Genomic DNA, 576,716 nt, shown 5'->3' on the forward strand with positions numbered 1-576,716 from the left:
GGTTGGAATTCTGGGACTTTAGGGTGGAATCCATAATTAATGAAGAATGGTGTAGAAGAAGATGAGGAATGGTATTGATTGTTGTGGCTGAACTCGGCCCAAGGAAGGAGTTGAACCCAGTCATCTTGAGAGGAAGACACATATATACGGAGGAAGGCCTCCAAGTCCTGATTCACCCTCTCGGTTTGACCATTGGTCTGAGGATGGTAAGCCGTGGAAAACTTTAACTTGACTTGGAGGGCTTGACACAAACTTCGCCAAAATTTGGCTACAAATTGTACTCCACGATCCGAGATGATCTCTTCAGGAAGACCGTGAAGTCGGAAGATCTCTTGTATAAACACTTGAGCCAACTTGGAAGCTGACGGAAGACCGGTGAGAGGGATGAAATGTGCCATCTTGGTGAACCGGTCAACTACCACCCAGATGGTATTAAACTTGTTGCAGATAGGTAGATCGGAAACAAAGTCCATCGACAAATGGGTCCAAGGTCGACGGGGAACAGATAATGGAACCAGTTGCCCCGCAGGCGACTGGCGGGAGACTTTGTGTTGGGCACACTTTGGGCAGGAGGCAATAAATTCCATAACGTCCTTCTTCAGAGTTGGCCACCAGTAGGACCTAGAAATAAATTCAAGGGTTTTCTGAATGCCTGTATGTCCAGCAAAACGGGAAGCATGGGCCCAATGCATGAGCTTCTTCCTTAGAACTGGCTTAACAAAACTTTTCCCTGGTGGAGGCGTAGAGTCCATCCCTACCGTGGAGAATGCCAACGGATTAATAATAGGATGCTTGTCTGCAGACTCGGACTCATTTTCTTGCTCCCATGAGCGGGAAAGGGCATCGGCCTTACGATTCTGAGAACCCGGACAGAACTGGAGTTTAAAGTCAAACCTAGAAAAGAAAAGTGCCCATCTGGCCTGACGAGGATTCAGACATTGTGCGCCTTTGAGATATAAAAGATTTTTGTGGTCGGTAAGTATGGTGATTGAGTGGGAAGCTCCCTCCAACAGGTATCTCCACTCCTCCAGAGCGAGCTTGATGGCTAGCAACTCCTGATCGCCAATGGCATAGTTGCGCTCAGCTGGGGAGAACTTCCGGGAGAAGAAACTGCAAGGATGTAGATGTCCATCTTTGGCCCTCTGGGATAACACCGCTCCTACTCCAACGGAGGAGGCATCTACCTCTAAGATAAAAGGAGAGTCGGTGTCGGGCTGTTTCAGAACTGGTGCAGAGATGAACCGTTGCTTCAGAAGGTGAAAGGCCTGTGTAGCTTCCTCGGACCACTTGGACGGATTAGCACCTTTCTTGGTTAATGCAGTGATAGGCGCCACGATGGTGGAAAAGTCTCGTATAAATTTTCTATAATAATTGGCGAACCCTAAGAACCTCTGGACCCCTTTGAGGCTTAAGGGTATAGGCCAATTCTGGATTGCTTGGAGTTTCTCAGGATCCATCTCTAGTCCGGAACCGGACACAATGTAACCTAGAAACGGAATGGTTTTAACTTCAAACACACACTTCTCCAATTTACAATAGAGGTGATTGACACGGAGACGGGAAAGAACCTCTTTTACCCAGAAACGATGATCTTCGAGATTATTAGCAAAGATGAGGATGTCGTCTAGATAAACCACGACATGGCGGTACAAGATGTCCCTGAAAATCTCATTCACGAAGTGCTGGAAGACTGCTGGAGCGTTGCTCAATCCGAAGGGCATGACGAGGTACTCATAATGTCCGTCACGGGTGTTAAAGGCGGTCTTCCACTCGTCACCCTCACGGATTCGGATGAGATTGTAGGCACCCCTCAAGTCCAGCTTTGTGAAAATAGTTGCACCACTAACTCTATCAAAGAGCTCGGTAATCAGGGGTAAAGGGTATCGGTTCTTGACGGTAATGTCGTTCAGACCTCTGTAATCGATGCACGGACGCAGACCACCGTCTTTCTTCTTAACGAAGAAGAAGCCTGCGCCGGCTGGAGAAGAAGATGGTCGGATGAAACCCTTCGCCAGGTTCTCTTTGATGTACTCTTCCATGGAGTGTGTCTCAGGCAGAGACAACGGATAAGTTCGGCCTCGCGGTGGAACCTTCCCTGGAATGAGGTCGATTGGGCAGTCCCATTCTCTATGAGGAGGAAGGATATCAGCAGAGGCTTTACTGAACACGTCCGTGAAGTCTTGATATGGAGGAGGCGGAACATCAGATGACCTGGGGAAGGAAGAACAAACAGGAAGAACTTTGGCTAAACAAGTCTCAGCACAGGAGGGACCCCATGCCAGTATTTGCGTAGTCGTCCAGTCAATTGATGGGTTGTGGAGACGGAGCCATGGAAGGCCTAAAACCACTGGATGTGTGGCTCTTGGAATCACTAAAAAAGAAATATACTCAGAATGAAGAACTCCCACTCTCAGACGAACTGGAAGAGTCCTTAAGGAAATGACTGCGTCAAAAATCTTGCTGCCATCCACGGCAGTCAAAGAGATGGACGAGGACAGTCTCTCGGTGGGTAGGGACCACCGTTTAACATAAGCTTCGGTTATAAAATTCCCAGCTGCTCCGGAATCAAGGAGGGCAATGACGTTCCTGTAACGTTGAGCAATTTGGAGCGACACTGGGAGGTTACAGTCATGAGGAGATGGAGAGGAGATCATTACTCCTAGCCGGCCCTCTCCTTGGCGAGCTAGGATCTGGAGTTTCCCGGACGTTTGGGACAGGCATTGATAGTGTGCGACGGAGCTGCACAGTAGAGACAGAGAGACTCAGAGAGACGTCTTCGGCGCTCAGCGGGAGATAGACGGGAACGACTAATTTGCATAGGCTCATCCTTGGATGGAGATGGTTGACGAGGAGGAGGAGCAGAAGATTTAGGAGTAGATGATCTTCCTCGCTCGGTTGCTCTCTCTCTGAAACGTAGATCAACCTTCGTGCAAAGAGAAATTAGCTCATCCAACTTAGAGGGCAAGTCTCTGGTAGCTAACTCATCCTTGATGCGTTCTGATAAGCCATGCCAGAATGCAGCATACAGGGCCTCGTCGTTCCATGCCAGTTCGGATGCCAGGATTTTAAACTGTATAAGATACTGTCCCACAGTACGTGTTCCCTGGCGTAAACGGAGAATCTCAGATGAAGCAGATGTTATCCGGCCTGGCTCGTCGAAGATGCGCCTGAATGTAGCTACAAAGTCAGTATAGGAGGATAGCAGGGGATCAGACTTCTCCCATAAAGGTGATGCCCAGTCAAGGGCTGAGCCACTGAGAAGGGAGATGATATAGGCAATTTTGGTACGGTCACTGAAGAAATTGCCAGGTAGAAGCTCAAAGTGGATTTCACATTGATTGAGAAATCCCCTGCAGAACCTTGGAGATCCATCAAATTTTGCTGGCGTTGGAAGATGAAGATGTGGACTGGAAATGGGTAAGGTGGGTGGGGTTACAGCTGGTGTTACTGTAGTGGACGCACCGGACGTGCCAGGTCCACGGAGGGTCGTTTGAATCCCATCCAGCCCTGTAGAGAGATCCTGGAGACAGCGGATGATGTGGCCCTGTGCAGCCTCCTGATGTTCAAGTCGGGCTGCCAGTTCTTGCATCGGCCTGGCCGCTTGATCCTGGTCTCCGGCTGGATTCATTAGGTCAGTGCTTACTGTCACAACTGAGGGCCTGAGCTGACGGGAGGCAGCCTCAGTTGTTGGGGCTGAGATGTAACGGAACCTGGGAGGTTGTATCAGACCCCTAGACATGTAAGTAACATGTAGAATAACTGCCCGAAGGCGTGACCACGACAACCAGGATAAAAGTCAATGATGTTTATTATGACAAACTCCGTAACATAGCAGCAGTAAAAGGAAACATAAAAGTCAACAGAGGATAAATACAATTCCTGGGTACTACAGGGTGGCAAGGGCCACAGGCACTGGTAGTGTGAGACAGTTCTTATAATCTTCTAGTTGGAAAGTCCTTACCAGGCCTGACTGTAGCAATGGAGAGAACCCAGGATCGTACCAGCTGATGTTCCAGGAAAGGCTGGGCTGCTGAAGGTAAAACGGCTGCTGTGGATACTGGCTGGAACCAGACTGTTGTTGGTACGGAGTGGATACTGGCTGGAACCAGTTAAATAATAAACGAACTTGAGAGCGATGAAATAATAATACCGGTGGAGAGTGGTAAACTGCAGAAAAGGACACCGGCCCTTTAAGAGAAGCTATACACTGCTGGAAGCTGGGCTGGAAGCAGGTGATTGTTTGAGCGCGGTGAAATAATAATACCGGTGGAGAGTGGTAAACTGCAGAAAGGACACCGGCCCTTTAAGAGAAGCTGTACACTGCTGGAAGCTGGGCTGGAAGCAGGTGATTGTTGTAGCTGGAAACAGGTGAGTCCAGAATGGATCGGAGAGTCAGGCTACACCGCAGATGGAATGCTGGTGCGGGTCTCTATAGCAGAAGTCTGGAGACAGGAGCTGGAACCTGGAAGACAACCACAGGAGAGAGACAAACTGGAACTAGGTTAGACAACCAAAGCACTGACGCCTTCCTTGCTCAGGCACAGCTTACTTATACCTGCAGCAAGGAAGGGGTTGGCTAGGCAATTATGCAAATCAACAATACAGACAGCAGATTGGTGGAAATGATCAGATGACAAAATCCAAGATGGCTGCGCCCATGCAGACACTTGGAGGGAAGTTTGGTTTGTAATCCATGTGAGAATTGAAACAGTAATGGCGACACAGGAGACAGGAGACGCCAGACTGACAAGCGCACATTTAACCACGCGGGCACAGCGGAGGCCGCGGCTGATGAAATCACCACTCTGACATTCTGCATGTGGAAACTCAGGAACAGCGGGATCCGGTCCTGGAACGCTGAGCCAGCCTTAGGAGGCATCTGAAGGGTAAGTAATGGCGTCCAGATACCCGGATCGTGACAACGATACTGGAAGAATTTGGGAGTTCAGCGTCCTGTCCAGCAGGCTTTCCAACAGGTGGGACGACAACAAGGAGCCAGGGGCCTAGGGGCTGTTGATGAACACCTGGGCCTTTTGAAGATCGGTCACCACCAGCGCCTGGAATTACCCCCTCGTCAAGAGATCCTTATTCCTTTGGAGGTACGGACTCATCAGAGCCTGAATGGCATGAAGGTGATGGTGGAGCCTACGGATGTGCTAGGCGTAGGATCTGGGGTGATGGTGGCCCGAACCGTGTCGGTGGTGGCCGGGAGAAAGGTCTCTGTCCGTTTCTGTAACCTCACAGATCAGCTTTGGCGGATTCCGTCAGTTATCGCTCAGGTGGTGGCGATTCATGAAGGTAGTGTTCAGGGGATGCGAAAACTCTCTCTACAGCCGGAGGCTTCGGAAGCATGGGCATTGGCGGTTCGAGTGGAGGAGCTAGAGGAGGCCAGCCACGAGTGGAATGGGACGGTTATCCGAAAACAGATGGACGTGTCGCTGGAAGAGTGCGCGGCCAGGGATGTGGCCAAGTTGGATCAGATGCTCTGGAGTCGGCAGAAAGTTTTCTCGCGACATGAGGAGGATTTCGGATATACTGATGACCTGCAACATGAGATTCGCACTCGGGATGCCCCACCTATTCGAGAACAGTATCGGCCGATACCTCCCCGATTGTATCAGGAAGTCAAGACAATGCTGCGTCAGATGCTGGACAACCACGTGATCCAGGAGAGTAAGAGTCCATGGGCTGTACCCATAGTCCTAGTCCGAAAGAAGGATGGGACCATCCGTTTTTGTGTGGATTATCGGAAGTTGAACAGTTGCACCGTCCGTGATGCTTACCCCCTCCCCAGGATCGAGGAGTCCCTAGCCGCGTTGGGCAATGCAAAATTCTTTTCGACCTTGGACCTGGGCAGTGGATACTGGCAAGTACCTGTGGCCCCATAGGATAGGGAGAAAACCGCGTTTGTTACGCCCATGGGGTTGTTCAAATTTTGTCGCATGACGTTTGGTTTGAACAATGCGCCCACCACGTTCCAACGGATGATGGCAAGATGCTTGGGGGGTTTGAATTTTGAGGCCTTGCTGATCTACCTGGACGACATTATTGTGTTCGCGGCAACCTTGGAGGAACACTTTGCTCGACTTGACATGGTTCTCCAGCGGTTAGAGAAGTATGGTCTGAAGCTTAAACCTCGGAAGTGCCATCTGTTGAAATCCAGTTTGGAGTATCTCGGGCATGTGGTGTCCCGTGACGGAGTGTACCCAACCCCCAGCAAGATTGCGGCAGTTCAGGAGTGGAAGGTGCCCACCACTGTCACGGAACTGCGAGCGTTCCTGGGTTTGGTCGGGTATTACCGACGCTTCATCAAAGATTTTGCCCGGATCGCAGAACCCCTACATGCGTTGCTTTGAGGGATCACAACTACGAGGAAAGTAACCCTGGAGGTGTGGGGAGGAGCGCAGGACCTGGCCTTCAACCGACTGAAGAAAAGTCTCACGGAGGCTCCTGTGTTGGGGTATGCAGATTTTGAGAAGCCCTTCATTCTACATACGGATGGAAGTCTGCAGGGGTTGGGTGCGGTCTTAGCTCAAGTTCAGTATGGACAGGAGCAGGTGATTGCCTACGGCAGTCGTAGCTTGCGAGAGACCGAGAGGAACCCAGACAACTACAGTTCCTTCAAGCTGGAATTGCTGGCAGTAGTGTGGGCAGTAACTGAGAAATTTGCGGAATACTTGACCGCAGCCCACGTGGACATCTTCACGGACAACAACCCCTTGGCGTACCTGGAGACTGCCAAGCTGGGTGCCCTAGAGCAACGGTGGGTGGACAGGTTGGCCAAGTTTTCCCATAAGATCCACTATCGCTCGGGGAAGAGTAATACCAACGCGGATGCCCTGTCTCGCTTCCCAGTGGAAGTCCCAGGGCCTGGTGAGGAAGAAGATGACGGTGGAGAAGAAATGCCAGATCTGACTCGTGTGCGACAGCCTGTTGCTAGAGAGTTGTGTCAAAAGAACGCCCGGACTGCCCTACTCAGATATACGGAAATGGACTGGGCGCAGGAGCAACGGGATGACGAGGGTTTGAATCTCATTCGGCAGTGGATACAGGAAGGTCATCTGCCGTCTCGACGAGAACAGGATGGACTGACTATATTCTGTAGGAAGGTGATGCGGCAATGGGACCAATTGCGGGTCTGGGCTGGTACTTTGCGGAGACAGTGCTACCTGGAGCAAGAACTGCGCACTGTTAAACAGGTGGTGGTGCCGGAAGTCCGGGTGCGGGCATTGGTGGAAGAGGCGCACGCACAGGGGGCCCATTTGGGGTCCCACAAGACATACCACTGGCTGAAACGCCAGTACTTCGCCCCTCGACTGCAAGCGGTCGTGGATCAGGTGTGTCGGGAGTGCAGGAGGTGCGCGGTAGTCAAGCCACAGGAACAGCACGTGCCCGTCCAAACTATCCGGACCAGTCAGCCGTTGGAATTGCTGATGATTGACTATGTGTTGATTGGCGAGTCAGTTAGTGGACATCAGTATGCCCTGGTGATGACTGACCATTTCACCAACTTCACGGTAGTGGACCCCACTTGAAATCAAACTGCTGAATCAGCCACACGGGCGATCATTGAACATTTCATCCGGAATACGGTTGCCCCGAGTGGATTCATTCTGATCAAGGGGCCTGTTTTCAGGGGCAGCTGATGGAACGTCTCTGCCATCTTTATGGCGTCCAAAAGTCCCGTACGACGCCTTACCACCCGCAGGGAAATGGAGCCTGTGAGAGATTTAACCAGACTTTGCTGCAAATGCTCCGCGTGCTGGAAAGAGCTAAGAAGCAACGATGGCCCGAACATGTGCAAGAATTGGTCTGGACAGAGTTCATCACACCACCGGGTTTTCCCCTTTCTTCTTGTTGTTTGGTCGACCTGGACGGGAGGCGCACGACTTACAACTGTCCGGGGCCGAAGAGGAAATTCCCCTGGCCCCTGCCGAATGGGTAGAGGAACATCGGCTGCGGCTGAAGGCTGCCCACGAGCTGGCTGGAAGACTCAACTCGGATCAACAACATGCGCCTACGAGGTCCCACGAACCTGGGTCGCTGGCCGTGGGCCAGCGGGTTTTGGTGCGTGAGGTCCGCCCGGGGGGAAAACTGTCGGAACGGTGGGAGGTTACCCCGTATATTGTTCGCCGTCGCTTGTCTCCGGGTGGTCCAGTGTATCAAGTGGAGTCTACCGATGGGACTGGACGTCTACGTACGTTGCATCGGAGTAAACTATGACCTTGTCCTTATCCGGATCCGGTTATTGATGCTGGGTCTCCTGAAGAGGCTGACGGAGTTGGGGCTCCTGCCTGGGAAGTTCCTGTTCCTCTGCCAGACGAAGAGTGGTGGTTGCCTGCTGAGGAGGATCAGCCGGGTGAGTCATTGAGGACTCAACCCCCGACTAATGTGGTCGCTCCTCCCTTACCAAGACGTTTGCAGCGTTCTAATAGGGGTGTTCCGGGCCCCCACTACGCGGACCCTAACTTTGTGTGGTCGGATTCTTGCTTTGTGGGGACCACAAAGGACAAGGGGGAGTAAATGTGAAGGGGGTTGTCCCCCGTTGCTCTTCGGCGCGGCGGCGGGTGCGGCGACTCGGCCCCAGCTTGGAGGGACTTGCATCCGTAGGGATTCAAGCCCCTCCAATCACGTCGCCGCATTTTGAATGGCGCACCAATCGGAGCTCGCGCCTTGGCAGCCAATAGGAAGATGGCGCGGCGAGCCAATCAGGGCTCGCCGCGTCATAGCTCCGCCCGCTCCCGGCGTCATATAAGAGGCGCTGCGGAGCAGGAGAGCTCAGTCGAGTGCCGGACGCAGAGAGATTAGGAGCTCCAGAAGAAGAAAGAAGACCGAGCAGCGGCGACGACGGAGATAGCGGCGACGAAGAAGAAGAAGAAGGGGAAGACGAAGAAAGAAGACGCCCAGCGACGGAAGTCCGGCGGAGAGTTCCGCGGCGCGAGGGAAGTAAAAGAGCTAACGAAGCTCCCCGATGCGGCCTCTCCCACCGAGACGGGTAGGCGGCTTGGGCCACTTCCACCTACCTATAATCCACCCTAGAACACCAGGGACAGGCGCTAGGCTCGTGGGCATAACCAGGCCCTCCCGGCCTGTGTCCACTTAGTCAGGCCTTCCGGCCTGTGCCCACTTGAGGCCTCCGGCCTGTGCCCCAGTTCAGGCCTTCCGGCCTGTGCCCTCCAGCCTGCGCCCCATTTACAGGCCTCCGCCCCAGTTCAGGCCCTCCGGCCTGTGCCCCAGTTCAGGCCTTCCGGCCTGTGCTCTCCAGCCTGCGCCCCATTTCCAGGCCTCCGGCCTGTGCCCACACTTCAGGCCCTCCAGGCCTGTGCCCACACTTTAGGCCCTCCAGGCCTGTGCCCACACTTCAGGCCCTCCAGGCCTGCGCCCACACTTCAGACCCCCAGGCCTGCGCCCACACTTCAGGCCCTCCAGGCCTGCACCCAAACTTCAGGCCCTCCAGGCCTGCGTCCACACTTCAGGCCCTCCAGGCCTGTGCCCCCACCCAGGCCTGTGCCCTCACCCAGGCTCCCAGGCCTGTGCCCTCGCCCAGGCTCCCAGGCCTGCGCCCTCACCCAGGCTCCCAGGCCTGCGCCCTCACCCAGGCTTCCAGGCCTGTGCCTCCACTCAGGCCTCTGTCTGCGTCACCTACTGCATTTTACAGGACTCGGGTGGTATTGTATAGACCGGCCGCGGTGTATAATACAGGGGATTAGAGAGTGTGGAGTAACGTTCCCGTCCCACGCTCCTCTATTTCCCGGTAATCTAGAGTGGACGGCCGTCCGCTCTGGGCCCCCGCTCGCGTCCTCAGTTAGGAGTGGAAGGAAGTAGCTAGTGTCCAGCATTCGGTAAGTGGAATTGGTTATTCGGGGTTAACCTGTTGTGCCAGGGAATAATTCTACTGTCTTGTTGGTCAGTGATTGTGTTTAGTTGGTCCGGTCTCTGCTAGTTTGGAATAGAACCAGTAGCCCCAGTTGCTGAAGTTAGTTTGCTCAGGTAGGCGTAGTTGGCTGTAACTCGTTGTTTGCCGTTAGTGTAGCCTGCAGTTAGGGAGGCTGCTCTTCTTGCCCCAACAGAAGCAGAGAGGTGCGACCAGTGGAAGCAAGTATTACTCTGTGTCTGTCTGTCATCGTCCCCGTATACCGGTCAGGGGTTGTGCTCACGGACGTGAGAACCCCTCTCACCACACAACGTGCGAGAGTGTGAGAATTGGGTAGCTGAGGCCCTTGGGCCAGTGATGACCTTCCGCGCAGCCGGTGAAGGTCGTAGCTATCCCTGACGCGCCCTGCTCTCCGACGGAGGTTGGCACGCACATCTCAACCGGTACGTTCCTTCCTTCTAGGTTCTTCGTCGACCGCTGCAAAGAGGTGTTCGTGTCGGCGATCAACCCGGAAGGCGGAGTTCCCTGACGTTTCTGGGTATCGTAGGTGACTGGAGCTGCCACAGGTGGGTAAAGTGACGACACCTGCACGGCAGTAGGCACTGTACCACGGTCCGGGCCCGTTACACATGCGTGAATGTCTGCATGCGCAAACCCTTCTGATGCGTGGCCGGACGGGAGGTGGAACCATAGGAACACCATCAAATGATTACCATACAATGGTGGCAAACATCGGAACGCCGCCATTGCAACAAAAACATTGATGGTTACAAACCATTGCAATGCAATGTCCCTCCCTACTGCACATATATTTCCAACAGATGTCTTTACTGTGTGCATGGACATATATCCACTGGCTCCTTTTTTCTAGCAATTTCTGCCTAAAGCGAAGTATAGTCAATGGTTGCTGGGTGATTGGTGTGCGCCCTGTGGTTTCGATGTATCACACACCCTGTACCAATTCCAGAGATGCCACTGCAACTGCGCCAGAGTAAATAAAACGATCACTGAAATGATGCACTCTGTCTGTACAGAACATTGGCCCTCATTCCGAGTTGATCGCACGTAGCAACTTTTTGCTGCTCGTGCGATCAACTAGACGCCGCCTATGGGGGAGTGTATTTTAGCATAGCAAGGCTGCGATTGCTTGTGCAGCCCTGCTATGCTAAAAAAGTTCCTGCAAAACAAGACCAGGGTCAGACTTACCCTGTGCGATGGATCCAGTGACGAAGGTCTCGGGCTTGACGTCAGACATCCGCCCTCCAAACGCCTGGACACGCCTGCGTTCGGATCTCCACGCCAGGAAACCGGTGAGTATCCGCCCTGGAACGCCTCCCCGCTGTCAATCTTCTTGAGATCGCGCTAGCGATCACTTTCTACTCTCTTCTGGTTGCAGCGCTGGACCGTGCATGCGCAGTTCAGACCCGTTCGCACCGCAGCAAAGAACCGCTGTTAGCGAACGGGTCAGAATAACCCCCATAGGCATGGGGTGTCCATCTATACACTAGACCAGAATGCATTCAAATGTTATCTTTGCGCTTATTTACTTGCCATGGTAACAACACAAAATGAACAATAAAAACAAAGACAGCATATAAATGAACCTCTTCCATGGCTCTCTACAACACAGTCAGACTATCAGAGAACACAGCAAGAGAACCTGGACCAGCAGCAGTCCAGAAGGAGGCTTGGATGTTGCATTCCACAGTACAGCCATGCCTCCTCAGTCCCAGGCCTGGGAAATCACTGTGTCATGTTTACTTGCAGAACAGCCCACACTGTCACACACAATGTGGCAATAAACTACATTTCCCAGCATCCCTCAGTCCTGCAGCTTCCGTATTCTATGCACACATACAGCCTGCACCAGCATTGAATGGGCTGCTCCCTGTAACGGCTCAGTCCCCGGTGTAACCTGAGTGATCCAGTCCGGGCTGTGATCCCAGCAACCAGGAGGCAGACAGCAGCAGGATGTACACAGAGAGCTGCTGCAGCTAGAGCCTTGTGGGGCCTGGTCACCTCGGTAGCTGCTTACTCCCTTTTACACCCTGGTGAGTCATTTCTTCCACTTCTTTCTCTATTATTCATATTATATCCACAGTCTTCATGACTGCTAAGCACAACTACATGCCTTCTGTCAGTGATACAATCTTTATTTTATTTTTGGTAATTTTATTTATCCAGGCGGGAGAAAACATAGGAGGCGGTTATCCCTGGACAGTCCCAGGGAGAAATGCATAGTCCTGGAAATGCTTTTTCCTACAGGTGTCCCAATTTTCCAGTATTGGCCAATGAAAAGTCTGTTTTGTTTTGAATACTGGATGAATACGGTCTTATTCTTGCTATAGGCCGTATGTTGCGAAGTATATGGGGCATATCCAGTTAGGTGCAGGGGTTACCTATTCAGTTAGGGTCCTGCACCCCTGCATGTAACGAGGCTAGGACCGCGCAGCCTTAGGAGCCTGCAGATGCCCCCTCTGGTGTTTAGTGCGTGGGGGTAGCCCATAGATTCCAGAATTTTATGTGGCATGTAAGGGTTACCCGCTGGTTTCCCGCACGGGAAAATGTTATTCGCTTCAGATGTTAAACCCAGAGCTTTCCCCATGCAGTAAACACCACAGCTAATTGGATATGCTCCTAAAAATAACATGATGGGGATTGTAGTGATCCAGGGTTTGCTGAGCCAATATTCTGGGTAACCTGCGTGGGCAAAATGGGTAGTTGTTAATTATATGGATGCCACTCTGATAGCGCTGCCCGTGCTCTCTGTCAGATTTGAGCGCAGGTCGAGATGCCATGTCAGTGATAAAATCTGACTTGCCACACTGAACCTGATGCCCCAACAGCCCTGAGTTCTGCCCCAATAAACCTAATACCCCAAAAGAACTTCTACTCTCAATTCTTCTCAGCCTCTTCACTGACAGCAGACGGCCTTACTGGGGTCCACCTGTACTGAAGAGTTGTTTGGGTTCACGGTGACTGTCAGGGCAGCCTGAAAGCAGGGATTCAGTGCTAGTGGGCTGTCACATCCTGCAAGGTATGGGGTTTCAACCTGCAGCTGCTGTGGAACTACACATCCCAGCATGCCTTGCCACAGGTTTGCTAATAAGGCATGTTAAAACTGAGTCAGGGTATGTTGGGATGTGTAGTTCTACAGCAGCTGGAAGGCCGCAGGTTGAAGACACATGCGGTAAAGCATTATTGTGTCCGTTTGGAGGGTGTATGACAGATGCTGCTGCCCCGGGCACAAGGCCAAGGATGTGGTGCAGTTGCTGCACTAGTGGCACCCTTCTTTGTGTTGTAGGTTCCCTGGAACAGCACCCTGCAGATTGGAGAGGTGCTTGGCAGTGCGTCCATAGGATGCACCCAGCTACCTGCCTGCTCCTGGCCCAGCCCCCTCTGCCTGTACTAGAAGCAGGGCGCGGTGTCGGCCCACATAGGGCACGGAAGTACCTGGCTTACAGCCCTGATTGTGTCAGCCAGAGAGTTAAAATAATAGTGAGAATTGTTTTAAAAGATGCAGAGTGGGTCTCTCCTGCTGCAGGACAGTGCTGACCAGGAATGGTGCTTGGTCTAGGATTGTTCTCAGTGTATAGCAAAGCCTCCACGTTACTTAGCTTTATTTGTAAACCTGCCAATAGGATGAGGAAAGTGAGCTCAGTCACTACCACGTGGGACACAGACTGTCCAATGACAAGTAAGTAGTAGTAAGCAAGGAATGTCTGAAGTTTGATTCTTTGATTCATATGTTTGAACGTGCGTTTGGCACCATATTTAGTCTGACAGGAACGTCCTCCATTACTCGGAGGGATATGGGTACTACCTAACCTTGCCTTTGTTTCCATTCCCCTTCTCCCAGAGTAATAGGCCCTACACACTGGCCGATACCACTGAAAGATATGAAAGAAATATATTATTCATATCTTTCAGTGTGTATGCACAAACGATGCGCGGCCCTGCGCTCGTTCATCGCTGGAGCAGGCTCGTTTAAACGTGCAAGCCAATATGGACAATCTCATCCACATTAGCATGCAGTGCTATGGAGCCGAGTGATGGGGGGAGTGAAGAAACTTCACTCCCCCCGTCACCCCCCTCTCGCCGCCGTATCGGCCGTCTGGCACCTCGGCGGCACATCGCAATGTGTGTAGGGTCCTTAACACACTTTCTGGAATATCAGAAAACCCCTGACCTGCTCACAGCTATAGTATTATTATTTTCTCATACGTCCTAGAGGATGCTGGGGTCTTCACTTCATGACCATGGGGCATAGACGGTTCCGCAGGAGCCAGGACACCATTAGTTCCTGAAGGGTACTGAACGCTAGTCGTGTCTAGATGCTCACTCCCACAGCACGCCGTCACCCCCCCTCACAGAGCCAGAAGTCAGAAGACAGGTGAGTAGAAGAAGACAGATCTTCTATCAAGTAAAGTGACGGCTGAGGTACAGCGCGGCTGGCGGGAGCGCAGCGCGCCATTGCTGCCCACACACACAGGCACTGCAGGGTGCAGGGAACCGGGGGGGGCGCCCTGGGCAGCAAAAACACCTCTGTAAACTGGCAAAAAGGGGGCATAAGATGCCCAGGCACAGCCCTACCCCCACCAGTATAAATATTATGAAAAGTTTCTGAGGTAAAAATGTGCCATTGTGGGGGCGGAGCTTCTTCCTCAGGCAGCCAGCACACTGCTCAGCGCCATTTTCTCTTTCCTCAGGCTGCAGAGACATCGCTGGTCCTCCTTCACTTCTGACTACAAGTATCAGGGTGCAAAACGGGGGGGGGGGGGGGGCGTACAAGCGAATTTGGTGCTTTACAAGTGTGTTTTACTGTGTAAAACACGCTGCATGTCAGTGGGCAGTCTGTGTTCACAGGCATTAGATACTGGCGCTGGGGTTGTGAACTGGCTGCTCCTAAAGAGCCTGCATGGGTGAAAGAAACACGTGATAGTATGCATCATATCAATAGGAGATTAGATAAGTCTGAATCTCATGCTGAGTGCTGGAGAAAATCTGTGGAGGATGTGATTTTTCAGGGCTCTGTTTTTCCATCCGCAGGCGACCCCTCTGGGTCACATAAGAGACCATTTGCAAATATTGTGAATACTGATACCGAGACGGACACTGATTCTTGTGTTGACTATAGTGACTCCAGAGAAATAGATCATAAATTGGCAAAAAATATACAACATATGATTGTAGCTATAAGGGAAGTTCTGGAAGTCACGGAAGCCACTCCTGTACCTCAGGAGAAGACTTATTTCTATAAAGAAAAGAAATCCAAGGTCACTTTCCCTCCTTCCCACGAGCTTAATACTCTTTGAAAGGGTGTGAGTGAATCCCGAAAATAAATTTCGTATTCCCAAGAGAATTCAGATAGTTTATCCTTTCCCGGTGGAGGACAGGAAAAAATGGAAGTCATCCCCTGTGTTACACAGTGCACTGTCCAGGTTGACAAAGAAGGTAATTCTCCCTGCACCTGGCACGGCTTCACTAAAAGAGCCGGCAGACCGAAAGATGGAAACTGCATTGAAATCCATTTATGTTGCCAATGGTACGCTGCTCAGGCCCACAATTGCTTGCGCGTGGGTGAGTCGCGCTATTGAAAAATGGTCAGAAAGCGTGTCATCAGAAATTGACACGATTGATAAAGATGAGATACTCCTTAAGTTAGGGAATATCAAAGACGCTGCCGCATACATGCTAGAAGCGATGAAAGATATTGGACTCTTGAGTTCACAAGCCGCTACCATGGCAGTATCTGCTCGGCGGGCGTTGTGGATTCGCCAGTGGAACGCGGATGCAGATTCCAAAAGAAATATGGAGGCTCTCCCATATAAAGGTGAGGCCTTATTTGGCGATGGACTGGATGCGTTAGTCTCGGCGGCTACCGCAGGTAAGTCGACATTTTTGCCCTCTGCGCCTGCACCGGCAAAAAAGACATATCACCCTCACATGCAGTCCTTTCGGCCCAATAAATACAAAAAAGCGAGAGGTTCCCCCTTCTTTGCAGGTAGGGGAAGGGGAAAGGGAAAGAAGTCCACACCGGCTTCAGGTTCCCAGGAGCAGAAGTCTACCCCTACTTCTGCCAAATCTTCAGCATGGCGCTGGGGCTCCTTTGCGGGCAACCTTGCCAGCTTCTCTTCCGGAAAGGGAAGCAGTAACAGCGGCAATCCAAAAATTATGTCAGGATCAGGTCGTAGTCCTGGTACCTTTGTCACAACAAGGGGAGGGGTTTTATTCAAGCCTTTTTGTAGTTCCGAAGCCGGACGGCTCGGTCAGACCGAACCTAAACAATCTGAATCTCTACTTGAAACGATTCAAGTTCAAAATGGAATCACTGAGGCCAGTGATTTCCAGTCTGGAGGAGGGGGACTACATGGTGTCTGTAGACATAAAGGATGCTTACCTGCATGTTCCCATTTATCCTCCTCACCAGGCTTATCTGAGATTCGCGGTTCAGGATTGCCATTACCAATTCCAGACGTTACCTATCGGTCTCTCCACGGCGCCGAGGGTATTCACCAAGGTGATGGCGGAGATGATGGTTCTCCTGTGTCAAAAAGGAGTCAATATAATTCCTTATCTGGATGATCTCCTGATAAAGGCGAGGTCCAGGGAGCAGTTGTTAGAAAACATCACATTCTCCCTGTCAATACTCCAACAACACGGTTGGATCATAAATTATCCAAAGTCACAGTTGGAACCGACGACAAGATTGTCTTTTCTCGGGATGATTCTGGACACAGAAGTTCAGAGAGTATTTCTTCCGGTGGAAAAGGCTCTGGAAATCCAGAAAATGGTAAAACAGATATTGAAACTATCAAGTGCGTCGATCCATCAGTGCATTCGGTTGTTGGGGAAGATGGTGGCGGCCTACGAGGCCATACAGTTTGGCAGGTTCCATGCCAGAGTATTCCAGTGGGACCTGTTGGACAAGTGGTTGGGATCCCACCTACACATGAAGATAATCCTGTCGTCAAAAGCCAGGATTTCGCTCCTGTAGTGGCTACACGGTTCTCACCTACTAGAGGGACGCAGGTTCGGGATTCAGGACTGGGTCCTGGTAACCACGGCTGCAAGTCTCCGAGGCTGGGGAGCTGTCACTCAGGGGGAAAGCTTCCAAGGAAAATGGTCAAGTCAGGAAGCCTGCCTTCACATAAACGTGCTGGAATTGAGAGCCATTTACAACGGCCTTCAACAAACGGTACATCTTCTTCAAGATCATCCCGTGCAGATCCAGTCGGACAATGTAACAGCAGTCGCGTACATAAACAGGCAGGGCGGAACGAAAGCAGAGCGGCAATGGCATAGGTGACGAAGATCCTCCTCTGGGCAGAAAGACATGTAAACGCTCTGTCTGCAATTTTCATTCCGGGAGTAGACAACTGGGCAGCAGACTTCCTCAGCAGACACGATCTCCATCCAGGAGAGTGGGACCTCAACCAAGAAGTCTTCGCAGAGGTGACAAGTCTTTGGGGAGTTCCTCAAGTAGACATGATGGCATCTCGTCTCAACAAGAAGCTTCAGAAATATTGTTCCAGGTCGAGAGACCCTCAAGCAATAGCAGTGGATGCGCTAGTGGCCCAGTGGGTGTTCCGGTCGGTGTATGTCTTTCCTCCACTTCCGCTGATCCCAAAAGTGCTCAGGATCATAAGAAGAACAAGAGTTCGAGCAATCTTCATTGCCCCAGTCTGGCCAAGGAGGGCTTGGTACCCAGATCTTCAGGAGTTGCTCATAGAAGATCCTCGGCCTCTTCCTCTTCGCGAGGACCTGCTGCAGCAGGGGCCGTGCGTGTATCAAGACTTACCGCGGCTACGTTTGACGGCATGGCTGTTGAGCGCCGGATCCTAGCCCGAAAGGATTAACGTCAAAACATTACCACCGTATTTGGAGAAAATATGTGTCTTGGTGTGAATCCAAAAAGGCTCAGACGGAAGAGTTTCAGTTTGGACGTTTCTCCATTTTCTGCAGGTTGGTGTGGAGGCGGGCCTCCGATTGGGGTCAATCAAGGTCCAGATTTCGGCCTTGTCAGTGTTCTTCCAAAAACAATTGGCATCTCTTCCAGAGGTTCACACCTTCGTGAAAGGGGTTCTGCACATCCAGCCTCCATTTGTGCCTCCAGTGGCACCATGGGACCTTAATGTGGTGTTGCAGTTCCTTCAATCGGATTGGTTTGAGCCTCTACAAAAGATAGAGTTGAAGTTTCTCACTTGGAAAGGGGTGATGCTTTTGGCTTTGGCATCTGCAAGATGGGTGTCTGAATTGGGGGCCTTGTCTCACAAGAGCCCTTACCTGGCCTTCCATGAAGATAGGGCAGAGTTGAGAACTCATCAACATTTTCTTCCAAAGGTGGTTTCATCTTTTCACATAAACCAACCTATTGTGGTGCCAGTAGTTACTGACACGTTCACTGAGTCAAAGTCTCTAGATGTGGTTAGGACTTTGAAGATTTATGTCGCTAGAACAGCTCGAATACGGAAAACAGAGTCTTTGTTTGTCCTGTATGCTCCCAACAAGATTGGGTGTCCTGCTTCCAAGCAGACTATTGCGCGTTGGATCAGAGGTACGATTCAGCAAGCTCATACTACGGCTGGATTGCCGTTACCGACGTCGGTGAAGGCCCATTCCACTAGGAAGGTGGGCTCATCCTGGGCGGCTGCCCGGGAGGTCTCAACATTGCAACTTTGCCGAGCAACTACTTGGTCGGGGTCAAACACATTTGCTAAATTCTACAAGTTTGACACCTTGGCCGATGAAGATCTCAAGTTCGGTCAATCGGTGCTGCAGGGTCATCCGCACTCTCCCGCCCGTACTGGAGCTTTGGTATAAACCCCATGGTCATGAAGTGGACCCCAGCATCCTCTAGGACGTATGAGAAAACAGGATTTTGATACCTACCGGTAAATCCTTTTCTCCTAGTCCATAGAGGATGCTGGGCGCCCGTCCCAGTGCGTACTTTACCTGCAAGAGTTACACAAGTTGTGTTTATATTAGTTTCAGCATGTTGCTGTAATTGGTTCATGCCTGTTGGCTTGTGTTCTGTTGAATGCCATGTTGTGCGGCATGGTTGAGGTGTGAGCTGGTATGTATCTCACCACTAGTATTAAAGTAAATCCTTTCCTTGAAATGTCCGTCTCCCTGGGCACAGTTCTTATAACCGAGGTCTGGAGGAGGGGCATAGAGGGAGGAGCCAGTTCACTCCCATTGAAAAGTCTTAAAGAGTGCCCATGGCTCCTGCGGAACCGTCTATACCCCATGGTCATGAAGTGGACCCCAGCATCCTCTATGGACTAGGAGAAAAGAATTTACCGGTAGGTATCAAAATCCTGTTATTATTACTAGTAAGGTTCTGGTATGAATGGTCGACATTCATTAGGTCGACCACTATTGGTCAACGTAGACTAATAGTCGATCCATGAAAAATTGCGGGACAGGTCGACCCCATGAAAAGGTCGACATGGATTTTTTTTTACTGTTTTTGGTGTCATTTTATCCGTAACATGACCAGGAACCCCAATTAGTGTACCTCGTCCCCTTGCATGGCGAGCGAAGGTTACCGTTCCCAATCGTAGTCCACGTGGATGGTAAAGTATGAAAAAGTAAAAAAACTTTTTCTGCTACAGGGTACACTGGGCTCCACAGGGAATGACAATGGGGTGTAGAGTAGGATCTTGATCCGAGGTACCAAACGGCTAAAAGCTTTGACCTTCTTCCCAGAATGCATAGCGCCACCTCCAACCCCGCCTCCGTGCACAGGAGCTCAGTTTTGTAGTTGGTGCCATGCAGTGCAGGCATACAACAGGTGGGCTGCTCCAGCAGCCCTCAGAAGAGCTTTTTAAAGTGAAAAATGAAGACTGCAAGGGCTGCAGCAGAGACACTGTGAGTGTTAGATGTCAGTCAGACATCTCCTGCTGCAGCTCCATCACCTCCCCCAGCGGCGCTGTATACTCCCGCGCCCTGGTTGCCGGGTACTTACAGCGGAGGCTCCGGTTTTCTTCAGTCAGGCACACACACACACCACCGCAGCTCTCCAGGATCGTGTGGCCGCATTCAGGGAGGAGGTAAGTGGGTTCCCCAGGCGGGACCCGCTGTAAACCGACAACCGACGCGGTCAGTGGACTCTGTGGCAGTACAGGGACCCCACTAGACCACCAGGGCAAGGGCACAGGTCGGATTCTCTCAAAAAGCCGTTTGCTAAGGCCCACAGTACCCGGTGGTGAAGTCCAGCAAGGGGATAAGGCTATGACCTGTACCTCCTCCCCCAGCCCCAGGGCGCCATTTAGAGTAAATGTTCCCGCCCTAGAGCTGCATATCTCTCTCTCCCTCACTCCCTGTCAGCGTTTCGGCGCCATTAGGACAAGCTGTGCTACTCCTGGGATTGTTTGGGAAAAACCTCCTCTGTAAAGCCGCCTGCATGTCAGCGCTGTGCATTTTACAGGACACTTAAGTATTCTACATGTCTGTTGACAGTGTTAGTTAAGAAAAAGTGCATTTAGTCAGGGTTATTTAGTACAAGTACCCTGTGATACACATCCAGTCTTTACTGTGCATTGTTATATCTATTGAGTGTGTAGCTATACTTAGTACTACTCTGTATTGCTAGTCCAGTGAAGTTTTATTGCATGTCATAATTTCTGCATTGTACAATGTGACTGTGTGTGTGCATATAGCTGCTGTGTGACCTCCATTTCGTGTACCTCACTCAGATTGCTATCCCTATAGTCTGTAACCTGAGGGGGCTAAGTTCGTCAGGATTATTACTTAATATAGGTGTTTCACAAGATATACTTATTGTGTATTTTTCTCTGTGATTTTTAATCACCATATACCTCAGGAACTCTCTGTTTGTGCGAATACACTACACAGGGGGTTCTCGTCGGGTATTGTGCTGCTGATATTGTACTAGGTTGCCTTGAATTGAGCTTTCAGACATGTCAGCTACAAGAGGCGACGGAGCTGGGGCTGATCCCACATTGCATGGTGGTGACGCTGCAGACACATTAGAGGAAAACGTAGCAGCAGAGGGTTCAGGTTCTGGGGGTTCCCTACCCCCCAGTGGGACCGTAGCAACGGTGGGGCATAATGACCCACCTTGGGTTACTTTCTCCATGTTATTGAATACGCTAGTAACTAGATTTACGCCCCCTATGGGACTTCCTGTGCCGGTGCAACCGCTTATGGTCCCTGCGGTTAATCTGCCATGGGCAGATCAACTGTCCCACTCAGTTACAGCAATTGAACCAATCACTGACTAAACAGAAATCTCACCCTCGTCCGCCTAAGACCAAGGGGTCCTCTAAGCGGGCTATTACTTCCTCACAATCCACCAACGTCCCATACACCTCGTTTGATAAAGATGGCATATATACTAACCCCACAGACACTGATACTGATAATTATGATGGGGTATCTGTTCCACAGGTGGATGTTCCTGACTTGTTGGATGCTATCAGGATAATTCTTCAAATTACTGACGACCCAGAGCCTGATACTGCCCCAAAGAAACCGGACAGATTTAAACGTCAGAAAGTGGTTAAACAGGTTTTGCCTCACTCTGACCATTTAGTTGACATACGTCAGGAATCCTGGGAAAATCCAGGAAAGAAATTCGCGCCTCACAAGAAGATGCTAGCTCGCTATCCCCTCGTGGTGGAGGCTATTGAAGCGTGGGCTCAGGAGTTGGAAGCTGAGCTGCCTTCCAACGTTTCTGATCATGCTAGACAATGTCTATCATATATTGTCACAGCTTCTCATTACATTAAGGAGGCGGCTTCTCATGCCGGTATTCTGGCGGCCAAGGCTTCTACTACGTCCATTTTGGCTTGCCGGATTCTCTGGTTGCGGTCCTGGTCTGTGGATCTGGACTCTAAGAAAACCCTGGAGGTGCTCCCCTTTTAAGGGAGACATTCTTTTCGGAGAAGACCTCAGTAAGATATTGGCTGACTTAGCCTCTGCTAAAACAGCTTGTCTACCTAGTACTGCTCCTTCGGTACCGAAGGCTAAGAGTACTTCCTTTCGCTCCTTTCGTCCTTCAGGGAAAGCAAAGGTTCAGGCGTACCCGTAACAGGCTCGCACTTCCAAACCTAAATGGGCCTGGGCTGTCCGTCATCCTGCTTCCAAGACTGACAAGCCTGCTGCATGACGGGGCGGGCCTCCCTCTGGGGGATCCCAGCGTTGGGGGCCAACTTCTAGGGTTTACCCAGGAATGGTTGAAGACCACTTCCGATGCCTGGGTACGGGAAGTCGTCACTCGAGGTTACGCCGTATCCTTCAAGAATCGTCCCCCTCATCGATTTTTGCCTGACAGACGTCCCTTCGGATCAGGTGAAGGCGAAAACTCTTCATTCGGTGCTACAGTCCCTCCTGGACGCAGGAGTGGTAGTACAGGTGCCTCTGGCTCAGAGAGGCAAGGGGTACTATTCACTGCTGTTCCTAGTCCCGAAACCGAATGGGTCCTCTCGGCCCATTCTCAACCTCAAGTCCTTGAACAAATTTGTGAGGGTCTCCAAGTTTCGTATGGAAACTCTTCGCTCTATTGTTCTGGCCTTGGAACCTGGGGATTATATGGTCTCCCTGGACATACAGGATGTTTACCTGCATATTCCCATTGCAATGTCACATCAGCAGTACCTGAGGTTTGCTGTTGGCAACCTCCATAACCAATTTCGGGCGTTACCTTTTTGGCTTGACCATGGCTCCGTGAGTCTTCACCAAGGTCATGGCGTTAATGATGGCTGTACTCCGCCGTCAAGGGGTCAGGATCCTGCCGTATCTGGGCGACTTGTTGATCCTGGCGAATTCCCCAGAAATTCTCCTACGCCATCTGGATCTGATGCTCCAGTTTCTGCAAGCCCACGGGTGGCTCATCAACTGGAAGAAATCTTCCCTGGTCCCTGCTCAGAGCATGGTGCACCTGGGGGTGTTGTTAGACACTCACAACCAGCGGTTGTTCTTGTCTCGAGAGAAGGTCCTGAAACTTCAGGACAGGATTCGATGCTTCCTATCTCGTCCGCAAGTGTCGATACAAGTACTAGATCTCATGGTGTCGGCTTTCGACATGGTGGAGTATGCTCCATTCCATTCCTGCCCTCTACAGAAATTGATTCTTGCCAAGTGGGACGGCCTGCCTCACCGGATCAGGTCTCACATGATTTCCTTGTCTCCGGAGGTCCGTCTGCCACTGAGCTGGTGGCTTCAAGACCAACGATTGAGCAGAGGTTGTCCCTTCTGGATCTCCAACTGGGTCCTTCTGACGACGGATGCCAGTCTGAGAGGTTGGGGTGTGGTGTTGGAGCAACACTCCCTTCAGGGTCGGTGGACCAAGGAGGAGTTTCTCCTCCCGATAAACATTCTGGAACTGCGGGCGGTGTTCAATGCTCTGAACTTGGCCCAGCATTTAATACAGAACAGACCTGTTCAAGTACAATCGGACAACGCAACCACGGTGGCGTACATAAATCATCAAGGTGGCACTCGCAGCCGCATGGCAATGAGGGAAGTGTCAAGAATTCTTCAGTGGGCAGAACGCCATCTGCCAGACATATCGGCAGTGTTCATTCCGGGGGTCCTAAACTGGGAAGCGGACTTCCTCAGTCATCAGGACATACACGCCAGAGAGTGGAGCCTCCATCCAGAAGTATTTCAACTCCTAGTGGACAAGTGGGGCCTCCCAGATGTGAACCTGATGGTGTCTCGACACAATCACAAGGTTCCGGTCTTCGGAGCAAGGACAAGGGATCCTCAAGCAGCGTTCGTGGACGCTCTGGCAATTCCATGGAACTTTCAGCTGCCATACGTGTCCCCTCTGGAGTCACTCCTGCCCAGAGTAATAAGGAAGTTCAAGCAAGAAGGAGGAATCCTACTTCTGATCGCTCCCGCGTGGCCCAGACGGCATTGGTTCTCAGACCTTCAGGGTCTTTCGATAGAGCGTCCCCTTCTACTTCCGCAGCGCCCAGATCTCCTCGTTCAGGGCCCCTGTGTATATCAGGATTTAGCCCGGTTGGCTTTGACGGCGTGGCTCTTGAAGCTTCCATCTTGAGGGCCAAAGGATTTTCTGAGGCGGGCATTCAAACTATGTTGAAGGCCTGGAAACCGGCTTCTGCTCGGATTTATCATAGGGTCTGGAATTCTTACTTTGCTTGGTGTGCCACTAACAATCATGGTGCTTACAAGTTTAGTACGGCCAAACTTTTGGCCTTATTACAACAGGGCCTGGACTTGGGCCTTCGTCTGGCCTCCATCGAGGTTCATATTTCTGCCTTGTTGGTTTGGTTCCAGAGAAAAATTGCGACTTTACCTGATGTTCATACGTTCACTCAGGGTGTGTTGCGGATTCAACCTCCTTTATGTTCCGCATGTGGCTCCTTGGGACTTGTCGGTGGTTCTGGATGCGTTGCAAGGGTCTCCGTTTAAGCCCCTTGAATCTGCAGACCTTAAGTGGCTTTCTCTTAAGATATTGTTTCTGATGGCTATTGCTTCTGCTAGACGGGTGTCGGATCTGGGTGCCTTGTCTTGTAGGTCCCCATATCTGATTTTTCACCGTGATCGGGCGGTTCTTAGAACACGTCCCGGGTACTTACCTAAGGTGGTGTCTTCTTTCCACCTTAATCAGGAGATCGTGATTCCGGCCTTTGCCTCTCCTGACTTGTCGTCCAAAGAGTGGTCTTTGGATGTTATACGGGCTCTCAGTATCTATGTGAAGAGAACTGCATCCCTTCAGAAGTCTGATTCTCAAGCAGACCCTGGCCAGATGGATTAGAATGGTGATTGCACATGCTTATGTACAGGCTTGCCTTCCAGACGACGGACAGACGGTTGGTGCTGTATACCTATACCCAGATGGATGTCATCCTGCTCCCCTGCTCTGCAAATACACACTGTAATGTATGGATACAGCACCCAGGAGTTATTTTACAGTCAGGGATGACCCATTATTGCTTCCTCTACTGAGTGGAGGCAGCATAAAGGCCCATGCACACTTGACGATGCACACGTCGTTAACGACTTCCCTTGAATAGCTGAGCAAACGACATGAGCATACACACTACCAACGACCAAAGACCATTCAGCGTTGAAGCATCCAAGCTGAACAGTTTATTAAAATAATGAGCTGGGAACAGGGCTGGTGAACAGTGGCTTGGTCGTTGGTCGTTCACACCATACACATTCAGCGACGTCTCTGGTCGGTAACGACCATAGTGTAAATTGAGCATACATGCTCCACAGATAAGCGAGGGTCGTTAACGTCCCGCGGGGCCGCGCGTCGGTGGTCGTCGGATGCATACACACTTGACGATATAATGAGCGACGTCGTTGATGAGGGCTGAAATGAACGACGTCGCTCATTTTATCGTCAAGTGTGTATGGGCCTTAAGACGCCAATATATTTGTTTGTTTCTTATTCATTTTGTTTATTTGCTTTACAGTTGCATCATGCACTACTCACTATGGGTAAGATGTTTCAAACACTGAAGAGAGAAAGAGAGTGGAAAAGTTGCCCCTAGCAACAGGACAGATTCTGTTAATGTATAGACTATTGCTAGATGAATGATAACTATAAGCTGATTGGCTGCTATGGGCAACTTCATCTCTCTTGAAGGTTTGATGCCTCCCCCAGTTTGTGACAGAGAAGTGACAGTATCTGTGTATGGCTGCATGTGTTAGTGCACATTTGTTGTGTCAACACCGTTCTGGATGCGTCACAGGAATTTAATAAAAACTAAACAAAATCATTGTAAGGTATGCGTGTGTATCCTATGTAATACATATTATTCTGTGGAGACGTAAGCTGTTATTTATTTGTATGTTTTCTTATGTAAGTCTACTTAGTCATGGTTCTAGTGTTATTTATGACCGTATTTAGCATGTCATGACAAATGATGTGTCCTAATACCCGATTACCGCTGAGGAAGGGAACCGTCGCAGCCAGGTATTGGGGACTGTTAGAGACTGGGGGTTTGTTTCTTTTCACAAATAATTACCAGTAAATTCAGACTTTGAATGATCCATGTTTGATAGTATATAGCACATGTCTTGGGCCTGTCCTCATAATCTTAATCAACAAACGGAGAAGAATGAAAACTCTTTTGTGGCGCACTCCGATCCTATTAGGCACAATAATTTTGCAGGTGCAGATCATCGTGGTATCAGCAGCACTTTACGGCGGCCCGTATTCACACAGAAGGGCTCCAAGCACTTTGGTGTGAATTCTGCCCACATTCAGCTCATGAAGGGTGCGAGATCGGGTGGTAATAGGATTGACCCCATAGGGTGGGTGCACACTTGAACAATTGGCAGTCGGGACTATGCCTGATGGCCCGTACACACCAGGAAGATTCAATGAAAGACTGAACCATCACTGTTCCGTCCTTTATTAATATGCACCGGGTCACATCCGATTTCTTCAGGTTGGCTGTGTAGCACGCGGAAGTGCGCAATCATGGGTACACAATTTCCGATCAGACCGATATGTTGTTCCGGTGTGTACCGACCCTTAGAAAATTTGTAACTGACTAAGTAAAAAAAAAAATAATTATTATCCCTTAAATGAAATTAAGTCCTATGTCTGTGATATAGGACTTTGTTTTTTATTTAAGACATAATAAAAGTTCTATTTTAAATTATTCGGTTACAGTTTTTCTCTTTCCTAAGAGTGCCCCACGAAAGAGTCTTCTGTCTTTCCCTTTTGTTGAATAACTTTATACACTGACTCGGTGTGTATGCACCAACGATGAACGATGTGCGTCCCCATGGTCGTTCATTGTTGGTTTACACTCGTTTAGCATAGCTAGCCGATTTGGACGATGGTCGTTAATCATTGAAAACGAACATCGTCCAAATCGGAAACATTGCCAAGTGTATAGGGCCCATTACATATCTGAGAGACGTTGTGATGCTTTCACAAAGCTATGGAACGGGTCCTGATGTATTATTGATGACCTGCTGCGTGGAGGTACAGTATGTTAGAGCACAGACATTATAGACTACGCATTAAACCATTGATATATTTTTGCACTGATGAAATGAGACACAGGGTGATTCAGACTGTCTGGAGCCTGAAGTGAACCTGGCGTTAATGAAGGATAATTCCTATACTGCCATGTCTCCTCTGGACATTTGGTTTCTATATGATTAATAAGGAACTCTGCATCCTCTACAGACTTCTGTAGTCATGACAATACACTGCCCAAAATAAGTGGCTATTTGAAAAGTTGAAAGCCGCTTTCTTCCTAACATTGCAATAATAGTAAGCCATAAGCTTTTTCTCTAACGTCCTAGAGGATGCTGGGGACTCCGTAAGGACCATGGGGATAGACGGGCTCCGCAGGAGACATGGGCACTTTAAGAAAGACTTTAGTTCTGGGTGTGCACTGGCTCCTCCCTCTATGCCCCTCCTCCAGACCTCAGTTTTATACTGTGCCCAGTGGAGGCTTGGTGCTTTTCAGGAGCTCTCCTGAGCTTTCTGACAAAGTATTTTGTTAGGTTTTTTATTTTCAGGGAGCACTGCTGGCAACAGACTCCCTGCATCGAGGGACTTAGGGGAGAGAAGCAGCCCTACTCTTTGAGTGCAAGGTCCTGCTTCTTATGCTACTGGACACCATTAGCTCCAGAGGGATTGGTACCCAGGATCTCACCCTAGCCGTCCGTCCCAGAGCCGCGCCGCCGTCCCCCTCGCAGAGCCGGAAGATAGAAGCCGGGTGAGTATGAGAAGTAAAGAAGACTTCAGAGGCGGCAGAAGACTTCATGATCTTCACTGAGGTAACGCACAGCACTGCAGCTGTGCGCCATTGCTCCCATACACCTCACATACTCCGGTCACTGTAAGGGTGCAGGGCGCAGGGGGGGGCGCCCTGGGCAGCAATATAAACCTGTTATTTGGCAAAAGAGAGCATATATACAGCTGGACACTGTATATATGCATGAGCCCCCGCCAATTTTACACTTTTAGCGGGACTGAAGCCCGCCGCCGAAGGGGCGGGGCTTCTCCCTCAGCACTCACCAGCGCCATGTTTTTCTCCACAGCACCGCTGAGAGGAAGCTCCCCGGACTCTCCCCTGCTTATACCACGGTAGATGAGAGGGTTTTAAAGAAGAGGGGGGGCACATAATTCGGCACAGATAATAACAGCGCTTCTGGGTAAACATTAGATTGCTGTGTTTTTTCCTGGGTCATATAGCGCTGGGGTGTGTGCTGGCATACTCTCTCTCTCTCTGTCTCTCCTAAGGGCCTTGTGGGGGAACTGTCTTCAGAAAGAGCATTCCCTGAGTGTGTGGTGTGTCGGTACGTGTGTATCGACATGTCTGAGGTAAAAGGCTCTCCTAAGGAGGAGATGGAGCAAATGTGTGTGTGTGTGGTGTCTCCGTCGACAACGCCGACACCTGAATGGATATGTGAAATTAAGTGCTAAGGTAAATTTATTGCACAAAAGGTTAGAGAACAGACAGGGAATTTACCCATGTCTGTCCCTATGTCGCAGAGACCTTCAGAGTCTCACAACGCTCACTATCCAAAATAATAGACACTGATATCGACACGGAGTCTGACTCCAGTGTCGACTACGATAATGCAAAGTACAGCTAAAACTGGCAGCAAGTATGCAATATATGATTATTGTAATAAAAGATGTTTTGCATATCACTGATGACTCATCTGTCCCTGACACGAGGGTACACATGTTTAAGGGGAAGAAAGCTGAGGTAAATTTCCCTCCTCTCATGAAGGAAAAGAGCGGGAATCTCCAGATAAGATACTGCAGATTCCCACAAAGAATTCTCAGGGAGTATCCTTTCCCTACTAGGGCCAGGATACGGTGGGAATCTTCCCCTAGGGTGGATTGACACGTTTACCCAAAAGGTAGAGCTGACTTAACAGCTATCCTCAGAGATCCTGCAGATAGCATGCAGTAAAAGTACTATGAAGTCCATTTACACACATTCTGGTACACTACTCAGACCGGCAATTACGTCGGCCTGGGTGTGTAGTGCTGTAGCGGCATGGACGGATACCTTATCTGAGGAGATTGATACCCTAGATAAGGGTACTATTTTATTGACCCTGGGGCATATAAAAGATGCTGTCCTATATATGAGAGATGCTCAAAGAGACATTAGTCTTCTGGGTTCTAGAATAAACGCTATGTCGATTTCTGCCAGAAAAGTCCTATGGACACGGCAATGGACAGGTGATGCCGACTCAGAACGGCATATGGAGTTTTTATCTTACAGGGGTGAGGGAGTGTTTGGGGAAGGTCTCTCGGACCTAGTCTCCACAGCTACAGCTGGAAAATCTAATTTTTTGCCTTATATTCCCTCACAGCCTAAGAGAGCGCCGCATTATCAAATGCAGTCCTTTCGATCACAAAGAAACAAGAAAGTCCGAGGTGCGTCCTTTCTTGCCAGAGGTAGGGGCAGAGGAAAGAAGCTGCACAACACAGCTAGTTCCCAGGAACAGAAGTCCTCCCCGTCCTCTACAAAATCCACCGCATGACGCTGGGGCTCCACTGGCGGAGTCCGGCCCAGGGGGGCGGCACGTCTCCGGATTTTCAGCCACATCTGGGTTCATTCCCAGGTGGATCCCTGGGCAATAGAAATTGTTTCTCAGGGTCACAAGCTGGAATTCGAAGAGGTGCCTCCTCGCCGATTTTTCAAATCGGCCCTACCAGCTTCTCCCCAAGAAAGGGAGATAATGTTAAATGCAATACAACAATTGTATCTTCAACAGGTGGTGGTCAAGGTTCCCCTCCTTCAACAGGGAAGGGGATATTACTCGACCATGGTTGTAGTCCCAAAACCGGACGGTTCGGTCGGACCCATTTTAAATTTAAAATCCCTGAACCTATACTTGAAAAGGTTCAAGTTCAAGATGGAATCGCTAAGAGCGGTCATCGCAAGCCTGGAAGGGGGGGATTTTATGGTGTCTCTGGACATAAAGGATGCATACCTTCATGTCCCCATTTATCCACCTCATCAGGCGTACCTCAGGTTTGTGGTACAGGATTGTCATTACCAATTTCAGACGTTGCCGTTTGGTCTCTCCACGGCTCCGAGAATTTTCACCAAGGTAATGGCGGAAATGATGGTGCTCCTGCGCAAGCAAGGTGTCACAATTATCCCGTACTTGGACGATCTCCTCATAAAAGTGAGAGCAAGAGAGCAGTTGCTGAACAGCGTATCACTTTCACTGAAAGTGTTACAGCAACACGGCTGGATTCTCAATATCCCGAAGTCGCAGTTGGTTCCTACGACTCGTCTGTCTTTCTTGGGCATGATTCTGGACACGGACCAGAAGAGGGTTTATCTCCCGATAGAAAAGGCCCAGGAACTCATGACTCTTGTCAGGAACCTATTGAAACCAAAACAGGTGTCAGTGCATGAAAAATGGAGAAGGATATACTGGCGCCGGCTGATATTTCAAATGATAATGGACACTATGACCAAACGTTAAAAAACCAATAATAAAAATTTATTACACATACATTTAAAACAAAGGATTCTATTCCTACTTGTGCAAACCTAAGCAATTGCTAAAGGGTTAATTGGATTATGATAAGGTCCCACTGGTGATCCCTTCAAAGAATAATGTCCACTTTAGACTGGCTAGGAGTCTCACTCCACATTGCTCACAAGTTCAGTACGTGCAAGTTGATTTACCAGACTTATTCCGGAGAAGTCCCTTGGGTATCTCTTTTTACACTGAAGATCCCATTGGCATGCAGGGAAAGGTCCGGGTCTGCTGCAGAGCTTGTGTTGGTATTAAATCCGGTGGAGAGCTTGAGAGTCCAAGAATGTCGCCAGAGATGTGGATGAAGGGAAACCGCACTTGTGGTCCTGCCAAATGTAGCTCAACGCGTTTCGCTGGACTGATGGCTGCCAGCTTCCTTGGTCATAGTGTCCATTATCACTTGAAATATCAGCCGGCGCCAGTATATCCTTCTCCATTTTTCATATATATATAAGGGATTGACCTCCCTATACAGGCTGCCGTTGACAGCGCACTCTCAAATTGTTTTTCTTTGTAGGTGTCAGTGCATCACTGCACTCGAGTCCTGGGAAAGATGGTGGCATCATACGAGGCCATTCCCTTCGGCAGGTTCCATGCGAGGACTTTCCAATGGGACCTCCTGGACAAGTGGTCCGGGTCACCTTTACAGATTCATCGATTGATCACCCTGTCCCCAAGGGCCAGGGTATCACTCCTGTGGTGGCTGCAGAGTGCTCAACTTCTCGAGGGCCGCAGATTCGGCATTCAGGACTGGATCCTGGTGACCACGGACGCAAGCCTCCGAGGTTAGGGAGCAGTCACACAGGTAAGATATTTCCAAGGTCTTTGGTCAAGTCAAGAGTCTTGTCTTCACATCAGCGTCCTGGAACTGAGGGCCATATACAACGCCCTACATCAAGCGGAGACCTTTCTTCGCGACCAACCGGTTCTGATCCAGTCAGACAACGTCACTGCAGTGGCTCATGTAAACTGCCAAGGCGGCACAAGGAGCAGTGTGGCGATGGCAGAAGCCACCAGAATTCTTCGCTGGGCGGAGAATCACGTAAGTGCACTGTCAGCAGTGTTCATTCCGGGAGTGGACAACTGGGAAGCAGACTTCCTCAGCAGACACGACCTACATCCGGGAGAGTGGGGACTTTATCAGGAAGTCTTCGCACAGATTACAAGTCGGTGGGAACTGCCACAGATAGACATGATGGCGTCCCGCCTCAACAGAAAGCTACAGAGGTATTGCGCAAGGTCAAGAGACCCTCAGGCAGTAGCTGTAGACGCCCTAGTGACACCGTGGGTGTTCCAGTCGGTCTATGTATTTCCTCCTCTTCCTCTCATACACAAGGTGTTGAGGATAATAAGAAAGAGAGGAGTGAGAACAATCCTCATTGTTCCAGATTGGCCACGGAGGACCTGGTATCCGGATCTGCAGGAAATGCTCACAGAAGACCCGTGGCCTCTTCCTCTAAGACAGGACCTGTTGCAGCAGGGGCCCTGTCTGTTCCAAGATTTACCCCGGCTGCGTTTGACGGCATGGCGGTTGAACGCCGGATCCTAGCAGAGAAAGGCATTCCGGTTGAGGTCATCCCTACGCTGATAAAGGCTAGGAAGGACGTAACATCAAAACATTATCACCGTATATGGCGAAAGTATGTTTCTTGGTGTGAGGCCAGGAATGCTCCTGCGGAAGAATTCCATCTGGGCCGTTTCCTTCACTTCCTACAAACTGGAGTGAATTTGGGCCTAAAATTAGGCTCCATTAAGGTCCAGATTTCGGCCCTATCCATTTTCTTTCAAAAAGAATTGGCTTCTCTCCCAGAAGTTCAGACTTTTGTAAAGAGAGTGCTGCGTGTTCAGCCCCCTTTTGTGCCTCCGGTGGCACCTTGGGACCTTAACGTGGTGTTAAGTTTCCTAAAGTCACACTGGTTTGAACCACTTAAAACGGTGGAGTTGAAATATCTCACGTGGAAGGTGGTCATGTTATTAGCCTTGGCTTCAGCTAGGCGAGTGTCGGAATTAGCGGCTTTATCACATAAAAGCCCCTATCTTTTTCTCCATATGGATAGAGAGGAATTGCGGATCCGTCCTCAATTCCTGCCAAAAGTGGTCTCATCTTTTCATATGAACCAAGCTATTGTGGTGCCTGTGGCTACGCGTGACTTGGAGGATTCCGAGTTACTTGATGTAGTCAGGGCTTTGAAAATTTACGAGGCCAGAACGGCTAGAGTCAGAAAAACAGAAGCACTGTTTGTTCTGTATGCAGCCAACAAGATTGGTGCCCCTGCTTCAAGGCAGACTATTGCTCGCTGGATTTGTAACACGATTCAGCAAGCGCATTCTACGGCTGGATTGCCGTTACCGAAATCGGTCAAGGCCCATTCCACTAGGAAAGTGGGCTCTTCTTGGGCGGCTGCCCGAGGGGTCTCGGCACTACAGCTGTGTCGAGCTGCTACTTGGTCGGGTTCAAACACCTTTGCAAATTCTATAAGTTTGATACCCTGGCTGAGGAGGACCTCATGTTTGCTCAATCGGTGCTGCAGAGTCATCCGCACTCTCCCGCCCGTTTGGGAGCTTTGGTATAATCCCCATGGTCCTTACGGAGTCCCCAGCATCCTCTAGGACGTTAGAGAAAATAAGATTTTAAACCTACCGGTAAATCTTTTTCTCGTAGTACGTAGAGGATGCTGGGCGCCCGTCCCAAGTGCGGACAACTTCTGCAATACTTGTATATAGTTATTGCTTCAATAAGGGTTATGTTCTAGTTGCATCGGTCCTGAACTGATGCTATGTTGTTTTTTCATACTGTTAACTGGGTAGTTATCACAAGTTATACGGTGTGATTGGTGTGGCTGGTATGAATCTTGTCCTAGATTAACAAAATCCTTTCCTCGTACTGTCCGTCTCCTCTGGGCACAGTTTCTCTAACTGAGGTCTGGAGGAGGGGCATAGAGGGAGGAGCCAGTGCACACCCAGAACTAAAGTCTTTCTTAAAGTGCCCATGGTCCTTACGGAGTCCCCAGCATCCTCTACGGACTACGAGAAAAAGATTTACCGGTAGGTTTAAAATCTTATTTTCTCTGACGTCCTAAGTGGATGCTGGGACTCCGTAAGGACCATGGGGAATAGCGGCTCCGCAGGAGACTGGGCACAACTAAAGAAAGCTTTAGGACTACCTGGTGTGCACTGGCTCCTCCCTCTATGACCCTCCTCCAGACCTCAGTTAGAATCTTGTGCCTGGCTGAGCTGGATGCACACTAGGGGCTCTCCTGAGCTCCTAGAAAAGAAAGTATATTTTAGGTTTTTTTATTTTCAGTGAGATCTGCAGGCAACAGACTCACTGCTACGAGGGACTAAGGGGAGAAGAAGCGAACCTACCTGCTTGCAGTTAGCTTGGGCTTCTTAGGCTACTGGACACCATTAGCTCCAGAGGGATCGAATACAGGGCCCGACCTCGATCGTCCGGTCCCGGAGCCGCGCCGCCGTCCCCCTTACAGAGCCAGAAGCAAGAAGATGGGCCTGAAAATCGGCGGCAGAAGACTTCGGTCTTCAACAAGGTAGCGCACAGCACTGCAGCTGTGCGCCATTGCTCCTCATGCACACCTCACACTCCGGTCACTGATGGGTGCAGGGCGCTGGGGGGGGGGGGGGGGGCGCCCTGAGCAGCAATATTAACACCTTGGCTGGCAAAAAAAAATCACAATATATAGTCCTAGAGGCTATATATGTGAAAAATACCCCTGCCAGAGATCCATAAAAAAGCGGGAGAAGTCCGCCGAAAAAGGAGCGGGGCTATCTACCTCAGCACACTGGCGCCATTTTCCCTCACAGCTCTGCTGGAAGGATCGCTCCCAGGCTCTCCCCTGCAGTTTCCAGACTACATAGGGTAAAAAAGAGAGGGGGGGCACTAAATTTAGGCGCAATATTGTGTATACAAGCAGCTATTGGGAAAATCACTCAGTTACAGTGTTAATCCCTGTGTATATATAGCGCTCTGGTGTGTGCTGGCATACTCTCTCTCTGTCTCCCCAAAGGGCTTTGTGGGGTCCTGTCCTCAGTCAGAGCATTCCCTGTGTGTGTGCGGTGTGTCGGTACGGCTGTGTCGACATGTTTGATGAGGAGGCTTATGTGGAGGCGGAGCAGATGCCGATAAATGTGATGTCACCCCCTGAGGGGCCGACACCTGAGTGGATGGATAGGTGGAAGGTATTAACCGACAGTGTCAACTCCTTACATAAAAGGCTGGATGACGTAACAGCTGTGGGACAGCCGGCTTCTCAGCCCGCGCCTGCCCAGGCGTCTCAAAGGCCATCAGGGGCTCAAAAACGCCCGCTACCTCAGATGGCAGACACAGATGTCGACACGGAGTCTGACTCCAGTGTAGACGAGGTCGAGACATATACACAATCCACTAGGTACATCCGTTGCATGATCTCGGCAATGAAAAATGTGTTACACATTTCTGACATTAACCCAAGTACCACAAAAAAGGGGTTTTATGTTTGGGGAGAAAAAGCAGCCAGTGTTTTGTTCCCCCATCAGATGAGTGAATGAAGTGTGTGAAGAAGCGTGGGTTCCCCCGATAAGAAACTGGTAATTTCTAAAAAGTTACTGATGGCGTACCCTTTCCCGCCAGAGGATAGGTCACGTTGGGAGATATCCCCTAGGGTGGATAAGGTGCTCACACGTTTGTCAAAAAAGGTGGCACTGCCGTCTTAGGATACGGCCACTTTGAAGGAGCCTGCTGATAAAAAGCAGGAGGCTATCCTGAAGTCTGTATATACACACTCAGGTACTATATTGAGACCTGCAATTGCCTCAGCATGGATAGTGCTGCTACAGCGTGGTCTATTGCCCTGTCAGGACAGGGATACTATTTTGCTAACCATAGAGCATATTAAAGACGTCGTCTTATATATGAGGGATGCACAGAGGGATATTTGTCGGCTGGCATACAGAATTAATGCAATGTCCATTCTGCCAGGAGGGTATTAGGGACCCGGCAGTGGACAGGCGATGCTGACTTTAGAAGGCACATGAAGATTCTGCCTTATAAGGGTGAGGAATTGTTTGGGGATGGTCTCTGGGACCTCGTATCCACAGCAACAGCTGGGAAAGAAATTTTTTTACCTCAGGTTTCCTCACAGCCTAAGAAAGCACCGTATTATCAGGTACAGTCCTTTCGGCTTCAGAAAAGCAAGCGGGTCAAAGGCGCTTCCTTTCTGCACAGAGACAAGGGAAGAGGGAAAAAGCTGCACCAGACAGCCAGTTCCCAGGATTAAAAATCTTCCCCCGCTTCCTCTGAGTCCACCGCATGACGCTGGGGCTCCACAGGTGGAGCCAGGTGCGGTGGGGGCGCGTCTCGGGAACTTCAGCGACCAGTGGGCTCGCTCACAGGTGGATCCCTGGGTTCTGCAAGTAGTATCACTGGGATACAAGCTGGAGTTCGAGGCGACTCACCCTCGCCGTTACCTCAAATCACCCTTGCCTGCTGCCCTCGAGGGGAGGTAGTACTGGCGGCAATTCACAAGCTGTACTCCAGCAGGTGATAATCAAGGTACCCCTCCTTCAAGAAGGCCGGGGTTACTATTCCACAATGGTTGTGGTACCGAAACCAGACGGTTCGGTGAGACCCATTCTAAAATTTAAATCCTTGAACACTTATATATGAAGGTTCAAGTTCAAAATGGAATCGCTCAGGGCGGTTATTGCAAGCCTGGACGAAGGGGATTACATGGTATCACTGGACATCAAGGATGCTTACCTGCATGTCCCCATTTACCCTCCTCACCATGAGTACCTCAAAATTGTGGTACAGGACTGTCATTACCAATTCCAGACGTTGCCGTTGGTCTGTCCCCGGCACCGAGGGTATTTACCAAGGTAATGGCCGAAATGATGATACTCCTTTGAAAAAAGGGAGTTATAATTATCCCGTACTTGGACGATCTCCTTATAAAGGCGAGGTCCAGGGAGCAGTTGTTGGTCGGAGTAGCACTATCTCGTGAAGTGCTACAACAGCACGGCTGGATTCTGAATATTCCAAAGTCGCAGCTGGTTCCTACGACGCGTCTACTGTTCCTGGGTATGGTTCTGGACACAGAACAGGAAAAAGTGTTTCTCCCGGAGGAGAAGGCCAAGGAGTTGTCCTCTCTAGTCAGAGACCTCCTAAAACAAATACAGGTGTCAGTGCATCAATGCACGCGAGTCCTGGGAAAGATGGTAGCTTCTTACGAAGAAATTCCATTCGGCAGGTTCCATGCAAGGATCTTCCAGTGGGATCTGTTGGACAAGTGGTCCTGGTCGCATCTTCAGATGCATCGGCTGATAACCCTGTCTCCAAGGGCCAGGGTGTCGCTGTTGTGGTGGCTGCAGAGTGCTCATCTTCTAGAGGGCCGCAGATTCGGCATACAGGACTGGGTCCTGGTGACCACGGATGCCAGCCTTCGAGGCTGGGGGGCAGTCACACAGGGAAGATTCTTCCAAGGACTATGGTCGAGTCAGGAGACTTCCCTACACGTAAATATTCTGGAACTAAGGGCCATTCACAATGCCCTAAGTCAGGCTAGACCCTGCTTCAACACCAGCCGGTGCTGATCCAGTCAGACAACATCACGGCGGTCGCCCATGTAAACCAACAGGGCAGCACAAGAAGCAGGATGGCGATGGCGGAAGCCACAAGGATTTTCCGATGGGCGGAAAATCATGTGTTAGCACTGTCAGCAGTGTTCATTCCCGGAGTGGACAACTGGGAAGCAGACTTTCTCAGCAGGCACGACCTCCACCCGGGAGAGTGGGGACTTCATCCAGAAGTCTTCCAAATGATTGTACACCATTGGGAAAGGCCACAGGTGGACATGATGGCGTCCTGCCTCAACAAAAAGCTAAAAAGATATTGCGCCAGGTCAAGGGACTCTCAGGCGATAGCTGTGGACGCTCTGGTAACACCGTGGGGGTACCAGTCGGTGTATGTGTTCCCTCCTCTGCCTCTCATACCCAAGGTACTGAGAATAATAAGAAGGAGAGGAGTAAGAACTATACTCGTGGTTCCGGATTGGCCAAGAAGAGCTTGTTACCCAGAACTTCAAAAAAAATGATCTCAGAGTACCCATGGCCTCTGCCGCTCAGACAGGACCTGCTGCAGCAGGGGCCCTGTCTGTTCCAAGACTTACCGCGGCTGCGTTTGACGGCATGGCGGTAGAACGCCGGATCCTGAAGGAAAAGGGCATTCCGGAGGAAGTCATCCCTACGCTGATTAAAGCTAGGAAAGAAGTGACCGCAAACCATTATCACCGCATATGGCGAAAATATGTTGCGTGGTGTGAGGCCAGGAAGGCCCAACGGAGGAATTTCAGTTGGGCCGTTTTCTGCACTTCCTACAGTCAGGGGTGACTATGGGCCTAAAATAGGGTTCCATTAAGGTCCAGATTTTGGCTGTCGATTTTCTTCCAGAAAGAACTTGCTTCACTGCCTGATGTTCAGACATTTGTTAAGGGAGTGCTGCATATTCAGCCCCCTTTTGTGCCTCCAGTGGCACATTGGGATCTCAACGTGGTGTTGGATTTCCTAAAGTCACGTTGGTTTGAGCCACTAAAAACCGTGGATTTGAAATATCTCACGTGGAAAGTGGTCATGCTGTTGGCCTTGGCTTCGGCCAGGCGGGTGTCAGAATTGGCGGCTTTGTCATATAAAAGCCCTTATCTGATTTTCCATATGGATAGGGCAGAATTGAGGACTCGTCCCCAGTTTCTCCCTAAGGTGGTATTAGCTTTTCATTTGAACCAACCTATTGTAGTGCCTGCGGCTACTAAGGACTTGGAGGATTCCAAGTTGTTGGACGTAGTCAGGGCCCTGAAAATTTATGTTTCCAGGACAGCTAGTGTCAGGAAAACTGACTCGCTATTTATCCTGTATGCACCCAACAAGCTGGGTGCTCCTGCTTCAAAGCAGACTATTGCTCGCTGGATTTGTAGTACGATTCAGCTTGCACATTCTGCGGCTGGACTGCCGCATCCTAGATCAGTGAAAGCCCATTCCACGAGGAAGGTGGGCTCTTCTTGGGCGGCTGCCCGAGGGGTCTCGGCTTTACAACTTTGCCGAGCAGCTACTTGGTCGGGGTCAAACACATTTGCTAAATTTGACAAGTTTGATACCTTGGCTGAGGAGGACCTAGAGTTTGCTCATTCGGTGCTGCAGAGTCATCCGCACTCTCCCGCCCGTTTGGGAGCTTTGGTATAATCCCCATGGTCCTTACGGAGTCCCAGCATCCACTTAGGACGTCAGAGAAAATAAGATTTTACTCACCGGTAAATCTATTTCTCGTAGTCCGTAGTGGATGCTGGGCGCCCATCCCAAGTGCGGATTGTCTGCAATACTTGTATATAGTTATTGTTAACTAAAGGGTTATTGTTGAGCCATCCGTTGAGAGGCTCAGTTATATTTCATACTGTTAACTGGGTATAGTATCACGAGTTATACGGTGTGATTGGTGTGGCTGGTATGAGTCTTACCCGGGATTCAAAATCCTTCCTTATTGTGTCAGCTCTTCCGGGCACAGTATCCTAACTGAGGTCTGGAGGAGGGTCATAGAGGGAGGAGCCAGTGCACACCAGGTAGTCCTAAAGCTTTCTTTAGTTGTGCCCAGTCTCCTGCGGAGCCGCTATTCCCCATTGTCCTTACGGAGTCCCAGCATCCACTACGGACTACGAGAAATAGATTTACCGGTGAGTAAAATCTTATTTTTTCTCTCGTCTCTTTCAATAAATTGTCCTCCAAAATTGTTATTTTACAGATTAACCCTCCCATGCCCCACTAATGGATGTTTCTCCAGGGCATATAATCTGGTGATATTTGAGCGAATGCGTTGAAAGGGTGAGTGTTTTGGGAATTGCGTAGACCAGTTAGGGTGGCAAAATGAAATGATTGGCCACCTAAGTAAGTGGTAGTATAGATTAATTTTGTATTGCTACCATTTATGTGCCCAATAAATTCAATTCTTCTCTTTAAAATGGCTACAGAGTGGTGTGTAAGCAGCAGGACCAATCGGAAGACACAATCTGTGACTGCAGTTTGTGATTGGTCCTACCACTCACCTCCCTCCCATCTCCACATTTCACACCACTCTGGTTTCATGGTGGGGCCGTGATACCACTTAACCATTGTGGAATGATGGCTGTATGGGAAAATATTCTTTATATTTTAAAACATTCCATGCAAATGTTTATCTGACGTGTGGCCTGTACTCTGTCGATGCTGTGTCTCAAAGTGAGTTGTGCTGTGTTGTACATAGTGAGAGAAAATCAGTGATACGATATGTAAATAAATAAAAAAAGAACTTGTTGCATTCATTGGCCGGTATTCAAATAGCTGCAGTAATTTACTGCAACTAATAGATTTGCCGTTGGCTATTGAATTAGCCCTGATACCCGGCACTTAACGGGGATCATACTTTGTGTGTGTGCGTGGGGAAGGGGTGTGGGGGGTGTTGGTGGGTTGGGTTTCTGGTTGGCCAGAAACCCCCCTTCTCTTGGCAAGTGGCTCAAATTATAACAATAGCAATGTTATATAATACGATTACTAGAACTTATTGCCACATCATGTAGGTTAAGGAACAGAGCAGAGCATCTGTAGATGTCCAGTGGGGGAAGCTTCTTCTACCAAGTTTGCTGTGGGTGTGAATCTGTGCCCTCACTCAGTGCACTGGATCAGAGAGTAGCTGCCAGGAAGAAGAGACAGGAGACTTACCATGAGGTGGAAGAATGTGTGCTTAGAAAGTGCAGTGCTGTTATGTTTCGTGTATTTATTTATATATTATGGTATGTTTAACCTTTTCCTGACCACTTATCCTATTTATATGATTTAAATATGTTTGCTACAGCCTATACTATAGACTATATATGGTGTTAAAAATTAATATTGTATTCCATACAGTATCCAGTGTATATAAAGACCAATGTGTACATTATTGTCCAGAGTCATTACTAGGTTCTTCTACCGCTACCCCCTAGACTCCTGCACTTGCTCCAATGATTGCATTTGGGAACCCCCCCCCCCCCCCTCTAGAAATCCTGCGTTTGCCACTGCCAATAAGCAGTCTTCAGAGCCACAATAACACATGGGTCCGGATACTTTTCCTGGATCCCATATCGCACAAAAAAAGTTGTTTTAAGTGGCTTACCCATTAAATGTAAAAATCTGCAAAGGATAAGAGGGATGAACCTGAACATATTGTACAGTACAACACTTTTTGTACAGTAGCGTTCTCAGTCTAGGCAGAGACCTGTTCTTTTGTTCCCAGTGAGTCACGTGTAATTCTGGGGTGCTCCTCAGTTGGCAGGAAATTGGGAGCTCATCTGTTGCCAAAGTGAAAGTAGATTTTCTTGGCGGTATCACAAGCATTTAACCCGTTAGTCTCTCCCCCATTTATACACTACTGCTAAAGATCCATAATGCAAATCCCCTGTTACAAAATCTTAAGGTATACACAAACTCAGCAATTTTATCTCCTAGCAATATAATCATTGGGGCAAATTCAAATGTTTGAAAAGTCAGTTGGGTGTCTGGTTTTTTCCTATCTAATAGACACCCAACCGACTTTTCAAACAATTGAATCCCCCCCATTGTGTCATTTTGGGGAAATTGTACAACAATTAATGCAGGCTTGAAGCAATTAATGCAGGCTTGAAAATAAATCCTTACCTAGAATACCCATTACTAAAAGGAGGCCATTTCCTTCCTGTCCTTGGTCATCTTCTAATTCTACTTCTCAGGCCCCCACCTCGTCCATAAATGACCCAGTTGTTGATCTTGTTGAGATTTGGCCACCGTGGCCATATTGGATAGTGTTCTTGTTTGCAGCTAGTAGAAGTTCCTGCTGGTACTGTATAAATATAAGAGAGACCGTGTTTGGATTCAAAATCTTCCTGTCCCTATTTTGTGTCTGCTGTATAGATCTCTATGGATTATCTCTCCATTTTTAGCTTTTAGCTGTTTAATAATATTCACCTTTTTATGTTCGTTTATACCATTATATTGTTGCACTACACTCATAGCTGTGTTTTTAAAGTTATGTCTTGTGTTCCATTCTGACATGGAAATCTGTGTGCATGTGTCTAAAAGCAAATGGAAAATGGTTCATAGATCCCCTAAATTTTCCGCTGTGGCATTATAGAAGAGTTGTGAGCTTCACTGTATAACATAGACAGATCATATCCTAACTTTCCAGTTCAGTTTTGCCCAAAGCACGCTAAGCATTATTTCCATTTTAGTTATCTAATGTAAATAGATTATTATTAATGTTTATTGATGCAGTTCCAGTCCTCTTACGAAGGCCTGTACAGGGACCGTGTCACCTGATCTCAGCCCAAAGCACATTTGTATGAAGCAGTAGCCTAGCAGGGGCAGGCTGCCTGTGTCTATATGGAAGTGTCTGGTGGGTGCGAGAGAGGGGTGTGGATCATCAAATCAACAGTGTCTAGGTCGACAATGTTTAGGTCGACCACTATAGGTCGACAGGGTTTCTAGGGCAACATGTGCTGGGTCGACAGGTCGACATGAGGGTTTTTTGTGTCGTTTTCTGCATACAGTGACCGGGAAGCCGAATTAGTGCACCGTGTACCCTCGCATGGCTCGCTTTGCTCGCCATGCTACCATTCCAATCGTAGTCCACGTGGATCGTTAAGTATGAAAAAGTTCAAAAAAAGAAACAAAAATTGAAAAACTCATGTCGACCTTTTGACCTGTCAACCTAGCACATGTCGACCTTCCCACCCTGTCGACCTAGTGACTATTGACCTAAACATTGTCGACCTAGACAGTGTCGATCTTCAGACCGGATCCCGCAAGAGAGGCAGGCAGAGGATCTTGCCTAGTCCACCTACATCAGAGGAAACACATCTGTGTGGGAGGCGTACAGGCACGGTGGCGCACTGATTGGTAGATATCACTGGTCACCCGCCAGAGTGCATCAGAGGGCAGGACTAACCTGAACTGCCAATAACTTATAATAGGCGTATGAATTTATACTGGGGCTTGGATCTAGTGTACAGAAGAATGGATGTGGCTACAGGTACTAACTGCATATATTGTTCTTGGTAAAAAGTTTCAGAAGTATATATTTAAAATGGGACACTGTCCTTTTGGGATACGGTCATTTGTTCGACACCACTTAGGTCGACAGGGTCACTAGGTCGATATGTACTAGGTCGACAGTTCAAAAGGTCGACATGAGTTTTCCCACATTTTTTCTTCTTCACATTTTTGGACTTTTTCATACTTTACGATCCACGTGGACTACGATTGGGAATAGTAATCTGTGCTGAGCGCAGCGAGGCACCTTTGGTTCGCCATGTGAGGGGACACCGTGCACTAATTGGGGTTCCCCGTCACTTTCCGAAGAAAACAACACCAAAAAAAGTAAAATAACTCATGTGGACCTTTTGACCTGTCGACCTAATGCATGTCGACCAATAGTGGTCAACCTAATGACTGTTGACCTAAGTTGTGTCGACCCAACAACCCATAACCGTCCCTTTAGACCGTGCTGGATTTCCTATTAAGCACATGTCTAGGGGTGGCCCAGCAGGGATACGGTCCTTAGGTTGACCTCACTTAGGTCGACGCTCAATGGGTCGACCACTATTAGTCGACATGCATTCGATCGACACCTGGAAATAGTTGACATGAGCATTAGGTCAACATGAGTTTTGCACATTTTTATTTATTTATTCTTCATTTTTTTAACTGTTTGGGAATAGTAACCCATGCGAGGAGACACGGGGCACTAATTGGGGTTCCCGGTCACTCTACGAAGAAAACGGCACCCAAAAAACGTAAAAAACTCTTGTCAACCTTTTTCCATGTCAACCTTTTTCAGATGTCAACCAATAGTGGTTGACCCAACAAACCCATTCCGCCCAGCAATCCTCCTGCAGCAGAGTTTGTCAGTACCCCAGTTGAGTCGCATCTTTGAGGACACAGAACAAAGACTATATCCCCTGGCAGTGCTGCATCAGGGGGAGTCTCGGGAGCGAGCGCATGTACAGTCCAGGACACTGGAAGATTTGGTTTGTATCTGGGAGAGTCTTGGGGGTGTTCTACGTGCAAACCAGGAACCCATAAGATATCCCAAAATAGGCACTTGCTGTGATGTATGGATAGTGAGGGATAAAATTGACTAATCTGCCTTCTCAGTTGCAGTGTGTATTGGCACCTTTACACCAGCATGTATTTTTTGTGAAAAAATTGCAATTTTAAATGTAGGTATTAGCAGAGCACCAGCAAATTCCCCCACACTAGGGTGTTGCTGCCAAGGTACCATGTGGATGTTCTCTATCCATGCGTGATGTGGCCAAGTGCCCTTCCCTACACTTACACCAGCTAGCTTGTATTTGTACAGTGACCGGTATAAAAGCAAACAGGTCTCTCAGCAGCATAGCAGCTACTATGGTAACAACAAATTGGTTTTATTTATTGATTTACCTATACTGTATTTGGTAGCGTTGGCTCCTATTGCACTGCCGATCCTTCTCTCACTGTTTTGCGTCAGACACATACCTCTATGGATCTTACAGGGGTAGGTACACAGATCAGTGAACATAGCAGAGGACTAATCTGAATTTCCTTTACATTGAATAACAGGGCCATGCCTCTTGAACCAGATAAGTCACAGTCCGGAGACGAATCGTCCAATGATGCCAGTAGGGCCAGCCGCGGCGACCGACCGGACGTCTCTGAGAAATCTGTCTGTGAGCGAATCCGACAAAACACTCCAAGTCCCCACAGAGGAAACACACCCCAGGGTGAGGATAGCGTAAGCTGGAAGTGGTACAGCAACAACTCAACATCTTCAGATCCTGCAGTGTCAAAGGATCTGTCTATACACGCTTTATTCACTACTTCCATTGGCTTTCATAGATAGCTGGGAGCTACAGTGCTTACATGGCACATTTATATGTATAACATCATCAACAACCATGAAAGAACTTGTAAATGTCACACGGATAAGACCTTGGTTAGAAATAATAATAATAATAATAATAATTTTTATTTATATAGCGCTCTTTCTCCAAACAGGACTCAAGGCGCTTAACATCAAAATAAACCCCATGGCTCTAGTGCAGTGCTAACCACTGTGTCACTGTGGCTTGGAAAGACACAGTAGCCATTTCTTGGCATGATTGTTTTAGGGAATTTTCTGATGCTCAAGACATCAGAAGCTACGAATAAAATAATGGTTTTCTAACTGAGGTGTACTACATTTAAATGGCCTGCAGGTGTCGCTGTTGGTTTTGCATTTCTGTAGAACATTAGGTGAACATAGATACTTACTGATAGACAGCAGAAGCCCTAGCACCATTTACAGGATACAGAAAATGTGTTCTCAAGGGATTGTTTGTAGTGTTTTAACTGTCCAAGCAGTTTAGGGAATTTGGAGAGAGAACGTCTTATAGGACCGCCACCGTTCCACTGGAGGACTGAAGCCTTTCTCTGGGCTATGATGGCTAAGGTGGCTGACAGTGTGGCACCTGCGCAGATGGCCCCACGTCCCCATGCACACCCTGGTCTTAACAGATCTCAGTTACTACCATGGTGTTGTATCTCTGCTCTTCCCTATTCTCTGATGGTTTACTCCTATGGCAGGGATCCTACTATGCAAAGAGCGCAGCAGCAGAAGTTAGAGACTGTTCTATAGCAGACAAACCCTGAAATACAGACTCTGGGCCCGACTCACCCGTGTGCACAAATGTCGCCATCTCTCTGTGTTTTGTGCGCAACAACTGTGTGTGAAAATATGCAAAAACCCCAGGAGGCGCCTTGTGTAAAAAGACTCCCACCACCAATTTTTCTGATCCACTGCCTGCGTCCGAAGGCACAGCATCGGATCCATATCACGATCATCGGTTGCAGCTTCGGACCTCTGATTAACCCGAAGGTTACTCAGGATGCCTGGCAAAGCTGCACTGCTGGGGCCAGGAACACTGCGTCTGAGGATGCAGCCACTGGCTTCAGCACGTCCAGAAATGGGGCCGATATGCCCCAATTGTCTGTAACGCTCCCCATAGCCGCCCGGAAACTCCTGCAGACTGTTAATCAGCTAACATAGCACAGCTTTTATTAATTGACATATTTTGAAAAAAAATGTAATTTATGTCGCAGCACAGTTCTGTATAATTACCTGTCCATTTGGTAAACTAGTAATACAGTATCTGCTTATTCTGCGAGTTTGTATTGACTACGCTGTTTGTGTTCCAGCTAGTCCCCCGCGGTTCGTGTCCGTAGAGGAACTCGTGGATGCCGCTAAAGGGGTAAACAACATGGCTTTAGCTCATGAGATTGTGGTCAATAAAGGATTTCAGATCAAACCAATGGAGTTCCCACAGGGAAGGTAAGATGGGGTAATACCAAGCCGTGGGCAAGAAAGTTTCCATTCAGAATGTCAAACAGACACAATGTACCTTATATGACTAACAGTGACTTATTGTCTCTTTTTCTCCGTCATCCACTAGGGGACACTGGAGCATATTAACAATGGGGTATAGACTGTGAATAATTGGAACCGGGCACTTTAAATTTTTCAGGAAGTATAGCTGAAGGACAGTACAGTCTCCAATCAGTGTAGCCCTGTTTCCTAGTCAGACATACAGTTCTACACTGAATCATTTAGGGTATATTTACAAAAGTGCAGGTTTTTTTTAGAAGTGAAGATGTTGCCCATAGTAACCAACCAGGTTTTAGCTATTCTAATCTAGAAGGTGCTACCGGTAGATTAAGTAGATTCTGATTGGTTGCTATGGGCAACATCCCCACTTCTAAAAACCTGCACTTCAGTAAATATACCTTATAGGCTCTCAGACTTTACAAGATACTTTGGGGGTCATTCTGACCCGTTCGCTCGCTGCTTTTTATCGCAGCCGAGCGAATGGGTAACCACTGCGCATGCCGAAGGCCGTAGCTGGGCTGCGATCACCTCTGCCTGATTAACAGGCAGAGGCGGTCGCTGGGGGGATGGCGCGGAACGGCGGCGTTTGGCCGCCGTTTCGTGGGCGTGGTCCGGCCAATGCAGGCGTGGACGGACCGTGCGAGGAGTGGCCCGCATCGGCTGCGTGACGGGGAGCGACGAGTAGCTCCCGGCCAGCACGCTAAAGCTGCGCTGGTCGGGAGCTACTCTTGAAGTGCAAAGGCATCGCCGCTATGCGATGCCTTTGCACTTCTGCGGGGAAGGGGCGGCACTGACATGCGGGACGGACTAGCTCTGTGCTTGGCGTCCCCCCGCATGTCAGTGTGAATGATCGTAGCCTTGCAGCTACAATCATCTTGGAATGAGGGCCTGTGTGCACACTTCTGCTTGGTAATGCAAGATCAGTTTTGTAGTGTGGTACTGTGTTTTACCATTTGGCCTCTAGATGGCATTGTTCTGGTGCAATATATGGATCAGATGTATTTCTTTTTTCCTACATAATTCATAACATTTACTTTTATAGCATCAGTATATTTCATTGCACTTTACAATGGGAAACAAACACAATAAGAGACATAAAGACAGAGGAAGATGAGCCCTGCTCGCAAAGCTGACAATCTATATATTTTATCTCTTATGCAATTTTAAATACCTGTTTATATTGAATATTTACCTTAAATTATAAAGTGAATATAAGTCATAATTTTAAATATAGTATAGTATAGTATAGTGACTTCTGTGAAATAGGATATTTCTCATACGTCCTAGAGGATGCTGGGGTCATCATAGAACCATGGGGTATAGACGGGATCCGCAGGAGACATGGGCACTTTAAGACTTTGAAAGGGTGTGAACTGGCTCCTCCCTCTATGCCCCTCCTCCAGACTCCAGTTTTAAAATTGTGCCCAGTGAGACTGGACGCACTACAGGGAACTCTACTGAGTTTCTCTGAAAAATACTATTTGTTAGGTTTTTTATGTTCAGGGAGGCTGCTGGCAACAGTCTCCCTGCTTCGTGAGACTTAGGGGAGAGGAGTATGACCCACTTCCAGTGAGTTCAAGGGCTCTGCTTCTGGTTACAGGACACCATTTGCTCCTGAGGGTGCTGATCGCTGGGTACGCCTAGATGCTCACTCCCGCAGCCTGCCGTCACCCCATAACAGAGCCAAAAGTCAGAAGACAGGTGAGTAGCTGAAGAAAAGAAGACTTCAGTGCGCGCCAAGCTCCCACATATACACAGCACTACAGGGTGCGGGGGGGGGGGGGGGGTGGCCCCCTGGGCAGCTAATATATCCTCAGTGGACACTGGCAAAAGAGGGACATTAGTGCCAAGGCACTGTCCAAAACCCCCGCCAGTATAATCATAGAAGAAGCGGTACAGAAGCGCCCCATTAAGGGGGCGGAGCTTCATCCTCACAGCTCACTCGGCGCCATTTTCTCTCCATCAGGCTGCAGCGACGCTGGTCCTTCCTTCACACTGACAAGTATCGGGGCAAAACGGGGGGGGGGGGGGGGGGGCGCACTGGCTAATTTGGTGCAATATACCTTATATTAAAAGAGCAACAGGTCTGAGGCATTTATTGGGCGCTTCAGAACCGCTGATTGGGCGCTGGGGTGTGAGCTGGCAAATCTCCTCTGTGTCTCTCTAACAGGCTTTACTGTGGGTCTGTCCCCTATAGGCCCGGTGTGTCTGTGGGTATTTGGTGCACGTGTGTTGACATGTCTGAGGCTGTAGGCTCTTCCCAGGAGGAGGCTGTATTAGGGACACAAACAGCTGCGGGGGTGACCCTGTCTGCACCGCCGACGCCGGTTTGGATAAATGTGTTGAACGCCTTGAATGCTAATGTGGCTCTTATTAGTAAGAGGCTAGATAAGTCTCAGACCCAGGCATGGAAGAAATCTGTAGAAGATATGTTATTGCAAAGTCAGGTCCCCTCAGGGTCCCAGAAACGTACGCTGGCCCAGTTGGCAGACACTGATGATTGTGGCGGTTAAAGAGGTGCTACATATCACTGAGGACCCGGCTGTCCCTGATAAAAGGGTCTGTATGTATAAGGAAAGGAAACCTGAGGTAACGTTTTCCCCCCTCTCATGAACTGAACACGTTATTTGAAAAACTCTGGGAAGCTCCTGACAAAAAGTTTCAGATTCCCAAAAGAATTAAGGTAGCTTATCCATTTCCCTCGGCAGATAGGGAAAAGTGGGAGTAACCCCCCACCGTGGACAAGGCCCTGTCACGTTTGTCTAAAAAGGTGGCTCTCCCGTCACCTGGCACGGCAGCCCTTAAGGATCCTGCGGATCGTAAACAAGAAACTACGTTAAAGTCCATTTATGCGACCACAGGTACGCTACTCAGACCTGTCATTGCGTCTGCGTGGGTAAGTAGTGCTATCGAAAAGTGGGCAGACAACTTGTCTTCTGAAATAGATACCCTAGATAGGGATAGCGTCCTCTTGACGCTGGGTTATATCAAGGACGCTGCAGCATACCTTAAGGAAGCTGCGATGAGCGTTGTGGATTCACCAATGGAATGCTGATGCTGATTCCAAGAAAAGTATGGAATCTCTACCATATAAAGGTAAGGCTTTATGTGGTGATGGCCTTGATGATTTGGTATCTACAGCTACCGCGGGTAAGTCTACTTTTTTGCCTTATGTTCCCCCACAACAAAAGAAAACTCATCACTATCAGATGCAGTCCTTTCGGCCCAATAAATACAGAAAGGGCCGAGGTTCTTCCTTCCTTGCTACTAGAGGAAGGGGAAGAGGTAAACGATCACCAGCCTTGTCAGGCTCCCAGGAGCAGAAGTCCTCCCAGGCTTCTGCCACTTCCACCGCATGACGTTGGGGCTCCTATGTGGGAGACCGCATCGGTGGGGGCACGTCTCAAACTCTTCAGTCAGTTTTGGTTTCGTTCGGACCTAGTCCCATGGGTTTTACAAATAGTATCCCAAGGGTACAAGCTGGAGTTTCAAGAAGTTCCCCCTCGCCGTTTTTTCAGATCGGCCATACCAGCTTCTCTTCCGGACAGGGAGATAGTTTGCGACGCAATACAAAAGTTGTGTCAAAATCAAGTTATCATCAGGGTTCCCCAGTCACAACAGGGAGAAGGCTTTTATTCGAGCCTGTTTGTGGTCCCGAAGCCGGACGGCTCGGTCAGACCAGTCCTGAACCTGAAATCCCTAAATTTCTACCTAAAGAAATTCAAATTCAAGATGGAGTCTCTCCGCGCAGTGGTCTCCAGTCTGGAGGAAGGGGATTTTATGGTGTCGGTGGACATAAAGGATGCTCCGCATCAGGCTTATCTGAGATTTGCAATTCAGGATTGTCATTACCAATTTCAAACGTTGCCGTTTGGTCTGTCCAAGGCTCCGAGGATTTTCACCAAAGTGATGGTTCTCCTTCACAAGCAAGGAGTCATGATTATCCCATACTTGGACGATCTACTGATAAAGGCGAGATCCAGGGACCAGTTGGTGCAGAACGTTGCACTCTCCCTGACAGTCCTTCAGCAACATGGTTGGCTCCCAAACTTGCCAAAATCACAGTTTATTCCGACGACGCGGTTGTCGTTTTTTGGAATGATATTGAACACAGAACTACAGAGAGTCTTTCTTCCAGTGGAAAAGGCTCTGGAACTTCAGAGTCTGGTCAAACAAATTCTGAAACCAGCAAGAGTCTCAATCCATCAATGCATTTGGTTGCTGGGGAAGATGATTGCGGCCTACGAGGCCATTCAGTTTGGCAGGTTCCATGCCAGAGTGTTCCAGTGGGACCTGTTGGACAAGTGGTCCGGGTCCCACCTACACATGCACCGGAGGATAATCCTGTGTTCCAAGACCAGGGTATCACTCCTGTGGTGGCTGCACAGCTTTCACCTCCTAGAGGGGCGCAGGTTCGTGATTCAGGACTGGATCCTAGTGACCACGGATGCAAGCCTCCGAGGCTGGGGGGCTGTCACAATGGGAGAAAACTTCCAAGGAAGATGGTCAAGTCAGGAAACTTGTCTCCACATAAATGTTCTGGAGTTAAGGGCCATTTAAAATGGCCTTCTGCAAGCGGAACATCATCTTCGAGATCTGCCTGTACTGATCCAGTCGGACAATGTAACAGCAGTAGCGTACATAAACCGTCAGTGCGGAACGAAAAGCAGAGCAGCGATGGCAGAAGCCACAAGGCTTTTCCGCTGGGCGGAAAAGCATACAAGCGCTCTGTCAGCGATCTTCATTCCAGGAGTGGACAACTGGGAAGCAGACTTCCTCAGCAAACACGATCTCCATCCAGGAGAGTGGGGCCTCCACCAAGAAGTCTTCGCAGAGGTGACAAGTCGTTGGGGAGTTCCTCAAGTAGACATGATGGCATCTCGGCTCAACAAGAAACTTCAGGGATATTGTTCCAGGTCAAGGGACTCTCAAGCAATTGCAGTGGATGCACTGGGGACACCGTGAGTGTTTCAGTCGGTGTATGTATTCCCTCCACTTCCTCTCATTCCAAAAGTTCTAAAGATCATAAGAAGAACAAAGATCCGGGCGATCCTCATTGTCCCAGACTGGCCAAGGAGGGCTTGGTATCTAGATATTCAGGAATTACTCATAGGAGATCCCTGGCCTCTTCCTCTGCGCGAGGACCTGTTACAACAGGGGCCGTGCGTGTATCAGGACTTACCGCGGCTACGTTTGATGGCATGGCGGTTGAGCGCAGAATCCTAGCCCTTAAGGGTATTCCCAGTGAAGTCATTCCCACTTATTCAGGCCAGAAAAGGGGTAACGTCTAAACATTACCACCGTATTTGGAGAAAATATGTTTCTTGGTGTGAATCCAAGGGGGTTCCTACGGAGGAGTTACGGCTAGGACGTTTTCTCCATTTTCTACAAGCAGGTGTGGATGTGGGCCTAAAATTGGGCTCAGTTAAGGTACAGATTTCGGCCTTATCGGTTTTCTTTCAGAAACAATTGGCCTCCCTTCCAGAAGTTCAGACTTTCGTGAAAGGCGTGTTGCACATCTAACCTCCATTTGTGCCTCCAGTGGCACCATGGGATCTTACTGTGGTGTTGCAGTTCCTACAATCAACCTTTACGGAAGGTGGAGTTGAAATTCCTCACTTGGAAATGGTCATCCTGTTGGCCTTGGCTTCTGCAAGGCGGGTGTCTGAATTAGCGGCCTTGTCTCACAAGAGCCCTTATTTGATCTTCCATGAAGATAGAGCTGAATTGAGGACACGTCAACAATTTCTGCCGAAGGTGGTTTCCTCTTTCCACATGAACCAGCCTATTGTGGTGCCTGTGGCTACTGACGCTTTCGCTGTGTCAAAATTTCTTGATGTGGTCAGAGCTTTGAAGATTTATGTCGCCAGAACGGCTCAGATTAGGAAAACAGAAGCTCTATTTGTCCTGTATGCTCCCAACAAGGTTGGGTGTCCTGCTTCCAAGCAGACCATTGCACGCTGGATCTGTAACACGATTCAGCAGGCTCATTCCACGGCTGGATGGCCGTTACCGGAATCGGTAAAAGCCCATTCTACTAGAAAGGTGGGTTCATCCTGGGCAGCTGCCCGGGGGGTCTCGGCATTGCATCTTTGCCGAGCAGCTACTTGGTCGGGGTCAAACACTTTTTTTGCAAAGTTCTACAAGTTTGACACCTTGGCCGATGAAGACCTTAAGTTCGGTCAGCCGGTGCTGCAGAGTCATCCGCACTCTTCCGCCAGTTCTAGAGCTTTGGTATAACCCCATGGTTCTATGATGACCCCAGCATCCTATAGGACGTATGAGAAAATAGGTTTTTAATACCTACCGGTAAATCCTTTTCTCTTAGTCTGTAGAGGATTCTGGGCGCCCGTCCCAGTGCGTACTGTATCTGCAGTTATTAGTAGTGGTTCCACACATGTTGTGTTACGTTTATAGTCAGCCTGTTGCTGAAATTGTTCATGCCTCATGCTTGAGGTGTGAGCTGGTATGAATCTCACCTTAGTTTAACAATAAATCCTTTCCTCGAAATGTCCGTCTCCCTGGGCACAGTTCCTATAACTGGAGTCTGGAGGAGGGGCATAGAGGGAGGAGCCAGTTCACACCCTTTCAAAGTCTTAAAGTGCCCATGTCTCCTGCGGATCCCGTCTATAGCCCATGGTTCTATGATGACCCCAGCATCCTCTACGGACTAAGAGAAAAGGATTTACCGGTAGGTATTAAAATCCTATTTTTGCCCCGTTTCCTTTTTTTTTAATATTGTATAGTACAATGGCTGAGTTTAACATTAGAAGTTTTGTTGTAACTTGTTGTCTAGGACATTTAGAAGACCTGATTGGCCAAGGAAGTAACTCAAGTGGCCAATCAGGAAGCTCGGTCTCTGGTCACTGTTTGGAGACCTCATCATATCAGAAATGCTTGTCATGGCCTGTGTAGGAGGCTTGAGAGGGTCAGGTTTTCGTTCATCTTAATATTTAGTATCAAACGCAGTCCAACATACCATGAATTCTTCTGGCAGTTGAGTACATAGGGTAATAAACACATGGCGGTAATTTGTGACCTTGGTGTGACTTTCTATCAAGTATCATATCCGCTTTATGGTTTGTTTTGTAGACTAGATGTATGGATAATCTAGACTTTTCTGCTTTATTCCTTTGCAAGCTGATGAGTTCACTTCTGAAGGGTGTAAGTTTAGAGAGAAGGTGGTACTGTGCAGTTTGTCCAAACTTCGATTAACAACCCTCTGATTACAGCTTTGTGCTGCTAAAGACTGCTAGACTAGGCACCTCATTATTATTATTATCCTTTATTCTATTACCAGATAGGTTCAGATATGGTTTATATGGCGCCACAAGGGATCTGCAGTGCCCAATTACTGAGTACATAAATAAGCAAAACAAGAAAACTTACAGTTCAAGACAATATAGGACAAGTACAGGGTATATAAACATAGCTACATCAGCAGACGACACTGAAATAAGTATCCGGGTGGCAGAAAGCAGAGATTGGGTGCAGTAGAAGGGAATATGGAGTAGAAGATAGTTAAAGTAAGAGAAGGAACAGTACAGGAGGGAAGAAGGCCCTGCTCGTAGCTTCAATTGATTTTAAAGTATTTTCTAATTTAGAATTCTTCATTGGGGGTGGGGAAGGGGGATGTTTAATTAGCTGTGGTAATTTACTGTGGACTAATTGATCCCCCGGGGGGTAGTCCATTATCCCTGAAGGCAGCTCACAAGCTGCACTTACCAGGGATTTCCTTTTGGGACTGAGCAGACCTGAAAAGAAATCCCCAATAACTAGCAGGTGCAAACACAGTATTAACACACAGGTCTGGGAACTTTTCCGGGATTCTGTGTGTTAACAGCAGACAGAGAGGCGGGGTGCTTTTTCCCCCCCTGGTATCCCCCCAGCACACTAAAATGCGGCCAAGTTCTCTGAAATTCTATTACCAGATAGGTACAGATATGGTTACAGGTATTTTTTAGTGTGCTGGGGGGATACCAGGGGGGGTGGGGGGGGAAAAAGCACTTTCTGTCTGCTGTTTGTTTGTGACCCCTCCCCCTTTCTAGCGCCTGATATATAAATTATCTCCAGGAATGGTTGAGCAACTGGCACTGTTTGTCTGCATTCTGTGTGTTAACACCTGATAACAGGTTGATTTTAACGGGTGAGAAAAAAGGTCTGTAACTGTACCACTTTTTCACACTCCTCTTAAATTACCAGGGCTAGTTAAATTTGACCCTTAAGCTAGGTACACACTATACGATTACCTGTCCAACCTGACTGGTTGGAGTAAAAATCTGGTAATGTATGGGAGTAAATGACAATCGATCATTTGTTCCCAAACACTGGAAAATGAACAGAAATGGTTGGTCCGATAAATGGGTTAAATCAAATTTGTCTGAAGAACTGATTATGTCCGTTTTCCAGTGTTTGGGAGCAAATGGTCGATTTTCACTTACTGCCATACATTTCCAGATTTTCATTCCAGCCTGTCAGATTGGACAGGTAATTGTATAGCGTGTACCTAGTGTAACACAGTAAGGGAAGAAGGTGCAGTTTCCTGGGGTAAATGGCAGCAAGCAGCCGCTGAGGAATCGCACAAGTCCAGTGTGTGGTGCAACTGGCCACGACCAGTTTTATTAAACAGAAAATAAAACAAACACCAAAAGAAAATACCTTGCCTGTCCGGCACTAACTAAACACAAGACGTTCCTAACTGTCTTTAAACGAAAACACAGAGTTTTCCAGTCAATACTGTTTGGCTCACTTGTATAAAGAAGCGGGTTTCTCTCACAGAGATCCTGCAGTCTTCCCAGGTAGTCTGCGCACACTAATCAGGCTAGCAGCCCTATAACCCACTTACACAGCTGAAACCTTGATTAGCCCTCTGTGAGGCCAAAGACCCGAACTGGGCCCAACATCTGGAACTTGCCCTATCTTTCTTTCAGGGCCCTTATCCAGCTTTTCCAATAAACTGAAAAGGCTCTGACAAAACAAAACATTTTCCTAGTAGTTTTCATTTTTCTAATACAGGTAAGACAAGAACCTGGGACAAACATACCTGCCCTCAAACACTATTCCAGTGTTCTTGTCACATATCCCCCCTCCCCTGTTTCGACCTAGGGGCCGGAACACTTGTAGCCCCCAAACAGAAGATGCGGGACAATGCATCTGCGTTGGCCAATTGTGTACCCGGTCTATGTTCGACAGCAAACTTAAAATCCTGCAATGCTAGAAACCATCTAGTTACTCGAGCATTCTTGCCTCTATTTACATACATCCATTTTAAAGGGGCATGATCTGTCCCTAGTCTGAATTGTCTACCCAAGAGGTAATATCCCAAGGTATCTAGTGCCCACTTAATGGCCAAGCCTCCTTTTCCACAATGGCATACCTTTTTCCATGCTCATTGAGTTTCCTACTCAAATAAATGATAGGGTGTTCGTCCCCATCTCTGGTTTGGGACAGCACAGCCCCTATCCCTACCTCTGAGGCATCTGTCTGTACCACAGATTCTTTTGAAAAATCTGGTGTTCTCAACACAGGTTGTGAACACAAAGCCACTTTTAACGCTTGGAACGCTTTTTCTGCATCAGGGTTCCAATTCACCATACTTGACTGCTTCCCTTTGGTAAGGTCTGACAACGGCACTGCTGTGGTCGCAAAGTTGGGAATAAACAGTCTATAGTACCCAGTTATTCCCAAAAAAGCCCTTACCTGTTTTAAATTCACTGGACGAGGCCAGTTTTGAATACTATCAATTTTATTCAATTGGGGCCTAATCAGACCTCTGCCTATGGTGAAGCCCAAGTATTTGACCTCCTCCATTGCGAGGCAGCACTTCTTTGGGTTAGCAGTTAACCCTGCCTCTCTGAGTCCAGTACTGCTTGTACTTTAACCAAATGGGACCCCCAGTCTGTACTGTGAATTACCACATCATCCAAATAGGCAGCTGCATATTTTCTATGGGGCCTCAAAATTTTATCCATCGCCCGTTGAAAGGTTGCTGGAGCCCCATGCAACCCAAAGGGTAACATCTTATACTGGTACAGCCCCTCCGGTACCGAAAAGGCTGTTTTTTCTTATGCGCTATCAGATAAAGGTATTTGCCAGTAACCTTTGGTCAGGTCCAACGTGGTGAGAAACCTGGCTGTTCCCAGCCTTTCTATAAGCTCATCCACACGGGGCATGGGGTATGCGTCAAACTTGGACACCTCATTTAACTTACGAAAGTCATTACAGAAGCGTATGCTACCGTCTGGCTTCGGGATGAGAACTATGGGACTGGACCACTCACTGTTAGATTCCTCTATGACTCCAAGTTCTAAAATGGTCTTAACTTCTTTAGAAACAGCTTCTCGCTGAGCTTCAGGAATCCTATATGGCTTTAAATGGACCCTGACCCCTGGTTCTGTGACAATGTCATGTTTTATTATGGTCGTTCGGCCAGGCAGCTCTGAAAATATCTCCCTATTTTGGATGAGAAATTCTTTAACCTGATTGTTCTGATCAGCTGATAATGTCTCTGACACCTTTACTGCGGGAAGCAACCGAGGTGAAGACACCGAAAGGCAAGGCTCCGCTGACAGAGACAACCTATCTTTCCAGGGTTTGATTAAGTTAACATGGTAGATTTGTTCGGGTTTTCTCTTTCCCGGTTGGTATACTTTGTAATTAACCTCATTCACTGTTTCCCTAATCTCAAATGGACCCTGCCATTTAGCTAAGAACTTGCTTTCCACAGTGGGTACCAAAACAAGAACTCTTATCTCCAGGAGCAAATTCCCGTATCTTGGCACTCCAGTTATATACACCCTCTGTTAAGCACTTTGGGCCTGTTCCATGTGCTCTCTGACAATAGGTACCATGGCTGCAATCCTATCCTGCATTTGTGTTACATGTTCAACAACGCTTCTATAAGGAGTGGGCTGTCCTTCCCACATCTCTTTGGCAATATCCAACAGCCCTCTGGGGTGTCTACCATACAACAAATCAAATGGAGAAAACCCCGTAGAGGACTGAGGAACTTTTCTGATGGCCATTAACAAGTAGGGCAACGAACAATCCCAGTTTTTCCCATCTTTATCAACAACCTTTTTTAACATACTTTTTAATGTTTTATTAAACCTTTCCACCAACCCATCAGTTTGGGGATGGTAAATGGACGTCCTGAGGTGAGTGACCTTAAATAATTTGCACAATTCTATCATGATCCTTGACATAAATGGAGTACCTTGGTCAGTCAAAATTTCTTTTGGTATTCCCACTCTACTAAAAACCTGCACCAGCTCCCTAGCTATCGCCTTGGTTGTGATAGTGCGTAAAGGGACAGCCTCAGGATATCGAGTGGCATAGTCCATTATTACCAGGATATACTGATGGCCCCGAGCGGACTTTAACAAGGGCCCCACGAGATCCATGGCTATTCTGTCAAACGGGACCTCTATATAATAGGCATGGGAACTAGTGGGCTCCTGAAATGGGGTCTAGGGGCATGATACTGGCATTCAGGACAGGAAGAACAATATTCAGACACTTCTTTATAAACCCCTGGCCAAAAGAACCTTTGTAAAACTCTTCCAATGGTTTTTTCTGCCCCTAAATGTCCTGCTGTAACGTAACTATGAGCTAAATCTAGTACCGTTCTCCGATAAGGCTGGGGAACTACCAGCTGTTCCACCACATCCTCACCCCTTTTGACAATGTGGTACAAGAGCTCATTACAGATGGCCATGTGGGGATACGTAACCCTGTCACCTGGTACCACAGGTTCCCCATTAACAATCTTAACATTCTCTCTAGCCTTTATTAAGGTAGGATCCATTAACTGTTCAGATGCAAACAGATCCTTCTTTACCTCCAGGTCAGGCACGCTTTCAGTTCTAACTACCATGTCTCTGTTCCCAGCAAGAGGGTCTTCACTGGACTCCCCATATGTCACTTCCCCAGCCAAGCTAGCAAAAGGCAAAGGGTCAAAGTTCTGAAGACACACGTACATCCATAAAAATCACTGTGATTATCAACTGGCTCTTTACTTCTCACATCTGTTGATAAACGTGATTCCCACAGTTTCCAAAAATGAGGAAAATTCCTCCCTATTATGGCCTCATGCACCAAGGTGGGAACCAGTCCTACTTTAACAATTGCTGACCCACAACAAGTTTCTATATTCACTTCAGCAGTGACGTTGGGTATCCCCATGTATGCAAGTTACCCCAATAGGTATTTGCTGGACCTTTAAGGGGTTCACTAACCCAGCTTTCACGAGGGTAACTAAACTTCCTGAATCTAGCAAGGCCTCTACCCGGTTACCCTCTAAGAACACGTCACACATTTGTTTTTCCAGCTCAGGTGAAGGTACCACAGTACTGGCTAACCTAGCAAAGAAAGACATTCTGCGACATTCAAAGGCAGCATCACATTGCATGGGTTCTTGCGTGACTGGGCAATTGGCAATAACATGACCTTGCATACCACACCTAAAACATTTAACCACACGATTATCAACCCGTTTGGGCAGCATAAACCTTTCTAGCCCCATTGGCCTGTCTCCAGGGCCAGTGTTTACAATCTCTACAGCCTTGCGTTCTCTTATCCGCCCAGCAACGTTTTCCCACGAAACAGTCTTACCAGTCTTTACGGAAGGGCGCTGTCGAGGATCTATGGGTTGCTGGGTGGTCATCAGTAGTTCCTCTGCCGCCAAGTACCTCTCTGCCATGTCCACTAATTGATCAGCAGTATCCGGGTTTCCATGGCTCACCCACTTGCGCAGGACCACGGGCAAAGATCTCAAATAGCGGTCCATGACGACTCTTTCAACCATCTGGGGACCAGTTAATGTCTCTGGCTGTAACCATTTTTTTGTTAGCTGAATAAGGTCGTGCATCTGGGAGCGAGGAGGCCTCTCCATGGCGTACACCCAACGGTGCACCCGTTGTGCTCGTACTGACAGCGTGACTCCCAGGCGGGTCAGGATCTCAGTCTTTAGTTTATCATAGTCCCGAGCCTCAGCAGGGCTTAAATCAAAGTACGCTTTTTGGGGCTCACCTGACAGAAAAGGTGCCAGCAGACTGGCCCACTGTGCTTTCGGCCAGTTCTCACGCTCGGCAGTCCTTTCAGACCTGGTCAGGTAGGCCTCCACATCATCAGCCTCTGTCATTTTCTGCAGGAAGTGACTGGCCCGTATAGAACTAGAGCTGGTCGGAGCACTGACGGCCACATCTCCAATCCGGGCTGCAAGGCTCTGCACCACTTCTGCTAAGGCCTCTCTATCCTGATGCTGTTGCCTCCAATTTTCCTCCATTGCCACCTGCTGCTGTCTGATTGCCTCCTGCTGAGCCGCTGTAGCTTGCAGCAAGGCTTTGAGCAGTTCCTCCATGTCGACAGATTTTTCAGGCGGCTTTGTAGCTGCTTTCACCCAGGACATATATCAAACACTCAGGGGTGAGTCTCAGCAACTTCACACTGGGCTGTATCTGCATAAACCACCGTTTTCTGCAGGCCTCATAAAGCTGCGGCTTTCACTTATGCGCAGAGCGGCAGGCTCGCATTCTCCACCAAGTTGTAACACTGTAAGGGAAGAAGGTGCCGTTTCCTGGGGTAAATGGCAGCAAGCAGCCGCTGAGGAATCATACAAGTCCAGTGTGTGGTGCAACTGGCCACGACCAGTTTTATTGAACAGAAAATAAAACAAACACCAAAAGAAAATACCTTGCCTGTCCGGCACTAACTAAACACAAGACGTTCCTAACTGTCTTTAAACGAAAACACAGTTTTCCAGTCAATACTGTTTGGCTCACTTGTATAAAGAAGCGTGTTTCTCTCACAGAGATCCTGCAGTCTTCCCAGGTAGTCTGCACACAGTAATCAGGCTAGCAGCCCTATAACCCACTTACACAGCTGAAACCTTGATTAGCCCTCTGTGAGGCCAAAGACCCGAACTGGGCCCAACATCTGGAACTTGCCCTATCTTTCTTTCAGGGCCCTTATCCAGCTTTTCCAATAAACTGAAAAGGTTCTGACAAAACAAAACATTTTCCTAGTAGTTTTCATTTTTCTAATACAGGTAAGACAAGAACCTGGGACAAACATACCTGCCCTCAAACACTATTCCAGTGTTCTTGTCACACTAGTTTAAGCCTCACAAGGTCCTATTGGCTATTCAGCCACAGCACTACCTTCTCATGGTCTGAACAACACAGACACTTCTGTAGCCCTTATATCTAAAAGTCATGTGTGGCTGAATAATGACTATAATCTTGTGTGTTTGGGTGCAGTATTCTCCAAGCACCATTTACTAGATTATTGTTTCAAGATTGTGGGAATTGCTGAGTAAAGTGTGAGGCAAGAGGATCTTTATTGTAGTCGGTAGATGTAAATCGATGTGTGAGTGTTCTAATCACCTAATAGCTACAGACGGCCCACTTCAATATATAAAGAGACTGCTACATTCAAAAACCATAAAACCATAAAAAAAAAAATGTAAATCAATATATCGACCCAGCTGTAAATTTCCTTATTAAACCGTTCTACTGAAATTCCCAACAGTTTCTTGCCAATATTTGTTTATTAAAATGGGATTAGCTAGAAGGGAAGTTCAGATCTTCAGGCACAGATCAGATAAAATCTGTCCCGGCAGTTACGTCACCTTATTCACATAGAGCCCACATTCTTTTGTAAACTCAGGAGCCTCATTGTCCTGCCGGTATACAAGAGGCGGATTCACATTCCTGCTTAGGAAAACAACTGTCCTCGGAACATTTACCTGCACACCACAGTCTTCTAGTGTTCACTCTAGGTGTCTTTCACAGGGCGCTACGCCCTGCCCCTTTTTTAGACACCTGAATGCCGCCCTGCCCGTTTGTGTGCGCCCTCCCGCCCCGCACTTTGCTGCCCGCCGGACCCTGCCACGCCACCAGACACATTAATCACACTGCAGTAATCACACTGTCTCCCTGCATGAGAGACAGAGACCTCCGCGTCCCGCCCGCCCGTCCTTAGCTGTCAGACGCCGCAGCTCCCCTCCTCTGCGAGAGACAGGAGGGCTGGGTTTGCCTCTCCCGCCGAGACAAACCCAGCCCTCCCTCCTCTGTGTGCATGGATCAGTGTGGTGGCCATTTTCAACTAGCTCCGCGGTGTGTGAGGGGGGAACCAGCGCGATCAACTCCCGCAGCATCAGCCCCCAGTAAGTAAAATTGGCAGAAAAAAAAGCGGAGATCAAAAATGTGCCCTACCTGGTGCAGTGTGTCTCAGTGCTCTCTACCTGGTGCAGTGTGTATAACGTGCTCTGCCTGGCGCAAAGTGTAGAATGTGCTCTATCTGGCGCAATATGTATAACGTGCTCTACCTGTCGCAGGGTGTATAGGAGGTTCTACCTAGTGCAGTGTGTATTAGCTGCACTACTGTCTGGTGTAATGTGAATTTCCACTATTATGTGGCCATGCCCCTTCCCCATGAAAAACAATGCCCCTAAATTTTTGCTGCGTGCCTTCGGCGCGCACTGTCCATTCTTTGCCATGTGGGAATGGGAGGACCAAGCATTATAGTATGTACCTAATTTTGCCCTTCTAACTGAAAAATGTGCCCTCCCGAATGAAAAGTGTGCCCTACCCGTGATCAACACCCTGCCCTAAAAAAATCCTAGAGTGAACACTAGCTTCCTCATGTGATCCTAGTGCCAGACATGAGCTTACATCACAGCATAGAACATGTAATTGTCCCTAAATAATACAGGGGCAGATGTATTAACCTGGAGAAGGCATAAGGAAGTGATAAACCAGTGATATGTGCAAGGTGATACACGCACCAGCCAATCAGCTCCAATATGTAAATTAACAGGATCTGATTGGCTGGTGCCTTTATCACCTTGAACATATCACTGGTTTATCATGTCCTTATGCCTTCTCCAGGTTAATACATCTGCCCCCCAGTTCTTATTCTTATCGCTGACAAGCTAATGGCTATATCTTCAGGAATTGTTTCTGTAAAAGAGAAAAGGTTTATGTAGCCGTGATTATCTTGACCTTAAGTATTTCATGTTGCTTTATATTTCTACAAATGTCATGGGAGGGATGTCTATTGTGGCCAGAGATCATTCACGTTGTGCTACCATAAAGATAATAGATCTGCAGCCATTTCTGTTCATACATTACAGTGATGCCAAAATCACGTCTCACCTCATCTGATGTGTGGGAATCCAGGGCCACTGGTATTAGGTACTTAGCTGGATATTTATAGTCAGGTTACTTGTACTTAGTCATGTTATATGGTTAGCATTGGTACGGCTACCCCTCCCCCATCCGTCTGCCATAGGTTCTCAGTAATCTGTATTCTCTTCTTCCATTTTCCTGTAGCCTGGAAAGAACCGTTCGGGACATTGTACATAAAGCATTCTGGGATTGCTTAGAAACTCAGTTCAGTGAAGACCCTCCAGTTTATGACCATATGATTATACTACTTAGAGAAGTTAAAGAGGTAATGCTGATTTCACCATTCCCTCCAAGCATTTATATTTTCCAGATACATTACTTTGAGACGTCATTTTTGGATTGTATATCATGGCAATGAAAATTGACAGCACTGTCTTCTTACACAAAGGCTTCTGTGTCTTTTGCTGGTCACCTGTCTGCAACATTATGCAAATGCCCTTCCCTAGCGTACATCTGTGCGTCCAAATGTGGAAAGACTGAGACACCCGCTGTCTGCAAACGTAGACGCCGTGACAACGATTGAGTCCGTTGATGCCACCATCGATTGCACCAACCCTGGGGCAGATGTAGTGTTGCCATCTGTATATGGCCTCCTATGTGAGCGGTCAAGCATCTATAAGCAGACAGTGTCACTGACATATCCGCGACACTCTTATAACATGCCCTATAAGAGCCTGTCTCTGTGCGTCTAGCTATGACCCCACCCACTACATTCCAATACGCTGCTCCCTATGTGCGCCAGAAATAACACCTGCCACTCTGCACAGACATAATCAGGACCCCTGCGTGGTGCAGTAGCAAAGAAATCGCCCAGCATTGACATCGCGTCTACCTCTAAATCAGGCCCAGTTTCTTTGATGTAGAAGTGACCACAAGCCAGTAAATCCTGAAGGTGGGGGACCCCTTTAATTCCTCTTATTTATTATATGTGGCAGTAGCTCACCTATGACTCCTGTACAGCTCTCTTCATGTACACGGCATATAAACGGCATCTAGTTACTATAGTTGGGTGGCGAAATGCGTCTGAACCGGTGGCATAACTGTAGCCGGATGCAGGATGTGCAGAGTCCAGGGGGACCTCCGCACTGCACACCGTGTACCAAGGATTGACCAATTCGCCACTCCAGTTGCCTAAGCTGTACCCCTTTCCCTATACTCGACAGTCATCTTGATGGTGATTGATTCGGTAAAATGGCTCCACACAGGAGCTGCCAAAGACTCTGTTACTCTGCTGGAGTATGGGGGATCCACTCCGCTCTTAAAACACCCTTGGTCTGGACATATGCTGGTTATGGGATGTAGTTATGATCCCAGTGGTCAGGATCTCGGGGGTCAGCATACCGACGCCGGGATCCCGGCCTGCAGGGGTCCCAGGACTGTTCCCCACTCGTTGGTTTACACGACACCCAGAGAGTGGGAATAGAACTTGTGGCGAGCCCGCAAGGGGCCTCGTTGCGCTCGCCCTCCTGCCTGCGTTCTGGCGGCCGGGATCTCGGCATCGGTATGCTGACCGCTGTGATCCCGACCGCCGGTCACCTAATTCCATCCCCTGGTTATGGTGGACTTATTGTAAGTCAACATGAGTACATGGTAAGTTAACTCCCACATGTTTTGAAGAATAGTTTAAAGTCTTTTAACACTAATATTTATCCCCATATAACTTGCTTATGTCATTATCTACAATGCTAGTGGAGGCCACATGCTTCATGTCCTTTACTGGCTCCATGCCTGGCCAGATGATGAGCCTCAGAGCAGTGTGTCATCCAGCATTCTCCTGTATAGATCAGAGTATTCAGTGTGACAGATGTGGCCCCACATAGAAAACTGACCTGTATCACCTATAAAAAGAAACCAATGTTATTAGTAGAAGGGACAGGAAGATGTAATACTGTGGGGAGAGGGTGATATGAGTGTGTGGAATAAGACAATTGGCTCAGGTGCAGCCAGCATCGATAGACTGAGGAGCACACCAAGAATGTAACAATATGTTCATTTTTCCCCCCCAAAAAAAGACCCTCTTCTCTTTCCTGTTACCTGGCCACACACGGCTGAGGAATCAGATCAATGAGGTCCTGGACCTGGATCTCATCAAGCAAGAAGCAGAGAATGGGGTCCTGGACATCCCCAAGCTAGCAGACTTTACTGTAGGGATGATGGGGACTCTCTGTGCACCAGCTCGAGATGAGGAAGTCAAGAAACTTCGGGACATTAAAGAGCCAGTGCCCTTATTCAGGTAAGCTACTGCTCATAATAGTAGTATCCATTCTGTATAAAATGCATAAAAGAAATGAAATGTGGTTACAGTTCATAGAAGTACGCAATTAGCTTGCAAACGCCACTACAGACATGGTCACTATGTCCACAGTGTCAAACACGTTTCACTCTACCATCTACGGGCCAGGCCTTTTACAAACCTGTGCCAGTTTTGGAAGGACTTGCATGACACTAAAATACAGTTGTACATAGTATGGTGGCCAATCCCGGGATCGGCGGGATCCTGGGATTTGGGGCCAAAAATGTCCGGGATTCAATCCCGGGGATTGAGGGATCAGTGTTGAGCGCCCACAGGACGCTCAGACTCTGCCCGGCTTCCTTCTCCTGGCTCCCCAGCGTAGCGTGAGAGGTCATGCTTCGCCGTCACATGCCCCTGGGAGCCGCCAGGAGAGGGCGGAGGATGTTCGACCCGGTATATGGTGAGTTATGTGTGCGGGGCGGGCGAGGGGGCGGCCACATAGTTAAAAGCCAATACAGACTATCCTGGGAATCCCGGGATTGGACATTTTTCAATCCCGATACCCGGAATTGAAAAAATGACCCTGGATTGGCTTCCCTAGTACAAAGGTGAGTGAGACGCAGCTATAGAAGACATAGGGCTTAATTCAAGGTTGATTGCAAAATAAAATTTTCCCCTAATGGACAAAAACATGCACTGCAGGTGGGGCAGATACAACATGTGTAGAGAGTTAGATTTGGGTGGGTTATATTGTTTCTGTGCAGGGTAAATACTGGCTGCTTTATTTTTACACTGCAATTTAGATTTCAGTTTGAATACACCCCACCCAAATCTAACTCTCTCTGCACGTGTTACATCTGCCCCACCTGCAGTGCACATGGTTTTGCCCATTAGAGGAAAATGCTACTTTGCAATTAACCTTGAATTAGGCCCATAATCCTAATAGTGAAGCTGAGCGGCAAGGACATCGGATATCTGTCATGGTCATGTAGCTCCCCCTACAGTCACTACACCCAACCACAACCTGCGCTTTGAAGATACACAACAATAAACCACACGTCCAGCTCCCACCAGACTTCACTGAGCTTCAGCTGCACATTCCAACCATCTGCTCTCTTTTATCTAGTACCATGATCCTAACATGCTCCACTGTTACCTCTCAAAGCCCCACTCTCAAACTTCTCCCTTCCTACAGGTACAGCAGGGCCTTAAGTTTTTTTTAATTTTTTTTAACACCAGTATATTCCGTTGCGTCCTACAATTGGGAGAAAAAGCAATAAATCTGGGTAATAAAAGACTGCAGGGAGGTAAGAGGGCCCTGCTTGTATAAGCTGTAGTGGGAGACCCTAAATAGGTGCCCCTGTCTCCGCTCCTCCAATAAACTATAGTAGGACAATCTGTAAGCTTGGGTTGGCAATTTAGTGAAGAGCTTTGGCCTGCTTACTTAGGGGAATGCGTTGCTGCTAGTAAGCTCAGACCTGTCCTGCCAAAATGTAATCCAAGATACCGTGCAGTTAATAAAAATGACTGTACAGAAAAGAACATCGTTTTTAGAAACCTTCATTGTTCAGCAAACAGGCCAAATAGTACATATCCTCCACACCACGCATTTCAGCTAGAACTGGTAAATGATAAATGATCAGCTTAATTCTGGATGGGCATCATAGATTTCTCACTTGGCATCGCTGCTTGTAACTTCAACACCCCCCTTCCCCCCCCCCCCCCCCCTTCCCCTATTACTGACACTGGTACGCTGTTGTTTAGACAGCCTCACTGTACACACTATGATGTTCTGCCTTACAGTTCTTTATTATCACTTATTTTGATTTATGGTATGTATGGTTATTGTTGTTGAAAACAATGGAGGAGTCTCTTGTAATTGTGTGTGTGTGTGTGTGTGTGTGTGTGTGTGTGTTTGTGAGTGTGTATGTAAAATGTATGTATGTATGTACATGTCAGATGTATGAAGAGAACTATGTACAAGAGAGAAGGCTGTTCTCATTCTGGGCGTCACTGCTAATAAGAGCAGGTTTCCTGGAAAGTCCTGGTAATATTTCATTTGTATGTATTCAAAAGTGTTTTACTCCTCGGACAAATCTCTCATAAATCACGGTAGGCTAAACATGTTTTACTGTTTAATGTCAAATCTTTGGCTTTGAAAATGGCAACAGCCTGAATTAAAGACCATTATTCATTTACAGTCAGGACCAGAGAGGGAATAAGGCACATCACACAAGCCTGCTGTGACCAGATACGGCTTTCTGTAATTTACTTGTTTGCTTAGAAGATTAGGAACACTGGGAGAAGTACAATATTTGGAGTCTTGTTTGAATTAAAATAGAGAAATACGTGTAAACACAGACTTCCTGTTCAATGGTTCGGTTTCCCATTGTAACGTTCACATAAGCTGACAACCACACACACAGCTGCTGAGGAAGTGTCCTCTCTAGAAAGGACTATTGTCATTGACCATACTTGAAGCAGGTCCTCTGTTCTCCCTCAGCATTCGATGTCATGTTTTTATGTTCCACTATTGATTTACCCCTGAAGAAGTCTTTATAAGATGAAACGCGGTGGTTGAATGGGCAGGTTTCTCAAACACTGTGGGAAAGTTACCTTTGTCAAGGGCTCACACCTGAGTCAGGGTGAGACAAGTGGTGATACACCTTACCCTCAGTGTGGCTGTACAACATGGTTATATAGTGTCTGCTGTGCATGTTTCACAGGGCAATCTTCGCAGTCCTAGATCTCATGAAATTGGACATGGCCAACTTTGCAATCGGCACCATTCGGCCACATCTGATGCAGCAGTCTGTGGAGTATGAGAGAAAGAAGTTCCAGGACTACTTTGAAAAGCAGCCAAGTATGGAAATCCCCAGGTCTTGTATTGTACAACTTTGTTATGGCTGGTGCAAATATTTGTTAAGCATAGATATACTATACAAACGTACAACAGTCCCTCCGCTGTAAATTTGAGGGCTGTTGGAAGTATTCTAATAGCACTACAATGTATTGGCTGAGTTTAGTCTTTGTTTACAGACTTGTAATGTTTATTGAATGATGTTCCATTACCCATTAGAGATGTATCAAACCTTCCAAAGAGGACAAGTGGATTAGTTGCCCGTAGCAACCATTCAGATGTCAGAGACACTCCCACGTCTGCCTAGTTATCCCCTCCTGCTACTTCCCAGGAATGCAGAATAAAAACCACACCCCCATGCATCCAGATGTGTTCTGCGTCTCGTTGCAGTAAGGGGGGCTACACACGGAGAGATCCATGCTTAAAATCTAAGCAATCTGACTAGATTGCTTAGATTTTAAGCACCGATCACTCGTGTGTAGCCCCCTCAGCGATAGCGATGCGCAGCCCCGCACATCGCTATCGCCGCTGCTAGATTGAGCCTGCATGCAGCCCCCGTCCTCCCCCGCATCGCTCAGCACAGATCGCGCTCTACTGAGCGGCGGGTGAGATGTGTGCTGAGCGGTTCGCTCTGCACACATCTCTCCCATGTATACCCCCCTTAACAGTCTGCAGTGCAATTCAGAGGCATGTGCAGTATTTAAAGCATCGCCCAACTGCATGAATACCGGAATAGCGTGCATCTCTGTGTGACACCCGCTTTGCATACACATAATCTATTTGCAGTTATGTAGAGTTAATTACAGTTTGTATAGTATACTCAAAGTGGTAGCATGGAGATGTGGCTTATATGTTTTATATTTGTTTTTTTTAACTTATTTAGCATGTTTCAGGCAATATTGATATGTCTTGATTTGGAAGAACTTCTGTGACTTGTAGTCTCCCTCAGAAAGACTGTTGAACACGTGATGAGTCAATGGTGTTTTTTAATTTGTTTATTTTTGTTTTTATTTCGGGGAGTTGATACAAAGTGAAGAGTACAGGTTGATTATGTGAATTCATTCTTTAGGGACACAGCAGATCGTTATATTCTGTTTTCTTTAGTTTTACATTTTAATCACTCAGTAATTATAGAACAAGCACCGATTCAGTCTTATCTAGAATTGGTATGGAACAGAAATACTTTCTTTGGAGAGTAGCCATTGTGCTTCAGTATTTCAGTTGTGCCTAGTGTAGCAATATAAAGGGGATAAAAGCGCTACCTTCTCATTGCAGCATATTGCTAATAGCTTCAATTCCATTGTCCCATAGCGGTAAAGGGGCACTCTGCTTCCTGGGGGTCTAGTTAGGTGTAGAAGAGAAACAACAAAGCGGTGCATAGTAATTAAATAATTCTCTCAATAATGTATTAAGTGTGGGTGGAGAATTCAATTAACCCCAGAAATTTAACGGGTCTGAAAAAAGGGGGGTAGCCTTGAGCTATTACAGACTCTTTGCTTTGGGCTATTCCAGTGGTTCCCAAACTGGGTGCCGTGGCACCCTGGGGTGCCTCGGGACCCTTGCAGGGGTGCCCTGGGTTGGTGGTCTAGGACCAATTCCAACTATTAATTGTCAATGTAATAGGTAAAAACAAGTGCTGGTGGCTGTCAGTAATAATATATGTGGACAAACAGAAGCAAATCTTGTCCCTCACCATATAATTGAACCTATGGATGACACATAAACAAAATTTACTTCAGTCAATATTTCTTTCTAAATTTCTCAAAGAGAAACTTTTGGCCTAGGGGTGCCGTGAAAAAAAATCTAATACTCTAGGGTGCCGTGATTCAAAAAAGTTTGGGAACCTCTGGGCTATTCAATCACGGCCCATTTTTGCGCCCGTTAATTTTTTATTTTTTTTGAGTGCCAACACACAGAATCTGTGATAAGTTCACAGACCTGTGTGTTAGCAGTGCCAGCATCACGGAAACGGGCTCACTATTAACCCCCCTTCCCTTCCCCGGTGGGCTGCATTTGGAACTCATTGGATAGTCCCGGGGATCAATTACACGCCAAATTGAATTCCCCAATAAATGTAACAATATTTAAATAAAATAATATACATATAAATAAGATATTTCTTGCAAGCAACATATAAAAGCACATAAAATAAAGCTGGCTACACACAACTGAGATATCCTGTGACAGAGCAGGCGGTTCAGGTAAGCATATACACTTAACAATTGACCGCTCAATATGCCAGCCCTGACACCAGCTGGGCGGGCATTTGAATTTGTCCAACCAGCTGTGACATTTGTCCCTGCTGACCGCCCATAAATATCGCCAGATGCGCCAATATAGATATATTGGGCTTCGGCTGTGCTGCAGAGCCAGTGCAATATGTCTGTGAACAGCGTTATTCATAGACATATTGTTTGTATAGACCCGTCTACCTGTTCGCAATATATCTCCCAGGGTGTACCCAGCATTAAAATGAAATCTAAAACCTAAACTATTTAGAAGACAAGTGAACATTTTGTAGTTCAAATGTTAATATGCGCAGTAAACTGTCTGCGGCATTCCGATGTTAAGAATCCTGACAGGGGCACGTAAGTATATTTGCCGTCCCCAATGCCCCCCTAACACTCCCTTCCAGCAGCTTAAACTTAACCCTCCTCCCTCCCCCGCAGCCTAACCCTCCCCAGGGGTACCTAAACCTAACCCCCCTGCCCCACAGCATAAACCTTACCCGCCACTATCCCCCACAGGCTAACACTCCCCGAGTGTGTCTAAACCTAACCCACCCCAGGGGTACCTAAACCCCCCTCCCCGCAGCCTAAACCTAACCCTTCACCCGCAGCCTAAACCTAACACTTCCCCCCAACACACACACACACACGGATCACCTGGCATATGGGCGTCTGTGATCCCAGCGGTTGGCATTCCGGTGCCGGGCTTGTAACCCTATTCAAGGTGCCGGTGTCAGCATTCCGAGTAGTGTTAGAATTCTGGCGTCTGTATTTTGACTGCTGGGATCCCAATCCGATCCCCACAGTATGGCAATCTAATTTTGTGGTATTTAAAAGCAGTCTAGAGAAACATAAGAAGGCAAGGTTGTCCGATTCAATTTTTGAACATTTTTGTTTTTCCAACTTTGCATACTTTACCATCCACGTGTACTACAATTGAGCGCAGTAGGCGAGATACCTTGCCCGAAGCATGGCGAGCGAAGAGGTACACTTATTGAGGTTTCATGTGCGGACACCTAAAAAAAACCTTATGTCGACCATTTTAGTGTTGACCTTTCGCTTTTGTCCACATTTTTCACAATGACCTTGTGCACGTCAACCATTTGGGGTTGACCTATTGATTCACACATGGATTTTCTTTTATGTGTAATTGTGCATAGTGTTAATGCATCTTGTGGAAGTATCTGCTGCTTGAGACTGCTCTTAAGACGGAAAGTGCTGAGTGCAATGTAGGATTGATTGCAGATAACCGCGTTCTTGATGCGTTTCTGCGATGATTCTACCACTTTCTTCTGAAGGGTTCATCACTCAGTGTGACTCTTGTTGCCTCGATTGTAATTTTAATGTAATTTTACTAGTGATTGAGTGCTGCTCAATCATATCCCTAGAATGATAAGTGTAATTGGAGAGAGAAGTGTGGGAGGTGATTAGGACAGGGCTAGGTGTGACGTGGGCTGACATGATGTAAGGAGAGAAATGGAGTCCAGCAAGAAGTCACAAACCGAATCTTTATTAATGGAATGCAAGGTCACCAATGGCTTAAGGGCCCCATACATTACAATGACATATCTGCGGCTGAAGTCGGAGGCGAGTTCCCTTGAACTCTCCCAGGAGTGGTTCCATACGATTTGGTACATTTTGCATGCAATATATCGTATGCGATCCCAGCCATGCCTGCGGGAACCGACATATCAAGAGTGCAGCACTAACGATCTAGGGGAGCCGATCCGTTTCTCACTGGAACGCACATAGGACTGGATCTGAAACACATTCAAAATGCCCGATTTCTCCCTATATATATCGGCCCGATATTGGATGAAATCAGGCATTATCGTTCTAGTGCATGGGGCCCTATAGAGTTGCAGTGTCTGGCTTCTGTCTGACGCTGGAAAATAAGGGTGTGAAATGCTCTTCTGTATGGTATGTGTTGTATAGCCAACCTTTGTACCTTTCTCTGTTTTGGTAGAGTTTTTGGAATACGCCACTAGTTGGCTTCAGGAAGCGGCTGATGACCTGTGTGGCAAGGGCTCTGTACCGGAGGGGGCCTCTGCTGGGCCACTGTGTCCAATCTCTGTATTAAATCATGCCTACATCAAACTTCTCACTTGGGACCATGAAGACAGGCCGTTCCCAGAGGTATGACCGATGACCTAACAAAAATATCACCTTGTAGGCAGGCAAAAGGGCATTCTCAGCTTACAAAGCAGGAGTTAAGATCTCCCTTGGTTTCCTAAATGATTATATTATAGTCGTATATATGGGTTAGGACTTTTAAAGATGAATTAACACTACTAGCATTTATCAATAACTAGAATGTGTTAGCTAAGAATGGGAAGGATGCGTATATCTAAAACTTACAGTTTATAGTCTATTTCTACAGCGTGGTACACTGTGTTCCACAGGGAATACATCCGGGGTGTAGAGTTGGATCTTGATCCAGAGGCACCAACAGGCTAAAGCTTTGACTGGTCCCAGGATGCATTGCATAGCCTCCTCTATAACCCCGCCTCCGGACACTGGAGCTCAGTTTGTAAGTTGGTGCCTGCATAGCAGGTCACCTAACAGGGAGGGCTGCGCTAGGCAGCCCTGAAAAGAGCTTTTTAGAAGACTTCAAGGGCAGCAGCACTCTCTGTCATTATGACATGCTGTGCTGCGGCTCCATCACCTCCCCAGCAGCGCTGCATACTCCCGCGGCCGGATACCGGGTACTTGCAGCGGAGGCGCACCGGTTCATAGGCACACCACTGCTGCTGCTCTTCAGGATCGCATGGCTGCACATCAGGGAGGAGGTAAGAGGGTCCCCCAGGTGGGACCCGTCTGTAAATCTCGGTCCCAGGAGACTGACCGCGCCGCTGGCGTGGACACTGTGCTGCACAGGTACCCCACTATATCCACCAGGGCAGGGAGCACAGGTCGAATTTAAATAAATCCGTTTTACATAGGTTCCACAGTACCCGGTGGTGAGGACCAACATAGGGGATAAGGCGCTGACCTGTAACCCCTCCCCCAGCTCCGGGCGCCATCTACTGCTGGTGCTCCTGCCCTGGAACTGCATTTCACTTTCCCTCACTCCCTGACAAATTTTGGCGCCATCTTTACACAAGTAGCTGCGGTTGATCTCCGGGACTGCAGGGCAATGTCTCCTCTGTCAATCCGCCTGCCTCATCAATGCTGTGTATTTACAGTCACTTAAGTGTTCTACGTGTAATTTTAGACAGTGTTAGTTAATAACAAGTGTACTTCTAGCTGGATATTTAGTACAAATATTCTGAGATATACCTGGGGGGCTAGGTGCGTCAGGGTCTCATATTTTTATATATTTCTCTAACGTCCTAAGTGGATGCTGGGGACTCCGTCAGGACCATGGGGTTTAGCGGCTCCGCAGGAGACAGGGCACAATAATAAAAGCTTTAGGATCAGGTGGTGTGCACTGGCTCCTCCCCCTATGACCCTCCTCCAAGCCTCAGTTAGATCTTTGTGCCCGGCCGAGAAGGGTGCAATCTAGGTGGCTCTCCTGAGCTGCTTAGAATAAAAGTTTAAGTTAGGTTTTTTATTTTCAGTGAGTCCTGCTGGCAACAGGCTCACTGCTACGAGGGACTTAGGGGAGAGAAGTAAACTCACCTGCGTGCAGGATGGATTTGCTTCTTAGGCTACTGGACACCATTAGCTCCAGAGGGAGTCGGAACACAGGTCTCACCCTGGGGTTCGTCCCGGAGCCGTGCCGCCGACCCCCCTTGCAGATGCCGAAGTTGAAGAGGTCCAGAGGTCCGGAAACAGGCGGCAGAAGACTTTCAGTCTTCATAAGGTAGCGCACAGCACTGCAGCTGTGCGCCATTGTTGTCAGCACACTTCATACCAGCGGTCACTGAGGGTGCAGGGCGCTGGGGGGGGCGCCCTGGGCAGCAATGTATTATACCTTTTTTATGGCTAAAATACATCACATATAGCCCTTGAGGCTATATGGATGTATTTAACCCCTGCCAGATCTCACAAACTCCGGGAGAAGAGCCCGCCGTTTTAGGGGGTGGGGCCTATTCTCCTCAGCACACGGCGCCATTTTCCTGCTCAGCTCTGCTGTGAGGAAGGCTCCCAGGCTCTCCCCTGCACTGCACTACAGAAACAGGGTTAAAACAGAGAGGGGGGGCACTTATTTGGCGATATGATTACATATGTGAAAATGCTATAAGGGAAAACACTTGTATAAGGGGTTGTCCCTGTATAATTATAGCGTTTTTGGTGTGTGCTGGCAAACTCTCCCTCTGTCTCCCCAAAGGGCTAGTGGGGTCCTGTCCTCTATCAGAGCATTCCCTGTGTGTGTGCTGTGTGTCGGTACGTGTGTGTCGACATGTAGGAGGACGATGTTGGTGAGGAGGCGGAGCAAATTGCCTGTATTGGTGATGTCACTCTCTAGGGAGTCGACACCGGAATGGATGGCTTATTTAGGAATTACGTGATAATGTCAACACGATGCAAGGTCGGTTGACGACATGAGACGGCCGGCAAACAAATTAGTACCTGTCCAGGCGTCTCAGACACCGTCAGGGGCTTGTAAAAACGCCCATTTACCTCAGTTGGTCGACACAGACACGGACACTGACTTCAGTGTCGACGGTGAAGAAACAAACGTATTTTCCTTTAGGGCCACACGTTACATGTTAAGGGCAATGAAGGAGGTGTTACATATTTCTGATACTACAAGTACCACAAATAAGGGTATTATGTAGGGTGGGAATAATCTACTTGTAGTTTTTCCTGAATCAGATAAATTAAAGTGTGTGATGATACGTGGGTTTCCTCCGATAGAAAATTATTGGAGGTATACCTTTTCCCGCCAGAAGTGAGGGCGAGTTGGGAAACACACCTTAGGGTGGATAAGGCGCTCACACGCTTATAAAAACAAGTGGCGTTACCGTCTCCAGATACGGCCGCCCTCAAAGAGCCAGCTGATAGGAAGCTGAAAAATATCCTAAAAAGTATATACACACATACTGGTGTTATACTACGACCAGCAATCGCCTCAGCCTGGATGTGCAGCGCTGGGGGGGCTTGGTCGGATTTCCTGACTGAAAATATTGATACCCTTGACAGGAACAATATTTTATTGACTATAGAGCATTTTAAGGATGCATTTCTATATATGCGAGATGCGCAGAGAGACACGACAGTGGTCAGGTGATGCAGATTCCAGACGGCACATGGAAGTATTGCCGTATAAAGGGGCGGTCCATCGGACCTGGTGGCCATGGCAACAGCTGGAAAATCCACTTTTGTTACCCCAAGTCACATCTCAGCAGAAAAGGACACAGTCTCAGTCCTTTCGTACCCATAAAGGCAGGCGGGCAAAAGGCCAGTCATATCTGCCCAGGGTTAGAGGAAAGGGAAGAAGACTGCAGCAGGCAGCCCATTCCCAGGAACAGAAGTCCTCCACAGCTTCTGCCAAGTCCGCAGCATGACGCTGGGGCCATACAAGCGGACTCAGGTGCGGTGGGGGGTCATCTCAAGAGTTTCAGCACGCAGTGGGCTCACTCGCAAGTGGACTCCTGGATCCTACACGTAGTATCCCAGGTGTACATTGGAAATTCGAGACGTCTTCCCCTCACAAGTTCCTGAAGTCTGCTTTACCAAGGTCTCCCTCCGACAGGGAGGCAGTATTGGAAAAAAATTCACAGGCTGTATTCCCAGCAGGTGATAATCAAAGTACCCCTCCTACAACAAGGGAAGGGGTATTATTCCACACTAAATTGTGATACTGAAGCCAAACGGCTCGGTGAGATCTAAAAGATTTGAACAATTACATACAAGGGTTCAAATCAAGATGGAGTCACTCAGAGCAGTGATAGCGAACCAGGACGATATGGTGTCACTGGATATCAGGGACGCTTACCTACATGTCCAAATTTTGCCCTTCTCACCAAGGGTATCTCAGGTTCGTGGTACAGAACTGTCACTATCAGTTCAGACGCTGCCGTTTGGATTGCCCACGGCACCCCGGGTCTTTACCATGGTAATGGCCGAAATGATGATTCTTCCTAAAAGAAATATGGACGCTTTCCTGATAAGGGCAAGGTCCAGAGAACAGTTGGCGGTCGGAGTAGCACTATCTCAAGTAGTTCTACGACAGCACGAGTGGATTCTAAATATTCCAAAATCGCAGCTTTTTCCGACGACACGTCTAATGTTCCTAGGAATGATTCTGGACACAGTCCAGAAAAGGATGTTTTCTCCCGGAGAAGAAGACCAGGGAGTTATCCGAGCTAGTCAGGAACCTCCTAAAACCAGGAAAAGTATCAGTGCATCATTGCACAAGGGTCCTGTGAAAAATGGTGGTTTCTTACAAAGCGATCCCATTCGGTAGATTTCACGCAAGAACCTTTCAGTGGAATCTGCTGGGAAAATGGTCCGGATCGCATCTTCAGATGCATCAGCGGACAACCCTGTCTCCAAGGACAAGGGTGTTTTCTTCTGCGGTGGCTGCAGAGTGCTCATCTATGAAAGGGCCGCAGATTCGACATTCAGGACTGGGTCCTGGTGACCACGGATGCCAGCCTGAGTGGCTGGGGAGCAGTCACACAAGGAAAAAATTTCCAGGGAGTGTGATCAAGTCTGGAGACTTCTCTCCACATAAATATACTGGAGCTAAGGGCAATTTACAAGGCTCTAAGCTTAGCAAGACCTCTGCTTCAAGGTCAGCCGGTATTGATCCAGTGGGACAACATCACGGCAGTCGCCCACGTAAACAGACAGGGCGGCACATGAAGCAGGAGGGAAATGGCAGAAACTGCAAGGATTCTTCGCTGGGCGAAAAATCATGTTATAACACTCTCAGCAGTGTTAATTCCGGGAGTGGAAAACTGGGAAGCAAACTTCCTCAGCAGGCATAACCTCCACCCGGGAGAGTGGGGACTTCAGCGGGAAGTCTTCCACATGATTGTAAACCGTTGGGAAAAACCAAAGGTGGACATGATGGCGTCCTGCCTGAACAAAAAACTAGACAAATATTGCGCCAGGTCAAGGGACCCTCAGGCAATAGCGGTGGACGCTCTGGTAACACTGTGGGTGTACCAGTCAGGGTATGTGTTCCCTCCTATGCATCTCATACCAAAAGTACTGAGAATCATAAGAAGGAGATGAGTAAGAACGATACTCGTGGTTCCGGATGGGTCAAGAAGGACTTGGTACCCGGAACTTCAAGAGATGCTCACGGAAGAACCGTGGCCTCTACCTTTAAGAAAGGACCTGCTCCAGCAGGGGCCTTGTCTGTTCCAAGACTTACCGCGGCTGCGTTTGACGGCATGGCAGTTGAACGCCGGATCCTGAAAGGGCATTCCAGATGAAGTCATCCCTACCCTGGTCGAAGCCAGGAAGGATGTAACCGCAAAACATTTTCACCGCATTTGGCGAAAATATGTTGCGTGGTGTGAGGCCAAGAAGGTCCCTACAGAGGAATTCCAACTGGGTCGTTTCCTACATTTCCTGAAAACAGGACTGTCTATGGGCCTAAAATTAGGGTCCATTAAGGTTCAAATTTCGACCCTGTCAAATTTCTTCCAGAAAGAACTGGCTTCAGTGCCTGAAGTTCAGACGTTTGTAAAAGGGGTACTGCATATACAGCCTCCTTTTGTGCCCCCAGTGGCACCTTGGGATCTCAATGTTGTTTTGAGTTTCCTAAAGTCACATTGGTGATCCACTCACCACTGTGGAATTAAAATATTTCACATGGAAGGTGAAGATTCTATTAGCCCTGGCTTCAGCCAGGCGTGTGTCAGAATGGGCGGCTTTATCATATAAAAGCCCTTACTTAATTTTTCATTCTGACAGGGCAGAATTGAGGACTCGTCCTCAATTTCTCCTTAAGGTGTTTTCTGTTTTTCACATGAACCAACCTATTGTGGTACCTGCGGCTACTAGGGACTTGGAGGACTCCAAGTTACTTGACGTTGTCAGGGCCCTGAAAATATATGTTTCCAGGACGACTGGAGTCAGAAAATCTGACTCGCTGTTTAGCCTGTATGCACCCAACAAGATGGGTGTTCCTGCTTCTAAGCAGACGATTGCTCGCTGGATTTGTGGTACAATTCAGCTTGCACATTCTGTGGCAGGCTTGCCACAGCCAAAATCAGTAAAAGCCCATTCCACAAGGAAGTGGGCTCATCTTGGGCGGCTGCCCGAGGTGTCTCGGCTTTACAACTTTGCCGAGCTGCTACTTGGTCAGGGGCACACCCTGACTGAGGAGGACCTGGAGTTCTCTCATTCGGTGTTGCAGAGTCATCCGCACTCTCCCGCCCGTTTGGGAGCTTTGGTATAATCCCCATGGTCCTGACGGAGTCCCCAGCATCCACTTAGGACGTTAGAGAAAATAAGAATTTACTTACCGATAATTCTATTTCTCGTAGTCCGTAGTGGATGCTGGGCGCCCATCCCAAGTGCGGATTGTCTGCAATACTTGTACATGGTTATTGTTACAAAAATCGGGTTATTCTTGTTGTGAGCCATCTTTTCAGAGGCTCCTTCGTTGTGATCATACTGTTAACTGGGTTCAGATCACAGGTTGTACGGTGTGATTGGTGTGGCTGGTATGAGTCTTACCCGGGATTCAATATCCTTCCTTATTATGCACGCTCGTCCGGGCACAGTATCCTAACTGAGGCTTGGAGGAGGGTCATAGGGGGAGGAGCCAGTGCACACCACCTGATCCTAAAGCTTTTATTATTGTGCCCTGTCTCCTGCGGAGCCGCTAAACCCCATGGTCCTGACGGAGTCCCCAGCATCCACTACGGACTACGAGAAATAGAATTATCGGTAAGTAAATTCTTATATATATATATATATATATATATATATATATATATATATATATATATATATATATATATATATATATATATATAAATATATATATAAATTATAATATAAGTTGTGCTCATAAGTTTACATACCCTAGCAGAATTTGTGATTTTCTGGCCATTTGTCAGAGAATATGAATGATAACTCACAAACTTTTCTTTCACTCATGGTAAGTGGTTGGGTGATGCCATTTATTGTCAAACAACTGTGTTTACTCTTTTTAAATCATAATGACAACAGAAACTACCCAAATGACCCTGATCAAAAGTTTACATACCCTGGAGATTTTGGCCTGATAACATGCACACAAGTTGACACAAACGGGTTTGAATGGCTACTAAAGGTAACCATTCTCACCTGTGATCTGTTTGCTTGTAATCAGTGTGTGTGTATAAAAGGTCAGTGAGTTTCTGGACTCCTGAAAGACCCTTGCATCTTTCATCCAGTGCTGCACTGACGTGTCTGGATTCTGAGTCATGGGGAAAGCAAAATAATTGTCAAATGATCTGCAGGAAAAGGTAATTGAACTGTATAAAACAGGAAAGGGATATAAAAATATATCCAAGCAATTGAGAATGCCAATCAGCAGTGTTCAAACTCTAATTAAGAAGTGGAAAATGAGGGATTCTGTGGAAACCAAATCACAGTCAGGTAGACCAACAGAAATTTCAGCCACAACTGCCAGGAAAATTGCTCGGGATGCAAAGAAAAATCCACAAATAACTTCAGCTGAAATACAGGACTCTGAAAAAAAGTGGTGTGGTTGTTTCAAGATGCACAATAAGGAGGCATTTGAAGAAAAATGGGCTGCATGGTCGAGTCGCCAGAAGAAAGCCATTACTACGCAAATGCCACAAAGCATCCCGCTTACAATACTCCAAACAGCACAGAGACCAGCCTCAAAACTTCTGGAACAAAGTAATTTGGAGTGATGAGACCAAAATTTAACTTTTTGGCCACAACCATAAACGTTACATTTGGAGAGGAGTCAACAAGGCCTATGATGAAAGGTACACCATTCCTACTGTGCAACACGGAGGTGGATCGCTGATGTTTTGGGGATGTGTGAGCTAGAAAGGCACTGGAAACTTGGTCAAAATTGATGGCAAGATGAATGCAGCATGTTATCAAAAAATACTGGAGGAAAATTTGCACTCATCAGCCCGGAAGCTGCGCATGGGACGTACTTGGATGTTCCAACATGACAATGATCCAAAACACAAGGCCAAGTCGACCTGTCATTGGCTAAAGCAGAATAAAGTGAAGGTTCTGGAGTGGCCATCTCAGTCTCCTGACCTCAATATCATTGAGCCACTCTGGGGAGATCTCAAACGTGCAGTTCATGCAAGACAGCCCAAGAATTTACAGGTACTGGAGGCTTTTTGCCAAGAAGAATGGGCAGCTTTATCATCTGAGAAAATAAAGAGCCTCATCCACAACTACCACAAAAGACTTCAAGCCTTCATTGATGTTAAAGGGGGCAATACACGGTATTAAGAACTGGGGTATGTAAACTTTTGATCAGGGTTATTTGGGTAGTTTCTGTTGTCATTATGATTTAAAAAGAGTAAACACAGTTTGACAATAAATGGCTTCACCCAACCACTAACCATGAGTGAAAGAAAAGTTTGTGAGTTATCATTCATATTCTCTGACAAATGGCCAGAAAATCACATTCTGCTAGAGCATGTAAACTTATGAGCACAACTTATATTATAATATATATATATATATATATATATATATATATAGGTTGGGTCTCCCTTATCCAAAATGCTTGGGACCAGAGGTATTTTGGATATGGGATTTTTCCGTATTTTGGAATAATTGCATACCATAATGAGATATCATGGTGATGGGACCTAAATCTAAGTACAGAATGCATTTATGTTACATATTCACCTTATACACCCAGCCTGAAGGTAATTTTAGCCAATATTTTTTATAACTTTGTGCATTAAACAAATTGTACATTCACACAATTCATTTATGTTTCATATACAACTTATACACACAGCCTGCAGGTCATTTAATACAATATTTCTCTGACGTCCTAGTGGATGCTGGGGACTCCGTAAGGACCATGGGGAATAGCGGGCTCCGCAGGAGACTGGGCACTCTAAAGAAAGATTTAGTACTATCTGGTGTGCACTGGCTCCTCCCTCTATGCCCCTCCTCCAGACCTCAGTTAGAATCTGTGCCCGGACAGAGCTGGGTGCTTTTAGTGAGCTCTCCTGAGCTTGCTAATAAGAAAGTATTTTAGTTAGGTTTTCTATTTTCAGAGAGCTTCTGCTGGCAACAGACTCTCTGCTACGAGGGACTGAGGGGAGAGAAGCAAACCTACTAACTGCGGATAGGTTGCGCTTCTTAGGCTACTGGACACCATTAGCTCCAGAGGGATCGAACACAGGACCTGACCTTGTCGTCCGTTCCCGGAGCCGCGCCGCCGTCCCCCTCGCAGAGCCAGAAGACAGAAGCCGGCAGAAGCGGAGAAGACATCGAAATCGGCGGCAGAAGACTCCTGTCTTCACATGAGGTAGCGCACTGCAGCTGTGCGCCATTGCGCCCACACTAACCCACTCACTCCGGTCACTGTAGGGTGCAGGGGGGGGCGCCCTGGGCAGCAATTGTTACCTCCTGGCGAATGCTGCATATAAACAGTGGCACACTGTTATATGTATGAGCCCCCGCCATTTATTTGACAAAAAATCGCGGGACAGAAGCCCGCCGCTGAGGGGGCGGGGCCTTCTTCCTCAGCACTCACCAGCGCCATTTTCCTGCCACAGCTCCGCTGAGAGGAAGCTCCCCAGGCTCTCACCTGCAGAATCACGGTAGAGGGGTAAAAAAGAGAGGGGGGGGGCACATAAATTTAGGCGCATTAATCATTATACAGCAGCTACTGGGTAAACACTAAGTTACTGTGTGATCCCTGGGTTATATAGCGCTGGGGTGTGTGCTGGCAAACTCTCTCTCTGTCTCTCCAAAAGGCCTTTTGGGGGTCCTGTCCTCATTTAGAGCTTCCCCTGTGTGTGTGGTGTGTCGGTACGCGTGTGTCGACATGTTTGACGAAGAGGGCTATGTGGAGGCAGAGCAAGTGCAGTTGACTGACGTGTCGCCGCCGACTGTGCCGACACCTGATTGGATGGATATGTGGAAGGTGTTAAATGATAATGTAAACTCCTTACATAAAAGGTTGGATACCTCGGGTCAGTCAGGGTCTCAACCCATGCCTGATCCTACAGCGCAGAGGCCCTCAGGGTTTCAAAAGCGCCCACTATCCAAAATGGTTGACACAGATGTCGACACGGATTCTGACTCCAGTGTCGACAACGACGATGATGCAAAATTGCGACCAAAAATGACAAAAGCTATACGTTATATGATTATAGCGATGAAGGCTGTTTTACACATATCAGAGGTGAACCCTGTCCCTGACAAGAGGGTTTATATGTATGGGGAGAAAAAGCAAGAGGTGACTTTTCCCCCTTCACATGAGTTAAATGAGTTATGTGAAACAGCGTGGGATTCCCCAGATAAGAAAGTCCTGATTTCCAAAAGGTTACTTATGGCGTACCCTTTCCCGCCTGAGGACAGGGTGCGCTGGGAATCCTCCCCTAGGGTAGATAAAGCTCTGACACGCTTATCTAAGAAGGTGGCCCTGCCGTCACAGGATACGGCCACCCTAAAGGATCCTGCAGATAGAAAGCAGGAAAGTATCCTGAAATCTGTTTATACACATTCAGGAACTCTACTGAGGCCGGCAATTGCGTCGGATACCTTTATGCTGACCCTGGGGCATATAAAAGACACTGTCCTATATATGAGGGATGCCCAGAGGGACATTTGCCTACTGGGCTCTAGAATTAATGCAATGTCAATTTCTGCCAGGAGGGTCCTGTGGACTCGGCAGTGGACAGGTGATGCCGACTCCAAAAAACACATGGAGGTGTTGCCTTACAAAGGTGAGGAATTGTTTGGGGACGGTCTCTCGGACCTGGTTTCCACAGCTACTGCTGGGAAGTCAAACTTTTTGCCATATATTCCCCCACAACCGAAGAAAGCACCGTATTACCAAATGCAGTCCTTTCGCGCGCAAAGAAGCAAGAAGGTCAGAGGTGCTTCCTTTCTTGCTAGAGGCAGGGGCAGAGGAAAAAAGCTGCACCTTACAGCTAGTTCCCAGGAACAGAAGTCCTCCCCGGCTTCCACTAAATCCACCGCATGACGCTGGGGCTCCACGGGTGGAGCCAGGAGCGGTGGGGGCGCGTCTCCGACATTTCAGCCACCAGTGGGTTCGCTCACAGGTGGATCCCTGGGCTATACAAATTGTGTCTCAGGGATACAAGCTGGAATTCGAGGTGATGCCCCCTCAACGTTACCTAAAATCGGCCCTGCCAGCTTCCCCCATAGAAAGGGAAGAAGTGGTAGCGGCGATTCACAAGCTATTTCTCCAGCAGGTGGTGGTAAAGGTTCCCCTTCCTCAACAGGGGAAGGGATACTATTCCACAATGTTTGTGGTACCGAAACCGGATGGTTCGGTCAGACCTATATTAAATTTAAAGTCCCTGAACATTTATCTGAAAAGATTCAAGTTCAAAATGGAATCGCTCAGAGCGGTCATTGCAAGCCTGGAAGAGGGGGATTTTATGGTGTCTCTGGACATCAAGGATGCTTACTTGCATGTCCCCATTTATCCGCCTCATCAGGAGTTCCTCAGATTTGTGGTACAGGACTGTCATTACCAATTCCAGACGTTGCCGTTTGGTCTGTCCACGGCACCGAGAATATTTACCAAGGTAATGGCAGAAATGATGGTGATCCTGAGAAAGCAGGGAGTCACAGTTATCCCATACTTGGACGATCTCCTCATAAAGGCGAGGTCGAGGGAGCAGTTGCAGATCAGCGTAGCGCACTCACAGGAGGTGTTGCAACAGCATGGCTGGATTCTGAATATCCCAAAGTCGCAGCTGATTCCTACGACGCGTCTGCCCTTTCTGGGCATGATTCTGGACACGGACCAGAAGAAGGTGTTTCTCCCGACGGAGAAGGCTCAAGGGCTTGTGACTCTAGTCAGAGACCTCTTAAAACCAAAACAGGTGTCGGTGCATCACTGCACGCGAGTCCTGGGAAAGATGGTAGCATCATACGAGGCCATTCCCTTCGGCAGGTTCCATGCGAGGATCTTTCAATGGGATCTGTTGGACAAATGGTCCGGATCGCATCTTCAGATGCATCTGCTGATCACCCTGATCCCCAGGGCCAGAGTGTCTCTTCTGTGGTGGCTACAGAGTGCTCACCTTCTCGAGGGCCGCAGATTCGGCATACCGAGGGTGGGGGGCAGTCACTCAGGGAAGAAATTTCCAAGGGTTGTGGTCAAGTCAGGAAACTTGTCTGCACATAAATATCCTGGAACTAAGGGCCATATTCAACGCCCTGAGTCAAGCGGAGCCCCTGCTTCGCAACCAACCGGTGCTGATTCAGTCAGACAACATCACCGCGGTGGCTCATGTAAACCGCCAGGGCGGCACAAGAAGCAGAGTCGCGATGGTGGAAGCCACCAGGATTCTTCGGTGGGCGGAGAATCACGAATAAGCACTGTCAGCAGTGTTCATTCCGGGAGTGGACAACTGGGAAGCAGACTTCCTCAGCAGGCACGACCTCCACCCGGGAGAGTGGCGACTTCATCAAGAAGTCTTCATTCAGATTACAGATCGATGGGAACTGCCACAGGTAGACATGATGGCATCCCGTCTCAACAAAAAGCTGCAACGGTATTGCGCTAGGTCAAGAGACCCTCAGGCGATAGCTGTGAACGCCCTGGTCTCTCTGTGGTCCCTCCTCTTCCTCTCATACCCAAGGTACTGAGAATCGTAAGAAGAAGAGGAGTGAGAACAATACTCATTGTTCCGGATTGGCCAAGAAGACCTTGGTACCCGGAATTGCAAGAAATGCTCACAGAGGACCCATGGCCTCTGCCTCTCAGACAGGACCTGTTGCAACAGGGGCCCTGCCTGTTCCAAGACTTACCGCGGCTGCGTTTGACAGCATGGCGGTTGAACGCCGGATCCTAGCGGAAAAAGGCATTCCGGAGGAAGTTATTCCTACGCTGATAAAGGCTAGGAAGGACGTGACAGCAAAGCATTATCACCGCATATGGCGAAAATATGTTGCTTGGTGTGAGGCCAGGAAGGCCCCTACAGAGGAATTCCAACTGGGCAGATTTCTGCACGTTCTACAGTCTGGAGTGACTTTGGGCTTGAAGTTGGGATCCATAAAGGTCCAGATTTCGGCACTATCCATTTTCTTTCAAAAGGAACTGGCGTCTCTTCCTGAAGTTCAGACGTTTGTTAAGGGAGTGCTGCATATTCAGCCTCATTTTGTGCCACCTGGGGCACCTTGGGATCTCAACGTGGTGTTGGGTTTCCTAAAATCCCACTGGTTTGAACCACTTAAGACCATGGAGCTAAAGTATCTCACGTGGAAGGTGGTCATGCTATTGGCATTATCTTCGGCTAGGCGTGTGTCAGAATTGGCGGCTTTGTCATGTGAAAGCCCCTATCTGTTTTTTCATATGGACAGGGCGGAATTGCGGACTCGTCCCCAATTTCTGCCAAAGGTGGTGTCATCTTTTCATTTGAACCAACCTATTGTAGTGCCTGCGGCTACTCGTGACTTGGAGGATTCCAGGTTACTAGATGTAGTCAGGGCTTTGAAGATTTATGTAGCCCGGACGGCTGGAGTCCGGAAAACTGACTCGCTGTTTATCCTTTATGCCCCCAACAAGTTGGGAGCTCCTGCTTCAAAGCAAACCGTTGCCCGCTGGATCTGTAACACGATTCAGCAGGCTCATTCTGCGGCTGGATTGCTGCATCCAAAATCAGTGAAAGCCCATTCCACAAGGAAGGTGGGCTCTTCTTGGGCGGCTGCCCGAGGGGTCTCGGCATTACAGCTTTGCCGAGCTGCTACTTGGTCGGGTTCAAACACATTTGCAAAATTCTACAAGTTTAATACCCTGGCTGAGGAGGACCTTGAGTTTGCCCATTCGGTGCTGCAGAGTCATCCGCACTCTCCCGCCCGTTTGGGAGCTTTGGTATAATCCCCATGATCCTTACGGAGTCCCCAGCATCCACTAGGACGTCAGAGAAAATAAGATTTTACTTACCGGTAAATCTATTTCTCGTAGTCCGTAGTGCGGACTTTCTGCAATACGTGTACATAGTTATTGCTTAATAATGGGTTATGTTATGTTGACATCCATTATTGATGCCCTGTTGTTCATACGGTTGACTGGATAAGTGTATCACAAGTTATACGGTGTGGCTGGTATGAGTCTTACCCGAGATTCCAAAATCCTTTCCTTATAATGTCTGCTCTTCCGGGCACAGTTTCCTTAACTGAGGTCTGGAGGAGGGGCATAGAGGGAGGAGCCAGTGCACACCAGATAGTACAAAATTTTTCTGTAGAGTGCCCAGTCTCCTGCGGAGCCCGCTATTCCCCATGGTCCTTACGGAGTCCCCAGCATCCACTACGGACTACGAGAAATAGATTTACCGGTAAGTAAAATCTTATTTTTTAATAACTTTGTGTATTAAACAAAGTTTGTGTACATTGAGCCATCAAAAAAACAAAGTTTTCACTATCTCACTCAAAAAAGTCCGTATTTCGGAATATTTGGATATGGGATACTCTATATAGATATATATATATATATATATATATCTATATCTATATCTATATATATTACTCTCCCGGGAAATGCGGCACTCCTGGCGGCTTTGAATAATAGCTCTAAGCAGACATGCTGTAAAGACAACGTTTCAATGCACGTATTGTTGCATTGTCATCAGGTCATATGACATTTCCCGGGAGAGTATGTACTTATGTTTATGGGGGCACCCGACGCAGTAGCGGTCTTTTATTGGGAGAGCCAGGCAATCTGGACGACTGTATGTGTGTGTGTGTGTGTGTGTGTGTGTGTGTGTGTGTGTATATATATATATATATATATATATATATATATATATGTGTGTGTGTGTGTGTGTGTGTGTGTGTGTGTGTGTGTGTATATATATATGTATATATATATATATATATATATATATATATATATATATATATGTGTGTGTGTATATAATATAGTGCTACACAGTATATACTGTTTTGTGTTTTTTACTGTGTATTTCAGTCACCTCATACCGCTTTAATCCTCTGTTTGTGTCCTGTATTTACTGTCTCATAAATCAGGGGGTTGTTCGCAGGTATTGAGTTTGTCTGGCTGTTTTATACTGTTACGCTCCAAGGCTACATTTCCTATAATGTCTGCCACACAGGGTGGGAAATCTGCGGATGCTTCTGCTTCATGCAGTGCTTGCACCACGGATTTACCTGTGGGGGAAGTTTTAGCTGATGGTTTAGGTACTGGGTGCCATACATCTCCCAGTCAGCCCGCAGCACCTGTGGCCAATCAGGAACCACCTTGGGCAGCGTTCTCAAGTATGCTGAATACACTTGTGATACGTCTTACGCCTCCTGTGGAGTCTCCTGTGCCATTGCAGCCACATATTGTCCCTGTAGTTAATCCGCCCTGGGCGGACACTGTCTACCCAGATACAACAATGAAATCAATCTTTGGTTAGACAAAAGTCTACACCACACCCATCTGGGGTCAAGGGGTTATCTAAGCGGGCCGCTTCCGCCTCACAATCCACTATTTCAGATAATTTGTCTGATGTGGATGGGGAATATACTGATCCGACAGACACTGATACAGTCGCTTCTGACGAGGACCCTTCAACTCAGGTTGATGTTCCTAACCTAGTGGAGGCTATTAAGCTGATTCTACAAAATTGATGATGAGGTAGATCCCACTACTGCATCTAAGAAACCTGATAAGTTCAAACGTCAGAAGGTTACTAAAGTAGTCTTACCACATTCTGACCATTTAATTGACATACTTCAGGAATCCTGGTCGTCTCCAGGAAAGAAATTCTCCCTGTCTAAAAAGATGCTAGCTTGTTATCCTATACCTGCGGAGTTTGAGTAACAAGTGGGAAACTCCACTGTTGGTGGACTTTCATGTCGCCCGTCTTGTGGTGTCATCTACTCTGCCTGTCACCACTGTCTCCTCACTGAAGGAACCGACGGATAAGCGTGTCGAGGGTTGCCTGAAGTCTATTTACTCCCTTACCAGTGTGGTACATAGACCCACTATAGCAGCCTCCTGGGCCGCAAAAGGAATTGAAGCATGGGTTCAAGGCATTAGAGGATGAGCTGCCTCAGGATATTTCTGACACTGCCAGACAATATCTGTCTCATATTACCACCGCCTCCCACTATATTCAGGAGGTGTCCTCTGAGGCAGGCGTAACGGCAGCCAAGGCATCTACTACGTCTATACTGGCTCGCCAAATTCTGTGGTTGAGGTCCTGGAAGGTGTACCTAGACTCCAAAAAGACCTTGGAGGTGCTTCCTTTTAAGGGAGAAATCTTATTTGGAGAAGATCTGAATAAGATTGGGACTGACTTGGCGACTGCTAAGACTACGTTTCTCCCGAGTACTAATCCTTCTGCACCGAAGGCAAAGAGTACCACTTTTCGTTCCTTTCCACCTCCAGGGAAAGCAAAGGGTCAGGTGTACCCGAGACAAGCTCGTACTTCCAAATACACTAAGTCCAAACTTAATCTTGGTCTGCTCATCAGCCTGCATCCAAAAAAGACAAGCCTGCTGCATGAAGGGGCAGGCCTCCCCCTGGGGAATCCCAGGGTGGGAGGCCGACTTCTGCAGTTCGCCCAGGCCTGGTTACAGACCACTTCGGACACCTGGGTGTGGGAAGTTGTCATTCACGGGTATGCAATCTCTTTCAAGAGACGTCCCCCTTGCCAGTTTTGCTCGACGATTATCCCTTCGGATCCGTTGAAAGCGCAAGCTCTACAATTGGTTTTGCAATCCCTCCTGGACACAGGAGTGATAGTGTCGGTACCTCTGTCCCAGAGAGGCAGGGGATACTATTCGACCCTGTTTCTAGTTCTGAAAACCCAATGGGTCCTTTCGGCCTATACTCAACCTCAAATCATTTAACAAATTTGGTGAAAGTGCCCAAATTCCGTATAGAAACTCTATCGTACTGGCCATGGAACCCAGAGACTATATGGTATCCCTGGACATACAGGATGCTTACCTGCATATACCTATTGCCATATGGCAACCTACATTATCAATTCCAGGCTCTGCCATTTGGACTGGCCACGGCCCATCGGATCTTCACCAAGGTCATAGCTGTGATGACAGTCCTTCTCTGCTGTCAGGGAATCAGGATCCTGCCGTATCTGGATGACTTGTTGATCCTAGCGAACTCCCACGAGGTTCTCCTCAGTCATCTGGAGCTAACGGCACAATTCCTACAAGCCCACGGGTGGCTTATCAACTGGAAAAAGACCTCGCTGGTCCCTGCTCGGAGCATGGTGTACCTGGGGAAAAGTCCTGAAACTACAGGACAGGATCGGATGCTTCCTTTCTCGCCCAAGGGTCTCGATACACTCGATGATGCAAGAACTAGGTCTCATTGTATCGGCTTTCGACGTGGTGGAGTACACTTCATTTCATTCCCGCCCTCTGCAGAGGTTAATCCTTTCCAAATGGGACGGCCTGCATCATCGGATCAGGTCTCAAATGATCTCCTTGACTCCGGACGTTTGTCTGTCACTGAGCTGGTGGCTACAGGACCAACAGTTGAGCAGGGGCCAACCCTTCTGGATCCCCAACTGGGTCCTACTGACTACGGACGCCAGTCTGCGGGGTTGGGGCGCGGTGCTGGAACAACACTCTCTCCAGGGTCGGTGGACCAAGGAGGAATCTCTCCTCCCGATAAACATTCTGGAATTACGGGCAGTGTTCAATGCTTTGAATCTGGCCCTGCCTCTGGTACAGAACACGCCTGTTCAAGTACAATAAGACAACGCCACCACAGTGGCGTACATAAATCATCAAGGCGGCACTCGAAGCCGCATGGCAATGATGTCAAAAATCCTTAGTTGGGTGGAACGCCATCTGCCAGCAATATCGGTAGTGTTCATTCCCGGAGTCCTCAACTGGGAAGCGGATTTCCTCAGTCATCAGGACGTGCAAGCCGGAGAGTCTTCATCTGGAAGTCTTTCAACTCCTAGTGGACAAGTGGGGCCTACCAGATGTAGACCTGATGGCGTCTCGACAAAATCACATGGTTCTGGTCTTCGGATCAAGGACAAAGGGATCTTCCAGCAGTGTTTGTGGACGCACTGGCAATTCCATGGAACTTTTAGCTGCCATACGTGTTCCCTCCAGTGTCACTCCTGCCCAGGGTACTACGGAAGTTCAAGCAAGAAGTAGGAATACTACTTCTAATCGCTCCAGCGTGGCCCAGACGGCATTGGTTCTCAGACCTTCAGGGTCTATCGATCGAGCATCTTCTTCTACTTCCTCAACGCCCAGACCTCCTCGTTCAGGGCCCTTGTGTCTATACAGACCTGGCCAGGTAGGCTTTGACGGCGTGGCTCTTGAAGCTTCGCTCCTGAGGGCCAATGGATTCTCTGAGGCGGTTATCCGAACTATGCTGATGGCCTGCAAACCGGCTTCTGCACGGATTTATTACAGGGTCTGGAATTCTTACTTCACCTGGTGTGCTGCTAAGAATTACGACACATACAAGTTTTTAGAACTTCCAGACTTCTGGCTTTTCTGCAACAAGGCCTGGATTTGGGCCTTCGTTTAGCCTCCCTCAAGGTTCATATCTCTGCCTTGTCGGTGTGGTTTCACAGGAAGATTGAGTCTATTCCTGATGTTCATACTTCCACTCAAGGCATTTTACGGATCCAGCCTCCATATGTTCCTCCTGTGGCTACATGGGATCTGTCTGTTGTCTTGAATGCCCTACAAGAGTCTCCATTTGAACCTCTTGAATCTGTGAATATTAAATATCTTATGTTTAAGGTTGTGTTTCTACTGGCTATTGCCACTGCTAGGAGGGTGTTGGACTTAGGAGCTTTGTCCTGTCGTCCACTCTTTCTGATTTTTTACCGTGATCGGGCAGTTTTTCAAACTAGCCCCAGTTATTTGCCTACAGTGGTGTCATCTTTTCACCTTAACCAAGAGATCGTGGTTCTGGCTTTTATCTCCTCTGGTTTGTCCTCCAAAGAACGGTCTTTGGTAAGGGCTCTCCGCTCAGGAGGTCCGATACCCTTGTTGTACTTTTTGGTTTTCACAAACGTGACTGGCCTGCGAATAAGCAAACCTTGTCCAGATGGATTAAAATGGTAATTGCACAAGCTTATGCACAGGCTGGTCTTCCAGCTCCTGCTGCTATGAAGGCCCATTCTACTCGGTCTGTTAAATGTTCTTGGGTGGCCCGCCGTGGCACGTCCGCTAAACAATTGTGCAAGGCGGCTACGTGGTCCACCGTGAACACTTTCATTAGGTTTTATGCCTTTGATACTTCTGTCTCCCAGAATGCTTCCTTTGGACGCCGGGTTCTTATGCCCGCTACGGTGCATCCCCTCCCATGAGGAAAATTGCTTTAGGACATCCCTGATGTATTCCCTGTGGAACACAGTTTACTCTGCTGCAGAAAAGGAGATTTATGGTAGACTTACCATAGTTAAATCTCTTTCTGCAAGGTACACTGGGTTCCACAAGGCGCCCACCCTGACGCACTTAGCTTCTTTGTATGGCATTAGCCGCTGGTCCCTTCTCCTGTCGTGAGAATATGGTTCTATGTGACTAACATCTGCCTTCTCTTTACCTGCTACTGCATTGGACTGGTTAACGAAACTGAACTCCACTGTCCGGAGGCAGGGTTATAGAGGAGGCTATGCAATGCATCCTGGGAACAGTCAAAGCTTTAGCCTGTTGGTGCTTCTGGATCAAGATCCATCTCTACCCCCCGATGTATTCCCTGTGGAACCCAGTGTACCTCGCAGAAAGAGATTTAACTATGGTATGTCTACCATAAATCTTTTTTTCATTCAGTGCAGACCAGTGGGGTGTTCTGACAATCACTTTATTAAGATTAAAGTCAAATCTATTTTCTTAATTTATATTATTTGTTGGGTTTTCCCAAAAAGGTAACTTCCAAGTTCAATTCCACTAAGAATGAAGCTGTTGTGGAGTTACACATCCCAGCATGCCCTGCTCAATTTTAACATGTCTTAACAGCAAAACTGTGGCAGGGCATGCTGGGATGTGTAGTTCCACAGCAGCTGGGGGCCTCAAGTTAAAGACCCATGATCTAGATCAGGGCTGGCCAAACCGGTCCTCGAGATCTACCAACGGTTCATGTTTTCCTGGCCTCCTGGAGATCTGTAGAATTGTTAGTTAGGAATGAATGCAGCACATCTTAATTAGTAATGACTACACCTGTGCACCAGCTAGGTAGTGTGGAAAATGGGAACTGTTGGTAGATCTCGAAGACTGGTTTGGCCAGCTCTGATCTAGATGAACACCCTAACCTAGCTGCAGTCTGTGTGTGCCCTACTCGGCTCATTGCAAAGGATTTAATATATGTACTGAAATCCCATTTTCCGCAGATAACAGCCAGCAGTATTAAAGCTTTGTTAAATACACATTAAGACGATATGGTTAATAAAACCTTTTTAAGTGGCAGCTATTTGGTTTACGAGGAATCTGTATAGCTCACAGGTTCTCAAATTCGGTCCTCAGGACCCCACACAGTGCATGTTTTCCAGGTCTCCTCACAGAATCGCAAGTGAAATAATTAGCTCCACCTGTGGACATTTTTTAAAATGTGTCGGTGAGTAATTAATACACCTGTGCACCTGCTAGGTGACCTGCAAAACATGCACTGTGTGGGGTCCTGAGGACAGAGTTTGAGAACCTGTAGTATAGATGAATGTGTGTGATCTATTTTTGATTTTGTTGCCTTTTTTTAATGTTTTTTATTTTATTTGTTTTTCTATTGACATCTCTAACCTCAGCTGTATTCTGCTCTCCAGACAGTGGTCATGGACCAGATCCGGTTCCAAGAGATGAAGTTGGAGCTGACACAGCTTACCCTGCAGGGGACACTACTCCTGATCATACACAATGCTGCTGGACCTGCCGTCTCCGGCCTCCCTGGCTTTGTGGACAGGATGAAGAGTCTCATCAGGCTTTTACTGAAGGGAGTGGGAACACCGTAAGTAGACTGAGGGCATGCCTGGCCATGATGAGTAGAGATTGCTGTCACTTCAGTGATGGTATTAGATTCCTTCAGTTTCAGTGCTAGCCGCAGGGGTGTGAAATCCCTTGTAAGGCTGGTATTGCACAATAGGCTTTTTTGTTGTTCTGTTTTCTTTCACTGGCAATGGCAACGTTTTCTTATTGACTCCCCATTGTAATGGATGGGGTTTCCTAACTTGTGTCACAGGAGCAGATTTCACATTAACACCTCGATGTAAAAAAAAAGATGGTTTCTCTAGCATATATAGGGCATATTGGGGGAAACTACTACGATGGGATATAGACTAGGTCCAAAGGAGCCAGTGCACTTTACATTTTCTTCACTGGGTGTGCTGGCTCCTCCCCTCTATGCCCCTCCCACAGGCAGATTAGAAAAAAGTGCCCTCAGGAGAGGTTGCACATCTCTGCAGCTCCAGAGAGTTTTTCTTCAATTTAATTTCAATCTTTTTTTTCCGTATACTGTCTGGGCAACAGCATACCTGCGCCGTGGGAGAAGGGGGGGATGGTCACCGGCTTTGCGAGGTGCAGAGCCGCTTCCCCGCTGCAGAACCACCGTCCTGAGAGGTTGTTTGTTCAGTGGGGCACTGCGCCTTGGCTGTCGCAGCACGCCGCACACCTGCCTGAAGGTGACATGGTGGTGAGTACAAACCGGGAGTCCCCGGTTCAAAGTGCAGTTGATCATGGACGAGATGTATGGGACCCTCCCAGGGGGGGTCCTGCTAAGATCCCCCGTGACTACACTGGCTCAAACATGGTTAACTAAACACTTGTGTGAGGTTTTAAGCTTAGGGGAGACTTTGCCAGTATAAATATTGTGTATAGCTCCGGCGCCATTGGAGGGGGCGGAGCTTCCTCAGAGCTGGACCAGTGGTGTTTGGCGCCTTCCTCTGCTTACAGAAGCCATCAGCAGCACACATTCAGCGCTTCCTGCCTCTCAGACACGCTGGAAACTGGTACAGGGTGTAGATAAGGGGGAGAGTCGCTTGTGTACACTATTCTGAGCCTATTCAGGACTGCATTTATTGGTGTTATTGTGATTACAGAGCTGAGAGTCTCACTGGGGCTGTGCAGCTCCGGGTGTGCTGGTACTTCTCCCTCTCTCTGTATCTCCTCTCACATACAGTAGGAAAAGCAGGCTTGCATTATAACTGTCTGTGTGTAAGTGTACAGTATGTGTTTGTTCTTACTGTGAATATGGGTAAGCACAAGCTGTGCAGTATCTGTCACACCAGATTCTCTCCATTGTCTAATGACTCTGTTTCCTGGGAGCCTATGTAGTCAATCTTCACAAATTAGTGAAGAGGTTGGGGGAGTGTCCAGAGCCCCACTGGCTAGGGTCTCCTAAAACCATGATGTCAGATATGTCATCTCCGCTCACTGCTAATGTGCAGAAAACTCAGCTACTGCAACAAGCTGTTGCAGATTTAGCTGCTAGGGCTGATGCGCAGCCAGCCCCCAGAAGCGTGGTTTACCTGCTCTGCTTTCTGATACAGATGATGATGTCCAGGATGATGGGGATGACCCGGATCCGGTTAGTGGGATACCGATTCTACTCGGGGTATTGAACCCCTCATTTTGGCTATAAGGGATGTGTTGCAGCTCACTCTAGAGCAGGGGTAGCCAACCCTGGTCCTTGAGAGCTACCAACAGTGCACGTTTTCCAGGTCTCCTCACAGTCCACCTGTAGATCTTTTAAAATGTGACGGTAATAACTGCACATGTGCACCTGCCAGGTGAGCTGGAAAACGTGAACTGTTGGTAGCTCTTGAGGACCAGGGTTGGCTGCCACTGCTCTAGAGGATGCTTCTTCACAGCAGTCGTTTTTCTTTGTACAAAACAAGCCCAATGTCACTTTCCCTGAATCTCCAGAGTTAGATGACTTATTCAAACAGGCCTGGAAGAATCCATACAAAAAATTCCAAGTGTCCAAAAAGTTTTTGCGCACTTTCCCATTTGCTCCTCAAGGCAGTAAATTTTGGGAGGAACCCCTTGGGGTGAATGTCTCTCACCTAAGAAGGCGGTGCTGCCTGCCCCAGGCTCCTTTACCACAAAGGATCCTGGGGATAGAAAAATAGAAACTACCCTAAAATCTATGGGGGTAATTCCAAGTTGATCGCAGCAGGAAATTTTTTAACAGTTGGGCAAAACCTTGTGCACTGCAGGGGGGGCAGATATAACATGTGCAGAGAGAGTTATATTTGGGTGGGTTATTTCGTTTCTGTGCAGGGTAAATACTGGCTGCTTTATTTTTACACTGCAAATTAGATTGCAGATTGAACATACCCCACCCAAATCTAACTCTCTCTGCAAATGTAATATCTGCCTCCCCTGCAGTGCACATGGTTTTGCCCAATTGCTAAAAAATATCCTGCTGCGATCAACTTGGAATTACCCCCTATATACACTGCAGCCGGCCTTTCCCAAAGACTGGTCATTGTGGGTTGCTGGATGACCCATGCCATTCATTCTTGGGCTATGCAAATTCAGGGGGGCCTCTCGTGGGGATTTGGCCTTAGTTACCATGGTTACCCTCCTAAAACACATTCAGGACACTACTCGTGTCCTCTGATTCCCTCAAGGAGATGGGGGAACATCAATGCTCGGACGTCGGCCATGGCGGTGTCTACGCGCAGGGCCTTGTGGTTGCGTCAGTGGATTGCAGACGCAGAATCCTCCCCTTTTCTGGGGAACGGCTTTTTGAACTGGATGCCTGGATTTCCAAGGTTACTGATGGAAAATCCTTGTTTCTCCCCTCTGGAGCCCCACTGGCAGACGTTCCTATCCGGGACCGTCTGTTCAGTACTTTCGGTCTCGCATATTTTGATCAAAGGCCCGAGGTGCTTCCAATGCAGCTAGAGGTACCATAGGTAAGTCCAGGAAACCTGCAAGTACCAGTCCACCAGTTCTGCTTCCACAAAAACCTCAGCATGACAGTGCCAACCCACCCCGAGGAGATCTCGAGGTGGGAGCTCGACTGCGTCTTTTCAGCCACGTCTGGGAGTCCTCCTGCCAGGATGCCTGGGTCAGGGAGCTCGTCTCTCATGACTACAAGCTGGAGTTCGACCGTACTTCCCACCCCCTTCCCTCAACGATTTTTCAAATCAAGCTTACCAGCTATGGAGAATATGCAAGTTACGTTACAACAGGCTATCCAAAAATTGGTCCAATCCCACATCATTGTTCCAGTACCTCTACCACAACGCGGCAAGGGGTTTTACTCAGACCTGTTTGTGGTGCCGAAGCTAAACTGTTTGTCAGAACCATTCTGAATCTGAAAGCCTTATATCCTTATTTAAAGGTGTTCAAGATGGAATCCCTGCGTGCAGTAATTGCGGGCCTGGAAGACCAGGTATTTATGGTCTCCTTGGCTATCAAGGACTCCACATTCTGATTTGCTCTCCTCATCAAGCGTACCTGCGGTTTGCCCTGCTGGACAATCAGTTCCAGGCACTACCCTTCGGCCTGTCAACAGCGCCGAGGGTATTCACGAAGGTGATGACGGAAATGATGCTTCAACTCCGGATCCAAGGGATAAATGTGGTGCCTAATCTAGGCGATCTCCTGATAACTGCAAGATCCAGGGAACTTTTGTTGCTCCATTTCGACCGCACCATCCGTCTTCTGTCCGACCATGGGTGGATTCTCAACTTACAGAAGTCCCACCTGAAGCCAACACAGAGGCTCCTGTTCCTGGGGATGTTGCTGGATAATGTGGCACAGAAGGTGTTTCTACCAGAGGACAAGGCGAGAACACTTCAGGAGACGGTCCGCATGGTGCTCCGACCTGCTAAAGTTTCCATCCATCTTTGCACCAGATTGTTGGGGAAGATGGTCGCCTCATACGAGGTGATCCAATTTGATCTCCTGAGCAAGTGGTACGGATCACATCTCCAGATTCACCGGAATTTTCGGCTGTCACCTCAGGCCAGGATTTCCCTCCTGTGGTGGCTTCAGTCTTTTAATCTCCTGGAGGGCAGGAGTTTCGGAATTCAGAAATGACCCTCCTCATGACTGATGTGAGTCTGCAAGGATGGGGAGCTGTCACCTAAGGGGCACAGTTCCAGGGCAGGTGGTCATCCCATTGAAGGCCTCCTTCCAATCAACATTCTGGAACTTCGGGCGATCTGCTTCAAGCGTCACCTCTGCTCAAGGATCACGCGATACAGGTACAGTTGGACAACACCACGGCGGTGGCGTATATCAATCAACAAGGAGGGACAAAAAGCAGAGCCTGCATGCGAGAGGTGTCAAAGATACTCCTCTGGGCGGAAAGAAATGCAAGAGCAATGTCCGCAATCTTCTTTCCGGGTTTGGACAACTGGGAGGCAGACTTCCTGAGTCGTCACGATCTCCACTTGGGGGAGTGGGGACCATCTGGTGTTCCAGCAGATCATCGACCGGTGGGGTTGCCCACAAATAAACATGATGGCTTCTCGTCTCAACAATAAATTTCCCTGGTATTGCTCGCGAACCAGGGACCCTCAGGCGAGGGCAGTGGATGCATTGGCTTCGCCTTGGCAGTACCGGCTGGTCTACCGGTTTCCTCCAATTCCATTGCCCCCAAGAGTGCTAAAGCGAATCAGGAATCTAGGTGTCCAGGCAATTCTGATTGCCCCGGATTGGCCTCGGAGGGCGTGTTACGTGGATCTTCCATCGAAGAACCTTGGCCTCTACCACTAAGAAGCGATCTTCAACAAGGACCGTTCGTCTACCCGGACTTACGGCGACTTCGTTTGACGGCATGGAGGTATAGCGGAACATCCTAGCTCACAAGGGCCTTTCCAAAAAGGTTATTGCAACCATGGTCCAGGCAACCTGTGACGTCAAAACACCATCATCATATCTGGTGGAGATATGTCTCTTGGTGCGAAGAACGCACGTTTCCGCCTGCAGAGTTTCACTTGGGACGTTTCCTGCAGGCTGGATAAGTGCTTACATCTGGGTTCCATTAGGATCCAGATTTCAGCGCTCTCCATTTTCTTTCAGAAGAAATTGGCAGTGTTGCCAGAAGTTCAGACCTTCTTGCAAGGGGTACTCCACATACAACCTCCCTTTGTGCCGCCTACGGCACCTTGGGATTTGGATGTAGTGTTGAAATTTCTACAGTCCTCCTGGTTTGAACCTCTGAAGACGGTAGAAGACAAGTACCTCACGTGAAAGACGGTGATGTTACTGGCCCTGGTTTCTGCTCGACGTGTCTCGGAATTGGGGGTCTTATCATGTAAAAGTCCATACTTGGTCTTTTACAAGGACAGAGCGGAGCTCTGGACTAGACAGCAGCAGTTCCTGCCAAAGGTTGTCTCCGCGTTTCATCTGAATCAACCTATTGTGATTCCATCCAGTTCTGACGCTTCTGATCCTCCGGAGACATTAGGCACTGTGCGGGCCTTGAAGATCTGTCAGGTGTGCAGTTCGGGTCAGAAAGACGGGTTGCCCTGCTTCAAAGCAGTCCATTGCTCATTGGATTAGACCCACTATCCAACAGGCCTATGTGTCTGCAGCCTTACCTGTTCCTAAGTCTCTAAAGGCCCACTCTACTAGATCAGTGGGCTCTTCCTGGGCGGCTGCCCGAGGAGTCTCGGCCTTACAACTATGCCGAGCTGCAACCTGGTTGGGGAAGAACACTTTTTTTGTGAAGTTCTACAAATTTGATACCCTGGCCAAAGAGGATACCCAGTTTGGGCAGGCGGTGCTGCAGCAGTCTCCGCACATTCCCGCCCGTTCTGGAAGCTTTGGGACATTCCCATCGTACTAGTTTCTCACAATATCCCTTATGGATGCTAGAGAAAATAGGATTTTAATACCTACCAGTAAATCCTTTTCTCGTAGTCCATAAGGGATATTGGGCGCCCGCCTCAGCGCGTGGACTTTTCTGCAGTTACCTGTTCAGCTGTTGCTGGTTGTTGTATGGTGTGCTGGTGTGTAAATCTCACCACCCTTTCTAGTATCATGTTCCTTCTCTCATATGTCTTTTCTCCTTCGGGCATGTTTTTTTTTTTACCTATAACTGCCCGTGGGAGGGGGCATAGAGGGGAGGAGCCAGCACACCCAGTGAAGAAAATTTAAAGTGCACCAGCTCCTTTGGACCCCGTCTACACGCCATTGTACTAGTTTCCCCCAATATCCCTTATGGACTACGAGAAAAGGATATACCGGTAGGTATTAAAAATAAGAATTTACTTACCGATAATTCTATTTCTCGGAGTCCGTAGTGGATGCTGGGGTTCCTGAAAGGACCATGGGGAATAGCGGCTCCGCAGGAGACAGGGCACAAAAAGTAAAGCTTTAGGATCAGGTGGTGTGCACTGGCTCCTCCCCCTATGACCCTCCTCCAAGCCAGTTAGGTACTGTGCCCGGACGAGCGTACACAATAAGGGAGGAATTTTGAATCCCGGGTAAGACTCATACCAGCCACACCAATCACACCGTACAACTTGTGATCTAAACCCAGTTAACAGTATGATAACAGCGGAGCCTCTGAAAAGATGGCTCACAACAATAATAACCCGATTTTTGTAACTATGTACAAGTATTGCAGATAATCCGCACTTGGGATGGGCGCCCAGCATCCACTACGGACTCCGAGAAATAGAATTATCGGTAAGTAAATTCTTATTTTCTCTATCGTCCTAGTGGATGCTGGGGTTCCTGAAAGGACCATGGGGATTATACCAAAGCTCCCAAACGGGCGGGAGAGTGCGGATGACTCTGCAGCACCGAATGAGAGAACTCCAGGTCCTCTTTTGCCAGGATATCAAATTTGTAGAATTTTACAAACGTGTTCTCCCCTGACCACGTAGCTGCTCGGCAGAGTTGTAATGCCGAGACCTCTCGGGCAGCCGCCCAAGATGAGCCCACCTTCCTTGTGGAATGGGCCTTAACCGATTTAGACTGTGGCAGGCCTGCCTCAGAATGTGCAAGTTGAATTGTGTTACAAATCCAACGAGCAATCGACTGCTTAGAAGCAGGCGCACCCAACTTGTTGGGTGCATACAGTATAAACAGCGAGTCAGATTTTCTGACTCCAGCTGTCCTGGAATATATTTTCAGGGCCCTGACAACTTCTAGCAACTTGGAGTCCTCCAAGTCCCTAGTAGGTGCAAGGCACCACAATAAGCTGGTTCAGGTGAAACACTGACACCACCTTAGGGAGAGAACTGGGGACGAGTCCGCAGCTCTGCCCTGTCCGAATGGACAAACAGATATGGGCTTTTTTGAGAAAAAACCACCAATTTGACACTCGCCTGGTCCAGGCCAGGGCCAAGAGCATGGTCACTTTTTATGTGAGATGCTGCAAATCCACATATTTGACTGGTTTTAAACCAATGTGATTTGAGAAATCCCAGAACTACGTTGAGATCCCACAGTGCCACTGGAGGCACAAAAAAGGGGTTTGTATATGCAATACTCCCTTGACAAACTTCTGGACTTCAGGAACTGAAGCCAATTCTTTCTGGAAGAAAATTTACAGGGCCGAATTTGAACCTTAATGGACCCCAATTTGAGGCCCATAGACACTCCTGTTTGCAGGAAATGCAGGAAACGACCGAGTTGAAATTTCTTTGTGGGGCCTTCCTGGCCTCACACCACGCAACAAATTTTCGCCACACGTGGTGATAATGTTGTGCGGTCACCTCCTTTCTGGCTTTGACCAGGGTAGGAATGACCTCTTCCGGAATGCCTTTTTTCCCTTAGGATCCGGCTTTCCATCGCCATGCCGACAAACGCAGCTGCGGTAAGTCTTGGAACAGACATGGTACTTGCTGAAGCAAGTCCCTTCTTAGCGGCAGAGGCCATAAGACCTCTGTAAGCATCTCTTGAAGTTCCGGGTACCAAGTCCTTCTTGGCCAATCCGGAGCCATGAGTATAGTTCTTACTCCTCTACGTCTTATAATTCTCAGCACCTTAGGTATGAGAAGCAGAGGAGGGAACACATACACCGACTGGTACACCCACGGTGTTACCAGAACGTCCACATCTATTGCCTGAGGGTCCCTTGACCTGGCGCAATACCTGTCCCGTTTTTTGTTCAGACGGGACGCCATCATGTCCACCTTTGGTATTTCCCAACGGTTTACAATCATGTGGAAAAAACTTCTCAATGAAGTTTCCACTCTCCCGGGTGGAGGTCGTGCTGAGGAAGTCTGCTTCCCAGTTTCCATTCCCGGGATGAAAAACTGCTGACAGTGTTATCACATGATTTTCCGCCCAGCGAAAAGTCCTTGCAGTTTCTGCCATTGCCCTTCTGCTTCTTGTGTCGCCCTGTCTGTTTACGTGGGCGACTGCCGTGATGTTTTTCCCACTGGATCAATACCGGCTGACCTTGAAGCAGAGGTCTTGCTAAGCTTAGAGCATTATAAATTTACCCTTAGCTCCAGTATATTTATGTGGAGAAAAGTCTCCATACTTGATCACACTCCCTGGAAATTTTTCCCTTGTGTGACTGCTCCCCAGCCTCTCAGGCTGGGCTCCGTGGTTACCAGCATCCAATCCTGAATGCCGAATCTGCGGCCCTCTAGAAGATGAGCACTCTATAACCACCACAGGAGAGACACCCTTGTCCTTGGATATTGGGTTATCCGCTGATGCATCTGAAGATGCGATCCGGACCATTTGTCCAGCAGATCCCACTGAAAAGTTCTTACGTGAAATCTGCCGAATGGAATTGCTTCGTAGGAAGCCACCATTTTTACCAGGACCCTTGTGCAATGATGCACTGTTTTTAGGAGGTTCCTGACTTGCTCGGATAACTCCCTGGCTTTCTCTTCCGGGAGAAACACCTTTTTCTGGACTGTGTCCAGAATCATCCCTAGGCACAGCAGACGTGTCGTCGGGATCAGCTGCGATTTTGGAATATTTAGAATCCACCCGTGCTGATTGTAGCAGTATCCGAGATAGTGCTACTCCGACCTCCAACTGTTCCCTGGACTATGCCCCTATCAGGAGATCGTCCAAGTAAGGGATAATTAAGACGCCTTTTCTTCGAAGAAGAATCATCAATTCGGCCATTACCTTGGTAAAGACCCCGGGGTGCCGTGGACAATCCAAACGGCAGCGTCTGAAACTGATAGTGACAGTTCTGCACCACGAACCTGAGGTACCCTTAGTGAGAAGGGCAAATTTGGGACATAGAGGTAAGCATCCCTGATGTCCCGGGACACTATATAGTCCCCTTCTTCCTGGTTCGTTATCACTGCTCTGAGTGACTTCATCTTAATTTGAACCTTTGTAAGTGTTCAAAAAAATTTTTTTTATTTTTTAGAATAAGTCTCACCTAGCCTTCTGGCTTCAGTACCACAATATAGTGTGGAATAATACCCCTTTTCTGTAGTAGGAGGGGTAATTTAATTGTCACCTGCTGGGAACACAGCTTGTGAATTTTTTCCCATACTACCTCCTTGTCGGAGGGAGACTTGGTAAAGCAGACTTCAGGAGCCTGCGAAGGGGAAACGTCTCGACATTCCCATCTGTACCCCCGGGATACTACTTGTAGGATCCAGGGGTCCTGTACGGTCTCAGCGCCATGCTGAGAACTTGTCAGACGCGGTGGAACGCTTCTGTTCCTGGGAATAGGCTGCCTGTTGCAGTCTTCTTCCCTTTCCTCTTTCCTCTTTTTTTTTTTTTTTTAGAATAAGTCTCACCTAGCCTTCTGGCTTCAGTACCACAATATAGTGTGGAATAATACCCCTTTTCTGTAGTAGGAGGGGTAATTTAATTGTCACCTGCTGGGAACACAGCTTGTGAATTTTTTCCCATACTACCTCCTTGTCGGAGGGAGACTTGGTAAAGCAGACTTCAGGAGCCTGCGAAGGGGAAACGTCTCGACATTCCCATCTGTACCCCCGGGATACTACTTGTAGGATCCAGGGGTCCTGTACGGTCTCAGCGCCATGCTGAGAACTTGTCAGACGCGGTGGAACGCTTCTGTTCCTGGGAATAGGCTGCCTGTTGCAGTCTTCTTCCCTTTCCTCTTTCCCTGGGCAGATATGATCTTATAGGGACGAGAGGACTGAGGCTGAAAAGACGGTGTCTTTTTCTGCAGAGATGTGACTTAGGGTAAAAAACGGTGGATTTTCCAGCAGTTGCCGTGACCACCAGGTCCGATGGACCGACCCCAAACAAGTCCTCTTCCTTTATACGGCCATACTGTGCCGTTTGGAATCTGCATCACCTGACCACTGTCGTGTCCATAACATCTTCTGGCAGTTATGGACATCGCGTTTATTCATGATGCCAGAGTGCAAATATCCCTCTGTGCATCTCGCATATATAGAAATGCTCTATAGTCAATAAAATACTGTCCCTGTCAAGGGTATCAATATTTTTAGTCAGGGAATCCGACCAAGCCACCCTAGCTCTGCACATCCAGGCTGAGGCGATCGCTGGCCGCAGTATAACACCAGTATGTGTGTATATACTTTTTATTATATTTTCCAGCCTTGTCAGCTGGTCCTTGAGGACGGCCCTATCTATAGACGGTACCGCCACTTGTTTTGATAAGCGTGTGAGCGCCTTATCCACCTTAAGGGGTGTTTCCCAACGCGCCCTAACTTCTGGCGGGAAAGGGTATACCGCCCATAATTTTCTATCGGGGGGAACCCACGCATCATCACACACTTTATTTAATTTATCTGATTCAGGAAAAACTATGGTAGTTTTTTCACATCCCACATAATACCCTCTTTTGTGGTACTTGTAGTATCAGAAATACGTAACACCTCCTTCATTGCCTTTAACGTGTGGCCCTAATAAGGAATACGTTTGTTTATTCACCGTCGACACTGGATTCAGTGTCCCTGTCTGTGTCTGTGTCGACCGACTAAAGTAAACGGGCGTTTTAAAACCCTTGACGGTGTTTTTGAGACGTCTGGACCGTACTAATTGTTTGTCGGCCGTCTCATGTCGTCAACCGACCTTGCAGCGTGTTGACATTATCACGTAATTTCCTAAATAAGCCATCCATTCCGGTGTCGACTCCCTAGAGAGTGACATCACCATTACAGGCAATTGCTCCGCCTCCTCACCAACATCGTCCTCCTACCTGTCGACACACACGTACCGACACACAGCACACACACAGGGAATGCTCTGATAGAGGACAGGACCCACTAGCCCTTTGGAGAGACAGAGGGAGAGTTTGCCAGCACACACCAAAAACGCTATAATTATATAGGGACAACCTTATATAAGTGTTTTCCCTTATAGCATCTTAATATATATATAAGCATATCGCCAAATTAGTGCCCCCCCTCTCTGTTTTAACCCTGTTTCTGTAGTGCAGTGCAGGGGAGAGCCTGGGAGCCTTCCCTCCAGCCTTTCTGTGAGGGAAAATGGCGCTGTGTGCTGAGGAGATAGGCCCCGCCCCTTTTTCGGCGGCCTCGTCTCCCGCTCTTAACGGATTCTGGCAGGGGTGAAATATCTCCATATAGCCTCCGGAGGCTATATGTGAGGTATTTTTAGCCAAAATAGGTATTCATTTGCCTCCCAGGGCGCCCCCCTCCCAGCGCCCTGCACCCTCAGTGACTGCCGTGTGAAGTGTGCTGAGAGGAAAATGGCGCACAGCTGCAGTGCTGTGCGCTACCTTTAGAAGACTGAGGAGTCTTCTGCCGCCGATTCTGGACCTCTTCTTACTTCAGCATCTGCAAGGGGGCCGGCGGCAAGGCTCCGGTGACCATCCAGGCTGTACCTGTGATCGTCCCTCTGGAGCTGATGTCCAGTAGCCAAGAAGCCAATCCATCCTGCACGCAGGTGAGTTCACTTCTTCTCCCCTAAGTCCCTCGTTGCAGTGATCCTGTTGCCAGCAGGACTCACTGTAAAATAAAAAACCTAAGCTAAACTTTCCTAAGCAGCTCTTTAGGAGAGCCACCTAGATTGCACCCTTCTCGGCCGGGCACAAAATCTAACTGGCTTGGAGGAGGGTCATAGGGGGAGGAGCCAGTGCACACCACCTGATCCTAAAGCTTTACTTTTTGTGCCCTGTCTCCTGCGGAGCCGCTATTCCCCATGGTCCTTTCAGGAACCCCAGCATCCACTAGGCCGATAGAGAAATCCTATTATCTTCCAATGAGCAGGCGTTTGGTAGAAGGAAGAAGAGCGATCAGTGGCACTTCTCAGCTAGGGACAGTGCCCAACCCCAGGATTATCCAATTGTGAAGATGTAACGTATATATTTATGTGTAAAGCAGTGCTCCATCACAGCCAGCAGTCAGTAATCCAGGCCATTAATACTTGCCCTCTTTTGTCTTGCTCTCCTGTCATCTGGTTAGCTGTGTGAATACAGCAGAGGCCCTGGCCACGCTTGGGGAGAAGATATGTGTAGAAGTGAACAGCTGCCTCAGTCAACATGGCTACGCACCCTTCTCCACAGAGAAAGAGGAATGTCTTAAAGGACAAATTCAGAGCGCCTCATCTCCTTCCAACCAGATACACAGATTAATAGGTAACGTCCGTTTACTTATTGCACCTGTTTTATCATATTGTCCCAGAAGTGACCAAATGGTATGTCTGTCCTGTAGCGGCACAGGAGAGAATGGTGTTAAGAGTTCAGTACGTGTACTCCTGCACACCTTCCACAGGTAGCTGGTATGAAAAGGAAAAGCTGGACAGAAGTGGAAAGAGTGGCCGTTGTTGCTGCAGCCAGCTGGCCTGCAGAGAAGTGCAGGAACCAGGGGGATCTGCCAGATGGACTAACTTTGGGGATCAGTTTTTACTTGGGACGTTCCACCCAGAACTGTATTGTTGGTTTTGGGATAAGGATTGTGCAGAGATGTAGAGCTCAATAAGACTCTATAGCTCATTTATCTATTCTCTACAACATGATAGAATGGGAAAGGTTACTATGGGCAACATGTTACCTTTTACCTATGCATACATTTTCATAAATGTCCCCAGCCTTATTTGTAACATTGGCTTCTTTTTCTAAGAGTCTTGATAAAAATAGATGGACATTATGCATTCTGCAAAGAGAAACCACAAACAAAATGCTAAATAGCAGCACTTGACATAAAAACCAATCAGCTATATTATTAAGCAAGGTGAAGATGGATGGATTGAAAGGTGATAAAAAAAACCCCATTTATTTAAAAAACACAAAATATATTTTGACTACACCTAAAATAAAAACATTCAGAATCCCCAATATATACTGCTTAGATTCTCGTGTCCGTTCCTTAATTAGCATGGACTGCAGATGGGTGTAAGAATTTTAATGAAAATAGGGCTGATGGCACAGTCTAGATGTAACCGTACCACAAAAACACCCGGTGGAGGTATCCTGAGTATGATCCCTGAAGAGGGTGATGATTACGGGGTCCTGAGTCCTCACTAGATAGCGGTGTCCTCAATGCAGAACAAATGTGGATAGGCACCGGTGGCAAGTCCGTTCACCAGATGATTTTCCCTTCTGCACAAACGTATTTGAAGTCCAATAAAGGTCCGGGCACATGAAGAGCAGTTTCCAATGAAGAAAGGGTAATCTGAAATAACAGCTAACGCATTTTGCTGCAGGTCCTGCAGCTTTTTTGAAAAAGCTGCAGGATCTGCAGCGAAACGCGTTAGTGGTTATTTCAGTGGTTATACCCCGTAATCATCACCCTCTTCAGGGATCATACTCAGGATACCTCCAGCGGGTGTTTTTGTGGTAATGTTATTTCTTTATCATCCACTAGGGGTCACTGGAGTACTCTTGGGATATGGACGGGCTTCCGTAGGAACAGCACTGAATATTTAAATTTAGAACACTCCACCCCTCCATATCCCCGAGTACCTCAGTGTTTTTTCTGTGCTCGAAGTAGTAACAGCTCTGTGGCTAAGAGTCACAATTACTTTGAATTTTTATTTTTATTTTTATTTTTTTCTATTCTATACATCCCTTTTCCCCTTCCAAAAGGCAGGGTCAGGGATAGTGCAGCTGCTGATAGCAGCAGGGGCGTGTCGGGCCTCTCTGAAAGAGCTTCCTCACAGCCACACACACACACACACATCCTGCAGGCTGGCCGGCGCTTACTGAGAAGCCCCGTCGGAGCCTCATCACAGAACAGCAAAGTGCAGGTATGTGAGGGGAGAACGGGGCGGTCAGCTTCCGCTGCCGCCCGAGGTGTGGGGAAAGCGCTGGGTTCTTTCGGCTGACTGACGCCGCCGCAGCTGCTCCGGCCGCCGGGTATCATAGCCGCCCGCTGATCCGGCCGCCGGGTCTCATAACGCGCTGCTCCGGCCGCCGCTTTTTACAGCCCACCTGCTCCGGCCCCGCGTCTCTGATCGCCGCTGGTCCGCCCGCCGCTTCTCCCGCTGCTCCGGCCGCCGCTTGTACAAACTCCGCTGCGGCCGGTAATCATAGCGCTAACACGCGCTCCCAGTCTTCCAGGTCCCGGCGCAGGGGTGCCCGCTGCCCGGCCCGCACTGCACGCAATGGAGCAGATGCGAGGGGGGGGGGAGAAGGGACAGCAGCAACATCAGGCTGTTGATAGTATGGCACACATTTTATATAGATATATAATGATGTTTATACTGGCAGGGAGGCTGTTTATAAGATCAGTATGAAACTTCACTGTGATTATATGTATAAGCATGGCAGCCATTTTAACATGCTTCCTGTGTCTTCCTGCTGTGATTCCAGAACGTTCCAGTACTACATCTCTACTCCACCGGAGGCGCAGGGGTGTTAGTGGGAATTTGGGATCACATTTCATAGTACTGGCCACGTGTACTGCACTTGGCCAGATATATATACAGAGACACCTTAATACTATTTTACTGAGTCGTGCAAGTGTCTGTTTTTTGTGTATTGTATTGTCTGTCGCCATAATGAGTAAGGCACCAGCAAAAACTAAAAAGCATAATTGCAAAGTCTGTAGCAGTGTGTTACCAGATGGATCTACCACATGTACAGTATGTTTTGTGGATTCGGTTCAGAATACCATTTCTGCTCCAGTTTTACAACCAATGTCCTCACCGGACCCTCCGTGGGGTATGTTAGTAAATGTACTGGATAGGTTACAATCCGAATTGACCGCCGCTCGTCAGGAGCGGGAAACGGCAAGATCTGAGTCTAGGGTGAGACCGCCAGAACTACCGGAGGCGTCTCAGCCTTGCGTAAGGTCCAAATCCATTTTGGGTAAACGGGATAAATTTCATATGTCTTATGATTTTCCAGTTTCTGCTATGTTGCATTCTGACGATTCCATGCCAGACCTCACGGAACAAGATGAGGGTGAGGAGGGCGAAGTGGAGTCAGATGGCGAGGATTTTAACAGTTCCGGCATTGATGATCTCATCAGAGCGGTATGTCAGTCTCTGAAGTTTACTGAAACTGAGGAGCCTCTCACAAATGATCAGGTCGTATTTACTAAACGACAAAAAACTCCAATAAGTTTTCCTGTGTCGGAATCTCTTAATCAGATGTTAGTAGAAACACGACAGAATCCAGATAAACGGTTTTCTATACCTCGCAGATTTAAGTCTAGTTACCCGTTTCCAGACTCTGTAACGTGTACATGGGAGAATCCACCAATAGTTGATTCTTCAGTGTCCAAGCTTACCAAGAAATTAACCATACCAGTGCCAGCAGCTACTACGCTTAAAGATCCTTCAGATCGCAAGATAGAAACTATGCTAAAGTCCATGTATGTAGCAGCAGGTGTGATGCTGAGACCTGGATTGGTTGGCATTTGGGTCACTAAGGCGCTCAACTCAAATCTGCTTTACATGACGAAAACCTGATACTTCTTGTAAATCAAATGAGTGAAGCTGTAGAGTATCTCTGTACAGCGTCTACTGACGTCTGTCAGCTCACTTCTCGTATTTCATCGTCGCTAGTTACGGCACGAAGAGCACTCTGGCTGCGTGCTTATCATGCGGAGGCAGAGGTCAAACGAGGTATAGAGGCGTTGCCTTACGATGGCAAGAAGCTGTTTGGTCCTGAATTGGACGCATGGATTGCTGAGGCTACGGGAGGTAAGTCTGTTTTCTTACCATTGCCTCCACCGGTATCAAGAAGGAGGTACGCTGGACCTTCGTTCAAATCCTTTAGACCTCAGTCCTTTCGAGGACGTGGCAGAGGAACAGCCACGCCTGCTAGACGTGGTCGCGGACGTGGTTTCCAACAAACCAACACAACTCGCCAGGACGCTAAGGTTACCGACAAGCCAGTGGCATGACGGGCTACCAGCCCATCTCGGTTCTCCGATTGTGGGAGCACGCCTTCAGACGTTCCATTTGGCGTGGTTCCACACATCCGCGGATGGGTGGATCCGCAATTTAGTGTTAAAAGGTTACAAAATAGAGTTCGACTGTCTTCCGCCTCTGCGGTTTTTCAAGACAGGATTGCCTCTGTCGGACGACAAGAGGACGGTTCTGCAAATTGCCATTCAGTCCCTACTGGATTCAGCAGTTTTGATTCCGGTCCCTGTACACCAACAGGGTCAGGGTTACTATTCAAGTCTGTTTGTAGTACCGAAGCCGGATGGCTCAGTCTGACCAATATTGAACTTAAAGGGTCTCAATCAGTACGTAACTTACTACAGATTCAAAATGGAGTCTCTGCGTTCGGTGATTGCGGGTTTAGAGCCAAAGGAATTTATGATTGCGCTAGATCTCAAGGATGCGTACTTACACATTCCAATTTGGCAGCCTCATCAGAGATTCTTACGGTTTGCAATACGCCAGAACCATTACCAGTTTCAGGCTCTACCGTTTGGCCTGTCATCAGCGCCTCGGGTATTCACCAAAGTGATGTCTGTGATGATAGCTCATCTCAGATCCCTGGGAGTGACAATAGTTCCGTATTTAGACGATTTGCTCATCAAAGCTCCGTCTCAACAGATACTTCTCCAACATGCGCTGCTAACATACGATGTACTGGTTCACCACGGTTGGATTGTCAACTTCAAGAAATCACATCTAATTCCGTCTCAACGCCTTCAATTCCTAGGTATGATTCTCGATACGGTCAATCAAAGAATTTACCTACCACAGCAGAAAGTACAAATTCTACGCTATCTAGTACAATTAGTGCTCAAGCCACGCACAGTGTCGGTACACTTGTGCATTCGCCTCTTAGGCATAATGGTGGCAGCTTTCGAAGCGCTTCAGTTCGGAAGATTTCACTCGCGTCCATTTCAACTGAATGTGCTCGCCCAGTGGTCGGGCTCGCATCTGCAGATTCACCACAGGGTGAGGTTGTCGCCAAGGGCAAGAGTATCTCTGCTCTGGTGGCTCAAGGAACACAATTTAACCGCAGGAAGACGGTTCGGAGGCTGGAATTGGATCATTCTAACTACGGACGCCAGTCTCAGAGGTTGGGGAGCGGTAATTCAAAATTGTCAGCTCCAGGGTCACTGGGCGGATCACAAAAAATTGCTGTCTATAAATGTCCTGGAACTCCGCGCAATTTACAATGCGCTACGACAAGCAGTGCACATGCTTCGCTCTCAGCCTGTCCAAGTGCAGTCAGACAATGCGACGGCGGTCGCATACATCAACAAACAAGGAGGAACAAGAAGCCGCATGGCAATGCGGGAAGTAGCTCGTATCCTCAATTGGGCGGAATGCCACCAGGTGATGTTGTCGGCCGTGTTCATTCCGGGAGTGGACAACTGGGAAGCGGATTATCTCAGTCGTCGGGATTTTCATCCAGGCGAATGGGCATTAAATCCAGAAGTGTTTCACATGTTGGTTCAGAGATGGGGTTATCCTCAGGTGGACCTGATGGCGTCTCGACACAATCACCAAACGTTCCAGTATGTGTCCAGAACAAGAGATCCAAAGGCAGTGGCGGTGGATGCTCTCACTGTCGCGTGGCCGTACAGTCTTGTGTATCTGTTTCCACCGTTTCCGTTGCTCCCTCTGGTGCTAAAACGGATCAAAAGAGAGTCTGTCACAGTCATACTAGTGGCGCCTCATTGGCCTCGGAGAGCTTGGTTCTCGGATCTCCGAGGACTACTCGCAGACGATCCTTGGCCGCTCCCACTACGTCCAGACCTGTTACAACAGGGTCCGTTCCTTTACCCCGATTTAGCGCGGCTGCATTTGACGGGGTGGCTGTTGAGACCGCTCTCTTAAGAAGAGAGGGCATTCCAGATTCGGTTATACCAACCATGTTACGAGCTAGGAAGCCGGTTACGGCAGCTCATTACAGAATATGGCGTGCCTATATAGGTTGGTGTGAAGCTCGGAAGTTTCCGACATCATCTTTCAAGTTATCCCGCCTTTTGTTGTTTCTACAAACAGGGTTAGATGGAGGACTGCGTTTATCTACACTAAAGGTGCAGGTATCTGCTTTGTCAATTTACTTTCAAAGACGATTGGCTCTATTGCCGTCTATACGCACTTTTCTCCAAGGTGTCCTCAGAGTACAGCGCCATGGGACTTGAATCTGGTTTTAGAGTTCTTACAGTCTTCATATTTTGAACCCTTACAGCAAGTGGATATAAAGTTTCTCACTTGGAAAACAATTTTTCTTCTAGCCTTAGCTTCGGCAAGGCGTGTTTCGGATTTGGGTGCCTTGTCATGCAAGTCACCGTATTTGGTGTTTCATGATGACAGAGCGGAACTTCGGACGAATCCCGCTTTCTTACCAAAGGTAGTGTCATCTTTTCACATCCATCAACCAATAGTAGTTCCTGTGTTGACGGCACATTCTGGAACTCTGGATGTGGTACGCGCATTACGCATTTATGTATCCCGAACGTCTTCAGTTCGTAAGACGGATACGTTGTTTGTTCTCTATGATGCTGCCAAGATGGGTTGGCCAGCGTCTAAACAAACCTTATCCAGATGGATAAAACTGACCATACGTCAGGCTTACCTTCATGCTAGGTTACAACCGCCTACATCAGTAACCGCTCATTCCACACGTTCTGTGGGAACTTCATGGGCAGCTGGTCGAGGAGCTTCTACGACGCAGCTTTGCCGTGCGGCTACATGGTCTTCAGTGCACACGTTTGTGCGCTTTTACAAGTTTGATACGTTTGCGGCATCAGCATCTAGCTTTGGCCGCCTAGTGTTACAAGTGCCAAACAGCTCTCCCGCCCACGGGGGAAGCTTTGGTACGTCCCAAGAGTACTCCAGTGACCCCTAGTGGATGATAAAGAAAATAGGATTTTGGTACTTACCAGGTAAATCCTTTTCTTTGAATCCATAGGGGGCACTGGACGCCCACCCAGAGCAGTTTTACCTAGTTGTGGTGAGTTCTGAGGATCTTATGGTAACACACTTTCACCGACTGGTTCAAATTACAAGTGCTGTCAACTGTTTAGTTGTCAGTAACGTTATGTGTCAACTTCGTTATTGTCCGTTATGTTATATGTAATACTCCAAACCTCTCTATAGTTCCTGTTCGGCTCAGTAAAAAACACTGAGGTACTCGGGGATATGGAGGGGTGGAGTGTTCTAAATTTAAATATTCAGTGCTGTTCCTACGGAAGCCCGTCCATATCCCAAGAGTACTCCAGTGCCCCCTATGGATTCAAAGAAAAGGATTTACCTGGTAAGTACCAAAATCCTATTATCTGGACTGCCATCAGCCCTATTTTCATTTCAATTCTTACACTCATCTGCAGTCCATGCTAATTAAGGAACGGACACGAGCATCTAAGCCAGGCCTAGCCAACCTGTGGCTCTCCAGCTGTTGTGGAACTACACGTCCCAGCATGCCCTACCACAGTTTAAGCATTCCCTAATAACAAAACTGTGGCAGGGTATGCTGGGATTTGTAGTTTCACAACAGCTGGAGAGCCACAGGTTGGCCAGGGCTGATCAAAGCAGTATTGGTGATTCTGAATGTTTTTTTTTTTTTTATGTGTAGTCAAAATATATTGTGTTTTTTAAATAAATGTTTTTTTTATCACCTTTCAATCCATCTATCTTCACTTAGCTTAATAATATAACTCATTGGTTTTTATGTCAAGTACTGCTATTTAGCATTTTGTTTGTGTTTTCCAGTTTTGTACGGGTTTGACTAACCCTGTTTTATTAGCAGCAGCTTTTTTTTTTTGTAGAACAGCCCTCTTTGCGCCCGATACTAACCTTGGTTACATTCCACTATTCTGCAAAGGGAACCTTATTACGCTATTTGTATTTAGCAGAAGCTCTCATGTTGCATAACTATGCTCGCCTCAGGGCTATGGTGGTACCCTAAATCGAATTTGCATTAGTCGAGTCTGTGGTTTTGATATTCCTATATCATGGTGGTTGCAAGGATCTGCTGCCTGCAACTCTGTCCAGGGGTGTGGAGAGCAGTGGCAGGCACTCTGTGGTTAAATGCTGGTTGTCACTATTGGCTTTTTGGCTAGACTTTGTCCTCAGAACAGCGAGGCTCTCACTGGGAAAGAAGACTGGGAATGGGGAAGAGACAGAACTGAGAAATGATCTGGTCCACAGGGGCTACACTCCAGGCCAACCACACCCAGGGGGAACCATATAGTATAACATTTATCTACCCAGTGACTCTCTCTCTGTTACCCCGACTTGTATAATACTATATGCTTACAATACAGAAAGACTCCAGGCTTGGCTAAAGTAGCAACACCTAGCAATATCAAAACTGTTCCAATAGTCTAATAGGGTGTTTTGCATGATCATTTACAGCAGGGCTGGCCAAACCGGTCCTCGAGATCTACCAACAGTTCATTTTTTCCAGGCCTCCTTGAGATCTGTAGAATTGTCAGTTAGGAATGAATGCAGCACATTTTAATTAGTAATAACTACACCTGTGAACCAGCTAGGTGGTCTGGAAAATGTGAACTGTTGGTAGATCTCGAGGACTGGTTTGGCCAGCTCTGACTTACAGCATAGGTCTGCAAACTCGGTCATCATTACCCCACACAGTGCATGTTTTGCAGGTAACCCAGCAGGTGCACAGGTGTATTAATTACTCAGACACATTTTAAAAGGTCTGCAGGTGTAGTTAATTATTCACTTGTGATTCTGTGAGGAGACCTGCAAAACATGCACTGTGTGGGGTAATGAGGACCGAGTTTGCAGACCTGTGACTTACAGTAATATGGTTGTTTTACAGACTCCAGGAACCTAACATTTTTACTGAGCTACCTGTCCGCCACCAACCAGAGATCTGTTCCTGTATTACCCGGAGGACTGGGTCCCATCCAAAAAGAACTGGAAGAGATGGCTGTGAAATTTCTGCGTCTCGTCAATTATAATAAAATGGTATTTAGTCCCTACTATGACTCAATCCTGGGAGAAATACTGAACAAACATAAGCCCCAGCCTTGAGCTTGTAATCAATACATCGACTGAGATGAATAGCCAGGAAGTGCTGTCATCACCGCTCTACATTAAATAGCTTTCAGTGTACGGGACACCGTGTTCCATCACTGATCTGTAACACATTAATCTCACAGACCAGACACTGAGATTCCTACATAAAGCGAAAGATAAAAGCGTCTCACCGTCCTTGCTTAAATATTGTATTTCCGGAAGAGACTGAAGCTGTGTTTTGCGGGAACTGCAGTTGGGAGACCGGTGTTTTGAATCTTCAAGTGTGTGTTTATATCGGGGGCGGTCCTTAGTGCATCTCTCGTGTGCAGCTTTTTTTCTTTACATTGCGCAGAGTACATATACTAATGCATCGCTGTCCTGTAGAGGAACTGGAATATGGACACTGGCTTATTAAACTATACGGAGAGACCTGATTGCCAATCTGTTGCAATAAAGTTCTTTTGCTGAGCGAAACTCGCCTAAAAATTTACAATTTCAACCCTTTATCTAACTTCAATCAGCTAGCTCTGCAAACGTCAAACCTGCTCAACCGGATTACACTTCTTTTCCCCCTAAAACGCTTTGGCAGTAATCACGCCACCAAAGGAAAGGATATAGCTTTTTACCTCAACTATTTTGCACTTCCTAAATGAGATTCTCTGTCATCTCCAGGTAACTGCACAAGGAGGAATTCACCCAAAGGGAATAGTTTATAGGAATCTGCCTGAAAATAGATATCAGTGAGTTGTTTCTTGTGGATTCCCATTCATGGTGGGAAAAGTGCATCCCTAACACCAGTGTGCAAGCACTGAAGGTGTACACAGCTGCAAGCAGACTACTCGTTCACTAAGGACTAACACTGTAACTAAAGCAATTTGTGGTTGACCACAGGAAATTGCGTTTGTACTGTTTATGAAAAGTTTATAGTTTATTGCACTTGGCTTATGAAACAGTCACCCTACAAACATTGATCTCCCAAGTCAATGAGACATATACATTATTTTCAGACACAAAACCAGAACGAACGCCCTAACGCTTCCATATTTACCATAATAGAAAGCTTTGCTTTGTCCCACATAAGTTGGTTCTTCCGCATTTTGTCGTCATAAAGCTTTAATAAATCTGATTTTCACTTTAAGCTACATATTGTATTTGTGTCAAAACAAATTCAATGTGGTAACTTTTTTTTTCATAATTTGTTTTTTTTTTTTACACACTAATTGTATACGTTTATTCTTCCATCGTTTCTTTGTATTCTGCAGTGTTGAACCCAAAGAAGAGACATTGAAGCCTGTGATAAAATAGATTATATTGTAATATACGAGCATAGACCGTTGTTAATGGTGATCTATAGATTTTCTCTCTACGCAGTTGGATATTGATAATCTTCCATCTGGGAAGAGATCAGAGCAATCTGTGATTCTCCAGCTAGTATAATACTCCCATTTTTGTCGCTGAAGAGTCGAGACCTAATGTAAAGTATTAACTCTATGGAAAATCGGTATGTGGATCTAGAGATGGATTTCAAATGAGTCCTCATCAGTATGGCTTTAAAGGTGATTAATGAACATTAAATCATACATAAGCAGAGAGGTTACTTTTTAATCAGCTGTAAATTATACTGTTATAATAACGCAGTAGTGATGGTGTCCATTGTAATTGGACTACAATAACATCACAATGCTGAACAGTGTTACAACTGCTGTATTACAGCACACTACTGTTACCTTGTAATCCAACAGTGTCCTAATGTCACTTGTCTCCAACATACTACACGTAATAAGATCTTGTACAGTATATACATCCCTTGTAAATGGGCAGGATGATCAGATTCACCACGCCTCGATCAGTGGAGTAAAGCCGCATTGGCTGCAAAGAAATGTTCCGCTTTAAGGCTGTGATACATACTGAAAATAGCATCTTTGTGCAATAAAAGCTTAGTTCTGTTCATCTTTCCATGTACATGCTTACAGACTATTTTACAAATGCAGTCTACAGAGTGGGACTTTTAATCTATACTGAAGTATAAAGTGTTTATCAATAAATCTGAATTTATTCTATGGAATCTATAACTTGTCTGTTGTGGTTTACAGTTAATTAGAAATTAAGTACTCCACCCTATACTTAAGATCTGGCCAAGTTCAGCGAGTTAATATTAAATAAGGAGATCGATTTACCTCATGCATCATTTCTGGGTTCCCGTGCAGACTTCCGGTCTCCAGTTGTTCATGCCTCCAGTTTGCTCAGGAAAGCAGGAACAGGAGTGTAAATGATCGGAAACGGGTCATGTCTTCAACTACCATGCAGATGGTAGGAGGAGGACAGAGACTACAGCAGGGGTCCTTCTTACATTGTCACAACTCTTCGGGCCGGTAGAAGCCGTATTATGGAGAAGCACTTTATTGCATTTGGGCTAATATTTCTAATGAAACATACTGACAATTAGTAGAATTAAGGCCTAGAAGAATACAAGCCGTATTAAGGGCAAAAGGTGGCCCAATAAAGCCCTAACCTGGTGGTCCTAATAACTTGGCCACTCATGTATTTTTATTAGTAACATCAAGGCAAATTTTTGTACATTTCACATTGCTGTGTATATAAGGTTTATTACCACATTACACCCTGTAATTGTAAATTTGAATTTCTCTGTATGTATAGATCTCAGTGAGCTTGAATAATAGATCGTTCATAATGTGGTGTGGTTGGGGTAAGACTGAGAACGGTATACGTTTGGGATCCTGCCATGCAGAGAACAGGGCCCCTTCTCTGAAGGAGGGGACAGGTGTGTGTCAGGAAATGGCAGTAGTTTCCCTAAAAACAAACTAAGCACCCAAGTTCATGACCCTGTTCCACCTTGTTACGGACCCCTAGAAGGAGGGGGTGGGGGTCACCAGGGATTTCCCCGGTACACATGTTGGCCAGTCCAACCCTGCATACATATAGGTGCTGGGTTGTGAGCCGTAAGTTCAGTGCTGCCATGTTGCAGTGATAACAGAACTGGAACCAGACAGTCAGAGGTAAGTAGCTGAAGGTTACTGAAGGTGCATACACACGGTGAGATATTGACTAAGTGCCGATTTTAGCTTTACGATTTCCCTTGAACTCCCCGAAGCCCAGAACCACCGATACGGACTATCTTTACTTGCAATTTTGACTATAATATGTACTCGATTGTACACAACATAGTCAAAATTGCATTGCCTGCACAGTCTATTTTTTCTTGCGATACCGCCCCTTAGGGAGCACACATCAGTAAAGCAAGCTGTGTACGCACGGGTGCGATATGTGCTAACTTTTCTTTCGATTTTGACTATATAGTCACAATCGTTACAAAGCATTGCACCGTGTGTATGCACCTTAAGAGCCAGCCTGATGCTAAGCAATTGGGACTGGTATGTGATGATCTTTATTTTAACAAATGAGTTAAAACAAATAATAAGCCTCCAACGGTTCAAAAGCCGTAACCTTAGTACCATCCACAGTATCGCCAAAATAATTCTCACATTTCATATTTGTTTAATGGTTTTATTCACTGTATGGAAAAAAATGTGACCTGTATCAAACAGCCAGCCACATAACAGTATATGAAGGTTAAAAAAAAAAAAAAAAATTAGAGTGGATTTTATACTTTAAATTCTCTCTGCCCTAGGGAGATTCCCTGAAGTCTTTCGCAGTGCACTGCAGAGGATACTAGCGCTAAACAGAACAAAAATCCATTGGTATGAACAAGGTATATTGCGCAATTTATAAAGGGTACAAATAAAGTGTTTTATGATGGAGGTATTCGCTTTCCATCTTACAGTGTTGTTTTAAAATAGCAGCTGTTTTCTACTAATAAAAACCAAACAAACAAGGCAAACGTTCACAGCGCCCCCTGGTGTCTGGGAATGTAAATCCACTTAGCTGCAAAAAAAACAAAAACCACTATAAAAGGAATACAGTGTCTGGTATTCTGCCACAAATAAAACAAAGAAGCGAAGGGGAGAAAACAAAAATGGAGAACGACGCTAGGTCGGATTTAAAAAAACAAAACAAAAATGGTCACATTTATAAGCTGTCCAGTTTTTAAAATAAAACCTTGGAGTCCCAACGAGTTTTCCGATCGTACATAAAAACACAGAAAATGAAGGAGTATGTACATTTCAAGGTTTCATACTTCCCTATGAGCATAGTTTTTAGTTTCTTCTTATTTTTCAGCTGATGGGGTATACAGGCACCAATGCAAATTTATTTTGAAGATGCTTGTGACAACATTAGTTGTCCTTTAAAGCAGAAGGTTTGAGGCAAAAAGAAAAACATTGGTTGATAAAAAGTCTGTCTCTTCTAAATAACGTTCCAGGTTTTAGAACCACTTCACCGAATTCTCTTCTGCTGCCGAGCTCTGTAGATGTCATGAACTGGAGGCACGACCGCCCCCTTCTCTTCGTCGTCGTCAGAATCTTCATTGGGTCTTTTTAGTGATTTATTGATCAGGGCGTTCACTTCAATGGGGCCGTTACCTTCCAGCAGCAGCTCAACCTGACTCCCAGTGATCAGTCTAACCGCCTCTTCAACAGCTATGCGAGGAGAGAAAGATGGTTCATGATGGGCCCAGGAAATACATAATGTAACAATGATGGTCTAAATAGCTTCCCGATAGGAAAAGAACCAAAAAACATTTTAAACATATAGTGGCAGCCTGATTATTAAATAAGTATTCATGACGATAAAGGACAGAAAAGTTCTCAAGGAGTTCAGGAGAATTTTTGAGGGATAATTTATCATATTATAATACTTGGAGCCCAGTGTCCTGACTATTCTTGATCACGTGGGCTGGAGACACAGACTGCCTCCACTAAGCAAAGGTTATTAATGGAAAATAAAGGTGGCACACACTAAGATTAGATGCTAAAACATTGGGGTGATATAGAACCCAATGACCTTTCACAAACAATCCATTTAGAAAGTGGAGTATGGCAACCGAGCAAGGCCATTAAAGCCATCTTGTTTTTCCAATTTACTTTCTATGTTAGAAACACACTTAGTGTTTGTTCAAACTGTGTCTCGTGCCGTGTTTTTATGTTCTACCACCACCTGCATCAGATCTGTTTCCATTAGATTTCCATTTTGACAATTATAATATAATGGTGGGATAGCAGCACCAGGATATACAGGATAGACGGGGAAGGGGGGCCATACAGGAATGGCGGGGAGAGCCGAGCAGTGACCTACAGGAATGGAGGGGAGAGCCGAGCACGGACATACAGTAATGGCGGGGAGAGCCGAGCAGTGACCTACAGGAATGGAGGGGAGAGCCGAGCAGTGACCTACAGGAATGGAGGGGAGAGCCGAGCAGTGACCTACAGGAATGGACGGGAGAGCCGAGCAGTGACCTACAGGAATGGTGGGTAGAGCAGAGCAGTGACCTACAGGAATGGTGGGGAGAGCCGAGCAGTGACCTACAGGAATGGTGGGGCGACCTGAGCAGTGACCTACAGGAATGGTGGGGCGAGCCGAGCAGCGGGGAGAGCATCACACACTTCCTAAAACATACCTGAAATTACTGTAAGAGGGAATACCAATCCCTGACATGAAACATAATGGTAAAATGTACCATTCAGTCTCACTCTAGGGCTGGCACTGCTGCTCAAACATTAACCTCTGTTAACAGCTGATAAGCACTGGCCTGTTCCATTGCAAACTACTTCAATACACTTACAGAATTGCACACGGATTATTTACAGCAATTAAATCAATATACTTACTATCTGGAATCTTACACCTGCGGAAGATTTCCATCAGCTCATCCACCTGCACGAAGGGACCCTGAGAAAATAAAAACATTATGTTGAGTTCTAAAGTTAGTTTGAAAATTCACACCTGAATTATTCACTGGTGGAACACCACAGTGGGGCGTGTGTAATAGGGTTCGAGTTTGCCAACAGTACGGTATGCCGGACGATCTCGGATGTTTTTTTAAAGCGGCAATCATTTACAAGGCAAATCAGGACCTGTGTTTGCACCCGATAAAAGGCTATTTATTGGGGAATTCTTTTCAGGTCTGCTCAGACCCAAAAAGAAAATAGTATTTTAATTACCTACCGGTAAATCCTTTTCTCGTAGTCCATAAGGGATATTGGGGAATCTAGTACTATGGGGTATAGATGGGGTCCAAAGGAGCAGGTGCACTTTAAGTTTCTATACTGGGTGTGCTGGCTCCTCCCCTCTATGCCCCCTCCCACAGGCAGTTATAGGTAAAACGTGCATGAAGGAGAAAGGACATATATGAGAGAAGGAAACATGACAACAAAGAGTGGTGAGATTTATAAACCAGCACATCACTAACATACAGCAACAGCTGGAAACAACAGCAACAGCTGAATAGGTAACCACATAAAAGAGAACCTGCAGAAAAGTCTACGCACTGAGGTGGGCGCCCAATATCCCTTATGGACTACAAGAAAAGGATTTACCGGTAGGTAATTAAAATACTATTTTCTCTAGCATCCATAAGGGATATTAAGGGAATCTAGTACGATGGGGACGTCCCAAAGCTTCCAGAACGGGTGGGAACGTGCGGAGACTGCTGCAGCACCGCCTGCCCGAACTGGGTATCCTCTTTGGCCAGGGTATCAAATTTGTAGAACTTCACAAAGGTGTTTTTCCCAACCAGGTAGCAGCTCGGCATAGTTGCAAGGCCGAGACTCCATGGGCAGCCGCCCAGGAAGAGCCCACTGATCTAGTAGAGTGGGCCTTTAGAGACTAGGTAACAAGTAAGGCTGCCGACACATAGGCCTGTTGGATAGTAAGCCTAATCCAACGAGCAATGGACTGCTTCGAAGCAGGACAACCTTTTTTCTGCACATCAGAGCACGAACAAGGAATCCGTCTTTCTGATCCGAGCTGTTCGCTTGACATAGATTTTCAAGGAACGCACAACATCCAATGCCTCCGGAGGAGCAGAAGTATCAGAACTGGACAGAACCACAATAGGTTGATTCAGGTGAAACGCGGAGACAACCTTCAGCAGGAACTGCTGTCTAGTCCAGAGCTCCGCTCTGTCCTCGTAAATGACCAAGTATGGACTTTTTCATGATAAGGCCCCCAATTCTGAGATGCGTCGAGCAGAGGCCTGGCCCAGTAACATCACCGTCTTCCACGTGAGGTACTTGTCTTCTACCATCATCAGAGGTTCAAACCAGTAGGACTGTAGAAATTCCAACATTACATTAAAATCCCAGGGTGCCGTAGGCGGCACAAAAAGGAGGTTGTATGTGGAGTACCCCCTGCAAGAAGGCCTGCATTTCTGGCAACACTGCCAATTCCTTCTGGAAGAAAATGGAAAGCGCTGAAATCTGGATCTAAGCCCTTATCCACACCAGCTTGCAGGAAACGTAAGAAACATCCCAAGTGGAACTCCACAGGCGGATACGTGCGTTACTCTCACCAAGGAGACATATCCTCTCCAGATATGATGATGATGGTGTTTTGAAGTCACAGGCTTCCTGACCTGAACCTTGGTAGCAATAACCTTTTTGGAAAAGCCCTTGTGAGCTAGGATGTTCCGCTCAACCTCCATGCCGTCAAACGAAGTTGCTGTAAGTCCGGGTAGACGAACGGTCCTTGTTGAACATGATCTCTTCTGAGAGGTAGAGGCCAAGGGTCTTCAACGGACATGTCCAGAAGATCTGCGCACCACGCCCTCCGAGGCCAATCCGGGGCAATCAGAATTGCCTGGACTCCCTGATTTCTGATGCGCTCGAGCACCCTTGGGAGCAACGGAATCGGAGGAAACAGGTAGACCAGCCGGTCAGTGCATCCACTGCTCTCGCCTGAGGATCCCTGGTTCGTGAGCAATACCAGGAAAGCTTTTTGTTGAGACGAGAAGCCATCAAGTCTATCTGTGGACAGCCCCACCGGTGGATGATCTGCTGGAATACCTAATGGCGGAGCCCTCACTCCCCGGGTGGAGATCGTGACCACTCAGGAAGACCGCTTCCCAGTTGTCTACACCTGGAATTAAGATTGCATTTCTTTCTGCTCAGAGGAGTATGCTTGACACCCCTCGCATGCAGGCTCTGCTTTTTGGCCCTCCTTGCCGATTGACGTACGCCACTGCTGTGGCATTGTCCGACTGTACTTGGATCGTGTGAACCCTGAGCAGAGGAGAGGCCTGAAGCAGAGCATTGTAGATCGCCCGAAGTTCCAGAATGTTGATCGGAAGGAGGCTTTCGTGGGCTGACCACCTGCCCTGGAACTGCGCCCCTTGGGTGACAGCTCCCCATCCCCTTAGACTCGCTTTCGTCATGAGAAGGGTCCAATCCTGATTTCCGAAACTCCGGCCCTACAGTAGATTGGACTGCAGCCACCACAGGAGGAAAATCCTGGCCTGAGGCGACCGCCGTATCATCCGGTGTATCTGAAGATGTGATCCGGACCATTTGCTCAGGAGATCCAGCTGAAAAGTCCTGGCATGGAACCTCCCATATTGGATCACCTCGTATGAGGCGACCATCTTTCACAACAATCTTATGCAAAGATGGATGGACACTCGAGTAGGTCAGAGCACCATGCGGACCATCTCCTGAAGTGTTCTCACCTTGTCCTCTGGTAGGAACACCTTCTGGTATCTGGTAAGCAGGCCAGCCACGTTTGTGAAAACCAAACAACACAAAAAGAGAATTGGATATCCTAATGGAGGAAGAGAGCCCGTACCACATCCAAAGACCGCTCTTTGGAAGACAACTCAGGAGAATTAAAGGCCGGAACCACAATCTCCTGGTTAAGGTGGAAGGAAGACACCACCTTGGGTAAATAACCAGGGCGTATCCGAAGAACCGCCCGGTCACGGTGAAAAATCAAATAGGGGGACTTATAGGATAAGGCACCCAAGTTCAAGACCCTTCTAGCTGAAGCAATAGACAGCAAAATCAACACCTTAAGGGAAAGCCAATTAAGGTCAGCTCAAACGGAGACTCCTGTAACGCCTCCAAAACCACCGACAAATCCCAAGGGTGGCACATAAGGAGGCTGAATCCCCAACACGCCCTGAGTGAAGGTATGGACATCAGGCAGGGTAGCAATCTTTCTCTGAAACCAAACCGACAAGGCCGAGATGTGCACCTTGAGGGAGGCCAGACGCAGGCCTAAGTCCAGGCCTTGTTGTAGAAAGGCCAATAGTTTGGCAGTACTAAACTTGAAAATGTCATGATTGTGAGACGCACACCAAGTAAAGTAAGCATTCCAGACCCTATGGTAAATCCGAGCAGAAGTTGGCTTACGGGCCTTCAACATAGTTTGAACGACCGCCTCAGAAAAACCCTTGGCCCTCAAGACGGAAGCCTCAAGAGCCATGCCGTCAAAGCCAGACGGGCCAAATCCTGGTAAACACACAGGCCCTGAACGAGGAGGTCTGGTCGTTGTGGAAGTAGAAGGGAACGATCCAACGAGAGGCCCTGTAGATCTGAGAACCAGTGCCGTCTGGGCCACACTGTAGCGACTAGAAGTAGGTTTCCTCCTTCTTGCTTGAACTTCCGTATTACTCTGGGCAGGAGTGACATCGGAGGGAACACATACGGCAGCCGAAAATTCCACGGGATTGACAGGGCATCCACGAACGCTGCTTGAGGATCCCTTGTCCTTGCTCCGAAGACCAGAACCTTGTGATTGTGTCGAGACGCCTTCAGGTTCACATCTGGGAGACCCCACTTGTCCACGAGAAGTTGAAACACCTCTGGATGTAGATTTCATTGTCCGGGGTGCACGTCCTGATGACTAAGATAGTCCGTCTCTCAGTTCAGAACGTCCGGAATGAACACTGCTGATATGGCAGGCAGATGGCGTTCTGTCCACTGAAGAATCCTTGATACTTCCCTCATTGCCATGCGACTTCGAGTGCCGCCCTGATTGATGTACGCCACCGTGGTATTGTTGTCCGATTGTACCTGAACAGGCCTGTTCTGTATCAGATGCTGGGCCATTGTCAACGCATTGAACACTGCCCGCAGTTCCAGTATGTTTATCGGGAGTAGAGATTCCTCCTCGGTCCACCAACCCTGGAGAGAGTGTTGTTCCAACACCGCACCCCAACCTCTCAGACTGGCATCCGTCGTCAACAGTACCCAGTTGGATATCCAGAAGGGACGGCCCCTGCTCAATCGTTGGTCCTGAAGCCACCAGCTCAGTGACAGGCGGACCTCCGGAGATAGGGAGAACATGTGAGATCTGATCCGGTGAGGCAGGCCGTCCCACTTGGACAGAATCAACTTCTGCAGAGGCAGAGAATGGAATTGAGCATACTCCACCATGTCGAAAGCAGACATCATGAGACATAGCACTTGCATTGCCGAATGAATCGACACTTGCGGACGGGTTAGGAAGCATCGGATCTTGTCCTGAAGCTTCAGGACTTTCTCCTGAGACAGGAAAAACCGCTGGATGTGGGTGTCCAATAACGCTCCCAGGTGTACCATGCTCCGAGCCGGAACCAGGGAGGATTTCTTCCAGTTGATCAGCCATCAGTGGGCTTTCATGCACTGGATTGTCAAATCGAGATGACACAGGAGAAGTTCTGGGGAACTCACCAGGATCAACAAATCGTCTAGCTATGGTAGTATCCTGACCCCTTGACGGCGTAGCGTAGCCATCATGACCGCCATAACTTTGGTGTAAACTCGCGGAGAAGTTGTCAAACCAAAGGGTAACGCCTGAAATTGCAAACCGCAGTTACTGCTGATGAGATACTGCAACAGGAATATGTAGGTAGGCATCCTGTATGTCCAGGGAGACCGTATAGTCCCCAGGCTCCATGGCCAGAACAATAGAGCGCAGCGTTTCCATACGGAACTTGGAAATTCGCACATGCTTGTTCAAGGACTACAGATTGAGAATGGGCCGCAAGGACCCGTTCGCTTTCGGGACTAGAAACAGCGGTGAATAGAACCCCTTGCCCCTCTGAGTCAGAGGCACCTGTACCACCACTCCTGTGGACAGGAGGGAATGTACCACCGAGTGCTACGTGTTTGCTTTTGCCGGATTCAGAGGCACATATGTCAGGCAAAATCGATGAGAGGGACGATTCTTGAAGGGTATGGCGTAACCTCGAGCAACGACTTCCCTCACCCAGGTATCCGAAGTGGTCTTCAACCATTCCTGGGTAAAACCTAGAAGTTGGCCCCCCACCCTGGGATCCCCCAGAGGGAAGCCCGCCCCGTCATGCGGCCAGCTTATCAGTTTTTGAAGCTGGCTGACAGGCGGCCCAAGCACGCTTCGGTCTGGGCTTGGCAGGCCTGGAAGCACGGGTTTGCTTTGGGCACGCCTGACCTTTTGCTTTACCTTGAGTACGAAAGGGCCGAGGGAAAATAGGATTTTGGTACTTACCAGGTAAATCCTTTTCTTTGAATCCATAGGGGGCACTGGAGTACTCTTGGGATATGGACGGCTTCCACAGGAACAAGGCACTGAATAAATTAATTTTGAAACTATTCCTCCCCTCCATATCCCAGAGTACCTCAGTGTTTTTTACTGAGCCGAACAGGAGCTATAGAGAGGTTGACAATGGAGAATTACATATAACTTAACGGACAACAATAAAGTTGACCCAACATTACTGACAACTAAACAGTTGACACCATAACCGATTAGAACTTGATAATTTGAACCAGTTGGTGAGAATGTGTTACCATAAGATCTACTGAACTTACCTCAAACCAGGTAAAACTGCTCTGGGTGGGCGTCCAGTGCCCCCTATGGATTCAAAGAAAAGGATTTACCTGGTAAGTACCAAAATCCTATTTTCTTTTTCATCCACTAGGGGTCACTGGAGTACTCTTGGGACGTACCAAAGTTTCCCCCGTGGGCGAGAGAGCTGTTTGGCACCGGTAACACCAGGCGGCCAAAGCTAGATGCTGATGCCGCAAACGTATCAAACTTGTAAAAGCGCACAAACGTGTGCACTGAAGACCATGTAGCCGCACGGCAAAGCTGTGTCGTAGAAGCTCCACGACTCGCTGCCCATGACGTTCCCACAGCACGTGTGGAATGAGCTGTTACTGATGTAGGCGGCTGTAACCTAGCATGAAGGTAAGCCTGACGTATGGTCAGTTTTATCCATCTGGATAAGGTTTGCTTAGAAGCTACCTTTGGTAGGAAAGCGGGATTCGTCCGAAGTTCCGCTCTGTCATCATGAAACACCAAATACGGTGGCTTGCATGACAAGGCACCCAAATCTGAAACACGCCTTGCCAAAGCTAAGGCTAAGAGAAAAATTGTTTTCCAAGTGAGAAATTTAATATCCACTTGTTGTAAGGGTTCAAAATATAAGGACTGTAAGAAATCTAAAGCCAGATTCAAGTCCCATGGCGCTGTAGGTGGAATGAATGGAGGCTGTACTCTGAGGACACCCTGCAGAAAAGTGTGTACCGACGGCAATAGAGCCAATCTTCTTTGAAAGTGGATAGACGCAGTCCTCCATCTAACCCCATCTGTAGAAATAACAAAAGACGGGATAACTTGAAAGATGATGTCGGCAACTTTCGAGCTTCACACCAACCTATATAGGCACGCCAGATTCTGTAATAATGAGCTGCCGTAACCGGTTTCCTAGCTCGTAACATGGTTGGTATAACCGATTCTGGAATGCCCTCTCTTCTTAAGAGGGCGGTCTTAACAGCCACCCTGTCAAACGCAGCCGCGCTAAATCGGGGTAAAGGAACGGACCCTGTTGTAACAGGTCCGGACGTAGTGGGAGTGGCCAAGGATCGTCTGCGAGTAGTCCGCGGAGATCCGAGAACCAAGCTCTCCAAGGCCAATGAGGCGCCACTAGTATGACTGTGACGGACTCTCTCTTGATCCGTTTTAGCAACAGAGGGAGCAGCGGAAACGGTGGAAACAGATACACGAGGCTGTACGACCACGCGATTGTGAGAGCATCCACCGCCTTTGGATCTCTAGTTCTGGACACATACTGGGGCGTTTGGCGATTGTGGCGATCCACCTGAGGGTAACCCCACCTCTGGACCAACATGTGGATTTAATGCCCATTCTCCTGGATGAAAATCCAGACGGCTGAGATAATCCGCCTCCCAGTTGTCCACTCCCGGAATGAACACTGCCGACAAAATCACTTGGTGATACTCGGCCCACCTGAGGATCCGAGCTACTTCCCGCATTGCCATGCGGCTGCTCGTTCCTCCTTGTTTGTTGATGTATGCGACCGCCGTCGCATTGTCTGACTGCACCTGAACAGCCTGAAACCGAAGCATGTGCACTGCTTGTCGTAGCGCATTGTAAATTGCCCGGAGTTCCAGGACATTTATAGACAGCAATCTTTCGTGATCCGCCCAGAGACCCTGGAGCCGATAAATTTGAACTACAGCTCCCCAGCCTCTGAGACTCGTGTCTGTCGATAGAATTATCCAATTCCAGGCGCCGAACCGTTTCCCTGCGGTTAGATTGTGTACTTTGAGCCACCAGAGTAGAGACACTCTGGCCCGTGGCGACAACCTCATCCTGTGGTGAATCTGCAGATGCGAGCCCGACCACTGTGCTAGCACATCTAGTTGAAAAGGACGCGAGTGAAATCTTCCGAACTGAAGCGCTTCGAAAGCCGCCACCATTGTGCCTAAGAGGCGAATGCACAAATGTACCGAGACTGTGCGTGGCTTGAGTACTAATTGTACCAGATGACGAATGACCTGTACTTTCTGTTCTGGTAGGTAAATTCTTTGATTTACCGTATCAAGAATCATACCTAGGAATTGAAGTCGTTGAGACGGAATCAGAGGTGATTTCTTGAAATTGACTATCCAACCGTGCCGAACTAGTACATTGTATGTTAGCAACGCCTGTTGGAGGAGCATCTGTTGAGACGGAGCCTTGATGAGCAAATCGTCCAAATACGGAACAATTATCACTCCCAGGGATCTGAGATGAGCTATCATCACAGACATCACCTTGGTGAATACCCGAGGCGCTGACGAAAGGCCAAACGGTAGAGCCTGAAACTGGTAATGGTCCTGCGGCATTGCAAACAGCAAGAACCTCTGATGAGGTGGCCAAATCGAAATGTGTAAGTACGCATCTTTGAGATCCAGTGCAATCATGAATTCCTGTGGCTCTAAACCTGCAATTACTGAACGCAGAGATTCCATCTTGAATCTGTAGTAAGTGACGTACTGATTGAGACCCTTTAAGTTCAATATTGGCCTGACCGAGCCATTCGGCTTTGGTACCACAAACAGACTGGAATAATAACCCTGACCTTGTTGTTGTACAGGGACCGGAATCAAAACTGCTGCATTCAGCAGAGACTGAATGGCAATCTGCAGAACCGCATTCTTGTCTTGAAAAACGCATTGGCGGGAGACAATCAAACTATTTTGTAACCTTTTAACACTAAATTGCGGATCCACCCATCTGTGGACATCTGGAGCCACGCCACCTGGAACGCCTGAAGGCGTGCTCCCACAATTGGAGATCCGAGATGGGCTGGGAGCCCGTCATGCCACTGGCTTGTTGGCGACCTTAGCGTCCTGACGACTTGTGTTGGTTTGTTGGAAACCACGTCCCCGACCTCTTCTACCAGGTGTGGCCGCTCCTCTGCCGCGCCCACGAAAGGACTGAGGTCTAAAGGATTTGAACGCCGGACCAGAGTATTTCCGTCTAGGTACCGTTGGAGGCAATGGTAAGAAAACAGACTTTCCTCCCGTGGCCTCAGAAATCCATTTGTCCAACTCAGGACCGAACAGCTTCTCGCCACTGTAAGGTAACGCCTCTATACCTTTTTTGACCTCCGCCTCCGTTTGCCAAGAACGCAGCCAGAGTGCTCGTCGTGCTGTAACTAGCGATGATGAAAGGCGAGAAGTGAGCTGACAGACGTCAGTAGAAGCTGTACATAGAAAGTCAGCAGCTTCCCAGATTTGATCAGCGAGAAGTATAAGATGATCGTCCTGTAGGGCAGACTTGAGTTCTTTTATCCATACCATTAGCACCTTAGTTACCCAAATGCCAACCAACCCAGGTCTAAGCAACACTCCTGCTGCTATATACATGGACTTTAGCATAGCTTCTATTTTACGGTCCGAAGGGTCCTTAAGCGTAGTAGCAGTTGGTACTGGTATGGTTGATTTCTTTGTAAGTTTAAACACGCACGAATCCACCAATGGCGGATTCTCCCATGTAGCTGTCATGGACTCTGGAAACGGGTAACTTGACTTAAATCTGCGAGGTATAGAAAACCGTTTATCCGGATTCTTCCGTGTTTCTAGTAACATCTTATTAAGAGATTCCGAAACAGGAAAACACATCGGAGATCTCTGTCGTTTAGTAAAGACGACTTCATCATTTGTCAGAGGCTCCTCAGTTTCTGTAAACTTCAGAGACTGACGCACCGCTCTGATGACATTATCAATGCCCGGGCTGTCAAAATCGTCACTATCTGACTGCTGGTCTTCTTCGCCCTCCTCACCCTCATCCTGCGCAGTGAGGTCTAGCATAGAATTATCAGAAGGCAACCTAGCAGAAACTGGCAAATCATAAGACAAATGAAACTTATCCCTTCCACTCAAAGTGGATTTGGACTTTTGGTAAGATTGAGACCACTCCGGTAGTTCTAGCGGTCTCACCTTAGACTCAGATCTTGCCGCTTCCCGCTCTTGTCGAGTGGCGGCCAATTCTGATTGCAATCCAACCAGGACATTTGCAAGCATAGCCCATGGAGGGTCTGGAGATGAAACTGGTTTTAAAACCGGAGTGGAAATTGTATTTGTAGCTGAATTCACAAAACATACTGTACATGTGGTAGATCCATCAGGCAACACACTTTTACGGACATGGCAGGGAAACTGCTTTTTAGTTTTTGCTGGTGCCTTACTCATTATGCAGACAGACAATACAAAAATACAAAATACAAACATATATATATATATATATATATATATATATATATATATTCTCTATCGTCCTAAGTGGATGCTGGGGTTCCTGAAAGGACCATGGGGAATAGCGGCTCCGCAGGAGACAGGGCACAAAAGTAAAGCTTTTACAGGTCAGGTGGTGTGTACTGGCTCCTCCCCCTATGACCCTCCTCCAGACTCCAGTTAGATTTTTGTGCCCGGCCGAGAAGGGTGCAATTCTAGGTGGCTCTCATAAAGAGCTGCTTAGAGAGTTTAGCTTAGGTTTTTTATTTTACAGTGATTCCTGCTGGCAACAGGATCACTGCAACGAGGGACAGAGGGGAGAAGAAGTGAACTCACCTGCGTGCAGGATGGATTGGCTTCTTGGCTACTGGACATGAAGCTCCAGAGGGACGATCACAGGTACAGCCTGGATGGTCACCGGAGCCACGCCGCCGGCCCCCTCACAGATGCTGAAGCAAGAAGAGGTCCAGAATCGGCGGCTGAAGACTCCTGCAGTCTTCTTAAGGTAGCGCACAGCACTGCAGCTGTGCGCCATTTTCCTCTCAGCACACTTCACACGGCAGTCACTGAGGGTGCAGGGCGCTGGGGGGGGGGCGCCCTGGGAGGCAAATGAAAACCTTTAAAAAGGCTAAAAATACCTCACATATAGCCCCAGAGGCTATATGGAGATATTTACCCCTGCCTAAATGTACTAAATAGCGGGAGACGAGCCCGCCGGAAAAGGGGCGGGGCCTATCTCCTCAGCACACGGCGCCATTTTCTGTCACAGCTCCGCTGGTCAGGAAGGCTCCCAGGTCTCTCCCCTGCACTGCACTACAGAAACAGGGTATAACAGAGAGGGGGGGGCAAAATAAATGGCAATATATTAATATAAAAGCAGCTATAAGGGAGCACTTAATCATAAGGCTATCCCTGTCATATATAGCGCTTTTTGGTGTGTGCTGGCAGACTCTCCCTCTGTCTCCCCAAAGGGCTAGTGGGTCCTGTCTTCGTATAGAGCATTCCCTGTGTGTCTGCTGTGTGTCGGTACGTGTGTGTCGACATGTATGAGGACGTTATTGGTGTGGAGGCGGAGCAATTGCCAAATATGAGGATGTCACCTTCTAGGGGGTCGACACCAGAATGGATGCCTTTATTTGTGGAATTACGGGATAGCGTCAACTCGCTTAAGCAGTCGTTTGCCGACATGAGGCGGCCGGACACTCAATTAGTGCCTGTCCAGGCGCCTCAAACACCGTCAGGGGCTGTAAAACGCCCCTTGCCTCAGTCGGTCGACACAGACCCAGACACAGGCACTGATTCCGGTGGTGAAGGTGACGAATCAACCGTATTTTCCAGTAGGGCCACACGTTATATGATTTTGGCAATAAAGGAGATGTTACATTTAGCTGATACTACAGGTACCACTAAACAGGGTATTATGTGGGGTGTGAAAAAACTACCAGTAGTTTTTACCGAATCAGAAGAATTAAATGACGTGTGTGATGAAGCGTGGGGTGCCCCGATAAAAAACTGCTAATTTCAAAGAAGTTATTGGCTTTATACCCTTTCCCGCCAGAGGTTAGGGAGCGCTGGGAAACACCTCCTAGGGTGGACAAAGCGCTAACACGCTCATCAAAACAAGTGGCGTTACCCTCTCCTGAGACGGCCGCACTTAAAGATCCATCAGATAGGAGGATGGAAAATATCCAAAAAGGTATATACACACATGCAGGTGTTATACTACGACCAGCTATTGCGACTGCCTGGATGTGCAGTGCTGGGGTAGTTTGGTCAGAGTCCCTGATCGAAAATATTGATACCCTGGACAGGGACAATATTTTACTGTCGTTAGAACAAATAAAGGATGCATTTCTTTATATGCGTGATGCACAGAGAGATATCTGCACACTGGCATCACGGGTAAGTGCTATGTCCATTTCGGCCAGAAGAGCTTTATGGACACGACAGTGGACAGGCGATGCGTAGAGGAGTTATTTGGGGTCGGTCTATCGGATTTGGTGGCCACGGCTACGGCCGGGAAATCCACCTTTCTACCTCAAGTCACTCCCCAACTGAAAAAGGCACCGACCTTTCAACCGCAGCCCTTTCGTTCCTTTAAAAATAAGCGAGCAAAGGGCTATTCATATCTGCCACGAGGCAGAGGACGAGGGAAGAGACAGCAACAGGCAGCTCCTTCCCAGGAACAGAAGCCCTCCCCGGCTTCTACAAAAGCCTCAGCATGACGCTGGGGCTTCGCAAGCGGACTCGGGGGCGGTAGGCGGTCGTCTCAAGAATTACAGCGCGCAGTGGGCTCACTCGCAGGTAAATCCCTGGATCCTGCAGATAATATCTCAGGGGTACAGGTTGAAATTAGAGACAGAGCCACCTCGCCGTTTCCTGAAGTCTGCTTTACCAACGTCCCCCTCAGAAAGGGAGACGGTTTTGGAAGCCATTCACAAGCTGTATTCTCAGCAGGTGATAGTCAAGGTACCTCTTCTACAACAAGGGAAGGGGTATTATTCCACTCTTTTTGTGGTACCGAAGCCGGATGGCTCGGTAAGGCCTATTCTAAATCTGAAGTCCTTGAACCTGTACATAAAGAAGTTCAAGTTCAAGATGGAGTCACTCAGAGCAGTGATAGCGAACCTGGAAGAAGGGGACTTTATGGTATCCTTGGACATCAAGGATGCGTATCTCCACGTTCCAATTACCCCTCACACCAGGGGTACCTCAGGTTCGTTGTACAAAACTGTCACTATCAGTTTCAGACGCTGCCGTTTGGTTTGTCCACGGCACCTCGGGTCTTTACAAAGGTAATGGCCGAGATAATATTTCTTCTTCGAAGAAAAGGCGTATTAATTATCCCATACTTGGACGATCTCCTAATAAGGGCAAGGTCCAGAGAACAGCTAGAGATGGGTTTAGCACTATCTCAAGAGGTGCTAAAGCAGCACGGATGGATTCTGAATATTCCAAAATCCCAATTAATGCCGACAACTCGTCTGCTGTTCCTGGGGATGATTCTGGACACAGTTCAGAAAAAGGTTTTTCTTCCCGAAGAAAAAGCCAAGGAGTTATCTGACCTGGTCAGGAACCTCCTAAAACCAGGAAAGGTGTCTGTACATCAATGCACAAGAGTCCTGGGAAAAAATGGTAGCTTCTTACGAAGCAATCCCTTTCGGCAGATTCCATGCAAAGGGATCTGTTGGACAAATGGTCAGGGTCGCATCTTCAGATGCACCTGCGGATAACCCTGTCGCCGAGGACAAGGGTATCCCTTCTGTGGTGGTTGCAGGAGGCTCATCTATTGGAGGGCCGCAGATTCGGCATGCAGGATTGGATCCTGGTGACCACGGAGGCCAGCCTGAGAGGCTGGGGAGCAGTCACACAGGGAAGAAATTTCCAGGGAGTGTGGTCGAGCCTGAAAAAGTCTCTTCACATAAGCATTCTGGAACTAAGAGCAATCTACAATGCTCTAAGCCAGGCGGAACCTCTGCTTCAAGGAAGACCGGTGTTGATCCAGTCGGACAACATCACGGCAGTCGCCCATGTAAACAGACAGGGCGGCACAAGAAGCAGGAGGGCAATGGCAGAAGCTGCCAGGATCCTTCGCTGGGCGGAGAATCACGTGATAGCACTGTCAGCAGTATTCATCCCGGGCGTGGACAACTGGGAAGCAGACTTCCTCAGCAGACACGACCTTCACCCGGGAGAGTGGGGACTTCATCCAGAAGTTTTCCACATGCTATTAAACCGTTGGGTAAAACCAATGGTGGACATGATGGCGTCTCGCCTCAACAAAACACTGGACAGGTATTGCGCCAGGTCAAGAGATCCGCAGGCAATAGCTGTGGACGCGCTGGTAACACCTTGGGTGTACCAGTCGGTATATGTGTTTCCTCCTCTGCCTCTCATACCAAAGGTATTGAGGATTATACGGCAAAGAGGAGTAAGACTAGTGGCTCCGGATTGGCCAAGAAGGACTTGGTACCCGGAACTTCAAGAGATGGTCACGGACGATCCGTGGCCTCTACTTCTGAGAAGGGACCTGCTTCAGCAGGGTACTTGTCTTTTTCAAGACTTACCGCGGCTGCGTTTGACGGCATGGCGTTTGAATGCCAGATCCTAAAAGGAAAAGGCATTCCAGAAGAAGTCATTCCTACCTTGATAAAGGCAAGGAAGGAAGTCACCGCGAAGCATTATCGCCGTATTTGGCGAAAATATGTTGCGTGGTGCGAGCAGCGGAGTGCTCCGATGGAGGAATTTCAACTGGGTCGTTTTCCTACATTTCCTGCAATCAGGATTGTCTATGGGTCTCAAATTGGGATCTATTAAGGTTCAAATTTCGGCCCTATCAATATTCTTCCAAAAAGAATTGGCCTCAGTCCCTGAGGTCCAGATTTTTATCAAAGGAGTACTGCATATACAGCCTCCTGTGGTGCCTAAGGTGGCACCGTGGGATCTAAATGTAGTTTTAGATTTCCTCAAATCCAATTGGTTTGAACCACTAAAGAATGTGGATTTGAAATATCTCACATGGAAAGTGACTATGTTACTGGCCCTGGCTTCGGCCGGGAGAGTATCTGAACTGGCGGCTTTGTTTTATAAAAGCCCTTATTTAATTTTCCATTCGACATAGGGCAGAGCTGCGGACGCGTCCGCATTTTCTCCCTAAGGTGGTATCAGCGTTTCACCTGAACCAGCCTATTGTAGTGCCTGCGGCTACAGACGACTTGAAGGACTCCAAGTTGTTGGACGTTGTCAGAGCCTTAAAATATACATTTAAAGGACGGCTGGAGTCAGAAAATCTGACTCGCTGTTTATACTGTATGCACCCAACAAGTTGGGTGCACCTGCTTCTAAGCAGTCGATTGCTCGTTGGATTTGTAACAAAATTCAACTTGTACATTCTGTGGCAGGCCTGCCACAGCCTAAATCTGTTAAGGCCCATTCCGCAAGGAAGGTGGGCTCATCTTGGGCGGCTGCCCGAGGGGTCTCGGCATTACAACTCTGCCGAGCAGCTACGTGGTCAGGGGAGAACACGTTTGTAAATTTTTACAAATTTGATACCCTGGCAAAGGAGGACCTGGAGTTCTCTCATTCGGTGCTGCAGAGTCATCCGCACTCTCCCGCCCGTTTGGGAGCTTTGGTATAATCCCCATGGTCCTTTCAGGAACCCCAGCATCCACTTAGGACGATAGAGAAAATAAGAATTTACTTACCGATAATTCTATTTCTCGGAGTCCGTAGTGGATGCTGGGCGCCCATCCCAAGTGCGGATTATCTGCAATACTTGTACATAGTTATTGTTAACTAATTCGGGTTATTGTTTAGGAAGCCATCTTTCAGAGGCTCCTCTGTTATCATACTGTTAACTGGGTTTAGATCACAAGTTGTACGGTGTGATTGGTGTGGCTGGTATGAGTCTTACCCGGGATTCAAAATCCTCCCTTATTGTGTACGCTCGTCCGGGCACAGTACCTAACTGGAGTCTGGAGGAGGGTCATAGGGGGAGGAGCCAGTACACACCACCTGACCTGTAAAAGCTTTACTTTTGTGCCCTGTCTCCTGCGGAGCCGCTATTCCCCATGGTCCTTTCAGGAACCCCAGCATCCACTACGGACTCCGAGAAATAGAATTATCGGTAAGTAAATTCTTATTATATGTGCAGTGCACGCCAGCAATATGAAAACCTGATCCCAAATTCCCCCCTAACACCCCCTTTAGTTAAGTAGAGATGTAGTATAGGAACTCTGGAAACAGACAGGGGGAAAAAAAAACGAAAAAAAATAAGAATTTACTCACCGGTAATTCTATTTCTCGTAGTCCGTAGTGGATGCTGGGACTCCGTAAGGACCATGGGGAATAGCGGCTCCGCAGGAGACTGGGCACAACTAAAAGAAAGCTTTAGACTAACTGGTGTGCACTGGCTCCTCCCACTATGACCCTCCTCCAGACTTCAGTTAGGAAACTGTGCCCGGAAGAGCTGACACAAGAAGGAAGGATTTTGAATCCCGGTTAAGACTCATACCAGCCACACCAACCACACCGTATAACTCGTGATACAATACCCAGTTAACAGTATGATAACAACTGAGCCTCTCCACAGATGGCTCAACAATAACCCTTTAGTTAGGCAATAACTATATACAAGTATTGCAGACAATCCGCACTTGGGATGGGCGCCCAACATCCACTACGGACTACGAGAAATAGAATTACCGGTGAGTAAATTCTTATTTTCTCTAACGTCCTAAGTGGATGCTGGGACTCCGTAAGGACCATGGGGATTATACCAAAGCTCCCAAACGGGCGGGAGAGTGCGGATAACTCTGCAGCACCGAATGGGCAAACTCTAGGTCCTCCTCAGCCAGGGTGTCAAACTTTTAGAATTTAGCAAATGTGTTTGACCCCGACCAAGTAGCTGCTCGGCAAAGTTGTAGAGCCGAGACCCCTCAGGCAGCCGCCCAAGAAGAGCCCACCTTCCTCGTGGAATGGGCTTTCACTGATTTAGGATGCGGCAGTCCAGCCGCAGAATGTGCAAGCTGGATCGCACTACAGATCCAGCGAGCAATAGTCTGCTTTGAAGCAGGTGCATCCAACTTGTTGGGCGCATACAGGATAAATAGCGAGTCAGTCTTTCTGACTCCCGCTGTCCTGGAAACATAAATTTTCAGGGCCCTAACTACGTCCAACAACTTGGAAGCCTCCAAGTCTTTAGTAGCCGCAGGCACCACGATAGGTTGGTTCAGATGAAAGGCTGATACCACCTTAGGGAGAAATTGGGGACGAGTCCTCAATTCTGCCCTTTCCATATGGAAAATCAGATAAGGGCTTTTTACATGACAAAGCCGCCAATTCTAATACACGCCTGGCCGAAGCCAAGGCCAACAACATGACCACTTTCCATGTGAGATACTTCAATTCCACGGTTTTAAGTGGCTCAAACCAATGTGACTTTAGGAAATCCAACACCACGTTGAGATCCCAAGGTGCCACTGGAGGCACAAAAGGGGGCTGAATATGCAGCACTCCCTTAACAAAAGTTTGAACTTCAGGTAGAGAAGCCAGTTCTCTCTGGAAGAAAATCGATAGAGCCGAAATCTGGACCTTAATGGAACCCAATTTTAGGCCCATAGTCACCCCTGACTGCAGGAAGTGCAGGAAACGGCCCAGCTGAAATTCCTCCGTTGGGGCCTTCCTGGCCTCACACCACGCAACATATTTTCGCCATATGCGGTGATAATGGTTTGCGGTTACTTCTTTCCTAGCTTTAATCAGCGTAGGAATGACTTCCTCCGGAATGCCCTTTTCCTTCAGGATCCGGTGTTCAACCGCCATGCCGTCAAACGCAGCCGCGGTAAGTCTTGGAACAGACAAGGCCCCTGCTGCAGCAGGTCCTGTCTGAGCGGCAGAGGCCATGGGTCCTCTGACATCATTTCTTGAAGTTCCGGGTACCAAGCTCTTCTTGGCCAATCCGGAACAATGAGTATAGTTCTTACTCCTCTTCTTCTTATTATCCTCAGTACCTTTGGTATGAGAGGAAGAGGAGGGAACACATAAACCGACCGGTACACCCACGGTGTCACTAGAGCGTCCACAGCTATCGCCTGCGGGTCTCTTGACCTGGCGCAATATCTTTCTAGCTTTTTGTTTAGGCGGGACGCCATCATGTCCACCTGTGGCCTTTCCCAACGGTTTACAATCAGTTGGAAGACTTCTGGATGAAGTCCCCACTCTCCCGGGTGGAGGTCGTGCCTGCTGAGGAAGTCTGCTTCCCAGTTGTCCACTCCCGGAATGAACACTGCTGACAGTGCTAACACGTGATTTTCCGCCCATCGGAGAATCCTTGTGGCTTCTGCCATCGCCGTCCTGCTTCTCGTGCCGCCCTGTCGGTTTACATGGGCGACTGCCGTGATGTTGTCTGACTGGATCAGTACCGGCTGGTTTTGAAGCAGGGGTTTTGCCTGACTTAGGGCATTGTAAATGGCCCTCAGTTCCAGAATATTTATGTGTAGGGAAGTCTCCTGACTTGACCATAGTCCTTGGAAGTTTCTTCCCTGTGTGACTGCCCCCCAGCCCCGAAGGCTGGCATCCGTGGTCACCAGGACCCAGTCCTGTATGCCGAATCTTCGACCCTCTCGAAGATGAGCACTTTGCAGCGACCACAGCAGAGACACCCTGGTCCTTGGAGACAGGGTTATCAGACGATGCATCTGAAGATGCGATCCTGACCACTTGTCCAACAGGTCCCACTGAAAAGTTCTCACATGGAACCTGCCGAATGGAATTGCTTCGTAGGAAGCTACCATCTTTCCCAAAATCCGCGTGCAGTGATGCACCGACACCTGTTTTGGTTTTAGGAGGCCTCTGACTAGAGATGACAGCTCCTTGGCCTTCTCCTCCGGGAGAAACACTTTTTTCTGTTCTGTGTCCAGAACCATCCCCAGGAACAATAGACGTGTCGTAGGGACCAGCTGTGACTTTGGAATATTTAGAATCCAGCCGTGCTGTTGTAGCACCTCCCGAGATAGTGCTACCCCGACCAACAACTGCTCCCTGGACCTCGCCTTTATCAGGAGATCGTCCAAGTACGGGATAATTAAAACTCCCTTCTTTCGAAGGAGTATCATCATTACGGCCATTACCTTGGTAAATACCCTCGGAGCCGTGGATAGACCAAACGGCAACGTCTGGAATTGGTAATGACAATCCTGTACCACAAATCTGAGGTACTCCTGGTGAGGATGGTAAATGGGGACATGCAGGTAAGCATCCTTGATGTCCAGTGATACCATGTAATCCCCCTCGTCCAGGCTTGCAATAACCGCTCTGAGCGATTCCATCTTGAACTTGAATTTTTTTATATGTGTGTTAAAGGATTTCAAATTTAAAATGGGTCTCACCGAACCGTCCGGTTTCGGTACCACAAACATTGTGGAATAGTAACCCCGTCCTTGTTGAAGTAGGGGCACCTTTACTATCACCTGCTGGGAATACAGCTTGTGAATTGCCTCTAACACTGCCTCCCTGCCTGAGGGAGTTGTTGGCAAGGCAGATTTGAGGAAACGGCGGGGGGGGAGACGTCTTGAATTCCAGCTTGTACCCCTGAGATACTACTTGAAAGATCCAGGGATCCACCCGTGAGCGAGCCCACTGATCGCTGACATTTTTGAGACGGGCCCCCACCGTACCTGGCTCCGCCTGTGGAGCCCCAGCGTCATGCTGTGGACTTAGAGGAAGCGGGGGAGGACTTTTGCTCCTGGGAACTGGCTGTATGCTGCAGCTTTTTCCCTCTACCTCTGCCTCTGGGCAGAAAGGACGCACCTTTAACCCGCTTGCCCTTATTGGGCCGAAAGGACTGTACCTGATAATACGGTGCTTTCCTTGGCTGTGAGGGAACATGGGGTAAGAATGTTGACTTCCCAGCTGTTGCTGTGGAAACGAGGTCCGAGAGACCATCCCCGAACAACTCCTCACCCTTATAAGGCAAAACTTCCATGTGCCTTTTAGAATCTGCATCTCCAGTCCACTGCCGAGTCCATAACCCTCTCCTGGCAGAAATGGACATTGCACTTATTTTGGATGCCAGCCGGCAAATATCCCTCTGTGCATCCCTCATGTATAAGAGTGCGTCTTTAATATGCTCTACGGTTAGCAATATAGTGTCCCTGTCTAGGGTATCAATATTCTCCGACAGGGAATCTGACCACGCAGCTGCAGCACTGCACATCCATGCTGACAATAGCTGGTCTCAGTATAACACCTGTGTGTGTATATATAGACTTCAGGATAGCCTCCTGCTTTCTATAAGCAGATTCCTTCAGGGCGGCCGTATCCGGAGACGGTAGTGCCACCTTCTTTGACAAGCGTGTGAGCGCTTTATCCACCCTAGGGGATGTTTCCCAACGTGACCTATCCTCTGGCGGGAAAGGGTACGCCATTAGTAACCTCTTAGAAATCACCATTTTCTTATCGGGGGAAGCCCACGCTTCTTCACACACTTCATTTAATTCCTCAGATGGAGGAAAAACAACTGGTAGTTTTTTCTCTCCAAACATAATACCCTTTTTTGTTGTACCCGGGGTAACATCAGAAATATGCAACACATTTTTCATTGCCTCAATCATATACCGTGTGGCCCTATTGGAAGATACATTAGTCTCATCATCGTCGACACTGGAGTCAGTATCCGTGTCGACATCTGTGTCTGCCATTTGAGGTAGCGGGCGTTTTAGAGCCCCTGATGGCTATTGAGACGCCTGGGCAGGCACAGGCTGAGAAGCCGGCTGTCCCATATTTGGTATGTCGTCAAACCTTTTATGCAAGGAGTCGACACTGTCGCGTAATTCCTTCCACAAAACCATCCACTCAGGTGTCGACCCCGCAGGGGGTGACATCACATTTATCGGCATTTGCTCCGCCTCCACATAAGCCTCCTCATCAAACATGTCGACACAGCCGTACCGACACACCGCATACACACAGGGAATGCTCTGACAGAGGACAGGACCCCACAAAGCCCTTTGGGGAGACAGAGAGAGTATGCCAGCACACACCAGAGCGCTATATAACACAGGGATCCCACTATAAATGAGTGTTTTTTCCCTTATAGCTGCTTATATTATATATATATATATATATATATATATATATATATATATATATATATATATATATATATACACTGCGCCTAAATTTAGTGCCCCCCCTCTCTTTTTTACCCTTATGTAGCTTGACACAATGCAGGGGAGAGCCAGGGAGCGTCCTTCCAGCGGAGCTGTGAGGGAAAAATGGCGCCAGTGTGCTGAGGGAGATAGCCCCGCCCCTTTTCCGGCGGACTTCTCCCGCTTTTTCTGGAATTCTGGCAGGGGTATTTTTACACCTATATAGCCTTCCTGACTATATATGGTGTAGATTTGCCAGCCAAGGTGTCTTATATTGCCCTCAGGGCGCCCCCCCCCCAGCGCCCTGCACCCACCAGTGACCGGAGTGTGAGGTGTGCATGAGGAGCAATGGCGCACAGCTGCAGTGCTGTGCGCTACCTTGTTGAAGACAGAAGTGTTCTGCCGCCGATTTTCCGGAACACTTCTTGCTTCTGGCTCTGTAAGGGGGCCGGCGGCGCGGCTCCGGGACCGAACACCAAGGTCGGGTCATGCGGTCGATCCCTCTGGAGCTAATGGTGTCCAGTAGCCTAAGAAGTCCAAACTACCACCAGTTAGGTAGGTTCGCTTCTTCTCCCCTTAGTCCCTCGCTGCAGTGAGTCTGTTGCCAGCAGATCTTACTGTAAAATAAAAAACCTAAAATATACTTTCTTTCTAGGAGCTCAGGAGAGCCCCTAGTGTGCATCCAGCTCAGCCGGGCACAAGATTCTAACTGAAGTCTGGAGGAGGGTCATAGTGGGAGGAGCCAGTGCACACCAGTTAGTCTAAAGCTTTCTTTTAGTTGTGCCCAGTCTCCTGCGGAGCCGCTATTCCCCATGGTCCTTACGGAGTCCCAGCATCCACTTAGGACGTTAGAGAAACAGGAAGCGTGGTTAAATATGCCAAGTTTCCAGTATAACACAAAATGCAGATTTATCCCCCTAAACTGCACATATATGTCCAGATATAAGCAAGGCTTAATAGCCTACTAAAAAAAAAACCCTGCAGCGCTGCTGCTGCTCTGGGCATACTACTGCCTTCCCTGCTATGTGCCTCCACCCCGTGCTCCGTGTACCGCTCTCTGTACACGGAGCCGGGCTTACATGCGGGCTGAGAAGAGGGCGGTAGCGGGAGCCGGGGAGCGCACTGCATAGAGCCGTGAAGCGACCTATGCATGTAAAACCTCCGAAGGTGGCCGCGCGGCCCAGGGAGCGGTAACTAGGTAACGGCGGCGGGGACTGTAAGCGGCGGCGGGCGGCTCTCCTAACACCCCTGCATCACAGTATCCCCACACAGCAGGGCGGCAGCGTGAGCTGACCGCCCCAACCCAACATACCTGGACTCCGTGTGGTGAGGGCTATGACGGGGCTTCTTCTTTTAAGCTCCGTCCAGCCTTTCCTGCAGGCAGTCCTGCACGTGGTCGTGAGGGAGCTCTTTTTAGAGAGGCCCGACACCCACAGCTGCTAGTAGCAGCTTCCACTCTCCCGGACCCACGCCTATTGGAAGGGGGGAAGAGATGTGGAAATTGTTGAAAAAGAAAAAATTAGAAAACAATTCCAATGAATGTGGATAAGCTCCTTAAGCCTTGTTTCTACGTCGAGCACAGAAAAAACACAGAGGTACTCTGGGATATGGAGGGGAGGAGTAGTTTAAAAATTAATTTATTCAGTGCCTTGTTCCTGTGGAAGACGTCCATATCCCAAGAGTACTCCAGTGACCCCTAGTGGATGAAAAAGAAAGTACTTTTAGCCTTCTGTGCGGAAGGAGCCGTACTAGGTAGGCAGGCTGTTTTAGCAGTAGCCAGGTCAGCCACAATCTTATTGAGGTCTTCTCCAAAGAGAATGTCTCCCTTGAAAGGAAGCACCAACCAGGATCTTAACCAAAGGATACATCTGGCCAAAACAGACGCAGTAGCAGCCTTGGCCGCGAGCAGCCCGGCATCAGAGGCCGCCTCCTTAAGGTACAGAAAAGCCGTGGCAATATATGAGAGACATTGTCGAGCATGCTCAGATGCATCAGAAGGCAGTTCCACTTAGAGTTCCTGAGCCCACGCCTCAACAGCTTTAGCAGCCCAAGTTGCTGCAATAGTTGACCTTTGAACAGCCCCAGAAAGGGTATAAATCGCTTTTAAACAGCCCTCCACACAACAATCCGTCGGTTCCTTCAGAGAGGTGACGGTAGTCACTGGCAGAGCAGAGGAAACAACCATGCGTGCCACATGAGAATCTACAAGCGGAGAAGTTTCCCAATTTTTACACACCTCCGCAGAGAGAGGATAGCGCGCCAATAGTCTCTTATTTGGTGTAAATTTTGTCCCCGGATATTCCCAGGATTCCTGACGTATGTCAACCAGGTGTTTAGAGTAGGGTAAAAACTGCTTAACCACCTTCTTACGCTTAAACCTATCAGGTTTCTTGGAGACAGTCTCAGGCTCAGAATCATCAGCCACTTGAAGAATGAGCCGTATCGCCTCAATCAAATCCGAGACATCCACGGATGATTTCCCCTCCCCATCTGAAACATCAGCGTCAGTGTCTGAGGGGTCAGTATATGCACCGTCCTCCTCGAAAGACGTGTCAGTTAAAGCCGCAGATCGGGAGGAGGTAATGGCTCTTTTAGAAGACAACTTAGTCTTATGCAGACGAGAGTGACCTTTAGATTTAGAGACATGGATCGGTTCAAATGCTGTAACTGAGTGGAAAGCTGCTCCGCCCATGGCGGCTTCACAGCGGGGACCATAAACTGTGGTAGTGGCACAGGTGGTCCCACAGGGGGCGTCAATTTAGTTACAAGCGGGTTTAACAGTGTGGAAAATGTAGCCCAAGGTGGTTCTTGTGAAGCCCCAAGTGCTACCGGCCCACTGGGGAACAAGTAACCCCCTGAACCTGAACTCTCAGCTGCTAAATTATCCTCCCTTCCGTCAGTGGCCTCACTACCACGCAGTGCAGGAGAGGCCCCAACGTCGTTGCCACGTGTAGCAGACATAACTATGCACACAGTAATGGGCAAGCCGGTACAAATCGTAGCAGCACAATACCTAGTAAGAACTCTCAGAGAACAGCCTAAGCTGGCACAGACTGAGAGTTCAATAGGAATAGAACATATGGTGACTATAATTCACAAGAAAAAAATACTCCAGTAGCATATCTTGTGAAACAATCCTATATTATCATCAGAGAAAACCTGAAACACTTGTCCCCCACAGGTATAGCAATATAGGAATAGCACGCTGAGTAAAATACCCTGCAATAAGGCAACCACGCAGCAGCTACATGCACACACACGTATATAGTCACAAACGTACCATGCAGAAATTATGTACCACAAACTGCACTGGACTAGCAATACAAATTAATACTCAGTATGGCTATATGCGTTAACAATAGATATAACAAACGCAGTAAGCACTGGATGTATATCACAGGGTGTTTGTGCCACACAACCCTGAAGGTATGCACTCTTTCTTAACTAACACTGTCGCAGTGACAGGTAGAATACTCAAGTGTCCTGTGTGAAGCACAGCACTGGCAGTCAGGCGGTTCCAGAGAGGAGTATTTGCCCCAGCAATCCCAGCAACAGCAAGGCTCTACCTGTAATGGCTGCTGACCGGGAGTGAGGAAGAAGGAAGCAGGTGACTGTTCCCTCCCCCTAACTCCCACGGTGCAGGTATGCTGTTGCCCAGACAGCATACCAAACATAACAAGCATAAAATAGAAATTGAAAAAAACTCTCTGGAGCTGCAGAGATGTGCATCCTTCTCCTGAGGGCACTTTTTTCTAAACTGCCTGTGGGAGGGGGCATAGAGGGGGGGAGCCAGCACACCCAGTGAAGAAATTTAAAGTGCACCGGCTCCTTTGGAGCCCGTCTATACCCCATTGTACTAGATTCCCCAATAACCCTTATGGATGCTAGAGAAATACCCATTAAGTTCAGCCTGCGGGCCTCCTTCGGGCTACTTGAGTAGCAACGGGGATAAATTAGCTTGTGGAAAATTGCCGCAGATTACTGAATCCCCCATTAGTAACACCTCTGTAGAAAATAGGTATAACACATAATATTTATATTAATAAACAAATATTTAGAAATATTCCCATGAGACAAATACAAAAAGGAAAATTGGGGTTACAATGCCTACAGAGCGACTCTTACAATCTGCATTTGTAAAGGATGAAGTAGTATTATGGCTCCAACATTACATGTTACAGCTTTACTGCGCCGCTCCTCCTACGCATTAAAGCACAAGAGTGCCCCAAGCAGATGTAGGCATGGTGAAGGGAGCAACATAGTAAATCACAAGCCATATAAAAAGGGACAAGCTGTAAAGGTCCGCACGGACATGAAGAGTAAACACGGTCCTTCTGCCCATTAGCTGATTTTATTAAAGCTGAAGAAAGAATGCATGATTTACAGTTCACTATCTGCATAGCCTAGATTGTAATTTTGTGTAGTTTAGGTATCTGTGGTTTACACAGTAAGTATCGAAGGAGGAAATGGCTCTAACAATGACAAGATACAAACATTTACTAACCTGGTAGCACAGAGGTGGAGGAAGCAACTTCATTAATAGCACAGCAGCAGGGGGCACCGGGAATACCCCTCCAGGCACAGGGTGAAGTCCAGGAGCTGAAAAAAATACAAATCTGCATCAGGACACAGCAGCCCGGACTCAGACTCGCTCATATTACACTTTCTCAGACCACTGTCAACCCACTCCGCAGTACCCCATATGTCTAACAAATAGCCACTAACAATTCCAGCTACCCTTAGTGGCGTGACATCCAGAGAAAATGCCCTCAGTGGTCAGCAAGCGTTGGGTATGCGTGACCGGTGGCCGGGATCCTGTCGGTCAGCATACCGACGCCGGGATCCCGGCCGCCAGAATGCCGGCAGGGGGGCGAGCGCAACAAAGCCCCTTGCAGGCTCGTTGCACTTGCACAGGTTCTATTACCACTCTATGGGTGGTAATAGTCCTGGGCCCCCTGCCGCCATTCTGGCAGCCGGGATCCCTGCTTCGGTACCGCCAGGATGGCGACTACATCCCGTCAGCACAAGGCCTGTTGTAGATTAACACAGTATTTACCACAAGCCTTCCACTAGGACCCACAGATCTGTCACTGTCCGACATATTGATCTACATTTATCAAATCATACAAACACTGTAGCACTGGCTTATGGCACCGATCCTAATAAATTGCTCTCTCCATATAGGAGATTAATGAATGTCAATAGGTTACAATGGCTTTTATATATACAGTTAATTTTCTCTACCAGCTTCTTCCCATGACTACTGTGTCAGGACCTTTAGAATGACTTACGAGCTAGATGTCTTGGCTGGAAAGGGATCATCTGGCTGGTGTCTGGTTTGGGGTACTCAGGTTTTCTATCAGCCTCATCCTTTGAGGATGGAGTTATTGAAGGAGTAACCACAGGGTCTGGGAGCAAAGATGTTAATTTGGAACGGGAGACATCCTGGAAAAATAAGTTGAAATTACAATTACATAGTGAGAAAGAGAGAAGCTTAAATCGGAAGAGTGTGAGGGAAAGAGAGAAAGATAGTGGAAGAGAAAGAAAGAGGGACGAAGAAAGAAGTGAAAAGGGAGAGGGGTGGAGAGAGACTGTATAGAAAGTGGTATAAATGAAGGTAGAAAGAGGGGGAAGAGTGTGACAGAGACACGAAAAGGATGAGGGGAAACAAAGGTGTTTTGCAGAATAATGGAGCCAGATGCAGTAAGAACGCATGTTAATTAATAGAGAAAGGCTGTAGTGCCGTCTAACACCTACTTTATATCCCAAAGCTTTGAGTTCACTTGCAGAGCAGGGGTAGAGATCCATAAACTTGTAGCGATCCACCAGCAGTGCTGTCTCTTTCCCCTCGTACTCTTCCTTGAATGCAGTATATCTACGTTTTTCCACTTTCAGAATACTGGCTAAATCACCAATATTACTTTCAAACGCCAAAAATCGCGCCCAAATTTCACTACAAGAACCAAATAAGGATTTTTTTTTTGCTTTTAGGTGTGTAACATACATTGCATGTACAAGTATAAAGTCTCCCAATGCCATAATACATGATCCTGCCTACCCAATATTCAACTAAATCATACACTGTTCAGTGATGATCATCTACAATATCATATTATACACAAAGCACTAGTTAGTGTCCCCCATATAACATGACATTAGGAAATGAGCCAGATACATCATGAGCAAAAGAAAACATAATGGGGGTCATTCCGAGTTGTTCGCTCTGTATTTTTTTCTCGCAACGGAGCGATTAGTCGCTAATGCGCATGCGCAATGTCCGCAGTGCGACTGCGCCAAGTAAATTTGCTATGCAGTTAGGTATTTTACTCACGGCATTACAAGGTTTTTTCTTCGTTCTGGTAATCGTAATGTGATTGACAGGAAGTGGGTATTTCTGGGCGGAAACTGGCCGTTTTATGGGAGTGTTTGAAAAAACGCTACCGTTTCTGGGAAAAACGCGGGAGTGGCTGGAGAAACGGAGGAGTGTCTGGGCGAACGCTGGGTGTGTTTGTGACGTCAAACCAGGAACGACAAGCACTGAACTGATCGCACTGGCAGAGTAAGTCTCGAGCTACTCAGAAACTGCACAGAGAAGTATTTTCGCAATATTGCGAATCTTTTGTTCGCAATTTTGATAAGCTAAGATTCACTCCCAGTAGGCGGCGGGTTAGCGTGTGCAAAGCTGCTAAAAGCAGCTTGCGAGCGAACAACTCGGAATGACCCCCAATAGGTATATTCGTTATATTAAGTACATACCCAGATTTCTCAGGGGGCAGACTCCCTGATGTTAAAACTCGTTCAAATAATACCCTAGTGTTATTGTCCTCTGCAAAGAGAGAAAAACAATTATGAGTGCAACTTGGTATAAACAATATACAACACTAATAAACAAAACAGTAATAAAATATAAAGTGACAAACATACTTAAAAAAAAAAATTCCTTTGCACCTAATTATACATTTCTCTTAGTTTTTTTGATTTATTATTTTCAAGTACTTGGTCTTTAATGTTACTGGTAACCAGGTCCACGACATGCAACTATTACAAATGTACCTATAACTTACCATTGAGGTGAGATAAATAATCAATATAAGCAAGAACATATTCTGGGATATCCCCGTATTTCTTCAGTCCTAACTCAAAAATCTTGAAGGCTACCGATGTGTCCTGCAAAAGGAGTCATTGGTTCAGGCTTAAAACTGTGACCTCTCAATTCCGATGAACAAAGAAAAGCAAAATCTGCGTAATATTTAAAAAACAATACCAACTGTATTTTATCAGTACATTAAATGACCCTGTAACTATAACGCAATTCTGGTTTTATTAAAAAGCCACTAGCACCCTTCAAGGTTTCATGAAATACAGGTTTTTAATACAATGGATTATGGTAAAAGCAAGTTCCTATGTGCAGATTCCCTCGCTGAAAGACAACTATTAGATCCTGCAGGAAGCCACTTATTTCAGGAAGAAATACACATAAGGAGTATGGTACAACAGCAGACATGCTGTCTTTGTGGTATAGGAAAATCATTGCGCTTTTTTCTAAACTGGGCTGATGGAAAAGACAGAGGGGAGGAGCCAGCCACACACAGAAAAATTGAAAGCACATCCGGCTCCAAAGACCCCGTCTATACCCCACTGTAAGCCAGCATCCCAGTGTACCCTATGGATGACAGAGAAACTCCCATATGTCCCCATTTCCAGAGTTGATACTTTTGTCCTTATTCGCAATGATTTAGGAGGCACGTCACTGCCATGGCTACCAGAGCAAGATGGCCCTAGTGTCCTTGGATATTGAGCGGTGACTTTAGAGTAGGGGAGAGGTTTTCAATGAAGGCCTAGCACTTTGAAATACTTGTCATGCTCCCTAACATGGCAGGGGTATACCCCCTTTCTGAGCAGCGTCCCGATTTAGATATGTTAGGACGTATGCACAGCCTTCTATATTCTGTTTTATCCTATTGGATCATTTAGTGTTTAAGTTTGGTTTGAGGGAAAGGTGAACATGAACAGAGAGCAGCAATTCCACAGAAAACCTGAAGATGGTGCTGCTGTCACCGATATCTATTAGCAGTGATGTACACAAGAGGCGTCCAAGCCTCTTCTTGCTCTATTGCCAGATTTGTTATTATAGACGAAGCTTGTTTATAATGCCGGCTGATATGTTATTTAAAATTATTAATGAGATTAAGGGTATGAGGGCCCATTTGAAGGTTAGAGGGACCCAAGGCGTTTTATGCTCCACTAAAGGATGAGGCCACAGAGGCATTACAAATAATGTTCTCTCTCTGAAAACAATCTACAGAGGAAGGAGACATTATGCAGAATTACAAAATATTCTTCTTTTATTGGTTATAAATCCAAACAGACAACAACATATGTGTTTCATAAGGGTAAGCATATAGACCACAGTACATGTGTCAGTTTCTGACCTTGCTGCAATAATACTCCATTAAGGCCGCTGTGACGTAGACATGATGGCGGGTCCTAAGATCTTCCCTGGCTTTCTTGAAAATCATTCTCCCAGACTTGATGCCCTCTGCCCGCCTCGCAAATTTCATGTACTGGATATAAACCTGGGTAACAGATACACGATACACAGTAAGCTGTAGAGTGGTTATTAAATAACGTGACATTTACAGACAATTTGGATTTCCGGTCAGAAACCGATAAACATTTTGTTTAGCTCTGTAGACGTATGAAACATTTTTTGCACATGCTCCTCAGTGTTGAATAACATTACTTTGGGGGTCATCCCCTTGTTTTTCACAGTTTTCAAAGTGTCACTATACAAATTATAGGAGGTCCCTTTCCCGTTGCGATTCTATTTTGTGCTACAAACTAATACACATATTATGATGGGATAAGGTCAATTTACCGGCTGTAGGGATCCCGCCGGTCAGGATAGCGAAGCTGGAATCCCGCCAGCTGACAATGCCGCCAACCGGAATCCCAGCGCAACTGGACTATTCCCACTCATGGGTGTCCACGACACCCATAGAAGCGGAACAGATCCTGTGGCGAGCATAGCGACCCACTGAGCCCGCAAGGGAACTCTCTGCGCTCTCCCCGCTGCCAGAAATCTGGCGGGTGGGATGCCGCTGTCAGAATATGGACAGCCAGCATACCGTCCGCCGGTGAATCATACTGAATCTATGATCTGTATTTTAAAGCTATTATTTGTACATATCTCCTATTCTGAATATTTTATTACCACATTTTACAAATTTGTAACAGTGAAGTTTAGGATTTTAATACCTACAGGTAAATCCTTTTCTCGTAGTCCATAAGGGATATTGGGGACACATTAGTACGATGGGGTATAGATGGGGTCCAAAGGAGCCGGTGCACTTTAAATTTCTTCACTGGGTGTGCTGGCTCCTCCCCTCTATGCCCCCTCCCACAGGCAGTTACAGGTAAAACAGTGCCCGAAGGAGAAAGGACATACTTGAGAGAAGGGTGGGAACGTGCAGAGACATCTGCAACACCGGCTGCCCAAAATGGGTATCCTCTTTGGCCAGGGTATCAAACTTGTAGAACTTCACAAAGGTATTCTTCCCCGACCTGGTAGCAGCTCGGCACAGTTGCAGGGCCGAGACTCCACAGGCAGCCGCCCAGGAAGACCCCACTGATCTTGTAGAGTGGGCCTTCAGAGACTGTGGAACAGGTAAGGCTGCCGACACATAGGCCTTCTGAATAGTGAGCCTAAGCCAATGAGCAATGGTCTGCTTTGAAGCAGGACAACCCTTTTTCTGTGCGTCATATAGCATGAACAAGGAATCAGTCTTTCTGATCTGAGCCGTCCTCTTGACATAGATCTTCAAGGCTCGCACAGCATCTGGGAACCCAATAGGTTGAAGCAGAGATGACCTTCGGCAGGAACTGCTGCCTAGTCCTGAGCTCCACTCTTTCCTCGTGAAAAACCAAGTAGGGACTTTTACACGATAAGGCCCCCAATTCTGAGACACGTCTAGCAGAAGCTAGGGCCAGCAACATCACCGCCTTCCACGTGAGTTACTTGTCTTCTACAGTCATCAGAGGTTCAAACCAGGAGGACTGTAGAAATGTCAACACCACATCCAAATCCCAAGGTGCCGTGGGCAGCACAAACAGAGGTTGTATGTGAAGCACCCCTTGCAAGAAGGTCTGAACTTCAGGCAACACAGCAAACTTCTTTTGGAAGAAGATTGAAAGAGCTGAAATCTGGACTTTTAGGGAACCTGGCCATAAGCCTTTATCTACACCAGTCTGCAGGAAACAGAGGAACCTCCCCAAGTGTAACTCCGCAGGCTGATATGTGCGCTCCTCGCACCAGGAAACATATCTCCTCCAGATATGATGATAGTGTCTTGACGTCACAGGCTTTCTGGCTTGCACCATGGTGGCAATGACCTTCTTGGAAAGTCCCTTGTGAGCTAGGATGTTCTGCTCAACTTCCATGCCACCGAAAGTCCGGGTAGACCAACAGTCCTTGCTGAAGAAGATCCCTTCTTATTGGTAGAGGCCAAGGGTTGTCTACGGACATGCCCAGAAGATCCGCGTACCAAGGTCTCCGGGACAATCAAGATTGCCTGCACTCCTTGATGTCTAATCCTCTTGAGCACCCGCGGGATCAACGGAATCGGAGGAAATAGATAGACCAGCCCGTAAGGCCAAGGCGATGTCAGTGCATCCACTCTGGTTTGCGAACAATAACAGCAAAGTTTCTTGTTGAGGCGAGACGCCATTATGTCTATCTGTGGGCATCCCCACCTGTCGATGATCTGTTGAAACACCTGAAGTCGCCACTCTCCTGGGTGAAGATCGTTACGACTCAGGAAGTCCACTTCCCAGTTGTCCACACCCGGAATGAAGATTGCGGACAGTGCTCGTGCATTTCTTTCCGCCTACAGGAGAATCCTTGACACCTCTCGCATGCAGACCCTGCTTTTAGTCCCTCCTTGTCGATTGATGCACGCCACAGCTGTAGCGTTGTCAGACTGTACCTGGATCGCATGATCCCTTAGCAGAGGGGAGGCGTGAATCAGAGCATTGTTAATAGCCCGAAATTCCAAAATGTTGATCGAAAGTAGGGCCTCTTGGGCAGACCACCTGCCCTGGAACTGCACCCCTTGGGTGACAGCTCCCCATCATCTCAGACTTGCATCTGTCATGAGGAGGATCCAATCCTGAAGCCCGAAGCGCCGACCTTCCAGGAGATTGGAAGACTGTAGCCACCACAGGAGTGAAATCCTGGCCTGGGGTGATCGTTGTATCATCCGGAGCATCAGATGATGTCAACCGGACCACTTGTTCAGGATATCCAACTGAAAAGGTCTGGCATGGAACCTTCCATACTGGATCGCCTCGTATGAGGCTACCATCTTCCCCAACAATTTTATGCAAAGATGAATGGCTACTCGAGCAGGTCAGAGAACCATGCGAACCATTTCCGGGAGTGCTCTCGCTTTGTCCTCTGGGAGGAAACACTTTCTGTGCTACAGTATCCAGTAGCATTCCCAGAAACAGGAGTCACTGAGATGGATCCATGTGGGACTTCTGTAGATTGAGGATCCACCCATGGTGTGACAGAAGTTGGATAGTGCGATCTATATGGAGCAATAGAAGCTCCCTGGAACTCACTTTTATCAGGAGATCGTCCAGGTAAGGGACCACATTGACCCCCTGGACCCGGAACGTCATTTCCGCCATCACCTTCGTGAACACCCTCTGAGCCGTAGACAGGCCGAAGGGTAACGCCTGGAACTGGTAGTGATCGTTCAGCAGGGCAAACTTCAGATAAGCCTGATGAGGAGGCCAAATCGGGATATGGAGATAGGCGTCCTTGATATCCAGGGATATCAGGAATTCCACTTCTTCTAGGCCTGCAATCACTGCTCTCAAAGATTCCATCTTGAACTTGAAAACCTTCAGGTAAGGGTTCAAGGACTTCAGTTTCAAAATGGGTTCTTACTGACCCGTCCAGTTTTGGCACTACAGATTGGAGTAGTAACCCTGTTCTTGTTGTTGCAGTGGTACTAGAACAATGACCCGGGACTGAACCAGCTTGTTGATGGCCAGCAGCAGCGTAACACGCGTATCCTCCAAAGCTGGTACGCTTGATTTGAAAAATCGGTGCGGAGGAGCACCGTTGAACTCCAGCTTGTATCCTTGGGAGACGAGGTCCCTTACCTAGGAATCCTGGCAGGAACTTTCCCAGATGTGGCTGAAGTGACGCAACTGAGCTCCCATCTTGAGATCCCCTCGGGGTGGGCGGGCACCGTCATGCTGAGGCTTTAGTGGAAGCTGAACTGGTGCCCTGTTCCTGAGAGCTGGCAACAGCTGGTTTCTTAGGCTTACCTCTGGTGCCTCTAGCTGCGTTGGAGGCCCCTCTGGCCCTAGATCGAAATCTGGTGGACCGAAAGGACTGAGTAGAAGGTCACAGATAAATACGTCTAGCTGGCAGGGCCCCTGAGGGAAGAAACATGGCCTTAGAGATCCACGCGTCCAATTCACCCCCGAAGAGCCGTTCCCATGTAAAGGGAAGGGTTTCCACATTGCGCTTGGATTCTGCGTCCGCAATCCACTGACGCAACCACAAGGCCCTGCGTGCTCACACTGCCATAGCAGTAGTCCTAGCATTAATATTGACAATCTCTTTGAGCGAGTCAAAGAGCATGCGTGCCGCATCCTGAATGTGTTTTAGAAGAGTCACCATAGTAACCAGGGTCATATCCTCAGAAAGACCCTCCTGAATTTGAGTAGCCCACGTATGGATAGCATGTGTAATCCAGCAACCTGCTATGACCGGTCTTTGAGATATACCTGCAGCTGTGTAGATAGATTTCAGAGTGGTCTCAATTTTCCTATACCCGGGGTCCTTCATGGTAAAAGTCCGGAGCAGGGAATACCCCCTTCTTAGAGAGGCGAGAGACAGACGTCTACAGCCGGGGATTCTTCCCAGAATTTTCTGCCTTCAGGGGCAAAAGGGCAAGTATGCAAAAAACGTTTTGACACCTGATACTTCTTATCTGGATTTTTCCAGCCTAACTTAATAAGTCATCTAATTCTTTAGAATCTGGGAATGTGACACTCAAGTTTGTTCTGTGTGAGGAAAAACAACTGCTGTGTTGCAGTGACCTCTAGAGGGAGTTTTAACACATCCCGTATAGCCAGAATGAAGGGTTCAATACGCTGTGTAGGAGTGGAGTCCCCACTTACAAGTCCACATCGTCCCCATCCTCCTGTATATCCTCATCAGAGTCTGATAGCAACGCAAGTAATGCAAGTTTTTGAGGACCTGCAGCAGAGAGGGGGGAATGGGGAACATCAGCCCTAGCAGCTAAATTTGCAACAGCCTGCAGCAAATCTTGCGTTTTATGGGCATTTGCAGTGAGCTGAGAGGACATAGGAGACATCATAGTTTTGATGGCACCGAACCAGGGAGGCTCTTGACCCTCCCCCACATTCTCCTCAATGTTTTGTAAGGACTGACTACATTGTTCACAAGAAATGGAGCCAAAAGAAAGTCGGGAGAATCTGGTGTTACACACACTGCATAACTTGTGTTTTACCATGATGAAAGTAATACACCAACATATACATACAATACAGACAATATAATGCAAGCCTGCTTCACTGTATGTGAGAGGAGACAGAGAGAAGGCGCCAGCACACCCCAAGTTATATAGCCTCAGTGAAGCTGCTAGCTGTAACTCAGTGAAACACTGTATTTACATATCTATCTTCCCTAACAGGATGTAGGAATGTGCACAATAGCGGCTCTCCCCCTGAGTTACACCCTGTAGCAGTGATCCAGCATGTCCCAGCTCCGCTCCCCCCATCGCAAAGTTTCCCAAAAATGCTTAAATCGTCACACGTGTTAGGTTAAGCCACCGCTAGCCAGTTTTCACATGGGGCTATAGCGGGTCCCCCCCCCAGGAAGGTCCCGTATGCCTCCCCTGCGTGTCAGTCGCACAATGAACCTGGGGACCCCCCTAGCGGGACCCCCGGTCTGTACTCACCACAGTTGTCACTTTCAGGCTTAGGTTAGGGGTGTGCGGCGTGCTGCGATTGCGACAGATATTGCGCAGTGCCCCGCTGAACAAACAACCTCTCAGGACAGTGGTCCTGCAGCGGGGAAGCGGCTGACACCACGCAAGGCCAGTGACCAGTGACCGCGTCCCCCCCCCCCCCCCCCCTTCTCCCCTAACTCCCACGGCGCAGGTATGCTGTTGCCCAAACGGCATACCGAAAATAATTAAAGTTTTTAACTAAAACTGAAGAAAACTCTGGAGCAACCTCTCCTGAGGGCACTTTTTTCTAAACTGCCTGTGGAAGGGGGCATAGAGGGGAGGAGTCAGCACACCCAGAGGAAGAAATTTAAAGTGCACTGGCTCCTTTGGACCCTGTCTATACCCATCGTACTAATGTGTCCCCAATATCCCTTATGGATGCTAGAGAAAATTGTAAACTGGAACCAAAGTAACATCCATAATATGGGGCCCATCTGTGCAAGATTACAGACCCCTGATTTACAATTTCCTAATGATCATAATGAAACATAGGCCGATGAACCTTACCAAGGTGGGATCAATATCTTCTATAGTGAGGAGCCTATTATATATACTGTGCGTCTTTTCATACTTCATGCGGCTCTACAAAGAGAAGAGAATTTCATGACACAACAAAGATTTATGAACATGCTGACAAATGCCACAATATGTGAAAATAACTTTGGGGGCTGCTAAGGAAATGAAAGAATCCAATGATAAAGTAAAGGCTACATAAGAAGGGTATATGGTCTGTGTGAGCCCTACAAAGGGGCAGAATAGGGTGAGTCAGAAGGCCCAATGAGGGGGTGAAAGGCTTATTTCTAGAGTCATTGTGTGTCTGACACAAACCTCTTCATAGTCAGCGTAGGCGAAATATAGCAGCATATTCTTCTTCAGCAAGGTACTAATTGCACGTTCATAAATATTTGCAGCTTCGTCGCTGAATAGCTTTGCATTGTTCATGTCCTGTAACACATCATATTTCCATGAAAACAAAAAAGGTTACAATTCTAGAACCAGTAACACAAATTCTACCTAACTCTTGTTTTATTGGCTCATAAACATGGCACAGTCCCTGGAGCAGATGCATTAAGCCTGGAGAAGTGATAAAGCAGTGATAAGTGGAAGGTGAAAATGCACCAGCCAATCAGCTACTATCATTTTTCAAAACCTGTAATGATTGGCTGGTGCATTATCCACTCCCAGTTATCACTTCTCCAGGCTTAATACATCTGTCCCACTGAGTGTCCCTTAAGATCAAAGAGAAGAGTAGCAGACTTCACATTATAACTTAAAACATTCCAAGACCGCATGATATTCAGTAGACCAAACTTCATATTTTGTGAGGAGACGATTTTAAAGAAGCACAGGCAAGTAAAATCTTTATGGGGCTTGTTTTTATAGCGCTTTAGAATAAATGTACACTATAGCCTATATAATAAAGGCTAATGCTGCTCCTCACCTCTATGGGGGGGAATTCAAATATTTTGCGCACCAGTGGCCACTGGACGGCCTTAATGTAGTAATTCAAGTGTTGCTCCGTTTGGCCGCACACAGCCGCCAGCGCCGACATTACCGTTATGTTGTTCCGACAATTTGACACACATTTTGCAATAAAAACCAAAAAATATTCACGCTAAAATGTAATGGAATAGTTCTCCTACACACTTACAGGTCCCAGGGTCACTGACAGAATTGTAGGTCCAAGATGTGTCTATTTGGTATATCACAGCTGTGTACATGAATTCATAGTTTGGGAGAAAGTAGCCCTGGGATTAGGAAGACCAATAATAGGGGGGTGGTATTATTTGGGGTGGGGGTGGGAGGAGAGGTACTATTGGTGACATGCACACAATTTCACAAGTGTTTGAAGGACACATCTGATAAGATGGGGAGGGGATGAAGAAAATGTTCACTTTTTCAACTTTATTATAACATTTAACATATTTAAAATTGTTTATTTTATATTCTGTGAGACAGATACGGGAGGTTATAATGGATCTCATGCACAATAAAACTATTTAGATCCAGTCGTATGTAACCTGCTATCAGCATCTTGGGAGATGTGATCTGGACTTACCCTTCACTTATACTCAGGGCTGTTGAGAGCCACGCCATGCCGCGGTAAAGGGGCGGGGCTTAATAAAGTGGGCATTACTATGCCCTTTATAATATAAAAGTATTTTAAAAATAAGAATTTACTTACCGATAATTCTATTTCTCATAGTCCGTAGTGGATGCTGGGGACTCCGAAAGGACCATGGGGAATAGCGGCTCCGCAGGAGACTGGGCACAAAAGTAAAAAGCTTTAGGACTACCTGGTGTGCACTGGCTCCTCCCCCTATGACCCTCCTCCAAGCCTCAGTTAGGATACTGTGCCCGGACGAGCGTACACAATAAGGAAGGATTTTGAATCCCGGGTAAGACTCATACCAGCCACACCAATCACACCGTACAACTTGTGATCTGAACCCAGTTAACAGCATGATAACAGAAGGAGCCTCTGAAAAGATGGCTCACAACAACAATAACCCGATTTTTGTAACAATAACTATGTACAAGTAATGCAGACAATCCGCACTTGGGATGGGCGCCCAGCATCCACTACGGACTATGAGAAATAGAATTATCGGTAAGTAAATTCTTATTTTCTCTAACGTCCTAGTGGATGCTGGGGACTCCGAAAGGACCATGGGGATTATACCAAAGCTCCCAAACGGGCGGGAGAGTGCGGATGACTCTGCAGCACCGAATAAGAGAACTCCAGGTCCTCCTCAGCCAGGGTATCAAATTTGTAGAATTTAGCAAACGTGTTTGCCCCTGACCAAGTAGCTGCTCGGCAAAGTTGTAAAGCCGAGACCCCTCGGGCAGCCGCCCAAGATGAGCCCACTTTCCGTGTGGAATGGGCTTTTACAGATTTTGGCTGTGGCAGGCCTGCCACAGAATGTGCAAGCTGAATTGTACTACAAATCCAACGAGCAATCGTCTGCTTAGAAGCAGGAGCACCCAGCTTGTTGGGTGCATACAGGATAAACAGCGAGTCAGATTTTCTGACTCCAGCCGTCCTGGAAACATATATTTTCAGGGCCCTGACTACGTCCAGCAACTTGGAATCCTCCAAGTCCCTAGTAGCCGCAGGCACCACAATAGGCTGGTTTAAGTGAAAAGCTGAAACCACCTTAGGGAGAAATTGAGGACGAGTCCTCAATTCTGCCCTGTCCGTATGAAAAATTAGGTAAGGGCTTTTATAGGATAAAGCCGCCAATTCTGAAACACGCCTGGCTGAAGCCAGGGCTAACAGCATTACCACTTTCCATGTGAGATATTTTAAGTCCACAGTGGTGAGTGGTTCAAACCAATGTGATTTTAGGAATCCTAACACTACATTGAGATCCCAAGGTGCCACTGGAGGCACAAAAGGAGGCTGTATATGCAGTACTCCCTTGACAAACGTCTGAACTTCAGGAACAGAAGCTAGTTCTTTTTGGAAGAATATTGACAGGGCCGAAATTTGAACCTTAATGGACCCTAATTTGAGGCCCATAGACAGTCCTGTTTGCAGGAAATGCAGGAATCGACCCAGTTGAAATTCCTCTGTAGGGGCCTTCCTGGCCTCGCACCACGCAACATATTTTCGCCAAATACGGTGATAATGTTGTACGGTCACATCCTTCCTGGCTTTGATCAGGGTAGGGATGACTTCATCCGGAATGCCTTTTTCCTTCAGGATCCGGCGTTCAACCGCCATGCCGTCAAACGCAGCCGCGGTAAGTCTTGGAACAGACATGGTCCCTGCTGGAGCAGGTCCTTTCTTACGAGGTAGAGGCCACGGGTCTTCCGTGAGCATCTCTTGAATTTCCGGGTACCAAGTCCTTCTTGGCCAATCCGGAGCCACGAGTATAGTCTTTACTCCTCTCCTTCTTATGATTCTCAGTACTTTTGGTATGAGAGGAAGAGGAGGGAACACATACACTGACTGGTACACCCACGGTGTTACCAGAGCGTCCACAGCTATTGCCTGAGGGTCCCTTGACCTGGCGCAATACCTGTCCAGTTTTTTGTTGAGGCGGGACGCCATCATGTCCACCTTTGGTTTTTCCCAACGGTTCACAATCATGTGGAAGACTTCTGGGTGAAGTCCCCACTCCCCCGGGTGAAGATCGTGCCTGCTGAGGAAGTCTGCTTCCCAGTTGTCCACTCCCGGAATGAACACTGCTGACAGTGCTATCACATGTTTTTCCGTCCAGCGAAGAATCCTTGCCACTTCCGTCATTGCCCTCCTGCTTCTTGTGCCGCCCTGTCTGTTTACGTGGGCGACTGCCGATGTTGTCCGACTGGATCAACACCGGCTGACCCTGAAGCAGAGGTCTCGCCTGACTTAGGGCATTGTAAATGGCCCTTAGTTCCAGGATATTTATGTGAAGTGACGTTTCCATGCTTGACCACAAGCCCTGGAAATTTCTTCCCTGTGTGACTGCTCCCCAGCCTCTCAGGCTGGCATCCGTGGTCACCGGGACCCAATCCTGAATGCCGAATCTGCGGCCCTCTAGGAGATGAGCACTCTGTAACCACCACAGGAGAGACACCCTTGTTCTTGGAGACAGGGTTATCCGCTGATGCATTTGAAGATGCGATCCGGACCATTTGTCCAGCAGATCCCACTGAAAAGTTCTTGCGTGGAATCTGCCGAATGGAATCGCTTCGTAAGAAGCCACCATCTTTCCCAGGACCCTTGTGCATTAATGTACTGACACTTGGCCTGGTCTTAGGAGGTTCCTGACTAGGTCGGATAACTCCCTGGCTTTCTCTTCCGGGAGTAACACCTTTTTCTGTACTGTGTCCAGAATCATTCCTAGGAACAGCAGACGTGTCGTCGGAATCAGCTGCGATTTTGGAATGTTTTGTACCACAAACCTGAGGTACCCTTGGTGAGAAGGGCAAATTGGGACATGGAGGTAAGCATCCTTGATGTCCAGAGACACCATATAGTCCCCTTCTTCCAGGTTCGCTATCACTGCTCTGAGTGACTCCATCTTGAACTTGAACCTTTTTATGTAAGTGTTCAAGGATTTCAGATTTAAAATGGGTCTCACCGAGCCGTCCGGCTTCGGTACCACAAACAGCGTGGAATAATACCCCTTTCCCTGGTGAAGGAGGGGTACCTTGATTATCACTTGCTGGGAATACAGCTTGTGAATGGCTTCCAATACCGCCTCCCTGTCGGGGAGAGACGTTGGTAAAGCAGACTTCAGGAACCGGCGAGGGGGAGACGTCTCGAATTCCAATTTGTACCCCTGAGATACTACCTGCAGGATCCAGGGGTCCACTTGCGAGTGAGCCCACTGCGCTCTGAAATTCTTGAGACGGGCCCCCACCGTGCCTGAGTCCGCTTGTAAGGCCCCAGCGTCATGCTGAGGACTTGGCAGAAGCGGGGGAGGGCTTCTGTTCCTGGGAAGAGGCTGTCTGCTGCAGTCTTTTTCCCCTTCCTCTGCCCCGGGGCAGATATGAGTGGCCTTTTGCCCGCTTGCCCTTATGGGGACGAAAGGACTGAGCCTGAAAAGACGGTATCTTTTTCTGCTGCGAGGTGACTTGGGGTAAAAAGGTGGATTTCCCAGCCGTTGCCGTGGCCACCAGGTCCGATAGACCGACCCCAAATAACTCCTCCCCTTTATACGGCAATACTTCCATATGCCGTTTGGAATCCGCATCACCTGACCACTGTCGCGTCCATAACCCCCTTCTGGCAGAAATGGACATCGCACTTACTCTTGATGCCAGAGTGCAAATATCCCTCTGTGCATCTCGCATATATAGAAATGCATCCTTTAAATGCTCTATAGTCAATAAAATACTGTCCCTGTCAAGGGTATCAATATTTTCAGTCAGGGAATCCGACCAAGCCACCCCAGCGCTGCACATCCAGGCTGAGGCGATCGCTGGTCGCAGTATAACACCAGTATGTGTGTATATACTTTTTAGGATATTTTCCAGCCTCCTATCAGCTGGCTCCTTGAGGGCGGCCCTATCTGGAGACGGTACCGCCACTTGTTTTGATAAGCGTGTGAGCGCTTTATCCACCCTAAGGGGTGTTTCCCAACGCGCCCTAACTTCTGGCGGGAAAGGGTATACCGCCAATAATTTTCTATCGGGGGAAACCCACGCATCATCACACACTTCATTTAATTTATCTGATTCAGGAAAAACTACAGGTAGTTTTTTTACACTCCACATAATACCCTTTTTTGTGGTACTTGTAGTATCAGAAATATGTAACACCTCCTTCATTGCCCTTAACAAGTAACGTGTGGCCCTAAAGGAAAATACGTTTGTTTCTTCACCGTCGACACTGGAGTCAGTGTCCGTGTCTGTGTCGACCGACTGAGGTAAAAGGACGTTTTAACGCCCCTGACGGTGTTTGAGACGCCTGGACAGGTACTAATTGGTTTGCCGGCCGTCTCATGTCGTCAACCGACCTTGCAGCGTGTTGACATTATCACGTAATTCCTTAAATAAGCCATCCATTCCGGTGTCGACTCCCTAGAGAGTGACATCACCATTACAGGCAATTGCTCCGCCTCCTCACCAACATCGTCCTCATACATGTCGACACACACGTACCGACACACAGCACACACACAGGGAATGCTCTGATAGAGGACAGGACCCCACTAGCCCTTTGGAGAGACAGAGGGAGAGTTTGCCAGCACACACCAAAACGCTATAATTATACAGGGACAACCTTTATAAAAGTGTTTTTCCCTTATAGCATCTTAATATATATAATCATATCGCCAAATAAGTGCCCCCCCTCTCTGTTTTAACCCTGTTTCTGTAGTGCAGTGCAGGGGAGAGCCTGGGAGCCTTCCCACCAGCATTTCTGTGAGGGAAAATGGCGCTGTGTGCTGAGGAGAATAGGCCCCGCCCCCTTTTCGGCGGGCTTCTTCTCCCGTTTTTCTGAGACCTGGCAGGGGTTAAATACATCCATATAGCCCCAGGGGCTATATGTGATGTATCTTTTAGCCAGTATAGGTATTTCATTGCTGCCCAGGGCGCCCCCCGCAGCGCCCTGCACCCTCCGTGACCGCTGGTGTGAAGTGTGTGACAACAATGGCGCACAGCTGCAGTGCTGTGCGCTACCTCATGAAGACTGAAAAGTCTTCTGCCGCCGGTTTCTGGACCTCTTCACTTTTCGGCATCTGCAAGGGGGTCGGCGGCGCGGCTCCGGGACCGGACTCCATGGCTGGGCCTGTGTTCGATCCCTCTGGAGCTAATGGTGTCCAGTAGCCTAAGAAGCCAATCCATCCTGCACGCAGGTGAGTTCACTTCTTCTCCCCTAAGTCCCTCGTTGCAGTGAGCCTGTTGCCAGCAGGACTCACTGTAAAATAAAAAACCTAAAAACTTTTTCTAAGCAGCTCTTTAGGAGAGCCACCTAGATTGCACCCTGCTCGGACGGGCACAAAAACCTAACTGAGGCTTGGAGGAGGGTCATAGGGGGAGGAGCCAGTGCACACCACCTGATCCTAAAGCTTTATTTTTGTGCCCTGTCTCCTGCGGAGCCGCTAATCCCCATGGTCCTTTCGGAGTCCCCAGCATCCACTAGGACGTTAGAGAAAATGAAATAATTGCGAGGCCGCAGAGCGGCACCGCATGCTCCACAAGGGGGGCACCTATTTAACGCAGAGGGTCATCAGGGGGACACCCACTTCCTGCCTTTCTTAATCTGGAAGTGGGTCCCTCCCCAGCCAGCACCATCTTCCCTGTGGCCACTAGAGAGCAAAGACTCTGGCAAAGTGCTAGGAGTCTTTGCTTTCTATGTGCAGCGCTATCTTCCTGAAGATATCACCGGGAAAATGGCGCCGCCATCAGCCGGCCACAGCACAGGGAAGGGGGAGGAGGTGTCTTGGGCTGTTAGTGGACTCAGCCAACCCCTCCCACGGGGCCACTCCAGCAGCCCGGGCCCAGGTAATTTGTATGTGTGTGTGCCTGTATGCGGAGCACAACAGACCTTGGCATGTAAAAAAGCCACAGCTGCTGCATCATTGCACTTCATATACAGATTCAGAGTCGCTCAGAGATACACAAGTGCTGCAAATCAAATTAATCATCACAGTCTCCCAGGTGTGTCCTAGTTGTACTTCACTGCGACTAAGATGCAGTGCTTGCAGGGTTTAACAGGACCTGGCGCACCGAGAGGGGCTGTTCTGCGTGACTACAGCAACAATGTATGAGGACAAATCTGTACATTTCGCAGGAACATCACAACATCCTGCATTGGGCTGCAGTCATCTGATTTGTTACAGTACATCAGTCACTGAGACGCAGTCAGTCTTGTGTTGGATACACTGCAATCTTATAAAGCAATGGACTGTCATAGCTGCTGTGATAAACAGACATACCCCTTTCTCAGCGAGCAGCTTGCTGGACTGCTCCAGGTATTGGGCAGCTTCGTACCAGATGTCCGGATGATGTCCCAGCACCAGCAGACACTGTTCGTAAGCGAACATGACTGAAAGAGAACACACTGGTTACTGAATGCGGAACATGTGCACAGAACAGACAATGCACCAGAGAGAGCAGCCTGATATTCACAGAGGGATGAAAAGCTATGGTTCTCAAAGTAAACCTGTTTAGCAGAGCAGCCTATTCCATGAGAGAATTTTAAGCAGATCCATCACTAGGCCCTATGATGTTAGTCTTTTTGTTTTATTTAGAATACCTTGTGCATTATATAGAAATCAAAGAAAAGATGTTTATCTGTTGGTGCCATTGCTGGACAGGTTATATTCAGCTGATACAACAAGAAACTGTGACATAAGAGAAGATGATGGCCCGGGAGTGACCATAATGCCATCTGAATGCTCGGGAGAATACAGGCAATTGGCCGAGAGTACCCGTCCCCATTCTGGCTTCCTCTATTCCTGCAATGCAGTGTGGAAGACAACGTACTGTAGACTCACGCACACTGAGCTCTGAATAAAATGCTCCATCTCGGAGATACATAAGACAGCAAGTAGTAAAGCAAAATAAGTGACATCAGAGGACCTGGTGGCAGGATCTTAATTCTTCAAAGTTGCCCCATAAGCTCATAACACTTCCGGGTCCCCAAGTGTACTATACCTCGTTTTGTTATGAGGGTCTGGTCTTCAGTTCGGAGAGGATTACTCTTCTCCCACTGTATATATTTCTTCCACATCTCCACCTGCTGAGCCTCCTGCGGTGTATTCTGCGGCGGCACGGAGGGAGCGTTCCGATCCAGTCCTTTCATCACAGTCTCATATTCCTTAGAACAGTCAGAAAAATCCTCATTATAGAATATGTAATCCAGATACATGTCTAGTGAAAACAAACAATGACTGAAGTATATCTCAGAGGCATTGCGGTGTGATTGTTTAGAGATGGGCAAGCTGCCTCCCATATGTGATAACTACAGACTAATAAGGGGGACATTTACTAAGCAGTGATAAGAGCGGAGAAGTGAGCCAGTGGAGAAATTGCCCCAGCAACCAATCAGCAGCTCTATCATTTTATAGTATGCAAAATATAGATGTTACTTCAGTGCTGATTGGTTGCCATGGGCAACTTCTCCACTGGCTCACTGCTCCGCACCTATCACAGCTTAGTAAACGTCCCCCGTAGAGGTCTATTTACTAAGTCTTGGAAAGAGATAAAGAGTGTAGAAATAAAAGATCCAACTAACCAGCTCCCGAGTGTAATTTTTTAAACACAGCCTGAAATATAGCAGTTAGGAGCTGATTGGCTGGTACTTTACCTCCATCCACTTTCTCTCTCTACATGGCTTAGTAAATAGACCCCTAAATACCATACAGTATGTTGCTAAGGTACAGGAGGTCAAACCACTGCATGTAGCTCTGTACAGTCTGCTGAAGCTAAACACATATCATTACAGGCAGGTCTGCAATATAAATATACTTGAAAGCAGCAGGTCTGACTACTGACCACGAGGAGAAAGTAAAAATGCAGCGACACTTACCTTTGCTACTCTCCTGGCATTCATATAATCTCTACTTCGATCTTCTATCATTTTCTTTGCAAGGTGAATGTTAATACCCTGAGGATAAAAACACGTGTGTTACACATGCTGGGTGTCCAGACATACAGTGATGCCTATGACTCAGAATTAAGGGCGTACAAATTACCTCTTCATACTTGTTGTAATCTCTCCAGAGCTGTTCAATGTTAATCATGGGATTGACACAACCTCGCTGGTAGACCCTGCGGACGGCGGTGATCCTTTGGTTCTCCGCATAAGATCCCACAGCTTCCCTAATCGCCAAGAAACCAAATGCACATGACTGTGTATCCAAATGTATTATCCAGTGTGTGATCCTACAGAGCGGGCAGCCAATATTATATGAAAGAGCAAGTGTGGCTAAAATGTAACTTGCTCCTATCATTTGTATATCCACAGACTAATAGGAGATATACAAAGTTGTGACTTTTTTTTCCAGAGTTAAAATACCGTACCTTCTATTTTTCCAGCTATAGAGCTGTAAATACCACAAATAATAAGAATTTACTTACCGATAATTCTATTTCTCGGAGTCCGTAGTGGATGCTGGGGTTCCTGAAAGGACCATGGGGAATAGCGGCTCCGCAGGAGACAGGGCACAAAAAAGTAAAGCTTTACTAGGTCAGGTGGTGTGCACTGGCTCCTCCCCCTATGACCCTCCTCCAGACTCCAGTTAGGTACTGTGCCCGGACGAGCATACACAATAAGGGAGGCATTTTGAATCCCGGGTAAGACTCATACCAGCCACACCAATCACACCGTACAACTTGTGATCTAAACCCAGTTAACAGTATGACAACAGAAAGGGCCTCTTAAAGATGGCTCCTTAACAATAACCCGAATTAGTTAACAATAACTATGTACAAGTATTGCAGATAATCCGCACTTGGGATGGGCGCCCAGCATCCACTACGGACTCCGAGAAATAGAATTATCGGTAAGTAAATTCTTATTTTCTCTATCGTCCTAAGTGGATGCTGGGGTTCCTGAAAGGACCATGGGGATTATACCAAAGCTCCCAAACGGGCGGGAGAGTGCGGATGACTCTGCAGCACCGAATGAGAGAACTCCAGGTCCTCCTTTGCCAGGGTATCAAATTTGTAAAATTTTACAAACGTGTTCTCCCCCGACCACGTAGCTGCTCGGCAGAGTTGTAATGCCGAGACCCCTCGGGCAGCCGCCCAAGATGAGCCCACCTTCCTTGTGGAGTGGGCTTTTACAGTTTTAGGCTGTGGCAGGCCTGCCACAGAATGTGCAAGTTGAATTGTGTTACAAATCCAACGAGCAATCGACTGCTTAGAAGCAGGTGCGCCCAACTTGTTGGGTGCATACAATATAAACAGCGAGTCAGATTTTCTGACTCCAGCCGTCCATGCAATGTATATTTTTAAGGCTCTGACAACGTCCAACAACTTGGAGTCCTCCAAGTCGCTAGTGGCCGCAGGCACCACAATAGGTTGGTTCAGATGAAATGCTGATACCACTTTAGGGAGAAAATGCGGACGAGTCCGCAGTTCTGCCCTATCCGAATGGAAGATTAGATAAGGACTTTTATAAGATAAAGCCGCCAATTCAGATACTCTCCTGGCAGAGGCCAGGGCTAGTAACATAGTCACTTTCAATGTGAGATATTTCAAATCCACCTTTTTCAATGGTTCAAACCAATGGGATTTGAGGAAATCTAAAACTACATTTAGATCCCACGGTGCCACCGGAGGCACCACAGGAGGCTGTATATGCAGTACTCCCTTGACAAAGGTCTGGACCTCAGGGACAGAGGCCAATTCTTTTTGGAAGAATATTGACAGGGCCGAAATTTGAACCTTAATGGATCCCAATTTGAGACCCATAGATAATCCTGATTGCAGGAAATGTAGGAAACGACCCAGTTGGAATTCCTCCGTCGGAACCCTCCGATCCTCGCACCACGCTACATATTTTCGCCAAATGCGGTGATAATGTTTCACGGTGACTTCCTTCCGTGCCTTAATCAAGGTAGGAATGACTTCTTCTGGAATGCCTTTCCCTTTTAGGATCTGGCGTTCAACCGCCATGCCGTCAAACGCAGCCGCGGTAAGTCTTGAAAAAGACAGGGACCCTGCTGTAGCAGGTCCCTTCTCAGAGGTAGAGGCCACGGTTCGTCCGTGAGCATCTCTTGAAGTTCCGGATACCAAGTCCTTCTCGGCCAATCCGGAACCACTAGTATTGTTCTTACTCTTCTTTGCCGTATGATCTTCAATACCTTTGGTATGAGCGGCAGAGGAGGAAACACATACACTGACTGGTACACCCAAGGAGTTACCAGTGCGTCCACAGCTATTGCCTGTGGATCTCTTGACCTGGCGCAATATTTGTCCAGTTTCTTGTTGAGGCGAGACGCCATCATGTCTACAATTGGTCTTTCCCAACGGTCTATTAACATGTTGAAGACTTCTGGATGTAGACCCCACTCTCCCGGATGAAGATCGTGTCTGCTGAGGAAGTCTGCTTCCCAGTTGTCCACGCCCGGGATGAACACTGCTGACAGTGCTATCACGTGATTCTCCGCCCAGCGAAGAATCTTGGCAGCTTCTGCCATTGCACTCCTGCTTCTTGTGCCGCCCTGCCTGTTTACATGGGCGACCGCCGTGATGTTGTCCGACTGAATCAACACCGGCTTTCCTTGCAGGAGAAGTTCCGCCTGGCTTAGAGCATTGTAGATTGCTCTTAGTTCCAGAATGTTTATGTGAAGAGACTTTTCCAGACTCGTCCATACTCCCTGGAAGTTTCTTCCTTGTGTGACTGCTCCCCAGCCTCTCAGGCTGGCGTCCGTGGTCACCAGGATCCAATCCTGAATGCCGAATCTGCGGCCTTCTAATAGGTGAGCCTTCTGCAACCACCACAGAAGTGACACCCTTGTCTTTGGTGACAGGGTTATTCGCAGGTGCATCTGCAGATGCGACCCTGACCATTTGTCCAACAGATCCCTTTGGAATATTCTTGCATGGAATCTGCCGAATGGAATTGCTTCGTAAGAAGCCACCATTTTTCCCAGGACTCTTGTGCATTGATGTACTGACACTTTTCCTGGTTTTAGGAGGTTCCTGACCAGATCGGATAACTCCTTGGCTTTTTCCTCTGGAAGGAAAACCTTTTTCTGAACCGTGTCCAGAATCATTCCTAGGAACAGCAGACGAGTTGTCGGGATTAAATGGGATTTTGGAATATTCAGAATCCACCCGTGTTGTCTTAGCACCTCTTGAGATAGTGCTAAAGCTGTCTCCAGCTGTTCTCTGGACCTTGCCCTTATTAGGAGATCGTCCAAGTATGGGATAACTAATACGCCTTTTCTTCGAAGAAGAATCATCATCTCGGCCATTACCTTGGTAAAGACCCGAGGCGCCGTGGACAATCCGAACGGCAGCGTCTGAAACTGATAGTGACAGTTTTGAACAATGAACCTGAGGTACCCCTGGTGTGCGGGGTAAATCGGAACGTGTAGATACGCATCCTTGATGTCCAAGGATACCATAAAGTCCCCTTCTTCCAGGTTCGCTATCACTGCTCTGAGTGACTCCATCTTGAACTTGAACTTTTTTATGTAGAGGTTCAAGGACTTCAGATTTAAAATAGGCCTTACCGAGCCATCCGGCTTCGGTACCACAAATAGAGTGGAATAATACCCCTTTCCTTGTTGTAATAGGGGTACTTTGACTATCACCTGCTGAGCGTACAGCTTGTGAATGGCTTCCAACACCCTCTCCCTTTCGGAAGAGACGGTTGGTAAGGCAGACTTCAGGAAACGATGAGGAGGATCCGTCTCTAATTCCAACCTGTACCCCTGAGATATTATCTGCAGGATCCAGGGGTCTACCTGCGAGTGAGCCCACTGCGCGCTGTAATTTTTGAGACGGCCCCCCACTGTCCCCGAGTCCGCTTGAGAGGCCCCAGCGTCATGCTGAGGTTTTTGCAGGAGCCGGGGAGGGCTTCTGTTCCTGGGAAGGAGCTGCCTGTTGGTGTCTCTTCCCTCTTCCTCTGCCTCGTGGCAGGTACGACAAGCCCTTTGCTCTCTTATTTTTGTAGGAGCGAAAAGGCTGCGGTTGAAAGGTCGGTGCCTTTCTCTGTTGGGGAGTGACTTGAGGTAAAAAAGTGGATTTCCCGGCAGTAGCCGTGGCCACCAAGTCTGATAGACCAACTCCAAATAACTCCTCCCCTTTATACGGCAAAACCTCCATGTGACGTTTTGAATCCGCATCGCCTGTCCACTGTCGTGTCCATAAGGCTCTTCTGGCTGAAATGGACATAGCACTCACCCGAGATGCCAGTGTGCAAATATCCCTCTGTGCATCACACATATAGATAAATGCATCCTTTATTTGTTCTAACGACAGTAAAACATTGTCCCTATCTAGGGTATCAATATTTTCAATCAGGGATTCTGACCAAACTACTCCAGCACTGCACATCCAGGCAGTTGCTATAGCTGGTCGTAGTATAACACCTGCATGTGTGTATATATTCTTTTGAATAACTTCCATCTTTCTATCTGATGGATCCTTAAGTGCGGCCGTCTCAGGAGAGGGTGACGCCACTTGTTTGGATAAGCGTGTGAGCGCCTTGTCCACCTTAGGGGGTGTTTCCCAGCGCGCCCTAACCTCTGGCGGGAAAGGGTATAATGCCAATAACTTTTTTGAAATTATCAACTTTTTATCAGGAGCAACCCACGCTTCATCACACACGTCATTTAATTCTTCTGATTCAGGAAAAACTGTTTGTAGTTTTTTCACACCATACATAATACCCTGTTTTACGGTATCTGTAGTATCAGCTAAATGTAACGTCTCCTTCATTGCCAAAATCATATAACGTGTGGCCCTACTGGAAAATACGTTTGAATTTCTACCGTCGTCACTGGAATCAGTGCCCGTGTCTGGGTCTGTGTCGACCGACTGAGGCAAAGGGCGTTTTACAGCCCCTGACGGTGTTTGAGGCGCCTGGACAGGCATTAATTGATTGTCCGGCCGCCTCATGTCCTCAACTGACTGTTTAAGGGAAGATAAACCATCACGTAATTCCACAAATAAAGGCATCCATTCTGGTGTCGACCCCCTGGGGGGTGACATCTGCATATTTGGCAATTGCTCCGCCTCCACACCAATATCGTCCTCATACATGTCGACACCACGTACCGACACACACCGCAAACTCACAGGGAATGCTCTAATGAAGACAGGACCCACTAGCCCTTTTGGGGAGACAGAGGGAGAGTCTGCCAGCACACACCACAAAGCGCTATATATACAAGGGATATCCTTATATTAAGTGCTCCCTTATAGCTGCTTTAATATATATATATATATAGCCATTAATGTGCCCCCCCTCTCTGTTTTACCCTGTTTCTGTAGTGCAGTGCAGGGGAGAGACCTGGGAGCCGTTCTGACCAGCGGAGCTGTGACAGAAAATGGCGCCGTGTGCTGAGGAGATAGGCCCCGCCCCTTTTTTCGGCGGGTTCTTCTCCCGCTATTTTTCCAGTCAGGCAGGGGTTAAATATCTCCATATAGCCCCTATGGGCTATATGTGAGGTATTTTTAGCCTTGTATAAGGTTTATATTTGCCTCTCAGAGCGCCCCCCCCCAGCGCTCTGCACCCTCAGTGACTGCCCAGTGAAGTGTGCTGAGAGGAAAATGGCGCACAGCTGCAGTGCTGTGCGCTACCTTATGAAGACTGAGGAGTCTTCAGCCGCCGGTTTCCGGACCTCTTCACGCTTCAGCATCTGCAAGGGGGTCGGCGGCGCGGCTCCGGGACCGGACTCCACGGCTGGGCCTGTGTTCGATCCCTCTGGAGCTAATGGTGTCCAGTAGCCAAGCAGCAAATCCACTCTGCATGCAGGTGAGTTTACTACTTTCCCCCTAAGTCCCACGTTGCAGTGATCCTGTTGCCAGCAGGACTCACTGTAAAGAAAAAAACCTAAACTAAACTTTCTCTAAGCAGCTCTTTAGGAGAGCCACCTAGATTGCACCCTTCTCGTTCGGGCACAAAATCTAACTGGAGTCTGGAGGAGGGTCATAGGGGGAGGAGCCAGTGCACACCACCTGACCTAGTAAAGCTTTACTTTTTTGTGCCCTGTCTCCTGCGGAGCCGCTATTCCCCATGGTCCTTTCAGGAACCCCAGCATCCACTTAGGACGATAGAGAAAACTACTAATCACTAGTAATTATTATTTTCCCAACTATATAAAAAGGAAAGACACTTTAAATTTTGCTTGCCGTTTGTAATCTGCAAATACTAGCACCACTGTATAAACAAAAAAAATACATGGGAACAGTAACATTTAATAGACAGCCCTTTAATTATAAAAATTTAAAAATGTGATGCTTTTAAAGCGGACCTCTTTCTCAATCGCCACCTCAGGCTTTGCTACGAGCGACAGGTCTAATACAGATGTGGAAGGCATATTTATAACAGAGAGACTGTGCGATTTTGGTGTGAGTGATGGGAATCATGGGGTTATTACAACGTTCCATATCTAATTTGTAAAATGCTTTGCAGTTCACTGCATAATGTGTTCATGAAGGCAGTGCATTATAGGGAAGACTGTTTCAGGTGGGTGAAAAAAAGCTCGTTATATGGACACATATGCCCTTCTATTTGTTCCAGTTCTAACATTACAGCCTTATAAACCATGGTTTGACAAGGTGCCTCTATTGCCCCTCTTATCCTAAACTGAAATAAGTATGTCTTACAGGAACGTATTATCAACCACTCAGTGGGGAAGTTATTAAGGTGGCTACAATGGACGAATAATGACAGCCAACACGCACACAACACTGAGTACCAGAAGCAAAGCGTGAAATCTATTTTGGGTCTGCTGACTGGGTATATTTATTAAACCTAAGCGACTACAATTATAACTGGTAATATAAAAATGGACTTACACTCCTTTCAAAAAATTGATGTAATCAACCCATATCTGCAATAAAATGAAAGAGCGTTAATCCCACCATAATTAAGATACACGAAAAATGCGTTTTGGATTATGAAGGGCAATTATACCTGGTATGACATTATTTCCATGCCAATTTTATCAAGAGCAAAGTCATAAGCTTGTGCCATTTTTTCCCTGAAAGAAAAAACGAAGTTGGGATTCAAACACTTTACATATATAAAGTTAGATTATCCAGAATGGCGACACACCGCGGCATTTCAATTTTACAAGAGATCGGTCATTTCTCAAGTTTTTATTTTACCATTACTCTCTGTGTTCTAGAGAATATGGTAAGGCTCTTAGGAAATAGCCCCGCGCTGGCAGACTCACCAGGTCTTTGCAATAGGTGCTCTGTTGTCTTGGCAAAGCACAACTAATAAAGCAGGAGATTTTCTGCCAATCCCAACTGTATGGCCACCTGCACACCCAATAAATGTCACAGCTGCTGTATCACTTCAGGCTATTCTTTAATTACCGATTTCCTGGACAGCAGAACTTTAAAGATTGAAGGTTATCATATATGTAGGGTGGTCCGTAAGTGTGGAGACCCCCTTCTAATAAGGAAATGAGTAAGGACATATTAATCCAGTGTCTACACATATGATAAGGGAGTGGGGGGAAACTTACCCTAAAAAGATATCCCACACTCCGATCATCAAATGTATTGACACCATACTAATATTTCCTTACTCATTTCCTTTTTATAAGAGTGTTTCCACACTTACGGACCACCCTGTATTTCAAAACTGCAGTATATGTTGCGCTTCGAATGGACGTGCTTGTGACATTCTATACATATAACATCTTTAGAAGTATTGGTTTGGCAGAAGCAGAACTGAACAGATCATGTACTGTATATCCATAGGTATCCGTGATGTCTATTACAGCAGATGTTACCAGATGCAGAGCGCCTCCAAAACACCCACTTGTGAACTTTGGGGTAGTTTGATCCTGGAAGAGGTGTCTATACACTTTGCACATTAACCAAGAGAAGCCGATTGAATGTACAGTGAATATTTCTATTGTCTAGTCATCATACACCAAGCCATCTCTATTGGGATCACAGATGCCATGACTTGTATTGGATACTTAGAACAGTTTAGATCTGTGTTCTGGAGTTTCTTGAGACTACAATAAATTTGGTACTTCCTCTTCTAGGGCCCAACAACAATGACCCCCAAATACTTTGTGTCCTAGCTAATAGAGGCCACTCATCATTGCACAAAAAAAAAAAACCCACATGAATGCATGGTGTACCTACTTGTAACTTGGCAGTTTTCCTTTGGTCTCCCGTACGTACAAGACATAGCATTTCCAGAGATCAATGTGCAAGACCTTCATGAGACATCGCTGAAACAACTGCAGATAGATGGTAAAAAAAAATAAAAGGCCTGTACTTGCTTATTGGGGAAATGGATTTAAATAATACAAAGTAACCATTTTCTTTATGCCCAGAAAAAGTAACACGGAACTTTCTAAACTTTGTGTATTATTAACGTTTGAGGTGGCATTGCATTTATTGGGAAGAAATTTGTTTAAACGCTAAACGGGCGCTGCTGCATCAAACACAACTTCACCAGTATTCACACAGGCAAACGCATGCGTACTTTTGATAAATGGTATCAGCATTTTGATAAATGGTATCAGGTCTATCTGGTTCGTTGATGTTAAAATTACTGTAATTCACTCCTATAGGAAGCCAATCTGGCTTCTCATAACACCGACGTTGTTTTATTATAGCAGAATCAACGATTTTACAACGTAGAAGTGTTAATTGAACTCACCTTTTCAACCTTGTCATAATTCTTTGCTTTGATCTGCAAGTAAATTGAGCAAAAGTTATAAAACAAATAGTCCACAAACTTTTCTTTGTACGTGACCTGGAGTGAGGCCTTTGCCTATCCTGACCATGCACAATGTAAAAATCTTCTAACGGATCTGCTGACCAATGACCTAGATTAAACATATGAATATCCCCCAGATTCTACAGTATAATATATTAGTAGTGTATGTTCGCCTTATACATTTAATAACTGTGGTATAATGATGACTGGTCTTGCAGCAGGTTCTGCGTACAATGCTATGCTATGACAATGTTCTTGGCATCTCCTTGGATCCAGACACCTATGGGTATATTGTTTTTAATGCGCTATACTAGGCAGAATCCTGTATAAAATCATTAAGAGCTATGTTATAATGTGCAATTACAGTAGAGTAAAATAGAATCCATTATAGTCATCAATGCAAAGCCGGAATCCGGAACACTCTCTAAAGCATCCCCGTTTAATAAAAAAAAACTACTAAGATCTGGCACAGCAGATTATGAAGCCAGTATAGCTAGTGGGTTTTTACGAATATACAGGTTTTACTTTTCATATCACCATCTATCACCAGATAGTGAAGAATAACATTTTATCTTGGTGTCGGCTTCAGAACCAACAGTTCAGTTTTTAGTCAATAACGCATCTTATTTTCGCTATAATACTACTGGTTACATGTCAATATAACAGATTTTTAAAAGGAACAGGAAATCGTATTTCCGCAAAATTATTAATTTGCTTATTAGTTTGTAGTGAGAAATCCTTTTACCATGGTCACAGCAAACAAATAATCACTGGACATTTGTGGAAAATATATATTGCAACTGTAAACTATTTTAAATGGTATCCTGTTTGGTATCCGGTCTCTAGGTCAACAGTGTCTAGGTCGACCACTATTGGTCGACAGTAACTAGGTCAACAGGGTCTCTAGGTCGACAGGTCAAAATGTCGACATGAGTTTTTCAGTTTCTTTTTCTGAACTTTTTCATACTTTACGATACACGTGGACTACGACTGGGAACGATAACCTGTGCAGAGTGCAGCGGTAGCGGAGCATGGCGAGGGGACACGGTGCACTTATTGGGGTTCCCGGTCACTGTACGGCGAAAATGACTATTTAAAAAACAAACAAACTCATGTCGACCTTTTGACCTAGACCATGTCGACCTAGAGACCCAGTCAACCTACTTAGTGTAGACCAATAGTGGTCGACCTAGACACGGTCGACCTTCATTACCCCACCCATCCTGTTTAATATCAACAAATGGAACTTACAGTACAATCGCACACTTTCCAAATTTTATATAATAATTCACATCATTTATATCCTCTCTAGAGAGTTTTTGTTTAATGCAGTGCTGAAGTGTCGGTGGTCCAGGATCCAGTTTATTTATGGTCAATGTAATAGGTAAAACCAGTCGTTGTGGCTTCCTATCAAACATAGGTGGACCAACAGAAGCAAATCCTGTCCCTCACCACATAGCTGACTCCAAGGATAACATATAAAACACAATTTATTTAATTTCATATTTTATTCTGAATTTCCCAATAAGAAACTGTGGCCGAGGGGTGCAGTAAAAAAAATGCTGATATTCCACTGTGAGTCAAAAGTGTGATTGCGTATAATGTATAATAACATTTATTATATATTTCTGTGGAGTATCTATCTTTGTATAATGTATTAGAACATCTATATTTCTATCCTTTCGGTGGAGTGTGTTTCACTTAGTACCAAAAATATAAGCATAATGTACAGAAAGCATATATTTATCAGTTACTGTGATTGACGGTTCACAAAGTTTAAAAAAAGTATGGTGATGTAACCACATATTCTACCGTAATTCTTTACTCTTCATAAATTAAACCACGTTCACTGCTCTCAGTGATGCATCACGCCTCTTCATTGAAATCATTTGTGAAGCCGAGAAGCCAATAAGCAAATTTGATCAAGTTGTATACATTTGCAGGTTAATGAAATTCATGGATTATGTTATGCTTGAAATCTGTAGTTGTCAAAGGTTGGTAAATGTAGATTCTGCACTGCTGGCTCTAAGTATGAGTGTTAGCTTTTGGGCCTCCGTTCTCTGCTGTTAATTTGCAGTCACAGTATCATTTGATGTTATGTGTGATTGACAAGACTGGGGAGGGTCACTGTATACATTGCATAGCTATCCCACTGATTGAAGTGTCTTAAAGGTAGGCCGCTCGGTCATACGCTGCATGAATATTAGGTGATTAATCTCAAACATAGATAGTATGCGTTAATTACTGATCCCATAAGATGTTAGATGATTTTGGTCAGGAAACGCTCATATGGCACAGAGAACACAGGAAAGCATTGTTTTATTTTCCTTTGGCCAAATAATCTCATGACTTTAATCACATAAAATTGGACTATTTTTGATTACGTATTTAACCGTATAAAATTAAAATCTCTGTGTAGCCCTAGGCTTAACCTGACGGCTGAATTCCCAGGGATCAGCCACATGACAAAGCCGGATACTGAAATCTGGAATACTAAAGATTTTTACAGTTGACTATCCATATTTTTACAGTTGACTATCCATATTTATTCACTATGTACAGTGAAAACACAAATCTAAACAGATATTGCAAGCTGTTGCTCTTAACAAATATGGAACACTTATATTAATTATCCCACATGAAAAAAACCTGGTCATTCAGTGAGCTTGTAATTAAGAGAATTACTAGTGTGTAGTGTGGTTAAGTAGTAATGCATCTCTGTATTACTGCAACCTGGGTGTACAAAATATGGGCAAAACAAAGCACTGAGTGTACAGTAAGTGTATGCCTCACGGCTAAATCCCTCTTGTGCTTGCATCTGATCTATATTGCACATGCCTACCATATTAGATGCCCAAGGGTATACATGACTTATACATCAATGTGCGCTGTCAAACCTTCGCTTATACCCAGATGTGTTTTATTATTTACATCCGCAAGTCAGCCAAGTGTGTAGATATAAAATACTATATATTTTTTTTCCATAATAAATATTTGGTCTTGGTGAAATATTTTGCAGTGTACGTGTGTGTACTTAAAAACAGCTTGTATGCTAATGTGTCTGCAGTATGTGTGGTATGTATTCCCCCCCCCCCTTACAACTTGGTTAGGTTTTGACTTGTGTTGATTTGAGTTACAGTAAATTCCCCACCCATAAAGACTGATATTTATCAGAAAAAACAAGATTGCTTTTCCACTCCGGAGAAGTATTTTCATTGGCCGAAACAGATCTGTTTGAAGGTCCGTAACAAAAGAAAAAGTTATTATAGACTAATTACTTCAAACATATACTGTAGGTTGAAACATTTTTCAAAAAAATAGCCCCAAAACAAAAAAACAAATACCCTAATCACATTTTGTGGACCAGCAAAAAAGTAATCTGATTGGTAGAATAAACAGTTTAGCCCCCTCTCAATCACATTGGAAACTTAAACAAAAATTATGTATAGTAGTCAAGTATTTAATAAGTTATTTTTAGTCTTTGATTTGCTGTACCTCCTTTACACAAACTGGTCTGGGTCTGACCACTGGGATGCCCATTGCTACCTTATAACCACAACAATTGAATATCCTGCACTGTCTAAAATGCCACGTACCAATACAAACTATAAAAGGGAACAGTAGTCTTAGCTCAGGCAGCGATCAGTAGAACAATTTAAGGGACAGGTGGAGCATGGACAGAAATGAGGATGGAGATGTAGGAGAAGGAGGGATTAAGGGCTTTATATGTGTGGCGTGGAATTAGAACTGGTTACCATGGGGGATAGAGGGCCAGTGAAACAGGGTGAAGGAAGGGGGCGAGGACACCAACGCAGAGAGGAAAATGAGAGGTCAGGACCGATTGAAGTGGGATAAGTTTTGGTTGAATCCTAAAGATGTTGCAGAGATGGAAGACAAGAAGAGCGAGAGATGTTTTGAACATGAGCGGTGTATGAGAGAGTGGAATAAAGGATGACACCTAGGCCGCAGACTTGTGGAACAGTAGGGAGAAAGATGTTATCAACAGAAAGACGGAGAAGGAATAACTAGTTTGGCTTTGATCATAATTTAATTTGAGAAAGAGTAGTGACATCAAAAATAAGAAGAGACGTGAGAATATGGAGGGAGAACAGGTAAGCAGGTAAATAAGGTGGCATTAGTGACCATAAGGAGTCAATGAGATTTCAAGGGAGAAGAGGAGCCTATACACAATATCCAATGGGTTTGAGTGCTGCATACTGCAATTGTGTAGCCAAAATCTGTAGGAGTTTTTGACCACCGCCCTAGAATCCATGACAGCTGGGTTCCAGTACATGTAGTCAACAACAGTTAACGACAGCTGTGAACAGAGCCTAGCCACTGTTGACCGAAATGTACTGAAGGTGTCTGAGAAGGGATTATAATTTGCATTACTAATTGTCAATTTAAAGCAATGTTAGTAAAACGATTCCCCTGTTCTGTTCACAGTGCTTTCCAATATTGCTTTGCATTATTATGATGCTCAATGGATTCAAATAAAAAAAATAAGAATTTACTTACCGATAATTCTATTTCTCGTAGTCCGTAGTGGATGCTGGGAACTCCGTAAGGACCATGGGGAATAGCGGCTCCGCAGGAGACTGGGCACAAAAGTAAAAGCTTTAGGACTACCTGGTGTGCACTGGCTCCTCCCCCTATGACCCTCCTCCAAGCCTCAGTTAGGATACTGTGCCCGGACGAGCGTACACAATAAGGAAGGATATTGAATCCCGGGTAAGACTCATACCAGCCACACCAATCACACCGTACAACCTGTGATCTGAACCCAGTTAACAGCATGATAACAGAGGAGCCTCTGAAAAGATGGCTCACAACAATAATAACCCGATTTAGTTAACAATAACTATGTACAAGTATTGCAGACAATCCGCACTTGGGATGGGCGCCCAGCATCCACTACGGACTACGAGAAATAGAATTATCGGTAAGTAAATTCTTATTTTCTCTGACGTCCTAGTGGATGCTGGGAACTCCGTAAGGACCATGGGGATTATACCAAAGCCCCCAAACGGGCGGGAGAGTGCGGATGACTCTGCAGCACCGAATGAGAGAACTCCAGGTCCTCCTCAGCCAGGGTATCAAATTTGTAGAATTTAGCAAACGTGTTTGCCCCTGACCAAGTAGCTGCTCGGCAAAGTTGTAAAGCCGAGACCCCTCGGGCAGCCGCCCAAGATGAGCCCACTTTCCTTGTGGAATGGGCTTTTACAGATTTTGGCTGTGGCAGGCCTGCCACAGAATGTGCAAGCTGAATTGTACTACAAATCCAACGAGCAATAGTCTGCTTAGAAGCAGGAGCACCCAGCTTGTTGGGTGCATACAGGATAAACAGCGAGTCAGATTTTCTGACTCCAGCCGTCCTGGAAACATATATTTTCAGGGCCCTGACTACGTCCAGCAACTTGGAGTCCTCCAAGTCCCTAGTAGCCGCAGGCACCACAATAGGCTGGTTCAAGTGAAATGCTGAAACCACCTTATGGAGAAATTGAGGACGAGTCCTCAATTCTGCCCTGTCCGCATGAAAAATTAGGTAAGGGCTTTTATAGGATAAAGCCGCCAATTCTGAGACACGCCTGGCTGAAGCCAGGGCTAACAGCATTACCACTTTCCATGTGAGATATTTTAAATCCACTGTGGCAAGTGGTTCGAACCAATGTGATTTTAGGAATCCCAAAACCACATTGAGATCCCAGGGTGCCACTGGAGGCACAAAGGGAGGCTGTATATGCAGTACCCCCTTTACAAAAGTCTGGACTTCAGGAACTGAAGCCAATTCTTTCTGGAAGAAAATCGACAAGGCCGAAATTTGAACCTTAATGGATCCTAATTTTAGGCCCATGGACAGTCCTGTTTGCAGGAAATGCAGGAAACGACCTAGTTGAAATTCCTCTGTCGGGGCCTTCCTGGCCTCGCACCACGCAACATATTTCCTCCAAATACGGTGATAATGTTGTGCAGTTACATCCTTCCTGACTTTGATCAGGGTAGGGATGACTTCATCTGGAATGCCTTTCTCCTTCAGGATCCGGCGTTCAACCGCCATGCCGTCAAACGCAGCCGCGGTAAGTCTTGGAACAGACAGGGTCCTTGCTGAAGCAGGTCCCTTCTTAGAGGTAGAGGCCACAGATCCTCCGTGAGCATCTCCTGAAATTCCGGGTACCAAGTCCTTCTTGGCCAATCCGGAGCCACGAGTATAGTTCTTACTCCTCTCCGTCTTATAATCCTCAGTAACTTGGGTATGAGAGGCAGAGGAGGGAACACATACGCTGACTGGTACACCCACGGTGTTACCAGAGCGTCCACCGCTATTGCCTGAGGGTCCCTTGACCTGGCGCAATACATGTCTAGTTTTTTGTTGAGGCGGGACGCCATCATGTCCACCTTTGGTTTTTCCCAACGGTTTACAATCAATTGGAAGACTTCTGGATGAAGTCCCCACTCTCCCGGGTGGAGATCGTGTCTGCTGAGAAAATCTGCTTCCCAGTTGTCCACTCCGGGAATGAACACTGTTGACAGTGCTATCACATGATTTTCCACCCAGCGAAGAATCCTTGCAGCTTCTGCCATCGCTCTCCTGCTTCTTGTGCCGCCCTGTCTGTTTACGTGGGCGACTGCCGTGATGTTGTCCGACTGGATCAACACCGGCTGACCCTGAAGCAGAGGCCTTGCTTGACTTAGGGCATTGTAAATGGCCCTTAGTTCCAGGATATTTATGTGAAATGACGTTTCCATGCTTGACCACAAGCCCTGGAAATTTCTTCCCTGTGTGACTGCTCCCCAGCCTCTCAGGCTGGCATCCGTGGTCACCAGGACCCAGTCCTGAATGCCGAATCTGCAGCCCTCTAGAAGATGAGCACTCTGCAACCACCACAGGAGAGACACCCTTGTCCTTGGAGATAGGGTTATCCGCTGATGCATCTGAAGATGCGATCCGGACCATTTGTCCAGCAGATCCCACTGAAAGGTTCTTGCGTGGAATCTGCCGAATGGAATCGCTTCGTAAGAAGCCACCATTTTTCCCAGGACCCTTGTGCATTGATGCACTGACACTTGACCTGGTTTTAGGAGGTTCCTGACTAGCTCGGATAACTCCCTGGCTTTCTCCTCCGGGAGAAACACCTTTTTCTGGACTGTGTCCAGAATCATCCCTAGGAACAGCAGACGTGTCGTCGGAATCAGCTGCGATTTTGGAATATTTAGAATCCACCCGTGCTGTCGTAACACTACTTGAGATAGTGCTACTCCGACCTCTAACTGTTCCCTGGACCTTGCCCTTATCAGGAGATCGTCCAAGTAAGGGATAATTAAGACGCCTTTTCTTTGAAGAAGAATCATCATTTCGGCCATTACCTTGGTAAAGACCCGGGGTGCCGTGGACAATCCAAACGGCAGCGTCTGAAACTGATAGTGACAGTTCTGTACCACAAACCTGAGGTACCCTTGGTGAGAAGGGCAAATTGGGACATGGAGGTAAGCATCCTTGATGTCCAGAGACACCATATAGTCCCCTTCTTCCAGGTTCGCTATCACTGCTCTGAGTGACTCCATCTTGAATTTGAACCTTTGTATGTAAGTGTTCAAGGATTTCAGATTTAAAATAGGTCTCACCGAGCCGTCTGGCTTCGGCACCACAAACAGCGTGGAATAATACCCCTTTCCCTGTTGCAGGAGGGGTACCTTGATTATCACCTGCTGGGAATACAGCTTGTGAATGGCTTCCAATACCGCCTCCCTGTCGGAGGGAGACGTTGGTAAAGCAGACTTCAGGGAGGGCTTCTGTTCCAGGGAAGAGGCTGCCTGATGCAGTCTTTTTCCCCTTCCTCTGCCTCGGGGCAGAAATGAGGAGCCTTTTGCCCGCTTGCCCTTATGGGGACGAAAGGACTGAGCCTGAAAAGACGGTGTCTTTTTCTGCTGAGAGGTGACTTGGGGTAAAAATAAGAATTTACTTACCGATAATTCTATTTCTCATAGTCCGTAGTGGATGCTGGGGACTCCGTCAGGACCATGGGGAATAGCGGCTCCGCAGGAGACAGGGCACAAAAAGTAAGCTTTTAGGATCACATGGTGTGTACTGGCTCCTCCCCCTATGACCCTCCTCCAAGCCTCAGTTAGGTACTGTGCCCAGACGAGCGTACACAATAAGGAAGGATCTTGAATCCCGGGTAAGACTCATACCAGCCACACCAATCACACCGTACAACTTGTGATTTGAACCCAGTTAACAGTATGATAACAACGAAGAAGCCTCTGAAAAGATGGCTCACAACAATAATAACCCGATTTTTGTAACAATAACTATGTACAAGTATTGCAGACAATCCGCACTTGGGATGGGCGCCCAGCATCCACTACGGACTATGAGAAATAGAATTATCGGTAAGTAAATTCTTATTTTCTCTAACGTCCTAGTGGATGCTGGGGACTCCGTCAGGACCATGGGGATTATACCAAAGCTCCCAAACGGGCGGGAGAGTGCGGATGACTCTGCAGCACCGAATGAGAGAACTCCAGGTCCTCCTTAGCCAGGGTATCAAATTTGTAAAATTTTACAAACGTGTTCTCCCCTGACCACGTAGCTGCTCGGCAAAGTTGTAATGCCGAGACCCCTCGGGCAGCCGCCCAAGATGAGCCCACCTTCCTTGTGGAGTGGGCATTTACAGATTTAGGCTGTGGCAGGCCTGCCACAGAATGTGCAAGTTGGATTGTGCTACAGATCCAACGAGCAATCGTCTGCTTAGACGCAGGAGCACCCATCTTGTTGGGTGCATACAGGATAAACAGCGAGTCAGATTTTCTGACTCCAGCCGTCCTTGAAATAGATATTTTCAATGCTCTGACAACGTCCAGCAACTTGGAGTCCTCCAAGTCGCTAGTAGCCGTAGGCACCACAATAGGCTGGTTCAAGTAAAAAGCCGAAACCACCTTAGGCAGAAACTGAGGACGCGTCCGCAGTTCTGCCCTGTCCGAATGGAAAATCAGATATGGGCTTTTGTACGATAAAGCCGCCAACTCTGATACTCTCCTGGCTGAAGCCAGGGCCAGTAGCATGGTTACTTTCCATGTAAGATACTTCAAATCTACCGATTTGAGCGGCTCAAACCAATGGGATTTGAGAAAATCCAAAACTACGTTGAGATCCCACGGTGCCACTGGAGGCACAATCGGGGGCTGTATATGTAGTACACCTTTGACAAAGGTTTGTACTTCAGGCACTGAAGCCAATTCTTTCTGGAAGAAAATCGATAAGGCCGAAATTTGAACCTTAATAGACCCCAATTTGAGGCCCATAGACAATCCTGCCTGCAGGAAATGTAGGAATCGACCCAATTGAAATTCCTCCGTTGGGGCCTTCTTGGCCTCACACCACGCAACATATTTTCTCCAAATGCGGTGATAATGTTGTGCGGTCACTTCCTTCCTGGCTTTAATCAAGGTAGGAATAACTTCCTCTGGAATGCCCTTTTCTTTTAGAATCCGGCGTTCAACCGCCATGCCGTCAAACGCAGTCGCGGTAAGTCTTAGAACATACAAGGTCCCTGCTGAAGCAGATCCCTTCTTAACGGTAGAGGCCACGGCTCTTCCGTGAGCATCTCTTGAAGTTCCGGGTACCAAGTCCTTCTCGGCCAATCCGGAGCCACGAGTATTGTTCTTACTCCCCGTAGCCGTATAATTCTCAGTACCTTTGGTATGAGAGGCAGAGGAGGAAACACATACACGGACTGGTACACCCACGGTGTTACCAGAGCGTCCACAGCTATTGCCTGAGGGTCTCTTGACCTGGCGCAATATCTGTCCAGTTTCTTGTTGAGACGGGACGCCATCATGTCCACCTTTGGTTTTTCCCAACGGTTCACAATCATGTGGAAGACTTCTGGATGAAGTCCCCACTCTCCCGGGTGGAGGTCGTGTCTGCTGAGGAAGTCTGCTTCCCAGTTGTCCACTCCCGGAATGAACACTGCTGACAGTGCTATGACATGATTTTCCGCCCAGCGAAGAATCCTTGCAGCTTCTGTCATTGCTCTTCTGCTTCTCGTGCCGCCCTGTCTGTTTACGTGGGCGACTGCCGTGATGTTGTCCGACTGGATCAACACCGGCTGACCCTGAAGCAGCGGTTTTGCCAGGCTTAGAGCATTGTAAATCGCTCTTAGCTCCAGTATATTTATGTGAAGAGACGTCTCCAGGTTCGACCACACGCCCTGGAAGTTTCTTCCCTGTGTGACTGCTCCCCAGCCTCGTAGGCTGGCATCCGTAGTCACCAGGACCCAGTCCTGTATGCCGAATCTGCGGCCCTCTAACAGATGGGCACTCTGCAACCACCACAGAAAAGACACCCTTGTTCTTGGTGACAGTGTTATCCGCTGATGCATGTGCAGATGCGATCCGGACCATTTGTCCAGCAGATCCCACTGAAATATTCGTGCGTGGAATCTGCCGAATGGAATTGCTTCGTAAGAAGCCACCATCTTTCCCAGGACTCTTGTGCATTGATGTACTGACACATTTCCTGGTTTTAGGAGGTTCCTGACAAGTTCGGATAACTCCCTTGCTTTCTCCTCCGGGAGAAACACCTTTTTCTGAACAGTGTCCAGAATCATTCCCAGGAACAGCAGACGTGTCGTCGGGGTCAATTGAGATTTTGGAAGATTCAGAATCCACCCGTGTTGTTGAAGCACTACTTGGGTTAGTGCTACTCCGACTTCCAGCTGTTCTCTGGACCTTGCCCTTATCAGGAGATCGTCCAAGTAAGGGATAATTAATACGCCTTTTCTTCGTAGAAGAACCATCATTTCGGCCATTACCTTGGTAAAGACCCGAGGTGCCGTGGACAAACCAAACGGCAGCGTTTGAAACTGATAATGACAGTTTTGTATCACGAACCTGAGATACCCTTGGTGTGAAGGGTAAATTGGGACATGCAGATAAGCATCTTTTATGTCCAGGGACACCATGAAGTCCCCTTCTTCCAGATTCGCTATCACTGCTCTGAGTGACTCCATCTTGAACTTGAATTTCTGTATGTACAGGTTCAAGGATTTCAGATTTAGAATAGGTCTTACCGAACCGTCTGGCTTCGGTACCACAAATAGTGTGGAATAATACCCCTTTCCCTGTTGTAGGAGGGGTACCTTGACTATCACCTGCTGAGAATACAGCTTGTGAATGGCTTCCAATACCGTCGCCCTTTCTGAGGGAGACGTTGGTAAAGCAGACTTTAGGAACCGGCGAGGGGGAGACTTTTCGAATTCCAACTTGTAACCCTGAGATACTACCTGCAGGATCCAAGGGTCCACCTGTGAGCGCGCCCACTGTGTGCTGAAAATCTTTAGTCGACCCCCCACCGCCCCTGAGTCCGCTTGCACAGCCCCAGCGTCATGCTGAGGGCTTTGTAGAAGCCGGGGAGGGCTTCTGTACGTGGGAAGTAGTTGCTTGCTGCACCCTCTTACCCCTTCCTTTGCCTCTGGGCAAATATGACTGTCCTTTTGCCCGCTTGTTCTTATAGGAACGAAAGGACTGCGGCTGAAAAGACGGTGTCTTTTTCTGTTGGGAGGTGACCTGAGGTAAAAAAGTGGATTTTCCGGCTGTTGCCGTGGCCACCAGATCCGATAGACCGACCCCAAATAATTCCTCTCCTTTATACGGCAATACTTCCATATGCCGTTTGGAATCCGCATCACCTGACCACTGTCGCGTCCATAAACTTCTTCTGGCAGATATGGACATCGCACTTACTCTCGATGCCAGAGTGCAAATATCCCTCTGAGCATCTCGCATATAAAGAAAAGCATCCTTTAATTGCTCTATAGTCAATAAAATACTGTCCCTATCCAGGGTATCAATATTTTCAGTCAGGGAATCCGACCACACCACCCCAGCACTGCACATCCAGGCTGAGGCTATTGCTGGTCGCAGTATAACACCAGTATGTGTGTATATACTCTTCAGGGTAGTTTCCAGCCTCCTATCAGCTGGATCCTTGAGGGCGGCCGTATCAGGAGACGGTAACGCCACTTGTTTTGATAAGCGTGTGAGCGCCTTATCCACCCTAGGGGGTGTTTCCCAGCGCGCCCTAACCTCTGGTGGGAAAGGGTATAATGCCAATAACTTCTTTGAAATTAGCAGTTTTCTATCGGGGTTAACCCATGCTTCATCACACACGTCATTCAATTCCTCTGATTCTGGAAAAGCTACAGGTAGTTTTTTCACACCCCACATAATACCCCCCTTTGAGGTACCTGCAGTATCAGAGATATGCAAAGCCTCCTTCATTGCCGTGATCATATAACGTGTGGCCCTATTGGAAAATACGTTTCTTTCTTCACCGTCGACACTAGATTCATCTGTGTCGGTACCTGTGTCGACTGACTGAGGTAAGGGACGTTTTACAGCCCCTGACGGTGCCTGAGACGCCTGGACAGGTACTAACTGGTTTTCCGGCCGTCTCATGTCGTCAACTGACTTTTGCAGCGTGCTAACATTATCACGTAATTCCATAATTAAAGCCATCCATTCCGGTGTCGACTCCCTAGGGAGTGACATCACCATTACCGGCAATTGCTCCGCCTCCACACCAACATCGTCCTCATACATGTCGACACACACGTACCGACACACAGCAGACACACAGGGAATGCTCTTATCGAAGACAGGACCCCACTAGCCCTTTGGGGAGACAGAGGGAGAGTTTGCCAGCACACACCAAAGCGCTATAAAAATGTATATAAACAACCCTAAAAGGTGTTGTTTCTGTTATATGCGCTTAACATATAAAAATATCGCCAAAATATGCCCCCCTTCTCTGTTTTACCCTGTTTCTGTAGTGCAGTGCAGGGGAGAGTCCTGGGAGCCTTCCTCACAGCGGAGCTGAGCAGGAAAATGGCGCTGTGTGCTGAGGAGAATAGGCCCCGCCCCCTAAAACGGCGGGCTCTTCTCCCGGAGTTTGCGATATATGGCAGGGGTTAAATACATCCATATAGCCTCAAGGGCTATATGTGATGTATTTTAGCCATAGAAAAAGGTATTATACATTGCTGCCCAGGGCGCCCCCCCCAGCGCCCTGCACCCTCAGTGACCGCTGGTGTGAAGTGTGCCGACAACAATGGCGCACAGCTGCAGTGCTGTGCGCTACCTTATGAAGACTGAAAGTCTTCTGCCGCCTGTTTCCGGACCTCTGGACCTCTTCAACTTCGGCATCTGCAAGGGGGGTCGGCGGCACGGCTCCGGGACCGGACTCCATGGCTGGGCCTGTGTTCGATCCCTCTGGAGCTAATGGTGTCCAGTAGCCTAAGAAGCAAATCCATCCTGCACGCAGGTGAGTTCACTTCTCTCCCCTAAGTCCCTCGTAGCAGTGAGCCTGTTGCCAGCAGGACTCACTGAAAATAAGAAACCTAAAAAACTTTTTCTAAGCAGCTCTTTATGAGAGCCACCTAGATTGCACCCTGCTCGGACGGGCACAAAAACCTAACTGAGGCTTGGAGGAGGGTCATAGGGGGAGGAGCCAGTACACACCATGTGATCCTAAAAGCTTACTTTTTGTGCCCTGTCTCCTGCGGAGCCGCTATTCCCCATGGTCCTGACGGAGTCCCCAGCATCCACTAGGACGTTAGAGAAAAGGTGGATTTCCCAGCCGTTGCCGTGGCCACCAGGTCCGATAGACCAACCCCAAATAACTCCTCCCCTTTATACGGCAATACTTCCATATGCCGTTTGGAATCCGCATCACCTGACCACTGTCGCGTCCATAACCCTCTTCTGGCAGAAATGGACAGCGCACTTACTCTTGATGCCAGAGTGCAAATATCCCTCTGTGCATCTCGCATATATAGAAATGCATCCTTTAAATGCTCTATAGTCAATAATATACTGTCCCTATCCAGGGTATCAATATTTTCAGTCAGGGAATCCGACCAAGCCACCCCAGCACTGCACATCCAGGCTGAGGCGATTGCTGGTCGCAGTATAACACCAGTATGTGTGTATATACTTTTTAGGATATTTTCCAGCTTCCTATCAGCTGGTTCCTTGAGGGCGGCCGTATCAGGAGACGGTAACGCCACTTGTTTTGATAAGCGTGTGAGCGCTTTATCTACCCTAGGGGGTGTTTCCCAACGCACCCTAACCTCTGGCGGGAAAGGGTATAATGCCAATAATTTTTTAGAAATTATCAGTTTTTTTATCGGGGGAAACCCACGCTTCATCACACACCTCATTTAATTCATCTGATTCAGGAAAAACTACTGGTAGTTTTTTCACACCCCACATAATACCCTTTTTTGTGGTACTTGTAGTATCAGAAATGTTCAAAACCTCCTTCATTGCCGTGATCATGTAACGTGTGGCCCTACTGGAAGTCACGTTTGTCTCCTCACCGTCGACACTGGAGTCAGTGTCCGTGTCTGGGTCTGTGTCGACCATCTGAGGTAACGGGCGCTTTAGAGCCCCTGACGGTGTTTGAGACGCCTGGACAGGCACTAGCTGATTTGCCGGCTGTCTCATGTCGTCAACAGTCTTTTGTAAAGTGCTGACGCTATCACGTAATTCCTTCCATAAGACCATCCAGTCAGGTGTCGACTCCCTAGGGGGTGACATCACTATTACAGGCAATTGCTCCGCCTCCACACCATTTTCCTCCTCATACATGTCGACACAAACGTACCGACACACAGCACACACACAGGGAATGCTCTGATAGAGGACAGGACCCCACTAGCCCTTTGGGGAGACAGAGGGAGAGTTTGCCAGCACACACCAGAGCGCTATATATAATGTATAGGGACAACCTTATATAAGTGTTTCTCCCTTATATAGCTGCTGTATAGATTCTTATGCCAATTTAGTGCCCCCCCTCTCTTGTTTTACCCTGTTTCTGTAGTGCAGGACTGCAGGGGAGAGTCAGGGAGACGTCCTTCCAGCGGAGCTGTGAGGGAAAATGGCGCTTGTGTGCTGAGGAGATAGGCCGCCGAGAAGGGGGCGGAGCCTTTCTCCCGCTTTTTTAAGGAAAACTGGCAGGGGTTAAATGCATCCATATAGCCCAGGAGCTATATGTGATGCATTTTTCGCCATCCAAGGTGTTTTTATTGCGTCTCAGGGCGCCCCCCCCCCCAGCGCCCTGCACCCTCAGTGACCGGAGTGTGAAGTGTGCTGAGAGCAATGGCGCACAGCTGCGGTGCTGTGCGCTACCTTGTTGAAGACAGGACGTCTTCTGCCGCCGATTTTCCGGACCTCTTCTGTCTTCTGGCTCTGTAAGGGGGCCGGCGGCGCGGCTCTGGGACCCATCCATGGCTGGGCCTGTGATCGTTCCCTCTGGAGCTAATGTCCAGTAGCCTAAGAAGCCCAATCCACTCTGCACGCAGGTGAGTTCGCTTCTTCTCCCCTTAGTCCCTCGATGCAGTGAGCCTGTTGCCATCAGGACTCACTGAAAATAAAAAACCTAACTTAAACTTTTTCACTAAGCAGCTCAGGAGAGCCACCTAGTGTGCACCCTTCTCGTTCGGGCACAAAAATCTAACTGAGGCTTGGAGGAGGGTCATAGGGGGAGGAGCCAGTGCACACCAGGTAGTCCTAAAGCTTTTACTTTTGTGCCCAGTCTCCTGCGGAGCCGCTATTCCCCATGGTCCTTACGGAGTTCCCAGCATCCACTAGGACGTCAGAGAAAATAAAAAGATTTAAGCATTAAAGTCCTTTTTTCTCTATCATACTCCTGGGGGAAACTGGACTATGGGGCGTCCCAAAGGTGTCGCTATAGGTGGTTGCGCTCGCAGTGTTGCAGTGCACTGCACCTTGTATAAAAATTTTGTTACAGATATGCATCAAGAAATCATGCGACTGTGACACTGCAGCTCAGACAAAGCTTCATGCCACACTGCTCAACACGTGTTCACTGATGTGGTAGAATGAGTCAGTGACTCTACCTTGATGAAGAGATTATCCGCATCATCATAACCCTGTATCTCAGAAGTATGGATGATAGTCATGATCCTTCTGAGAATCAGCTGTTGGGCCAAAAGTTAAAGTCCGAAACTTGGTGGAGGGGGGGGGGGGGGGGGGAGGCAAGCAGATAGGAATCCTTGACATCCATGGAACTCAGCTTGTTGCATGCTATGGATCTCATTGCTTCTATCTTTAACCTGCCCACCTGACCACAGGTGCAAACAAATTCTGCAGGCACAGATTTGATAATACTTATGTAACAGCTCAATGGCAGTCACAAAGCTTGGAAGAGCCAAAGTAAGAAGAAAAAAAAATCCATCTCAGTAGAGCCACTCACCCAGGAATGTTAAGGGGAAGTTGATCACTGTAGAGAAGCAAGGACTCCCACTACAGCCTATGCCAAAGGGTTCTCAAAAGCGGTCCTCAAGGCACCCCAATGATCCAGGTTTTAGCTATATCCATGGCTCAGCACAGATGGTTAAATCAAACTGACCAAGGTGCTAATTAAGTCACCTGTGGTTAAGCATGGATATACTTAAAATCTGGACCGTTGGGGTGCTTTGAGGACCACGTTTGAGAATCTCTGGCCTATGCCAAGCTGCTTATCTTGAATATATACTGTGTTACGACCAGGCCTATTTTCCTGTATGTAGACCTCCAAAAAGAAAAACAGTCTTCTCAACATGATCTGTCACTTCACAGACATCATGAAAGAACTGAGGGTCCTGTAATTTTAGCAAAATTGTCTTCAGCAATTCTGTCCACACATCACATGGCTAAATGTATTCTCTCATTTCTAATGAAACAAACAAAAAAAACAAAAAAAACGCCACATCTCTAGAAAACAGGCAAGGACTCCAGACTCTTCTTAGACTCTGAATCCACATCCCATGTTTTGAGTCAGAATGTTTGGCGAGCTGAGACCACCGAAGCAGAAACTCTAGCTTCATGTAGATATCTAGAAATCTCTGTTCAATTGACCATTACTTTACAATGCAGACCTAACGCACTGTAAACCCCACAAGAGTTGCCAACATTTTTCCCCAGCCTTGTGGGCCCAAGCTGAGTCAGAAGAAGTTCTCAAGAGAGGCACTTACTGCTACATACATGGACCTAAGAACAGTTCCAGTTCTTCTATCCATCAATGGTATCTTTAAGTGCTGCAGTCCTTAATTCAGAATAGTGGTGGTCTCTGATGATCACACTATAAGAGAAGCCCATCTTCGAAATATCTTCCCATTCATGTTTATCACCTTAGGGCAAGGGAGAAAGGATTCCTGCTGTGTATGTCGCTTGAAACTTCCATTCAGGTTTTGTTCATACCTCCCATAGAAAGTTAATTGTTCAAATGAAGAAGTAAAACAAAATCTGCACTAAATGACAACTCTGTTTTAGGGTCTTCATTATTACAGGAGGTATTCTCCATGATTCCTCCGCTAACTTTTTTTTTTTGTGAGCAGTCCGAATGAAACCATCCCTAGGATGGAAGGCAGAACTGTGAAATTTCCAAGACCTAGCCCGAAGGCATTCCCTAGAATTATTTCTAAAGAAAAGACTTCATAGCCTGCACAAATTTTGTCAGGAACTGTGCCTAGACCAGATTATATTGTGGAACAGCTGGGGGGCTGATGACCACTGAGAGTAGAGTCCGGAACATGGATTCACTCACTGCACATTCAGGGAAAGTGGTAGGTGCACAGGTTTCCTCCACCTACCACCTGGGCAAACATGCATGAGCTCAGAAATGGACTGCTCTAGCGATTTAGACCAGACTAGTTATGCCAGCTCAATGAATAAAAGTGCAGGTGTGTGCGGCAAGGGCTGTCTTCTCTAGGATGATCCTGATCAGCCTTACCCCTCACAGGGAGAAGAGATGAGGGAGTAATTTACCTTGACGCCACTCCCTCCAATGCACAGCCTGGCACTGCAGCACCTGATGAAGCAGTGCTAGCGCATGGTCCTCACTCACCTACTGTCAGTACAGAAAGAGGGGCATTAAGCCTGCAGAAGTGATAAAGCAGTGATAAGTACAAGGTGATAACACACCAAGCCAATCAGCTCCTAACTGCCAATTTACATATTGGAGCTGATTTGCTGATGCGTTATCACCTTGCACTTATCACTGCTTTACCACTTCTCCAGGTTTAATACATCTGCCCCAGAGTCCCTTATAGAGGTACAGTATTTTATATACAAAAATTTGGATTGGAGACAGTCCAACAAGGCTCTGTACCACAATGGTACCCAATAAATGGAGTCAACTTAAGCAAGAATGAAACACACTTATTCTGTGGGCATTTTACTTATCTTTTTTTTTTTTAACAGAAGTGGGACAAACGTAAAAATGTATTTTAAATGCCAAAACGCTATATAGCTATAGATCACAAAAAAAACACTGCATTTTAAGATGTAATTATCTTCAATCTTTAGTTTTTCATTTGTCTCAAATTCTTTCCTGCATAGCCTAATTTTATATATTTTTACATAAATAAATACAAAATCTTTCATAATTATTGAAGCAGACATTTTCTTTTTAAAGGAAATTAAAAGATTTTATAAAAGGTATTTTTCCCCTTTTGATGGTGGAGTTACACAACTCCCTCATCTTCCAGAAAGGGTTATAATTTCACATTTGCATCAGGGAACTCTCCTGGAGACCCAATGCAACCAGCTCCATACTGGATGGCTGCAGCATTTATCCAAGCATAGGTTCCTGTGGTAGACCATAGCTAATGTACTTGCCTGAATGCAAAGAGAAAAAACATATTTGTTTGCTCAGGCATTGCTTAATTCTTAATTCAAAGCACGCACAAAGAATTAAATATAAAACATATATGGATACGCATTAAGAAAAATCTATTAACATTTTATTTTCTTGTTTAACGTATACCTAACAACATTTTGTAACATTTTGTTAGGGATATGAGAAGGTGGCACCAAGGTACTGGTACTGCAAAGGCTAAATATGGTGTTTTGAAAATGGCACATTTGGAGGATAAATTGAGAAAACTGTATAAATTCTCATAAAAAAGGAATCAGATGAAAAGACAGCATGTAACATTTTAGGACGGGGGAATTCATTTGTTTTTTGCACGCTACTTTGTAATGGGCACCCAACAGAGCAATTCAACTGTTGCTTTTATTGGGCGCAACATCCTCGGCCACCCATCACTTCTGCTCAAACCCTACTTAGATGGCAAAGCATTAATGAGCAAAGTCAAGCTTTTAGGTGTCCAAACAGCATTTTTCTTGTCACACCCTGTACATTCAGTAATGGTCCCCCAAAAATAATTGAATAGCTCTGTCAGGCTCCCATTACTTACCTGCACGTAAACCCCCCCCCCCCCCCAAAAAAAACATAATTGAAACACCCCCTTTGGATTATTATTGGAATTTAAAAAAAAAAGTCCCGTATAAATTTTGTATTATATAGGTGGTGTGTATCACACCTAAATCTTTCTACACCAGCGTGAATGGAACCTATCATGATGCTTTTCCCACATCTCTGTTCCCATGATCACATCATAAGCCGCGGCCTACCAAAAACTGGGACACTCTGGTCAAATCCATTTTGAAACTGAACATATAGATTAGTCCAAAGAACCTGTTAGAAAATTAACCTACTTTAGTAGGAAAATAAAAAATAAAGAATTATTTTTGTCACAGTAGAGAGAAAAAAAAAAAAAAAGATTACGAAATGTAAAATAGAAATATGATTTGTTGTGAAATGTAATCATATTAGAATAGGCATACATTTCCAAACTACTGTCAGTAAAGTTCATGATGATATGACACTGAAACAAGTGCCTCAACCTAATAAGCGCTATTTTGCAGAATTAAATGTATTTTAAAAGAAGACGTGTTGAAATAGTGAAAATATGTTGCATAAACTACTTGAGGAATGAAGTACAGGTATCAACGCCATGTGAATAAAGTGCTGCTCTTTTTATCATTTCATTTTTTTTGTAACAGGGAATGCTGGGGACCATTATTGGCATAGCTTTTGTACCAAGGGGAGGCAGCCACAACAGGTACACCTCCTAAGAGGCATTCTCCGTTCCATATCTCATATGGGGGTCTATTCAATTACTGTTGGATTAAAAAAAAAAACTCAGGAAAAAACGGCACTTTCCGACTTTAGGTCAAATTTGGATTCGACCTGTTCAATTATAGTGCAGTTTTTCCCGACTTTTTAAAAAAATCTGACTTGTCGAAAAACATGTGGATCGGCGGATTAGCCGCGGATCCACAAGTTCTGTCAGATTTGCGGGCGATTTCGACAGTTTTTCGGGCCTGTCAGAATTACTCGCAAATTGAATACTGAACTCTCGGATCCTCTCCGTCGAAGAGGATCAGATAGGCATTGAATGGACCCCATGGTGTTAACACCCCCCACACCCCTTACTTTTGCAAGACAATAAACATATTTATAGAGCACCACAATACTTACCAGTGCTTTCCAATTGGGAACACAGGAATAAAACAAAACTGCATATTACCAAGTACACTCAATATACAGCATGAGGAAAAGAGTGGTAAGGCCCATATAGACGGGCCGATGCGGGGAGAGAGGTGTGCTGAGAATAAGACCACAGTTAATTACCCCGGCTAACTGTGTCCTGCACCAAGAGGAGTATATGAGACGTGGACAAAAACAAACACTTGAGGAGTGGATTAGGTAGAAAATCCTTATGAGAGTAAGAAAATAAAAGGAAAACTGGTAGAGAGATGTAGTGTTACAGATGTACACTGAATGCAGTGGTTACAAATGCTGTTATAATGCAGAGTAGTAAACTGACCTTCTAATGAGAACAGCGCTCATTGAGGAAAGATAACACATATATAATGGAATCAATAAAATTTATCAAAATGCTTTGAAAAAGCTGGGAAGCCCCCAGCGAAACACATCAGGTGACAATGCCCCAAGCCAAGACTTTTGTGGCTATTGCAGCGCTACTTCTATATCCTGAACCAGATCTCTAAAGAGACTGTCTACATCAGGCATTCCCAACCGCGGTCCTCACGGCACACCAACAGTGCAGGTTTTAGTGATATCCAGGCTTCAGCACAGATGGTTAAATCAAAATAACTGAGGTGCTAATTAAGTCACCTATGTTCAGGCCTGGATATCACTAAAACCAGGACTGTTGGTGTGCCTTGAGGACCACGGTTGGGAAACACTGGCCTACATTATAAACACCTGGAATTGGCAAAACGGGGTATTTATAATACACATATTAAAAGATTAAAAAAAATTATGCAGTATGTATAAATGCACTTTATTACATTTTGATCAATTTCATCAATTCCTTTTGGTATGTGTTTTATCTACTTTCCACAATAAGAGCTGTTTTCCATTTCTATATAAATCTGAGTGGTGGCTTACAACCCCCGATACCAAACAGCAGCTAGAAGAGGGTAACCCATTGAAGGTGCCCCAGTAACCAGCTTCAAGCTATCATTTTTTTTAATTAATTCATTCATTCAATAAAAGGATAGCTAGACTGTGGTCACTCCACCATTTACATATTGGGTTCCAGATGACAGATCATTAGGTAGGCAGAAACAAAAGCTTCACAGATAAATGGTCAACACAAGTTTGATCCTTTTATTCTTTTCTTCAATTCTGTCATTTACCATCCACAGTAACCTTGCCCGAAGCGTGGCGAGTGAAGCAAGCCCATGAGGGTACACATTTCCATTATTTTGGCATAGATATGGTTAAACATAAAAAAAGACACAAATGTCAACCATTTCCTTGCCAACCTTTTGTACGGCCTACCTTTTCCATATCAACTAGTAATATCCACCCCAGTATGGTGCAATGTAGGAGGCCTAGTCAACCCAATTATGAACATTTAAAGACCATAACTTTAAAAACACACATTTTCTTACTTTCAATGTATTGCCCCTATGATCCTAGAGGGCTCCAATGGTATGAAATAGCTCTCCTGTCCTACTAAGGGCAGGTGTGTTACATTATACCAATGGTTGGGATGCCGGCGGTCACACGACAGACACCACAACAATTAGAATGCCGACATGGGACGGGGTAATTATTATACCCCTCCCCTAACCTGCCTGGGGTGGCAGCTAGGGCTAATACACCAGGGGTGGCGACTAGGGCTAAGACTTGAAGGGAGGGTGTCTGGGGCCAACCCACCCCTCTAATGCCTAACATCAATTCCCCCACACCCCGATACTTACCTTCAGGATGTCGACAGCCGGGATTCTGTCGTCGGTCACATGACCACCAACAACCCGACTGTTGGGGTGCTAACCACATCCCTTAGGGGCACTTACCTACTGATGTTATTTATATGAATACTACTAGTAAGATGCATGTAAACTGGTGCTTTTGCTAGCTTGTGCATTATCAGAAGGCATCCACTATCCACTGTTTTTGACTGCAATGAACATTTAAGGATAAACGCACCAGCCAATCAGCTCTTAGCTGTTAATTTACATATCGGAGCTGATTGGCTGGTGCGTTTATCACCTTGCACTTATCACTGGTTTATCACTTCCTTATGCCGTCTCCAGGTTAATACATCTGCCTCTCTGTGAGAATCCTCTCTTTGCATACTGCAAATGTTACATTAGTGTCAATATTGTGGTCTACCACCTCACCAAATTTCCCTATTCTGTATGCCTCCTACTGATCATCTCCTGACTATTAACAATGAAAAGCAAGAGTTTTAAGGGGAAGGGGGGGGGGGGGGGGGAGTGTCCATTACTATAGATTTGGTTGACGGAACACAGATCAGCTTCAGCTATACAAGTAGGACGCAATGTATTTACACAGCCAGGCTATTACTCACTATCAGATGTAATGCATTTCAGCCATGTGAAGGTGCCAAAGTACTGACATGTGAGATAAAGTACCAACCAGTCCGCTCCTGACCGTTTTCAAACACAGCCTCTAACGTGACAGTAAGGAGCGGATTGGCTGGTACTCTCTCCAAGGCTTAGTAAATAGACCACTAAGTGCCATCATGCGAAGTGAACTGTAATTAATGTATATTTATTAACACATAAAGCATAGGAAATAGTTGTGGTTACCATAACAATCAGATTGTTTCAAATCTCTACATTGCACAAGAAAGTTTACAAACATTATTTTGTTGCTATAGGTAACCTCACTAAAGGGGGCACTCAATTTGGTACGATAATTTTTCGGTTGCAAAAAACAGGACTTTGAGATATTCTTATCGCAAGTTTTTTCTCCACGGGTATTTCAATTTGTGCCTGTTTTTTTGTACCCAAATTTCTTTTTATTATCAGGCGAAAAAGCACAGAATCCATGAAAAAGTTCAAGGAGCTACATGTTTTCGCAGTGGTAGCGCAAAAAAAAAAAGCTAATTAACAAGCATTTTGTTTTCTCATACGTCCTAGAGGATGCTGGGGACTCCGTAAGGACCATGGGGTATAGACGGGATCCGCAGGAGACATGGGCACACTATAAGACTTTGAATGGGTGTGAACTGGCTCCTCCCTCTATGCCCCTCCTCCAGACCTCAGTTAGATTCTGTGCCCAGGAGAGACTCAACACACACTAGGGGAGCTCTACAGAGTTTCTCTGAAAGACTTTATGTTAGGTTTTTTATTTTCAGAGAGACCTGCTGGCTACAGGCTCTCTGCTTCGTGGGACTGAGGGGAGAGAAGTCAGACCTACTTCTTCTGAGTTAAGGGCTCTGCTTCTTAGGCTACTGGACACCATTAGCTCCAGAGGATTCGATCACTTGGTGCGCCTAGCTGCTTGTTCCCGGAGCCGCGCCGTCACCCTCCTCGCAGAAGCCAGAAGAAAGAAGCCGGGTTAGTATTCGAAGAACAGAAGACTTCAGTGACTGCAGAAGACTTCCGAGTCTCAGAGGTAACGCGCAGCGGTCGCGCTGCGCGCCATTGCTCCCACACACCAATGGCTCTACAAGGTGCAGGGGGGACGCCCTGGGCCGCAATATATACCTCCATTGAGCCTGGCTAAACATGTATACAGTACATAGGCACTGTATTCAGACCCCTGCCAGCATAAAACGCTAAATTAATAGCGGGGCTGAAGCGCGCCGAGAAGAGGCGGGGCTTAGCCCTCACATGATTCAGTGCCATTTTCTCCATGGTCCCCGCCAAAGCAATGTGTACAGTGCAAACGAAGGGGGGCACAGTGATTTAGTGCAAAATAGAAGGAAATATAGCACCATCTTAGATAATGGGCATGTAATCATTGACTTGTGCATATATGTCTGTGTGTTCCCTGTCAGATATACCCACTATAGCTTTTTAGTGCACGTGTCAACATGTGTGAGTGCTGTCGCAAACAGCTATGGGAATCTGTCGGCATCGCTGAGTAGATCCAGTGTCCGCAGGTCGGTAGTTGTATGCTTTTCAAAAGTTAACACTGTATGGGAGACAGTAGTATGTGGGTGACCCTGTCGGCACCAACTGTTATTACTGGGTGTAAATTAACATGCTGTAACTGCCTTATACCTGTATATATATTTATATGTATATGTATGGTACGGTTCCTTGGACCTGTAGCTCGAGCACAGACATGGTGGTATTTGTGTGGAAGTGATATTAAAAATTATATATGTATACTTCCCTCGGACCCCTCGGGGTCGCAAGAATGTTTTTTGCCTGGTTACTACTCCCTGCTGTCGACGAATACTGGGTTTTCTGTCGACCATAAGGTTTCCTGGTTTGATCCACAACTGGGGCATTCAGTACATGGTCATACACATTCAGAACACATTAATGTCACTAGGGACCCGGCGGTTCCAGACCATCTGCTTATATGTATGATATATATCTATATATGTGTATATACATATATATATATATATATATATATGATATGTGTGTATATGTGTATTACAATATGTATATTCATATTACGATTTCTAATGAATGCTTAAGTAAAAGTATTCCTTCTCATGTGCTGGTCGCTCTGTTGATAAAGCTCTAGGTCGGCCGTGACGAGTTGGTCTCAGATCCTCACGAGGAGTCAGAGTGTTAATTCTTTTCCCGCCACGGATAGAATACTGTGAAAGTCAACTCCTGGTCGACACGGGGCCCTGTCACAAAGGATCGTATACACGAAGCTAAGTGATATTTTATTTCTATGCTTTGAAGTTATTTGCATTACGTGCGCATGGGGGAGTATTCGGAAAGGCATCCGATAGTTTTACCCTAAAGAGAGAGGGGATGTCTCTTATGTTGGTTCTTCTCTATAACATTGAGGCAGGCTGCCGTGCGTATACAGGAGGTGTGGCCGGGGGAATGCTGAGGCTGACTCCGAGAGATACTGGACTTTTTCCCTGGGACGGTGTACCGCTGTTTGGGGATGCCTCAGTTAAGTCACTCTCGGCGAATACCACTAGTAAGTCTACCTTCGTGAGTTAGTTTCCCTCACAACGGTTGGTGACGCATTCTTTTGAGGGATGCAGTCATTTTAACCGGTTCGATACCGTTCTTTTTTCCCCTTTCTGTGCAGATAGCGGAAGGTGAAAAGGTAAGAGCTCTGCAGCCTTGTTAGGTTCACAGAAGCGGATATTGTCTTCTGTTTCTACCACATCCACCGCATGTCGCTGGGTCTATCTGGCTGGAGCCCACACTGGTGGGAACTCGTCTAATACTCTTCCGTCAGTCCGGGAATGGACTTGGACCTGGGAGTTAATAATAGAATTTAAAAGGGGGACATACTGGAGTTTACAGATGATTCCCCTCACTGATTTTTCAAATAGATCTTACCGATTCCCCTCTGGAATGGGAGGTAGTACGCGACGCCATACCAGAGTTGCGTCAGGTTCAGGACTTTGTCCTGCTGTCCCTGTTAAAAAAAAATAAAAAATTTTTACTTACCGGTAAATCTATTTCTCGTAGTCCGTAGTGGATGCTGGGGACTCCGTAAGGACCATTGGAATAGACGGGCTCCGCAGGAGACATGGGCACTTTAAGAAAGAATTTAGATTCTGGTGTGCTCTGGCTCCTCCCTCTATGTCCCTCCTCCAGACCTCAGTTAGAGAAACTGTGCTCAGAAGAGCTGACAGTACAAGGAAAGGATTTTGGAAATCCAGGACAAGACTCATACCAGCCACACCAATCACACCGTGTAACTTGTGATAAACTTACCCAGTCAACAGTATGAACAACAGAGCATCAGTTCAACCCTGATGCAACAATAACAGCCCTTATTGCAGCAATAACTATATACAAGTATTGCAGAAGAAGTCCGCACTTGGGACGGGCGCCCAGCATCCACTACGGACTACGAGAAATAGATTTACCAGTAAGTAAAATCTTATTTTCTCTAACGTCCTAGTGGATGCTGGGGACTCCGTAAGAACCATGGGGATTATACTAAAGCTCCCAAACGGGCGGGAGAGTGCGGATGACTCTGCAGCACCGAATGAGCAAACTCAAGGTCCTCCTCAGCCAGGGTATCAAACTTGTAGAACTTTGTAAAAGTGTTTGAACCTGACCAAGTAGCCGCTCGGCACAGCTGTAATGCCGAGACGCCTCGGGCAGCCGCCCAAGAAGAGCCCACCTTCCTAGTGGAATGGGCCTTAACTGATTTTGGCAGCGGCAATCCAGCCGCAGAATGAGCCTGCTGAATCGTATTACAGATCCAGCGAGCAATAGTTTGCTTTGAAGCAGGAGCACCAAGCTTGTTGGAAGCATACAGGATAAACAAAGATTCTGTTTTCCTGACCCTAGCCGTTCTGGCTACATAAACCTTCAAACCCCTGACCACATCAAGTAACTCGGAATCCTCCAAGTCAGTAGTAGCCACAGGTACCACAATAGGTTGGTTTATATAAAAGGATGAAACCACTTTTGGCAGAAATTGTGGACGGGTCCGCAATTCTGCTCTATCCGCATGGAAAACCAGATAGGGGCTTTTATGTGACAAAGCCGCTAATTCTGACACACGCCTAGCCGTAGCCAATGCTAGTAGCATGACCACCTTCCACGTGAGATATTTCAATTCCACCGTTTTGAGTGGTTCAAACCAGTGGGATTTCAGGAAACTCAACACCACATTAAGATCCCAAGGTGCCACTGGGGGCACAAAAGGAGGCTGAATACGCAGCACTCCCTTCACAAACGTCTGAACTTCAGGTAGAGAAGCCAGCTCTTTTTGAAAGAAAATGGATAGGGCCGAAATCTGGAACTTAATGGAACCCAATTTCAGGCCCAAAATCACTCCTGACTGTAGGAAGTGAAGGAAACGGCCCAGCTGGAATTCCTCCGTAGGGGCATTCCTGGCCTCACACCAAGCAACATATTTTCGCCATATACGGTAATAATGTTGAGCTGTCACGTCCTTCCTAGCCTTTATCAGCGTAGGAATGACCTTATCTGGAATGCCTTTTTCCGCTAGGATCCGGCGTTCAACCGCCATGCCGTCAAACGCAGCCGCGGTAAGTCTTGGAACAGACAGGGCCCTTGTTGCAACAAGTCCTGTCTTAGAGGAAGAGGCCACGGGTCCTCTGTGAGCATTTCTTGCAGATCTGGATACCAAGTCCTTCTTGGCCAATCCGTAACAATGAGTATTGTTCTCACTCCTCTTTTTCTTATGATTCTCAACACCTTGGGTATGAGAGGAAGAGGAGGAAATACATATACCGATTGGAACACCCACGGTGTCACCAGGGCGTCTACAGCTATCGCCTGAGGGTCTCTTGACCTGGCGCAATACCTCTGTAGTTTCTTGTTGAGGCGGGATGCCATCATGTCCACCTGTGGCAGTTCCCACCGACTTGCAAGCTGTGCGAAGACTTCTTGATGAAGTCCCCACTCCCCCGGGTAGAGGTCGTGCCTGCTGAGGTAGTCTGCTTCCCAGTTGTCTACCCCCGGGATGAACACTGCTGACAGTGCGCTTACATGATTCTCCGCCCAGCAAAGAATTCTGGTGGCTTCCGCCATCGCCACCCTGCTCCTTGTTCCGCCGTGTCGGTTTACATGAGCCACAGTGGTGATGTTGTCTGACTGAATCAGAACTGGTTGACCGCGAAACAGGGTCTCTGCTTGACGTAGGGCGTTGTAAATGGCCCTTAGTTCCAGGATGTTGATGTGAAGGCAAGTCTCCTGACTTGACCACAGACCTTGGAAATTTCTTCCCTGTGTGACTGCTCCCCACCCTCGGAGGCTTGCATCCGTGGTCACCAAAACCCAGTCCTGAATGCCGAATCTGCGGCCCTCGAGAAGGTGAGCACTCTGCAGCCACCACAGGAGAGACACCCTGGCCCTGGGGGATAGGGTGATTAACCGATGCATCTGAAGATGTAATCCGGACCATTTGTCCAGTAAGTCCCATTGAAAGGTCCTCGCATGGAACCTGCCGAAGGGAATGGCCTCGTACGATGCCACCATCTTTCCCAGGACTCGAGTGCAGTGATGCACTGACACCTGTTTTGGTTTTAATAGGTCCCTGACCAGTGTCATGAGTTCCTGAACCTTCTCTATCGGGAGATAAACCCTTTTCTGGCCTGTGTCCAGAATCATGCCCAGGAAGGGCAGACGAGTCGTAGGAACCAACTGCGACTTTGGAATATTCAGAATCCAGCCGTGTTGCCGTAACACTTCCAGAGAATGTGCTACGTTGATCAGCAACTGCTCTCTTGACCTCGCTTTTATGAGATCGTCCAAGTATGGGATAATCGTGACCCCTTGCTTCCGCAGGAGTACCATCATTTCCGCCATTACCTTGGTAAATATTCTAGGGAGCCGTGGAGAGACCAAACGGCAACGTCTGAAATTGGTAATGACAATCCTGTACCACAAACCTGAGGTACGCCTGATGAGGTGGATAAATGGGGACATGAAGGTATGCATCCTTTATGTCCAGAGACACCATAAAATCCCCCCCTTCCAGGCTTGCAATGACCGCTCTCAGCGATTCCATCTTGAACCGAAACCTTTTTAGGTACACGTTCAGGGATTTTAAATGCAATATGGGTCTGACCGAACCGTCCGGTTTCGGTACCACAAACATGGTCGAATAATAACCCTTTCCTTGTTGAAGGAGGGGAAGCTTGACCACCATCTGTTGAAGATACAATTTGTGAATTGCAGTTAACACTATTTCCCTCTCTAAGGGGGAAGCTGGCAGGGCCGACTTGAGGTATCGGTGAGGGGGCATCTCTTCGAATTCCAGCTTGTATCCCGGAGACACAACATCTATTGCCCAGGGATCCAACTGTGAGTGAACCCACTTGTGGCTGAAATTTCGGAGACGTGCCCCCACCGGGCCTAGCTCCGCCTGTGGAGACCCAGCGTCATGCGGTGGATTTAGTGGAAGCCGGGGAGGACTTCTGTTCCTGAGAACTAGCTGTGTTGTGCAGCTTCTTTCCTCTGCCCCTGCCTCTGGCAAGAAAGGACGCACCTCGGACTTTCTTGTTTTTCTGTGATCGAAAGGACTGCATTTGGTAATACGGTGCTTTCTTAGGTTGTGAGGAAACATATGGCAAAAAATTTGACTTCCCAGCCGTAGCTGTGGAGACCAGGTCCGAGAGACCCTCCCCAAACAATTCCTCACCCTTGTAAGGTAAAACCTCCATGTGCCTTTTTGAGTCGGCATCACCTGTCCATTGCTGAGTCCACAGGACCCTTCTGGCAGAAATCGACATAGCATTTATTCTAGAACCTAGTAGGCTAATGTCTCTCTGAGCATCTCTCATATAAAGGACAGCGTCTTTAATATGCCCCAGGGTCATTAATATAGTATCCTTGTCTAAGGTATCAAGTTCCTCAGATAAGGTATCCGTCCAAGCTGCTACAGCACTACACACCCAAGCCGACGCGATTGCCGGCCTCAGTAAGGTACCTGAATGTGTATAAATGGACTTCAGGGTAACCTCCTGTTTGAGATCCGCAGCATCTTTGAGGGTAGCTGTATCCTGTGACGGCAGGGCTACCTTCTTGGATAAGCGTGTCAAAGCTTTGTCCACCCTAGGGGAGGATTCCCAGCGTAACCTGTCCGCTGGCGGGAAAGGATACCCATAAGAATCTTTTTGGAAATCTGCAGTTTTTTATCTGGAGATTCCCAAGCCTTTTCACATAACTCATTGAGCTCGTGTGAGGGGGGAAAAGTTACCTGCGGCTTCTTTTCCCCATACATATGAACCCTCCTGTCAGGGACTGGGGTTTCCTCTGTGATGTGCAACACATCCTTAATAGCTATAATCATATAACGGATGGATTTAGCCAATTTTGGCTGTAACTTTGCATCATCGTAATCGACACTGGAGTCAGAATCCATGTCGGTATCCGTGTCAATAATTTGGGATAGTGGGCGCTTCTGAGACCCTGTCGGCCTCTGCGACATAGGATCAGGCATGGGTTGGGACCCTGACTGTCCTGAGGTTTCAGCTTTGTCTAACCTTTTATGCAAGGAATTAACATTATCATTTAAAACCTTCCACATATCCATCCAATCAGGTGTCGGCGCCGACACCACATTCATTTGCTCCCGCTCTGCTTCCACATAGCCTTCCTCATCAGACATGTCGACACAAGCGTACCGACACACCACACACACAGGGAATGCCCTTTTTGAAGACCGTTCCCCCACAAGGCCCTTTGGTGAGACAGAGAGAGAGTATGCCAGCACACACCCCAGCGCTATATAACCCAGGAATAACAGTAACTTAATGTTAACCCAGTAGCTGCTGTATTTGTGTTTTTAGCGCCTAATTATGTGCCCCTCCCTCTCTTTTTACCCTTTTTCTACCGTGATCAGCAGGGGAGGGCCTGGGGAGCTTCTTCTCAGCGGAGCTGTGGAGAAAAAATGGCGCTGGTGAGTGCTGAGGGAGAAGCTCCGCCCCCTCGACGGCGGTCTTCTGTCCCGCTAAAATACATATCTTTTTGTCGGGGGCTCATACATATATACAGTGCCCAACTGTATATATGCTTACTTTTGCCAACAGAGGTCCATATGCTGCCCAGGGCGCCCCCCCTGCACCCTTACAGTGACCGGAGTATGTGAGGTGTGTATGGAGCAATGGCGCACAGTTGCAGTGCTGTGCGTTACCTCATGTGAAGAACGGAGTCTTCTGCCGCCGATTTCGAAGTCTTCTTTGCTTCTCATACTCACCCGGCTTCTGTCTTCCGGCTCTGCGAGGGGGACGGCGGCGCGGCTCTGGGATCGGACGACGAAGGTGAGATCCTGTGTACGATCCCTCTGGAGCTAATGGTGTCCAGTAGCCTAAGAAGCAGGACCTATCTTCAGAGAGTAGGGCTGCTTCTCTCCCCTCTGTCCCACGATGCAGGGAGTCTGTTGCCAGCAGAGCTCCCTGAAAATAAAAAACCTTAAAAAATACTTTCTTACAGCAAGCTCAGGATAGCTCACTGAACAGCACCCAGCTCGTCCGGGCACAGATTCAAACTGAGGTCTGGAGGAGGGACATAGAGGGAGGAGCCAGAGCACACCAGAATCTAAATTCTTTCTTAAAGTGCCCATGTCTCCTGCGGAGCCCGTCTATTCCCATGGTCCTTACGGAGTCCCCGGCATCCACTAGGACGTTAGAGAAATAAAAAGAAACAAATATTTCTACTCACGAAGTTGAACTACAGGATGGAATCTCTCAGGCCAGGGAGCTCCAGCATATAAGGGTAGAAAAAGGGTTTACATGCGTTTTTCTCAGCATTCAGCCTACCTGGGTTGATATCCAGGATTGTCTTTTCCATTTCAACGGAGTGTTGGAGGTATGATAGTTTTCTATCAATAGTAAGAGCCATTGTTATTCTGTACTGAGACGCTCTCCTGATTACGGCGAGGTCAAGAAACAAGTGGTCCAAATCGTTGTTTCTCTCGGACTGTTCATCAACACAGGGAATGGCTGTTGTTCCCAACGACTTGGATGTCGGAGGTGGGTATCAGATCAGAACGGTTTCCTGTGGAAAGAGGTCTGAGGATCCAGAGTTGTATCAGATTTGCAGTGACAATCCATCAATATGTTCCGATGATGAAGACGATGGGTGCGGCCTAAGAGGCCTTTTCGGTGAGCAGGTCAAATGCCAGAGTGGTTTTCACGGGACCAGTTGGAAATGTGGTCCGGGTCTCACCTGCACATGCAACGGAATATAATCCTAATGGCCAGGATATCGCTCCTGTGGTGTCCGCACAGTCTTACCTCCTAGAGGGACGAAGGTTCGGGATCCAGGATTAGATCCTGGTGTCCATGCATGCAGTTCTAAGAGGCTAGGGAGCAGTCATTCCAACGGAAGTATTTCCAGAGGAAAAGGCTAAGCCGGGAAGCTTGTCTGCAATAAGTTTTCTTGAATTAAGAGCTATTTCAACGAACATATTCTTCGTGATCTGCCCGTGTTAATTCTGTCGGACGACTTGACAGCAGTGGCGTAAGTAAGCCGCTAGGGCGGAACAAGGAACAAAGCGGCAATGGCAGAAGCCGCAAAAGTTTTCCGCTGGGCGGAAAGACAGGTAAACGCTATATTAGCAGTCTTCGTTCCGGATGTAGACGACGGAGAAATAGATTTCCTCTGCAGACGCGATCTCCATCCGGGAGAAATACAGTCGTCATCGAGAAGTTTTCACAAAAGTGACAAGTCTTTGAGGAGTGCCTCGATTGGACATGATGGCGTCTCGCCTCAACGATATTGTTCCAGGTCAAGGGACACTCAGGCTATAGCAGTGGACGCCCTCATGACACCTTGGGTGTTTTCAGTCGGTCTATGTGTCCCCTCCGCTTTCACTTTTTCTGAAGGTGATAAAAGTAAGAAGAACAGAGGTTCAGGCGATCCTCATTGTTCCGGTCTAGCCAAGGAGGGCTTGGTATCCAGTTCTTCAAGATTTACTCACAAAAGTTCCCTGGCCTCTTCCTCTACGTGAGGAACGGTTACAGCAAGATCAGGGCATGTATCAAGACTTACCGCGGCTGCGTTTGACGCCGTGGCGGTTGAACGCCATATTCTAGCCCGAAAGGGTATTCCCACTGAAGTCGTTTCCACACTTCTTCAGGCTAGAAAAGTAGTAACGGCAAAGCCTTACCACCGTATTTGGCGTAAATGTGTCTTGGTGTGAATCCGAGAAGGCTCCTACGGAAGATTTTCAGCTGGGCCGTTCTTCTATATTTTTGGCAAGCAGGTGTGGATGCGGGCCTAAAGTTAGGCTCCATTTCAGTGCAGTTTTGGTCTTATAAATTTTCTTTCAAAAAAAAAAAAAAAAAAAGAGAGAATTTGCCACCTTTCCGGAAGTTCAGACTTTTGTGAAAGAAGTACTGCACATCCAACCTCCATTTCTGCCCCATTGGCACCGTGGGACCTTGACGTGGTGTTGCGGTTTCTTGTGTCACACTGATTGGTACCTTTATGAAAGGATGTGTTAAAATTTCTCTCTTGGAAAATGGTCATGCTACTGGCCTTGGCGTCCGCAAGGCGGGTGTCGGAAGTAGCGGCTTTGTCTCACAAAAGCCAGTTTGATCTTCCATGTGGATAGAGCGGAATTGAGAACTCGGATAATAGTCCTGCCAAAAGTGGTTTCTGTGTTCGCAGAAACCAGCCTATTTTGATGCCTGTGGTTATTTAGCATTGGCTGATTCAAAGTCTCTCGATGTAGTCAGGGCTTTGAATATTTAGGCCGCCATTTTGGCTCAGATTGGGGAAACAGAGGCTCTGTTTGTCCGGTATGCTCCCAGCATGTTTGGGGCGCCTGCGTCTATGCCGTCTGTTACACGCTGGATCTGTGATACGATTCGGCGTGCTCGTTCTACGGCTGGATTGCCGTTACCGAAGTTTGTGGAGACCCATTCTACTAGGAAGGTGGGCTCTTCTTGGGCGGATGCCCGAGGAGTCTCGGCGGTTCAACTTTGCCGAGCGGCTACTTGGTCGGGTTCAAACACTTTTGCTAAGCTCTACAAGTTTGATACCCTGGCTGATGGGGACCTCGTGTTTGCTCAATCGGTGCTGCAGAGTCGTCCGCACACTCCCGCCCGGTCTGGAGCTTTGGTATAAACCCCATGGTCCTTACGGAGTCCCCAGCATCCTCTAGGACGTATGAAAAAATAGGATTTTAATACCTACCGGTAAATCCTTTTCTCTTAGTCCGTAGAGGATGCTGGGTGCCCGTCCCAGTGCGTACTGTGTCTGCAGTTATTGGTTATGGTTACACTCTTGTGGTGTTTCTTTTCTGTCAGGCTGTTGCTGACGTTGTTCATGCCATGGCATGAGGTATCCTATTATTGGTTGAGTTGACACACAGGTTGTGTTACATTTTCTCTCAGCATGTGGCTGGGTATTTTTTCATGCCGTTGGCTGGTATTCTATTGAATGCCACATTCTGCGGTATGTTCGAGGTGTGAGCTGGTATGACACTCACCGTGTTTAAACAAATTCTTTCCTCGAAATGTCCGTCTCCCTGGGCACAGTTTTCTAACGGAGGTCTGGAGGAGGGGCATAGAGGGAGGAGCCAGTTCACACCCATTCAAAGTCTTATAGTGTGCCCATGTCTCCTGCGGATCCCGTCTATACCCCATGGTCCTTACAGAGTCCCCAGCATCCTCTACGGACTAAGAGAAACGGATTTACCGGTAGGTATTAAAATCCTATTTCGGGGCCTGCTGAAGTCCCCCCCAAAAAAGCCTGTTAATAGCTGTTGACAGCCGCATTACGGGGCTTAGTGGATAGCCCTGGGGGATCGATCAGTCCGTGGTAAATTACCATGGATAATTGAATCCCCCTCCTAAATGTAAACAAAATATGCTGTAAGAGGTCGCGCTGCGGGATCTTTATCTTAAACATTCGATGCTTACTTTATTGTATGATGAAATAAAATCTGTGGTATTCAATGCTAATTAGGAGCATCCTCTTTCTGATTTTCAGGATTGGTGCTCTACTATATTATTTGCCAGCAATACTGTTCTAGCATATCACAAGGGTTCCATGTTGAAGAGTTCCCTACCAAACACGACTAGCCTATAATGAGGTGAACAATGACTGATCATGATTTGGAAAATTCATTATTTTTTTTAGAAATGATGACGTATGCTTTGTGTATGCTGACAAGGAGACCGTTGCAGTTAATAAAACTTAAACAATGAAAACTGCAGAATAATTATTTTTTTTTAAGTTAGTTTAATTTAACAATAACTTCAGCTAATGGAAAACAAAAACACACAAACGTGTATTTACAAGGAAATTAAGCATTTCATATTACAAAATTTAGAGACCACAGACTGCTAAGAACCATGTAATACATGTAATAAATACCATATAATAGTCCTGAGATATTAAAAGCAAATAGATTTTCTTATGCCAGCTTCACTTACATCTAATTTCAAGTGGTAGGTTTCAGCCCATAAACAAGATAAAACAAACAAAAAAATAAATAAAATAGACGTTACCGAACAACATTATTTATAACATTCACAAATATATAAGTCATGCCATACTTGGACAGAACGTGAGGTATGTGTCAATGTGTTCCCCACTGTGGCAGAGCAGGGGCCAAGCTACTGTTCTCTGGTGAAGACTAGTTAATAAACTTACAGGTATGAGGAAAACATTTCCTCCACAATCAAGTTTCTATTGAATATACTTAATGAGACTTTTACATCTGTGTTTGTAAATGCTATAAACAAATTTTTTTTTTTTTTAATTCTTTATTTTTCATTTTATAAATTGAAACAATTTCCATATACATCAGCATATATGTCAAAAAATAAAACTTTAGACAATATTCGCATAGCTTAGTGACTGTAGTTACAAAAACAGCAACAAAGAAAAAGGGGTTACCAGATACATATGCATGTCATCCTACGCTCGCTGTATATCGTTCAACATAAAGCATAATATTTGGAATAAAGAGCACCTCTTAACAATACCACTCATTACTATAGTAATCATACAATATTTGAGGTAGCAAACATTTAGAAACAATCAAAAATTAAAAGGGGGAGGACAAGGGGAAAAAGGGGGAATGGGAAAAAGAAGGGGAGGGGGGGGGGGAAGTGGAGAAGGTCACCTATATAAATCATTCAGAAGCCAGAGAGGAGGTATCAGCAAGTTCTATCCTCAATGGGTACTCAGGGGTGCGTAATCGGCATATGTCTTGGTTGTCTTAAATTCTATCCAGTGAAGCCAAATAGCTATAAAGTCTGAATATTTGTCCAAGGCGGCAGAGTAAACATCTTCCATATGCATATAGAAATCAATGCGTTGGAACCATTCCCATATTGTCGGCGGGTTAACGGACCGCCAGTGTACTGGGAGTACAGCTCTTGCTGCGTTATTTAAGTGTTTAAGGAGGGACTTCTTGTAGTGAGACAGGGATATACTGGAGTGTGATAGAAGCCAAAAATCCGGACCTGTTGGCACTGGGCCCCCCAGAATTTCTGTTGATAGTTTAATAATTGTGCTCCAGAAGGGGGCAATAGACGTACAGTCCCACCAAATATGGATCAACGTACCAGTATCCCTACCACACCGCCAGCACAGGGGAGAAACTGAGGGGTAGAATTTATGTAGAAGAGACGGGCACCTGTACCATCTTGTTAGCAATTTGTATTGTGTTTCCACAACTTCCAAGCTAGTGGAGCATTGTGCCATAACCTTGCAATGTGTATCCCAGTGGATCTTAATTCCCCGATGTAGTAAGTCCCTATCCCAGGCATCACAGAAAGAAGGGACAGTAGGGAAGTAGCCCCGCAGAAGAATTTTATAAATACCCGACACTACATGTAAGGGGGCCATCTCCTGATTGCACATGGATTCAAAGGGGGTAAGAGCCTTATAAAGGTCTATCGCTCCTCTCTGCGAGGTAATGAAATGGCGCACCTGGAGGAAGAACCAGTAGTCTTTAGCAGGTATTTCGCCCGCTGCCTGTATCTCAGAGAATAGTTTGAGTTTGCCATGTGCAAGCAAGTGAGTCACCCTAGTCACACCCGCCCTTTCCCATCTAGAAGCAATTGTACTCGACCTTCCTGGGGGGAACAGTGGATTATCAAAAATAGGTATAAGGGATGTTTGTCTAGACGAGACTCCCATCTTATAACGAAGCGTCCGCCATAAAGCTAGTGTGGGCCCCACAGTGGGATGGAGTGAGCGGCTGAATTTAGGGGACCAGGGCACTGCCTGTAAATTAAGATTAGTGGAAGAAGCCTCCAGGTCAACCCACGGTTTCCTATCTGAACTGGGGCGGGACCAATCTACAATCCTATGCAGTAGGGTGGCATGATAGTATGCTGAAACCATAGGCAGTTGTTGTCCGCCTTGAGATTTCAGTCTAGACAAATGGCTATGCTTGAACCTAGGTTTCCGTCCGCCCCAGATGAAATGACTTATCGCCTTGTGTGCTTCAGCTAAGAATTTAGGGGGGAGTTTCAAAGGGATGGTTTGAAAGAGATATAACAGCCTAGGGAGAATGTTAATCTTCACTATATTTATACGGCCTAGCCATGAAAACCTCTGCGTGAGCCAATACGTCATCTCCTGACGCAGTTTGCGGAGAAGAGGGGTGTGGTTAATGGCCACTACAGCATTAAGCGACGAAGGGATTTGAATCCCTAGATAAGTAATATGGGATTTCTGCCATGTGAAATGAAATGACTGCGCCAAGAGAGAGGCCGTTGCAGGTGGGAGCGTAATATTCATTGCCATAGATTTTGAATAATTAATTTTCAAATTTGATAGGTTTCCGAAGCGCATGAATTCATTCATTAGGCTAGGTAGAGATATCAAAGGATTTGTTACGACCGCTAATAAGTCGTCTGCAAAGAGGGCCAAGCGGTGGTTAACCTTGCCTACCTGCAGGCCCGCAATGTTAGGGTTGCATCTGATCGCACGGGCCAAAGCCTCCATGCATAGGACAAAAATTAGAGGTGATAGCGGGCAGCCTTGACGCATGCCATTGGATATCGGTATTGGTTCAGAAAGAATGCCATTCACCCTAACCCGAGCAGATGGAGCTCTATACAACGAGAGAATCCTCTGCATGAAAACATCTCCCAGACCCAGGCATCTAAGCACTGCCTCCATAAAGTCCCAGTCCACCCGGTCAAAGGCCTTTTCTGCATCTGTAGAGGAGCATAAAGGGGGAATCAGTAGCCTGCGCGTGCGCTATTAGGTCGATGACTCTGGTAGTATTATCCCTTGCCTCTCTGCCCATAACAAAGCCGACCTGGTCAGGGTGTATTATATCTGGTAATAACGGCCGAAGGTGATTAGCCATGAGTTTTGCAAATAATTTGATATCCACATTCAGCAGTGATATCGGCCTATAGCTGGAGGGGAGTGTCGGATCTTTAGAATCCTTTGGAATGACAGTAATATGGGCGTTCAGGGACTGGCTCGACAGAGGAACCACCGACGATATGGCATTGCAGGCCTGCAGGAGAAGGGGGCCGAGCTTATCTTGAAAGGCCTTATAATACGTGACCGGGAAACCATCCGTCCCGGGCTTTTACCATTGGGGGATGACTTTAGGGCGGCTAGCAGTTCTTCCTCAGTGAAAGGATCATCTAGGGCCCGTGCTACGCCTGTTGGGAGAGTCGGAAAAGTAATTTCGTCTAGAAATACCTGTATGTCGTGTATGTGGTCTAAGCGTGTAGACGATGTACGCGTGGAGGTCAGATTATACAAAGTCGAGTAGTAAGTATGAAATATCCCAGCTATCTCAGTATCAGAGGCATGGGACAGCCCGTCAGCGCCTGTGAGTTTAGATATATACGTTAAAGATCTCGGAGCTCTAAGGGCACGTGCCAGAAGTTTACCGGGTCTATTTCCCCACCTATGGTATTTATGGCGACATTTACGAAATGCCCTGCGGGTACCATCGCTGAGCAAGGTATTAAGAGCTTGTCTTGCTGACTGGAGTTCGGCAAAAGTGTCGGACGCCAACGTGGATTTATGTGCCAATTCTAATTTTTTTATTTTCTCTAACAGGGCGTTTCTACACTCAGCTTTTTGTTTTTTCAGGTATGTGCCCAATTGTATGCACTTACCCCTTATCACACACTTATGTGCCTCCCATAATATTACCGGGGAGACATCACCAGTCGCATTTAAAGAAACGTAATCCTCTATTGCCTTCTCAATCTGGGCTCGATAAACAGGGTCCCGGAGGAGTTGTTAATTGAACCGCCAACGCCAGTGCTTGGGAGGTGGATGTCGGAGGGAAAGTGTGATCGCAACCGGAGCATGGTCGGAGAGTGTAATTTGGCCGATGGTAGCACCAGTCAAAAGATCCAGATGGGCATGGCTCACGCAGAGGTAATCTATTCGGGAGTAGGAATTATGTGGGGATGAGTAAAAGGTAAAATCCTTGTCTGAAGGGTGAAGAAGACGCCAAGCGTCTACCAGTTGAAAATCGTGCAAAACAGTTCTAAACCGTCTGGACTCTCTAAGAGTAGTCCTTGGAAATCCAGAAGAGGAATCCAAACGGGGTTCAAGGACCCAATTAAGATCCCCTCCCACCACCAAAGTACCTACCAGGTTCTGCTCAACTTGCTCCAGGGAGTCCCTAAGAAACCGGATTTGGCCCTGGTTTGGAAGGTAGAGATTTACAAATGTGAATGTCTGATGGGCTATAGTAACCCTGACCAGAACCCCTCTCCCATCACCTATTAGCATTTCCGAAACATCCATCAGCCTCAGATGCTTGGCAAAAAGGATGGCGACCCCTCTAGCCTTCGCTCCGGAGTAATCGTTAAAGTACCCCTTTGGAAAGTGGCGGGAGCGAAGTCCCGGGGAGGCCCCCCTCTTGAAATGTGGCTCCTGCAAGAAAACAACCTCCGCCCCATCAGTATGTAAAGTATGTAGAAGACCTGACCTCTTTTCAGGGATATTTAGGCCCTTCACATTATAAGAAACAATTTTTAAGCTAGCCATAATGGAAGGGATGTAGGGACTAACTGACTGATCGATTTACCATAGCTACATATCCAGCATATTTTAGCACCAAGAGTAACCTGAAGTTGGCGGTGGTATGGGAGGGAAGGGGTGGCTGGGGAAACACAAGAGGAAAGAAAGGAGGACACAAATAACTGCACATAGAAAAAAAGGAAAAATAACAAAGACATATAAAACAACATGTTATAGCACTCTCTGCATTGAAAGCCATGGGTAAAAACAAAGCATCCCATGGTCTAAGAAATATACAGCAGAGAAGGGGGTCCAGAGGGTGACAACGGGTGCAACACATTTATAAAATAAGAATTTACTTACCGATAATTCTATTTCTCATAGTCCGTAGTGGATGCTGGGGCCTCCGTAAGGACCATGGGGGATAGCGGCTCCGCAGGAGACTGGGCACATCTAAAGAAAGCTTTAGGACTATCTGGTGTGCACTGGCTCCTCCCCCTATGACCCTCCTCCAAGCCTCAGTTAGGATACTGTGCCCGGACGAGCGTACACAATAAGGAAGGATTTTGAATCCCGGGTAAGACTCATACCAGCCACACCAATCACACCGTACAACTTGTGATCTGAACCCAGTTAACAGCATGATAACAGAGGAGCCTCTAGAAAAGATGGCTCACTACAGCAATAACCCGATTTTTTGGTAACAATAACTATGTACCAGTATTGCAGACAATCCGCACTTGGGATGGGCGCCCAGCATCCACTACGGACTATGAGAAATAGAATTATCGGTAAGTAAATTCTTATTTTCTCTAACGTCCTAAGTGGATGCTGGGGACTCCGTAAGGACCATGGGGATTATACCAAAGCTCCCAAACGGGCGGGAGAGTGCGGATGACTCTGCAGCACCAAATGAGAGAACTCCAGGTCCTCCTCAGCCAGGATATCAATTTTGTAGAATTTTACAAACGTATTTGCTCCTGACCAAGTAGCTGCTCGGCAAAGTTGTAAAGCCGAGACCCCTCGGGCAGCCGCCCAAGATGAGCCCACCTTCCTTGTGGAGTGGGCATTTACAGATTTTTGGCTGTGGCAGGCCTGCCACAGAATGTGCAAGCTGAATTGTACTACAAATCCAACGAGCAATAGTCTGCTTAGAAGCAGGAGCACCCAGCTTGTTGGGTGCATACAGGATAAACAGCGAGTCAGATTTCCTGACTCCAGCCGTCCTGGAAACATATATTTTCAGGGCCCTGACAACGTCTAGCAACTTGGAGTCCTCCAAGTCCCTAGTAGCCGCAGGCACCACAAATAGGTTGGTTCAGGTGAAACGCTGAAACCACCTTAGGGAGAAACTTAGGACGAGTCCTCAATTCCGCCCTGTCCGAATGGAAAATCAGATAAGGGCTTTTTTTAGGATAAAGCCGCCAATTCTGACACGCGCCTGGCCCAGGCCAGGGCCGACAGCATGACCACTTTCCACGTGAGATATTTTAACTCCACAGATTTAAGTGGTTCAAACCAATGTGACTTTTGGAACCCAAAACTACATTGAGATCCCAAAGTGCCACTGGAGGCACAAAAGGAGGCTGTATATGCAGTACCCCTTTTACAAACGTCTGAACTTCAGGGACTGAAGCTAGTTCTTTTTGGAAGAAAATTGACAGGGCCGAAATTTGAACCTTAATGGACCCTAATTTCAGGCCCATAGACACTCCTGTTTGCAGGAAATGTAGGAATCGACCCAGTTGAATTTCCTCCGTCGGGCCTTACTGGCCTCGCACCACGCAACATATTTTCGCCAATTGCGGTGATAATGTTTTTGCGGTTACATCCTTCCTGGCTTTGATCAGGATAGGGATGACTTCATCCGGAATGCCTTTTTTCCTTCAGGATCCGGCGTTCAACCGCCATGCCGTCAAACGCAGCCGCGGTAAGTCTTGGAACAGACAGGGTCCCTTCTTAGAGGTAGAGGCCACGGATCCTCCGTGAGCATCTCTTGAAGTTCCGGTTACCAAGTCCTTCTTGGCCAATCCGGAGCCACGAATATAGTGCTTACTCCTCTCCATCTTATCAATCTCACTACCTTGGGTATGAGAGGCAGAGGAGGGAACACATACCCTGACTGGTACACCCACGGTGTTACCAGAGCGTCTACAGCTATTGCCTGAGGGTCCCTGGACCTGGCGCAATACCTGTCGAGTTTTTCCCAACGGTTTATAATCATGTGGAAGACTTCTGGGTGAAGTCCCCACTCTCCCGGGTCGAGGTCGTGCTGAGGAAGTCTGTTTCCCAGTTGTCCACTCCCGGAATGAATACTGCCGACAGTGCTATCACATGATTTTCCGCCCAGCGAAGAATCCTTGCAGCTTCTGCCATTGCCCTCCTGCTTCTTGTGCCACCCTGTCTGTTTACGTGGGTGACTGCCGTGATGTTGTCCGACTGGATCAACACCGGCTGACCTTGAAGCAGAGGTCTTGCTAAGCTTAGAGCATTGTAAATGTCCCTTAGCTTCAGGATATTTATGTGAAGTGATGTCTCCAGGCTTGACCCTAAACCCTGGATATTCCTTCCCTGTGTGACTGCTCCCCAGCCTCGCAGGCTGGCATCCGTGGTCACCAGGACCCAGTCCTGAATGCCGAATCTGCGGCCCTCTAGAAGATGAGCACTCTGCAACCACCACAGGAGGGACACCCTTGTCCTTGGTGACAGGGTTATCCGCTGATGCATCTGAAGATGCGACCCGGACCATTTGTCCAGCAGGTCCCACTGGAAAGTTCTTGCGTGGAATCTGCCGAATGGGATTGCTTCGTAGGAAGCCACCATTTTACCCAGAACCCTTGTGCATTGATGCACTGAGACTTGGCTCGGTTTTAGGAGGTTCCTGACTAGCTCGGATAACTCCCTGGCTTTCTCCTCCGGGAGAAACACCTTTTTCTGGACTGTGTCCAGGATCATCCCTAGGAACAGAAGACAAGTCGTCGGAACCAGCTGCGATTTTGGAATATTGAGAATCCAATCGTGCTGCCGCAACACTACCTGAGATAGTGCTACACCGACCTCCAACTGTTCCCTGGATCTTACCCTTATCAGGGAATTGTCCAAGTAAGGGATAACTAAAATTCACTTCCTTCGAAGGAATATCATCATTTCGGCCATTACCTTGGTAAAGACCCGGGGTGCCGTGGACCATCCATACGGCAGCGTCTGAACTGATAGTGACAGTTCTGTACCATAAACCTGAGGTACCCTTGGTGAGAAGGGTAAATTTTGACATGAAGGTAAGCATCCTTGATGTCCCGAGACATCATGTAGTCCCCTTCTTCCAGGTTCGCAATCACTGCTTTGAGTGACTCAATCTTGAATTTGAACCTCTGTATGTAAGTGTTCAAAGATTTTAGATTTAGAATCGGTCTCACCGAGCCGTCCGGCTTCGGTACCACCACAGTGTGGAATAATACCCCGTTCCCTGTTGCAGGAGGGGTATCTTGATTATCACCTGCTGGGAATACAGCTTGTGAATGGCTTCCAAAACTGTCTCCCTGTCAGAAGGAGACATCGGTAAAGCCGACTTTAGGAAACGGCGAGGGGGAGACGTCTCGAATTCTAATTTGTACCCCTGAGATATCACCTGAAGGATCCAGGGGTCTACTTGCGAGTGAGCCCACTGCGCGCTGAAATTCATTGAGACGGGCCCCCCACCGTGCCTGATTCTGCTTGTAAAGCCCCAGCGTATACTGAGGGCTTGGCAGAGGTGGGAGAGGGTTTCTGTTCCTGGGAACTGGCTGATTTCTGCAGCCTTTTTCCTCTCCCTCTGTCACGGGGCAGAAAAGAGGAACCTTTTGCCCGCTTGTCCACGAAAAGACTGCGCCTGATAATATGGCGTCTTCTCATGTTGAGAGGCGACCTGGGGTACAAACGTGGATTTCCCAGCTGTTGCCGTGGCCACCAGGTCTAAAAGACCGACCCCAAATAACTCCTCCCCTTAATAAAGCAATACTTCCAAATACCATTTGGAATACGCATCACCTGACCACTGACGTGTCCATAACCCTCTACTGGTAGAAATGGACAACGCACTTACTCTTGATGCCAGTCGGCAAATATTCCGCTGTGCATCACGCATATATAGAAATGCATCTTTCAAATGCTGTATAGGCAAAAATATACTGTCCCTATCTAGGGTATCAATATTTTCAGTCAGGGAATCCGACCACGCCGACCCAGCACTGCACATCCAGGCTGAGGCGATTGCTGGTCGCAGTATAACACCAGTATGTGTGTAAATACATTTTAGGATACCCTCCTGCTTTCTATCAGCAGGATCCTTAAGGGCGGCCATCTCAGGAGAGGTTAGAGCCCTTACAAGCGTGTGAGCGTTTATCCACCCTAGGGGGTGTTTCCCAACGCACCCTAACCTCTGGCGGGAAAGGATATAATGCCAATAACATTTTAGAAATTATCAGTTGTTATCGGGGGAAACCCACGCCTCATCACACACCTCATTTAATTTCTCAGATTCAGGAAAACTACAGGCAGTTTTTCCTCACCGAACATAATACCCCTTTTTGGTGGTACTCGTATTATCAGAAATGTGTAAAACATTTTTCATTGCCTCAATCATGTAACGTGTGGCCCTACTGGAAGTCACATTTGTCTCTTCACCGTCGACACTGGAGTCAGTATCCGTGTCGGCGTCTATATCTGCCATCTGAGGTAACGGGCGCTTTATAGCCCCTGACGGCCTATGAGACGTCTGGACAGGCACAAGCTGAGTAGCCGGCTGTCTCATGTCAACCACTGTCTTTTATACAGAGCTGACACTGTCACGTAATTTCTTCCAACAGTTCATCCACTCAGGTGTCGACCCCCTAGGGGGTGACATCACTATTACAGGCAATCTGCTCCGTCTCCACATCATTTTTCTCCTCATACATGTCGACACAAAAGTACTGACATACAGCACACACACAGGGAATGCTCTGATAGAGGACAGGACTCCACTAGCCCTTTGGGGAGACAGAGGGAGAGTTTGCCAGCACACACCAGAGCGCTATATATATACACAGGGATAACCTTATATTACCACTTTTACACTCGCAGGAAAGTTCATTCCCGGGAATGTGTCCCGGTATATTTGCCGGGACACATTCCCGGGAATGACCCTTTCACATTAGCGGGCTGACCCGGCATATTGCCGGGTCAGTGACGTCACCGCCGAGTCTCCCAGAGGCGGTGCTTGGAGATAATCTTCTCCAAGCACCGCCTCCTCCTATGAAGAGAACGGGTGCCGGGTCGCCTTGACCCGGTATACCCGTTTACACTGGCAGCTTCCCGGGACGGTCCCGGGTTCAACCCTGCTTTTGACCTGGGATGAAATCCCGGGATGCTCGTCCCGGGAAATTGTCCCTGTACCCATTTACACTGAGAAGAATCCCGGGATGATGCGCGTTCACGTGCAATATCCCGGGATTTTTCTGCGAGTGTAAAAGGGTAAGTGTTTTTCCCCTTATAGCTGCTGTATAGTTAATACTGCGCCTAATTTGTGCCCCCCTCTCTTTTTTAACCCTTTCTGTAGTGTAGTGACTGCAGGGGAGAGCCAGGGAGCTTCCCTCCAACGGAGCTGTGAGGGAAAATGGCGCCAGTGTGCTGAGGAGATAGGCTCCGCCCCCTTATCGGCGGCCTTATCTTCCCGTTTTTCTGTATATTCTGGCAGGGGTTAAATGCATCCATATAGCCCAGGAGCTATATGTGATGCATTTTTTGCCATCCAAGGTGTTTTTTATTGCGTCTCAGGGCGCCCCCCCCCAGTGCCCTGCACCCTCAGTGACCGGAGTGTGAAGTGTGCTGAGAGCAATGGCGCACAGCTGCAGTGCTGTGCGCTACCTTGTTGAAGACAGGACGTCTTCTGCCGCCGATTTTCCGGACCTCTTCTGCCTTCTGGCTCTGTAAGGGGGCCGGCGGCGCAGCTCTGGGACCCATCCAAGCTGGGCCTGTGATCGTCCCTCTGGAGCTAATGTCCAGTAGCCTAAGAAGCCCAATCCACTCTGCACGCAGGTGAGTTCGCTTCTTCTCCCCTTAGTCCCTCGATGCAGTGAGCCTGTTGCCAGCAGGTCTCACTGAAAATAAAAAACCTAAACTAAAACTTTCACTAAGAAGCTCAGGAGAGCCCCTAGTGTGCACCCTTCTCGTTCGGGCACAGAGATCTAACTGAGGCTTGGAGGAGGGTCATAGGGGGAGGAGCCAGTGCACACCAGATAGTCCTAAAGCTTTCTTTAGATGTGCCCAGTCTCCTGCGGAGCCGCTATCCCCCATGGTCCTTACGGAGTCCCCAGCATCCACTTAGGACGTTAGAGAAAAACAGATTAAATGGGTAGTTTACAGGGATATGTCCTGGTCAAGGAGGAGATGAGCGAGATAAAGGAAAACAACCGCCGTCTCCCTCTCCGTCTCTCAGCTCCATATAACTCACAGGGAACCTCCCAGTCAGAGCACAAAATTAATTTCCACCATCAAGAAAGCAGTACACATTCCCAAAACAATTTAAGCCCATAAATTTAACAAACAGTAAGAAAATAAACATGGGCGTTCAATAATAAAATGCGAGGGAAAAAAAAAAAGGATATCACAATTCAGAGTGACAATTATAGTCACGAGGTTCCAGAGGCCTCATCGGTCTTGCCGGTTCGATTACGTCGTCTGGAATTGCTCACTGCTTTCCAAGGCTCCCTGCGGGGGAGTGATGTAGTGGGAAGTTGCAGGGGATCCGTCCAATTTGGTAGTGATATGAACGGTAGTCCCAGTGCAGAGCAGAACGATGGGACGTCTTCATAATCCTCAAGAACATAACGTGTCCCTTCACGGGTCACCTGGATACTTAAAGGATATCCCCAGCGGAACCGAATATCTTTCTTCCGAAGAGCTTCCGTGAGGGGGTGGAGAAGACGCCTCTGTTGGAGCATTGCCCATGAGAGGTCCTGGAAGATCTGTATGTGATGGCCTTTAAAATCTATGTTGGAGGCCTGTCTGGATTTCTGTAGGATAGTCTCTTTCACCTGAAAATTATGCAGACGGCAGATGACATCTCTAGGCCTTTCTGTGGGCGCTCCTTTCGATCGGAGTGCCCGATGCGCTCTGTCAAAGATTATTTTAGAGCTGGGGTCGGCACCAAGAAGGTTGTTGAATATTGTAGATAACACCGCAACCAGGCCTTGAGGAGGTACATCTTCCGGGAGACCTTTGACCCTCAGGTTATTCCGCCTACCCCTGTTATCTATATCATCCAGTCTACGTCTCATTTCAGTGGTGGTACGGGAGTATCGAGATACAAGATCGTGTAAATCAGCGAGCTTAGAGTCCGTTTCATCCCTGTGGTCTTCCAAGTCAACCACTCTATTCGCTACTTGTGAGAGGTCAGATTGGATGGTGGAGAGACTCGCCTGGAGAGAATCGTGAATCCGTGTCTCCATGCTGGACAAATCTTGCTGAATGTCTTGACGTGTTGGAAGAGAGCGCAGTTGTATAAGAACTGCCGCCAGATCGGCGGAGTCTTTACTGACAGACCCAGATTGGCGTTTTTTTGGGGAAGAAGCCGGGGCCCCATTATCCTCCATGATGTTCGATGTCAAGGGTTCAGAGAGGGGTGTAGAGGGAATGGGGTCGGGCACGGGAGTGCCAAATAAAGTACGGAAGGCCGCAGCTCGTGAGGTTACGGGTTTAGCTTTTGATGATTTGCCAGAGCGGCGCCGCCTTGACATTTGTCTAAGTGGAGAAAACAGAATCCAGAACAGTGCCTCGTGGAAGGAAATATTAGGTCATATCCCAATAGGTATTGCAACACATTATCCCCTCTGCGCGGCTTGGTCACATTATAGCATAATATACATCAGGCAGGCACCGGTGGGCACCGGGGTCATCAGCATGCCGGTATATAGAGGAAGGTCAGTTATGCCCTCCAGCTGCACAGGCGTCCCGCTCCTTTCGGCTGCAGTTGCAGTTGAGGTGCTCAGATGGTGAGGGGGTGCAGAGAAGTGAGCGGCCGCAAGTGGACCTCTAAAGGGGTTAAAACCCGGCCACCGGCGCGCCGCGTCGCCCCCAGTCCAAGAACGTCCACAGAAATTTAGTCCCCGGCTCCGGAGGAGCGAGAGGGCCGCAACCCGCAGGCTCGGCCGAAGCCTTCCCCCGATTCCGCGGCACACTGTCACTGATCCAGGAGCGTAGGGTGAGAGATCGGGGTGCAGCCGCAGAGAGACTGAGGGCACAGGGGAGGGTGAAGGAGGTCTTTTATATGGTTGCAGCCAAGGGCCTTGGAGGAGTGCAGTCTCTGCAGTTGAGGGCCAAGGCACGACCCAGAGTCATCTACAGTGAAGGGGCACTACTGTAATGCAACAGCAGATCACTCACCCCCTGTTGGAGAAGCAGGTCCCAGGCCGTAAGCAGCAGTCCTCTGGCCTCCACAGCGCACCTCTGCAGCAATCAGATTACAGTGGGAGACAATCGGGCAGCAGATATAGCACACCGAAGTAATAGATACGATATTTGCTTAAATTGGCACTGCTTTAGGGTCCAAGCAGGCACAGATCTCATTAGGTCAGTGAAACATGCCCCCTCCAAGATGGCCGCCGAGATCCTCCGCAGCAAACAGGGATCCTGGGACCACAGCGCCACACCAGGACTCCGCTCTCCTCAGACCAGGGAGCAGCAGCCAGGCAGCGCAGATCAGATCCACAGCGCAGCGCTAATCTCACAGCGCCGCGCCGGCCCCCCACCTCCGGTCTGCGACTCCCGGACGTCCGTCCCGGGCACACCACGCAAGTGAGCTCCCGGCTTCAGAGGAGTAAGTAGGCCGGGATCAGCAGGGAGGGTCGGGAACGAACCCGGGTCGCAGGCCGCTTCCCCAGTGTCTCAGAGCAGGCAGGGGAGACAGGGGCACAGCAGAGATCCCCTGTAACCGCGGAGAATCGGTCTATTTAGACGTGGGATAGTTGGAGCTGAGCCAGTGCACGTCCTCCTCATTAGCCTGCCAAGCCACGCCCCCCATAAACAAAATTTTTAAGAACACAAACTGAAAAAAACATTATATATATATATATATATATATATATATAAAATTGATGACGTTTATATGCACCCTTGCAGGAGTAATAATCATCTACTTCTACCACTGATGGATCTACTCCTGATCTTATGTGGAGTGGGGAGGGCAAAAACATTAGTCACAAGGTCTGTTATTACTTTAGTACACAATCCGCCAGTATCAACAAAAACGCTCTCACAGTACAAATAGGATTTTTTTTACTAGGACATAGAGCCTAGTTCAGAGTTCTATACAAACCCAATGGTTTGCACACAACTCTGATGGCAGGTGGACAGCCTCTGCGGGACCTGTTCTGAAGTGCCCCAGTAAGACACAGTGCCATTTGGGAACGGGGTAGCTCCGGGCAGCATTCCCAAGAATGGGGGCGTCGCTCCAGAGTTCTGGGAGTGCAGAGGCCAGGGGCTGTGTTTTCTTGGCCCCGGCAGAGGAGTTCCGCCACCCATTCAGATTAAGCTTAGACTTATATACCGAGACGAGCGATGACTACTACCATTGCAGCACTCTGATCTGCAATGCTGGCAGAAGTAGTCTTTTTTTTTTTTTTTTTTTTTACTTCAGACGCCCCCTGTGGCAATAACATTGTCGCATCGCTGCTGCATTCAAAGATGCAGCAATGATGCAAATACCGGTTATCTCTGAGTTAGGTCCATAGTTACTGGGTCAGCAAACCACAAGGTTGGAAAGTTTGTTGTCCACCAACTTATAATACTATCTGCATTCATCTACTACTATTCCCTCAGTGGAGTCTAATTAACAAACAGTCTCAAATGACAACATTACATATAAATGACCTCTTCAGTTGGTCTGTATTTCTGTATATCCTTGCCAATTACTCTTAAATAATCTGTAAAATAACCCCCAATACTGTAGTTTTTTAAAACCCAATTTCTAGTTCTGTTCCAGTCACTTGATTTTAGTAATCCGTTAGTGTGAAATAATAGGATTTGAATTACCTACCGGTAAATCCTTTTCTCACATAGTCTGTAGAGGAAGCTGGGGTCCACATTAGTACTACAGGTAAGAGCCATTGGCACTTTAAGAGTTTGAGAGTGTGGGTTGGCTCCTCCCTCTATGCCCCTCCTACCAGACTCAGTCTAGAAACTGTGCCCGAGGAGACGGACATCTTCGAGAGAAATGCATTCTTGCAAATGTGTTCGACCAAGACTAAGTAGCCGCTCGGCAAAGCTGTAAAGCCGAGACACCTGAGGCTGCTGCCCAGGAAGAACCCACCTTACAAGTAGAGTGGGCCTTAACAGACGTAAGACACGGCAATACTGCCGTAGAATAAGCATGCTGGATAGTGAACCTGATCCAGCGAGAGATTGTCTGCTTAGAAGCAGGACACCCAAGTTTCTTGGGATTATACAGGACAAACAGAGTCAGATTTTCTGTGACGAGCAGCCCTCTTCACATAGCTTTTCAGAGCCCTTACAACAGCCAAGGACTTTGATGAAACTGAGGAGTCAGAGCAACTGGCACCACAATAGGTTGGTTGATATGAAATGCCGACACAACCTTCGGAAGGAACTGCTGACGTGTCCAGAGCTCAGCTCCATCTTCCTGGAAGATCAAGTATGGGCTTTTTCGTGAAAAAGCCCCCAACTCCGACACACGTCTACCAGAAGCGAAGGCCAACAAAGTGACAGCCTTCCACGTGAGAAACTTGACTTCAACCTCCTGTAGACGCTCATACCAGTCCGACTGGAGGAACCGCAACACCACGTTAAGATCCCAGGGTGCCGTAGGCGGCACAAAGGGAGATTGGATGTGCAGAACTCCTTTCAAAAAAGTCTGAACCTCAGGGAGGGCAGCCAACTGTTTCTGGAAGAAAATGGAAAAAGGGCAAAATTCTGGACCTTTACGGAACCTAACCTCAGGCCCATATCCACACCTGCTTGCAGGAAGAGGAGAAAACGTCACAGCTGAAACTACACCACAGGAAATTTATTGGATTCACACCAAGATACATACTTTTTCCAAATGCAATAGTAATGTTTAGACGTTATTCCTTTCCTAGCCTGTATCAGGGTAGGAATGACTTTGTTCGGTATGCCCTTCTGAGCTAATATCTGGCGTTCAACCTCCATGCCGTCAAACGTAGCCGTGGTAAGTCTTGATAGGCGAACGGCCCCTGCTGCAGCAGGTCCTCTTGAAGAGGAAGAGTCATCGGCTCTTCTAGCAGTAGATCCAGAAGATCCGCATACCAAGACCTTTTTGGGCAGTCTGGAGCAATGAGGATCGCTTGAACCCTTGTTCTCCGTATGAGCTTTAGCACTCTTGGAATGAGTGGGAGTGGTGGAAACACGTACACCGACTGGAATACCCACGGAGTCACTAGGGCGTCCACTGCCTGCGGGTCCCTCTACCTGTAACAATATCGCCAAAGCTTCTTGTTGAGACGAGAGGCCATCATATCTATTTGGGGTACACCCCAAAGATCCGTTACCTCCTTGAACACCTTCGGATGGAGACCCCACTCCCCTGGATGGAGATTGTGTCTGCTGAGGAAGTCCGCTTCCCAGTTGTCTGCTCCCAGAATGAAGATTGCTGACAACGCCAAAGCGTGTTTTTCTGCCCAGAGGATGATTCTTGTTACCTCTGACATTGCAGCTCTGCTCTTCGTTCCGCCCTGTCGGTTTATGTAAGCCACTGTCATTACATTGTCCGACTGTACTTGAATGGCCCGATTTCTCAGAAGATGGGCCGCTTAGAGAAGACCGTTGTAGATGGCTCTTAGTTCCAGAATGTTAATCGGCAGGCCGGCTTCCAGACTTGACCACCTTCCTTGGAAGGTTTCCCCTTAAATCACTGCGCCCCAGCCCCGGAGACTTGCATCCGTGGTTAGAAGGATCCAGTCCTGAATCCCGAACCTGTGGCCCTCCAGAAGGTGAGGCAATTGTAGCCACCAGAGGAGTGAAATTCTGGCCTTTGGCGACAGACGTATTCTCTGGTGCATGTGTAGATGTGATCCCGACCACTTGTCCAGGAGATCCAGTTGGAAGGACCAAGCATGAAACATCCTGTACTGCAGAGCCTCGTAAGAGGCCACCATCTTCCCCAGAAGGCGAATACACTGATGAACAGACACCGGGGCTGGCTTCAGGACATCCCGGACCATTGTTTGTATCACTAACGCTTTTTCCTCTGGAAGAAACACCCTCTGCACTTCCGTGTCGAGGATCATTCCCAGAAAGGACTACCTCCTGCTTGGTTCCAAATGTGATTTTGGAACATTCAGGATCCAACCGTGTTCCCTGAGTATAAAGGTTGAGAGAGCAATGGACTGTAACAACTTCTCCTTGGACGATGCCTTTATCAGCAGATCGTCCAAATCTGGAATTATGTTCACCCCCTGTCTGCGGAGAACCATAATTTCCGCCATCACCTTGGTGAATACCCTCGGTGCTGTGGAGAGGCCGAATGGCAGGGCCTGGAATTGAAAATGACAGTCCAACAGTGCGAATCAGAGATAAGCTTGAAGCGACGGCCAAATCGGAATGTGGAGGTGCGCATCCTTGATATCCAGGGATACCAGGAATTCCCCCTCCTCCAGACCTGATATCACCACCCTTAGAGACTCCATTTTGAACTTGAACTCCCACAGGAAGGGGTTTAGCGACTAAGTTCACAATGGGCCTGACCGAACCATCCGGTTTCGGTACCACGAAAAGCTTCGAATAGTAACCTTTGTTTTGCATATGGGGTGGAACTGGAATAATAACCTGTGCCTTCTCCAACTTCTGGATGGCTTCCTGTAGGATAGCCCTGTCTGCCAGTAAAGCCTGATTTGAAGAACCGGTGCGGAGGGAGATTTTGAAATTCCAGCCTGTACCCCTGGGACACAATATCTTGCACCCAGGGAACCAGGCCGGACGATACCCAGACGTGACAGAAATGCCTGAGTCCACTCCCACCTCCAGGCCACACGGTCCACCGTCATGCTGAGGACTTTGGCGTTCCTTAAGTAGGTTTCTGTTCCAGGGAATTCGCCGCAGCAGGTTTCTTGGATTTTGGCCAACCTCCTCTGAAGAAGGTGGGACGGCTTGGCCTTTCTTGCTTTGGCAGTCCGAAAGGACTGAGATGCAGCTGAAGAAAAGGGTTTCTTCGTAACAGGTGCAGCTGAGGGAAGAAAATGAGACTTACCCGCTGTAGCCGTGGAAATCTACGCATCCAAAGCTTCCCCAAAGAGAGCCTGACCTGTGTAGGGTTGGGTCTCCACGTCGGCAGACTACTGGCGCAGCCAAAGTCCCCTACGAGATGAGACCGACATGGAAGATATCCCCGGCAGCCACAGAACCCAGGTCTTTCATGGATTCCACCATAAATTCAGCAGAATCCTGAATGTTACGTAAAAACAATTCAACGTCACTTTTATACATTGTATCCAAATCCTCAAGTAACGTGCCTGACCACTTTATTATAGCTTTGGAAATCCATGCACTGGCAATAGTAGGACGTAGTATCGCCCCTGAAGCCGTGTAAATGGATTTGAGCGTAGTGTCAATTTTGCGATCAGCCGGCTCTTTTAAGGCGGTAGATCCTCGAACAGGTAAACCACCTTTTTAGAGAGTCTGGATACAGACACGTCAACTATGGGTGGGTTTTCCCATTTTTTCCTATCCTCCACGGAGAAGGGGATAGCAACCAGAACCCTTCTAGGGATCTGAAATTTTTTCTCTGGGTTTTCCCATGCTTTTTCATATATAGCATTTCATTCTTTTGATGCAGGGAAGGTTAGTGAGGCTTTCTTATTGTCAGTGAAGTAAGCCTCCTCAACCTGCTAGGGTGTTGTATCAGCAATATTTAACACATCTCTAATAGCCTCCATCAACCGCACCCCTTTTGCAAGAGATGCTGCCCCCCGCAGCACATCCCTGTCACCATCTGTGTGTCAGAATCGATATCCGTGTCATCTTGCATAACCTGGGCAAGAGCACGTTTGTGGGAACATGCAGCAGGGGGTCCTGAGGTAACAGAACAGGACCAAACTGCCATAGAGTTCTGTAAAACCTGAGTTGCAGATTCATTTTGTGCAACCCTAGTAGAAATCTGTGAAATCATAGTTTTAATAGAGGATAACCATTCAGGCTCCCTTGCTGGTATCTGCGCTAAGACAGTGCAATCCTAATTACATGGAATGGGATCATCCTGAGAGGACATATCCTCTGCAGCATATGACACAGTCCCTGGACATAGCATAATGGAGACCACAGACACTCCACACACACGGGGGAGGACAGACAGAGTATCACCCCCAAGAATGGCAAGAGAGACACAGATTGGAGCCAACCCACACACAGAGCTTTTAAGGTATAGGGAGACACCCCCAACCAGCGCTGACTCTGCATCTTAATAAGTTACGCAGTCTTTACACAGCCTCTCCCCCCCCCTTCTACAACCCCCTGGTACCGTAAGATAGCTGGAGTTGAATTGGAGGGACAGCTCTCACTGACCGTGCTTCTGCAGGCAGGAAAATGGCGCTGAACGCTTCTGGGTCCGCTCTGAGAAGCTCCATCCCCTTCATGGCGCGGTCTTCCCGCTCTTCTGAAGATTATACTGGCCTGAGGAATTGTGCCGGCAGCGATCCTGGGACCCTGACAGGCTTGGAGGTCAGTGTAGGCGCTGGCTCAGGGCGCCCCTCACAGCGCCGCACTATGTACCGCTGAGCCCAGGAGCGCAGTTAGTACTGCGCTCCATACCCTGTTGCCGCCATCTTCACACCGGCCCCTCACTTGCAAGGGGGGGCGGTGACTAACTCGCCACCGATCTTCTGGCTCTGTAAGGGGGTGGCGGCATGTTGCTGGGGTGAGCGATCCCCTCAGGAGCTCAGTGTCCTGTCAGCGGAGATAGTGGCTCAGACCCCTCAGGCCAGACATTACTCCCCCTGTCAAAGTCGAAAAATATCATGATACATATCCTTTGTACTAACCCCTCATGCACATGCACGCTGCTCGTGCACCTGGTCCCCCGTGCGTACACATACCCGCAAGTTGCGTAAGAGACGCTCTAGCGACTCGTGCGCATGATATGTGTATTTACGACGGAGTTTGTGAGCGTGTAGCGTGCGATTCGAACGTAGCATATTTAACCCAAATAGTGCATTTTGTAGATATTGTTCCCCTAGACCATGTCAGCGAGTATGATTAGTTTAAACAGTTCCTGGACAGAGGGATTCCTCTTTGCATGATAGGAAGGGTCAGATAAAGGATGAAAGATGGTGTCTAGTATCCAGCTGTAGGGTATTTTAAGGGTAACATTCCGGTGTTAGTTAGGAAAGGATCGCTCGCTCCTGCGTATAGTTATGTACAGAAGTAGATTATGAACATTAACTGTATTTGCTGTAAATTACACATGCGGCTGGAATCCAGAGGATACCTCCCACCAGAGCAGTTGGGGAAGGACATCGCCTACCTATTCAAATCCACCTATGACCTTTGCTGTAATGTAGAGACATATCCCTGTGTCCAATGAACAATGAGATTACAGTGACCATTGTATTGTTTTGGATGAAGTGAATAAACAGACCTTGCAGCAGGCTTGGTCACACAAGACTCTGAAGGCTTTCTCCCTGATAGCTGAGAACTGGATCCAGGTTGCGCTTGCGAATGATTCCCCACGTATGTATATTCTCTGTAGCCATTATTCTCTGTTATTCTGTTTAGATTTCCTTGTTAGCCTGTAGAGTATAACTTGTACCTGTTTACCCCTTTTCCTGAATAATCCACTGTGGTGTTAGAGTCCAGTGGTTTACCACAAACAGTGTTGTGTTTTCATTTTCCTGCCTGGGCTTTTAAAGTAGATTAACTTGTTTAACCTGTTTTAGATTAACCTGCATTGTTAAGGTGTATGCACTGCGGATACTTTGTATCGCCAGTGCTATTAAAGGTTTAAAGTATAAGCATATCATTACATTGTTTCACTAATAAGGTTTACAGTATTTCAATCCGTGTGCGTACGTGCCGCGTGTGCGTCGCGCCCACGGCACAGCGTCTGATACGCTAAGTGCGCATCCATGCGGTACTCAGTACGCAAATAGCGTACTTAGTCCGTAGTGTGTGTAATAAGTCTAGCGGCCATAGCGGCTCCACGGTAACAGTGTATAGCTTTATGTTTTAAGATAATAAGATGACATTATCACCCCCTTAGTCCCACGAAGCAGGGAGGCTGTTGCCAGCAGGAGTGGGCCTTGGTAAACCGTAGAACAGGCAAGGCCGACGAAGTATAGGCCTGTTGAATAGTAAGCCTAATACAATGAGCAATCGACTGCTTCTTTTGAGCATCATACAGCACAAACAGGGAATCCGATTTTCGGACAGCAGCTGTCCTCTTGACATAGATCTTCAGGGCATGCTCCACATCAAAGGACTCAGGATTCGAGGAAGTGGCCGAAGCCGCCGGAACCACAATAGGCTGATTCAGGTGTAACGCAGAAACCATCTTTGGCAGGAACTGCTGACGAGTCCTGAGCTCTGCTCTTTCCTCATGAAAGACCAAGTAGGGACTCTTGCAAGATAAAGACCCACTTCTTCACCAAACCCAGCCATCTCTCCTCCTAACCCTCTTGTCTATGCTCACCGTCTCCCCCTTCTGTGTCACCCCGGTCTGTTAGCTCCTCACCTTTTAGATTGTAAGCTTGCAAGAGCAGGGATTTCTTTCCTTTCTTACACTATCTTATACTCCATACGCCCTTTGATGGCACCTAACCCCAGGTTTTTTTTATACCTGTCCTATATTGGTCTTGAACTGTAAGTGCTGTTTTCTTGTTTGCTCATTTGATTATGTACTATGTAATGGGCGCTGCGGATCCCTTGTGGCACCATATAAATAAGTGATAATAATAATAATAATAATAATAATAATAATAATAATGCTCCAAGTTCTGAAACTCGCCTAGCCGAAGCTAATGCCAATAGCATAACAGCCTTCCATGTAAGGTACTTGTCTGCTACCGACATCAATGGTTCAAACCAAGAGGATTGTATAAAAGGTCAAAACCACGTTCAGATCTCAAGGTGCCGTGGGTGGCACAAAAGGAGGCTGTATGTGAAGGACACCCTGCAAGAACATCTGGACTTCAGGTAACAAAGCCAATTTTCTCTTAAAGAAAATGGAAAAAGCAGAGAGCTGGACCTTTATGGAGCCTAACCGTAGGCCCATATCCACTCCAGCCTGTAAGCAACGCAAAAAACGCCACAGGTCGAAATCTGCAGCAGGATACCTTCGGCCCTCACACCAGGAGACATATCGTTTCCAGATATGATGATAATGCTTCGACGTGACTGCCTTCCTGGCTTGAATCATGGTTGCAATAACCTAGTCCGGAATACCCTTCTCAGCTAGAATGTTCCGTTAAACCGCCATGCCACTAAACAAAGCAGTCGTAAGTCCGGGTAGACGAACGACATTGGCAGAGGCCAGGGGTCTTCTACTGCCATGGCTAAAAGGTCTGAGTACCAAACTTTTCGAGGCCAATCGGGGGCAATCAGAATTGCCTGAACACCCTCCTTTTTGATTCTTTTCAGATCCCTGGGGAGTAGTGGAATCGGAGGAAACAGGTAAAGCCTACGGGTAAGCCTACGGTGTTGTCAGTGCGTTCACTGCCGCCGCCTCAGGGTCCCTTGTTCTGGAACAATAGCGCCAAAGCATTTTGTTGAGTCGAGAGGCCATCAGACCGATCTGCGGACAGTCCCAGTGATCTGTAATCTGTCGAAATACCTGCGGATGGAGACCAGACTCTCCAGGGTGTAGGTTGCGTCAATTTAGAAAGTCCGCCTCCCAGTTGTCTACTCCTGGAATGAATACGGCCTATACCGCCCTTGCATTCCTTTCCACCCAGAGGAGAATCTTGGATACCTCTCGCATGCAAGATCTGCTCTTTGTTCCTCCCTGTCGATTGATGTACGACTGAACTTGAATGGCCTGGTCTTGCAGCAGAGAAGAGGCCTGTAGCAGAGCATTGTAGATCGCTCCGAGTTCCAGGATGTTTATTGGAAGAACGGCTTTGTGGCTTGACCATCTGTCCTGTGTCAGGAATCAGCGCTCAGCAGTATCTCACTTACCAGCGCGCTGGTGCACAGGCCTCTGGAGGTCACGTCCCCAGCTTGATGCTGCATGAGTACTCTGCCCGCAGTGCACTGTACCCATTGTTACTGTACTGCATGGGTGCCGCCATGACACTTGCGGTCAGCTGACCTGTAAACAGCCAATCCTGCGCTGTGTCTGCACACATGATTCCAGCATCCAATGCCTGCTGACCAGGTGGCATAAGGCTAGAACACCAGCTCAGTCTCATCGCCTTGAACAACATGTCACATCTAGTGCACTGCGTCTCCTGTCTCCTGAGGTTTACCAGTTCAGCTTCTCCGTGGAACTACAGGCACCAGCCATCCAGCCTTGCTACAAGCTTCTTCCACAGTCTGCTACCACCTTACCTGCAGTAAGGGACTCTCTCCAGGTGCTGCCGCCTTTCTATATTCACCCGTGTGTAGTTATCGTGAATTTAGCATTGTGCTGTTGCAGCCAGCACTTAAAAATTACCAACTGTCTCCTGCTATAGCCTTGCTTGGCCCTGTGGACTCTGTGTACCTATTGCAAGTTGCTAACCGTTTCCAGACCGAATACCACAAGTTACTGATTGCCTGTGTTGTTCCATCACGTTCTCCCATCGGTTTCCAGGCCGATCCTCTGTGACATTATTTATCCTCTGGATATTGACTCATCACATCGGCTCCCAGGCCGGTCATACCTGTTCTATAACTACTGCTAGTTTCCAGATCAGCTCATTCTTCGTGACTGTACTAAACACCAATGTCAGCTTCTACGCTGAGAATCTTCTGTATTTGGTATTCCTGTTCCAGTAATAATTATATTGCGGTGCGTCTTTAATAAACATCATTGTGCACATGCGCAGGAACGTACTGCGGCCTCCTTGTTTCATCCATCTAACCACCACTGACCCACTAGTGTCCCCTCCGAGAACAGAAATTTACACAGACCTGACACCCTGGAACTGTGCCCCTTGGGTGACAGCTCCCCAACCCTGAAGACTCGCGTCTGTAGTTAAGAGAATCCAATCCTGTATCCCGAAGCTCCGACCCTCCAAAAGGTTGGAGGGCTGCAACCACCACAGGAGAGAAATTCTGGCCTGCTGTCAGAGACTTATGATCTGGTGCATCTGTAGATGCGAACCGGACCATTTCCTCAGGAAATCTAGTTGGAAAGTCCTCACATGGAATGTGCCATACTGAATCGCCTCGTAGGAGGACACCATCTTTCCCAACAGGCATATGCAAAGATGTACTGAGACCCGGTTCGGTTTCAGCACCACTCGAACCATCTCTTGTAGCGCCCTGCCTTGTCCTTGGAAAGGAAGACCTTCTGAGCTACCGTGTCCAAGATCATCCCCAGGAACTGATTTCAGTAAATTGAGAATTCATCTGTTACAGTAGTGTCATTGTGCGGCTGATGCTGTCCAACAGTTGTTCCCTGGATCTCGCTTTTATCAAGAGATTGTCCAGGTAGAGAACAATGTTCACTCCCTGAATCCTGAGTTGGAACATAATTTCCACCATTACTTTTGTGAAAACCCTTGGGGCTGTGGACAGGCCGAAGGGTAGTGCCTGGAATTGATAGTGCTCATCCAGCAGAGCAACCTGAGGTAGGCTTGATGGGGCGGCCATATTGGAATATGGAGGTACACGTCCTTTATGTCCAGAGATTAAAAAATCCCCCTACTCCAGACCTGAGATTACTGCTCTCAGACACTCCATTTTGAACCTGAAAACTGGCAGATATGGGTTTAATGATTTGAGTTTCAAAATGGGCCTCACCGAACTGTCCGGTTTTGGTACCACAAAAAGGCTGGAATAATATCCCTTGCCTCGCTGTGGAAGAGAAACTGGAACAATGACCTGGGTCTGAACCAACTTTTGAATGGCCTCCTGTAACATAAGGCGGGTTTCCCTGGAAGCCGGTAAAGCGGACCTGAAAAATCTGCAAGGTGGAGCACTTTCGAACTCCAGTTTGTAGCCTTGTGAGATCAGGTCTTTTACCCAAGCATCCTAGCAGAAGCTTCTCCAAATGAGGCTGAAGAATCTCAGAGGAGTTCCCACCCTGAGATCCCCCAGGGGTGGAGGGACACCGTCATGTTGAGGACTTTGAGGAAACAGAGCAGACGCCCGAATCCTGAGGCAGCAGGTTTACGTGGCTTAACTCTGGTGCCTCTTGCTGCATTTGAGGTGCCCCTGGCTTTACCATTAAATCTTGTGGACCGAAAGGAGTGCAATGAAGGTCCCAGGTAGGAGCGTCTAGCCGGTGGAGCTGCAGATGGGAGGTACGTGAACTATCCAGCGGTAGCCTTTGAAATCCATGAGTCCAATTCACCTCCGAATAGCCAATTTCCTTTGAAAGGCAAAGCGTCCACACTCTTTTGACTCAGCGTCCGCCACCCACTGACGTAGCCACAAGACCCTGCGTGCAAAAACCACCATGGTAGTAGTATGAGCATTAATAATGTCTATGCCCTTGATTGTCTCACAAAGGTAGCGAGCAGATTTCTAGATATGCTGTATCAGCATCACTATTTCAGCCAGGGTCTTATCACCAGTTAGGCCCTCCTGAAGGTTACCTGCCCAGGAATGAATGGCGTGAGTTACCTAACAGCCCGCAATAACAGGCCTTTGGGACGTTCCTGCTGCAATGTAGATAGATTTCAAAGTGTTTTCTATTTTCCTGGCCGCAGGTTCCTTTAGGGCAGTAGTCCCCGGAACTGGCAGCACCGTCTTTTTTTTTTTTTTTAACTCTTTATTTATACCAGGAGAGACAAAAAGTTAAACATTACTGACATAATAGTACATTAAAAGGTGAGAGTCAATCTCCATGGAAATTTTTCGTTCAAATAGTTTCGATCGTAATTAACAAACAAATAAAGATGTCCCCTGTACGGGGACCATATACATAAAAGAAAAAAAAAAACAGGGAAGAGGAAAGAGAGAGGGGGGAGGGGGAGCAGAAAGAGAAAGAAAAGGGGCAGATGCAGATAAAAAGAACAGAGCCGATCTATGTCTTGAGAGGGAAAGCACAGCGAATGATTCTAAGAACAGTGCATACTCATTACAATAACGATATAGACATTCGAGCTAGACATCCCTCAATAATCAATAAGGATCAAGAAGGGCATGGCGACGCCCGGAGGGAGGATCCAGGTACAGCACGGTCAGGAGCTCAGAGGGTGGGGACAAAAGAAAAAACCGGTTTGAGCATCAAATTGGGGGAGACCTTAAAAGCAGCCAGGGGCCCCAAACCAGTTCAAATTTGTGGGGACAGTCATGTAGATAATAAGTGATCTTTTCCATATTAGCAACGAACCTAATATAATTATTCAAAGCTGTAATAGTAGGAGCAGCGGAGGCCTTCCAATTTTTAGCTATTAATGATTTAGCAGCCACTAATATATGGGAGAACAGTTTATTCAATAGAGGGTCCAGGTCTGGGTGTGGACGGGCCAATAAAAACATCCACGGGTCCAGTTCGATTGTTAAACCAGATATGGAGTTTAATATATCGAGTACTCTATTCCAGAAGTGAACAATACGTGGACAGGTCCACCAAATATGGAGAGTTCCACGTTGACCGCATCTCCGCCAACAAACCGGGGTGGCAGAAGGGAACATCCTAGATAGTTTATCCAGGGTGTAATACCACCTATAATATAGTTTATAGGATGTCTCCTTGAGTCGGGTAGAGATAGAGCTTTTAGCAATACCCTCCCGAACTTCCTCCCAACAGGCATCGTCTGGTGGGGGACCCAGGTCCCTCTCCCACTCCCGCTCATGGCGAGTCTGCGGCCCCGAGGACATTCCAACCAACATAGAATAGATCAGCGAAATTAACCCTCTACATATGGGTTTTGTGGTGCATAGAGACTCAAAAGAGGTAAGGTCCCGCAGAGCATCCGCCTGGGGCAGGGAGAGAAGAAAGTGACGGAGCTGAAAGTATTCAAAAAAGGGAGGAGATAGCGAGGAAAATCTACTTTTGATTTCGTCTATTGACATCCAATGGCCCTGTAGAGAAATATCATGCACCACATGGATCCCGGCACCAAACCAAGGTGTGAACCGATAGGGTGAAATCCCAGCTGGGAAATCAGGGTTGTCCCAGAGGGATGTGAGAGGGGAGCATGAGGAGGACAGCTTATATTTCGTAACAGATTTATGCCAAATAGAGAGATGGAGTTTAAGAGAAGGAGAGGAGTTTGCTAGAGTGAGCTGATGTGGTTTGCCCAGGCCCCACAGCGAGACCAATGACCGAATTCCCAATGAAGAAGCTGCAAAATCCACCCAGGCAATAGAGCCACTGGGCGAAAAGGTGGCCACTATTTGACTTAGATGGCTCGCCAAGTAATAAAATTTAACATCGGGGAATCCTCGGCCTCCCTCCGAGCGAGGTAGCCGGAGCACAGTAAAGGCTATTCGTGGGGGCTTGTCGTTCCATACAAACTTCACGAATGAGGCCTGGGCATCCCTAAGAACCCCCTCCGGAACCCTCACGGGTAGAGTTTGAAAAAGGTAGAGAAGTTGCGGCATGACTGTCATTTTGAGAGCAATGATCCTACCCAGCCAGGATATAATATGTGATCTCCATCTTGCCAGATCAAATTTAAGCTTGGTCAACAGTCGCGGGAAATTTTCTGAGTACAGGGAGTTATAGTGAGAAGTGATATAGACACCCAGATACTTTATCTTAGTAGTCTGCCATCGAAGGTTATAGGAGGACTGCAGGGAGCGTTTAAGATCTGCAGGAACATGTAATAACATAGCTTCGGATTTAATGAAGTTTATTTTGTAACCTGACAGGGAACCATATTCCTCTATAATCCGATATAGGGCGGGGAGAGAAGACTGCGGCTGAGTAAGTGACAACAAAACATCGTCTGCAAAGAGCGAAATCTTAGACTCCTGCGGGCCTACCTTCACTCCCCTAATTCCGTCAGAATTTCTTATCATAGCGGCCAGGGGTTCAATAACCATGGCAAACACTAGGGGGGAGAGAGGACACCCCTGCCTTGTGCCATTGGACAGCGGGAAGGGAGGGGATAATATTCCGTTAGTGAGGACCTTAGCTATAGGGGAGGAGTATAGGGCAGAGACTCCCGTCAAAAATTCTGCCGATATCCCAAACGCCTGCAATGTCTGAAATAAGAAAGGCCATGAGATACGGTCGAACGCCTTTTCGGCGTCGAGAGAAAGGATAATGGATGGGGTTTGTCTGCAATTCAACAATTGTATAAGGTCGATCGCTCTTCTAGTGTTGTCCCTTGCCTGACGTCCAGGGATGAATCCCACTTGGTCATAATGTATCAGACCAGGGAGCACACCATTGAGGCGGGTAGCCAAAATTTTTGCATAGAGTTTGATGTCCAAATTCAATAGGGATATCGGCCGATAGTTATCGCAATTCCGAGGATCCCTGCCCTCTTTGTGGATAACTATAACCCTGGCCTCCAGCATATTACTCGGGAATGGGGTGCCATGAAGTACAGCATTAAACAGTATCCTGAGATGGGGGACCAAAATGGAGGCAAATTTTTTATAGTAAGAGGCCGTAAAGCAGTCAGGGCCCGGCGCTTTAGAAGATTTGAAGCACCGTCTTTTTTGACAGGCGTGATACCGAAGCATCCACAGCCGGTGGTGTTTCCCAGATCTTTCACCCCTTATGAGCAAAGGGGAAAGAGGCAACTAATTTCTGTCACCTGAAATTTCTTATTAGGAGTAACCCAGGGTTCTCTGAAAAGATCATCCAGTTCCTTTGAATCAGGAAAAGTGACAAGTGCTTTTTTTCTGTGCAGAGAAAAAGGACTGTTCTACTTCCGCTTCATTACCAGGGATATGTAAAACATCACTAATAGCAAGTATAAGTGATTCCATACCCTGCGCTGGAGAGAAATCCTCCTCAGCAGTAGATTCCAGCTCCTCCCCCTCTGGCACCTCCTCCTTGGACTACGACAGAATGTCAGGTAACACCCACTTTTGGGGTAGTGGTTGTGAAAGAAGGGGTAGTTGCCTGCCATCTGTCTTATTTTTAGCCAGAGCAGCCATAAACTTTGTAACTGCTGCCTTTCCTGTCTGGCAGTAGTTAACTCATTTCACGTCAGCCATAATAGATTTAAGAGAACTTAACCAAGCTGGTACTTGTAAATCACCCCCAGAAGCCCCACTTCTGCAGGGGAGGGAGAAAACCTGGTGTGACACACATTAAATACAGCTTTTTTCACCATGCTGACAGGGAAGAATAACACACACACATACAGGAACAAAGCAAGCCTGCCTAGCCCAGTATGTGCAGAGAGACCCAGAGAGGAGAGACCAGCTAGCATCTTTTTAGACAGGGAAAATGTATTTCCTGGAGACGACCAGGAATCCTGACGTATGTCAATTAAATGGTCAGAATGTGGTAAGACTACTTTGGTAACCTTCTGACGTTTGAAATTATCCGGTTTCTTAGACGCAGTAGTGGCATCGATCTCATCATCAATTTGGAGAATCAGCTTAATAGCCTCCACTAGGTTAGGATCATCAACCTGGGTTGTAGATTCCTCATCAGAAGCGACTGTTTCATTGTCTTACGGATCAGTATATTCCCCATCCTCATCAGAAGAATTAACCGAAATATTAGTGGATTGTGAGGAAGAAATGGCCCGCTTAGATGACCCCCTTGACCCCAGAGGGTCGTGGGGTAGACTTTTGTCTAACCAAAGATTGATTTAATTGTTGTAACCGGGTAGACAGAATGTCCGCCCAGGGCGGATTAACTACAGGGACAATATGTGGCTGCAATGGCACAGGAGGTCCCATAGGGGGCGTAAGACGCGTCACAAGGTGGTTCCTGATAGCCCGCAGCACCTGTGGCCAGACTGGGAGATGTATGGCACCCAGTGCCTGAACCATCAGCTAAAACTTCCCCCTCAGGTAAATCCTTGGTGCCATCACTGCATGATGCAGAAGCGTCCGCAGATTTCCCACCTGTGCGGCAGACATTATAGGGAATGCAGCCTTAGAGCATAACAGTACAATATAGCCATACAAACACAATACCTGCAAATAACCCCTTGATTTATGTGACAGTAAATACGGGACACAAACAGAGGATTAAAGCGGTATGAGGAGACTGAAATACACAGTAAAGAATACAAATACCAGTATATTCTGTATGTATATATAATAGATATATATATATATATATATATCTATATATATATCTATCTCGCCCCCCAGGGTACAGAATAGTGACGGAAAAGAAGTGTGATACACGAGTATGAAATCCACACAGCAGCTACAGGCACACTCAGTCACAGGTACAATGCAGAAGTTATTACAGATAAACAATAAAACTGCACTGGACTAGTAAAACTACATATAGATATGTATGTATATAGATATAACAAGGATGTATATTATAGAATACTTGTACTAAATATTCAGGTAGCAGTACACTTGTTCTTAACACTGTCTAAAATGACATGTAGAATACTTGAGTTCATGTAAATGCACAGCGCCGATGACACAGGCAGCTTTACAGATGAGACAGTGCCCTGCAGTTCCGGAGATCAGCTCAGTTACTTGTGTAAAGATGGAGCCAAAATTTGTCAGGGAGTGAGGGAGAGTGAAATGCAGCTCCAGGGCGGGAACACCAGCAGTAGATGGCGCAAAAGTTCAGCGCCTTATCACCTATGCTGGTCCTCACCACCGGGTACTGTGGAGCCTATGTAAAACGGATTTTAGTAAATCCGACCTGTGCTCCCTGCCCTGGTGGATATAGTGGGGTCCCTGTGCAGTAGTGTCCACGGCAGTGGCGCGGGCCATCTCCTGGGATCGTGATTTACTGCTGGGTCCCACCTGGGGGGCCCTCTTACCTCCTCCCTGATGTGTATCCACGCGATCCAGGAGAACGTCAGCGGTGGTGTGTCTGAAGACCGGTGCGCCTCCGCTGCAAGTACCCAGCCGCGGGAGTATGCAGCGCTGCTGGGGAGGTGATGGAGCCGCAGCACAGAATGTCAGAATGACATAGTGCTGCGGCCCTTGTAGTCTCCTTAAAAATCTCTTTGGTCTGCTAACTTACACACTGAGCTCCAGTGCCCAGAGGCTGGGTTATAGAGGAGGCGGTGCAGTGCATCCTGGGAACAGTCAAAGCTTTAGCCTTTTGGTGCCTCGGATCAAGATCCAACTCTACACCCCCTAATGTATTCCTTGTGGAATCCCAGTGTACCCCGCTGCAGGAAAACGGCTTTATTTTTACACTGCAATTTAGATTCCAGTTTAAACACACCCCACCCAAATCTAACTCTCTCTGCACATGTTATACAGTGTGGCAAAAAAGTATTTGGACAGCCACCGATTGTGCAAGTTGACCCACTTAAAAAGATGAGAGGTCTGAAATTTCCATCATAGGTACACTTCAACTATGAGACAGAACCTGAAAAAAGAAAAACCCCACTAGGAAATCACATTGTATGATTTTTAAACAATTTGTACATTCTTGCTGAAAATAAATATTTGGACAATCAAAAAGTTTAACTCAATACTTTGTAATATAACCTCAGTTGGCAATTACAGAGGTCAAACGTTTCCTGTAGTTCTTGACCAGGTTTGCACACACTGTAGCAGGTATTTTGGCCCACTCTTCCATGCAGATCTTCTCTAGATCATGTTTTGGGGCTGTCACCGGGCAACAGGGACTTTCAACTGCCTCCACAGATTTTCTATTGGGTTGAGGTCTGGAGACTGGCTAGGCCACTCCGGAACCTTGAAATGCTTCTTACGGAGCCCCACTCCTTAGTTGCCCGGGCGGTGTGTTTGGGGTCATTGTCATGCTGGAAGACCCAGCAATGTTCCATCTTCAATGCTCTTACTAAGGAAAGGAGGTTTTTGCCAAAAATCTCACGATACATGGCCCCATTCATCCTCTCCTTAATACGGATCAGTCGTGCTGTCCCCTTTGCAGAAAAGCAGCCCCAAAGCATGATGTTTCCACCACCATGCTTCACAGTGGGTATGGTGTTCTCGGGATGCCATTCATCATTCTTCTCCCTCCAAACACGACGAGTGGAGTTTATACCATAAAGTTTGATTTTGCCCTCATCTGACCACATTACGTTATCCCAATCCTCCTCTGGATCATCCAGATGGTCACTGGCAAACTTTAGAAGGGCCTGGACATGTGCTGGCTTAAGCAGAGGGACCTTTCGGGCGCTGCAGGATTTCAATCCATGACAATGTAGTGTGTTACTAATGGTAACCTTTGTGACTGTGGCCCCAACTCTCTTGTGGTCATTGACTAGGTACCCCTGTGTGGTTCTGGACTGATTCCTCAACGTTCTCAAGATCGATACCCAACGAGGTGAGATCTTGCATGGAGCCCCAGGTCGAGGGAGATTGTCAGTGATCTTGTATTTCTTCCATTTTTTTTTATAATTGCGCCAATAGTTGATCTCACCAAGCTGCTTGCCTATTGTCGAGTAGCTCATCCCAGCCTTGTGCAACTCTACAATTTTGTCCCTGGTGTCCTTAGACAGCTCTCTGGTCTTGGCCATGGTGGAGAGGTAGCAGTCTTGACTGTTTGAGGGTGTGGACAGGTGTCTTTTATACAGATAACCAGTTCAAACAGATGCCATTAATACAGGTAACAAGTGGAGGATAGAAGAGCTTCTTAAAAGTAGTAGTAACAGGTCTGTGAGAGCCAGTAATCTTGCTGCTTGGCAGGTGTCCAAATATTTATTTTCCACAGGAATATACAAGTAAATTGTTTAAAAATCATACAATGTGACTTCCTGGGGGGGTTCAGATTCCATCTGCTAAAGTTGATGCTATGATCAGGTCTGAATTAGGCCCTTTGGTTAACTTGCACAGAAAGCAATGAAACAAACTAATGGTTTCAGCACACCACTTTTGCATTGTTCTTTGGATTAAATGGTTTCAGATGGTTAACAGAATCGTGTCCCATCTCAACCTCCCCATTAATCTAGTTTTTATAATTGCTTTTACTAGTTTATTTTATTCCTTGCCATTTTTTCTGCTGATGTTAAATACTGAAGCCTTATGTAGTTCCTTCCTTCCCTATTTATGATGTTTCTTGTTCCATGTTTTTCAAATTGTACATTGAAAAATAATATTAATAAACCATTGGATGCCTTTACATCTTTTCTTTGAATCCCAGTTCTGCCTAGTGTTTCTGATGTAGTAATTACAAACCCTGGCCTTAGTCAAAACCAAGTGGAGTCCACTTGTCTTTATATGTTCCTAATGCCCCCTACACACTCGGCAATCCGCCACCGAGCTGCCCAACGGCGGATACAGCAGACGGGCGACCCGGCAGCAGGGGAACTGGAGTGGTTTCTTCAAGCCCCCTGTCACCATAGCATTGCATGCTAATATGAACGAGATTGTCCATATTGGCCTGCATGCATAAGCGACCCGGGAACCAACGCTGAACGAGCGCGGGGCCATGCATCGTTCATAGTTGGTGCCTACACACTGAACGTTATGAATGAGAACGTTTATATTGTTCAGTGTTATCGCCTAATGTGTAGGGCCCATAACACTCCATGGACAGTGGTTTTTTTTTTTATTTATATACTTTATTTTATTAAGTTTTTTTTATAAAGAGCAGCAAATTTAATTGCGCTGTTCATTTGGAAACAACTGTAAAAAAAAAAAAACTAGGTAAATAACACGCATAGAGATAAGAAGGCCCTGCTCGCAAGCTTACATCTGGTGCATAATGCTCTACCAAATTGCAAAGGTTCTTGGTGGGCTGTATGATATGGTCACACAGTGATGTTAGCCTGAGGTCAGGAGGATGGGAAAGTGTAGAAAGAAAATATGTGGACTCTATAGTGGGGATCTAATTGGATTTTTTTTCTTTAAACACATTTTGGTAGCCAGTACTGGAAGCAGATTCAGTCCTTTTGGATATGATCTGTTAACATCCAATCATACACTTGGCGGCCTGGTTAAAGTTTTTATTTCAACTCCACTGAAACCCTGATCCCACCCCCTCTTCCCTTTTCCTGGGATTTTGCAGGAACTTGCAATGATTCTAACACGTCCCTCTAGTCTAGAACCTGTGTGCAAACAGCTTCACTGTGGTAAGGGCCAAGTGTCAGATTCACAATGAGCAGAAGAGGCTCCAGTGTTATCTTTACAAAATATAGTAAAACAGCTGGTATTATGTGTATTATGTGCGTCAGAGAAGCCAGTAGCATCTCCTACAAGTTTGGCTACCTTTTAATTGTAGACAATTTTTTTTTACCCTTTAACCCTTGTCTGGGTGTTCACATCAAAACAGTAGTGACCAAGCCAAGTCAGGCTTTTACTGATAGTGACCAGCCAGAGACTGCATCTGGCAGTTTCCAGAAGATAATATTCTTGTGGCCGCTAGTTTCAGTGCAACCTCCTCCTTTCACACCAGCCACAGTGATGGGCGATCTTAACTGGATCAGACACCTGTTGCAGCAGGTCAAGATTCTTCTGGCAGGCCGAGCTCACAGGGGTCGGTGCATCCCCTAGCCACACTGTGGTTCATGATCCTAAGAGGTTGCCCACGAACCTGTACTTACGACATCTTTTTTGATATTAATCACGAGAGCAAGGCAATATTGGGGGGAAGGAAGGGGGGGGGGGTATAGAAGAGACGGTCATTAGGTCGACAACATATGGTCAAGAGGGTCAAAAGGTAGGCAGTAGGTAATGGCAACAAGGTCAAAAGGTTGACATGACTGTGGTCTACAGATGTTTTTACTTGGGTTTCAACTTATGTGATTACAATATCAGTGGAAACGTGTATCCTCGAGGGCTCACTTCGCTCACCATGATTTAACCAAAGTTACTATTCCCAATCGTATTCTATGTAGATAGTAAAAGCAAAAGTTGGGAAAACACGTAAAAAAAAATATAAAAATAAATTGTTAGCCTTTTATCTGTTGACCCATCATCTGGATATAGACATTGGGAAGGCCCATTACAGGCGTCACGTATGGTTTTAAATTTGGTTTTCATTAAACTGATCACAATGCACCCTGAATTGTTTTACTTTTACAGAAATACAAGTTGAAGGTGCAAAACATCCTATGTAAAATGTATAGGGACGAGATCAGAGAATTCTGCAAGAGCCATTACTCTGCGATGATAAGTAACAGCTGAAGCAGCGCTAGATTACGCAGATAGACAATCTTCTTAAATACCAATTTACAATCAGAAGTTCTGGCCCATACCCCATGGAGATGCTGCTGCATTGAAGAGAGCAGATCATGAATGGAACGCAAAAGGTACTGCATGAATGAGTGTGTCACTATTCCTCCATAGTAGTGTCATAGATTAACAACTGCAGAACATTTACTTACAAAAGCTGGTATTACCAGGTGAGTCCAAAAGGCTGATTATTTTTGGCCCAAGTGGGACATTAATCTTTTCAATCTTTAAGAATATTAACTTTTTGTTATTTGTCTGCAAAGCTCTTTTGAAACTACAATTTGAACAAAGAGCAAAAGTTTCAGGGGTAATACTTTGTAACGGCACCAATTCTCAAATGCAGGTTTATCAGCCTACTGGGACTGCACGGACACAATTAGCCCCAGAGGTGCAGACTTACCTTGTTGTAACCATCACAGTATATACAGATTTATGCGAGAACGTGCACTGAAACTTTTAGAATGGCTATGTCCTCATAGATTACAGGATCTATGCATGTACTTTCCTCCTAAAAGAGATAGGCAATTTTTGGGCTACACCAGTACTCACTCTATTAGCTGACTAGAATATGCAAATGAGACGCTCTGTGACATCCTCAATGTAAACGTCATGTGGTTTAGTAATAATTGTAAATAGTTTACCTTAGAAGGGATGCCACATATAAAACACTCAATGAACGTGTGCTCAATAAGTGAGCAGACGGACAGGATCAGAGTTACTAGTACAAGACACAGGTACACTGGTGACAGGGATGCTGCTAGGAGAAAAGTATGAGGGAAGAGAGCCTAGGAAAGGAATACAGAGCATCGGGAAAGTTACAGGAGTCGTGGTGGCAGCACTAATGATAGATTGAAATAGGGAGAGGCAGGCAAGAAAGCCAGATAGGAGAGGTTGCATTAGTCCAGCGGGGAGATGACAAGTGCATGGTTGAGCATATTGGTGGCACTTGTAGTAAGAAACAGTCCTACTATAGAGATACTACAAAAGGTGGAAGTGACATAATTGTGAGAAGCGTGGACATGGTCAGTGAGTGAGCAGCAGGAGTCAAAGAGGAAGCCCAAGCAACAGACTTCGGAGGCAGAGGAGATGGTGCTGTCAATAGACGGAGGACAGACGGCAAAGGGGTTGGTGGGGAAGCTGATGACGACGAGATCGGTTTTGGATATGAATTTTAGAAAGCACTGGGAGATCCAAGAGGAGTTTCTAGAGTTGGGCGGATCTATTGCACTTTTAAGTTGTAATTCTACATAGAATAGCACTTCTAGAGGGACTTGTCACCAATGCAACAAATTGTTTCCAATACATAAAATCATGGGGGGAAAAAAAAAATAGACTCAAACCCCAAATGTTAAAATACATAAACGAGTATAGACTGAGCCGTATTTTAGAAACAAAATAAAAATGAACAAAAGGAGTAGGTCTTAACGTAAAAGAAAGATGGTTATGTGCAAACTGACCACGTCTGCTGCATTTTGCACGTGACCTGGGAACCAGAAGTGTTATTCCATTGGGCTTAAACCTTCAATCACTGATGAAGAGGAGACTGGAAGATCACCAACTCCAGCAAAAACTAAGTCTTAATCATGCATAGCACCATAACACAGAACTTGTGTGTCTCATATCGTTAGGTCAGCTACAGAGGAAAAGAGGAGGCAGCAGCCAACTCAGGTATATTCTTAAATCAGCTTCTACACTACGTTGACAGAAGTGATTGGACACTAACTGCAAATAGAGCAATGATATTTTATTGATGTCAGTACTTTGTAGGTCCACCATGGGCAGTGATTACTGCAGACACCCTTCTTGGCAAACTGTCCACATGTTCCTGGACAACAGGAGGCAGTATGTTTTGCCATTCCACCTTAAGTACACTCAAGGAGGTCGAGTAAGTCTAGAATGCACCAGTCGCTCCATTTCGTCCCAGAGGTTCTCAATGGGGTAAGCTCTAGACTCGGAGATGGCCAGTCCATCCGGGTTACTGAATTTTCTGTATACTTGTCCAGTGTTGCGATGGAAAACTGACAGGTGGCATTGTCATCCAAATAAAATTTGTCGCTGCCACAAAGTAGGGAGCAGAGAGTAATCGAGAACATCTCTATACTTCTCAGAGTTCATGTGACCATGATTTACAACTACTGGACCCATGCCAAACCAGCTGAAACAGCGCCAAAGCAGAAATACACCTCCATGCTTTACTGTAGGTACTGTACACTCTGACATCAGGCGTTCTCCTGGCAATCACCAAATCCAAATATGTCCATCTTATCTGAAGTGTAAACTGTGATTCGTCACTCTATACCACTCGCCGCCCATTGTTCCACTGTCCAGGTTTTGCACGCTTTACACCATCGTAAGAGCTGGGCTGCATTCTTCTTTGCGATTAGAGGTTTATGAGCAGCTGCTTGCCCATAATATCCAAGTGCATGGGCCTCCCTATGAAAGGGTTTTGTTGAAACAGTCACATCAGTGGTCACTTGCAACTCGAGTGCAATAGTATCCATGGGGCGACCCCTGTTCTTTCGCTGATCCAAGGTTAGCACTCTCCGGACCCTGGGTTGCTGTTTTGGGGTTCTTTCAGGGTAAGGTGCATTCCTGCAATGACTCTTCCTCTTCCACGCATTAATAAGAGACACAGTGGATTTAGGAACCTCCCTAACATCCACAATGCTTCTCACACTCTCACCTCCGATCGAGCTGCCCACGATGATCCCCTTTTCAAACTCTGTTACCTCCTTCCGGCATGCCACTTTGTTAGCAAATGATCTAATCAGTGCCCCTCTACCAGTTTTATACCTTTACAAACCCGTGTCTGCTGCAGGAGCACACCATTTCGTTTGCACAGTGGCATCTAATCACTTTTCTACATTGTATAAGCTCTCATTTATCATGTACTTTTTATAACACCTAGAAAGGGATCAGCTGCTACAGGCAACATCTCAACCTGTTCTTTTTAGAAGGTTTGATCATCTCCCCCTTAGTTACTCATAGCCAGGACAGAGACAGAACATAAAAGTCTACAAAATGAATTCCCTGTACTAGGTATAACTGAAGAACACTTGTTACCTACACAGTGGAGACTGGCCGTATATGGGCTGAAATACCATCCATGACCAAAGTAGCTTCTTAATTCAGTAAGAACTTACAAACACCAACATTTGTGAATTTCTGCTTCCTGCATAACGGACTAAAAAGCATGTAAAGTATTGGTCACACTTTATTTCCTTTTTAACTTGATTGCAACCATCCACAAATGGGTGCACACCTTAGTCTACTACGGATACTGGAAAACATACTCCAGGATGGTAACTTAGCTTTGTTCCCCGATTTTCCCTTTCAGCTAAGCAAGTAAAGTTTATGTAGTTGTAGGGCAATTGCAGTATAATTTCTGTTACTAGTGTATTTACTTATCTTTTACAGCGACTCATGACGATCCCTAGCAACACCGCTCCAGGACAGGGATGTATCCATGGGACACTACTTGCCTAACTGTGCAGACTGCTTGAAAGCTTGCTTGCACACCGAACCCCTGCGTTGCAGAATAACATTTCAGCAGCCATGGAGCCTAAAACCAATTCTCAAAAAGCCGAAGGGCACAGAAATTAGGTAAGCCCATTTGTAATGTTACCTCACAGTACTCTTACAGAGACTGCTGGAGGGAAGAAAACTAGCAAAAAAGTCAACATTAAATGTCTGCGCAGTGAGTTTGTGATAGATGTTTAGGTGATCCTGCAAGACCATTATAGGAAGACTGTATACTTGATGTGGAAGAAGCCTCAGCTCGCCCTACTGGACAAATTATAGAATGTCTTAGGTGTTGGTAGCAAAAACAGGATGCTTATCTTTATGGAGGACATCATAATAAACAGGGGTCAGAGAGTGACACATGACTAAGTGTGGACAAAGGATGTACAGTCTGGTCCTTCATGTGTGAGCAAGGCCCTCTGTTCTCTTGTGGAACATGATTTATAATCAAGTAAGGAGTCCAGTAAGATCAATAGAGAAACAGTCTTCTAATGCTGAAGTGGGTCATGCTTAAATTACCCAAACTACAGCCGATACCTCATACCCAGGATTCTCTCAAAGATCCACTACGTGGTTACATATATTACTACAGAATGACAATACATGTACAAACTATCTTTAAAAGACTTAATCATATGTATCCCTTTCAGGATGAATTAACTTCTAAATGGTGTTAGGAACCTTAAATTGCTGCAGCAGAGGCCAGCCTACAGGGACAACTAATCCATTAGAACATGGAGCACCACCACCACCAATGATCCCGTGAACAGAAGAAAATGACAGTTGCTTTAAACATTACTTCATTAAAATTTCTTTAGAGACCAATTTGGCTATGGCTTCAGTTTCACCACTGGGAAAGAGCAGCACAACAGTGGTATCAAATCACTGCTCAATGATATTACTGAGCAGGACAACTCTCCACTGCACTACAGGAGAGAACCTGAAGTGCAGGGATATAGTTGGGAAGAAGGGGGGGGGGGGGGGGGGGGGGGGAATCAGGGTGTGCACACACTAATTTGATAGGGGAAGGTCTAAGGACTTTACTTCTTTAGAAAAAAAGAAAAAAAACATCTCTCTCATGTGGTGGGGTTCAGGCTTCCCCAGATGGTGATTCAGATATAACCCAGATGTGAGATATTTTGCAGATGCTCACTGAGAAATTTGTTGCATGCGCTTATACCACTTTGTTTAAGCAGATGGACTAGTCCGAAGAAGGGGAGTCTTCTACATGCTGGATGAAGGTCTCCACTGCGGCTTCCGGTGACTCAGAACATATCCCACGCATCTTGCACTTGATTTGTGGGAACACGAAGAAGTCACAGGGAGCAAGGTCTGGACAGTTCAAGGAATGACCAACCTCCTGGATGAGTTAACGGACCAGAATATCCACCACTTTCCTTGACTTGTGGGTAGGTGCATTGTGTTGGAGAAGGGCACCACAAGTGCAAGTTATTGGCTGGCGCCTGGAAATGGCTTATAGCACTTGCAACAGTCATTTCTTGGTCTACTAGTCCCCAGTGACACCATCAGCTTAGCAACGCAGCCCTCATGTTGTAATTTCTGTGGTGGTGTGCCTCCAACTGGGGTTCAGTAGGCTGACTGTTTGGTCTTGGAGTCAAAACTGTAGATCTAGGAATCATTGCCACGGGTGTATATAGAGAATGAGCGACCATCATCAAACCTGGCCAGCATGTTGCAGCACCAAGTCACCCAAGCCGCCTCCTGCTCTCTTGTCAGCTTTTGGGGAACCCAGCGTGCAGAAATCTTGCTCAGACCAAGCTTTTCGTGGAGTATCAAGCAGACAGATCCTTTATGAGATGTCTACTTCTCTAAATGGCCACAGACACAATAGCATCCACCTCAACTATGGCCTCAGTAATGACAGACACAGTTCGGCCGCAGAGCTCCTCATCTTCCAGGAACAGTCTCCCACGCCAAAATTCTGCAAACCACTCAAACACTGTTGTTCGGGACGGTGCTTCCTCCCCAAACGCAGCTTGCAGTCTATTAAAAGTCTCCTGCGGTCGCAAACCACTCTTGTATTCACAGAAGATCATAGCTCTCCAGTGGCCTCTGTTGAGCTCCATAACGAGTTTGTGAGGTAAGTGAACGTGCAGACTTCTTCTGTGTGCAATGCTGCTTATATAGGGTACTGTGCCTTGAAATTTCACAAGAACTTTGGTTAGAGATTACGGCTCACAACCAGGCAGATGGTGTCTACTCTACCCTATGCACTGCACATCCGGAATCTTATTGCATACCCCTCGTATTTGCACAGTTGATTATAAGTAAATTAATAAACCAAAGTTTTATGTATTTGTGTTTAAGTAAGTCCCATTCATTGATGGCTGACATGGAGTAAAAAGGAAATTAGTCAAATTACTGTTAATTTCTTTTCCCTGAAATACTCCATGGTAACCATGTATAGCTCCTATTGTGTAGTCTGCTTATGCTTTATAGGATAGCTTGGAAACATTCTTAAAAAGATACAGAAGGAAAGAAGTCACAATATATATCTCCTGGGGGGTGTCTTTTTCCTCTCAGCTGAGTAAGGTGTTAAGCCAGTGTTCCCAAACTCTGTCCTAAAGGCATAATAAGAGCCCAGTTTTTAAATATATCTATGCCCCAACACAGATGGTTAAATCAAAGTGACTGAGGTACCAATTAAGTCACCTGTGGCCAAGCATGGATATATTTAATACTTGGACAGTTAGGGTGCCTTGATAACCTCTGTAGTTTAGCCATTTGTGGATGACTGGCACTGAGCATTACAAGGAAAATAATTTTTTTAACATTAAAAAGCACCAATGATTACCCTTATGGGCAGATCTTAGAAAAGGCAACTGTATTGTTGCAATGTGGAAGATCAGTCTTCATGAATGATATGCTCTTCAGCAAGCATTTAAATTGTACACTTTCAATTAACTACATTCATGAGTGTCTTAATACTTTTATATAAACAGCACTCCAGTGGTGTAACAGTACAAGCGGCTGGGTACATAACGAATAAAAATACCCCCTTTACATACAATGAAGGGTAATAATTAGGATGTAGTATGTCCATGGAATATTTCAGCTTAATACTGCCATCACTTAGTACCAGGTAAAGTAATGCACTTCCCATTTCCTTTCCAAACATTGTATGGAAGATGTTCATATTTTTATCAATCACCAGAAGCTTAAAAAAAAATGTATTTTTTAATTTGCTATAACAAAGTTCTACTCACATGCAACAACATTTTCCTGGATGAGGAGAGGGGAGAGAATTTATGTCATATCAGTATAAAATTGACCACTGAACTCAAACGTTTATTAAAAGTAATAATTTAAAACGGAAGGGGAAAAAGGAATAGTAAAATGAAAGCAAAATGACAAAACGATGAAAGTTAAATATTTAATCTATTTACCAAACAAAATGTGAACAATTGCTCTCTGCCATTGTATACATACAGTTACAGCATGGCTCTAATGTACTTTAATAGACTGGCAGCTAAACATCCAAGGCATTCTAGCCCTGTCTTTGTTCTACACTTTTCTTTGTAATTGTCTAATAGCAATGACAAATTTACAATAATCTGTAATATAAGACTACGGGTGCGATTCAATTGTTTAACGGGTGGCTCATAATTGCATTTCCCCCATTACCTTAGACATGGCACTACGAAATTGTTTGGGCATCCATTGTTTTCTTGCGCTGATCGCGAACAGAAGTACTGTGTTTAGCTACGTAAAATTACTAAACCAGTCTAAAATATTGGCCATAGTGTGAACAGTTCTGTTTGGTTACCAAAAGGGGGACACATTCTGCAAGCCAAAAGACGTGAGCAGAACTGATATTGGCACACCAGTCAGCAGAAACAATTGAATAGCTGGCAGCAGGTGTGCACTGATGCAGGGAGGGGGACGGGACTGGGGAATTGAATCTCTCCCTGCATATTTTGAAAATGTTACCTACTTTGTAGAGCTCACATTTTGTATTATAACTCATCATAGTAGACTCCTATCAATCTCACTAATGAGTGATACACTTGGCACCATACAATAGTATGGTCTAGTGGCAAGGATGTGGGAAAACTATCAAAGGGTAGGCATAACAGCATAGAAAAGTCAGAGGCCATAGGTATGCCTAGCATGTGTTTTTTTTTGTGCCAATTAAGCAATGATAACAGCTTCAACAATTCAAATTAATCTAGTTTCCAACACTTTAGATCAGTGATTCCCATCCTCAGTCTTCAAGACAAAACTAACAGTCCAGGTTTTAGTGATAACAATGCTTGAGCACAGATGTTTAAATAAAAATAACTGAGTATAGGTGACTTAGGGAGGACATATACTAAGCAGTGATAAAAGTGGAGAAATGAGCCAGTGGAGAAGTTGCCCATGGCAACCAATCAGCTGCTCTGTATACTTTTACAGTATGCAAATAATAAATGTAACGTCAATGCTGATTGGTTGCCATGGGTAACTTCTCCACTGGCTCACTTCTCCACTTTTATCACTGCTTAGTACATGTCCCCCTTAATTAGTACCTCAGTTATTTTTATGTAACCACATGTGCGCGGTATGGCTATCTTTAAAACCTGGCCTGTTAGCGTGCTTGGAGGACCATGGGTGGCAATCCCTGCTTTAGATAAAGCTCAAAAGATAAATTCTGCATCATGCTGTAATATGCAAAGTATAATTGTCCAATCAGATATTGCCATGTGTATGACCCACAAATGCATTCAGGCATTTTCTCTTTTGGCGCCGGATTAAAAAGCGGATATTGGATTATGTCTGACCAGAAACCAGTTTTTTTTAGAAACATAAAAATATAGTGTGGGGGAAATGTGTGATCTTTGTTAAATTACCTTTTGTTTTAAATAAGAGGTATGAGGTTTATTTTTTTTACTGTGAAATGTAGAATGGAAATGGGTACTGAATAATTTATGCAGGGAGCACAATGGAAAACCTCATTCATTCTATAGACACCCACATCCTAAATGTCAGATCGTACCAATCTCTAATAGAGGCAGCCATGGTTATAACAAGCAAAACAGACCCAGTATCCAGCCCAGACTGCTAGCACTGGGGCTAATTATGAAAGTTTAAGAACATTGATTTATGCCTTTTTAAAAGGAGGTTGTTTAACCAAAAGGGAGACATCAATAATGATGTGGTCAATACAGGGTAAAGTAAGATTTTTTTTCTTTTATCTGGTTGCTAATTCTAAATCATCTTTACAGCCCACTTCTGCCATTATTGCGGCCCCACAAATTTATTAGCCTCATCCACTTGTTAATCTGAGTGCAGTGCTCGCATGACAAGTTAGACAGATTGCAGGGCTCAGGGAGTAAGTGCGCTCATATTCCCTCACTTCCTGTCTGTGCAATATCAAAGCAAACAGTGCAGTGGCAGAAGAACAGCCCGTCAGAGGGCAAATGGGGTGGAGTATGGCAGCAAGGGTAGTCATGAGAGGAGACAGAATAGCTATGATACAGAGACACAGACTCTGGGAGGAAAAAAGTAGACAAATGCAGGGGGGGGGGGTACTTTGGTCGTCACAGAGAAGGATGTGCTGGACATGGGAGAGGTAGCCATTACACAAAGTAGTTCTAAATGTAACTAAATAGAGGTACTACTACCAATGTAGCAATTTATACCTATTATTATAAGTCTTGGATGCAGTTATTCATGGATTGCAGCCCACTTGTATGTGCTAGTACGTATAGTCTCTTGGTTGTAGTACCACAGTTGTAAACTAATTTTTACTTATAAAGTGTAAACTGGTTAATCTACAAAAGTTATAACAAATATTAGCAATCCCCAGCCATTCACCATACACCCCTATATACTTAAACAAAATGAGTAGAAAAAAAAAAAAAAGTTTTAGAAGATACAGACACTTAAATTATAACTCATTTAATCACACAAGTATATAGACACAACAGAAAGAGCAGCCTTTGGTGTTCATGCACTGGATGACTACACGGAGCAGCACATGAAGGGTTATGTCCATCTTATAATGTATTTCCCTTCTATATTGTAAATATCAAGATTAATACATGTATGAATGCTCATTATCGGTGACAATACTTTTACAATAGTACATGTGTGAGAATAACACATTACACTTCTGACCTTCACATAAGATAGTGCAGTCACATTAATTACCAAATATTGTACATTTGCCAGTACAGGTTCTTTTTGGCATACAGTACATGTTACAGTATATGCAACATTAATATTGGAAACAAAAGGAAACTGAATACAAAAAGCCTCTATAGTAGTAACAGCAATGTGAAATATAAAAGCATACTTTAATGGCCATCACTATGGATGCAGCACATCCCGTATGTCTCCATTACGTACAGAAAAGGTTCCCTGTACTCACACACTTATTTTTAAATGTTTTCTGGTTTCCGCTGTTTCGTGGGATTAATATTGCTAAAACGAACGCTGCAAGAGGAACATTGGGTTATTCATGACACTTAAAGCTCTTCCATGCAATAATACATGTAATAACTACATTAAAAACATAGTGTAAAGTATGTTAGATTACACATATGGAGGCATTAATAACGTTTTATTCCGAAAGCAAGGCCTACTGTATTCGGGATACCATTCAAAAATAGTTTGGCATGGACAGAACATGTAATAAGATCTAAATAAATGACACAGGAGGCAATAAATTGACACGACAAATAAATAAAAGTCTAAAAGCACTCCATACCATTAAAATGTTTTAATGTTGTTGCAGTATCGCTATGCAACAATCATCAGTACGGTGACACTTTAGAAAACTCACTTATGACTAACCCTAAATGACATGGTTATTACACCTGAACTATCTGGCCCTGTCTGTGTTGTCCCCACTGGTAATACCATTTGCCATGTGTAGCAGTGTGAAAATACCCAGAAATAAAATAGAAAAATATTAACCTCTGCTTCAATGTAAAGTTTCCAGAACCTGCCAGAACTTGGGAATTGGACCACAAGCCGCTCATAGGTCTTCCGTGCTTTGTCTATAGGCTGGTTCTAGAATTTGGATAAACAGCATTCATAGTATTATGGATTTAGAGAGACAATTTAGAATATAATGCCGCTAGCGGGACTGAGAGAGAATGGAATGTAATCCTATGTCACTAAACCTGTGCTTCGCGTATGAGAATGCTCCAAGCGTCGAGGTCGTAAGAGTTGTCTTCCAACTTCTTCTCTGCTTTCTTCACCTTTTCTGGAACATACTCAGCAGCCTTCGTGAATCAAATGAGAAAAAAAAATAAAAAAAAATAACGAAAGAAAGAATAAATATATTATAAAATTGTACTGGCTGCTTAAATGCACAGTTATATACACAAAGATCCTCATATTATGGAGAAAGCAAAAATATAAAGGAAAATATTAAGTGTCAAGTTGCTACTCTTAGGACAGATTTAGAAGCAATGTCAACAAGGACGAATGTATTGCAAAGCAGTCACTAAAGCTTCAGCAGATAGCTATAACTAAGGGATTGGGGAAGGGGGGGGGGGGGGGGGCAGACGGCTGGCACATGTAAGTGGGGAATTTTCCTTAAAGCGTTGATAATGCTTGAATTGAAATTGCCAGAATTTATTTTATTAATAACAATACCCCTTTGCCTTGTATACCCCCTCAAATACTGCAGCAGGCCAACCCAGTGTTGTATCCCTGCACCACTGGCCAGAATGGCACTATCATTCCAACGCTTCAACCCACCAATGCACTAACATGTTAACTATTCTTGTTAGAGCATAATTATGGTGACTAACTGTAGTGGCGGTATCAGCATAACTCTAATCTCCGCTAAAGAGGTTCTAAGGGTAGTGCCTACACAACCCAGCCAGGAAGCATTCATTAGAAACATTATAAAATGTAATTAGCCTTTAAACCACAACCTTTTTGTGCCAGTGAACATTTAATGCCTTGACTACAGTGTTCTCTAGGGCACAGGTTCTCAAATTCCGTCCTCAGGACCCCACAAAGAGCATGTTTTCCAGGTCTCCTCACAGGATCACAAGTGAAATAGCCACCACCTGTGGATATTTTAAAATGTGTCAGTGAGTAAGGAGTACACCTGTGCACCTGATAGGTGACATGGAAAATGTGAACTGTGTGGGGTCCTGAGGACAGAGTTTGAGAACCAATGCTGTAGAGGAACAGTGGCAGGGTGCCATCGGTGTAGTGCACTTATGTGCGCCATCCCAAAAGGGGCATCAGCACTTGAAGAGGAGGAGGAGTGGCCTTGCGACATCTTTAATTTGTCACTCTTGGTAGCATGGATAGCATTTAGAGAGATGCAGGGCTGCCCCTAAACTCTACCTGTACTATGAATAGACACCATCCATTCACCAGCGGTGAACGTTAAACCACACAGCCTTTCCCACCGATGGGATACTACTGCCCGGGGACATCAGAGGGCAGGCTGTTTCAGCGGGGTGTCTCCATAAGGCAAAGGCGTATTCTGGCATTTAAAAAAAATTAAATAGTCGGGCAGGGTGCAGGGTCCCTCCAAACAGTGCAAGTCTGCTGGACAGTCAGAGTATTGTGCAGTCTTCCTGCAATATCAGAGCACATTACAGGGCCAAATCAACTGTGGTGAAGGTAAGTTCAGCATCACATTCTCCGTGCACCACTGTGGGTTGTGCTAAGCCACTAATTACATTGCCTCTAGGATACATTGGGATACACCAGCCCCATTGCTTTTCCAGTAAGACTTAATTCACATAAAAAATAAATAGTACTTAGTATAAAACTAGACACCAGAAAGTGGCAATTCAATTAGCAGCTTGACCACGATGAGACAGTCTAGAATGGCATATCACAGTCAGACATGCCTAGTCCCTCATGCCACATAGGTGCACAGGTCATTCACATGCTGAGCCTGCCATAATTGGTTTATATGCGCACAGCAGAACACGGAGGCCCATCACTGATTAAATCTGCACGTGGTACAGATGTCACACAGCGTTTTGTAGGTAGAGCAATACAGATGTACAATGGGAAGTAAAGGCATACATCTATACAGATTCTGAATACCCAGAGTTGACCATGTCAAGCATCCTTGATGCCTAGCAATCTCCTAGTACTCAAGTTCCATCTCAGGAGCTCTTGTACACGAGATCATTTTCCAGAAACAAGAATAAATATAAGAATACTCTATAGCAGTTACACTGGTAAGGACAGACATGAAGTAAAGAAATAGAGGCCTGCACATCTGTCTAGGTACTTGAGACACTTTGGGGTCGATTCAATTAGCTCCCGACGCTATTCAATTCAGCTCCAGTTAAGTCGGCGATGGCCCAGTCTCGGCGACTAAACAGGTTGAATTGTCGGGAGAACAGACATTCTCCGACTTAACTCCCCGGCGCGAGGCTGATTCCCAACAGAATCAGCCTCGCGCAGGCCGCGAGGCAGCACTTTTGTCGGGTTTCTTCTCTCATCCCCCGGGGATGAGAGAAGAATTCCCGACAATTGCGTGTAACTAGCAGCTGAATTGAATAGCGTCGGAGCTAATTCCCGGCGCTATTCATAAGTTGCCGAATTGAATCGACCCCTTAGGCCACCGTCCAACAGCTTGCAAGCTCAGGGGAGAGTAGCTATCATTTTATTGATGTACGGACAACATAAGCAGACACCTCTCACCAGCTGTCTGCGCACGTTACCGACCAACATTGTGGCGGATGCAGTCACAGCAATGGTAAAGAATGAAACAGTGGGAGGAGCCTATGCAACTAATTGTTTTACACCAAAGATGGCCAATAAATGATAACTTAGTATAATCTATTTTCCATCATTTCATTTAGTAATTTTTTTACCATGTCTATGGGGTCGATTCAATTCGGCAACAGATGACTAGCGCTAGGAATTAGCTTCCGACGCTATTCAATTCAGCTACTAGTTACCCGCAATTGTCGGGAATTCTTCTCTCACCCCCAGGGGGCCAGAGAAGAAAACAGACAAAAGTGCTGCTGCACGGCCGACGCGAGGCTGATTCTGTCGGGAATCAGCATCGCTGCGGGTAGTTAAGTCGGAAAATGCCGGTTCTCCCGACAAAACTACCTATTAAGTCGGCGAACCGGGCATTCGACAACTTTAGCTGAATTGAATAGCGTCGGGAGCCAATTCCCGGCGCTATTCATCTGTTGCCGAATTTAATCGATCCATATGGGGTCTTTTTTGTTCTAATAGCACTTTGCTTGTCCAGTCTGATTGCTCAGACAGGCATGCTTCTATCTGCATGCCTGCCTTGCTGTTTATTTTCCCCCTGTATAATGTGACCTGAAAATTAATATCAATCCCTAGTTGCTGCACTCTGTAGCGCTAGATGGGGATGATTCCATTCATTCACAGGAATTCAGCTCCCAGGCTATGTGCCTGGGAACAATTCAATTAATTTCCGCAATAGCCACTATTTCACGTACGTACGCATGGCTTTAGCTGCGTTAAGTAGCTTCTCCCGTGCTAAGTGGCCCCCGCGGCCAGCACCAAAGCCCTAGTTAGCGCAGATTTGTGCTCATACCTCGGGAGGGTGCAAGCAGAGATCAGCAATAAGTACAGCCCTAGGGGTAGTGTTAGGAAGTAACTGATACCCCTTTCACACCGCAAACCCGGGTCCGACCTGGTATTTTGAACCTGGGTCCGACCCGGGTCGGACACGAGTCAGGCCCTTTCACATTACACTTTCAACCCGGGTTATTGCAGGGTTGGCTCCTTTTAACTCAACCCGGGTCAGCAATTAAGACACCATGGATGTCATTTTAAATGGACTTTTTTTGGCTCAGAAAGATGAGGTGTCAGAAGAGGACAAAAGGAGAGGGTGGGGACAGTTCACAGCGTTGAAGGAATCATGGCTAACAGAGCTATGTTTTTATACACAACTGCAACTTTATCCCCTTCAGTGTCAAGTTCTCAATTTAAAAAAAGGGGTTAACTGTTCCAGTAACATACCACCCAACTGTCCCGATTTTCAAGGGACAGTCCTGTTCTTTTGGGACTGTCCCACCCGTGGGCCACAGTGGGGAAGGGGGGGGGGGGGGGGGGAGAAGAAACTGGGAGGCTCCTGCAGCGATGAATAGACGCTGTGCGCATGCACACAGCGTCTATTCACAGGTGACAACAGTGGCATGCCAGCAGCTCAGAGTGTGCTGGACATGCCCACTCAGTGATGGAACAAGGGGGTGTGGCTTGTGATTGCGGTTCTGCCCCCTTTCATATAGGCCATGCCCCCTTTCCGGGCACACGCGTGATTAGCATGCAGCAAGGTTCCTCTTTGTACTTTTAATAAGTTGAGGGGTATACAGCTGCCTAGCAATCTCTGCCTCACCCCTAATTCTTACTAGCTCTAATTGCTAATGCTCTCTGTTCTCTCCTGTGTAGCAGGGCTCAGGCTGCTGACATCAAGGCACACAAAGAACAGCCAATCAGCATGTTTACATGAATGCAGGGTTGAATAACCCGGGTTGGCACTTTAGAGTGCACATTGACCCGGATACAACCCGTGTATAACACTGCTTTTATACTGGGTTGAAATGCAGGGTTACTCGACCCAGGATATTCAAAAGTGGTGCTTTTAGACTGCACCTCGACCCGGGTCGAGCTGGCTTGACTCGGCAATATCCCGGGATATATTTGCGGTGTGAAAGGGGTATATTTGCGGTGTGAAATCTTCAGGACACCTAGCCCAGGTGCTAAATACCCAGGACTAGGGAGGCCAATCCCGGGATCGTCAGGATCCCGGGATTTGGGCCCAAAAATTCCCGGGATTTGAATCCCGGGATTGGAGCTTCCAATCCCGGGATTCAAGTGATTACAGTGCGCATGTGCGGGAGGGTGGGTGTAAGTAATGACACTTACTATTAGGCGGGCGGCCGCGGCAGCCATGGACAAGCTGAACGTGGCAGCACTTCAAATGTAGCGCCGGCCGCCAGCCAATCAGAGCTGGCGGCTCGGCAGCCAATCAGGGAAGCTGCCGCAGCAGCCAATCAGCAGCCACTGCTGCGACCGCTTCCCTGATTGGCTGCCGGTCCGCCAGCTCTGGTTGGCTGGCGGTCGGCGCTTCATTTGAAATGCTCCCACGTTCAGTGAGTCCATGGCTGCCGCGGCCACCCGCCTAATAGTAAGTGACATTACTTACACCCACCCTCCCTCTCGCGCCGCTACCAACCCTTCTGCGCCGCTACCTAAATCCTCCCTCCCGCACCACTACCTACACCCACCCTCTTGCACTGCTACCTACCCCCTCCCTACCTTCCGCACCGCTACCTACACCCTCCCTACCTCCCGCACCACTACCTACACCCTCCCTACCTCCCGCACCACTACCTACACCCTCTCTCCAGCGCTGCTCCCTACAACCTTCACTGGTCCCTACTGCAATCCCGGGATTGACTGTTTATCAATCCCGAATCCCGGGATTGAAAAAACGGCCCGGGATTGGCCTCCCTACCCAGGACGGAATTGAATTGCACCCAAGCTGTGGTATACTGGTTACCTACAGTATGTCTATGTGCAGCTTTAGAACTGTCCAACTGTGAACCTGCACATCTGCCCTGTTCACCTTTCCCAAACATGGTGTATATCCGTATGAAAGAATCCCTAAGCCATGTAAAACGCTGTCAGTACTCCAAATTAGTGTCAAAAGCTACAGTACACATGGATATGATCCAGCAGCACAGACCCCATACACATCTGTGAATGGGAACAGGCAATGGCGTCACAAGAGGGGTGCTGCCTGCACCCAGGTGCCACTCGTAGAGGGGTGACACAAAAATGCCGACTCCTGCTCATTGACAGGAGCCGTGTGCTGCACTGAAGCATTACTTCCAGCACAGGACTCCTGTCACTGTGTTGGAGCCGGCACTGCAGCACAGCAGTCTCCAATCGCAGCTCACTTTTCCAGGACCCCCCATGTGAAGAAAACGGTGTATTGGGACGTAAAGCCACGTACCCTTTACGGAACGTGCGCCTTCTGTGCACATAAACACTCAGGGGTGCCGCACCGGGTGCCCTTTAGGTAAGAGACGCCTCTGGGAACAGGAGCTACTGTATTGCCTCAGAAAAGGAGAACTGGACTCACACATAAAGAGAGCTGGTCTTTCGGTGTGTTATAGGCTCTGTCTCCAACTCATTCTGCTGCCCAGTTTCTACCATTATGCTAAATTACAAGTACAGTATGAGGCCAATCTTCTCTTTGGACAAATGTACTTCCTAAAATTGTCCAGTGCAATTCTCCGGTACAGAAGGAAGAATGGAGTGTGGTCACTGTGGGTACCAATCTCACAGTGCCATTAAAAGCCAACGCATCATAATTTAAATTAATGCCCGCAGAAACCATTTGTCAACAATAAGTGAGCAGGTGCAGTTAGAGAGTCTTCTGGCAATAACATTTGGTACAATATGCCGCTGGCCAGGCATCACCACTATAACCTGCAGCGCTTATATTGTGCCAACATGGCATACTGTCTCTACCACTCAGTGTCAGCAGAACAAGAATGGCACAACACATTAATGTGGGGAAATGAATACTCACTAATATTGGAGTACACCTAGACAATAGTATAAAAACTATTTAGAATGTTTTTTGAATATCTTCTATGGCACTCAAACCCATGCCCCAGAACACCAGCCCAGTATTAATAAAGGAAGACCCCTTTTGTCTAGTAGGGGCTCTGCAATTCACATCTCAACAGTAGGGCCTACCACAAATGAGCCACCTGGGATACAGCCTAAGTCAGCTGCCTCCTAGCCAGTATGTCAGGACACCTGTATCACAATACCAGCATAAAAGGGTCACAGAAATTTAGAGGTCAGAGGAAGTCTAGACACACGCAGTGGGAAGTTTTGGTTTTTCAAATCTAATGAATTTTAACTTACAATATGCAATCTCATAATATTATAACAAATGGCAATACAATAACCTGCTGGCATTACTAAATTATTTAATTGGCAGATGTATAGGCAGGTGTTTAATTGAAAAAAAAAAAAAGTTGGTAATCGCTGATTTAAGAAGCAGAAGTGTCAGGGTAGGAGCAAGTGTCCAAAAATGTAAATTTCCTTTAAACCTAGATCCAGCAGGATGTCTTTAGAGAAGGATGAAAACAAAGGGGCATGTGGTAATTGCCTGACTGCATTAACCACTCCGGCTGGACAACAGCTCATAGATCCTAATCAGAAGGTAATAATGATCTGCCTGGGCACAAAAGTGATGGGAAAGAGCTATACTGTACATTGTCTGCTCTGAAAAGCAATCAGAAGTGCCAACATTTCAAGTTCTCCCTTGCACCTCTATGGGGGCGCAATGTGCCATTCCAGAACAGCACATCACTCTTACACCGGCAACTGAATAACACCCCCCTTAGTGTGCCTTAGATGATATTTCAAAACACGTATATCTCGCTAAGTGGTGTATTCAATTGTAGTGTTCACTCTAAGCTTCTTTCGCAGGGCGCTGCGCCCTGCCCCTTTTTTGAGTGACAGAATGCGCCCTGCCCGTTTGCGCCCGCCCTGCTAAGAGCTGTCTTCTCCCCCCGCCGCGCTGTCACTTCTCCCCCCATGTGATCGCAAAATACGCGCTGCTATATCCAATCGCCGCCAGCAGCGCCTCCTCATCCAATCGCCGCTGGCAGCACCTCCTCATCCAATCACCGCCAGTGCCTCCTCATCCAATCACCGCCGGCAGCGCCGCGTCATCCAATCGCCGCCAGCGTCTCATCATCCAATCGGTGCCGGCAGCGTCTCCCCATCCAGTTGCAGTGTCTCGCTATCGAAGCCCGCCTGAGACGTCCCTCCCTCCTCCCTGCCCGCATGCTGCTCCAGGGACTGACTACACTACTTGTTTGCTGGTGCGAGGTCGCTTGGAAAATAGCGGAGACGCTGGAACGGGTTAGGTTCTCTGCTTCCGCCCTCCGGAACCTACTGACAGCGGGTAACATTGCTGTTACTAAAGGTACGGCAGGGCTGGGAGACTGTTCTGGTAGATACTGTATGTCACTTGTGAGCAACGCGCGCCCTCACCCAATGCATCTATTACTGAGCTTCACCATCTTGTAGCCATGTCTCTGTCCCCATGGAGTACAGCCGCCCCCCACCCCGCTCCGTTAGTTGCTTACAAGTTTAACTTTGTCCCCATGGAGTACAGCCGCATGTAGCCAAAGTTAAACTTGTAAGCAACTAACAGAGTGGGGTGGGGGGCGTAATTCGGCTAATGATAGAAATGGTCGGGGCTGGGGCAGTGCCCATTATTTACTTCACCCATGCCACCACACTGCCCAACATAAACACACCCAATACCCCCACAGTGGACAACATACACCCACACGTGCCCAGCATATGCACACCACCACAGTGCCCAGCATACACACCCCACAGTGCCCATAACACCCTCCATACCCACCCAGTGCTCATTATACACCCACAGTGCCCAGCATATGTACACCCCCACGGTGCCTATAACACCCTTCATACCCGTACTGTGCTTATTCTACACCCTTCATGCCCACACAGTGCCCAGCATATGTACACTCCCACATTGCCAGCATACACACCCCACAGTGCCCATTACACCCTCCATACCCACATAATGCTCATTATACACCCCACCTCTCCCATACACAGTGCCAAGCATACATACAATCCTATGTCCACACATAGTGCCCAGCATACACACATCTCAGAGAGGAGCTGATCTTAAAAGGTAATTGGGGAGTGGGTATCCTGGGTACTAATGCCTCCATACCCCTAACACTGACTACAGTACTACCTGCTCCTAATCCCCTTGCCCCCCAGCACTGTCCCAACTGCTATCTCTCCCTTGTGCAGTGTGCCCCAGTGCTCTCTCCAGTGTGCGCAATATGTAGAACGTGCTCTACCTGGCGCAGTGTGTATAGGAGATTCTACCTGGTGCAATGTGTATGAGCGGCACTATTGTGTGGTATAATGTTATTTAGTACTATTATGTCGTCATGCCCCTTCCCCACGAAACAACACCCCTAAAAAAATTCCGGTGCGCACTGTCCATGCTTTCACCTATAGGAATGGGCGCACCAAGCGATATAGTATGTACCTATTTTTGCCCTTCTAACTTAAAAATGTGCCCTCACGAATGAAAAATGTGCCCTACCCGTGATCAGCACCCTGCCCTAAAAAATTCCTAGAGTGAACACTACAATTGGGGTCAGATTCTCTCTGGAGAGGATCAGACACTGCACTATTTAATTTGCGGTCAACCTGTTTAGCCCGTTTTTCACAATGGCGACCCTTTTTTTTGTGTGTGTGTGTTTTTAAGTCGAATCGGCATTGTCAAAAAATGGGCTAAACACCTGTCGGACACGCCCGCATATTCAACAAAATACGTGGATCCGCGGTTCATCCACCGATCCACGTGTTTTCCAAAGAGTCAGAAAAATGGCAACAGACTTGAATAGGTAGAATCCAGATTAGACCTTAAAGTGGGAAAATGCAGTTTTTCCAACTTGTCGGATTAATTGTATAGACCCCTTAGTTTTTATTTCTTGCATTATGTATCACCTCTTCTAGGCATTACACGTGCCTTGCTACATCTGTGTCTGTTATTACCCAGATGTGTTTTACCGCGGTTGTTAATTGTTTTTTCACCGTTTTCAATTGTAAAGCGCAACGGAATTTGCTGCACTACTGTATATAAAAAGCTTTTAAAAAAAACAATTGAATTGCTCTGCTCGCCATCTAGTAACCCAGGAGAAAAAAATAAGATTTTACTTACCGATAAATCTATTTCTCGTAGTCCGTAGTGGATGCTGGGGACTCCGTCAGGACCATGGGGAATAGCGGGCTCCGCAGGAGACAGGGCACATCTAAAAAGCTCTTTAGGTCACATGGTGTGTACTGGCTCCTCCCCCTATGACCCTCCTCCAGGCTTCAGTTAGGTACTGTGCCCGGACGAGCGTACACAATAAGGAAGGATCTTGAATCCCGGGTAAGACTCATACCAGCCACACCAATCACACCGTACAACTTGTGATCTGAACCCAGTTAACAGTATGATAACAAAACGAAGTAGCCTCTAAGAAGATGGCTCACAACAATAGTAATAACCCGATTTTTTTGTAACAATAACTATGTACAAACATTGCAGACAATCCGCACTTGGGATGGGCGCCCAGCATCCACTACGGACTACGAGAAATAGATTTATCGGTAAGTAAAATCTTATTTTCTCTAACGTCCTAGTGGATGCTGGGGACTCCGTCAGGACCATGGGGATTATACCAAAGCTCCCAAACGGGCGGGAGAGTGCGGATGACTCTGCAGCACCGAATGAGAGAACTCCAGGTCCTCTTTAGCCAGAGTATCAAATTTGTAAAATTTTACAAACGTGTTCTCCCTTGACTACGTAACTGCTCGACAAAGTTATAATGCCGAGACTCCTCGGGCAGCCGCCCAGGATGAATGCCACCTTCCTTGTGGAATGGCATCTACATATTTCGACTGTGACAGGCCTGCCACAGAATGTGCAAGCTGAATTGTACTACAAATCCAGCGTGCAATAGACTGCTTAGAAGCAGACGCACCCAGCTTGTTGGGTGCATACAATATAAACAGCAAGCCGTCCTAACTATATATATATATATATATATATATATATATATATATATATATATATATATATATATATATTTATTTTTAGGGCCCTGACAACGTCTAGTAACTTGGAGTCCTCCAAGTCCCCAGTAGCCTCAGGCACCACAATAGGTTGTTTCAGGTGAAAACGCTGACACCCCTTTAGGAAGAAACTGGAGACGAGTCCCAGTTCTGCCCTGTTCAAATGGAAAATTATAATATGGGCTTTTGTAAGACACAGCCGCCCATTCTGACAATCGCCTGGCCGAGGCCAGGGCTAACAACATGGTCACTTTCCATGTGAGATATTGGTCAACAGCATGGTCACTTTCCATGTGAGATATTTCAAATCCACAGATTTGAGCGGTTCAAACCAATATGATTTTAAGGAATCCCAACACTATGTTGAGATCTCACGGTGCCCCTAGAGGCACAAAAAAACTGTATATGCAATACACCCTTTATAATCTGGACTTCAGGAACTGAAGTCAATTTTTTTCTGGAAGAAAATCTACAGGGCCGAAATTTAAATCTTAATGAACCCCAATTTGAGGCTCAAAACACTCCTGTTTTCAGGAAGTGCAGAAATCGACCTAGTTGAATTTCCTTCGTGGAGCCTTCCTGGCCTTACCCACGCAACATATTTTCACCACATGTGGTGATGACGTTGTGCGGTCACCTCCTTCCTGGCTTTAACCAAGGTAGGTATGACCTCTTATGGAATGTCTTTTCCCTTCAGGATCCGGCATTCAACCGCCATGCCGTCACACGCAGCCGCGGTAAATCTTGGAATATACATGGTACTTGCTGAAGCAAGTCCCATCTTAGCTCCCCAGGCCCTTAGTCCTCTGTGAGCATCTCTTGAAGTTCCGGGTACCAAGTCCCTCTTGGCCAATCCGGAGCCACTAGTATAGTTCATACTCCTCTATGTCTTATAATTCTCAATACCTTGGTTATGAGAAACAGAGGAGGGAACACATACACTGACTGGTACACCCACGGTGTTACCAGAACATCCACAGCTATCGCCTGAAGGTCTCAAGACCTGGCGGAATACCTGTCCCGTTTTTTGTTCGGGCGGGACGCCATCATGTCCACCTTTGGTCTTTGCCAACGGTCCACAATCATGCTGAAAAACTTCCCTATGAAGTTTCCACTCTCCCGGGTGGAGGTAATGCCTGCTGAGGAAGTCTGCTTCCCAGTCGTCCACTCCCGGAAAGAACACTGCTGACAGTGCTATCACATGATTTTCCGCCTAGCGAAAAATCCTTGCAGTTTTGACACTGCCCTCCTGCTTCTTGTGCCGCCCTTTCTGTTTACGTGGGCGACTGCCGTGATGTTATCCCACTGGATCAATACCGGCTGACCTTGAAGCAGAGGTCTTGCTAAGTTTGGAGCATTATATATTTGCTCTAAGCTTATTTATGCGGAGAGAATTCTCCAGACTTAATCACACTTCCCTGGAAATTTTTTCCTTGTGTGACTGTTCCCCAGCCTCTCAGGCTGGCCTCCGTGGTCACCGGCATCCAATCCTGAATGCCGAATCTACGGCCCTCTAGAAGATGAGCACTCTGTAATCACCACAGGAGAGACACCCTTGTCCTTGGATATAGGGTTATCCGCTGATGCATCTGAGGATGCGATCCGGACCATTTGTCCAGCAAATCCCATTGAAGAGTTCTTGCGGGAAATCTGCCGAATGGAATTGCTTCGTAATAAGCCACCATTTTTACCAGGACTCTTGTGCAATGATGCACTGACACTTTTCCTGGTTTTAGGAGGATCCCGATTATCTCGGATAACTCCCTGGCTTTCTCCACTGGGAGAAACACGTTTTTCTGGACTGTGTCCAGAATCATCCCTAGGAACAGTAGACGTGTCGTCGGAAAAAGCTGCGATTTTGGAATATTTAGAATCCACTCGTGCTGTCGTAGCACTACTTAAGATAGTGCTACTCCGACCTCCAACTGTTCTCTGGACCTTGCCCTTATCAGGAAAGCGTCCATGTTTCTTTTAAGAAAATTCATCATTCCGGCCATTACCTTGGTAAAGACCCGGGGCGCCGTGGACAATCCTAACGGCAGCGTCTGAACTGATAGTGACAGTTCTGTACCAGGAACCTGAAGTACCCTTGGTGAGAAGGGCAAATTTGGACCTGTAGGTAAGCGTCCCTGATATCCAGTGACACCATATCGTCCCCTTCTTCCTGGTTCGCTATCACTGCTCCGAGTGACTCCATCTTGATTTGAACGCTTGTATGTAAGTGTTCAAATATTTCAGATCTCACCGAGCCGGTTGGCTTCAGTACCACAATATAGTGTGGAATACTACCCCCTTCTGTAAAAGGGGTACTTTGATTATCACCTGCTGGGAATACAGCCTGTGAATTGTGTGAGGGGGAGACGTCTCGAATTTCTAATGTACACCTGGGATACTACATGTAGGATCCCGGAGTTCCCTTGCGAGTGAGCCCACTGCGTGCTGAAACTCTTGAGATGACCCCCTACCGCACCTGAGTCCGCTTGTACGGCCCCAGAGTTATGCTGCGGACTTGGCAGAAGCTGTGAGGGGCTTCTGTTCCTGGGAATGGGCTGCTTGCTGCAGTCTTCTTCCCTTTCCTCTACCCCTGGGCAGATATGACTGGCCTTTGCCCGCCTGCCCGTATGGGGACGAAAGGACTGAGACTGAAAAGACTGTGTCCTTTCTTGCCGATATGTGACTCGGGGTAACAAAAGGTGGATTTTTCAGCTGTTGCCATGGCCACCAGGTCCAATGGACCGCCCCTTTATACAGCAATACTTCCATATGCCGTCTGTAATCTGCCTCACCTGACCACTGTCGTGTCTTCGTCTGGCAGATATGTACATCACATTTACTCTTGATGCCAGAATACAATATATGCCTCTGCGCATCACGCATATATAGAAATGCATCCTTAAAATGCTCTATAGTAAATAAAATCTTGTCCCTGTCAAGGGTATCAAAATTTTCAGTCAGGAAATCCGACCAAGCCCCCTCAGCGCTGCACATCCATGCTGAGGCGATTGCTGGTCGTAGTATAACACCAGTATGTGTGTATATACTGTTATGATATTTTCCAGCATCCTATCAGCTGGCTCCTTGAGGCGGCCGTATCTGGAGACGGTAACGCCATGTTTTTACAAGCGTGTGAGCGCCTTATCCACCCTAAGGTGTGTTTTCCAACTCGCCCTTACTTCTGGCGGGAAAGGGTATACCGCCCATAACTTTCTATCGGAGGAACCCCACGTATCATCACACACTTCATTTAATTTATCTGATTCAGGCAAAACTACAAGTAGTTTATTCCCACCCAACAAAATACCCTTATTTGTGGTACTTGTGGTATCAGAAATATGTAACACCTCCTTCATTGCCCTTAACATGTAACTTGTGGCCCTAAAGGAAAAATACGTTTGTTTCTTCACCGTCGACACTGGGGTCAGTGTCCGTGTCAGTGTCTGTCGACCGACTGAGGTAAATGGGCGTTTTTACAAGCCCCTGACGGTGTCTGAGACGCCTGGACCAATACTAATTTGTCCGCCGGCTGTCTCATGTCGTCAACCGGCTTGCAGCGTGTTGACATTATCACGTAATTCCATAAGTAAGCCATCCATTCATGTGTCGACTCCCTAGAGAGTGACATCACTATTACAGGCAATTTGCTCCGTCTCCTCACCAACATTTTCCTCATACATGTCGACACACACGTACCGACCTATAGCACACACACAGGGAATGCTCTGATAGAGGACAGGACCCACTAGCCCTTTGGGGAGACAGAGGGAGAGTTTGCCAGCACACACCAAAATGCTATAATTATACAGGGACAACCTTTATATAAGTGTTCCTCCCTTATAGCATTTAATATATATTTATATCGCCAAATCATTGCCCCCCCTCTCTGTTATAACCCTGTTTCTGTAGTGCAGTGCAGGGGAGAGCATGGGAGCCTTCCCCTCAGCCTTTCTGTGAGGGAAAATGGCGCCTGTGTGCTGAGGAGAATAAGCTCCGCCCCTTTCTCGGCGGGCTTTTCCTCCCGGTTTTTTAATACTGGCCTGGGTTAAAATACATACATATAGCCTTAATGGCTATATGTGGTGTATTTCTTTTGCCAAATTAGGTATTTATATTGCTGCCCAGGGCGCCCCCAGCAGCGCCCTGCACCCTCCGTGACCGTGTCAGTGAGCCTGTGAGACAACAATGGCGCACAGCTGCAGTGCTGTGCGCTACCTCTATGAAGACTGAGAAGCCTTCTGCCGCCTGTCACCGGACCTCCGTCTCTGCCGTCTTCAGCGTCTGTAAGGGGGATCGGCGGCGCGGCTCCGGGACGAACCCCAGGCTGACCTGTGTTCCGACTCCCTCTGGAGCTCAGGGTCCAGTAGCCTAAGACTTCAATCCTCCTGCACGCAGGTGAGTTGCAAGTCTCTCCCCTAAGTCCCACGTTGCAGTGATCCTGTCGCCAGCAGGTATCACTGATTAGTTTAAACCTAAAAAAGACTTTTCTAAACAGCTCTATAAGAGAGCCATCCAGGTTGCACCCTACTCGGCCGGGCACAGAAACCTAACTGAAGCCTGGAGGAGGGTCATAGGGGGAGGAGCCAGTACACACCATGTGACCTAAAGAGCTTTTTAGATGTGCCCTGTCTCCTGCGGAGCCCGCTATTCCCCATGGTCCTGACGGAGTCCCCAGCATCCACTAGGACGTTAGAGAAAATAATTGAATTCACATCAATTTGTCAGAAACTGCTGTCTGTTATGGGGTGGTGGAATTTAACCTTGAAATAACGCAGTGCCTTGCCCTTTAATGGGATTTTTCACAAATCCACACACAAAAGTGTCAACAATTGTCTGGACTCAACTAAATCTTGATAATATAGCCCACCAGTTCACTTGAGGCCCTCAACCCTCATGAATACAAATTAGGCACCCATCAGAGCAATTAAAATGTTGCTCTGATTGGTTGCCCAATACTGTTTAAGCTCCCAACGCTTAAAGTCCACACTTCGCACATTTCTGTTCACCACCTCAGTAGGTTGCAGGCAGAAACGGCGCTGGCTGTGATTTCTCAAAACGGCAGAACATTTGAATTGCTGCTGTCAGGAGCCACCTAGTGGTCGGTGCCTACATATAATTTAATTGCCCTATGTATCCTAATGACTGCTTTCTAGTAAATTTATGGACTCCACATTGATTGTGCACAACAATGCACGCTAGGGCGCATCAAACGCCCCGACATTCGGAATGCTTGCTGTCCCTATTCTTAAAATGTACCTTTTTAGCATAGAAACAACTGTGCAATTTTTTTTTGATATACAATTTGACTTAGGTGATCCACCTCCACACCCAAAAAGAACATAACAAAGAAAGGGAACAGCATGAAGCCTCATGGGCCTATAGTGGCTGTTCCCATCCAAATCACAAATCATTAATCAAATCATTATTTCTTTTTCAGATAAAATAAATAGAAATGTTTAGAAATAAATAGAAATAAAATAGAAAAATAGAAATTAATAGAAATCTTTAATCTTCAGGGGCATGGTGGGCCACATAAATATCTCAGATTCTTCAAAATTGGTATGCAATATATCCTTAACAATTCTAAAAAATCTAGCATGGGGACAAATCATTTTTCTTACTTTTAAAAATTCATAGGGCGTTTGATGCACCCTAACGCACGCATAGCTATCATCTAAAGCAGTGGTTCTCAAACTCGGTCCTCGGGACCCCACACAGTGCATGTTTTGCAGGTAACCCAGCAGGTGCACAGGTGAATTAAATACTCACTGGGGTCAATTCTATTCGGCAACTAAAGAATAGCGCCGGGAATTAGCTCCCGACGCTATTCAATTCAGCTAAAGTTAAGTCGGCGATGTCCCGTTCTCGCCGACTTAACAGGTAGTTTTGTCGGGAGAACGGGCATTCTCCGACTTAACTACCCGGCGCGAGGCTGATTCCCGACAGAATCAGCCTCGCGCCGGACGCGAAGCAGCACTTTTGTCGGTTTTCTTCTCTCATCCCCCGGGGATGAGAGAAGAATTCCCGACAATTGCGGGCAACTAGTAGCAGAATTGAATAGCGTCGGGAGCTAATTCCCGGCGCTATTCTTTAGTTGCCGAATAGAATTGACCCCACTGACATTTTAAAAGGTACACAGGTGGAGCTAATTATTTCACTTGTGATTCTGTGAGGAGACCTGCAAAACATGCCCTGTGTGGGGTCCTGAGGACCGAGTTTGAGAACCTGTGATCTAAAGCATAGGTCTGCAAACTTGGTCCTCATTACCCCACACAGTGCATGTTTTGCAGGTCTCCTCACAGAATCACAAGTGAAATAATAAACTCCACCTGCGGACCTTTTAAAATGTGTGAGTAATTAATACACCTGTGCACCTGCTGGGTTACCTGCAAAACATGCACTGTGTGGGGGTAATCAGGACCGAGTTTGCAGACCTATGACCTGAAGTGTCTGGAGATAGTCAATTGTTTGATATTAAATCACATATGCACTGAGTTTTGCCATGTAAAACAGCTAAACCCATGATACAGTAACTACTGGACGCACTGCTGTGAAAGCTAGACTTTACACTGACTACTGCTCATACCTCAGGAGGGTGCGAGTATGTTTTCACAATAAGTGACGTGTGCCTAAAAACTAATTAATAGCTCCTGACACTCCAACAAGCCATGTTTTGAGGATTTGTCTTTGGAATCAGGCGGAATAACTACAGACACTGGGAAAATAAGAATTTACTTACCGATAATTCTATTTCTCGTAGTCCGTAGTGGATGCTGGGGACTCCGTCAGGACCATGGGGAATAGCGGCTCCGCAGGAGACAGGGCACAAAAATAAAGCTTTAGGATTAGGTGGTGTGTACTGGCTCCTCCCCCTATGACCCTCCTCCAAGCCTCAGTTAGGATACTGTGCCCGGACGAGCGTACACAATAAGGAAGGATATTGAATCCCGGGTAAGACTCATACCAGCCACACCAATCACACCGTATAACTTGTGATCTGAACCCAGTTAACAGTATGACAAACGTAGGAGCCTCTGAACAGACGGCTCACAACAATAACAACCCGAATTTGTTTGTAACAATAACTATGTACAAGTATTGCAGACAATCCGCACTTGGGATGGGCGCCCAGCATCCACTACGGACTACGAGAAATAGAATTATCGGTAAGTAAATTCTTATTTTCTCTAACGTCCTAAGTGGATGCTGGGGACTCCGTCAGGACCATGGGGATTATACCAAAGCTCCCAAACGGGCGGGAGAGTGAGGATGACTCTGCAGCACCGAATGAGAGAACTCAAGGTCCTCCTCAGCCAGGGTATCAAATTTGTAGAATTTTGCAAATGTGTTTGCCCCTGACCAAGTAGCAGCTCGGCAGAGTTGTAATGCCGAGACCCCCCGGGGAGCCGCCCAGGATGAGCCCACTTTCCTTGTGGAATGGGCCTTGACAGATTTAGGTTGTGGCAAGCCTGCCACAGAATGTGCAAGTTGAATTGTGCTACAAATTCAACGAGCAATCGTCTGCTTAGAAGCAGGAGCACCCATCTTGTTGGGTGCATACAATATAAACAGTGAGTCAGACTTTCTGACTCCCGCCGTTCTTGAAATATATATTTTCAATGCCCGGACCACGTCCAACAACTTGGAATCCTCCAAATCGTTAGTAGCCGCAGGCACCACAATAGGCTGGTTCAGGTGAAACGCTGACACCACCTTAGGCAGAAAATGAGGACGTGTCCGCAGTTCTGCCCTGTCCGTATGGAAAATCAGATATGGGCTCTTATATGATAAAGCTGCCAATTCTGATACTCTCCTGGCTGAAGCCAGGGCCAGTAGCATGGTTACTTTCCATGTAAGATACTTCAACTCCACCGATTTGAGCGGCTCAAACCAATGGGATTTGAGAAAATCCAAGACTACATTAAGATCCCACGGTGCCACTGGGGGCACAACCGGGGGCTGTATATGTAGTACTCCTTTTACAAAAGTCTGGACTTCAGGAACTGAAGCCAATTCTTTCTGGAAGAAAATCGACAGGGCCGAAATTTGAACCTTAATGGACCCCAATTTGAGGCCCATAGACAATCCTGCAGGAAATGTAGGAATCGACCCAGTTGAAATTAATCCGTGGGGGCCTTCCTGGCCTCACACCACGCAACATATTTTCTCCAAATGCGGTGATAATGTTGTGCAGTCACCTCCTTCCTGGCTTTTACCAGTGTAGGAATGACCTCTTCCGGAATGCCTTTTTCCCTTAGAATTCGGCGTTCAACCGCCATGCCGTCAAACGCAGCCGCGGTAAGTCTTGGAATAGACACGGTCCCTGCTGAAGCAGGTCCGGTCTTAGAGGTAGAGGCCACGGATCCTCCGTGAGCATCTCTTGAAGTTCCGGGTACCAAGTTCTTCTTGGCCAATCCGGAGCCACTAGTATCGTTCTTACTCCCTTTTGCCGTATAATTCTCAGTACCTTTGGTATGAGAGGCAGAGGAGGGAACACATACACTGACTGGAACACCCACGGTGTTACCAGAGCGTCCACAGCTATTGCCTGAGGGTCTCTTGACCTGGCGCAATACCTGTCCAGTTTTTTGTTGAGGCGGGACGCCATCATATCCACCATTGGTTTTTCCCAACGGTTCACAATCATGTGGAAGACTTCTGGATGAAGTCCCCACTCTCCCGGGTGTAGATCGTGTCTGCTGAGGAAGTCTGCTTCCCAGTTGTCCACTCCCGGAATGAATACTGCTGACAGTGCTATCACATGATCTTCCGCCCAGCGAAGAATCCTTGCAGCTTCTGCCATTGCTGTCCTGCTTCTTGTGCCGCCCTGTCTGTTTACGTGGGCGACTGCCGTGATGTTGTCCGACTGGATCAACACCGGCTGACCCTGAAGCAGGGGTTTTGCCAGACTTAGAGCATTGTAAATCGCTCTTAGCTCCAGTATATTTATATGAAGAGACATCTCCAGGCTTGACCATACTCCCTGGAAGTTTCTTCCCTGTGTGACCGCTCCCCAGCCTCTCAGACTGGCATCCGTGGTCACCAGGACCCAGTCCTGTATGCCGAATCTGCGGCCCTCTAACAGATGAGCACTCTGCAACCACCACAGAAGAGACACCCTTGTCCGTGGCGATAAGGTTATCCGCTGATGCATCTGCAGATGCGATCCGGACCATTTGTCCAGCAGATCCCACTGAAAAGTTCGTGCGTGGAATCTGCCGAATGGAATCGCTTCGTAAGAAGCCACCATCTTTCCCAGGACTCTTGTGCATTGATGCACAGACACTTTCCCTGGTTTTAGGAGGTTCCCGACAAGTTCGGATAACTCCCTGGCTTTCTCCTCCGGAAGAAACACCTTTTTCTGAACCGTGTCCAGAATCATTCCCAGGAACAGCAGACGTGTCGTCGGGGTCAACTGAGATTTTGGAAAATTCAGAATCCACCCGTGTTGTTGCAGCACTAGTTGGGTTAGTGCTACTCCGTCCTCCAGCTGTTCTCTGGACCTTGCCCTTATCAGGAGATCGTCCAAGTAAGGGATAATTAATACGCCTCTTCTTCGCAGAAGAATCATCATTTCGGCCATTACCTTGGTAAAGACCCGAGGTGCCGTGGACAATCCAAACGGCAGCGTCTGAAACTGATAATGACAGTTTTGCACCACGAACCTGAGGTACCCTTGATGTGAAGGGCAAATTGGGACATGTAGGTAAGCATCCTTTATGTCCAGGGACACCGTAAAGTCCCCTTCTTCCAGATTCGCTATCACTGCTCTGAGTGACTCCATCTTGAACTTGAATTTTTGTATGTACAGGTTCAAAGATTTCAGATTTAGAATAGGTCTTACCGAGCCGTCCGGCTTCGGTACCACAAATAGCGTGGAGTAATACCCCTTTCCTTGTTGTAGGAGGGGTACCTTGACTATCACCTGCTGAGAAAACAGCTTGTGAATGGCTTCCAATACCGTCGCCCTGTCTGAGGGAGACGTTGGCAAAGCAGACTTTAGGAACCGGCGAGGGGGAGACTTCTCGAATTCCAACCTGTAACCCTGAGATACTACCTGCAGAATCCAGGGGTCCACCTGTGAGCAAGCCCACTGTGCGCTCAAATTCTTGAGTCGACCCCCCACCGCTCCTGAGTCCGCTTGTAAGGCCCCAGCGTCATGCTGAGGGCTTTGCAGAACCCTGGGAGGGCTTCTGTTCCTGGGCAGGGGCTGCTTGCTGCCCTCTCTTACCCCTTCCTCTGCCCCGAGGCAGATATGACTGTCCTTTTGTCCGCTTGTTCTTATAGGACCGAAAGGACTGCGGCTGAAAAGACGGTGTCTTTTTCTGTTGGGAGGGGGTCTGAGGTAAAAAGGTGGATTTTCCGGCAGTTGCCGTGGCCACCAGATCCGATAGACCGACGCCAAATAATTCCTCCCCTTTATACGGCAATACTTCCATATGTCTTTTGGAATCCGCATCACCTGACCACTGTCGCGTCCATAAGCTCCTTCTGGCAGATATGGACATCGCATTTACTCTCGATGCCAGAGTGCAAATATCTCTCTGAGCATCTCGCATATAAAGGAAAGCATCCTTTAATTGCTCTATAGTCAATAAAATACTGTCCCTATCCAGGGTATCAATATTTTCAGTCAGGGAATCCAACCAGACGACCCCAGCACTGCACATCCAGGCTGAGGCGATGGCTGGTCGCAGTATAACACCAGTATGTGTGTATATACTTTTTAGGGTAGTTTCCATTCTCCTATCAGCTGGATCCCTGAGGGCGGCCGTATCAGGAGACGGTAACGCCACTTGTTTTGATAAGCGTGTGAGCGCCTTATCCACCCTAGGGGGTGTTTCCCAGCGCGCCCTAACCTCTGGCGGGAAAGGGTATAATGCTAATAACTTTTTTGAAATTAGCATTTTTCTATCTGGGTTAACCCACGCTTCATCACATACATCATTTAATTCCTCTGATTCAGGAAAAACTACAGGTAGTTTTTTCACCCCCCACATAATACCCCTTTTTGTGGTACTTGCAGTATCAGAGATATGCAAAGCCTCTTTCATTGCCGTGATCATATAACGTGTGGCCCTACTTGAAAATACGTTTGTTTCATCACCGTCGACACTAGATTCAGTGTCTGTGTCGACCGACTGAGGTAAAGGGCGGTTTACAGCCCCTGACGGTGTCTGAGACGCCTGGGCAGGTACTAACTGGTTTGCCGGCCGTCTCATGTCGTCAACTGATTTTTGTAATGTGCGGACATTATCACGTAATTCCATAAACAAAGCCATCCATTCCGGTGTCGACTCCCTGGGGGGTGACATCACCCTTATCGGCAATTGCTCTGCCTCCACACCAACATCGTCCTCATACATGTCGACACACACGTACCGACACACAGCAGACACACAGGGAATGCTCTTATCGAAGACAGGACCCCACTAGCCCTTTGGGGAGACAGAGGGAGAGTTTGCCAGCACACACCCAAGCGCTATAATATATATGGGAACAACCTTATATAAGTGTTGTTCTTTATAGCAGCTTAAATATATCAAAATATCGCCAAAAAATTGCCCCCCCTCTCTGTTTTACCCTGTTTCTGTAGTGCAGTGCAGGGGAGAGTCCTGGGAGCCTTCCTCACAGCGGAGCTGAGCAGGAAAATGGCGCTGTGTGCTGAGGAGAATAAGCTCCGCCCCCTATTTCGGCGGGCTTTTCTCCCGTAGTTTTAGATAACTGGCATGGGTTAAATACATACATATAGCCTCAATGGCTATATGTGATGTATTCTTTTGCCATAAAGGTATTAAATATTGCTGCCCAGGGCGCCCCCAGCAGCGCCCTGCACCCTCCGTGACCGCTTGGTGTGAAGTGTGTGACAACAATGGCGCACAGCTGCAGTGCTGTGCGCTACCTTCATGAAGACTGAAGAGCCTTCTGCCGCCTGTTTCCGGACCTTCAATCTTCAGCATCTGTAAGGGGAGTCGGCGGCGCGGCTCCGGGACGAACCCCAGGGTGAGACCTGTGTTCCGACTCCCTCTGGAGCTAATGGTGTCCAGTAGCCTAAGAATCCAATCCATCCTGCACGCAGGTGAGTTGAAATTCTCTCCCCTAAGTCCCTCGATGCAGTGAGCCTGTTGCCAGCAGGACTCACTGAAAATAAGAAACCTAAAAACTTTTTCTAAGCAGCTCCTTAAGAGAGCCACCTAGATTGCACCTTGCTCGGACGGGCACAAAAACCTAACTGAGGCTTGGAGGAGGGTCATAGGGGGAGGAGCCAGTACACACCACCTAATCCTAAAGCTTTATTTTTGTGCCCTGTCTCCTGCGGAGCCGCTATTCCCCATGGTCCTGACGGAGTCCCCAGCATCCACTTAGGACGTTAGAGAAAAACCATTAACTCGCCTGTGCATGATTAAAGAAATCCACAGAACATGACCTGTTGGTGGTACTTGAGGGTTGGAGTTGAGAAACTACTTTTTAATACACATTTGAGGTGCAGAACAATTAAACAATAAAGAATATGCGCAAGGATCGCTGCAATATTGGATAAGGTTGTTCCCTATAGTAGGACACTTTATACTAATGTATTATTTATTTTTATTATTTATTACCAGTTATTTATATAGCGCACACATATTCCGCAGCGCTTTACAGTGAATATTTGGCCATTCACATCAGTCCCTGCCCCAGCGAAGCTTACAATCTATATTCCCTATCACATGTACACGAGCACACATTCACACAAGGGTTAATTTGTGTTGGGATCCAGTTAACCTACCAGTATATTTTTGGATTGTGGGAGGAAACCGGAGTACCCGTAGGAAACCCACGCAAGTACAGGGAGAATATACAAACTCCACACAGTTAGGGCCAAGGTGAGAATTGAACACGTGACCTCAGTGCTGTGAGGCAGTAACGCTAACCATTACACTATCAGTACTGCCCCGTATCTGGTAGCAGTTGTACAACACTAATTTGCTGCTTTTATAAAGCAGGTGCTTCAAATACATTCATGACAGACCAGGGTTGGCTGCTTTAAACCATAATAACCTGTAAAAAATTGGTTTAACTTAAAGATGTAAAACAAATCAAAGCCTTATAACATTATTCATGTTAGAAAGCATTAAAACATGGTTGATCAAGGTTTCTAATACACAATTCATTTCTTTCCATTAAAACATGACAAATTAAATACAAAATTAGTTTAAAAAAAAAGTAAAACAAAATGTATGGGTTTAAAAATGTTAGAGGAATCATACAGAACAGAATATTGAATACATGATCTGCCAAGTGTTTCCTAAAAGGGCAGTCACTTCCCAGTGAATCCAGGTTAACATACCATTAGAGGAGGTATATACTGTACTGCACGTACTACAAACCAACAGGCTGTCCCGGTAAGGCAACATTCAAATACAAACACTTTCAAACATAGGGTGTGTACACACGGTGAGATATTTTCTTTCAATTTTGACTATATAATCAAAATCGCAAGAAAAGTTAGTGCAGATCGCAAGGTGAAAGTCACCTTGCGATACCGATGCGCTGTCCCGCCAGGTCGGCATCGCAAGAAAAGATAGACTGTACAGGCAAGTCAGTCCTTACTAGATCTATCTAGTGTCAATGACATCTCACATAAGCCAAAATCGTAAGCACACACAGGGGTCGATTCAATTCGGCAACTTATGAATAGCGCCGGGAATTAGCTCCCGACGCTATTCAATTCAGCTGCTAGTTACCCGCAATTCTCGGGAATTCCTCTCTCATCCCCCGGGGATGAGGGAAGAAAACCGACAAAAAAGTGCTGCCGCGCGCCCAGCGCGAGGCTGATTCTGTCGGGAATCAGCATCGCCGCGGGTAGTTAAGTCGGAGAATGCCCGTTCTCCCAACAAAACTACCTGTTAAGTCGGCGAGAACAGGCATTCGCCGACTTAACTTTAGCTGAATTGAATAGCGTCGGGAGCTAATTCCCGGCGCTATTCATAAGTTGCCGAATTGAATCGACCCCATAGTCCATATATCAAGAAAAGTTAGTCAAAATCTGTGCTGTCTGTCTAAAGACATCCTGCTGGATCTAGGTTTAAAGAAGATTTACATTTTTGGACACTTGCTCCTATCCTGACACTTCTCCTGCTTCTTTTATCAGCAAGTGAAAATAGGGCATAGCAAGGATCTCACCGTGTGTACACACCCATAGAAACCAGCAAACATTTGTATAAATAAAACTAACATTTATTCGGTTATAGGACAAAAAAAAAAAAAAAAAAAACACAGGTCCATAGTCACAAGACAAATGAAAACAGCATTGCAACAATGGTGCTATTTCCCCCCAGGTAAGCAGATGCATTGACCCAATTTAATGAGACTGCCCAATGCACAAACACTGATAACCTTTTCTTGCTAGTAAAGTCACAGATAAATTCTGCCCTTATCCAGTTTCATATATAACCCTGTACCATTATTACAGACAATAAAAGTGGTTTAGTCCTACTGTGTAATGCACCAACGCTAACCTAAAACGGACTTTCCTTCCCCTCCTGGTAGGCAGACATTTTGTCAATGCCCAATTTAATATACGTTTATTAAAACATACAATTACAAAACAAAAATCGTGCTGTAGGTATCCAGACATTAATACAACAAAGTCATACAGTCCAATTGTTGATTAATTCCATGGCGCCGATTCAATTGTTTTGGGCATCTAAAAATCCTGTCTAAACAGGACTTTTTAGATGTCCAAACAATTGCCACAGTTCAATTGTGTTTGGGCGCCCATTCAAACTGGGTTTAGCCACCAAAAAGGCTAAACCCATCTAAACTCCCTGCCTTGGACGTCCAAAATCCCATTTGGATGGCCAAAGTGCAGAGCTTCAACACATTTTTTTCTTGCACCTCAGAAGGCTGTGAGAAAACAAAAAGTGAGTTGCGGACGCTGGGTGCCCAAACAGCAGAACACCCGAGTTGCTGCCGCCGGGCAGCCTCCAGTAGCAGCTGCGCAAAAAAATGGAATCAGCTCCCATGTGCCTGTATATATGGGTGTAGTATGGTATGCCGGCGGGCTCCCGACGGCCAGCATACCAGCGCCGGAATCCCGACTGTCGGCATACCGACAGCTGGGTGAGCGCAAATTAGCCCCTTGTGGGCTCGCTGCACTCGCCATGCTACCTATTCTCCCTTCAGGGAGGTCGTGGACCCCCAAGAGGGAGAAAAGGTGTCGGTATGCCGAGTGTCAGGATTCCGGCGCCGGTATACTGTGCGTCAGGATCCCAACAGCCGGCAAACTGAAGACCACCCTGTATATATTCATCACAAGTCCATCCATTTACCAACTACAGCTAATACTGCATCTGCAATACACATCTGGTACACACATAAGAGGCAAACAGCAGCGATATCCACAGCCAACAGTAAAATGCAGGATTACTATAATGTATTTCTCTCCCTACATACACACATATATATATATATATATATATACATACACACACATATACACAGCCTTACCATACTAACCCTTTAACCTGGGATGTTTATGAATTACACAGGTTCTGTGTCTGATTAAAACCAGCTGAAATTGAGACACGAAGTCAGCAGCCACAGAACCTGTGTGATTCATAAATGTCCCTGTTTAAAGGGAGTATATATATATATATATATATATATATATATATACACACACCTATATCTATCACGTGTGCATGCATATATACTACATCCATCTATCATGCACACATGTGCACTACAAGTGCCAGCAGCAGCCACATGGAGCCAGGGCCTAGCCTCAAAGGGCCCGCTGCAGGACCTCCCTCACCACACACAAACACAAGGTCCGTACGTAGCCCTCACACAAACACCCCCGACCGAATATATCCCCCAGGCATCCACTCCCGGGCACACTGCGGCCTCCCCCGCCCGGTCCAGCCCCGGACTCGCGTAGCCGCCCGACCCACCACAACTCACTTGCTCGGAGGGACCTTCCCCGGTGGACATCATGTCCCCGCTTATCCGTGTAGGTAGGTTCGTCCCTTCGCTGCGCTCGCACATGGGGCTCCGGCTGTCCGCTCCCCGAGTCCAGCTACCCGCAGCCCAGCGACGGCGCGCAAAATGGCGGCCAGGGACGGGGGCGGGGGTAGAACCGCCGTGTCCGTGCCGCGGCGCTCTCAACCGTCTAAGGCTGTGCGGAACAGCGCCACCGTGCGGCACCCAGAGCTACTGCAACACTGCAGTACCATGAGCATGCTGAGTGGGTGTTTTATCTGACTGTGTGCTCCTGTAACCAGCTTCCCGATTCCTCCTGATCACATCACTTCCGTTACACAAACCTTGTGGGCCCATCAGGTTTTTATTGCCAGGCTGTGGTGTGTGCCCTGTGTTGGTTCCTGTTGCTAGCTGCTGCTTTGGACTTCTGATAACATGCACCATGAATTAGTCTCCTCTATGATCTGAAGATCTGAATGATATTTGCTTCTGGCTTTAGCCCTCATACAGGTTTGAACGCAAAACGCGATCCTACCGCAAAAATTGCAAAGGCGATGTGGGCGCATGCGCAGGACGCGTCCTGTACATGCGCCATGCATTTAATGCGGCTGCCCCGCAGTAAATGCGAACGCCTCTGCCTGTGAATCAGGCAGAGGGGGGCAACAATGCTCCGTTTCCTAGGTGGGGGCATTGAGTGGGACGGTGTCTGAGAAATGAAGGTGGAGGCAGATGAATGGGGGTGTGACATCACACGTGACCGCTGTGATCACAAAGATGGTGACGGGCCTCCTGCGCTCGCAGCCAGGCTGCGCCGGAAAGGAGGCATCAGCAAATTCTGCGATCACGCTGAAATTGCGGTCACACCTCAATTTCAGTGTGATCGCAGCGGGGAGGTGGCAGGTAGCATGCTGGACGGCCTTGTCCTGTGATGGGCGGCCCCCAGCATGCGATCAAAAGGATTGCAAATTCTGCTAATAAGCAGAATTTGCAATCCTTACTGAATGTGGGCCCTCATTCCGAGTTGTTTGCTCGCTAGCTGCTTTTAGCAGCATTGCACACGCTAGGCCGCCGCCCTCCGGGAGTGTATCTTAGCTTAGCAGAATTGCTACTAAATATTTTCTTGCAGTTTCTGAGCAGCTCCAGATCTACTCCTAGATTGCGATCAGCTCAGTCCGTTTAGTTCCTGGTTTGACGTAACAAACACTCCCTGCGTTCGGCCAGCCACTCCCCCGTTTCTCCAGCCACTCCCACGTTTTTCCCTGACACGCCTGCGTTTTTTTAGCACACTCCCGGAAAACGCTCAGTTACCACCCAGAAACGCCCCTTTCCTGTCAATCATTCACCGATCAGCAGTGCGACTGAAAATCGTCGCTCGAACACCAGCAAATCTACTAAGTTTTCTGTTAAATAACTTAGCGCATGCGCTCTGCGTACCATGCGCATGCGCAGTTAGCAACAAATCGCAGCATAGCGATTGTCAATGAGCGAACAACTCGGAATGACCACCGTGGTCCTTTATCTGGACTTTACTACTACATTGTAAGCCTACCACTTCTGCACTGTTTAATACTGCATATGCTCATGATTCTCTGCATTGCTGATATACTCTGCACTGAGCCCTGCGTCTGTGTGTGACCGGCCATATACCCAGTGTATTTTACTGTGACCAGCATGCTTGTGATACCAGCCATTTCTAATGCTTATAGGGATGCGGGCAACATACCGGCGTTCAGGATTTTGGCAGTTGGAATACCAACGCAGGAATACCAGCACTGGTCGGAATGCCAATGCTGGGATCCCGACATGGATCAAAATGCTGGCTCCAGAATGCCGACTTCTGGCATCCCGAACAAAGGTATGCTGGAGCTCCTAAGGATCAGGCTACGGGGGCGGGGGTAGGGTTAGGCTTGGTGGGGGGGGGGAGGGGATAAAGGTTAGGGTTATGCTGCAGGGAGGGGGGGTTAGGGTTAGGTCTAGACTGCGGGAAGGGGGGGGGTAAGTTTAGGCTCCACCATGGAGGGTTAGGCTGCTGGGGGGCGTGACTGTAGGGTCAGGCTGCAGGAAGGCTGAGGTAGGGGGTTAGGGTTATAGGGTTAGCATAATTACCATCCAGGTGTCGAGATCCTGCACGTCAGGATGCCACTGTCCGCATTCTGACTGCCGGCCTCCCAAGCACCGGGATCCGGATCCCTGCCAGTTATGTATACTGTTAATGTAATTCACAGATATATGTATGTGTGTTTCTGGTGCTTATCAGAACGAAAGGTGTGTGAGTTACAGCTGTGACGGTGGTTGGCACGGTTTCCACTATGCACTACAGACCTGTCAATGCAGAACTGTGGCCTGTCGTTGGTCCCTAGTGAAGTGACCAGTTGCATTATGAATATAGGCTTAGCCCAAGCACTGCGTAGGTGACGGGTGTGCTCTAATGGGGAAATCCACTTTAGCATGTATCTAAATCCGCTCTTCCCTTTAAAGTGAAGGTGGCTCAGTTCCTCCCTTGGGACCGCACACCTCTGCCAGTCCCTTTAGGAGCTGTTGGGGTTTCTGGAGCAGAAGAGATCCGATCCTAGTGAATGAAAGCTGTCTGCTGATTGCAGGATTGGCTGCATTGAGCCAAAGTCCTATAATTGGGAACAAGGGAGATTTGGGTGCAATACTATTGGAGAGAAACCCTTTAGGAACACAGAGGGAGTGTTTTTCTGGAAGAGTAGGATAATAATAGTCATAGGAATAGTAATGGTGTACTGAATCTTCTCCTGATATCGTGTGGTTACTTTGGCATGTATTTACTTCTGAATGTGACAATCTGCCTGATGTTCACTGTTCTCTAATAATCATGACCTTCTGCCTTGGAATGGCATATGGATATTTGAAGCGCTTTGATGTTCTTCTCTTTTTGCTGTGTTATTGGAATTTTTACTGGGATTAGGTCATTATGTCAGATGGACAACTCTTCTAATTATTGTTTGGCCGTTTCAGTTAAACTCATTACTAAAGGGTTCATAAATGCAAATCTATATTCAGCACGAAAATACCCGTGCAAACAAAGCCAAGTTTGGTGTGGATAAACCCGAGTGGCAAAGAGCCCGGACATAACACCCTTCAAACACCTTAAGGATGAATTGGAATGCTGACTGCAAGCCAGGCCTAACAGCAGGTCCCAACCTCACCAATGCTCTTGTGGCTGTATAAATGCAAATTCCCGCACCCATGTTCCAACCTTCCCAGAAGAGTGAAACGGGGGAGCAACTCAATATTAATGCCCATGGCTTTGAATGAAATGCAGTTCAACAAGTACACGTGGGTGTGAGGTGTAGGTGACTACATCACATTCTGGCAGTGTAGTGTATGTAGATCTGGTCAAGGGAAGCAGAATTCCCATAATGCTTTGTTTTCTTTAGGCACCACCAGGGGGGGGTTAAGGGTTAGGCTGCAGTAAGTGGGGAGGTTAGGTTTAGGCACTAACCAGGGAGGTTAGGCACTAACGGGGAGGTTGGGGTTAGGCTGCGGTAAAGGAGGGTTACAGGGGTAGGGAGGGGAGTTAGAAGCCTTAACTTAATCCTGTTGGGATCTTCAATATCGGGATGCCGGCCTCTGTATTCTACCAGCCGTGATCTAATACCCAACTCATAGAAAGATAGCTAAGGGGAAGGATAATCTCTTGGCTGCCAGTCAGTCATACTGCCACACATACACAGGCTCCCACCACATCATGTGACGGCTGAGGGGGAATTCAATTTGACAATGAAAACAGAGCTCAAAGTGATGTTCCAGAGCCTCTCTGTTCACTAAGTGACTGATTGCTATGGTAGTTACATGATACTGTGTAAAAATAATTATCAGTATTTAATAGTGGTCTCAAGAAACAAACCAAAAGTTAATTAGCAACCTACTTCTTATACAGTGCATCCGGAAAGTATTCACAGCGCTTCAGTTTTTTCCACATTTTGTTATGTTATAGCTTTATTCCAAAATGGAATAAATAATTTTTTTCCCGCAAAATTCTACACACAATACCCCATAATGACAACATGAAAAAAGTTTTTTGCAAATTTCTTACAAATAAAAAACTGAAAAATCACATGTACATACTGTAAGTCCAAACATGACGCCTGGCATTCATGCCAAAGAGTTCAATCTTTGTCTCATCAGACCAGAGAATTTTGTTTCTCATGATCTGAGAATCCTTCAGGTGCATTTTGGCAAACTCCAGGCGGGCTGCCATGTGTTTTTTACTAAGGAGTGGCTTCCATCTGGCCACTCTACCATACAGGAGCAAAATATGCTAAGCGCTCAGGGGCCCTCATTCCGAGTTGTTAGCTCGCAAGCTGCTTTTAGCAGCATTGCACACGCTAAGCCGCCGCCCTCTGGGAGTGAATCTTAGCTTAGCAAAATTGCGAACGAAAGATTCTCAAAATTGCGAATAGAAATATCTTTGCAGTTTCTGAGTAGCTCGAGACTTACTCTGCCACTGCGATCAGTTCAGTCAGTTTCGTTCCTGGTTTGATGTCACAAACACACCCAGCGTTCGCCCAGACACTCCCCCGTTTCTCCAGCCACTCCCGCGTTTTTCCCAGAAACGGCAGCGCTTTTTCACACACTCCCATAAAACGGCCAGTTTCCGCCCAGAAACACCCACTTCCTGTCAATCACACAACGATCACCAGCGGTAGCTGTGTTTGTCATCATTCTAGAGTACCATTGCTGCTTGCGGCAGAATGCTCTCCTTTCTTTATATCATTTAATTATACAAAAATATTTTTTTTTCTTTTATCACTTATTTATTTCTCATTTACTTTTTATTTTACCAATTTTTTATTATTAGAATTTCTTTTCTCTTTCTTTTTTTCTTTCTTTATTTTTTATTTCTATCCGTATTTTTATGTATTATTACTATTTGTATATACGTATTCTTTTTCCATTTTGGGGATAAGATTCTATTACCTTTTTTAGATTTATTCTTTGTTATATTATATTGGCTAGAGTGGGCTAATCCTTTAGCACTAACTATATGTCTGTTTAGAAACAAGAATTTTCTTATGCATTATTAACACTGAATTTCAGTAAGTATTTCCGAGCTCTATATTCCCAGTCTCATGTTCTATCTTTATAGATGATGTGGTAATTGTTATTCATTTATGATTATGTTATTTTTCATATTTAGATGTGTATATTTATTTGTTTTAAGTATTTTATATATGTGCTCTGGGATCTGCTTTACGGTGAAAAGTCTTTTTAGAAAAGCCTAATATCAGTGCTTACTAAATGTTTGCAATCATGGTGATCATTTTGATTGAATTAATTACAATTAGTTTCACCTGTGTAGCAGGTATAAATACTAGATACTCCCACATCCTGTTATACCTGCATTTTGGAAAAAGACGCCCTGCTGGCGTTGAAACGCGTTAGGATACAGGTGCATTTTCTTGCTAATACCCCTGCATCGTTTGAAGTTTGGCTCAGTCGGAGCCTCTGCAGGAGATCAGTCCCTTCACGTCCGCTGTCTTTACAGCTTTCTGTCAATCAGCGGTTGCCTAAGTGCCGACTATTCTTCTGCTTACGCTAGTGGTCGAATTGAAGCCCTGTGCGGCAAGTACAACAACATCACTGCGGACCATAGCAAAGTTGGCTCCAAGCACACAGCCTACCTAGCTCATTGTGGCTCCATCACTACCTCCATTCTACACCAGGTGACCGCAGGGAGGCTCAATCGGAGCTGCCCGTGGGAGTACAGGTCAGCCGTTTCTGTTGAGAGCTTTTCCACACTGTGCCACACAAAGCAACATCTAGCCGTCCGGACATCATAGCTGCCTGTCAGCAGTAGCGGATCTTGCCACGGGCATGCAGGACTTTTGCCCGGGGCGCCGCCTTCCGGAGGGCGCCGCACCATGGCAAGATCCGCTGCTGCTGTGCCCCCCGTTGGTCGCTCTGTCCCGCTGCCGCTGTCCCCCGCTGCCCCCCGCTGTGAAGGGAACTAGACGCGTGGCGTCTAGTTTCCCTTCATGGAGAGGACCTTTACTGTGCGGTGCGCGATGACGTCATCGCGCACCGCACAGCAAAGGTCCTCTCCACGAAGGGAAACTAGTTTCCCTTCGTGGAGAGGACCTTTGCTGTGCGGTGCGCGATGACGTCATCGCGCACCGCACATCATTTCACTACTGTACAGGGGGCGTAAATGACCACGCCCCCTGTACGAAGCCACGCCCCCTTTGCCCGCCCGGGGCGCTGGAAGAAGCAGAACCGGCCCTGCCTGTCAGCTTTGTACAGCTGCAATCCATCCAGCCCGGCGGCCACTACAGGCACCGCTCTCCATTCCCCGTGCAGGGTTCAGCGGCTGACCGCACCAACATCACTCCGGGCTCTCCTTCCCGTCACCACTACAGTGGCTTGAGGAATTTTTACACAGTTCATCTGTTCATCAATATCTATCATTTGGGCACCACAATATTGCTCTAAGGGTCCCCTTCAATATAGGACCACTGGAATGGACACTTAGTCACACGTATTTAGGACTGTTCGAGACTTTCATGGATCAAGTGAGTTACATGCATTTGCATATAGACCCTTAATCCATTTCAAACCGTTACTAATTATTGTTGGTATTATATTTGAAACGATACCTCCGGGGTTACATGTTTTAGAATAAAAGAATATCCCGCAATTGTAATTCATCTTGGCATAGGGTTAATGTATTTTTATGTTGTATTGTTATAATCATACTCCCAGGAGATTTGTTGTTATTACTACAATTTTTTATATATAAAAATAAATGTTTTATACATTTGATTGTTGAGCGCAACTTGGTATTCTTTCTATATAACTCTACCATACAGGCCTGATTGGTGGATTGCTGCATAGATGGTTGTCCTTCTGAAAGGTTCTCCTCTCTCCACAGAGGAATGCTGTAGCTTTGACAGAGTGACCATCGGGTTCTTGGTCACCTCCCTGGTTAGGGCCCTCTTCCCCCGATCACTCAGTTTAGACGGCCGGCCAGCTCTAGGAAGAGTCCTGGTGGTTCCGAACTTCTTCCATTTATGGATGATGGAGCTCACTGTGCTCACTGGGACCTTCAAAGCAGCAGATATTTTTCTATACCCTTCCCTAGATTTGTGCCTTGAGACAATCCTGTCTCGGAGGTCTACAGACAATTCCTTTGACTTCATGCTTGGTTTGTGCTCAAACATGCACTGTCCAGTCAACTGAATTTACCACAGGTGGACTCCAATTAAGCTGTAGGAACAGCTTAAGGATGATTAGTGAAAAGAGGATGCACCTGAGCTCAATTTTGAGCTTCATGGCAAAGGCTGTGAATACTTATGTACATGTGATTTCTTAGTTTTTTATTTTTAATAAATTTGCAAAAATCTCTAAAAAAAACTTTTTTCAGATTGTCATTATGAGGTATTATGTGTAGAATTTTGAGGGAAAAAATTAATTTATTTCATTTTGGAATAAGGCTGTAACATAACAAATTGTGAAAAAAGTAAAGCACTGTGGATACTTTCCAGATGCACGATAGACTGCTACAATCAAATCTTCATTCTTTCATCTAAGGAAGTAGTAGAACAAAATGGCCACTGAAACTGGAGGGAAGGAGGTTCAAAGGAGATGTGAGGGAAAATGACTTCACAGAAAGGGAAGTGGAAAAGTGGAATAGTCTCCCATCAGAGGTGGAAGAAACTAATACAGTAGGGCAGTGGTTCCCAAAGTTTTTTGAATCATGGCAACCTGGAGTATCAGAATTTATTTCACGGCGTCCTTAGGCCCAAAGTTTCTTATTGAGACATTTAGAAAGAATTATTAAATTAAGTAAATTGTGTTTATAAGGTCAACTGTGTGGCGAGGGATAAGATTTGCTTCTGTTTGTCCACATAGTTTATGATTGGCAGCCACCAGCACTGGCTTTGCCTATTACATTGACCATAAATGGTTCTTGACTGGCGCCCAAGATGGCTGCCTCACCTTTTGTATGCTCCTGATCATCTCCATAAAACAGCTTAAATTTACCACAACTGACCCATGAATCATCATAAATATCCATGGACTTACCTTTAACTTGTACTACTCTACGCGGACATTTCATCAAAACCAACGGATTGCATTCCTGCGCTGAGATACACACTGGATTGAATCCTGGCTGAATCCTCTGCATATCTCCACTGAGAAATCCTTCAGTTTAGCAGCTGCTGTACTCTGCATTGGACATTACCCAGATAAGGCACTGTGGATTACAACCTATCTTTGGCTACATCCAGCCCCTCACTTAGACATCATCCACCTCTGTTCTCTGAGCAACAAATAACTGACTTATTGCATTAATCTACTAATATCAGTATATTCAGGCTCTGAATTGCTGAAGGCTCACTGTTTAAAATCAGGATCCATTTCCAGGACACGTTATCACTACTACCCCCACAAAAAAAAAAAAAAATCTACTTCAAAGGCCTCTCACACTGAGACTTTTCACACCTACACAGTAGGAATTGGCTTCTAACACCTTCCAAAAGACTGCCTATCCTAGGATAATTGACTAAATCAGCAGTTATTTTATTTATTACTTGCTTCAAACACACCCAATAGGTTATAGCAATAACTTTGTTCATATGCCATTATAATTTTGGATCACATACCGAATTGGGGGAAAACAAAACACAAAAAGGAAAAAAAAAAAAAACACTGCTTTCTCTCCCTCTCTCATCATCATATGCAGCTCAAATTTATAGTAATCTGTCATTGATGACCAAATGTATACGTATTGCTCCAGCTTCATTCTTTCACTCCGCCCACCACGTTCTTCAGTTCCTATCACACCATCACAGGCTTCTATTCTCCAATCCCTTGGCATTTTAAAAAGAAAACACTGGCGCATTCGTGGGAAGCGAGCAGGCCGGAAATGTATTTCCCCCGGTAACCATCTAAGTCCTTTGCCCACCTGCTCACCCTCATACTCAAAGAACAATCAAATAGAAGTGATACCCAAAAGACGGCCCTGTGTTTGGAAGGACAGAACTGTCAACTCTCACTTTGTGACCCCCATACCCAGAGCTCCTGCACTTAACATAAAGAAAACTGAAGGCCCTCTGGTATGCCCAATCAGGTCAGTCCTTTGTAATGCCAGATCTATAAGAAACAAGACTGCAACAATTGCTGACCTTATTGAATCTGCAGATCTAGCCTGTATTACAGAGACCTGGCTAGATGAAAATGCAGCACCTATATTGGAGGCTGCAGTACCAACAAACTACTCTGTCATCCACAACCCAAGACTGGACCGCAGGGGTGGCGGGGTGGCTATCTGCTTCAAAAAAGAACTTAAACTTAGGGTCCACCCTATTGAAACTACTCGCTCATTCGAGTGCATTGCTGCCCGGAGTTCGTCAGGATTAGGTTTCAGAGTACTTCTCATTTACCGGCCACCTGGAGATGGAAAGATATTTCTACAAGAAATTGCAGACTCTGTTGCTGGCCTGGTTCTGGAACATCAAAGATGGCTCATCCTCGGGGATTTCAATGCATGGGTGGATGATGAGCTCTCACGCCTTGGCCAAGACCTCCTGTGCACAATGAATGGTCTGGGCTTCACACAGGTCGTTCCCTCTGCCACACATAAAAGTGGTCACACTCTCGACCTTGTCTTTCAGATTGGATTAGAAGTCACTGACCTAAAAATAAACCCAGTCATCTGGTCAGACCACTACTCCCTCTGGTTCTCAGTTGCAACCCCTCAAATAAGATCTCTGCCCGTGGAGTTGACCAGGTATCGTCCAAGGAGGGGTATGACTCCCCAGGCTCTTGCAGCAAATCTGGATCTCTCTGCTATACTGGGTGCCTGTGAAGATCCCTGTTCCCTAGTCCGTTATTATAATAGGGATGTTATGGCTGCAATTGATGTTATCGCCCCTGTGCGTTTAAGACCTCGTAAACCACAACGTCAAGCTCCATGGTTCGACAACAGTGTTAGTGAGCTCAAGAAAAGGGGGCGTAGACTGGAAAGACGATGGAGGAAGACTAACCTAGTGGATGACAAAATAAAACTAATAAAGCATAACGAAGAATATCAATCGACAATCACTCGTAAGAAGGCACAGTTCCTGTCAAATGAGATCACAGCAGCAAACAATAGGCCAGCTCAGCTTTTCCGCACAGTGGAGATGCTTTGCAAGCCAGCATGCCTGCAGACTGATGAGACCCTCTCCCAGGCAAGATGCAACGAGTTTGCAAACTTCTTTGCAGATAAAATATCCACCATCCGGGCTGGAATCTCCACAGTGCCATCAAAGGAGTGCCAAACTACAAAGCCTGCCAATATTAGCTACCTGCCTTCATGGACCAGCTTTGACCCAGTGGATGTAAAGGACACTGCTGAAATTGCTCGAATTTTGCATCCCACCACCTGTGATCTGGACCCAGCCTCAACCAAGCTTCTAATAGGTTGTATGGATATAATTGGTCCTGTCTTTACAAAAATTGTTCAATGCTCTTTGCAGACAGGCATTTTTCCTGGACCCCTAAAGGAAGCAATTGTTAGACCGCTTCTTAAAAAACCTAATTTAGATCCCGACTGCATGACCAACTACAGACCGGTATCAAACCTTCCTTTCCTAGGAAAGGTTATTGAGAAAGTCGTTGCAAATCAACTGGAAACCCGCCTGACAACCCATGATATTTATGATCCATTTCAATCAGGATTCAGGAGAAGACATAGCACTGAAACAGCCCTGGTGTGTTTGTTAAATGATCTTCTGATGGCAAAAGACAGAGGTGACTGTTCAATATTAATCCTTCTGGATCTCTCGGCAGCATTGATACTGTGGACCATGGGCTTCTGATTGAGCGACTGATACATTTCTGTGGTCTGGATGGCACAGTCCTAAGCTGGTTCAAATCATTTCTCACAGGCAGGTCACAGAGAGTATCATCTGGATTATACTCATCACCACCAGTGCCATTGCCATGTGGTGTCCCACAAGGTTCTATACTATCCCCCATGCTTTTTGCAGTATACATGCTCCCATTGGGCGAAATAATCAGGCGCCATGGCCTGGTCTACCACTGCTATGCAGATGATACACAACTGTACTTGTCCTTTGCTCCGGGCACTGATAACCCAATAGCAACCCTAAATGGCTGTCTAGCTGAACTACAGGAGTGGATGAGCGCCAGTTGGCTGCGACTGAACCCGGATAAAACAGAGGTCCTTTTGATACGACCGCAACATCAAAGGACAAGACTGCAGCATAGCCAACCAACTGGACTAACACTGGGGGATTCAGAATTACAGACCAGTGATCGTGTGCGGAATCTTGGCGTTGTCCTGGATGGTGGCTTGACACTTAAACATCAGATATCAGCCACAATCAAATCCTCATTCTTTCACCTGAGGAACATAGCCAGAATCAAGCACTTAATTCCCTCAGATGACATGCCAAAAGTCATACATGCATTTGTATCATCTCGTTTAGACTACTGTAATGCCCTCTACCTTGGTCTACCAGCAAAAGAATTGCAACGCTTACAGCTGGTGCAAAACACAGCTGCCAGGCTATTAACCAACCAGCCCCGTTCTAGCCACATAACACCCATCCTCTACTCCCTTCACTGGCTGCCTGTAAGATGGCGAATCATCTTCAAGATTGGCTTACTGAGTTTCAAAGCATTACATGACCAAGGCCCAAGGTACCTGAAACAGCTTCTGACCCCATACTGCCCCACTCGATTACTGCGATCTGTAGATGAAGGACTTTTAGCAGTACCTAGAATCTACCGTAATTCATCTGGGGGTCGAGCTTTTAGTCATGCGGCTCCGACTCTATGGAACTCACTTCCCTGCACAGTGCGAGAGGCCCCAACTATAGAATCCTTCAAAAGTAGACTCAAGACTTTCCTGTTTACTCAAGCATTTCCATAATGTCCCTTTTAGTATCTTCATGCTTCTGTATTTTATGAAAATGTACTTCATTATTTTCTGTACTATATTATGCTATGTATCTGTTAAGCGCCTTGAGTCCTATTGGAGAAAGAGCGCTATATAAATAAAATTATTATTATTATTATTATAAATAATTTGAATTGGTCCTGGACCACCAACCAAGGCACCCCTGCAAGTGTCCCGAGGTGCCTGGGCACACAGTTTGAGAACCACTGGCTTAATGAGAGAGTGACATCTAGTGGACTTTTTGGGTATTACATAAATCTATGTTATACAAAAAATAAGAATTTACTCACTGGTAATTCTATTTCTCGTAGTCCGTAGTGGATGCTGGGAACTCCGTAAGGACCATGGGGAATAGACGGGCTCCGCAGGAGACTGGGCACTCTAAAAGAAAGATTAGGTACTATCTGGTGTGCACTGGCTCCTCCCTCTATGCCCCTCCTCCAGACCTCAGTTAGGGAAACTGTGCCCGGAAGAGCTGACACAACAAGGAAAGGATTTGGAATCCAGGGTAAGACTCATACCAGCCACACCAATCACACTGTACAACTTGTGATAACCATACCCAGTTAACAGTATGAACAACAACTGAGCCTCCTTTTACGGATGGCTCATAACAATAACCCTTTAGTGAAGCAATAACAATATACATGTATTGCAGAGAGTCCGCACTTGGGACGGGCGCCCAGCATCCACTACGGACTACGAGAAATAGAATTACCGGTGAGTAAATTCTTATTTTCTCTGACGTCCTAGTGGATGCTGGGAACTCCGTAAGGACCATGGGGATTATACCAAAGCTCCCAAACGGGCGGGAGAGTGCGGATGACTCTGCAGCACCGAATGAGCAAACTCAAGGTCCTCCTCAGCCAGGGTATCAAACTTGTAGAATTTAGCAAATGTGTTTGAACCCGACCAAGTAGCAGCTCGGCAAAGCTGTAAAGCCGAAACCCCTCGGGCAGCCGCCCAAGAAGAGCCCATACTTCCTTGTGGAATGGGCTTTTTCTGATTTAGGATGCGGCAGTCCAGCCGCAGAAAGTGCCAGCTGAATCGTGCAACAGATCCAGCGAGCAATAGTTTGCTTTGAAGCAGGAGCACCCAGCTTGTTGGGTGCATGCAGGATAAAGAGCGAGTCAGTTTTCCTGACTCCAGCCGTCCTGGAAACATACATTTTCAAAGCCCGGACTACGTCCAGCAACTTGGAATCCTCAAGTCCCGAGTAGCCTCAGGCACCACAATAGGTTGGTTCAAATGAAACGCTGATACCACCTTTGGGAGAAATTGGGGACAAGTCCTCAATTCTGCTCTGTCCATATGGAAGATCAGATACGGGCTTTTACATGACACAGCCGCCAATTCTGACACACGCCTAGCTGAAGCTAAGGCCAACAGCATGACCACCTTCCACGTGAGATACTTTAGCTCCACGGTCCTAAGTGGCTCAAACCAGTGTGATTTCAGGAAATCCAACACAACGTTAAGATCCCAAGGTGCCACTGGAGGCACAAAAGGGGCTGAATATGCAGCACTCCCTTTACAAACGTCTGAACATCCGGCAGTGAAGCCAGTTCTTTTTTGAAAGAAAATAGATAGGGCCGAAATCTGGACCTTTATGGACCCCAATTTTAGGCCCATAGTCACCCCTGACTGTAGGAAGTTCAGAAATCGACCCAGCTGGAATTCCTCTGTTGGGGCCTTCCTGGCCTCACACCAAACAACATATTTCCGCCATATGCGGTGATAATGCTTTGCTGTCACATCCTTCCTAGCTTTTATCAGCGTAGGAATCACTTCATCTGGAATACCCTTTTCCGTTAGGATCCGGCGTTCAACCGCCACGCCGTCAAACGCAGCCGCGGTAAGTCTTGGAACAGACAGGGCCCCTGCTGTAACAGGTCCTGGCTGAGAGGCAGAGGCCATGGGTCCTCTGAGATCATTTCTTGTAGTTCTGGGTACCAAGTTCTTCTTGGCCAATCCGGAACGATGAGTATAGTTCTTACTCCTCTCTTTCTTACTATCCTCAGTACCTTGGGTATGAGAGGAAGAGGAAGGGACACATAAACCGACTGGTACACCCACGGTGTCACTAGTGCGTCCACAGCTATCGCCTGAGGGTCCCTTGACCTGGCGCAATATTTTTTTAGCTTTTTGTTGAGGCGGGACGCCATCTGGTTTTGAAGCAGGGGCTCTGCTTGACTCAGGGCGTTGTAAATGGTCCTTAGTTCCAGTATATTTATGTGCAGTGAAGTCTCCAGACTTGACCACTGTCCTTGGAAGTTTCTTCCCTGAGTGACTGCCCCCCATCCTCGGAGGCTTGCATCCGTGGTCACCAGGACCTAGTCCTGTATGCCGAACCTGCGGCCCTCGAGAAGATGAGCACTCTGCAGCCACCACAGCAGAGACACCCTGGCCCTTGGGGACAGGGTGATCAACCGATGCATCTGAAGATGCGATCCGGACCATTTGTCCAACAGATCCCACTGAAAGATCCTTGCATGGAACCTGCCGAAGGGAATTGCTTCGTAAGAAGCCACCATCTTTCCCAGGACTCGCGTGCAGTGATGCACCGACACCTGTTTTGGTTTCAGGAGGTCCCTGACCAGAGATGACAATTCCTGGGCCTTCTCCACCGGGAGAAACACCTTCTTCTGTTCTGTGTCCAGAATCATGCCCAGGAAAAGCAGACGCGTCGCAGGAATCAGCTGCGACTTTGGGATATTCAGAATCCAGCCATGCTGTTGCAACACTTCCTGAGAGAGTGCTACGCTGACCAACAACTGCTCTCTGGACCTCGCCTTTATGAGGAGATCGTCCAAGTACGGGATAATTATAACTCCCTTCTTCCGAAGGAGTATCATCATTACGGCCATTACCTTGGTAAATATTCTCGGTGCCGTGGAGAGACCAAACGGTAACATCTGGAATTGGTAATGACAGTCCTGTACCACAAACCTGAGGTATTCCTGGTGAGGTGGGTAAATGGGGACATGCAAGTAAGCATCCTTGATGTCCAGCGACACCATAAAATCCCCCTCTTCCAGGCTTGCAATAACCGCCCTGAGCGATTCCATTTTGAACTTGAACTTCTTTATATAAGTGTTCAAGGATTTTAAATTCAGAATGGGTCTCAACGAACCGTCAGGTTTCGGTACCACAAACATTGTGGAATAGTAACCCCTTCCCTGTTGAAGGAGGGGGACCTTGATTATCACCTGCTGGAGGTACAGCTTGTGAATTGCCGCCAGTACTACCTCCCTTTCCCTGGGAGCAGCTGGCAAGGCTGATTTGAGGTAACGGCGAGGGGGAGTCGCCTCGAACTCCAGCTTGTATCCCTGAGATACAATTTGTACAGCCCAGAGATCCACTTGTGAGCGAACCCACTGGTTGCTGAAGTTTCGGAGACGCGCCCCCACCGCACCTGGCTCCGCCTGTGGAGCCCCAACGTCATGCGGTGGACGTAGTGGAAGCAGGGGAGGATTTTTGTTCCTGGGAACTGGCTACCTGGTGCAGCTTCTTTCCTCTACCCTTGCCTCTGGCCAGAAAGGATGCTCCTCTGACCCGCTTGCCTTTCTGAGGCCGAAAGGACTGCACTTGATAATACGGTGCTTTCTTAGGCTGTGAGGGAACCTGAGGTAAAAAAGTCGACTTCCCAGAAGTTGCTGTGTTAGAATCAGCATCACCTGTCCACTGCCAAGTCCATAATACTCTCCTGGCAGAAATGGACATTGCATTAATTCTAGATGCCAGCAGGCAAATGTCCCTCTGGGCATCCCGCATATATAAGACGACGTCTTTTATATGTTCGAGGGTTAGCAAAACAGTATCCCTGTCGAGGGAATCAATGTTGTCTGACAGGGTATCAGTCCTTGCTGCTGCAGCACTACACATCCAGGCTGAAGCAATAGCAGGTCTCAGTAGAGTACCAGAGTGTGTATACACAGACTTCAGGATAGCTTCCTGCTTTCTATCCGCAGGCTCTTTAGTGCCACCCTTTTAGATAAGCGTGTTAGCGCCTTGTCCACCCTAGGGGATGTTTCCCAACGTAACCTATCCGTTGGCGGGAAAGGGTACGCCATCAGTAACCTCTTAGAAATCACTAGTTTCTTATCAGGGGAACTCCACGCTTCTTCACACAAATCATTTAATTCATCAGATGGGGGAAAAGTCACTGGCTGCTTTTTCTCCCCAAACATAATACCCCTCTTGGTGGTAACCGGGTTAATATCAGAAATGTGCAATACATCTTTCATTGCAGTAATCATGCATCGGATGGCTTTTGTAGACTGTACATTTGTCTCATCCTCATCTACACTGGAGTCAGACTCCGTGTCGACATCTGTGTCTACCATCTGAGCTAGCGGGCGTTTATGAGCCCCTGACGGCTTCTGAGTCGCCTGGGCAGGCGCGGGCTGAGACCTCGGCTGTCCCAAGGCTGCTGCGTCATCAAACCTTTTATGTAAGGAGTTGACACTGTCGGTTAAGACCTTCCACATATCCATCCAATCAGGTGTCGGCCCCGTCGGGGGCGACACCACACTTATCTGCCCCTGCTCCGCCTCCACGTAACCCTCCTCATCAAACATGTCGACACAGCCGTACCGACACACCGCACACACACAGGGAATGCTCAGACTGAGGACAGGACCCCACAAAGTCCTTTGGGGAGACAGAGAGAGAGTATGCCAGCACACACCACAGCGCTATATAACACAGGGATTTACACTATAAAAAGTGATTTACCCAATAGCTGCTTAAATATCTTATTTGCGCCTAAATTTATGTGCCCCCCCTCTCTTTTTTACCCTTCTTGTATCAGGATTCTGCAGGGGAGAGCCTGGGGAGCTGCTTCCAGCGGAGCTGTGAAGGGAAAATGGTGCTGGTGTGCTGAGGAAGAAGGCCCCGCCCCCTCAGCGGCGGGCTTCTGTACCGCGTTTTATGTAACTTAATGGCGGGGTTTTTTACACATATACAGTTTTCAGACTGTATTATGTGTATTTAAGTGCCAAAAGGTATTATAATTGCTGCCCATGACGCCCCCCCTCCCCCCCCCCAGCGCCCTGCACCCTACAGTGACCGGAGTGTGTGGTGTGCTGTGGGAGCAATGGCGCACAGCTGCGGTGCTGTGCGCTACCTTAATGAAGACAGGAGTCTTCTGCCGCCGATTTCATCGCTTCTCTTCTGGCTCTGCAAGGGGGACGGCGGCGCGGCTCCGGGAACGGACGATCGAGGTCAGGCCCTGTGTTCGAACCCTCTGGAGCTAATGGTGTCCAGTAGCCTAAGAAGCACAAGCTAGCTGCACGCAGGTAGGTTCGCTTCTCTCCCCTCAGTCCCACGTAGCAGTGAGTCTGTTGCCAGCAGATCTTACTGAAAATAAAAAACCTAACAAATACTTTCTTTACTAGTAAGCTCAGGAGAGCCCACTAGGAGCACCCAGCTCTGGCCGGGCACAGATTCTAACTGAGGTCTGGAGGAGGGGCATAGAGGGAGGAGCCAGTGCACACCAGATAGTACCTAATCTTTCTTTTAGAGTGCCCAGTCTCCTGCGGAGCCCGTCTATTCCCCATGGTCCTTACGGAGTTCCCAGCATCCACTAGGACGTCAGAGAAAAAGAATTAACTTACAATATCAAATTCAGTGATATGTTGGGACTGATATCAGATTGTGACAGGCATGGTGTTGTGTGGGAGCACCTTTCTGCATTCATCTGGCTATATTTAACAGTTACATAGTTTAATTTCTATGTATCGGCTGGTAAGAAGTGATGTGCATGTGCCACAGCCACAAGTAGGTGATAACACAAGCATGCAAGGTCAGGGCCGTTACTAGGGTGGTGCAGCCAGTGCTTAGTACACAGTGCATATGCTCTCTGGGAAAACAGGCAGCATCCATCCACTAACGCCACCCTATGTATGCTCCAGCACCAACTGCAGCACTGTCCACTGTAATGTAGAATAGTAGCGGTGTGCCGGGCTCCTCTGCTGGGCGCATTACTACCATTACATATTACGGCAGGCATTACTACAGCTGCCTGCACATGTGCCTTTCACCCTCCCCCATCTCCTGCAGTGCCTTTTGGGACTGGGAGTGATGTCTTGACACTATGATATATCTCCCAGTCCATTCCCACACTGCTCTGTGTAGAGGAGCCATAAGGTTGGCCGCAGCACTGGGGCAGCACAGCAGGAGAACTTGAAGAGGCACTGACTGCGCAAGAGAATAATAATAATACATTATGCTAAAATGGCATTTACAAAAATAAATACATTAAAAAAGCAAACAGATATGTACTGTCATTTCATTCAAAATAACTGAAACATAATTTGGTTTTACAATACTATGGGTTTGTTTGTTTGTTTGTTTGTTTGTTTGTTTTTAGTCTGGCATCCACCACCCCTAAATAGCCAGCCAGTCACACTACTTTGATAAAAATTTTTTATCATTCTAATCATTATTAGATATCTAATAAACCGGCCCTCATCTATTACCTGTTCATCTACCTTCTCAACCTCGCTGACACCTCCTCCAGGATTCTGGCGCTGGCAATGTGGGCCTAATTCAGACCTGACGCAGCAGGAAATTTGTTAGCAAATGGGCAAAACCATGTGCACTGCAGGTGGGGCAGATATAACATGTGCAGAGAGAGTTAGATTTGGGTGGGTTATTTTGTTTCTGTGCAGGGTAAATACTGGCTGCTTTGTTTTTACACTGCAATTTCGATTTCCGTTTGGACACACCCTACCCAAATCTAACTCTCCCTGCACATGTTATATCTGCCCCCCCCCCCCCTGCAGTGCACATGGGGGGGGTCATTCCGAGTTGATCGTAGCTGTGCTAAATTTAGCACAGCTACGATCGTTAACTCAGACATGCGGGGAGACGCCCAGCACAGGGCTAGTCCGCCCCACATGTCAGTGCCGCCCCCCCCCCCCCCCCCCCCCCCGCACAAATTCAAAAGCATCGCCTATGTATTTGAGGAATAACTCCCGACCAGCGCAGCTCCTGCGGCTTGCCGGGAGTTGCTCGAACCACTCCGTTGGCCGGACCGCACCCCCTAAACGGCGGCTTAACACCGCAGTTCAGCCCCCTCCCGCCTAGCAACAGCCTCTGTCTCAGAGGCAATCGCTAGGTAATGAAAGCTGCTATGCCCCGGCGCACTGCGGCGCCGGCGCATGCGGAGTTCCGACCCAATCGTTGCGCTGACGTCAAATCCGTGACCTTCATCGCTGGATCGATCGCACAGGGTAAGTAGCTGCAGGGCTAGTCTACTTCTGCACAAAACATTTTTAGCATAGCAGGGCTGCACAAGCGATCGCAGCCCTGCTATGCTAAAATACCCTCCCCCATAGGCGGCGTCTAGTTGATTGCACGAGCAGCAAAAAGTTGTTACGTGCGATCAACTCGAAATGACCCCCTATATGTGACTCGGCATTAGGCCGAGGTCACTCTAAGTGTGAGTTAGGTAGGTACAAGGCCTGTGGTCAGTATTAATACGCCTGGGCATTAGTCCCAGTCAGAGTAGGATTAAGGCTTTGGGGGGGCCAGGGACACTTAAGACGGGACCCTAAAGTCTTAACTTGCTTGCAAATATATCTGGTCGCACATACATGTCCACAGTGACGTGCAATTCTAAAGTACCTATATACCTATCTATATACACGCATGCATAAATATATAATTGAGTCAGCAGTGCGTCATGTCTCTGGGAATGAGGTGGAATAAAGGTCAACCAAAGAATGGAGGTTGGACAGAGGATGGGATGGTGGAAGCAGGTATGGGATAGGAACTGACACGCTAGCCTTTGCTCCCTACGCACATCAATGAAGCTTGGTCACCCATGAACCTGTTGCTGGTTCACCATTTGTCCTTTCTTGGACCACTTTTGGTAGGTACTAAACACTGCATACTGGGAACATGGAAGACCTGCCCTTTAGGAGATGCTCTGACACAGTCATCTAGACATCCCAATTTGGCCCTTATCAAAGTCACTAAGTCGCTGGCCTATTTTCCTACTTTTAACACATTGGGCAGGATGTAACGATGACCATGTTCGGCGGCTGTGCAGGATGCCGGCCGAACTTGTGCGTTTTAAAAAAAATGGGCAATCACTTACATCCCAAACCATGAACCCCTACAAACATATTATCTGTAGTCCAGTGCCCTCCGTGGAAGCTTCCTATTCTGGAGCCCGATATACAGCTTACAGATTCGGCGGCACTTGGATAAAATGATGGACCCACACAGGTAAACTTCAACGTTTCGCTGATTTATTTCAACGTCTTTAGGATAAAATGAAATAAATCAGCGAAACATTGAATCTGTCATCTGTATATCGGGCTTTAGGCTAGGGAGCTTCTACGGAGGGCACTGGACTACAGTTGTTCGCTTTGTTGGTGTGCTGTCTGAAAGGACTTATGTGTGTGTGTGTGTGTGTGTGTGTGTGTGTGTATATTAGTGATGAGCGGGGTCGGTTTCTCAGAAACCGAACCCCCCCGAACTTCACCCTTTTTACACGGGTCCGAGGCAGGTTCGAACCTTCCCGCCTTGCTCGGCTAACCCGAGCGCGCCCGACCGTCATCATCCCGCTGTCGGATTCTCGCGAGATTCGGATTCTATATAAGCAGCCGCGCGTCGCCGCCATTTTCACTCGTGCATTGGAGATGATAGGGAGAGGACGTGGCTGGCGTCCTCTCCGTTTATTGTTGAACTTGATTGCTTTATTGCTTAATTATGGGGAGGACTGGGGAGCAGCTGTTAGGAGGAGTACAGTGCAGAGTTTTGCTGATCAGTGACCACCAGTTTTATCCGTTCTCTGCCTGAAAAAAATGCTCCATATCTGTGCTCAGTGTGCTGCATAATATATCTGTGCTCACACTGCTTAATTGTGGGAACTGGGGAGCAGCTTATATAGCAGGAGTACAGTGCAGAGTTTTGCTGACAGTGACCACCAGTATACGTTGTCTGCCTGAAAAATACTCCATATCTGTGCACAGTGTGCTGCTTTATTGTGGGGCCTGGGGACCACCAGTATAATTAATATTATATAGGAGGAGTACAGTGCAGAGTTTTGCTGACCAGTGACCACCAGTATACTATATATAGCAGTACGATACGGAAGGCCACTGCTGTGCCTACCTCCGTGTCGTCATTAAGTATACTATCCATCTACATTCTATACCTGTGGTGCATTTTAGTTTTGCAGTTTGCTGACACAGTGACCACCAGTATACTATATAATATAGCAGTACGATACGGAAGGCCACTGCTGTGCCTACCTCTGTGTCGTCATTAAGTATACTATCCATCTACATTCTATACCTGTGGTGCATTTTAGTTTTGCAGTTTGCTGACACAGTGACCACCAGTATACTATATAATATAGCAGTACGATACGGAAGGCCACTGCTGTGCCTACCTCTGTGTCGTCATTAAGTATACTATCCATCTACATTCTATACCTGTGGTGCATTTTAGTTTTGCAGTTTGCTGACACAGTGACCACCAGTATACTATATAATATAGCAGTACGATACGGTAGGCCACTGCTGTGCCTACCTCTGTGTCGTTATTAAGTATACTATCCATCTACATTCTATACCTGTGGTGCATTTTAGTTTTGCAGTTTGCTGACACAGTGACCACCAGTATACTATATATAGCAGTACGATACGGAAGGCCACTGCTGTGCCTACCTCTGTGTCGTCATTAAGTATACTATCCATCTACATTCTATATCTGTGGTGCATTTTAGTTGTGCAGAGTATATAGTAGGAGGGTGCAGTGCAGAATGTTGCTGTGACCACCAGTATATATATAGCAGTACGGTACAGTAGTTCACTGCTCTACCTCTGTGTCGTCAAGTATACTACAAAAGTTCAGCAAAATGACCCAAACATCAAAATTAAAAGCATCTGATGAGAAGTGTAAACTTGCCAATATGCCATTTACGACACGGAGTGGAAAGGAACGGCTGAGGCCCTGGCCTATGTTCATGGCTAGTGGTTCAGATTTCCATGAGGATGGAAGCACTCATCCTCTCACTAGAAAACTGCAGTGCCACTCCTAGATGGGCCAGGTGTTTGTGTCGGCCACTTGGGTCGCTTAGCTTAGTCACACAGCTACCTCATTGCACCTCTTTTTTTCTTTGCATCATGTGCTGTTTGGGAACTATTTTTTAAATCTGCCATCCTGCCTGACACTGCAGTGCCACTCCTAGATGGGCCAGGTGTTTGTGTCGGCCACTTGTGTTGCTTAGCTTAGCCATCCAGCGACCTCGGTGCAAATTGTAGGACTAAAAATAATATTGTGAGGTGTAAGGTGTTCAGAATAGACTGGAAATGAGTGGAAATTATGGTAATTGAGGTTAATAATACTATGGGATCAAAATGACCCCCAAATTCTATGATTTAAGCAGTTTTTTAGTTTAAAAAAAAAAAACACCCGAATCCAAAACACACCCGAATCCGACAAAAAAATTTCGGTGAGGTTTTGCCAAAACGAGTCCGAATCCAAAACATGGCTGCGGAACCGAACCCAAAACTAACGCGGCCAGTCGTTTGAGCCTGCACAGGTGCAGAGACTTTCAATTTGTATAACTCTCATGGGACAGCCCCAGCGCCTGCAGCCTTGGCACTGCACTGTGGCGCTGTCAGTGACGGCTATGCGGCGCAGCCTATTGGAGAATAAGATCCAATCTGCAGCGCGGGGCCCCTTCAGAGAGTCAGAGAGGGGGGCCCGGGGTACTTACCTCCAGTGCCCCCCCCCCCCCCCCAATCCGGCTCTGGGCCCAGTCAATGAATAAGTGCTTTACTGGTGATCCTGGATATTAGGCCCAGGCTAGTACAGCACTCATGTCCCAGGCATTAGGCCTGTGGACATCATAATTCCACAAAGAGGCTGGAGAGCTGTCTGGCCCCCACTGTAAAGGCCTGTTTTTCCGCCAAAAATAAATTATCTTGAAGAGGAGCTGACCAGCTCTCTGTGCAGTACAGGAAGGTTATAATGGGACATCTCCATATCCTGTAGGCATGCGGGTATTAAAGAGACAATACATCTCCTGCACCCCCCCCCCCACCCCCTCCCCTTTCTCCATCTTGCTCAGGGGTGTGCAACATGCGGCCCGCGGGCCGGATGCGGCCCGCGAACCGATGCTGCCTGGCCCGCTGTCCCCCACCAGTGTGCAATGACAAGCGGCCCGACTGGCTGAGCCGCTTGTCATTGCGCTACAGAGCTCTGAGACGTGGCGCCACTGAGGGAAGACCCGGTCACGTCACAGGGACTGCTGACCGGTATTTCCTCTGTGACGTCAGGCGCTGGGCGGCGCTGGGGGTGGAGCCACGGCAGGATTGTGGATATGTGCCCTCTACATCAGCGGCAGCAGCAGCGGGGCCGCACTGTCTTGTCTTTGTTTGAATGCGCTGGTAGTGTATGTAGCTGTGCGCTCAGCTCTGTGTCTGCTGAGCACACCTCTACATACATTACCCCGCATTACATCGGTGTGGCCAACACTCATTGTCTGCCCCCTCTTCGCTGGGTCATCAGATGTCCGCACTCCACAGGTGACATTAGCGGGGAGGCGATGCAGCTGCATGGGCACATGCTCCGCCTCCCTTCCCCGGCTCACTGATCAGTGCTGCCTCCTCCTCAGGCAGCTTGGCGCCACCACCTCCTCCTACTACGGGGAAACAGGATCCTGCAAGGTGAAAAATCACACACTCATGTCATGGGCATGAGTGTGTGGGGGACAAGTGATGTATTGTTGCTTTGGTTAAAAATTATTGGTATTTTGTACATTATATTAGTGTGGCTGTGGATGTCACCAGCCTTGAACTGCTTGCTTGCTCGCTCTCTCTCTCGGACTCTGCTTGCCTAATGTGTAAAAAGGGGGGCTCTGCTGCCGTAATGTGTAAAAAAGGGGGACTCTGCTGCCGTAATGTGTAAAAAAGGGGGACTTTGCTGCCGTAATGTGTAAAAAAGGGGGGCTCTGTTGCCATAATGTGTAAAAAAGGGGGACTCTGCTGCCATAATGTGTAAAAAAGGGGGACTTTGTTGCCGTAATGTGTAAAAAGGGGGACTCTGCTACTGTAATGTGTAAAAAGGGGACTCTGCTACTGTAATGTGTAAAATTGTCTTGTATTGTATATACAAGATACTTTGTGTGTGGCCCTCGAATATTCACTGGAAGTGTTAAGCGGCCCCCCAGCTGAAATAATTGCCCACCCCTGATCTAGCTATTCCTCCTGCTACTTTCTCTCTAACCACCTTTCTCATTTTCCATCTATCCCTATGGTTTACTTACACTGTGGATTGTGAATAGGATATATTCATTCTATATATAAATAATACGAGGTAGTGTAATCATCTTTATCAGCTTTAATGATCCAAGTAGAGTATCACAGTCTCTGGAATATGTTTGCGTCACAGAAGTGAACCTATAACAGCTCAGACATGTGGAAATAATATATATTAAAATCAACAAAATGACACACAGCCTTGTTTTTAACATCAATAAAATTTTATTGGGGTACAGAAAAAGCAGGGAAGGTAGGGGTGGAATTAACAAAAGCATAGTACATGGGATATATGGGTTACATATATGTTAACATAGAACCAGCTATGACTATAATTAACATTCCAATAAACATTAAATTGGGTAAAAGACTTCAGATAAATAGGTTAACAATCAAGAAAATGTGAAATAGCATCAGGTTACTCTAAGTGTAAGTTAGCCGGCACAAGGCCCGTGCCCACTATTAATAAGCCTGGGCATTAGGCTCAGTCAATGAATAAGTGCCCTACTGATGAGCCGGATAGGCAGACACTAAGCCTAAGCACACTATATGTGACTCAGGACAATAGGCTTAGGTCACTGCTGAGCATCGGATAGGCAGGCACTGAGCCTAAGCACACTATATGTGACTCAGGGCATTAGGCCCAGGTCACTGCTGATAGGCAGGGAATAAGCCTAAGCACACTGCTGAGCACAGGATAGGCAGGGACTAAGCCTAAGCACACTGTATGTGACTCAGGGCATTAGGCCCAGGTCACTGCTGATAGGCAGGCACTAAGCCTAAGCACACTATATGTGACTCAGGGCATTAGGCCCAGGTCACTGCTGATAGGCAGGGAATAAGCCTAAGCACACTGCTGAGCACAGGATAGGCAGGGACTAAGCCTAAGCACACTATATGTGACTCAGGGCATTAGGCCCAGGTCACTGCTGATAGGCAGGGAATAAGCCTAAGCACACTGCTGAGCACAGGATAGGCAGGGACTAAGCCTAAGCACACTATATGTGACTCAGGGCATTAGGCCCAGGTCACTGCTGAGCACCAGATAGGCAGGCACTAAGCCTAAGCACACTATATGTGACTCAGTGCATTAGGCCCAAGTCACTCTAAGTGTACGTTAGGTATTAAGACTCATGTCCCAGGCATTAGGCCTGTGGCCACTGTAATTCCACAAAGGGCGTTGTCTGACCCCAACTCTAAATGCCTGTTTTTGCAACAAGAATAAAATATCTAGAAGAAGACCTGGCCAGCTCTCTGTGTAGTACAGGAAGGTCATAGTGGCACAGCTCTATATAGGCAGGCAAGTGATACAGAGTCAATACACCTCCTGCCCCTACCCCCTACATTCTCCCTCTGCCTATTCCTCCATTTGCTTCTTTCTTCCCATCTACTTTTCTCCTTTTTCAGTATCACTATAGTTGACTTACACTGCACTAAAAATGTTACTATTCTAATATTAATAGTAATAATAAATACATTATCTTAAATTGGTAATTACAAAAATTAAATACTAACTTAAAGACAAACACAGGTATGTACTATTAATTTGTTCAAAATAACTGAACACAACTGTTGGTATTACAATACTATGGGTTGTTTTTTTTTTTTTTTTTTTTTAGTCTGGCCTCCACCACCCCTGAATAACCAGCCAGTCACACTCCTTTGATATGTTTATTATTATAATCATTTTTATTATTATTATTATTATTAGTTATCTAATACCTTCCCATCCTAACTGACACCTGGCATTCCTCCTCTGATACCGATCTCCCACAGCTCTCCACTAGGGTGACCACTTCTTCCCCCACTCATGGGTGACTGAGCCTGATTCCGATGTGTACGGTATTGCACAGCCGCAGGGAAAGGATGTGAATACTGTACAACTAAAATGCAGATGCAGCAGGAGGTGTCCGCGGGATGCCTTTGTCATGCATTTGTGATAAGTACAGATGCAGCTTCGGATCACCGATGGTCACAGCCATCGATCAGTGAGCCTAATTCAGATGTGGTTGGAGCTGCGCTCTGTGCCGCAAAGTACCGATTATCTGCACTTTGTACATGCGCAGGACCCATTCTGCCCATGAGTAAACAGGTCATGCGATACACATTAGGCAGGATGGCAGAAGACTGTCAGTAATTGCCAGTCTGCTGCTATTTGGTGGGCAGGGAGGGGGTCGGTGATGGCCTCCATTTCTGAAAATGCAGGTGTATTGCCTCCATTTAGGGGGAGGAAAAAGGTCAGGGGTCTCAGTCGTTGGATGGAGATTTCCTAGCCTCTGTTATAGGCAGCTTGTGCGGCACCATGAGTGCTGCAATCCACCCAATGGTAAGTCAGTAATCCGATGCTGTGCCCTAGGACACAGGTCAGATCACTACTGCACCATGAGACAACTGCTCGTAATAGACGCCTCCTGCTGCATTACCATACAGCGCTATCACTGCTTCTTCCAAGGAAATGATAGCACCTCCAACTACATCACAACTAGGTCCTGTCTGTGTAAGCTGAACCTTACTAGACTGGCCATCTCAACTGGTCAGCTGGGTCCAGGAAGTCTCCGTCCATCGACACAGACCCTGGGTCTAGCATGCCTACAAAATGGGGACGACAATCCCCCATCCTGGTCGCCATCCCCAAAACAACATAGCATTTTAATCATGCACGACTAAGGGAGTGTTTCGGGCAATCATGCAGAACATGTTCAGCACATGCGCAAATGGGTCCTGTACCCACTATTAATAATCCTGGGCATTAGGCACAGTCGATTAATAAATGTCCTACCGGTAAGCCTGGGCATTAGGCCCAAGCTAGTACAACATTGGTGTCCTGGGTAACAGGCCTGTAGCCATTGTATTTCCAGAAGGGGGTGGAGTGCTGTCTGGCCTCCACTGTAAAAACCTGTTCCACCAAGAATACAAAATCTAGAAGAGGAGCTGGCCTGCTCTCTGTGCAGTACAGGAAGGTCTTAGTGGCACAGCTCTATATAGGCAGGCCGGTGTGTAATAGACAGTGCACCTCCTGCCCCATTTCACCCTCTAGCTACCTTCTCACCCTCTAGCTACCTACTCACCCTCTAGCTACCTTCTCCGTATTTACATTTCTCCTCTTCAATCTATCTCTATGGGTGACACTATACTAATAATGTTACTATGCCAATAATAATAATAATAATAATAACTACATTATCTTAAATTGCCAATTAGAAAACATTAAATAATAGCATAAAAAACAAACACAGATACTGTATGTAATGCCAATTTGTGCAAAATAGCTGCAACAGAATTCTTGGTTTTACAATATTATGGGTTATCTTTAGGCCTGGCCTCCTCCACCCCTAAATAGCCAGACAGTCACACACCTGTGATATTTTATTATTATAATCATTCTTATAATTAGTTATCTAATGTCTAATATGCTGTCCCTCATCCGTCTGGCCCCCACTGTGACAGCCTGTTATTCTGCCAAAAATAAATTATCTGTGAAAGGAGTTGGCCAGTTCTCTGTGCGGGATGGTATCGGGAACCGGGCACTTGGGATGCCGGTGGTTAGAAGACCGGCAGCTGCATACCAATGGTCAGGATCCCGACACCTTTTGGCTAACCCTAACCCTACCCCCCTAACCATCCCTACCTGCAGCCTAACCCTCCCCTCCTCAGCCTAACCCCCACTTCTTTGTGCCTAAACCTCCACCCTGCAGCCTAACCCTACCATACCCCCTTAGTGCCTAACTCTAACACTCCCATTTTAGTGCCTATCCCTAACACTCCCCCTGCAACCTAACCCTAACCTTTCCTCTTCCCCTCCCTGCATCCTAAGCCTAACACTCCATCTAGTGCCAAAACCTAGCCTCCCCCCCACAGCCTAACCCTCCCCTTTCCCTCCCTGCAGCCTAAGCCGATCCGTCCCTCTAGTGTCTAAACCTAACCAGCCCGCAGCCTAACCCTAACCTTCCCCCTTCCCCTCCATGCAGCCTAAGCCTATGCCTCTCTTTAGTATCTAAACCTAACCTCCCCCCCTCCCAGAGCCTAACACTAACACCCTCCAGCATGCTTACAAATGGTATGCTATCAGTCAGGATTCCGGTGCTGGTATTGTGAGCAACATCAGGATCCCGGCGTCAATTTCCCTGCCAGTGTTGGGATTCCGCCATCAGTATGCTGACTGCTGGAAACCCGACCACTGGTATGTTAACTTGTGCAGTACAGGAAGATCTTAATGGGACAGCTCTATATAGGCAGACAGGTATTAAAGAGAAAACACCTTCTGCCCCCCCCCCCCCCCACTTCTCCCTCTAGCTATTTCTCCTTTTGATTCTTTTTCCCTATCCACCTTTCACCTCTTCAATCTAACTCTACGTTTGTCTTACACTATACTAATAATGACCTATGCCAATAAAAAAAATGATTATAATAATGAAATTATCTTCAATTGCGAAACATAAAAAACAGATATATGCGGAAACATATACATACATACATACATACATACATACAAACAAACAAACAAACAAACGTAAATATACAAATACTAACATAAAAAACAAACACAGATATGTAATGCCAATTTCTGCAAAAAAAATATTATGGGTTATTTTTAGGTCTGGCCTCCACCACCCCTAAATAGCCAGCCAGTCACACTCCTTTGATATTTTATTATTATAATCATTATTATTATTATTATTAGTTATCTAATATCTAATATGCTGTCCCTCATCCATAACCTATTCATCTACCTCCTCACTTGGGATGCCAGTGACCGACAGCTGCATTGCGATGGTCAGGACCTGACAACTTTAGGTAAATATGCTAACCCTCCCCCCCACCTTCCCTACCTGTAGCCTAGGCCAATCCCTCACCTCCTCAGCCTAACCCTCCCTGCTTAGTGCCTAACCCAGAGGTTCTCAAACGCATTCCTCAAGGCACCCCAATGGTCCAGGTTTTAGGTATATCTATGGTCAGCACAGATGGCTAAATCAAATTTGCTGAGGCGCTAATTAAGTCACCTGTATCTAAGTATGGATAAACATAAATCCTAGACCATTGGGGTGCCTTGAGGATTGCTTTTGAGAAGACCGACAGCTGCATACCGATGGTCAGGATCCTGACACCTTTTGGCTAACCCTAACCCTCTACCCCCTTAACCCTCCCTACCTGCAGCCTAACCCTCCCCTCCTCAGCATAACCCTCACTTCTTAGTGCCTATACCTAACCCTCCACACTGCAGCCTAACCCTACCATACCCCCTTAGTGCCTACCTCTAACACTCCCCCTGCAACCTAACCCTAACCTTACCCCTTTCCCTCCCTGCATCCTAAGCCTAACCCTACATCTAGTGCCAAAACCTAGCCTCCCCCCAGCCTAACCCTAACCTTCCCCCTTCCCTTCCCTGCATCCTAAGCCTAACCCTCCATCTAGTGCCAAAACCTAGCCTCCCCCCCACAGCCTAACCCTCCCCTTTCCCTCCCTGCAGCCTAAGCCGATCCGTCCCTCTAGTGCCTAAACCTAACCAGCCCGCAGCCTAACCCTAAACTTCCCCCTTCCCCTCCATGCAGCCTAAGTATGCCTCTCTTTAGTATCTAAACCTAACCTCCCACCCTCCCAGAGCCTAACACTAACACTCCCCGGCATGCTTACAAATGGTATGCTATCAGTCAGGATTCCGATGCTGGTATTGTGAGCAACACAGGATCCCGGCATCAATTTCCCTACCAGTGTTGGGATTCCGCCATCAGTATGCTGACTGCTGGAAACCCGACCACTGGTATGCTAACCTGTGCAGTACAGGAAGACCTTAATGGGACAGCTCTATATAGGCAGACAGGTATTAAAGAGAAAACAACTTCTGCCCCCCCCCGCCCCCCCACTTCTCCCTCTAGCTATTTCTCCTTTTGATTATTTTTTCCCTATCCACCTTTCATCTCTTCAATCTAACTCTACGTTTGGCTTACATTATACTAATAATGACCTATGCCAATAATAATAATGATTATAATAATTAAATTATCTTCAATTGCCAATTAGAAACATAAAAAACAGATATATGTGGAAACATATACATACATACATACATACAAACAAACAAACAAACGTAAATATATAAATACTAACATAAAAAACAAACACAGATATGTAATGCCAATTTCTGCAAAAAAAAATATTATGGGTTATTTTTAGGTCTGGCCTCCACCACCCCTAAATAGCCAGCCAGTCACACTCCTTTGATATTTTATTATTATAATCATGATTATTATTATTAGTTATCTAATATCTAATATGCTGTCCCTCATCCATAACCTATTCATCTACCTCCTCACTTGGGATGCCAGTGACCGACAGCTGCATTGCGATGGTCAAGGACCTGACAACTTTAGGTAAATATGCTAACCATCCCCCCCAACTTCCCTACCTGTAGCCTAGGCCAATCCCTCACCTCCTCAGCCTAACCCTCCCTGCTTAGTGCCTAACCCAGAGGTTCTCAAACGCATTCCTCAAGGCACCCCAATAGTCCAGGTTTTAGGTATATCTATGGTCAGCACAGATGGCTAAATCAAATTTGCTGAGGTGCTAATTAAGTCACCTGTATCTAAGCATGGATAAACATAAATCCTAGACCATTAGGGTGCCTTGAGAATTGCTTTTGAGAAGACCGACAGCTGCATACCGATGGTCAGGATCCTGACACCTTTTGGCTAACCCTAACCCTCTACACCCTTAACCCTCCCTACCTGCAGCCTAACCCTAACCCTCACCTCCTCAGCATAACCCTCACTTCTTAGTGCCTATACCTAACCATCCACACTGCAGCCTAACCCTACCATACCCCCTTAGTGCCTAACTCTAACACTCCCATTTTAGTGCCTAACCCTAACACTCCCCCTGCAACCTAACCCTAACCTTCCCCCTTCCCCTCCCTGCATCCTAAGCCTAAACCTACATCTAGTGCCAAAACCTAGCCTCCCCCCCAGACTAACCATAACCTTCCCCCTTCCCCTCCCTGCATCCTAAGCCTAACCCTACATCTAGTGCCAAAACCTAGCCTCCCCCCCAGCCTAACCCTAACCTTCCCCCTTCCCCTCCCTGCATCCTAAGTCTAACCCTCCATCTAGTGCCAAAACCTAACCTCCCCCCACAGCCTAACCCTCCTCTTTACCTTCCTGCAGCCTAAACCGATCCGTCCCTCTAGTGCCTAAACCTAACCAGCCCGCAGCCTAACCCTAACCTTCCCCCTTCCCCTCCATGCAGCCTAAAGGCCCGTACACACTGGTCGATATATTGGCCGTTCTCCTGAACGGCCGATATATCGCGGGACCGTCGGCCAGTGTGTATGGCCGATACGTCTGTGAACTCCGTCGTTCACAGACATATCGCTTCGGCCGCGCAGCACAGCCGACGGCCAATATATCTACCGATATATTGGCGCGTCGATGTGTGTGTACGGGGCGGTCGGCCGACCGCTCGGACACATGCTGCGGCGGCCGGCGGTGATTGACAGTAGAACTGGGCGGGCGGGTGTACACGCCCGCCCAGTTCATGACGTCAGTCCCCGACGGATCGAGCAGTGTGTATGCTGAACACACTGCTCGATCCGTCCATAGATATATCTGCAGATCAATTGATCTGCAGATATATCTACTGGTGTGTACCCACCTTTAGCCTATGCCTCTCTTTAGTATCTAAGCCTAACCTCCCCCCCTCCCAGAGCCTAACACTAACACCCTCCGGCATGCTTACAAATGGTATGCTATCAGTCAGGATTCCGGTGCTGGTATTGTGAGCAACATCAGGATCCCGGCGTCAATTTCCCTGCCAGTGTTGGGATTCCGCCATCAGTATGCTGACTGCTGGAAACCCGACCACTGGTATGTTAACTTGTGCAGTACAGGAAGACCTTAATGGGACAGCTCTATATAGCCAGACAGGTATTAAAGAGAAAACACCTTCTGCCCCCCCCCCCCCCCACTTCTCCCTCTAGCTATTTCTCCTTTTGATTCTTTTTCCCTATCTACCTTTCACCTCTTTAATCTAACTCCACGTTTGGCTTACACTATACTAATAATGACCTATGCCAATAATAATAATGATTATACTAATGAAATTATCTTCAATTGCCAATTAGAAACATAAAAAACAGATAGATACATACATACATACAAACAAACAAACGTAAATATATAAATACTAACATAAAAAACAAACACAGATATGTAATGCCAATTTCTGCCAAAAAAATATTATGGGTTATTTTTAGGTCTGGCCTCCACCACCCCTAAATAGCCAGCCAGTCACACTCCTTTGATATTTTATTATTATAATCATTATTATTATTATTATTATTATTATTAGTTATCTAATATCTAATATGCTGTCCCTCATCCATAACCTATTCATCTACCTCCTCACTTGGGATGCCAGTGACCGACAGCTGCATTGCGGTGGTCAGGACCTGACAACTTTAGGTAAATATGCTAACCCTCCCCCCCACCTTCCCTACCTGTAGCCTAGGCCAATCCCTCACCTTCTCAGCCTAACCCTCCCTGCTTAGTGCCTAACCCAGAGGTTCTCAAACGCATTCCTCAAGGCACCCCAATGGTCCAGGTTTTAGGTATATCTATGGTCAGCACAGATGGCTAAATCAAATTTGCTGAGGTGCTAATTAAGTCACCTGTATCTAAGCATGGATAAACATAAATCCTAGACCATTGGGGTGCCTTGAGGATTGCTTTTGAGAAGACCGACAGCTGCATACCGATGGTCAGGATCCTGACACCTTTTGGCTAACCCTAACCCGCTACCCCTTTAACCCTCCCTACCTGCAGCCTAACCCTAACCCTCTCCTCCTCAGCATAACCCTCACTTCTTAGTGCCTATACCTAACCCTCCACATTGCAGCCTAACCCTACCATACCCCCTTAGTGCCTAACTCTAACACTCCCATTTTAGTGCCTAACCCCAACACTCCCCCTGCAACCTAACCCTAACCTCCCCCCTTCCCCTCCCTGCATCCTAAGCCTAACCCTCCATCTAGTGCCAAAACCTAGCCTCCCCTTAGCCTAACCTTAACCTTCCCCTCCCTGCATCCTAAGCCTAACCCTCCATCTAGTGCCAAAACCTAGCCTCCCCCCCCCCCCACAGCCTAACCCTTCCCTTTCCCTCCCTGCAGCCCAAGCCGATCCGTCCCTCTAGTGCCTAAACCTAACCAGCCCGCAGCCTAACCCTAACCTTCCCCCTTCCCCTCCATGCAGCCTAAGCCTATGCCTCTCTTTAGTATCTAAGCCTAACCTCCCCCCCTCCCAGAGCCTAACACTAACACCCTCCGGCATGCTTACAAATGGTATGCTATCAGTCAGGATTCCGGTGCTGGTATTGTGAGCAACATCAGGATCCCGGCGTCAATTTCCCTGCCAGTGTTGGGATTCCGCCATCAGCATGCTGACTGCTGGAAACCCGACCACTGGTATGCTAACCTGTGCAGTACAGGAAGATCTTAATGGGACAGCTCTATATAGGCAGACAGGTATTAAAGAGAAAACACCTTCTGCCCCCCCCCCCCCACTTCTCCCTCTAGCTATTTCTCCTTTTGATTCTTTTTCCCTATCCACCTTTCACCTCTTCAATCTAACTCTACGTTTGGCTTACACTATACTAATAATGACCTATGCCAATAATAATAATGATTATAATAATTAAATTATCTTCAATTGCCAATTGGAAACATAAAAAACAGATATATGCGGAAACATATACATACAGACAAACAAACGTAAATATACAAATGCCCCCCACTTTACCCTTTATCCGTATAGTTAAAATACACTATATTAATAATGTTATAATAGTAATAATATTAATAATAGTATTAATAATAACAATAACAGTAGTAATAATAATAATAAAAATAATAATAATAACAACAGTAATAATAATAGTAGTAATAATAATAAAAACAGTAATAATAATAATAATAATAATAATATAAATAACAATAATAATAATAATAATAATAAATAGTAATATTAATAATAATAATAATAATATTAAATAGTAATACTATTAATAATAATAATAATAATAGTAGTAGTAGTAGTAGTAGTAGTAGTAATAATAATAAAATAATAATAATAATAGTAAATAGTAATATTAATAATAATAATAATAACAACAGTAATAGTAACAATAATAAAAATAAGAATAATGATAAAAGTAAATAATAGTAATAATAATAATAATAGTAACAATAATAATAGAACATAATAGTAATAATAATAATGAAAATAATAACTATAATACCCATTTCTTCATATCTGTTTCCATCTCTAGGTGTTATGACCATCTCTTGCTGCGCTGGAAGTGGTGATCAGTGGGAGGCCCTCAAGATGGAACCCACAAATGAGAAACCTCTGAATAGCTCCTGGTCAATTTCGATTTCCCACCAATCCATTTCTGCTTCCATCCTCTTGATGTCAAACCTCCGGGAGCTGTGTGTTATGGTTGGCTACAGGGAGAAGAAACAAATGATCATCCTTGTACTGAAACCTGATTGCAAATTCACAAAAGCTAAAAGAGGTGAAAGAACAGTGTATGTACCTATGGATCCTCTGCTACCACAGACTAGTGTACAATGTACAGTATTGTAATAGTGATACAGCTTCAGCTGCTGCAGTGTAATGAGCCATGAGATACAACTGAATAAGCATAAAAATAGTGAGAAGCAGACATAAATGGAAATACCTGTTTACCAAGTTACCAGACACTTGTTGTTCTTGTATTGTGTGATATTAATAATTGACCCTAATTTTTTTCTATTGCATTAACTGGGCAAACCAGCTTTTTCATATACTTACTGGAGCAGGGATGTGTGGTGGTGTTACTCTCAGGGCTTCCAGCGAGACCCAATCAATATGCTGGAATAATGGATGCTGGCGGATGTTGCCGTTGACTCCTAACCGCCTGGAGGGATCATTACGCAGGAGCTGGAATAAAACAGAAGAAGAAATACGTTTCTCTGTTATCATCATTGCAGCACTGAGGTGTGTTTATGGGTATAAGGTGCGTGGTGCCAGGCAGTGTAACTATGGACCTGTCCCACAGGCCAGAGGGTGATGGTAAATAGCTACAATATCCTGTGGTTGGCAGAGTAACTGGAACTCTTCCATGTATGGGCTATCGTAACTGTGGGTTAAAGAACAACCTATGGGGTGTGAAATATTCAAGTAATCATATTTTTACATAACATTCTGCATGTATCATGAGTGTATCAGGATGTCTATTTATACAGTGTTGCTGATAACTATGTTTTACTTCATCCTATTTAACAAGAGTGATACCACAGAGAAATCATTGCTTTCTCCTGCAGTACCTCTATTCTCACTGCTTTCCACTGTTTCTCTAGACTTATATGGGGACAGTGGTTTTACTTAAGGTAACTTGTTAGGTGCCGCCATCTTAAGATGTTGCTCTGGATCCCCTGAGCTGAATGTCTGTGCTGGTGAAGGGCCCATTGGAGCAGCGTTAGGCTGCTGTGAGAGGATGAAGCCACTATATAGTAGTCAGGATTTCACATGGACTTCTCTGGGATACTGTAAGAATACTGTACGGGTGCGGCTACATTATGTTCTGCTGCAATATGCAGTGACACATAATGCTGCTGCTGCACCACCAATGATGTCATTAGGTCCCTAAGGCTAGTTAGATGTGTGTACTGTAGAGCAGAATGCTATAGTATAGACTCAGAGACCTTATGTATTTACCTGTTGAACGATGTCTTCAGCAGCAGCTCCTGCTTTGAGTAACAGTCTAGGATGGTATTTAGACGTTCTGGTAATCATTTCGTTGATGATAATGCCAAATGAATACCAATCCACTCCAGCGTTATATGGCTCTTCCGCCAGCATCTAACATAAGAGAGAGACATTATATCACATTGTTGCTCTGTGATTAGTGTATATATTAATGTGTCATTGGCGCTGGCTTTCTGTAATTATCACCAAACCTTACAGTAGGGAACACTGGGATTCTCTTTTGGCTTTATGTAGAATGAGCACTAGGCCAATCTGCAGAGTCTCTTTGTCTGACTCTGATCTCACACGGATGCAGAGATGTGTGACTCTGTCACCCCTCCTGCTGCTGGATATGCTGGTCACTGGCGCTATCATTTACAGTATAATAACAATGTGTTCGCGCAACTCTGAACAGATGCAGATCGGAAACAAGACGCATTTATGTCTGAGAAAGCCGTAGTAATTTACTGATGATGAGGATGATGATGATGATGATGATGATAATCACCTGAACTAGAAAACTACTTGGGTGACTGTGATGACTGCGCTTATGCTGACGGGACTTATAATGTTTATTGTGTGTTGTAACCATTTCTTACCTCCATACACGAGATGAAGAGTTTTCTGATGTCTGAGAGATTTTACGTTTAATTGACACCTAATAGCAGCAATGCAGATTTCACAACCAAAGCAAACTGTAAAAAAATAAGATTTTACTCACCGGTAAATCTATTTCTCGTAGTCCGTAGTGGATGCTGGGACTCCGTAAGGACCATGGGGAATAGCAGCTCCGCAGGAGACTGGGCACAACTAAAGAAAGCTTTAGGACTACCTGGTGTGCACTGGCTCCTCCCCCTATGACCCTCCTCCAGACGTCAGTTAGGATACTGTGCCTGGAAGAGCTGACACAATAAGGAAGGATTTTGAATCCCGGGTAAGACTCATACCAGCCACACCAATCACACCGTACAACTCGTGATATTATACCCAGTTAACAGTATGACAACAACGGAGCCTCTGCACAGATGGCTCTCAATAATAACCCTTTAGTTAACAATAACTATGTACAAGTTTTGCAGACAATCCGCACTTGGGATGGGCGCCCAGCATCCACTACGGACTACGAGAAATAGATTTACCGGTGAGTAAAATCTTATTTTCTCTGACGTCCTAAGTGGATGCTGGGACTCCGTAAGGACCATGGGGATTATAGCAAAGCTCCCAAACGGGCGGGAGAGTGCGGATGACTCTGCAGCACCGAATGAGCGAACTCCAGGTCCTCCTCAGCCAGGGTGTCAAACTTGTAAAATCTTGCAAATGTGTTTGACCCCGACCAAGTAGCAGCTCGGCAAAGTTGTAAAGCCGAGACCCCTCGGGCAGCCGCCCAAGAAGAGCCCACCTTCCGCGTGGAATGGGCTTTTACAGATCTAGGATGCGGCAGTGCCGCCGCAGAATGTGCAAGCTGAATTGTGCTACATATCCAGCAAGCAATAGTCTGCTTTGAATCAGGAGCACCCATCTTGTTTGGTGCGTAGAGGATAAACAGCGAGTCAGTTTTCCTGACTCCAGCCGTTCTGGAAACATACATTTTCAGGGCCCTGACTACATCCAGCAACTTGGAATCCTCCAAGTCCCGAGTAGCCATAGGCACCACAATAGGTTGGTTCAAATTAAACGCTGAAACCACCTTAGGCAGAAATTGGGGACGAGTCCTCAATTCCGCCCTATCCATATGGAAAATCAGATAAGGGCTTTTACATGACAAAGCCGCCAACTCTGACACACGCCTGGCCGAAGCCAGGGCCAATAGCATGACCACTTTCCACGTGAGATATTTTAACTCCACGTTGAGATCCCAAGGTGCCACTGGAGGCACAAAAGGAGGCTGAATATGCAGCACTCCTTTAACAAAAGTCTGAACTTCCGGCAGGGAAGCCAGTTCTTTTTGGAAGAAAATCGACAGAGCCGAAATCTGGACCTTAATGGACCCCAATTTGAGGCCCATAGTCACCCCTGACTGTAGGAAGTGCAGGAATCGACCCAGTTGAAATTCCTCCGTTGGGGCATTCCTGGCCTCACACCAAGCAACATATTTTCGCCATATGCGGTAATAATGTTTTGCGGTCACGTCCTTCCTGGCTTTGATCAGCGTAGGAATGACTTCCTCCGGAATGCCCTTTTCCTTCAGGATCCGGTGTTCAACCGCCATGCCGTCAAACGCAGCCGCGGTAAGTCTTGGAACAGACAAGGCCCCTGCTGCAGCAGGTCTTGTCTGAGCGGTAGAGGCCATGGGTCCTCTGAGATCATTTCTTGAAGTTCTGGGTACCAAGCTCTTCTTGGCCAATCCGGAACAATGAGTATAGTTCTTACTCTTCTCCTTCTTATTATCCCCAGCACCCTTGGTATGAGAGGAAGAGGAGGAAACACATAAACCGACCAGTACAACCACGGTGTCACTAGAGCATCCACCGCTATCGCCTGAGGGTCCCTTGACCTGGCGCAATAGTTTTCTAGCTTTTTGTTGAGGCGGGACGCCATCATGCCCACCTGTGGCCATTCCCATCGGTTTGTAATCAGCCGGAAGACTTCTGGATGAAGTCCCCACTCTCCCGGGTGGAGGTCGTGTCTGCTGAGGAAGTCTGCTTCCCAGTTGTCCACTCCCGGAATAAACACTGCCGACAGTGCTAACACGTGATTTCCCATCGGAGAATCCTCGTGGCTTCTGCCATCGCCATCCTGCTTCTCGTGCCGCCCTGTCGGTTTACATGGGCAACCGCCGTGATGTTGTCTGACTGAATCAGTACTGGCTGACTTTGAAGCAGGGGTCTTGCCTGACTTAGGGCATTGTAATTGGCTCTTAGTTCCAGAATATTTATGTGTAGGGACATTTCCTGGCTTGACCACCTGGAAATTTCTTCCCTGTGTGACTGCTCCCCAGCCTCGAAGGCTGGCGTCCGTGGTTACCAGGACCTAGTCCTGTATGCCGAATCTGCGGCCCTCCAGAAGATGAGCGCTCTGCAGCCACCACAGTAGAGACACCCTGGTCCTTGCAGACAGGGTTATCCTCTGATGCATCTGAAGATGCGATCCGGACCACTTGTCCAACAGATCCCACTGAAAGATCCGTGCATGGAACCTTCCGAACGGAATTGCTTCGTAAGAAGCTACCATCTTTCACAGGACTCGCGTGCAGTGGTGCACCGACACCTGTTTTGGTCTTAGGAGGTCTCTGACTAGCGATGACAACTCCTTGTCCTTCTCCTCCGGGAGAAACACCCTTTTCTGTTCTGTGTCCAGAACCATCCCCAGGAACAATAGACGTGTTGCAGGAACCAGCTGCGACTTTGGAATATCCAGGATCCTGCCGTGCTGTTGTAGCACCTGCCGAGCAAGTGCTACTCCGATCAACAACTGTTCCTTGGACCTCGCCTTTATCAGGAGATTGTCCAAGTACGGGATAATTATAACTCCCTTTTTTCGCAGGAGTATCATCATCTCGGCCATTACCTTGGTAAACACCCTCGGTGCCGTGGACAGACCAAACGGCAGCGTCTGGAATTGGTAATGACAGTCCTGTACCACAAATCTGAGGTACTCCTGGTGAGGAGAGTAAATGGGGACATGCAGGTAAGCATCCTTGATGTCCAGTGATACCATGTAATCCCCTTCCTCCAGGCTTGAGATAACCGCCCTGAGCGATTCCATCTTGAACTTGAACCGTTTTATATACGTGTTCAAAGATTTTAAATTTAAAATGGGTCTCACCGAACCGTCCGGTTTCGGTACCACAAACATTGTGGAATAGTAACCCCTCCCTTGTTGAAGGAGGGGTACCTTGACTATCACCTGCTGCGAATACAGCTTGTGAATTGCCTCTATCACAGCCTCCCTGTCCAAGGGAGACGTTGGCAAGGCAGATTTTAGGAAACGGCGAGGGGGAGACGTCTCGAATTCCAGCTTGTATCCCTGAGACACTACTTGTAGAATCCAGGGATCCACCTGTGAGCAAGCCCACTGATCGCTGAAGCACTTGAGACGGGCCCCCACCGCAGCTGGCTCCGCGGAGGAATCGGGGGAGGACTTTTGTTCCTGGGAACTGGCTGTATTTTGCAGCTTTTTCCCTCTACCTCTGCCTCTGGGCAGAAAGGACGCGCCTTTAACCCGCTTGCCTTTCTGGGGCCGAAAGGACTGTACCTGATAATACGGTGCTTTCTTTTGCTGTGAGGGGACATGGGGTAAAAATGCTGATTTTCCAGCTGTCGCTGTGGAAACTAGGTCCGAGAGACCATCCCCAAATAACTCCTCACCCTTGTAAGGCAAAACTTCCATGTGCCTTTTAGAATCTGCATCCCCTGTCCACTGCCGGGTCCATAAACCCCTTCTGGCAGAAATGGACAGTGCATTTATTCTAGATGCCAGTCGGCAAATATCCCTCTGTGCATCTCTCATATACAGAACCGCGTCTTTTATATGCTCTATGGTTAGCAATATAGTGTCCCTGTCTAAGGTATCAATATTTTCTGACAGGGAATCTGACCACGCAGCTGCAGCACTGCACATCCATGCTGAAGCAATAGCTGGTCGCAGTATAATGCCTGAGTATGTATAAACAGACTTCAGGATAGCCTCCTGCTTTCTATCGGCAGGTTCCTTGAGGGCGGCCGTGTCCGGAGACGGCAGTGCCACCTTCTTTGATAGTCGTATGAGCGCTTTATCCACCCTAGGGGGTGTCTCCCAGTGTAACCTGTCCTCTGGCGGGAAAGGGTACGCTATTAGTAACTTTTTAGAAATTACCAGTTTCTTATCAGGGGAAGCCCACGCTTCTTCACACACTTCATTTAATTTATCAGATGGGGGAAAAACCACTGGTAGTTTTTTCTCCCCAAACATTATACCCTTTTTTGTGGTACCTGGGGTAACATCAGAAATGTGCAAGACATTTTTCATTGCCGCAATCATATAACTGGTGGCTCTATTGGAATGTACAGTAGTCTCCTCGTCGTCGACACTGGAGTCGGTATCCGTGTCGACGTCTGTGTCTGCCATCTGAGGTAGCGGGCGTTTTAGAGCCCCTGATGGCTTTTGAGACGCATGGGCAGGCACGAGCTGAGAAGCCGGCTGTCCCACATATGTTATGTCGTCAAATCTCTTATGTAAAGAGTCGACACTGTCACGTAATTCCTTCCACATTACCATCCATTCAGGTGTCGGCCCCACAGGGGGTGACATCACATTTATCGGCACATGCTCCGCCTCCACATAAGCCTCCTCATCAAACATGTCGACACAGCCGTACCGACACACCGCACACACACACAGGAAATGCTCTGACTGAGGACAGGACCCCACAAAAGCCCTTTGGGGAGACAGAGGGAGAGTATGCCAGCACACACCAGAGCGCTATATAACACAGGGATTAACACTATAACTGAGTGATTTTTCCCCTATAGCTGCTTATATATATGTAATACTGCGCCTAAATTTAGTGCCCCCCTCTCTTTTTAACCCTTTGAGCCTGAAAACTACAGGGGAGAGCCTGGGGAGCTGTCTTCCAGCTGCACTGTGAAGAGAAAATGGCGCCAGTGTGCTGAGGGAGATAGCCCCGCCCCTATTTCAACTGACTTTCTCCCGCTTTTACTGGATCTCTGGCAGGGGTATTTTTACACCTATATAGCCTTCCTGACTATATATGGTGTAGATTTGCCAGCCAAGGTATATTATATTGCTGCTCAGGGCGCCCCCCCCCCAGCGCCCTGCACCCATCAGTGACCGGAGTGTGAGGTGTGCATGAGGAGCAATGGCGCACAGCTGCAGTGCTGTGCGCTACCTTGTTGAAGACCGAAGTCTTCTGCCGCCGATTTTCTGGACCAACTTCTTGCTTCTGGCTCTGTAAGGGGGACGGCGGCGCGGCTCCGGGACCGGACGATCGAGGTCGGGCCCTGTGTTCGATCCCTCTGGAGCTAATGGTGTCCAGTAGCCTAAGAAGCCCAAGCTAGCTGCAAGCAGGTAGGTTCGCTTCTTCTCCCCTTAGTCCCTCGTAGCAGTGAGTCTGTTGCCAGCAGATCTCACTGAAAATAAAAAACCTAAACTATTACTTTCTTTCTAGGAGCTCAGGAGAGCCTCCTAGTGTGCATCCAGCTCGGCCGGGCACAAGATTCTAACTGACGTCTGGAGGAGGGTCATAGGGGGAGGAGCCAGTGCACACCAGGTAGTCCTAAAGCTTTCTTTAGTTGTGCCCAGTCTCCTGCGGAGCCGCTATTCCCCATGGTTCTTACGGAGTCCCAGCATCCACTTAGGACGTCAGAGAAACATTGGTTAGAAATGTATATATAAATGTATGTGAGGTTTGCCAGGCGTAAACCAGACGCATATATTGCTGACACAGAGCGGTACGGCTCAGCACACACACAGGAATATGCTCATGTTCTGTGCATTGTTTTCCTGTGTGTACATTGCGGTCCTTCTGTGGCCAACTCTGCGTTTGTGCTGTATAATAATAATGGAGATACTGCGCTTGTCAGAATAACTGGTTATTACACCATCATTTTAAGAATTTCTTACTGGATTTTTTTCAAAACTCCATCCCATGGTGCTGAGAACAATGTATATTACTGCAACAATGTATATTATAGTAAATGTTTGTGGGCGTGACTAGGGAGAGCCAGTTACCTCAGCAGCAATCACTGCGTATCCGGGATTACTGACAGACCAGACACAGGACTGATGATCCGCAGTCCTGACTGTCTGGTGTAACCCTAATGCCACAGTAGCTGAATGGTCAGTAGAGGCTGAGATTGTGCAGCTGATGTAAGTCTCTAGCATTACTTATTTGTCATTATTATTACACGATGTACTGGGAATTCTACATGACATTTAGAAGAAATGTGTTCACTTGTGTATCAACTAAACGCTGAGGTAAAGTTAAAAGCGACTTTATGACCCTAGATCTATTCAATACATTGCTATAAATATAGTATATGCTCAGAAAACAGTAATAATATATTTTAGCCCTCACCTCTGGAGCTATATATCCAGGGGTCCCAGCGTATTCTGTGGCGGTCTGGTCACCAAAGATGTTCTCTATTGCTATTCCAAAGTCCGCAATTTGTAGATGACCAGATGCCGCCATCAAGATGTTCTCCGGTTTTAGGTCTCTAAATAGAAAGATTTGTAATGAATGTTAGCTGTATTGTCTAGTGAGAGTGATATATACATATATATATATATATATATATATACTGTATATATAAATATATATACACACTAGCACCACCTAGTGATAACGGTGACTTCAGTACTAACTTTGGGGTCCTATGTGATATATATATATATATATATATATATAAATATACAGTCCATGTATTCCGGCTCTCCATTGAATGTAAACAACTGCTCCGGGTGCCTCTGTAGCACAATTACATACCCATACAATAGACGTGGCACTCCTGGAGTCTTGTACAATGAAACTCATAAGCAGGCAGTTTAGTAGGACAACAACGTTTCAATGCCGAATTTATTTGGGCATTTTCCTCAGGTTACAAACATACACAAAACAACATCTTACCTATAAAGACGACTAATCACCCAGGTGCTCGTGCCGCGTGTAGCGTGTGGGGCGGCGTCCGCTCCGTCCGGCGCAGCTACAATGACGTCATGATACGTCACTTCCCCTATGTGCATCCCGTCACCATGGATACCTACACAACACAGGCTGGTTACCTAGATACAACAAGTCGCGCTGATCGCGTGTGCCATATGATACAACTATTATGATACTGTCGTCTTCAAAATGTATCTATAGCAACCTAATAACAAGATGTAAACTAATTGCCAGCTGAAATACACATACAAAGAATAGTGGCCTAACATATAATGTAAAATGTGGGCAATCGTGCCATGTGCATAAATCAATCTACTCTGATATTATGAGAAGCATAGGAATAAAGCCTGTGGCCATGATGTGTACCATCAAAAAGGGGCATTAATGTAATCCATGTTACAAAGTAGGTATAGGAAAATCACAATACTCATATTGATGATCATATCACCCTACTGACCTAGTAAACCTAGGTGAGCTAATGCATGCTCATAAGGAATTGCTAAATAGAATCAGATATGTACCGCCACCTAGTGGGCACATATCAATCAAAAATAAAGCCAGGCAGTTACATGTATGGGAAAAGAACCCGGGCTGGCTTGCTAAAAAAATATAGTCTAAAGAGACAAAAAAGACAAAAAACGAAGCTAGCTGTATAAATTATAAAAAACTATTAAAGCCCTGAGACTCGTTAAGACCGTTCGGATGAATAGTACCCAACCGGTAGATCCAACGAGCCTCTAGTCTCAGGAGTTTGCCACCCCGATCACCACCTCTGATGGAAGCCGGTACGTGATCTATCATTCGGTATTTAAGCGTGGTGAGGGGGTGCTTCCAATGGGCAAAGTGCCTGGCCACTGGCTGTTCACTAGAACCCTTGTTGATTGCTATTTTGATAGCTGATCTGTGGGCTGCCATACGTTCCTTAAACATACGTTCTGTTTTGCCAATATATGACAGCCCACAGGGGCATATCAGTTGGTATATGACAAATTTGGATGAACATGTGAGCGTATGGGCAATGTACATGGTTTTGCCAGACTGAGGGTGTTGGAATGTTTCTCCTGGTATTAAAAACTGGCAGGTGGTGCATGTGCATCGAATGCATCCCTTTTTGTGGAACAAGACCTGAGTGGATGTTTTTTGGGAGACATCTGTTTTAACAAGGATGTCTCTCAAGTTTTTATTGCGCTTGTAGCAAGACATCAGTTTGGTGTTTTGTAAGCCCAATTCGGGGTCACTCTGAACAATGGGCCACAATTTTTTAGAGATCTGGTTGATCCCTGTACTTGCAGCATGGTATTGTACCACCCAAGGGATCATGGGACTAGTTGTAGAGGGGTATCGGATGGCCTTATGAGTGTGTCCCGATCTAATAATAGAACCTTCTCCTTAGCTGCTTTAAGGAGATGCATGGGGTATCCCCGTTGGGCAAACTGTTCAACCATCTCATCCATCTGCACCTCCGCCTTGGCGGGGTCAGAAGTAATGCGTCTGACTCGAAGGAGCTGGGAGTAGGGCAAGCCTTTTTTAAGTGGCTGTGGATGGAAACTCTTATAGTGCAGCATATTATTTTTGTCGGTGGTTTTGGCATATAAGGAGGTAGTAATTTTACCTTGTTCAAGGGCAATATGTACATCTAAATAATTGATGGCATATTCACTGATGGTGTACGTTAATTTAATTGGGTGCTGCAACCTATTATGAGTTTCAATAACCTGCTCAAGCTTACTTTTCGGACCCTGCCAGATTAACAGTAGGTCGTCGATGTACCGACAATAAAACAAGATATTATTTGCCACCTCGGAATCTGAAAAGAAAATTTCCTGTTCTACATGAAACATGAAGACGTTAGAGTATGCCGGAGCCACAGGGGACCCCATGGCACACCCCTTCTGTTGCAGATAAATCTGACCGTCATATAAGAAAAAAAAATTTTGTAGGGTCATTTGTAATAATTGTATACACAATTTAATGCTGTTACCCTGGAATGCACTATGATTGCTCAAAAATTGCTCCATGATTTCTAAACCCATCTCATGGGGGATCACCGTATATAAATTTTGAACATCAATACTACATAATAATATATTGTCATCAAATGTGGGTAATTGGTGTAACTTCTGCAATAATGTAGTGGTGTCTAACAAAAAACGTGGATGCATTTGTATACAGGGTTGAAGCAGAGAATCTAAGTATAGTGCAGTGGGTTGAAATAGGGATGATCGGGCAGAGATAATGGGACGTCCTGGTGGATTATTCAATGACTTGTGGATTTTCGGTGTAGTGTACAACAGGGGCATGACGGGGTGTGCTGGAATAAGTGCATTGCGTATAACTTTAGATAATGTACCCTCCTGTACTGCACTATCCAATAGTAAAGTGAGTTGGCTCTTAAATTCGGTAGTAGGATCTTTAGACAACAAACAATAAGTCTCTTGATCTTGTAGTTGGCGTGTAATTTCCTCTTTATAGTCCTTTTTATTCTGAATAACTAAAGCCCCGCCCTTATCTGCGGGGCGAAAAATAAGTTCATCCTGCGCTGCCAGATGATGTAAGGCTTCGTTCTCGGCTTTGGATAAGTTATAGCGTATCTGAGGCATCTCAGTTACATACGCACTGGTTTGATCATCCAACAATCTGCCGAATGTTTTAATTGAAGCGTTCTGGGATTGAGGTTCAAATTTGGATTTAGGCAGGATCTGTTGGAGTTTAGGAGGAATTTCTGATTCTATTAATGAAGGTGTCTGTTTATGAAAATGTTCTTTCAGTTTCAATTGCCGTTGCAACCGGTATTTTTCTATTTGCCAACTGAATGGATCACGTTTAGCAGTCGGGATGAATGATAAACCTCTTGACAAAACACTTAGTTCAGTTATGGATAGATCGTAATCTGACAGATTAACCACTAGCGTTTCGGATTTTTCGGTGGTCTCCCTACCCTGTTTCTGCCTCTGCCACTGGCGGCCTCTTCTGGTGTAGGGCCGCTGGCTTCGTTTTTGTCTGGGGGCTGGGTTCGTGGAGTACTGCCTAAAGGGCGCTGGCCCTGATGGTGATGACTGGCGGAGTCAGATTCACTTGTAGATGAAGTATGTTCATGAGATGACTCGAAATCTCTCTGCCGGTATGGTCTCCGTCGAAAAAATGGTTTTCTTTGGTCACGATTGCTGGAGGAATCCGTCCATCTGTATACGTTATGGTTTTCATAGTCACCATCAACTTTGGCACGTTTTTGTGTTTTGAACTTAATAAGATCACGTTTGTGGATCTGGAGCTGGCCATTGAGTTTTTCATACCAGTTGGTACTTGTATCTGCCTGTAAAATGGGTTTGTGGACGGTCTCGAATTCTGCTATTTTTGCTTTTATAGCATTCATCTCTTTGGTGGATTGCTCTATTATCAGAAGCATAAGATCCATCGAGCATTTGTTAAGGATACCCACCCACTTCTTGCAAAAGGCCAGATCGTTACGGCCTATAGTGGGTGAGTTCCTGACTCGTAAACCACGGGGGATCTTTTTTGCTCTGTAATAATCTGAGAGCGAAATGCAGTGGTAATAATAGTCTATTTCTTTACGGTGCAGACGGAGTAACTCACGATAGGAGCTATCTGGCGCGCTGGCCTCCTTCTGAGCACCCATAATCTCTGAGTATAATATCTCCTCCGCCTCTGCTTCGGAATACCCGTGTAGGTCACCTATTGCATAGTTAGAGAGCTGGGGGCAACCCACTGCATCTCCACTGGATTCAGCCATAATTGAGACTGGTTTTCACCACACTTGTATCACTGCAGGTATGTAATTGTTTGTAGTACAAATAATGCAGTATCAAGATCCCTCCACATAGCCCGTTAGCTGTGTAAGTAACACCAATGTGCAACAATCTGCTAGTGCAAATACGCTGATTTAAAGTGCAAATATCGATTAAAAACAAGTGGCAGAGGAAACAGGGTAATTAATGTACATCAATACCATAAAGGGAGCCTTGAAATAAAAAGTATGTTAGAGATGCCACTCTAACAACTTACGAATATACAGTCCATGTATTCCGGCTCTCCATTGAATGTAAACAACTGCTCCGGGTGCCTCTGTAGCACAATTACATACCCATACAATAGACGTGGCACTCCTGGAGTCTTGTACAATGAAACTCATAAGCAGGCAGTTTAGTAGGACAACAACGTTTCAATGCCGAATTTATTTGGGCATTTTCCTCAGGTTACAAACATACACAAAACAACATCTTACCTATAAAGACGACTAATCACCCAGGTGCTCGTGCCGCGTGTAGCGTGTGGGGCGGCGTCCGCTCCGTCCGGCGCAGCTACAATGACGTCATGATACGTCACTTCCCCTATGTGCATCCCGTCACCATGGATACCTACACAACACAGGCTGGTTACCTAGATACAACAAGTCGCGCTGATCGCGTGTGCCATATGATACAACTATTATGATACTGTCGTCTTCAAAATGTATCTATAGCAACCTAATAACAAGATGTAAACTAATTGCCAGCTGAAATACACATACAAAGAATAGTGGCCTAACATATAATGTAAAATGTGGGCAATCGTGCCATGTGCATAAATCAATCTACTCTGATATTATGAGAAGCATAGGAATAAAGCCTGTGGCCATGATGTGTACCATCAAAAAGGGGCATTAATGTAATCCATGTTACAAAGTAGGTATAGGAAAATCACAATACTCATATTGATGATCATATCACCCTACTGACCTAGTAAACCTAGGTGAGCTAATGCATGCTCATAAGGAATTGCTAAATAGAATCAGATATGTACCGCCACCTAGTGGGCACATATCAATCAAAAATAAAGCCAGGCAGTTACATGTATGGGAAAAGAACCCGGGCTGGCTTGCTAAAAAAATATAGTCTAAAGAGACAAAAAAGACAAAAAACGAAGCTAGCTGTATAAATTATAAAAAACTATTAAAGCCCTGAGACTCGTTAAGACCGTTCGGATGAATAGTACCCAACCGGTAGATCCAACGAGCCTCTAGTCTCAGGAGTTTGCCACCCCGATCACCACCTCTGATGGAAGCCGGTACGTGATCTATCATTCGGTATTTAAGCGTGGTGAGGGGGTGCTTCCAATGGGCAAAGTGCCTGGCCACTGGCTGTTCACTAGAACCCTTGTTGATGGCTATTTTGATAGCTGATCTGTGGGCTGCCATACGTTCCTTAAACATACGTTCTGTTTTGCCAATATATGACAGCCCACAGGGGCATATCAGTTGGTATATGACAATGACGTATCATGACGTCATTGTAGCTGCGCCGGACGGAGCGGACGCCGCCCCACACGCTACACGCGGCACGAGCACCTGGGTGATTAGTCGTCTTTATAGGTAAGATGTTGTTTTGTGTATGTTTGTAACCTGAGGAAAATGCCCAAATAAATTCGGCATTGAAACGTTGTTGTCCTACTAAACTGCCTGCTTATGAGTTTCATTGTACAAGACTCCAGGAGTGCCACGTCTATTGTATGGGTATATATAAATATATATATATATATTTGCATGCTTTACTGTTACTCAATGTCTCCTGGTTACTCACCCTGGTGCCCTGCAACACAATGGGGGGAATTCAAATGTTTGAAAAGTGGTTGGGTTTCTGTTTTTCTGTCTATTAGATAGGAACAAACAGACACCCAACTGACTTTTCAAACAATTGACTATCCCCCAATGAGTGAATGTAGGTCGGTCGACGTAGAATGGCAGCACTCAATCGGGTCTTGCATAACGGCAATAAATGAAGAGACTGCGCTCTAATCTGTGTCAGAACGAATACACTGAAACGTTACCACAGATTAGTCTCTTCATTTATTGCCATTGTGCAAGACCCGGTTGAGTGCCGCCATTCTACAGTACGTCGACATATATATATATATATATATATATATATATATATATAGCCATGGTATCGGAATGCTGGCAGTCAGAATCCCGACAGCGTACTCAGAAACCCCCCTGTGTACGCTACTGATCACTATCCATATTTTACATGTTGTGATGAGAAGTTCTCGCCATAATATGCTTTGATATATTAGAGAGTATTTATTTACCAAAAATAAAGTGCTGAGACGGCTTGCAAGAAAGCTCAGTCCCGGTGAATAAGCCGTAGATGGCTTTCTGCACAATTTAAAGGTGTGTATTTGCTTTCACATTTATGAAATCCTTTGCCTGGGGGTCAGTCTGCGCATGTGCTGGTACTGTATATACAGCTGCCCATTTACCCCTGGCTACACAATGTGCAATAAGGTAGTCCAGCACAGTCAGGGGGGGTAGGCCAGCATCAGCATCTGTCTGATGGCTCAGAAGGGCAGAAGACTGAAGACATTTCTACATACAATGTTTATGGATTTTAAATAACTTCTATTTACTGTATCTTTCTAATCTGCATTCCCACCTGTGTCTGTCATCATGGTAGGGAAAAGGAGGGGAATGGGAGGTTCTGCAAAGATCCATCTCCTATGCCTCTTTGCAGGGCACAACAGACCAGCAGAAGGAGGGGATCCGGTCTGAAGATCGACACTGTCTAGTTCGACCACTATAGGTTGACATTCACTAGGTCGACATGATATGAAGGTCGACAGGGTTTCTAGGTTGACATGTGCTAGGTCAACAGGTCAAATGGTCGATATGAGTTTTTTTTTTAAATATATATATTTTTGAACATTTTCATACTTAACGATCCACGTGGACTAGTGCACTGCGAGGGGACACGATGCACTAATTCGGCTTCCCGGTCACTGTACGCAGAAAATTACACACACACAAAAACACCCTCTTGTTGATCTTTTGACCTGTCGACCTAGCACATGTCGACCTAGAAACCCTGTCGACCTAGCGACTGTCGACTTATAGTGGTCGACCTAATCGTTGTCGACCTAGACACTGTCAATTTAATGATCCACATCCCAGAAGGAGGGATCTCCAAAGATCTGTCTCCTAGGTCTCTCAGCAAAGCACCACAGACCAGGAGTAGAAGGGAGAAATCTGCAAAGATCCCTCTCCCAAGTGAAGAACAGATAAAAAGCCTCTCTAACACCTTCTGAATACGGCGTTAGTTTGGTGCGGCTACCTCCACAATGTTTCACAATTGAATCACATCACTGTGACCTGATTGTGTATGAAGTTGGTATTAATTATAAACTTACCGATGGATGATGCCCTTAGAGTGCAGGTACTGCACACCACACGTGATCTCTGCTGCGTAGAAACTAAAAAAGAATAAAGGAATGTAACATGTTTATATAGAAAAAGGTAGAAACCTGATATCACTAATCTGCTGTTGGGGGATCCTGCTCCTTCTACTATATAACTCTCAGTCTGTGACTTTCTGCTTACCTCCCCATAGCAGTTTTTAGCAGCCGTGCAAACGCTATGCCGCCGCCCACTGGGAGTGTATTTTAGCTTAGCAGAAGTGCGAACGAAAGGATCGCAGAGCGGCTACAAAGTTTTTTGTGCAGTTTCTGAGTAGCTCAAAACCTACTCAGTGCTTGCGATCACTTCAGACTAGTCAGTTCCTGTGTTGACGTCACAAACACGCCCTGCGTTCGCCCAGTCACGCCTGCGTTTTTCCTGGCACGCCTGCATTTTTACGAACACTCCCTGAAAACGGTCAGTTGACACCCAGAAACGCCCATTTCGTGTCAATCACTCTGCAGTCAGCAGTGCGACTGAAAAGCTTCGCTAGACCCTGGGTGAAACTACATCGGCCATTGTAATAGTACGTCGCGCGTGCGCATTGCGCCGCATACGCATGCGCATAAGTGCCTTTTTTTGCCTCATCGCTGCACAGCGAACGAATGCAGCTAGCGATCAACTCGGAATGACCACCATAGTACCTTGTTATCATTAATTCTCAAAGCTGTGCAAGATCAGCCACTACTAACTTATTATGCTACTCTGAGACTTTCAAATATAAACACATCTTAATAGAGAGATTACCCTGAATATGTGCCAGTCCTTGAGTTACTACATTACAATTAAAGGAGTAATCCAATTTTAGATGTCCCCAACTCAATATAAATAGTCCTTCCCTTCACCCGAAGCCTAGCACAATCAATTTATTTTCACCTAATTTTCACAGTGCTTCCAAAAAAATTAAAACTCAGAATTTAATGTTAAATTCACTCGACGCGGAACAACTGCAGCTCACAGCTCAGTATCACAATCCCAAACAAGCTCTATTGATGAGGAATGTATGGATGAGGTCCCCCAGTTACATTAGCCGTGGCGCCATCTAGTGTTCCAACTATGGTGGTCATTCCGAGTTGTTCGCTCAATATTTTTTTCCCGCAACGGAGCGATTAGTTGCTAATGCGCATGCGCAATGTCCGCAGTGCGACTGCGCCAAGTAAATTTGCTATGCAGTTAGGTAATATACTCACGGCATTACAAGGTTTTTTCTACGTTCTGGTGATCGTAATGTGATTGACAGGAAGTGGGTGTTTCTGGGCGGAAACTGGCCGTTTTATGGGAGTGTGTGAAAAAACGCTACCGTTTCTGGGAAAAACGCGGGAGTGGCTGGAGAAACGGGGGAGTGTCTGGGCGAACGCTGGGTGTGTTTGTGACGTCAAACCAGGAACGAAACTGACTGAACTGATCGCAATGGCAGAGTAAGTCTCGAGCTACTCAGAAACTCTATTCGCAATTTTGAGAATCTTTCGTTCGCAATTTTGATAAGCTAAGATTCACTCCCAGTAGGCGGTGGCCTAGCGTGTGCAATGCTGCTAAAAGCAGCTTGCGAGCGAACAACTCGGAATGAGGGCCTATGTGTAAAGGCAGGTTTCCAGTATTCACTATATATGGTGGTAGGAAATATTAAGGTACATTCACCAACCATTCTCCTGTCCGTATCTCTGCACACACTGTTACAACTGATCTCAGAACATGTCTTTTGTATTTTAGGTCCTTACGTTGCGCTGGTGATGTCCAAGCAGCCTTTCCTCTGCAGGAACTGATGGAGGTCCCCGCCACTTGCATAATCCATACCCAGGAATAGATGTTTCTGTTTGATTGAACAAACACAATAGTCACATAGTTATTTATGGAAAATAATAAATCCTGAGGCTACTGGTCTAATAAGAAGAACACCATACCGGGGTCTGGAATGCAAGGTGAGCATGAATGAGGAAAGGACTACCAGACGCAACCTCCAGCACCCTGCGCTCCACCAACACCTCCTCCCGGTCCTCCAACGGCAGATCTTTCTTTCTAATGATCTTCACAGCCAGTTGCAGACCAGTGACAGAGTCCTCAGCCAACACGACCTAGAGGAAGAGACGTACACAAGTTATCATTACATGTCATTACCTCTAGAAGCACCCAGGTAGCTAAATAACTTTAGAGGGAAGTGGACGCGTATGCAGCAGAGCTGTAGTGGGACACATCTGCAGTTCAACAATGGGATGGCAATCATGAATTGAGAGAGAAGTCCATGAGCTGGGCATTTCCTTCTGGGAAAGGGTCAAGTTAGGAGCTATATGTTCATGATTCCTCCACTACTACAAGATCTGAGACACATAATTGATCCCTGACTTAAGTTTTATAACCACAGTCACATGACTTACCTTCCCGAAGTTGCCCTGGCCGAGCTCATACAAGAAGGACAGCCTCTTGATGTATATAGAGGCTGTATCGCCATGGCCAGGGCCAGCTTCCTGATCACCACTTCCTCCTTATGGGGACAAAAAAAAAATGAACAATGTAACAATTATTCAGAGTTAGATGCAGTTATGTAACAGTAATGCAGTTATTATACTGTTGCGCCAGGGTTAAAACTGGGCAGAACTGAGTTCCATCACCTGTAGACAATATGAGAGTGGGTTGGAGGGATACAGAGAGGCGGGGAAGCTGCTGGAGGGGCTCTGGGCATGAAGCTGCTGCAGGGACATGAGCAGTGAATTGCTGGAGTGACAGAGGCAGAAACGTGTATAAAGAGCACTACTGTGGGCTTTATGTGTATAAGGGGCACTACTAGTGTGGGCATTATATATATATAAGGGGCTTTACTATGGGCCTTATGCTATTGTGAGGCATAATTTGAAATGGTACTTTTGTGTGACTATGCCCCTTCCTCCTGAGACCACACCCTTCACACATTTATATATATATATATATATATATAAATATATATATATATATATATATAAGTAAATGTGTGGTAGGTGGTGGGGGGGGTTGAGTTTCACGACCTCTCCAGGACCTCTGGACCACTTTAAACCCTGCTGTTGTATACACCACAGTGATCATACAAACACAGCCATACAGAGGTAAGTGGGTCATCAATTGCAATGGAAGATATATTATTATATTATGATATCATACTATTAACCATACTTTCCTACTCTTCTGGAAGCTGTGGGAGGCTCCCATTCTTTGGGGTAGCCCCCCGCACCCCCGAAAGAGTAGGCAGGTCTGCCGCATCCTTCTCGCATCCTAGTGATGCGGGCAGGATGGAGAGATACTCTCCTGAGTTTGCGGGTCCGTGGAGTGGGGAAGGGCTTAAAATGAAGCAAATTGCGTCATTTTAGCCCTGCCTCCTTCACGCAGACCCACGAATCGCGGCATTTTCCGGATGTGGGGGTGGGGCTTGATGGTGTCACAGCCCGGCCCCACCCCCCGAAGTCTCCTGCAGCGTCTTCTCTCCAGGCTTCTCCCGAAGAGGAGACATTCAAAGTAGGTAAGTATGCTATTAACTAATTTATTCAAGACAGAAAATTGTATTGTTGCAACTGAGAAACATTAAATAAATAAATAAATTAGCTTTTATGTAACCTTTTTAAATTCAGTTAATGATTTTCAGTTTTAATCCCATATTATATATCTGAAGCAACTCTTTGGCCCTTCCTGCAACATATTTACTCTTTCTATAGGTGGGAGTAAAGGAGGGCCTAGTCACAGATCCAGTGGCGGATTGGGATGGAAAACCAGCCCGGGAAATGTCTGGACGCAGCCCTAATGGTCCGAGGTATTTTGCAGCAGTTGGGCCTGTAACATCATGCTATATCACTACACAGCCCTTCCCTGGTGTACATCTACGTGCCCTAATGTGCAATGTGATCACCACTGGGATGTATCTGCGGTGCAACTCAGACAGAAAACACCCTCTACTGCACGCAACATCCCCCCTGGTCACACTCAGATCAGGCCATAATGCTGTATACTATGCCATAGTGGTGCTTACTATATAACACCTCCTACTGTGTCCCATGTCACCCCTGGTCACACTCAGATCAGGCCCATAATGCTGTATACTATGCCATAGTGGTGCTTACTATATAATACCTCCTACTGTGTCCCACATCACCCCTAGTCACACTCAGATCAGGCCCATAATGCTGTATACTATGCCATAGTGGTGCCTACTATATAATACCTCCTACTGCGTCCCACATCCCCCCTGGTCACACTCAGATCAGACCCATAATGCTGTATACTATGCCATAGTGGTGCTTACTATATAACACCTCCTACTGTGTCCCATGTCACCCCTGGTCACACTCAGATCAGGCCCATAATGCTGTATACTATGCCATAGTGGTGCTTACTATATATCACCTCCTACTGCGTCCCACATCACCCCTGGTCACACTCAGATCAGGACATAATGCTGTATACTATGCCATAGTGGTGCTTACTATATAACACCCCCTACTGCATCCTACATCACCCCTGGTCACACTCAGATCAGGACATAATGCTGTATACTATGCCATAGTGGTGCTTACTATATAACACCTCCTACTGTGTCCCACATCACCCATGGTCACACTCACATCAGGCCATAATGCTGTATACTATGCCATAGTGGTGCTTACTATATAACACCTCCTACTGTGTCCCACATCACCCCTGGTCACACTCAGATCAGGCCATAATGCTGTATACTATGCCATAGTGGTGCTTACTATATAACACCTCCTACTGTGTCCCACATCACCCCTGGTCACACTCAGATCAGGCCCATAATGCTGTATACTATGCCATAGTGGTGCTTACTATATAATACCTCCTACTGCGTCCAACATCACCCCTGGTCACACTCAGATCAGGCCCATAATGCTGTATACTATGCCATAGTGGTGCTTACTATATATCACCTCCTACTGCGTCCCACATCACCCCTGGTCACACTCAGATCAGGACATAATGCTGTATACTATGCCATAGTGGTGCTTACTATATAACTACTGTGTCCCACATCCCCCCTGGTCACACTCAGATCAGGAACATAATACTGTATACTATGCCATAGTGGTGCTTACTATATAACACCTCCTACTGTGTCCCACATCACCCCTGGTCACACTCAGATCAGGCCATAATGCTGTATACTATGCCATAGTGGTGCTTACTATATAACACCTCCTACTGTGTCCCACATCACCCCTGGTCACACTCAGATCAGGCCCATAATGCTGTATACTATGCCATACTGGTGCTTACTATATATCACCTCCTACTGTGTCCCATATCACCACTGGTCACACTCAGATCAGGACATAATGCTGTATACTATGCCATAGTGGTGCTTACTATATAACACCTCCTACTGTGTCCCACATCCCCCCTGGTCACACTCAGATCAGGCCCATAATGCTGTATACTATGCCATACTGGTGCTCACTATATAACACCTCCTACTGTGTCCCATATCACCACTGTTCACACTCAGATCAGGCCCATAATGCTGTATACTATGCCATAGTGGTGCTTACTATATAATACCTCCTACTGCGTCCCACATCCCCCCTGGTCACACTCAGCTCAGGCCATAATGCTGTATACTATGCCATAGTGGTGCTTACTATATAACACCTCCTACTGTGTCCCATATCACCACTGTTCACACTCAGATCAGGCCCATAATGCTGTATACTATGCCATAGTGGTGCTTACTATATAATACCTCCTACTGCGTCCCACATCCCCCCTGGTCACACTCAGCTCAGGCCATAATGCTGTATACTATGCCATAGTGGTGCTTACTATATAACACCTCCTACTGTGTCCCATATCACCACTGTTCACACTCAGATCAGGCCCATAATGCTGTATACTATGCCATAGTGGTGCTTACTATATAACACCTCCTACTGTGTCCCACATCCCCCCTGGTCACACTCAGATCAGGCCCATAATGCTGTATACTATGCCATAGTGGTGCTTACTATGTAACACCTCCTACTGTGTCCCACATCACCACTGGTCACACTCAGATCAGGCCCATAATGCTGTATACTATGCCATAGTGGTGCTTACTATATAACACCTCCTACTGCGTCCCACATCCCCCCTGGTCACACTCAGATCAGGCCATAATACTGTATACTATGCCATAGTGGTGAATACTATATAACACCTCCTACTGTGTCCCATATCACCACTGGTCACACTCAGATCAGGCCCATAATGCTGTATACTATGCCATAATGGTGCTTACTATATAATACCTCCTACTGCGTCCCACATCACCCCTGGTCACACTCAGATCAGGCCCATAATGCTGTATACTATGCCATAATGGTGCTTACTATATAATACCTCCTACTGCGTCCCACATCCCCCCTGGTCACACTCAGATCAGGCCATAATGCTGTATACTATGCCATAATGATGCTTACTATATAATACCTCCTACTGCGTCCCACATCACCCCTGGTCACACTCAGATCAGGCCCATAATGCTGTATACTATGCCATAATGGTGCTTACTATATAATACCTCCTACTGCGTCCCACATCCCCCCTGGTCACACTCAGATCAGGCCATAATGCTGTATACTATGCCATAGTGGTGCTTACTATATAACACCCCCTACTGCGTCCCACATCACCCCTGGTCACAATCAGATCAGCCCATAATGCTGTATACTATGCCATAGTGGTGATTACTATATAACACCTCCTACTGTGTCCCATATCACCACTGGTCACACTCAGTTCAGGCCCATAATGCTGTATACTATGCCATAGTGGTGATTACTATATAACACCTCCTACTGTGTCCCATATCACCACTGGTCACACTCAGTTCAGGCCCATAATGCTGTATACTATGCCATAGTGGTGATTACTATATAACACCTCCTACTGCGTCCCACATCACCCCTGGTCACACTCAGATCAGCCCATAATGCTGTATACTATGCCATAGTGGTGCTTACTATATAACACCTCCTACTGTGTCCAACATCCCCCCTGGTCACACTCAGATCAGGCCATAATGCTGCATACTATGCCCTAGTGGTGCTTACTATATAACAACTCCTACTGTGTCCCACATCCCCCCTGGTCACACTCAGATCAGGCCCATAATGCTGTATACTATGCCATAGTGGTGCTTACTATATAACACCTCCTACTGTGTCCCACATCACCCCTGGTCACACTCAGATCAGGCCCATAATGCTGTATACTATGCCATAGTGGTGCTTACTATATAACACCTCCTACTGTGTCCCACATCACCCCTGGTCACACTCAGATCAGGCCCATAATGCTGTATACTATGCCATAGTGGTGCTTACTATATAACACCTCCTACAGCGTCTCACATCACCCCTGGTCACACTCAGATCAGGCCATAATGCTGTATACTATGCCATAGTGGTGCTTACTATATAACACCTCCTACTGTGTCCCACATCCCCCCTGGTCACACTCAGATCAGGCCCATAATGCTGTATACTATGCCATAGTGGTGCTTACTATATAACACCTCCTACTGTGTCCCACATCCCCCCTGGTCACACTCAGATCAGCCCATAATGCTGTATACTATGCCATAGTGGTGCTTACTATATAACACCTCCTACTGTGTCCCACATCCCCCCTGGTCACACTCAGATCAGGCCCATAATGATGTATACTATGCCATAGTGGTGCTTACTATATAATACCTCCTACTGTGTCCCACATCACCCCTGGTCACACTCAGATCAGGCCATAATGCTGTATACTATGCCATAGTGGTGCTAACTATATAACACCTCCTACTGTGTCCCATATCACCCCTGCTCACACTCAGATCAGGCCCATAATGCTGTATACTATGCCATAGTGGTGCTTACTATATATCACCTCCTACTGCGTCCCACATCACCCCTGGTCACACTCAGATCAGGCCCATAATGCTGTATACTATGCCATAGTGGTGCTTACTATATAACACCTCCTACTGTGTCCCATATCACCCCTGCTCACACTCAGATCAGCCCATAATGCTGTATACTATGCCATAGTGGTGCTTACTATATAACACCTCCTACTGTGTCCCACATCCCCCCTGGTCACACTCAGATCAGGCCCATAATGATGTATACTATGCCATAGTGGTGCTTACTATATAATACCTCCTACTGTGTCCCACATCACCCCTGGTCACACTCAGATCAGGCCATAATGCTGTATACTATGCCATAGTGGTGCTAACTATATAACACCTCCTACTGTGTCCCATATCACCCCTGCTCACACTCAGATCAGGCCCATAATGCTGTATACTATGCCACAGTGGTGCTTACTATATAACACCTCCTACTGTGTCCAACATCACCCCTGGTCACACTCAGATCAGGCCCATAATGCTGTATACTATGCCATAGTGGTGCTTACTATATAACACCTCCTACTGCGTCCCACATCACCCCTGGTCACACTCAGATCAGGCCCATAATGCTGTATACTATGCCATAGTGGTGCTTACTATATAATACCTCCTACTGTGTCCCACATCACCCCTGGTCACACTCAGATCAGGCCCATAATGCTGTATACTATGCCATAGTGGTGCTTACTATATAACACCTCCTACTGCGTCCCACATCACTCCTGGTCACACTTAGATCAGGCCCATAATGCTGTATACTATGCCATAGTGGTGCTTACTATATACAGGCCTGACAACACAGGGGGACAAAGGGGGCACCCATACAGGGCCCCTGAGGTTCAGGGATACAAAAAAAAAATGGGCCTGCAGTGTCAATATTGCTTGTTAAACTGTGGTGTGCTCCAACTGCTCAATTTAAGTAAGAAATCAATTAAATGCCCCCCTACCCCCCCCCCCCCTCGACCCATAAACTATCCCTAATGCCTTAACACGAAAGAGCAGACTGGATGAGCAATGTGGTTCTTATCTACAGTAAAATTCTATGTCTCTATGTATATGGGGGGTCATTCCGAGTTGATCGCTAGCTGCCGCTGTTCGCAGTGCAGCGATCAGGCTAAAAAGTGGCATTTCTGCACATACGTATGCACCACAATGTGCACGTGCGACGTACAGGTACAATGAGCATCGTGGGTTTGCACAGAGTCTAATGAACATTCCTGTCGCACGGCCGAACGCAGGAAGATAGACATGAAGTGGGCGTTTCTGGGTGGCAACTGACCGTTTTTAGGGAGTGTTTGGAAAAAACGCAGGCGTGGCTGGGCGTTCGCTGGGCGGGTGTGTGACGTCAAAAGCCGTCCCTCTGTCGTTAGAATCAACGCACGCGAAGAGTAACTAAAGGGCTGGTCTTGTTTTGCACAAAAAAGATTTTGCAGGCGCTCTGCTGCACATGCGTTCACACTTCTGCAAAGCGAAAATACACTCCCCGGTGGGCGGTGACAATGCGTTTGCGCGGCTGCTAAAAACGGCTAGCGAGCGATCAACTCGGAATGACCCCCATGGTGTATTGCAAGAAAACATCTGCGAATCCAACGTTACCGCAAGTGCGGCATATATCTGCACTTAAGGAATGCGAACAACTCCCTAATTGAATTCAGCCCTATGAATAGAGGTTGTTCCATAGGCATCGATTCCGAGGGTTGTCCCGGCCCGAGCACCCACGAAAAATTATGAGCACCCACGCTCGGTCCCGGGGCCATAGGCGTGCGCACAGGCAGTGCCATTTCCACCTACCATGGCACTTTTCCCCTGTCCTGACTGCTCCCCCTTCTCTCTGTCATAGTACTCTGCTTGGGAGGCGGAGTTTAGCAGAATGATGTGTTTGCATCTTGACGTTACGACACAATGCGTCATTTTGCAAAACTCTGTCCCCCAAGTGGAGTACTATAACAGGGATGAGAGGGAGCGAGCAGGCGGGCAGGGGAGCTGGGGGCAGGTGGGCTGGCTGGCTGTGGCTGGCTGTACACACCCCTGACAACAAGCATTACCCCTGGCAAATAGCATTACACACCCCTAGCAACTAGCATTACACACCCCTGGCAACTAGCATTACCCCAACAAGCCTGGATCCCAGAGCATGAAACCCCTGGCAATGAGCAAGACACCCAGCCCATGAAACCCCTGGCAACAAGCATGACACCCAGTGCATGAAACCCCTGGCAACGAGCACAACACCCAGCATGTGAAACCTGGTAATCTAAAAGTAATTAGAAGCTTTTACTGTAGGGCATAATGTATCATGGGCATTGCGTTGTGTGGCATAATATGGTGTAAGGGGCATTACTGTGTGGGGCTTAATATGGTGAAATTTATTTTTTCCTCTGTGCTGGCAGAGGTCTGTTGGTGCAGGGTCAAAAACAGGGGTTTAAGGTAGTCTTTTCCTTCCTGGGAGGTCACGCCCATCTTAGCAAGACCACACCCATTTTTATCAAGGCCACGCCCCTCACAGCGAGAGTCACAGGCTTCAGCACCCACCAGCAAAAACATAAATCGACACCTCTGGTGTGATCCGTGTGCATCAGTCACAGAAAGGGTTAATCTCTGCAGCTTGTCATATACATTACATTGTTGCTATTTTAGCTGGGAGCTGCACACCAGAGACAGTTGGGTCGACTCAACTTAAGTCGACAGTCATTGGATCGACCATGGAAGGTCGACAGGGACAAGAGGTCGACATGGTCGACAGGTCAAAAGGTCAACATGGGTTTTTGGACTTTTTATGGTGTCGTTTTCTTCGTAAAGTGACGGGGAACCCCAATTAGTGCACCGTGTCCCCTTGCATGGCTTGCTTCGTTCGCCATGGTTCGGGCAAGGTGCCTCGCTGCGCTCGGCATAAGTTACCGTTCTTAATTGTAGTGCACGTGGATCATCAAGTATCAAAAAGTCCAAAAAGTGAAGAAAAAAAAGGTGAAAAACTCATGTCGACCCTTTGACCTGTCGACCTAGTACAGGTCGACCTAATGACCATGTGGACCTATTGACCATGTCGACCTAATGTATGTCGACCTTCAGTGGTCGACCTAATGACTGTTGACCTAACGACTGTATACCCCACAGACCAGCTGCAGTAATTACTATTATACATAACACAGCCAACACTTCTATATGCAGTGCACACTATATGGTGGCTATAGAAGGGGCGCTTACTATATAACACCTTGCTGAAAACTCGTTTTTGGAATTAAATGGGACCAATCGCTATTTAACAAGGCTAATAGCGCTGCTAATTAGCAGCGCTATTTGCCTTTCATATTCCCCATACCTCGGCCATGTAAACTGTATTTAAGAACAAGCGCTATTTCGGAAATAGCGCTCGCTTACCTGAAATGGCCTTGTCTGCTCCGAGCAGACGTTAGGACACTGCTGCAGTGGAGTCCGTCCTGCGCTCCGGCTCTCCCCGCCCACAGCAATCCCGGCATGCATCACGCCTGCCGGGTTGCTATAGAGACAGGAAGCCTGATGAGTCCCAAATGGCCGCCGCGTCCGGAAATCACTACTGCGCATGTGCCGGAAATTAGCATATTCCGGCATATGCGCAGACTCTCCCTACACAGATCACTCGTCAGTGCTGATATAAGGTAAACATCAGCACTGACGCGGCAAATACCGCATTCGCTCGCTGTGGCATAGGCTCTTCTTAAATAGAAGAGCGTGATGCCACTATACCACGGCGGGGGAAAACGGTATTTTGCGCTACACTTTTAACTGCATGATAAATGGGGGCCCTTATACCCTTTTATGCCCTGGAAGAGCAGCACAGCAAGAAGAACCTCCGTTAGTGGGAACTTAAGAGAATAGATACAAACAAAAATGTCCAGAGTACGCTCAATTTATGATGCTGTTTGAGAGTGTCTCAATTCAGTTTCCTTCAGAAGTCTTTCCAACAGTCCTTAGCTCTCTTTGGGTTCTTCCTACTTGCAGCCTGGAAGTATACCCTCTCACCAAGAAAACATATCACCCAGAAAAGGATTTGTAGTAAGAATTATTGTATTCAATTCCTTTAAACATATCTTTCTTAAGGAAACTGAATTGAGACACTCTCAAAAAGTATCATAAGTTGAGCGTACTCTGGACATTTTTGTTTATATATATATATATATATATAAATAAAGGAGCCTAGACCATACACTTTCTAATGGTTAGCCAAGCCTCTGTGTTGGCTGGCCGCACCCCCTTTGGAGGCTGGCCACATCCCTAATCATGGGCCCCTATCACTGTATTCCGCCAGTGGGCAATTCACGCCCCAGTCTGACACATATTTAAATTTGTCATTTTAGTTTCGTATCCTGTTGTTATAATGTAAGTGGGGGCCACAACTGATTACCTTGGATAGAATGAATACTTATTTCATAAAGAGACGTAATAAATCAGTATTACATATTTCCATATTTCCCACCAGTTCTAGGACTGTTCACAGTTTTCATAGGCCAGAAGGTGCATTATTTGTGAGAGGAGGTATATATGATTCCCATGGTATATTGGGGTAATATGGGTGGAGAAGGCCGAGGCCCAATTCTCCATGGTTTGTTGTTGTGAGGTAATACTCCTATTTTCTCTTATTTGGAGCATTTTCACCAAAGATGCGACACAGTCTTCCCTCAGATAATTATTTCAATCTATAAAAGTACGCATATGGGAAGATCCCAATACTTTCATTATGCCAAAATCAGTACAGGACAGACACCTTATCTTCACGCTAAGGTTATGGAATGGCAGGTTACATTTAATATATATAAAATCAGCAAAAGATGAAACAAAGAAATACAGCAGCAGGTGACAGGCTACATTAGTACAGCTAATATGTATCAGAAGCAGACAGCATGTCATCTAATGATCTAATAAAACCAAGGGTAGGGCCTGTAGTACTCTGACAATTAATACAGATAATAAAGAAAGGTAGCCCGTTGACAGGTTATCTCTATAATATTTAAATACTGACAATCCTAATAGTTGTCATGTCTGAGAAATTGATTTGGCCATACCTGCTCGTTCCTGACTCCCACAGTCACCATGTTCCTTCTGTATGTCATCTCCAGATGTTCTCCTACTCTTGCCATCTGCATCTTTCCTGCTGTTAATACAACTCTTTTCAACCTTTCCCTGTATCCTCCTGCTCTTAGCGCTCTTTCTGTTAATATTATCCTGCCCATCATCAGAGCTTATCACAATGTAGCCATCCTCCAGCCTATGGACACCATGTCCTCTCTGTATGTCCTCTCCAGATGTTCTCCTTCTCTTCCTGTCTGCAATTTTTCTGCTGTTAATACAACTCTCCTCAACCTTGCCCTGTCTCTTCCTGCTCTTATCGTACTTTTGGTTGGTATTTTCCTGGCTGCCATCATCTGAGCTGATCACAATGCAGCCATCCTCCATACGCAAACTCCTTTTGCTACCTACTTTATTGGACTTAGTAGATGTCCTCCTTCTGGCCCTCTTGATAGACCCAGGCTCTTCCAAACTGTCAAAAATACGTCTCTTCTTTAATACTGGCATCTTCTCTCTTCTCTTATCAGCGATAAACTCCTCCTCATCCGAGCTCTTGGCTTCCTCCAGATGTGAGGCCATCTCTCCTGACCATCCAGCTGCTGCTCTGACTTTCAACTGCCACTAACTGCCACTAACTAGCAGTGTTGCTATAGCAACAGGTCATGTGATGCCAATATGGCAGCCACTGATGGCACCATCTATGATTTACCAGTCATCCCATCAGCACTGATGCCTGTCTCATGCAGTTGCCCTGTAACTGATGCTTTATTGTATGAAAATGAGTTGTTATTGTTTTCGGAGCATCAGATCAGATTGGCCAATGTTTCCACAGAATAAACCATACACTTTTCTAGGTGGCCCCAATGTATCTGCTATAAAATACCCAGTGATTTCTACAGATGGGTGACTGTGGAGAGTCATGGGCACCTAATGTCTTTATTACAAGGACATATGGTTACTTATCCAAAGAAGTATACAGTACTTACATATCACCAACACATCTAAGCCTGTGCTATGCATGTGACCAGTAGGTATTGCCGTAGCTAAACATGTACATACAGAAACTTACATGTAAACCGTAAACTTTATTTCTGCCCATGTACATAGTATAATAAGATACACTGGCATACTGATAAATGTCATTATTATAGATCAGAAGTTGCTGAATAGATGCACATGTATATTTGTTAGGTGCAATGATAATACAGGTAGTAACATAGTAACATAGTATTTGAGGTTGAATAGAGGCAAATTGCCCATCGTGTTCAACCTGTTTTAAGTTATGATGATTTTACATACTTGCTAAATAATGTTTTATGACTAGTTAGCTACTATAACTCATGTTACCCCCGAATTAACCACGTTGATATTTTAAGTATTATAACCTTGGATAGCTTTTTCATTCAGAAATGTATCCATTCCTTTTTTAAATCCAATTACAGAGTCCGCTATAACCACCTTCCCTGGCAGGGAATCCACATCCTGATTGCCCTAACAGTGAAGAACTCTTTCCTCCGTTGCGTTCGGAACTTTCTCTCCTCCAGTCGCAGCGAGTGCCCACGTGTCCTAAACTGTGTTCTTTTAATAAATAATTCCTCTGATAACTCTTTGTGATGTCCCTTTACATATTTGAAGATATTAATAATATCTCCTTTTAGGCACCTCTTTTCTAGTGTATACATATTCAGCCTAGTAAGTCTTTCCTTATAGTCCAGTCCCTCTAGGCCTTTAATAAATTTAATATCTCGCCTTTGAACACTTTCGAGTTCACTGATGTCTTTTTTATACAATGGCGCCCAAAACTGAACACAATATTCCAGGTGCGGACGTACCAATGCCTTATACAGCGGCATGATTACATCTGAGTCCCTTGTCTCAATTCCCCTTTTTATGCACGCTAGCACCTTACTTGCCTTCTTTACTGCGTTTTGACATTGTGTATGGTTATTAAGCCTATTATCAATGAATACCCCCAAATATTTTTCCAACTCTGTTTCTCTAGGCGTTCCCCATTTAATATGTAGGATGCAAGTTTGTTTTTAGTCCCAAAATGCATAACCTTGCATTTGTCTGTATTGAACCTCATTTTCCATTTAGACGCCCAGAGTTCAAGTTTAGATAGATCATTCTGCAAGGACTACACATCCAATTCTGAACTAATTACCTTACACAGTTTAGTATCATCTGCAAAGATTGACACTGTGCTTTCCAGGCCTATTTCTAGGTCATTGATAAATATGTTGAACAGTTGTGGTCCAAGTGCGGACCCTTGTGATATTCCACTGACTACTGGGGACCAGGTTGAGGACTTCCCGTTAACCACTACTCGCTGTACCCTGCTATCCAACCAGCTGCTTATCCATGTGCAAATAGTTTTTCCTAGGCCAATCTCCTTTAATTTGATCATCAGTCTCCAGTGAGGAACTGTATCGAAGGCCTTTGCAAAATCTAGGAAGACCACATCCACTGCTTTTCCTTGATCAAGATTATTGCTCACTTCCTCGTAGAAGCTAATTAAGTTAGTCTGACATGACCTGTCCCTCACAAACCCATGCTGGTTCTTGCTAATAATCCTAGAGGACTTTAGATACTCCTGTATGACTTCCCTTAGAATTCCTTCCAATATTTTCCTCACTATAGATGTTAAACTAACTGGTCTGTAGTTTCCCGGAAGATTTTTGGATCCCTTTTTAAATAATGGCACTACCTCAGCTATACGCCAATCCTTCGGTACCATGCCTGATCTAATTGAACTATTGAAAATCAAGTATAGGGGTCGTGCTAGTTGTGAACTAAGCTCCATAAGAACTCTAGGGTGAAGTCCATCAGGACCAGGTGATTTATTAATCTTAATTTTGCTTAGTCTCTCCCGAACTACTTCTTCGCTTAAACAAGTATCTAACCATGAATCATTACTGTCACAATTGTTATGCTCTACTCCCACCATCAGTTCTTCACTGGTTAATACTGATGAAAAGAATTTGTTTAGTATTTCCGCTTTTATTTCGTCATTATTTATCAATTCTCCTAATTCATCTTTTAATGGACCTATATTCTCCTTTTTTAACCTTTTACCGTTTATGTATTTAAAAAACTTTTTAGGATTGGTTTTACTCTTTATAGCGATTTGCTTTTCATTTTCCATTTTAGCTGCTCTTATTGCTTTTTTGCTTTTCTTATTACACTCCTTGTAATACTTGAAAGACTCCTCCTTTCCATTAGATTTAAATGCTTTGAAAGCTGCTTTTTTTTTATAAATTTTTGCCTTAACCTTCTTGTTAAGCCACATCGGTTTGAGTTTAATACTCCTGCGGTTACTGCCCATGGGAATAAAGTTATGAATATTGCTATCTAGCAACCCTTTTAAAACATCCTACATTTCCGAAGTGTTATTTGTTATTAAACAGAACCTCCCACTCTATGTCTTTAAGTGCACATCTAAGCATACTGAAATTAGCCTTCCTAAAGTTAAAAGTTTTGGTGGAACCCCTGTAGCTATGTTTCCTGAAACTGATGTCGAATGTGATCATATAGTGATCACTGTTACCCAAAGTCTCCCCAACTTTAGTGTTTGATATAATGTCCACATTATTAGTAATTACTAGATCCAGGGTAGTTTTACCCCTAGTTGGGTCCTCGACTAATTGAGACAAGTAGTGATCCCTAATCATATTTAAGAACCTGCTGCCCCTCACATTAGCACATGAATCGTTACTCCAGTTTATATCCGGGTAATTAAAATCCCCAATGACAAGGATGTCCCCCAATCCCGCAGCCGTTTTGATTTGCTGCAATAGTTGTTTTTCCTCATGTATGCTAATATCCGGCTATTTGTAGCACGTGCCTATGACTAGTTTTTTTGCATCAATACCCCCACTTGAGATTTCTACCCATAGTGACTCCACATTATCGCCAGTCTCCTCATAGATAACCTCCTTTAGGTATAGTTTAAGTGATGGTTTAACATAAAGACATACACCTCCTCCTCTTTTGTTAGCCCTGTCCCTCCTAAAAAGAGAATACCCCTCCAAGTTAGCAACCAGGTCGTGAGAGTCGTCCCACCATGTTTCCGTAATACCTATAATGTCATACTGAGCCTTTGATGCTAACAATTCCAATTCCCCCATTTTACCTGCTAGACTTCTTGCGTTTGCAAGCATACATTTTAGTTTATCGGTTCCTTTATTTGTTTGTATTCCTAAAGATTTCCCATCCTGGTTAACTAGTGCATCCGTAGAGTTACTGATACAGACTGTCCTTCTCGCTCCCTCTCCAACCCCACCGTACTTAGTATTGCCCACCTTACTTTTCTCTTTGGTCAACCCAATGTTCCCAACTAAAATCACCGCCCTGACATAAGTATTTTCCCATAAGTACCGTACAACATTTTCTATAGTCTGTAATGATGACACATAATTGTTATTATTTAATACTTTAGCAATACCTTTCTTAACACCCTTAATAGAACCCATGTAAATACCCTTACTGGCTGCACTTTCCCTCCCCCCTTCTCCACCCCCATTTATCTCACTACCACCATCCCTACTATACCCGCTGCATGACCCATAGTTTCTAGCTAAACCCTCCCCCCAGGCTCATAGTTTAAAAGCTCCTCCAACCTACTAACCATCCTACCCCCCAGCACCGCAGCCCCTTCCTCATTCAGGTGCAATCCGTCACGAGAAAAAAGATGGCGCCTGACTGAGAAGTCCGCCCAGTGTTCCAAGAACACAAACCCCTCTTTCCTACACCAGTTTCTCAGCCACACATTTACCTCCCTAATCTCCCTCTGTCTTCCTGGGCTAGCGCGTGGCACTGGTAATATTTCGGAGAAAATTACCTTAGATGTCCTTTTTTTTAGTTTCTAGCCTAAGTCCCTATAATCTTTCTTAAGGACATCCCATCTACCACTAACTTTGTCGTTTGTGCCAACGTGCACCAAGACTGCCGGGCCTTTCCCAGCCCCTCCCAACAATCTATCTACCCGGTCCGCGATGTGCCGTACCCGAGAACCCAGGAGACAACAGACCATACGGCAATCACGGTAGCAGATTGCCCTATCTGCCTTCCTAATGATAGAGTCCCCTACCACCACCATCTGCCTGGGCACCTCTCTAGCTTTCATCCCATCTGAGCCAGAGGGAACACTCCTCCGGTTGCTAGAGGGAGCAGTCTCCTCCGGCTTCGTCATTTTGTCGCTATCATCCACCGAATCTTCGTCTAATCGGGCAAAGTTGTTCGGGTTTGATAGATCCGAGATGTCCCCCTCTTTTTCTCCCTTCTAACAGACTGTCACCAGCACTGTCGGCTCCTCTTCTATATGACAGGAGCCGGGTGCTGCAGCAGACTTTCACACTGCAGCGCTCGGCTCCTGTCACTGCGGAGGAGCCCACATTGTGATGTCACCCCTTCTAGGCGTCACACCCGGGTGCGGGCCGCACCCCCCGCACCCGGCTCGTGACGCCACTGTGCTGCAGCCCCACCTCTGTAACTGCCACTGGCAAAGAAGTTCAGGAACAGATCATTATGGGGGTAATTCCCAGTTGATTGCAGCAGGAATTTTGTTAGCAGTTGGGCAAAACCATGTGCACTGCAGGGGAGGCAGATATAACATGTGCAGAAAGAGTTAGATTTGGGTGGGTTATTTTGTTTCTGTGCAGGGTAAATACTGGCTGCTTTACTTTTACACTGCAAATTAGATTTCAGATTGAACACACCACACCCAAATCTAACTCTCTCTGCACATGTTAAATCTGCCTCCCCTGCAGTGCACATGGTTTTGCCCAACTGCTAACAAAATTCCTGCTGCGATCAACTTGGAATTACCCCCTTTGTACCTAATGGAATGAGTCATGTTGGGGGGCATGCAACAATGCAAAGAGCTCATCATGTTAGGCCACTTATCCACTGAAGTGTTTTTTTTAAATGCATTTTAAATGTTTTTTAAATTTTATGAAGTAACAAAATAGAAAAATGACTTAAATGGTAAATTAGAGATTTTTTGTTCAAGTGTTATCATACATATGAACATTTACTAGCGTTTCATTGCAGTGACATTTTTGGAACCCTGTTTGTAACATTTCTGTGACTTTCCACATTGCATTGGAAACCATACAAATGTTAGTAAAATTGAATGTAAAGATACATATCAAATGCAAATGAAATACTTTAGCATTTAATGGGTTTTTACTTGCATTAAACAGTGTATATACAGAAGAATGTCACTCTTACTTACTAAGACCAATATTCCCTGGTATTCAAACCAGGGGCATTTTGGGAGAGGAGGGGACCTGTGTGCAGCCTCCTTCACGGGCCCCCTCCTCTACAGCAGCAGTAGACTCTGGCATAATGCCAGAGACTACTGCGCATGCGCAGGTCTCCGGAAACATGGCGCCCGCGCCTTGTTCACGTGGACACCTCAAGTGCGCATGCGCAAATCACTCGGAAATGGCCGTGGCGGACATTTTCCGAGTGATCTGTACCCACACAGCAGGTCCTCCGTCGCGGGACTCAGAGGGGTAAGTATAATCTATGTGTGCGGTGTGTGCATTCTGGGCCCCCATGGACCGAGGGGCCCCGTATGCACTGCACACACTGCACCCATTATAAAAATGCCTACGATTCAAACATAAACAGCGATCGGCTGTATGAGCAAAGAAATCTTAATATCTTGGTGTTCAACCATAATAATAAAGGAATTGCATTGTATAATGCAAAAACAAATAAACTGTGAATCTTGTATAAATGAAAGTAGTATAGGCAATATTCCAGTATATCTTTCTAATAAAACATCCCCTCATTTGCTGTTAGAACAGCCTGAATTGGTTGGTAAAGCAATTAGTAAGGTGCAGGATCAGACTGGCCCACGGGGGAACAGGGGAAACCCCCCCAGCGGGCCCCACCTCTTCCTCCAGCGATCAGGTTCCAGACTGTGTACTTGAATTATACATTATACATATATTATATTATATTGCACAGGAATCTGGTGTCAAGGGCGTAGCTACCATAGGTGTAGGCAGTGCAGCTGCTATGGGGCCCTGAGCTGAGAGGGGCCCGCCTTCACTGTCAAAGTTACATGTGTTATATACATTTTTTGCTATTGGGTGGTACTGTACGTAGGGGTCCTTTCAAACTTTTTCCTTGGGGCCTGCAATATATCAAGGTATGCCCCTGGACCTGCTTATTGTAGTGTGGTATAAAATTAACTGTAGGGCATTTTAATGTTATATAATATGAACCGGGGCACTGTAATGAGGCACAATATGAACGGGGAGCACTATATACTGTAAAGTAATGTAAATTGGGGGTACTGTGTGGCATAATGTGTACTGTCAGCTCTGAAATGTGACATACTGTAGGGTGAACTTAATCACTTCTATGATTCATAAAAGAAACTAGGGCACTACTATGGGGCATAACATTAAATAAGGCTCTACTATGGTTAAGAAAATTAACTACTGTAGGACACTACTATAGGGCATAAAGTTGACAACTGCTGCAGAGAAGTGTCTCTCTAGAAGCATTGGGATGGGGGGTCCTTCAAAATGTTGCTATGGGGCCACAAAGTTCTGGCTACGCCCCTATCTGGTGTATTTTCTACAGGGCATTGCTGTTATGAATTTAGTACATTAGCATGCATACATAAGCCTATATATCAGAGGCAAATACAGGTTTTGCAAAGGGGGGGGTTTCCATAGAGGGGGTGGAGCCAAGCATAAGGGGGCAGAGATATATCTATATCTACATATATCTATATATAAATATATGTACACACATATACTGTGACATGCGGTGAGGTCAAAGTCTGGGGAGGCACTATATGTAGATAGAGATAGATAGATAGATAGATAGATAGATAGATAGATAGATAGATAGATAGATAGAGCTATCCCAATCCCCCAGCCCTCCACCACATGGCGGGTTCCACAGTTGCACTCACCAACAGTAACAGGGGTGGAGCTGGAGGTCGTGCACTGGAGGGAGAGCAGGGATACCACTAGCCCAGCCCACTGGAGCCTGGAGCAGCACACACAATACTGTAGCAGCCAGTAGCAGGATCCTGGCACTGGTGGTAAGAAGGGGACGTTCCGGACTCGGGAAGAAGACAGTGTGTCACCAGGCTAGCTCTCCAGCTCCATAGGAACCTGGTGGATGAAATGTGCACTACCGCTGCAGTTCCCCCTAGCCCCAGCCAGCTGCCAGCTCAGCCTGGTCAGCCATATTTTTCAATAGGAGGCAGCTGCAGTGTCACTGACACAACTCCTCCGTCTCTCATTCACCACCTGACACCCTAAAAATCAGACACCTACGTTAATGTATCAGTGGCGGGGGGATTTTTTAGGTACTCGGAAGCCCCCCTGCGTGCACTAGTCTATATATATATATATATATTTATATATATATTTTTTTATATATATCTATATATCTATATATATATATCTATATATATATATATCTCTATATATCTATCTATATATCTATCTATCTATATATATATATATATATATATATACTTATGAAGTAACCCCGGCACTCACTTGCTCCACAATGGGATGTATCTTGCTCCTGTGCCTTCCCCGTCCGGGGGTCCCCCTCCGGTGTATATGAACAAAGAAAAAAGAGGCGGCACTCCGAGTGCCGCCTCTTTTTTCTTTGTTTATATATATATATATATATTTATTTCTCTTACGTCCTAGAGGATGCTGGGGACTCCGTAAGGACCATGGGGTATAGACGGGCACCACAGGAGACATGGGCACTATAAAGAACTTTAGAATGGGTGTGCACTGGCTCCTCCCTCTATGCCCCTCCTCCAGACCTCAGTTAGATCCTGTGCCCAGAGGAGACTAGAGGCACTACAGGGGAGCTCTCCTGAGTTTCTCTGAAAAAAGAATTTTGTTAGGTTTTTTATTTTCAGGGAGCACTGCTGGCAACAGGCTCCCTGCATCGTGGGACTGAGGAAAGAGAAGCAGACCTACTTAAATGATAGGCTCTGCTTCTTAGGCTACTGGACACCATTAGCTCCAGAGGGAGTCGGAATGCAGGTCTCACCGTCGCCGTTCGTCCCGGAGCCCTGCCGCCGTCCTCCTCACAGAGCCGGAAGATAGAAGCCGGGTGAGTAGCAGAAGAAAGAAGACTTCAAAGGCGGCAGAAGACTTCGGTTCTTCAGTGAGGTAATTGCTCCCACATACACACACACAACAACGGGCACTGTAAGGGTGCAGGGCGCAGGGGGGGCGCCCTGGGCAGCAATTAATAGCCTCAAGGGACACTGGCAGCTGTACATATACTGCAGAGGCAGTATATTATTTATCCCCGCCAGGCTTTTTGATTGTTTGAGCGGGACCGAAGCCCGCCGCTGAGGGGGCGGGGCTTGATCCTCCAGCACTAACCAGCGCCATTTTCTCCACAGCACATGCAGAGAAGCTGGCTCCCCGGACTCTCCCCTGCTGAACACAGTGACAGAGGGCAAAAAGAAGGGGGGGGGAACTGTTTATTGGCGCAGTGAGTGTATATTATATAATTGTATAAAAGCGCTGTTTCTCTAGTAATTTGGTTTCCAGTGTAAGTTGGCGCTGGGTGTGTGCTGGCATACTCTCTCTCTGTCTCTCTCTAAAGGGCCTTGTTGGGGAACTGTCTCCATATATATATATCCCTGAGTGTGTGGGGGTGTCGGTACACGTGTGTCGGCATGTCTGAAGCGGAAGGCGCTTCTAAGGAGGAGGTGGAGCAGATGATTGTGGTGTCTCCGTCGGCAACGCCGACACATGATTGGATGGATATGCTGAATGTTTTAAATGCAAATGTGGCTTTGTTGCATAAGAGATTGGACAAAGCAGAGTCTAGGGATAATACAGGTAGTCAATCAATGGCTTTGACGGTGTCACAGGGCCCTTCAGGGTCTCAAAAACGTCCCCTGTCCCAAATAACAGACACTGATACAGACACGGATTCTGACTCCAGTGTCGACTACGAGGATGCGAGGTTACACCCAAGGGTGGCCAAGAGTATTCATTGTATGATTATTGCAATAAAAGATGTTTTGCATATCACGAATGACCCCTCTGTCCCTGACACGAGGGTATGCATGTTTAAAGAAAAGAAACCTGAGGTAACTTTTTCCTCATCCCATGAGCTGAACGAGTTATTTGAAAAGGCTTGGGAAACTCCAGACAAGAAGCTGCAGATTCCCAAAATAATTCTGATGGCGTATCCTTTCCCTACGAAGGACAGGTTACGGTGGGAATCCTCACCCAGGGTCGACAAGGCGTTAATGCGCTTGTCCAAAAAGGTAGTGCTACCGTCTCCAGACACAGCAGCCCTCAAGGATCCTGCTGATCGCAGACAGGAAACTACCTTAAAATCAATTTATACACATACAGGGACCTTGCTCAGACCGGCAATTGCGTCGGCTTGGGTTTGTAGCGCTGTAGCAGCTTGGACTGATACCTTGTCCGCTGACTTTGATACCCTAGATAGGGATACCATTTTATTGACCTTAGGTCACATAAAAGACGCAGTCTTGTATATGAGAGACGCTCAGAGAGACGTTGGTCTGCTAGGTTCGAGAGCCAACGCCATGGCGATTTCTGCTAGGCGAGCCCTGTGGACCTGCTAATGGTCGGGTGATGCCGACTCAAAGAAACATATGGAAGTTTTACCTTACAAAGGTGAGGATTTATTTGGGGAAGGTCTCGCAGACCTGGTTTCCACAGCTACCGCGGGTAAATCTACCCCTTTTTACCTTATGTTTCTCCACAGCAAAAGAAGAAAACACCGCAATATCAGATGCAGTCCTTTCGATCGCATAAGTCCAGAAGAGGTCGGGGTTCTTCCTTCCTTGCCAGAGGTAAGGGTAGAGGGAGAAACCTGCCGGCTACGGCTAGTTCCCAGGAACAGAAGTCCTCCCCTGCTTCTACTAAATCCACAGCATGACGCTGGGACTCCTCTGGGGGAGTCCGCCCCGGTGGGGGCACGTCTTCGACTCTTCAGCCACGTCTGGGTTCGGTCGGACGTGGATTCATGGGCATTGGAAATTGTATCCCAAGGCTACAAGCTGGAATTCGAAGATGTGCCTTCTCGCCGGTTTTTCAAATCGGCTTTACCAGCTTCTTCCCCAGACAGGGAGTTGGCTGCGATTCAAAATCTGTGTCAACAACAAGTGGTTGTCGAGGTTCCCCTAGTTCAACAGGGGAAGGGGTACTACTCAACCCTATTTGTGGTCCTGAAACCGGACGGTTCGTCAGACCCATTATAAATATAAAATCCCTAAACCTGTACTTAAAAAAATTCAAATTCAAGATGGAATCGCTCAGGGCGGTTATCTCCAGCTTGGAAGGGGGGATTTTATGGTGTCTCTAGACATAAAGGATACATACCTTCATGTCCCCATATATCCCCCTCATCAGGCATACCTGAGGTTCGCTATACAGGACTGTCATTACCAGTTTCAGACGTTGCCGTTTGGGCTTTCCACGGCCCCGAGGATTTTCACCAAGGTAATGGCGGAAATGATGGTGCTCCTGCGCCGACAGGGAGTCAACATAATCCCGTACTTGGACGATCTCCTGATAAAAGCGAGATCGAGAGGTCAGTTGCTGCGAAGCGTGTCACTCTCCCTGAGTGTGCTGCAGCAGCACGGCTGGATTCTGAATCTTCCAAAGTCGCAGTTGGTTCCAACGACTCGGCTATCTTTCTTGGGCATGATTCTGGACACAGGACAAAAGAGGGTTTTTCTCCCAGTGGAAAATGCCAAGGAACTCCAGAACATGGTCAGAGACCTGTCAAAACCGAAAAGAGTGTCAGTCCATCAATGCACTCGAGTTCTGGGGAAAATGGTGGCGTCCTACGAGGCAATCCCCTTTGGCAGGTTTCATGCGCGGACGTTTCAGTGGGACCTTCTGGACAAGTGGTCCGGGTCCCATCTTCAACTTCATCGAAAAATAAGCCTGTCCCCCAGGGCCAGGGTGTCTCTTCTGTGGTGGCTGCAGAGTGCTCACCTTCTAGAGGGTCGCAGGTTCGGCATTCAAGACTGGGTTCTGGTGACCACAGACGCGAGCCTCCGAGGATGGGGTGCAGTCACACATGGAAGAAATTTTCAGGGGATATGGTCAAGCCAGGAGGCTTGTCTACACATCAATGTACTGGAATTGAGGGCCATATACAACGGCCTTCGTCAAGCGGAGAATCTCCTTTGCGACCTACCGGTTCTTATTCAATCAGACAACGTCACAGCCGTGGCTCATGTAACCCGCTAAGGCGGGACAAGGAGCAGAGTGGCAATGGCGGAAGCCGCCAGGATTCTTCGCTGGGCGGAAAATTACGTAAGCGCTCTGTCAGCTGTATTCATTCCGGGGGTGGACAACTAGGAAGCAGACTTCCTCAGCAGACACGATCTCCATCCAGGAGAGTGTGGACTTCATCAAGAAGTTTTTGCAGAGATAACAGATCGTTGGGGACTTCCTCAAATAGACATGATGGCGTCACGCCTCAACAAGAAGCTTCGGAGGTATTGTGCCCGGTCAAGGGACCCTCAGGCAGTAGCAGTGGACTCCCTGGTGACACCGTGGGTGTTTCAGTCGGTCAATGTGTTCCCTCCTCTGCCACTCATCTCAAAGATATTGAAAATCATAAGACAAAAAAGAGTGCGGACAATACTCATTGTTCCAGATTGGCCTCAAAGGGCCTGGTATTCATATCTTCAGGAAATGAATCACAGAAGATCCGTGGCCTCTTCATCTCAGAGAGGACCTGTTGCAACAGGGGCCCTGCGTGTTCCAAGACTTACCGCGGTTACGTTTGACGGCATGGCGGTTGAACACCGAATCCTAGCTGGGAAAGGCATTCCGGAAGAAGTCATCCCTACTCTGATAAAGGCTAGGAAGGAGGTGACGGCGAAACATTATCACCGTATCTGGAGAAAGTATGTATCTTGGTGTGAGGCTAAGAATGCTCCGACGGAAGATTTCCATCTGGGCCGTTTTCTCCACTTTCTGCAGACAGGAGTGGATATGGGCCTTGAATTGGGCTCCATTAAAGTACAGATTTCGGCCCTATCGATTTTCTTTCAGAAGGAATTGGCGTCTCTTCCAGAAGTCCAGACTTTTGTAAAGGGAGTGCTGCACATGCAACCTCCTTTTGTACCTTCTGTGGCACCATGGGACCTTAACGTGGTGTTACAGTTCCTGAAACCTCACTGGTTTGAGCCCCTTCAAACAGTGGAATTAAAATTTCTCACTTGGACGGTGGTCATGTTGTTGGCCTTGGCGTCTGCAAGGAGGGTGTCTGAATTGGCGTCCTCAATTTTTGCCTAAGGTGGTTTCTTCATTTCATATGAACCAACCTATTGTGGTGCCGGTGGCTACGAGTGTTTTAGTTATTGCTTACATAAGGGTTATGTTTCAGTTTTGATCAGTCTCGGACTGATGCTGTTTTGTTCCATACTGTTAACAGGTTAATATGTTCTATGTTATACGGTGTAGATGGTGTGGGCTGGTATGAATCTTGCCCTTAGATTAACAAAATCCTTTCCTCGTACTGTCCATCTCCTCCGGGCACAGTTTCTCTAACTGAGGTCTGGAGGAGGGGCCTTGAGGGAGGAGCCAGTGCACACCCATTCTAAAGTTCTTTATAGTGCCCATGTCTCCTGCGGAGCCCGTCTATACCCCATGGTCCTTACGGAGTCTCCAGCATCCTCTAGGACGTAAGAGAAATATATATATATATATATATATATATATATATATCGACTAGTGCACGCAGGGGGGCTTCCGAGTACCTAGAAAATCCCCCCGCCACTGATACATTACCGTAGGTGTCTGATTTTTAGGGTGGCAGGTGGTGGCTGAGAGACGGAGGAGTTGTGCAGCTGCCTCCTATTGAAAAAGATGGCAGCATCTTTGGCTCTTGTCCTGTTTCTCCGCCGTGAGTGCCGCCTAAACAGATGTTATATGTTTGGGGAAGGAATTTTCCTCTGTTCAATTGGAGGGCACCGGTTTGCTTAATGGCCCTCATTCCGAGTTGATCGGTCGCAAGGCGAATTTAGCAGAGTTACACACGCTAAGCCGCCGCCTACTGGGAGTGAATCTTAGCTTCTTAAAATTGCGACCGATGTATTCGCAATATTGCGATTACTAACTACTTAGCAGTTTCAGAGTAGCTCCAGACTTACTCTGCCTGTGCGATCATTTCAGTGCTTGTCGTTCCTGGTTGACGTCACAAACACACCCAGCGTTCGCCCAGGCACTCCCACCGTTTCTCCGGCCACTCCTGCGTTTTTTCCGGAAACGGTAGCGTTTTCAGCCACACGCCCCTGAAACGCCGTGTTTCCGCCCAGTAACACCCATTTCCTGTCAATCACATTACGATCGCCGGAGCGAAGAAAAAGCCGTGAGTAAAAATACTTTCTTCATAGTAAAGTTACTTGGCGCAGTCGCAGTGCGAACATTGCGCATGCGTACTAAGCGGATTTTCACTGCGATGCGATGAAAAATACCGAGCGAACAACTCGGAATGAGGGCCTATGTGATTAACCTGAAGGAATTGGAGTGCCGCCTGACTGGTTGTTTTTATATATATATTTATTTATTTTTCTTTACTCCATGACTGCGATACTTGAAATAAACAGGCAGGCAGTAACACTGTGATGAAAATGTAATACTGTATACAGCATTGAAACATTGGTCACCATGCCTGGGATGCATTTGGCATCCCGGTGGTTGAGATGCTGGCGATCATGTGATCGACACCGGTATCCGGACACTCCTCAGAAGACCAGCGCCAGAACACAGCTGACATCTCGAAGGTGAGTATTGGGGTGAGGGTGAAGGTTAGGGCTTAGGGAGTGGTAGGGTTAGGGTTAGAAACTAGTGGGTTAGACACTAAGGGAGGAATTAGCCGATTCTTACTGTTGGTATGCAGCAGTCAGTCATGTGACCGCCGACATCCCAACCGCCAGCTTTCATATCCAACCGCCCATACCTGCCTGCCTGAATATTTCCAGTGTCGTCATCATGGAGTCTGTGTTGTTTGCTGCACTGCTTGTGCTGCTACACAGAGGGCACCAACTTATTTAATCACGCATCAAGTTTTGGTTGATTCTATTTCGGAGTGGGAGAAGGGACCTTCTGACGTATCTAGGGGAGGAGAACCATCAAGTTTTATCTGCCTGAGAAGTGTCGTTTTGTACAATTTTATATATATACGCACATGGCTTCCATAATAAAAATTTGAAGTACAGTTTACTGTATTCTCAATCTTTGCGTCCTGTACAGATCTGTAGTTGTAAAGGACGTGCAGAGGCACACATTGATCAGAAGATCCAGCAATTCCTAGACAGAGGTTATAACTGGGATTTGCTACAAAAAGCCAAGATTAGAGCACTTGGTAATGAAAGGGAACAACTTCTTATACCTAAGATGAAAAAACAACAGTAGAAGCATTTACCTTGGGTAAACCATTTCAATGTTGCCAGAGGAGGTATTGTGGGCTCTGCCAAGAAACTATGCACGTTTTGTTTACAGATCGCGTTCTTAACTTTGGTGGAAATACTGTAATGCCAGGTTTCACACGTGGTAAAAATATTGGGTAGTAAGGGCCGATATTACAGGACTACAATGAACAAGATGGCTTTTTGGATCTAAACTTTGTGGCACCCCAGGCGAAAAAAATAGGGACTTGGCTTCACGGAGAAGGGGCATGGTCAGTTATGCCCCCTGTTGAGCTGTGCCCCCTAGTTGCGCCGTGCCCCCAGTACTGTGCCCCCTATAGAGTTGTGCCCCCTAGTTGCGCCGTGCCCCCAGTACTGTGCCCCCTGTAGAGTATCGCCCCCTAGTTGCACAGCTTAAAAAAATAAATACAAATAAATTAATACTTACAATCCCCGCTCCTGCTTCCTGACTGCTGCTGCCCTCCGTCTCCGGCCACCAGTGCTGCTCCTCTGATCTATGGGAGAGACGTCATGACATCTCTCCCATAGCACCGCATAGACACTAGAGGTCAATTATGACCCCTAGTATCTATGTGCCGCTCCCACAATGCAGTGCGGTGCCCGATAACTTTATTGCGCACCGCACAACACCGCATCTACCGAGCACCGGGGGGCACCAGTAGAGGATCTTGCCACGGCGGTGGCACCCTCCTGAAGGCGGCGGCCTGGGTAAAAATCCTGCGTGCCCGTAGCAAGATCTGCTACTGGTTATAGGGGCATTAATTGCATCACGTGGGGTCTTACAGTAGGCAGATTTTTTTAGCCATCCGCTGAGTGGGAAGAAATACAAAATACAACATAGAATCACTTGTACTACAAAGTTTATTATTTATATGATGACTTGTGTGTGTTATGTTTATGTAAGTAAAAGTGACCACACATTGAGAGAAAAATGGGCAATCATAAATCATGTATTAAGAAGGCCTTGGCAACTGGCAAGAGTGATAAGCCAGTCGCTAGGTATTTTGTACTAGCTAAGCACAGTCTGGCATGATCATTGACCATGAGCCCCCCAGGATTAGAGGGGGAGATCGATCAATTCATCTTTTGCGGAAAGAATCCAAATGGATATATGAGTTGCGTACATTGGCCCCGCGGAGCCTTAATGAGACATTAGTCTTCGGCTGCTTCCTGTAATATTGGGTGGCTGTTCCACATTCATACTTTAGTAGTAGGCTTTTTAGCAATGCAGCAGATAAATGTTTTCCAGCTGTGCATTTTTGTTTGTTTCTTCCTCAGGTTGTTCTGAGTATACTTCTGATGAACATGCTATGTGTATATGCATTGGGGATACAGTTGTTAGGTCGACACAGCTTAGGTCGACAGTCATTAGGTCGACAATCATTAGGTCGACCACTAAAGGTCGACATGCATTAGGTCGACATGGTCACTAGGTCGACATTGTCATTAGGTCGACATGTACTAGGTCGACAGGTCAAAAGGTCAACATGAGTTTCTCGCTTTTTTATTTTTATTTTTTTGGATTTTTCCATACTTGAAGATCCATGTGTACTACAATTGGAACGGTAACCTGTTCATTACATACCATGTATGACAGGGTACACCTACTATATACAGTATAATGCATCACTATATACAATATATACCATGATATACCACTACTACATACAATCTATGACAGGAGATAGGACGCGCACATGTTGCACACAGGTAGAGGGTGATGGTGCAAAACCCCCTTGGGAAGAGATTCTGCAGCGACTGAGATCGCGCCCCCATCAGTAATACCTGTCGGCGTCAGTTGCTGGTCAACGCCGTCGGTTGACGTAAGGTACCAGAGAGGCTTCCTCGCTCCTGGCTGAGCGGAGTCATGCAGTGGCTGTGGTGGGGTGCCATGCTGAGGGTGTGTGGCGTGATGGGGAGGCGGAGTATCCAGAAATGACACCTTGCATCGTGACATCAACGCAATCACTTCATTCTGCGAAACTCGGCCCCCCAAGCAGAGTACTATGAAAGGGTGGAGGGGGAGCATGCGGGACAGGGGAAAATGCACCATATACAGTACTGTACATTGGGGGTCATTCCGAGTTGATCGTAGCTGTGCTAAATTTAGCACAGCTACGATCATCTTCCCTGACATGCGGAAGGACGCCCCACATGTCAGTGCCGGCTCCCCCCCGGCACTAACGCAGCCGTTCCGCCCCCTCCCGCCCCGGGGACTGCCTCGGCCTGTCAATCAGGCAGAGGCGATCGCAGCCCTGCTACGGCCTTCGGCGTCTGGCATGCGCCGGTGCACTACGGCGCATGCGCGGTAGGGACATGTGCGCTCATCTGCGTTAAAAAGCAGCGAGCTAATGGGTCAGAATGATGCCCATAGAGACAAATTTTACTGCAGATAAAGGGTCTAATTCAGAGTTGATCGCAGCAGCAAATTTGTTAGCAAATGGCCAAAATCATGGGGGTCATTCCGAGTTGTTCGCTCGCTAGCTGCTTTTAGCAGCATTGCACACGCTAGGCCGCCGCCCTCTGGGAGTGTATCTTAGCTTAGCAGAATAGCGAATGAAAGATTAGCAGAACTACTAATAAATAATTCTTTGCAGTTTCTGAGTAGCTCCAGACCTACTCACAGATTGCGATCAACTCAGTCCGTTTAGTTCCTGGTTTGACGTCACAAACGCCCTGCGTTCGGCCAGCCACTCCCCCGTTTCTCCAGGCACTCCCACGTTTTTCCCTGACATGCCTGCGTTTTTTAGCACACTCCCGGAAAACGCTCAGTTATCGCCCAGAAACGCCCCTTTCCTGTCAATCATTCACCGATCAGCAGAGCGACTGAAAAGCGCCGCACGATCCACAGCAAAACTGCTAAGTTTTTAGTTAAATAACTAAGCGCATGCGCCCTGCGTGCCTTGCGCATGCGCAATTAGCAACAAATCGCAGCATAGCGAAAAATTGGCAACGAGCGAACAACTCGGAATGACCCCCCATGTGCACTGCAGAGGGAGCAGATATAACATGTGCAGAGAGAGTTAGATTTGGGTGGGGTGTGTTCAAACTGAAATCTAAATTGCAATGCAAAAATAAAGCAGCCAGTATTTACCCTGCACAGAAACAATATAACCCACCCAAATCTAACTCTCTCTGCACATGTTATATCTGCCCCCCCCTGCTAACAAATTTACTGCTGCGATCAACTCTGAATTACCCCTAAAAACCACATGGCCCATCCAATGTGCTCCTTAGTGTTAAGGCATTAGGGATAGTTTATGGGTCAGGGGAGCTTTTCATTGTTTTCTTACTTAAATTGACTAGTTGGAGCACACACTTTGAAAAAGCAATATTGGCACTGCAGCCCTATTTTTTGTATCCCTGAACCTCGGGGCCCTGTATGGGTGTCCCCTTTGTCCCCCTCTGTTGTCAGGCCTGCTTATAGTAAGCACCACTATGGCCTAGTATCAGTGGCGGAACTAGTGAGTGGTGGGCCCAGGTGCACAATTATGCCCTTTACACACACTTACCAAATAGCTTCATTGTATATGAATAGAGCATATTATACAACCTTAGTATATTAATATATCTGCTGCACAAAATATTATTACAATAATACAATACTACACTCCTTAACTTACCTTTCCCCCTAAAAATATATTAGTCTACAAACCTCTACAATACATTAGCACACCCCCAACCTACGTCCCCTACTAAGTATACAATCACCCATATACATTACAATCCATATCACTCCCCAGATAATATACGTATAAACCCCCTGATAAATTACTATATCCCTAACACTCACTTCCACACATTACATCCCTAAACTCACCTTTACCCCCCCCCCCCAAGTAATTAAGAATACACCCTCCACCTCAACCACATAACATGGATACGTTTACAACCTTCCTCAGGTACTTACCTCTGTTTGCAGGAGGCTCTGTGTTCCCTCACACACTGTGGTTGGAGAACTAGTCACTGGTCAGTATAGGCCACACAAAGATTGAGGGGGCAGGGACTCAGGAAAGGGGCGGGGACATGGGAACGAGGCAAAGAGAAATGTGACCTAACAGCCTGCAGGGTAAGACAGGCAGGACGTGCAGTGCAGGAGAGAGAGGGGGGATGGGGGACTCGGGAAGAGGGTATGGAGAGGAGAGTTCAGTCATCGCCTGCAGGGAAGGCGTACAGGTTGGACAGAAGGAGGGGACAGGGACTCAGGGAAGGGGGGCATGGTAGGGGAACAGGAAGAAGGGGCCGCTAATTCAAGGGAAAAGTACGGGCTGGGCAATGAAGAAAGGTAGGGGACGGGATTCGGGTAGGGGAGATAGGACAACACACAACGCCTGCAAGGAATGAGGAGGACAGGCTGGGCAGAGGCAGGCGCTGTAATTGTGTCGTTGCAGATTGTGTCGTTGGCAGATTACATCCCCCTGTTGCCGGGCCTCTGTGGGGGGGATGTTCACGCTGGGGGACATCACGACAGGTCAGATACAATGTAGAGAGGAGCAGGGGAGGGAAGTGGAGTGCTCGTGGTCCCCCTTCTCTTCTCCAGCCTGATACATTCGGACTCATTATTAGTACAGCAGTGCAGAAGCCAGGGGCCGACTGTGGGCCCCTTGATTGCCGTGGGCCTCGGTGCATTGCACCATCTGCACTGCTGGTAGTTCCGCCTCTGCCTAGTATACAGCATTATCGGTCTGGTCTGAGTGTGACCAGGGGTGATGTGGGAAGCAGTAGGAGGTGTTATATAGTAAGCACTAGAGATGAACGGGTTCGGTTCTCAGAGAACCGAACCGTACCGAACTTCACCATATGAGTCCGGTTCTGAGCCAGGCTCGGGTTTTTCCTGCCTGACTCGGAAACCAGAACGAGGCATAACGTCATCATCCCGCTGTCGGATTCTCACGGGGCTTGTATTCCATATAAGGAGCCGCGCGTCCCCGCCATTTTCACTCCGGCATTGGAAAGTGTAGAGAGAGGACGTGTCTCCGTTCTCTCAGTGTCCTCAGTGTCCGTGTCTTGTGCTGAATCTGTCCAGTCACAGTGCTTGTGTCCTCTGCTGCCATATGTCCAGTGCTGTCCAGTGGTGCTGTGTTGTGCTGCATCAGTTCAGTGGTGGTGTGTTGTGCTGTACCAGTCACAGTGGTGGTGTTCTTTGCTGCCATACTGTATGTCCAGTGCTGCTGTATAATAAGTCCCTTACAATGTTGCTGTGTTGTCCTGCATCAGACCAGTGGTAGTGTCCTGGCCATCAGTCATTCCAGTGACCAGGCAGTCACAGTGGTATACACTGATGCTATATGTCCACTGCTGCAGTATAATAATAACAACAACAACAACAACAACAACAACAAGTGCCTTACAGTGTTGCTGTGTTGTGCAATGTGCTGCATCAGACCAGTGGTAGTGTCCTGGCCATCAGTCGTTCCAGTAACCAGGCAGTCACAATGGTATACACTGCTGCTATATGTCCACTGCTGCCGTATAATAATAACAACAACAACAACAACAACAAGAAGTGCCTTACAGTGTTGCTGTGTTGTGCAATGTACAGCATCAGACCAGTGGTAGTGTCCTGGCCATCAGTCGTTCCAGTGACCAGGCAGTCACAGTGGTATACGCTGCTGCTATATGTCCACTGCTGCCATATAATAATAATAATAATAACAACAACAACAACAAGTGCCTTACAGTGTTGCTGTGTTGTGCAATGTGCTGCATCAGACTAGTGGTAGTGTCCTGGCCATCAGTCGTTCCAGTGACCAGGTAGTCACAGTGGTATACGCTGCTGCTATATGTCCACTGCTGCCGTATTATAATAATAATAACAATAACAACAAGGCCCTTACAGTGTTGCTGTGTTGTGCTGCCTCAGACCAGTGGTAGTGTCCTGGCCATCAACCATCAGTCATTCCTGTGCCGCATATTGTGTTATATAACTCCAAAAAAATAATGGAGAACAAAAATTTGGAGGTTAAAATAGGAAAAGATCAAGAACCACTTCCTCCTAGGGCTGAAGCTGCTGCCTCTAGCCATGACATAGACGATGAAATGCCATAAACGTCGTCTGCCAAGGCCGATGCCCAATGTGATAATAGAGGGCATGGTGTTAGACGTGCATCCGGTATCCGCCATTAGTGCAGTGGGATTTAGACAATTGATGGAGGTATTGTGTCCCCGGAACCAAATCCCATCTAGATTCCACATCACTAGGCAGGCGATACCGAGATTTTGCCATTTAATTCCAGTGATTTGGACGTATAATTCCAGTGTTTTTGCCATTTAACTCCAGTGATTTGGACATATAATTCCAGTGATTTGGACGTGTAATTCCAGTGATTTTGCAGTATTATTTATTACAGCGAGTTCACAGTATAATTACAGTGACTTTGCCATTTAATTCCAGTAATTTGGATGTATAATTCCAGTGATTTTGTCATTTAATTCCAGTGATTTTGGCATTTAATTCCAGTTATTTTGTCATTTAATTCCAGTGATTTTGCCATTTAATTCCAGTGATTTGGATGTATAATTCCAGTGATTTGGACGTATAATTACAGTCATTTTCCAGTATAATTCCAGTGATTTTGCAGTATGATTTTGCAGTATAATTTCAGTGATTTTGCCATTTAATTCCAGTGATTTGGACGTATAATTCTTGTGATTTGGACGTATAATTCCAGTGGGAATTGTTTGTGTCACTTGCCTTAGTCATACAGCTACTTCATTGCACCTCTTCGACGTCTTTGCATGAGGTGCTGTTTGGGGCCTAGATTTTGAAAAGTGCCATCCTGTCTAACATTGCCGAATGAGTCCAGGGGTACTGCTGTATTAGTCCTGGGGTACAGCCGTATAATTCCACCATTTGCAGAATTTTTTTAAAATGACAGGGGCGTGCTGGAGATGCTGTCAGTGGACTGAACAATTGTGGACCATTCTCAACATTCAGCCACTGCGTGACACTACTAGATGGGCCAGGTGGTTGTGTCCCTTAGCTTAGTCATACAGCAACCTCGGTGCACCTTTTTTCCTTCGCATCATGTGCTGTTTGGGGCCTTTTTTTGATATCTGCCCTCCTGTCTGCCACTGCAGTGCCACTCCTAGATGGGCCAATTGTTTGTGTCGCTTGGCTTAGTCATACAGCTACCTCATTGCACCTCTTCTACATCTTTGCATGAGGTGCTGTTTGGGGCATAGTGCCATCCTGTCTGACACTGCAGTGCCACTCCTAGATGGGCCAGGTGTTTGTGTTGCACACTTGTGTCGCTTGGCTTAGTCATACAGCAGCCTCGGTGCACCTCTTTTTCTTATTTGCATCATGTGCTGTTTGGGGACTCGTTTTTGAATAGTGCCATCTTGTCTACAACTGCAGTGCCACTCCTAGATGGGCCAGGTGTTTGGGCCGAACACTTGTGTCGCTTAGATTGGTCATACAGCCACCTTGGTGCAACTTTTAGGCCTAAAAACAATATTGTGAGGTGTGATGTGTTCAGAATAGACTAAAAATGAGTGGAAATGAATGTTATTGAGGTTAATAATACAGTAGGAGTAAAATTACCCCCAAATTCTGTGATTGTAGCTGTTTCTATGGGGTTTTTTTCCCCAAAAATCATCCAGATCTAAAACCGAAACACGAAAGTGGAATTAGAACCAAAACCAAAACACAAAGCAGTGATTGACAGGTGCCTCCCAACTGCCCCCCCCCCCCACCCACCGTGGGACACTGCGGCCCGCGGGTGGGACACTGCGGCCCGCGGGTGGGACAGCGGGACAGACCCAAAAACATGGTTTTGCCCATCTGCTAACACATTTGCTGCTACGATCAGGTCTGAATTAGGCCCTAAGTCTTCCTTTACTCCCACATATAGAAAGAATAAATATGTTTTAGGAAGGGCCAAAGAGTAGCCTCAGATGGCTTACATACTATTTACCAGCGGAAAGGAATCCAGGCTGTCAAGATCCCAACAGCGGCATCTCACCCGCCAGAATGCCGGCAGTGGGGAGTGTGATGTTAGTGTATTAGAATGCTTAATATTTGTATACACTCCCTTACTAATCTGTGTAAGCCTGAATCTTCAGTGATTGTCCCTGGGACCGAGGGGATGCTGGGAAGTGGGTGGTCTAGTGTTCAGTGTGCCTGGAGTTGGTGATGAAATAAAACAGCACAGCAGTGAACTCACATGTCTCTGTGTCCTGATGACTGGATTTACAAACATATGAACAAAACATGGTGTCAGAAGAAGTTCAACTTGGACTGCTAGTGCTCTCAGAGTGTGAAAGAATCTTGCAGAAGTCTGTAAGGCTGTGATACTCTGCAAAGCCTGCCGTGTGCTCCTCTCTTCAAACAGTGAGTAACCATGGATAAACTGGCTCCTCCAACAGGCATGCTGATGTCTGGTAACTTGTCTGAAAACTGAAAAAGATTTAAGCAAAGGTTTAATATATATCTTGCTGCATGTGGAGCTGATTCAGAGGCTGACAAAACTAAGGCATCCATTTTCCTCCATGTGATAGGAGAGGATGTGCTGGACATTTATAATAGTTTTCAGTTTACTGAGGGGCAGAATATGGTGCTATCTTCTATAATGCAAAAGTTTGAAGATTACTTTGTGCCAAGGGAAAATGTGACATATGAAAGATATAAGTTTTTCACATGTGATCAGAAGTCTGTAAATGGATTTGATCAGTATGTTACAGAGCTGCAATCACTCAGTAAAACCTGTGAGTTTGGTGATTTAAAGGCTTCACTGATTAGAGATCGTATTGTCTGTGGAATACCTGATAATGGACTCAGAGAGAGACTGCTGAGAGAGCAAGACCTAACACTAGACAAGGCAGTGACTATGTGTAGATCTGCAGAAATAACTAGATTTCAAGCCAAAACGTTACACAAGGAAGCTGATGAACATGTAGTGCAGAAAACAGCCAAGCAAACCTCCATTCTCAAGAATGAAGCAGTCTAAGCCACAATCTAATAAGGAAATGTGTAGTAGATGTGGAAATGCTCACAATCCTAAAATGTGCCCGGCTTATGGTAAAACCTGCATGAAATGTGGTAGACTTAATCACTTTGCCAAATGCTGTAAAATAAAAAGTGAAACCAAAGTGCATGCTATTAAACAAACAGAGGAATTCTTTGTGGATTGCATTAAACTTTGCAGTGCAGATAAGAAAGAATGGATTGTCCCTTTAACTGTGAACGGGATTGTCATTCCCTTTAAGCTTTATACTGGCGCGCAGGTGAATTTAATATTGTCTCAAGACTATAAGACTTTTAGAGTAAAACCTAAAATTCATCCAGCCAAAGTGAAAGTTACTGGGTACACTGGGGAGGAAATTCCTGTGAAAGGTACATGCTTAGTGACACTGAAATATAAGGGACAACAGTTTAAAACATCTCTACTGATTGTGGATAAAAATGTACAACCGATTCTAGGATTAAGTACCTGTGAGAAACTAAGCTTGCTAAAGAAATTTTTATGGTGACATCACAAGTAGAAGATGACTGCAAATCGATGTTTACAGAATACAGAGACTTGTTTGAAGGTCTAGGTTGTTTGCCTGGAGAGCATAAAACAAATATAGACACGCAAGTTTCCTCAGTGATACACCCCTGTAGAAAAGTGCTGTTTGCGCTGAGAGAAAAACTGAAATAAGAGTTAAATCGCATGGAAGCCTTGGGTGTGATACAGAAAGTTGATGAGCCTACTGAATGGGTAAGTTCCTTAGTAAGTGTTGAAAAGAAAAATGGATAACTCAGAATATGTCTAGACCCCAGAGATTTTAACAAAGCTATTAAACTAGAACATTTCAAACTACCAATCAGAGATGAAATCATGTCGCAATTTGCGGGAGCAAAATGGTTCAGTAAATTGGACGCATCTTCAGGATTCTGGCAAATTAAGCTAGATGAGGCCAGCTCAAAGCTTTGTACATTTAATACACCAGAAGGTCGATACAGATTTCTTCGACTACCATATGGAATATTGTCTGCTCCAGAAGTATATCACAAAAAGATACACATGATTTTTGAACATATTCCAGGTGTTGAAACAATGATGGATGACATTATTATCTGGGGATCTACAAAGGAAGAACATGATTCTAGATTGAGACAAGTAATGGAACTTGTCAAGAAAGTGAATCTAAAGCTAAACAAGGACAAATGTGAATTTGGCGTGAATACACTTACCTTTATGGGCGACGTGGCCTCGGATCAAGGTGTAAAACCAGACCCAAGGAAAATATCAGCCATAGTGAACATGGAACGTCCTAACAACAAAGACGACGTCAGAAGATTCCTAGGAATGATTACTTACTCAGGAAAGTTTATTTCTCAACTCTCTGAACGAACAGCCTCTCTTAGATGGTTGTTGGACAAAGATAACGAGTGGATGTGGTCACATGAACAAGAAGAAAGTTGGCAAAACTTGAAACAGATCAATACAGAGCAACCAGTGCTAAAATTCTTTGATCCTGCGTGTCACAACTGAGGGCCTGAGCTGACGGGAGGCAGCCTCAGTTGTAGGGGCTGAGATGTACCGGAACCTGGGAGGTTGTATCAGACCCCTGGACATGTAAGTAACATGAATAATAACTGCCCGAAGGCGTGACCACGACAACTTGGATAAAAGTCAATGATGTTTATTATGACAACTCCGCAACACAGCAGCAGTAAAAGAAAACGTAAAAGTCAGCAAAGAATAAATACAGTTCCTGGGTACTACAGGATGGCAGGAGCCACAGGGCACTGGTAGTGTGAGATAGTTCTTATGATCTTCTAGATGGAAAGTCCTTACCAGGCCCGACTGTAGCAATGGAGATAACCCAGGATTGTGCCAGCTGGTGTTCCAGGAAAAGCTGGGTTGCTGAAGATAAAACAGCTGCTGTGGATACTGGCTGGAACCAGACTGTTGTTAGCACGGAGTGGATACTGGCTGGAACCAGTTAAATAATAAATGAACTTGGGAGCGATGAAATATGAACTGAAATGTAGAACTTGAGAGCGGAGAAATAATAATACCGGTGGAGAGTGGTAAAGTGTAGAAAGGACACCGGCCCTTTAAGGGAAGCTGTACTCTGCTGGAAGCTGAGCTGGAAGCAGGTAATGTTGTAGCTGGAAACAGATGAATCCACAATGGATTGGAGAGTCAGGCTACACCGCAGGTGGAATGCTGGTGCGGGTCTCTATGGTGGAAGTCTTGAGACAGGAGCTGGAACCTGGAAGACAATCACAGGAGAGAGACAAACAGGAACTAGGTTTGACAACCAAAGCACTGACGCCTTCCTTGCTCAGGCACAGTGTATTTATACCTGCAGCAAGGAAGGGATTGGCTAGGCAATTATGCAGATTATCAATACTGAGAACAGATTGGTGGAAATGATCAGCTGACAGAATCCAAGATGGCTGCGCCCATGCAGACACTTGGAGGGAAGTTTGGTTTGTAATCCATGTGGTAATGAAAACAGTAATGGCGGCGCCGGCCACCGGAGACAGGAGGCGCCAGGCTGACAGATGCACATCCAACCACGCGGACACAGCGGAGGCCGCGGCTGACGTAATCGCCACTCAGACACTCTGCATGCAGAAGTTCAGGGACGGCGGCGGAGGCCACGGGAGACGCCATGCCAGGTGTAATATGGCGTTTACTGTGACAGCGTCCCAGAGTGACAGGAGAGGATACAGGAATGTACACATCAGGATAACAGATGGGATCCGGTCCTGGAGCGCTGAGCCAGCCTTAGGAGGCATCTGATGGGTAAGAAATGGCGTCCAGATACCCGGATCGTGACAGCACCCCCCCCTTTAGGAGTGGCCCCAGGACACTTCTTTGGCTTTTGAGGAAACTTGGAATGGAATCTCCGGACCAAGGCAGGAGCATGGACATCAGAAGCATTGGTCCATGAACGTTCCTCAGGACCATAACCCTTCCAGTCAATAAGATATTGTAGTTGACCGTAACGGTGACGTGAGTCCAGGATCTTGGCCACTTCATACTCAACGCCTCGTTGAGTTTGGACTTTCGGAGTTGGAGGAAGTGAGGAATGAAACCGATTCAAGATCAGCGGTTTCAACAGGGAAACATGGAATGTCCTGGGTATTTTTAAGAAGGGAGGCAACTGGAGTCTGTAAGCAACAGGATTGATGACTTGTTCAATCTTGAAAGGACCGATATAGCGAGGTGCAAACTTCATACTGGGAACTCTTAACCTCAAATTCTTCGTGGATAACCATACCCGATCACCCACCTTGAGAGCAGGAACTGCTCGACGCTTCTTATCCGCAAACTTCTTGTACCTGAACGATGCCTTGAGCAGAGCTGATCGTACGCTCTTCCAGATATTGGCAAACTGATGCAAGGTGATATCCACTGCGGGAACAGAAGTTGCTGGAAGCGGTTGGAACTCAGGGACTTTAGGGTGGAATCCAAAGTTAGTGAAGAATGGTGTTGAAGCAGATGAAGAATGATACTGGTTGTTATGACAGAACTCGGCCCAGGGAAGTAATTGAACCCAGTCATCTTGAGAGGAGGACACATAGATGCGGAGGAAGGCCTCCAAGTCCTGATTCACCCTCTCGGTTTTACCATTGGTCTGAGGATGGTAAGCCGTGGAAAACTTTAGCTTGACTTGGAGGACTTGACATAAACTTCGCCAGAATTTGGCTGTGAATTGAACTCCTCGATCTGAGATAATTTCTTCAGGAAGACCGTGGAGTCGGAAGATCTCTTGTATGAATACTTGAGCCAACTTGGAAGCTGACGGAAGACCGGTGAGAGGAATGAAGTGTGCCATCTTGGTGAACCGGTCAACTACCACCCAGATGGTATTGAACTTGTTGCACATGGGTAAGTCTGTAATGAAATCCATCGACAAGTGGGTCCATGGTCGACGGGGAACGGATAGTGGAACCAGTTGCCCCGCAGGCGACTGGCGGGATACTTTATGTTGGGCACACTTTGGGCAAGATGCAATAAACTCCAAGACGTCCTTTTTCAGAGTTGGCCACCAATAGGACCTAGAGATAAACTCCAGGGTTTTTTGGATACCTGTATGTCCGGCAAAACGGGAAGCATGGGCCCAATGCATGAGCTTCTTCCTTAGCATCGGCTTCACAAAACTTTTCCCTGATGGGGGCGTAGAGTCCATCCCTACCGTGGAGAATGCCAACGGATTTATAATAGGATGCTTGTCTGAAGACTCTGACTCATTTTCTTGCTCCCATGAGCGGGAAAGGGCATCGGCCTTGCGATTCTGAGAGCCCGGACAGAACTGGAGTTTAAAGTCGAACCTGGAAAAGAAAAGTGCCCATCTGGCCTGACGAGGGTTGAGACATTGTGCGCCCTTCAGGTATAAAAGGTTCTTGTGGTCTGTAAGTATGGTGATTGAATGAGAAGCTCCCTCCAACAGATACCTCCACTCTTCTAGAGCGAGCTTGATGGCTAGCAACTCCTGGTCGCCAATGGCATAGTTGCGCTCAGCTGGGGAGAACTTCCGGGAGAAGAAACTGCAAGGGTGTAAATGGCCATCTTTAGCCCTCTGAGATAACACCGCTCCTACTCCAACGGAGGAGGCATCCACCTCTAAGATGAAAGGAGAGTCGATGTCAGGCTGTTTCAGAACAGGCGCAGAGATGAACCTTTGTTTTAAAAGATGAAATGCTTGCATGGCTTCTTCAGACCACTTGGACGGGTTAGCACCCTTCTTAGTGAAAGCAGTAATAGGCGCCACAATGGTGGAAAAGTCTCGTATAAACTTTCGGTAATAGTTGGCGAACCCTAAGAACCTCTGGACCCCTTTGAGGGTTAAGGGTACCGGCCAATTTTGGATTGCTTGTAGTTTCTCAGGATCCATCTCTAGTCCGGAACCGGACACAATGTACCCTAGAAACGGAATGGACTTGACTTCAAAGACGCATTTTTCTAATTTGCAATAGAGATGATTGACACGGAGACGGGACAGAACCTCTTTAACCCAAAAACGATGTTCCTCTAAATCGTTGGCAAAAATGAGGATATCGTCTAGATAGACCACGACATGACGGTATAGAATGTCTCTGAAGATCTCATTGACAAAATGCTGGAAGACAGCTGGAGCATTGCTCAATCCGAAGGGCATGACGAGGTACTCATAATGTCCGTCACGGGTGTTAAAGGCGGTCTTCCACTCGTCACCCTCACGGATCCGGATGAGATTGTATGCACCTCGCAAGTCCAGCTTTGTAAAGATGGTAGCTCCGCTAACTCTGTCAAAGAGCTCAGTAATCAGGGGTAAAGGATAACGGTTCTTGATGGTAATGTCGTTCAAACCTCTGTAGTCGATGCACGGCCGCAGACCACCATCTTTCTTTTTTACAAAAAGAAGCCTGCGCCGGCTGGAGAAGAAGAAGGTCGAATGAACCCCTTTGCTAGGTTCTCTTTAATATATTCCTCCATAGAATGCGTCTCAGGCAGAGACAACGGATAAGTTCGGCCTCGAGGTGGAACCTTCCCTGGAACGAGATCAATCGGACAGTCCCATTCTCTATGAGGAGGAAGGATATCAGCAGAAGCTTTACTGAACACATCCGTGAAATCTTGATATGGAGGAGGTGGAACATCAGACGACCTGGGGGAGGAAGAACAGACAGGCAATACTTTAAACAAACATGTCTCAGCACAGGAGGAACCCCATGCCAGGATTTGCGTAGTCGTCCAATCAATTGTAGGATTGTGAAGACGGAGCCATGGAAGGCCCAGGACCACAGGATGTGTGGCTCTTGGAATCACTAAAAAAGAAATAAGTTCGGAATGAAGAACTCCCACTCTCAGACGAACTGGTAGAGTCCTTAAAGAAATAACTGCATCAAAAATTTTGCTGCCATCCACGGCAGTTAAAGAAATGGACGAAGGAAGTCTCTCGGTGGGTAGGGACCACCGTTTAACATAGGCTTCGGTAATAAAGTTCCCAGCTGCTCCGGAATCAAGGAGGGCAATGACGTTCCGATAACGTTGAGCAACTTGAAGCGAGACTGGGAGATTACAATCTTGAGGAGATGGAGAGGAGATCATTACTCCTAGCCGGCCCTCTCCTTGGCGAGCTAGGATTTGGAGTTTCCCGGACGTTTGGGACAGGCATTAATGGTGTGAGACTGAGCTGCACAATAGAGACAGAGAAACTCGGAGAGACGTCTTCGGCGCTCAGCAGGAGTTAAACGGGAACGGCCAAGTTGCATGGGCTCATCTTTAGATGGTGACAGTTGACGAGGAGGAGGAGCAGAAGATTTTGGAGCAGATGATCTTCCACGCTCAGTTGCTCTCTCTCTGAAACGTAAATCAACTTTCGTGCAGAGTGAGATTAGCTCATCTAACTTAGAAGGTAAGTCTCTGGTAGCTAACTCATCTTTAATACGCTCAGATAAGCCATGCCAGAATGCAGCATACAGGGCCTCGTCGTTCCATGCCAGTTCGGATGCCAGGATCTGGAACTGTATCAGATATTGTCCTACAGTACGTGACCCCTGGCGTAAACGGAGAATCTCGGATGAAGCTGAGGTTACCCGGCCTGGCTCGTCGAAGATGCGCCTGAATGTTGACACGAAGGCAGTGTAGGAAGATAGCAGGGTGTCGGACCTCTCCCATAACGGTGATGCCCAATCAAGGGCTGAGCCACTGAGAAGAGAAATAATGAAGGCAATTTTTGTACGGTCACTGGGAAAATTGCCAGGTTGTAGCTCAAACTGAATCTCACACTGGTTGAGAAATCCCCTGCAGAATCTTGGAGATCCGTCAAATTTTGCTGGCGTTGGAAGATGAAGACGTGGAGCAGAAATGGGTAAGGTGGGTGGGGTTATAGCTGGAGACACTGTGGTTGACGCACCAGACGCGCCTGATCCACGGAGAGTTGTCTGAATCCCATCCAGCCGAGTAGAGAGATCCTGGAGACAGCGGATGATGTGGCCCTGTGCAGCCTCCTGATGTTCTAGTCGGGCTGCCAGTTCTTGCATCGGCCTGGCCGCTTGATCCTGGTCTCCGGCTGGATTCATTTGGTCAGTGCTTACTGTCACAACTGAGGGCCTGAGCTGACGGGAGGCAGCCTCAGTTGTAGGGGCTGAGATGTACCGGAACCTGGGAGGTTGTATCAGACCCCTGGACATGTAAGTAACATGAATAATAACTGCCCGAAGGCGTGACCACGACAACTTGGATAAAAGTCAATGATGTTTATTATGACAACTCCGCAACACAGCAGCAGTAAAAGAAAACGTAAAAGTCAGCAAAGAATAAATACAGTTCCTGGGTACTACAGGATGGCAGGAGCCACAGGGCACTGGTAGTGTGAGATAGTTCTTATGATCTTCTAGATGGAAAGTCCTTACCAGGCCCAACTGTAGCAATGGAGATAACCCAGGATTGTGCCAGCTGGTGTTCCAGGAAAAGCTGGGTTGCTGAAGATAAAACAGCTGCTGTGGATACTGGCTGGAACCAGACTGTTGTTAGCACGGAGTGGATACTGGCTGGAACCAGTTAAATAATAAATGAACTTGGGAGCGATGAAATATGAACTGAAATGTAGAACTTGAGAGCGGAGAAATAATAATACCGGTGGAGAGTGGTAAAGTGTAGAAAGGACACCGGCCCTTTAAGGGAAGCTGTACTCTGCTGGAAGCTGAGCTGGAAGCAGGTAATGTTGTAGCTGGAAACAGATGAATCCACAATGGATTGGAGAGTCAGGCTACACCGCAGGTGGAATGCTGGTGCGGGTCTCTATGGTGGAAGTCTTGAGACAGGAGCTGGAGCCTGGAAGACAATCACAGGAGAGAGACAAACAGGAACTAGGTTTGACAACCAAAGCACTGACGCCTTCCTTGCTCAGGCACAGTGTATTTATACCTGCAGCAAGGAAGGGATTGGCTAGGCAATTATGCAGATTATCAATACTGAGAACAGATTGGTGGAAATGATCAGCTGACAGAATCCAAGATGGCTGCGCCCATGCAGACACTTGGAGGGAAGTTTGGTTTGTAATCCATGTGGTAATGAAAACAGTAATGGCGGCGCCGGCCACCGGAGACAGGAGGCGCCAGGCTGACAGATGCACATCTAACCACGCGGACACAGCGGAGGCCGCGGCTGACGTAATCGCCACTCAGACACTCTGCATGCAGAAGTTCAGGGACGGCGGCGGAGGCCGCGGGAGACGCCATGCCAGGTGTAATATGGCGTTTACTGTGACAGCGTCCCAGAGTGACAGGAGAGGATACAGGAATGTACACATCAGGATAACAGTTGGAATCCGGTCCTGGAGCGCTGAGCCAGCCTTAGGAGGCATCTGATGGGTAAGAAATGGCGTCCAGATACCCGGATCGTGACACTGCGAAAAGAATTTCAGCAGATGCTTTGAAATTTGGCCTAGGCTCAGTGCTGTTACAAGAACATGGGATACATGGCAACCAGTAATCTATGCATCAAGAGCACTGACAAGTGCTGAAACAAGGTATGCTCAGATAGAAAAAGAACTTCTAGCGATCACATATGCATGTGAGCGATTTCAGCAGTTTGTGTATGGTCAAACATTTACAGTGGAAACTGACCACAAACCATTGGTAGCTATCATGACTAAATCATTACATGACTGTCCCATGAGAATTCAATGAATGCTTATCAGTCTACAGAAATATGATGTACACTTGCTGTACTGTCCTGGCAAATACATGTACATTGCTGATACACTTTCTCGTGCTGTGGACAAAAGTGAAGGTTCCAAAGTCTGATGGATGAAGAGATAGAAGCCTAAGTTAATTTGATTGTTGCTTCTCTAGCAGTGTCTCTTGCAAGACAAGAACAGATTAGGAAAGAAACTGAGACAGATGACACAATGAAAGTGTTGAAAGATATCATTCTGAAAGGTTGGGCAGCAGAAAAACATGCGTGCCCGCTGTCTATCCATGATGATTGGATGTACCGCAGTGACCTTACAGTTGTCGTTGGTATTATTTGCAAAGGCAATAGGTCTGTCATACCTGCACGACTAAGAAAAATTATGCTGTGCAAGATACATGAAGGCCACTCAGGAGAAGAAAAATGTAAGCGGAGAGCGCGTGAAGTTATGTATTGGCCAAGAATGAACCAAGACATAGCACAGACTACAGCTACATGTGAATTATGTCTTACGTATAGACCAAAACAACAAGTCGAGCCACTGAGTCCTCACGCAGTGCCAGAGAGACCGTACCAGAAAGTTGGCCGAGATTTGTTTGATTGTAATGGGAAAACGTACATTGTTGAGACTGATTATTACTCTAACTACCCTGAGGTAAAGACACTGCATACAACTACTAGTAAAGCCGTAATCAATTGCATGAAGTCAATCTTTGCAAGGCATGGTGTTCCTATGGAAGTGTTCACTGACAATGGTCCTCAGTTTTCCAGTGCTGAATTTAGACAATTTGCTGATGAGTGGGAATTTGTCCATACTACGTCAAGTCCCCACTATCCACGCTCAAATGGGTTGGTGGAAAGTTCAGTAAAAACTGTAAAGAGTCTCATGAAAAAAGCTCAAGAAGGTAATGAAGATTTCTACAAAAGTCTTTTAATCTACCGCAGTACACCTTTACAGAATGGACTTTCTCCTGCACAAATGCTGATGGGAAGGAGGATTAGAGCAAATCTCCCGATACATGATGAACTGCTTAATACACATAACTCAGCGTTGGTCAGACTGAGTAAGGAACGTCAACAGGCGAAACAGAAACTGTTCCATGACAGGCGAACAAAAAGCTTACCTGATCTAAAATCGGGTGACCAAGTCCGTCTCAGAGATCACGAGAAAGGTATTTGGGTGCAGAAAGGTATTGTGCAAGTACAAGTAGCACCAAAATCTTATACTATACGTACAGAGCGTGGAATGGAAGTAAGAAGAAATAGGGTGGATTTAAGATCTCAACCTAACCATAATGAAGACAACATGACTGAAGAATACCCTTCATCTGACATGTATGATGATCCTCATAATGGTGAACAAACCACGATTCTAGAAAGGTCCAACATGGTAGATGAAACACAGACTGTGTATGAAAGACCCAAAAGGGAAATACGCAGACCTGAGAGACTCATTGAAACGTGTTAGATGATGTTCTTAATATGACGTTGTTAATTGTTGCATTGAAGCGTACAGGGCTTATCTTTAAAGAAAAGAGGATGCGATGTTAGTGTATTAGAATGCTTAATATTTGTAGACACTCCCTTACTAACATGTGTAAGCCTGAATCTTCAGTGATGGTCCCTGGGACCACGGGGATGCTGGGAAGTGGGTGGTCCTGTGTGCAGTGTGCCTGGAGTTGGTGATGGAATAAACAGCACAGTAGTGAACTCATATGTCTCTGTGTCCTGATGACTGGATTTGCAAACATATGAACAAAACAGGGCGAGCATAAGAGTCCCCTTATGGGCTTGCTGCACTCGCCATCCTGCAGGCTCGGTGGCTCGCTGCGCTTGCCACAAGTTTTATTCTCACTCTATGAGTGTCGTGGACACCTATGAGTGGGAATAGCCCCTGTGTGCCAGGAATACGGCTATCAGCATTGTTGGCTGTCAGGATTCCGACGTTGGTATCCTGACCGCCAGGATCCCGACAGCTGGAAAATTGATTGCTTGCCCCTCAGATATGTAACATGGGATTAAAACCTTAAAATCATTAACCAAATAGGTTTGAAAAAGTTACATAAAAGCTAATTTATTTATTTATTGATTGATTGATTCATTAATGTTTTTAAGTTGCATTTTATGACCATATAATTTTATGTCTTGAATAAATGAGTTAATAGTAAAATATAATAATATATCTTCCATTTGCAATTGATGACCCATTTTGCTCTGAATGGCTGTGTTTATATGATCTGTATGGTGATGTACACAACAGCATGTTTAAAGTGGTCCTGGAGAGGTGGTGAAACTCATTTCCCCCCACCACCTACCCCCCTCCCATTAGACAGAACCAGGGGCGTAAGTTTATCCCAGTTACTGGAGGCAAGCTTTTTAGCCCCTCATGCCCTAAAAAAGGTAAATCAAATGTGTGTGTAAATGTCTATCTATCTATCTATCTATCTATCTATCTATCTATCTATCTATCTATCTATCTATCAAGGGTGTGGTCTCAGAAGGAAGGGGCATGGTCACACAAAAGTACCCCCATTTCAAACGCATATATATAATGACTTCAGAAGTGTTGCTTATGCACATAAGGCCCACTGTAATGCCCCTTATACACATAATGCACACAACAGTAGTGCCCCTTATACACATTTGTGGCTCTGTCACTCCAACACTGTCCATGTCCCTGCAGCAGCTCCATGCCCAGTGCCCCTCCAGCAGTTTCCCCGCCTCTCTATCTCTCCAAGCCCCTCTCACATTGTCTTCAGCATGCACAGAGCCTCCTCCTCTTTTGTGGCTTGTTTTCACTTCAGCAGTGGTGACGGCATGACATACATATGCCATGCCAGAAAAGGAAGCCACTTGGACCTGAGGAGGGGATAAATGCCGTCTGACAGACACAGTGTATGTGAGTACCAGAAGGGGTGGGCCGCAGGTAGAGGAGGACCATGGAGCCACCATGGCCTGAGGAAGAGGGATGTGGCTGCAGATCGTCAGTGACAGCTGCATCATCTATTGATATGGGTGGTGATGCAGGCTTTTCTGTTGGAGTTACTGTGCAGGGGCATGGCAGAGGTGGTACTAGTTTCAGCTACCATTACAGGTGACAGAACTCAGTTCTGCCCAGTTGTAACCCCGGTACAATAGTAAACTGACTGCATTACTGTTAAGGGCCCCATACACTACTGCGACATGTCCATCTGACATGTCACAGGCGATCGCTGGCGATTAACCCGGCAGCCTCCCGGATGGCAGGATCGCCCAAGATACATTGTATGCTGTCCTTTTGCATACAATGTATCTTGGGCGATCCTGGCCAATCCCAGCCACCCCTACGGGGTCGGACCAGATTGAATGTGCAGCACATTCAATCTGGAGGATCCGATGCTCACGGGGCCGCGCATCGGATCGGATACATAGCCAAAATGCCCGATTTCACCCAATATATCAGGCCGAATGCCCGAACTGGGCTGAAATCGCGCATAATCACTCTAGTGTATGGGGCCCTTTACATAACTGCATCTAAAGGGCCCTATATACTAGAGCAATAATGCCCAATTTCAGGCATTCGGCCCGATATATCGGATGAAATCGGGCATTTTGGAGGCGTTTCCGATCTGATACGATGTGCGTTCCTGTGAGCATCAGATCGGATCCTCCAGATTGAATGTGCTGCACAGTCAATCTGGTCCGACCCCGCAGATGTGGCTGGGATTGCCCAGGATCTCCCAAAATACAATGTATGCAAAAGGACAGCATACAATGTATCGTGGGCAATCCTGCCCCCGTCTGACATGTCGCGGTAGTGTATTAACTCTAAATAATAGTTGTTACATTGCTTACTTTTTTGTTCCCATAAGGAGGAGGTGGTGATCAGGAAGCTGGCCCTGGCCATGGAGATACAGCCTCTATATTCATCAAAAGGCTGTCCTTCTTGCATCGGCCAGGGCAACTTCAGGAAGGTAAGTCGTGTGACTGGGGTTACAAAACTTTAGTCAGGGAACAATTATGTGTCTCAGATCTTGTAGTAGTGGAGGATCATGAACATATAGCTCCTAACATGACCCTTTCCCAGAGGGAGAGAATGCCTTGCTCATGGACTTCTCTCTCAATTTATGATTGCCATCCCATTGTTGAACTACAGATGTGTCCCGCTACAGCTCTGCTGCATACGCATCCACTTCCCTCTAAAGCTACCTGGGTGATTATAGAGGTAATGACATGTAACCTTAACTGTTCTGTACGTCTCTTCCTCTAGGTCGTGCTGGCTGAGGACTCTGTCACTGGTCTGCCACTGGCTGTGAAGATCATTAGAAAGAAAGATCTGCCGTTGGAGGACCGGGAGGAGGTGTTGGTGGAGCGCAGGGTGCTGAAGGTTGCATCTGTTAGTCCTTTCCTCATTCATGCTCACCTTGCATTCCAGACCCCGGTATGGTGTTCTTCTTATTAGACCAGTAGCCTCAGTTAGGATTTATTATTTTCCATAAATAACTATGTGACTATTGTGTTTGTTCAATCAAACAGAAACACGTATTCCTGGGTATGGATTATGCAAGTGGTGGGGACCTCCATCACTTCCTGCAGAGGAAAGGCTGCATGGACATCACCAGCGCAACGTAACGACCTAAAATACAACAGTTATGTTCTGAGATTAGTTGTAATAGTGTGTGCAGAGATAGGGGCAGTAGAATGGTTGGAGAATGTCCCTTAATATTTCCTACCACCATATATAGTGAATACTGGAAACCCGCTTTACACATAGTTGGAACACTAGATGGTGCCTGTCAGGCTCCAGGACCTTACCTCCGGCGGGTGCTCCAGCGGGTTACCGTCCCGCTGGTTGGTGCGGCTGCGGCGGCAGGGAGCTGCTGGCGGCGGATCCTCCTGGATGGATGTGCGGCTGCCAAGGGCCGGGGGTCGCGGGTCTGGAGAGCCGGGCGCTGCGGCAGGGATCGCTGCGGCAAGGTCATCTAGTGGTGACACAGTATAGTGTGTCAGAGACAAAAGCTGGCTAAAGCTATGTGCTAACAGCTAAGTATGTCTCCTGTGCTGGGGGCAGCCATGTTGGAGACCAGAGTATTACCAATGAAATTCACAATCTGTGTCCAGCCAATCCTGCGTGTTCTCCCCTTACAAAAGGGGGCTGGCTCAGAGAGAGAGTGCCAGTGCTTCAAATTACCTCCTTGTGAAAGGTTCTCCAGCTCTGTGCTCCCAGGTTACTTCTGGTTCCCTGGTCCTGGTTGCCCTCATCTTTTGGTTATCTAAACGCTGCTGCAGTCCTGCCGTCTAAGTCCGTTGCCACTCGTGGAAGTGCTCACGGGGTCCCAGGTCGTAGAGGAGCTCCAGGTGCTAACGGCGGTTCCCACAGACATCTTAATTTCTTCAAAGTCCAAGTTCTTCAGCCTCGTCTTTCAATCACAAACCACAGTCTTCATTTCTTCAAAGTCCAAGTTCTTCAGCCTCATCTTTTAATCATAAAACACAGTCTTCAGTTCTTCTTTTTTTTATCATCAATAGTTTTTTCTTGAATTTTTGTGATGCAAAACAGGGGTACAGAAGGGAAAAAAGGGGGGGGATAGGTACATGAATACAGGAGACAACATAATGGCAAACATGTACAAACAGCTCAAAGTCAATCAAACAAGTACATCAAAGAACTTGCAGTGAACCTAAAATAATGGAAGATGGTAAAAAAGGAGAAGAAAAACAGAAAAAAAAGGGAGAAAAAGGCGGCAATGGGCATATTATATACACAGCACTAGAGAGAAGGCCATCTCAGTCTTAGGGAGGGGGGGGGGACCTCATCAGCCGAGAGGTCAGGAGAATGCAAGTCTGAGGAAGAGGAACGTAGTATCAGTGTAGCGCCCTCAACTTCCGTGATTAACAGATGCCAGGGCATCCAACGGACCAGAGGGGATTTAGCGGAGAAGGAGTATGGGATGTGCTCAGTCTCCATCAAAAAGTGCAGCTGTATTTTGTGTATAACCTTCAATAGGGGAGGTGATGTGGGTTGCTTCAAGTTTTGGGCTAAGGCCGCACGTGCAGCGAGGCAGATATGTCCTAAAACATAATGTAAATGGGCACCCACGGATCGCGGGTATACATTCAATAAAGCTATAAGGAAGGAAGGGGACAAATCAAGATTCAGAACTTTATTGATAAGCCCAAATACCTCCACCCAGTACACTTGAATATGGGAACATGTCCAAAAAATATGAAAGAGGTGGCCCACCTCTCCGCAGAGACGCCAACAAAACTTCGAACATGCAGGCCAAATCGTATGCAACCTATCAGGTGTGAGGTATAATCTATGTAGTAACTTGACATGCATTTCGGAGTGATTCAGACATTTAGACATAGTAAAAGACGACAAAAAGATGTGCTGCCATTGGGAATCATGGAGAGTACAGCCAATATCCGCCTCCCATCTGATTTGGGCTCTGGATTTAGAAACGGGGATTAGTGACAGTAATGCTCTATACCAGAAGGAAATTTCCCCCTTAGAAGTAACAGTAAAAAGTCGGCCTATGGCATGTGCAATAACAGGGGGTGGTGGAGTGAGAGTAAGGTGGAGGCTATTCCACCAGTGCTGGATTTGGTAGTATCGAATCCTCTCAGAGTTAGGCAAAGAGAAGCATCCCTGAATATCAGTAAAGGAGGCGAGCACAGACCCATTAAACAAATCTCCCAGGACCCCCATCCCCCTGGAACTCCAGTTTGCCAGATTAAGATTAGGGACTAGGGCTGCCACCGCTCGTAATGATACTAAAGACATATTATGATAAGAGGGGGACATGGACATAGTCAACCTGTCCCAGGCCTGTAGCGTGGCTCGGGTAGAGGGAAGGAGGTTTAAGCCCTGTGGGCGCAGGGATTTGGGCAGCCAGAAGAGATCTTTCAGGGGGAAACGGGGACAAGCCGTCTCCTCCAGACACGTCCACCCCGGACGCATATCTCTACAGAATTCCTTAATCTGAGCCAAAAGGCAGGCTTCCTGGTACAGTGAAATATTAGGCATAGCCAGGCCGCCGGCACTCCTCGGCAGAGACATCCTCGCGCGAGCGAGTTTAGGCGGGCGCGAAGACCATATATAATTGGTAAGAATTGCAGTGGCCTTATCTAGATATTTCTTTGGGAAGATAAAAGGGATATTACGGAACAGGAACATTAATTTGGGGAGCAACGACATTTTAAAAGCGGCCAGACGCCCCAGCCACGAAATTTCATAATTGAGCCATGATGTTACGTTCACTGTACTTGGTACTCCTGGAACTGGGCAGATGAGCCCCAAGTACAGGAGTACCAAGTACAGTGAACGTAACATTATCACCGACCAAACAACAAAAAAGAAACAAAGCTAAATAGTAGTTTTTTCTTTTTTGGGCCAGTTCAGAATCCAGTCCTGTCTAGAGTCCAGTGTACAGAACCCTGTCCAGTCCTGTCTAGAGTCCAGTGTGCAGAACCCAGTCCAGTGTGCAGAACCCAGTCCAGTCTTGTCTTGTCAAATTCAGAATCCAGTCTAGAATCCAGTCTATAATCCAGTCAATAATCCAGTCTAGAATCTTGTCTAGAATCTTGTCTAGAATCTTGTCTAGAATCTTGTCCAGTCTTGTCTGGTTTGAAATCCTCTTATGCCTACTATGCAAGCCCTGCAGGCGTCTCTCTCAGCCCTGAACTCTGCTTTCAGTGCTTTGAAACCTGAGCGGCTGGAAGTTTTGCAGCAATCCTTAAAGCAACTGCAAAACCTTCTGACCAAAATTTTGCTTATTTTGCCAGAAGTTGTTGAGAGTTCATCCTCTAAAGAGACTCTTGTGCACAATATGGTGACAAGAGAATCCTCAGGTTTAATTGAAGAGAAAAGGTTTAAAAGTTTTCCGCGGCCCAGGCTCTCAGAAGAGGAGCGTCTGCATCGCAGAAACTCAAACTTATGCCTATATTGTGGGGGTTTAGGCCACTATCTGCAGACCTGTGAGTAGCGCAAGCCAAAGTGTGGCGACAAGTCCTGCCCTCTGGTCAAGTGGAGTCAGGATTCAAGACCTACTCCTGTCTCTACTGTGGCAGAGGTACTTGTCACACAACCCATACTAAAAAGCACTCTGTCCTATAATTGGGGTCCTTGGGCTAGGGAGCCCCATTATAGATTCAAGAACCAAAGGAGAATGTTTCTCTCCTCTCTTGATTTTCCTGTTGAAGCAGAGTTGCAAACCCCTGGAGCGGTGCCCGATGCCCGGGGTCCTGGAGCGGTGCCCGATGCCCGGGGTCCTGGAGCGGTGCCCGATGCCCGGGGTCCTGGAGTGGTGCCTGATGCCCGGGGTCCTGGAGCAGTGCCCGATGCCCGGGGTCCTGGAGCGGTGCCCGATGCCCAGGGTCCTGGAGTGGTGCCCGATGCTCAAGGTCCTGGAGTGGTGCCTGATGCTCAGGGTCCTGGAGTGGGGCCTAATGCTTAGGGTCCTGGAGTGGTGCCCGATGCTCAAGGTCCTGGAGTGGTGCCTGATGCTCAGGGTCCTGGAGTGGTGCCTGATGCTCAGGGTCCTGGAGTGGTGCCTGATGCTCAAGGTCCTGGAGCGGTGCCCGATGCTCAGGGTCCTGGAGCGGTACCTGATGCCCAGAGTCCTGGAGCAGTACCCGATGCCCAGAGTCCTGGAGCGGTACCCGATGCCCAGAGTCCTGGAGCGGTACCCGATGCCCAGAGTCCTGGAGCGGTACCCGATGCTCTGGATCATAGAGGGACATCGAATATAATAGCTCAGGTGTCAATACCAGAAGGGGTCTCAGAAGCTGTTACCCCAGGTAGGGACTTGAAAAGCGCAACCCCAGAAAGGGTATCTAAAACCATAGTTCTAGAAGGGAACTCGAGAAGCAAAACCCCAGAAGGGATCTTTGAAGTAATATCCCCAAGTAGGGTCTCGAGAGACACAGCCCCAGAGAAGGGTCTAGAGGTCGCTTCCCCAGGAAAGGACTCAAGAGGCATAGCGTTAGTGGAGGTTCTGAAGGTTATAGCTTCAGCAAAAGTCCCGGAGGTCATAGTTCCGAGAGAAGTTTCGATAATTATCGACTCAGAGAGGGAGGCTGACGGCCCGGTCCCAGAGAGGGAAGCTGACGGCCCGGTCCCAGAGAGGGAGGCTGATGGCCCGGTCCCAGAGAGGGAGGCTGACGGCCCGGTCCCAGAGAGGGAGGCTGACGGCCCGATCCCAGAGAGGGAGGCTGACGGCCCGGTCCTAGAGAGGGAGGCCGACGGCCCGGTCCCAGTAAAAGAATCCGAGGTGCTGACCCCAGCGGGATTCCCGAAGGCCACTGCCCCAGCGGGGTTCCCATAGGCCACTGCCCCAGCGGGGTTCCCCAAGGCCACTGCCCCAGCGGTGTTTCCGAAGGCTACTGCCCCAGCGGGGTTCCCGAAGGCCACTGCCCCAGTGGGGTTCCCGGAGGCCACTGCCCCGGGTGGGGTTCCGAGGGCCACTGCCCCGGGTGGGGTTCAGAAAGTCTGAACCCCGAGTAAGGTCAGTAGTGACCAGGTCCTAGCAAAGCACTCTAGTCAGTCAGATGGGAAGGAAGCAGATCCTGACTCTGTTGATATCTCAACATCTATAATCTTTGATGGGGACTTAGTCCAATTTCTGGCGCTTTACAAACACTATTACATCATTATGTTGTCTAGACCATTTCTGGGCATCACTTCAGAGAACCTTGTGCTCTATCTGATATATTCCTTTAGAGGGGTGCCTTTTGAGTGGGCGTCCAACTTAATGAAAACTGAAGATCCCATTCTTCAGGATCCCCCGGCATTCAGTGATGCAGTTATTAAGAGATATGGGCCCTCATTCCGAGTTGTTCGCTCGTTCTTTTTCATCGCATCGCAGTGAAAATCCGCTTAGTACGCATGCGCAAAGTTCGCACTGCGACTGCGCCAAGTAACTTTACTATGAAGAAAGTATTTTTACTCACGGCTTTTTCTTCGCTCCGACGATCGTAATGTGATTGACAGGAAATGGGTGTTACTGGGCGGAAACACGGCGTTTCAGGGGCGTGTGGCTGAAAACGCTACCGTTTCCGGAAAAAACGCAGGAGTGGCCGGGGAAACAGTGGGAGTGCCTGGGCGAACGCTGGGTGTGTTTGTGACGTCAACCAGGAACGACAAGCACTGAACTGATCGCACAGGCAGAGTAAGTCTGGAGCTACTCTGAAACTGCTAAGTAGTTAGTAATCGCAATATTGCGAATACATCGGTCGCAATTTTAAGAAGCTAAGATACACTCCCAGTAGGCGTAGGCTTAGCGTGTGTAACTCTGCTAAATTCGCCTTGCGACCGATCAACTCGGAATGAGGGCCATGGTTCCAAAGAAATTGGTTCAGGTTCCTCTAGGTCACCCGTCTTATCTGCTGAGAGTCCACCGTATACTGTAAACTCGGCACAAAAGTCTCAGCCCATTGTTTTGACTGCAGGATGTGCTTTTCTGTTTTCTTCTAGTAGTTGTACTTTGCCTGAAAGTTCAGCTCCCAAGGTTTAGAAACCAATTTCTGATTTGAACCCAGCCTTGCTGGAAGGTACCATCAGTTCAGACAATGTTTGGGGAATTACCTTGGTCAGACCTCAAGAACTTTGTAAATGTCACTGACCTAGATTGAGGGTGTTGTGAACTCGGAGATTCTTCCGATGGTTGGGAAGAGGAACCACAACTGGGACGGAACAGGGGTGACCTGATGTAGGATTTCCTCATACAGGACTCTGACAGTAAGGTTTGGTAAAATATTGAAGAGCTTTATTGCAGGAAAAGAACAACTCAAAGTCATACAGCATAAAGGGAAACTTATGAGAGAATGTCCAGGCCCATTAAAGGGTTTGTGAGCAATGTAAAAGATACTGGTGACTGAAGAAGTTGTGAGCGATGTTTAAAGACACTGATGATTTGAAGAACTTGTAAATGGTGGTTAAAGACACAGATGACTTAAAAGAACTTGAGAACGGAGATTAAGACACTGGTGATTTGAAGAACTTAAGTGCAGTGGTTTAAGACGCTGATGATTTGTAGAACTTGTGAACGGTGACTGAGACGCTGATGATTTGTAGAACTTAAGTGCAGTGGTTTAAGACGCTGATGATGTGTAGAACTTGAGAACGGTGACTGAGACGCTGATGACTTGAAGAACTTAAGTGCAGTGGTTTAAGACGCTGATGATTTGTAGAACTTGTGAATGGTGACTGAGACGCTGATGATTTGAAGAACTTAAGTGCAGTGGTTTAAGACGCTGATGATTTGTAGAACTTGTGAACGGTGACTGAGACGCTGATGATTTGAAGAACTTAAGTGCAGTGATTTAAGACGCTGATGATTTGTAGAACTTGTGAACGGTGACTGAGACGCTGATGATTTGCAGAACTTGAGAACGGTGACTAAGGGCCGCAGCCCACGCTGATTCCTAGGAGCACTAGTGACTGGACCGCAGAGAGACACACCAGCCGCTGGGAACGCTGGAACCTGTGCAGCGAACAGGCACCTGGAAATGCCGGAGACACTGCAGTACAGCTTCAGATATTCTCGCCGGGAACAAGAGCGCTGGCATCCACTTCAGGGAAAGACGATACTCAGGCGCCGAGGCTCTGTCCGGCATCTGACTTTGAATCTCCCGCCACCGCTGGATTGGCGGAACAGTCTGATGACATCACCTGCCCCCCGCCCACGTGATGCCGGGTGTCATGGCTGCGCCCTTGCCCTGGAGAACCGCCGGGAGCCGCGCCAGCCAGACGCCGGAGCCCGTGGCCCACCGAAGGCGGAGGCCGCAACACAGACCAACAAGCACGCAGGGGTAAGCGCGGCGAATGCCGCCTCTGGCGTGTGACAGTAAAAAAAAGAAGAAAAAGAAATAATTATTGACTATTGCCTTGTGTAAAAAAACATTTTTTTTTCCTTGTCTTGTGTCCAGTGGCCACCGTCAAGGGGGGGGGGGGGGGGGCACTGTTACAAGCTGTTGCCACAGCTTGTTTCTGTTTCTTGTCTTTGTCTGTTTGTTCCAGTGTCAGGTTTATTTATGTATACCTTGTTTTGGAAAACCTGAATTTTGGGGTCCGTTGACCCCTCCTCAAAGGGGGGCGGGGGGGGGGGGTACTGTTATGAGCCACGGCAGTGGCTCATTCCTGTTTTGCATTTTGGTTATGTATTTTATGTTATACTTCTGTTTCTGTTCCCCGTGGGTGTCATGGGGTGTCTGGAGCCCACCCTTAAGGAGAGGGTACTGTTATGAACCACAGGTAGTGGTTCATTCCTGTTTTCCGTTTATGTATTTTATGTTATAGTTCTCTTGCAAGCCAGGATTTCCCTTTGCTCTGGTTTAGAAGACTCTTGTTTGCTGCCGGTGGTGAGTCTGTGTAATTGCAGCCTGTTTCCATGTGTTTGGCCTCACCTGTCTGCTAATTGCATCTTGTCAGTTTGGAGTCGTGCAACAGGGCAGCTGCACGACATAAGTAATTAGGGCTCTGTTATATTCTGGCTCAGTGCAATACACAGACACCGGTGATAGTTCTGAGCTAGTTCCTGAGCTCCTGTCTAGCAGTTTCTGTCTAGCTGCTTCCAGCCTTGATCCAGTGTCTGATCCAGTGTCTGATCCAGCTTCTTGCCTTGAAGCGTTCCTGTCCTGAAGTCCAGTGGCTTTGTCTATTCCTGATCCTGATTCGGTATCCTGTTCCTTGGTGTCCACTACTCAGTCGTTGGAACTCTGCCTGTCCTCTGGTCCTGAGAGCCTGTGTCGGCTACATTGGGGGTTCCTGTCCGTTTGCCAGTATTTGTACCGGTTCCGTGAGTAGCGGCTTTGCAGAGTCCGTCGGCCAAGGCCGCTGTATTCTTTAGTTTCTAGTTTCTGGTGGTTTTTTTAAGTTCTGTAGCGCCCCTAACTCTGTATTTCTGTCTTTAGTTAGAGGTTCCCCTTGTCATCACCCCGTCTCGGTTCACGCCTTGTCTCACATTAAGACCTGGGGGCATCAGAGTTGGGCAGACCTAATCCGCCCTTCAAACGCGGCTGCCGTGGGCCCAAGAAACCATAGTCATGCAGGCGTGGGTTGACAACGAGGGTGAGACAATGGAGTCAGGTTTCCGTAGGGGTTGCTGCTGTGCTCCGTATCTATTGCAGCTTTACGTTCCTGTACTTGGGACTCATCCGCCCAGTTCCAGGAGTACCAAGTACAGTGAACGTAACATTATCACCGGCATCTGTATATTGCACTGAGCCAGAATATAACAGAGCCCTAATTACTTATGTTGTGCAGCTGCCCTGTTGCACGACTCCAAACTGACAAGATGCAATTAACAGACAGGTGAGGCCAAACACATGGAAACAGGCTGCAATTACACAGACTCACCACCGGCAGCAAACAAGAGTCTTCTAAACCAGAGCAATGGGAAATCCTGGCCTGCAAGAGAACTATAACATAAAATACATAAACGGAAAACAGGAATGAACCACTACCTGTGGTTCATAACAGTACCCTCTCCTTAAGGGTGGGCTCCAGACACCCCATGACACCCACGGGGAACAGAAACAGAAGTATAACATAAAATACATAACCAAAATGCAAAACAGGAATGAGCCGTGGCTCATAACACATGATTTGGTAAACAGCTGAAGGGAGGACAACAGAGAGGGAAGATTAACCTCAAAAACAGAAGAGGTAGACGGGGGGATGAAAATACCTAAATATCGTATTGAGGATGTTTGCCAATTCTAAGGGTACTTAGCGCGTAAGAGGGTCAAGGAATGGGTGAGATTAATGGGCAAAGCATCGGTCTTAGAGGCGTTTAATTTATAATAGGATGCTGCAGAGTAGATATCTAAAATATTGTGTAAATGTGGGAGTGTAGTGCAAGGGTCAGTTACAAATAAAAGAACATCGTCCGCGAACAGACAGATCTTGTGAAGAGAGGAGCCTAATCGCAGTCCAGGGAACTGCGGGTCCGCTCGGAGCTTAGCTGCCAAAGGCTCAATGGCCAGGACAAAAATGAGAGGGGAGAGAGGACAGCCCTGGTGGGTGCCATTGGAAATTGGAAAAGAGGACGATAAAAAACCATTACTGAAGACCCGGGTCGACGGGGAGCTATACAAGGCTAATATCGAAGAAAGGATGCGATCGCGCAGGCCAAATTTTAATAGAACGTCTCACATGTAAGACCAGTTTAAGCGGTCAAAGGCCTTTTCTGCGTCCAAAGACAGCAGAAGGAGACCGTGCTTAGGGGACAGGGAATCTACAAGGTTAAAAACCCTGCGTGTATTATCAGACGCTTGTCTTCCCGGGATAAAGCCGACCTGATCCGAATGTATCAGGGAGGGGAGTAGGGCATTCAAACGAGAGGCTATTAATTTAGCATATATTTTAATGTCCCCGTTCAATAGCGCAATGGGACGATAATTTTGACAAGAGGTCAAATCTTTGCCTGATTTGGGGATCGTGACAATACGCGCCTCGAGCATCTCCTCAGGGAGGGTACCTCGAGAGGTAACGTCATTGTAAACTGTCACTAGAGAGGGAGCTAGGAGGTCTTGGAGCGAAACATAGAAGTCATTAATAAAGCCATCGGGGCCCGGCGCTTTACCCCGAGGTAGGGACTTGATCACCTGCAGGATTTCCGATGAGGACCAAGGGGCATTCAGTAATGCTAATTGATCATCTGAAATAGTTGGGAGGCTTATATCAGCTAACAAGGAGTTGATAGAAGAGGGAGTGGGCTGAGGGGTAGAGGGATCAGTCGAGAAATTATAAAGCTGGGAGTAGAAATTGGAAAACTGATTCGATATCTCCCTCGGGTTAGAAATTTTGGCGCCTGCGGGGGACACAATAAGCCTGATTCTATTCCGAGCGTGCTGCGCTCTGAGCTTGCGGGCAAGCATTTTCCCCGGCCTGTTCCCCGCTAGATAAAATTTCTGACGCATCCTATTTAGTGAGGCCTGGGTGCGCGCCATAAGTAATTTCTGGAGTTGGGACCTAGTGTCGGCTAGCTCCCTCTGTAGGGTTTTCGTAGGCCTAGATTGATTTTTGTCCTCTAAGTCATTCAACTTAAGCTCCAAATCGGCCTGGCATTGTCGATTAAGTTTTTTAAGCTGCGCTCCTGCCTGAATTGCTGCCCCCCTGATAACGGCCTTAAGTGCGCATCAAAAGTTCAGGGTGGATGTGTCCGAAGGGGAATTCAATTCCATATAGGACGAGATACTGTCAACTATGATTTTTTTTGAGACTGGATTAGACAGCAAGTGATGAGAGAGTCTCCAAGGGTGGGGGGGAGAATGCTGGCTAGCAGCATCCCATTTAAGAGTCAGCGGGGCGTGGTCTGACCAAGTTATAGGGAGAATGTCCATGGATCTGGCAAACTGAAGGGTCCATTTATCCGAAAACATAAAATCAATACGGGAGTAAGAGTTGTGGACGGGGGAATAGTAAGTGTACTCCCGACCAGTGGGGTTTTGCACTCGCCAAATATCATAGAGGTCAAATTCAGCTAAGAGATTACGAAAGGCTGAGGAGGGGGCGTTGGGGAAGGCTGAAGAGGAGGGAGAGGGCCTGGGAGACCTGTCCAATTTAGGGTCAAGGACTAAATTAAAATCCCCCGTGAGAAGAAGGGAGCCCTTACGAATCTTCTGAATGGCCACACACAACTTACGGATAACAGCGACTTGGTTTGAATTCGGGGCATAAACTGAGACTAGAGTAACCGGCCTATTGTTTAAAAGGCCGCTCAATATGAGATACCGGCCATTTTTATCGGCTATCTGAGAATGCAAAGTAAAGGAGATGGAATTCCTAAACAGTATGGCCACACCGTTCCTCTTAAAGGGGCCATTAGCAAAATAACCCAAAGGGAATCTGCGGTCTTTAAAAATAGGGGGCGCTGCAGATGAAAAGTGTGTCTCCTGCAACGTGACAATATCCGCTTTATACCTAGCAAAATAACCCAAAGCCAGCCTTCTCTTATTAGGGGAATTCAGCCCCTTAACATTCATGGATAGAACCTGAACCATCGGGGCAAACTAATGGATGTTGTGGGCAGTGAATGACCTTGACACATACACAGATAGACTTGTCTCAAACAACGAATACCTACATCATAATATAGGGGGTGGGGAGGAAAAGGAAGGACAAAGGGAGGGAAAAGGAAAGGAACAAACCAAAACGACCCAGTACATCGGGTCGGCATAACTACTGCAAGGAAAACAAAAAAAATGCAGTAGTGTATTACCAGGGGGGAACATGTGGCCTAGCGCCACCACCCATGAACCTGAACAGGAAGAGAGGGGAAAAAAAATAGAAAGCAGGAGCAAATATGCCTACCAACAGTACAAATTAGAACAGAAAACAGACACATATAGTCTAAGATATAAACAAGGAGATGGGACTCCATTAGCACAACTACGAGCAGGACAACTCACGTGACCTCAACATGGAGAATGACTGAGTCCCTTCTATGACAGCGGTACAGGACAAAGTTCAAAGTGAAAGCCAAAGCTGAAGGAGTCGACATCAGGCTGTGGACCATTCCGTTTGAAGAGTTGGCTGCTTCTTGGATCCAGGAGGCAGCGTGACAGAGATATCCCACTCCGCCAGCAATTTGACTCCAGCCTCCAATGAAGTCACTGTGTAGAACTTGTTTTCATACGAGATGACAAGCTTCACCGGAAAGCCCCATCTATAAGTGAAGTCTTGATCGCGAAGTGCCAAAGTTATAGGAAGGAATGATCGTCGTTTGGCCAAAGTCAGGGCAGAGAAATCCGGAAAAAGTTGTAATCCGCCAAGCACATCCGATTCGGAGTCACCCGCCTCCCTAGCCGCTTTCAGGATGCGTTCTTTAGTTGTGAAAAAATGCACTCTCATGAGCGTATCTCTCGGGAGCGAGGGAGCAACAGAGCGTGGTTTAGGCAGTCTATGAATCCTGTCTATAGGCAGCTCTCTGGTGTCGGCTCCAGGCAGAAGTTTCCAGAACAACGCGATAGCATAATCCTCCAACTCGGAATTCCGCACTGAGTCTGGAATGCCTCGGATCTTTATATTATTGCGCCGGGATCTGTCCTCTATATCTGCCATCTTGAGTTTAAACGCCTCAAGGTAATTTTGCTGCTGATCGTGGGCCGCTATAAGGTCATTATGGGACGAGACCAGTTCCTCTACTTTTCGTTCTAAATGGTCCGTACGGTCTCCTATAGCGTGCAGCTCCATCTTAACCTCCCGAACAGCGGCCGTGAGTTCTTGAGTCAACTCAGACTTGAACTCTGAAAGGGCCTGGTACAGAGTTTTGACCGTGAGAGGGGCATCAAAGTCAGGATCAAACCCCGGCATAGAGGCAGGGCTGCAGGGGGTATCCTGTGCAGAAGCGGCACTCGGGGACTTCCGTATAGAAGAGGCAGTGGTGGCCGCGTTCTGAGGTGGAAAAGATACCCTGAGAGGCAGCACCCCTTTAACCTTTTTCGGAGGCATTCTAATGGAATGAGATTCCGTAGGCGGGATGACGATGATAAAGGAGCGCAGGATCTCGTAGAATATATGACGGAGAGTTAGGTAAGCATAAAGAACAAGGGTGGTGGCGGACACATCAGAAGATCGGTGTCACACAGGGCCAGGCAGAGGATCATCTACAGCCTGCAGCACCCAGTCGGTAGGCTCCCAGCCGGGAGAGAGGGGTGAGAGGTCAGACACACACCAGGATCCAGCAGCACTGCACCCGAGGTGATAGGAGACAAGGCTGCACTAATAAGGCAAGGCTTCCCTCCAGGGACTCCCCAGTAGCAGAGTGCAGGGGCCAGCAGGCAAGAGAGGGGCCAGTAGATGATGTTGGCCACCCAGGAGTGCAGGCAGGCCGGAGAAAGGCCAGCTCCGGGATTCCACTCCAACAGGGCACTTCCGGCGGGGAGGAGGCACAAATCTAGGCCGCGGCTCCCGGTTCTCATGTAGGCCGCGGTCGGCTGGAGCATCCAGGAAGGCAGCAGGCCCCTCCACTACTCCATGGGAGGGCGTCTATGTGATCCGGGGTGGATATGGGCGCAGCCGGCGCCCGCCGAAGCGGGACGGAGCAGCCAAAGAGGAGGTCGGGTGAAAGAAGATGGCCGTCGGGAGGAGAGGGGCAGACGGAGACACGTCGTAGCCGCGGCTCAGGAGGGCAGACGAGGGAGCCCCGGTCTCACCGCCGGTCCTGGAGCTTGAGAGCAGGTGAGAGACAGCTGGGGAACCTCGTCAGGGGCAGGAGGGAGCCACCGCAGATCCCGGTCCGGCTCCAGCACTTTCTTGGAGCTCACGGCCGGGGAGGCGCCAAACTCAAGGCCCCGGTCTCAGCACGGATGGTAGGCCTCGGTCGGAAACAGTCACAGGGGGCCTCCCCGGGACCCACACGCCAAGCAGGGCCATGGGTGGGACAGCGCAGGGTAAGATAAGCCGCAGGGGCCAATTATTTAACATAAAACAGGCCTCTGGCAACGGGAGCTCTAATAGTGCATGTCCACACAGAGCCAGATCCAGGCCACGCCCCCTTCAGTTCTTCTTTACCGTCGCTCTTCAGCTTCACTCTTCAAGTCATTTAACCATAGACTCTAATTCTTCCAGTTTCTTCTATTTCTCCAATATTCGTGTACAGCCTGATTATTCATTCAAACTACAATTATCTTCCTACGAAGTCCTCGTTTTCTTTACGTTCTCCGGCCAACGTTAACACTTAGTTTGGCTTCCACCTCATGAGGAGGAATTACATTCAGCCACCTCGTTTACTCTCCTCACAGGTAGCTGTCCCTTCAGCCAAAACTCGGTTGTCGGAACCCCAACTTACGCCGAGCGTGACAGCGCCACAGCTAATGTAACTGGGGGACCTCATCCATATATTCCTCATCAATAGAGCTTGTTTGGGATTGTGATACTGAGCTGTGAACTGCAGTTGTTCTGATTCAAGTTTTACTTTTTTCGGAATCACTGTGAAAAAGAGGTGAAAATAAATTGATTGTGCTAGGCTTCCGGTGAATGGAAGGACAATTTATATTGAGCTGGGGATATCTAAAATTGGATTGCTCCTTTAATTGTAATAAAAGTATTGCATGATGCCGTGTAGTAAAGCAAAGAATGGCACATATGCAGGGTAATCTCTTTATCAAGATATGTTTAACTAGCGTCTGATCACCTTCATTTATTTCATCTTTATATGGAATATCTTCAGAGTGAAAGTGGGTGGGGACCATGGAAAGTCTCAGAGTAGCATAGTAAGTCAGTAGTATGCTGATTTCGCACAGCTGTGAGAATTAGTGTGTCACAACTGAGGGCCTGAGCTGACGGGAGGCAGCCTCAGTTGTAGGGGCTGAGATGTACCGGAACCTGGGAGGTTGTATCAGACCCCTGGACATGTAAGTAACATGAATAATAACTGCCCGAAGGCGTGACCACGACAACTTGGATAAAAGTCAATGATGTTTATTATGACAACTCCGCAACACAGCAGCAGTAAAAGAAAACGTAAAAGTCAGCAAAGAATAAATACAGTTCCTGGGTACTACAGGATGGCAGGAGCCACAGGGCACTGGTAGTGTGAGATAGATCTTATAATCTTCTAGATGGAAAGTCCTTACCAGGCCCGACTGTAGCAATGGAGATAACCCAGGATTGTACCAGCTGGTGTTCCAGGAAAAGCTGGGTTGCTGAAGATAAAACGGCTGCTGTGGATACTGGCTGGAACCAGACTGTTGTTAGCACGGAGTGGACACTGGCTGGAACCAGTTAAATAATAAATGAACTTGGGAGCGATGAAATATGAGCTGAAATGTAGAACTTGAGAGCGGAGAAATAATAATACCGGTGGAGAGTGGTAAAGTGTAGAAAGGACACCGGCCCTTTAAGAGAAGCTGTACTCTGCTGGAAGCTGGGCTGGAAGCAGGTAATGTTGTAGCTGGAAACAGATGAATCCACAATGGATTGGAGAGTCAGGCTACACCGCAGGTGGAATGCTGGTGCGGGTCTCTATGGTGGAAGTCTTGAGACAGGAGCTGGAACCTGGAAGACAATCACAGGAGAGAGACAAACAGGAACTAGGTTTGACAACCAAAGCACTGACGCCTTCCTTGCTCAGGCACAGTGTATTTATACCTGCAGCAAGGAAGGGATTGGCTAGGCAATTATGCAGATTAACAATACTGACAACAGATTGGAGTAAATGATCAGCTGACAGAATCCAAGATGGCTGCGCCCATGCAGACACTTGGAGGGAAGTTTGGTTTGTAATCCATGTGGTAATGAAAACAGCAATGGCGGCGCCGGCCACTGGAGACAGGAGGCGCCAGGCTGACAGATGCACATCCAACCACGCGGACACAGCAGAGGCCGCGGCTGACGTAATCGCCACTCAGACACTCTGCATGCAGAAGTTCAGGGACGGCGGCGGAGGCCGCGGGAGACGCCATGCCAGGTGTAATATGGCGTTTACTGTGACAGTGTCCCAGAGTGACAGGAGAGGATACAGGAATGTACACATCAGGATAACAGATGGGATCCGGTCCTGGAGCGCTGAGCCAGCCTTAGGAGGCATCTGATGGGTAAGAAATGGCGTCCAGATACCCGGATCGTGACAGCACCCCCCCCTTTAGGAGTGGCCCCAGGACACTTCTTTGGCTTTTGAGGAAACTTGGAATGGAATCTCCGGACCAAGGCAGGAGCATGGACATCAGAAGCATTGGTCCATGAACGTTCCTCAGGACCATAACCCTTCCAGTCAATAAGATATTGTAGTTGACCATAACGGTGACGTGAGTCCAGGATCTTGGCTACTTCATACTCAATGCCTCGTTGAGTTTGGACTTTAGGAGCTGGAGGAAGTGAGGAATGAAACCGATTCAAGATCAGCGGTTTCAACAGGGAAACATGGAATGTCCTGGGTATTTTTAAGAAGGGAGGCAACTGAAGTCTGTAAGCAACAGGATTGATGACTTGTTCAATCTTGAAAGGACCGATATAGCGAGGTGCAAACTTCATACTGGGAACTCTTAACCTCAAATTCTTCGTGGATAACCATACCCGATCACCCACCTTGAGAGCAGGAACTGCTCGACGCTTCTTATCCGCAAACTTCTTGTACCTGAACGATGCCTTGAGCAGAGCTGATCGTACGCTCTTCCAGATATTGGCAAACTGATGCAAGGTGATATCCACTGCGGGAACAGAAGTTGCTGGAAGCGGTTGGAACTCAGGGACTTTAGGGTGGAATCCAAAGTTAGTGAAGAATGGTGTTGAAGCAGATGAAGAATGATACTGGTTGTTATGACAGAACTCGGCCCAGGGAAGTAATTGAACCCAGTCATCTTGAGAGGAGGACACATAGATGCGGAGGAAGGCCTCCAAGTCCTGATTCACCCTCTCGGTTTGACCATTGGTCTGAGGATGGTAAGCCGTAGAAAACTTTAGCTTGACTTGGAGGACTTGACATAAACTTCGCCAGAATTTGGCTGTGAATTGAACTCCTCGATCTGAGATAATTTCTTCAGGAAGACCGTGGAGTCGGAAGATCTCTTGTATGAATACTTGAGCCAACTTGGAAGCTGACGGAAGACCGGTGAGAGGAATGAAGTGTACCATCTTGGTGAACCAGTCAACTACCACCCAGATGGTATTGAACTTGTTGCACATGGGTAAATCTGTAATAAAATCCATCGACAAATGGGTCCAAGGTCGACGGGGAACAGATAGTGGAACCAGTTGCCCCGCAGGCGACTGGCGGGATACCTTATGTTGAGCACACTTTGGGCAAGATGCAATAAACTCCAAGACGTCCTTTTTCAGAGTTGGCCACCAATAGGACCTAGAGATAAACTCCAGGGTTTTTTGGATACCTGTATGTCCGGCAAAACGGGAAGCATGGGCCCAATGCATGAGCTTCTTCCTTAGCATCGGTTTCACAAAACTTTTCCCTGATGGGGGCGTAGAGTCCATCCCTACCGTGGAGAATGCCATCGGATTTATAATAGGATGCTTGTCTGAAGACTCTGACTCATTTTCTTGCTCCCATGAGCGGGAAAGGGCATCGGCCTTGCGATTCTGAGAGCCCGGACAGAACTGGAGTTTAAAGTCGAACCTGGAAAAGAAAAGTGCCCATCTGGCCTGACGAGGGTTGAGACATTGTGCGCCTTTCAAATATAAAAGGTTCTTGTGGTCTGTAAGTATGGTGATTGAATGAGAAGCTCCCTCCAACAGATACCTCCACTCTTCTAGAGCGAGCTTGATGGCTAGCAACTCCTGGTCGCCAATGGCATAGTTGCGCTCAGCTGGGGAGAACTTCCAGAAGAAGAAACTGCAAGGGTGTAAATGGCCATCTTTAGCCCTCTGAGATAGCACCGCTCCTACTCCAACGGAGGAGGCATCCACCTCTAAGATGAAAGGAGAGTCGATGTCAGGCTGTTTCAGAACAGGCGCAGAGATGAACCTTTGTTTTAAAAGATGAAATGCTTGCATGGCTTCTTCAGACCACTTGGACGGGTTAGCACCCTTCTTAGTGAAAGCAGTAATAGGCGCCACAATGATGGAAAAGTCTCGTATAAACTTTCGGTAATAGTTGGCGAACCCTAAGAACCTCTGGACCCCTTTGAGGGTTAAGGGTACCGGCCAATTTTGGATTGCTTGTAGTTTCTCAGGATCCATCTCTAGTCCGGAACCGGACACAATGTACCCTAGAAACGGAATGGACTTGACTTCAAAGACGCATTTCTCTAATTTGCAATAGAGATGATTGACACGGAGACGGGACAGAACCTCTTTAACCCAAAAACGATGTTCCTCTAAATCGTTGGCAAAAATGAGGATATCGTCTAGATAGACCACGACATGACGGTATAGAATGTCTCTGAAGATCTCATTGACAAAATGCTGGAAGACAGCTGGAGCATTGCTCAATCCGAAGGGCATGACGAGGTACTCATAATGTCCGTCACGGGTGTTAAAGGCGGTCTTCCACTCGTCACCCTCACGGATCCGGATGAGATTGTATGCACCTCTCAAGTCCAGCTTTGTAAAGATGGTAGCTCTGCTAACTCTGTCAAAGAGCTCAGTAATCAGGGGTAAAGGATAATGGTTCTTGATGGTAATGTCGTTCAAACCTCTGTAGTCGATGCACGGCCGCAGACCACCATCTTTCTTTTTTACAAAAAAGAAGCCTGCGCCGGCTGGAGAAGAAGAAGGTCGAATGAACCCCTTTGCTAGGTTCTCTTTAATGTATTCCTCCATAGAATGCGTCTCAGGCAGAGACAACGGGTAAGTTCGGCCTCGAGGTGGAACCTTCCCTGGAACGAGATCAATCGGGCAGTCCCATTCTCTATGAGGAGGAAGGATATCAGCAGAAGCTTTACTGAACACATCCGTGAAATCTTGATATGGAGGAGGTGGAACATCAGACGACCTGGGGGAGGAAGAACAGACAGGCAATACTTTAAACAAACATGTCTCAGTACAGGAGGAACCCCATGCCAGGATTTGCGTAGTCGTCCAATCAATTGTAGGATTGTGAAGACGGAGCCATGGAAGGCCCAGGACCACAGGATGTGAGGCTCTTGGAATCACTAAAAAGAAATAAGTTCGGAATGAAGAACTCCCACTCTCAGACGAACTGGTAGAGTCCTTAAAGAAATAACTGCCTCAAAGATCTTGCTGCCATCCACGGCAGTTAAGGAGATGGACGCAGGAAGTCTCTCGGTGGGTAGGGACCACCGTTTAACATAGGCTTCGGTAATAAAGTTCCCAGCTGCTCCGGAATCAAGGAGGGCAATGACGTTCCGATAACGTTGAGCAACTTGAAGCGAGACTGGGAGATTACAATCTTGAGGAGATGGAGAGGAGATCATTACTCCTAGCCGGCCCTCTCCTTGGCGAGCTAGGATTTGGAGTTTCCCGGACGTTTGGGACAGGCATTAATGGTGTGAGACGGAGCTGCACAATAAAGACAGAGAGACTCGGAGAGACGTCTTCGGCGCTCAGCAGGAGTTAAACGGGAACGGCCAATTTGCATGGGCTCATCTTTAGTTGGTGACAGTTGGCGAGGAGGAGGAGCAGAAGATTTTGGAGCAGATGATCTTCCACGCTCAGTTGCTCTCTCTCTGAAACGTAAATCAACTTTCGTGCAGAGTGAGATTAGCTCATCTAACTTAGAGGGTAAGTCTCTGGTAGCTAACTCATCTTTAATACGCTCAGATAAGCCATGCCAGAATGCAGCATACAGGGCCTCGTCGTTCCATGCCAGTTCGGATGCCAGGATCTGGAACTGTATCAGATATTGTCCTACAGTACGTGACCCCTGGCGTAAACGGAGAATCTCGGATGAAGCTGAGGTTACCCGGCCTGGCTCATCGAAGATGCGCCTGAATGTTGACACGAAGGCAGTGTAGGAAGATAGCAGGGTGTCGGACCTCTCCCATAACGGTGATGCCCAATCAAGGGCTGAGCCACTGAGGAGAGAAATAATGTAGGCAATTTTTGTACGGTCACTGGGAAAATTGCCAGGTTGTAGCTCAAACTGAATCTCACACTGGTTGAGAAATCCCCTGCAGAATCTTGGAGATCCGTCAAATTTTGCTGGCGTTGGAAGATGAAGACGTGGAGCAGAAATGGGTAAGGTGGATGGGGTTATAGCTGGAGTCACTGTGGTTGACGCACCAGACGCGCCTGATCCACGGAGAGTTGTCTGAATCCCATCCAGCCGAGTAGAGAAATCCTGGAGACAGCGGATGATGTGGCCCTGTGCAGCCTCCTGATGTTCTAGTCGGGCTGCCAGTTCTTGCATCGGCCTGGCCGCTTGATCCTGGTCTCCGGCTGGATTCATTAGGTCAGTGCTTACTGTCACAACTGAGGGCCTGAGCTGACGGGAGGCAGCCTCAGTTGTAGGGGCTGAGATGTACCGGAACCTGGGAGGTTGTATCAGACCCCTGGACATGTAAGTAACATGAATAATAACTGCCCGAAGGCGTGACCACGACAACTTGGATAAAAGTCAATGATGTTTATTATGACAACTCCGCAACACAGCAGCAGTAAAAGAAAACGTAAAAGTCAGCAAAGAATAAATACAGTTCCTGGGTACTACAGGATGGCAGGAGCCACAGGGCACTGGTAGTGTGAGATAGATCTTATAATCTTCTAGATGGAAAGTCCTTACCAGGCCCGACTGTAGCAATGGAGATAACCCAGGATTGTACCAGCTGGTGTTCCAGGAAAAGCTGGGTTGCTGAAGATAAAACGGCTGCTGTGGATACTGGCTGGAACCAGACTGTTGTTAGCACGGAGTGGATACTGGCTGGAACCAGTTAAATAATAAATGAACTTGGGAGCGATGAAATATGAGCTGAAATGTAGAACTTGAGAGCGGAGAAATAATAATACCGGTGGAGAGTGGTAAAGTGTAGAAAGGACACCGGCCCTTTAAGAGAAGCTGTACTCTGCTGGAAGCTGGGCTGGAAGCAGGTAATGTTGTAGCTGGAAACAGATGAATCCACAATGGATTGGAGAGTCAGGCTACACCGCAGGTGGAATGCTGGTGCGGGTCTCTATGGTGGAAGTCTTGAGACAGGAGCTGGAACCTGGAAGACAATCACAGGAGAGAGACAAACAGGAACTAGGTTTGACAACCAAAGCACTGACGCCTTCCTTGCTCAGGCACAGTGTATTTATACCTGCAGCAAGGAAGGGATTGGCTAGGCAATTATGCAGATTAACAATACTGACAACAGATTGGAGTAAATGATCAGCTGACAGAATCCAAGATGGCTGCGCCCATGCAGACACTTGGAGGGAAGTTTGGTTTGTAATCCATGTGGTAATGAAAACAGCAATGGCGGCGCCGGCCACTGGAGACAGGAGGCGCCAGGCTGACAGATGCACATCCAACCACGCGGACACAGCAGAGGCCGCGGCTGACGTAATCGCCACTCAGACACTCTGCATGCAGAAGTTCAGGGACGGCGGCGGAGGCCGCGGGAGACGCCATGCCAGGTGTAATATGGCGTTTACTGTGACAGTGTCCCAGAGTGACAGGAGAGGATACAGGAATGTACACATCAGGATAACAGATGGGATCCGGTCCTGGAGCGCTGAGCCAGCCTTAGGAGGCATCTGATGGGTAAGAAATGGCGTCCAGATACCCGGATCGTGACATAGTGATAACAAGGTGTCATGGGAGTCATTCCGAGTTGATCGCACGCTAGCTGTTTTTAGCAGCCGTGCAAACGCATAGTCGCCACCCACGGGGGAGTGTATTTTCGCTTTGCAAGTGTGCGAACGCCTGTGCAGCCGAGCTCTGCAAAAACATTTTGTGCAGTTTCAGAGTAGGTCTGAACTTGCTCAGCCCTTGCGATCACTTCAGTCTTTTTGGTGCCGGAATTGACGTCACACACTCACCCTCCAAACGCCCAGACATGCCTGTGTTTTCCCTACCACTCCCAGAAAACGGTCAGTTGACACCTATAAATGCCCTCTTTCTGTCAATCTTCTTGCGATCGGTTGAGCGTATGGATTCTTCGTTAAATCCATAGCTCAGCAACGATCCGCATTGTACCCGCATGCAGCGAAAATCGGCAGCGTGTGATCAACTCAGAATGACCCCCCATGTGACAGCGGCAGTGCTATGACATGAGGGGGAGGTAAGCAGAAAGTCACAGACAGAATTATATAGTAGAAGGAGCAGGATCCCCAACAGCAGATTAGTGATATCAGGTTTTCTACCTTTTTCTATATAAACATGTTAGATTCCTTTCTTATATTTTAGTTTCTACGCAGCAGAGATCACGTGTGGTGTGCAGTACCTGCACTCTAAGGGCATCATCCATCGGTAAGTATATTAATAATACCAACTTCATACACAATCAGGTCACAGTGATGTGCACTATATTTATTTATTTATTTATTTATTCAAATATCTTTATTGGATTTTTCAAATATTACATAATTTGAATCACATCAAAAGGCTATCGCAAATACAAATCTACGTTAGACAGTATACATATATAATTGTGCATTGAGATTCGGGCAGACTACAGATACAGGTATGGTCCATATAATATGTACAAATAATATTGATATTCCTAACAAAGTAAAATCAATACAGGTGCTTATGGTAAAACTTCTAATATAAATTCACACTAATGCATTTAATAAATAGCTGCAGCTCCCATAAGGGGTTTCTGTAATCCCCTGATAAACAATATACAATATAGATATAAATATATAACTATACAAGAGAGCGCAAGATAGTATAGTAGTAAAAACAATTTATTAAAATATTGACCATATAAAATATATAAGCAACAATATTGCTGAATAAGCAGAGCTTTAGAATCCACTGACCACCACTAATATAATGTTGGATAAATAAAAATGTCCCATTTATTTTTATATTAGTGTCCAGTTGTTTCTACTAGAATGAGACTTTGTAATCCTATAGAAAGTTCACCATTTCAAGTTCAAAAAGAGAGTATTTAGAAGATACACAATGGTAATTTGGAGATCCCTCTGTAAATGATGTGTTCACAAAATATATAATAATGGTATTGATGGTAAATAATTAATAATATATAAATAACAAATGAAAATAAGAATAATAAAAATAGTTATAATAATGAATTGGTCTTACATTTCTGTAATATGGTTTATAATTGGTAATTAAGAGATAGCTAATATATTCATATAATGGACCCATATTGTTGCTTAAATATTTTATATGGTCAATATTTTAATAAATTGTTTTTACTACTATTCTATCTTGCGCTCTCTTGTATAGTTATTTATTTATATCTATATTATATATGGTCCATATAAGGTTGTGGGGTGAGTAGTCACTACAAAACTTCAATATTATAAATTTCAACTGAAACATCAAATAATCTCATTCAATCATGGCAATATAGATATGATAAAAAAAAGATAAACAAAATAGAGAATAACAAGAGAAGGGGTATTCATGGAGAAGGGGAGGGGAAAAAGGGGAGGTTGGGGGGGGGGGGAGGAGTGGTAAGGGCCACCCAAATAGAATATATTAATATATTGAAAACTATATCGCAGTGTAGTGCCGGTAAAGACAGGGAAATAACGGGTCTCAGACTGCCATCCACAATTATCATTGAGACGGATATCAAGTCTACATAAAAATCTCACACTACTCACTGTCAACAGTAGTTTCGAAAATGTTGCAGATATGTGCTTGCTGTTCTATAGGCTTAGTCTGTATATAATAGCTCCATCTTTGATAGAAACTTTGATCTTTACGCTGACTCTCAGGAATATTTTCATATCTATCAAAATACATATATTTATCCTTAAGAGACTCTACCTCGGCTATAGTTAGGGCATGTTTTTTTAATCCATGAGTTCAATATTCCTTTCTTGGCTGTCGTAACTAGAATAGTCAATATGGGGAGTAAACGTTTCTCAAGTAATGAAAAGTTCCAAACCTCAAAATTGGCAAACAAGAGAGCTGCAAGGTTTAAGAATACTTGTATTGAGAAGGATTTGTTAATATAATTTATAATTTTAAACCATACATTTTTGACATAGCCGCAGGTCCAAAGGTTGTGAAGAAGAGTTGCGGGTGAGTATACGCACTTAGGACACCTCCCAGATTCATCTACTACAAAGTGACTCCTCTGGCTTTGGGAAACATAAGCCCTATTTTTACGTTCACAGTACTTGGTACTCCTGGAACTGGGCGGATGAGCCCCAAGTACAGGAACGTAAAGCTGCGATACGGAGCTCAGCAGCAACCCCTATGAAACCTGACTCCATTGTCTCACCCTCGTTGTCAGCCCACGCCTGCGTGACTATGGTTTCTTGGGCCCACGGCAGCCGCGTTTGAAGGGCGGATTAGGTCTGCCCAACTCCGATGCCCCCAGGTCTTAATGTGAGACAAGGCGTGAAACGAGACGGGGTGATGACAAGGGGAACCTCTAACTAAAGACAGAAATACAGAGTTATGGGCGCTACAAAACTTAAATAAAGTATGTGCGGCACAGCCGCCAGGATAAACAACAACAAAGGAAGTGCTGTCCACACGCCGACAAAATACTGTTGTGTACCGGCGGTGACAGCATATGCAGAACCCTCTGCAAAACACCAGTAACAAATATAACTAAAGAATACAGCGGCCTAGGCCGACGGACGCGGCAAAGCCGCTACTCACGAAACGGACAGGAACCCCCAATGTAGCAGACACAGGCTCACAGAACCAGAGGACAGGCAGAATCCCAAACGACAGACCGGTGGACACCAAGAAGCCAGATACTCGATCAGGCACAAACAAGGCCACAGGACTTCTGGACAGGAACGCTTTACGGCAGGACACTGAATCAGACACTGGATCAGACACTGGATCAGACACTGGAACAGACACTGGATCAAGGCTGGAAGCAGCTAGACAGAAGCTACTAGACAGAAGCTCAGAAACTCAGGAACTGGCAGGAACTAGATCAGAACTCAGGAACTGGCAGGAACTAGCTCAGAACTATCACCGGCGTCTGTGTATTGCACTGAGCCAGAATATAACAGAGAGCCCTAATTAATTATGTTGTGCAGCTGCCCTGCTGCACAACTGACAGGTGCAATTAACAGACAGGTGAGGTTGAACACATGGGAACAAGCTGCAATTACACAGACTCACCACCGGCAGCAAACAAGAGTCTTCTAAACCAGAGCAACAGGAAATCCTGGCCTGCAAGAGAACTATAAAATACATAAACAGAAAACAGGAATGAACCACTACCTGTGGTTCATAACATCTATATAACGTTTTATATCTTTGCACCAGTTATCTGTTGAAGATTTCCATAGATATTTTGTCCGTGTTTTTAAAATTTCTGTATAAACAAGTTTTGGTTTGTATTTATGTTGTTTAAATTTAATAAAGATATTCTGAATTGGGTCTAAAAGCTTGTGAGAGAGTGTCTGTATGGGTAAGGATGTTGCGTAGTGCGTCAATTGTAGATAGGGAAAGTAGCCGCTCATAGGTAGATTGTATGTTTCCCGTATGGTTTTAAAAGAAAGCAAAGTACTTCCAGGGTTAAACACCTGAGATATGAGTTTTAAACCTTTTTGATGCGTTCGGAGAAATGCTGAGCTATCTATGCTTGGAGTGAACATAGGATTACCTCGTATTGGTAACCAGTCTGATTGTAGAGGATTACGCCCTAATCTAAGGTTAACCCAATTCCATGCCTCATACGTGTCTAAAAATATATATTATCAAGTACATTTTTAGGTATCATATGTTTAAGGGTATGTAACAAGGCTCCTGGAGTAAAGGGGGTCAGGAGTAAGCTTTTCACATCGTAATTAGACTAAGTACTATGCTCCATCAGCCAATCTAAGGCAAACCTAAACAATATAGCACAAGAGTAGTGTGTCAGATCTAGCAAGCCTAATCCTCCCACATGTTTAGATAATTTCAGTTTTTGTTGTTGTTTTTTTTTATTTCCATATAAATTTAGTATATAATTTGGTAATCAGTTTGATATCGCACGGGGACAATTTCAAAGGTATTGTAGCATCTGCATAATGTATGTTAGTTTCGGTAGGAGAACTGTCTTCACTACTTCCACTCTACCCAGTATAGAGAGAGGAAGATCATGCCATGTTTCTAGGGATTTAGTGAAGTGGGAGATAGCAGGGGCGAAGTTACACTTGTACAGGTTCTCCGTTGTACGGGGAACATGAATTCCAAGATATTTTATCTTGGATTTCCCTGTTTCTATATAGTTTAAGTTATGCATCGCCGGTAGAGCGGGAGGGGGTCCTTTTAACATTAAAAGTTCAGATTTACAAGTATTTATTTTGCAACCGGAGAAGGAACTAAATTGTGCTATAATGTCAAAGGCTATTGGGAGTGAGTGAGACGGGTGAGAAAGTAACAAGAGCATATCGTCTGCAAAAAAAGATATACGCAGATCCTGCTTGCTTATCACAATGCCTTGATAAAGGGGGGATTGTCGTAAAGCTACAGCTAAAGGTTCAAATGCTATGGCAAATAGAAGTGGGGAGAGTGGGCACCCTTGTCTAGTCCCTCGGCATATAGAAAAGGGGTCCGGTAGCAATCCATTACATATAATTCTCGAAGCAGAGTTTTATGTATACTAACAAATTTATCTGGGAAGGCAAAGCGTTTCATGGTGTCAAAGAGAGGATCCCAGTGCACCATGTCAAAAGCCTTTTCGGCATCTAGTGATAATATTGCTCTGGGAGTTCCTGACATAGTGCACTGGGAGTCCTGTATTGCAGCTAGGACTCGACGAATGTTCGTTACCAGATTCCTGCCTGAGATGAAGCCCGTCTGATCCCGGTGTATTAAGTCTATCAGGATAAGTTTCAGTCTATCTGCCAGTATCTTAGTGAGAATTTTATAATTGATATTAAGAAGCGATATTGGGCGGTATGACCTGGGATTAGATAGGTCCCTCCCAGGTTTCAGAAGAATCCGCAAGGAATCTGTATTGAAATAAATAGGCATGTGGCCTGAAGTTAATATAGCATTGTAAACGTTCACTAATACGGGAGCTATTTCCGAAGCCATTATTTTGTAAAATTCAGGGATGAATCCATCTGGGTCCGGGGCTTTGCCCATCTTGAGGCATGAAATCGTGAGTGAAACCTCCTGGAGGGATATATTAGCGATCAAAGACCCACCATCTATACTCGGCAATTGGTGTATCGGAAGATCTGACCAGAACTCGAGAGCATTATCCCTGTCTGAAAAAGGAGATGAATACAGGGATTCATAGAAGTTTTTCAAAACTGCGGCTATCTGCTCATTAGAAGTAGTTAGAGTACAGTCTTTCTTTTTCAATGGGTGAATGGTTGAAGGAGTGCGAAGACCTTTAAGCAGATTCAACATTAATTTATTCCATTTATTGGCATACTTATGTAGTCTAAAATTCTTTGCAAAAGAGTACGATGCTTCCATTTTAATAAATACACCTTCAAATTTAGATTTAGATTCTTGGTATGTGGTTCTATTAGTGGGGGAGGGGTCAGATTTGTAGGTTTGAAAAGCCTGAGTGAGCTCGTCTTGGGCCTGTAGGAAGTCTTGAGTCGTTTGTGTTACGTTCCTGGTGCTCAGAACAAGAGAGATGTTGCGTAGTGAGTCCAGAGCACCAGAACGTGACGCTGAAATAAGGTGTGGTATGGAAATAGCCCCTAGCAGCCTACCTCCATTGTTTCACCCGTGTGGTCAGTTCACGCCTGCGTGACTATGGTTTCTTGGGCCCACGGCAGCCGCGTTTGAAGGGCGGATTAGGTCTGCCCAACTCCGATGCCCCCAGGTCTTAGAGTGAGACAAGGCGTGAACCGAGACAGGATAATAACAAAGGGACCTCTAACTAAAGCAAACAGAAGGCTAGGGGCTACTAACAACCCTAAAACTAAATACATGTGCGGCACGCCGCCAAAGGAAAAGAACAACAAAGGAAATGCTGTCCACACGCCGACACTATACTGTTGTGTACCGGCGGTGACAGCATATGCAGAACCCTCGCAAAACACCAGTAACAGATATAACCAAGGAATACAGCGGCCTAGGCCGACGGATGCGGCAAAGCCGCTACTCACGGAACCGGTACAAATACTGGCAAACGGACAGGAACCCCCAATATAGCTGACACAGGCTCTCAGAACCGGAGGACAGGCAGAATCCCAAACGACAGATCGGTGGACACCAAGAAGCCAGATACTCGACCAGGCACAGACAAAGTCACAGGACTTCTGGACAGGAACGCTTCACGGCAGGACATGGGATCAGACACTGGATCAGACACTGGAACCGACACTCAGGAACCGACACTCAGGAACCGACACTCAGGAACTGGCAGGAACTAGCTCAGAACTCAAGAACTATCACCGACGTCTGTGTATTGCACTGAGCCAGAATATAACAGAGAGCCCTAATTAATTATGTCGTGCAGCTGCCCTGTTGCACGACTCCAAACTGACAAGATGCAATTAGCAGACAGGTGAGGCCAAACACATGGAAACAGGCTGCAATTACACAGACTCACCACCGGCAGCAAACAAGAATCTTCTAAACCAGAACAAAGGGAAATCCTGGCCTGCAAGAGAACTATAAACATAATATAGGAATGAACCACTACCTGTGGTTCATAACAGTACCCTCTCCTTAAGGGTGGGCTCCGAACACCCCATGACACCCACGGGGAACAGAAACAGAAGTATAACATAAAATACATAACCAAAATGCAAAAGAGGAATGAGCCACAGCCGTGGCTCATAACAGTACCCCCCCTCCTTGAGGAGGGGTCAACGGACCCCAAAATTCAGACTTTCAAAAACAAGGGATACAAAAAAAACTCGACACACTGGTCTAACAGGCAAAAAAAAAACAGAAACAAGCTGTGGCAACAGCTTGTAACAGTGCCCCCCCATCTTGACGGTAGCCACTGGACACAAGACAAGGAAAAAAAAAATCTTTTTTTTTTTTTAATAACAAGGCAAGAGTCAATAATTATTTTTTTTTCTTCTTATTATTATTTTTACAAAGTTCTTGAGGTCTGACCAAGGTAATTCCCCAAACATTGTCTGAACTGATAGTACCTCCCAGCAAGGCTGGGTTCAAATCAGAGATTGGTTTCTTAACCTTGGGAGCTGAACTTTCAGGCAAAGTACTACTATTAGACGAAGACAGAAAAGCACATCCTGCAGTCAAAACAACGGGCTGAGACTCTTGTGCCGGGTTTACAGTATTTGGTGGACTCTCAGCAGATAAGACGGGTGACCTAGAGGAACCTGAACCAATTTCTTTGGAACCATATCTCTTAATAACTGCATAACTGAATGCCGGGGGATCCTGAAGAATGGGATCTTCAGTTTTCATTAAATTGGATGCCCACTCAAAAGGCTCCCCTCTAAAGGAATATATCAGATATAGCACAAGGTTCTCTGAAGTGATGCCCAGAAATGGTCTAGACAACATAATGATGTAATAGTGTTTGTAAAGCGCCAGAAATTGGACTAAGTCCCCATCAAAGATTATAGATGTTGAGATATCAACAGAGTCAGGATCTGCTTCCTTCCCATCTGACTGACTAGAGTGCTTTGCTAGGACCTGGTCACTACTGACCTTACTCGAGGCTGAGACTTTCTGAACCCCACCTGAGGCAGTGACTTTCTGAAGCCCACCTGGGGCAGTGGCCCTCGGAACCCCACCCGGGGCAGTGACTTTCTGAACCCCACCCAGGGCAGTGGCCCTCGGAACCCCACCCTGGGCAGTGGCCCTCGGAACCCCACACGGGGCTGTGGCCCTCGGAACCCCACCCGGGGCAGTGGCCCTCGGAACCCCCTCTGGGGCAGTGGCCTTTGGGAACCCCGCTGGGGCAGTGGCCTACGGGAACCCCGCTGGGGGCAGCACCTCGGATTCTTTTACTGGGACCGGGCCGTCAGCCTCCCTCTCTGGGACCGGGCCGCCAGCCTCCCTCTCTGGGACCGGGCCGCCAGCCTCCCTCTCTGGGACCGGGCCGTCAGCCTCCCTCTCTGGGACCGGGCCGCCAGCCTCCCTCTCTGGGTCGATAATTATCGAAACTTCTCCCGGGACTATGACTTCCGGGACTTTTGCTGAAGCTATAACCTTCAGAACCTCCACTAACACTATGCCTCTTGAGCCCTTTCCTGGGGAAGCGACTTCTAGACCCTTCTCTGGGGCTGTGTCTCTCGAGACCCCACTTGGGGATATTACTTCAAAGATCCCTTCTGGGGTTTTGCTTCTTGAGTTCCCTTCTAGAACTATGGTTTTAGACACCTTCTCTGGAGTTGCGCTTTTCAAGTCCATACCTGGGGTAACAGCTTCTGAGACCCCTTCTGGTATTAACACCTGAGCAATAATATTCGATGTCCCTCTATGACCCAGAGCATCGGGTACCGCTCCAGGACTCTGGGCATCGGGTACCGCTCCAGGACTCTGGGCATCGGGTACCGCTCCAGGACTCTGGGCATCGGGTACCGCTCCAGGACTCTGGGCAACGGGTACCGCTCCAGGACTCTGGGCATCGGGTACCGCTCCAGGACTCTGGGCATCGGGTACCACTCCAGGACCCTGGGCATCGGGCACCACTCCAGGACCCTGGGCATCGGGCACCACTCCAGGACCCTGGGCATCGGGCACCACTCCAGGACCCTGGGCATCGGGCACCACTCCAGGGGTTTGCAACTCTGCTTCCACAGGAAAATCAAGAGAGGAGAGAAACATTCTCCTTTGGTTCCTGAATCTATAATGGGGCTCCCTAGCCCAAGGACCCCAATTATAGGACAGAGTGCTTTTTAGTGTGGGTTTTGTGACAAGTACCTCTGCCAAAGTGGAGACAGGAGTAGGTCTAAAATCCTGACTCAACTTGGCCAGAGGGTAGGACTTGTCGCCACACTTTGGCTTGCGCAACTCACAGGTCTGCAGATAGTGGCCTAAACCCCCACAATATATGCATAAGTTTGAGTTTCTGCGACGCAGACGCTCCTCTTCTGAGAGCCTGGGCCGCAGAAAACTTTTAAACTTTTTCTCTCCAACTGAACCTGAGGATTCTCTTGTCACCATATTGTGAGCAAGAGTCTCTTTAGAGGTAGATGAACTCTCAACGACTTCTGGCAAGATAAGCAAAATTTTGGTCAGAAGGTTTTGCAGTTGCTTTAAGGATTGCTGCAAAACTTCCAGCCGCTCAGGTTTCAAAGCACTGAAAGCAGAGTTCAGGGCTGAGAGAGACGCCTGAAGGGCTTGCATAGTAGGCATAGGAGAATTTTTAACTAGACAAGACAAGACTAAACTAGACAAGACTGGACTGGATTTTTTAAAACTAGACAAGACAAGACTGGATTCTGCACACCGGACTGGATTCTGCACACCGGACTGGATTCTGCACACCGGACTGGATTCTGCACACTGAATTCTAGACAGGACTGGATTCTAAACACCGGACTGGATTCTGCACACTGAATTCTAGACAAGACACTGGACCAAAAAAGAAAAAACTAATATTTAGCTTATTTCTTTTTTGTTGTATGGTCGGTGATAATGTTACGTTCCTGGTGCTCAGAACAAGAGAGATGTTGCGTAGTGAGTCCAGAGCACCAGAACGTGACGCTGAAATAAGCTGTGGTATGGAAATAGCCCCTAGCAGCCTACCTCCATTGTTTCAGCCGTGTGGTCAGTTCACGCCTGCGTGACTATGGTTTCTTGGGCCCACGGCAGCCGCGTTTGAAGGGCGGATTAGGTCTGCCCAACTCCGATGCCCCCAGGTCTTAGAGTGAGACAAGGCGTGAACCGAGACAGGATAATAACAAAGGGACCTCTAACTAAAGCAAACAGAAGGCTAGGGGCTACTAACAACCCTAAAACTAAATACATGTGCGGCACGCCGCCAAAGGAAAAGAACAACAAAGGAAATGCTGTCCACACGCCGACACTATACTGTTGTGTACCGGCGGTGACAGCATATGCAGAACCCTCTGCAAAACACCAGTAACAGATATAACCAAGGAATACAGCGGCCTAGGCCGACGGATGCGGCAAAGCCGCTACTCACGGAACCGGTACAAATACTGGCAAACGGACAGGAACCCCCAATGTAGCTGACACAGGCTCTCAGAACCGGAGGACAGGCAGAATCCCAAACGACAGACCGGTGGACACCAAGAAGCCAGATACTCGACCAGGCACAGACAAAGTCACAGGACTTCTGGACAGGAACGCTCCACGGGCAGGACATGGGATCAGACACTGGATCAGACACTGGAACCGACACTCAGGAACCGACACTCAGGAACCGACACTCAGGAACTGGCAGGAACTAGCTCAGAACTCAAGAACTATCACCGACATCTGTGTATTGCACTGAGCCAGAATATAACAGAGAGCCCTAATTAATTATGTCGTGCAGCTGCCCTGTTGCACGACTCCAAACTGACAAGATGCAATTAGCAGACAGGTGAGGCCAAACACATGGAAACAGGCTGCAATTACACAGACTCACCACCGGCAGCAAACAAGAATCTTCTAAACCAGAACAAAGGGAAATCCTGGCCTGCAAGAGAACTATAAACATAAAATAGGAATGCACCACTACCTGTGGTTCATAACAGTACCCTCTCCTTAAGGGTGGGCTCCGAACACCCCATGACACCCACGGGGAACAGAAACAGAAGTATAACATAAAATACATAACCAAAATGCAAAACAGGAATGAGCCACAGCCGTGGCTCATAACAGTTTGCTTCTTTTGAGCCACTGCATGGGATATTATTTCACTGCGTAATGTAGCTTTAAGGGCTTGCCAATAAAGGACTGAGTCTTCAGTCCCGGAATTGAATTCTGCATAGTTAACCCACGCTGTTTTTACCACCCATTTCAATCTATTAGAGGTATAAATAGCGGAAAGGCATCTCCAACTAATAAATTTGCCTTTTTCATGTGAGGTTTGCAAGACCGACCAGACTACTGCGTGGTCTGAAATATGTATGGGTTCCATGCCTGAGGAGATGACGCTGGGCAACAAAGAACTAGATAATAAAATATAGTCAATTCTGGACATGGTTGCCTATGAACCCGATAGGCAAGAGTAGTCTTTATCAGTTGGGTGCATAATTCGCCAAATATCTAATAGGTGCAATTGTTTGGCCAGAGCATGGATACTTAGTTGCGGAAGTTTATATCTGGTCGCGGTGCTTTTTGTCTCTCTAAAAGTAGGGATGAGGTCAAATTAAGATCTCCACAGAGAATAATTGGGAGATGCATTAGTGGGGTGAGCATCAAAATTATATTCAGAAAAAATAGCTTGGAGTATAAATTAGGAGCATATATATTAAGACAAACATATTCTCGCATTTCAAAAACAATATGACAGGAAACATTTCTACCGAGAGGATCAGATACAACATCCGTCACTTCCAAATTAAAATGCGATCGTGCCAATCTAGATACGCATCTGGCCTTTGAGGAATAAGAGGCCAAGGCGAGGACCTGCAATTGAAGTAAGTTAAGTTTAAGACACTCTGAAGATGTTAAGTGCGTCTCTTGTAAGCATACCAAATCAACCTTCAATTTCTTCATATACATAAATATGCGTTTTCGTTTATGGGGAGAGTTAATGCCCCCCACATTCCAGCTACTGATCTTTAGTGTCATAAGGTGTCAGTATTGGAGAAGGGACTTTGCCTATCGGAAAAGCAGTATAGAAACTTGTGGGACATTATCTGAAAGGTCATCAATCAGAGGATTAACATAGTGGCCATCGAGTACGGTTGGAAACAGAAAAGGGTGGCTTCAGTCACAGAAGGGAAAGAAAGGGGCATCAAGGATAGACATACCAGGGAACAACAGAATAAAACATAACTTTCAGCAAAGAAACTTTCGTGGCAGTAGGTACTACCGTTGGGAAATAGCATAGAAGTAGACATTCGAACATCGCTCCTTCCAAACAAGCAATAACTGTAATTAATTGTATCAGAACACTCAGTAAATCAATAGTAAAATTGGTGGAAATAGTATAAACAGATTGTAAACTGTGTAAAACTAACTGGAGGGTGAGCAGTAAATAAAGACTATCATCTACTCACGTACACATGGATCGACATGACCAGAAGTAAGAAACATATAGAGTCACATGAGACAAATATATAAGTCGAGAAGATGTCAGTACTGCTATTATCAATGAACACATAATTGTATACAGTAGGTAATCAATCGCACTCCGCCATATGAAATGTAGTAGAAAAGTAATCTTCAAGTTCCCGGAGATACGCCTCAGCTTGTGCAGCAGAAAGTAAGTCCTTAAACGAGGACCCATCATAGAGTCAGAGCCTGGCTGGATAAAGAAGAGCAAATTTGCGATTATCTTGAATATGGCATGAACACAGTGGTGCAAAATCTTTTCCGGCTTTGGTTCTGCCGAATAATCCTGGAACAGTAGGATCTTATGACCATTCCATGAAATATTTTTGATTTTCCGTGAAGCTACCCATAGAAGTTCCTTGTGGAGGAAGTTGAGTGATTTGAATATCACCGCCCTAGGTCGTGCGTTGTCTTGCGTTTTTACGGGCCCAATTCTGTGTGCACGTTCGACAACAAGATCATGACACCTGTCCTGAACATGTAGGAGATTTGGTAGGGAAATGCTGATGAAGTCAAACAATTCTTGACCTTGTATGGATTCAGGGAGGCTGATGATGTGTAAGTTGTTGCGACACGATCGGTTCTCCAAGTCTTGCAGCTTATTGTGAAGTTGATGGGTTTATTTGGTTTGAGCTATCTCTTACATCCTAGAGGATGATGGGGTCCACATTAGTACCATGGGGTATAGACGGGTCCACAAGGAGCCATTGGCACTTTAAGAGTTTGAGAGTGTGGGCTGGCTCCTCCCTCTATGCCCCTCCTACCAGACTCAGTTTAGAAAATGTGCCCAGAGGAGTTGGTTACAGCTAGGGGAGCTCTATCCCTGGAAATCAAGGATGCGTACCTCCACGTTCCGATTTGGCTGCCGCATCAAGCTTATCTTCGATTCGCACTGTTGGACTGTCACTTTCAGTTCCAGGCCCTCCCATTCGGCCTCTCCACAGCACTGAGGGTATTCACCTAGGTGATGGCGGAAATGATGATTCTCCTCCGCAGACAGGGGGTGAACATAATTCTGTATCTGGATGATCTGCTGATAAAGGCATCGTCCAAGGAGAAGCTGTTACGGTCCATAGCACTCACGACCCAGCTTCTCAGGAAACATGGTTGGATCATGAATCTTCCAAAATCACATTTGGAACCAACCAGGAGGTTGTCCTTTCTGGGAATGATCCTCAACACGGAGGTGCAGAGGGTGTTTCTTCCAGAGGAAAAAGCATTGGTGATACAATCAATGGTCCGGGATGTCCTGAAGCCAGCCCGGGTGTCAGTTCATCAGTGCATTCGCCTTCTGGGGAAGATGATGGCCTCTTATGAGGCTCTGCAGTACAGGAGGTTTCACGCTCGGTCCTTCCAACTGGATCTCCTGGACAAGTGGTTGGGATCCCATCTACACATGCACCAAATACGTCTGTCGCCAAAGGCCAGGATTTCACTCCTCTGGTGGCTGCAATTACCTCACCTTCTGGAGGGCCGCAGGTTCGGGATTCAGGACTGGAGCCTTCTAACCACGGATGCAAGTCTCCGGGGCTGGGGTGCAGTCACTCAAGGGGAAACCTTCCAAGGAAGGTGGTCAAGTCTGGAAGCCGGCCTGCCGATAAACATTTTGGAACTAAGAGCTGTCTACAACGGTCTTCTCCAAGCGGCCCATCTTCTGAGAAGTCGGGCATTCAAGTACAATCGGACAATGTGACAACGGAGGCTTACATAAACCGACAGGGCTGAACGAAGAACAGAGCTGCAATGGCAGAGGTAACAAGAATCATCCTCTGGGCAGAAAAGCACGCGTTGGCGCTGTCAGCAATCTTCATTCCGGGAGTAGACAACTGGGAAGCGGACTTCCTCAGTAGACATGATCTCCATCCAGAGGAGTGGAGTCTCTATCCGGAGGTGTTCAAGGAGGTAACAGATCTTTGGGGCATACCCCAGATCGACATGATGGCCTCTCGTCTCAACAAGAAGCTACGGCGGTATTGTTCCAGGTCGAGGGACTCGCAAGCATTGGTGGTGGATGCCCTAGTGACTCCTTGGGTGTTCCAGTCGATGTACGTGTTTCCTCCACTTCCACTCATCCCAAGGGTTCTAAAACTCATAAGGAGAACAAAGATTCAAGTGATCCTCATTGCTCCAGACTGGCCAAGAATGGCTTGGTACGTGGATCTTCTGAATCTACTGCAAGAAGAGCCAAGGCCTCTCCCTCTTCGGGAGGACCCGCGCTGCAGCAGGGGCCGATCACCTATCAAGACTTACCGTGGCTACGTTTGACGGCATGGAGGTTGAACACCTGATACTAGCTCAGAAGGGCATTCCGAACAAGGTTATTCCTACCCTGATACAGGCTAGGAAAGGAGTAACGTCTAAACATTACCATCAAATTTGGAAAAATATGTATCTTGGTGTGAGTCCAAGAAATTTCCTGCGGTGGAGTTTCAACTGGGACAGTTTCTCCTCTTCCTACAAGCTTGTGTGGATATGGGCCTGAGGTTGGGATCTGTGAAGGTCCAGATTTTGGCCCTATCCATTTTTTTCCAGAAACAACTGGCTGCCCTCCCTGAGGTTTTGAAGCGTGTTCTTCACATTCAACCTCCCTTTGTACCTCCTACGGCGCCTTGGGACCTTAACGTGGTGTTGCAGTTCCTCCAGTCAGACTGGTTCGAGCCTCTACAGGAGGTTGAGGGCAAATTTCTTACATGGAAGGCTGTCACGTTGTTGACTTTAGCTTCTGCTAGATGTGTGTCGGAGTTGGGGGTTTTGTCCTGTAAAAGCCCATACTTGATCTTCCACGAAGATAGAGTTGAGCTCCCGGACACGTCAGCAGTTTCTTCCGAAGGTTGTGTCGGCATTTCATATCAATCAACCTATTTTGGTGCCAGTCCTTGGATGTTGTAAGGGCTCTGAAAATCTATGTGAAGAGGACTGCTCATCACAGGAAATCAGACTCTCTGTTTGTCCTGTATGATCCCAAGAATATTGGGTGTCCTGCTTCTAAGCAGACGATCTCTCGCTGGATCAGGTTCACTATCCAGAATGCATATTCTACGGGAAGCTTGCCGTGTCCTACGTCTGTCAAGCCCCACTCAACTTGTAAGATGGGGTCTTCCTGGGCGGCTGCCCAGGTTGTCTCGGCGTTACACTTTGTCGAGCGGCAACTTGGTCTGGGTCGAACATGTTTGCAAAGTTCTACAAGTTCGATACTTTGGCCTCTGATGATCTGAAGTTAAGTCAATCAGTTTTGCAGGAGCCTCCGCGCTCTCCCTCCCATTCTGGGAGCTTTGGTACATCCCCATGGTACTAATGTGGACCCCAGCATCCTGTAGGACGTAAGAGAAAATAGGATTTTGGTTACCTACCGGTAAATCCTTTTCTCGGAGTCCGTAGAGGATGCTGGGCGCCCGCCCAGCGCTTCGTTTTCCTGCAGTTGTTACCTGGTTCAGTACAACTTTGTTTTGAGTTAAGTACTGCATTGTTACTTGTTAAGTAATGTTTCAGCGGTTGCTGAGTTTTCAAGCTAAGTTAGCTTGATGTGCCTTGTATGTGTGAGCTGGTTTGAATCTCGCCACTATCTGTGGTAAATCCTTCTCTCGAAGATGTCCGTCTCCTCGGGCACAGTTTCTAGACTGAGTCTGGTAGGAGGGGCATAGAGGGAGAAGCCAGCCCACACTCTCAAACTCTTAAAGTGCCAATGGCTCCTGGTGGACCTGTGTATACTCCATGGTACTAATGTGGACCCCAGCATCCTCTACGGACTACGAGAAAAGGTTTTACCGGTAGGTAACCAAAATCCTATTTTTACCTGTTGCTTCAGAACCGCGGCATTGGTAAAATTGTCTCCCAATCTGTGTTCCGTCTCCAGCATTCTCTGCGTGAGTTGGGATAATTGTTTGTTGATACCCGCAGTTTGGGCTTCAAGCATCGGGCCTATATCGAGTCGTATGGCAGTCACCATATCTCCGTAAGTAACGGGGGCATCCATCTGTGGAATCATCTTAACTGTAGCGGTCGGAGAAGGTGGGGAGGAGTCACCCTCTGAAAGGTCTTCTGCCTCTGGGTGAGGGGAGCAGCCTTTTCGCATATTAGATATCGGCGGCAAATGAACCGATGTGGATGTGCCATCCTGCGCCATCCTTGCATCTTGGCGGCATTGGTCTTTTTCCTTCTGAGCTCGTTTTTTTCCACTTGGCATAGTGGTGAAATATTTATCCATATAGCAATTCCAAATCAGTGGAAGACCAGGATGTATACAGCAGTGTAGCTGCAACAGGCAATGTGCGGGTCACAAATAGATTTAAAAATAGTGTTAATATGTGTAGTGACACAAAGCTGCAGTAGAGGCTGCTGGGAGTGAAGAAAAACCAAAACTGTAACTCAAAATTGGCAGCTAAACTTTAAGCAGAGAGACAAAAGTGTCAATCAGAGAGTCAAAAGTGTAATAAGATAATTCTGGGGAGCCAAGGCTGACTGCTAATGAAACCACACCAGGACAGTGTGGATGTACTGTAGGCAGCTGATCAGAGCCGGCCCTAGCCAATTTGATGCCCTAGGCAAAATTTTGTCTGGTGCCCCCTAGCTCCGCCGCTAGTTCTGCATCTGTACCTGCAACGCTCAGGTAGTGGGGCCCACCGGGGGGTTACCCTGTGGGCCAGTTCAACTCTGCACAATGCCACACAGTGATGACCATAATACATATAATTCCACACAGTAAAGGAACTTTACACATATGCCCCACATTAGTAATACCCATAATACACATAATGCCACACAGTAATGCACCTTACACATATGCCCCACATTAGTAATGCCCATAATACACATATACTGCCACAGATACTGCCACACTTGCTGGTTATACAAAAAGACCAGTATCAAACATGTAGAAACTGTCCATTCTCTTCACTATTCAGTGTGTTTGCTGGTGTCTGTTACTGCATGCCCTTTACTTTATACTGTGGGAGTGATATGCTCTGCCCTCCAGTCTGATGTGTCCGAAAGCAGGGGTGTATCTAGGGGTCTGAGCGCCCCTGGCAAAGTAAAGGACTGGCGCCCCACACCCGCCCATATTTGAAATATCGAAGGCGCATGTGCCAAAAAGGGTGTGTGGCCACTCAATAGTACTCAAATACAAATTACACCACTCAGTAGCATTCCTTACTAGCATTACACAGCACAGTTATGTCCGTTGTTTCACATTACGCTGCACAGTAGCACCCCTTATACACATTATGCCACACAGTAAGGCCTATAGTATATATATATATATATATTATATATATATCTCCAAAAAATGCTAACCCAGAATACCAGAATATATATTCATTCCAATAAGAAGAGGTGCACTCACCATGGACTTTTCAGCAGGTTTTATTTACTCACATCACCAGTGTAGATAAAAACTTAACGTAACCTTTCTCAAGACATCCCACCAGTAGAAGAGACACACACACACACACATATATTATATATAGTGGTAATAGTGGAAATTGTGAAGTGGCGGTATGGAAAAGTGAAGGTTGTAATTATGTGCGCGCCGAAGGCGCGTGCACTCAGAGAAAATGAGGCGTGGCTCAAAATGGGATGTGGTCACTCAAAAGGGGGCATGTCCTTAAGTGTAGTGTACCACATCATATACCCCTTATACACATTATGCACCACAATAGTAGGACCCCTTATACCATCTAGTACTAGTGCCCCTTACACATTATGCAACACTGCATGAGCCAAAATTCACATTATGCAACACGGAATGAGCCAAAATTCACATTATGCAACACTGCATGAGCCAAAATTCACATTATGCAACACGGAATGAGCCAAAATTCACATTATGCAACATGGTATGAGCCAAAATTCCCATTATGCAACACAGACTGAGCCAAAATTCACATTACTCGACACAGAATGAGCCAAAATTCACATTACCCCACTCACATTAGCCCCCAAATTTCACATTTCCACACACAGTATGATCCAAAATTCACATCACCCCACACAGTATGAGCCAAAATTCACATTATCCCACCCACATTACCCCACACAGGCCCTCATTCCGAGTTGTTCGCTCTCAAGCTGCTTTTAGCAGCATTGCACACGCTAAGCCGCCGCCTACTGGGAGTGAATCTTAGCTTATCAAAATTGCGAACGAAAGATTCTCAAAATTGCGAATAGACACCTCTTAGCAGTTTCTGAGTAGCTCCAGACTTACTCGACATCTGCGATCAGTTCAGTCCGTTTAGTTCCTGGTTTGACGTCACAAACACACCCAGCGTTCGCCCAGACACTCCCCCGTTTCTCCAGCCACTCCCGCGTTTTTCTCAGAAACGTCAGCGTTTTTCCGCACACACCCATAAAACGGCCAGTTTCCGCCCAGAAACACCCACTTCCTGTCAATCACATTTCGATCACCAGAACGAAGAAAAAACCGTGAGTAAAATACCTAACTGCATAGCAAATTTACTTGGCGCAGTCGCAGTGCGGACATTGCGCATGCGCAGTTAGCGGAAAATCGCTGCGATGCGAAGAAAAATACAGAGCGAACAACTCGGAATGACCACCCCAGTGTGATCCAAAATTCACATTACCCCACACATTATGATTCAAAATTCAGGGACAGGGAGAGTGACAGCAGGGACATAGTTACAGGGACAGTGACAGAGAGACAGCAGGGACAGTGACAGAGAGAGTGACAACAGGGAGAGTGACAGAGAGTGACAGCAGGGACAGCGAGAGTGACAGTAGGGACAGGGAGAGTGACAGCTGTGACAGAGGGACAGAAAGAGTGACAGAGGGACAGTACCTGAGCAGCTGATGGGGCTGTGGTCGGCGGCGGTGCAGAGGCTGAAGTCAGCGGCAGTGAGGAGAAGGCCCTGGGCAGTGGTGGTGAACAGGAGAAGGCCCTGGGTGGCGTAGCGGAGGATGACATGGGCTGCAGCGGCGGAGGACATGGGCGGCAGTGGTGAAGAGGAGGAAGCCCAGGGCAGCGGCCGTGTGGAGATGGCCTTCGGTCCCTATGACCGTGGCGTCACCGTTTGAAATCTATTCCAGTGTACACCGGCCCACTTTGAGCATTATATATCTATCTATATATATATATATAATATATATATATATACACACACACACACACACACACACACACACACACACACAATATTCCCCAGCACTCCAGGATCCCCTTAGGGTAACATGTTCCAGGGCACTCCTAGGGGGTATGTGCCCCAAAATATGCAGGCAGGAATGAACAGGCAGAACTCGGAGACTCCTAAATAGTAAAATATCCCAGCAGGGTGGTTTCATTAATCTACATTTCGGGGATGGTCTTCCTTTGCTGTCCTGAAGAAGGGGAAATCACCCCCGAAACATAAAGTAATTAAAGCACCCTCTTGGGACATTTCACTATTTTCGAGTCTCTGAGTGCCACTAAATAATCGCAGGGTGGTGGCGGCACTCTTCAGACTTGCACAGTGTCCGTGGTATATCCCTGAAACATAACGGCCTAATGGTCAATAAACAGACACTGCCTTAAGGACCCCGTGCAAGTCTGATGAGTGCCGCCACCACCCTGCGATATATATATATATATATATATATATACAGCAAAACGAGGCGGCACTCGGAGTCGGTGTAAACAAATATAACGTGTATTAAGAATAAATGTCAACGTTTCGGGGACCAACTCCCCATTTTCCCCGAAACTTTGACATTCATTCTAGATACATGTTATATTTGTTTACACCGACTCCGAGTGCCGCCACGTTTTTCTGTCTATATGAGGCGTGTGTCTTCTGTGGAGGGCACCGGAGCAAGCAAGATCTTTGGTTGGATCACCTGAGTGCTGGAACGCAGGTGTGTGTGTGTGTGTGTGTGTGTGTGTGTGTGTACACACATGCATATATACACACACACATATACACACACACATACGTATAAGGGAGGTCATTCCGAGTTGTTCGCTCGCAAGGCGATTTTAGCAGAGTTGCTCACGCTAAGCCGCCGCCTACTGGGAGTGAATCTTAGCATCTTAAAATTGCGAACGACGCATTCGCAATTTTGCGATTACACACCTCGTAGCAGTTTCTGAGTAGCTTCAGACTTACTCGGCATCTGCGATCAGTTCAGTGCTTGTCGTTCCTGGTTTGACGTCACAAACACACCCAGCGTTCGCCCAGACACTCCTCCGTTTCTCCAGCCACTCCTGCGTTTTTTCCGGAAACGGTAGCGTTTTTTCCCACACGCCCATAAAACGGCCTGTTTCCGCCCAGAAACACCCATTTCCTGTCAATCACATTACGATCGCCTGAGCGAAGAAAAAGCCGTGAGTAAAAATCCTACCTTCATAGCAAATTTACTTGGCGCAGTCGCAGTGCGGACATTGCGCACTAAGCGGAAAAACGCTGCGATGCGAAGAAATTTTCCGAGCGAACGACACGGAATGACCTCCAATATACATACAAAACGACATCCAATTTATTATTAAGCACTGGGAAGATGTGTGAAAGTTTAATAAAAGTGATACTGTTTTGAATAGTGGCCCTCATTCCGAGTTGGTCGCTAAGAGTCTTCGCAACGCAAATGTACGAAATGTAAGTATCTGCGCATGCGCAAATGCGTGATTACGCATGCGCGAGTACATACGTACGACAACTGTGCAAAATTACTCAGAAAAAAAAAAGCCGTAACTGGCAAACGAAAACGAGGAGTGGCGTGGGCGTGGCGGAGGCGAGACTTCGCAATGCTCCGACATGGGCGTGAAAGTGGGCGTACAGTGTGGGAGTATGCAACTCGCAATGGGCGTGTTTTTCGCAAATAAACATTGTCGCTGTTAAAACTAACATAGGAAACCGTAGCAACATTCACGCAGCAGCCGAGTAGGTCTGCAGTTACTCTACATTTGCGAAGTACTGGTACAAGTGTGTATGCAGTAATTAGCAGTTAATTGGATAGCACATTCATCTGATGTCCAATTACTTGTTAATTAATGAGCAGATGAAAGTTACCAACCAGCAATTGTCTGAACACACATTACATGTTTATTCTACTCACATATAAATCTCACACACTGCCAAATAAGGGTGTGATTTTTGTTGAAGTTGTTGTGTAAGCATTTTTTAAACTTGTTTTAATGTGTGTAAGACTCCCAAATACAAACAAGTGAAAATATTTGTGAAAGTGTTTGAAATCTGCAACTTTTTTGACAAATAAACCAACACCCACATAATGCAGCATACACTTTAATTTAGTCTTAAAAGTCACAATAATATTTGATTATAATATCTGACAATGTTTGAAATGATGTCCTGTTGACCATAGATATTTATAAAAAGCGTCGTGTCTGTTTACTTAATATGGACATTACAGTGTGGTGCAAAGCATACCTTTTTTTGGTGTTTTTTGCAATTTTTAAGGAGAATTTGCAGATTGGTCTACAAGTGTCTATATGCTGACCTAATCTTTCTGGAACTGCATTACCTTGAAGAAACTGCTCAAATTTTTTAAATATCTTTTTTATTACTATAATAATATTTCACAACATTTAAACAACATGGCTCCACGTGAGTCGCACAGGCAGAGATGGACCAAGCAGCAAGCAGATGGCACTGACAATCATTAGATAGCAGAACTCAGTACTCTGCAAAATTCTGCTTCTGACAAAAGTATATTTTTTAAGCATAAATAAAACATGACACACCCTGCCACACACAAATTTTAAACCAAATGAGAAAGAATTAGGATCCACCACACAAACACAACAATACATAGCACACTAGTAAGAGGAAGATGGCTCTGGTGTTTATACACATAAACTCACAGGCTACAATACATCCAAACAGAAAGAATACATTTCACTAAGAGGGAGTTATCCATTCTGGCCACACAAGCCAACTCCAAAAATACATAGAGGCAACATCAAAAACATGGGTGCTGCCCATCTGGAGAGACATCATTTTCTTCTTTTTCTCCCCGCCTGAGGCTGTTCTTCTTTGGAAGGTCTGCGGAGCGACCTTCGTTGGGCCTGCCCAGTGGGCTGTTCTTCCTGGGCAGGGGAGGGAGCCGATGTGGGTGGCTCTCTGCCACTGTGGGCAAGGGAGACAGCGATGGCCTGGAGCCCTTGCAAGATGTTATTTGCAAGGCTTTGGAATGAGGAGGCAAGTTGTTCTTGGCCCTGCCTGATCTCTGCCAGACCTTGGCAGAGTTGAGCAACACCTTGCTCAACACAGGTTCGGTGCTCAGTGAGCCGGACAGCTATCTGGCTTACCTCCCGGATGACCCCGTCTTGAAACCGATTTAGGCTCTCACCATACCTAGCGATTTCAAGCAGGATCTCCGGGATAGCAGAGGGTTGGGTGGGGGGGCCAGTAGGAACCTGCAGAGGTGGGATTTGTTGGCCCACACTGCCAGACTCACTAGGTCCCTCCACCTCAGCCTCAACCACATAACCGTCCTGTGACTCAAACGGATCACCCCCCTGTGCTGTGTTTTGTGGCAAGCAAATAGAAGAATGTGTGGGGAAAAGGTTGGATACAAAATTAGTTTATTATTATAAATACTGTCAAAATTACAGACAACTAAATGTGTAAACTTACCTTCCAAGTCATGTCCCGTCAGGATCTCAGGCAGGTCCGTGTCCATATGAGACACCCCTTGGCCCTCCTCATAACTGACACAGGGCATCGCCATCTCCTCCAAGTCAGTATACTCCACAGCGACAGGTGCTCCTCCACCTGTAGCCCTTGAGGCATTCCACTCCGCAGCCCTCTTTGCCTTCAGGCGGGATTTGAAGTCGGCCCACCTACATATGTATTGTGAAAGAGGGACAAAGTAGAGTCTTATTATTTGTCTAAGCTAATATATAGGACACGTGTTCTGCTTGTGTTTGCTAGACATAACATCACATGTAACTACATTTTTTAGTCAACTTATCACTGAAAAATGACTGTCAATATGCACTTACCGTCGTCTCACTTCCTGTGATGTTCTGACGACAGAGCCAACTTCATTCACAGATTTTGTGATGTCTCTCCAGATGCGATCTTTTGAAGCAGCCCCCATGTTTTTTGGCCCTCTATGGATTTTGGACATGGCCTGCGTGACCAAGACACGCAACTCCCTCTTAGTGAATGCAGGCTGTCTTTTCTTCCGTCTGGAGGTAGCCTGTGAGGTTTCTTCTTGTTGGTCATCACCATCTTCCTCCTCACTAGCAGCTTCTGTCTGTTGTGTTTGTGTGGCTAAAGCCAATTCTCCCTCAGTTTGGTCACTATGTGTGTGTGGCAGGGTATCCCCACTCAATTGTTGTGGTTCAGAAGCAGACATTTGCAGAGTACTAGGTCCTGCCTCTTCAACATCCGCAGAGGCGTATTCCAACATGCGCCTTTGGCAATCTAGGCGTTTTTTCTGCAATGCCATCTGCTGCTCTGCAATGCGGTCCATCTCTGCTGCGATTTGCTCACGAGAAGCCATGTTTGTGATGACGTGTGTACGCCGAGGTGTGTGCTTATATACCTACGTGCGTAGCGTTAATTCACACAGGTGTACACTGTTAATCTGGTTAATGATTGCACTGCTTATTTAAGGGCCTACTTTGCACGCTGTGAGTGTAGGTAGTTTGGAGTTTCTTTCACTTGAGTTTGTTGGCTTGTGCGTGAAGGTGCTATAGGAATTTTCAGAGTGAGTAATTGTCAAGCATACATTTGTCCTTTCGTTTGCGTTTAGAATATAGTCAGTGTAGCATTTTGTCTGCGAATTTTCGTTTGTGAGTATTCTGGAATTCGTCTTGTTCATTTTTTGATTTAAAATTGTTTATTTTATGTTGATTGTTTGTTATTCTTTTTTACACATATATATTTTGCTAGTCCATTTTTGCAAATAAACCTGTGCTTCATTGCTTTTACTGACATTTTTGTTCTCTTGTAGGAGAATTGTTTTGGGTGACGTAACCCTAGTCTATTTTGTTTATTTTGTGTGCTATATAACACAAATAGTTCCTTTCTTTATTTTGGATCAGGTAAGTTCCCTGGGCCTGTGTTGGTGCCTGTTTGGTTTATTGGTCTGTATGTTGTTTTTGACTGTCATATTTGCTCTCTTGTAGGAGAATTGTTTTGGGTGACGTAACCCTAGTCTATTTTGTTTATTTTGTGTGCTATATAACACAAATAGTTCCTTTCTTTATTTTGGATCAGGTAAGTTCCCTGGGCCTGTGTTGGTGCCTGTTTGTGTTTGTTCAAAGTGTTTTGATTATGTTTGTTTTCCATCTTGATAATAAATGTTATGTTTTTTACCGGGATTGATCAGCAAAGTAGTGTTGTTCTTGGCTGGACTAGCTACTAAAGGGCTAACTTTTTGTTTGTTTTATTTAAATGTTTTTAACCAATTATTCATAATTTTGTAGTAGGTGTTTGTGATGTGTTTGATGTTCTGTTTTTTTAAATAATAGTATTTTTAACAATTACAATTTAACATATGTAGCTTTCATTATAAAAATAATGTTGTTTTTCTTTTTTGTGATAATATTCTTTTTGGTCCTGAATTGAACCCAGAAAAAATGTCTTACGCTCCTGCAGTAAGTTGACACCCCCTTTTTTTACAAATTTTTTGTTTGCATATTTTTTGGACTTTGTTTTTGTCTTATTCAACATTTTTTTTTTTTTTATAAAAGTGTGTGATGTCTATATTTATCGCAGCAGAAGCCCTACCTCCCCAACCCACGCCAGCACTCCCACCCCAACCGCCAGCCCCACAACCACAACCGGCTCCTCATCAACCAAGGCAACGGAGGCGTGCTAGGCCACCAATTTTCCGACCCCGTGTCCTACTTTTTGGGATGCCAGATGATGTGGTTGTACGTAGATACAGGCTGCCACCACATCTAATCCTAGACACTCTCTCCATAATAGAGAGTGATCTGGAGTCTGAAATTCGGTATCCTACAGCAATACCACCATTGACACAATTCCTTGCTGTGTTACATTTTTTGGCAACAGGGTCTTACCAGCATGTGGTTGGAGACCTGGTTGGCATGTCGCAGGGCCAGTTCAGTAAGGTCCTGCGGCGTGTCTGCCAGGCTTTCCTCAAGCGTGTGAAGCAATTTATTGCTATGCCTTTGGATGTTGGTGCCCTAGATGTGGTGAAGCGGCAATTTGCGGAAGGTGGTAGTCGCTTCCCACATGTTATTGGGGTTGTGGATGGCACACATGTAGCTATTCAGCCACCAAAACATAATGAAGAAATTTATAGAAACAGGAAACTGTTTCATTCTCTGAATGTAATGGTTGTTTGTGGGCCATCCCTCCAGATCCTTTCCCTGAACGCAAAGTTTACTGGAAGTTCCCATGATGCGTATGTCATTAGACAATCAGGGATATGGCACAGATTAAGATCAAGTCAACGAGCAGACATGTGGTTATTGGGTGAGTTGTTGCACATATTTCTTTCCAAAAAAATTTTTTTTTTCAAAATTTACTATTTCTAATTTTGGTTTTTCCTCAAACAGGAGACCGTGGATATCCTTGCACCCCCTGGCTCATGACTGTTAGGTTCCTGGTGCTCAGAACAAGGGAGATGTCATGAAGCGAGTCCAGAGCACCAGGACGTAATGCTGGGAAAGGGGAATGGAAAGGGAATAGCCCCTGGCGCCCTAACTCCGTTGTCTCGCCCGTGTGGTCAGAAATCCCCTGCGAGACTATGGTTGCTTGAGCCCATGGCAGCCGCGTTTGAAGGGCGGATTATGTCTGCCCAACTCCGATGCCCCCTCAGGTCTTAATGGGAGACAAAGGGAAATCCGAGACAGGGTGATAACAAGGGGCCCTCTGACTAAACAACCAGGCCAGGGGCTACAAGCTAACTGACTAAACCTGAGGTATGTGCGGTAACCCGCCAGGGAAAAGGACAACCAAAATCCACTAGTCCGTACTCCTACCCAGCACCGCTGGATACCAGAGTGGATCTGTGGGAGCGGAATCCTCCGCAAAAGCTCCGGAACACAAATAATAAAAGATAAATAATTAAGCGGCCCAAGCCGCAACACACGGCTACGCCGTGACTCACGAACACCACTGGATGTTCAAAGGTGCTCAGTCAGGACTCCAGGAACAGATGACGACTTCCGAGTACAGGACAACTGAGAACAGGAACGACCGGATACAGCAGGACTGGAAACACTTTCAGCAAACAGATTCAGCATTCAGGAAGCTCAGGAACTAGCAGGAACCAAGCTCAGAACTCAAGCAGACTGAAAACCCAGAAATATCACCAGCCTCTGCGAACTGCAATCAGCCAGCATATAACAGAGAGGCCTAATTAATAATCCAGTGCAGCTGGCCTATTGCAGGACTCCAAGCTGACAAGATGCAATTAGCAGCCAGATGAGGCTGAACACATGGGAACAAGCTGCAATTGCACAGACTCACCAGCGGCAGCAGACAAGAGTAATCTAAAACAGAGCAATGGGAAATCCTGGCATGCAAGACAACTAAATAAACATAAAATAGAAATGAACCACTACCTGTGGTTCATAACAGTATCCCCTCCTTAAGGGTGAGCTCCGAGCACCCCATGACACCCACGGGGAACATAAACAGAAGTATAACATAAAATACATAACAAAAATGCAAAACAGGAATGAGCCACAGCCGTGGCTCATAACATTACCCCCCCCTTGAGGAGGGGTCAAAAGACCCCAAAATTCAGACTATCCAGAACAAGGGATACAAAAAAAAACAAAAACCTGACACACTGGTCTAACAGACAAGAAAACAAAAACAAGCTGTAGCAACAACTTGTAACAGTGCCCTCCCCCTAACGGTGGCCACAGGACACAAGACAAGGAGAAAAAAAAAATCTCTTTTTTTTTTTTTTTTAAATCAAGGCAAGAGTCAAAAAATTATTTCTTTTTCTTCTTCTTCTTTTTACAAAGCTCTTTAGGTCTGACCAAGGTAATTCCCCAAACATTGTCTGAACTGATGGTACCACCCAGCAAGGCTGCGTTCAAATCAGAGACAGGTTTCTTACCCTTGGGAGCTGAACTTTCTGGTAAAGTACTATTATTAGAAGAAGAAGAAGTCAAAAAAGCACATCCTGCAGTCAAAACATCGGGCTGGGACTCTTGTGCAGAGTTTACAGTATTTGGTGGACTCTCAGCAGACAAGACGGGTGACTTAGAGGAACCTGAACCAATTTCTTTGGAACCGTATCTTTTAACAATTGCATCACAGAATGCTAGGGGATCCTGAAGAATGGGATCTTCAGCTTTCATTAGGCTGGTTGCCCACTCAGAAGGCTCTCCTCTAAAAGAATAAATCAGATAGAGCCCAAGGTTTTCTGAAGTGATGCCCAGAAATGGTCTAGACAACATAATAGTGTAATAGTGTTTGAAAAGCGCCAGAAATTGGGCGAAGTCCCCATCAAAGGTTATGGATGTTGAGATATCAGAGTCAGGATCTGTTTCCTTCTCATCTGACTGACTGGAGTGCTTTGCTAGGACCTGGTCACTATTGACCTTACTCGAGGCTGAGACTCTCTGAACCCCACCCGGGGCTGAGACTTTCTGAACCCCACCCGGGGCAGTGACTTTCTGAACTCCACCCGGGGCAGTGGCTTTCTGAACCCCACCCGGGGCAGTGGCTTTCTGAACCCCACCCAGGGCAGTGACTTTCTGAACCCCACCCGGGGCAGTGACTTCCGGGCACCCCGCTGGGGCAGTGGCCTCCGGGGACCCCGCTGGGGCAGTGGCCTCCGGGGACCCCGCTGGGGCAGTGGCCTCCGGGGACCCCGCTGGGACAGTGGCCTCCGGGAACCCCGCTGGGACAGTGGCCTCCGGGAACCCCGCTGGGACAGTGGCGTCCGGGAACCCTGCTGGGGCAGTGGCCTCCGAGAACCCCGCTGGGGCAGTGGCCTCCGAGAACCCCGCTGGGGCCAGCACCTCGGATTCTTTTACTGGGACCGGGCCGTTGGCCTCCCTGACTGGGATCGGGCCATCGGCCTCCCTCTCTGAGTCGATAATTATCGAAAGTTCTCCCGGGACTATGACTTCCGGGACTTTTGCTGAAGCAATAACGTTCAGATCCTCCACTAATGCTATGCTTCGTAAGTTCTTTCCTGGGGAAGCGACTTCTAGACCCTTCTTTGGGGCTGCGTCTCTCGAGACCCCACTTGGGGATATTACTTCAAAGATCCCTTCTGGGGTTTTGCTTCTCGAGTTCCCCTCAAGAACTATGGTTTTAGAGACCCTTTCTAGGGTTGCGCTTTTCAAGTCCCTACCTGGGGTAACAGCTTCTGAGACCCCTTCCGATATGGACACCTGAACTATAATATTTGATGTCCCTCTATAAGCTAGGGCATCGGGTACCGCTCCAGCACTCTGGGCATCGGGTACCGCTCCAGCACTCTGGGCATCGGGTACCGCTCCAGCACTCTGGGCATCGGGTACCGCTCCAGCACTCTGGGCATCGGGTACCGCTCCAGCACTCTGGGCATCGGGTACCGCTCCAGCACTCTGGGCATCGGGTACCGCTCCAGCACTCTGGGCTACGGGCACCGCTCCAGCACTCTGGGCTACGGGCACCGCTCCAGGACCCTGGGCTACGGGCACCGCTCCAGGACCCTGGGCTACGGGCACCACTCCAGGACCCTGGGCTACGGGCACCACTCCAGGACCCTGGGCTACGGGCACCACTCCAGGACCCTGGGCTACGGGCACCACTCCAGGACCCTGGGCTACGGGCACCACTCCAGGACCCTGGGCATCGGGCACCACTCCAGGACCCTGGGCATCGGGCACCACTCCAGGACCTTGGGCATCGGGCACCACTCCAGGACCCTGGGCATCGGGCACCACTCCAGGAACCTGGGCATCAGGCACCACTCCAGGAACCTGGGCATCAGGCACCACTCCAGGAACCTGGGCATCAGGCATCACTCCAGGGACTTGCAACTCCGCTTCCACAGGAACCTCAAGAGAGGAGAGAAACATTCTCTTTTGATTCCTGAATCTATAATGGGGCTCCCTTGCCCAAGGACCCCAATTATAGGACAGAGAGCTTTTTTGTGTGGGTTGTGTGACAAGTGCCTCTGCCACAGTAGAGACAGGAGTAGGTCTTGTATCATGACTCAACTTGGCCAGAGGGCAAGACTCGTCACCACACTTTGGCTTGCGCAACTCACAGGTCTGCAGATAATGGCCTAAACCCCCACAATATAGGCATAAGTTTAAGTTTCTGCGACGCAGACGCTCCTCTTCTGAGAGCCTGGGCCGCAGAAAACTTTTAAACCTTTTCTCTTCAATTAGACCAGAGGATTCTCTTGTCACCATACTGTGAGCAAGAGTCTCTTTAGAGATAGATGTACTCTCAACGACTTCTGGCAAAATGAGCAAGATTTTAGTCAGAAGGTTTTGCAGTTGCTTTAGGGATTGCTGCAAAACTTCTAGTCGCTCTGGTCTCAAAGCACTGAATACAGAGTTCAGAGCTGCGAGAAATGCCTGCAGGGCTTGCATAGTAGACATAGGAGGATTTAAAACTAGACGAGACAAGACAAGGCAAGACAAGGCAAGGCAAGACAAGGCAAGGCTAAATTTTGCTAAACAAAACAAGACTTTTTTTTTTTTTTTTTAAACACCGGACTGGATTCTAAACACCGGACTGGATTCTAAACACCGGACTGGATTCTAAACACCGGACTGGATTCTAAACACCGGACTGGATTCTAAACACCGGACTGGATTCTAGACTAGACACTGGACTGGGCCAAAAAAGAAAAAAAAGTTTTATTTCTTTTTTGTGGTATGGCTGGTGATAATGTTAGGTTCCTGGTGCTCAGAACAAGGGAGATGTCATGAAGCGAGTCCAGAGCACCAGGACGTAATGCTGGGAAAGGGGAATGGAAAGGGAATAGCCCCTGGCGCCCTAACTCCGTTGTCTCGCCCGTGTGGTCAGAAATCCCCTGCGAGACTATGGTTGCTTGAGCCCATGGCAGCCGCGTTTGAAGGGCGGATTATGTCTGCCCAACTCCGATGCCCCCTCAGGTCTTAATGGGAGACAAAGGGAAATCCGAGACAGGGTGATAACAAGGGGCCCTCTGACTAAACAACCAGGCCAGGGGCTACAAGCTAACTGACTAAACCTGAGGTATGTGCGGTAACCCGCCAGGGAAAAGGACAACCAAAATCCACTAGTCCGTACTCCTACCCAGCACCGCTGGATACCAGAGTGGATCTGTGGGAGCGGAATCCTCCGCAAAAGCTCCGGAACACAAATAATAAAAGATAAATAATTAAGCGGCCCAAGCCGCAACACACGGCTACGCCGTGACTCACGAACACCACTGGATGTTCAAAGGTGCTCAGTCAGGACTCCAGGAACAGATGACGACTTCCGAGTACAGGACAACTGAGAACAGGAACGACCGGATACAGCAGGACTGGAAACACTTTCAGCAAACAGATTCAGCATTCAGGAAGCTCAGGAACTAGCAGGAACCAAGCTCAGAACTCAAGCAGACTGAAAACCCAGAAATATCACCAGCCTCTGCGAACTGCAATCAGCCAGCATATAACAGAGAGGCCTAATTAATAATCCAGTGCAGCTGGCCTATTGCAGGACTCCAAGCTGACAAGATGCAATTAGCAGCCAGATGAGGCTGAACACATGGGAACAAGCTGCAATTGCACAGACTCACCAGCGGCAGCAGACAAGAGTAATCTAAAACAGAGCAATGGGAAATCCTGGCATGCAAGACAACTAAATAAACATAAAATAGAAATGAACCACTACCTGTGGTTCATAACAATGACTCCTTACCGTAATCCCAGGCCAGGACCACAGACGGCATTTAACTCCGCGCTTACTGCCACTAGGCAGCTGGTGGAGCGCACAATTGGGGTCCTTAAAGGGCGGTTTCGTGTGCTCCACCGCACTGGTGGCGACATCATGTATTCGCCGGAGATGGCAAGTAAACTAGTGGTTCTGTGCGCAATACTACACAATATCGCGGTAAGGAGTAGCGTAGAGCTTCCTCAGACAGAGGAATTGCCTGATGAGGAGCCAGGGGTTGTTCGACACTTCGGTGGGGGGAGTGTTACACGGAGGGGGAGCCAAGTCAGGGCAAGCATTGTTGCTGAATATTTCAGGTATTGTGTTTTTATATTATCTTTTTTATCCAAATTAAAATCACAGTATGCTTATGTATTATTTGTAATGTTGACATTTTGTATGATATTGTAAGGTCATTGTGTAATGCTTTTGGTGTGTTGGAATGTGTAATATTTTTGTTACTAAAAATCCGTTAACACGTTAAGCTTTCAATTTTAGATTTGAAATGTAAAAAATGTGATGATGCTAAATAGTGTCCTTATTTGTTTTATATCCTAAAATCCTGATTATTTAAACAAACACACAAACAAATGAAATTGAATGTTGCCCACTTTGTGACTGTCCAGCTGAATGATCACACAAACTGTGGTGAGTACACAGATATTTGTAGGAATTTTTTCAAAACTGTGTGTCTCTGTGTCTGTGTTTGTGGTTTTTTTTTTGTTTTTTTTGCTAAAAATTTTGCTAATGCGAATGCGTATTTCCGCTCGTGCGAAATAACACTCTGCTCTTCACAGCATTGCAAAGATCAATAAAGTTATTAGAAATGACAACATAGATTTTTGACCAATCACATGCTAACAGACACTATAAATATATGCCCAAATAAGGAAAATGCCATTGCCATGATGCGTGCTGCACCTTTCACCAGGCGGGAGCTCCGCGTCCTGGTTGCGGTGATGGACCGCCGCGTAGGCCGCGTTGGGCGCTTCATCCCAAATCGGGTTAAGCGCGAGGCCTACGCGGAGGTCCGCCGCCTGCTGCGGACTCGCGTCCGCAGCAGGCGGACAATCATCCAACTAGAGAGGAGATGGAGTGATCTCCGCAGGAGGACGCCAAAGCTGTTGGCGGAGATCCGCCAGCAAATACGGGCTATGCATGCACGCAGTAAGTTACATTACATAAGATTCTTAGCAAAAATTTAAGAAATTTACACTAAGTGGCAGGCTAATTGCAACGCTGATTGTCCATTTTTATAACATAGGACAGTGTGTGTGGTTAGGGCAAACAGTACTGACTGTAGCAAAGTGTCACCAAACAAGTGCATGTTTTCCAGAATTAATAACCAGGCAGGAAACTGTACCCAAATACTTGATCAGTGCTGTCTATATAATAAGGTGCCTTGAATAGTTATCTGGTGATGTTGCCTAGACCAATCAATATGACTCAATGGAATAGATTAAGGAATGAGCTTCAAAGTAAAAGTTTTGACTCATTTTGTTTGCTGTGGGCAACATGATGATGTTTTTAAAATGTGTATTTTTAAGAAAAACAAACCACAGTCTTTTACATGGAACAGAACAGTGTTTTTTCAAATTGTTTAGTATGTAATTTAACATGCAAAATAATTTTTTTCAAAAATATCATTATAGGACGAGAACAACGGCAGACCTCTCAGCCCCCTTCCCCTTCCCAGTCCCCCTCCCCTTCTCACTCCCCCTCCCCTTCTCACTCCCCCTCCCCTTCGCAGTCCTCCTCAGCTTCCCAGTCCCCCTCAGCTACCCAGTCCCCCTCAGCTTCCCAGTCCCCCTCAGCTTCCCAGTCCCCCTCAGCTTCCCAGGCCCACTCCACTTTCCACTCCCCTTCTCACACCACCTCTCTATCTCTTTCTGTGACCCCTTCTCCTCCTTCCCATACCCCTTCTCCTTCAACTTCAAACTCACCTTCTCAGCCCCCCTCACCCTCTATTGGCTTAACTTTCTCTCCGCCCCCCTCGCCCTCTCAATCAGACCCACCCTCTGAAATTACATCCCCAATCCAGCCTCCTTCCCCCATCCAGCCTCCTTCCCCCATCCCTCCTCCTTCCCCAATCCCTCCTCCTTCCCCAATCCCTCCTCCTTCCCCCATCCAGCCGCCTTCCCCCATCCATCCGCATTCCCCACCCAGTGAGTGGGCAGAAGAAGCCCCTGCTGAATTAACTGTCAACCAGTGTTTTAACATGTTCTCCAAAAATGATTACCTACTTACACTTACAATGCCAAAACATGCAGTGTTGTACTGTTGGAATTCTTGTACCAAGGACAAATATTTGTGTTATTCTTCATGGTCTACATGTTGTATTTACATTTTTGTGAGTGTCATTATATGTACAGTGTTTATGTGTGCAATGTTTTGTGTGTCCACTCTAGGTCGACACTCATTAGGTCGACAGGGTTGCCAGGACAACAGGGTTTATATGTGTTAGGTTTTCAGGGAAACAGTTAGACATGAGTGGAGTTTAGTATGTTGTTGGTCTTTTACACTTGTGCCTGTGTAGTCTTAATATTTGCACTTACAAATCACATGCTTCACTTTGTTATGCAGCCTAATGACACACTGATTTGTGGTGTGAAAGTTACACTCACAAAATGATTATTGGCTAAAGTCAAACCTGTTTGACCTTATTTAGTAAGGTCAGCTTTCAGGGAGTGTGGGCATGCTAGGATCTGTTGTCCTTCTGAAGATGTTGATATGCAGTGTGATGATGCAGGACCAAACCCATAAAAAAAAACATAAATACACTCCAGATGTAAATGAATGCCAACATGGTGTAACATTGACGAAGATGGTAGTTATCTTTAACATGGGATGTCGCCCATAGCAACCAATAAGATTATACTTTACAATTGGGGAACCACTTCTACAAGATAATATTCTTATTTTTCCTTGTTTGCTATGGGCAACGCTCCATCTTAAATATAACTCACATAGTAGTAAATGTACCCCATGGTCTCGTAAACGCTAAAAATTTAATAAAAAAACCCAGAGCAGGCTTGTGTGTTTTTCTGCTAATGATTGTACCATAAAACAGCCATGATGTAGTAACTTTGCCATTAAGCAGGCCTGTCCAAACTGCGGACCTCCAACTGTTGAGAAACTACACATCCCAGCATGCCCTGACACAGCTTTGGCTTTCCCTGGCCCCAAAACTGAGTCAAGGCATGCTGGTATATGTAGTTTCACACCAGCTTGAGGGATGCAGTTTGGACATGCCTGCATTAAAGTGTGCTTTGTGCCTTGCTTGTATAATAAGTAATGTGAGTAAGTTATTAATGTTTATGTTATCTCTTAATTTCAGATGTTGCCGTTGGAGATCCCACATCTTTTGCGGCCATTATTGGCAACATGAGGATACATCTCCAGGCCTTGCTGGGTCTTGTTGACCAAATGCAAATGTTGTTTTAATTTTTGTTTTAAAAAAAAAAAAATATATGTTTATATTATAAAAAAACAAAAAAAAAAACAAAAAAAAAAATTTGTTTTCAAGTTAAGCGGGTGTTTATTATTTATTAATGCAATGAAGGAACTGCAGAATGACGAACAGACATTTATTACCTTAGGGGCCCTACACACTCGGCGATGCGCCGCCGAGGTGCCCGACGGCCGATACGGCCGACGAGCAACCCGGCGGCGGGGGGGCAGTGACGGGGGGAGTGAAGTTTCTTCACTCCCCCCGTCACCCGGCTGCATTGAAGTGCAGGCAAATATGGACGAGATCGTCCATATTGGCCTGCATGCACAGCCGACGGGAGATCAGCGATGAACGAGCGCGGGGCCGCGCATCGTTCATCGCTGGAGTCTCCACACTGAAAGATATGAACGAGTTCTCGTTCATTTATGAACGAGATCGTTCATATCTTTCAGAATATCGGCATGTGTGTAGGGCCTGTTAAACATTTCATACATCTAACGTAAGTTTGTTTAAAATGTAAAAAAGACATATGTTGTTATTGTCTAAATAAACATGCAAACACCTTCATTCACATACTAAAACTCTACTTAAAAAATAAAAATAAAAACATTAGACCAAGCACATTGCAAACATCTATATTTATATTAAAATTCTAAAAAAATTTAGGTACAATTATGGCTACAAAGTGTTCTTCAGGTATTTTAAAAAGACTTAATTGATCATGAACATTACAATTCATTTCACTAATTGGATTTGTAATTGAGGAGGGCTTGTGGACTTTTAATTGGAAGGTGTTATTCCACTTAATAGTAAAAAAAAACCATTGTGGTGCGTTTGCCCGCAAAAGTGAGCACTTTTAATGATAAATGTGTAAATATACTACAACTTAGTATTTTTACGATGAAGTATGTGTTAATGCGATGGTTTCGCATTGCTGCGATGTTTTCGCATTGCTGCAATGTCATTTGGCGTACGCCCACTTTGTGTAATACTGCGTACGAAAGAGCAAAAATACGTTGGGGGCGGATGTTCGCAAATTTACTACACTAACGCAACTTTGCAAATATGTTGTGCGAACGAAAAACTGAGCGATCAACTCGGAATGAGGGCCAGTATTCATTAAAAAGGATAAACAAGAACTACTTAAAATAAATAATGTCAGTGCCATTCTTCGGAATGAGAAAAATGTACTCCTTGGAAAAAGAATAACATCTTACATTAAACCTGCACATTTATATGTTAATATGTACTGGCATTATGGTTCTGTATGTTCCCACCCACCATAGTAAGCTATCCTTCTCCTGCAGTGCCCACAGCATTTTGTGGTGCTTTTATGGGATAGGATGGGGAACCACTTAACTGATGTATATATTGTCAATTTTTTATGCATGTGTACCCTCGAGCACTCTCCTCCCCCTCCTCTCCTCTCTCTCTCTCCCCCCCCGTTAGTCCCTCACCCGCACTGATGCCCAGGATCGACCATAGCAGGCAGCCGCTGTCACAGTAATTGGCGCCGGGATCCGACACCGCGCTACAATCAAGAAACTACCCCTTACCAGCGGCCCTTGCTGCAGTGACCTCCCGGCAGCAAAGGCTGCTGGGAGCTGTAGTTTCTGTGGTTTCCTGATTGTAGCGCTGTGTCGGACCCCGGCGCTAATTACAGTGACTGCCGCTGCTGCGGCTGCCTGCTATCTTCAGTGCAGCCAGGTGTCAGTTCGGTGTGATGACTGACGAACTAACGAGGTGGGGGGGAGACAGACCTTGGGGGGCGGCAGTGGACAGCTGCTTAATATTAAATCTACCTACTGGCCGCAGGTGGCACCGCTGGGCGGCGCCCCTCCTCGGCTGGCGCCCCTGGCGAGTGCCATCCTGGCCAATAGGTAGATACGCCCCTGTCCGAAAGTCATGCTGCACTGATGTTTCATATAGAAAAGCACAACGCAACTTACTGACCACGTTACAGTGCTGGGTGGCAGGGGAATTTTACGGCATGGACTGACTAGGAAATAAAGTGTGGGGAGAACACTGCCCATGTTATGTCCCTGCAGACACCTGGGAATTGCACAGGGATAATGGACACAGGATAACAGGGTCCCCCTCCCCTATGTGCACAAGCAGTATAGGTGATGTCAGGTTTCTGTGAAGCAGTCTTCCAAAATACACATGTGTTATAGTCTGAAGCCATCCAGTAATAACCTTATATAGTCAGTGAAAATGTCACAGGTCCAGGAATTGCATTTACTTGGCTTCTGCTGTCTGTCTGAGGTCTCACAAAAGTCAGGGGCATTCAAGCATGTCAGAGGAAGTTTAAGGCACAGTGTGCATTTTTTTTTACAAATGTAAACAGCAGTGTATACAAGTACTGATTGAATACATTTGGAAAGTAACAGTTAGTTTGCGGACTGTCCCTCCCAGCATGAGATGCTGCAGGGACATGCTTGAATGCCCCTAGACATGCTTGGATGCCCTAGGCAAATGCCTAGCCTGCCTACAGGGCCGTAACTACGTGTGTGCCAAGTGGGCTTGGCACACAGCGCAGTTGCCCTGAGGGCGCAAGGCCAGCGGCATGTAATGAGTCAAATTGACTCATTACATGCCGCCTCTGCTGTGTGCGCCGTGCGCCGCGCTGGAGGGAGAAGAGACCAGCGCCGGGCAGCGGACAAGGAGGAGGAGGGAGGGGTAGCAGGGAGCCGCAGCAGCGCTATTTCATTGGTAGTAAGCGCCGCTGCAGCATCCCCCTCTCCTTCTGTATTGGCTGACCGGCGCTGCTATGGATGCTGGGATGCGGTTCCTTCATCCCAGCATCCACAGCAGCGCCAGGCAGCCAATACGGAAGGAGAGGGGGATGCTGCAGCGGCGCTTACTACCAATGAAATAGCGCTGCTGCGGCTCCCTGCTCCCCCTCCCTCCTCCTCCTTCTCACCTCACTGCCCGCACCGAGAGGGAGATGCCAGCACGAGGAGCCTGTCTCTCTCTCTCAGGGGGACAACGTCTGCCGCAATGTGTAAAAAGGGGGCCTGGCTGCCGCAATGTGTAAAAAGGGGTCCTGGCTGCCGCAATGTGTAAAAAGGGGTCCTGGCTGCCGCAATGTGTAAAGTGGGGGCCTGGCTGCCGCAATGTGTAAAAAGGGGGACTGGCTGCCACAATGTGTAAAGAAGGGGCCTGGCTGCTGCAATGTGTAAAAAGGGGGACTGGCTGCCGCAATGTGTAAAAAGGGGGCCTGGCTGCCGCAATGTGTAAAAAGGGGGACTGGCTGCCGCAATGTGTAAAAAGGGGGACTGTCTGCTGTAATGTGTAAAAAGGGGGACGCTGTCTGCTGTAATGTATAAAAGGGGCTCTACCTGGTGTAGTGGCGCTACTGTGCAGCGTAATTTGAATAATGTAGACTACTGTGCACCGTAGTATGAATTGCTATTATTTTGTGGCCATGCCCCTTCCCCGTGAAGCCACGCCCCTATAATTTTTTTACACGCCTACGGCGCGCACTGCCCATATCTTACATGGGGGGGGGGGGGCGCCACTGTCGTTTCTTGCACACAGCGCTAAAATGCCTAGTTACGGCACTGCCTGCCTATAGCTAAGGCCGGCTCTGCAGCTGATGAAGGCTGGAGTGGGTGAGTGTAAATCTCCAGCTCTGCCTACACTTGTAGTGCCTGTCTGTGACACTAACAAACAGGGGCACAATTAGAGCAGTATAGCCTTATGTCTTGGGGCTACAGCGGAGGAGTAAGAAAAGCTGCTTTGAACAGTGCTGCCGTGGGCAGTGCAGAGAGTATCTGTCAGGGGAGCCATGTAGGGACCCAGGAGCAGTTGCGAGTGCCGGGACACTCAGTAAGATGGCGGCTGCAGTCCCCCCGTATCTAGTGTGCAGGCAGCGTCTTTCCAGCGGTCAGGAGCAGGGTACTGGCTTCCAGAGAGGTGGATTCGCCGTGCGGGAGGTCCGTGAGCTGCATCGGCTGGCCGGGATCCTTGTGTGCTGATGAGGTAGCATTCACAAGGGGGAGAGCCGGGTGCTGATAGCGGTGCTGCAGGGGGTGGTATTCATGTGACCGCCGGTCAGCTGACCGACAGTCACATGACCTCCTCCACCAGCCCAACGGGTCACTGTCCCGATGGTCGGCATGCTGACCAACAGGGACTATTTCCACTCGTGGGTGTCCACGACACCCATAGAGTGGGATTAGAACCCGCGGCGACCGCAGGTCGCCACCGAGCCCGCAGCGAGCCCGCAAGGGGCTTGCTGCACTCGCCCCTCCCCGCCGGGACCCCGGCGTCGGTATGCTGCCGGGATCCCGGCGTCGGTAAGCTGACCGGCGGTCAGGAGACCGCCGGTCAGCCGTACTACACCCGCTGCAGGCAGGAGCTCCGGGAAGGCTGATCCCGCTGTCTCTCCAGTGAAGTAACCACAGTACGCTGCTGGTCACAGGAGGGAAGAGGCAGGGCAGTAGCGGTTGAGTGAGGGAGGCACGGATGCCATGAAATAGCTAAAATATTGCTGTTGGTAACAGAGCTCTTTAGCGCCGCATCCTCACATGGAGCAGCCGGAATCGGAAGTCCATGTGCACTTTATATTTACACTCAATATTAATTTTACTAAAATAATGTGAAAACAGATGTTTTTGCACTATTTTCACATTATTTAAGTTTGACTTAGATTTATCACAGGGCTTTTGGATGAAATTCATGCCCTAAAATTTCTATAGTTTTGGAATGCTGATTGCATTTCACGTACCTGTAATGGGAACTATGATCAGTCCGGATTTACCATGATTCAATTGTGAAACATTTTGGGGGTAGCTGCTCTAAACTAATAATTATTATTATTATAATAAGATTTTACTTACCGGTAAATCTATTTCTCGTAGTCCGTAGTGGATGCTGGAGACTCCGTAAGGACCATGGGGAATAGATGGGCTCCGCAGGAGACATGGGCACTTTAAGAAAGAATTTAGATTCTGGTGTGCTCTGGTTCCTCCCTCTATGTCCCTCCTCCAGACCTCAGTTAGAGAAACTGTGCCCGGAAGAGCTGAGAGTACAAGGAAAGGATTTTGGAAATCCAGGGCAAGACTCATACCAGCCACACCAATCACACCGTATAACTTGTGATAACTTTACCCAGTCAACAGTATGAACAACAACAGAGCATCAGATCAACCCTGATGCAACTATAACATAACCCTTATTTAGGCAATAACTATATACAAGCATTGCAGAAGAAGTCCGCACTTGGGACGGGCGCCCAGCATCCACTACGGACTACGAGAAATAGATTTACCGGTAAGTAAAATCTTATTTTCTCTAACGTCCTAGTGGATGCTGGGGACTCCGTAAGGACCATGGGGATTATACCAAAGCTCCCAAACGGGCGGGAGAGTGCGGATGACTCTGCAGCACCGATTGAGCAAACAGGAGGTCCTCCTCAGCCAGGGTATCAAACTTGTAGAACTTTGCAAAGGTGTTTGACCCTGACCAAGTAGCCGCTCGGCAAAGCTGTAATGCCGAGACCCCTCGGGCAGCCGCCCAAGAAGAGCCCACCTTCCTTGTGGAATGGGCCTTAACCGATTTAGGCAGCAGCAATCCAGCCGCAGAATGAGCCTGCTGAATCGTGTTACAGATCCAGCGAGCAATAGTCTGCTTTGAAGCAGGCGCTCCAAGCTTGTTGGAAGCATACAGGAGAAACAAAGATTCTGTTTTCCTGACCCTAGCCGTTCTGGCTACATAAACCTTCAAAGCCCTGACTACATCAAGTAACTCGGAATCCTCCAAGTCGGTAGTAGCCACAGGCACCACAATAGGTTGGTTTATATGAAAGGATGAAACCACTTTCGGCAGATATTGTGGGCGGGTCCGCAATTCTGCTCTATCCGCATGGAAAACCAGATAAGGCCTTTTATGTGACAAAGCCGCCAATTCTGACACACGCCTAGCCGAAGCCAAGGCTAGTAGCATGACCACCTTCCAGTTCTTTTTGAAAGAAAATGGATAGGGACGAAATCTGGACCTTAATGGAACCCAATTTTAGGCCCAAAGTTACTCCCGACTGTAGGAAGTGAAGGAAACGGCCCAGCTGGAATTCCTCCGTAGGGACATTCCTGGCCTCACACCAAGCAACATATTTTCGCCATATACGGTGATAATGTTGAGCCGTCACGTCCTTCCTAGCCTTTATCAGCGTAGGAATGACCTCATCTGGAATGCCTTTTTCTGCTAGGATCCGGCGTTCAACCGCCATGCCGTCAACAGCAGCCGCGGTAAGTCTTGGAACAGACAGGGCCCCTGTTGCAACAAGTCCTGTCTTATAGGCAGAGGCCACGGGTCCTCTGTGAGCATTTCTTGCAGATCTGGATACCAAGTCCTTCTTGGCCAATCCGTAACAATGAGTATTGTTCTCACTCCTCTTTTTCTTATGATTCTCAGCACCTTGGGTATGAGAGGAAGAGGAGGAAATACATAGACCGACTGGAACACCCACGGCGTCACCAGTGCGTCCACAGCTATCGCCTGAGGGTCTCTTGACCTGGCGCGATACCTCTGTAGCTTTTTGTTGAGGCGGGATGCCATCATGTCCACCTGTGGCAGTTCCCACCGACTTGCGATCTGCGTGAAGACTTCTTGATGAAGTCCGCACTCTCCCGGATGGAGGTCGTGTCTGCTGAGGAAGTCTGCTTCCCAGTTGTCCACTCCCGGAATGAACACTGCTGACAGTGCGCTTACGTGATTCTCCGCCCAGCGAAGAATTCTGGTGGCTTCTACCATCGCCACCCTGCTCCTTGTGCCGCCTTGGCGGTTTACATGAGCAACTGCGGTGATGTTGTCTGACTGAATCAGAACCGGTTGGTCGCGAAGCAGGGACTCCGCTTGACGTAGGGCGTTGTATATGACCCTTAGTTCCAGGATGTTGATGTGATGTGATGTTGATGTGTCTCCTGACTTTACCACAGACCTTGGAAATTTCTTCCCTGTGTGACTGCCCCCCACCCTCGGAGGCTTGCATCCGTGGTCACCAGGACCCAGTCCTGAATGCCGAATCTGCGGCCCTCCAGAAAGTGAGCACTCTGCAGCCACCACAGGAGAGACACCCTGGCCCTGGGGGATAGGGTGATTCACCGATGCATCTGAAGATGTGATCCGGACCATTTGTCCAGTAGATCCCATTGAAAGGTCCTCGCATGGAACCTGCCGAAGGGAATGGCCTCGTATGATGCCAGCATCTTTCCCAGGACTCGCGTGCAGTGATGAACCGACACCTGTTTTGGTTTTAAGAGGTTTCTGACTAGTGTCATGAGTTCCTGAGCCTTCTCCATCGGGAGATAGACCCTCTTCTGGTCTGTGTCCAGAATCATGCCCAGGAAAGGCAGACGAGTCGTAGGAATCAACTGCGACTTTGGAATATTTAGAATCCAGCCGTGTTGTCGTAACACTTCCAGAGAGCGTGCTACGCTGTTCAGCAACTGCTCTCTTGACCTCGCTTTTATGAGGAGATCGTCCAAGTATGGGATAATTGTGACCCCTTGCTTTCGCAGGAGTACCATCATTTCCGCCATTACCTTGGTAAATATTCTCGGTGCCGTGGAGAGACCAAACGGCAACGTCTGAAATTGGTAATGACAATCCTGTACCGCAAATCTGAGGTACGCCTGATGAGGTGGATAAATGGGGACAAGAAGGTATGCATCCTTTATGTCCAGAGACACCATAAAATCCCCCCCTTCCAGGCTTGCGATGACCGCTCTGAGCGATTCCATCTTGAACGTGAACCTTTTCAGGTATATGTTCAGGGATTTTAAATTTAATATGGGTCTGACCGAACCGTCCGGTTTCGGTACCACAAACATGGTCGAATAATAACCCTTTCCTTGTTGAAGGAGGGGAACCTTGACCACCACCTGTTGAAGATACAATTTGTGAATTGCAGTTAACACTATTTCCCTCTCGTGGGGGGAAGCTGGCAGGGCCGATTTGAGGTATCGGTGAGGGGGCATCTCCTCGAACTCCAGCTTGTATCCCTGAGACACAATCTCTATCGCCCAGGGATCCAACTGGGAGTGAACCCACTTGTGGCTGAAATTTCGGAGACGCGCCTCCACCGGGCCTAGCTCCGCCTGTGGAGCCCCAGCGTCATGCGGTGGATTTAGTGGAAGCCGGGGAGGACTTCTGTTCCTGGGAAATAGCTGCGTTGTGCAGCTTCCTTCCTCTACCCCTGCCTCTGGCAAGAAAGGACGCACCTCGGACTTTCTTGCCTTTTTGTAAACGAAAGGACTGCATTTGGTAATACGGTGCTTTCTTAGGTTGTGAGGAAATATATGGCAAAAAAATTGACTTTCCAGCAGTAGCTGTGGAGACCAGGTCCGAGAGACCCTCCCCAAACAATTCCTCACCCTTGTAAGGTAAAACCTCCATGTGCCTTTTTGAGTCGGCATCACCTGTCCATTGCCGAGTCCATAGGACCCTTCTGGCAGAAATCGACATAGCATTTATTCTAGAGCCCAGTAGACTAATGTCTCTTTGAGCATCTCTCATATATAGGACAGCGTCTTTTATATGCCCCAGGGTCATTAATATAGTATCCTTGTCTAAGGTATCAAGTTCCTCAGACAGGGTGTCCGTCCATGCTGCTACAGCACTACACACCCAGGCCGACGCGATCGCTGGCCTCAGTAAGGTACCTGAATGTGTATAAATGGACTTCAGGGTACCCTCTTGCTTTCTATCCGCAGCATCTTTTAGGGTGGCCGTATCCTGTGACGGCAGGGCTACCCTCTTGGATAAGCGTGTTAAAGCTTTGTCCACCCTAGGGGAGGATTCCCAGCGTAACCTGTCCGTTGGCGGGAAAGGATACGCCATAAGCATCCGTTTGGAAATCTGCAGTTTTTTATCTGGAGATTCCCAAGCCTTTTCACATAACTCATTTAGCTCCTGTGAAGGGGGAAAGGTCACCACCTGCCTTTTTCCCCCATACATATGAACCCTCTTGTCAGGGACTGGGGTTTCCTCTGTGATGTGCAACACATCCTTAATTGCTATAATCATATAACGGATGGATTTAGCCAATTTAGGCTGTAACTTTGCATCATCGTAATCGACACTGGAGTCAGAATCCATGTCGGTATCTGTGTCAACAATTTGGGATAGTGGGCGCTTCTGAGACCCTGACGGCCTCTGCGACATAGGATCAGGCACGGGCTGAGACCCTGACTGTCCTGAGGCTTCAGTTTTATCCAACTTTTTATGCAAGGAATTAACATTATCATTTAAAACTAGTGATGTGCACCGGAAATTTTTCGGGTTTTGTGTTTTGGTTTTGGGTTCGGTTCCGCGGCCGTGTTTTGGATTCGGACGCGTTTTGGCAAAACCTCACCGAAAATTTTTTGTCGGATTCGGGTGTGTTTTGGATTCGGGTGTTTTTTTCAAAAAACCCTAAAAAACAGCTTAAATCATAGAATTTGGGGGTCATTTTGATCCCATAGTATTATTAACCTCAATAACCATAATTTCCACTCATTTCCAGTCTATTCTGAACACCTCACATCTCACAATATTATTTTTAGTCCTAAAATTTGCACCGAGGTCGCTGGATGGCTAAGCTAAGCGACACAAGTGGCCGACACAAACACCTGGCCCATCTAGGAGTGGCACTGCAGTGTCAGGCAGGATGGCACTTCAAAAAAATTGTCCCCAAACAGCACATGATGCAAAGAAAAAAAGAGGCGCAATGAGGTAGCTGTGTGACTAAGCTAAGCGACCCAAGTGGCCGACACAAACACCTGGCCCATCTAGGAGTGGCACTGCAGTGTCAGACAGGATGGCACTTGAAAAAAATACTCCCCATTCAGCACATGATGCAAAGAAAAAAAGAGGCGCACCAAGGTCGCTGTGTGACTAAGCTAAGTGACACAAGTGGCCGACACAAACACCTGGCCCATCTAGGAGTGGCACTGCAGTGTCACGCAGGATGGCCCTTCAAAAAAATACTCCCCAAACAGCACATGATGCAAAGAAAAAAAGAGGCGCAATGAGGTAGCTGTGTGACTAAGCTAAGCGACCCTAGTGGCCGACACAAACACCTGGCCCATCTAGGAGTGGCACTGCAGTGTCACGCAGGATGGCCCTTCAAAAAAATACTCCCCAAACAGCACATGACGCAAAGAAAAAAAGAGGCGCAATGAGGTAGCTGTGTGACTAAGATAAGCGACCCAAGTGGCCGACACAAACACCTGGCCCATCTAGGAGTGGCACTGCAGTGTCAGACAGGATGGCACTTCAAAAAAATTGTCCCCAAACAGCACATGATGCAAAGAAAAATGAAAGAAAAAAGAGGTGCAAGATGGAATTGTCCTTGGGCCCTCCCACCCACCCTTATGTTGTATAAACAGGACATGCACACTTTAACGAACCCATCATTTCAGCGACAGGGTCTGCCACACGACTGTGACTGAAATGACTGGTTGGTTTGGGCCCCCACCAAAAAAGAAGCAATCAATCTCTCCTTGCACAAACTGGCTCTACAGAGGCAAGATGTCCACCTCATCATCATCGTCCGATTCATCACCCGTTTCACTGTGTACATCCCCCTCCTCACAGATTATTAATTCATCCCCACTGAAATCCACCATCTCAGGTCCCCATGCACTTTCTGGAGGCAATTGCTGCTGGTGAATGTCCCCACGGAGGAATTGATTATAATTCATTTTAATGAACATCATCTTCTCCACATTTTCTGGAAGTAACCTCGTACGCCGATTGCTGACAAGGTGAGCAGCGGCACTAAACACTCTTTCGGAGTACACACTGGAGGGAGGGCAACTTAGGTAGAATAAAGCCAGTTTCTGCAAGGGCCTCCAAATTGCCTCTTTTTCCTGCCAGTATACGTACGGACTGTCTGACGTGCCTACTTGGATGCGGTCACTCATATAATCCTCCACCATTCTTTCAATGGTGAGAGAATCATATGCAGTGACAGTAGACGACATGTCAGTAATCGTTGGCAGGTCCTTCAGTCCGGACCAGATGTCAGCACTCGCTCCAGACTGCCCTGCATCACCGCCAGCGGGTGGGCTCGGAATTCTTAGCCTTTTCCTCGCACCCCCAGTTGCGGGAGAATGTGAAGGAGGAGCTGTTGACGGGTCACGTTCCGCTTGACTTGACAATTTTCTCACCAGCAGGTCTTTGAACCCCTGCAGACTTGTGTCTGCCGGAAAGAGAGATACAACGTAGGTTTTAAATCTAGGATCGAGCACGGTGGCCAAAATGTAGTGCTCTGATTTCAACAGATTGACCACCCGTGAATCCTGGTTAAGCGAATGAAGGGCTTCATCCACAAGTCCCACATGCCTAGCGGAATCGCTCTGTTTTAGCTCCTCCTTCAATGTCTCCAGCTTCTTCTGCAAAAGCCTGATGAGGGGAATGACCTGACTCAGGCTGGCAGTGTCTGAACTGACTTCACGTGTGGCAAGTTCAAAGGGTTGCAGAACCTTGCACAACGTTGAAATCATTCTCCACTGCGCTTGAGACAGGTGCATTCCACCTCCTTTGCCTATATCGTGGCCAGATGTATAGGCTTGAATGGCCTTTTGCTGCTCCTCCATCCTCTGAAGCATATAGAGGGTTGAATTCCACCTCGTTACTACCGCCTGCTTCAGATGATGGCAGGGCAGGTTCAGGTGTGTTTGGTGGTGCTCCAGTCTTCTGTACGCGGTGCCTGAACGCCGAAAGTGGCCCGCAATTCTTCGGGCCACCGACAGCATCTCTTGCACGCCCCTGTCGTTTTTTAAATAATTCTGCACCACCAAATTCAAGGTATGTGCAAAACATGGGACGTGCTGGAATTTGCCCAGATGTAATGCACGCACAATATTGCTGGCGTTGTCCGATGTCACAAATCCCCAGGAGAGTCCAATTGGGGTAAGCCATTCTGCGATGATCTTCCTCAGTTGCCGTAAGAGGTTTTCAGCTGTGTGCGTATTCTGGAAAGCGGTGATACAAAGCGTAGCCTGCCTAGGAACGAGTTGGCGTTTGCGAGATGCTGCTACTGGTGCCGCCGCTGCTGTTCTTGCAGCGGGAGGCAATACATCTACCCAGTGGGCTGTCACAGTCATATAGTCCTGAGTCTGCCCTGCTCCACTTGTCCACATGTCCGTGGTTAAGTGGACATTGGGTACAACTGCATTTTTTAGGACACTGGTGACTCTTTTTCTGAGGTCTGTGTACATTTTCGGTATCGCCTGCCTAGAGAAATGGAACCTAGATGGTATTTGGTACCGGGGACACAGTACCTCAATCAAGTCTATAGTTGGCTCTGAAGTAACGATGGATACCGGAACCACGTTTCTCACCGCCCAGGCTGCCAAGGCTTGAGTTATCTGCTTTGCAGCAGGATGACTGCTGTGATATTTCATCATCCTCGCAAAGGACTGTTGGACAGTCAATTGCTTACTGGAAGTAGTACAAGTGGTCTTCCGACTTCCCCTCTGGGATGCCGATCAACTCCCAGCAGCAACAACAGCAGCGCCAGCAGCAGTAGGCGTTACACTCAAGGATGCATCGGAGGAATCCCAGACAGGAGAGGACTCGTCAGACTTGCCAGTGACATGGCCTGCAGGACTATTGGCTTTCCTGGGTAAGGAGGAAATTGACACTGAGGGAGTTGGTGGTGTGGTTTGCGGGAGCTTGGTTACAAGAGGAAGGGATTTAGTGGTCAGTGGACTGCTTCCGCTGTCGCCCAAAGTTTTTGAACTTGTCACTGACTTATGATGAATGCGCTGCAGGTGACGTATAAGTGAGGATGTTCCGAGGTGGTTAATGTCCTTACCCCTACTTATTACAGCTTGACAAAGGCAACACACGGCTTGACACCTGTTGTCCGCATTTGTGTTGAAATAATTCCACACCGAAGAGCTGATTTTTTTTGTATTTTGACCAGGCATGTCAATGGCCATATTCGTCCCACGGACAACAGGTGTCTCCCCGGGTGCCTGACTTAAACAAACCACCTCACCATCAGAATCCTCCTTGTCAATTTCCTCCCCAGCACCAGCAACACCCATATCCTCATCCTAGTGTACTTCAACACTGACATCTTCAATTTGACTATCAGGAACTGGACTGCGGGTGCTCCTTCCAGCACTTGCAGGGGGCGTGCAAATGGTGGAAGGCGCAAGCTCTTCCCGTCCAGTGTTGGGAAGGTCAGGCATCGCAACCGACACAATTGGACTCTCCTTGGGGATTTGTGATTTCGAAGAACGCACAGTTCTTTGCTGTGCTTTTGCCAGCTTAAGTCTTTTCTTTTTTCTAGCGAGAGGATGAGTGCTTCCATCCTCATGTGAAGCTGAACCACTAGCCATGAACATAGGCCAGGGCCTCAGCTGTTCCTTGCCACTCCGTGTCGTAAATGGCATATTGGCAAGTTTACGCTTCTCCTCAGACGCTTTTAATTTTGATTTTTGGGTCATTTTACTGATCTTTTGTGTTTTGGATTTTACATGCTCTGTACTATGACATTGGGCATCGGCCTTGGCAGACGACGTTGATGGCATTTCATCAACGGCCTTGGCAGACGACGTTGATGGCTGGGAGGTTGGGGGGAGCAGCAATTGGCATGTGGGTGGCTGGCTGTGAGACGGGTACTGTTGTGGCCTAATTGCTGTGGTGATGCGTTGACAGAATCCATGGGCTGTATAGAGAGAGAGGTGGGTGTGTAATAGGGGTAGTGTGGTGTTGTGCAGAATTGTGGAGTGTGTGGAAGGGAATGTGGGTGTTGGAGTGTTATGTAGGAGGGGTACGTTGGTGTGTGTGTGGGTTAAGAAAAAGTGTTGGGTAGTGATGTATGGTGCTTGCGGAATAGCGTGGGGGTGGGTGCCTGTATATGTATTGGTGTAAGGGTGAGTGATGGGGGTGGTGACAGGACGTGCAGTGTTTGATGGAGTTGTGGGTGTTAGGGGGATGGAGTAGGAGGTGTGCATGGGTGGAGTGTGTTGATATGTGATGGATGGGTGGAGGTTTTTTTTTTTTTTTTGGTGGGGGGGGGGGTAGGGGCGTGTGTATGGAAGGGGGGGCCATTAGGTGAAGGCAGAGGTATGTTATTGTGGTGTGAGGGTGATAGGGGTAGGTGTGAAAGTTGGTGGGTGTTGGTGTATTGTTGGGGAAGGTGTATTGTTTGTGTTTGGGGGGGTAGGGTGCGTGTGTTATGTTAGGACTGTGCAGGCTGAGTGTGTGTTTGTGTGTGTGTGTGTGTGTGTGTGTGTGTGTGTGTGTGTGTGTGTGTGTGTGTAAGTAAAAGTATAGTAGACCATGGTCAGGGCCGGATTAACAATGGGGCGGATGGAGCTGCAGCTCCAGGCCCCCCATCAAAATAGGCCCAAAAGCATCTGCTGTACTGTAGACAGGAAAAAAAAATTCCTGCTACAGCAGCTTTCCAAAGGCCGTCCGAGGACCCGCATCTCCCGGCCGCGTCCTCCCCCCTTCACCTCCTCACGCATCATGTGTGCAGATAGCAGTGTAATGGAAGGCTTGCTCAGTAGCCCTGGCCTCCCTGCACCGCGGCGCATACGCAATGATATCAGGCAAAGGCAGGATAACTTGTTCCCTTCCGGCCCATCACACTTTTAAGCATTTGGGGCTGGCAATCCCAGCCAGACATCAAACACATGCAGCATGCGTGGCACCGCTGTACTGCAGGCTGTACTAGTAAAGACGCTGCGGCCGGTGCGATCGTGATGCCCAGGGAGCATCACAGCCAGTGGCCCAATTTCCTATGCATCAGTCTCCCGTAGTGGGGGGAAAAAACGCCGGACAACCGCTGCTGAATAATATATAATCGGTGCGCACGGCTATGCTGTCGTCTCCTCCTCCTTTCTACTCTATTGGCGCTCTAGTGACACTGGGCTGGTAGATGAGACGTCATGACATCTCATCATCCCAATAAGAACGCGGCAAATAGTGGGACTCGGCAGCACTGCAGAGCTTGGTAGTGTAGCGAGGTAAGCTTCTGCACTCAGCAGTAGATACCAGGCCAGCCTGCTGGTGCAGCTTGAGACTACCGCTCAACCATAACTGACTACAGTTGTTTTAAAGGAGCTAGGAGTGTGTAAGTGAAAACGGAGGGTGGTGGTCACTGGGTCCTCAAAAATATTTAAATATACAGAATAAGAGGTGGGATGTTGAGGCAAAAAAAAAAAAAACATAATTAAAAAAGTTAAAGTCTATTGTGAAGTCATAACATTTTTATTTCTAATAAACTTTTCTCCAACCACATTAATTGTACCCCTATTGTTAATAATAGTAACTTCAGTCATTATAGCCACTCTTTTTATTTGTCATCTGGGCATCTCTACTATCTTTAGACCTATACTGATTTAATATTGGTTTTATTTATACTTTTTATAACCTTATTTTCAATAGTTGTATTTTAATATTATTTGCTTCTAGCACATCAGTGATCACCCACTAAACTCCTGTCCATTTTATCCCAGTCATAAATCTTTCTATTTGGCCACTCCATCTATCTATCTATCTATCTATCTATCTATCTATCTATCTATCTATCTATCTATCTATCTATCTATCTATCTATCTATCTATCTATCTATCTATCTATCTATCATATCTAACATCATATACTGTATCTCTATTGCCCGCTCCCATATTTAGCACAAAGGTGCGATTAATGGGATGGTATCAGGATGGGATGCCAGTAGTCAAAATAACGACAGCGACATCCTGACGCTCAGGATCCCCAGGGCCGTTTCTAGCCAATTTGGCTCCCAGTGCGAGATTAAAAAATGCGCCCCCCCCCTCATAGATATAAAGAGGAAAAGCATGCGGTAAGGGGGCGTGACCTCATTAAAATGGGCGTGGCTTTGTTAAGATGGGCGTGGCCTCATCTGATCTCATCAACACGGCCACCACAGGATATTAAAAAAAAAAGTCCTCATTTTACACATTACAGCAGGCACACTACCCCATTTTACACAGCACGGCAGGCAAGTGTCCCCATTTTACACAGTACGACAGGCACGTGCCCCCATTTTACACATTGCGGCAGGAAAAAGTGTCCCCATTTTACACAGTACGACAGGCAAGTGTCCCCATTTTACACATTGCGGCAGACAGGTGTCCCCATTTTACACATTGCGGCAGACAGGTGTCCCCATTTTACACATTGCGGCAGACACGTGCCCCCATTTTACACAGTACGCAGGCAAGTGTCCCCATTTTACACACTGCGGCAGACACGTGCCCCCATATTACACAGTACGCAGGCAAGTGTCCCCATTTTACACACTGCGGCAGACAGGTGTCCCCATTTTACACATTAAGGCAGACAGGTCCCCATTTTACACATTAAGGCAGACAGGTCCCCATTTTACACATTAAGGCAGACAGGTCCCCATTTTACACATTACTGCAGGTGGTGGGGAGGGAGAAAGGGAGAGAGAGGGAGAGGGGCTGACTTACATTTGTAGCGGTTCTCGCCGCTCTTCAGCCGCCTTTCCCTCCTCGTCTGCGCGGCTCCCCCTTCTCCCTCCTCCCGAGTGCCCAGCTCGGGGGGCGGGGTTTCGCGGAATGACGCGTTTGCGTCGTGACGTCACGACGCAATCGCGTCATTCTGCGAAACCCCGCCCCCCGAGCTGGGCACTCGGGAGGAGGGAGAAGGGGGTTTCAAAGTATGAAGAAGTGCCGCGGCGGGCGCCCCGTGCGGTTGCACGGCTCGCCCGCCGCAAGAAATGGCACTGAGGATCCCGACACCTATTTGGTAAGTAAACTGCTCCTAACCCTCCCGCAGCCTGACCCTAACGCTCCCCCTCCACTGCAACCTAACCCTCCCCGGTGGTGCCTAACCCTAATCCCCCTCCCTGCTGCCTAAAACTAACCCTCCCTTCCCCGCAGCCTAATCTTAACATTCCCCTGAAGTGCCTAACCCTTCCTCCCTGCAGCCTAATCCTAATGCGCCACCCCCCCCCCCCATTACCCCCACAGTCTAAACCTAACCTTTCCCAGTGCGGCTGTTCGGGATTCCAACGCTAGCATTTCAATCCATGTCAGGATGCCGGCTCCGGCAGTCTGAGCAGTGCCAGGATTCCTATATTATTTCCCTAATTTCTATTTTATCTCACTTCACTTATATTTACTGGTGCCTACTGCCTGAGCCTAATAGGGTACCTACCCTATGGTAGATAGATGCTGCAAGAAGAGTCAATATAGGGTGCTAGTAAGGTAGTGATGTACACAGCACATGGACTGGATTAAATTAATATATACAATTATTAATAGCTTTATTAACAGTTATTTATATAGCACACACAAATTATGCAGCGCTTTACAGAGACCATTTAGTCATTCTTATCAATTTCTGCCTCAGTGGACCTTCCTCAGTATGTGTAGCACACTTGACATTAGGGTTACATTTTGGCAAAGTCCAATTAACTTACCAATATGTTTTTGGATTGTGGTAGGACACTGGAGCACCCAGAGTAAACCAACACAAACTTGGGAGACCACATAAACTCCACACATATAGGGCATTTGAAATTTTTGTTGTAGTATATGTAGCAGATTGTTTGTTTTAAGGGTTAAATACTTATAGATCTTTTTATGCAAAGTTAGTAATATTAATATTTGTTTTTTAGGGGGGAAAGCGTGCAGGGGATACTGTACCCCGGGCCCCCCTTGGTCAGGGGACCCCCTGGCCAGAGACCACTGACACCGTTAGCCCTCCCTCTTGTGCAGCAGCAGAACCAGGCAGCCATAATGTGAGCAGGAGAATATGCAGTGCAGGCAGAGACAGAGGAGTATCAGGTTTCATGAGCTAACAACGGAGCTTCCGGACCAGAGGAGAGATAGGAGGGGGAGATTGCTGCAAGGGACCCAGAGATCCCAGCTTCTCCTCTTCCCCGTCTGGGTGCCTGGGTCCTGTGCAACCTGTTGTCTAGTGAGAGCACTCAGGTCTAGAGAGAGACACACAGAGAGTCCACACGAGTCCTGTCCCAGTGTGTAAGTAGTACAGAGGCTGCTGCTTTTCTTGCATGTGACAAGATATATTATAGATTTTATTTTTCTATGTGTATTATAAGGTTGTTTAAGTTGTCTTTGTTCCACTTTTGATAAAGTCTGGTGAGTGCCCTCTCCTCCATCTAATGGAATAAGGTGGAAATCACTAAAAAGTAAAAACTGATACAGCGCATGTGTTACACTGTGTACGCTCATAGGTGCTGTTGTACAGTAGTTGAGATGAATGGCATTGGAAATTTCTTGGAAAAGTGTCCAGCATTTCTGGGTAGTGATTGGAAGGTTGCTATTAAGGTGCACAAAAATGGTCTGTCTATGTGCTTGTTATGGGAGTGTCATAGGTATGATGCTAAAGTGCTTTCCTACACAGATGCTTCAACATTCACATTGGAGGCCACACGCAGATGGAAATCTGCACCTGCTATAGATAGGTCTGGTGCAAGTTTCCATGGTGTGACTGATGGTGGTTTCTAAAGTTGGGCATACACACTATGATTATCTGGCCAATCAACCCCATATCAGTTGATTGCCTAGATAATTGTAGCATGTATGCGATTGACTGATACAAAAATATAGATCGGTCGGGCATGCCAGATCGTCCAGCATGTTCATCTGCAATATTTTCCAAATGTCAAGTTGGCTGCATCGAGCAGTGTATACCCTACCGCAGCTGACCGATGGACATTTTCCCTGTTTCTTCACATGGGAAGGAATAGGGCAATGTCTCCTCCTGAGGGAGAGCGGATATTATGGCCAATACACTGTGAGAGATCTGACAGTGTATGTCCCGATATCTGCCCTGTCCGAGGCTGCCTGATAGAACGCCTGTCGGTCTGATAGGCATTTTATCTATACATGTATGCCCAGCGTAAGGACTGCGTGTATAGATGCTTAAAGTAGGAATCTCAGTCCTTGCACATCTGGACGTATACTTGGACACAAGGGAAGGGCTTTGTAGTGGCATTTGCATAAATGCGCAGATGTGCGGCTGTCGAAATACGCAGCAGTGACTATGGGGGACATTTACTAAGCAGTGATAAGAGTGGATAAATGAGCCAGTAGAGAAGTTGCCCATGGCAACCAATCAGCACTGAAGTAACATCTGTAATTTGCATACTATAAAATTGTACAGAGCTACTGATTGGTTGATGGGGCAACTTCTCCACTGGCTCACTTCTCCGCTCTTATCACTGCTTAGTAAATGCCCCCCTATGTGTGCTCTCCTGTTCTGTTTGTTGTATTATTTAGATATATTTTCTGGATATGTTCTTGTGTGCTTCAATAATTGATTTGTTGAAGATAATTGGGCATTTAAGTGCTGAGAGTTTTATATTCACATGCATTTACACGCATACACACATAAAATATATACTGTATAAAGCACTGATCACATCCCCATATCAGTAGCTACACACCTGCCGTGCTGATCACACCCCACGCGGTGGCACACAGTAGGCCCTTCAGAAATGTCAGCTCCAGGCCCATGAAGACCTTAATCTGGCACTGACCATGGTATATGTGGGTGTAAAAGGGAGCACCGCGGGCCCCCCCACCCTGAGATGAGTGGGATGTGAGCAGAGTTGTGAGCAAAAGTGAGGCATGCTTATTTATGGCCTTCGGGGGATGGCTGATAGGGGTGTGTGGATGGATGATAGGGGTGTGTGATGGATGATAAGGGGGGGTGTATGGCTGATAGGGGGGGGGATGGCTGATGGGGGGATGGCTGATAGAGGGGTGTATGGCTGATGGGGGGGATGGCTGATAGAGGGGGGTGTGGCTGATGGTGGGGACGGCTGATAGAGGGGTGTGTGGCTGATGGGTGTAATGGCTGATGGGGGGGTGATGGCTGATGGGGGGGTGATGGCTGATTAGGGGGGGTGATGGCTGATTAGGGGGGGTGATGGTTGAAAGGGGGGGGTGATGGCTGAAAGGGGGGGTGATGGCTGAAAGGGGGGGGGGGGGTGATGGCTGACAGGGGGTGGTGGCTGACGGGGGGATGGCTGATAGGGGATGGGGGTGATGGCTGAGTGGGGGTGATGGCTGAAAGGGGGGTGATGGCTGACAGGAGGTGGTGGCTGATAGGGGGAGATGGCTTATAGGGGATGGGGGTGATGGCTGATGGGGAGTGATGGCTGAAAGGAGGGGTGATGGCTGAAAGGGGGGGGGGGTGATGGCTGATGGGGGGGGGGTGATGGAGTGATGGCTCATAGGGGGTGGTGGCTTATAGGGGGGGAGATGGCTGATAGGGGGGGATGGCTGATAGGGGGGTGGCTGATAGGGGGGGTGATGGCTGATAGGGGGTGGTGGCTGATAGGGGGGATGACTGATAGGGAGGGATGACTGATAGGGAGATGGCTGATAGGGGGATGGCTGATAGGGGGATGGCTGATAGGGGTGATGGCTGACAGGGGGGGTGATGGCTGACGGGGACAGAGGGGGGTGATGGCTGACAGGGGGGGGTGATGGCTGACGGGGGGTGATGGCTGATGAGGGGGGTGATGGCTGAAAGGGGGGGTGATGGCTGAAAGGAGGGGTGATGGCTGAAAGGGGGTGGGTGATGGCTGACAGGGGGTGGGTGATGGCTGATGGGGGGGTGATGGCTGACAGGGGGGGTGATGGCTGACAGGGGGGGTGATCGCTGATGGGGGGGTGATCGCTGATAGGGGGGTGATAGCTGATAGGGGGGTGGGGTGAAGGGTGACAGGGGGGTGATGGCTGATAAGGGGGGGATGGCTGACAGGGGGGGTGATGGCTGACGGGGGGGTGGCTGATAGGGGGGGCGATGGCTGATGGGGGGGATTGCTGATAGGGGGTGGCTGATAGGGGGGTGATGGCTGACAGGGGGGGTGATGGCTGACAGGGGGGGGTGATGGCTGATAGGGGGTGGGGGTGGTGGCTGATAGGTGGGATGGCTGATAGGGGGGATGGATGATAGGGGATGGGGGTGATGGCTGACAGGAGGGGGTGTGATGGCTGACAGGGGGGGTGATGGCTGACAGAGGGGGGTGGTGGCTGAAAGGGGGGGGTGATGGCTGAAAGGGGGGGTGATGGCTGAAAGGGGGGCTGATGGCTGATGGGGGGGTGATGGCTGATAGGGCGGTGGGGGTGAAGGGTGACGGGGGGGTGATGGCTGATAAGGGGGGATGGCTGACAGGGGGGGGATGGCTGACAGGGGGGGTGATGGGGTGATGGCTAATAGGGGGTGGTGGCTGATAGGGGTGGGCGATGGCTGATGGGGGGGATTGCTGATAGGGGGTGGCTGATAGGGGGGTGATGGCTGACAGGGGGGTGATGGGGTGATGGTTGACAGGGGTGGTGATGGGTGAAAGGAGGTGGGTGATGGCTGAAAGGGGGGGTGATGGCTGACTGGGGGGGTGATGGCTGACAGGGGGGGTTTGATGGCTGACAGGGGGGTGATGGCTGATAGGGGGGTGGGGGTGATGGTTGATAGGGGGGGTGATGGCTGATGGGGGGTGATGGCTGATAGGGAGGGGGGTGATGGCTGATAGGGAGGGGGGTGATGGCTGGTTGGGGGGGTGGATGGCTGATAGGGGGGGCGGGATGGCTGGTTGCGGGTGTATGGTGCTGGGAGGGGTGATACTTTGTGTATGTGGAGCTGGGGGCTGGAGCGGCGAGAGCCCTGTCGCCTGCACACAGACAGGTGCGGGTGACGGGGATGTGCGAGTGCAGTGGGTCCCGGCGTTGTGGTGACTGGGGCTGGCGGTACAGTGTGGGCTGGGGTCAGGAGACAGTTTGTGCTGGGGTTGTGGGGAGGGCGGGAGCGGTCTGTGCGGGCGCATCGCGGCTGTAAGGTAACTGATGGTGCTGTGCGGCGGGTGGGATAGCGGTGGTGTGGGCTGCGGCAGTCTGGTCGTCCGTGGTGGGGAAGGTGGGTGCGCGAGGTGCAGGTGGGTTTGTGCTGCTGACGGGAGGGGCAGTGTGCCGTGCGGCCATGGTGCGTGTCCCTGCCACTGATGGATGTGGGGTTAGAGTGGGCAGTGTGGCTGGGGGTGTCTGGGCCGTCCATGGCTGGGTGTGGGAGCTGGTGTAGGGGGGGTTTGGGGGGGTGTGGTGCGGGTGGCATTGGGGTGTCCGTGGTTACCTGGCACTGTGGGGCGTCCATGCACTGGTGGCTTGTGGCTGGTGGGCGGATTCTGCGGCTGCTGCTCCGTTCTGCTAGTGGTGTGCTGGAACAGGGCAGGAGCTGCTAGCTCCGCCCACCAGTGTTACGGCCAGGCACAGAGTCACAGACTTGGGCTAATATATAGGAGATAATCACTTGTTATGTAATAAAATTATAGTCTTTACAATTCTATGATAGTTTATTTTTGCATGCTGTATGATACTATTCCAGTAGTTAATTGACAGACAGGAAGTGAGGTCAACTTTTAGTGGTATATATACCCCTCACTTTCACACTCACTTCCATTCACTATTGAACTTTGACTGATACACATCAGGCTCCTGTGAGTATTATTTGTTCATTGCTCACATATAAAACATTATGTCTGTATATTTTGTATTTTTGAATTTAGAACTTTATGATATCTTGCATTACTAAAAACTATATGATATGTTGTATTACTAGAAACTTTCTAAAGTGCTGTTTAAATAGAAAATCCTTTACAAAAAAAATAAAAAATATTTCAATCAGTGTGGGTCAGTTTCAATCCCCCCCTTTTTTATACTTACCATTTGTTAAGTACTTATGGGTAATTTATAATTAGACTTACCATATGTAACATAAATTGTTTATTTACTGTGATGATCCACGGTTACACATTATAACTATGGGGGTCATTCCGAGTTGTTCGCTCGTTATTTTTTTCTCGCAACGGAGCAATTAGTCCCCAAACAGCACATGATGCAAAGAAAAAAAGAGGCGCAATGAGGTAGCTGTGTGACTAAGCTCAGCGACCAAAGTGGCCGACACAAACACCTGGCCCATCTAGGAGTGGCACTGCAGTGTCAGACAGGATGGCACTTGAAAAAAATAGTCCCCATTCAGCACATGATGCAAAGAAAAAAAGAGGCGCAATGAGGTAGCTGTGTGACTAAGCTAAGCGACCCTAGTGGCCGACACAAACACCTGGCCCATCTAGGAGTGGCACTGCAGTGTCAGACAGGATGGCACTTGAAAAAAATAGTCCCCAAACAGCACATGATGCAAAGAAAAAAAGAGGCGCAATGAGGTAGCTGTGTGACTAAGCTAAGCGACCCTAGTGGCCGACACAAACACCTGGCCCATCTAGGAGTGGCACTGCAGTGTCAGACAGGATGGCACTTGAAAAAAATAGTCCCCAAACAGCACATGATGCAAAGAAAAAAAGAAGAGCAATGAGGTAGCTGTGTGACTAAGCTCAGCGACCCAAGTGGCCGACACAAACACCTGGCCCATCTAGGAGTGGCACTGCAGTGTCAGACAGGATGGCCCTTCAAAAAAATACTCCCCAAACAGCACATGATGCAAAGAAAAATGAAAGAAAAAAGAGGTGCAAGATGGAATTGTCCTTGGGCCCTCCCACCCACCCTTATGTTGTATAAACAGGACATGCACACTTTAACGAACCCATAATTTCTTTTTTTTTGCATAAATTTTTTTATTGAAGCAATACATGTTATACATACATAAATGTTCGATATGTTTCCAATCTTTGATAGAAGGGTATTATAAGAAAACAACACAAGAAAGGTACAGTTGAGTCCTTGATCAAGGGACATATCTGTTATAAGCAATCAACAGCATCACAATTATAAGAAACAAGACCTCCGAAGATCATCTATTTTACGGGTCTGAAATTCAACTCGGTCGACTGACCCATATTTGTACTTTCGAACATAAGAAAAGAAAGAGATTAAAATAAGAGAAAAAGAAAAAAAAAATGTCCACATACATATATATACACATATGTGTAATACCCGTGCCGCACCCGATTTCCCCCCCAACCCGCCCACAGCGCCTTGTTCGTCAATTAGCTTTTAAAGCACAATTGGCGGATCCCCCGCAGCCATTCTAGTTAGAAACCATTCTGTGTTGGACAACGAGTCGTGGAGCTGTTTCCTAACCGTCATCGACAAGGTCATTATATAACTCTCCCAAACCTCAAAAAAATTGTGTATCTTAGTGTCTTTTTCCAGCAGGACGCTTAACCATTCCATCCTAAAGAGGTAGAATAATTTGGCTTTAAATAGTGATAGAGTTGGTGGATCCTTCGCTATCCACACCTGCAGGATGGCTTTTCTAGCCGCCAAACTAACTGCCAGCAACAATTTTTTACTGCCTAAAGAGAGGCGCTGATTCGGTGGTATAATACCAAAGAGCGACCATTCCGGGGACAACCTCCAATAATTTACCAGATCGGCCGTCAAGTAGTTTCGTATCTGAATCCAAAATTGTCTGATTAAAGGACATGTCCACAGGCAGTGAAACATATCCGCCTGAGGAGTGCCACATTTCCAACATGCATGTGTGTCAGCAAGTCCTATCAAGTGTCGTCTATGGGGCGATAGATAAGTCCTATGCAAAATATTGAGAGACATTTCTTTGTATCTAGAAGAGGGAAATAATTTGCAGGTTTTAACATGTGCCGCCAGTAGGTCCGCAATTTCAACGTTCGGGAGACAATCTCTCCAAGACATAACACCTCCCGGACCCCTCGAGTAGTCTAGGACATTCCGGAAGTACCCATATGCAATCGAGATTGCCTTCTTAACCCTGGGGGTTTGTTTCAACATTTTATCCATCGGATTATCCCAATCCCCAGGTGAAAGACATCTGATCGTGGATGAAATATAGTGTTGAGCCAAAAGAAAGGCCACAGGAAAGGCCCTCAGAGCTGGGTATTTAGTAGTGGCCTCCTGGAGCGTGAGCGGCCTCGAGCCCCGCATGTCCACTAAATCACCGATCCTGGACACCCCCCCCAGCCTCCATATATTAAACGGGTAGTGTGCCTGACCCTCTTGAAAGTCAGGATTAGCCACGAACGGAAGGTGTAATGATTTGTGGGCATTTAGATTTAATTTATGACGCATTTCTCTCCATAGTTTTTTTACGTTCCACAGTAAGGGGTTTCCCCTCAGCTCCTCGGACACCTCCCGATCATGCAGATGTAGAAATGTAATGAGGTCTCCCTCCTGTATAAATTCTCTATCTAAGTCTGTATTTGTGTATGTGTTATCGTTATGCATCCAGTCATGTAAGTAACGTAGTTGGGCCGCCTAGGAGTACCAGAGGATATTAGGGAAGTTAATTCCCCCATTCCCTACAGTCTGCTGTAATTTGATTAGCGCTATACGCGGTCTTCCTCCCTGCCAAATGAATCTCCTAAAGAGAAAATTGAGACGTTGAACGTCTTTAGGTAGAAGTGTGTGTGGCATGGCTTGAATGAAGTACATCAGACGGGGGAATGATATCATCTTGATAAAGCTAGCCCTCCCCAAGTATGATAAAGGCATAGATTTCCAAGTCTCGAGTTCCGTTTCAATTGTTCGGATGGCCGAGGTAAAATTTAGGGCATATAATCGCTCCGGCTTTCTCGATATTCGAATCCCTAAATAGGTTATGTGATCCGAACTCCATTGTAATGGTAGATTCATCGCCCCTGCTTCAAAAATGAACCGTTTCCCAGTCTGAGTGCCACCGATTTTGCCCAGTTAACGTTAAAGCCTGAAACTTGTCCATAAGCCTGCAGTAAATTAAATATATGGGTCAGTGAAGCCTCCGGATCAGAGATATATAGCAAAAGATCATCGGCAAAAGCAGTAAGTTTTAGGTTTCTGCGTCCAACCTGGATTCCTTGAAACTGATTATCATTTAACAGCAAGCGATGTAAGGGATCTATGGCCAGGTTGAACAGCAGGGGAGATAAGGGGCAACCCTGCAGCGTGCCACGATGCATCACCACCGGGTTGCTCATATAGCCATTAAGCAAAAGGGAAGTCGAGGGAGAATCATATAGGTAGCGAATAGTTTCAATAAAGTCTTGATGGAACAGTCTACGTTCCAGGACCTTGAATAGATGGGGCCAGAGTACTGTGTCGAAGGCCTTGGTGGTGTCTAAACTGAGGAGTATATTTCTGGATTGGGGTGATTGAGCAGAAGCTATAACTGCCGCGATTGCCGCCCTAATTCCCCTAACCGAATGAGTATTGCGAACAAAGCCAAGTTGGTGGTTAGTTAAAGTGTGGGGGAGAATAACTTGCAGCCGGTCTGCTAGAATCTTAGTAAATAGTTTTATGTCGGTATTTAGCAACGTAATTGGCCTATAAGAGGACACCAGTTGTGGATCATGCGCAGGTTTAGGGATTAAAATAGTATGTGCTGTCGTGAAATGGTGGAAGGGGGAACGATGTTGTAAAAGACTGTTGAACACTTCTAGCAGAGTCGGAACCACATGGGGCTGGAGGATTTTGTAAAATTCATTAGAGAGGCCATCAGGGCCTGGAGACTTGTGTAACTTGAGTTTGGACATTGCCGAGACCAATTCGTCTTCTGTAATAGTTCTCACCAGTAGATCCGACTGTGCAGTCGTGATTGGAGGTAATAAAGTGTCTGGTAGGAGTGTGGTGTGTATAGATTCGTTGAAGGGGAGATTAGAGTATAGGTCAGTAAAGTAAGATTCAAAATGATCCAATATGGCTGGGGAATTGGTAAGGAGTTGACCTGAGGCTCGGTGTCTAATAGCTGTTATGAATTTGCGTGTAGTTTTTTTCCTAGCCATGGTTGCCAGTAGTCTACCGGATTTATTACCCCATCTGTAGTATTTGTGGGAAGAAAATACCACATCATGTTTTGCTTGCGCTAGTAAGTGGTCGTTTAAGAGCTGTTTAGCCTGTAAATAAAGCCGCAAGGACTCCTCAGTCTGTAGGGTAAGGTGGCGCTGCATTGTATCAGTTAATTCTGAGTGTAAGGTGGTATAAATCGCTAAGTTTTTCTTTTTCAATCTGTGAACATACTCAATAATTTGACCCCTTAGGACTGCTTTTGCCGCGCCCCAAAAAATGTTTGGGCGGTCCCAATGTTCTAAGTTATCGTCTAAATAGTTGGCCCAGCTTGTTATCAAAAATTTTCTAAAATCATCACAGTTATAGAGATAGCTCGGAAATCTCCAAATCCTAGAGCCCCCCGACTGAAGAGTTCTTTGCAGCGTCAATGTCACAGGAGCATGGTCCGATATCAAAATGTTGTGTATATCAGCTTTCATGACTCGTGTCACTAGGGAGTCTGCAACCAATATGGAGTCAATCCTGGACCAGGAGCTATGAACCCCCGGAAAAGAAAGTAAATGATCTGTCAGAGGGATTGAGGAGACGCCAAATATCAGTAAGCTGAAGGGAGGTTTTCAGTGTTTGGAGATGTGTCCAAGAAGGGGAACCGGAAGTGCGCGGGATAGGGCGTTTATCAATAGTGGGATCATCAACTGTGTTCCAGTCACCTGCCAGGATAAGCTGAGAATTATCGCGTTGAAGCAGTTGAGAGCTAATTTCTTGGAAAAAAGCAGCTGTCTCGCCATTTGGTGCGTATATGTTAACCAGTGTGTATTTGTTACCCCAAATTTCTACATCCAAAATTAAATAGCGCCCCTCCGGGTCAGCTACAGAGTTTAAAACAGTATAGTGTAGGTGTTTGCTAAATAGAATCGCCACCCCCCTAGTCTTCCTCGTGTTATCTGCAGAAACACAGCTATCCAACCACGGTACCCGAAGAGCAGAGGAGGCGCCCGTCACCCAGTGGGTTTCTTGGAGAAATATAATTTGAGGTCTAAACCGCTTCAGGTGTGTGACAACCCGCTTACGTTTTATCGGGGAGTTAAGGCCGCCCACGTTCCAGGATAAAATTTTAAAACAAGAATCTGCAGTAGAGGTCCCTATCCTAGGATCCGTCATTGTCTGTCAACCCACACCCACCCTAGGGTGATACTCCAGCGGGAATATCATGTCACATTGCCGTCCCCCTCCTTCCCAGCGAGCGGAGAGGAATGAGCGAGACCACACAATGCCATTGAGCCCAGGAGCAGATCGGGTGAGGACGGCACGGGCAGAACAACTAAAAAAAAACAAAAAAACAAAAACACACATTGCTTCACATAACATTTTCCATTTTTTCCAAACCAAACTAAAGACCACGCAAGTGCTAAACCCTCCGGTAGCACTGGCGAGAAGCCTATCAGAAATATATATAACATTAGAATTCAAGCTGAGTAGCATGTAAAGAGACCCAATGTCTCTCTCGAATGGAATTTAAACCGATTCTGACACAAAGTATTTAACAACATAATATTTAGTCTTGTTGTGGTGGATTCACCGGGTTCAACATGTGTGTAACATGGGAGTGTGCAGTGGCGGGATCAACAAAAATCAATGTGCGACCATTGTCATGGATGCGTAATTTGGCGGGATACATCAGTGCGAATCTAGTATTACTCTCATGTAGTATTTTACAAACATCCGAGAACTCTCTTCTCTTCTGTGCAACAGAGGCCGAGAAATCTTGGAAAATTAAAATACGTTTTCCCTGCACTACCATTTGCGGGAGTTTGCGATAAGAGCGCAGCACATGTTCCTTCATACGAAAGTCCATGAATTTCGCAATGACGGGCCTAGGCTTATTTTCAACATCTATTCTATGTGTGATAAAAATGGGGCATCTGTGATTCCCAAGGCCTGAAATATATCAGTCGTTACAAAATCTGACAATTGTCTGTCCTTAACTGATTCGGGGATGCCCACAAAGCACAGATTCGATCTTCTGTCCCTGTTCTCAAGCTCATCTATTTTTGCCTGTAAAGTTTTAAGAGAGGAATCATGAGTGTCAGTGGAGCGCTGGAGTGTGTGTATCTGATCCTCCCCATCACTAACCCGCTGTTCTAGTGAGGTGATCCGTGAGGTGTTATGGTCAATTTTTGCAAGTGTCGAATCAAGTAGTGTCTGTATCTGTTCAAGCCTTTTGTCAATTAAAGGGATTTTCTCAAGTTTCTTGTCAATTTGGGGCATGAGGAGCCGAGAGAGCTCCTGGGCCATATGTATCAGCGAGGGTTGATTAGGAAGCGTCTCCACTTCCAGAGTTTGGTCACGGGAGTTCCCTGTCTCTGGGGGCGAGGGGGGGTTAGGCTTCGCCGTCGTGTTTTTGGACTTACTCATTCTTGTAGTAACTGAGGACTGGGAAGATCTAACCGCTGGAGTTTTATGGACGAATTTATCCATCCCCCGGTCCGTGGACCGTTAACTGTAGTAAGCTAGGGACTATTATACCAACACACTACAATATATGATAATAAGACACCTCACGTAAAGGTTTGAGTCAGATGCTATGTCAGAGCTACTCAGCAAAAAAAAAAAAAATAACCGCAAAATTTAAGTAAACATTACTTTACACATAGTACAGATGTAGGTAATAGATATCAACTCGATATGTTATACAGGTAAAAGTCTTACCGAGGCAATGCACCCTGAAACCTCCAGATTAAAGCAGATGTCAGAGCAAGACAGTAATAAAACAAATAGTATGAGAAAGATTTCAAATTTCCCCAAGTAAGGGGCTATGTAAAAGGTAACAGTAGATTAATATAACCAGTTAGGCGCCTTAACATTAGGTAGCCACCAGGCGGCGATATAACCTCAAAAGTTCCTGCACAGGGATAGCAGAGACTTCAGTACTCTGAATTACCAGTGTCGCTTAAAGCAGTTACATACCTTCCTAATACAGTACAGTGTTGATGGTGGGCAGATAGGGAAAGAAAGAAGGAGAGAAATAAAGGGGAGAATTCAGCAAGAAACAGAAGAAAGAATAAAAGAGAGGCCTGGATTCCCGCACCCCCAGACAAACGAGCCTAAGCGGGAGACAGGGACTGTGCAATCCGTTGGAGAAAGGTATAGGGAAGTACAGAAGAGGTTAGGAAAAGAAGAGTAGTAGGCTGATAGCACTCCTTGTAAAAGGGGGCTGCATAAGCCTCTCCTGTAAATATGCAGTCTGGTAGTACGACCACGCAGCCAGTGTCCAGCGACAAGCAAGACCCCAAGCAGCCACTCTCTCCCAGGATAGCGTTCCCCACTTCAGTGTGTGTCCAAAGGCAGTTCCCTGCCCCCTGTTCCAGCCACTATCAAAGGGCCAGTCGAGCAGGCACAGGGCCTGTCTCAGCACTCACCACCGTCGCACCGCACCCCGATTCAGAAGTCCGGATGGTTGAACAGGACCAGAGGGCAGGATAGAGATCTCAACACCCCGGGCTCCAAGGATAACAACGGTCACCCCTTGCTGATAGTTGCCTCCTGGGATCCTTCGGCAGCGCCCGATATCGACCTCTCTCTCTGCCGCGTCGCCCAGCTCCGTCTTCGGACACCGCAGCGCAGACCTCAAAGCAGGGGGGGAGCCAGGTCACTGTCCTCCGCTCCAGGGGCCGCCCTCGGTTCAGCTCCTCATCGCCGCCGGCCGAATCTCGTCCCGCCGCTCGTTCCCGTCTCTCTGCACCGCCACAGCCTCGGCAGCAGCAGCGGGGGGGGGGAGGGGGAGCCGGGCCAGTGTCCTTTGCTCCAGGGGCCTCCTCCAGGTCAGCGCTTCACCGCCGCCAGCCGAAACCCGTCCCGACGTCCAGCCCCGTCTCCAATCACTGCCGCACAGCCTCGGGAGCAGAAGCGGGGGGGAGTCGGGTCGTGGGGGCCTTTACTCACGTTTAGCGGCAGCCGGGGCCAGCGAGCATCGGGGAACAGAAGCTACAGCCCCGCCAGCAGAACATGGAGCCTCCGCACTGTCTCCCAACGGATGGGTCCTCCCCAGAGGGTTGTAGGTTAGGTATAAACCCTGCGTGAGCGGCCGGGGATGAATGCTACCAGGCCTCCAGTTTTCGCGCCAGTCGTCACACCGGCGGTCATATAGGCCGTCTCCTTGAAGGCCAAACTTCGGGGGCATACAATCACGCTCCTACCCCTGCAGGGTCTCTCCAGGCTCCCTCTGTTGTAGGGATTATTGTGGAGGGTCTATCAGGAGAATAGATGCCGGATAGCAGGGGATGTTGTTGGATTTTCCACCTGCAGGCTGGAGCTCAGCTAAAAAGCAGCCATGCTGGATGGCCCGCCCACCGGAAGTCACGAACCCATCATTTCAGCGACAGGGTCTGCCACACGACTGTGACTGAAATGACTGGTTGGTTTGGGCCCCCACCAAAAAAGAAGCAATCAATCTCTCCTTGCACAAACTGGCTCTACAGAGGCAAGATGTCCACCTCATCATCATCGTCCGATTCATCACCCCTTTCACTGTGTACATCCCCTCCTCACAGATTATTAATTCGTCCCCACTGGAATCCACCATCTCAGGTCCCCGTGTACTTTCTGGAGGCAATTGCTGCTGGTGAATGTCTCCACGGAGGAATTGATTATAATTCATTTTAATGAACATCATCTTCTCCACATTTTCTGGAAGTAACCTCGTACGCCGATTGCTGACAAGGTGAGCGGCTGCACTAAACACTCTTTCGGAGTACACACTGGAGGGAGGGCAACTTAGGTAGAATAAAGCCAGTTTCTGCAAGGGCCTCAAAATTGCCTCTTTTTCCTGCCAGTATACGTACGGACTGTCTGACGTGCCTACTTGGATGCGGTCACTCATATAATCCTCCACCATTCTTTCAATGGTGAGAGAATCATATGCAGTGACAGTAGACGACATGTCAGTAATCGTTGGCAGGTCCTTCAGTCCGGACCAGATGTCAGCACTCGCTCCAGACTGCCCTGCATCACCGCCAGCGGGTGGGCTCGGAATTCTTAGCCTTTTCCTCGCAGCCCCAGTTGCGGGAGAATGTGAAGGAGGAGCTGTTGACGGGTCACGTTCCACTTGACTTGACAATTTTCTCACCAGCAGGTCTTTGAACCCCTGCAGACTTGTGTCTGCCGGAAAGAGAGATACAACGTAGGTTTTAAATCTAGGATCGAGCACGGTGGCCAAAATGTAGTGCTCTGATTTCAACAGATTGACCACCCGTGAATCCTGGTTAAGCGAATGAAGGGCTCCATCCACAAGTCCCACATGCCTAGCGGAATCGCTCTGTTTTAGCTCCTCCTTCAATGTCTCCAGCTTCTTCTGCAAAAGCCTGATGAGGGGAATGACCTGACTCAGGCTGGCAGTGTCTGAACTGACTTCACGTTTGGCAAGTTCAAAGGGTTGCAGAACCTTGCACAACGTTGAAATCATTCTCCACTGCGCTTGAGACAGGTGCATTCCACCTCCTTTGCCTATATCGTGGCCAGATGTATAGGCTTGAATGGCCTTTTGCTGCTCCTCCATCCTCTGAAGCATATAGAGGGTTGAATTCCACCTCGTTACCACCTCTTGCTTCAGATGATGGCAGGGCAGGTTCAGGTATTTTTGGTGGTGCTCCAGTCTTGAACGCCGAAAGTGGCCCGCAATTCTTCGGGCCACCGACAGCATTTCTTGCACGCCCCTGTCGTTTTTTAAATAATTCTGCACCACCAAATTCAAGGTATGTGCAAAACATGGGACGTGCTGGAATTTGCCCAGATGTAATGCACGCACAATATTGCTGGCGTTGTCCGATGTCACAAATCCCCAGGAGAGTCCAATTGGGGTAAGCCATTCTGCGATGATCTTCCTCAGTTGCCGTAAGAGGTTTTCAGCTGTGTGCGTATTCTGGAAAGCGGTGATACAAAGCGTAGCCTGCCTAGGAACGAGTTGGCGTTTGCGAGATGCTGCTACTGGTGCCGCCGCTGCTGTTCTTGCAGCGGGAGGCAATACATCTACCCAGTGGGCTGTCACAGTCATATAGTCCTGAGTCTGCCCTGCTCCACTTGTTCACATGTCCGTGGTTAAGTGGACATTGGGTACAACTGCATTTTTTAGGACACTGGTGAGTCTTTTTCTGAGGTCTGTGTACATTTTCAGTATCGCCTGCCTAGAGAAATGTAACCTAGATGGTATTTGGTTCCGGGGGACACAGTACCTCAATCAAGTCTATAGTTGCCTCTGAATAAACGATGGATACCGGAACCACGTTTCTCACCGCCCAGGCTGCCAAGGCCTGAGTTATCTGCTTTGCAGCAGGATGACTGCTGTGATATTTCATCTTCCTCGCAAAGGACTGTTGTACAGTCAATTGCTTACTGGAAGTAGTACAAGTGGTCTTCCGACTTCCCCTCTGGGATGACGATCGACTCCCAGCATCAACAACAGCAGCGCCAGCAGCAGTAGGCGTTACACTCAAGGATGCATCGGAGGAATCCCAGGCAGGAGAGGACTCGTCAGACTTGCCAGTGACATGGCCTGCAGGACTATTGGCTTTCCTGGGTAAGGAGGAAATTGACACTGAGGGAGTTGGTGGTGTGGTTTGCAGGAGCTTGGTTACAAGAGGAAGGGATTTACTGGTCAGTGGACTGCTTCCGCTGTCGCCCAAAGTTTTTGAACTTGTCACTGACTTATGATGAATGCGCTGCAGGTGACGTATAAGGGAGGATGTTCCGAGGTGGTTAACGTCCTTACCCCTACTTATTACAGCTTGACAAAGGCAACACACGGCTTGACACCTGTTGTACGCATTTGTGTTGAAATAATTCCACACCGAAGAGCTGATTTTTTTTGTATTTTGACCAGGCATGTCAATGGCCATATTCCTCCCACGGACAACAGGTGTCTCCCCGGGTGCCTGACTTAAACAAACCACCTCACCATCAGAATCCTCCTTGTCAATTTCCTCCCCAGCGCCAGCAACACCCATATCCTCATCCTGGTGTACTTCAACACTGACATCTTCAATTTGACTATCAGGAACTGGACTGCGGGTACTCCTTCCAGCACTTGCAGGGGGCGTGCAAATGGTGGAAGGCGCAAGCTCTTCCCGTCCAGTGTTGGGAAGGTCAGGCATCGCAACCGACACAATTGGACTCTCCTTGGGGATTTGTGATTTCGAAGAACGCACAGTTCTTTGCTGTGCTTTTGCCAGCTTAAGTCTTTTCTTTTTTCTAGCGAGAGGATGAGTGCTTCCATCCTCATGTGAAGCTGAACCACTACCCATGAACATAGGCCAGGGCCTCAGCCGTTCCTTGCCACTCCGTGTCGTAAATGGCATATTGGCAAGTTTACGCTTCTCCTCAGACGCTTTTAATTTTGATTTTTGAGGCATTTTACTGATCTTTTGTGTTTTGGATTTTACATGCTCTGTACTATGACATTGGGCATCGGCCTTGGCAGACGACGTTGATGGCATTTCATCGTCTCGGCCATGACTAGTGGCAGCAGCTTCAGCACGAGGTGGAAGTGGATCTTGATCTTTCCCTATTTTTTTAACCTCCACATTTTTGTTCTCCATATTTTAATGCGCACAACTAAAAGCCACCACAGGTATACAATGTAGATGGATGCATAGTATACTTTATGGATGATGAGTGACGACACAGAGGTAGGTACAGCAGTGTCCTACCGTACTGCTATATACAGTATAATGGACCTGGTGGACACTGTCAGCAGACTGCTAAACTACTAGTATAAAAAAAAAAGCCACCACAGGTATACAATGTAGATGGATGGATAGTATACTTTATGGATGATGAGTGACGACACAGAGGTAGGTACAGCAGTGGCCTACCGTACTGCAATATACAGTATAATGGACCTGGTGGACACTGTCAGCAGACTGCTAAACTACTAGTATAAAAAAAAAGCCACCACAGGTATACAATGTAGATGGATGGATAGTATACTTTATGGATGACGAGTGACGACACAGAGGTAGGTACAGCAGTGGCCTACCGTACTGCTATATACAGTATAATGGACCTGGTGGACACTGTCAGCAGACTGCTAAACTACTAGTATAAAAAAAAAGCCACCACAGGTATACAATGTAGATGTATGGATAGTATACTTTATGGATGACGAGTGACGACACAGAGGTAGGTACAGCAGTGGCCTACCGTACTGCTATATACAGTATAATGGACCTGGTGGACACTGTCAGCAGATCGCTAAACTACTAGTATAAATAAAAAAAGCCACCACAGGTATACAATGTAGATGGATGGATAGTATACTTAATGTATGACGAGTGACGACCCAGAGGTAGGTACAGCAGTGGCCTACCGTACTGCTATATACAGTATAATGGACCTGGTGGACACTGTCAGCAGACTGCTAAACTACTAGTATAAAAAAAAGCCACCACAGGTATACAATGTAGATGGATGGATAGTATACTTTATGGATGACGAGTGACGACACAGAGGTAGGTACAGCAGTGGCCTACCGTACTGCTATATACAGTATAATGGACCTGGTGGACACTGTCAGCAGACTGCTAAACTACTAGTATAAAAAAAAAAAGCCACCACAGGTATACAATGTAGATGGATGGATAGTAGACTTTATGGATGACGAGTGACGACACAGAGGTAGGTACAGCAGTGGCCTACCGTACTGCTATATACAGTATACTGGACCTGGTGGACACTGTCAGCAGACTGCTAAACTACTAGTATAAAAAAAAAAGCCACCACAGGTATACAATGTAGATGGATGGATAGTATACTTTATGGATGACGAGTGACGACACAGAGGTAGGTACAGCAGTGGCCTACCGTACTGCTATATACAGTATAATGGACCTGGTGGACACTGTCAGCAAACTGCTAAACTACTAGTATAAAAAAAAAAGCCACAGGAGTGTTTTTCAGGCAGACAAACGTATACTGGTGGTCACTGTCAGCAAAACTCTGCACTGTACTCCTGCTATAGCTGCTCCCCAGTCCCCACAATTAAGCAGTGTGAGCACTCAGCACAGATATATCATGCAGCACACTACACTGAGCACAGATATGGTATGGAGCGTTTTTTTCAGGCAGAGAAGAGAACGGATAAAAAATTGGTGGTCACTATCAGCAAAACTCTGCACTGTACTCCTCCTAACAGCTGCTCCCCAATCCTCCCCACAATAGTAAAATAAACAAGCAAATTAAGCAATCAGATCAACTGTCTCGTATATAAACGGATATAAACATCCATGTCCTCTCCCTATCAATCTCAATGCACGTGTGAAAATGGCGGCGATGCGCGGCTGCTTATATAGAATCCGAATCTCGCGAGAATCCGACAGCGGGATGATGACGTTCGGGCGCGCTCGGGTTAGCCGAGCAAGGCGGGAGGATCCGAGTCTGCTCGGACCCGTGTAAAAAAGGTAAAGCTCGGGTGGGTTCGGTTTCTCGGAAACCGAACCCGCTCATCACTACTTCCTACCTCTATTTCTGTCTGTTTTTGCCCAGTTTTGTTCTATTACTGTTGTTCTAATTGTAAAGCGCAACGGAATATGCTGCGCTATATAAGAAACTGTTAATACATAAATAATAAATAAAAAATGTTTTGCTACAGCGCATGCACCAAAGCTGTAATGAGCACAGTGAGTGTCATCGTTTGGGGGAGGTAAAGGGGAGTGACTAGAAAATAGCAAGCATGTCAGGACCATTAATTGGGCGTGCCATTGTCAGTCACTATGAATATGTATGCAGCTGGAAAGCCAAGCGTCTTATGTGAGCTGAGACAATAGAGTTATTCAGAGGTTCGATGATGCAATTGATGTGTGCCCAATGTTCCCAGTGTTTCCTCTTTTGTATGTAAGCGGTGGAAAAATACAAGATGGCGTCTGGGTTATTGGCAGATTTTTTCAATTACACTGCATATGAAATCGCAGCTGCGCATGCAAATGACAAGGCTCATAATGTGGAGGAACTGTGCGGTTACTTGCTTGTGTGCACTCCCGTCATCCTCCAGCAGATGGAGCAGTGGGCTTCTCTACTGATTTAATTGCTGGAGATGAACAAACATGCTGAAATCTCGGTTAAGCTTCTGCTAGACCAGTGGTTCTCAAACTGTGTGTGTACCTTGGCAGTGGCACCCTGGGGTGCCACGGGGTACTACACAGACACAATGTTGGTTTTAGTTTTAATTGTTTGACAGCAAGCTTTCCCTCTAGCATTGTAGGATTGTGGTAAAAATTTATCTTTCTGCGCAAGTTATAAAAACACACCGCTGCGCTCGTGTGGTGAGTGTAACAGAGTTGTGATTGGCTGCAATAAAACAGCTTTCCAAGGACTTTAGCAAATGTATGGGACCCAAAATACATGCAGCATGCTGTCACCTTACAGTACGGGCATTATAGAAACATAGAATTTATGATAAGAATTACTTGGCCCATCTAGTCTGTCCATGTAAATCCTATAATGTAATACTACATGTTACTTGTTAACATGTGTAGGTATTCCGTGTAAGTACTGTTCCTTCTTTATATTACTATACGTGTCACTACTGCATGAATCACACTAAGTTACATCAGACCTAGGGGGTAATTCAGACTGGATCGCTGCAGCGGTAGGGACCACAGTCTGAATCCCTTTGTGGAGTGCGCCCAACGCAGGTGTGTCCGGACCATTGCGGGGGCGGGCCGCGGCGGCTGCGTGACCTCACACGCAGCCGCTGAGACCTGGGACACGGTGGGTAGACGCATGCCAGCGCCATACTCAGCAGGTGCAAAAGCATTGCTGCCGTGCGATGCTTTCGCACCTGTGTGGAGGGTGGGGGTAGGGCCTGACATGCGGGGCGGCCTAGCTGTGTACTGCAGTGACGTGCAGTGGGGTGAGACAGAGCCTTTACTGTCATACTAACGTTTGTGCCAGAGTTTTGACTGTATAAAGTATATGAAAAATACAAAGAATATGTTTTAAATATCTTCTTTGCATTATTCTAATCATTTTTATAGCCAAAACTCTGGAGTAAAAAGTCTATGGCAAGGGAGGCAGTGCCTCACCTGCTTATCTTTTCCGCACATCTCTGATCAAAACTCACTAAATTTCCAGGAGTTTATATTGCTGCACCTGTGTATAATGCCCAGATGTACCCTTTTGCCCATATATTGCATGTAAATCTGGCTCTGGTGCCAGCCAGTACCTCCTGAGCTATATAGCTCACCGCACGTCCCTGGTGTGCTGGGCGTCCCCTGGCATGTCAGAGTAACTGATGTGTTAGATATTTTTATTAGGAGAACACATACAGTATATGTTTTTGTTATGGATACGCTTTTAGACAATGTTGTCTACAGAATTTCTCAAGCACTTTCCCAACCAGGGCCAGCTTATATTTCAATTATTTTGCCCTTGAAGAAAGAGAAAAGGTGGCTTCTAATATCAAAAGGGACACAGGGAGTTGAATATCATCTCCAAAACGTTTAGCACTATCCTATATCTATTTGTTTGTAAAATGCACGTTCTATCAGACAGAGGAGTCTATTCATGTAGCAGTGAAAAGTGTGGAGAAGTGAGCCAGTGGAGAAGTTGCCCATGGCAACCAATCAGCACTGAAGTAACATTCATAATTTGCATACTTTACAATTGTACGGAGCAGCTGATTGGTTAACATGGGCAACTTCTCCACTGGCTCACTTCTCCACTCTTTTCACTGCTTCATGTATAGACCCCTGTATCTGGAAGGCCAGGAATCAGCAACATTGATCTACACTCATCCCCAATCAGTATATCACAGACCCAACATTATCATTCTTGAAGTGAGTAGAACAAATAGCTTTCAGACCTCTAAGGCCATCCAGATGATTCATGAGCAGAGTTCTGCCAACTCTCAGTACCCTGAAGACACAGGTAAGTGTTAGATACACTCTCGTAGAGAGTGATTAAGTGGGAAGGGAGCATAAAGGCCCCCTGGACAGTCATCAATTAAAAATGTAGGAAGTACCAGGCAACAGACAAATGCCGCATGTAAATGTGGATAGTGCTGCTCCCCGTTCCCCTCTGGCGCAGCGGTGGGTTTCCGGCGTGGAGGGACTTGCATCCGTTAGAATTCAAGTCCCTCCAATCACGTCGCGGCAGTTTGAATGGCAGCCAATGGCGAAAGGCCGTGGCGAGCCAATCAGGGCTCGCCGCGTCATAGCTGCGCCCTCTCCCAGCGTCATATAAGAGACGTTGCGGAGCGGGAGAGCTGGAGGAGGTTGGGTTCCTTGACGCTTCCGCGTACTGTATGTGACAGGAGCGGCCACAGGTAAGCAGTGTGACGACACCTGCACGGCAGCAGGCACTGCATCGCCCTGTTACATACACACTCAGCAAGCACTGAATGGGTGCGATATAATAGATCTACATAAAATAGACAGTCTATAGGTCGACGCCATATGGTTGACATGCAAAAGGTCAACAGGGTAAAAAGGTCGACAGGTACAAAAGGTTGATAGGGTTAAAAGGTCAACATGATAATGGTTGACACACTTTTTTTGTGCAAATTTTGACCATTACACAGTGTGTGCCCGTGATTAGTGAAAACGTAGACCCTCGCCACTCTTCGTTCAAGGTGCCTCACTCCACTACTACTGTGCTCAGCACATGTTACTATTACACAGATGATAAATGAAAAAAAAGTTGAAAAAAAGTAAAATATTTAAAAAAAAACTTGTGTGACGATCATTGTCATGTCAGCCAGTTGAACCTGCTGATCTTTTATACCTGCCGATCTTAGACATAGTTGACCTTTTACCTGTCAGCATTTTGACTAAGTTGACCATATGGGGTTGACCTACTGACTGTCTAACTAGACACATCTATCCACTGACCGGAGCCCCCACTGAATCTGAGTATCTCCATTCAGTCAGCTGCTGTGGTCTACCTGGATGACCTCTGTACTCATATCCCTGGCTTTAACTTGGCTCAGACACTGGACACTGAACATGGGTTGAAGCTGGGGTTTCAGTACTTACCCCTTGCACACCTGGATGATGGTTATTCATGGGTCATCCCCATTCACACCAGACCCGGTTCTTCCAGTGACCCAGGTCTTCCATCCAACAGTGTATACATGGAGATGTCATCTCCAAGCGCTACTGTACCTGACAAACTACTCCTTTTAGGCATGGCCCAGGTCATCGTGACCCAGGTCATGCCTTTCAGGCCGCAGGCGACCTGGGTTGATCCCGGGAATAACCCTGGTGCCAAGCAGGGTGGCGGACCTTGGACATCCGACCCGGGTTGGGACTGTTCAGACAGAGCTAAGAACTGGGTCGAGCTGCAAGCCCCGGCAATATTCCGTGTCAAAAGACTATGGCGGGAGATATACTAAGCCTTGGAGAGAGATAAAGTGGGGAGAAATAAAGTAACAACCAATCAGCTCTAAACTATAATTTTTCAAACACAACCTGTAACATGGCAGGAGCTGATTGGCTGGTACTTTATCTCTTTTCAAGGCGTAGTACATAGACCCCTATGTCTGAAAGGGGTAGAAATGTAAATTTACTGGCAGGGGCTGGTGAATTAGCACAAGAACTCAGCAAGGAGTCTGAACATTACACAACTCCTGTGCTCTTTGGTGTGTAATGTGTAGTCCATATTAATGATACTGTAATGCAGTATGTGTAGTCACCAGGAACCAGTGCCTCATGTATCTATGATGTTACTTGTTACTGGTAAATGAGCATCTGTAACCTATACACAGTTTACCTGGGATTGGTCCATATTAATGATACTGTAATTCAGTGTGTGTAGTCACCAGGAACCGTGGCCTAGCGGTGAAGTGTGCAGCACCCCATGCTCAGAGTTCCGGGTTCGATTCCCACCGGGAACCAGTGCCTCATGTATCTATGATGTTACTTGTTACTGGTAAATGGGCAACAGCCTTCTCATGAATATACAGTGGTTAGCGCTAATGCCTCAATGCTGGGGTCATGGGATCTATTTCGACAAGGATCCTAACTGTGCAGCATTTATATGTTCTCTCTGCCTTTCCTCCAGGTTCCTCGGGTTCCACCCACAGTCCAAACACCTGCTGTACACGTGTGTTTGCAGGGTAGTAAATGTAGGCATAGGCACATCATGCATTGTGGTAAAGGCAGCTTGCTATACGTGAAAAAAATCAATATGTTCTAAAGGTTTTATCGCCTTTTTACTGGTACTGTCCTATCATAGACCTAAGAATCACATAATAAGAATACAATAAAAATAAGGATACAATAAAATTTGATTGTAAATATAATTAACTGAACCCACAAAGGACACAAATGATGTATAATTGATAAGATGCTTATATAACATGTAGCCGATGGTGTTAGCCGGCATTGCATTACGGTGACTTCCTCAGCCCAAGTGAACGTATTGTCTTCTATGTGCACACTGCAGATGTATAACATAATGTGCGAAATGGCGAGCTGTAGGCAGGATCTAAACAAAATCCAGTTGTAGATCATCAATTACTATGTGGAATGAAACATTAATGTTTTTTTAACAATAGTGAGAATACGCAATAAATACAGTAACTGCAATGAAAGGAATATTTTAACCAGAATAGAATGGTGGAGTATACTCTTTATCAGAGAGGCATCTGTGAGAATTAACTCTTGAGGAATAGATTTGTAATTTATATATGTATGCATAGTATTGACCAGAATGAACTCTCCTGAGTATAATACAGAAAAGGATGGAGGGCCCTGCTCGTGAAAGCTTACACTCTAAAGGGAGAAGGTTGAGGTGGTGGCACATGGAATGACTGAAGAGTGTAAGAAATAAGAATCTAGAGAAGAGTTGGTATGAGTGACTACTAATCGCATACCTTTGAGGGCAGTATACGTTTATTAGTAATTAAGGAACATATTTTATTACAGGGATAACTTCAAACTAAAATATTACAATAGTTCTATATATATATAAAAACGTATGTCTGTATGTATGTATGTATGTATGTATGTATATATATATATATATATATATATATATATACGTTCCAGCATAACTCTGGAATGCCTGGAGCAATTTACACCAAACTTGGTAGACATATGCCTTACAATTGTCAAAGTCAGAAAAATATCATGCTACACGTTGCCATATATTCACCTCATGCGCGTGCCTGCTGCACGTGCACATTCTCTCCCGTGCGTGCGGATACTCGCAGCCGCGTGATGGCGCCTCGGCCATGCGCTCGAGCGCGTGGTATGTGCATTTACGGTAGAGTTTGTGTGCGTCTAGCGGGCGACTCAATCGTTTAATAATAGAACCAAATAGTATGTTTTATAGATAATGTTCCCCTTAATAATGACTGTAAGTTTGTTTAATGTAAATGGTCGCTGGACAGAGGAATTCCTCTTTGTATGGTACGAAGGGTCAGACAGGGTTTGACCAGCTGTGTCTGGTACCTAACTAAAGAACATTTTAATAGCTACAATCCTGTGCTGGTTAGGTAAAGATTAATCGCTCCTGCGTATAGTTATGGCCATTAGTAGATTCTGGACATTTCATATATTTGCGATTCATTACACATGCGGCGGGAATCTTCAGATTCCCTCCCACCTGAGCTGTTTGAAATAGTCACAGCCCACCTGTTCAAACTAACCTATGACCTTTTGATATGATGCGAGGAGACATTCCTGTGTCCAATGAACAATGAGATTGTAGGTCCCTTTGTAGTATACTGTACTCAGTGTATATAAGATCAGCCAGCCTGGGCAGCTCCCTCACTCTCCACAAATGGTTTTCATATTGACTAACTCGGAGCTGGTACCAGGCTGCGCAGCGATCGTTCCCAGTGTGTGTAAGTAATTCTCTGTGATCATCTCGCTCTTTGTTTGTATTGGCCACATTCTCTCTCTCTCTGTTTAATATAAGATTGTAACGTTATTGTATATTTCTGTCTAGATAATCTGTTAGAATTATATGTTAGTTTGTAGTGTATGACTTGTAACTGTTTCCCCTTTTCAATATAACTAAAAGCTTGTTAGTAAAGGTGTTGGATCCTTAGCACGGTATCGTGTGTTCATTACATTGCAGTGGGTAATAGGAGCGTCTCGATCGCTCAAACAGCTTTAGTGTTAATCAGGTTAAGCAGCGTTATATCGCTACAGTGTTTCAGTACAAGGTTTACAGTATAAAAGTATCCTTTCTGTGTGTTACATTCAAGGTTTACTGATTGTCATCTTGTGAGCGTCTGCGCCGCTCGTGATCTCCTCGTGGTCTCGAGCGTCCGCTACGCTGGTAGCGTAGCATTACGGTAGTCGCTCGCCTATAGCGTGCTCGACACCACGCATTAAGCTGTGAGCGAGCGTGCCGCATGTGCGTCTCGATCACGGCCTAGCGTATGCTACGCTAAGTGCATACCCTTACGATACCCCATACGCCAATTGCGTACTGTGTCTCTTACCCATTATTGTGAAGGTTATAAGGTAATCTAAATCAGCATTATCAATTGGCGGCTCGTCCGTCCTCCACATATCCGCACTAGCGAAAACAAACGTTATCTGTCAGCAAGGGCGGGAAGGCAGTATCCCTTCGTATCGGGATACAGTAGTGCTGGCTAGATAAGCGTCTGTTTCGCTAGGTTGAAGGAGTGCTGGTGGAATCCGGAACCGGAGGTAAGAACAATACGCTATTGTCTTTTTAAAACTGTTTATTTCTGTTTTGCGTACACACGCACGCATGCACACAACTGTATCTCTTTTCATTTGTGTATTTTCACATATCACCTTCCTGTTTGCCATTTCACAATTGATAACGTGCTGAGAAAGATTTGTTGCTATTGGTAGTTAAAAGTAATATTAATTAATACGTAAGGAAGTAATTTGTAAAACACGCACACGGCTTGCCTAAAATACAAGGAAGTTCTGTGTGGTGTTCAGTAGATGATTACAGTTAAAGGTCATTTACATTGATAAACGTGTTAGTTGTGTTACTGTGGACATACCTGGCTTACGTACACGTGTCTCTAACAAGGGGCAGAACGAGTGTACGCGACGCAAGGGTCGACGCACGGAGCGTATATTACGCAACGGAGCGTCTGGGTACGCCCACATAATACAAATCACACCATAGTATTATTTTAAATAGGCGAAAAGGAGGCAACACGATAATAGCGCAAGTCAATTTCAGTGTCCAAAATTTTAAGCTAATAGATCCTTCTCTAATTTGCAACTCATCTGGACTAGACTGTGTTACTGAATGAAAGGGATTTCTGCGCAGAAACGAAAGTAAAGTGTATATGAGGTGAAAGAGTGTGTATACATATATATAAGTTTCTAATTTTTGGGGTTTGAACCAAGGAAATCATCGAGTTCTCGTGAAGGTACATACGTGTAAGTGACTGCATGGTGGCTTGGGAGGCATCCCTTGTTAAACATTTAAAAAAAGAGCATTAGAGTATAGCAGACCAGGAGGTCTACTGTAGCACAGACCAGGAGGTCCAGACAGACCAGGAGGTCCAGGTACAGCAGACTAAGAAGTCCGCTATAGATAAAAAGTAAAGGAGCACAACACCAGGAAGGGTTGGTGCGGTACCCATATAGGCCAGTAAGCTCAGGCTGAAGGAATTCGCAGCCACAATTTTCGATTCCACTGGTCGCTCCGCACATAAGATTAGTTGCTTATGTGCAGAACGATTGTACCGCACGTAATTGTGTGCATTAGTTAGTAACTTGACCCAGTACCATTTGCGTACGCTAGAGGGGTCATAAACGCTATTTGTACATTCTAACGTGATTTGTGTAATTTTTTTTATTTTAAGGGAAGTTCGCTAGTCACTTGGGAACTATCCAACAACCAATAGTTACTGGAAAGGGTTAAGTGCTCTTCGGATCACACCCACATGTTCCAGTAAATAGAGGTTCAGGTCGCAGGGGCCCTAGGTTGAGTACGCCAGCGCTAAGGCAGTGTGTGGGCGTATTGGTCGACGTGGGCGAGAGAGTGGAGTACTCGGTAAACTCCGCCGCCGGCCTACCCAGGACATCTTGGTTTTTGTAAGGGTTCGCTGAAGACCCTGATTTGAAGGTCAGAGGTAGTGAAAGCAGCACCTGCAAAGATGGGGGCCAGTTGTTCAGGTAGGGGGCGATCAACCTCGGTTCGGGTTGACTTAGTAAACCGACCAATCGGGTCGGCAAGGTATGTAATGTGTGAGAAATACGGATCACACACAGAGGTTTTGTGCGATGAATGGGAAAGAATGACTGTGCATGATGGGGAAAAGTTCCCACGGGTAGGCAGTTTTAGCCCAGATGTGTTACAAAATCTAAGGAGAAGGATATGTCTCATTAAATCTGCAAAGAGACGGATCAAACATTATGACTATTTACAGTTATGGCAGCAGGAGGGTGAAATACAGAGAGGATTGGCTCAGGCGGCTGGATCTAACCCTATCAAGAAACTGATAGCCACGGCGCCACCGCCACCATACATAACGGGAGAGCAGGTGGTTACAGAGAATGGCACACTGGTGAATGATAAACATGCACTTAGTAACTGTATAAATGTTAAGAATAATGTGACTAAGATTATTGATGCAAATACTAATCCGTGCAAGCTGTACCCTGTTTTAAACTTTCCCCAGGAGTGTGATCAAGAGGATGAGCCAACAACAATATCGGCACTCTCTCTAGCAGCCACCATAGCAGAAACAACAGTGGGCACGGCCCAACCCGTAAGATTAGCGTCAAAGCCCCCTAGCGGAGGGACAGGTGAGGTCGTATCATCTGGTAAGTACGGCACCATACACTATGCTGAAACCATTTCACCACATATTGTAGAATCTACTCAGAAGGATGTTATTGGACTTAATCCCGTTAGGGTAATAGCAGTGCCAAATGGGAAAACTGACACTTCAGGAGTCACTCCTGTCAGAAACATCGCCATGCACTGCCCCTTTTCCCGAATGGAATTAAGAACAATGGTGTCTGAATTCCCTGATCCTAGGAAAGATCTAGCTGCTAGCCAGAAATACATTAGAGATCTAGGAAATACTGTGGAGCCCAATAACAAAGACTGGCAGATATTGCTGAGGGCATGTTTACCCTCCAATGTCGACTCAGCAAGATTTTTAGCTGACTGTAAATTAGATGAAGATGTACCCCTTACGGATGTGTACAACCAAGATAATGTAAAGAGAATAAATTTACAGTTAAAAGAGTATTTTCCAGCTGTTGCCAAATGGAACAAATTTTTTTCCATCAAACAAAAAGAGGGAGAAACAGCTGCTGATTATTTTCATCGGGCACTACAGGAAATGGCTAAGTATACAGGCATAGAAGACATTACGACAAATGTAAATCATAGAGCAGTAGCAGTATCTGTGTTAATGGAAGGTTTAAAGGAAGTATTAAGGACAAGGGTACAGACCACCCAACCATGTTGGCGAGGTCTGTTGGTGGCTACTTTGAGAGAGGCCGCTGTTGATCATGATCGGAATATCACCAGACACAGGGAGTCACAAAGTGATAAGTTAATGGCCGTAAGTATACAGGCCCTGACCACAAGGCCACCTCTGTATAAATCTCCGACCCCTGTGGGTAAGTCAAATGTGGTAACTTGTTATTACTGTCATAAAGAGGGACATTTTGCACGAGACTGTAGATCAAAGAATGCACAAAAATCATATCAACCCCCTAGACAACGACATGACACACGAAATTGGGATCAAGTACCGCAGAGACGGAGTTATGAGCCACACGCAGGGGAAACAAATAGGTATCCCCCAAAAAGAGACTGGCAAGTCACTGATAGATCCCATTTACCCCCTTCACAGGTAATAGCTGCCAGCGCAATACAGGGAGGTCACCACGCACCATAGGGGCGAGGCCACACCTGTAATCTGCAGCCAGTGAAATTAATTGCGAACCTTGGAAGTGAACCCGAGGTCACAATTGATGTAGCTGGTAAATCTCTAAATTTCCTTGTAGATACGGGGGCGACCAAGTCAGTGATAAATTCGACCGTGGGCATGAGAACCACTGGTAAAACAATTCCAGCCATGGGAGTAACAGGAGTAGTACAGCACTACCCTTTAAGCAAACCCGCAGAGATTACGATAGGGCCTTTGCATACCAAGCATTCTTTCCTGCTGGCTGCATCGGCTCCGACTAATCTCTTAGGGAGAGATTTACTGTGCAAAATGGGATGCGTCATATACTGTACTCCTGAAGGTGTGTTTTTGGATATACCCGAAAACCACGCTCAGGAAGCGCAGGATATGCTAGACTCCCCAACAAGATTAATGTCACACACTGTTATTGTAAATAGGTGTCCGTCCAAGGTAGAAGAAATGATTTCCCAGATACCAGAGTCACTTTGGACCAAAGATGGACAAGACACTGGATTGATGGCAAATGTAGCCCCAGTAGTTGTGCAAGTAAAAGATGGTAGGATAGCTCCAAAAATCCCACAATATCCTCTGAAGCCAGAGGTGGAGTTAGGAGTTTACCCTGTAATAGAGCGCTTGCTACAACAGGGCATTCTGGTAAGGACGTCCAGCACTGCAAATAGTCCCATCTTCCCTGTTAAAAAGAGTGGGGGGAGGGGTTACAGATTAGTGCAGGATCTAAGAGGGGTCAACAAAATAGTTGAGAGTCAATTCCCCGTAGTGCCAAATCCAGCTGTCATCCTAATGCAAATCCCTCCCACTGCCAAATTTTTCACTGTGATTGACCTCTGCTCCGCTTTCTTCTCGGTACCTCTGCACCCTGACAGTCAATACTTATTTGCATTCACATACAGAGGAGTTCAATATACATGGACTCGCTTACCACAAGGTTTCATAGACAGTCCAAGTATTTTCTCACAAGCTCTGCATGATTGTTTACAGTCTTTCCAACCAGAGAGTGGATCAATATTGATACAGTACGTGGACGATTTACTACTGTGTTCAGATTCACTGGAAGCGTCCCTGAGAGATACGAAACAGCTCCTGTTTCATCTTTCAGACACAGGACACAAGGTTTCCAAAGACAAGTTACAATTATGCCAGACCCGTGTGAAGTATTTGGGACACTGTCTAACACAAGGACTGAGACACCTTACCGCTGATAGAATTCAAGCAATTCGTGACATGACCCTGCCACAAACCCAGCAACAGATTAGAACATTTTTAGGAATGTGTGGGTATTGCCGTAACTGGATCCCAGGTTTTTCCATACTAGCCCTACCTTTGCAGGAGATGGTCTCATCAAGTAAACCTGATCGGATTTCGCACACAGACGAATCTGAGATGGCATTTGAAAGACTAAAACAGTGCCTAACACAGGCACCGGCATTAGGTATGCCTGACTATGGGAAACCCTTTGAGCTGTACGGAACAGAGAGTGCTGGTTGCGCAGCAGGTGTCTTAACCCAGAAGCATGGTGATGCCAGCAGGCCGGTAGCTTACTACAGCGCTCAGCTAGATACGGTAGCGCGATCCCTCCCCACATGCTTGCGAAGCGTTGCAGCAATAGCATTGCTAGTCACGAAAAGCGAAGATGTAGTGCTAGGACACAACCTCACAATTCATACACCACATGCAGTGTCAGCCTTACTGAATTCTGCCCAAACCAGACACGTCTCATCAGCGCGGTTTACAAGATGGGAATTGGCATTGATGGCCCCCGTAAACATCACCATAAGGAGATGCAGCGCATTAAATCCTGCAACGTATCTCCCAGGTGTGCCTGGACAGGCACAAAGGGTGGAGGATGAGAGTGATGGTGAAGGAGGATTTAATACAGGGGATGACACGCATGATTGTATGGAATATTTGACCCAAAATTTCACGGCAAGGCCTGACATCAGTGACAACCCACTGGAAGATGTAGATTTTACTTTCTACACTGACGGTAGTTGTCACAGACAGACGGACTCGGGAGACTTGTGTACTGGATACGCAGTCGTAGATGACCAAGGTACCATAGAAGCAGAACCGCTAGGCCCACCTCACTCAGCACAAGTTGCTGAACTGGTTGCCCTAACCAGAGCATGTGAATTGGCTAAGGGCAAGTCAGCCAATATCTACACAGATTCTAGGTACGCATTCGGAGTAGTCCATGATTTCGGAGCCCTATGGCGCCTCAGAAATTTCATGACGGCAGCTGGCACACCTGTAGCGCATGCAGCCCACATCAAAAGACTTCTAACAGCGATACAGGAACCCGACAGAGTGGCTGTTATCAAGTGTAAAGCTCACACGTATAGCCAAGACCCGGTATCACTTGGTAACAGCCGAGCAGACGAAGCTGCTAAATCAGCAGCTAGTAACCCCATACAAACAGATAGTACACGACTGATGGTATTTAATACTGTAAACACACAGAAATTGTGTGAAATGCAAAATTTGTGTTCCCCACAGGAAAAGGCAGTCTGGAAGTCAAAAGGATATGGCCAGGAGTCCTCAGGACTCTGGACAGATGGACATGGTAAACCAGTGGCACCCAGAGCATACCTTCCAAGTCTAGCGGAAGCAGCCCATGGGCTGACTCATCTAGGCAAAGAAGGGATGTGTAAGCTAGTAAGAGCTTATTGGTGCGCCCCAGGATTTTCTTCCCACGCGGGTAAAAGAGCGATGACATGTCTCACCTGCTTGAGGAAGAATATCGGAAAGGCAATACCGACAGCCATCCCATATCCCTCCGACAGATGGCCCTTTCCAGGTAATACAAATTGATTTCATACAATTGCCACCTTGTAGAAATTTAAAGTATGTTTTGGTCTGTATTGATGTATTCTCAAATTGGGTCGAAGCATTTCCCGCGGCCACAAATACCGCTGTATTTACTGCAAAGAAAATTGTGCAGGAATTTGTGTGTAGGTACGGTATCCCTAGAATAATTGAAAGTGATAGGGGTACCCATTTTACAGGTGAAGTCTTTCAAACAATGTGTAAGTTGATGGGAATTAATAGTAAGCTGCATACTCCGTACCGCCCCCAGGCGAGCGCGAAGGTGGAAAGAGTAAACAGCACTATTAAAAATAAATTGAGCAAGGTAATGACTGAAACAGGACTGTTATGGCCTGAAGCTTTGCCAATCGTACTATACAGCATCAGAACCACCCCCAGGTCCCCTCTTAATCTGTCTCCTTTTGAAATTCTGTTTGGTCGACAACCCCATGTTATGATTAACCCCCAGGATGATTTGAAATGTAACAATGAAGTAACCGTAAAGTACTTGGTTAAGATGAGTAAGCAATTGAGGAATCAGAATGATAATCTAAAGTTGGTGATTCCTGATTTGCCAGACAGTAATTGTCATGACATTGAACCTGGGGATTATGTAATGATACGGAATTTTCTACGCTCAGGTTGCCTTATTGACAGATGGGAAGGACCATATCAAGTCTTATTGACCAGCACAACTGCTTTGAAGGTTGCCGAGAGAGAGACTTGGGTCCATTCGTCTCATTGTAAAAAGGTCACTGACCCAGAGAGGTCCCGTGATAAAGAACAGACGGTAGAGGTTGTATCACTAGAGTGTCTGTTCAGGGAGGATTGAGACGACACCTGAGCGCTGAGAATAACAAGACCGGAAGCTTGTCGAGCCATATTTCTTTTTCCCATTTGTTATTTTCTCCAGTTCCCACCTCCCTCCTATTTCCTTTCCCCCTTCTTATTTTTCTCCTTTTACTCCTCAAAGATGGACTTGCCCCAAGAGACTGTGATCCGGATTTTCCTGTTGACCATGATGTTGACCAGAGCAGTCTGTTTCGGTGAGAGTACCATGGAGGTCGAGAAAGGATCGGGAATGGGTTCTGATGACCAGGATGCAGGCGTAGATTTCCAAGAACAACATAATCTCCGAGTAAAGGCGAGTATCAGAAAACGATCTGGTAGCATTGACAATAGAAGGAATTGTGAAGGATTGTTAGCTGAAGAGAACTGCATCTGTAGGCATTGTGACAATATAGTTGAGGATGGGTGCATAAAGAAATGTCAGTCCAGTTTCAATGTCCACATGGACCGGCATCCATTGAGTGACTATCACTCCTTAGTGGGTAAAGTGTTAAATCAGACAGATTGTTGGGTATGCTCTCAAGTACCTCAAGGCCATAGCAAATCAGGACTAGTACCATTCCCTTTAACTGTAGGAGAGGTACTTGAGCTAAGTGGTGGGAGGCCGGTGGACAAGAGGTTTAATATCTCTAGTCCTCCTAGTTTGAAGCTCCACCAATATCATGTGGATAGGTCCTTAGTGTGCTTTAACATTTCCAATCCCCGAAAGCCGGGAAATTGGGAAGTGTCATGGAGTAATCAAACCATGACATTCTCACATAGAGCCGACAGATTGCCCATAGACACAGAACTTATACGCCAGATAGCCGACCATAGAAAATTATTTCGGTATAGGTACACCTTAGGAAGTAGGATCATGCGAGTTGGAGAAGTATCACCAGGATACTGTGCACAGATCGTACAAACTGATACGTGTACTAAACAGATGGAAGAATTAGGGTTAGGAGAGTTCACATGGAAAATTTGTAATATGGTTATGTCACACTCCGTCCCATATGTTCTCCCCGATGATGCATATTTCATATGCGGGAGGAAGGCGTATAAGTGGCTTGCCCCAAACTCAGAAGGGTTATGTTATATTGGAAAAGTACTGCCTGAGGTAATGACTGTATCCCACACTAAAATGAAAGATATTCACCGCAATGCCCAAGCTCCTTATACTCACACTCATTACGAGCACATCGTTAAACGGCACCTGATAGAAAGAACAGAGCATTCGGCCTCTGACCTGATCCATGAATCCACCGGGATTCAATTCCTACTCGCGTTAGATATCACTCGTACCGCCAGAGGAGTGATAAATTACAAATATATATCTGCGCTTGCAAATTTATTAGACAATATCACTGAACTGTATGACGACACATTCAGGTACACTGGGAAAGAGTTACAAGCCTACAAAACAGAACTGGTTCAGCATAGGATGATTCTCAATTACCTCACAGCTGTGACAGGCGGGTATTGTGTTACCCTGGCAACTCAATATGGAATAAAGTGCTGCACGTACATTACAAACAGCACGGAGGACCCAGCCGAGGTCATAGACCAAAAGATGGATGACATTTTACAATTAAAGTGGGAGTTTCGAAGGAAACACAATCTCACACTCGCTGCTGTGGGTAATGAGCTGACCAGTTGGGTGTCATGGTTGAACCCACGAAATTGGTTCTCTGGTTTAGGAGAATGGGCCCAAGGTATTATTATGGATGTAGGGAAATTTCTTTTGTGTATTCTGGGTGTCGTCATATTGGTCGGTCTGATATTTAGATGCGTTCGGGTTTTAGCGAAGCGTAAAAGTAATACCAGGGTGATGAGTCTAAGGAACGAGGACATTGTACTAACAACAACAAATTTGATGTATGACCCAACGATAGAGACAATGTTGTGATGAAAATGTGATTCCACGGTCCGTTTCTTTCACCCGTTTCTCCTTTGTTTTCCTCCAAGGTACAAAGACATCCGCTTGGAAGAAGAATTTGACAACCTTTTACACAGACCATTGATGGACAATGCCATAGACCCCCAATGTCCCTAGTGACTTTAATGAAAACGCTAGCCCAGAACTTTAGTGATTTAAAATTTTATGGACATTGAAACGGCTTTGCTCGCATTATAGTAAAAGCCCAAAGAGACTACAGTCAACATGTACATCGAGACAAGACGCAAGACAAGACCTCAATCAACAAATGTATATTAAACTCACATAGTTTATGACTGCATTTACCATAATTGCTTCTTATCTTCATTTCTACAACCTTCAGGTAATGACATACATAGTCGATAGGGAATATAGGCACAGATATCAGCACTCACATATCCCCCCATTCATGTATCATCAACTAAAATGTGCTCCCCCATTTTGTTGCAACCAAAAGCCGAAACGAGCTCGGTAAAGTTTGACAGCCCATCCACAGGCCCGTAATACGGGATAAGAAGGAATTCAAATGTATACTTCGCAATACCTCGAAGCTTGATTTAAAACACGTACGGCACGATGATACATGACCCCTCAAACATGGATTCATACACACATTCTTCTACTATCTCACTAGGTCATACCTTTTTTCCTCCTTCCTCTCTTCTCCCTTACCCAATCATAGAAATGTATTTATACATGACATATATTTTTCTCTTTTTGAACTGTTTTAGGAAGTGGCAGTTATTGGTGACTGCCAAAGGGTGGACTGTCAAAGTCAGAAAAATATCATGCTACACGTTGCCATATATTCACCTCATGCGCGTGCCTGCTGCACGTGCACATTCTCTCCCGTGCGTGCGGATACTCGCAGCCGCGTGATGGTGCCTCGGCCATGCGCTCGAGCGCGTGGTATGTGCATTTACGGTAGAGTTTGTGTGCGTCTAGCGGGCGACTCAATCGTTTAATAATAGAACCAAATAGTATGTTTTATAGTTAATGTTCCCCTTAATAATGACTGTAAGTTTGTTTAATGTAAATGGTCGCTGGACAGAGGAATTCCTCTTTGTATGGTACGAAGGGTCAGACAGGGTTTGACCAGCTGTGTCTGGTACCTAACTAAAGAACATTTTAATAGCTACAATCCGGTGCTGGTTAGGTAAAGATTAATCGCTCCTGCGTATAGTTATGGCCATTAGTAGATTCTGGACATTTCATATATTTGCGATTCATTACACATGCGGCGGGAATCTTCAGATTCCCTCCCACCTGAGCTGTTTGAAATAGTCACAGCCCACCTGTTCAAACTAACCTATGACCTTTTGATATGATGCGAGGAGACATTCCTGTGTCCAATGAACAATGAGATTGTAGGTCCCTTTGTAGTATACTGTACTCAGTGTATATAAGATCAGCCAGCCTGGGCAGCTCCCTCACTCTCCACAAACGGTTTTCATATTGACTAACTCAGAGCTGGTACCAGGCTGCGCAGCGATCGTTCCCAGTGTGTGTAAGTAATTCTCTGTGATCATCTCGCTCTTTGTTTGTATTGGCCACATTCTCTCTCTCTCTGTTTAATATAAGATTGTAACGTTATTGTATATTTCTGTCTAGATAATCTGTTAGAATTATATGTTAGTTTGTAGTGTATGACTTGTAACTGTTTCCCCTTTTCAATATAACTAAAAGCTTGTTAGTAAAGGTGTTGGATCCTTAGCACGGTATCGTGTGTTCATTACATTGCAGTGGGTAATAGGAGCGTCTCGATCGCTCAAACAGCTTTAGTGTTAATCAGGTTAAGCAGCGTTATATCGCTACAGTGTTTCAGTACAAGGTTTACAGTATAAGAGTATCCTTTCTGTGTTACATTCAAGGTTTACTGATTGTCATCTTGTGAGCGTCTGCGCCGCTCGTGATCTCCTCGTGGTCTCGAGCGTCCGCTATGCTGGTAGCGTAGCATTACGGTAGTCGCTCGCCTATAGCGTGCTCGACACCACGCATTAAGCTGTGAGCGAGCGTGCCGCATGTGCGTCTCGATCACGGCCTAGCGTATGCTACGCTAAGTGCGTACCCTTACGATACCCCATACGCCAATTGCGTACTGTGTCTCTTACCCATTATTGTGAAGGTTATAAGGTAATCTAAATCAGCATTATCACAATCTAGAAATAAATACTGTGGGGGTAAGACACCCCTAGGGGTGGGAAGGGAGTGACATGTAAAAATGTATAGTTTTCGGCCATAACTTTGGAATGCCTGGAGCAATTTACTCCAAACTTCGTACACATACTGTATGTCTTACAATCTGGAAAAAATACTGTGGGGGTAAAACACCCCTAGCACCCCTAGGGGTGGGGTTGGTAAGGGGGTGACATATAAAAATCCATGGTTTTCGGACATAACTCTGGAATGTCTGGAGCAATTTACACCAAACTTGGTACACATATGACTTACAATATGGGAAAAATACTGTGGGGGGTAAGACACCCCTAGCACCCCTAGGGGTGGGGGTGGGTAGGGGGTGACATGTACAAATCCATAGTTTTTGGGAATAACTCTGGAATGCCTTGAGTAATTTACACCAAACTTGGTACAGATATGACTTACAATCTGGACAAAAATACTGTGGGAGTAAGATACCCCTAGGGGTGGGGTGGGAAGGGGTGACTTGTAAAAATCCATCGTTTTCGGCATAACTCTGGAATGCCTGGAGAAGATTACACAGAGGCACACATGGGTAGGGGCAGTGGCACCCACGTGTAAGGGCAGAGGCACGCACGGGCAGGGGCAGAGGCACCCACGGGTAGGGGCAGAGGCACACATGGCTAGGAGCAGAGGGGAGGGGCAGAAGCACCCACAGATAAGGACAGAGGCACCCATCGGTCGGGACAGAGGCACCCATCGGTCGGGACAGAGGCACCCATCAGTAGGGGCAGAGGCACCCATGGGTAGGGGCAGAGGCACACACGGGTAGGGGCAGAGGCACCCACAGGTAAGGATAGAGGCACACACGGGTAGGGGCAGAGGCACCCACAGGTAAGGCTAAAGGCACACACGGGTAGGGGCAGAGGAACACACGTATGCATAGACATATGGGTAGGAGGAGAGGCACCTATGAGTAAGGGCCCATGCGCCCACAGGTAAGGATAGAGGCACACATGGGTAGGGGCAGAGGCACCCACAGGTAAGGCTAAAGGTACACACGGGTAGGGGCAGAGGAACACACGTATGCATAGGCATATGGGTAGGAGCAGAGGCAGCTACGAGTAAGGGCAGATGCACACATGGCTAGGGGCAGAGGCATACTTTAGAGTCGAAGCTAAACAAGGAGACCTAGGGCCTTTTGACATAGAGTCAAAAGGCCTAACATGCAACATGCAAACCTAACATATTTAACATGCAGCGGGCGGAGCTTGGCCTGTCATCCCAGCATTTACAGCACTGAGCAGGGCAGCATCAAAGGTGGAATGGGCAGAGAAGAAGGTGGATTATTCTCCTCAGCACCAGAATTTTGACAACATCAATCTGGGGAAGTCCAGAGGTGCGGCTGTCACGTCGTGGAGCCTTACCATGCAATCAGAGCAGCGGCAGTTACTGCTCAGGTGTCTGGCGGGCAGCGGAGGTGCTGGGCTGCTGCGACGGGTCCGTGTGCGGCGGTGAGGGGATGCTGTGGTGGGTCTGCTCGTAGTAGCCGGAGGCTGTTGCAGCGGGCTTGCTGCCACTAGGGAGCAGCTTCCGGAGAGGCCAGGGGGAGTTCTGGTGGTAAACACTAAAATGTGTCTGCTGCACAGGGGCGGCCATGTTGGAGACCAAAGCTTTGAACCTATTGCACAGGCTCATTCTGTCCAGCCAATCCATGGAGATCTCTCCTCTTAAAAGGAAACTGGTTCAGGTTATGCGTGCCAGTGCTTCAAGTTACTACTTAGGTGTAGGATCTCCAGCCCTGTGCTCCCAGGTTACTTCGGTACCTTGGTTACTCTCCAGCTTTGCTCTGCCTCGGTCTTTCTGATTGCAGAAGTCCCACCATCCCTATCCATCTGAGAGGGGCGCACTCGGTAATCTTGATTCTTCAAGGATCTTGGTCGTCGACAGTTGCCGTGTTCTTCAGCCTCGTTATCCAAGCCACAGCTCACCGTTCATAGTCCTTCATCTTCAGTGTTCTTCAACCTCGTCTTTCAAACCACAGTTCATTATCTTCAAGTGTTCTTCAGCCTCGTTATCCAAGCCACAGCTCACTGTTCACAGTCCTTCATCTTCAGTGCTCTTCAGCCTCGTTATTCAAGCCACAGTTCACAGTCTTCAGTTTTCCAAGTTACAGATTACCACCCGCAGTTCATTATTTACAGTGATTATCCCATCTCGGTAGCCTCCACCTCCATTGCTCCTGACCCATGAGTACGAATTACATCCAGCCACCTCGCCTTCTTCCCTCGCAAGTGTCCGCTTCCTCAGGCAAACCTCAGTCGCCGGATCCTCATTTCCAGCCGAGCGTGACAGCGACCTGACAAAGATTGCCATCATTCTTTAAATTCCGTAGCGAAGCACGGGTATTCAGCTAGTAACTAGATAAATTACTCTATATATTATTGGAATGTAGCTTTTTTAGAGTTTTATCTGAATTTTTCCATGCTTTAGTTCACATTATTTGAATTTTAAATACTTAGCTTATGTTATGAAACTTTCCACTCCTGGATAAAATAAATCATTGCTAGTTCCAGCCCGGTTACTCCCGCTACGCTGACCCAGCCCCATCATACATGCATTATCGGTACCAGCCTGGTTACTCTAGCTTTACTGGTTCCAGCCAGGTCATTGTTGCTATACCAGTTCCTGCCCAGTCACTGTAAAACGTAATACCAGTCCTTAATACTAGTACTCTAAATGCCCCTTCAGTTCCAGCCTGGGTACCAGAACCTGTCAAGCTAACTTAACACGGCTCTCAGTATACTTCCCTATCCAGTGCCTAATAGTATCCTGACTGCTAACTTGCTAACATGCACAGGAATCTAATCACGCTCCTCAGCTTTCTCCACGCGGTCTCCAATCCAGTCTCCGCCAGAAGATCCAGTCTGGGTGCAGAAAAATTCCAGGTTCTGACGTAGCATTTATATGTGCTTTCTCACTCATTTCCCTCTGATGAAGTTTGTAGCACCAATGAAATGAGTAAAGCTGTTGTGATTGCTGTAGATGTAACCTTTGATGCAAGTACTACTCAGATGATCTTTCTCCTATCCATCTACAAGTTCTGGATTATCCCTTGCAATTATGTTTTCTTGATATTTCATGGTATTTGCATTATGGCTAGTTTTAACTTGTATAAATATGAGGTGTGGCTATTTATAACGAGACTAATGATGTAACTTACGTTTAATATTAAGTACATTTTAATTCAATTCCCTTACTATGTACTCCTTTTCTGCCTCCACACACTGTTGCGTCCTTATTTTCCATTAGTCAAAGCCAGGATGTTTTGTGGTTGGGGGGCGTAGTAAAAAATTACATACTGGCGCTCCCTCCAATGCCCAAGTGCAGCTGAGCGCTTACATCTGAATCCCCATGGTGACTTCTCCTTTAAAAAAGTCTAACGCCAAAGCAGGTTATGCCCCATGCTCCAACTCCCCAGTGCCTGTGCCTCCGTCATGTTTGGAGGGGGCATGCTGCCCCCTTGCACACCGCCCCCTTGTTCCGACGCCTCTAGTCAGTGCCATGCTGCAGCTCTCTCAACAGCTCCATCATTTTCTTCTTTACCTCAGTAACTGATACAAAATGAGTTTCTGTAGAGATTTGACTTAAGGGGGAAAAAAAAAAGTCACAAAGCGCTAGGTCTGGCAAGTATGCAGGATGTTCTAGCACTGCAGTCGTCTTTTTCTTGGCAAGAAACTGCTTCATAGGGAGAACTGTGTGGGCGGGTGCATTGTCGCGATGGAGGATGAAACCATTTTTCCACAACTCTGGCCTCTTTCTTCTGATTCTTTCTAGAACATTTTTGCAGTAATGTTGATTCACTGTTGCACCTTCTGGAACCTAGTCTACCAAAATAACACCCTTAATTTTAAAGAAAACAAATAAAATGGCTTTGAATTTGGAGTTGCTTTGATGTGCTTTCTTCATTCTTGCTGATGATGGTGTTTTCCAGTGCACAGACTGGCGTTTTGTCTCATACTGGAAGATCTATGTTTCATCAAAGGTAATAACTTTATCTAAAAAAAACTGTCTATCTGCTTGAATTTGTTCCAAATTGTCTGTACAAGTTTGCTTTCGATTTTTTTGGAAACATCTTAGCACAAACTTTTGTCATGTTAAGATCTTGATGCAAAACTTGACGATCAGTTTCTTTGTCAATGTCTAACTTGTCTGTAATTTTGGATGCTGAGTCAATTGAATGCTGAGTTAGAACAATTTTCTAAATTATTTCCAGATTTTTTTATGTTTTTGATGTTCAAGGCCTTCCGTGATGTTCATCATCTTTAACATCCTCACGGCCGTCACTAATTATTTTGTGGCTTTCAAACACACATGCTCGTGACATAAAATCTGCCGCGTAAAGCCTTGGTAAGCATACGGAAAGATTCTGTGGTCGTTTAAGTTAACACGTTGCTCTACTTTTGAAATAAGCAATTTTACGACAAAGAAAAACACAACTTCTTGAACACTGTGTGACATCAAACTATCTATGCCAGAGGGGTGACACTTGCAAAGCCATTTTGGGATAGTCCAAGTTCAGTGTTCTCCCACTCCCTTTTAACTCACGCAGTATGTTTTTACAAGTACAATCTCCGTTATGTAATAGCCACACCTTGTATATGGCTTTCACTTCACACAGTAGTTAGAACTTTCATTAAAGCAAATGTGTTTTTTCTTTAATCTATAAACACTGCCAAGGAATACTTTGTGGATCTTGCTTTGACTTTAATCCACACTTGAAAATGAAAACATATATTTTTTCTTTTTATGGTAGCTGTTTTATGTTCAACAGCGGCATAGATAAAACATTATACAACTGTACCAGCATTTGTGCATATTTATTATTATTATTATTATTATTATTATAAATAAATGTGCACAAATGCTGGTACAGTTGTATCCCATCATAGTAAATTGAGGCACAAGTATAATTTGTATTGCTGCTATACAGTAAGTGGTGATAAAACACGATAAATAGAGCTCTCAAGCTTTTCATTACAAGATACAAAAATACTTAGGGACAAATGTTTGTGATCAGCGCTTTGTCTCCCTTGCCGCCCTCAGGGATCTTCTGGAAGATACACATGCAGAAAGAAGGGTGGTCATCTCTACCTGCAGGAAGAAGGGTGGTCAGCTACACCTGCAGGAAGAAGGGTGGTCATCTCCACCTGCAGGAAGAAGGGTGGTCATTTCCACCTGCAGGAAGAAGGGTGGTCATCTCTACCTGCACGAAGAAGGGTGGTCATCTCCACCTGCAGGAAAAAGGGTGGCCATCTCCACCTGCAGGAAGAAGGGTGGTCATCTCCACCTGCAGGAAGAAGGGTGGTCATCTCCACCTGCAGGAAAAAGGGTGGTCATCTCCACCTGCAGGAAGAAGGGTGGTCATCTCCACCTGCAGGAAGAAGGATGCTCATCTCCACCTGCAGGAAAAAGGGTGGTCATCTCCACCTGCAGGAAGAAGGGTGGTCATCTCCACCTGCAGGAAGAAGGGTGGTCATCTCCACCTGCAGGAAGAAGGGTGGTCATCTCTACCTGCAGGAAGAAGGGTAATCATCTCCACGTGCAGGAAGAAGTGTGATCATCTCCACCTGTAGGAAGAATGGACACCTGCACATGCAGGAAGAAGGGTTGACACCTGCACATGCAGAGAAAACAGGGAGGCAGGAGAATACGGAATAGTAACCTTCATATCCTCACATAGAAATGCAAGATCGACAAACTTTATGGTTGAGTAAACTTGTATATATTTTTAACATGTTCATAATGTTTGTGTTATTGAATGATAATCCCCCATTCCCCCATAGTTATATAAAGTAACATAGGCAAATAAAAAGTTTTCCCTAGGAGGCTGCTCACCTGTGTTTTGCATACCTCCCAACTATCCTGATTTTGGTGGGACAGTTCCACTTTTTGGGTTCTGTCCTCCTGTATTACTCACTGCTCTGCTTAGCAGTGTAAGCTATGATTAGTTTCAGTTGAGAGAGGGACTGGGGGCAGCCCAGCAGCTTCCGGAGAGACGGACATGTCCAGCAGTGTGACAAAGACAGGAGGCGTGGCTCACGCTAGCTCTTCTGCTCCACGGAAGGTTTCTGTTCTCCCCGATCTCACCTTAGAAATTTTTTTAATCAAAACTGTTATTTTTTTTTTGTAATAGTCTCAATGGGTGGTAGTGCCTGAATTAAATGTAAGCCCTTAAAGGTTTGGGAGTCACTGCCCTAAAGGGAGAAATGTCACAATGAGACAGAATTAAGTGAATCATTCCGACCCGTTCGCATGCCGCAGTTTGTCGCAGCGGTGCGTACGGGTCAGAACTGTGCATGCACAGCGGCCACATTGTGCACGCGCGCAGTGATGCTGCCATCAGAAAAAGTGATCGCAGCGACGTTCGCAAGAAGACTGACAGGCGGGAGGCGTGGTGAGGCGAACGCAGGCGTGTCCAGGTATTTGGAGGGCGGATGTTTGACGTCAATTCCGGGAACTTCATTGCTGGATCCGTCGCACAGGATAAGTAAGTCTGACCCTGGTCTTCTTTTGCTCAAAACTTTTTTTGCATAGCAGGGCTGCACAAGTGATCGCAGCCTTGCTATGCAAAAAATCCCTCCCCATAGGCGACATCTAGTTGATCGCACCGGCTGCAAAAAGTAGCTTTGTGCGATCAACTCGGAACGACCCCCTAAATGCATAAAACGCTGTAAATGTAAAACACACTGCTATACACCCCACAAAATAAAACTAAAAATAAATTAATATTCTAACTACACACAGCTACAATGAGGTAAGAATGAACTATAACATTAATGTATTGGGGGTATACCGCACTGGAGAATGGTAAGGTATCTAATAGATATTGTTAGAACCAAAATACATAATACAACGAGAAAATCTGAGTTTTCTAATGTTATCTTGAGTTTGGTGGTGCACCCTGAGTCAGTGGTAAGACATACAACAAAAGGGAGAGAAGAAGACTCTTTTGTGGGTGCACTCTTGTATGTTTAAGAGGTCTCAGAAGAGACAATAAGTAAAGATTATAAATGAATTTTTAAATATAACTTTTATTAACAATAATTGATAAAATAGTAGAGTTTACTGTCAAAAATTGGAGGTAGGGGTGGGGGGAAGGGTGGGGGGGAGTTGGGGAAAAGAAAGGGGGAACACAGAACAAATTAATTACAGTGTAAATACTGAATATTGTTCTGGAATGCCTGGGTGCGATAATAACAGCTGGAGACCCTGAAAATTGAAGCGTTTTTATTCTCTCATGAGCGATGATGAGGAGACAGATGGGATGATTAAAGATGGAATGAGCAAGATGAATCTGCTGTCAGTGTTAGACGCTGAGCAAAACCGTCCAGGAATTTCTACTAAACTGAGTATTCCTCGAGAGTCTCCCACTCGAGTACTGACCCAGCCCTACACTGCTTAGCTTCCAAGATCGGAAGGATTCGGGCGTTACCAGTGTGGTATGATAGTAGAAAAAATATTAGATATCGAGGGCTCGAGAATCACTGATGAGAGTTCACGAAAATGGAGAAATAAAAGAAAAGACAAGAGAATGAGTGGAGGAGGAAAATAGGGGATCTGCTGCCACCGTTAGACCGGGATAATTACCCCTGAATCAGTGGTGAGAGTCCTGAAGATAGTATAAAGTGAGGAAAAGGAAACGATACTGATAGGTAAAAAAAAAAAAAAAATTTTTTTGAGATTGGTTGATAGACAATGGGCTGCTTGATTGCAGGATGCTGATAGTACCTATGATAAAGGTACTAGGTGTGATAAAAAGCAATTTGTACACAATTAGCAGTCAAATAAATTGATTAGACCCATACATCACCATCAATTTGCTACTATCAGATTATTATAATTATACCAAAATGGTATCAGGTGGAAAAAGAAGGAGAAAATGAACAACAGTTTCTTATTTGTGTTCCGCTGTATGCAGAGCTGCAGAAATACTATATAATATGATTGCAAGATGCTGATAGTACCTATGATAAAGGTACTTGGTGTGATAAAGAGCAATTGTACACAATTAGCAGATAATTAAATTGATTGGAACCATGCATCACCATCAATTTGATGCTGACAGATTATTGCACATTGTACCAAAATGGTATCAGGTGAAAAGAGAAAGAGATAATGAACAACAGTTGATTATACAGAGCTGCAGCAATGCTATATAATACGCAGTATAGAGGATAGTGATAAATTGCTCAGCCAAATGATTAGATCAAAATGACTGAAAATAAAGGTTTAAACAGTATCCTATGTGGTATTAAGCCGCTAAATGCCGACTATCTGTAAAACGGGTACTTGCAAAAAACAGCTTGATGAATGCTATTATCAAATATAAATATGCAAAAAGATGCTGATATTGAGCAGATATTACCCGGAATTGTATGGAACGATCAGTCACTAATATGAGCAGGATACTTTCTGAGTGCGGAATGTCCGTGTCAAAGTCCAGGCAAATTGAAGATGCAGGATACACTGGTTCCCAGGAGCTGAGCAGTTCGTTTATAGCCGCACTGCCGATCAAAGTACCTGATGTATTGTGGAGACGTGGTCAGGTTGGCTGAGGAGAAGAGAGACACAATGTTCCTGGTCCCATCGCGGCAGTATCTAGCGGCGGCGGGTTGCTGCAGCGGCTGCTGGGGAAAGAGCGGCTCGTGGTTCAGGATGTCCGGAATCAGCTGTCACACCCAGGCAGTGGGGATAGGGAACGGAAAACTAGTTTCACCCGTTCACCGGGCTTGATCACTTCCTGTTCCCAGAGGGGATAGTGCAGGCTTTATCTTGCAAGGGAGCTGGTCGTTGTCCAATCAAAAGGGAGGCGTGTCCTGTGTTTGTAAATTGCTGCACAGGTGGAACGGTTGTTCTGTTTAGTATTGGTTCCCTATTATGCTTGCAATTAGTGGCCCATTGCACAAAAGGAAAAAACAGAGAGTATGTGTGAGAAATATACAAGGTTATTAGATAAAAAATGAGCATCTTGCTTATTATATAAGTGGGCATAGTGAAAAAATGGAAATAAAAATAAAAATAAATAAAAATAAAATGGGGAAAATTAGCAAAAAAGAATAAATGAATGAAAATAATAAAATTGAAGCTTTCACAAATTGTTTATGAAATATTTAGATGATAAGAATAGATTAAATTTAAGTATAATAAATGATAATTGCTGGAAAAATATGTTAGGACAGCATATCTTGTCTGGAGTTATAAACAAACACGTTGTAAACATTGCATGAGGATATTAATAAATATGTTAATTTGGATTAATAATGCAAGTGACGTCGATGGAAGTGGTGGGAATGATTGTGAGAAAGGATGGTATGGAAAGGATGGGGAGTGAGGTGGAAAGGAATGGGGGGGATGGAGTGGGGGGGGGGGGAAAGGCGGGGGAGAGAGGGGGAAGGGGGGAGGGGGTTTAAGATTGTGGGGTGTTGGGGTGTTGGGATATGGGGTGTTGGGATATGGTTGGGGTGTTGTGGTTTGCAGTGTGGTGGGAATGTGTGTGTGGTGTCGAAGGTGATGATCTTGTGTGGGCGAGAAGTATAATGATATGGTGAGATGAGGAAGGGGAGTAGAGATGTAAGGGATAGGAGTGGGTTGACAATGGGAGTGCTGTGTGGAAACGTGTTAGTAGGTTGTGAAATATGTCGGAATTTGCTGGGTCACTGTAATGGGATGGATGTGAGGTGCATGTGAATGGACTGCGGATGTGATGGTGCCGAGTATGTGGTGGAGGTGGGCGTGAAAGTGCTGATGAAAGAAGGGTGAATGTGATGTGTTATGAATAGGGGTGTACTGGATGTGAGTGTACTGAGGGGTGTAAGGGAAGGAAGCGAGGACACTTGATGGGTGCTATATAGAAAGTAGGTTACAGAAATGCACTGTAATTGATGTATTCATTCAGACCCAATGGTTTGAGACAACCTAACCTGAAAGTCCATTCACTTTCCTTCTTAATAAGTTCTTTGCTTAAGTCACCACCGCGTATGCCTAGATGGACCCTATCTAGGCCAAAGGCGCGCATATCACTTGGTGAGTCATGATGTGCAGCATGGTAGTGTCTGGCTACTGATGTTAGTTTTTTGCCTTTTTGAAGATCTGACGATGAGTTGCGAATGGAGCCCATATGTTCTAAAATCCTAGTTTTGAATTTTCTAGTCGTCATGCCTACATATCGTTGATTGCAAGGACAGGTTAGACAATAGACTACTCCTTGTGTGTCGCAGTTGAAGAAGTGTTGTATGGAAATATCCTTGCCATGTCTGTCCTTGACACAGTCAGTTATCTGTATCTGTGGGCAAGCCTTACATTGCCCACATGGAAAGGATCCCTTAGGGAGTTTGGATTTGGTCATTTCACGTGAAAAATGGCTCTGAACCAACGTGTCTTTGATGTTCTTGGATCTCCTCCAACTGATTTGTAAAGTGGGATCCAATAAAGGTGATAACTCTGGATCCAGATGTAGGACAGGTAGATGTTTCTGAATGGCCTTTTTTAGTAGACGCCATTCGGGACAGAAGGTCCCTACAAATCGAATCTTGGTGTCAGCCTTTTGTTCTTGGAGTTTGTCCTGGAAGATCAGGGATTCCCTGTTGGTTTTTGAAATAGATTGTTGAGCTCTCTTCAGAGAGCGTTTACTGTATCCCCGAGCTTGTAACCTGGTCATAAGTTCTCTGCTTTTCTGTTTGAACACCTTCTCCTCTGTGCAGTTGCGTCTAAGACGAAGAAATTCCCCTTTTGGGATGTTTTCAATAGTAGGTGGGAAATGTGAGCTTGTTTGGTGCAATATACTGTTTGTGGCTGTATCCTTACGAAAGAGTTCTGTAGCCAAAGTCCCACTTGTTGTCTTGTAGATATTCAAGTCCAAAAAAGATATCTTGTCTCTGCTGATTGAGTGAGTGAGAAAAATGTTCAAATCGTTTACATTGAGGATGTTAATGAAGTCCAACAGGAGTTTCTCATCTCCTTCCCAGATCACAAAGATATCATCAATATATCTCAGCCAATTGATGATATGTTTTGTGTAGATATGATTATCATCGTTGAAGACTATTGTTTGTTCCCACCAGCCGAGGAACAGGTTGGCGTATGTGGGTGCACAGGCTGCACCCATTGCTGTTCCCCGAATTTGCTGAAAAAATTGGTCACCAAAGGTGAAATAATTTTTATTGAGAACAAAACTCAACATTTCACATAGGAAATCATGAAATACATTTTTTTCTTCCATATCCAGGAAGAATTTGGTGGCTTGTATTCCTTGTGAGTGTGAAATACTGCTATACAGGGCTTCCACATCTAAGGTGACTAGGATACAGTTCTCATTTAGACATATGTCATGTATTTTCCTTAGGAGATCAGAAGTGTCCTTAAGGTAGGAGGGTAATGTCATGACATGGTCTCTGAGATGTAAATCCAGAAATTTGCTTGGGGTTTCCAAGAGTCCCCCATTCCCTGACACTATGGGTCTCCCAGGTGGTTTGTTGATATTCTTGTGTATTTTTGGCAATAAGTAAAAGGTAGGAACCCTGGGATTCGAGACCTCAAGGTATTTAGCCTCTTGTTGTGTGATAGCTCCAGTGGCAAATGCCTCTGTAATCATGTGCATGTATTGCTTGTGGAATTTTATTGTGGGATTAAGTGGCAATCTGATATAACAGGATGTGTCCAACAGTTGTCTCCGTGCTTCCTCTTCATACATTGCGATGGGCCATATGACAATGTTACCACCCTTATCCGAGGGTTTGATAACGGTGTCAGTCCATGTTTTAATCTCTTTAAGAGCTTGTCTCTCTCTGTATTTGAGATTTTTGGTGAGACATCTTTTGCGAGAATTGGTCTGGATCTCGTCAAATTCTTTGGAGACTAGATCCAAAAAGACCCTGATTTCTGGGCTGTTGGTGTCAGGAGGGAAAAAGGTGGACTTCAGTTTGCATGTGGGTCTTATTTTTCGTGAAGCAGGGATGTCCGAGGCTGATTCCATATGCAGCTCCTCCAGTATTTGGATAGCTGTATAATCTTCTTCGGTCAGTGGTGTTATTGATACACTAGGATCCTCCAAAGGTCCTGAATGGCTGGATAGTGAAGTCATAATACTTGAGTCAACAGAGGATTTAGCAAAAAAAATTTTTAATAATAATTTACGGCCGAAGAGTCTGAGATCCTTCTCCCACAGAAACCTATCAAAGGGTGATGTGGGTGAAAAAGATAGACCCTTGCTAAGAACCTCTAATTGATCTTCCGTAATGATTTTGGTACTGAGGTTGATAATTTGTAATTTGTCGGTAGTTGTCACTTCCTGGTTGTCCGTACCGGATAGTGAGATGTTCTTGGGGTGGTACAATCTCGCTTGTTTCTGTCTGTGTTTCGTCCCCCCCCTTCTTGTCGGCCTTGTGGCTTGCTTCTGCCTCTGGTATGTTGGCCTCTCCCTAAAAAAGGGTCCTCACTTTTGTTGTATCTATGGGTGTGGGTACTTCCTTCAGGATGTTCCGTGGCGGAGTCTTCACTGTATGATGATTCTAATTCCGAAGAGCTCGGATCTTCTCTAGGTGGTCCTCCTCTAGGACGTGGAGTGGGAGAATGCCAACGAAAGATTTTTCCTAGGGAGAAGTCGTTTTTGTCTCGTAGGAATTTGGTGCGTTTCCTTTCTATAATATTGGTTTCATATATATCCAGATCTTTCTTGTATTTTTCAAATGTGTTTTGGAAAGATAGGTCTTTCTCCCAGGTTTCTAAGTTTTGACCCAATTCTTCGATATTTTTTTCTACTTGATCTAATATCAGATTGTCATGTTTGATCAAGATTAGAATTAGTTCATTAGAACATTTTAATAGGCTGTTTTCCCATTCAGTTTTAAGGTTGTCTGTGGCCAAAGGGAAGGAGGGGAAGATACGTGGTCGTAAGCCTCTGGGTGATAATTTATTTTTGTGGTAGTTTTCTAATGTAGTGATATCCCAGGTGAGCCTAATCCTTTTTTGAAGGTTTTTCTGTAATTTTGATAAATCAGATTTCCAGTCTTTGGGAGTGCTGGGATTGTGGAAGGTATCTGAAAAAATATCTCCAAATTCCTCTACGTTTCTACGTTTGGATGTTAGTTCAGTTTTTAATGAAAATGCTGTCATTGCCTTGAATATAACAATATACAGTGGGGGGAAAAAATGAAAAGAGGAAAGGGAATGTTGTTATAACAGAAGCGACTACTATACAAAAGGAAAGAGATCCTATAGCAAGGTATATAAATCCGTGCAAGGTATGGAAAACTGAGTCTTAGCTCAGTGTACTGAATACATGAATGTATTGGGGGTATACCGCACTGGAGAATGGTAAGGTATCTAATAGATATTGTTAGAACCAAAATACATAATACAACGAGATTGTATTTTGGTTCTAACAATATCTATTAGATACCTTACCATTCTCCAGTGCGGTATACCCCCAATACATTCATGTATTCAGTACACTGAGCTAAGACTCAGTTTTCCATACCTTGCACGGATTTATATACCTTGCTATAGGATCTCTTTCCTTTTGTATAGTAGTCGCTTCTGTTATAACAACATTCCCTTTCCTCTTTTCATTTTTTCCCCCCACTGTATATTGTTATATTCAAGGCAATGACAGCATTTTCATTAAAAACTGAACTAACATCCAAACGTAGAAACGTAGAGGAATTTGGAGATATTTTTTCAGATACCTTCCACAATCCCAGCACTCCCAAAGACTGGAAATCTGATTTATCAAAATTACAGAAAAACCTTCAAAAAAGGATTAGGCTCACCTGGGATATCACTACATTAGAAAACTACCACAAAAATAAATTATCACCCAGAGGCTTACGACCACGTATCTTCCCCTCCTTCCCTTTGGCCACAGACAACCTTAAAACTGAATGGGAAAACAGCCTATTAAAATGTTCTAATGAACTAATTCTAATCTTGATCAAACATGACAATCTGATATTAGATCAAGTAGAAAAAAATATCGAAGAATTGGGTCAAAACTTAGAAACCTGGGAGAAAGACCTATCTTTCCAAAACACATTTGAAAAATACAAGAAAGATCTGGATATATATGAAACCAATATTATAGAAAGGAAACGCACCAAATTCCTACGAGACAAAAACGACTTCTCCCTAGGAAAAATCTTTCGTTGGCATTCTCCCACTCCACGTCCTAGAGGAGGACCACCTAGAGAAGATCCGAGCTCTTCGGAATTAGAATCATCATACAGTGAAGACTCCGCCACGGAACATCCTGAAGGAAGTACCCACACCCATAGATACAACAAAAGTGAGGACCCTTTTTTAGGGAGAGGCCAACATACCAGAGGCAGAAGCAAGCCACAAGGCCGACAAGAAGGGGGGGGACGAAACACAGACAGAAACAAGCGAGATTGTACCACCCCAAGAACATCTCACTATCCGGTACGGACAACCAGGAAGTGACAACTACCGACAAATTACAAATTATCAACCTCAGTACCAAAATCATTACGGAAGATCAATTAGAGGTTCTTAGCAAGGGTCTATCTTTTTCACCCACATCACCCTTTGATAGGTTTCTGTGGGAGAAGGATCTCAGACTCTTCGGCCGCAAATTATTATTAAAAATTTTTTTTGCTAAATCCTCTGTTGACTCAAGTATTATGACTTCACTATCCAGCCATTCAGGACCTTTGGAGGATCCTAGTGTATCAATAACACCACTGACCGAAGAAGATTATACAGCTATCCAAATACTGGAGGAGCTGCATATGGAATCAGCCTCGGACATCCCTGCTTCACGAAAAATAAGACCCACATGCAAACTGAAGTCCACCTTTTTCCCTCCTGACACCAACAGCCCAGAAATCAGGGTCTTTTTGGATCTAGTCTCCAAAGAATTTGACGAGATCCAGACCAATTCTCGCAAAAGATGTCTCACCAAAAATCTCAAATACAGAGAGAGACAAGCTCTTAAAGAGATTAAAACATGGACTGACACCGTTATCAAACCCTCGGATAAGGGTGGTAACATTGTCATATGGCCCATCGCAATGTATGAAGAGGAAGCACGGAGACAACTGTTGGACACATCCTGTTATATCAGATTGCCACTTAATCCCACAATAAAATTCCACAAGCAATACATGCACATGATTACAGAGGCATTTGCCACTGGAGCTATCACACAACAAGAGGCTAAATACCTTGAGGTCTCAAATCCCAGGGTTCCTACCTTTTACTTATTGCCAAAAATACACAAGAATATCAACAAACCACCTGGGAGACCCATAGTGTCAGGGAATGGGGGACTCTTGGAAACCCCAAGCAAATTTCTGGATTTACATCTCAGAGACCATGTCATGACATTACCCTCCTACCTTAAGGACACTTCTGATCTCCTAAGGAAAATACATGACATATGTCTAAATGAGAACTGTATCCTAGTCACCTTAGATGTGGAAGCCCTGTATAGCAGTATTTCACACTCACAAGGAATACAAGCCACCAAATTCTTCCTGGATATGGAAGAAAAAAATGTATTTCATGATTTCCTATGTGAAATGTTGAGTTTTGTTCTCAATAAAAATTATTTCACCTTTGGTGACCAATTTTTTCAGCAAATTCGGGGAACAGCAATGGGTGCAGCCTGTGCACCCACATACGCCAACCTGTTCCTCGGCTGGTGGGAACAAACAATAGTCTTCAACGATGATAATCATATCTACACAAAACATATCATCAATTGGCTGAGATATATTGATGATATCTTTGTGATCTGGGAAGGAGATGAGAAACTCCTGTTGGACTTCATTAACATCCTCAATGTAAACGATTTGAACATTTTTCTCACTCACTCAATCAGCAGAGACAAGATATCTTTTTTGGACTTGAATATCTACAAGACAACAAGTGGGACTTTGGCTACAGAACTCTTTCGTAAGGATACAGCCACAAACAGTATATTGCACCAAACAAGCTCACATTTCCCACCTACTATTGAAAACATCCCAAAAGGGGAATTTCTTCGTCTTAGACGCAACTGCACAGAGGAGAAGGTGTTCAAACAGAAAAGCAGAGAACTTATGACCAGGTTACAAGCTCGGGGATACAGTAAACGCTCTCTGAAGAGAGCTCAACAATCTATTTCAAAAACCAACAGGGAATCCCTGATCTTCCAGGACAAACTCCAAGAACAAAAGGCTGACACCAAGATTCGATTTGTAGGGACCTTCTGTCCCGAATGGCGTCTACTAAAAAAGGCCATTCAGAAACATCTACCTGTCCTACATCTGGATCCAGAGTTATCACCTTTATTGGATCCCACTTTACAAATCAGTTGGAGGAGATCCAAGAACATCAAAGACACGTTGGTTCAGAGCCATTTTTCACGTGAAATGACCAAATCCAAACTCCCTAAGGGATCCTTTCCATGTGGGCAATGTAAGGCTTGCCCACAGATACAGATAACTGACTGTGTCAAGGACAGACATGGCAAGGATATTTCCATACAACACTTCTTCAACTGCGACACACAAGGAGTAGTCTATTGTCTAACCTGTCCTTGCAATCAACGATATGTAGGCATGACGACTAGAAAATTCAAAACTAGGATTTTAGAACATATGGGCTCCATTCGCAACTCATCGTCAGATCTTCAAAAAGGCAAAAAACTAACATCAGTAGCCAGACACTACCATGCTGCACATCATGACTCACCAAGTGATATGCGCGCCTTTGGCCTAGATAGGGTCCATCTAGGCATACGCGGTGGTGACTTAAGCAAAGAACTTATTAAGAAGGAAAGTGAATGGACTTTCAGGTTAGGTTGTCTCAAACCATTGGGTCTGAATGAATACATCAATTACAGTGCATTTCTGTAACCTACTTTCTATATAGCACCCATCAAGTGTCCTCGCTTCCTTCCCTTACACCCCTCAGTACACTCACATCCAGTACACCCCTATTCATAACACATCACATTCACCCTTCTTTCATCAGCACTTTCACGCCCACCTCCACCACATACTCGGCACCATCACATCCGCAGTCCATTCACATGCACCTCACATCCATCCCATTACAGTGACCCAGCAAATTCCGACATATTTCACAACCTACTAACACGTTTCCACACAGCACTCCCATTGTCAACCCACTCCTATCCCTTACATCTCTACTCCCCTTCCTCATCTCACCATATCATTATACTTCTCGCCCACACAAGATCATCACCTTCGACACCACACACACATTCCCACCACACTGCAAACCACAACACCCCAACCATATCCCAACACCCCATATCCCAACACCCCAACACCCCACAATCTTAAACCCCCTCCCCCCTTCCCCCTCTCTCCCCCGCCTTTCCCCCCCCCCCCACTCCATCCCCCCCATTCCTTTCCACCTCACTCCCCATCCTTTCCATACCATCCTTTCTCACAATCATTCCCACCACTTCCATCGACGTCACTTGCATTATTAATCCAAATTAACATATTTATTAATATCCTCATGCAATGTTTACAACGTGTTTGTTTATAACTCCAGACAAGATATGCTGTCCTAACATATTTTTCCAGCAATTATCATTTATTATACTTAAATTTAATCTATTCTTATCATCTAAATATTTCATAAACAATTTGTGAAAGCTTCAATTTTATTATTTTCATTCATTTATTCTTTTTTGCTAATTTTCCCCATTTTATTTTTATTTATTTTTATTTTTATTTCCATTTTTTCACTATGCCCACTTATATAATAAGCAAGATGCTCATTTTTTATCTAATAACCTTGTATATTTCTCACACATACTCTCTGTTTTTTCCTTTTGTGCAATGGGCCACTAATTGCAAGCATAATAGGGAACCAATACTAAACAGAACAACCGTTCCACCTGTGCAGCAATTTACAAACACAGGACACGCCTCCCTTTTGATTGGACAACGACCAGCTCCCTTGCAAGATAAAGCCTGCACTTTCCCCTCTGGGAACAGGAAGTGATCAAGCCCGGTGAACGGGTGAAACTAGTTTTCCGTTCCCTATCCCCACTGCCTGGGTGTGACAGCTGATTCCGGACATCCTGAACCACGAGCCGCTCTTTCCCCAGCAGCCGCTGCAGCAACCCGCCGCCGCTAGATACTGCCGCGATGGGACCAGGAACATTGTGTCTCTCTTCTCCTCAGCCAACCTGACCACGTCTCCACAATACATCAGGTACTTTGATCGGCAGTGCGGCTATAAACGAACTGCTCAGCTCCTGGGAACCAGTGTATCCTGCATCTTCAATTTGCCTGGACTTTGACACGGACATTCCGCACTCAGAAAGTATCCTGCTCATATTAGTGACTGATCGTTCCATACAATTCCGGGTAATATCTGCTCAATATCAGCATCTTTTTGCATATTTATATTTGATAATAGCATTCATCAAGCTGTTTTTTGCAAGTACCCGTTTTACAGATAGTCGGCATTTAGCGGCTTAATACCACATAGGATACTGTTTAAACCTTTATTTTCAGTCATTTTGATCTAATCATTTGGCTGAGCAATTTATCACTATCCTCTATACTGCGTATTATATAGCATTGCTGCAGCTCTGTATAATCAACTGTTGTTCATTATCTCTTTCTCTTTTCACCTGATACCATTTTGGTACAATGTGCAATAATCTGTCAGCATCAAATTGATGGTGATGCATGGTTCCAATCAATTTAATTATCTGCTAATTGTGTACAATTGCTCTTTATCACACCAAGTACCTTTATCATAGGTACTATCAGCATCTTGCAATCATATTATATAGTATTTCTGCAGCTCTGCATACAGCGGAACACAAATAAGAAACTGTTGTTCATTTTCTCCTTCTTTTTCCACCTGATACCATTTTGGTATAATTATAATAATCTGATAGTAGCAAATTGATGGTGATGTATGGGTCTAATCAATTTATTTGACTGCTAATTGTGTACAAATTGCTTTTTATCACACCTAGTACCTTTATCATAGGTACTATCAGCATCCTGCAATCAAGCAGCCCATTGTCTATCAACCAATCTCAAAAATTTTTTTTTTTTTTTTTTTTACCTATCAGTATCGTTTCCTTTTCCTCACTTTATACTATCTTCAGGACTCTCACCACTGATTCAGGGGTAATTATCCCGGTCTAACGGTGGCAGCAGATCCCCTATTTTCCTCCTCCACTCATTCTCTTGTCTTTTCTTTTATTTCTCCATTTTCGTGAACTCTCATCAGTGATTCTCGAGCCCTCGATATCTAATATTTTTTCTACTATCATACCACACTGGTAACGCCCGAATCCTTCCGATCTTGGAAGCTAAGCAGTGTAGGGCTGGGTCAGTACTCGAGTGGGAGACTCTCGAGGAATACTCAGTTTAGTAGAAATTCCTGGACGGTTTTGCTCAGCGTCTAACACTGACAGCAGATTCATCTTGCTCATTCCATCTTTAATCATCCCATCTGTCTCCTCATCATCGCTCATGAGAGAATAAAAACGCTTCAATTTTCAGGGTCTCCAGCTGTTATTATCGCACCCAGGCATTCCAGAACAATATTCAGTATTTACACTGTAATTAATTTGTTCTGTGTTCCCCCTTTCTTTTCCCCAACTCCCCCCCACCCTTCCCCCCCACCCCTACCTCCAATTTTTGACAGTAAACTCTACTATTTTATCAATTATTGTTAATAAAAGTTATATTTAAAAATTCATTTATAATCTTTACTTATTGTCTCTTCTGAGACCTCTTAAACATACAAGAGTGCACCCACAAAAGAGTCTTCTTCTCTCCCTTTTGTTGTATGAACTATAACATTCACAAGAGCTTTAGCCTAACAAAAAGCTTACTGTACTTTTCACGCCACCTCAAAATTCAGACCAAGGACTTCCCTGAGGCTACTTAGGCCTCTGATAATGATAAATATAATGGATGACATTTATGTTGCACAGTACTGTCACTGACCTGGGGCGAGAGAGTTGGGTACTCGGGAATTCTTCTGATGGTCGTAAAGAGGAACCGGAGCTGGGTCGGAGTAGAGACGGCGGGATGTAGGTCTTCCTCATGCAGCTTTATAAAAGATTAATGCTTGAGAACGATGCCAAAGAACACTGAATGAAGGAAGGAGTGATGACTTGTAAACAATGCTGAAGAACACTGAATGAAGAAAAGAGTGATGACTTGTGAATGATGCTGAAGAACACTGATTGAAGACATGAGTGATGATTTGTGAACGATGCTGAAGAACTCTGAAGGAAGAAATTACTGATTTGTGAACGATGCTGAAGAACTTTGAATGAAGAAATTAGTGATGATTTGTGAACGATGCTGAAAAACTCTGAATGAAGAAATTAGTGATTTGTGAACGATGCTGAAAAACACTGAATCTCAGTAAGCTGAAAGGCACCCTGATGCTGGAAGCACTGTAGCTCAGTAAACTGGGAGACACACTGTAGCTGGAAGCTCTGTAGGTCGGTAAGCTGTATCACCCCATCCACCCCCCTTCCCCACAGTGCTGCACTGTGTGTGAGAGGCGCTGCAGTCATGCTGGGTGCTGATTGACAGGTGAGCCTGTCAAGTTAGCTTTTAAGGGATGCGGGCCATCGGCATCCCGGGACACCGTATGTGAGTGTCACACATACAGTGTAACATAATGCCGATGATCTGCCTTGCTCTAAAGCTGACATGACTGGTTCACCTGTCAGCCACCACCTCAAACACACATGACAGTGCCCAGATGCCTAACTAAACTCCTACTCATGCCGGCCGCAAGTCAGAACTGCTAACAGTGGAACTGCACAGCCGTTGCACATGCGCAGTGGAAACCAAGATAGTTTGTTACCATCTATTGTTTCAGTTAAAACATCCGTTGATAGCAACCATAGATGGATGAGGTGCCGATGGCCATCCTACTACCGATCAAGACTGGCGGTACTGGCGGCAACCACACTGCCTATCTCACCACCAGTTCTAACTTCCAAGATGCGGATCTTGCCTGGGCCTGCAGCGGCATGACATCATAGGTCATGATGCCACCTGGCGTCCCGCCCGCACAGTGCAGCCGCAGGAGTCTGCCCTGGTGCTGCCGCGGGAGACTGTCCTGATGCTGCCATGGGAGTGTGCCATGCTGCTGTGAGAGTCTGCCCTGATGCTGCTGGAGTCTGCCCTGATGCTGCAGGAGACCTGCCCTGCTGCCGTGGGAGTCTGTCCTGCAGCGGGAGTCTACCTTGATGCTGCAGGAGTCTGCCCTAATGCTGTGGGAAACTGCACTGCTGCCATGGGAATCTGCCCTGCTGCTGCTGTCACGGGAGTCTGCCCTGATGCTGTGGAAGTCTGCCCTGCTGCTACTGCTGCGGGAGACTGCCCTTATGCTGCTGCTGTGGGAGTCTGACCTGCCCTGATGCTGCTGCCGTAGGAATCTGCCCTAATGCTGCTGCCATGGGAATTTGCCCTCATACAGCTGCAGTGGGAGCCTGCTCTGAAGCTGCTGCAGAAGTCTGCCCTGATACTGCTGCCGCGGGAGTCTGCCCTAATGCTGCAGCTGCGTGGTTTGGAGTCTGCCCTGATGCTGCAGTCACTGCCGATGTTGCAAGCAGCTTAAGGCAGAGATGGACTGAGAGCTTCTCTCTTATAATCTTCGGCGCACTTACATATCAGGTAAGTCTTCTGTGGGGGGCTATGGCAATTAATGTGTTACAAGCTGCGAATGCAGCTTGCATTCTGTTTATGTTTTTATGAGTGTTTTGTGTCTGTTGTATTTGTTAACATTCCAGGTTTTCTTATGTACTTGTTTGGGTTACTGTTGTGAGCCGCCTTTGGCGAGTCTGTTTAACTGCAGCCTGTCTCCTGTATGTGTTGCCTGGCATTCTCAACCTGTCAGATAATTATGCCATTACCTTGTGTCTGGCTTTCCAGCCATCCTGATTGGGGCTTGCTTCATTTATTACCCAGCCTGCCCCTCACCTGAGGCTGGTTGTAGCTTCAAGCTCCTGTTTGTACCTGGTCCCTGTTCCTTGGTGGAATCTAGAATCTGTGCAGTTAGTGCTGTCTGTTCCAGTTGCCAAGCCTGCTATCGCTGCACACAGTGTATTCCTGCTCTGAAGCTGGACTCAGTCTCAGTGTCTCTGGTTCTCTGCTTCCCTTCAGGGGGTTCTGTTCCAGTTCCAGATTCTGGGCTTCTTCAGAATCCACATCAGACAGTTTATGCTATGTCCTGGGATTTGCATTGGTTATTTTCAGAGTTTGAGTTACCTCTTGTATTTGATTATTTATATCATTCTGAACTTTGTTGCATTTATTATCCATTGATATTTAGTTGCTTATATCATCCTGTGCATTGTTGCATTCACATACAGTTTATGTTTAGTTGCTAATACCATCTTGTGCATTGTTGCATTTCATATACATTCAGTGTTTATTATTGTGTCACCCTGTGCATTGTTGCACCTGTGTACAATTTGTTTATAGTCTCTGTCTGAGTGTTGGGCGGGGTTATTAAGGTTGTGTTCTGTGATGTCTCACTGAACTGCATTTACTCCTGCCCAGCCTTCAATAGTCGCCTTGTCCTTACATAAGACCTGGGGGCATCTGAGTACGCGGTGGACCTAATTCACCTTGGAAAGGCGGCTGCTATAGATGAAGCCTGAGGCTAAAAGACTGCTGGGCATGGGGTAATTGTGTGAGCGTCACCAGGTAACACCTTTTAACCCAGGCCAGGGCCGGATTAAACTCTGGGGGTGCTCGGGGCACTTAAGACAGGGGGGAAGGTGGAGGATGTATTTTAAATTGTGCATACCTCCCAACTTGTGCCATTCAAGGATAGACAAATGCTCTTTACCTGGACTTACCACTTAATATATGATTGGTGTCACCTGTGTTGAACTATTTAATTGATAAGAAAGGTACTTCAACTAGGTGATTGCAATCATAGATTAGGAAGGAAGATCAGGTAGAGAGCATTTTGTCCCTCCTGGAATGGGTCATGGTGGGAAGTATAGATTGTGTATATTAAATTTAAACCAATGGTGTATATTTGTTTTAACTAATAATTTAATAATGCCTGGGTAATGTTTATAGCTCCACCTAATTGAAAGATACCTATTTTATAAACTTTTCTTGTAGTGGAACAAAGACAACTTAACCTTAAAATACACATACAAAGATACAATTATTTATCTTGTGACATACAAGAATAGCAGCAGCCTCTGTACTACTTACACACTGGGACAGGACTCAGGAGGACTCTGGGTGTGTCTCTATCTCTAGACCCAAATGGTTTAGTTGCATAACAATTTACACAGAACTCAGACACCCAGGAGGGGAGGAGGAGAAGCTGGGATCCCTGTGTCACTTACAGCCCTCTCCACCCTCCTATCTCTCCTCTGGTCAGAAACCTCTGTCAGTAGCTCATGAAACATGATATTCCTGTGTCTCTGCCTGTGCTGCATACTGTCCTGCTCGCATTCTGGCTGCTAGTTCTGTTGCTGCTTAAGAGGGAAAGCTAGTGACATCAGTGTGCTCTGGCAGGGGGGTCCCCTGACAAAGGGGGGCCCGGGGTACAGTATGCCCTGCATCCCCCCCCCCCCCAATCTGACTATGACCCAGGAGACTGAGTAGTCTTCATAACATAATTATAGGTGTGCGCAGGGGGGGGGGGTGCCTGGTGCGCACAGGCACCCCCTAATGTCTGGCACCCTGATCTCACATGCCTGATGCAGCAATCGCCAAGCAAGCTGATTACTGTCCCCTCTCCGCTGCACCCTGTCAGGACTGCCATACTGACCGGACGCCTGGGTTAATCAAGGGTGACACTGCCACCGGCTTTCAAACTCCCGGCTTCCCCTCCATGTACAAAAACAGCGAGATGTGATGTGATTACGTCATGCTGCTCGTACGCCCACTCGACACATGCCCACCTCTCTCCTTCTTTGCTATGCCAATGCCAGCCACTGATGAGTATCAGCATGCAGCCAGTGTTCCTCTTAGGAAGACAAATTCAATACTGGCAGACGGTCGCCAGCAACACTGACACGTCACTCATTTTTCCAGCAGCAGCAGTACTAGTCTGGGACTGTCAGTGTCAGGGAGTGACTGACTTGTAAGTAAGCTGCTGCAGCTTACAGGGGAAAGAGAGGGGGAGCCAGACCAGGCTGAGGAGGAGCAATGTAATTGCAGTGAGTGCCATCAGGGGTGTTTGTTTGGTGCACACCACAACATCTGACAATGTATCTGCTTTATTAGGATTGGTACAAGGGTGGATATTTTATATTGCATTGACCGTCAATAGATGGTGCTAGACACGCCCAAAAGGCGGTGCTAGACACACCCCTCCGACGGTGCACCCCCTAATAAAATGTGCTGTGCACGCCTATGAACATAATGTATTTTTTTTCTGTGTGAGCCCATGTGTTTTTATTTTTTTCCTGTGGCGAATAATGGGTGGGATGTAATGGAGTCCAAGATCAGCGGTCGTGCGGGATGCCAGTCGATCTTGAATATTTTTTTTAAAGGGGCAATCATTTCCAAGACATGGTTTTGCCTTGTATATTTACGTTTAAATGGTGTAGTCACATACTGTACCGCAGATAATTGAGTGCCGTGGATAAAAGCTTATTGTTTATAATAATATTTTGTGATCACATTTTCTCTTGCACCCCATTATTCCATATGTAAGCCAATTCTTGCCAGCTTATTCCCCAGTAATTGACATGCTTGGGCAAGGATCTATCTATTTAAACCTATGAGCTAACAGACCTCTGCCCATGAGCATAGCATAGTTTATGTTAAAAATGTGTGTGATACCTGGTGGCAAAGGCTGCAGAGTCGATATACGGACTGGCCTGGTGATAGACTGGCAGAGTTGCCCAGATTAACATATAATTGCAATATTTTGGAACAAAAGTTCCCTGAATGTAAGTGATAGTCAGTTTGGAGCGTCATTATTAGGTGAGTTTACATCATGTATGATTGTTCTATTTATATAAAAATACTGGCCCTCATTCCGAGTCGTTCGCTCGGTATTTTTCATCGCATCGCAGTGAAATTCCGCTTAGTGCGCATGCGCAATATTCGCACTGCGACTGCGCCAAGTATCTTTGCTATGAAGATAGTATTTTTACTCACGGCTTTTTCATCGCTCCGGCGATCGTAATGTGATTGACAGGAAATGGGTGTTACTGGGCGGAAACACGGCGTTTTATGGGCGTGTGGCTGAAAACGCTACCGTTTCCGGAAAAAACGCAGGAGTGGCCGGAGAAACGGGGGAGTGGTTGGGCGAACGCTGGGTGTGTTTGTGACGTCAAACCAGGAACGACAAGCACTGAACTGATCGCACAGGCAGAGTAAGTCTGAAGCTACTCTAAAACTGCTAAGTAGTTTGTGATCGCAATATTGCGAATACATCGGTCGCAATTTTAAGATGCTAAGATACACTCCCAGTAGGCGGCGGCTTAGCGTGTGTAACTCTGCTAAATTCGCCTTGCGACCCATCAACTCGGAATGAGGGCCACTGTCTCTTTCTTTACATTTTCATGTCTTATTCACATTGCAAACACAGAGAAACAGCGCTCAGTTTATTAGAGATCCTGAACTGCGACTTATGGTGCCCATACACTTGTGCGATTGCCTTCGCCACGATATCGGGCCCGATTTCCCTTGAAGCTCACCTTAAGACAACTGGCATCGAAAGTGCATTTTTTGTGCTTTCGATGCGCATACAATCCTGCAATTTATCTCATGCCCCTTACGACCGGAAATCGGGTGGTATCGGATGCTCGAATGCGAGCGCATCGCATGCTGACCAAAAGCACATCAGATTTATAAAAAATTAAATTGAGGGCTGGTCTGTCTGGGGGATATATAAACAAGCAGCCATTTTATAGTCTGTGCACTTCTGTTTGCTCTGTGACTAGAGAAGTTTGGTTTATACCTGCTGCTCGTTCCACATTGCTAGCTACCATGCACTGCTTTGTTCTGCTTGCATTACAAAGTGTTTCTATACTGCTGTGTGTAGAGATGGATTCTACTCGCTATCAGGCTCTCATGTGCTAGTCTGTGCTGAAGATGAGGGGAGACAGGGAGAGGGCCCAGCAAAGGCGGAGGGAGAGATCTTGCTGGACCAAGCAGTGGCTTTTTAAGCGGTCTACTCGCTACTACATGCCCCTCATGGATGAGATCAGGGAGAACAACCCGGATGACTACCGCAACTTCCTGCGCATGAATGATGACACCTTCCAGGAGTTGCTGCGTCTGGTGACCCCCCTCATACAGAAGCGGGATACCCAGTGGCACGATCCTATCCCTGCTGAGGAGAGGCTCGTGGCTACCCTGCGGTTCCTTGCTACTGGACAGTTGTTTGAGGACCTGAAGTATAGGACCCGTATCTCTGCGCAGGCTTTGGGACACATCATACCTGAAACCTGCAAGGATATTATCAAAGTGCTTCAGTATAAGTACTGCAAGGTAAAAATAAGAATTTACTCACCGGTAATTCTATTTCTCGTAGTCCGTAGTGGATGCTGGGAACTCCGTAAGGACCATGGGGAATAGACTTGCTCCGAAGGAGACTGGGCAGTCTAAAAGAAAGATTAGGTACTATCTGGTGTGCACTGGCTCCTCCCTCTATGCCCCTCTTCCAGACCTCAGTTAAGGAAACTGTGCCCGGAAGAGCTGACATTACAAGGAAAGGATTTGGAATCCAGGGTAAGACTCATACCAGCCACACCAATCACACCGTACAACTCGTGATAACTATACCCAGTTAACAGTATGAACAAAAAACTGAGCCTCATTCAAAAGATGGCTCAGAACAATAACCCTTAAGTTAAGCAATAACTATACACATGTATTGCAGAGAGTCCGCACTTGGGACGGGCGCCCAGCAACCACTACGGACTACGAGAAAATAAGAATTTACTTACCGATAATTCTATTTCTCGTAGTCCGTAGTGGATGCTGGGGACTCCGTCAGGACCATGGGGAATAGCGGCTCCGCAGGAGACAGGGCACAAAAATAAAGCTTTAGGATCAGGTGGTGTGTACTGGCTCCTCCCCCTATGACCCTCCTCCAAGCCTCAGTTAGGATACTGTGCCCGGACGAGCGTACACAATAAGGAAGGATATTGAACCCCGGGTAAGACTCATACCAGCCACACCAATCAGTCACACCGTATAACTTGTGATCTGAACCCAGTTAACAGTATGACAAACGTAGGAGCCTCTGAACAGACGGCTCACAACAAATAACAACCCGATTTTTTTGTAACAATAACTATGTACAAGTATTGCAGACAATCCGCACTTGGGATGGGCGCCCAGCATCCACTACGGACTACGAGAAATAGAATTATCGGTAAGTAAATTCTTATTTTCTCTAACGTCCTAAGTAGAGATGAGCGGGTTCGGTTTCTCTGAATCCGAACCCGCCAGAACTTCATGTTTTTTTTCACGGGTCCGAGCGACTCGGATCTTCCCGCCTTGCTCGGTTAACCCGAGCGCGCCCGAACGTCATCATGACGCTGTCGGATTCTCGCGAGGCTCGGATTCTATCGCGAGACTCGGATTCTATATAAGGAGCCGCGCGTCGCCGCCATTTTCACACGTGCATTGAGATTGATAGGGAGAGGACGTGGCTGGCGTCCTCTCCGTTTAGAATAGATTAGAGAGACACTTGATTTACTAATTTTGGGGAGCATTAGGAGTACTCAGTACAGTGCAGAGTTTTGCTGATAGTGACCACACCAGTTTTATTTATAATCCGTTCTCTGCCTGAAAAAAGCGATACACAGCACACAGTGACTCAGTCACATACCATATCTGTGTGCACTGCTCAGGCTCAGGCCAGTGTGCTGCATCATCTATTATCTATATATAATATTATATATATCTGTCTGACTGCTCAGCTCACACAGCTTATAATTGTGGGGGAGACTGGGGAGCACTACTGCAGTGCCAGTTATAGGTTATAGCAGGAGCCAGGAGTACATAATATATTATATAGTGAGTGACCACCAGACACACAGTGCAGTTTATTTAATATATCCGTTCTCTGCCTGAAAAAAGCGATACACACAGTGACTCAGTCAGTCACATACCATATCTGTGTGCACTGCTCAGGCTCAGGCCAGTGTGCTGCATCATCTATATATATTATATATCTGTCTGACTGCTCAGCTCACACAGCTTATAATTGTGGGGGAGACTGGGGAGCACTACTGCAGTGCCAGTTATAGGTTATAGCAGGAGCCAGGAGTACATAATATTATATTAAAATTAAACAGTGCACACTTTTGCTGCAGGAGTGCCACTGCCAGTGTGACTAGTGACCAGTGACCTGACCACCAGTATATATAATATTAGTAGTATACTATCTCTTTATCAACCAGTCTATATTAGCAGCAGACACAGTACAGTGCGGTAGTTCACGGCTGTGGCTACCTCTGTGTCGGCACTCGGCAGCCCGTCCATAATTGTATATACCACCTAACCGTGGTTTTTTTTTCTTTCTTTATACATACATACTAGTTACGAGTATACTATCTCTTTATCAACCAGTCTATATTAGCAGCAGACACAGTACAGTGCGGTAGTTCACGGCTGTGGCTACCTCTGTGTCGGCACTCGGCAGCCCGTCCATAATTGTATATACCACCTAACCGTGGTTTTTTTTTCTTTCTTTATACATACATACTAGTTACGAGTATACTATCTCTTTATCAACCAGTCTATATATTAGCAGCAGACACAGTACAGTGCGGTAGTTCACGGCTGTGGCTACCTCTGTGTCGGCACTCGGCAGCCCGTCCATAATTGTATATACCACCTAACCGTGGTTTTTTTTTCTTTCTTTATACATACATACTAGTTACGAGTATACTATCTCTTTATCAACCAGTCTATATATTAGCAGCAGACACAGTACAGTGCGGTAGTTCACGGCTGTGGCTACCTCTGTGTCGGCACTCGGCAGCCCGTCCATAATTGTATATACCACCTAACCGTGGTTTTTTTTTCTTTCTTTATACATACATACTAGTTACGAGTATACTATCTCTTTATCAACCAGTCTATATATTAGCAGCAGACACAGTACAGTGCGGTAGTTCACGGCTGTGGCTACCTCTGTGTCGGCACTCGGCAGCCCGTCCATAATTGTATATACCACCTAACCGTGGTTTTTTTTTCTTTCTTTATACATACATACTAGTTACGAGTATACTATCTCTTTATCAACCAGTCTATATATTAGCAGCAGACACAGTACAGTGCGGTAGTTCACGGCTGTGGCTACCTCTGTGTCGGCACTCGGCAGCCCGTCCATAATTGTATATACCACCTAACCGTGGTTTTTTTTTCTTTCTTTATACATACATACTAGTTACGAGTATACTATCTCTTTATCAACCAGTCTATATATTAGCAGCAGACACAGTACAGTGCGGTAGTTCACGGCTGTGGCTACCTCTGTGTCGGCACTCGGCAGCCCGTCCATAATTGTATATACCACCTAACCGTGGTTTTTTTTTCTTTCTTTATACATACATACTAGTTACGAGTATACTATCTCTTTATCAACCAGTCTATATATTAGCAGCAGACACAGTACAGTGCGGTAGTTCACGGCTGTGGCTACCTCTGTGTCGGCACTCGGCAGCCCGTCCATAATTGTATATACCACCTAACCGTGGTTTTTTTTTCTTTCTTTATACATACATACTAGTTACGAGTATACTATCTCTTTATCAACCAGTCTATATATTAGCAGCAGACACAGTACAGTGCGGTAGTTCACGGCTGTGGCTACCTCTGTGTCGGCACTCGGCAGCCCGTCCATAATTGTATATACCACCTAACCGTGGTTTTTTTTTCTTTCTTTATACATACATACTAGTTACGAGTATACTATCTCTTTATCAACCAGTCTATATATTAGCAGCAGACACAGTACAGTGCGGTAGTTCACGGCTGTGGCTACCTCTGTGTCGGCACTCGGCAGCCCGTCCATAATTGTATATACCACCTAACCGTGGTTTTTTTTTCTTTCTTTATACATACATACTAGTTACGAGTATACTATCTCTTTATCAACCAGTCTATATATTAGCAGCAGACACAGTACAGTGCGGTAGTTCACGGCTGTGGCTAGCTCTGTGTCGGCACTCGGCAGCCCGTCCATAATTGTATATACCACCTAACCGTGTTTTTTTTTTCTTTCTTTATACATACATACTAGTTACGAGTATACTATCTCTTTATCAACCAGTCTATATATTAGCAGCAGACACAGTACAGTGCGGTAGTTCACGGCTGTGGCTACCTCTGTGTCGGCACTCGGCAGCCCGTCCATAATTGTATACTAGTATCCAATCCATCCATCTCCATTGTTTACCTGAGGTGCCTTTTAGTTGTGCCTATTAAAATATGGAGAACAAAAATGTTGAGGTTCCAAAATTAGGGAAAGATCAAGATCCACTTCCACCTCGTGCTGAAGCTGCTGCCACTAGTCATGGCCGAGACGATGAAATGCCAGCAACGTCGTCTGCCAAGGCCGATGCCCAATGTCATAGTACAGAGCATGTCAAATCCAAAACACCAAATATCAGTAAAAAAAGGACTCCAAAACCTAAAATAAAATTGTCGGAGGAGAAGCGTAAACTTGCCAATATGCCATTTACCACACGGAGTGGCAAGGAACGGCTGAGGCCCTGGCCTATGTTCATGGCTAGTGGTTCAGCTTCACATGAGGATGGAAGCACTCAGCCTCTCGCTAGAAAAATGAAAAGACTCAAGCTGGCAAAAGCAGCACAGCAAAGAACTGTGCATTCTTCGAAATCCCAAATCCACAAGGAGAGTCCAATTGTGTCGGTTGCGATGCCTGACCTTCCCAACACTGGACGTGAAGAGCATGCGCCTTCCACCATTTGCACGCCCCCTGCAAGTGCTGGAAGGAGCACCCGCAGTCCAGTTCCTGATAGTCAGATTGAAGATGTCAGTGTTGAAGTACACCAGGATGAGGAGGATATGGGTGTTGCTGGCGCTGGGGAGGAAATTGACCAGGAGGATTCTGATGGTGAGGTGGTTTGTTTAAGTCAGGCACCCGGGGAGACACCTGTTGTCCGTGGGAGGAATATGGCCGTTGACATGCCAGGTGAAAATACCAAAAAAATCAGCTCTTCGGTGTGGAGGTATTTCACCAGAAATGCGGACAACAGGTGTCAAGCCGTGTGTTCCCTTTGTCAAGCTGTAATAAGTAGGGGTAAGGACGTTAACCACCTCGGAACATCCTCCCTTATACGTCACCTGCAGCGCATTCATAATAAGTCAGTGACAAGTTCAAAAACTTTGGGTGACAGCGGAAGCAGTCCACTGACCAGTAAATCCCTTCCTCTTGTAACCAAGCTCACGCAAACCACCCCACCAACTCCCTCAGTGTCAATTTCCTCCTTCCCCAGGAATGCCAATAGTCCTGCAGGCCATGTCACTGGCAATTCTGACGAGTCCTCTCCTGCCTGGGATTCCTCCGATGCATCCTTGCGTGTAACGCCTACTGCTGCTGGCGCTGCTGTTGTTGCCGCTGGGAGTCGATGGTCATCCCAGAGGGGAAGTCGTAAGCCCACTTGTACTACTTCCAGTAAGCAATTGACTGTTCAACAGTCCTTTGCGAGGAAGATGAAATATCACAGCAGTCATCCTACTGCAAAGCGGATAACTGAGTCCTTGACAACTATGTTGGTGTTAGACGTGCGTCCGGTATCCGCCGTTAGTTCACAGGGAACTAGACAATTTATTGAGGCAGTGTGCCCCCGTTACCAAATACCATCTAGGTTCCACTTCTCTAGGCAGGCGATACCGAGAATGTACACGGACGTCAGAAAAAGACTCACCAGTGTCCTAAAAAATGCAGTTGTACCCAATGTCCACTTAACCACGGACATGTGGACAAGTGGAGCAGGGCAGGGTCAGGACTATATGACTGTGACAGCCCACTGGGTAGATGTATGGACTCCCGCCGCAAGAACAGCAGCGGCGGCACCAGTAGCAGCATCTCGCAAACGCCAACTCTTTCCTAGGCAGGCTACGCTTTGTATCACCGCTTTCCAGAATACGCACACAGCTGAAAACCTCTTACGGCAACTGAGGAAGATCATCGCGGAATGGCTTACCCCAATTGGACTCTCCTGTGGATTTGTGGCATCGGACAACGCCAGCAATATTGTGTGTGCATTAAATATGGGCAAATTCCAGCACGTCCCATGTTTTGCACATACCTTGAATTTGGTGGTGCAGAATTTTTTTAAAAACGACAGGGGCGTGCAAGAGATGCTGTCGGTGGCCAGAAAAATTGCGGGACACTTTCGGCGTACAGGCACCACGTACAGAAGACTGGAGCACCACCAAAAACTACTGAACCTGCCCTGCCATCATCTGAAGCAAGAAGTGGTAACGAGGTGGAATTCAACCCTCTATATGCTTCAGAGGTTGGAGGAGCAGCAAAAGGCCATTCAAGCCTATACAATTGAGCACGATATAGTAGGTGGAATGCACCTGTCTCAAGTGCAGTGGAGAATGATTTCAACGTTGTGCAAGGTTCTGATGCCCTTTGAACTTGCCACACGTGAAGTCAGTTCAGACACTGCCAGCCTGAGTCAGGTCATTCCCCTCATCAGGCTTTTGCAGAAGAAGCTGGAGGCATTGAAGAAGGAGCTAAAAGGGAGCGATTCCGCTAGGCATGTGGGACTTGTGGATGCAGCCCTTAATTCGCTTAACAAGGATTCACGGGTGGTCAATCTGTTGAAATCAGAGCACTACATTTTGGCCACCGTGCTCGATCCTAGATTTAAAGCCTACCTTGGATCTCTCTTTCCGGCAGACACAGGTCTGCTGGGGTTGAAAGACCTGCTGGTGACAAAATTGTCAAGTCAAGCGGAACGCGACCTGTCAACATCTCCTCCTTCACATTCTCCCGCAACTGGGGGTGCGAGGAAAAGGCTCAGAATTCCGAGCCCACCCGCTGGCGGTGATGCAGGGCAGTCTGGAGCGACTGCTGATGCTGACATCTGGTCCGGACTGAAGGACCTGACAACGATTACGGACATGTCGTCTACTGTCACTGCATATGATTCTCTCAACATTGATAGAATGGTGGAGGATTATATGAGTGACCGCATCCAAGTAGGCACGTCACACAGTCCGTACTTATACTGGCAGGAAAAAGAGGCAATTTGGAGGCCCTTGCACAAACTGGCTTTATTCTACCTAAGTTGCCCTCCCACAAGTGTGTACTCCGAAAGAGTGTTTAGTGCCGCCGCTCACCTTGTCAGCAATCGGCGTACGAGGTTACATCCAGAAAATGTGGAGAAGATGATGTTCATTAAAATGAATTATAATCAATTCCTCCGCGGAGACATTGACCAGCAGCAATTGCCTCCACAAAGTACACAGGGAGCTGAGATGGTGGATTCCAGTGGGGACGAATTGATAATCTGTGAGGAGGGGGATGTACACGGTGATATATCGGAGGGTGAAGATGAGGTGGACATCTTGCCTCTGTAGAGCCAGTTTGTGCAAGGAGAGATTAATTGCTTCTTTTTTGGGGGGGGTCCAAACCAACCCGTCATATCAGTCACAGTCGTGTGGCAGACCCTGTCACTGAAATGATGGGTTGGTTAAAGTGTGCATGTCCTGTTTTGTTTATACAACATAAGGGTGGGTGGGAGGGCCCAAGGACAATTCCATCTTGCACCTCTTTTTTCTTTTCTTTTTCTTTGCATCATGTGCTGATTGGGGAGGGTTTTTTGGAAGGGACATCCTGCGTGACACTGCAGTGCCACTCCTAGATGGGCCCGGTGTTTGTGTCGGTCACTAGGGTCGCTAATCTTACTCACACAGTCAGCTACCTCATTGCGCCTCTTTTTTTCTTTGCGTCATGTGCTGTTTGGGGAGGGTTTTTTGGAAGGGACATCCTGCGTGACACTGCAGTGCCACTCCTAGATGGGCCCGGTGTTTGTGTCGGCCACTAGGGTCGCTAATCTTACTCACACAGCTACCTCATTGCGCCTCTTTTTTTCTTTGCGTCATGTGCTGTTTGGGGAGGGTTTTTTGGAAGGGACATCCTGCGTGACACTGCAGTGCCACTCCTAGATGGGCCCGGTGTTTGTGTCGGCCACTAGGGTCGCTTATCTTACTCACACAGCGACCTCGGTGCAAATTTTAGGACTAAAAATAATATTGTGAGGTGTGAGGTATTCAGAATAGACTGAAAATGAGTGTAAATTATGGTTTTTGAGGTTAATAATACTTTGGGATCAAAATGACCCCCAAATTCTATGATTTAAGCTGTTTTTTAGTGTTTTTTGAAAAAAACACCCGAATCCAAAACACACCCGAATCCGACAAAAAAAATTCGGTGAGGTTTTGCCAAAACGCGTTCGAACCCAAAACACGGCCGCGGAACCGAACCCAAAACCAAAACACAAAACCCGAAAAATTTCAGGCGCTCATCTCTAGTCCTAAGTGGATGCTGGGGACTCCGTCAGGACCATGGGGATTATACCAAAGCTCCCAAACGGGCGGGAGAGTGCGGATGACTCTGCAGCACCGAATGAGAGAACTCAAGGTCCTCCTCAGCCAGGGTATCAAATTTGTAGAATTTTGCAAACGTATTTGTCCCTGACCAAGTAGCAGCTCGGCAGAGTTGTAATGCCGAGACTCCCCGGGCAGCCGCCCAGGATGAGCCCACTTTCCTTGTGGAATGGGCCTTGACAGATTTAGGTTGTGGCAAGCCTGCCACAGAATGTGCAAGTTGAATTGTGCTACAAATCCAACGAGCAATCGTCTGCTTAGAAGCAGGAGCACCCATCTTGTTGGGTGCATACAATATAAGCAGTGAGTCAGACTTTCTGACTCCCGCCGTTCTTGAAATATATATTTTCAATGCCCGGACCACGTCCAACAACTTGGAATCCTCCAACTCGTTAGTAGCCGCAGGCACCACAATAGGCTGGTTCAGGTGAAACGCTGACACCACCTTAGGCAGAAAATGAGGACGCGTCCGCAGTTCTGCCCTATCCGTATGGAAAATCAGATATGGGCTCTTATATGATAAAGCCGCCAATTCTGATACTCTCCTGGCTGAAGCCAGGGCCAGTAGCATGGTTACTTTCCATGTGAGATACTTCAGCTCCACCGATTTGAGCGGCTCAAACCAATGGGATTTGAGAAAATCCAAGACTACATTAAGATCCCACGGTGCCACTGGGGGCACAACCGGGGGCTGTATATGTAGTACTCCTTTTACAAAAGTCTGGACTTCAGGAACTGAAGCCAATTCTTTCTGGAAGAAAATCGACAGGGCCGAAATTTGAACCTTAATGGACCCCAATTTGAGGCCCATAGACAATCCTGTTTGCAGGAAATGTAGGAATCGACCCAGTTGAAATTCCTCCGTGGGGGCCTTCCTGGCCTCACACCACGCAACATATTTCCTCCAAATGCGGTGATAATGTTGTGCAGTCACCTCCTTCCTGGCCTTTACCAGTGTAGGAATGACCTCTTCCGGAATGCCTTTTTCCTTTAGAATTCGGCGTTCAACCGCCATGCCGTCAAACGCAGCCGCGGTAAGTCTTGGAATAGACATGGTCCCTGCTGAAGCAGGTCCCGTCTTAGAGGTAGAGGCCACGGATCCTCCGTGAGCATCTCTTGAAGTTCCGGGTACCAAGTTCTTCTTGGCCAATCCGGAGCCACTAGTATCGTTCTTACTCCCTTTTGCCGTATAATTCTCAGTACTTTTGGTATGAGAGGCAGAGGAGGGAACACATACACTGACTGGAACACCCACGGTGTTACCAGAGCGTCCACAGCTATTGCCTGAGGATCTCTTGACCTGGCGCAATACCTGTCCAGTTTTTTGTTGAGGCGGGACGCCATCATATCCACCATTGGTTTTTCCCAACGGTTCACAATCATGTGGAAGACTTCTGGATGAAGTCCCCACTCTCCCGGGTGTAAATCGTGTCTGCTGAGGAAGTCTGCTTCCCAGTTGTCCACTCCCGGAATGAATACTGCTGACAGTGCTATCACACGATCTTCCGCCCAGCGAAGAATCCTTGCAGCTTCTGCCATTGCTGTCCTGCTTCTTGTGCCGCCCTGTCTGTTTACGTGGGCGACTGCCGTGATGTTGTCCGACTGGATCAACACCGGCTGACCCTGAAGCAGGGGTTTTGCCAGACTTAGAGCATTGTAAATCGCTCTTAGCTCCAGTATATTTATGTGAAGAGACATCTCCAGGCTTGACCATACTCCCTGGAAGTTTCTTCCTTGTGTGACCGCTCCCCAGCCTCTCAGACTGGCATCCGTGGTCACCAGGACCCAGTCCTGTATGCCGAATCTGCGGCCCTCTAACAGATGAGCACTCTGCAACCACCACAGAAGAGACACCCTTGTCCGTGGCGATAAGGTTATCCGCTGATGCATCTGCAGATGCGATCCGGACCATTTGTCCAGCAGATCCCACTGAAAAGTTCGTGCGTGGAATCTGCCGAATGGAATCGCTTCGTAAGAAGCCACCATCTTTCCCAGGACTCTTGTGCATTGATGCACAGACACTGTCCCTGGTTTTAGGAGGTTCCTGACAAGTTCGGATAACTCCCTGGCTTTCTCCTCCAGAAGAAACACCTTTTTCTGAACCGTGTCCAGAATCATTCCCAGGAATAGCAGACGTGTCGTCGGGGTCAACTGAGATTTTGGAAAATTCAGAATCCACCCGTGTTGTTGCAGCACTAGTTGGGTTAGTGCTACTCCGTCTTCCAGCTGTTCTCTGGATCTTGCCCTTATCAGGAGATCGTCCAAGTAAGGGATAATTAATACGCCTCTTCTTCGTAGAAGGATCATCATTTCGGCCATTACCTTGGTAAAGACCCGAGGTGCCGTGGACAATCCAAACGGCAGCGTCTGAAACTGATAATGACAGTTTTGCACCACGAACCTGAGGTACCCTTGATGTGAAGGGCAAATTGGGACATGCAGGTAAGCATCCTTTATGTCCAGGGACACCATAAAGTCCCCTTCTTCCAGATTCGCTATCACTGCTCTGAGTGACTCCATCTTGAACTTGAATTTTTGTATGTACAGGTTCAAAGATTTGAGATTTAGAATAGGTCTTACCGAGCCGTCCGGCTTCGGTACCACAAATAGCGTGGAGTAATACCCCTTTCCCTGTTGTAGGAGGGGTACCTTGACTATCACCTGCTGAGCAAACAGCTTGTGAATGGCTTCCAATACCGTCGCCCTGTCTGAGGGAGACGTTGGCAAAGCAGACTTTAGGAACCGGCGAGGGGGAGACTTCTCGAATTCCAACCTGTAACCCTGAGATACTACCTGCAGAATCCAGGGGTCCACCTGTGAGCAAGCCCACTGTGCGCTGAAATTCTTGAGTCGACCCCCCACCGTTCCTGAGTCCGCTTGTAAGGCCCCAGCGTCATGCTGAGGGCTTTGCAGAACCCTGGGAGGGCTTCTGTTCCTGGGCAGGGGCTGCTTGCTGCCCTCTCTTACCCTTTCCTCTGCCCCGAGGCAGATATGACTGTCCTTTTGTCCACTTGTTCTTATAGGAACGAAAGGACTGCGGCTGAAAAGACGGTGTCTTTTTCTGTTGGGAGGGGGTCTGAGGTAAAAAAGTGGATTTTCCGGCAGTTGCCGTAGCCACCAGATCCGATAGACCGACGCCAAATAATTCCTCCCCTTTATACGGCAATACTTCCATATGTCGTTTGGAATCCGCATCACCTGACCACTGTCGCGTCCATAAACTCCTTCTGGCAGATATGGACATCGCATTTACTCTCGATGCCAGAGTGCAAATATCTCTCTGCGCATCTCGCATATAAAGGAAAGCATCCTTTAATTGCTCTATAGTCAATAAAATACTGTCCCTATCCAGGGTATCAATATTTTCAGTCAGGGAATCCAACCAGACGACCCCAGCACTGCACATCCAGGCTGAGGCGATGGCTGGTCGCAGTATAACCCCAGTATGTGTGTATATACTTTTTAAGGTAGTTTCCAGCCTCCTATCTGCTGGATCCTTGAGGGCGGCCGTATCAGGAGACGGTAACGCCACTTGTTTTGATAAGCGTGTGAGCGCCTTATCCACCCTAGGGGGTGTTTCCCAGCGCGCCCTAACCTCTGGCGGGAAAGGGTATAATGCTAATAACTTTTTGGAAATTAGCATTTTTCTATCTGGGTTAACCCACGCTTCATCACATACATCATTTAATTCCTCTGATTCAGGAAAAACTACAGGTAGTTTTTTCACCCCCCACATAATACCCCTTTTTGTGGTACTTGTAGTATCAGAGATATGCAAAGCCTCCTTCATTGCCGTGATCATATAACGTGTGGCCCTACTTGAAAATACGTTTGTTTCATCACCGTCGACACTAGATTCAGTGTCTGTGTCTGGGTCTGTGTCGACCGACTGAGGTAAAGGGCGCTTTACAGCCCCTGACGGTGTCTGAGACGCCTGGGCAGGTACTAACTGGTTTGCCGGCCGTCTCATGTCGTCAACTGATTTTTGTAATGTGCTGACATTATCACGTAATTCCATAAACAAAGCCATCCATTCCGGTGTCGACTCCCTGGGGGGTGACATCACCATTATCGGCAATTGCTCTGCCTCCACGCCAACATCGTCCTCATACATGTCGACACACACGTACCGACACACAGCAGACACACAGGGAATGCTCTTATCGAAGACAGGACCCCACTAGCCCTTTGGGGAGACAGAGGGAGAGTTTGCCAGCACACACCCAAGCGCTATAATATATATGGGAACAACCCTATATAAGTGTTGTTCCTTATAGCCGCTTAAATATATAAAAATATCGCCAAAATATGCCCTCCCTCTCTGTTTTACCCTGTTTCTGTAGTGCAGTGCAGGGGAGAGTCCTGGGAGCCTTCCTCACAGCGGAGCTGAGCAGGAAAATGGCGCTGTGTGCTGAGGAGAATAAGCCCCGCCCCCTATTCCGGCGGGCTTTTCTCCCGGAGTTATAGACATTTGGCATGGGTTAAATACATACATATAGCCTCAATGGCTATATGTGATGTATTCTTTTGCCATAAAAGGTATTATATATTGCTGCCCAGGGCGCCCCCAGCAGCGCCCTGCACCCTCCGTGACCGTCTGGTGTGAAGTGTGTGACAACAATGGCGCACAGCTGCAGTGCTGTGCGCTACCTTCATGAAGACTGAAGAGCCTTCTGCCGCCTGTTTCCGGACCTTCAATCTTCAGCATCTGTAAGGGGGGTCGGCGGCGCGGCTCCGGGACGAACCCCAGGGTGAGACCTGTGTTCCGACTCCCTCTGGAGCTAATGGTGTCCAGTAGCCTAAGAATCCAATCCATCCTGCACGCAGGTGAGTTGAAATTCTCTCCCCTAAGTCCCTCGATGCAGTGAGCCTGTTGCCAGCAGGACTCACTGAAAATAAAAAACCTAAAAAACTTTTTCTAAGCAGCTCTTTAGGAGAGCCACCTAGATTGCACCCTGCTCGGACGGGCACAAAAACCTAACTGAGGCTTGGAGGAGGGTCATAGGGGGAGGAGCCAGTACACACCACCTGATCCTAAAGCTTTATTTTTGTGCCCTGTCTCCTGCGGAGCCGCTATTCCCCATGGTCCTGACGGAGTCCCCAGCATCCACTTAGGACGTTAGAGAAATAGAATTACCGGTGAGTAAATTCTTATTTTCTCTGACGTCCTAGTGGATGCTGGGAACTCTGTAAGGACCATGGGGATTATACCAAAGCTCCCAAACGGGCGGGAGAGTGCAGATGACTCTGCAGCACCGAATGAGCAAACTCAAGGTCCTCCTCAGCCAGGGTATCAAACTTGTAGAATTTTGCAAATGTGTTTGAACCCGACCAAGTAGCAGCTCGGCAAAGCTGTAAAGCCGAGACCCCTCGGGCAGCCGCCCAAGAAGAGCCCACCTTCCTTGTGGAATGGGCCTTTACTGATTTAGGATGCGGCAGTCCAGCCGCAGAATGTGCCAGCTGAATTGTGCTACAGATCCAGCGAGCAATAGTCTGCTTTGAAGCAGGAGCACCCAGCTTGTTGGGTGCATGCAGGATAAACAGCGAGTCAGTTTTTCTGACTCTAGCCGTCCTGGAAACATAAATTTTCAGGGCCCGGACTACGTCCAGCAACTTGGAATCCTCCAAGTCCCGAGTAGCCGCAGGCACCACAATAGGTTGGTTCAAATGAAACGCTAATACCACCTTTGGGAGAAATTGGGGACGAGTCCTCAATTCTGCACCTATCCATATGGAAAATCAGATATGGGCTTTTACATGACAAAGCCGCCAATTCTGACACACGCCTGGCCAAGGCCAACAGCATGACCACCTTCCACGTGAGATACTTTAACTCCACGGTCTTAAGTGGCTCAAACCAATGTGATTTCAGGAAATCCAACACAACGATGAGATCCCAAGGTGCCACTGGAGGCACAAAAGGGGGCTGAATATGCAGCACTCCCTTAACAAACGTCTGAACTTCAGGCAGAGAAGCCAGTCCTTTTTGAAAGAAAATAGATAGGGCCGAAATCTGGACCTTTATGGACCCCAATTTTAGGCCCATAGTCACCCCTGACTGTAGGAAGTGCAGAAATCGTCCCAGCTGGAATTCCTCTGTTGGGGCCTTCCTGGCCTCACACCAAGCAACATATTTCCGCCAAATGCGGTGATAATGTTTTGCTGTCACATCCTTCCTAGCTTTTATCAGCGTAGGAATCACTTCATCTGGAATGCCCTTTTCCGTTAGGATCCGGCGTTCAATCGCCATGCCGTCAAACGCAGCCGCGGTAAGTCTTGGAACAGAGAGGGCCCCTGCTTTAACAGGTCCTGTCTGAGAGGCAGAGGCCATGGGTCCTCTGAGATCATGTCTTGTAGTTCTGGGTACCAAGTTCTTCTTGGCCAATCCGGAACGATGAGTATAGTTCTTACTCCTCTCTTTCTTATTATCCTCAGAGCCTTGGGTATGAGAGGAAGAGGAGGGAACACATAAACCGACTGGTACACCCACGGTGTCACTAGGGCGTCCACAGCTATCGCCTGAGGGTCCCTTGACCTGGCGCAATATCTTTTTAGCTTTTTGTTGAGGCGGGATGCCATCATGTCCACCTGTGGCCGTTCCCAATGATTTACAATCAGCGTGAAGACTTCTGGATGAAGTCCCCACTCTCCCGGGTGGAGGTCGTGCCTGCTGAGGAAGTCTGCTTCCCAGTTGTCCACTCCCGGAATGAACACTGCTGACAGTGCTAGGACGTGATTTTCCGCCCATCGAAGAATCCCTGCTTCTTGTGCCGCCCTGGCGGTTTACATGGGCGACCGCCGTGATGTTGTCTGACTGAATCAGTACCGGTTGGTTTTGAAGCAGGGGCTCTGCTTGACTCAGGGCATTGTAAATGGCCCTTGGTTCCAGTATATTTATGTGTAGGGAAGTCTCCTGACTTGACCACTGTCCTTGGAAGTTCCTTCCCTGAGTGACTGCCCCCCATCCTCGGAGGCTTGCATCCATGGTCACCAGGACCCAGTCCTGTATGCCGAATCTGCGGCCCTCGAGAAGATGAGCACTCTGCAGCCACCACAGCAGAGACACCCTGGCCCTCGGGGACAGGGTGATCAACCGATGCATCTGAAGATGCGATCCGGACCATTTGTCTAACAGATCCCACTGAAAAATCCTTGCATGGAATCTGCCGAAGGGAATTGCTTCGTAAGAAGCCACCATCTTTCCCAGGACCCGCGTGCACTGATGCACCGACACCTGTTTTGGTTTCAGGAGGTCCCTGACCAGAGATGACAATTCCTGGGCCTTCTCCCCGGGGAGAAACACCTTCTTCTGTTCTGTGTCCAGAAGCATGCCCAAGAACAGCAGACGCGTCGCAGGAATCAGCTGCGACTTCGGGATATTCAGAATCCAGCCGTGCTGTTGCAACACTTCCCGAGATAGTGCTGCGCTGACTAACAACTGCTCCTTGGACCTCGCCTTTATAAGGAGATCGTCCAAGTACGGGATAATTATAACTCCCTTCTTCCGATGGAGTATCATCATTTCGGCCATTACCTTGGTAAATACCCTCGGTGCCGTGGACAGACCAAACGGCAACGTCTGGAATTGGTAATGACAGTCCTGTACCACAAACCTGAGGTACTCCTGGTGAGGTGGGTAAATGGGGACATGCAGGTAAGCATCCTTGATGTCCAGCGACACCATAAAATCCCCCTCTTCCAGGCTTGCAATAACCGCCCTGAGCGATTCCATTTTGAACTTGAACTTCCTTATATAAGTGTTCAAGGATTTTAAATTTAGAATGGGTATCACCGATCCGTCTGGTTTCGGTACCACAAACATTGTGGAATAGTAACCCCGTCCCTGTTGAAGGAGGAGAACCTTGATTATCACCTGCTGGAGGCAGGGCCGGATTAAGCCCTTGGGGGGCCCAGGGCACCCAAGACAGGGGGCCCCCCCACCAGCAACTACCCCCCGCAGGGGCAAAAGCAGGATTCGGAAGGGGGTTTCCTTTGATGCACGCACATGTGTGTGTGTGCGTGTATATATATATACACAGTGGTCGAAGTGGAAATTTTGAAGTGGGGGTATGCAAAAGTCAAGGTCACAATTATGCGCCTTCGGCGCGCGGTCACACAAAAGGGGCGTGTCCAGTGTAGTAGAACCCCTTATACTATCTAGTACTGGTGCCCCTTTCACCTTATAGCACATGGTACGAGCTGAATTTTACATTATAGCACATGGTACGAGCCAAAATTCACATTGTAGCACACTGAATGAGCCGAAATTCACATTGTAGCACACTGAATGAGCCGAAATTCACATTGTAGCACACTGAATGAGCCGAAATTCACATTGTAGCACACTGAATGAGCCGAAATTCACATTGTAGCACACTGAATGAGCCAAAATTTACATTGTAGCACACTGAATGAGCCGAAATTCACATTGTAGCACACTGAATGAGCCGACATTCACATTGTAGCACACTGAATGAGCCAAAATTCACATTGTAGCGCACTGAATGAGCCGAAATTCACATTATAGCACACTGAATGAGCCGAAATTCACATTATAGCACACTGAATGAGCCGAAATTCACATTGTAGCACACTGAATGAGCCGAAATTCACATTGTAGCACACTGAATGAGCCGAAATTCACATTGTAGCACACTGAATGAGCCGACATTCACATTGTAGCACACTGAAGAGCCAAAATTCACATTGTAGCACACTGAATGAGCCAAAATTCACATTGTAGCACACTGAATGAGCCGACAGTCAAATTGTAGCACACTGAATGAGCCGACAGTCACATTGTAGCACACTGAATGAGCCGACAGTCAAATTGTAGCACACTGAATGAGCCGACAGTCACATTGTAGCACACTGAATGAGCCGACAGTCAAATTGTAGCACACTGAATGAGCCGACAGTCACATTGTAGCACACTGAATGAGCCGACAGTCACATTATAGCACACTGCATGAGCCGAAATTCACATTGTAGCACACTGAAGAGCCGAAATTCACATTGTAGCACACTGAATGAGCCGAAACTCACATTGTAGCACACTGAATGAGCCAAAATTCACATTGTAGCACACTGAATGAGCCGACAGTCACCTTGTAGCACACTGAATGAGCTGAAATTGTGACAGCAGGGACAGCCAGAGTGACGACAGGGAGAGAGAGAGAGTGACGACAGGGAGAGAGAGAGAGTGACGACAGGGAGAGAGAGTGACGACAGGGAGAGAGAGAGAGTGACGACAGGGAGAGAGAGAGTGACGACAGGGAGAGAGAGTGATGATAGGGAGAGAGAGTGACGACAGGGAGAGAGAGTGACGACAGTGACAGCAGGGAGAGAGAGAGTGATGACAGGGGGAGAGAGTGACAACAGTGACAGCAGGGAGAGAGAGAGAGTGACGACAGTGACAGCTGGGAGAGAGAGAGTGACAGTAGGGACAGGGACGGTAACGACAGGGAGAGAGGTGACAGCGGGGGAACATTGCCTCATTTGTTGCGGGTGAGCGGCGGGTGGCTGGCGGCGGTGAGCGGCATGCGGTGGGTGGTTGGCGGAAGTGAGCGGCTGTGAGCTAGTACAGCGCACTACACAGCCGCCGGCCGCTGCGCAGGGATGGGGAGCAACATGTGCAGCAGGATGGCCACTTCCCTCGCCTCCTGCTGCACTTTAATTTCCTCATTTCTGGGTCAGTGGAAGAAGTGGCGGTATACCAGACCACCGCATACTGCCCCACTTCGACCACTGTATATATATATATATATATATATACTTCAAAAGTATGGCACTCAACGAACTTCTTAATCACATATCACAACGCCAGCTAGTTCAGCAACATTTTGGGTTTTATTTACCCTTTGTCAAACAGCACATATACGACAAAAGGGTAAATAAAACCTGAAACGTTGCTGAACTAGCTGGCGTTGTGATATGTGATTAAGAAGTCCGCTGAGTACCATACTATTGGAGGTTATGTGAAGGCAGTGTAAAGAGCACCACGGCTGCTGATTAAGGAGAGGGAGTGCCGGCCAATCCATTTGTGTGTGTATATATATATATATACACACACACACATACACATTACATAGATCTCATACACCCACAGACACACAAATACATAACATACACATAAAACACATACACACACACATACACACACATAGAAAATATACACATACATATACACTAATAGAACATATATACATACATACAGTATACACAGCACAAACTGTGCACACACTTACACTGAAGCCTGAGGAAAGGGGTGAGGAATGGATGCCACAGCCAGGAGATATTGCTGGGAGCCAGGGACAACAGTTCACCATTAGGCCACGCCCCCACGTCAAAAAATGCCGCGATTCGCGGGTCGGCGGGAAGGGGGCGGAGTCAATATATCGTGATTCTATTAATTATCTCATATTAGCTCCCTCTGGTTAGACCCCCGAATCGCGGTATACAGCTACAAGGGGGCGGGGCTCCGAATGCCTGCCGTATGACCGGACAGCGATTTGGGCCACCTCCCTATTCTCTCCTCTCTCACTCTCCTCTCACCTACACCCCCCATCCTCAGCTGCTGGGGAGGGAGGATTCCGAGCTGTGCTGCCAGCGGGTGTATGATGTCCCGCTCGCGGCTGTTTCATGTGGCTCCCTCCCCACGGGTCAGCGGCAGATACAGGGCAGAGGGGACAGCAGCACCAATGCGGTGCAGAGCAGCTTCGGCTGGGGGGCCCCTTATGCCAGGGGGGCCTGGGGTACTGACCCCCTTGGCACCCCCCTTAATCCGGCTCTGGCTGGAGGTACAGCTTGTGAATAGCCGCCAGTACTACCTCCCTTTCCCTGGGAGCAGCTGGCAAGGCTGATTTGAGGTAACGGCGAGGGGGAGTCGCCTCGAACTCCAGCTTGTATCCCTGAGATACAACTTGTACAACCCAGAGATCCACCTGTGAGCGAACCCACTGGTTGCTGAAGTTCCGGAGACGCGCCCCCACCGCACCTGGCTCCACCTGTGGAGCCCCAGCATCATGCGGTGGACTTAGTGGAAGCAGGGGAGGATTTTTGTTCCTGGGAACTGGCTGCCTGATGCAGCTTTTTTCCTCTACCCCTGCCTCTGGGCAGAAAGGATGCGCCTCTGACCCGCTTGCCTTTCTGAGGATGAAAGGACTGTACTTGATAATACGGTGCTTTCTTAGGCTGTGAGGAAACCTGAGGTAAAAAAGTCGACTTCCCAGCTGTTGCTGTGGATACGAGGTCCGAGAGACCGTCCCCAAACAATTCCTCACCCTTATAAGGCAAAACCTCCATGTGCCTTTTAGAATCAGCATCACTTGTCCACTGCAGAGTCCATAATACTCTCCTGGCAGAAATGGACATTGCATTAATTCTAGATGCCAGCCGGCAAATGTCCCTCTGTGCATCCCTCATATATAAGACGACGTCCTTTATATGCTCTATGGTTAGCAAAATAGTATCCCTGTCGAGGGTATCAATATTGTCTGACAGGGTATCAGACCATGCTGCTGCAGCACTACACATCCATGCTGAAGCATGTCAAAGTCAGAAAAATGTCTCAATGCACGTTGCCATATTTGCACCGCACACTGGTCCGTGCTGCGCATGCGTACGCTCTCCCGTGAAGGCGCATACCCGCAATAGCGTGCACTCGCAGGCGCGGTATGCGCATTTACGGTAGAGTTTATGTAGTCGTAGCGTGCGACTCATTCATTACATATTTTCACAATTAATGTAGTTTATAGATCATGGTCCCTTTGATAGATTCTGAAAGTTTGGTTAAAATACAATGTCCCAGAGCTGAGGAATCCCTCTTTATATCGTACGAAGGGTCTAACAGGAATCATACAGCAGTGTTTGGTACCCATCGGAAGAGTATTTAATTAGTAATATTCCGGTGTTGGTTTGGAGCGTATTAATCGCTCGTGCGAATAGTTATGGACATAAGAAGTTTATGTCCATTTCTATTATTTACACATACTCAAGTATGCGGCGGGAAACCCAGTTTCCCACCCACCTGAGCTGTTGGAAATCGTCACAGCCCACCTGTATGAATCACCCTATGACCTTTTGTTATGATGCAGGGCCGAATTCCTTCGGCCAATGGACAATGGGATTGTAGGACCAGGAGATTGCATTGTGTGTGGGGCATAAATAGGCAGGCCGACCACATCCAGCTCTCACTCTCTCATCAACGGTTATCTGCTGATAGCCGGGAGCTGGATATCGAGGCGCAGGCGATCATACCCTTTGTGCGTAAGTTTCTCTCCGTAATCATTGTCTTTCTGTGAGCCAATTTCTCTCATCTCTCCCCGTCTCTCTCTCTCTCCTCTTTTCTCTTATATCTCTCATAGTATTATAGTATTGTATTGTATTGCATTTAGGTCAGTGTAGTATTGTTTTTTTGTATTTATTGTTTAGTTCTGTGGTTAGGAAGTCTCTGTTATATTGTAGTGTATCATTTGTACTGTTATCCCCTTTTACAAGTATATTAGATATAATACAGTTAATAGGCTTTGGAACCTAAACCAGTATCTGTGTATTTTCTATAGTGTTAAGTGTTCACTTGAGCGTCGGTGACGCTCAAGCAGCTTTGTAGTTAGTCAGGTTACACAAGGTTGCACTTACACCCTGTACTCACATTAAGGTATTCTGTGTATTTCTTTGGTATAAGGTTTAAACATTAAGGTATAGCGTTGTGAGCGTCTGCGCCGCTGGTGATCTCCTCGTGGTCTCGAGCGTCCGCTACGCCATAGCGAATCATTACTCTAGTCATAGCCAATAACGTGTCCTGTGATCACTGGGCCGTGAGCGAACGTGACGCTTGAGCGTCTCGCCTACGGCTGAGCGATCGCTACGCCAATAGCGTACCATTACGGTACTTCTTAAGCAAACAGCGTACAGTGTTCTTAGCTTCATAAAGGGTTGTTATACGACAAAGGAATTTAGCATTGTCAATTGGGGACTCGTCCTATACTTCTCACATCTGCACTAGGTAGATCAGCAGACATTATCCCCCAGCAAAGGGTGGGAGATTGTCTCATAGTGCTGGCGGGATAAGCGTCTGCTTCGCTTAGATAAAGAGTGCTGAAGGAATCCGGGAACCGGAAGTAAGAACAAAACGCTTGTGTCTTTTAAAAACTGTTTTATTTCTCTTCTGTCTTGCGTATACACGCACGCATACATATATCTGCATTTTCTGTTTCATTTTCGTATATCACTATTCCTGTTTGCCAAGTTTTATAGTTGATAGAAAGTGCTAAAAAGAGATTTGCTGTTATTTCATAGTAGAGGTGATAGTTAAAGTATAGAACAAACACACGGTGTGTCTGAGATACAAGGCAGTCAGTGTGAATTGCGGTAGATGATCAGGGATCATTTACATTGATAAAAATAGAAATTGTGTTACGGTGGATCTTTATATTGCGTACACGTGTCGCTAACAAAGACTAGCGTACGCAATCCAAAGGCAGACGCACGCAGCGTTCATTACGCAACGTAGCGTCCGGTTACGCCCACGTAGCTCAAGCTGTGATAAAGTGAAGTAACGCAAAGGCGATAATTAACGCACAGCGGTAGATAACGCGACGCGGTAAATAACGCAAATCTATTTTTGGAAAAATCTGAAATTTAGTTTAACAGATCCTGCTCCTAATTGGTAACACTTTTGGCCTAAAGACAATTTCTGCGCAGAAATAGATATAGAAACAAAAGTGTACATGTGTTGAGTGAGTGTGGTTTTGTATACATAAGTTTATATAACTTTAAGGTGGAACCAAAAGGAAAGCCGGGTACTCGTCAAGGGACATACGTGTAAGTGACATATACGGTGGCTAGGGAGGCATCCCTGGTTAAATAATATTTGAGCATTAGAGTATAGCGGACCATAAGGTAACAAGACCAGGAGGTCATAAGGTAACAGGTAAAATAGACAAAGAGGTCCGCTATAAAAGTCCAGTGGCACAACGCCTGGGGTGTTGGTGCAGAACCCATATAGGCCATACAAGCTCTTGCTGAAGGAATCGCGGCCGGAAACATCGATTCCATTGATCTTTCAGTACATGACAAGTAGTGCTCGTGTACTGAACGATTGGACCGCACGTAATTGTGTGCAGTAGTTAGTAATCTGACCTAATACCATTAGAGTAAAGTGGTCACAAACGCTATTTGTACATTCTGACGTGATTTGTGTAATTTTTTATTTTTGGAAGGGAAGTTCGCTGGTCACTCAGGAACTATCCAACAACCGATACTTGCTGGGGAACGCGCCCCAGTAAATAAAGGTTCACAGGGGCCCTAGGTTGGGTACAGCAGCTCTGGTTACAGTGATTGCAGTACTGGCCAACGTGGGCGAGAAGTAAGTGGGGTACTTGATAAACCACCACCGCCGGCCTGCCCAAGGACATCTTGGTTTGTTTGTAAGGGTTCGCTGAAAACCTTGAGATAAAGATCCAAGGAGGAATAAGCAACGCCTGCAGATTATGGGGGCCATTTGTTCAGGTAGGGGGCGATCAACGTCGGTTCGGGTTGATTCAGAGAACCGACCAGTTGGGTCGGCACGATATGTAATGTGTGAAAAATACGGTAGTCACACAGAGGTTTTATGTGATGAATGGGAGAGAATGACTGTACAAGACAGGGACAAATTCCCAAGAATAGGTAGCTTCAGTCCAGAAGTGTTACAAAATTTAAGGAGGAGGATATGTCTCGTAAAATCAACAAAGAGACGAATTCAACATCATGATTGTTTACAGTTATGGCACCAGGAAGGTGAGATACAGAGAGGTTTGGCTCTGGCGGCAGGATCTGGGGCAGTCAGGAAGTTGATTGCCACAGCTCCTCCTCCACCATACATTGCAGGAGAGAAGTTGATTGCGGAGAGAAACGCACTGGGTTGTAAAACACAAACTCTTAGTAACATTGTAAATGTTAATGATGTTAACCAAATAACTCATGCAAGTATTAACCCGTGCAAGATGTACCCTGTTTTGAACCTTCCTCAGGAGTGTGATCAAGAAGACGATTCAGCAACAATTTCAGCTCTCTCTCTTGCAGCCACCATAGCAGAGACCACAGTAGGCACAGCGACACCCACGAGATTAGTGAAAGCCCCTAGCGGAGGGATAGGTGAGGTCGTGTCAACGGGTAAGTACGGCACCATGCACTACACTGAAACAATTGTACCACAACAAGCAGTAGAATCTACACAGGAAGAGGCTGTTAGAATTGCTCCTGTAAGGGTAATAGCAGTTCCCAATGGAAAAACAGATGTGTCTGGAGCCACTCCCATAAGGAACATTGCCATGTACACTCCATTTTCCCGAATGGAATTAAGAACAATAGTGTCCGAATTTCCTGACCCCAGGAAGGATTTAGTTGCTAGCCAAAAATACATCAGGGATCTAGGTAACACTGTAGAACCCAACAACAAGGATTGGCAGATACTGCTAAGAGCTTGTTTACCTTCCAATGTTGACGCAACTCAATTTTTAGCTGATTGTGCATTGGATAAAGATGTACCGCTTACAGACGTGTACAACAAGGATAATGTAAAAAGGATAAATTTACAGCTAAAAGAGTATTTCCCAGCCGTTGTTAAATGGAATAAAATATTTTCCATTAAGCAAAAGGAGTCCGAAACGGCAACAGAATATTTTCACCGGGCACTATTAGAAATGGCAAAGTACACTGGTATAGAAGACATTAAGACCAACCCAAACCATCGGGAAGTAGCAGTATCTGTACTGATGGATGGTTTAAAGGAAACATTAAAGACTAGGGTTCAGACCACGCAACCATGCTGGCGAGGTCTGTCAGTGTCCGGCTTGAGAGAGGCTGCTATTGATCACGACAGAAACATCACTAGGCACAGAGAGTCGCAAAGTGATAAGTTGATGTCCGTAAGTATACAGGCGCTGACCACAAGGCAGCCTGTGTATGTACCACCGAATCCTGTGGGTAAGGCAAGTGTAATAACATGTTTTTCTTGTAACAGACCGGGACACTTTGCACGAGAATGTAGAACAAAGAATGTACAAAGATCTTTTCAACCCCCTAGACAACAACACAACACACGACATTGGGAGCAGGGTCCACAGAGGCGGAGTTTTGAGCCACATACAGGGGAAACAAAAAGATATCCCCCGAACAGAGATTGGCATGCCTCTGGTAGTTCCCAGCTAACTCCCTCACAAGTAGTTGCTGCCAGCGGGATTCAGGGAGGTCAGCATACCCAATAGGGGTGTGGCCATACCTGTAATCTGCACCCAGTTAAGTTGATTGCCAGTCTTGGAAGCGAACCAGAGATTGCAATCAATGTGGCTGGTAAAACTTTAAACTTTCTTGTAGACACAGGGGCGGCCAAGTCAGTGATAAATTCGACAGTGGGCATGAGAACCACTGGTAGGACAATTCCAGCCATGGGAGTAACAGGAGTAGTCCAGCACTACCCTGTTAGCAAACCAGCCGAGATTACAATAGGGCCTTTGCATACCAAGCATTCCTTTTTGCTGGCTGCATCGGCACCAACTAATCTCCTGGGAAGAGACTTACTATGTAAAATGGGTTGCGTCATTTATTGTACTCCTGAAGGTGTATTCTTGGACATCCCTGAGAATCACGCTCAGGAAGTGCGAGACATGTTAGACTCCCCATCAAAATTAATGTCACATTCCATTATGACAAATAGGAATCCATCCCAAGTAGAAGAGATGACATCTCAGATACCAGAGTCACTTTGGACAAAAGATGGACAGGACACTGGATTAATGGCAAACGTAGCTCCAGTAGTTGTGCAAGTAAAAGATGGTAGGATAGCTCCAAAAATCCCACAGTATCCTCTGAAGCCAGAGGTGGAGCTAGGAGTTTTTCCCGTAATAGAGCGCTTGCTACAACAGGGCATTCTAGTAAGAACGTCCAGCACCGCAAATAGTCCCATCTTCCCTGTTAAAAAGAGTGGGGGGAGGGGTTACAGGCTAGTGCAGGATCTAAGGGGGATTAACAAAATAGTTGAGAGTCAGTTCCCCGTAGTGCCTAATCCAGCTGTCATCCTAATGCAAATTCCTCCCACTGCCAAATTTTTCACTGTTATTGACCTCTGCTCCGCTTTCTTTTCGGTACCTCTGCACCCTGACAGCCAATATTTGTTTGCATTCACATACAGAGGAGTCCAATACACGTGGACTCGATTACCCCAAGGTTTCATAGATAGTCCAAGTATATTTTCTCAGGCTTTGCATGATTGTTTACAGTCTTTCCAACCAGACAGTGGATCAGTATTGATACAGTATGTGGACGATTTATTACTGTGTTCAGATTCACTGGAAGCATCTCTGAAGGATACGAAACAGCTCCTGTTTCATCTTTCAGACACAGGTCACAAGGTTTCCAAAGACAAGTTGCAATTATGCCAAGCTAAGGTAAAATATTTGGGACACTGTCTAACACAAGGACTGAGACACCTGACCGCTGATAGAATCCAAGCCATTAGAGACATGACACTGCCACAAACCCAACAACAGATCAGGACGTTTCTAGGAATGTGTGGGTATTGCCGTAATTGGATCCCAGGGTTTTCCATATTGGCGCTACCTCTGCAGGAAATGGTCTCTTCAAACAAACCTGATCGGATTTCGCATACAGACGAATCCGAAACAGCATTTGAGAGACTCAAACAGTGCCTAACGCAGGCACCAGCACTATGTATGCCAGACTATGGGAAACCTTTTGAACTATACGGAACAGAAAGTGCTGGGTGCGCAGCAGGTGTACTAACACAAAAACACGGTGATGCCAGCAGGCCAATTGCATACTACAGCGCTCAGCTAGATACGGTAGCGCGATCCCTCCCCACATGCTTGCGTAGCGTTGCGGCGATAGCATTGCTAGTGACAAAAAGCGAAGATGTCGTGCTAGGCCACAACCTCACAATCCAAACACCGCATGCGGTATCTGCCTTATTGAATTCTGCCCAAACCAGACACGTCTCATCAGCAAGGTTTACAAGATGGGAATTGGCATTAATGGCCCCCGTAAACATCACCATAAGAAGATGCAGTGCATTAAACACTGCAACATTTCTCCCAGGTGTGCCTGGTCAGACACAAAGGGTGGAAGGTGAGAGTGATGGGGAAGGAGGATTTAATGCAAAGGAAGATACACATGATTGTATGGAATATTTGACCCAAAATTTTACCGCAAGGCCTGACATCAGTGACAATCCACTGGAAGATGCAGAACTCACGTTCTACACGGACGGTAGTTGTCACAGACAGTCAGACTCGGGAGACTTGTGTACTGGATACGCAGTCGTAGATGACCAAGACACCATAGAAGCGGAACCGCTAGGCCCACCTCACTCAGCCCAGGTTGCTGAACTGGTCGCCCTAACCAGAGCATGTGAATTGGCTAAGGGTAAGTCTGCCAATATCTACACCGATTCTAGATACGCGTTCGGGGTAGTACATGATTTCGGAGCGCTATGGCGTCTCAGAAATTTCATGACGGCAGCTGGTACACCGATAGCGCATGCAGCTCACATAAAAAGGCTTCTAACAGCGATACAGGAACCCGACAGAGTGGCTGTTATCAAATGTAAAGCACATACATATAGCCAAGACCCAGTATCCCTTGGTAACAGCCGAGCAGACGAAGCCGCAAAGCTTGCAGCTGCTACCCCCATACAGACAGACACCACACAGTTGATGGTATTTAATACCATCAACACACAGAAGTTGTGTGAGATGCAGAATTTGTGTTCCACACAGGAAAGAGCAGTCTGGAAGGCAAAGGGATATGGCCAGGAGTCCTCAGGGCTCTGGACGGATGGACATGGTAAACCAGTGGCCCCCAGGGCATACCTTCCATGTCTGGCTGAAGCAGCTCACGGGCTGACTCATCTAGGCAAGGAGGGGATGTGCAAATTGGTAAGAGCATACTGGTGCGCCCCAGGATTCTCCTCTCATGCGGGTAAAAGAGCAATGTCATGCCTTACCTGTCTGAGAAAGAATATTGGAAAAGCAATACCTACAGAACCATCCCATATCCCACCTGCCGGCGGCCCTTTCCAGGTAATACAAATTGACTTCATTCAATTACCCCCATGTCGAAATTTGAAATATGTACTTGTCTGTATAGATGTTTTCTCGAATTGGGTCGAAGCTTTTCCAGCAGCTACAAATACCGCTATGTTTACAGCTAAGAAAATTGTGCAGGAATTTGTATGTAGATATGGTATCCCTAGAATCATTGAAAGTGATAGGGGTACCCATTTTACAGGTGATGTCTTTCAAGGAATGTGTAAATTGATGGGAATTGATAGCAAGCTGCACACTCCGTACCGTCCACAGGCGAGTGCGAAGGTCGAAAGAGTGAACAGCACTATTAAAAATAAATTGAGTAAAGTAATGGCAGAGACAGGATTGACGTGGCCAGAAGCTTTACCCATTGTTTTGTATAGCATCAGAACCACTCCCAGGTCCCCTCTTAACCTGTCCCCTTTTGAAATTCTGTTTGGTCGACAACCGCATGTCATGATTAACCCTCAGGATGATTTGAAATGTAACAATGAAGTAACTGTAAAATACTTGATTAACATGAGTAAACAGTTGAGGAATCAAAATGATAATCTGAAGTTGGTGATTCCTGATTTACCAGATAGTAATTGTCATGACATTGAACCTGGGGATTATGTAATGATACGAAATTTTCTACGCTCAGGTTGTCTTATTGATAGATGGGAAGGACCATACCAGGTCTTATTGACTAGCACCACAGCATTGAAGGTTGCTGAGAGAGAGACTTGGGTCCATTCATCCCACTGCAAAAAGGTTGCCGATCCAGAGAAGTCCCGTGATAAGGAACAGACGGTAGAGGTTGTATCACTGGAGTGTCTGTTCCAGGAGGACTGAGGCGGCACCTGAGCCTTGAAAACCGAAAGCAGTTGTCGACTCCCTTCTCCCTTTTATTGTTTTTCTCCACTTCCCAGCCCCTCTCCCTTAAAATTTCTTTTTCCCCCTTCTCATTCTTCTCTATTTCCTCCTCAAAGATGGACTTGCCCCAAGAGACTGTGATCCGGATTTTGATGTTAACCATGATGTTGACCAGAGCAGTCTGTTCCGGCGAGAGTACCATAGAGGTCGAAAGAGGTTCTGGAATGGGTTCCGATTATGATGATGGAGGTGTAGTTTTCCAAGATCAACCAAACCAACAAGCAAAGGCGAGTATCAGAAAACGATCCGATAGAAGAAATTGTGATGGATTGTTAGCTGAAGAAAATTGTATCTGTAGGCTCTGTGATAATCTGGTTGAAGATGGATGCATAAAGAAATGCCAATCTAGTTTTAATATCCATATAGACCGGCATCCATTGAGTGACTATCACTCCTTAGTGGGTAACGTGTTAAACCAAACAGATTGTTGGGTATGCTCTCAAGTACCTCAGGGTCACAGTAAATCAGGGCTAGTACCATTTCCTTTAACGTTAGGGGAGGTACTTGAGCTAAGTGGTGGGAGACCGGTGGACCGGAGGTTTAACATCTCCAGCCCTCCTAGTTTGAAGCTCCACCAATACCATGTGGATAGGTCCCTCATATGTTTTAACATCTCCAATCCCAGAAAACCGGGAAATTGGGAAGTGTCATGGAGCAACCTTACCATGACCTTTTCACACAGAGCAGATAGAATGCCTACAGATACAGAGCTGGTACGCCACATAGCCAGTAGAGGAAAATCTTTCCGGTATCGATATACCTTAGGAAATAGGATTACTAGAGTTGGAGAGGTATCACCAGGATACTGTGCACATATCGTACAAACCGATACGTGCATTAGGCAGATGGAAGAATTAGGGTCAGGAGATTTCACCTGGAAGGTTTGTAACATGGTCATGTCCTTCTCCGTCCCATATGTTCTCCCCGATGATGCATATTTCATATGCGGGAGAAAGGCGTACAAATGGCTTGCCCCAAACTCTGAAGGATTGTGTTATATTGGAAAAGTATTGCCTGAAGTGATGACTGTAACACATGACAAAATGAAGGACATACACCGTGGTGCCCAAGCTCCTTATACTCACACTCATTACGAGCACCGAGTTAAAAGACAACTGTCAGAAAGGTTAGAGCATCCGGCCTCTGATCTTATCCATGAATCCACCGGGATTCAGGTCCTGGTCGCGTTAGATTTCACTCGCACCGCTCGGGGAGTGATGAATTATAGATACATTTCCGCACTCGCCAATTTGTTAGATAATATCACTGAAATGTATGATGACACGTTTAGATACACTGGAAGAGAACTTCAAGCTTACAAAACAGAACTAGTTCAGCATAGGATGGTTCTTAATTATCTTACAGCAGTAACAGGCGGATATTGTGTTACATTGGCAACACAGTACGGCATAAAGTGTTGCACGTATATCACAAATAGCACCGAGGATCCGGTAGAGGTCATAGACCAAAAGATGGACGATATTCTCCAATTGAAGTGGGAATTTCGTCGAAAACACAATCTCACCCTTGCTGCTGTAGGTAATGAGCTGACTGGTTGGGTGTCATGGTTGAACCCGCGAAATTGGTTCTCCGGTTTAGGAGACTGGGCTCAAGGAGTCATAATGGATGTTGGAAAGTTTCTACTATGTATCTTGGGTGTCGTTATATCGATTGGATTGATATTTAGATGCGGGCAGGCTTTAATGAGGTGCAAACAAAGTACAAAAGTGATGAGCTTGAGGAGTGAGGAAACCGTAATTAACCTGGATTTGATTTATGACCCAATGATAGAAACCAGGATGTGATGAAAATGCGATTATACGGTCCGTTTCTTTCACCTGTTTTTCTGCTTTTTCCCCAAGATACAAAGACCCCCTTGGACGAAGAAGCTGACGAGACGAGATGTATACAGACAACGGATTGACCAAAGAAGAAGATTTGACAACTTTAAATATGGACACTTGATGAACTTTGCCATGGATCCCCAGTTTCCCTAGTATTTTTTAAACTCACGCTAGCCCAACATTTTTGTAAATCTGATGGCACTGACAAAGCTTGTTGCTCATGCCTAAGGAGCAAAACAGCGCAAAGAAGACGACTCTCAACAGATACCGAACACAACTTCAACAACAGATGTACATTTCCCTGACATAGAATATCATTGCATTTTTCGTAAGTGTTCTTTATCTTCATCTCTACAACCCTCAGGTAACGACACACATAGACGATAGGGAATACAGGCACAGATATCAGCAACCACATACCTCCCCCATTCATGTATCATCAACTAAAATGTGCATCCCCATTTTGTTACAACCACAGCCGAAATGAGCTCGGTAGAGTTTGACAGCCCATCCACAGACCTGTACCACAGGATAAGAAGGAATTCAAATGTATACTTCGCAATACCTCGAAGCTTGATTTACAACACGTACGGCACGATGATACATGACCCCCCAAACATGGATTCATACACACATGCTTCTGCTATCTCACTAGGTCATACCCTCTTCACACCTTCTCCTCTCTCCTCCCCTACCCAACCATGGAAATCAATTAACCCCTGACTTACATTTTTCTCCTTAAATGTTTTGTGGCAGTTATTATTGACTGCCAAAGGGTGGACTGTCAAAGTCAGAAAAATGTCTCAATGCACGTTGCCATATTTGCACCGCACACTGGTCCGTGCTGCGCATGCGTACGCTCTCCCGTGAAGGCGCATACCCGCAATAGCGTGCACTCGCAGGCGCGGTATGCGCATTTACGGTAGAGTTTATGTAGTCGTAGCGTGCGACTCATTCATTACATATTTTCACAATTAATGTAGTTTATAGATCATGGTCCCTTTGATAGATTCTGAAAGTTTGGTTAAAATACAATGTCCCAGAGCTGAGGAATCCCTCTTTATATCGTACGAAGGGTCTAACAGGAATCATACAGCAGTGTTTGGTACCCATCGGAAGAGTATTTAATTAGTAATATTCCGGTGTTGGTTTGGAGCGTATTAATCGCTCGTGCGAATAGTTATGGACATAAGAAGTTTATGTCCATTTCTATTATTTACACATACTCAAGTATGCGGCGGGAAACCCAGTTTCCCACCCACCTGAGCTGTTGGAAATCGTCACAGCCCACCTGTATGAATCACCCTATGACCTTTTGTTATGATGCAGGGCCGAATTCCTTCGGCCAATGGACAATGGGATTGTAGGACCAGGAGATTGCATTGTGTGTGGGGCATAAATAGGCAGGCCGACCACATCCAGCTCTCACTCTCTCATCAACGGTTATCTGCTGATAGCCGGGAGCTGGATATCGAGGCGCAGGCGATCATACCCTTTGTGCGTAAGTTTCTCTCCGTAATCATTGTCTTTCTGTGAGCCAATTTCTCTCATCTCTCCCCGTCTCTCTCTCTCTCTCCTCTTTTCTCTTATATCTCTCATAGTATTATAGTATTGTATTGTATTGCATTTAGGTCAGTGTAGTATTGTTTTTTTGTATTTATTGTTTAGTTCTGTGGTTAGGAAGTCTCTGTTATATTGTAGTGTATCATTTGTACTGTTATCCCCTTTTACAAGTATATTAGATATAATACAGTTAATAGGCTTTGGAACCTAAACCAGTATCTGTGTATTTTCTATAGTGTTAAGTGTTCACTTGAGCGTCGGTGACGCTCAAGCAGCTTTGTAGTTAGTCAGGTTACACAAGGTTGCACTTACACCCTGTACTCACATTAAGGTATTCTGTGTATTTCTTTGGTATAAGGTTTAAACATTAAGGTATAGCGTTGTGAGCGTCTGCGCCGCTGGTGATCTCCTCGTGGTCTCGAGCGTCCGCTACGCCATAGCGAATCATTACTCTAGTCATAGCCAATAACGTGTCCTGTGATCACTGGGCCGTGAGCGAACGTGACGCTTGAGCGTCTCGCCTACGGCTGAGCGATCGCTACGCCAATAGCGTACCATTACGGTACTTCTTAAGCAAACAGCGTACAGTGTTCTTAGCTTCATAAAGGGTTGTTATACGACAAAGGAATTTAGCATTGTCAAGCAATAGCAGGTCTCAGTATAGTACCTGAGTGTGTATACACAGACTTCAGGATAGCCTCCTGCTTTCTATCTGCAGGCTCCTTTGGGGCGGCCGTATCCTGAGACGGCAGTGCCACCTTTTTTGTCACATGTGCTCAGTGAGAACCTGCTTTCATCTGTGAAGAGCACAGGGTGCCAGTGGCGAATTTGCCAATCTTGGTGTTCTCTGGCAAATGCCAAACGTCCTGCACGGTGTTGGGCTGTAAGCACAACCCCCACCTGTGGACGTCGGGCCCTCATACGACCCTCATGGAGTCTGTTTCTGATCGTTTGAGTAGACACATGCACATTTGTGGCTTGCTGGAGGTCGTTTTGCAGGGCTCTGGAAGTGCTCCTCCTGTTCCTCCTTGCACAAAGGTGGAGATAGCTGTCCTGCTGCTGGGTTGTTGCCCTCCTACAGCCTCCTCCACGTCTCCTGATGTACTGGCCTGTCTCCTGGTAGCGCCTCCATGCTCTGGACACTACGCTGACAGACACAGCAAACCTTCTTGCCACAGCTCGCATTGATGTGCCATCCTGGATGAGCTGCACTTACTGAGCCACCTGTGTGGGTTGTAGACTCCGTCTCATGCTACCACTAGAGTGAAAGCACTGCCAGCTTTCAAAAGTGACCAAAACATCAGCCAGAAAGCATAGGAGCTGAGAAGTGGTCTGTGGTCACCACCTGCAGAACAACTCCTTTATTGGGGGTGTCTTGCTAATTGCCTATAATTTCCACCTGTTGTCTATTCCATTTGCACAACAGCATGTGAAATTGATTGTCAATCGGTGTTGCTTCCTAAGTGGACAGTTTGATTTCACAGAAGTGTGATTGACTTGGAGTTACATTGTGTTGTTTAAGTGTTCCCTTTATTTTTTTGAGCAGTGTATATATCAAAATATAACATTTTATAAATATGCAGCCAACATGGCTGAACTTTTTCAAACAGTATAAAGTTTTCATGATGAAGCACATGAAATTGCGTGGAAAAAATATGTGCTTTTTATTTCAAGACATAATTGTATTTGTGGCCAACATGGCTAAACGTCAGCAAACAGTATAAAGTTTTCATGACGCAGCACATGTGCATCATTACATATATGAAATGATAAAATAAAAAAATGCTATATATGACAACATATGTGGTGCATTTTGATACAACATTGAGTGGCACCGCAGCCAGGGGCACAATGCACACATGCAACTTGGGGTAGGAAGATGGGTCCCCGATTCCATCAACCTGCACCAATTTGCATGTGTGCACTGTGCCCCTGGCTGCGGTGCAAGTCAACGCCATAGTATCAAAATGCACCACATCTGTTGCAATATATAAGTGCAGTATGATATACGGTGCAGTACGATATACAGTGTTTTTTGAGTGGCAGCGCTTTCAGGGGCACAATGCACACATGCAGGTAGGCCCGGCTTCAGGCTCCCCGGCACCATCAACCTGAAAGCGGCGCCACTAAAACGCAGTATATCATAGTGCACCAGATCTATCATAGTATATACCAGGGCAGCAGGAATGTTATATATACCAACAGATGTGGTGCATTATGATACTGCGGTGTTGAGTGGCACCGCAGCCAGGGGCACAATGCACCCATGCAGCTAGGGGAAGGAAGATGGGTCCCCGGTACCATCAACCTGTCCCTAGCAGCATGTGTGCATTGTCCGCCTGAAAGCGTTGACACACACCGTAGTATCAGAATGCACCACATTTGTTGGTATGTATAACAACAAGGGCACCAGTAATTGAGTATCACCCTACATTTGAAAGAGACTTGTCTCCTTCTCCTCCTCTTGTCCATCCTGTGACATCAAGGAGGTCAAAATTGCGGAGTAGGCGGTGGATGTGTGGCTGCCTTGGGAAGGGTAGCTGGTTTGAGGATTGGAAAGTGGTGGAAGGGTGTGTGGATGGGGGTGGGGGTTGACGAAAATGGGGAGAGTGGCTGGTTTGATGAGGAGGGATTTGAGGAGAATGGAAAGTGGAGGAAGGGTAGTTGGATGGGGCCTGCGGGTGCGGATAACCGGAATGGTAGCTGGAATGCGGAGTAGTAGATGTAGGGTAGGTGGGTGGTGGTGAGCTGAAGGTCAATGGGAGATGAGGAGCAGGTGCTTGAGGTTCTGGCCCATGAACGTTCCACTATGGTGTCTGTTGTCCTGAGAGTGTTTGGTACACCAGGCGCTGGCACTCTACTTGCAGCTGTGCAGAAACCTTCCACATAGTTTTGCTCACATATGATGCAAAGTCATCAAACTCATCCGGTTTCTGGAGCAGCTGTGAACGGGCCTCCAATAGTAGAGGGTCTTCTACAAATTTTGTTTTCCGTGGTTTCCTCCTGGCAGCCTGTTGCTGTGGAGAGGTTGTTTCCTCTGGTGAGGTGTTGATGAGGGCAGGGGTACGGCTGAGGTCTTCTTCAGGTGTCTGTAGGGTAAAAAGAAACATATTTAGTGGATAGTCAAACTTTTTTCTTTTTCTTTTTTTACAGTTCCCTACAAGCGTGGCAGAATGGCAAGCTATTTCAGAGGACTTTGACAGGCACTGGAATTACCCAAACTGTGGTGGTGCAATAGACGGGAAACATGTGCGCATCACCAAACCCACCAACAGCCGGTCGGACTACTTAAATTATAAAGGCTACTTTAGCATTGTTCTCATGGCGATGGTCAATGCAAACTATGAGTTTATTTTCCTGGATGTTGGGAAAAATGGTCGTTGCTCGGATGGTGCATCGTTGAAAATTACGCGCTTCTATGATAGGCTCACCACCAACTCCATTCATCTGCCTCCTGTGGAGCAAACAAAAAATGGCCTGGGATTTGTGTTCCTGGCAGATGAGGCCTTCGCACTGCACGAACACATAATGAAGCCCTACCTGCATAGAGTCCTGAACCACGATAGGCACATTTTTAACTACCGCCTTTCTAGGGCCCGCAGGGTTGTTGAGAATGCATTTGGCATTCTCAGCAACTGGTTCATTATCTTCCACAATCCATTAACATGAGGCTGGTCAAAATTGACTATGTAGTAAGAGCATGTTGTATACTACACAACATGCTCCGTAGCAAGGCCACAAGGCAAATGCCTTTGCTGCCAGCAGGACCGGAAGATCCCAACCAGCCAGTGGTGACAGCTCCGATTTCCTCGGTGGGACGACCTGCAGCAACTATACGCGGTACTGCAAGGACAAAAGAGGTCATGGAAAAATATAATGCCTTCTTCAATGGGGAGGGAGCTGTGGTATAGCAGGAGGAATATATTAGGTAAAAACCATTTAAAACGCAACTTAACCCTACGGCCTCCTCCACGTCCAGACTTCCCTCCTCGGACTCTGCCATCACCACTAGGGACTCCTTAGCTGACCTTTTCTCCAGGAGGAAGTTGAGATCTTTGTAGTACCACAGCTGCGGCACATACACCGTGGGGTATATTTACTAACATTCGTAATTTTCGGAAAAAGGTCAAAGTTCAATCACGAATGACATCGAAAGTGTAAAACTGCAACTTTTTGAATTTATTACGCCTAATTTACTAAGCTGTCGTATTCGGATTTTTCATTTGTTCCGATGTCGATGTCATTCGTGTTTTTTCCCCGTTTTTTACGGCAGTGATTAGCAAAACACTGCCGACTTTATCACAATGAATCTCGGCCGGATCTGTGTGATCCGTGCTGGGGTTAATTTTTTTTTTTTTTTAAATAAACACTGTAAAACGGAGAAAAAAAATGCGTGGGGTCCCCCCTCCTAAGCATAACCAGCCTCGGGCTCTTTGAGCCGACCCTGGTTGCAGAAATATGGGGAAAAAAATGACAGGGGTTCCCCCATATTTAAGCAACCAGCATCGGGCTCTGCGCCTGGTCCTGGTTCCAAAAATACGGGGGACAAAAAGAGTAGGGGTCCCCCGTATTTTTAAAACCAGCACCGGGCTCCACTAGCTGGACAGATAATGCCACAGCCGGGGGTCACTTTTATATAGTGCCCTGCGGCCGTGGCATCAAATATCCAACTAGTCACCCCTGGCCGGGGTACCCTGGGGGAGTGGGGACCCCTTCAATCAAGGGGTCCCCCCCCAGCCACCCAAGGGCCAGGGGTGAAGCCCGAGGCTGTCCCCCCCATCCAATTGGCTGCGGATGGGGGGCTGATAGCCTTTTGTGAAAATGAAAAGATATTGTTTTTAGTAGCAGTACTACAAGGCCCAGCAAGCCTCCCCCGCATGCTGGTACTTGGAGAACCACAAGTACCAGCATGCGGCGGAAAAACGGGCCCGCTGGTACCTGTAGTACTACTACTAAAAAAAATACCCAAAAAAAGACAATACACACACACCTTGAAAGTAAAGTTTTATTACATGCATCCACACAAACATACATACATACTTACCTTATGTTCACACGAGGGTCGGTCCTCTTCTCCAGTAGAATCCATGGGGTACCTGTTGAATAAATTCTACTCACCAGATCCAGGGTCCCAGGCTCCTCGTAGCATCCATTTGTAATCCACGTACTTGAATAAAATAAAAAAACGTAGAGCCGAGCCACGCACTGAAAGGGGACCCATGTTTGCACATGGGCCCCCTTTCCCCAAATGCCAGAAACCCACTCTGACTGATGTCTAAGTGGGTTTCTTCAGCCAATCAGGGAGCGCTACGTTGTAGCACCCTCCTGATCGGCTGTGTGCTCCTGTACTGTCTGACAGGCGGCACACGGCAGTGTTACAATGTAGCGCCTATGCGCTCCATTGTAACCAATGGTGGGAACTTTGTAGTCAGCGGTTGACCGAAAGTGACCTCACCGCTGACCACAAAGTTCCCACCATTGGTTACAATGGAGCGCATAGGCGCTACATTGTAACACTGCCGTGTGCCGCCTGTCAGACAGTACAGGAACACACAGCCGATCAGGAGGGTGCTACAACGTGGCGCTCCCTGATTGGCTGAAGAAACCCACTTAGACATCAGTCAGAGTGGGTTTCTGGCATTCGGGGAAAGGGGGCACATGTGCAAACATGGGTCCCCTTTCAGTGCGTGGCTCGGCTTTCCGTTTTTTTATTTTATTCAAGTACGTGGATTACAAATGGATGCTACGAGGAGCCTGGGACCCTGGATCTGGTGAGTAGAATTTATTCAACAGGTACCCCATGGATTCTACTGGAGAAGAGGACCGACCCTCGTGTGAACATAAGGTAAGTATGTATGTATGTTTGTGTGGATGTATGTAATAAATCTTTACTTTCAAGGTGTGTGTGTCTTGTCTTTTTTGGGGTATTTTTTTAGTAGTAGTACTACAGGTACCAGCGGGCCCGTTTTTCCGTCGCATGCTGGTACTTGTGGTTCTCCAAGTACCAGCATGCGGGGGAGGCTTGCTGGGCCTTGTAGTACTGCTACTAAAAACAATATCTTTTCATTTTCACAAAAGGCTATCAGCCCCCCATCCGCAGCCAATTGGATGGGGGGGACAGCCTCGGGCTTCACCCCTGGCCCTTGGGTGGCTGGGGGGGGGACCCCTTGATTGAAGGGGTCCCCACTCCCCCAGGGTACCCCGGCCAGGGGTGACTAGTTGGATTTTTGATGCCACGGCCGCAGGGCACTATATAAAAGTGACCCCCGGCTGTGGCATTATCTGTCCAGCTAGTGGAGCCCGGTGCTAGTTTTAGAAATACGGGGGACCCCTACTCTTTTTGTCCCCCGTATTTTTGGAACCAGGACCAGGCGCAGAGCCCGATGCTGGTTGCTTAAATATGGGGGAACCCCTGTCAATTTTTCCCCCATATTTCTGCAACCAGGATCGGCTCAAAGAGCCCGAGGCTGGTTATGCTTAGGAGGGGGGACCCCACGCAATTTTTTTAAAGAAAATAACACTTTCCCACCCCTTCCCACTATGGATCCCTGCATGCCTATACAATCACGGATTAAAAAAGCAGGTCTGGTTTTTTTTAGCACTTTTTTATGAGTTGTAATTTTTCACGGCAGTGTTTTTTTTTTTTTTGCTTTGCACTTCTTAGTAAATTACCGAGATTCATACTTAAACAGCCGCGTTTTGACCGATGGTGTATTCATTCGTATTTTTTTGGTTGGACTTCAAAAAAATTACGAATGCCCTCATCACTGCCGTGATTATTGCTTAGTAAATTACCGAGATGACACTTTGATGAAAAAACGGCATCTCGGTCAAAGTCGGGACCTTAGTAAATATACCCCCTTGTCTGCACCGGCCCCTGACCTCTTGGACTCCTCTACCTTGCGGTTCTCTTTGACAAAGACTCCGTAGATTGGCGATTTTCTTCCGGATCCAGGCCTCCGAGGCAGTAGAGAAAGTGGGCTTGGAGTACTCCATCATGCGGGTACAAGCAGCCTCCTTCTTCTGCTTGTTGCTGTATTCTGGTCAGCCACAGACACTCCTCCTCACGGTACAGGCTGATGAAGCCGGAAAGAAATTTGCGGTTCTCATAGGACATCTGCAGAAAAAAAAGAAAACTTAATAAACATGAAAAAAGTTCCATTATTCTGGTTTAAATAAAGTTTGTTTTCTAGTTACTGGTGTGAGTTATCTGAAATATGTAGTGAGAATACATTGGTGTGCAGGGTGCAGCAGCATAATGGTGGGATGTGGGTTGCAGTGGCGCAGTATAAAGGCGTTTAGGGCGCGGCCGCATGGGGCTTGCAGTGGCGCAGCATTTTGGGCAGGGGGCCTGTATAATCGTGGGTAGAGCAGCATAAACAGTGGGCAGTGTTGGTAAAAAAGAATAGTGATTGGTGGCCAGTGGTATAGCCTGCCTACCTTGTGCGGTGTGTTTAGGAGCACAGCAGCGTGCTTGCAGCCTCCTCTCAGTCATGTGCGCAGTGAGGGGAAGAGGAGTGTCCAGGAAGTCGGCTCCTATCTTCACATATCGCACATTGCGGTGTGATAAATCGAAAGTGGTGAAAACTAGCATGCAATCACGCCGCGATTCGATAAAAATTAAGTGCAGCACATACTATCTTGAGACGCGAGATTCGACCGGTGTGCCTGCGCATCGCGTCGAAAGGTACCTAAAATGTGCATACAATCCCCCGATTTCTCTCACAGATCCAGTCGAAATCGAAGGTTAGTACCGATTATCTCACAAGTGTATGGGCATTAAACCGCACAGGAAATAGGTTTAAACGTGTGCAAAGTTGCTGATGAAGCACAACAGGACTTGGGGCCTAGATGGTCATTCCGAGTTGATCGCTCGCTAGCTGTTTTTAGCAGCCGTGTAAACGCTATGCCGCCGCCCACTGGCAGTGTATTTTAGCTTAGTAGAAGTGCGAACGAATGGATCGCAGAGAGCCACCAAAAAATTTTTGTGCAGTTTCAGAGTAGCTCAAAACCTACTCAGCGCTTGCGATCACTTCAGACCATTCTGTTCCGGATTTGACGTCACAAATCCGCCCTGCCTGCGTTTTTTTCGAACACTCCCTGAAAACGGTCAGTTGACACCCAGAAACGCCCACTTCATGTCAATCACTCTGCGGCAGCCAGTGCGACTGAAATGCTTCGCTAGACCCTGTGTGAAAATACATTGTTTGTTGTACTCGTACGTCGCGCGTGCGCATTGTGCCACAAACGCATGTGCAGAACTGCGCTGTGAACAAATGCAGCTAACGATCAACTCGGAATGACCCCCCTAATTCAGAGTTGATCGCAGCAGCAACTTTGTTAGCAGTTGGGCAAAACCATGTGCACTGCAGAGGGCGGGGGGGGGGGGGGGGGGCAGATATAACATGTGCAGATAGAGTTAGATTTGGGAGGGGTGAGCTCAAACTGAAATCTAAATTGCAGTGTAAAAATAAAGCAGCTTGTATTTACCCTGCACAGAAACAATATAAACCACCCAAATCTAACTCTCTCTGCACATGTTACATTCAGAGATCTGCACATGCGCAATAGAGTTTGAGCGCTCTAGTGCTCAGACTCTCGGCGCTGCCGGCAGAGAGGAGGGGCACGAATGGAGGAGGCTGCACCCGGGAATCCTCCTCTCTTAAAGTGCCCCTGATCCGGGACCTGGCCCACAGAGCGTTAAATGAGTTATTAACCACTTGCCTGACATGGTAACATCGTTTGCGACCACACCAGACTGAGCGTTATCTGATCTGGTCGCAAACGAATCGACCAGTCAGATACACAGAGTGGCCGGCTGCCAGAAGGTAATCTTCTAGCAGCCTCCTCTAACAGAGGGACCTCCCGGCCCCTCTGCCTCCCTGCATCCTCCCCCCAGTGTCTCCCATACTGCCAATCACTGCTGATCGGACGGCTGCACAGAGGAGCAGCAGCCATAAAATTTTAAATTAACCCCCCAGTGTGTACCTGGCAGCTGCAAATCAAAGTCGCAATCGTACTGATTGTTTTTTCAATGGTGATGTTCCAATGTTTGGGAAAAAAAAGATATTTTACAAATATTTACTATATATATAGATATATATATATATAATTTGTTATTAAAATGTTTTTGGACAAGGTTAAATACACGTTCTTCACCTAATTCACTCATTACAAAAAACTGACAATTTATGAGTGGTTTTTGGAAATTCTTTTTTCCAGTTAAGTGGTTAAATATATGTTATTGACTTAATACAAATAATTGCCAATTTTTGAAGTGACTTGTATTTAAATATTTGACATTTCAGTGGTTATAAAGCCCTGACTCCTAGCAGGCTTTGCACGAGCAATGTTTGGATTTGTGTTTCTACTGGAATATTGGGCCTAATTCAGACCTGATTGCTAAACAACATTTTTCTCTAACGGGCAAAACCATGGGGGGTAATTACAAGTTGATCGCAGCAGGAAATTTTTTAGCAGTTGGGCAAAACCATGTGCACTGCAGGTGTGGCAGAAATAACATTTGCAGAGAGAGTTAGATTTGGGTGGGTTATTTTGTTTCTGTGCAGGGTAAATACTGGCTGCTTTATTATTACACTGCAAATTAGATTGCAGATTGAACACACCACACCCAAATCTAACTCTCTCTGCACATGTTATATCTGCCTCCCCTGCAGTGCACATGGTTTTGCCCAACTGCTAAAAAAAAGTCCTGCTGCGAACAACTTGGAATTACCCCCCATGTGCAGTGCAGGTGGGGCAGAGAGAGTTATAGGCCCTACACACTGGCCGATTTTCTGAAAGATATGAACGATCTTGTTCATAAATGAACGAGAACTCGTTCATATCTTTCAGTGTGGAGACTCCAGCGATGAACGATGCGCGGCCCCGCGCTCGTTCATCGCTGGTCTCCCGTCGGCTGTGCATGCAGGCCAATATGGACGATCTCGTCCATATTTGCCTGCACTTCAATGCAGCCGCGTGACGGGGGGAGGGAAGAAACTTCACTCCCCCCGTCACTGCCCCCCCGCCGCCGGGTCGCTCGTCGGCCGTTTCGGCCGTCGGGCACCTCGGCAGCGCATCGTCAAATGTGTAGGGCCCCTTAGAGTTGGGTGGGATGTGTCCAAACTGAAATCTAAATTGCAGTGTAAAAAAAAAACAGCCAGTATTTACCCTGCACAGAAACAAAATAACCCACCCAAATCTAACTCTCTCTGAACATGTGACATCTGCCCCACCTGCAGTGCACATGGTTTTGCCCATTAGAGAAAAAAATTCTGCTGCGATCAGGTCTGAATTAGGCGCTTTGTTTGTTTTCTTGCTCATCAATTTATGCTTCATCTGCGACAATTCTCTCTTCTCCAACCCATCTGCTTCAGCTTTGTTCCTCATGGTCCTACTTTTCCCAGCCTACAGTTTTCATCTTTTCCCCATATCTCTGCACTGCTGATGCTTAGGGTTTGCCAGGGGACAACCACCATTGTCCACAGGGTCCACAGAGTTATTGCTTAGCCCGATAATCTCAGAGTGTGTATGCAGCACCCAGAGCCAATTATCATTCCTAAAGCAGTCATATCACATGATTGGATATAATACCTGCTGTATGACATTTGTCTACGGCCGATGTATAATGTGGTCAATGGGATGAACGATCTAATGATACATCAGTCGCCCGTACACATTGAGCTATATATCGCGCAACATATAATTAATAGCAGCAAATGGTATGACCCTGATGTCGCAAGGTAGGAGCTCGCAATCACAGGTACACATCATGGGATGATGTTTACGATCTGTCGCTCTGATCTGCGGATCTGATGTGACCTAGGGATGAGTCGATAATGTGCACTTTTTTGAAGTGTGCATAAATTTCTGATCATCTCTCCGACATTTCTGCCAACAATTCATTTAAAAAAGTCAACTTTGTGATGTCAGATCGGATGGTAAATCTCTAGAGCAGGCCTAGCCAACCTGCGGCTTTCCAGATGTTGTGAAACTACACATTCCAGCATGCCCTGCCACAGTTTTAGCATTCCCTAATAGTAAAACTGTGGCAAGGCATGATGGGACTTGTAGTTTTACAACAGCTGGAGAGCCACAGGTTGCGTCTAGTGTGTACACTCCAAAGCTGGTGTACTCAATATAATTTACTTGCACAGAAAATATAAAGTTGGTCAGTTTGTGAGTACAATCGTTCAGGTGCCTACCTGCCTTGACTGTTCATCCAGATACACCTGCAGGTCTGGGTGCTTATTAACTGAATTCACCACCTGGCAGATCAGTGCATTACCATGTCTCTGCTTTCTGCGTGCCAGCGTTCCTGCGCCTGCCAAAATCTAAAGGCAGTGGGGAACCTAAGTGTACTCTGTGTCACCCACAGCCTATGGGTGCGCTATGTCACCTATAGCGGAGTACATGGGGATTTGCAGATATATACCTGTTTAAGTACCACCGGGCTTCTTTAAATAAGGCACAATGGAACCAAAAGAGTTAAGCCAATTGAATCAATTGCTATGCCAAACTAATTGCTCCCACAGGAGCACTTCTATAAATCATTGGACTAAATATGTGAAATGCGGCAATGTCATGCCCTCAGTAGGGAAGCAGTTTGTCAGTGCAGATTAACATGTAAGTACTGTAAATAGTGATGAATACAGGGAAATGTAAATCTCTGGAGGCCGGGGAACGAGAGTGTATAAAGAGCATTACATTCAGGGGAAGCTGCCAAGCGCCTGCTGTATTACGGCAATATGATCAGGGCAGTCAGCACCTTTCTGATTTTATTGATCCTATAGATTTATTGGTTATTGATATTGTTTTGTCTTATGTTCACTATACACTATGTACCTCTACCTATGCTTAGATTTCATTTCATAAATACATAATTGTTTTACTTTTTTTTTCTTTCTGTAAATTGGTTCAGGGTAATATGAGAGCCAAAACTGTATTAGTTACCAGAAAGGAAAATCTACCCCTGGATTGCACCATATTGGAAGACCCTATAGTTGGTATAGGTGGCAGCGGTATGTGCTGAAGGTTAGTCCACGTGACATGATATATAACGTAACCATGTCTTTGGTTTATTAACTATGTAGAACAGCAAGATGACACTGGGTTAATACAGCAGGTATGTACATCGGGCACACATTGCACATTTAATGTATGTACCAGATCCAGCCAGTAACGTATAGAGGAGCACAAGTGGCGTGTGGACAAATGGGTGCGCACACCTGTGCAGGGGCGGATTGGGATGGAAAACCAGCCCGGGAAAGTTATGAAAGCAGCCCTAATGGGGTGTGGTCTGATGAAGGGGTGGGGTCTGTTGAGGGGGGCAGAATCCCTCCTCATATGGCCTGATTGTACACAATTGCATCCTTCCTTGCGGCAGTTGTGTCTGAAACCAGGGGTGGATTGGGAACTAAAAGCGGCACTGTAAAATCTTGTAGAAGTGGCCTGACATGAGCAGCACAGGAGGTATAACATACCGTGTAGCCATGGCAGCATCATTGGATGGCAGAGTTGCTGTACTGCAGAGGTGGTGTAACAGAATTAATGGGGATCATGCATTGTACTGAGTGTGGTGCGCTGCCTGTCATGTGGGGGATGGGGCCACATGACAACACATAATACAGGCCCCACAGACATGTCAGCCTACCAGGAATCTTCCTGGTGAGCCCTATGGCCAATACGCCCCTGCACCTGTGTGTATACATGTGGTACCCCAGGTGTTAGTGTGGACACAGATAAATTAGGTCTAGGTGGTACCTTATAATACCAATGGGCAGAGGCGGATTGGCCATAGGGTTCATAGGGAAGATTCCCGGTGGGCTGCCATAATGAATAAGATGAAAAATAATTTGCATATACTGTATGAAAATGACTTTGCCACTTAGCCTGTGATTGCAGATGATCTAGTGTATGCCCTGTCTGCCTGCTTGGCTGACATATAAGATTGAGTGAATAGTGAGTGGGATACGGTTGGTGTAATAAGCAAGAAAATATATATTGATTAAGAATTATATAGTTTCCTAAATTCTGAAGGTGTATCATATAATGTGCTCATAATATTTAATTTTATTTCTTTTTAACTTCCCCCTTCCCCTTGATGCTGGATATACCCACTATCTGGAAAGTCTTGGGGGGAGGGTGCTGCTGCCATGGCCCATGGCTAGACCTTACACCTCTGGTGCTGCCCATGTGGGGCCACTAGTACAAATTTTTCCAGGGCCGCTTTTTGTTCCCAATCTGCCCCTGCCAATGGGTCTTCCCTTTCTCTCTCTGGCATTGATTCCAGGAGCTTGTCCTTCTCAGGCTGTAGCAAAGAGGCTAGGCCCATATACACAGTAAAATTACTTAATGTGACAATTAAAAAGAATAATATAGCAAATTTATAAAACACTTGCCTGGCATGGTCGAATCAGATGTAACCACAAGTACCCTATCTGATTTGGTTGCACATTATGCGACCAGCCAGATACACAGTGTAGAAACTTCCCAGCAGCTACCACTCTCATAGACAAACGCAAGGGGGGGAGGGTTCTGGTTGCCCGGAAACCCCCCTTCCTTTCGCCAGCGGATCAAATTATGAGCACAATAGCAATAGTATGTAATATGATTATTAAAGCTGCCACCACATCATGCCCAGTGGCAGCAGTTTCTTCTACCAAGTTTGCTGTGTGTCTGGCTCTGAGCCATCAATCAATGCACTGGACCAGAGAGTAGCTCCCAGCAAGAAGGGACAGGAGTCTTACCATGAGGTGGAAGACTGTGTGATTAGAAAGTGCATTTCTGTCTCCTACTGGTTCTACAGTTTGTATATTTATTTATTTATTATGCTGTGTTTAACCTTTTACTGACCACTTATTGCATTTATATTAGTTAAATATGTTTAATACAGCCTAAACTATAGACCATCTATAGAGTTAAATATTAATACTGTATTCCATACAGTATTCAGAGTATAAAAAGACCAATGTGTACATTAATGTCTGGGGTCGGAACTAGGATCTTCTACCACTCCCCCAGACTCCCACGCTTGCTCCAATTTTCCACAGGGATATTGTGGATTGCATTTGGAAACCCCCCTCTGAAAATCCTGCGTTTGCCCCTGACTCTCAGAGGGACCTTCCGCTCTCTCTGCCTTCACTCATAAAAAAATAAAATAATAATTCTGAGCGTTTTTTGGAAAAACAATTTGTCAGTCACAGTAAGTGGCTAAAGGGTAGTAGGAGGACACGAGTCCTAGGAGTGGTATGCAGAAACTAATGGTCAGCATACAAATGACATGCAATTTGACACAAATGGAATAATACTGATATATATGATAATAGTTAATAAGACTGTAATGGTTAATCAGTAGGCGATTTATATCTCTTGGCAATTAACAGGACCCTAGAGAGCCATGCTGGGCCCCCGGTAAAGGGGGCATGGCTTAAAAAAGGAGTGTGATGACTCCCTTTGCAATTATTATATTTACATAATAATATAATTGTGTGTGGGGGGGGGGGAATCTTAACATGGGGGAGGTCAAACGAGTAACCGATCCTTCCTCTCCAGCCAGCGGCATCTTCCCAGTGATATTTGGGAAGATGACACTGGCCACTAGCGGGCAAAGACTCTGGCACAGTGTCAGAGTCTTTGCTTTCTATGTGCGGCGCCATCTTCCCGAAAAGAGATCACCGGGAAGATAACGCCGGCAACAGCTCAGGTATACTGGGGGGGGTATCGGATCCAGGCTCCCTCCGGGACCCTCCAGCAGCCCGAGCCCGGGTAATTTGTACCCGACTCCCTCCCTCCTCACTGCTACTACCAATTAAATACACTTCCGTACTTTAACTGAACTCGTACAATATTTGGCTATGACTGAAAATACAGTTTCTTTATCATTGCCACATGGTTTATTGTAAATATACACAAGGGTGGTCATTCCGAGTTGTTTGCTCGTTTTTTTTTTCTCGCAACGGAGCGATTAGCCGCTAATGCGCATGCGCAATGTCCGCAGTGCGACTGCGCCAAGTAAATTTGCTATTAAGTTAGGTATTTTACTCACGACATTACGAGGTTTTTTCTTCGTTCTGGTGATCGTAGTGTGATTGACAGGAAGTGGGTGTTTCTGGGCGGAAACTGGCCGTTTTATGGGAGTGTGCGAAAAAACGCTGCCGTTTCTGGGAAAAACGCGGGAGTGTCTGAAGAAACGGGGGAGTGTCTGGGCGAACGCTGGGTGTGTTTGTGACGTCAAACCAGGAACGAAACTGACTGAACTGATCGCAGATGCCGAGTAAGTCTGGAGCTACTCAGAAACTGCTAAGAAGTGTCTGTTCGCAATTTTGAGAATCTTTCGTTCGCAATTTTGCTGAGCTCAGATTCACTCCCAGTAGGCGGCGGCTTAGCGTGTGCAAAGCTGCTAAAAGCAGCTTGCGAGCGAACAACTCGGAATGAGGGCCCATAGCTTTTTCAGCACCACATGTAATGAAATAAAATATATTATCATTCAACAAACTAACAAAACCCCAGACTGATCAGTCATTCACTTTAAGGTGAACACAATGGGGCTAATTCAGACTGCATCGCTCCAGAGGTAGCAATCGCAGTCTGAATTTTTCCCCCGATCCCCGGGGACCTGCAGCCAGCAATATGTTACATACATCCCTGCATGTACGTTCATATGTGCTATTCCGCTCCCCCCTGCACAATGTAGTGTGAGCTGCAGTCACTGATGGTGCGTTCTTGCAACCGTGGTACCGCACAAGGTAAAGGGTTACACCCTGGCAGTCTGGTGTCCTAGCGCCTCTGGACAGACACAGCGCAAGTCGCTCTCTCAAAACACCAACCAAGCCACTCCCAATTAAAAATGATATCATCCAGGCATTGGTGTTTGATAAATAAAAAAAAGGGGGCGGAAGTGTTTTGGCAGGATGGAAGATCATGATTTGGGCAGATAATTATGACCACAATAGACCAGTTCTGAATAACTTGCAGTAACTGGTTTCACTTCCTCCCAGCAATCAATGAGCTGATTCATTTTCCTCCTTTGCTACTTAATTAGATTTTTATATAGTGTTCAATGCGTGTTAAGCACTTTCTGTCTTAGTGCTTCTGTTTGCCGGATGTTACTCTGCAATGTGTGGTAACTATGTTATCCGTTCATAAGAAATTGAAGAAAAGTGCTGTAAAGTGGTTAACTAAAACATATTTAATTTTCCTTTGGTGTCTTCTATACATACCAGGAAAGAAGATTTATGTAATTTCAAAGCTTGCAATTTACATACCAATCAATGGTACCACTACTTTTCTAATAACTGAGCTGTGATCGCTGCCTGGCCTTTGTGCCTGGATGGTCTTACTGAGTGGTGCACCCTGGGTAATATTTTGTGAGCCATAGTTTCATGCAAAACTGACTTTTCAGTTTTTGGTGGGATTATGTTTTGAGTGTTAGGAACTTTATCAGTTTATTCACCCATCAAGTCAGCATTTTATTTAATCGTTTTCATTTGCCAACTTTTCCAACAGCCAGAGCGCTGTACTTTTTGTGTATAATATACAATGGTGTGCTAAGTATTTATTGGGATTCGGCCGTTAGGTTGACAGTAAGTAGACACTATTGGTCGACAATAAGTAGGTCAACATGGTTTCTCGGTTGACAGGGACTCTAGGTCGACATGTTGTAGGTCGAAAGGAGTTTTTCACATTTTTTTTTTTTACTTTTTCATACTTTACGATCCACATGGACTACAAATGGGAATGGTAAAGCTCGTGAGCCATGCAAGGGGACACGGTGCACTAATTGGCGTTCCCGGTCACCGTACGGAGAAAACGACACAAACCCCCCCCGTAAAAAAACTCATGTCGACCTTTTGTCTTGTCGACCTAGTACATGTCGACCTAGAGACCCTGTCGACCTATAAACCATGTCGACCAATAGTGGTCGACCTAGACACTGTCGACCTAAGCCTAATCTACCTAACATACCACACCCGTATTTATCTCCCCTAAAAACACCTAAATGTATGAACAAGGGGGCCAGGAAGTAAAGCAATAAACAAACAAAAAAACAAGTAACTTTGCCCTGGGACAAATCATGTTGCAATGCAAGGGGTGCAAATACAGGGGGCAGGGTAATACTGGCTGCTTTTGCATGTAGCCCGAACATGTTAGACAGCTTTATTTTTACACTGCAATTTCGATTTCAGTTTGGACACACCCCATCCGAATCTAACTTTCTCTGCACGTTACATTTCCCCCACTTGGAGTGCAACATGGTTTTGCTCAGGTAAACAGTTAATTGCTTTTATTTTCTTTACTTCCAGATCGGAATCAGGCTCTTTGTATGTGCTATGCTATGACCTTGACACGTCTGTGGAATTGTGAATTCTTGACAATCTGCTATCCATGTGCTATCCTGAGTTCCTGACACACTTTTACCCAAGGGAAAACCTGAGTGATGCTCTGATACCTATGTGCTATCCTGAGTTCCTGATACTCTGGGTCTTATTCAGATGCAGACACTAATGCAATTGCAGCTGCGATTCCACACAGAGTTTAATGCTGCCGCCGCCTGGAAATGTATTGAGATGCCGACGCAACAGCGTAAAAACTTCAGTGGTGGTCGCAGATCCTTAAATAAACGACCATCTGAGTGATTCTATGGTCATGCAGAATGGGCGCAATTGATTCCTTACTGTGAGTGTCCTTGTAAAAGTACCTTGGTGCTTGCGCATTGCGATCACGTCACGCGCGCAGACGGCCAATAACTGCTCAACTGCATGTATATCGCGTTGTGTCCGCATCTGAATCTGTTAACTGTGTGATGTTCTAAGTTCTGCATTCTGTTATCTATATGCAATCTCAATATACCTCTATGGCCCATGACACAACCAATGTCAATGTTTGCCTGTTTTCAACTGCAATAAAGATTTGTACACATTGACAGAGCTGATTCTGTTTGTGATTTAACTTCTAAGCCAGGATGAAGAGCCAGAAGAGCTGACTGTCATTTACAATGAGTGCATGGTTAGGAGGAGCTGTCCCACAACTAAGATTCTGTAATGCTGTTTGCAGGACTGCAGTTAGCAGCCGTTCTGGGTAAGAATCCTTACCACAAAAAAAGATGCAAGCAGACAGAGGATCATGAAGGTCAATTTTTTTTAAATAATTCTAATTGTGTTAATCTAGAGAAAGGCAAAAAAATAACCCCAGTGCAACAATGTCCTTCTTTCTGTAAGGTGCCCACATATTGCAGATAAGGTTCCACTAATGATACACAATTGTGATGTACTGTTTGCATGATGTGCATTCAGAGCCGGCCCTAATTAATATGATGCCCTAGGCAAGATTTTGGCTGGTGCCCCCTAGCACTACCGCTAGTTCTACCTGTGACCCTTCACCCCTCACCCATAGAAGTCCTCATTTTGGTGCTCCTATCCCCTATATCAGTGTTTTTCAACCACTGTGCCGTGGCACACTAGTGTGCCCTGAGCAGTCTCCAGGTGTGCTGCCATAGAAGCAGTGCCAGGCCCAACAGTGTTTTGCCGCTACTGAGGCCCTGGAACAATTAATACTGGTGGGTTTAGTGGTTGCAGAGCCAGTTCTAATTTTGGGCCCAGGCAGTGTTGGGCTTTTCTGGCTTTCTCAGATGTGGCTCAGGCGTTACCTATGGAGCAGCTGCAACATGACATCCTAGGACATGCAATTGCACTCTCATCTAGTCTTCAAACCTTCAAGCGTTCCCTGAAAACTCACCTTTTCAGGAAAGTGTATCAAATTCCAGAAACGCCCACATAACTTTCATAAACCTTCCTATCAAATTGCATCGACTCTGCACAGTCCACACATATCCTCACGTCTTCTCACCCTTCCTCCTGACCCCGGTTCATCATTGCTGTGTGACCGTATCATACAGCCCACCAAGAACCTTTGCAATCTGGTGGACAACTATGCAATAGATAACACCTATCCCTGGGTATAAATGCCTATTTCCCTATAGAGTGTAAACTTGCGAGCAGGGCCTTCCTACCTCTATGACTGTTTGTTATGACCCAGTTTTGTTATATCATTGTTCTTTCCAATTGTAAGCATAACGGAATTTGCTGCACTATATAAGAAACTGTTAATAAATAAATAAATAAACTGCACCATGTATTACCATTATATTTGAGTGTACCTTGGCAATATTTAAATCTTGTTCAGTGTGCCGCGAGTTGTAAAAGGTTGAAAATCTCTGCCCTATATATTAAACAGGAACAGTGCGCACATTCGGCGCACAGCACATAAAGGGGTGTGCTTTTGTTGAGAAGGGGCATGGCCACACAATAGTGCCTCAATTCAAATTACGCCACACAGTAGTGCAACTTTATTCACATTTTATCATGCGATAGTGTCCCTAATTTACGTTACATCACACAGTAGTACCACTTTACCTTATATACATTACTCCTCACAGTAGTGCCCCTTATTCACATTACATCACACTGAATGGCTCCTTATTCACATTACACCACACCATATTGCTCTTTATTCACATTATACTACACAGTAGTGCACTTTCTATACGTTAAGCCACACAGTAGAGCACCTTATACACATAATGCCACACATTAGTAATGCATTTCTATACGTAATATCACACAGTAATGCCCTTACACATGACACACATTATTATGCACTTATAAACATAATGTGCCTTACAAATTATGCCGGACATTATTAATGCCCTTATACACATAATGACACACATAATGGCCCTCATTCCGAGTTGATCGCTCCCTAGATACTTTTAGCAGCCGTGCAAAAGCATAGTCGCTGCCCACGGGGGAGTGTATTTTCACTTTGCAGGAGTGCGAACGCCTGTGCAGCCAAGCGGCAGCAAACACATTTTTGGGGTAATTCAGAGTTGATCGCAGCAGGAATTTTGTCAGCAGTTGGGCAAAACCATGTGCACTGCAGGGGAGGCAGATATAACATGTGCAGAGAGAGTTAGATTTGGGTGGGGTGAGTTCAATCTGCAATCTAAATTGCAGTGTAAAGATAAAGCAGCCAGTATTTACCCTGCACAGAAACAAAATAACCCACCCAAATCTAACTCTTTCTGCACATGTTATATCTGCCTCCCCTGCAGTGCACATGGTTTTGCCCAAGTTCCTGCTGCAATCAACTCAGAATTACCCCTTTTGTGCAGAACAAGACCAGCCCTGTAGTTACTTATTCTGTACTATGATTGCTGCGACGAAGGTCCTGGTATTGACGTCAGATACCCGCCCAGCAAATGCCTGGCCACACCTGCATTTTTCCAGAAACTCCCACTTCCTGTCAATCTCCTTGCGTCCGCCAGTGCGACTGGAAGCGTCGCTAGAACCTGTGCAAAACCACAAAGCTCTTTGTACTTGTACGACGCGCCTGCATTGCAGTGCTCGTTCTGCCCTAATCGCTGTGCTGAGAAAACCCATCGCGAGCAATCAACTCAGAATGATCCCCAATGTCCCGTACACATATGCCACACATTATTGCTCTTATACACATAATGACACACATAATGTCCCTTACACGTCACACATTATTAGTGCCCTTACACGCATAATGACACACATAGTGCCCCTTACACATATGCTGCACATTATTAGTGCCCTTATACACATAATGGGATGCGAAAAAATTTACCTACAATCAAAATCCTGACAATCATTGACCGATGGTTAAAACCCGACAAGGTCAAATGACCGACATGGTCAAAATACCAACATTTTAATTACCAACAAGGTCAAAATACCAACATTTAAAATGTCGACAAGTCAAAAAGTCGACATGAGGTTTTTTTTGTTTTTTTTTTAAACCGACTTGTTTCATCCCAGTGGGCCTGGAGGGAGAATATAATAGTGTGCCGAGCGCAGCGAGCCATGCGAAGGGATGCGGTACACTTATATGGTGTCCATGTCAACCTAGGTTGATATAAAAATGAAAAACTCGTGACAACTTTTTGGCCTGTCGACATTTTAAATGGCGGTATTTTGACCTTATCACTATTTTGATCTTGTCTGGATTTTGATTGTAGGTATTTCATACTGATCCCCATATAATGACAAGCATAATGCCCCTTACACATATGCCGCAGACTATTGCACAACCAACCCACTCACACTGCCACTAACACTGTGACAGTCCCTGCAGGTGGCATATTTTACTTGGAGGGGGGATGGGGGGAGGTAGAATCCACCTCTGGGTACTACCATGGCCTAGGTACATAAACCTAGCTATCTGTAATATTTCACAGAACAATTAGCCTTTTTGTAAATATTCTACTTGTAGCAAGTTACTGTCCTGTTCTGCTAATAAACCTAGCTAGTTTAGGGCCTCATTCAGTTATGGCTGCTGCTGGGTCTGGTCTAGCACCTGCTGCTAGTTTCAGCCCTCCCATGGTGCACTAGTGTGTGCCTGAATGTGCAAGACCTATGACGCCCGGTTTCTGCGCCCGGCCCTACATACAGTAGCACTAGTGGTGGTCCCAGCCAGTCCACCATCGGCACACCATCGCATCCACCATCGACACTGGCACCTGCCTGTGGCAGCGTCTTCAATTGAACATGACATCTGTGGTAGTGGTGATGGGAGTGCAGCCCGCTTGCAATGAATTCCCCATCACTCCCATAACACACCTATGCATTCACTTCAGTCCACCTCCTGCTGCATTACCGATTCGAACTGCGTCCAAGGACGCAGTATCGGATTATCCTCAACACCACGGATTTGCGCAGGCCATCTGCAGCAGCTCTTACCTAGAGGCCAGGAAATCTCCGTCCTCTGATGGCTGTCCTGGCCTCTTCCTTCCCCTGCAACAACGGAAACACGCATCCGTTTGCAGAAAAAGAGGCCATCGCCGCCCACAAACAGCATCAGACTGTCACTGATAGTCTTATGCCATCCTGCATCCGTCGTCGCAGAACCCCTTTACTGAATGGATCCTGCACATGCACAAAGTACCTATAGTCGGTACTTTGCGACGGATTAAGCAACTCCAACCACATCTGAATTACCCCCTCATTTATTTATTTTTTTAAAGTATAACATTTTTTATTAAAACATTGCTTCACGTTACAAAGTCGGTTGCATTGGCAATAAACAAATACATATAAATAGCGTCACAACATGATGAAAAGAGAACATTAAATAATCATTAGTGGATCTTCTCCTACATGTTACGCAATCTCATAGACATCATGTGAAAGAAAATGCAAATCAAAAGTATATACTAAAGACCTGCCAGTCTAATCGTAGCAGAGATATGAGGAGGCTGAGGTCCCGCGGCACCCCCAACCCCTAATCTGTCAGTACTATGGGAGGATCTCCAATTGCCATTCTTGTTTCGAACCATTCAGTGTTTTTTAGTGAAGTTTGGATTCTAGTTTGGAAATCTACCGGAAGAGTAGCCACATAGCTTTCCCAGGATTCAAAAAATTGCTCTACTAGCCAGTGGCGTGCGGTGGGGTCAGTGGCCGGTGAGGCACTACAGCCATAATGTCCGACGGATCCTGCCGATGACCCCTACCGCTGCCGAGCCAATGCCCGCTACTGCCTCTGAGCTGATACCCGCTGCCACCGCCAATGGCTTACAAACTTGCCCACCATCAACTGAACCAGCCCTCCGCTACTAATTTGCATCTCAGTCCGATGCCGCCAATGCCCGCTGCCTGCCTGCTCATCATACTTGGGATATATTGTACATTTTTATCGAAAATAAAAATAAAAATTTGTGTTTGGGACTGGGAAGGGAGTGGGAGGAGGACATGAGTGCAATTTTGTTGTCCAGGGCTTCCATGAACTTAATGGAGAAGGGTCTGAATGGGTTAAAAAATGTAAAAAAAAAAATGCGTGAGGTCCCCCCTCCTAAGTATAACCAGCCTCGGGCTCTTTGAGCTGGTCCTGGTTGTTTAAATACTGGGGAAAAATTGGACAGGGGTTCCCCGTATTTAGACAACCAGCACCGGGCTCTTAGTCCGGTCCTGGTTCCAAAAATACGGGGGACAAAAGATGTAGGGGTCCCCCGTATTTTTAAAACCAGCACCGGGCTCCACTAGCCAGGGACATAATGCCACAGCCGGGGGACACATTTATGTAGGTCCCTGCGGCCGTGGCATTACCCCCCCAACTAGTCACCCCTGGCCGGGGTTCCCTGGAGGAGTGGGGATTCCTTAAATCAAGGGGTCCCCCCCCTCCAGGCACCCAAGGGCCAGGGGTGAAGCCCGAGGCTGTCCCCAGCACCCCTGGGCGGTGGGTGCCGGGCTGATAGCCATAAGTGTGTAAAAAAAGAATATTGTTTTTTTGTTGTGGAACTACAAGGCCCAGCAAGCCTCCCCCGCTTGCTGGTACTTGGAGAACCTCAAGTACCAGCATGTGGGGAAATAACGGGCCCACTGGTACCTGTAGTTCTACAACAACAAAAAATACCCAAATAAAAACACAACACACACACCGTGAAAGTAAAAATTTATTAAAACACACTTACACACTCACACATACTTACCTACATCCAACGCTGAGATTCACGTCCACTTGTCCAGTAGAATCCAATAGGGGTACCTGTAAAAATGAGAGAGATTACTTACCTACATCCCACGCCGAGAATCACGTCCACTTGTCCAGTAGAATCCAATAGGGCCGGTACCTGTAAAAATGAACATTAAACTTACAAACGAAGTAATCCACAGGAGGGGGGAGAGAGAGAGAGAGAGAGAGAAATGAATAAACATTGGAGGTCATTCCGAGTCGTTCGCTCGGAAAATTTCTTCGCATGGCAGCGTTTTTCCGCTTAGTGCGCATGCGCAATGTCCGCACTGCGACTGCGCCAAGTAAATTTGCTATGAAGTTTGGATTTTTACTCACGGCTTTTTCTTCGCTCAGGCGATCGTAGTGTGATTGACAGGAAATGGGTGTTACTGGGCGGAAACAGGCCGTTCTATGGGCGTGTGGGAAAAAACGCTACCGTTTCCGGAAAAAACGCAGGAGTGGCCGGAGAAACGGAGGAGTGTCTGGGCGAACGCTGGGTGTGTATGTGACGTCAAACCAGGAACGACAAGCACTGAACTGATCGCAGATGCCGAGTAAGTCTGAAGCTACTCAGAAACTGCTACGAGGTGTGTAATCGCAATATTGCGAATACGTCGTTCGCAATTTTAAGATGCTAAGATTCACTCCCAGTAGGCGGCGGCTTAGCGTGAGCAACTCTGCTAAAATCGCCTTGCGAGCGAACAACTCGGAATGACCTCCCTTATACACTCGCTGACGAGGGAAGACGTTAGCACAGACAGGGGAGAGTGCTGCTGCTGGCTGGGAGGATGGAGCAAGGGCCCCCTGTAGTTGTGACCCCTCTAGCTGTGCCCCCAGTAGCAGTGCCTGAGTAGTTGTGCCCGCTGTCGCTGTGTCCCAAGTAGTTGTGACCCCTGTAGCTTTGCCCCCAGTAGCTGTGCCCCTTGTGGCTGTGCCCCCAGTAGTTGTGACCCCTGTAATTGTGCCCCCAGTCGCTGTGCCCCGAGTAGCAGTGCTCCCAGTCGCTGTGCCCCGTCGCTGTTCCCCCTGTAGCTGTGCCCCTTGTAGCAGTGCCCCTGTAGTTGTGCCCCTAGTCGCTGTGCCCCAAGTCGCTGTGCCCCCTGTAGTTGTGCCCCTTGCGGCTGTGCCCCCAGTAGTTGTGACCCCTGTAATTGTGCCCCCAGTCGCTGTGCTCCGAGTAGCAGTGCCCCGAGTAGCAGTGCCCCCAGTCGCTGTGCCCCGAGTAGTTGTGACCCCTGTAGCTTTGCCCCCTGTAGCTGTGCCCCTTGTGGCTGTGCCCCCAGTAGTTGTGACCCCTGTAATTGTGCCCCCAGTCGCTGTGCCCCAAGTAGCAGTGCCCCGAGTAGCAGTGCCCCCAGTCGCTGTGCCCCGTCGCTGTGCCCCCTGTAGCTGTGCCCCTTGTAGCAGTGCCCCTGTAGTTGTGCCCCGAGTAGTAGTGCCCCGAGTAGCAGTGCCCCCAGTCGCTGTGCCCCCAGTCGCTGTGCCCCCTGTAGCTGAGCCCCCTGCAGTTGTACCCCCAGTCACTGTGCCCCTTGTAGTTGTGCCCCCAGTCGCTGTGCCCCGAGTAGTTGTGACCCCTGTAGCTTTGCCCCCTGTAGCTGTGCCCCTTGTGGCTGTGCCCCCAGTAGTTGTGACCCCTGTAATTGTGCCCCCAGTCGCTGTGCCCCGTCGCTGTGCCCCCTGTAGCTGTGCCCCTTGTAGCAGTGCCCCTGTAGTTGTGCCCCGAGTAGCAGTGCCCCGAGTAGCAGTGCCCGAGTAGCTGTGCCCCCAGTCGCTGTGCCCCCTGTAGCTGTGCCCCCTGCAGTTGTACCCCCAGTCACTGTGCCCCTTGTAGTTGTGCCCCCAGTCGCTGCGCCCGGAGTAGTTGTGACCCCTATAGCTTTGCCCCCTGTAGCTGTGCCCCTTGTGGCTGTGCCCCCAGTAGTTGTGACCCCTGTAATTGTGCCCCCAGTCGCTGTGCCCCAAGTAGCAGTGCCCTGAGTAGCAGTGCCCCAGTCGCTGTGCCCCATCGCTGTGCCCCCTGTAGCTGTGCCCCTTGTAGCAGTGCCCCTGTAGTTGTGCCCCGAGTAGCAGTGCCCCCAGTCGCTGTGCCCCCAGTCGCTGTGCACCCTGTAGCTGTGCCCCCTGCAGTTGTACCCCCAGTCGCTGTGCCCCCTGTAGTTGTGCCCCAAGTCACTGTGCCCCTTGTGGCGGTGCCCTAAAGCCCAAACACATAAAAAAAAAAACCACACACATACTTACCGCTCCTGCAGCGCTGCCTCCAGGGGCGGATTGGGAACAAAAAGCGGCCCTGGAAAAATTTGTACTAGTGGCCCCACATGGGCAGCACCAGAGGTGTAAGGTCTAGCCATGGGCCATGGCAGCAGCACCCTCCCCCCAAGACTTTCCAGATAGTGGGTATATCCAGCATCAAGGGGAAGGGGGAAGTTAAAAAGAAATAAAATTAAATATTATGAGCACATTATATGATACACATGATACACCTTCAGAATTTAGGAAACTATATAATTCTTTATCAATATATATTTTCTTGCTTATTACACCAACCGTATCCCAATCACTATTCCCTCATTCTTATATGTCAGCCAAGCAGGCAGACAGAGCATACACTAGATCATCTGCAATCACAGGCTAAGTGGCAAAGTCATTTTCATACAGTATATGCAAATTATTTTTCATCTTATTCATTATGTCTATAAAAAGGACCACATGTCCTCAAACAAAACAGGCCCCAAGGGTGCGTCGGCCCACCGGGAATCTTCCCTGTGAACCCTATGGCCAATCCACCTCTGGCTGCCTCCGTCTCCGTCCGCCGGCTTCTCTCCCACTGTAGCGCCACTCAGACACCAGGGGTCAATTATGACCTCTAGTGTCAGTCAGCGGCGCTGGCTGCAGCGGGCGCCCACACAGCCCACGGCGCCTGCTGCAGC

At 46.8% G+C, this 576,716-nt stretch overlaps 4 protein-coding genes, 2 long non-coding RNA genes and 2 pseudogenes across 8 annotated transcripts; 3 read left to right on the forward strand and 5 right to left on the reverse strand.

Annotated features, from left to right (window-relative positions):
- Positions 1–11,630: 11,630 nt before the first annotated feature.
- TCP11L1 (t-complex 11 like 1) lies at positions 11,631–115,639 on the forward strand. Of its 3 annotated transcripts, none has more exons than XM_063944481.1 (10): positions 11,631–11,925; positions 43,994–44,154; positions 45,608–45,740; positions 62,129–62,249; positions 63,997–64,217; positions 66,944–67,080; positions 71,272–71,441; positions 92,129–92,310; positions 104,621–104,793; positions 104,870–105,541. In XM_063944481.1, the coding sequence occupies exons 2-10, from the start codon at positions 43,998–44,000 to the stop codon at positions 105,124–105,126; spliced, it is 1,551 nt and encodes a 516-aa protein (XP_063800551.1). In that variant the 5' UTR covers positions 11,631–11,925; positions 43,994–43,997; the 3' UTR covers positions 105,127–105,541. The 3 variants fall into 3 exon arrangements, with proteins under 3 accessions (XP_063800551.1, XP_063800552.1, XP_063800553.1); XM_063944482.1 differs by lacking the exon at positions 104,870–105,541 and adding an exon at positions 113,368–115,639 and having other exon boundaries at positions 11,637–11,925; XM_063944483.1 differs by lacking the exon at positions 11,631–11,925 and having other exon boundaries at positions 44,064–44,154; positions 45,612–45,740; positions 104,870–105,545.
- Positions 115,640–117,078: 1,439 nt separating this feature from the next.
- On the reverse strand, positions 117,079–280,437 carry CSTF3 (cleavage stimulation factor subunit 3). The gene is made up of 21 exons (XM_063944484.1): positions 280,174–280,437; positions 253,728–253,829; positions 253,519–253,614; positions 172,924–172,956; positions 172,401–172,498; positions 171,208–171,274; positions 171,090–171,124; positions 164,303–164,429; positions 164,137–164,214; positions 163,263–163,425; positions 162,542–162,651; positions 154,995–155,111; positions 154,674–154,748; positions 148,545–148,688; positions 147,177–147,279; positions 146,869–146,938; positions 145,870–146,065; positions 145,404–145,557; positions 144,617–144,711; positions 119,312–119,372; positions 117,079–118,123 (listed from the first exon to the last, which is right to left on the reverse strand). Exons 1-21 carry the CDS (start codon positions 280,255–280,257, stop codon positions 117,921–117,923), a joined length of 2,211 nt encoding a protein of 736 aa, XP_063800554.1. The 5' UTR covers positions 280,258–280,437; the 3' UTR covers positions 117,079–117,920.
- A 35,901-nt stretch (positions 280,438–316,338) lies between these two features.
- On the reverse strand, positions 316,339–326,547 carry LOC134968912 (calcium-dependent protein kinase C-like). Its single transcript, XM_063944485.1, has 3 exons — positions 323,752–326,547; positions 323,203–323,341; positions 316,339–316,882 (listed from the first exon to the last, which is right to left on the reverse strand). Exons 1-3 carry the CDS (start codon positions 323,865–323,867, stop codon positions 316,835–316,837), a joined length of 303 nt encoding a protein of 100 aa, XP_063800555.1. The 5' UTR covers positions 323,868–326,547; the 3' UTR covers positions 316,339–316,834.
- Positions 326,548–328,007: 1,460 nt separating this feature from the next.
- LOC134968913 (uncharacterized) lies at positions 328,008–332,817 on the reverse strand. The gene is made up of 3 exons (XR_010189356.1): positions 332,731–332,817; positions 330,967–331,029; positions 328,008–328,163 (listed from the first exon to the last, which is right to left on the reverse strand). It is a non-coding gene; the product is annotated as an uncharacterized LOC134968913 (long non-coding RNA).
- A 75-nt stretch (positions 332,818–332,892) lies between these two features.
- On the reverse strand, positions 332,893–344,584 carry LOC134968647 (uncharacterized). The gene is made up of 3 exons (XM_063944173.1): positions 343,967–344,584; positions 333,385–333,491; positions 332,893–333,084 (listed from the first exon to the last, which is right to left on the reverse strand). Exons 1-3 carry the CDS (start codon positions 344,547–344,549, stop codon positions 332,893–332,895), a joined length of 882 nt encoding a protein of 293 aa, XP_063800243.1. The 5' UTR covers positions 344,550–344,584.
- An 89,418-nt stretch (positions 344,585–434,002) lies between these two features.
- LOC134969955 (uncharacterized) lies at positions 434,003–436,580 on the forward strand. The gene is made up of 3 exons (XR_010189586.1): positions 434,003–434,759; positions 435,069–435,090; positions 436,095–436,580. It is a non-coding gene; the product is annotated as an uncharacterized LOC134969955 (long non-coding RNA).
- A 63,033-nt stretch (positions 436,581–499,613) lies between these two features.
- Positions 499,614–499,732, reverse strand: LOC134971317 (5S ribosomal RNA; annotated as a pseudogene).
- An 11,808-nt stretch (positions 499,733–511,540) lies between these two features.
- Positions 511,541–511,659, forward strand: LOC134971318 (5S ribosomal RNA; annotated as a pseudogene).
- Positions 511,660–576,716: the final 65,057 nt, after the last annotated feature.

This window comes from Pseudophryne corroboree, chromosome 11, assembly GCF_028390025.1.
Source record: "Pseudophryne corroboree isolate aPseCor3 chromosome 11, aPseCor3.hap2, whole genome shotgun sequence".
In the NCBI taxonomy this organism is placed as follows: Eukaryota; Metazoa; Chordata; class Amphibia; order Anura; family Myobatrachidae; genus Pseudophryne; species Pseudophryne corroboree.

Bases quoted from the DNA above. Each gene is read 5' to 3' on its own strand.
- TCP11L1 (XM_063944481.1), top strand. From the start codon at position 43,998: ATGCCTCTTGAACCAGATAAGTCACAGTCCGGAGACGAATCGTCCAAT. The intron at 44,155-45,607 runs GTGAGGATAGCG...TTTGTGTTCCAG, and splicing joins CAGAGGAAACACACCCCAGG to CTAGTCCCCCGCGGTTCGTG. The intron at 67,081-71,271 runs GTATGGAAATCC...CTGTTTTGGTAG, and splicing joins CTACTTTGAAAAGCAGCCAA to AGTTTTTGGAATACGCCACT.
- LOC134968647 (XM_063944173.1), bottom strand. From the start codon at position 344,549: ATGGCCTCACATCTGGAGGAAGCCAAGAGCTCGGATGAGGAGGAGTTT. The intron at 333,492-343,966 runs GTATGGCCAAAT...TGTCCCCATAAG, and splicing joins TGGGAGTCAGGAACGAGCAG to GAGGAAGTGGTGATCAGGAA. The intron at 333,085-333,384 runs GTAAGTCATGTG...CTCTTCCTCTAG, and splicing joins GCCAGGGCAACTTCGGGAAG to GTCGTGTTGGCTGAGGACTC.
- CSTF3 (XM_063944484.1), bottom strand. From the start codon at position 280,257: ATGTGCGAGCGCAGCGAAGGGACGAACCTACCTACACGGATAAGCGGG. The intron at 147,280-148,544 runs GTCAGAAACTGA...CTCCTTTTGCAG, and splicing joins TGGAGTATTATTGCAGCAAG to GACACATCGGTAGCCTTCAA. The intron at 146,939-147,176 runs GTAAGTTATAGG...CTCTCTTTGCAG, and splicing joins TTATTTATCTCACCTCAATG to AGGACAATAACACTAGGGTA.
- LOC134968912 (XM_063944485.1), bottom strand. From the start codon at position 323,867: ATGCACATAGGGGAAGTGACGTATCATGACGTCATTGTAGCTGCGCCG. The intron at 323,342-323,751 runs GTAAGATGTTGT...CTTTCTATTTAG, and splicing joins GTGATTAGTCGTCTTTATAG to AGACCTAAAACCGGAGAACA. The intron at 316,883-323,202 runs GTGAGGGCTAAA...ATTTTTTTACAG, and splicing joins CTGGATATATAGCTCCAGAG to TTTGCTTTGGTTGTGAAATC.